Source organism: Euwallacea similis, chromosome 4 (genome assembly GCF_039881205.1).
Source record: "Euwallacea similis isolate ESF13 chromosome 4, ESF131.1, whole genome shotgun sequence".
NCBI classification, from domain to species: Eukaryota; Metazoa; Arthropoda; class Insecta; order Coleoptera; family Curculionidae; genus Euwallacea; species Euwallacea similis.
Window position 1 is genome coordinate 5,090,417 of NC_089612.1, and position 554,346 is coordinate 5,644,762.

The window sequence follows — 554,346 nt, forward strand, 5'->3', positions numbered from 1 at the left end:
AAATTGGAACTTAAGTGAGTTATACAAGACAACATTACGAATTTTTACGGATAGTTTCGAGTCTTACGTTACTTTGTTATTTTATTTAAAACAGGACCGCTTTGAAAACTTTCGGATGAAATTAAGTTTTATTCAAATTTGAGATTTACTGATTTTCAACTGCGCTGCAAAATAGTTATCCCCACTTAACCGATTTCGCATCACAACTGGTTCAATAATAAAATTGTCAATCCTCCCTGCCCAAACATTAATTTTAAATTCATGCAGGAAATGTTTCTCCCAGTTTGCAAGAGGATTTTTATCGCTATATACACGTTCGTTATGTACATTTGTAACTTTCGATCTCATGAAGTTAGCTTCGCCCGTAAATAAAATTTGCTTATGAAAGATTGTATTTGGTATTCATTGTTTCGCTGAAACGGTAAAACGTCAACCGTTTTTCAGGATCCGCATCCAAAAGATTTTGCACGTGTTGCACACGATACGGATGGAGAAACCTCTCTCGCAAAACATTATTAACCCTTAACTGGTATCGTGGGGTCATAGTGGACCCCAGGTTTCCAATTTATTGTGAAAATTCGTAATTATTAGCAACACCGCCTCGACTGTTTGTGTAGCTGCATAATTTACAGTCACCTGAAGTCAGTTTAGGTATGTCAGTTTTATGAAATCTAGTTTAAGCCTGTTACAAAGTGGGGTCACATTCGACCCCAGAATACCAATTACATAATGGGAAATTACGATACCAGTTAAGGGTTAATAGTATTTTTTGCAATCGCCAATTCGAACTCCAAACGTCTACAGCCTGATTTGGGATCGCTTTTAATTCTGTTTAAAACTGGTTAACATTATTTGGATTAAAACTACCCGTTTCCTTAAGTTGCTTTTCAATACTTGCGGAAGCTTGATGGTTCGAAATTCTGCGACACACAAAGAAATTAAATATTAATTCCTGGGAAAAATTAAATATTAATTCCTGAAAAAAATCTTCAAAATAGTTCCAATTTCGAATTAGGTTCGGCTAGAAGCAGGGGCGTGCACTGCTGAAAAACCTGAAACACAAAAAAATCAGTATTAATTCCTAAAATAATTTTTTTTAATCTTCGAAGCAGCTCAAGTCGCGATATAATTCTTCTGTCACGTCCAAAGATGGCCCTAAGTACTTTGCAAAAGAGCCACGACTGACAATACTTTCAATTTACAACTAAAATTCTAATTATGTCGTGCTTAATGACCTGAAAAAACTTAACTGTGAACTACAAGAACAACAATCAAAACTCATCCCCCGAACACCAAAAACGCGAACCAGAATCGCATCGGCAACATTTACTTTCACTCACAAAACAACGGTTAAACACCGCCCACTTTCACTCACTAAATCAGTCACTCACTGAATCAATCAAGCGGCGTACCTTACGAGTCTTTAAAACAAAAGAGAACCTGATTATCCCGATTGTTAGTGTAGCGCACATTATTGACATCTTGCTCATCGCCGCGCTAACATTCGAATGAATCAACTACGAAGTGATATCAGTACGACCTGCCTTTTGTAAAGGTACAGCTGATCGGCCCTTGAATCGATAAATGCGATGTTTCCAGATTTAGTAAAATGGGGGACAAGTTGCGAATTCGAGGCAGCACTTTCATTACGTAAAATATACCTCTACGGAATAAAATAATACATTTTCTATTGCAAAGAAAACTTGATCGAAAAAGAAGTCTGAGGTATTTTTTGAGATGGGCCTCCCGAAGGTTTCCTTACTATTTATTTTTATAATAAGAATTCTTGGGAACTCGACTGGAAATGGGTTTCTTTGGTGCCTTCTACAGATATACCAGTCACCTGGGATGGCACAATATTTTTCTCCTTAATTTTAAACTATACGTGGCATTTCCATTGAAAACACAAATATTTAAGTACATTTTCATATATTAATTAATAAAAATAAACATTAACGAAGTACTCAGACACCCCTATCAGTGATAGATGTCGTTACCGCTTACTGTCTTGGATTGGGGAGAAGGAATCTGCCTTACAAGGTGCTTACAAGACGAGTTCACAAATGGAGCCACAAGTAAAAAATCAATAACTCGACGGAAATTTCGCTTGTTTCATTTAATGATAAAATATACATTTATAATGAGTAAATTCACAAGTGCAAAAGTTTTACCGTAACTCGAGGCTCCCATTAATCCACCTAAAGTAAATGCTCTCAAAACTACTAATGGTGATACGCTGACGAGAATATTTTACACTAATGTGTGGATGAATTAAATGGAACGATGTCTTGCTCGTTACTAAATCATCACTATTAAAGAACTCCTTTGTAATTGTAATAATAATTATTAAAGAGAGTAAATAACGTAGTAAATTGCAATATTGCCCTTCTACAAATTAAAATTTCAGTACTTCCAGGCAAAACCAATTGTAATATCGCTTAGAGCCACAGAATAATATAAAAAATAAGCAACTACCCGAGAAGTACGTCTCTTATTGCAATGACAAAATCATCGAAACTGTTTCAAGAATGATATTTAAAATTTCACATGTCATGTTGATAATTAATATGTATAATAAAGATAAAGCCACTATCAACCTTAACATTTTTAAAATAATATAATAAGTTTAATTATCTCGCAGGATTGCGACACGATTATGCATGAGGGACAAATCTTTCTCCACCAAATTGTCCAGAATTCGCAATTTTATTAATAACATGTTTACGAATGTACCCACCACTTGAAAAATCTTAGAAACCATTACAGTTGCCTCCGGAAGAACCGAATTGGCAAATAGTTTCGGATTAAACTAGAGGCACACAGTTGACGATTGAAGCGCAAGAACATTGCATTTTATTATCTAAATTACAATTTAAAATTTTGGACCTAACGTGTGTTGACCATATATACCACCATTAAGGTCGCGGAGCCTTGGAAAGGCACTTTTTTCGAATAATCCTTTTCAACACCAAAAAATTGCAAAAATTGAGAACAAAACTGACGCTGTATCTCGGAAACTTTAAAAGGTATTGACAAGCAGTTTGCGGCGTTTTATAGAACTCGTCGAGATGATTAATTTGAGCCATTTTTTAAAGGCAATTGTCCCACGTCTGACTGAATTATCGCGATTCAAAGATTGAAAAGTGGCAAAAAATGGGCATTTCTTCTCAGACATTTTTCGACAAAAATTCGAAATTTTCGATGTGTTGTTTACCAGTCCAATGGCCTCATATGGGTCGTGTGGCGGTAGAGCCTTAGAAAGAAATTTTTTTCGAATCCTCATTTTCAGCACCAAAAAATCGCAAAAATTAGGCACCAAAATAAAGCAGCATCTCGCAAACTAAAAAAGAAATTGCGAAACGATTTTCGTTTTGAATTAAGTCGATTATTAGTTTATTTCGTATTTCGAATATCTTGTTTCGTCATGTTACCGCTTGGCCGAATCGTCTAAAAATCGATATCAGTACGAAAACGTACAAAATCCTTTACAATCTGCTTTTTGCAAAGGTACGAGTCATAGGCCGAACGATAAAAACGATATGCTGGCCTCCAAACATTCAAACAACTTTACACCCTTTTTGCGAGCGTACAGCTCATCGGTTTAATCATGGAAACGATACGCGAAACGAAATAATATAAGGCGCATATGTATACATACCTATGTTTTGGTGTTTTAAATTTTAATAGATCGAAAAAATATCTTTCAAACAATTAAAGTTTCAGATTAATTTCAACTTGAAGCAGAAGCGTACACTTTTTTATTTTAATAAGACACTTCCTTTTTCTAACATTTTTTGTTTGTCACTTATTAAGTTCTCGAGATTTGCATAATAATTGTGATCTAATAAACAATAGCCAGAAGTATCATAAATCCTGCAGGGAAAACTTTTCCTTCACCAAGTCGTCGAGAATTTGTGATTTTTATTAGTAGCACGTTTCTGACTTATGCATGCAACCATTTCAACATTTCCAATAAATATATAGACATAATTCTACCTCTCGATGGGCTTCCTGAAGGCTTTCTTATTTTTATATTAGGAATTATTGCGAATGCGGTTTGGAGTGGGTTTTCTTTGGTACCTTCTATCTTCCACAGATATTCTACCAATCAACTAGAATGGCACCATTTTTTTTCTTCTCAATTTTTGAGGTATTCTTGCTTTGGCGTCCTCGATTAACACTACTTAGATTAAAATTATCCATTTCACTAAAGTGCCATTCAATACTGGCGAAAGTTTGATAGTTCGCAATTTTGGGATTTAGATATTTGTTATGATAGACTCTGACATTCATACGTCCGCTTCTCTCACAGAATCCATATACTAGAAGCACGTCAACCTTTTCAGCGATAGAATCGTGTCCCATTTTAGAAAACCAAAAATTATTCCATTTACAGTAAACTCAGTCCCGATCAACAACAACCGTAGTAAACACTATTGGTATGTCAGATATATGGAATATTTATTTTATTGTGGCGTAGGAAATGCAAAACATTTTTTTTAGCATTGTTTTATAACAATGATGAATTGCAAGGTACCGTAAACAATTTTTTTTATAGAAAAACTGTATGCCTGGCGAAAATTTCACAAGAGACAAAAAAGTATCAAAATAAAGTCCGCTTGTGGCAGAGAAAAGATTAAAGTCCTTGGTAGAGGGGGTAACAAAAATACAAATTTTTATTTATGAACCACGTGCAATTTTTAATATTTGCACGCATTAAAAAAAGATCTCGCTCACGTCAAATCGCGTCAATTTATGTAGTAACTTTTAGTTCCAAAATGTGTGAAAATCGATAAAAGTGTTTAGCAATTATTTAAAAAAACAACAACATTAATTTAAGGACTTTGGCGCTCTATAGCGGCAAAACGAAGCCACTGTGGATGTAAATAAGTTTGCCTAGAACGCTTTATTTTTGGTTCAGGAATATTTGGTCAAGCGTTATACAATCATTTGAGGGACACTCTGTATATACAACGAAAAAGGTCTTCTCAGGATGCTTGTTCCTAACCGAACATCTATTCCTATTTGCCCAAGCCACATTGGCAAACTCGGAGCCGACAAGAATGTAATTTTGCCAGGACGACTCCCTAAAGAGTTGCGGCCTTCCCTTTTTCCAAACAGTCCGGTCTCAGGCTGCATTCTTAGGACGTGAACCAGGTCCCTGAGGGAATTCTAATCTTCCCGTTGAAATGGAATTTTTGCGTCTTGGACGGACTCAGCTAGGTATCTTCGGGGATGTATTTGTAGCTGAATTTATATTGCGTTTTAAGACCAATAGGGGGTAAAGATCATCAAAACGATCCCGGAGTTTTTTTTTTTTTTGAGTAGTGTAACTTAATGGTTAAACTTCTTAAGCTCATTAAATTTAATACATTCCAAAACATTTATTCCACGGAAATTTCCATTCTAGACAGATGATTAACAATTTTAGCATTCATTTCGAGTGCTATCATCATTCTTTTCAATCGAACCCCGAACAAGAATGCCGTCCGGGTCGACGTTGGCACGTATCCTGCGAGGCTTGTCAGTGGCTATTTACAAGGGTTGGATTTCTTGTCGAAGGGGTCCAAACTTAGGACAGCGGCTAGGCTGGACATGAATAATGCATGCCGCAGATGCCGAATACGTGTAGCTGCTCGAAAAGGGTCTGGTCCAAGGGGCGGTTGGTTGTTAAACCGGGCGGTTTCCCGGATTCCTGGGGGATAATGGAGATGGCGCGCGCTTAATTTGCCTCGCGGTGATAAATTTTTGTCAGGTGGATTTTTTTATTTTCCGGGGGACAAAAGCGCCGTTAACGTAAGAGCCCTTTATAGACGGAAACGAATGCGACCTCTTTTCAAGCCCATCAGACAGCTATTATGTGGGCAGTTTGTTTTATAAAAGAAAACGAACAACATCGAGATCGAATTACCTCACTCGGAATTTTCTACCGTTCATTGTGGCCCCTTTAAGTGGCGGTGACATTTGACAAGCCCTTTCTTAATTTCCCTTTTAAACTTTCTTACTTGCATAACCCGTTAAATAGGTTTTTGTTTGTCTATCCTCAGAGGGGATATTATTGTACTCGTCCATTAACTTTTGGATGCTTCTTTTTATAAATCACCGACTTACGCAGAAATTCCACTATATGGAAATTGAGGAAGAACGAAATACTAAATTATATCGACAGGCAACAAATTTTCTTCTGGGCCGCCGACAGGCGCATAATTGAATGATTTTCTCCCAGGCATTCCAGAAAGAATATTGTGTTGGGATCCGGGGAGTTCGACTGTTTATTTTCTTAGAGCTCTCATATACATAAATACATACATGATAATAATTCCGGAAACTATTTTTAAATAAAGCCGCCCCTGATATCCTCAATCCTCCCACCTACGTCAGGGTAGCTTCTTTCAAAGTTCGAAACCGTCTCAGGGGTGGCACATGGTCGCAGGGTCAAAGACGACTGTAATGAGTTTCCAATTCCCCGGGGCCTTAACTGGAGCCACAGCTATCCTTATTGTATCCGTCTTTCCCTTATTTTCTTTTCGAAGAACTCGGTTTATTTGTTCCCGTTCTTTGTTTTAGTTTTTAGCGCATAATGGGGTCCCAAATTCGTTTCGAACCAACAATTATTTTTATCTCTTAATGCCCGCAAACACACAAGACAATAATAAAACGTAACAGCCACATTTACAGGGGTCGTTTGATCTGGAAACGTGGCCAAAATTAATCGTCTCGATGAGCTCTAGCTCTATACGACTGCACAAACGGGGTTGTAATGTGTCCTTTAGTTTCTGAGATAAAGGGGTCAGCTTTGATACCTGTATGGGTGATTTTTAAAGGAGCGCTAAAGTAAAAGTGCTTTAAAATGCATTTGTGAAGCATTAGGATCTCAACTGAGGTATCCAGGTGATAACGTATAGAATAACAGCACTGTCATAGGTGCCAATCATACATAATAAAATTTGCATTCAAACAATGGTAAACAACGGCAGAGGTGGGATAAATTGAATGGTACAGCAATGAAAAATTTTGATCATCTACGCCAATGAATTTCGTGCTGGCGTTGGTGCGGTTAAAATTGTGTTCCAGGAGCCTTTACATCGTTGTTACCGTTAAGGCACTGGGAATTTCGAATGACTTATCCGGCAGACTAAACATTTTATTTGATTCATCATAAAAAGCCAAATTAATCGTTGCCAGACTAAAAATTTGCAAAAACTTCTGTACGTTTGCTCATCTATTCTCATGTACATGTACTCGTATCTCCGTAGTGTTTACTTAAATACCTTGAGTGCCACTGTTAGGACAATAGTCTGGGAGCTATTTTCCCGTTGGTACCATTAAAGTCCTGTTCCCACGTGATTCTCGGTCGTTTTTCTTTAATACTACCATCATGGGAGAGACCCGATAAGAATTCCTTCTGTCGTATCCTCAAATTGTTCAGTCCATCATCGATTTTTCCCAAAATTTCTCTTTCACATCGAGTTCCATAAAATCAAAAAAATATATATCTTTTTAGGTTGATTATAGGATCCATATGAACTCATTAGACCAAAAAGCGGCATCTAAAAATTTTCGAAATTTTCCTCAAAACTTTGAAATGAGAGAAAGTGATTAATTTTTTTAACATTTTCATATATTTTATGTTTCTATTCATACTTAAGTATAGCATAGCAACAAATTGCTCAATCTGAGCTAGATTTAAGTGCTTGGGGATGGGGATGGTGGAGTTGGGGTATTCGATCTGTAGCACTTGATGAGCTTAATGGCGGCCTGCTCGGGAGTAGGTTGGGGCGCAGTGCAGTCGGCAACTAATTTTTGAAGCTTCTCATTGTTACCATAAATGGCTATAGCCCCTTTTTCAACAGTATCTTTGTTTATTGTTCCATCCTGGTTTTGCCACCCGAGAATCTATGATAACATAATGATTGCACTGCACCGTGATTTTGAGGTAGGCATTACCTTAGAAATGCATAAGGAGTGATTTCCTAAATTCTCGGGGGAAGAGCCGCCATTTTTCAGAAGGTTGTTAAGGGCTGTTTCGTCTACTGCAGTGGCAGGGTTGGACTGGCAGGTTTTGTGGGCCTCCTTCAACCTGTTTCTGCTCGCATCTACTGCGGATTGGTTTATTTCTGGACGAGCCTGGAATAATTAATACTTTGAAGTTTTAATAACTAGCACAAATAGTTAAAACTCACCAAAACCCCGACAAAAAGAGCACAAACGAGTAGGGCAACTGAACTATTCATTATTCTTTATTTGTGTCTAATACTAATTTGGAACAGCGTGTGATTTCTTCTTAAGAAACTAGTCTTATATAGCATTTGCAGCTTAAGATAACATAATTTCAAGGATGTGTAACATGCCAATATCAGCCTAAAAGTCAGATAGGTCACAGAGAATCGTTATTTTCGGTAAAAAGGCTATTTGTTCATATGAGGAAGTTTACTGAAGTCCGATGTATTTAAAAAAATCTAATGTTAAATGTAATATAATAAGTAGATTGAAATTTACTGATTAATTTTAAGACAATAAGCATGAAAACGATTAGAGATTTAAAAAAACACGAGTGCGTGTGATTTTTTGATTTTTTAAAATGTTTCTGATCTAGATTGCACGAATTGGTCTAAAATTATTATCGCAATAAAGTTTCTGCCAGTTTTTATTAATGTGGTTGAAATTGTTACTTAATAATGAAATACCTAATCTCATGAGTGACGAAAACAAAAACACAACTATTCCTGATTAATTTTTATTGAAAAACAAACATTCATATCATTTTCTTGTTCTTAATGATGCTGCTCATGTCCTTCGGTATGATCATGCCCTCCGATTGGATGCACGTGCTCTTTATAACATCGGAATAATTGACGAGCAGTTGCCTCAGGAGTAGTCTGAGCCGCAAGGCATTTATCAAGGAGCGTTTTGCGCTGCTCGGCATCAGTAAACAAGGCCGAGATTCTGCTTTCGATGACGTCCTTGTTCACTGATCCGTCTTCGTTTTGCCAACCTGCAGACTTTATCCGACATTTAGAATCAAAAGTCACGGACATTTTAAGTTTTTAGTACCTTGGAGATGCACAGTTCATGGGCTCCCAAGTTGGCAGGAGGAGTACCGCCATGTTCCAGGAATTCGTGCAATTCTTTTTCGTTGACTGCTGTGGCAGGGTTGGCCTGGCAGTTTTTATGCCCCTGCGAGATGCGGTTTTGGCCAGTTTTTATTGCGGTTTCCGCGGCAGTTTCTGCATGGATCTATTTTTGTTTGCTAAGTAAATTTTGATTTTATTTATACCCATCACTATACGTTACCGAAGTAGCAGCAACAAGAGCGCAAACGAGAACTGCAACGAAGTGCTTCATTTTGTATTTGTAATACGTTTCTCTAATTCTCTTGCCTTTTATACGAAAATAGCCTTGCCTTAATCAACTCTAAATAGGTTGTAATAACAATTAGAAGATCGTTCACTGCCAATTTGTTTATTGTTATTTAAACAAATAACCTAGCTATCTCCGAGAGTTGCGTAAGATTCCAAACATGTTCCTCTAATCTTTGTAACACACACGAATTGGAAACTAAAAAGTACATAAAATTGCATCATCTTCGTTGGTGCCTGAAAAAATCTCCCTGGCAATAACGGGTGTAGTTTATGGAATGGAAATAACCCCCGCCCCACGTATCCAGGATAATGCCATATTCCGATCAGGGCAATAAAAGAAGATGCCACATCATTGCGAGCGCTGTTAGCATGTGAATAAGATTGTTATGTTCTTTGATTTCCCTGATACAAATTCCAGCGGCGGATTGGTAATGGGGTGGCTATTTTCTGGAAAATCCATATTTTGTGGAATAGCAGTTGCTAAATGTGGAGCTGGGTTCTTTATTTGATACACATACATACATACATAAATGATTTTTTCAACTACTCAAAGTTCATAAGCGTTTTTCAGCCTTAGTTGGCCATTTGGCCTCCTCCTTCGACAGTCTTGTCCGACAGATTCGATCGGAGTATCTCATCGAATAAGCTCAACACCTTTCAACCGACAACTTTTGGCTAGTGTTTGTTTTATTGTTGGCCCTCAATCACCCTATTTGAAAAGCCAACCTCCTTGATACAGATCCAGTTTTTTATTTTTAGTACGTGGCAGGTCTTATTTATCATTTCACTCAAATCCGCCAAATCCCAAGGCCGCCATGTATTAGTGCCTCTATGACGTCAATTTGTCGTCTGAGACGCGACATTCGCTGACACATACAAGACGTAAGGGGTCATAGTGAGGTCATTTCCTCTGATTTCCCAGTCATAACTTATAATCTTTTTTGCCAAAAGGAAAGGCTCAAACTGTAAAAAACGATACTACGGTCAGTGCCTCTATTCAAGTTTCTCCATTTAACATTGTTAAACTTTTTTTAATTTAAAAGAAAATTGGTACCATGTTACCCTAGATTATTTATGAATTTCTCTTTTTATGTTAGTGAATTTTTATAAATATAAAAGTAAAGTGGAAGCTTCATATAAAGAATATCGTTAACTTGCCCGCATTAGACAGGGGCGTACGGGATATAACAGTAACAAAAAGTTCAAAATTTGAAAGAAACATTTGTAGATATCATGATCTAAATAGGTACGTTTTTCAATTTTTAGGCTCAGATCTAAAATAGACGCTTAATATAGAGACTTAGAGCTGTCAAATTGACCAGTAAATAACGACATAACATTGGGCTGTTAATAGAGCGAACAGTTTCTTAGCTTGAGTGAAAAATTAGCAGATACAATTGGTATGATTTATTTTAAATATCTCCCCTTACATTACTGAATTTTTGTGAATACAAATGTAAAGTTAACGTTAATTTAGAAACCTTTGAATTATGAAATTATCCGTTGTACAGTGACATAAACAAATTTTTGACCCACTAACTAAAATAACATTTTCTGGTATTTTTGGAAACTTTTTTAGAATGACGTACAAACACAGAATTTTCGTTTTTGTCCTGAACTCGTAAATTTTTTATTCATGCCCTAAAAAATGCAAAATTTGAATTTCTGTCTCGATATTATTCCATGGTTCACAAATTAAAGTTACCTGCACAATTTGAAATTTCACCAAGTTTTTATTGCAAGTTTTTGCATTTTTACTTATTTTCTTTGTAATCTTTCAAACATTCATTGACGATATCGCGAGGATTTAAAGACCAATTGACCTCAAAAGTATATGAAATTGCATTTTCAAGGATACAGGCCTTTAAGTCCACATAATACACAATCCAAATCACTCTATTCGAGTGAAAAACTTCACATCAAAGAATTCTTAATTTACAACATCCCTGTTAAAAATAACCCTCGTTTGACTCCATTACCTGCAAAATGATATCACTATTTACTGGGAAAGTTTACACTTTCATCTTTAACCCCTGACAAGTGGTCCAGTTCTGATCTTTTATCCCCTTAAATGTGCCCAAAACCAGATTCATGTTTTGAACAATCACATAAGCCTCTCAGTGCAGTATTTAAGTGTGGCATATGCAGATTTTAATCATTGGAAATTGATGACCCCCTCTTTGCCGAAATTAAGTGAAGCAAACTTATGGCTAAAATTTATTACCCGTCAGGTTAACGAAATTGACGGAATCGACTAAATTACAAGTTATTGATTCCTCTAAGGCCCCAACGAGATTAAGAAACTTTCCTGTTGAAGTTTTGGACACAGCCACTTGATTAAGTGGGGTGGACCTCAGTGACACAAACAATTTAATGCTGGCTTGTGCTTCAGATTTAATACTCTGAGTTGCGTCGGTTTAAATACGGCGAAGTTTCTATAACTAGCTTAGAATTAGGCAACTAACTTCTTGATGTTTAGATCGCGTTTGGCAATTAAAAAACGCCCTAAAAAATGATAAATTGGCTGCCGACACCGACTGTTACGCTTCATCGGGATGGCTTTTTCAGAAGGGTAATTAATTTTTAACCCGTTATAAAATACGTCATCTGCCACTCTTTTCTATATAAAATAAAGAAGGCATATGTCTGTTATAGTAAACACCATTTGGGAGTTTAATAGAGAATTTCGTCTGATGGTGTTTTTGACATCGAGTCCTCAAGAGATCCTCGTTTGATAAGGACATTCAAAAGTAAAAATATTGCATATAGAAGACATTCGGTTTAATAGCATCGCCTGGGATGAATCATAAAGGAAATTAAGTGGATAAAGGTCCATCCTGCCTCGATAGGGGGTGAGTGGCCACACCCCAGGTCCGGCACATAATGGAAGCCTGAATTTTATCGGAAACAAACTCCCCCATCGGCTCATTTATTACGCGGGATCAGGACCAGTCAAAAATGGAAATGCCTGGTCCCGAAAGCGTACACCATATTGGTTGTATTTGAGGGATTTTCTATGGTAAATTATATAGACAATATTCGGGTGGATACGGCTCCGGAATAAATGTGACAATAAATATTGATGTCGATCCAGATTGGGCAGTATGGGGTGCGAATAAAATTGCGATTTATGATCTTCCTATGAAATAAATCCCTCCAACATTTTACACTTTTGATGTTTTCTTTTAAAAGAATTAGGTTTCGTAATAAACTTTCCCGCTATTTGGCCGCTCTTTATGTTTCTTTTATTGGTCCACTCGCTATCATATTTCACGCCCCGTCTTAACTTTATCCTGATGGCCCTGAGAATGAGCCATAAAAATCCAAACAGCACGGATTTGCTTTCTTTATGTTATTCCCTTCTTTTCCTGTTACTGCAGGACTATTCACCAGTCCCCGGTAATAAAAACCCAAGTATTACGGCTGTTCAGATACTTACTTTCCCCGGATTGACACATGCGGTTCTGTCACAGCGGACTAATTGAATTAGATTTGGATTGAAAGTAGGATGTTTCAACAATAGTGAATCCCTTATTTTGTGCCGTAAGTATCAAGTAATAAGTAAAAAAAATTAACAAAGCGACAACATCGCAAACAGTTTGACAACGGCGTCTAATCTGTAAGACAAAATACTGTTGCGACGTTGTCGAATTGCAAGCTATGTAAGGGCGTCTTACAGTTTAGTTTTTTTCTTCTGCAAGTTCTTGCTGCAACTTTCCGTACATCTTGAAATTACATGGCTAGTTTTAGGTTTACAAAACTGCTGGTGATTTGACAGCAAATGAAGACGTCTCATGGCATCCCTCTTTAGATTCACAGTTACTGTTATATTCCTCCCATTGATCTGCCTCCCCTCTTCTCTTTTCTGCGGACAAAAGACTGTTGCGGCGCTGTACAATTATATTTGTACGGCCAAAAATCCCCAGTCTTTGCAGTATTTCACATACATTGCTTTTCTTCATATTTTTTTCGTTCTCACGTATTCAACATGAATTGTGTCGTTGAAACTTGGACATTTTTTGAAAATTGTGGAACTTTGAAAATTTGGTAAAATTTTGAAAATATAGTCAATTTTTAGAAAATCAGGTTGGTTCAGATGAGTTCGGGTTCGGGTCCGGGTCAAGCGTTATAAAGATTGTGTCGCTTTTGAATATATTGCAGGTTTGAAAAAATTGAAAATTTAATAAATCCTTTTTTTTCAATTTCATAAAATTGCAAATTTTTGAAAACTCTAAAAATGTTTGAATTCGTCAGTGGCAAAAACCGGCAACGCTGCGAATATTCTGCGTAAATATTTTCACGGTATTCCAAATAAGTGACTTGCCAGCTCTTCCATTAAGACTTGCGGATAGTTGCAGAAGAGAGATGTGTGTGCTGCGGTTGTCATTTGACAAACTGACCCAATAAATCATAGACTTACCAACGATTTCCCGTCTGATTGGCGAGATTTTTTACGAGAGAGAGAATACAGAGGGGGCCGGAGAACGCTCGTTTCGTTCCCATTTTTCCGGATTTGGCCGCGGAATATATCGACTTAAATTAGGTAGTTGGCTGCGACAGTGACATATAAACTCGGTCTGGCGACAAAAACCAAATCCCATTCCCCGGAACCGCCCCGAGTCCGGGCTTATTTAAATCACGGGGGTCTTGGAAACGGCTGATAGCTTCTGACGCCACACTGAGATGCTGGCCAGACCTCTATCCAAATATACACAAATATGACGGGGGACGACGATTTGTTTGCCCATTTTGTTCGCCGTTCCGTCCCTGACTTCGTTCGATAACTAAGTTCGCCCCACACTGACCACATAATCCCATTATGCACTATCACCTTTGAATTCACCCCGAAATTCCGACAGACACGCGCTGGACCCAACATCCCTCATTGTCCCCTCTCACCTAATGTGTGGCAGATACCTTTTGACCCTTATTCGGAGTGATCTAGTTTCAACCTTGTAATGAAATGCACCGTCACTTTTAACCTGATCAGGTCAAGTGGTCAAGTGATGGAGATGAGAGAGATCACAACTAACAGGGGGGTTGAATTTTTTTTTATTAAAAATTTTTTTATGAAAGGGTCTCATGGCGGGAACTCGATTTTCACATCAAATCAGTATAACATTTCGGAAAGCTCAACCCTGTTCCAGTTCAATTTCGCGTGTAATAATATATCGAGCTTCGCAAAAATCCCTCTAAAGCTTCTTAGGTCAAAATGTACGTGGGTCAGCAGCTTATCATCCCTCCTACCTTAGAGGAAATAAGCCCAAGATGCGAAGGGAATTCACTGGACTGCTTCTGGAATAAGCCTGACGTATAGCCCTGGATCTACTTTCAACGAGTTCCTTACATTAGACCTCCACCCTTTGGATAGCAAATTTCCGTCCTTACGTCCCTTAAATTTCGGTAATAGCTTGACAACCATGATGAGCCAAAATATAAGGGTCTTTGAAGCATAATGAAACTGTTTATGTGACTATAGGTACATGAAACTAAATGGCTGTTTCTAGCCTTGTAGCTCATGGCCCTAAAGCAGGTTCGCTAATATTTATTATGTACTTACGGAGAACAAAACCTAACGAGATGGTCTCTTCAGTCACGGAGATAGCCACAACGTTAAATTATGTGGACCGGGCTTTATCTCTGACGTAGTGCTGCGCAAAAACTTCATGCACTCACATGTTCACCACTAAAAAGATAAATCAATTACAAAAACATCACGTAACACAGTGGCTACGACACCGCGCTAGTAAATCTGATCTATATCTAAAGGGCCATAGTAAAAGCCATAGTGTAAAAGGTACATTGTCCCTTACCGGTATATCGGTAATGACATCTGCACATCGGCTTTCAGGTCGGGCGCATCATCCCTTTTTTTTTAACCCTTTTGCGCCCTGCCGAGTCACGGAAGGTAATAGGAAAACGACCTTCAGTGAGGTTTTGTTCAAATACATACTTCTTTAATAAAACTACCTCGGAGAATAAAATTTAGCAATTTAGCCTGAAACAAAAATGCCCCATTAAAAAACCCCTATCCAGCTAAAATATTTGTTTTAGACAAAAGGGAAAAGGAAAACAAGAAACCTCTACAATGCGGAACATCTGAATACACTTATAAAACAGGGATTTCTAAAATAAACTCCTTAAGGGACGGCTGGGTCCGGCGACCCTTCGCGAGCCCCTTAGGGGAGGAGGGGGCACCAGGACTCAGACCCTCTGTTATCAGCGTCCGGCCAGACTTCCGAGGCATTACCATACCGAGTCGGGAATAGCCGATATTACGGGAAAGAGGCTTTGGCCGTCTTTTATTTGGAGCCTTGAAAAATGGGGAGTCTGTCCCGAATATTTGCGGGGGCTTTGGGGAAAAATGGTATTTCTTTTTTTCGGCAACGGAAATGCTAAAATATTGCTATCGAGTCGACAGCGTAAAGGCCTTGTAATTTTGTCTTTAAAATGAAAGTTTCGATGGTAGGTACAAGTAGGTATCGGTAAGTGCACTAGAGAAATAAGCTTTAGTAGTAAATTTGAAGTTCCACTACTCTGAAACAGCATTAATAACAATGAAAATTTACAACCGCCTGATTCGGAACGATTAAAATTAATTGAACTTGGGTTCACAAATTTCTGTAAATATATGGATTTTTTCTCCCTATGAGACATTCTGTTAAAACTGAGTAAACAATTTGAAAAATCTTGGAAACGAGATTTTATTGTACTAAAAATTGCCTTCAATCAAATTAAATTTAGGCAGCCCATCATACACCAGTGAAGCGAATTGAACGTTCAGAGATATTGGCATCACTACTGTTTTAGAGGGTTTTGATATTCATTTGTCTTGCTACCGATTGGTTCGTGGTTCATGCCCATGGCCTACTCGATTCTGTGCGCACTGCTGGCATTTGAAGTTTGCTCTTTTTCCGGCATTTTTCCTGTTTTTTCTATATCAAAAACCGAATTACTTCATTGTTCAACCGTGACAGCCTGTGCTAAGTAAATTCAAACCCCATACCTAGGTAACAATTTTATTGTTATTATTGAAAATAGTAGCACCAAAACGCCAACATTTTCACCATGGCAGCGCGGCCATCTTGTCACTTGTAATCTATAGCAGGATAGTAGTATTAAACCTTTTCTCACCCCAATCCAACCCTTTTCACTCCAAGCCAGAGGGCGGATTTTTAAAATTTCAATTCGATTTCGATTGACATTTTATTAAGTTTAATTGCTTTATTAATTATCTTTCGGCAAGATTTAAAGAACGATCTCGAAATTTCTTTGCCAAATGCCTATTTAAGAAGAAAATTAAACTTCATTAAAATGACAATCGAAACGAAACAAATAAGTAAATATCATTATTACACTACAGTTTGCAATACATTCAATATATTACGGATTTCATAGTTTTTATGTAACGTATTAGTAAAGATCGGAGAGCAAGTCCAAAAAAAGACATGTTTAATTTTGACAGATTTTTAAGTTTTTGTAAAATCGCGGAAACCAACGTTATTTGGCATTGCTATTTACGGCATATTAAAAGTCTCCAAAAATGTCAACTTTTCCCCATTTAACTGGTTTTGTAACTCTCACAGTATCGGAGATAGCATCTAGTAAGCACACTTAAATAGTAGAGTAAAACACACCTAAATAGTAAGAGCAGTACTTAAGCTTTACTTGACAACCAATCCTACCGATACTCTCAGTGTGTTAGATAGAGATCAGCTATCAATAGTGATCCAATATGAACAACAAAGACCACAACATTATATTAGCATAATGCGGGTGATCAAAAGCCTAAAGTTACCTGATTGGTCAGATTAGATAAGGTGAAGAGATTAAAAAATATTTAGTCTTTTAATTGGTTTATATGATGGTCACGTATAAGGCGTAAAAGATTTAATCAAAATTTATTTTATTTGAAAATTTTTAAATTTTACAATCTCATTTTTTCAATTGGCTGTTTTGTAATGTTTTGAAATGTATTGAATAAAATAATTTAAGGCCAAATCTTTAATCTTGGTTTCACCCTTAAAGGGCTTTAAATGTGAGTATCAATTGCGTCAAAATATGAAAATGTTCATCATAAAATCCTTGTAGGAATATGTTTGGTTTGTAACTGACCATCAAAAGCTCTCAAAAATTTAAATAGAAAAGAGAAACGTCGTACCTTTACAAGGACCGTGAATATATATTGGACCCGAAATGCGATGAAGATGGAAACTTTTGCTTATAGCCGGTTCAATTTTGAATTTATGGCCTCCGAGTTTCCATATCGGAATTTGAGGCCGTATATTAGACGCAATGGACCGCGGTCACAAGGAAAAACTCCCGTCTCCCGATATATATTATAGAAAGGGATCCGTTTTTATGGATTTATTTATGGCCGGGGTCTTCTGATCCAGAACCGTAATGTTCCACCTTTTATGGTAATTGCATTAGGCTATCCAGAACTTCATTCAATTTCATTTTACCTCTTAGCCAGCTTAATATAATCTACCGCAGCTTTACCGGCACCCCCTTTTTAAACCGTTTTTTGGGTATGTAAAACCGATAGTGCTCATCGGAAAAAATCAATAGGCAAGATAATAGTGTCAACCCGTCTATATCCCTTTCGGGGACCCTTCCGAAACATCTGCGCAAACTAATGCCTTACTAGCGTATGCAGAATATTATAATGTGTAAAATTATGCGGCGAAAAACTACCTGGATGGGACACGCACCCATATATTTTCAAAAGAACTTAGTTCGAAAAACGGGGTTAAGTATCTAATGATATAGAGGGAATTATGCGGAGTTTAATCCTGAGGGAGATGCAATTGATTGACAAGGAGAAACTAAAAAAAAATATATGTACATTAAGGAGTTGTTACACCAATGGTACCCGGCGGAAGTTCGCCTCTAAACCCAGTTTATTGTCAGAAATAATGTCATAAATCTGATCGATAAACTGAGTGCCAAGGTAGTCTCCTATGAAGTTCATTGGCGCAAGTGTGCATTAATGATGTTGATTTCGTAAAGAGTAAAACCTATATTTTATTAGCCCAAAGCACTTTTGATGTATTTAACCAGATTTTGCGAGCAAGACTTGAATAATAATGTACTAAACCAAAATTCTCACTTCAAGAGGCGAAAAAAAAGTATTTCAGTGGTTTATTCTCCGTGTTTAAAATATCCTTTTGGTTTCATTTCTTTTCTCACGATTATAACTGTAAATTTGTTACCTGCAAAATAACCGTAATAAGGTACCTGATTTTTTCCCCCTTTCTTTATTTATTTTAATCAATTTAAGGGTGAGTTTCTCGACCTTTTATATAAGTTTTATACCTGCCACTAAGTTACCGTATTACAACATGATATTGACCTTTTGGGGATGGCCTGTAACAGCATTTTCCAGTGATTTGAGCTTTGAGTGTAGCAAGTTTTACGGGCATTGCTCTTCTGATGAAGTGGAATAATGCTTTTTTCGGATACTATATGATTTAATGGTTCAGCCATGGGTTTATTTTAACGTTATTAGTCATATACAATGTGTTCAAGATAAGAATGTCCAACCTGGGGATCTCGTAAACGGTAATAGAATACTCTTATTTAACCAACTTTGGACATCCTTATCTTGAACACACTGTGGACTAGAAAGGAAAACTAAGAAGCTTCGACATACGAAGTATAGTCGGAGAATGTGCTATTCTGACTCATTTTCACTAAAAGTACCTGTTCCGAAGCCTTTACATCCACCGACAAAAGGGCCACGATGCGTGTAATTGACACCGGTTATTATGGGATTTTTACCCCAAAAAACGACAAATTTCCACCCCAAAAGTAACACTTCAACCCTCGAATTGATTCGCATCACTTTTTGCCGGGAAACAACATTTTTATAATTCTCTAGGCGTCCCTGTTTACCCAAAATACCAAAAATGGGGCTCTTTTTTTGGGGTGAACAATAATGCTCTTACTATTGACTATTTTTGAAGATTTGTGTGACTTTTTAGGGGATAATGACGTTTATCAGATTAATCATGTGCTCGACGTAAATAGCACTCGTAAAAATTTGTTGAGGACTTTATTGGGGTTTGATTTTAATCTGGCGTTGTGGGTTGTTAAAGGACCTTTATACCGACTGTGTAAATAGGAGAAAATGTGTTTTATAAAAGGTATCGACGAAGAGATTACAAGAAAGTAATCTCGCATCAGAGAGAGGCCTCGTGATTCCTAATCCTTAGTAAGTCCTTTTCCATATAAAGATCCTCTTCAACCGGAAGGCTCTTACAAATTTTACATTATACGATGGTCGGGTATATCGTGCGTCTGATTTGCTTTTGAAAGGCTTTTTCAGTGCTCTGCTAGGAAGCCTTTTGATCATTTAAATTTTTAATAAACTCTATTAAAGCACAGTATTCTTAACTTTATAGGTAGATGTAAATGGCACGTTACGTAACGGCCGGCCTCTTCCACACCATATGTGACTACACACAGGTAAACTTCCTTTGTCCGCGACATCCAAGGGTTTATTATAATAAAAAAATCCAGAAGCAACCCTTCTAATTTTCATGCCGGGTCCCAGCCGGAAGGAAGAAAAAGGGTTTTGCAGGTAGTTTTTTAACCTTTTGTCAAACGGCAAACTAAATTAAAATGGTTTCAGTCGATCCCGAGGCGTTCACACATGCATATCTTTGATCGAAAGTGCCTCTTCTGGTGATGGTAATCTTCAAGTGGTCATCGGGAAGTTAAGTGGATGGTTTTTGATGGTGGGTGTCGACGCAGCTCCAAGGTTGTTATGTGGGTAAGTTTTTCATTCAAATTTACACAAACTCGTTCAATTCAGCTCTTAAACAATAATGTTGTTAATAATTCTTGGTATTAATCATCCAAAGTCTTCGCTCCCATAATAGCCTAAAACCTCAAAATGTACGATCCCAGCTCCTACCTGGAATACGCGTTTATTTCGGGCCGAGTTGACCAAAGTGCCCCCCGGGCCACCCTCCCCGAAGGGGAGCCTTTGTGCTCGTTAACAAGCGGGTCTGCGGTAGCACGGCCAAAGAAAAGGGCTTTCGTTAATGTAAAGTAGGATTGATTCTCCGAGTATCTACCTTGCCGCTCCGAAGACATCCTACGTGTGCCCTTGGAAGGGACGGATTACACGAAATAACTTTCCCTTAAATAAAAAAAAACGTTTTCGGAATATTTACCAAAAAACCACCTATTGTTAACTCAGTACTCGGATAGTTCTTAAATTCAATTCAATAAAAGAATGGAAAAACTCAAGTTTCGTGCCTCATGTGGAATGTCTGGACCCGCCTGGAAAGCTGCCCCTCGTCCGTCCGCGTCCGGGAAAGCCGGACAGTGCGCGCGCACGTGACCAGCCGGACACTGATCAATAATAAGAAGATTGCAAAGTAAGCAAAGATTCACCCGGACCACGGTCGTTATGGCTGCCCACCTACGGGGGGTTTAATGGGGAACGGGGCGCGAGATGGGAAAACGAAGGGGACAGAGGGGCGAGTGGACTAAAGAGATAAGGCCGACTCGTTGCGTTTGGGGCTAATTCGTTGTTCGGGTATATTTTATAAAGATTTTTCTTTTCTTATGGCAGAGAAGTTGTTTGGGTTTTGTTTTGAGAATGTTCTTAACTCGAAAACCTATTCGATATGGAACTACCAGATGGACAATTTAAATAAGTACCTAATATGTTTTATTCTCAAAATAAAAGTAAGAAATACCCAACTAAATCGAATTGAAGAAATATTATATTTGCTTCTTCTAGTCACTATTAACTAAACCAAAATGCGAACAAAACATTCGGCCTCAATTCTTATTATTTGATAAACATTTTGATGAAACTTGATGCTTCTTTATGCCAATATCTTTCTCTTCATCGTGCATAGACGGGATTATACTTTCTCTTCATGGTAATTGAATTTGCTTGAGACCGTTTCATTCATTTAAATTTTCCACTTCTTCCTAGGTCCCATAATCCCTAGGCCGCCTGTGTTCCTTAATCCCGGATGAAGATTGCAACATGGCCGCTATTAATATTAAGTGCGTCAGGCAATCTCCCACCCCTATGACTAATTATTGTCCGAATGGGGTGACGCGTCCACCCCGGTCTAACCTGCATCCATCTGAGCCCCGCTTTTTTATTTCCCTCGCGCATTTCTCTTATTTGTTTGCTTAGGCATTAAGTGTAGGCGGCCATATTGAATTCTGGATTATGCATTCGTATAAAATTTCATCCCAAATTATCGAACTTAATATGATACTTTTAATGCGAAAGGAAATGTTGCCACTGGGCACTCGTATGATTATTTTTAGGATAAATTAAATGGATGTGCAAAATACATTTCTAATAAGTATTTCCATATTTTTGTAGTGGACCACATACGAAAAAATAAGAAAAAATATTCGTGAATTCCCCACAAATGAGTGTAAAATTGATATACAAAAATTTCAAACATACTTATACCGCAAAACTGTTGCGTTTTGGAACATTCTGTATGATAAACTTTGAGTGCAAATTGGTTGAAAGCGTAACAAATAATTCTATATTTTTATGGTTCATTTTATACGAAAATGGAACAAAATTATTTTCCAATAAATAAGAAAATCCAACTTGCAAGAATCTCAATTGATAAAATAAATATGGCAAAAACACTTAAATTGATGTCTACCTTTGATGACGCCATTAACAACAGGTTTTTATTTCAGATGGCTCACCTCGAATTTCAATAGAAATTGGACAGTTCTTTTGTTATTTGTGCCGGGCGCGAATTGTCACAATTTAGTGCAACATCGCTTGAGCATTCGTTCGATTTAAGGTTTTTTGAGATAGAAAATTTAAAATTTGAAGTTTCCATGAAGGCGGATACATACGTAATTATTGATCTAATAACTAAGCCCCAATATCTTGTATAAATCTATAAACGTTATAAAAAAGCTGATATAATCTAGACGAAGTCGAAAAGCTTGATATTTTGAAGATTTTAAATTTTTTGTGCAAAGAAGTAGCATAGTACGCGTATACATATAAGAAGGCCTTAACTGAGCCCCAATATTTTTTAGAAATCTATACCTGTCAAATATAGTGTATATGATTGGACGAGGTCATAATAGACGTTATCGTTGAGGGGATGAAGCTCGTTATGTAAGAGTACTATACTATACTGTGTCCACCACGAAGCATCCGTACTTTCCGTAAATTGAAAATAAGCCACTGCTGTTTACTTTATAACTTCAAAACTCTATACATAAACAGCCCACAAGTAAATCAACTTTTCTTCAATCTTGCTCGATGGCGTGATAAAATGTGTATTCTATCACACAATGGCAAGTACATGCATTTAAATTGAGAATATAGGACGAATCGAAAATAATAAAGAAAATTTATTTTAAATAAAATATCAATTGAAGTAGTGCCTATTTATTTTAAGTTTTTCGTATAATAACATATGAATATTCAATATGATCTATCACAAATACAATACAAACAAGGTGTATGGTACACACCTCATTACGTATCAATAGTTATTTACATAACAGACGGAAAACGTAATTCTTAACGCACGAGCCGAAGGCGAGGGCGGCCATTACGCGGGTAAATTAAGAAACTTGTTTACGAGTTATGTACATTATTTTCCCTTAATTGTAGAATGTGAACAATGTACAAAAAAGTGAATCAGATCGAAATTTGAATTCAAACATGGCAGCAGTAGTCCGACTTCATCACTGCAGATCTATGATTGATCTTTTTAATAATAGCTGACCAAGTGATGTTTTTGACATTTCGTGATATTTTGTTGAATATTATTCTTGACATCGCGGACATACAAATTTGACGGAAAATTAAATTAGCTGCGAAATGCAATGATCACAAAATGAAAAGTTCTTCATATTCATTTCATTAATACAAAATTTTAGCGCCATTACGATAGGATGATTTTATTTAAAAAATCACGTCCAATAGCTGAAAATAGGGTGTTCCGACAAAGAGCGCTCTCCACGTGCGGGCCATTGACTTCCCCGTTTCCAGATTTAATAAAAAGAAACCTACCAAAAGACTAAATGCCCACGAGCTGTTCCCCCATGACGTTTTGATCTATTTACCTCAGCTCAATTCCATCCAATCTTTCAATCAAGTCCCCGACAGCTTATCTGCTCTATGCCAACAATGGGCGGAACATCCGAATCGCCCCAAGTCCGTTTCCAACAGACTAATGGCCAGTCCTTCCGGACAATTTATGGCCTCGGTTCGTTGTTACGGCTCAATGTCGAGAGAGAAAAGGTCCTAATTCCGTTTTAGGCCTGGAAAAATTGACTGGAATCAGCGTCGTAGACAGAGTTCAAGTCGTTTGTCATGGAGACATGTTCCTGAAGGAAAAACTAGGAAGATAATTTACCTCTGCAGGCGCTTATGGGGGAGGTCCAAGAAATTGGAAACCTACTTATTTCATTTTGGAAATTATGTTTCAATGTAGTTTCTGAAAGAAAACCCGAATTAAGGTTTTCCTAGTTCATCATTTTGTCAAGAAATTTGATTGTTTGGATGCTGCTGAGTAATTATTTTTGATTAAAAGCTTTCAAGGTTTAGAAATTTTTTAAAAAAATCAGTATAAATGTGATTTTGGTATATTGGAGGATATGTAAGGATTCCAAGACACCTAACACATTTTTGAAAGAGAAATAAATGAGCGAAACTGGAAAAGGATAAAGGATGAACTATACGTTTTAAGGGCCGGTAACAATATAAAAAAGGGGCAACCTATGTAGCGTAAAGGAAAAAATGAAAAAAAGAGAGCGGGGTGGCATTATTGCTGCGTCAGACCACTGCAAAAAGACCCTGGAAAGAATGACTGGTTATATTTCTTGGCATGGCCCGTCTTGTCGGTCAGATTGATGAAAGTTTTTTTTAAACCTACAAGAAATAGTAAAAATAAACCTCCCTTTAAATCGAACTGACAAACGTTGACAATAGATAATAAATGATGGGGGATGGCGGGGTTTTTGCCAGGTCTTTATTAGGGGAAAAGTTTAAGGTAACCCCAAAATATGATATTAATGGCCTCCAGGAAAGCATTATCTGCCCTAATAATGTCCTAGGATTTCTTCGATTTCCACGAATGTATACTCTGCCCTTTTGAACGCAAAATAAATTACCCCACTTAAGGGCGCTCCTTCGGGGGGTATTTTCCCGATAAATGTATAAATAACAACAAATTTGTGCATTATCCGAAAAGTGCCTAGATTTTGACAGTCTTTTTTCCTGGCCATCAATTTCAGAATGATGGTGATGTATCGCGAATGCAGCACAAGGTCTACTTTGTGGAAAGCTGAGTGGTATATTTTTCTCAAAGAAAACGTGTATTTTATGCAAATAAACATACGGCGGATGTCAGGGCGTGCAAAGTTAAGGGCTCGTTTTACAAGGGGAAGTGCTGTTTTAGATTCTTAAGAAAACCTAAATTTAAAAAACCATGATACAACAAATTTGATAGAGTACAAATCCCGAAATGCTCAGAAACAATGTTGGAAATTTTGAAATTTTACGGAAAATGAGACTGATATATATGAGAAATCTGGATTCATGCCTTGAAACATGTTCGTCCTTGAAAAATAAACATACATAGGGCCTTATTATGGTGGACCAATGAAATATTACAGAAAATACCCGGGCGGACTTTGAAATATTATGCGTTTTACAATGACGTATCATCGGGACCGTTTGTATGAGAGATTTTTGATATATCGTTTTGCTTTCTCTGCTCCTTTCGGTTACGGCTGATTCAGCTTGCATATTTGCCTCGCATTTTTTAATAATTCATGTTTTAGGCCACTGCCTGAAAAGGAAAATGATATATACTCCCTTCTGATTTTCATATAAAGGAGTTTTCACGCGCTTAACGTTTTATTAGACGCCAATCGATCCTCTAATGAAATCGGCTTTGGGCGACGGATCGGATGAATTATCCAAAACGCCGCCGTCACTGACCGAAAGCACTCAAACTACATAAATTATTTTGTTTGCAGTTGGCGATTCTCAACGCTATTTACAACGTAATCTCGTCAAACTACCCCCGGCTTGACCGATGGCCGAGCACGCTCCACGAGGGCGCATGCTTCGAGGGGACGACGAATGACCGTACGAGGGGTGGTCAGTCAAGCAGGCCACGCTTTTTTTGGCCTGGGGATGATTTAAAAGACCGACGCGTGCCTCCTCGATGAATATGGATTAGAGGGAAATTCTGATCGATTGGAAGGTATGAAATTGTCACATAGGTTTCCTTGCATGTGGAAATCGAACAAATGAAAAAATATAGGTTTATAATTTGAAATTTTCGCGAACTGAGCTAAACCTCTCAGGAAGCTTTTCAACCCAATCGAAATCTCTAAAAATCTTCTCTGCAAGATTATTATTGCAAGGCTACGAGGTGAAGTTCGTTGACATACTTACTAGGTAAATTTGAAATCGATGTATCTTTCATTTTGTAAGAAAACCCTATTTTTAAGTGGCTTATTTTTTTAGATTATTTTATGTTCTTTTATTTATTTTAAAATATTTCGATACCTCTTGCGGTTTTTGAGATATAGGGCATTGCGTGTCAACTCTCTCTAAAATCTAAAACATTTTCTTCCTCACTTTTTTTAATTTTCTCCCGCTCTCATAAAAGTTCAGCTTTTCACAACCCAAACAATAGATATATGTGAGAAAGTTAAACACGAAAACAAACCCTTAGGTAAAACGTTTTAACCCCGCACTCCATCCACTTGTAAATCCGTCGATTTGTTCAATAGGAGGTATATCAAACACTGGCAAAAAACGGACCTTTGCTACCCCGTTTTACCTGCTCCGTTCTGCAAAAGACTATTAGGAAGCTATTAGAGCGACGAGGACACATTTTTTCCGGCACGTAATCCATAAAATTCATTGTGAGTCAATGATGACTCTGAATTTCAAAGGGAGCGAAAAAATGGGTCCCCTTAGTACCCACCTTTGACATAATCGTAATCCTGTGTGTTTTGGTTAGTGCGACACTAGAGGTTGAATTATTTGATTCAGATTACCTCGAAACTATGAGAGAAAATTCTAACAGCTATTATATGTATTAGTCATGTGATAAAATGGTTTTTAGAAAATTTAAAATGTTCCGCTTCAATTTGAAAGTTTATGATGTGAAATTAATAAAAATTGAAACTGGTGATGTGGGCCTATTGTCCCCTCCCAAAATTGTAAAGTTCCGATGGGGTTAAATTATAAGGATACGTCCATAGCCATAATCTTGTGATTTATAGTTATTTAATAATCATTACAACTACGCAGCTGCTATGTTAGAGAGAAAACGACAAAGGCCCCAACATTTCCCCAGCTCGGACAAAAAGACAATATTTTCACAATGGGACTGCAAGACACGCAAAAACAGACGTTTCCACAACTTTTATTACCAGTAAAGTTCCGATATGGACGCCCTATGCAAATCTCGGCAATAACCACGTAATGTTATGGCTGGCTGGGGGCGATTTGGCCATTTTCAGAGACGGACGGGTCAGCCCGTTACGGACTGATAACGGCGACTTACCCCTCGTCTACCCTTAAATGGACAGTTGTTTAGAATATCGACATTACGAGCGAAACCGCTAAGATCTTTAACTTAGTTAGCAGGCTTTGTGTGAAGGGGTATTTTGTGGCCATTTCATGAATCGAGAGGAACATACATTTGACTCATTAGAGGTATTTGCAAGTTGAAACATGAGAAATAAAAATAAACGTGACGTGGGTGTCAATAACTTAATGGAATTCCCTTTTAGGACATCGATTCCGCATTGAAATGCCCCAAAATAAATAATTCATCGGAGTGTAGTTTCCCTGGGAGGGTATCAAGTTTCGGCGATGACCCACGTTACCAACGATACTATGTGTCAAATATTTAAAAGTAGCTCTGGGGAGACGACGAAAATTTGAAAGTGTCCGAGGGATGGGTCCCCGGATGGCCCTTAAGTCCCTTAAAGCGTCCCGGTGCATCCCTAACTTTTAATACGGCCACCGTCGTGTATACTAAAGTTGGCAAGAATTGGCGTCTACTCGGAAAGTCTTGGAAACTTATTCTCGGAAAATAACTTGTCCCAAAGAGTCGGCGACATACATTTTTTACTTTTTACTTCGTTTCGTTTGCGAACGATGAAGGGAAAGATGCGAACTTTGCGTGAGTAACAGATTAGTATCGATATTCTGAAAATTAAATTTTAATAAAGAAAATTTGATTTAAGGGACAATTAACCACATACGACAGCACTGCTAGGCAGCCAGATTCAGTAGACGAACCATGATTCCAATGTCGCGGTTATGATTTGAAATTCGTGATATATTGAGGCTTGAAGTTGTTAGTAAGTCGAAAAATTCGAAAAGCAATAAGCTCCTCCATACTTTTTAAAAATAGAAGGCATAGATATATGTCCGCCTTTATAATAAACATTAGAGGCCATAGGCCAATAATTTTTTTTCACTTCACTGGTCATTCGCCACCGAGATTTTGAACGTGCCCAAACTTTTCAGTCAGTATTTTATTAAACACCGGTTCTACACTAAAAATCATGTATTTTATTATTTAATCAATGGTAAGCATAGTATGAACGTAAGTTCATCGCTAATACTCCTTTTTTAATCGTCGTACACGTCGATTTTTACTTTCACTTGCATATTTATTGGCATAAAATTGAATATACGGGAACTTCATTGTAAACTTGATTTCATAGAAGAATTAAAGTATGTAAATGGTAATTTTCTTAAATGGATTTGTATATTATATGAAATTTCCATTACTTCAAAGAATCCGGTCTGGCCTACTACACTTACAAAATGATAACTTAGGATACAAAATGCATAACTTAGGAATCAGGACTATTTGAACAAATGGCTCGAATTTCTTAGTCATCAACATTCTGTTTTTTTTTCTAAACGTGCAGAGGCAACGATATTAAGTATCTAAATAGACTTGGGACATCCTACACAGATATTGAAAATTCTCATCTCTGTCGAAGAATGAATTGCTAACATTCAATTGTGAATATGACCTAACGCAACCTAATTTGATTAAAAACGTGGTACTTAACAGATAAGTACGACCCTCATCTAGTTCGTGATTATTTAGTTTGCATCCGGCAGCAATTATTACCCGAATTATGTGGGTAATTCTTAGAAAATAAATTGACAATTTAATTTTTTTCTTCTACGAGCCTTATGCAAACATGATTTAATTCTTCATTTTGTAATACGCAAAGGTTTTCATATATCTTCATTGAATCATCAAACGTAGATTTCTTATTATTAATGGGAATTCTGCGTTAATCAACCTTGCTTCATGAAAATGCATATCTGTAATACAGACGCGACTTTCGCTGATATTTGCGAAGCTCCACTTTTTCTAATTTTTTCCATTTATATAGGTACATATTGGCTGATCCACTTTAAAGATAAGAGAGCCTAATTGAAACAATTACAATTCAGAAGACAGTCACAGAGAACTAACAGCGAACGAAACTGTTTTAAATAATTCGCCCTCAAAATTGCGACGGAAAATGTCTTAAGAAAATTGTTTTCGACAGACGTCACATACATACAACTGACAGTGATAATGAACAACATTAAGTTTTATGTGGAGATTCTATAAAGCAAGCGAATTTGCAAAGAATTCTTTACACAATAATAATAAATCACAATTGTTGCTAAACTTTAAAAATTATGATACTACTTTGGTAGATGAAAAATTGTGAGGAGAACTATGCTGTTATGCTGGATGATAGCAGTGTTAATGGCAAACTCCGTCTGTGTCTTGACGTTTATTTATCTGTAGGCATGGAAAGTTTTTAAAAAATAACCGGCTACCGGTTAACCGGTTATTTTATTTTAAGTTTAACTAAAATAGGTTAACCTGAGACAAATGAATGAAGATAATGACCGATTAATGACTACAAGGCTAATCGGTTATTTAAAGAGCAGAATATTTTATTTAGTTGTTACATACTTCGTGGCTTTTGGTGTTACAACATTTTTGATAAAAATTGAATAAAATCGCTACCGGCAAGAGCAAAAATAAGTGGGTGCTAGCGACGAACCGCCCAAAATCGAGACCTACATATATTTGCTCATTTAAAAAATATAGTGCACAGAGTCGTCCAACAATGCGTCAACGTCTGTTGTGAGCGAGTCTATTTCCGACAGTCTGTATAGTAGCCGTTCGGACAACGACCGCTATACACACGGTGCCGTCCTGGATTTCTACAGACAGCTGCACAGAAATCCCGTGTTTAACATCAGGGTAGGCAACGTAATTTCGTTGATCACGATGATTCACGACTAATTATCGCCAAATCCCTCTTGTTCACCCTGTAGATCCGCAGGTATTCAAGTTTACGTATACTTCAACTAAGCTATTGCACTGCATTCATGATGTCCCTTGCCATCCTTGTCGATGTTTTCCAAAACTACCAGATGTGAAAGATTTGCCAGGAATAATAAAAATAATGCAAAATTCAACTAATTCTATTTCAATCTATTGAATCTATTGAATCTGAGGTTCGTGGAAGTTAGAACACGGAAACTTATATTTGAACAGACAAAAACTGTCGGAAAGGATAATTTTGCTCTGGAAACATACGATTCATGCGAAGTTCCTGAATGTGTATGACGGATAGTGCTCGTTTCTGTGCTAAAAATATTTTTAAAAAGTGCGTGCTCTGACCGTAAAGAATTATTTCGTTTCAAATGGGATATTCAAAGCTGTGGAAAATCATCCTTTTCGTTTGATTATTCGTCAATGTGCCTTTGCCAGGATATATTTAATTCCAAACCCAAAAATGTTTCAAAATAGCTCATACAACAGGTCTGTCTATCTAGAACTACAATGTATTAAATTTTGCGACACCATCAGTGGTAAATAAAACCGCGAATTTCTAAACTTCGTACTTTTGCGACTAAAATAAGTTACGGCTCAAACAGATTTTCGAAGTTTAAAACCTTCGTAAGGCACATTCTGGTACTAAATCAAGAAAATTGGAAGGACAAAGTGAAAGGGACAGGGTCCGGGGCCAGTATAGTTAAGCCCGGACCACAATAAGCGCGATTACAGTTCTGTGTCACATTTAATCTGCCTGTTCAAACAGAACCGTTTAATTAAGGGATGTGTTTGGCCCGTAACTTAAACACAAGTGTCCGCAAGGCGCGATCCAGAATCGGGCTTAGGCGTCCTGGGTAAATAACTCGGACGAGGACAGGCGCTTAGTAGCCGGAACTTGGGTATAAGTTTGTTATACCTACTTGGGATCTAAAGCTAATTATAGAAAAAAATATTAAGAAAACTGCGCCCCCGAAGTTGATATTAATCCCCTCTCGCTCTGTTTCATTCCCTAGGGATTCAGAAAGGACATAAAATTAAAATAAGTGGACTTATATCGTATCCCCGGACAAAGCGTGCCGGGCTTTTAGCCGATGCCAATATTTTAAACTAAATAAGTTGGAGGGGACCCTGAAGGGCATCTTTACGCACTACGTGCCATCTTAATCCTTATTTATAACGGAGCACTGTGACTGACAGCCTGACTTATGGTCCATTTGGAAAAACGCTATCAGGGAGAGTTTTGTTACACTTCGACAGGTTTTAATAACTTTATTGAATTTCCTGTTCCATTTGAGCGTGACTTTTGAGGGTCGAAACCTTTTTAAGTTTCTTACCCTTCCGCTACATAAATCGCCGTATGGCAATATTTTTCCACGGTTGTATTTTTTCACACGTAACCCTTTTGGGTATAAATTACCTGTGATGCGCAGGTAATTTTTTCTGGCCCAAAACCGTATGTTCTATTTGGTGATCGAAACGAGGGGTGGAAAACTAATAAATTTCACATCGAACGCACAATAGGATCTATCTGTCTGTTTGCAGTTTTACTTTTATTTTGTAATTCGAATCTCCGTCTAATGGATACAATGAGACCGATATAACGGATTTTGAAGAGTGAAATTTATATGTGTTTATCCTTGTTTTCTTTTAAAGGATTTGCGGGGTGTTTTAAAAGGAATGGCAGATTTGTTTTTGTTGATTGACTTTAATGAAAATTCCCATACAAGTTTTTAGACTCAATCAGAAAACAAATTATTTTTGTCATCGGATATTCTAGAAAACCCTAATTCACAGATGATATCTACAATCCTCTAGTTTAACAAGCTGATTTGTGTCTTCCTCGATTCGAATTCCTCGAATTTGCCTGGAACTCATATTAAAAATTATTAATACTGAGTAATTGTGTCTTCTACTTTTCAAAACAAGTTTTATCCGCGAATTTCGTTTAATAAAATTGTATTTGTTTCCAATGTCTCATTCATTAAATTTAATTCGAATTTAAAGGTGCATAATTGTTATGGACAAAAAAAACTGCGACTTTCCAGTACCTGCCCCTATATCAAATAGTGAATTTGTTGTGATGTTGTGCAGTGAGGGAAAAAGTACTGGAAGAAACAGGAAGTTCAATAAGACAATTTTTATAGAAATCTGAAACAGGAAAACTTTCTCAACAGACATATTAGAACTAAAAGGTATTAAGCATGTAAGCAAAAAAAGTTATTTACGCCATAAGTCGAGGAGGTGATTTGTTACAGTAAAAGTTTTTTACGAACGAGACAACGAAAATGTCAACGATAACTGTACGACTGTAACAACACCTTGTCATTCATATTATTTTACTTCATGCTATGCCTAATTTATTTTAAAAAAATCGTGTTTTGAGTGAAAATAAACAATGTTTTGTGAAATTATAAAAAAAGCAATATTTGTTTACATTTTTTACTCTGCCGCAGCCGAACCCAATTAGGTATTTATCGAAACCTGCCGATATCAAATGCATTTGGTATTTACTTTACAAATACTTGATTTTTTCATATGCTCGTAACCGACCATTTTGTATCGATTTCAGGTAAAATTTGAACAATGCCATCGTCGACAGGGGCGTGCGAGGGTGCCTGATGCTGGTCAGTGGTCCACGAGGACAAACCAATCACCACCCGTCCTGACAGCTTCAAATTCACCCTCCCCTATTCATTTTTTGGGACCCTTCGCTGGTAAAGTTTTGTATTGTTTAGAATAGGTGGAGACGGGTTTCGTTTAAGGGCCGGTTTTTGCTTAGTTTTATCGGTAACTGAGAGGTAAACTTGTAGCAAGCCTGCCAAACCAAACATTTACTTAAAAATTGGATAGACCACTTTAATGCGATTTCAACGATTTATAATTTAATAGGTTTATCTTTAACATTTTCCTCAAAAAAAAAACCAAATTGTTAAGGCACCTACTATATCTTCATTTATTTAACTAAACATATTACAGGAACGAAGACATTGAGTTTTATACCAAAACTATCTCTGGACCTTTCAAAATTAGTCACTCCTTAATCCTCCTCTCCTTCTCACCTTTTTCTCCTTCATTAGTCAAATACTGATGAACATACGTTGAAAAGGTGTATAGTGTGTTGGCAAATCTAAGGGAATAGCATAAAATTTTTAAAATTAGGAAAAAATGCATCCATCATCTCTAACTAAAACTCTATGTTCCCTTTACCCTTAAATAGCACGCCCGTCGATTTTACCTCTGTCTACCTGGGAACCAGTTTTTGCCCATAATTAGCCTCGGTGCAGGGTGTTCCCATGCCCTTTATGGGTTTATCCATTTGCCCATTTTATATTGAGGGTTGGAGGAATCCCGGCCAACGTTAGCGTCATCTGTAGTAGTGTAGCGAAAACTAGGAGTAAACTCTAGCCGAGGCGCAAACCTTTAGAACGGGGCTCGTTTTGTGAATGTTTGACTAGGTTTACATGGTTTGGGGGGTGATGTGCATACGGGTGGGTAGGTTTACAATGGTGGTTAAGGGAAAATATTACAAGTAGATTTATTTATTAGAAGAGTTTTAATTATTACATTCAGATATTTAGAAATTCTATTTATAATGTTTTTGACAATCTTAGGCACAGGTGCATTTTTGGATAATTATATTAAAGCATCATTTTAGGTCTTTTTTAAATCAAGTATTAATACTACGACACATCATTAACCGTTTGGGGGTTTTGTATCCTTTTTTAACGTGAAGCGGTTTTCCTGCCAAACATATTTTTTAAATTCCTACAAGAATAATTTTTAGTGCCAATAAAGTATTATTTGTTACGATAGTGTTCTAGCTATAAACTTTTCCCAATTTCTTTATAACTTACTCCTGTCCTTTCATCCGGCAAGTCTACAAGCTAAATTTTGGCGGTGATTATTAGTCTGTTATAATAGAATTCCATTACGGAAGCTGTGAATAATAAATTACGGGTCCGCCGCCCTGCAGGACGGCCGCGGGGGTAAACGGAGAGCAGGAAAGGGTGAGCGGCCATGTTGGTCCGGTGGTGCGGACATGCCGCTGCCCCTGGCTACAATCCGCACTTCGGGGTTTTAACTAACGATTTCGGAGGCAGGGGCGGATTGAGGTTAACTGGAACCAAAATCTTTTTTGATGGGGTAGTAATTCGCCGAATTAAGCGACTCCTAAAATTCGGGTATAACTAGATAAAGGAAATGTGTGATATGCAAAACAGAGCCGTCGAAAACTCCATTAGAAACGGCGCGGCTTTACCGTCCGCCTGTTCCTCGCTGCTTTAGTCAAATTTGCCGGGTTAGATTGCCTTTTCGAAATTATTGTACAAATTGCAATAATGCATGCATATTGGCAATCGGAACTGTGCAGTCCTACTGCGGAGTTCCTCTTCCTTTTGCATGTAACTTCGTTACAATTAATTTTAAGTTTACGCTCTGCTTATAGTCTCTCTATATGGTTAAGTTCATATTTAGTTAGTCTGCCGCACACAATACAAAGCAGGAAATGGAAATTTTCTCAAAATCAAAAGGTGTAAAACTATAAGTTCATCACTGTATATACATTCAATTCAGTCACAACCTGGAATCATTCTTTAAAAAAATGTCATGACCTAAGGCAAAATATATAAATTTGCAAACAAAGGGCATACACAAACAATGTCACCACCGTTACATTATCGGGAATACGTAATCCATTATAACTTTGTATTTAAATTGTTTACAGATCGCTATTAAACATTTTTTGGGTTGTTATTCTTAATCGTTTTTGAGACAAAAATTTCATATAATTCGTAATTCGTCAACAGTTTGAGGTATTTCATTGTATTAAAATGGGGGGCCTGCTAACAGTCCTTTACTGCGACAGAAGATCTATACTGACTGACTCATTCAGTGTAATAAGTGCGCCTTATCTACATATCTACTTAACCGTATAGACTGAGTTTTCTCCTTCAATGGTTCCGTCAGGAACATCTCGGAGTGTACCACAGCGAGTAAGTTGTTCCAGTGCTCCTGCATAAAAACCCATCTTATCTCATCTTTGGAACTCCGTTTTCGCCAAATTGTGGGATATCCCCAATACCGAGTTTATTACTCTTTGTCCCAACTCCTGAATGATCAGTCCACATCAGCAAGAATCTTGCTGATATAGGATGGGGCTCTATATGCACGTAAAGTTCTATCTATAAAGGTTAAAGCAATCAAACCTGCAGGAAAAGCGTACCATTTTTATCCATATAAAATTTTACATATTGCTTTTTCGGAAAGATTTTGCTGTTGATGCTTAACAATTGCCTAAATTTTATCCTTATGGTATCTTTATGGTAGCAACGCAGTACTTTTCTAAGTAGGCAAGTACGTAGCGTTGACCCAACTGGGAGAGTAACATAGAGTCGTTAAAACCATGAGGCGATTTTACGTTGATCAGTCGAAGTGTGGACTATTTTTAATGCGTGCCACTTGTTCAGGATAAAGTTGATTTTATAATATTAAAAACCATCAAGGGAATTTTAAGCTTTTATACCAGAAAATTGTTGGGCGGAGTAGGGCTACTTTAACAAGTTCAGTTTAATCGCCGTGTTGAGGTTTAAACTTCAAATCACTAAAAAATTGAGTTTTATAACCTATCGTAAACTCCAAACTGTTTAAACATCTATTCGAATAAGTTTATAGCCTAAAAAAGAGGTAATTTTATGATTTTTGGAAAAACGCGAGTGGGAACACATAAAGTGATTTCAGTAAATTTTAAAATATTAAATTATTATACATATATTATTTTATTATAATTAAATTAGAGGTGATGGAATATTTTCTATTTGTATTAATATTTAATAATCTTCAATGGAAATTCAAATGATAGTCAGTGTATCAAACAAAATATAATAGTTAACTAGAATGTATAAATCATTATTTTTTTCAATATCCACAGTTTAAACTTAATGTTTCGTTTTGAGACAAGAAAAAAATAAACAACAAAGTATTGAGTTTTACAACGAAAACAAACGTCATTAACGCATTCAAATTAAGATAATAATGAATTATTGGATAAAAAAAACGTACCATTGTTTCATGGTGAAGTTTGTAAGGACGTGCGTTTTATTTTAAGTTTAAATTAAAATTTTTAAAATTGAAACTGAAGAAAACGAATGAATTGTTATACAATGCTGCGAATTGTCATCATATTGTATCGGACGTAATTAGATAGCCTCATGTGTTAAACCTCTTGAATATGTTACGTTGGAATGTTACAGCGTTTTTGGACCATGGAAGGGGCTTGGTTCCTGGGTTCGGGTCCTTTGTGTAACGAGTCAAATGTTTTGCAATATAAATTTAAACGTTTCGGCGTCGACTGAAAACGCTGAAATGTAAATATAAAGCAATACAGCAGTTAAACTAACGATAAAAAAAATTAAGCAAATTGTAAACTGTAACTTCTTTATTCGACCCAGCTGCTAGCTATCCTTCTGCTAACATTAAATTGCTAATATTTGTTTCAATTAAATAGCATCAATATCTTGTGGTTTCCATTAGGTATAAATTTTTGCTAAAAAACAGGAAAAAAATAGGCATTTATTTTAAAAAAAGGGAAAGGAGAAAACAATTTTTTCTCTCTCTACTAACTACTTGAAAATGTTTTGTGATAAGTATTATTTTGCTGTTTTACAATTTGCATAATTGGTTTTTAGTTAGTTTTATTTTTGTTACTTTTAAAGATCTTCCTGTGTTCATTGTTACTGATTCGCGATCCTAACGTAGTATAGCCATGAAGCTAGTTATATCCCAAACGATTGGACCAAAACCCAAGGACCAGTTCCCATATAGTTTTTGCATATTTGTATAATGTGATATTTAGTGGCATATCAACATCTATTTTTGAGAATTCTTGTAGAACGTTAGTTTCCTACATAATTTATTTAATCTGTGACGCACAGTGGAATCGACCATTTTTTGCGATGGAATTCGGAATTTTCCCATCTTCCAATGGCAAATCGAAGTGATTTTAAAACATCACGATTTGGATAAAAATGAATGAATATGAAACTACACAGGAATATTTTGAAGCTTCGAGGGCATACTTTCAATCAACCATGAGACCTATCTTATCGAGGCAAAACTATTCATTATGTCGGAACTCTAATGTTTTCTTTAAGCATGGACTAGTTGAAGTAGTTTTGATTTATCCAAAGTTGAAGCTCAAAACGGGATCCTAAGACAATTAGATTATTCCTGACGTTGGCGGCAACCACGTTAGAGCGAGTAATCATTAGAGAAGCTCTTAGAAGAGAAAATATTAGTATAGAAGCTGCAACATAAACTAAACTATACGTTGAGCAAACTTGAGGTCCGAAACTCTCTTGTGCGCTTGGGAGTGCCTGTGTGAATATGAAGAAATTTCGCCTAATAATGTGGGGAAATTCGAATTTAAAGTTGAAATAAGAGCCTAGAGGTCAGAGCAACATAGCAATTATTTATCAAGGGTCCGTCAGAACGGGTTGTCGGGGGGAGCGGGGCGGAGTTCTCCAAAATTACAGCTAAGGAGGGTGTAAGGGTTGCAAAACCTATGACCCTTCGTACTCGAAGGGTTAAAACTCTTAATGGTTTATGTTGCAACTTAAGACGAAGACCCGAATGGGCCTTGTGATTTATAAAAGCGTTTTAGGCGGTCTCCCATCGATTTTAATTAAAATCCTCAAAGATGTTGCACTTGATGGAAACACCCACAAAGGAAATGGAAATCGTTAGATATCCATTTCCGTATAGGGACAAAATCAAATTTAAAGAGAATTTATAAGGAAATTAAGGCCTAAGGGCCACATGTGAATTATTTTGGCTCTGCCAGCGGAGCTGGAGCAAAAACGGCATGCATTCCTGGGGAAAATCCAATTTCATTTAAACAATTAACACAACAATTATCCGGCAACCGTGGAAGCAAATTCGGACGGTAGTTGTGCAAAGAAAAGGGACGATGGTGTTGTAAAGACGTCGCCAGAGAGCTCGAGGAATGCAAATCGCACACATACCGAGATAATTATTGTGAATAGCGTTCCTGATGAAGCGTCCAGCGACTCATGGCATCTCATTCCACGAAAATATACCGAAAATTTAGCATTGATAGTGTAAAAGCCAGACATTCATAAACGAATAAAAGTGAACGATACGTGGCCATGTGGCTACACTATAGATAAACCAATGATTTGAAAAAATTCCCCCACAATAAATAACCTACAGCTAATTAATATCCAAGTTGGTAACGTTATTAAACTATGGCGTCGAATGGCGTAGTTCAGGGGGAGAAGGTTTAAGATAACATGGTGTGAGCCTGTCGAATCGCCATTGGCGTGAAAACGCGGGGGCGCAGCTGATAAATGAGCCCGATACCGAATTGTTAACGGGGTGTTTGTAAATGGAAACGCTCATATCGGTGCACTTATCAATATGGAGAATGACAAAGCGGTTAATGCAAACTTTCTGCTAAGAGTTTTATCGCGTTGCCACGGCGAAAATGGTCTCAACAATTAGGGTTGATTTTTGCCCGAATTCATCCCAGCATTGAGCAAAGTTCCAGGGGAGACTTTTTCAACCATTTAAAGCGATGTTTGCTATGTGCAAAAAATACGAAAAGTTCCAAAAGTACATTTGTCTATAGAGGGTAAAATCTGACACTGCACGAACTCACGCTTCATTTAATATGAACAGAAACTAATATTAAAATCGTTTTTATGAAAGTCGTGATCTGAGGAAAAATTAATAAATTTAACGAGAAAGCATACTGGATGATGTCACTCGATGAAGAACAACGCCATTAACGAAATTACGTCACGTTCCGCAACGCTACTTGCGTGACAATCCCTCGCTCCTTCGAAGGTTACGTCAGCGGGTATATGATGTTAACAAAATATTAAAAATGCTCAGAATTACTTCATTGAAAATGTCTAGAAAACAGTTCGAGATAGGATTTTTTGCAGCATACGTTTTTGTCGTAGAAAAATTTGGAGTATCAGAATTTGCAAAAATGTTAAAGTATCGGTACAGACAAAAAAGTTGGGTCGACCTTTTGCGCCTCAGTAGGGTGCAGGCGAAGTCACTCATCAGCTAGCCTAAGATAGATATTTTAAATGAATTTACCGCACCCAAAACCTTCCTAGAAGCAATTTCAAGTGTGCAAATCAAAAACTGTGAGGTTCATTACTCATTTACTGAATTAAAAATATATCTTTGACTCTCTGTAGAACGAACACAAGCAGCTTTTATGAGAAGTAAGTTTAGTTGAAGCGCTCTAAACTTCGTAAGTTTTTAGCCTTTTCCAATAAGTTCGCTAGGACAATTTCAACATCTATGACATTTTAAGTTTTCGATGTCACTGAAGAACTGATCTTCGCTTCTTAATGCTGATATTTGCAGCGTACAACAAAATGAATATTTATGTATTCGCATCGATCGGAGACCGAAGATTCGTTAAACTTAATAATCGCGTCTTAAATTTCAGGAGGGCCTAAACAGGGCCCGAAATGCAGAAAGTTAGAGCGTGGTCGGCCCTCAGACACTTAGCGACGGACCCAAAACCTCTCCAACGGCGATGGCGGAACGGCATCTCATTAGTTCTTGATTTTGAATAGGAATATTCTATGGGAACTTAATTTCATTTGCCGGTAAGATTCGAATTTCAAGGAATTAAAGTATTACAAATATCAACTCTCCAATCAGAGTCAATTCTCATGTATCTATAGAGTGTATCTGCTACTGGAGTAAAATTATCGGAGCAATCCCTAAAGCCCACCCCTCACCCCCTTTCCTTCACCACTGACCACATTTGAGGCGAAACCGCATCAGGGCACTTCGCAAAAACTTCTTGCTCGCGGTTCCTGTCTGAGATTAAGTGAGTTTCAAGTTTAGGTCGGATTATACCGAGTGGCCCAGAGTGAAAATTCCATTTTTTCGAGTGCAAAATTTAATTAGGACAGAGGAAATCACAGAGTATAAATTTTTCTATATAAATAAATAAATAATAAAATTGAGGTTGCTGGTTATAATGGAGCTTTCCTTGTGACGACAGGGGTAGAATTAGACAGATCAACTTGATTCATCACCAAAGTTTCGACATCGGAGTCTTCATCCTCAAGCTCCTGGAACCTGCTGAGTCTAACTTTGTGGAGTGTTCTGTAGATGGCGCTATTGCTTCTATTTAACTTTCGTCTTTGAACACTTCCATCAGGGAATTGTGAATCCCTCGATTTTGGACGCGATTGTTTACTGGCACAGATGTTAATGCAGCAAGTCAGGACCATTCCTATAATCACAAAAATCAGACAATCTTCTTTGTAATCCCAATCAACCTACCACAAAGAACTCCATATACAAAAATTATGCTCACGCTTATCCACGGTGAAAGCTGAATTATGTTCATTAATAAACTCTGTGATTCCTTAACGATTGTTGTCACATTTTCACACTTCACGACCTCACACTTATTGCTCTCAACTTTCTGCTCAAGAATCCACGAATTCCGGACCGGCTCCATGCTAACAGGAGTGGTGGATTCACTCATAATCATTTTCTGGAATTTCTGCACTTTGTGGTTAATGGTAAATGAAGTAGGAACGTCAGCAGTGCAAGTGTCACTATAGAGAATCTCTCTGGTCTTCACATAGGTGCCCACCGTGATCATATTCGGATCTTTGCAGTTGAAATCGTTCCCGTATGTCTTAAAGATAGTGAGTTTAGGTAGCGACTCCAAGAGGTCCACTTGCAAGGTCTTTATATAGTTGTCTGAGATATCTAAGATTTTCAAGTTGGGAATTAGTTTGAAGGTGCTGGATTTGAGGCTGGTTATGCTGCAGCTGCTGATGTCTAAGACCTGAATTGAACCAGTTACAGTAATAAAAAACTGGCTCCCCGCAAGAATAGATTTACCTTAAGGTTTTCGATATTAATCAAAGGTTCCTCGTTAATGGACCTTAATTTATTGCCCTTCAGATAGAGTTCCTCTAATCCAGATAAGCTCTCAAACCACGAGTCTCTGAAGTATTCTATGGCATTGCAGGACAGATCTAAGGTTTTTAGTTTCTCCATTCCCTTGAAGGCGTTAAAGTGGATGTGTCGTAACACATTATCGGAAAGGTTAAGGAGCTTTAGGTTCGTTAGGCCTAGGTCCTAAAGTAAATATATTACATTAAATTGAAAAACTTAAATAGTAATTCAAGTCAAGTAGAGGAAAAAATTATTTGTTTTTTATTACACAGTTATTGCCGTTTTTATAAGCTAGAACTGGGTTAAAGTGAATTGTTTGCATGACAATTATTTGCCTTTAATCCACGCATATTTCAAAGCGATAATAGCCTGAAAATGCAGCCTAATTGTGTTGTAGATTTTAGAAAATCCCCAAACGGTGTATTCAAAAGAATTACGTATATACCGGGTGATTATGCAAAGTGGTTTCCTCCTCATGTTTTTGAGATGTTTTTTTAATTTCAACTTTTCACCATGCACGATTGCCAGACTTTGGAATTATTCTTTAAATTGCTTGAAGGCATTGCAATGTTTTTATTTTCGCTATTAATTCCAACAGGTAATATATGCAGGATGTTGCAGAAATATTGGGTATTTAAAGGAGGTAGAAAAAAGTGAAAATTAACTCATTATGCCTTATATATATGTATAATATTCAAGAAAAACTTTTTTTTGTATATTTTAACACCCTGTACTTTGAAAACGAAACATTTGTGAGCATTTGTTTATTAGACATTTTCCACGTGAAATGCTTCTAGCATTATGTTCTTAAATTTTCTACACGTAATTAGGAAACACCCTGTGTACATTTATACTGCCATTAGACACTTTGGGAAAAGTATGAATAGCAAAGTTACGAAAATTCAGTAATTTGGTAAGAGCCTCATTTGAAATATTTTCAATGACGATACACTTCCGGTTGTACCGGAAGTTGGTGCTTGCTTATTTTATATGGAACACCATATATGTTATTGCATTTTTGGATTCTATGTTGAAATTTAGTACAAGGCTGTTAATGCTTTGGGTATCTTAGAACTAATATTTTTCAAGATATATGCAATTGAATGTTGAAAGTGATAAATGCACATGTCTCCACCATGGCAAATCTCATCAAATTAATTGCTCGCGATGGATTGCGAAATTTTCATACGTACATGGATGATCGGTTCATGGTAACTGTTAGAGGGCCTCACCTTATTCATCTCACCCATTTTTATAATATGATCGCACAAAGCTCAACAGCAATTTGGTGCTCTAATTTGATTCATCTTCATTTACTTAAGAAGCCACTTACCAAAAATATTTTATCCTTCAATTCACTGATCTGATTCTGACCAACGTCCAAAATCTCGGCCTGTGAAGGCACATTCAACTCAACAGACACCAATTTCTTGTTTTGGCACACCGCTCTTTTCATGTTTTGATAAACATCACAGGCACAATACTCTGGGCACGGGATTTCGATTTGTTGCGCCCCCACTGAAGGGCCCAGGTACCAAAAGGACACCACCCATAGTAGAAGGATGGTCAGGCTGACCATGATTTAGGTGGGGAATAATTGCAATAATCGGAAAATCATCATCTTTTTCTGAGAGACTTTATTTGCCTTATATTTGTTTGAAGACTACTATCTTCAGCATAAAACGATATGGAAGTGAGTCAAGCGAGATAAGATAGCGTGATGATGATAAGAGAGAGGTGGTTTGCTTTGTGATGGTGCCACAAATGTCGCTTTTGTAGGAACCACTGGGGCCAAGAGAAGTATTATTAGCTAATATAGGGAGGGCTTATCGTATGAATTATAGAAATTGACGTGATAAGGCATTTTTGCATTAAACACCATAGGGAGCAAAACTAGGTGTCTTATTATCGACAGCAAGGCTAATTATGGGTTTTCTGATAAAATTCAATTATAACTTGGTGTTTTATCGCTTTTCCGTTGTACTTACACGTTGTTGCAATTATAGTCATTTTTTATAGGCTTAATGTGAAGGTGACTGTTTAACGAATATATCAGTTAACGGTCATTTTGACCCGATCCCTTCCCAGGTAGTAAATCCCTCTCTGGTCCCTTTTGCGTCTCATAACTACGTCCTTCGCCTACGTCCCACAGCTTTGGTCAAAATGGTGGACGAATACACCATATTGATTTTGAATTAGTGTGAGATAAAAAATCTTTCCTTCTATTTTTTCCTAGAAAAGGATTATTGATTATTAACATTATTAATATGTTGACAGTGTATGAATATTAGGGCTTCAGTGGTTTGATCCTCCCGTGTAGGGCTATGCCCTTTGTGTTTGACGGCTTTTCCATTGCAGTTACACGTAAATTCATTACAGTGTCATTTTTTACGGGCATAACGTGAAGGTGGCTGTTTAGTGGCTACTGGGTGTGTGAAAAAGTTAGTATAAAACTTAAGGAGGTAAATGTAGAGCCAAAAATAATAAAAAAACTTCACATAAGCATTGGTCCAATGGAGTACCGTTACTGAGATATGACCCTCCAAAGGAGTCCTATCATTTGGACATTTGTTAAAGCAACTTTTTTTCTGGTTAAAATAATGGAATGAGAATTATAGGTAACAATCATACCATAAGGGTCTTTGACTCTCATAAGTTTCATCAAAATAGATTATAAAGGTAGCTGTAAAGGAATAAAGGCAGTTTTCTAACTACCCTTGACGGAAATGTTTTTATTTTTTTTATTGTTTTGAATTATCAAGGAAATAATATTATTTTCTAATGAATTAGACTTTTTTGAACAAAAAATGTCTGTACTTTTTTTTTGGTATTCAGTGCAATTTAGTCAAAAAAAATTATTTTTTAAATAATGTATGGTTCAGAACAGTAACATTTTTAAAAACATTTTCACATAGTAAACTACGCAGAATTCGAAAAGAAGTAGAGAAATTGGTCCTGCAAACATGTCTAAGTCGTTAAGAAATAATGTTATTTGCTTGATAATTCAAAGGAATAAGAAAATCGAAAAATTTCTTGGTTGGTTAATGGTAGTTAGAAAACTCCCTTATTTAAAATCAATTTTTATGAAACTTGTGATAATTAAAGACCCTTATGGTATAATTGGTATCTAGAATTTTCATTCCATTATCTTAATCAGAAAAAAATTATTTTAAAAAATATCTAAGAACCCCTTTGGAGGGCCATATCTCAGTAACGGTGCTTCGTCGGACTAATGTTTACACATTTGTTACACTAATGTTACACATTGTTTTTTTACTACTTTGGCTCTACATTCACCTCTTTAAAATCTGCATCAACTTTTCAAACACTCTGTATATTAGCTAACGGTCATTTTGACTTGGTCCCTTTCCAGGTAGCAAATCCCTTTCGTCCCTTTCGCGACCCGCAACTACAATACGGTGGACCAATGCGAACACATTCCTCCACCATTTTAATTTTGAAGTCCAATTTCGCATTAATATAAAATTTGAAAAAAATGAACACTTTTCCTACATTTTTGCCTACAAAGGCTTATTTATGATTAATATCAGTAATGTGTTGACAGTTGACGAATATTAGGGCTTTTGTGGCTTGCTCACTCCCGTGTACGGCTGCGCCCTTTGACCTTTACACCCAGGTGATGTTTGGGGCCACCCCGTTTAAATCCAGTTTGACCAGTGTACAATTTGCCGACATTGGGTTTAGTGTATATTAAAAGGTGCTCTGCCAACTAAATTTCTATTTAATCTGTTGCTGTCGATGACTGTGAGTGAAATTAACAAGCGAATAGTAATTAAAACCGTTTCGCAAAACATCAAGAGGGGCACCCAAGTTCGCTCGCATTGAAAAGTTTTGTATGTAAAGCAATTCCCATTTTCGCGGAGAGCCCATACATCTCTCTCAACAACTGCTTCTATACACTCAACTTAAACAATGTCCCCGAAAGTGCACGGAGAGTTGCTTTGGTCTGCGTTTGTCATGTACGCCGGACTGGGGGGTTTGGGGGACAACCTGAACCCCCTGAAGGGTGTAAGTTTGAAACCTCGCTTGGTAACTCGCTTGTAGTCCGGGAGAAATCGCCCCAGACAAGGTTTGAGGGCGCTATTCCACCTTGTTTGATCAATTAACAATTAGAAAATGTTCTTGTCGTATCAGGACTAGGACATCAAAACCAGCAAAATTTAATGATAATTAATTATGAGGGTGACGTCACTTTGAGTTGCAGACATGTCCTGTACGTGTGAAGTGAATTTTTCAATTTTTCGTTTATTCCGTTTGGGAACAACGTAGGCAGGTAGGGGTGGAATGCACGGTATTCTCAGTTAAAACTAAATGAGAGTACCATCGACCCTTCGCGAAGGGCTCGGGCGAGCCCCTTGTGAATGTCGCGGTGCCAAATCTGGCGTCTCCAGGCCTAGGAAAAATTGGAGGTTTTTGAGAAATTATTATCATTTGAAATATCGCGACGTTCTGTTCAGGGTACGACTTAATTAGGTACTAAGCTCATGATTGTTATAGAAAAGCATACCCCGTTATCAGACAGATGATCTCGTAGCTGAAAATCTGCGAAATCGAGCTGAAACCGCAACTTTAAAAGTTGCCAACGCTAAGCTTTGTTTGTTTATTCCGTGGGAGCACGGCCTTAGAACGTTAGGGGTCATGCGATGCTTACTAGGAGGGTAATTCCAGAATTTAACAAATTAAAATTTTTGCAAATGGTCGAACTCTCCTCCATATTTATCCGAGGGCTGGACTGAGCCGGCGGTCTCCCATCCTAGCGTAAATACGGGCTGAGGAATTTTTCAAAGTCACACTAAAATCTCGAACAATAGCCCTCGTCATTAACCCACGGACCCTCCTCGGAACTTTGGCCATAATTAAAATTTCTTCGTCGATTCGGCGGCATCATCGAAATTGATTAATCCTCTCTGTTTTCCTTTCCCGGACTACATATCGAAATTCCAGTCGTCCGAGTGTCATTACAAGCAGCGACCACGTCCCCGCGCCCCGCGGGCCACTCCGGGTGCCCCCCGGAGAGGGTGAAACAAAAGACGGAATAATCCATAGAAGCCGCTGACCAATGGCGTGGAGGCGGCTTTGTATGGACTACTGCTCTCGACTTGCCAGGGGTGTTCATTTTCTTAATTGCCGAGGGTTATGTGTAGTTTTTACCTTTGAGGATTTTTCCCCGTATCAGAGAGTTTCACTGGAGACTGGAGAACCTAATCAAATGAACCCGGTTCCATCGGGACGGGGAAGCTTTGTAGACGCGGTTTTTATTGCTTTTTTCCGTTTCCATTATAGCTCACGTCTTTAACGCTTCAGAAAATATGCTTTGATCAAATAAGCTCCGGTTCGTCGGTTACGTTTCACTGGATGTCTGTCTCCTTTGTCCGGTCGCTGTAAAAATATAATAAAGATCGGAAAAAACCGGACGGAAAAATCGCTTGAAAGTGTACACTATTTGTCCAAAGAAATGTTAATTAGTTGACAACCTTGTGCCGCGTGCCCGGGAAAGGGACGTCCAGCGTGGGGGCCTCGCAAAGGGGAATAGATCCAGTCTTGGTTAAAAGGGAAAAAGTTGCGCTTTCGGCGGAGTGGTTTCGCGACGCAAACAGATCCACAAAACTGTCGTTGATTTTCCAGCGAATTTTGCAAAAACCGAAATTTTCGAATCTATTTCCCATTTTTTGCCGAGCTGTGGCAAAAAAACACCTGAGATGTTGGACGTCCTTATTCTGGACGCGTTGTGCAGAAGTCTTACGTAAGATACAAATTTCCCCAATCTCTGTGCTCATTTGGCAAAATAACTTTATTTTCAGGTTCAGAGAACACGATAAAAATGGGATGATAGGTCATGGGCCAGGAGTTAGTGGATATAAACAAGTTTTTAAGGGATGCTGTGACATGCAGACACGCGGCTGCGTTTAACCTTTGACCTACAATTCAAGGGATGCTGGAGTGGAAACCAGTTTCAGCATTTCATTGCATTTCAAATCCTGTTGAAAAACCACCTTGCAGGTATGGTGGGAACAGCAATTTAACTCATCACCTGTATTTAATTTTTGTTTAGGAGAAACCCTTGCCGGTGTGAGGCAGCTTTGGTGGCCGAGGACTTGCAAGAGATCAGGTAAAATACACTCCCAAGATATTAAATTTTTTTAAAATTTATCTAGCTTCAGTTAAGTATGTGCAGTTTCAAGGTCTATATTTTTACATAAAAATACAACCAACTCGGGGGAAGATCCTTATGCAAGTATCAGCATTTCAAGTGGAAACATAGGGATCGCACAAGTGGGAGAAGTATCGCATGAGGTTTGATATGCCTCCGACAAAGACCGACAAAGTGCGTTGAGGGCTAGCATGTGAAGCGGGCGGAGTGGGCCCGGCTAGCATGTCCATTTCGATATTTAGATTAGTATTGATTCCGCTACCTTCGCGGCGATGGAGATATCAAAAAATATCAGATGTTACACACAATAAACGATGCTCGTCCTTAGTCACGCAGAAGTCTAATTGTAAGCCGAATGTTTCACGAACCTTAAGTCGCAGGAATCGCACCATCAGCAATCTTCGTTATCGGCTTCTACGTTTTTATTACAATCAGAACTGAAAAATAAACCATTTACTTGAACCAAACAATTCCATAGCTAAATATTAATCAGATCTTATTCAATTAAGATAAATCATTTAGAATAATTATTACAAGTACAAGTTAATCACAAAAATATAAAGAACAATAGTAACAATGACTACTCGGTATTTTACATCCCTAATTAATTCATAACACAGAGCAAAAAAGCAGCAATATAAGTAAATTAAAAAAAAGGATTATTCCATCACTAGAACTATAACTTAGTAAAAATTCTGAAACGGTAAGAGATTTAGTAACATTTTACTGGCTCCGCCCACATCAACCGCTAGCCTCGCAACCCACTTCTTTGGTCTTTGTCGGAGGCACATTAAACCTTACGCGGTCCTTCTCTCACTTGCACAATCCCTATTTTTCCATTTGAACTGATGATATCCGTATGTGTATAAGCAAGTAAATAATTATTAGCGAATAAAACAGTAAATGTAACAACTTTAATCTTGAGAATCTAAGAAAACCTTCGGGAATGAAAAAAAGAAGGAACTCTTCCTACAAGTTCTACTCAATAATGTACATATCCACCATGGCTCTATAAAGACAATGCCAATTAGGCTGTCCCTGTGGAATGATAAGTATACGCCTAATTTGACTTATAAACTATATCATTCATATCAACGCGATTTAAAAATCTCTTAAAAATTCTTATTTTAAACTTGTAACGCTACAATAACACAGTAATACTGATACCGCAAATTTCCATTTATACATATGCAGAAACAGTAATTACTTGCCTAGATCTCCCATTTGGCAGGATTTCGGATAAGTTGCACAGTTCGCATTCTCCTCAACTTTACTCCTTTCACCTTCAAACTCCGAATAAAACTGCACATCGGCATGTCGTGATCTTTCTTCGCTATGTTAGCAAAGGCATAAAAATAATTTTAGGAAAGGTCCTATTGCAAACTTTTTTTATTTGATACTGTACACCATTTTGTTATTTGGGAAAACCGCTGCTATTACAAATAGCCTGATTGTCCTCAAATAGGTGAAAGCATTTTCTGATCTGAATTCTCAGGACGAGGGACTCTTTTCATTAATTCAGCAATAAAAACCTTAAATGTGTTCTGTAGAGTTGCGAATTTCTCTGTGTGGTAAAACGGTTTCTCCTATCGCTAAGATGTTCGTGCAAAGTTTGATGTGTGTTGCTCGAATAAGTCCGAGCAAACTTTTAGTTCACTTTTTGCCGTCATTCTTAACAAGTTGGAGTGAGATGGATTGATGCGCGGAGCGTTCACGATGGAATTACCTACCAAACTCAGTTTATACAAAAATAATGCTCACAGACTGAGTAGCACTGATATTAACACACATTTCAGATATAATATTCGACATTTATTAAAACTCTCATGGCAACGGTAACTATTGTAGAAGAAGATTGATGATCTAGATATTTTATGAGGTGGTTCAGGTTAACTAAGTTTAAATTAACCGGTTCAGTAGGCAATTATTTCAAAAGTCCTCATGAGTTATCAAAAAACCTTGTAGATGTAGAATTGCAAGTATACTTGAGACTGGCTCACATCAAGAGAATAAATGTTCAAGCAACTGCTGAAAGAACAGGTGTTATCCGTAAAAGTGTAAAAAGCATTTTACATCGAAACTTATTTCGTTCATACCAGCCAACGTTTACAAATGCTTTAAACGCACATGATTTTGACCGTTTTTTTTTTTTGGTTTATGAGAAAATTAAAAGAGATTCCTGAATCTCAAAAACATACCAATTTTATAGTTTAATACTTCGATCAATAATCATTCAAAACAGATGTGCGGTGTGTTGAATAATCAAGGCATTGTTCCTTATTTTTTAGACAGAAACCCATAAGGCCAAAAAAAGTACTCCGTAGTACCAGTGTGACCGGCACCTACATATAAGAATATGGTTAATTGAAGGAACGTTAAAAAGCGCCTTCTGGAAATATGCTGAGGCAAAGCAATTGCTCGTAATCTGTGCAATTTTGCCTCCCCGATAACCTGATTTGACCCCGATGGATTGTTTTTAAATAGGTGTTTTTAGAACAAATCGTTTATAAACAAAATCCCTTTGCGATGTCGATCTTTTCAGACAGTTGTTCGGGAATGTGTCCTAAGCAAAAGTCACACATTACATGTAACCCTGTATATCCAGACCGCCAAAAGGGCCCCAAAGTTGGTCGTAACATGAGGAAGACAAGTCGAGGGCAGCGTGGCCCGATCTCCGATTGCAATTAATTCTGCCCAGCTTCGGCACTAATTTGCATCTGCGGACAGTTCCTGGGGTCCCTCTGCAATGGCGGGCCGCCATTGGCCGGGGCCCACTACCCCTTTCAAGCTCGTTGCTTTAATTATGGCTCGGACGGTAGGGCACATCAAAAGTGTCGTCAAAGGGTCGACTATACGGAAACTGAAATGTGTTTACCAGCTTGTGATGTTGGGCAGAGAGGTATATGATGAGGAACGGTAGAGTGGAAATTCAATTAAATGTTACGTCAGGTTGAGATTGGATCGATTCGCTTGACCCTTCGTTGGGCTTTGCTGGCTGCGATATGCTTATTTTTTTATATTCCCCAAGAAGAATATGCACACATAATTGGTTTCCTGACAATAAATGTTTTGCTGCAAGACGGCTTTATTATCGCCGATACGTTGAATAGCTCGGGGATTGGTTACCGAGCAACACTCTCTTAACGTTGCCCCGGTGGCGGAACTTATTTCGTACCTACAAGGGATTATTCTCGTCTCAGTCAGTATCTCATTTTTTCGTCTGCTTCTTGCGGAGAAAACAGGATTGGTTCCCCGTGTCGAACAACTCAAAAAGACAGTTCTACACATATTTCCTCTTAGAAGTTGGCTGGCTATATGGTCAAAGCCTGAAAATTTTTCCCACGAATTTTGTACTTTTTGAGAAGTCTGGCAACAAGACCCACACACGAAACGACCCCGAAAACAAATGACGTCCCACGTTGAGTGTAATAGACCAGGTTGGGATAACAAAAGAATGCTGCGTCGTTGCCAGTTTGTAATAAATCATAAAATGTATCCAATTTTGTATATTCTATAAGATTTACCATTTATCAGTAGAAGGTAATGCATGCAATAGTATATTTGCTGTTTCCTAGAAAACAGAAATTTCCGTATTAATCAAGATTTTTTGTGCAAAAACATTCAAGAAATTGAACCCAACAAGATCTTTCTCGTACAAAATTTCAAATAATATTCGTATATATTTGCGACGTATGAAACATGACAAAGCAAGAATTTCACGTTAGAATAGCGGCGACCCGCGTCGCGAACTGCTTTATGAAATTTCGAGTTCCTCGCTCAAAAATGAAATGTAGTCACATTACAATATTGATGTCAAGATTTCTTAAGGAGATATTTCAATAATTTAATAACGTCTGCTGCTAGCAGGTAACTCCTACTACGGCGTGTACTTATGCTTGAATCGCGAAGTTATTTGCTTCCATTATATTATGAGCATAACGGCACTATAGAAAAGTTGCTTGTTACCTACCATAGCAGGAGACACTCTAGAGCATTTTCTTCCAAATTGCAAATTGGTTAACTAAAAAAATCCCGTGGTTCAGAGCCCATGCCTCAAGAAAGTGCACTCACAACAGATATAAGAAAATATGCCCCCGGAGAAAAGTCTCCAGTTTTAATTTAGCTCGCGAGCAGAAAGTGTAAAAGCGGTGTCAACTTGAAAATCGATATTTTTAGCTGCCGAATAAATTACTCTAATAGCGTCCATTTCTAATAAAACTCATAATTCGAGAATGTACGATACACATTTTCTAATGGAACGTTTTTCTCTAGTGTAAACGTGCTGTGCTGTGAGACTCGAACCCGAGTGACCGTTGGCCAGTGTTGACCAATGGCGCGGCTGCAAGGGAGGGCACACCTTCTGGCTATAGCGGAGGGTCACTATTGTGTGCTGGACATAGTTAGGGAAGAGAGAAGGTAAGAAATTGTTCGGTTTAATTTCGTCAGGAATCAGGTTAATTGTATGGATTTTTTTCTTTATGTTACGTGTTTTGGCTGTTAATAAATATTTTTCTTTTGTTTCGTTTTATTTTCGCCCTAAAACTAAGCTTTAGTGATTTTTTTTTGCTTTGTATGGTCTTCATATTACTGCAGAAATATTTATTAGCTACGAAAGCTGTGTTTTAGACTACCGCAAGTTACGCAATTTCACGGCTCAGCTAATTTTTCCTTATGTTCATAGCTAGCGACGTAACACTTAATCATAACGAATACATAATGAATTAGTAAAAATTAGATGTTGCCGCGTAGGGCGGATTAGTAAACCCCAAACACGCTGAAAATTCGAGCCATTAATCTTAATAGCACCGGGTAAGACGTCGTTTTCAGTCTTTCCTAGCAAAGAGTGTACTACATATTTAAATGAAGCTTACTAAAGCTCAGTGGCGGTGCGAATTTCCTCCCTCTTAGATTTCAAAGAAACTTTCGTTCAAAGCACATTAATTAATGATTGCTTTTAGCGTAACAATGTAAATTCTAATATTTTCTAAAATGCTCGCACGTATTCAGATCTGTGCATCCCGGAGGCCCCATGGCTTTTTTCTTGGCAAATTTTCGAGAAATTCTAAGTCTTCACAATAATTTTTCTTGACAAATTGGCGAGTGTTATTATAGGTAGTATTATTTAACGGAATTGCACGAAAAGCGCTGCGCTAATGTCTTCCTTAAAACCGGGCACAGCGGGAGAGTTATTCCCGTGGCTGAGGGAATAAGTGCAAGTGGCTCAAAACAACACACCGCGAGATACGGCGTGCCAGTCAAGTAGGCCGTGCCACAGACAGCAGCAGCCATTGTGCTCCATTCATCTAATTAGCGTTGGCTGAACTGAGCGGGACGCATTCACATGCGAGACTTATCGCTCTTACACTCATTAGAGATGGATTAATCTATCACAAATTTCTCTCATCTGAGCCACCGTACAACGTATAGGCTTTGCTTTTGTATGAAAAGGAGACAGGGATGGATTTTGATTTGGGACAGCGAGATTCAAAGTCTACTTTAGATTAAATTGCCAAATAGAAATCAACAGCCCACGCATTTACAGTGCATACCTGAGATTGTAAACCGGTTCTAGTCTAGAATAAATGGCGGTTTAAAATAGGCTTTAAAAAAGAAGTAATATGTACATTCGGTTCTGAACAACGATACGGTCCTGTATTAGGAGTCCTCTAAACAACAACAGACGAACTTCTTAGCAACCTCGATGTCTAATTTATCATCAAAAGACAAAGCAATCGTCTATTCAAGTAGATTTTGGTAGTGCGTGGATTTGGTTTTTGCCAGTCAGTTAAGAAGATTAAATTCACATTCAATTTGCCCCTCAGGAACGTAAAACCCGGTTCTGCTAATTATTTCCCGATTAAATTACTTCCAAGAATAATCTTATGTTTGAAAAATAAAAACTCGATGCTTCAACCGTTCTAACAATAACCAAATCATTAAACAAAACCAACGACACCTATGAGGTATTCCCTACACCTAAAAACTCATTTAAATCCCACCCTAAATTTTGGGCCATCCTACCCTCGCTCCACTTCTTTAGATCTCTTTAAGGTATGATACGTGTATGGAACACCACTGCCAGTCTTCTATCGCGCCACCTCGCGGTGAGTAGATTTTAACGGAATGAAGCTGTGGCTTGCTTTAGTTCGTCGTCTGTAATTGAGAGGGAGCCAAGACGCGAAAGCGCTATTAATTTATTAAGAGGGTTTGCGTGTAGCGAACGAGGGTTGATTTGAAATTTGAACTTTAGAGGGTTTATAAAGTTCGGCGTCGGTGTTGGTGTTGCGCTTCGAATGGAAAAAATGTTTAATTGCGTTTCTTCAAGTAGATTATTGGATTGATCATATGTGTTAAAACCATCTAATGTGAAATTTTTATAGTTTACTACAATATTTCTTTTAATTTTTATTATTTTTATTTGCAGAATTCCTGCCGCAATTAGATATCTGAAGGCAGCTTTCAAAGTAGGAGAGAAGCAGTAGATTCCAAATACGATGCCAAAACATTATGTGTAATTTTGTACATATTTTTTTAATTAATAGAGACATATTTTAGTGGCAATGTTTAATTTTACCTTTACGGGAGAACGAGACTTAAAGAAAGTCAAAACTCATATGGCACAACTTTCTGTTGTTGAATAAAAAATTTTCGTGATACAGACTTCTGATGTATGGTCCAAAACACGAAATTGTCTGAGTTAAGAAAATTTTTTCGCAAAAAATTTTCACTAAGAAATTTTTCCGACAAAATTTGTCTTCAAGGAGACAGTGGCGTACATGACAATTTTGTGCCTAAAAAAAATAAAAAAATAGGGTGAAAATTGCGTGCTCCGATTTCGACGAGATTTGGTTCCGCAGTAGCCCTATGGTACAGCATTGACATGCCGCGGTCAAATCCCGAATCGGACAACTTCGATTTTTTGGTCCGAAAAATACCATGGACTATACATCATGAAAATTTTTGACCCAAAAAATCGAAGTTGTCCGATTCGGGATTTGACCGCGGCATGTCAATGCTGTACCATAGGGCTACTGCGGAACCAAATCTCGTCGAAATCGGAGCACTCAATTTTCACTTTATTTTTTTGTTTTTTTTTAGCATAGAATTGTTATGTACGCCACTGATTTGACGAAGACTAAATTTTGTGGTAAAGTACACATAAAAAAATTTCCCTAAGAAATTATTCCGACAAAATTGTCTTGTACGCCATTATGACCAAATGTGCGAAATTGTAATATTTTTGAATTTGAAAGGTATCTTCCACGAATTTCTTATGATTTCATTTCAACCTCTTGCGCGTTCACCATTTTACCACAAACACTTAACGCGCATTCGCAATACATCTACTGCACAGTGGACCGACCAACAAAAATTATGATCAACTGGGTATCTATTTAGGATGCTTTGGAAAGATAAACTAATGCCAAGTTTGTAATAGATTTTATTTAAATACACACTGAAATAGGTAATCAGCTTAGGAACACTTTTATATTAAATATTTTTCAATGTAGCCCGTACAACTTACTGTGCTACAAAATGTCCGTTGACAAAAGAAAATATTCGAAACAACACTTTCAAAAAACATGTAAAATCAACCGCAATAGGTAATTTTTAATGAAATGTACCGCCAAACCTTTTTGACTGCGCCTTATTGAGATCAACAGCATAAAGGAGAATTTTGATTTAACTTATCACCTAAGGAAACACATGCAATGCTCTGTTGACTAAATTCGGTAAATCAGTTAACAGAATATTGAATATTGTATCTCAATTATGTTAATACAATAACTGATATAAATTGCCCGGCAGTAACCACTAATTTAGTACTTCGGCTGCAATCAAAAAAGTAAACTAAAGACGAAAGTTGTATAAAAGGTACTGATAAGGTAAACTGGCCGATTAATAAAAATATCCTTAAAGACCCTGGTCCTCAGTCATCTAACTTATGAAACACTAACAGTTTGCCTAGATTACATTATTTTAGAGCCATTGAAGAAACATTTTCCATTTAAGTAGGTTTCAGGAGCGTTTGTAGGTTCAAATTGAAGAGTTGTTCTTCAATGACGTTACAATATTTTTTTTTTGGAAATATTCTTAAGATGACACAAATTCGTATACTTACTACAATACTCTAGACAAAAATCTTGTACGCTGTTTAAACCTATACCAGTTTCCTGTTGAAGCAGAAATTTTTATTTGACCCTGGATCGGTTGCTATTTGTTTTAAGTATCTAACACCAACTTGAAAAACGTTGTGTATCTGTACACCAGTAATAATATTGATAATACTATACATTTTTTAATTTAAGTAGTCCTTAAGTAGTTTCACATTAAAATACTGCCTTTTTAATAAATACTATTTACAGTCATAGCCTATGTCATACTGGCCAAATGATATGATAGGGAATGTACATGGGGTCGGTAAAATTCGAAACGCGTTTTACTTTTAAGTACGCACACTTGGTACTGATCGAATCTTAAACGCAACCCTCAGTCTCAAACAACGAAAACTTAATCTAACTACAAATATATAGTACAAATGCAATACGATAAACTCAATGATAATAATAAAAACATTGCTTTGGTATGGGTTACAAAAGAACAACACTATGCCGATAAAAAAACCGTTTTACACTATGTGTTACAAAATATAACAAAACGAGTCTTGCGAAATTTCCCAAAGAGAAAATCGGGGAAAACTGGAGGCGTGAGGTTCTCGTTGCGGAACAAAGAAGTATCACATAGAAACATTGGTAAATCGGCTTCAGTTTTCTCAGATTTAGTGAAAATTCACAAAACGTTAACACGTTCTCTGGAAACGTTTCCAAGCCATCATCTATAGTCCGAAAAGTTTCTGGCCGAATTGGCATTAATTCTGGGCATCGATCAACAAAATTACCTAAAACATTCCAATTGGCGACTAGTACGTTAAACTGGGGGGAGGGACAGGGAACCTGGGGATTCCGCCCCAGGGAAAAAGTCATGTAGCGGCTTCCTTCGATGCGATGCTCGTGGAGGAATCCTCGTCCCCGCTCAACATTGGCATGCTGCTCAGCAAGTGACCTTTTCCCTGGTTCACTACACATTTTCTCATGTGTTTCTCTAAGGTAGACGGTACCGAAAAGGGCATTTCGCAGAACCTGCACCGGTACACGTCCTTTCCTACTCTGCCGTGAGTCTTCATGTGCCTGGTGAGCTTCGAGCTCTGCGCGCAGGCGTAGGAACATAGCTCACACTTGTAGGGTTTTTCCCCGGTGTGGGATCGTCGGTGTACAGTAAGATTAGAACAATTTTTGAAAATTTTCCCGCAGTACTCGCACGTGTCGTTGCGTCGAGACTCCTTCTTTATCAGTGGATTGGGCAACAAGGAACTGGGTCCCGGGATACCTTTGGTCTCTCTCGGCAACCCTGACAACCACCAGTCGTTCCGTTCCAAATCCATCTTCAGTCGCTTCGTTGCTTCGTATGTGTCGTTAAACGGGGGAAATAAGGGCAGGGGCTGCGGCGGCGGGCCCACTAACATCCCTTTGGCGAACTCTTCTCGGATTTTCAGCTGCGTGGCCAGAGACGTGTTGTTGTTGTCCCTGTCTTTGCTCGCTTGCATTTGCAGCTTCAACGCGGAACTGCTCTCTTGCAAGGCCTGTTTGTAGGCTTCGCTGTATTGGGCGATGTTGCTTAAACCAAACTTGTCCATGAGTTCGCCGACAAGGGAAGCTTGGTTAGGATTCACGTTTTTTGGCCCTTGACTGGGAACGCTCAAATCTTCCGCCTCTTCGTCTTCAGGTTCCATGTCCTCTTCTTCGTCGTCCTCCTCGTCTAAGTCCTCGTCCTCTTCACTGTCCTCTCCATCTAACGTTTCGAGCGAGCCGGCATTGCTAGTTCGGTCTTCCGGCGTCCTGTGCACCTTCATGTGCCTCTTGAGTTTGCTGCTGCCCGCGTAAGCTTGATTGCACATCGTACACTTATAAGGCAATTCTCCGGTGTGCGATCTCCTGTGCACCTCCAGGTTATTGAGGAAGCGAAACTTCTTTCCGCAATATTGGCAGGCGTGTACCGATTCCGGTGCGGTAGAGTTTCTAGGAGAGCCGGGTTTCCCCGGGGGCGTCGACGCAGATTTGGGAGTGTTCGCTAAATGCTCATCTCCGCTGCTTTTGTTGGGCGGTGACGTGCTGGGCGGTCTACTCGAGCTGTTTCCACTGCTCAAGCTGTGGTTGTTGTTGTTGTTTCCTGCCGCGGGATTGCCAGCGCTGCTGGACGAACTGATGTTATTGTTTGGAATAATTGTGTGTGGCACTTGCGAGGGCGAGGGACTTGTAAAAGGCGGTGAAAGCTTCCTGGGGCTCGGGGAGCTCGCCTGTGCTACCCCAGGACTTGTTGTTCCTGCTAATGCTCTCAACCGCTGTGAGTAAAAATCCAGTTGCGGCTCCAGTGTTAAGGGTTGATTGGGGGTGTTCCGATCCCTTGGAGGTAAACTGTTGACCGAACTCGATCTTTCCGTCACCGGGGACGGAAAACTGTGGGGCTGGGCGGCCACTGCGGCCGCGGCCGCCGCCAAATTGAGGCCGTGGTGTCTAAACTGCTCGCTGACCAGCTGATCGATGCGGTAGTGGTGTTCGGGTCGCGAAAATAGAGGTGCGGGAGGGAGGTTGGGATTCATCCCGTGACTCATCGGAGGCAAAGGTAACCGTAACAAACCGCTAACGCCGAAGGGGTTGTGGAGATCAGGCGGAGGCAGCAACGGATGCCTCAAATTAGGAACTGGATGGGGCGGCACCCCGGATGCCCCAGACGAACACCCCGAGGAGCTGCTGGAGGCCGAACTCGAGGAGTGATTGTTGTTGCTGTTACTGCTGCATTTCGACGATCCCGGAGAGGATTCCACGTAGATTTTGATGCCGTGGGCGTGTTGGACGTGTTGTACCAGCCGCCATGCCGAGTGCAGACGCGCCTTGCACGTACAACAAACGTAGTTGCTCGGTTCTGAAACAAACAGAAGAAATTATTAGTTAAGCGGAATGCGCACTGGGAGAGCACTATGCTAATGTCTCATTGTATGCTCATGAAGACACACACCTTCGCATTTAGTGACGCTCTTTACCACACGGGCCGCCTTATGATTTCGTTGATAGATCGGTACTGTTTAAAGGTCGTATCTGCATATTACTTGGAGAGAAATCTCATTTCGGTATATACGGGGTCGTTGTGGCGGTCACACGGGCTATCAGATGTCGGCAAGCCATTACGCCCCCGGTCGGGGCGCCGTCGGGCGGGATAATACAGTGAAAAATCGGAAATGAAATATTGCTCGGACGTTTGCGTTGGAAATTCACAGTTCACAGGGTGTGCACTACGTGACGTGCCTTCGCAACGCCATCGCGGACCAGCAGTGCCATCAGACACTTTTATATGCCATCACATATCGAAACCGTGTTCCTCCACGGGCTTTTCCGCTTCCGCGGCCGTCTTCGAGGGGCCCCAATTTAAGGCGCGATCGATTCGCTAAATTACTGGGCGAGAACAATGCCCATCGCGACAGAGAAAAGAAGCTGCGTATCACCGTGCCCGTCATTATGTTCGACATCCGATTGTCGTCGTTTGGCCGCAATTCTGACCTCAGATTTGTGCATTTATCCATGGTTCCTAGCGATTATGTCAGATGCCTCGCGATAGCGAAAATGATGAATCGACCAGACTTCTTTGCTATTGTTCGTTATCCCGTATAAATAATACGGGATATATTTAATCTTACACGGGCAGAGAAACATGGGATGACGATTTGAAAATGCCGCGGGACTGTTCCCTGAAATACGGATGGGGAGCACGACGGATGCGTTAACTGCCCCGTGCTCGCTTGCGCCCCCCCAGCTACCCAAAATGCGTGACCCTAAATGGCACCCCCGCTTGCGACGCCTCGCTTTCAAGCTCCGAAAAGTCGCTTTGCGGCGGTACCACGAGAGCTACGTTTGATTTTGAAAAATCACCTAAAATCCAATGTTGGTTGCGATTATTGAGCCGGGAGCGATGGAAGGGGGACGCTAGGATAACCTACCTTAACAAAAAATCGGTGAACGCGTGCTACGTTGTCTCTGCTACGACAGAGCGATTAATGAGCTCGAAAAGGGGGCATCTTATACCATTGTTACCAGCACACGTATACCGGTTTTAAATGCGTTCTCATCTGTTCATCTCTAAATTATGAACGCGCGAGCTACCCATCTTTTTCCAACCCGTGCCGTCCTCCCTTTTACGGCACGTAGTCGTGTGGACAAGACAAGGTGATTTGAATAATTAGCCGGGAAGGGGGCTGCTCTCGGGCATCCCCTTTTTACGTGCGACAAAAAAAATTAAGATAACGCATCTGCTCTGTGCGAGAAGAAGTCTTGAAATTCGTAGTTTATTAAGACGCGTGAGTCACGGGGCATTGTCCAGTTTAACCCTATGCCACATGTCACCCTTTTAATGTCCTCTAATAGAACCGGCCAGGCGTATAAAAAAGTTTAAAGTTCTCTAATCCCCATGGGGGATGATAATAACGTCGATGGTCATCAAGTACCGGGACATGTGTCCCAGCGGGGGGCCAAAAACAAAAGATCCACAATTGCGCCAGATGACAGGCCTCCGATAACGTTAGAACCATACGAAATCGATGTACGCTCATGACGGCGGTGGCAGGGGGACGTATTGAAAAATTTGCCCATGGGGCATTAGAAAATTCGCTCATAAAAATTCCAACAACATAAATCAGAAGCGCCGCGTTTCGCATTTTTCTTGACCCCGTAAAAACACATTTCGGGGCCGGCCTTAAATCTTTGGCCTTCCTCGGACTCGAATAAGGGTGTGGGAGTGCCCCCTGAATACGAGATACGGCTTTGGACAGGCCACAAAAGAAACGCGGGTTTAAAAATTTGAATATCGCGGTCATTCCGGCCTTATCTTTGGCATTAGGGATATAATCTCGGTGAATGTTGTTTGACGGATGGGCCTTTAAAGCTCCTTTAAATTGAATATGTGGCCGGTTCGGGTGTAAAGTAAAAATATCCCCGAGATTAAGGATATTGATCTTGGATCTTATTTGATTTTCGGTTGGAGTTCAAGTTCGAACATAAATGCGAGGGCCGAAAGTCGAATCCGGGACCTTTAAGACGTCAGGAGTATATTTGGTTGCCTACGCTTGGCCTCAAGCAATTTTTAAACGAACTAACGGGCCTTTTTTGAAAATGTAGGAACCGGCAGGTATCTCAGCAACAAAGCTTTTTCCAACTTGCGTTGCTACACAATATGGTCCGGCTGCCGCGGTTCGCTGCTGCTATCTCCTAAACCGCTAAAGTAGGATAAGTGAGACAAACGTGGCTAAATTTAGCGATGAACTAATAGTTTGTTTGATGTAAGAAACATCAGGAAAAAATAAAAATCTGATAAAACAGTTTTCGAAAAATTAATGCAAAACACGTGAAGATAACAACTCGGTCTTCATCGTTTTAACTCCGGACCTGATCTTTTGGTTTTGGTTTGAAAGCGCTTTCTCCCTAATTCAACGACGCGTTACAACAAAACTGCACGGTCCGACGTTTCGTTTGAAGAATAGCCATGATCAGACTTTTTGACGAAAATTTCGGCCAGGGTTCGCCATCGAGTGCGGAAGAACAGGGCTGCGGACGTACGACAAACTTTCAGTCGAAAGGGCGACAAATAAGAAACCGCCGCATTATGTAATGTCGAATAGCGGCATCACAAAGGAGGAATTATTGGTTCTTGTATACGGAGTGTCTGACAGGCTGAAACAGTCTGATTGCGTCTAATTGGTTAGAGATAAACACGCATCCTATGAAGCATATTTTATACTTATTTGCCCGTATTCAGCAATCCCACCGCAAACCCGCTCTTGGTGCGTGCAATTAAATGACGTGACGTAATTCGTAATTATGACTTAAAAACTATGACTACGCATGACGTCAAACGTGTTTGCCTAATCGCGTCAAACACACGCCTCAGATCAAATAAGACAATCCCATTACTATCGGCTTATTTCCAAGATTTTGTCCCAATCCCTTTTTTCCTCGACGTGAGGGGGTGAAAGGGTAAAGGTTTTATTAAAAACAAAGCCGTCAACCCCTGTCTCCGCTATTTATTAAATAAATGTCAACGCCCAATGCGAGTGATATATTATTAGAAATCTTGAAAGTAGTGTTTTCGAACCGACATAACAGGTAGATGCCGACATTCTCGATCTAACAACAGTGTCAACCCTTGTCCGAGGGACATCGATCGAATTGAATCGCCATCGGCCTTTGTGATTGATATATAAGCTATCAATGACATTTGCGGTGGTAGAGAATTCATAATCATGTATTGTACTCCCCATTTGAAAATTCAATATAGGGGAGTCGAAAACTGAAAATTACATGGGGATGGCTATCACCGGAATAACAATAAGGTTATTTTAGACACTTGTTACTGATTTTATAACGAGTATCCGATGTTACCCTCGGGCTAACTGGCGGTTTTCTCTTCCCGGAATTAACGAATTATCGATCACGTTACTCGGCACCACAGTAAATTCTTCCCTTTGACGGGCCAAAGAAAACATTTCCTAAATTAACAAATCTGTCACTTCTCGCAGACTGTTTGTCAAGGCAACATTCAATAACTTCCCGAGGGCTTGTCTCTCTGAAGTTCGACTCAACTTCAGTTTTTTTTTGCATTCTGAACAAAACCTAGAACTCATTTCCGGGGTCCGGCAGCGGCAACAGATTGTCTCGAAAGGGCGGTTTTAAGGAGTTCGCAAGATGTTTGCCCCCCGAAACGGCGAACCCTCTGTCTCGCAATCGCGATAAGTAATCGTGCTTTCGTGAGGTCCTTTGTGCCCCAGATCGCGGCCACATTTTAAACGTATGCTAATGCCCAAGCTGTGTCCCAACTGCTGACCGTGAGTGGAAATTTTAAAAGCCCAGTCTGGTGCTGAAAGAAGAGGATTAGAGAGAAGTTTTGATAAGGGCGAGCTAAAAGGGATTTTCCGCGGTTCAGCAGGGACGTTGTTGTTTAATTAAAACTGTCTTTCCGGGAAAGGTCATTGTGAAAAGTGAGCAGCGGCGGTTTTGCTCGAGTGATAAATAGGACAAGAACAGAAAAACGTTGAAGTTCAATGTGCGTGATAATGAGAATAGTGTCTTGAACAGGCGTACGGTTCGGTTCGGCAGGTTGCGTTTAATATGACAGAAAAGTGTTTCTTTTCGTGCTATAAGCACTGCAGAAATAACGCAAAAGGCACTAAATTATCAATTATGGCGTTTTCTTTCTGGGCTGAATCATGTGCAAAGACGAGATAGAGGAAAATTATCTGCTGCCTTGCAAATAAATAAAAAATGGCATTGGAGTATGGAACGATACACTCAGCTAAAATCACGAAAAATCACCGTGAGATGATTAAACAAAAACTCTTTAAAATTGCCACTTAATCATCGGTCGAAATTTCCAACAATACGTAGAATTTGATTAACTAATGAGAAAATTATAGAAAAAACAAATTTACGGCAATACATATTCCTGTTTTTACAAATAATTGAATTAGCTTTGACACACCTAATAAACATTTCCTCCCACTATGTAACATTAGTACCAATACAAACGTCAATCCAAGATGGCGCCTCCCTACGAGGGCCTTCCGTAAATATACCGATACATTGCACATTTAAGAACATCGCTTAAACGCCGCATAAGAAATCGTCACGAACAACGTTAACTACAGCATATGAATGAAGACATGAATAATGTCAATTTGCATAATTGGTTTAAATTATAATCCCCGTATTAATGAAGTTCTAACGTTAACCTAAACTTTTGAGTTTGTCTTCGTAAATTTCGTTTAAGATAAAACTCCGTGACACAGTCTATCTCACTTTTGTTTGTTGTAGATCTTTAGCTATAGGTTGTTCAGCTCAAAAACCGATGTACGTCATAAACCTCGTAATTTCGGTGCCAACCTTCACGTTCAAAATGCAAATTTTCAAAAAGAGGAATTCGCCTCTAAGTAAACGATAATTATGTGGATGAGCTGCAAATAGTACTTGGACCTAAGGGGGACCTACTCGTTAACGTTTAATAAAATATCTAAACTTAACACGAACGTAAATAATGGAAACGTTAACAACAATGTTGGTAACAGGGTGCGGTGTCGCCAAATTCGTCGGATGTTTGTCCGTTGTGACGTTGTGCCTTCCCCATTCCGCCATTTTATTTTGCTGCTACGGTTGTGTTTACTGAAGTAACATCCAATTTTTCGCCGTATTCTATCAAAGTCCCCGGTTTATTGGCAATTTCTTTATCACAAACTATTCCTTTAAGAACACGGGCTAGTGTGAATATATTCCACGTTTATTATTAGTATTTTTCGATATGCCAAAGCAGTTAAATAGCCGATGTAAGGAGCTTGTTGCTTCTTTAAGAGAGAGCATTTTAAACAGGAAAGGAGCAACAACAGCCCTTTGTTGCCATTGAATCCCATCAAAGAAGTATGTTTATTATTTTTATTAAATTTCGCAGATTGTACATTTATTTTGTTATTTGTAGCGAGTAGCTGTAACTTTGAAGTTAAACATCAGCACCGTTAGCTCCATATCCCAGGCAAAGAAGAACAACGAACTATTACCGTAACTTAATTTTATTTTCTAATTGTGCGATATTGAATATAAATAATTACATTTAAGATAATATGCCTAAGCTTTTATTATTACCTTTATGCTCTTTTTTTTTATACGTACATGTTTATCTCAGTTCCGTGTAAGAAATACTGAATTAATCATGCAAACGGCATTACCGCTGAATTTAAGCGTTATGACGGGCATCGGTTTTGGCGCTGGACAACCTGTACGTTAAGATACAATCGAATCAGTCCAGTTCACTGCTGCAAATGCATTGGATCAATATAAGTAAACTTTTTGTATTTGTCAATCAAACGTTGGCAGGCTCTTATTTGTATTTATTGCCGTTCGTGTTAAAATAATAATAATAATAATAAATTTGATAAAGGAAACAGGAAAAGAAATAAGTAGAAAACTGGTCAAATGCCAGAACAACCTCAAAAGCATATCAACCAATAGCTCACTGAAATGGGGCTGGGGTAAAGTAACCCAATATTATTTTCCGTCAATAAAGCACTAGTCATGTGACTTAAACCGGTTGAAATCAATTGCCATTAAGAGCGATGGCGAAAACAGCAACAAAAGATGGCGCCATAACGAGAATCATTCTAATCGCTCCTCGGGTGATTTGCGCGTAAGCAACCAGATATACATCGAAACGTTTCGCACACGTTCTTTCAAGGACTACTTATCTTCCTTCAACGAGGATACTCGTAGAAAATTGCCCAATTTCATGCGCGTAATTCGAGAAATTTTGCAAAAAACCGAGGCTGTTTCCATTAATTATATCGCAAGACGGAGAAAACAGTATTTGAGCCATCGCACCATGACAGATCAAAATATTAACATTATCCATGAAGGATGAAAATATTCCTCAATAATAATAATAAACTTCAAAAGAACTCACCACTATGTGTAGTATTGCTTTCAGCGTCCGCTACCTCGGTCCGAGATTTTTTATGGGAATGCTCCTCCGGAGAGGAGGACGTGGTGTCCAGCCTCTCCTGCTTGATGATCGGCTTGCGATCCTCACCGTCATCGGTACTACCGGAAGTGGTCAATGGTGACGAAGCTCTTCGTTTCGGGGTCGAAGACGCCGCACCATCAACGCAAAGATCACTGGGGGCCGGCAATCTAGAAAAGAAACTCAACGATCAAAAATCGCTCCGTTTAGTTGACTTGATTTTCTTGAAAAAACTCTCGAAAAGGTTCTTGAATCTGGAAGAGTATAATGTGCCTTGAAAAAGATGTTAAAATAGTTCAGCCACGTGATCTTATGTCATTTTGACGTGAATGTCATTAGTGATGTGTGTCGGCATCGCATATAGCCGAACTGCATAGGTCAGACTATTTTGACGTCATTTCCGGGGAACGAGACTCAAGAATTTTGCTCTAGAACTTTTCAAGAGGATTTCCTTTTTGAGGGTTTGTCGCCATTTCTTAGCTATTCTAATGTTTTAAAGGCATTTACCTAGGACTTGCAGGTGGTGGTGTATGCACCCTACTGCCCCCGCTTTTCTTGCCGCTAATAGGAGCAGATATGCTAGGTCGCCTAGTGTTGATCGTGCTTAAAGGTAACGACCCATCATCGTTGTCCCTTTCCCTATCTGCGTTGACGTAGCACTGGCCGAAATTTTCCTTGTTGCAGGTTTGGATTTTGTGCTGAATAAACCGCACTATGTCCGAGAGGGCAAACGGCTTTTGACAGACTCCGCAGGTTAAAATATCCTGATGGTCATCTGCTAGTTCCTGCCCGTCTGCGTCTGCTGCAACAAAAAGGAATATTGATTACACCCATAACAGCTGCAAGAAAGGCATTTGAATATCCGCCCCCCCTAACGCTTTCGGTGTCGTAATGACACTTCAGGCTGGAGTTGCCCGAACCCTTCACCCCCTAATAGCGACCCCTGCGGGGATTAGCAATCACCGGATTTTTCATTCTTCTTTTTAATTGTCGGATGTTGGGAATCGGGGCTTTAATAGCCCGGGAAAACAACGCAGAAATCAATCATCTCAATAAGGGCAATAAAATCCCTATAAGAATACATTACAATACATATTGGCCAGAAAATAGCCAATTTGAGATCCCCAAACAATTTTGTGATTCTCTCGTCTGTCTATAAGAAGGCATCTCGCCTGACAAATTGGCCGAGCTATCAGATATTCATGTCTTATCGCCCTTTCACTTTATTTTCCTTTCTACATTCTGACCCCCACGACGGGCTGACCAATAGAAATATTTACGGGCATCCGCAAGGGTTGGCCGCGCATCCTGGTGGTCAGTACAGGGAGTGGTCATCTGCAGGGGTTGAAGGCCACTTTCCGTCCGGTTGGGCAAAAACCCTTTGCAATTACTTGGAGTTTACCTTCAAATGGTCGGCCAATACTAGTCGAAGGAAGGTGGACAAGGACTTATGTGGTGGGTTGGTGTCATCGGGACTGTAGCAATAAATTACGTTTTGCAAGGAAATATGCGGAGATATTTGCAGTGTTTTTTTTTTCGATGAAGCGACCAGAAGAGAACATTGTTGCAACAGCCATTTTGGCATTTTGAAAATACGTTCCCGAATTGAGACAGACACTTATTGATTGAAGAAATATATTAATTAGAATTGCACGCTCGTCTCTATGGAAACGTCGAAATGCAGTCCTGTGCAGACATGTACCATCTTCCGCGCTTCTTAGGCAAGTGACCATTCCAGGCTCAGATTAGTTCAGATTATCGAAAAGCCGTTTGGCAAATTTTGGCCACTTTTTCGTTTTCCTGCCAGCAAACTTAACGCTAAGGCTATTCGCGGATTTTTTCACTCAACTGTGTAGCTTAAGTAAATTGTAAACTGCTCGTTAAAAAAGAAAGGCTCCAACTGAAGTAATACCTTTGTCGTTTTTATTGTCGAAGCTATTGAACGAGTGACCCCTATATAAACACGACTCATTATGTTCGGTCGATCTAACAGTAGCTCGAACCCTTTGACCGCCATTTCTCTAACAAATAGCGTCCAGGTGCGGAGTCCACGATCACGATCTGGACCACAGGACAAAGCCTCGAAAACAACGTTCCTGTATTGTCTACCCTCTAGAAAGGCGGGCTCTGGCCTTTTGGCTTAAGCGGAAACGTAGTAATTAAAGCCAAACTAAGTCGTTTTCGAATTTCATAATGCCCCTAAACCAGTTTTAAACACTCATTGTTTGAGTGCCCGAATTTGGAGACATAGATCAGCTAAGTATGGAATTTAATCACTTGGAACTTTTTCAAGATGAAGAGTAAAGATGCTGGATGAAAATAATTCCTATAGAAATTAATTATTTTAATGAGGTCGTTCCGCTAATCTTCGGAAAGGCTGCCCCGGCATAAGTCAACAACATAGACGAGAGGAGTGAACAATATATTCGGAGGGTGGAAAACCCTATTTATCGACCAAACTGCCCTGTTTGTTTCGGCGAATTTTATCGCCCACATTTTTGGGCAGAGGGTAACTTTTATCTTAACTTGATTTCGTGTTTACTGTAGTCAATCCACTCATTGAATTAAGAGCAGAAAGTGTGACAAGCTCGAATCCCTTTGCGGCGAAAAAATGAGATTATTTTGACACTGACCACCTAGAGGCAACGATGAAAAAACAAAAGGAAATCTTGTTACCGTCGATCCCCAGAAGGATATCCAAACCTTCGTAGTCTCGACATCCGGACAGGAATAAGATAAATTGCGAATGTGATGTTTCAATATGTTTTTGCTTTGCCTAGAAAATAAGCCTTCTTTTGCTTCTTTTATTCGAATTTAAAGCCAAAATCTGCCCTGCTTATTGGAATACAAATACGATGAATTTCGTACATGCACCCCGTAGAGGAACAACCTATACGTTATTGTTGTTGTTGCGACGATAGCAAAGCAAACATTTTCAAAAATTACACGTAGCTTCCTAAAAAAAAAAAAAATCTTCCCACTCATGCAGACAATACCTAAACAATTAAGTACTTAATCAACGACCTCAAATGTCCACCGGTGGTTCAATCACAGCAAATAGGACAGATAAATTAAAACAATTGCAGGCCATTAAAGCCAGATCTCCTGATTAGAAGTAGCCACGATGGTCCTGATTAAAAGTGAGAGAGACGCGATAATGTCCAGAAACGTCGAAAATTACGACCTTTTTCCCGGCTCCGCAATGCTGCTTGAAATTATTTTATTGGCCCTCCTCAAAGACAAATGCAGACCGGGTCATGACGTTTATCGCCTCACTCTTGCCGCTGTAGTACTCTCCCGAAAGACCATTAAACCAAAATATGTAACTTACTCATAGCAAACAAGTATCTGAGCTTCTTCATGGCTCTAGACACTTAATACACCTCATCACAAAACACTAAAAAATTGGACCCAGTGAGACGTGCTTCATAACACCCTGTAAAAGATACTGAAGAAAGATCATCACAGGTAAAGCAGATAGGGTGGTTCGATGTAGAGAGGGGGTAAAACTACCCTCAGCCTCGCGCTGGACCCGCGCCCTTAGGGCAGGATGACAATACGGTTTAGTAACTTGGCAATATTAATGCTAATTCTGTATAATTTTTTTTCAGGGGAAGAGGGCAGGTAATGAGGGAGGAAAAAATATGTAATTTTCGTTGAAAAGGTATTGGGGAGTTGTGGAACAATGTAAAAATAATGAAGGGAGTTATTTAGAGCTGTAGATTTTGGTATTAAATTGGCGGCCTAATATATTGCATCAATCACATTCTTGACCCATTGGCACGCTACTCCAATTTTGAATTAAAAACCTCCCAAAAAGCCTCAAATTGTATTTAGGTAAAATGTCGAAAATCCGAAACCTTTCCGGAAGACACTTAGTCGATTAAAATTAGAAGTATTGGTTTTGACAGTTGGCTCATTATTGGAGAATTTTGACTCGTCGGCACACCACTGGAGACCTCAATTTTGAGTTGAAAAACTACACACTCGCACGAAAAACTTTGACAATTGAGAATGTGAATTTCAAATGTTTCAGAGTCACTTTGCTCGGTGGAACTTTCCAGTAAAAAAATACGGACTTCTTGATGCGCCACTGAGGGCCTCAATTTTGAGAGAAAAGAATCTAAAAGTTCTTAAATCTCTGACAAACTGAAACTTCGGGCGTCTTTAGAAGACTGAAAACAAAAAGGTTAAAACCCTTTTATATTATCACTCAAATAATTACCCATATTTGGGGTCGGAAACCGAATTTGTTTAACCCGAGAACACCTTGCTTTTTGCTTCCCACAACCGGTACATTTCTGGTAAATAGGTCAACAAAACCAGCGAATCCTTAAACTTGGTTCCCACACCCTCAAAAGGCTAACTTGTCACCGAAATCTGTATCATTTTTCATTTTATAAACATAAAGCGATTGAAAGGGTATTGGAGCAAACATTTGGCATTATTATTGTCCGGTGGCAAAGGGTTTGAGCGGTCAAGTTCGTCCTTCTCTTGCATTCCCACACACACCATTCTTTCTGCGGGTCTTTGAGTTTCGATAATAGAGCGTCTGTTGCGAATTGATGCCGATGTAAAACGTAATTTCTATTAAATAGTGCTTGGAGTTGAAAATCTGAAAAGGCGAATCGATAATTCGCCAGTTTGTCAAGAAATATTAGTTAATGGAAGATAAAGAAGGGACAATTATATTGTTGTTCCTGTGACCCCACCTGGCAAGATCAGCTGGTTTTAATTTTTTCCACTAAAAACAAAGAGATACTGCTGATAATTGATAGGTGGCGCCAAATAAATTTTTCCGCAAAGTTTACAACATTACATTTTTTAACTTTCTTGGAGGGAGCACTGCTTCTGCATTTTTTAACTCGCCTTTCCTCCAGTCTATAAACTCATTGTTCACATCACCCACGTCCCATAATACTCCATCTGCCAGGTCAGTAAATTCATCGTTTTATAAACTACTGAATGTTATCTGGACATCTCGAGGGGCCGTTTAAAGGAATCCAGGGAAAGGCGATAGCTATCGCGAAGAGCGCATTACAAAAGGAAGCTGTTTTTTGTTGTCGAGTTTGTTTTTAATTTCTCGTTGAGCTGTGACTGTTCGGATGATTTTAATAAAAGTGGAGGTATTGACAAAAACGTAGGTGATGTTAATCTTATAATCTCACATATAAGAAATGCGTTGGAGTTAAGAGAGCTCCATGGGAATTGAGTTACCAAGAGGTGCATTGTGCATCTGTCCTCTCCTCCCGGATAAGTCATTATTTTAAAAATAACCAAGGGTGAAAAAAAGGCGACTTGGTAATTGAAAGAGATCTATGTCCTTAGGAAAAATCTCACCCCTAGTTTTTTAGGGCCAGGTGTGTAAAAAAATCGCTACCGCTGAAGGAATTCTCACACACGCAATTTTTTTTCTAGGGGAAGCTTTTTTATGCCTGTGAGAAAATCTCCGCTATTCCCAATGACCAAAGGATATTAACACTTAACAAAAAACCACTGACCTTCCCCAGTTGGAATTTTTTCTCGCATTAGCAGATTGCAATCTTTCACTTTTCTCACGATATAATATCTTCTCGTTCATGTGAACTTTAGCATTACTCACGTATGTGCTCGCCAACCATTGATAAGGAAATGTTTACGGTCGAAATGAGAGCATGCCGTTGTGAAATGGGCTTTTGTTCTAGCCGCGGTAATGATGGTTCTGTATAGGTTCTCCAATCTGATGCCCTTTCGAATTTTTACCTCTACAGAGAAATTTCGGGCAAGGTGTGACCCCAGGAAACTCCCACGCTTCTCAGAGCTGTCAGTCACGCTCCAGAAAGGGATCGTAAAAAGGGTCAGTTCATTGAGCGCCAAGGGACAATGGTCAATCGGAGACCTGCGGGGAAGGTCACAAAGCTCGATGTATCGTCGGGCTTGAAATTGAAAAAAATTTAAATAAGTAATAACGATGTGCTCGGGAAAAAGTTTCGAATGAAGGGCGGTAGCGGGGCCAATTAAAATTTCGTGCCGTAATTAGTAGGGATGTGCATAAAGTTGGTCTAATCTAATTAAATAGTGAATGCAACAGGAGTGGATTTCTAGGAAAAAATAACAGTGAGGCACAAGTTTGTTAGTTTAAAGTTTGTTTCTATCGAAAAACTGACGGTTTTATAAATGTATTCTCTGCGATTTGTTATTCTGGCGAACCATCAGAGGTGCGACTGTTTTGAGGTACATTTACCATATTGAGTTTTGGAGCTTTTCAACTCGGAATTGGGCGGGCAACGAAGCCTTCGAAAGTAGCCAAGTTTTCATAGATTTATTCCTACATCTCCAGGACAATTAATGCTGCCAAGTTCTTTATGCAGCACGTCCTTACTTTTACGTCGGATTAAAATTGGGGTGTTCAGTAAAACCTGAAACGTGTGAAACAAGCTGAAGCAACTCGTTCAATCAATCAGCAGGAATTAATGTTGTTCAGCTCTTTAAACAACGCGTCCTTACTTTTGTATGAGATTAAAATTGGGGTAATCATCGGAGATCTTGAGATTTGGATATCATAAGGTTTTTATTGAATGCTATGAAATTTGAAAGCTTGAAAGGTGCGATTGGTTAAGGCTAAAGTAAAATTCCCATGAGGAAGACTAAATTTAGCGTTTAAAGAAAAGTTCGTCGTAATTAAGCATTACAGTTGCCACAGTATTGTCTCGGAACGATTACGATTTTCTTCCCGTTAAACGTGTTAAAAGAGCGATTATTTTTTGTTTGAAGGACAATAATGTGGTCCAAGAGTCAAGAAAACCACTCTTCCGGTTTGATACGCATCGGTACGCTGTCTTACTGCTAAAACCGTACTACCGATCTTTTGTGTCCAACAGTGAAGAAATGTCCAGGATGTCGCTCGAATTTTACGTCAACTGGGTTTTCTAATTACTTAAGCTGGTTAATTAGAAAGTTATCTAATTCGTGGTTTTATGGGCGTCGCTTTTTGCACGCTCTTAACGGGTAGTTGAGGGAAAACGCACTCGTCCGGATGTAGAACCTCTAGCAGCAATCGGGCAGTGATAACGGTCATCAGCCCTAAAACTCTACAAAACGAGTCACACAAAAGAGAGCCCTTTGCTTGACCCTTACACCCTAATTCTCTTAACCCTATTGGCTCAAGATGTTGCACCCTGTCGCGATATTGTTTTGACTTGTCCAATGATTCGTAACGACAAGGGAATTACAATAGGATCTTGAGAAGGCGACATTTTGTTATTGTTATGGCGGCGTAAATTAATGGCAGTTTTTGCCACCTATGGCCAGAGTCGAAGTTTGGTTTTAAACGCAATGGAAAATTGTCACGCGAAGATCACTCGGTATAATTCAAGCAAACAAACTACACGTTTCGCCATCTCCTTTCCGTGAAAACCCACTTAAAACTTATCTCTGTAGTGTCCACCTGCAGGCGAATTTTCTTTTTTTTTGCTATAGAGAACTTTTTGCTATCTCACATTACCGCGATGTGTGAGATAGACGGAAATTCCTTATAATAGAGAAAATAGATATGTACTATTATTCCTATCGATATAGACCCACTTAACTTTGACGTAGTGCTCACGGTGACCCCATGCATCAAGCTTCGCCATTATGGTCTAACCGACTAATCGCCGACTATGTCAATGGGAAAAAATGACCTTCCCTGACTTTAAAAACCGCATTTCCATTACAAAAAAAGAAGCGATATGTTATACCATTCGATGTAGGTGAATAATATTTACCTTTGATAAACGTCCGCATATGCGGGGCGCAACTGATAAGATAATGCTAATAACCGACAAACCGTACTGGCCACGCATTATACCCGCTAAATTATTATATCCTGTTGTATACAGGGTAGACAAAAACTTCGCTACTAGGTATTAGTTTTAATGAGGTATGCGTCACGAATCATTAATAATTACCTAAAAATGCCTGACAGTGTCGTAACTCTTGAGGCAAGAGGGTAATAAAGCCCGCAAGGTTAGAGATTTACGGCTAAAGATATAGGCATTTAATAGAAATAGTACGCTCAGTCTTCTCATAGATCATTACCGTTAATTCAAACAGTAAATGTGCTTCATCTTTTCTTGAAAATGAAAAATCTTAGTGTGTCACAGGTAATTTTGTTTTATGGCCAATCAATTTATACCTTAAGAGAGTTGAGATGATGATGGTGTATGAGACATTCGGGTCAGTAATACGTTATGTATTCGGCTGGCAATGGCTCCGATATCTCCACAATGGGCTAACTTTGGGCCTCTCCAACCCCAATATCAAAAAAGCCAAAGCCCGACTTCGCTTGACCATATCCTTGAAGTGCGGTTTGTCGAGAGGAAGTTGATAGCTACTATCGAGCACCGACGATTTCCATTGCAAATTTAAACCAGTAGCCGGACATATTTTCTTGGCCATAAATTATAACAGAATGATTAACACTTTAACCGGTTAAGATAGATATAAAACAATAATAAATCAGTGCGTGGGAGTTTTCCCACTAGGCCATAGATTTATCGAAGTCAAACAAAGTTGCTGGTACTACTCCATGGCAAAGGTGCATCTCCGGGAACAATTTGCCTATAAATTTGTCCCCGAGAGGCCTGTTCGGCCTTAAAGGAAGTCGCAAACTTGGCCATTTTCAACCAATATTCCCGTTGAAAAGATTTATTATTAGTGGCCGTATACGGTCATCAATTAGATCGATAACTACGATAAGTAGATCGATATCGCGGACTTCTGGAGGTAGCTCCGTTTGTTAACATCGCAGTTTTTAGTAAGGCTGCTTGTTTCAGTCGACAATAAGGGCATACGTCTGTGCTCAGGCTATTCATTTGAATCTTAAACGAGCCTAAAGGATTCTTGGGCAATCAACACTTCAACAGGAGAGTTCAACAGCCGGATTTCAATACACCCGCTGCAATAACCTTTCATATACAATGTTTTATTGCCAACTGTACTAAAAAAATCTATCAATCGTTTAAGTATTGCCGTAAAGCTGTAATTAACTGTCTACAGATTAGGCTTAATAACGAAAATAATCGTTAAAATTTAGATAAAAAAATTGCTTCCTCGAGGGATAAATATAAAACGACGAAACGTCTCTTCATGGGGGGATTTCAATTAACATTCATGAAGCTACTGGTCATGTCTATGATGCCATCACAATTCTATTTAACGTTCCATAATGTTTTATTGGCTCTTATATCGAGATGCTGCTGCTTGTGTGGCGAACCTCAGGCTAATTTCGAATTTTTTCATGTTTACCCTGTCAGATATCTAACTGTGAAAGAAATGCGAAATTATTTTATACATTAAAACTAAACTCGGTGCCTGTGGTAGTTTTCAGTCCTCAGTCCTAAGTCTTGGGCCCTGCGCGATGTCTTTTCTAAAATCTGGCATATTTTTCTGGATTTACTTTGCCATCATTTAATCATGATATACAAGGTGTCTCTGAACGTAATGCTATAAATTCCACTACGTATTCTAGGTCCCAAAATATGACAACTTTCTACAAACATATATCAAAAGGCGCTTCGTTTTCGATTGCAGGGTATAAAAGGTTGGTTCCTGATGATGGTTTTCATACTGATATTTTCGAAACGTTTCAAGATTAAGTAATGAAATTTTGTACATTATTGTAACTTTTTACGTTCTTTCTGAATCTCTGGAACAAAATTGCAACATTTTTTCAAGGGCGAGTAATACAGAGAGGGTAGTACTTAAAAAGTGCCTAAACTTTTCTGTACTTAACTTTATTGACGATTTTATAGGAAAAGTATTAAATTTGAAGATTTTTGCATGAAAAAGATGCTCTTGTTGAAAGTCGAAATTTCCAATAGTTTTCGAGAAAATTGAGATTTAACAAATCGGTAATTTGATTAAATAAACATCAGATTTAAAACCCAGTTGGCCTTGAAATGAAACAAAAGATATGTTTGACAGTTCCGTATATGACAGCATTTATTAATAAACTCTGGTGGTTTTTCGTTGTCACCGGAACAGTGTATAATTACAATTATTTTTAAAGAAAATGAATACCTTTTCTACGCTAAATTTTAAATTTAATGTTTATAGTTTATTGTGCTACCATGTACGGAAACGTTAAACATATTTTTTTTGTTTCATTTCAAGGCCAAGTGGGTTTTAAATCTGATGTTTATTTAATGAAACATAGAATTTACCGATTTGTTAAATCCCAATTTTCTCGAAAATCATTGGAGAGTTCGACTTTCAAAAAGAGTACTTTTTTTAATGTAAAAATCTTCAAATTTAAAACTTTTTCTATAAAATTGTCAACAAAGTTAAGTACAGAAAGGTTTAAACATTTTTTAAGTACTATCCCGTTATATTACTCGTTCCAGGAAAAATGTGGCAATTTTGTTCTAGAGATTCAGAAAGAACATAAAAAGTTATAATAAAGTACAAAATTTTATTGCTTAATCTTGAAACGTTTCGAAAATATTAATTAAAAAAAACCATCATCAGGAACCAACCTTTTATACCCTGTATATTGAAAACGAAGCACCTTTCGATATATGTTTATAGGAAGATTTCGTCATATTTTGGGACCTAGAATACGTGCTTGAATTTATAGCACATTGCTAGAAGTTTGCAAGAAATTTTGCATTGTAGTCATTCAACTGCTTGCAACTGATTATTACAGATAGAGAAATATGGCTAAAAAAACTAACCCAATTTTGGGCTGCGAAATAACTTTCGGCATGTGCGAAGGTATACCTGCTTCACCAGTGTCCTTTCGTTAATTAAATTTCAGTAAAAAAATTTTAAATTATGTTTGGCTTTGATTTGTCTTTCGGCACTATCAAAGTGGTCACAGAAAAAAGGTTAGAAAAGAAAGGGCGAAAATGATTATGAAGGAATTAAAAGTTACAAAATTGTACTTTTACACGTAAATTATTCAAGTATTTTTCGTAGAAAATAAATTTTCTATTCAATTACCATCTCTCTGTCTTATTAAGTCTTGTCAATTTTGTGCACTATTAAATGCAGACCCCTTTTTGTAGATTTTTCAACGCTTTCATTAGAAAAGATGTCAAACTTATTGTGCTTAAGACTTTGGCGAAGATGTTATTTTCATACTCCTGTAGTATTATATGGACGATACCTTATATGGGCGGAATTTACCCACCGTACACTTGATGACTTGATTAGTCACCACTCTTCGAGCCAGCGTCCAGTCTTTTTGCACTGAACATTCCTCAGGAAGCATTTAATTTGATGGAACTTCTGCATTAATCAGCGGAGGAATGCTAAAGGATTTAAGAGTATCTCAGGGTACTTAAGAGTACCCTAAGTGCTTAAGAGAGAGGCGAAATAAAAGCACTAGAGTTGGACCAAATCTCATGCTGGAATAGTCAATTCACCTTGATTTTTCTAGATCTGTACTCTGATGGAGGGAAGTCGGTTTCGCGGATCTGTAAGTAATTGTGGAGGATCGCTGCAGCTTGCACGCTAATGTTATGAGTTTCCTCAGACTCCGCAACCATTCACTAAATATGCCAAACGTACTTTCTATTGTTCTTCTTGCTCTGCTGGTTCAATAATTGAAGGCGTTTTTCTTTTCTCCTTAATAGAACCCATCAGGACACAGTCGAATTACGTTTTTATGGAGAAAGAATGCTGCGTTAGGTGCAAAAAATGTGCCACAAAATCGTACGTTTGTGCAAAGGCTTTGGGTAGAAGGATATCTAGATGACCATTTATTAGTGCTTGCCCCGACCTGCTCGCTTTAAACACTGCAGGATCGTAACTTGCACCTGCTGCGGCTAAATATTATGATATCAAAATTTACCATAATTTTGTACCGGCACCAAGCATTCAATTCCCAAATTACTACTCCCCTAAAGCTCATTTGATTCCAAATCAGGAATTCTTGACGTTACCGATAGATGATTCTTTTGAAACGCTGCGTACTCACATTGACGTAATTTCTCAAACACCCTGTATATTACGCAGTAATTGCCAAACACCGAAAAACCTCTAAGTGAAATCGTAAATGACGTGCAAAGAAATCTAAAATGTGTCCCTATTTCGTTTAGGTGCATCTCTTGACCTTCTTCATGCTTTCTGTGGTCTTCCCAAATGTCACAGGGTCAACTTATGACCGGCTTGTGCACTATCGCCTGATATTTATAGTGTGGTTTGTAGCTATTATTGTACGTGTACACGATTGTGGGAAGGAACTATAGTAATGTTGTTATAATCATCCATGGTCCGTAAAATACGGCCCCACATGGGCGAAGAAAGCGAAATGTTTGTACGTGGTATACTTATCTCTGTAGAGGCAGATAAAAGCTCGTTTTCGGGAAATTATTAATTCCGAAATCGTTTATGACGGGAAGTAACGATTTAACAACACACGGCCTGCCCCAAATTTACAATTATTGCTTGAATGGTAATTTGGCTGCTTGAGCGAGTGCAACCCTTAATGTAAGGGTAAACGAACGCGGTCACTCACAACAATCCAGTTTAAGATCAATTTTTTACAAATTTGTACATAAAGAACTCGTAAACTCGAGACTTCCAAGTACTTTCCGGTTATAATTAGTAACCACCATCGTCATCAGCATCATTATCATCATCGAGCTGAAGAAAACCAACTGTCAATAATTAAACCTCAAATTTCGAAACGCACTTCTGCCATCTTCAAGTCTCTCAAACGTGTTTGCTCTTTTTGCTTCGCCATAATGTCGCAACCGAAGTTTGGCACCTTCGTGTTTGACTTTGGCTCTTTTTTACAGCAAAGCAAATACACTTAGTTAAATGGTCAATTAGTGGTGTGCACTGGCCAAACTAAAGTAGCCAGCTGTTGTTTTAAAATAAAAGGATGTGTGTGTTTTATGCAAACATCGAGTGTGAACCAGAGCTTTGCCTATAAGAATCCCAGACGTTATGGTTTAAAACATGAAACGTTTATTTGTGCCAAATCCTCGGTAATATATGGCCTTCTCACTTTTTTACTTGTCTGTGATAAATCGGAATTTAATTCGTCAGATTAGCAATGCGGGCCGAAATTGCCAAATTGAATAAGGGATTTATTTTCTGGGAGAAAAAGTTAAAATTTTGGATTTTTGGTGTAGATAGGTGATAAAATTACCAAATGGAAATAGTAAGCAAATTTTCTTTGCGGCCGTTTAATTGGTTGTAATTGATTATTACTGACATATTGAGAACGAATTTGAGCTGCTCAAAGTAGTCGCAAAATAAGACAGATAAGTAAAGATTTAGATAAAAGTAAAAAGGTTTTTTATCCATTTAATCTACAGGGTGTATCAGAATTGTTCTTCCAATTACTTACTGTAGGTTACTGAGACCGAAATAAGAAGTAAAGTCTATATAAACAAATGTCTAATTGGCCTTTAGGTTCGAGATACAGGGCGTTAAAGTTTAAGAAAAAATTTTTTTATTTTCTAACTTCCAGACGGCTTAAAATTTGTTAACTAAATTTCATACATGAGTTTAGCATATCGGTGGGTATAATTCAAAAAATTATCAGCTTTAACCATTCACCAGTGGTGGAGATATGGGTGTTATGAGTCACTCAGTATAAAATTTCGTTTAAAGTAGTCCTTTATGCGCTCCAATGTGTTCAGCAAATTTTTTGTCTATTCTCAGTTTACTATATTTCAAGTTGTTTAGTCATAAAACATATTTTTTTATTAAGTGCATTTTTACAATTCAAGTAAAAGGAAGAAATTTCAAATTTGTTCATTTCATAAGCTCTTGAGATATTTGAAACAAAATTTGGGCGCAACTTCAGTATATTGACGAGTATAAAACCAAAAACTTCTAGCCTTTGTAAATTAGCCCGTGGCGGAGGTTTTTTCTTAAACTTTAACATCCTGTATCTCGATACTAAATGGCAATTAGACATTTGGTCATTTAAACTTTATTTCTTATTTCGGTCACAGGAACCTACAGTATAATAGTTGGCAGGGCAATTCTGACGCACCCTGTATACCCTGGCTGTGACTCACATTTCAAAACCAAATCTCAGTTTTCGCTCAATTTCTTGAATTATCTACTTCATTTTCTGGCTATTTATGCTCACTTTCATTTTCTACCAATCTGTAATAATCAAATGCAGCCAGTGGAATGATCGCAATGCAAATTTTCCTGCAAGTTTTCATTTTGTAATTGTATGACTTGCTGCATACTTGTTCTACCTACTTCTGCTTAAATCTAAAAATTTCAAACTTAAAACTGTCCAATTTTAAAGTGTCTCACGAAACACAGGTGTACTTGTTGTAGACACTTGATGTTTAATCGTAATGGACTCAAAATCAGCAGTTCGATCACTGACGCAATTTTTCCGACCAAAAAGTTCACTTATCACACCATATGATAGGCGAAAAAAACCTGAAGTCTGAGTTACTTTTTATCATTTGTTGTGTCGGAAGTGCGTGATTTAACAAAATTCTATTAGTACTACTTATGGAGTTTTACATTGGACAACATTGGACACGGCAAAATCATGAACAATCCTCTCCCTGACATCATGACTTTATCACGTACATATATTTATACGAGGGACTTAATAAACATGTAATAGGCTATCAAATATTTGCTTTTCAACACTTTATGGATCACCATTTACCTTAAGCTTTCATATATTTGTGTGCATGGCACAAGATTAGATAAAACTAAGGTGAAACTGATTCAAAAATAATTTTCCGAAAAATCATTTCGTGTATTTATGGAAGATTTAATAGCTTAACCAAATACTTCCCCTTTCAAGGCACGTTCCAGCCGCACTTCAGGGCGAAAAAAACTGGACTTAAAGGGGTATTTAAAAGAAGATTCACCCTCCAATTTGCATTTTCACGGGGGTTGAGAAGCGCCCAAGGAATTGGGTTTTGACTGGCACACGACCGCTCTTTTGTCCACTGTAATTTATGGCCTCTTAAAATGTTACCTGTTTGTAGTGGGTACCTGACCCAAGTAAACAAGACGTTAGTCATTATCGGGTGTTTGACTTCAATGATTCTTGGTCTGCAGGATGAGCCAATACTGGGTCATCAAGTTTATCTCAATTATGTAATTTTGTTTAGTAGCTACCATAAAAACTTATTGCTTGGTAGGTGAAGAATCAACTCCCACGGAACAAATTAAGCTAATCATAATTATTCAGATCTGCCAATGCCGCACCACAATGCCCAATAAGTACTGAGTAGGTTTATTGCGCATGCCTTTGATTATATTGTCCTAATTTAAAAAACTTTGTCCTCCGGAGATTTGTTTGGCGTTTTTTCGGCAATTTTAAGGTTTCAATTTACAAATTTCATGCCATTGTAATTGTCAAAATGGAAAAATTCAGATTTATAAGGAAATTTTGGACACTTCGCATTAGCACAGAACAAACAGAAACAAATGTTCTGCTTTACTCCTAAATTTAGGCAATGCGTAGTATTATAAAAAAGCGTTAAAGTGACACATTGCAGGCGATATTATTCAATGACTAGCGAAATGAGTAAGTTTGTCGGGTATTATGAAGGCCGAAGGATAAAGATTTCCGTAGAGCTTTTATTTGTGGTTTTTGGCAGGTTTATGGTTGTCTTAATAGTTTTTTTAACACCTTACGTATTCACAGGGTGATTTTAAATTGAAGATTTCCTTTCACCACTTTTTATAAGATATTTAGCTTCCGTGGCAAGTTAAAAATTACCCTTTATCCTGCCCTATTCCAACATCTGGACGAATTCGAAGATTTGTAATATGGTTATTACAACAACTATCACATAACAAGTGCATTTAAAATGATTGGTTTAAGGGAAACATACGCACTCGAATGCAATTTGGGATTGAAAATGTTTTTATCTGAAAAACACGGAATCGGTCTAGAATTGTCTAGAATTTTGGATGCACGATTCATATTCACAGGAGAATTTCACGAATCAAATGGTACGTATTTCTGATATTTATGACATCTTTTTAGAGTTTTTTACTTGTAGACGTTGACAGAAATTTCACAGCAATAAAATTTGCCGACATTTCTGTCAATGTGTATTTTGTAGAATTTTAGTGTGGGACAGACGGTAAATGGATTCTCTTAATTATTATAACGGGTGATCACTAGAAAAAACCTCATAGTAGGCGGTAAACCGTAAATGCAAGGTGTTGATTAAGTAATTTACTAGTTACCATCAAACATGTGACTGACAACAGGTGAATTTATCCATGACATATATCTGAAATTTAAACGGCTATTTGAGATTTTTTTTAATCATCATCTTTTACTATTTTTATCAATGTCATTCTTCAATAAGTGATGGTTAAATTGGATGGGAAAGGCGATAATAATGATGCTAAATCATTTATGCGGCACTGTTAAACCACATGACCAAAAATGAGGGGAGACAAATTAGAAATTTTTCAAATTTGGAAAAATTTGAGTTTGAAACGTGTGATATTCTATATATCATTATGATCAACACAAAAGAACACTTTGTTGCAACGATGCAGGTACAGAAATCTGCTATTGCGACCCTTTAAAAAACAACTTTTTGATTAACCCAGAAAATACATTTAGGTCATCAAACAGCTCTTTTCCAACAAAAGAAAACTTCAACCCTTTTGCTTGTCCTCTCTGTCCCTTATTTAGACTTGGGGTGGGCAGTGGTCAACTCTACCAGGAAACCAAAACAGTTAAACTTTAACGACCATTTCAATTTGCCAACTATTGTGTTTTTTTTATTTCTGGTGGGAAAGTACCACGAGAGCTATCGCATTGAAAACGCGCTTTTTACGAGATAATAATATTTACCTACGCACTTGTATGATTTTGGAAATTTCGGCCTCAAGGAGACAACTCACTAAAAGTTATCTTTTATCCAGCTGATTGCGCGAATTGAAAAGCGCTTCTCAGTCCTTATCTTTTACATTAAAAAAAAAAGTTGAATAAGAAAGTTTCTTACCTTGAGCGATCCTCACTGCCGGCATTTTAATTCTCATTTTGCTTTGCGGAAATGTCCTGCAGATCTCAAAAAAAAAACTCGACTAATTCATCGTCTAAAGAGTTGAAGCACCAACGGAAAAATCAGCAAATCAAAACGCGAAACACAACAAACTTCTGCTAAATCATCACTGTTCAGTTTGGCGCACGAAAGGAATTTGTAGTCCAAACTCTAGTCCTAAAGTAGGACATTCGTCCGAGACTATGTCAGCCAGTGGACCGGCTGTCAGCGTGACATACGTAAAGTAGTCCTGCGAAGGGAGGCTGAGTTTCTGGACCTTTGGCTATCTCAATGGTCCAAACGCGTGTGCCGTATCTTCATCCACCGGCCAGCTTTCAAGCCCCATGGATACTTCGGGCCCGGTCGGCCCCGATCGTAAAAGCTCGTTCGGGCTACTTACTAGCCAGCGGTCCTGTAACGTGTGTGTAGTGCGCCAAGTGGTGGTGGGGGTGCTGCGCGAGTCAGGGTGGTGGGGGTGGAGGGCTAGCGGGCATCCGGAAGTTCTGTTCCGGTATGGCTCCGGTAAGTTCTGCCGCGGCAGGATTCACTGCGAGCTTTCGCAGGATTAACGGCGAGCTTTCACGACTTTTGTTTTCTTGCCTCGATTCATTCATTCCTCCTCGGCAGCTTTTTTCCTGCAAACACGACCAATAAAACTGATGCGTTTTAATCCTGCTGATAAGAATGTCGGATGACTAAATCAGGACAATATTTCGAGCGAGTCGAGTGAATTGCTTTATGAGGGCTTCGGTCTAATTTTATCAATCTTACGCCAATTATCGACCACCATAAACTTTTATTGGAAGTCGGAATTGGGCGATGGGTGAGGAGATTTAAAGAAAATCAAATTGGGGTTTTATAGTGGTAATTGGCATTTGAATCATGTTATCATAAGTACGGTGATTAATCTGATGAAAAAAGTTATCCATTGAGAGAAGCAGGAAAAAGTTATTGCAATAGAAAAGTCGGTGATGAGGAGTCCATAGATATTTAATTTTACCTAAAACTACCAAATGGAAATCGTGGATTTGGCCATCAAAGCTCAGTTTTTATTTCACTATTTTTACGGAAAGTATCCTCTCAGTAAATTTATTTGAACTTCGAGTTTTCCACTGTTATTGCATCACTCAAATCACCTTCATGGAGAAGTTGCCTGATGGAGTCTGATTTTTATAGACACTAAGACACATCGTGCTATTATCTATAAAAAAGCGAGCCATCTGACTTGTTAAGGATCCGAGAATTTTGCTTACATGACATTCTCATCATGGCTCCAACTCGTGCAGAACATGATCATCGCCTGCATGAAATTATGTTACTATTAGAAGTAAGAGATTTCTACCTGCAGCCTGAGAAGTGTAAATTCTACCTTTCGTGAAACATTTAGACTTAATTGTCTCTAAAAAGGGAACTGAAGCTACCAAGGAACTTCGAAAGCCTTCTGAGCATCAAAAAGGGGTTTGTACTGTTTTGGAAATAGTAAACTGTTACGGAAAATTCGTTGACCAACTTCATGGCCTCAGTTTCACTTAAAGAACTTCTACGACGTTATATGCCCTTCCAATGGACTTCATAACAGCAAAAAAGCTTTCATGCCATCAAACATGCAGGCATTCCTATGCCTGCCTCCTTCTGCTGGCTCATTTCAATCCTGGGCAGAAGCTCTTAGTGGCTGCTGATGCATGTCAGACTATACACCGAAGGAACATGCGAAGATATCGTGACAGAGATTTTGGTCAACTACCAAACTCTGAACGCATTACAAATTGAGAAGGAAGCGCTGGCTCTAGTTACTGCTCTATAATTTTTTTTTCCGAATAATTCTTAGCTTCTCGAAAGGTATTAGCGAAACTTAGTAATTAATAATTGTTTGGGAAGTTTTGAGAATATTAAAATACACGGAATTATTTTGAGGATTTTTCTTAAATCTTCCTAGTCCCATATATCAATTGGCGATTAATAATTTAGCTTTAAGGGATTTAGAGGTTTCCACGTGGTTCCTCAGCTACACTTAATTAAACCTGAGCCGTCCCGAAAATATGCATATTTGAACGAATAAATTGAGAATTTTCAGATGAACATTGACGAGTGAAAATATGCATGACCAAAGTTTCTCCAAAGATGATGCCGTTGGATACGTAACTCAAATTAATAAAGTTTCTTGGAGAAACATAAACATTTCCGCATTTTAATTGAACAGAACCTCAGCGGTCTAAGGTAGTTGTAGGCAAATTTTGAGTTGCACAAGAACTTGTAAATCCCAAAATTGCTGTTTCTAGAACTTATAAAAATCAAAAGGCTGGCTAATGTTTGCCAAGGCATTGCTGCTCCCCAATAAAACCTAAGACAGGAAATATTTACGACACGATATTAAACGCAGCTCAAATACCGAAATCCCGTTGTATATCAGGTCAGACAATATCTTATGGTCATAAGGTTCTTATCAGTTTGTTTTCACAGGTTATCGTGCACATATTTTGTTTGTCTGATGTAGTGGGCTTATCTGCGATAAATGCCTTTCATACGCCACGTTTACAATCTCCACAAATCTTATATTCCACGAAATATATGACCCTCGCTACCAAGAATCCTATATGCATCATTTTTTGTGTCAATTTGGTGACCGAAATGTTGAAGGGCAAAACTTAAGGTGTTAAGGCGTCCTTATCAAGGCAACACAATGGACATCATTATCTCGCAATATAGGGTCCAAATACCGGGCGATTGGGACGTCGGCAAAATTTACAACACCCAAACCCGATCAATCAAATTCTAATACCAACTAAGACCCTGGCTACTAAAATGGAATTAGTGACGTTCCACATTCAGACAGAGATAAGCGGACGAAATGCGGTTTAACAGATCGACTGTAAAGTTCGGGTGTATCAAGGAAGTTGGGTCATGCTTCATAAAAAGTCGTGAGAGGTTCAATTTTTTTAAAGGGAAACTATCGAAAAATCCGCAAGCAAACAGCCTCTTTAAGCGGCAAATAAAAGAGTGCTCAAGCGAAGTTTCCGCTAACTTTTCACATCATAATTCATAGGGAAATTCCTCGGGAAATTACTTTGCTTTTAAACTGTTAAAAACTGTTTAAAATAATATAATTAATTTACTTTCCCTGCTTTTGGCACGCGATTCGCTCTACGAAAACGGGGGTGACTCAATGAATTTTCATTCGGCGGATCCAGTCTTTAATAAATAATTTAAGGACTAATTATAACGAGGCGAGGTTCCTTATTTGTTTTTGTGTTTCAATTAAATAGTCACGTGGACAAACTTTGAGGGTTCAAAATGCTAAGACGCTTATCAGTACCAAGCTCACAAACGTATGAAGTTATTTTAAGCTTTTCCATTGTTCGAGACTCTTGACCCTCAAAGGAGATACATGATCATGATCAATGATGGAAAAAAAAATCCGAAACTTGACAGTTACATTACCCTTCTCTCACGTGGAAGAGGGAATAGTTGTGACATGGGTCACTAAAGGGCGCCACTTCCTGCGTCCCGACGCTCTCCCTAAAGGAGGAGCCAAGCGTAAAACTCGCAGGAGCCGGCTATAGTTTCCTGATAATAGTCCGAGCTCAAATACCTCAAACAGTTTCTGCAAATTTGCACTCGATGACTTGTTGTGTTGTTTCAACAACCCCAACTCCGGCTTGTTGATCCTTTTTTGCTTGTTTCCATGCTAATGTCCCATTCCTGATACAATATTCATACGCTCCGATTATGTAGGAGGTTAGAACACGAAAAATGAAACAATAGACGAGGTGAGGTTCGATCATTCTCGGGTCTGGCCAGCATGGACAATAAGTTGACCCGGCTCGCCCTCGTGACGTCACCGCATTCAATGCTAATCAGATCTGAAAGGTCTCATCTCTCCAGTCACTCCTCGAGATGGGTTTCATTTTTAATTTACAACGACACGGCTCGCATATAACATATAATTTTTTTGCCTGAGGCTGTTTGAATAAAATATACACAGTGTACCAATTAAGAAGAACAAAACGTTTAAAGAGGATTAGTAACTTTGAACGTAGGAGACTGACATGTTAATTTCTGGCTGTTCTTCAGGTATGGAAGAGAAGTTATGGGGATTTTTTAAAGTAGTATTCCTTTGGCAGTGAGCCTCGTTTCTGTGAAGAAAAATGGATTCCGGAAATAACGTAAAAATCAAAAAGCTATGTTCCCCTAATTCGAGAATCCATCCCTAGCCTGCCACTTCGATTGCTCCAGAAAGTGATAGAGCTATTTTGCATATAGAAGATCGACGCAACTTCCATGTATCCAGGCGAAGTGATGATTTGATGGAAAGATTTTACCAATTTTTTTCAAGTTAATGGCATAATTGGGACAGAAATGCCTGCAAACATAAACATTCAAGATTACGTTTTGGTTCTTCGTTTTTTTTGAAAATGAATAATTTTACCTTTCTCAAACTTTTTCAAAAAATATTCACGCTTAGAACTTCTCCGTTGTCGTCATATCGTTGCTAACATAATGTTCTAACCGTTTCATAAAACTAACTTTGTAGCTTTTACAGTTTCTCAGATACCAATACAAGGAAAACTAATTTGAGACATACTGTATATTACAGAGTGTTTCAAGAGAAGATGTACAAACTTCAATATATTATTCTACATTTAAATCTAAGCAAAAAAGTTCCTATAAACATAAATCCGGAATGGCGTCGTTTAGGATATACAGGGCGATAAAAGATAATTTTGAATTTTTTTTAACTATTTCAAAAACAGTTACTGGTATTTTAAGGAAATTTGATTGAGAAGAATGCGTCATTTAAAAGATATCTTTTTCTATGAAAGTAAATAAAACCTGTAAGCAGTAACATGTGTGCTATCACTTATTACAATTAAATAGACAAAAAATGGTACACCACTCTTTTTTTGAACACGTTTTTCTGATTTTTTTAAATCTCCAACCATTTTACTAAAACAAAGGTCTCTCAAGAGTTTACCGAAAAGTGTATTGTTTTCGAGAAATTAGCATTACAAATTATGTTGATAATGAATTGCTTTATTTCTCGAAAATGACATACTTTGTAATAAATCTTTTAGAAACCTTTGTTTTAGTAAAATGGTTGGGGATTTAAAAAATCAAGGAATCGGGTTCAAAAAAACAGTGGCGTCCCATTTCGTGTCTAGTTAATTGCGGCAATTAGTAGTGCGCATGCCACTGCTTACATACATTGTATGTATATTATTTACTTTCATAGCAAAAGATGTGTTTTAATGACACGTTCTCCTCTACCAAATTTCTTTAAAATGCCAACAACCGTTTTTGAAATACTTTTAAAAAGTTCTAAATTAACTTTTATCGCCCTGTATATCCTAAACGAAGCCTTTCCGGACTTATGTTTAAAGGAACTCTTTTGCTTAAAAATAACTATAGAATAACATAGTGAAATTTGTACATCTCTCGAAATACCCTATGTATAGACATTAAATTCTGCTTTACGACTCAAGAACAATATAGGAAGCTCAATCTATTCGTATTAGAGTTCAAATATCGTTTTAAAGTTGGAAGAGTTAAGACCAGTGGTCACTCTGCTCAAAACCTGCTGATTTTTTCTTTTTCAGTTCATGCAGGTTTTGAGAAATTTATGTGGCAAATTCTCGTTCTTTTGGCTTATTCGGTACCTCGTATGAAAAATTGTCGTAAGAAGACGTTTTGAACACAAAGCCACACGCAATAATTCTCTCGTGGGGCATATGGCATCGAGGAACTGCCACTCGACAAAAGGAATAAAAAACGGCCATTTAAAATTGTCCATACTCCTTTTACGAACCGTATAATTTCCTCCACCTTAAATAACACTTTGGATGCCTATAATGGCACCTCTCAAGTCATGGCCATTGTTGCTTTCCCATTCAAAGGTGATATTAATTTCTTCGATAGGAATTAGAAAGTTCGGTTGTACGGAGTTTAAATGAAACGCGTTCCCGAAATAGAGCCCTTAAAACCTCGGCTCAATTATGAAGATAAATTGCGTCCGAGAGTACCCCGTCGAAGGGGGTGGGCCGGCTGACAGATTGAAAACATAAGGACCAAAGCCTGAAAACCAGCCGAAAACATTTTAAACATCCCTTTCGAGATCTGGGGCGGTTGTTTAGTCTATCTGGACATAAACGACGTCGCCTGGGGCTCTTCAAAACGTCAAGGTAATCTTAATTACTGCCGAGACTATTTTTTGAATGTCTCCATATGGGCAAGTAGGTAAAAAATATCGCCGTTTTTTCCGACAATGACGTCTGCCCCAGGGCCTATTTAGTCTGATGGTCCTAATCCGGGAACGCTTCCACCCTCTTGAGTACTGGAGTATATTTATAAGTGAAACACGGTCAAGTTGAAGGCTCGCTATGTTCGTTCCGAGCTATTTTTAAAATAGGATAAAGCTCCATGTTGCGGTACATCCACCCGAAATGTTGACACAGACCTTGTTCTTGAGGATATATTTAGGTTTTATTGCCCCGGGTTGGCCTGTTGGAAACTAGGGACAAAAGATATGTCCAACCATCTAGGCCATCTCCATTTAAATTTACATGTGACCCCGGGATCAAATCTATTCAATAGCCAATATGTGCCGACCTTTAGCATTCACCCATTGCGGGGCAATAATTACGACACTTTGTTGTTAGGCAAGAATTTCCCATAAATCGATGACACTACTGATGGGAAACCTTAGTGGCCTTAGTATATTTTCTTAAGCGCGGTTTCAGTGGTGGTCCCATCGAAAACAAACATCGTTTGTATATGTTCTCAAGTCAAATTCCTCAAATGAGTTTATTACGTATACAATATGTTCCTTGAACGTTAAACGCTCGTCATTTTGGCCATATTCAGCACTTATTAGACTAATCGCAGGAGCGTAATCGCGCGGTTTTGGGTTATTTTCGGCGGGACCTCGACAACTGGATTCTCCAGGATACGGATCTGCCCCTGTGGAACGACCGTACACGGCAATGTAAACTGTTTAGAATGGATTGTTTACATGTTTTAGTTTTTGTCGGCCGTTTACAGACACGTCGCTGGTCGGTCCGATGTGTCTCATATAAATATACCCGAAGCACATGTTTGACGGTGGCATATGATGGTTTTCGGCCTCCTGTGAGGGTGAATTGTAAAGGCCATTCCATTGGGAAGCACTTCGCAATTGGAAAGGTTACGGGCGGGATCTGCAGAAACCTCATGTGAATGACTCTTAGAATCTCTTAGGAACCCAGATGAATAAAAAAAAATCTTAATTTCGAGTTCTTTCCCCAGATTGCCCCCTTCAAACGCTCGTGAGAAGCGCCTTTGGGCCCCCGAACTCAAATTGGAGTCTCGCACAAATCCAACGTAACAATCTCTACATTTCGGGCGCACATGTGGACGAGTGTGAAGAAAATCTTCAAGAACAGGCATGTGAGCCAATGGTGGACATACGTGATGGTCCTGGAATCTTTGAGAGGGTTACGAGCTATTTTTAGGCGACTGCTGGTCCAAGCCGAAAATATTTATCAAGCCCCCCTGTTCCTGTCAACAAAGAGCGGTTTATTTTTGGGGTTTTCAGAACTCACCTTCTAGCGAGGCCCTAAAGGTACATAGGATGATGATGCATCGTTAACATTCCAATGGCAAATGACAGAGCCAGTGTGAAATGTCTATTTGCTTGCGATATGGCTTATTAAAAGCTTAACTACCTTCTCATCTAAAGCAAAATGTCAAGTGCGCGCGTAATTTAAATGGGTCAAACGATGGTTTCTAGTGGCTAATTGTTGATATTTTGCTTTCTCATCATTTATCTACTGATAAAAATTATTATGATGAAGGCGGAGGTTGCTAACTGTGTCTCAGGCATTTTAATTATATATTCACCTCTTTTTATGTACATACAAAAACCTTAGCACTTTTCCTGCGATATGTATGATGAACCAGAAATTCCGTGGATGATAAAAAAAATATAAAAGAAAAAAATTGGGTCTATCTATTGTATAAGAAGGCTCCCCGAGGGCATTGAAACTTAATCGAATAAAAAATCTGGACCATCTAAGGACAATGATGACCATAAAGGGTCGGTTTTGATTGGGGGGGTCAGGTATTTTTTCAGGTCTTTTTAAGACCGTGAGATTTTCGTAACGCTTTGTGCAACAGCGGTTTAAAGAAGAATTAAATTTCGCATTTTGTCGGAGAAATATTGTATTAGGATCGGCCGATCCTTTTCGGCTGAATGCAACTTGATGCTCTTAACCATTTTTTTATATATAAAAGATCGCCTTTATGTAAGCTCGAATCGTACACGTGTAAGGTGAAAGTGCTATTCGGTGAGGATAAACCAAGGCTTCGCAAAACAATGCGACGAGGAAATTAAGCTAGGGATGCGTTTGACTTGGTGAAGATTGCCTTCGAGGTTGCCTTGCACATGTCGCTTCGCAAAAAATCAATCTCCCGAAAAGGAAGCGGCCAAGGAACGTAATTATCACTAAAATCTATTAGTTACGCTTCCGGAAATAAGTAATTTGTCACCCGTATTTTTTCCGAGCCAACCTTTCGAATTGGGTCGAGATCGAAAGCATGTCAAAAATTACCAATTTAATTCACAATAGGTGGGATTTATTTTCTGTAAGTCTATTCACTACATTCTAATATCGTGACTGTCCTTTCGCACAAGCAATTTCGATGTAATTCCAAGAGACACCCCGTTTTTTATCCGATGTTGCAATTTTAAAATGGTTGGCCGTGAAATCGTTCAAATTGACTGATTATTTGTTTGACACTGACAGCTCGCGTCATTTAAGTCAGATATAAATTTAAGTTTTTGAATTGCTTTCTGAAAGAAAAGCCATTTTGAGAAATAACTGTAGTTATAACTATAATTTTAAAGCTTGAAAAAATACCTTTTTGACTAACTCATAACCTGCTATGCTTTCCATTTGAAAAAGTAAGTTCATGTCAAATCTCAAAAATTGACAGCTGTCAAAAAAATCTGGTTAACCTATTTTTTCAGGGCAAAATTATCTGTAACATTCGTATTTACATAATTTTTCTAGATTAAAAGAAATCGATAAAATTTGGTTTCTGCCAAATATCTAATTAGCCATGAACTTCTTCAAGTGGCCTTAAATTGGTCCCTTACAGCTGCAATTCTTTCCCCATTCAACCGACTTCGCAACTCTGCTAGTTGCCGAAATCCCTTCACTAATCATCTAAAAAAACTACCCTGTAGAGGCAACACGCAACCTGAGAATAAATTATAAAGAAGCTGTAACAGAGACCGTTACAAAGAAGCAATAAGAAAAACAATATTGAAGGAACCAGCCTTGGAAAGAATCTTGAAGAAGCAATAACTGACGCGGGATATCATCATAAAAAAGCAAAATCCGACGAGAAAAACATATTTTATATAAAAATTTGGAAGAAGCATTGATCGACCGGAAAGAAACTATAAATGAGGCGAAAATTAATATAAGAGACAGTCTGGACGAGGCTACCTTAATTATTGGTGAAGGGAGCGAGAGAGAAAGAGTATATTGAAGAAGCCATAATCGACTTGAGACCTTGAGAGAGACGACAGAATGAGAAGGGGGAGAGAATATTCCGAGACTTAACGAGGCAAAAGTCAACTTTAGAAAAAATCTTGCATAAGCAAGAACCGACGCGGTGTAAAGGCGATTCCCGGAGATACCAAATTTTCCAACAAAAGAGCTTTATGAATATCCTTATAGAGTCTATCTTTATGTCACGGATAATGACATGAATATGAAGTATTCCCATGACCGAAAATCCAGAAATCCGGAAAATCCAAAATATGGAAACAATCCTCCTAAGACAGGTCAATGATCCAAAATTTCCTGGGCTTCATAATTAATGAAGGTACCATCAGACCACTAAATCTCATCCACCACATATGGAACGCATATCTCCATCAAGCCGGAGGAAGTGATCGAGACGAAAGTTCAGCGGTCAAGGCTCTCTAAAATTCGAAATCTACCCTTAAAATGCACCCTCCTTAATAGGTATAGGTTGAGAGATTTATTGCCCCGATGATGGTCCAGCCGGGCAGTTTAAGCAGCCCCAACAAAGGACCATTGACCGCAAACTTAGTACCTGTCATAACATTCCTTTGTCCGGTGCCCAGGGAATTATTTGAAACCGGATGGGCAAGGTGGAGTTTCTTGGTTTTATGGTGCTTTTGCAATTGCTGAAAGTTAATGATGGTTTAATGGGGATGCTAGTATGAAAAAGTAATTAAAAAAAAGTACCGTAAACCGTAACACGAGAATTATTAGCCAGTGCCAAGATCTATTCTCAGGCAGGGTATCCGACCCAGACGGAGCTTTTTTTCGACCTCCTAGGCCTGTCTCAAGAGCCAAGCTGGTTACCAGATGGCCGCGTCCCCTGACCGTTTTTTAAGCCTCTTTTTTTATGCACACGCATCTCTACCCTCGACGTTTTTTCTTCTCACACACAGGAAAGGGGCAGATTTTTTCGAGGAACCCTACACGGAGTTCCGTTCCTAGATTAATCGAACACAAAAAACTTTTTGTACCTGGACAATGCAACGGTGCACCTCAGTTTGCACACGAATTTAGCGAGATGAAGAGAGACGGCGCCATCGGAAAATGCTCGTGGAGAGAGAGAGAGAGGAAGGAGGATAATAATTAAACTACGGCCAACACATGTGCGTAAGATGGGCCAGCGAAGTATCCACTTACATAGTCGTACGTGGGAACGTCGATCCCTTGGGTTAAAAAAAATAGATTGAAACTATTTGCGAAGAACTGGTGGACCGCTATGAGGTGCCTCGCAGGCAGTTGCCAAGGCAAATATTGGTTTCTTCTCCAATGCCTTTGTTTAGAGTTTGGAGCCTAACAGGACTTGAGGTAGTATTGTCTTAACTGCACTAAAAACGTTGCGGAATGTAAACGGCAAAAAAGTCTTGTTTGTTTTGATTCCCATTGATGTCGTTCAAAATGTCACTCCCAAGACTTTACCGCAGTTTTCCATGCTCAACTCCTTTGCAGAGCTAATAATAATTATTATACACACCTCAATAAGCATCATTATCTAAGAAATCCGTGTGTAACTTAGGTGAGAACGGCAGTCATGTAACAATGGCTAATTACCGGGTTGAAACAATATTCTGGTCAACAGAAGAAGTCCACTGCTGCGCCGAGATGCTCCCATAATTAAGTACAGGAAACTGTTCTCTCAGCGGTTTTCTGTATTATCTTCGCCGTTCTCACACCATGACAATGGACATTAGGAAAAAAGTGGAATACTCTTTTTATGTCTGCCATTCTCGGTTGAACTAGAAATTTAGGCCGTAGTCCAGTGGGTAAATTTAGTCGTTCCCTCCTCAGTCAATGGACAATAAGCCGCCTTACGAGTTTGGGCATGCAGGCCACGTTCAACAGACTCACCACAACAATTTAATTCCGATCGTATCTCCACTCGTTTGTTTTCTATTAACTTTATTTCAGTTCAAAGTTGGAAACCGTGAATGGGGGGACAAAGCTAATTGGTTTTTTAGCCGCAGGCCTTTTACAGTGTCAAGCTCAGCCCCGGCTTATCGGATATTTCAGTATCAGAACGGAACGATTTTTGTCACAAATCTCAAGACTTTTTGACCAATCGTTGGGCATTTCTGATTCTCGTTAGTCTCCACAATTTTCGTTCGAAATCTGAATATTTTTCCAGCAGAATCAAAATGAAGTCGCAGAACTTGATTTTTCGCCAAAGCATGGCGCTTCTTTGCTTTTCGGTTGAACGGAGAATTTTTCAAATATATGAGCTTTTCGATCCAGAAGCAAAATCCCGGGAATTGGCTATCTCATTGCAGCTTTTAAAATTTTTGGATTTTTAAACTCCCAAATTTGACGCTTTTCTTAAAATTAAACTATAGAATTTGACTTTTTTTTAGTTCTTTAACCACGACGTGAAATCAAGGTATTTGAAGTGATTTTTTTCGCTTGGTTTACACAGAATCCACACAAAATTGAATTTATTCGGAAGTTTGAAATAAACTGTTCAAAAAAACAGTCAAAACGGCATATTTTTCAGTAATTTTTGAGAGCTCATATTCCGGAAAGGTCTTAGCCGTTCTTCACGAAGAAAAGGGATAAGGCTGACGAACACTCGTGTTGAAAAAGAAAGTTTTACTTACTGACATATAGGCTTTAAAAAATGCCATACAAAATTGTTAATTTTCAACTGCATTTGGTAACGGATTCGGTCAAATTAACAATGCATATTTAAATTTACTTCTTATGTGTCGGAACTGGGAAATTTGATGCTTTATTTCGAAACGAAGCTGTAGAATTTGAATTTTTCCCTCCCCGTTTGGCCATTTTGTAATGTTTTAAGTGCAAAATAAATAAACAGAAGTTTTTTCAAGATCTTGCGGTTTTTTTTAAATTTTTGGACCTTAAAAGATACTACGAAATATCGAGTTATTTTTAGGATTCTGCAATGATTGACCTCTTAAAATCTTAACAAATCGAACATAGATTTCGTAATTATGTCTCGAATTAGCGAATTCTTTACTTTTTGTCCTCTGAATTTAAGTTCCAGACATTGGTAGTCTGTATCGAATTATCGTGAATTCACATTTTACATTGCAATATGAAATTCTGAAATGGTACTCTAAAATTTCTGAAATTTCCAAAAAATTCGGAAAGAAATTTCGAAGTTATATGAAGCTTTTAGACTAGAAAGTACAAGCTCAAAGTTTATAACCTTTTCTCGAATTTGAAATTTTTGAGTGATTTTACACTTTTTGAATCCAGCATAAAAAGTAAAAAGTAAGGTTGAAGTTGGTACTTTTGGCATTTTATATTTCAAATAAGAGCCCTACAATCAGGATTTCTGAGTGAAATTTTGAATTATTAATCGAAGAATAATGAGAATTTGTTCCTTGCCGTATCCCTATTTGAAATCCCCGAAGTTGCCTTTCTGCTCGGAAGCTTCCAACGTTGTGTTAAAAATTGTGGAAATGAGTTGTATACCAGCACTGGCCAATGACTTTTTGGATGATTTGCTTTTCTTTGGTCTGGCCTTAGCGGGCTCGCAGAATCCAGGCAAAAATAGCCCCGAGAACGTCTGGTCAGTGTTTGAAGATTATTGAACTTCCTGGCAATGAACATAAGCGCGTTATTTCGGGGTATAAGCGCGACATTGAAGGATTGCACAAAGAAGTCCTAAATAAAAAATCTAATTGGGAACGTTTTCACGCATGAGAGGCTTTATGTATTGGCGGCACGTTATGCCTTATCTAATCTACACTATCAGTCTGGTGGTCACTTTATGCAGGCGTACCCTATTTAGGACCCGCATATGAACGGCAATGTAAAGGTGTAAATGTACCCCCGCTATTTCCACTGAATTTCAAAAACGTTGGTATTGGTGAAGTGTTAGTTAAATATGACCAAAGCATATCTTGAAACAACGTAAAACGACCGTTTTCCCATTCACTCGTGATACGATAAATCCTAATAAATCTCTTCAATTACAGAGAGCGGATCGTTAGTTGCACCACGGAATCACACACGGCATAAGCGTTTAAAAGTTCACATATAAACTACCCGACAACAAAAGTAGACCGTTAACTTCACGACTATTTTCTTCTTCAAAACATTAAGTTCGACATTTAAAACCGGATTACATGGCACCAAATTCGTTCTTTGCGATCGCTTTGTACGAGCGCAAAGAACCTCGTCGCCTGACATTACAAAAGGCTTTTTACCCCCGAAAAGAACCAAATCAATAAATATATTCATTGTTCAGTAGGACTATTAAGTGCGGTGCATCTTTGCTGGGGGTTGATGATGGACATTGGGGTGGACCGGACGCAGGGAGCTATCGCACAAAACGGACAAAAAGGAGCCACGCGTCTGTCGACCTATTTTTTGGGGGTCCGTTGACCCAATAATGTGTAATTCGATGTAATCACATGTCCACTATTTTGCGTGCGTAACAGCTGCGCTTTATTGCATTTAGCACAGGGGCTGTTTAATGTATAGTCCGCCTAGAAAGTGTCGGAAACAAGAAAGCTCAATTGTAATTATTCGGTATGTACGAAGATAGCCCCAGAAGTACCCGACCTGACATATAGATGGCGATTTTGTCGTTAAAAATTTGCCCATATCACAGAGACCTAACCTTAAAAAGCTAATGTCTAAAGTTTTGAGGATGCTGCGTTGGTTTGTATTCGTTTTGAATCTGTTTTTAGTCATCGATACGTCAGTACTTTCATTTGAAAGGTCTTAGTCCGTCCAACATCAAAGTGGAATTAAATTCTACTCTGGGGAAATCTGGTCCTTCGTTAACAACTGTAAAATATTGGGTGGCAGAGTTAAAACGCGGTCGTAGCAGCTACCAAGACGGACTCCGCAGTGATCGACCCAATGAGGTGACCGTTCCAGAAATTGTGGTCAAACTTCACCAAACCATACTGGAAGACTGTTGGCTAAAATTACACGAGTTAACAGACATGACAGGCATATAAAAAGGTACTATACATCGCATTTTGACCGAAAAATTGGATATGAGAAAACTGTGTGCAAGATGGGTGCCGCGATTACTCGCAATTGAGCGAAAACAGCGTGGTGAGGAAGTTTCAAGGAAGTGTTTGCCAAAGTTTTGCAGTAATAAAGCCGAGTTTTTGCGTCTATTCATAATCATGGATGAATCATGGACCCATCATTTCACACCTGAGACCAAAGAACGATGAAAACAATGGACTCAAAGGGGAGAATCGGTTACAAAGAAGGCGAAAATCATTGCATCTGCAGGAAAGGTGATGCCGTCAGTTTCTTGAGATGCACGTGAGATAATTTTTATTGACTATCCCCCAAAGGAAAAACAATAAACGGATAACATTAAAAAAATTTATTGCAGCGTTTGAGCGAAGAAATTAGGAAAAAGCGACTGCATCTGGCGAAAAAGAAAGTCTTATTTCCTCGAGACAACGCACCAGTCCACACTTCCGTCATCGCGATGGCCAGAATCAATCAACTTGATTTCAAATTTTTTCCTCAACCGCCCTATTCGCCAGATTTAGCCCCCTCAGATTATTTTCTATATCCAAATCTGAAAAAATGCTCGGTGGAAAGAAATTTGCCAATAATGAAGAGGTGATATTTTGAAGCTTCTCACTATATACAGGATATAGAAGCCATCGCTGGGAAAAGTGTATCAATCTCAAAGCAGACTATGTTGAGAGATAATGTATAATAGTATTTTTCAAAATGTCTTTTCTTTAAGTATTAGGTCAGATACTTCTGAAACTATTCTCGTACTTTTATGCTTCCGTTAATCTTACGCAGTCTTCCCGAAACTGGTCTATGTTTCATTCCCGTGCCATTTTTTATCCTCTTTATTGCCTCATATACTGCACTTTTCCAGAGTTCAGTTAATTGCACTAATTTTTTAACGTTTCGAAAACTCTTTTTTTACAAATATTCCATCTCTTTTCTTTTTTCTATTTGCGACATTATTTCACAAATCCTTTCAATCGATAGTATTTGACAGATGACGTTGTCACGCGATTTTGGCAATAGCCCACCATCGACACAATCTACTTGATGCATTATTTCTATCGTAGAATGTTACAACAAAAAAATATGTTAAAATTAGGAAAAATATACTATTGCGGATACTTTCTAGAAGGACTATACAATAGCCTCCAAACTTGGCCTTAACCGTAATCAATAGGAACGGACTCTTATCGGTTTGATTGACGTTTCTGCACACGATTCCTAAACCTGCGGTCTTTGGCACACGTGGGCAGGATTCACGGTCTTCTTGAATATGTCAATTTCTTAGATATCGCACTTCGTGACACGTGACGGAACCAAACGGCGGCGTGCTACACGAACTGGGGACATTTTTTCCGATCGCGTTTAATAAAAACGAAAAGCGTTTAATAGAACGTAAAACACTAATCCTGCACGCCTGCGGCCACCCCATTTAATTAAAATCACAATTACTTAATGAAGGCCCGAATTGGAGCTAAAAATCCGCGGATTCATCAGTCAAAGTGCGGAAGTGGCCGGCGGCTTCTGACCTCTGGTGATTGTCACAGATCGCCGCTTCCTGGGGGCATCTCCCTCGAAACGGGATGTGTTTGGTTAAATGACTTATCTGACTAACGTTTCATCACTGGGATGATTAGTATTGCTTATATTAAGCCCATGTTGCATAGTTTTTGAGGAGTGATATTAGTCAGAATTCTTTTTAGGGGCACGTGACCCTTCAAAAGCAAGAAGGATGATGTCCGGCGATGTTTTAGTCCCCTGCTTTCAAGAGGCCACTTTAGTTTATTGCTTTTACTTAAGAGCGGTCTGGATAAGTAGTGACCTTGCGCGATGAGTTTTGAGGGTCCAAATTAGGGAACTTATCCAGTGTATTTTAATTTAACCCATTGCTAAATGCTTCAAAATTCTCAAAAATCGTCGATTTAACTATTCTGTGGAGATATCAGGCAAAAAAATAATAATAATTCGAATTATTCATGTATATGACGACGCATATTTTTCATTAAGAAAAGGTGTTCAGGGCAACTAGTTCCACCACGACGCGTACCAGTACGTCATTTAGTATTTTTGAAAGAAAAACTGGTACACCACTGCTTTTTCGGAAAATGAAAGTAATTTTTGAATTCTCTATTCAATTTCGAAAAAGAAAGCTCTTTCGAGTTTTTTCCTGCGACGTAGCACTTTCGAGCAAAAGAAACTATTTTTAATGAATCTTCACAATAACTTCACCTAATTGAATTCTTATATGAATCCATAATTTAAAATTAAGGATTTTAATTAGAACTCGTAGTTGCATTGGAGCGCGTTATGATCGGTTTAACGTGGCCATGACTCTTATGCTTGACACGTGATCGGTATCTATCACTATTAATAGTCGTCATTAATAGATTCGTTCGTTAAATAACTATTAATTCCTGAAATACCGCGGGGTTTAATGGGAACTATGAATTATTTCCAGTAAATCCTAAATAAGAACTTCTTTAAGAACCATGACCATTTACGGCAATCGACGAAAAAATCTTGTAACTAACTCGTGTATTAACGGGCAATTAATAATGTCACCTGTGTTAAGGCGCTCATGATTTAAATCGTCTTTATGACTAGGGCCAAATTATTAACGTCCTGTCAACTCTAACCATGAGTCATTTTCTATAGAAATTAATAAGCTGACCATCAGACATTTCTTTCCAATGTTTTGACGAAAATTGGCCTATAACTATTTAAAATTGACAACACACGAATAAGTTGGCTTTAATCGCATTCGTTAAGTTGCTTAAATAACTATTCAAAATCATTTGTAGTTTCGTCTTGATTATTAATCGCCTAAGTTAATAAGACCATTAATTAAGTAACGATTTGCCGGAGTTTTTGATGGTTTAATAAATAATTTTGCAAGAAAACGCTTAAATTAACGAAAACCTCCATAGATTTCCCAATTAATCCAACGATAATAAACTACAAAGGCATGCCACTTCTAATCTGTCCCCTGACATCTCGCAGGAAACTTTAAACTTCCAAATCAGCTTAAGAAAGGGACTTCTGCCAAAGAAACTCTATTCCTGGCTTTCGCTTTATTTTAGTTTCTCTGACCATCAACCGAAATGTAATTCCGGAATTATCCGGAGATAACGAAGTTTTCGAGTTTGGAAGCACACACTGCTGTCACAAAGGTGCTGCTGGTCTATTCTGTAATTTCTCATTTAGAAAGTTTGTCTCTCTGTGCAACTTTAAATTCGTCAGTGGAAGCTGCCACGACCGACACTGCGTCTCGGTAGAGGTGTCCTAAGCTGCTAAAAAGGTCTATTGTCCGGTATTTGTATACAAAATGATCACATTACTTATTTTGTAGGTTGTGAACAAGGATTTTGACCGGATGTCAGGGCAGATCTAAAGCGTATTGATTATATTGAGAATTCCTTTTAGAAGCAGTGGTATATCCGCTCACCCGCGTCCTTTTAGGATCAGATTACCGGTGTTTGGATCAAGTGGTCACCTTCGAAGGTTTTACTTTGTACGACAGGATGTTAATGACGGTGGTGGAGGAGTATTGGGACATATAGACAAGCCACCCAAGTTACAACTGTGGTAACAAATAGTTGAAAATTCTGAAAAACATCCATACCAGCATTTTCTGTCTCTGCAGAGACCCATATAGTACCCATTAAAAACCCATCTATCATCCAGTACAATAATTAAAATTGGCTCGTCTCCATCATCTACACACCATTACTCAACGTCACTGAAACCTTATATTTTACCATATTATTTGACTGACCATTTTTCCGTTTGACCTCTACCATACTCTACCGCGCCCAGGGCAGGTCAACTCGGAATATATTTTCATAAGTAATTTTTGAATAAGCAATGAATATGACCTTTTGACAAACAACACGTCTTTCCTTTCTCCATTCGATTGACCAAAAAATCAGACCGGATACTGTGGCGGTTTTCTTAATCAACATTGTGGAAAAAAGCGTTAGTTTGTGCTACCGGGTGCGTGACATCTCAAACAGTTACTTTTGTGTGTTACGCTCGTTTTGCATCTTAAACTATCGAATTTGCTCGATTCTGATGGGCACAGTTGCATCACATGTGCCTCCATACATAAATTATAAAAGAGAAATACAAGGAAGTTTGTAGTGGTACCACGTGTATCGCCGTCAAATCAGACGCTCATCAGACACGCAAGAAGGTTCCCTGTTCAGGAAACATGAAGAGATATCTTGAGCGAGCACACGATATTGTCAATTCGGGAAAAATATTTGAAATAGGGGACATGTAGCCGTGATGCCAGGCAAAAATCGGTTTCTCTTTCTTATAGTTTGAGATGACAGAAATATATTATAATGCGCTTTTCTCCAAGTAGCTTTTTCAACAATTCTAAGCAACACGAATTCCGCAAATTGATTGGAAAGTTGTAACTGACTTCGATAATTAAAAGCCATAAATTTTAATTCGATAATTGATTACCGCGCGCTTGGCAGCAAATGTCATCTAATATATTACTCCTTCATAAAACCTCAGAGATTGCCTTCAAAGGTTTACTGTTGTAGAAATGAGCGCGCAAACACTAATTAGCATCAGCATAACACCCTCGTACAATGGCGAAACGTTTTCTCAATAATAGAGTCAGCTCAAGCTCCTGTAAGCATCTTAACATATTCAGATCTGGGGACACATTTTACGAGTTTCCTTATTGCCGGACGACATTTAAATCGCATGTTATTAATCGCGTTTCAAAGCAGGTAGCAGTAATTACGATTTTACCGACCGAGGAACAATGGGCGCCGAAGAAGGAGCCTATTCATGTCCGTCCGATATAAACAGTTTTATTTCACATCGGCCGAAGAAAAAAGTTAGTGAACGCAGGACCGAAGTAGGGGATTTTTTCGTTTCAAACAATGAAAGGAAAGAATTTTTTACTTATCACTTGAACTCACCTCTCAAATTCTAGAGGACAGTTGCGCGAGCCGGTCAGTGATGGGTATGCCGTGCGGGGTGCTGCAGAGGTGACATCCCAAAGCGTCAAAGCCGCTACTTCGATCTGTTGGGGGTATTTAAACTGTGTTAGACAAAGATGGGAATATGTTACAAAAAGGTGAGTGACACTAGCAAAATTGAGCAGAGGGTGCAGAAAGTGTACTCGGGGTAGAAATCCGAGTTTTAAAATGGAAGATTGAACGCAGCAAAAAGCCTACTTTTGAAATGGACAAGAATGTGAAACTCAAAAAGCGGAAACTTAAAATAATCGTTTTCAAGGGACTTCGTTCCGGAACCGCCATAAACATTACTTCAAGGGTCAGGTTGTTGAATTCCGCAGAGCGTTCCCCGGAAATGACGTCAAAACGGTTCAACTGACACTGCAGCCCTGGAGAATGTCAATCGATATCTGTCATTTCGACGTCATTCTTTAGGAATCCCCTACGCCCGAGATTCAAGAATCTGGCCACACGTGAAAAATGGAAATTTCCTGCAGTGAAATACTGTGGTGTTTTTCCTTCTATCACACTTGGTTTGTTTTCTTTTAGCCGCCATTCCTTGCGCTTGTCTTCATCAACTTTGATCACCGTTATTTCCCTTAGCATGCGATTTACCCTATGCCAGGGTGGCGATTCTTGGCCCTATTCCTGTGGAAAGACTATATGAAGGTAGATAGCATGGATTGAACATAACAAAGAAAAACACTGGCAAATGTTCGAATCCGCTGAAACTGATGGTCCCATCATATTTTTTTCGTGGAGCTCATTAAGAAGTGCAAACACTCATAACATCTCTTCTCCTTTGCCACTGAGAGCCGATTCTTCATCTCATACTACCATCTTGGCTTAGGTAAAGTATAAAAGTGCCGATCCTGTACGTTAATGTGAGTCTCGCAGGAAGGCATCAAGAAAATAGGGCTGCTTGCATGGAGTTAACAATAGAAGCCGTGCGAGAAGTCCCACGCGCTACGCTGACCACTGACCCCTGCCTTCCTGACCCCGGGCCGAGACCCGGACGTCCTGCGTCCTGCTGTGAGAAAAGTCTCTTTTTATGTCTCTTTATCACACATATTCAAAATGAAAATCGTCACTTCTTTGTGTGTGTTTGAATCCGTGTGCGATCCACCTCGCATCAGATATATTTGCTGGCAATAAGAGAAAGTTCGAGAAATAAAAACTGTGAACCGGGGTTAGGGATTGCAGTTTCCGCGTGTGGAGACCTTTCTGTAGATGATTCCCATGGTTGATATCGGACTATCTAAAGACGTGCCTACACGTGGCCGCGTCTATCTGCCGGTCATCGCGGTTTCTTCTTTTACGGTCTCCTCTTCCGACAACCGAAAGGAAGATTTCTTGGTCCCCGAGTACGTGGGCGTTAGTAATGAGGCACCGAATTTCTTGTCTACTTCTTGTTAGGCCACTTGTAGATCTATTCAAGATAGGTGTACTACCAGTAGTTAATTTGGTGACCAGCAGGATCTTGATACGAATAAATAATTCTCGGACTTTGCTGCATACAATGTGTATCTGCCCACTAAAGTTAATGATGATCAACCTTTGAAAAATTGCACAATGACACGAGAAGTGGGTATTGGAACACCTTATTCGACATTTAATCCGGCTACCCTTTGGAATTGAATTCAATCGGACAATGGAGTCCATCAAGATTGCGCCAAAGAAGATTAAGCGTGATTGAATGATGGCCGAGCCCGCGATGGTCTGTCTGGTCGTGATACGGCCGACGGTATTCATACATCACGGTCATTCTGCCTCGGCTTAGTTAAATATTTAGGTTTAGGCTTGGCCAACATTGTTTTGTAGGTTTTGTGTAAATCACAAGAATTCCCATCATCAAAGAAGTTCGCTTACCGAGAGGTCGAAGATTAAGAATTAAAGCAATAGATGAAACTGCATGTTAAGTGATCAGTCGATGTCTTGTTTTGTCCGATGAAGATCTGTAATTACCATCACTGTTGACTGGCCTCTGGTTCCTTGCAGTAACAGAAAGAATAAAAGAGGGCATGTTCTGAATACAGTGGCCCCATATTAATATTCTTGTATAATGTATTAGATTGAAATGTATACTGTACAGCGGTGGGTCTTGGGGTCTAGGGGCCACGGTGTAAAGGAAATTCATATGAGCTTTCAGCTTCCCTGGCGCAGAAACGAAATGTGCTGCTGTATGCCCAATATGGAACTGTCCTTGTCTACAGTGTTGTGTTCAATATGCAGTACGTCATGGATGTACCAGAATGTTTTTAAACCCGACAACTTTTGGAAATTATTTCGTCTATTTCTATTGTACTTTTCTTACTCTAAGATTCCTTAATTCAAAACTGCGTTGAGTACGCTCCTGATTTTGCTCTGTTTGAAATATTTTTTTCAAATCATAGAGAACCTTTACAACAATCAATAAATGGTAGAATCTTGTTCTTGCTCAAAAATAGTGTTCTGTGTTTCCCAGTTTTACAGGTTTCAAATGAGTGTCTTACATATTACAGAAAACACTTATTACATAATATTATACAGAGTGTAACATATGATCATTAAAATATTGCAGGGGGCGCTAGTACTCTGTAAAATAATACAAAAATGCTAATAGACCCATGGTCAAAAACGTACCAGTTTCGATATACAGGGTGGAGAAGGTTTACATTTTTTTCTCATAAAATTTGCCTTATTCTCACGTATACTTTGAGTTAAATTTTTGAAATTTCGTACACCTATTTTCTTTAGGATCCTCTATAACAAATTGTCAAAATCGTCGATAGCCATAAGCAGGGTGTCATGTTTTTTGGGCCAAGTATCGTTTTTTGCTTTGTATCTTTTTTTCAACTTCCTGTAGGAATTTTGACACAAAATTTAAATTTCTTCTTCAATTCTTTAGCTTGTTGATACCATGCAACATCTTTGTATCTTTCACCACTTTCGCAGAATGTGCAAAAATATCTATCGATGCATATTAAGAATGTAAAGGAAGTAAAGAAAAAACAATAATCCGGCTCAGTTATCAACTATTCTGGAGCTATTCGTAATATTTAATAAAATTTCTTAAATTAAACGTAAATAAATTTAAACGAAAACGAAATTATAAAATGTGCTTTAAAAATGCTAAACTTAGCCACCCTGTATATCGAAAATGGTGCGTTTTTGACCATGGGCCAATAGCATTTTTGTACTATTTTGCGGAGTACTATCGCCCCTGCAGTATCTGCATGACAACATGTTACACCGTGTGTATGTATTGACATACACCAGTCCAAATCGGACCACCATGTATAATAAACTATTCACATACCCTAATGTTTGGGTTACAAAAGTATTTCTTTTGAAAAAAAATTACTTTTTTTGTGCAAATCGCCAGGATTCGCATCAACAAAGAAGCTCACATAAGGCTTACTATAATACCTCCACCGTGCTGCAAGTTCGAACTATTCGCATTGTAACGGTAATAATTAAAGTAACAAATAAGCCGTGTAAGGGCCTCACGAGGAGAAAATAATGGGTTATCAATTCGCAATTTTCTCGCTGAAGATCGGTTGAGATTGGAGGGAGGTTCTTAATGATGTGATCAGCTAGCCAGCGGTCAAAGTTCTCTCACACTAAATTCTTACCATGGATTTAATATATAAAATGGACAACCCGGGTGATCCAAACTAATTATGCAGAAAACCAAGGCGGTTCAAAGGGCTTGGTCGTTTTCCTTTCCACCTTCGCGATTGTTTGTATTCTATTACGAGGGGCCTGTGGGCGAAACAATGGTCAGTTTTGTCGATACGGCCGTGTAATTTATCTTAACAACCAAAGGATGGTCCTGCTGCATAAAGAGGTGAATCATTGCTTCAATAATAATTCCCGACCATTGTCGATGTGAAAAATTTTGCACGCACAGTGTCCCCACAATAAAAAGATCGAATAACAGCGGATTGTCGATAAAATCGGCAGCCCCGTCATTACCGTTTAAAATATCGAGTTTCCCGATTTTGTCCCATTTGCCGATTAGATCATTGTGCCCAAACAAAAATTAGACCATTTATAATATTTCTAAGTGACACCTCAATGGTGTGTCCAAGACGTAACGACACGTAATGCCATGAAAAAATATGCAACTCATTGACAACTGCTTGATATACAGGATCGGATTTGACATATTTACTACCGAGCATATTTTCATAGCTAGCAAAGCTGAAAATTAGGGGAAGCGAGCAAAAGTAAATTGAAGTTCTGAGAGTTTCTTTTCGGTACTTTCCAGGATTCAAAGAGAACTGGTATAAGAGCCACAGAAGGTTAAAATTCAAGCCACAATGTCCAATTCAAAACCGCGCCTATTTCAATTCCACAAAAACAAAGAAATGTTGGTTATGTTTTCGTTGGTCAGACGAAATCCCAACCTACGTCAGTACCGCACCTCCGCGTCTTCCGATTGGTGGAAGGGCGCGTTTTTTGACTATTTATCAGTGACATGTTTTAGCAAGTGATAATCCACCAACACGTCGAAAAACTAGTTTTCCGGTTCTTATGGATTGATGAAAATTCCACGGCTATTGAGCAGAATATTTATAGCATTCAGGAGACGCGTACTCGATTTTAATAGGCATAGCCACATCTCCGCACCCTCTTGTTGGTGGGAAAAATGTGAATTTTTCATTGATTAGAAGGACATGTTTCTGATAGAATTTTGTCATTGGTCAACTTTCTTTAGTGTGGTCAGTCAAATTCCAAAAAGACAGTTTTTTCGCATATATGTATCTACTTTTGTATTTCCGAAGCTCTTAGATTCAATGGCAATGAAATAATATACTTATTGCCCGATTAGTGCTGAATACCAAGTAGGCAGAACGGTTTCCTAAGAGGGCAATAAATTATTTTCTCACTATACAGCCTCGCTGCAAAAAATTGTAACCTGCATTATTGGATATTTAAATCTGAAATGAGACAATAATCAGCCTTAACCTATTCTTCATTCTTTGATTAGAGTGTGGAAAATGTATTTTACACACTTCCACGGCGAGCAGGAGATAGATTTTTTTACATAACTGACGCATGATTCAGAAACCGACCCTGATTCCATCTCTGCAAAATATCATTGATGGTCATCTCAATGTTCACGTAACAAAAACGCAACCCCTGCATCTGACGTGTGGACCGTTCGTCATAACTTTGAGCCCGCATTGTGCTATTATGCGTGATTCAATTCATAGAGAGCTCACGGAACGAAAATCGACGCAAATGTGACAGATTTCTCGGTCCGAGCCGGTAAACAAGTCAGTCAAATGTGTTATGGCAGCCACCGTGACCAAAGCCCAGTCGGATCATAACTAATCCAGTTACAAGATTCGTAGATCTCATCAATCATCCCGAAAGCGAAGATGACGAAATCGTCGCAAAAAGCAAAAAAAAAGAAGCGCATTTGCCTGCTCAACAGGCAACAAAATCAATTTGTTAAAGCTTTTATCTCACCTCATTTTCATTCAAGTTATTAAAAGAATCAAACAGGGAACTCCAAATTAATTCAAGTAGCTCGCTGAAGTAAACTGGTTCAATAATCTTGGAGAAGTCGGCCAGAGCCAGTCTTGAGACGCTACGTGGGGCCTCTGGTGCTACGGAAACGCGCTGACTCGCTCTACGACGATATTATGAATGAAAAACCGAGTAACGAGTTCTTTATTTCATTACTTACGATACTTTTACGAGTAAAACCGTTGTAATTTTCGAAACGTATTGTCTCTCGAGAGGCTGGAGCTAAATTTAGATATCCAACAAGACGGATTAATTAACGGCTTTGAAATCAACTTAAAAGGACATAATTCGATTTATGTCACAAACAGGGTTTTGCTTCAATCTTGTGTTGATGAAAAGGGCGATGTATGAATGTTTTTTCGACTTTCAATTGCTAGCAAATACCGCAAAACAATCAAGTATACTATGGACAACGAAATTCTCGATACGTCATAACCTTCAATGATGACAATGTTGCCATATTGTGGAAAAAAACAATATCGAGCTTGGGAATTAAGAGTGAAATTTTTAGAACAAGAATACATTATAGGTGCCCATAAAATTTAAGCACTTTCAGTTATCTGAACCATCAAAAGCACTGTAATTCACAATACCAAAATTTGTAATCCTCTTTGGATGCGGACGTTACTTTTTGGGTGACCGTAATGCCTTCATATTTTTATAAGATTTTAAAACTGCACTATCCGTGAAAATACTTAAATTTAGGGCAGCAGCCCCATGTGCTTAGATTGGAAAATTAAAAATTTATTTTATGTTTATGATTTAACCATATTTCTCTAGCTGCAGTAATAATGGTCCACTATCTTTTAGTTCGCTTGCAAAATATTTTTTAAACAAAGGAGCTGCTAACTCCTTGCTGCAGCTATTCAGACGCTTCGGCATTTTAACGGGAATAAAATTACGAAATATATGCCCACTACCCGTTTTGTTCTTAAAAGAATAGTTTTTACAATAATAGCAAGAAAAGGGTCTGGAGTTCTAAGTCAGATTTGCCGAAAAAGTGTAATCACTCAGAACGGCGACATAAATCATGAAATCTTAACGGCAACGTCGTAAATTAAGATGTAATGTCGCCAACCTGACGATAATAAAATTCGAATTTAACTAATATTTACAAGCTTAATTGAGGTAATTATTTACTATATTTGTGTCAGTTATAAAGTAAGGTGAAAAACTTTATAGCATTTTAATTAGCAGGCCAAACTTTAACATTTTTAGCCAAAATTTTATCCCGTCATGTTTGCAAACTTATGCATTGCTTTTTGGGTAATTAGTGACGTTCATCGAAATTTTTTTTTGCGAATAGTTTAGCTACAAAAAAGTTTAAATATCTTTGTTAAATAAAAAAAAGTGTTTAACAAGTTCAAAACAAGTAAGTTTTTCTGCTTAAAAGCCTGCATGATATAGATAGCTTTTTAAAAAATGCACTTGGTCTCGTGAGCGGCGCCCCTGGCCAAAACCTGCCAACAATCGCTTAATTGCTTTATGAGGGTCGTCGAAAAACGGCAGCCGTCGCCGATATTTTATCGGGATTTGCATATTTAGGCGATGTACCAGAAAAAAGGAAATGAATAAACTGACCCCTATACAAATAAATACCCATCAGCATACAATAGGACATGTGATGAGCGTACGCACTTCTCGAATGGTCATTTTTGCATTTTCGGAATATTATAATGCTTCGGTGCTGGGAAGTTAACCTCTGACCCATGAGCTGTGCACGTGGGGGAACTTACGACTACTATACAGGACGTCGCAGTTTTAGAAACTACCCTCCGGCTAAATTAAACGACAATTAGATTTTTTGCCTTAACGGTTAATCAAAAAACAGCAACTTGAAAAATGATCCACAATTTATGAGCATCGCTATTTTGCATATAAACCTCGCGCTCCCAAAAAAAGCTCTTCCAGGGGTGACTTTTTCCCACATACGGCCTATACCTACTTCCGAGGGTGAGATTTTTTTAACGTCCGCATTTCAGATTTAAATTTGGCACCTTAAAAAACGGTGCGCTCATTTTTTATACCCCAGGATCTTTTTTTAAAATCTTTCTCACGGTAAGGAATATGTTTGTCTCTTGTTTGATCTGACGATATAATAATATGCAGATCTTGTTTTGCATGTGCATAGGAATTTCGTTATTTGTCAGAGATGCAGGTAATTGGAATTAATGAGAGGGAGAACCGTTAGAAAATGCTTATTCGAGGTTGTTAGAGGTAAATTTGAGCCGCTAAGGGATGATTCAGGTGACAATTTCTGTTTGATTAGAAGGAAAATCAAACATTTTTTTCGCCAGCTTTACCGATAAGTTTGATCTCTGCAACATCACCTTGCTGTAAATCTCCAGGATAATTAACTTTTATCTAAATCAAATTTAAAATTGAACTTCGCCGAATCAGAAAAGGACTAGCCATAAAAAGGGGGCACGGTTGTGAGGTAAAAAAACCCCTTTGGGGGCTAGCGACGTTCCACAAATTAAAATAAACAATATAGCCAAAGGGGTAGTTTTTTCTAGACGCATAAATAATGGGCCTTGTTTATTTCTAGTTTTTATTGTCTTTGCAGTGAATTTTTTGCGAGTAATTATAGGCCAGATATACCGAGATATAACCGTTGCCGGGAGAGCTATAAAAAAGCTTTAAGGGCTGTTTTTCCTGTACCCATACAAGCTTCCGTTAGACGAAACTGATGTGGCGATATACCTACAGGGAGTTTTTTTGTTCAAAGTTGGTCGCGGTGGTCGGAGAAAAAGGCCGTTTTCACGTACATATTTGTAAATTAACGACCGGTGTGCTTAACGATAAGATAAAGAGCACAAATGGCTGGCTATCTGGCAGACTGTGGCAGATAAGCAGCGTAAAGCTAATATTGATAGTAAAGGGTCACCTAAATACATTTATGTAAGCCGCCCGTATATACATAACATGCACAGTTTTTGTGATAAGGAAAGGCCAGCGGCGCAGAACTTTACGCCCATAAAAAAACACGATACTGCAAGAATTAATTTACATAAAACTGTCTCTGGCCAAAATGGTGGACGTTAACATTTCCATATTTTGTTAAGATTCCTTATTTAGTGACGAAACCAAGCAAAAAAATCTTCCTCTTAACATGTTCTTATCTGTGCTTCTACGTCCATGAAGACACCTGAGCCAAAAGCCAACTCGTTGGTAAATAAAATTACAACTCTTGTGCAATATTTAACATAAATATTTCTCAGTGCTGCAGATGAATCTGTTTATTTGTGTTGTGAAATCGCAAGCGCCACAAAAATGACAATAGTGATTTAAGAAATAAAGTATTCACAACAGATATGCTATTATTTGAAGAACGTTTTGCTTGTAACTTTGCGCCACTTCAATAGCGGCCCGTCACATAACAAGCGGCAAGTTCTTTTTAAAAGTCACCGAAAGAGACCTTCAGGAACTAAAACAAAATCTTAAGAGCAATCTAAGCAGAATATTTTCATAATTATTCAAAAACTCTTATAGTAATTGCATTTTGAATACGTTTTTAAGAAGACTTTAAGAGAAAAAGAATTGGCCAATACCTAGTGCTGATGGAAGGGTCGTCCTCGTGGCCTCATTTTCGGCTCGACCTTTCCTATATCTTAAAAATACGTTATAAATGTCTGCTTAACAGCAAATAGTTTTCAATATCTGAATACCTTGTTGAAAAATTTTGGCAATCCAAAAATTCGATGCAAAAGTTCTAGTAATTACTTTCAAATCATTCAAAAATAGCAAGAATTAGTTCTATTTCTAATCCAGGTTACTCATAAATCCAATAAAAATTCGGTTATCAGTTATCACATGTCTTACAATTATCCTTTAGGTTATTCATTGTAGTGAGCCCAGCTTTAGATCACTGCAAATCCCGTACATATTTCTGCATGTCACTTTTCTTAAAATAATTCAATTTCAATCAAATTAGTTGATTTAAAAATTCAATAATTTTTTATCGTGGGTAGTATATAAATATTTTGCTTTCAAGTGGCTTCAGGTCATCCTAAAAGGGCTTATTAAGTCACTAGTAGCAAATCGAAGAGTAACAGAGCCTCGGCTCAAATTACGTTCATATGAGCCTTGGGTGAGCCTCATCAGGCATAATACCGAACTCTCACAGTCCTCAGTCATTGGCGTGCATCAAAATTTAGTAAAAGGTTCTTTCTTGCTTCTCTTAATCATGTTTATTACCTCTTAACTAATTCATTTCCCAAAATAAGAAACCTGTATGTAAAATTAGTGCGTATTTGAGTGATAAAGGGCGATTTTTCCTGGGCGTCTATCCTTTTATCCTAATACACTTGCGACATTTTTCAAATTTACAAATTTAGAAATTATGATATTTTAATATAGTATCTGAAAACCAGTGACGTTCTCAGAATTTTCACATATTTTCTGTGATAGGAAAAAATCCCTTTAGTTTCTTTTCAATTTTTTACTCTTTCAGGACGACACTGACTTTTTTATAGTATTTAATGTTATAAGGTTTCTCTATCTACAAATATCAGTGACGTGTCATACTGAATCCCATAATTTTAATTATAATTTCCTTTAAACCCCTTTATCACCTTATGAAAACCCTAAACCAAAAAAACTTGTTAATAATCATTGTCATGCAAACTCCCCAGAAAAAAAATGGCAGTTAGACCTGAACCTACTTAATCACAATTCCGACCCTGTCGTTGGTGCCGCCTTTTTGTTTCGTTGTCATTTTAACGGGTGACCCACTAAATAATTGAATCTCATTAATAAAAAGTTAAATAAAAAAACGTCCCCCCAAGGGTTTTTTCTATCTCCTTTGAAGCCCTTTTGTGTCGCATATATGTGTTTAGGGGCCAGGTGCTTAGAAAAAACCCTTTTTTCATATGCGGGCCGGTAGTTTGATTTCCTTTTTTGTTCGTTCATCTCGGACCCTTTGGCATGTGCTCTATGCCAGCTGATTGTCGCAACCAACGTCCAATACTTTCTTTCGCAATTTGTCTCAGTAGAATGATTCGGAGTTTCGAAACAGGTACCCAAAAGAAGGTTATAAAAAAAGGCTTCTTCGGCATAAAATTGAGAAAAGGGCACATGTGTGATGACCAAGGGTTGCCGTTTTATGTTCTAAAAACAGGTTGCAAACGCCGAGATGCTATATCAATTTGATGAGGGTCGAAAATTAATGTCGATGGTCAGAAACGTCCGGCAACGGTGGACTTCTGATGATGAAACGAAGGGAAATTTAACTTTGTAATGCTGCTGATGTGGACAGGTGGCCAGGAAGTTTTGTTCTTAAAAAACTTTGCAAAAATAATCTGACGACCGTAACCTGCGGGCACGAAAACCCATATTTAACCATTTAACAAAACGCTTATTGATAAAACGCCCAGCTGGATATACATTGACCTCTTTGTATCGCTGTAATCTTCGAAGTACCTTGTAGAAATGGAGCCACCGACAATGGTACCATTTAAAATTATTCACGGAGATTTAATAGGCCAGATATCCGTCACTTTACGGAGGATTTCTTTAATCGACGGTCGAATTGGGCTGCCAAAGGTTAACTAAATCTCAAGGAATTTAGCCAGATATACTGCGGTTTTGCCGTTTGTTTGATTATTAAGCGTGAAACCTCACAAAACGTTTGATACTAGTAGGCGATCATAAAGCTTTGGGAACTTTGATTTTTCGGACTCACGCCACTAGCCAGGGGTCACGAAGCGTCGTCCCCGTGGAGAATGGAGAAGTCACCCGATGGCACCGGGACGTCGACACGACGCCACCGACGCTGGCACGGAGTGGCCAGAGGTCACACCGGGTATCGACCAAACACCCAGTGCGTGACACAAGAACTTGGAAAAAGATAAATAGATTTGATAACCGCACACATTTAGGCCTCCTTTAGAACTGACGTCCCATCTAACATCTAGCTCACTATAGGAAGTGATGACCTTGTCTGGCCTTTGGGGAGAGATAAGGGATGGCAGTCTAAAAATACTCATCTAATTCGGTTTTCTAGGTAGGAACACTCACACGTGACCCAATATAATATTATTGAAAATAAATGAGTTTGCATGATGATGAATACAAACCTTGAAACACGGATTAAACGCAACAAATGGAGCAATCGTGCTTAGTCTTCGGACCACCCCGTAGGAGCTCTTTGGACATATATCGGGGTGAGTGTGAATTACATAAATCTCCGTCCATTTTAAAGAGTATTACGACAGATTAGGTTTTACCACCCACGGTCATGTAGGAAATACTGTGGTTTTTAATCTTCTGTGTAGTCAATTTAATTTCCCTTCCACTTCAAGTGGCGTCACTTGAGTGGGCATCCTATTTTTGCCAAAAAGAGAGTGTTTTGAAATGAGGGTTCGAAAACTTCAGAAATTTCTATAATAAAGATTTAGAAGAAGGAACATAATGGGATCCAGGAATTTCTATAATAAACAGCAAGAAGAGAAACTATAATGGAGCCAGTTCAGAGGTTACAGAAAAAACTAAGGCTCCTGAGGAATTTTAAATGAAAATTAGAGGATATCAAAGTTTCAAGTATAATTATTATTTAGTGTTATAATTGTAATTATCTGCATGTGAGAGGAATAACTTACAAGTAAATTCAGTTACTGAGACAACTCAATGAAGTGAATCATTTAAATCGCCAAAAAATTGCCCCAGGCCTTATAATGTCCAGCAATTCACGAGTCACGAAAGAAGTAATTTAGTGATTTTATCGAATTTCGTCAGCTTAAGAGAAAATAAAAAATGCCATTTCTTGTTAGGTCGATGTTTCGCTTTAATTTAAAAGCTTCCTCAGAACTGAAGGACAAACGACATGAAATGCAGATCGACCGTCAACCATATAAAGGAGTAGTAAAAAAAACATGAAAATTAAAATATTTCCAAATTACAAATGAAAAAAACCGAAAAATTGAAATTGTCTTTTTTTCTGGAATAAGTACTTTTTTGTCCCTCATAAAGTTGATCATGTCCTGTTTTTTTGTACTATTATTAGGGGTTTTGACTAGTAACCGGGAATGATAAGGGGCATTACAATGACTGAGTAAGGGAGGATGTTTGATAGTAATTGTTCAGTGATCCATTTTTCGAATAGTTGGGCTTTCGTGGTAACCAGCGAGGATTCGCTTATATGTTTAGCGGGCATCAACAAGCCCTTTGGCACAAATCCATTTTCATTGCCAGCATGCAAAATAATAATTCGTTTGCCGCTCGAACATCGAGTACCTAAACTGCAATGTTTTTAATTATCTTCCTAATGATATTTAATCAGGTCATGAGTGTCGAACCATATTTCATCTAAATAAACTGCATACATCTTCCTACCTATCGATATTCCCTAATTTTATGTAAATATTCTCCTCGCAAACCAACTATTCTTGGTGACTCCATTACCACCATTCTATTATAACTTTTTTTTATATTTAAAGCCGCAATCCAGCATAATGGCTAGCAATGTTGCCAAGTAATGATAATTATAATGTAAATAGTTTTTTAGCTTTTCTCGAATCATTTCTAGTGTAGATACCACATTTTTTCTATAAAAATTATAGATCATTCTTCGAATAATATCTCTGTTACCATCGTCGATTTATTTAAATTTTCTAGACATATCTTTCCTTTTAAAGTTATAACATTTTCTTCCTTAATAACCCGTTAAATCTTCGACAATGATAATTTAGTAATTTCGCTTATTCTTGTTACAATATTTTTAGCTGAATTATGCTTGTTTTCTTTATATAAACAGTCATAAATGTTCAAAACGAGACGTTGACACTGCACATGTAAGCCTTTGTTTATAAAGTCACTACTAGCCTCTGCAGGATTCGCATTTCGTTTACTTTCCAAATAGTCTTCAAAGGCCAAAAAGCCATACCTATCAAATCAATACACTCGTAATAATACAGTTAATCCTATGAAAAGTATACGTATAAAACTATGAACGACTTAATTTAATTATGTAACACCAGAAATGGGAAACAAAAATTCAATTTTAAGCTCCCTGCAAGGGCGCCACTGGTTTCAGTTTGTTTACACCTACGAGTACCGGTCTCCGTGCGGAGTGGCGGCGCACGTCAAATATTCATCATTTCGCAACCCAGGCCAAGGCAACATTCGCTTTGGTCCGCTGGCTCAGACATCCGGAATGTACAGGGTCCCGTCACCAAATTGTAGAGAAAGCTTAGCAGTGCATCGTGATATTTTTGATCATTTCTTCTATAGGCGGGTTTTTCAACTGATATTAAAAATACTAGACGAAGAGTTTCTTATGAATAATTTATCATTCACAATTCGGAAGGCGTCAATGTTGCAAAAAACATTTTTCCTTTCACTTTTTTTGTCGCTTGTCTTTCTAGTTCTGAGGAGGCTTTCAAATTAGAGCGCAACGTCGACCTATTGAGAAAATTACTGCCTCCTAAACCGACGAAAGCCGATTAAATAAATAATCAAATCACGAAAATCATATAATACATACCAATAATTCCGTGAATAATAAAAACCAACAGACATTTTTTGCCTAATTACTATAAATATAAATAAACCCTTCGACTGATATCTAGATTTTTCCATTGCTTAACTACCGCTTTATTGAGTGAATGTTATATCGAACCCCTGAAGGAACAAACTATACAACAACGAAGGGAGCTTTTTCCGCAAAGCTCCTTCTTTAACCTCAACTACTACAGCAAACGAAAGGCTGAACGGCAAACTATTAGTTCCGATGCCGGCCACAGGGTGGTGGCAGTTACCGGGTAGTTGGGGTTCGTGAGCAACCCCGCGCTTACGAAGGGAGGAAGGGCGCTTTAGTCCGAGGCTCAATGTTATAGAGATTGATTGTGTATGTGAAAATAAGTTTTGATGATTGTTGAAGATACATACGTATGTATATGATCAACGTATGCAACTTTCATAATCAATCAGCAAGCAATATTCAATTGAATTATTTTTTTTATATTTACTTTTTTGAGAGCTTTATGGAAAAAATATTAAGAGGACAATCGCCAATCTAGCCTTCCATTTTTCCAAAAATAAAATTCAACTAAATAAAACTAATTAATCTTTGACTAAAAATTACACTGCTACAGGATTTTGAAACATGAATACACCTCTCATCTTAGTTTTATAGAAGCTTTTACACTGTGTGTGTTTAAGTTGACAGTGACTGAAACTTCCAACTAGAATTAAAAGATTTAAGGAAATGTTTTAATAATGACTATTTAACACATTGAGTGAGATGACAGACAGTGGTGTCTGTTTCAGGTTAACTTTAGAAGGCTACAATACGCATCCGTGTGTGCCAATATTTTAGTATGCTAGGCAGCCGGGATTCAAATTGTAGTGACAAAAACTCATTGTGATGTCTGCCGTGGCTTAGTCAAATATGTCTTTATGCCTGGATTGAACACAAAATTATTGTAACTCTATTTTAGGTCAACTTATGGTGATTTTGTTGTTGGTGGTCGGTATCGTCCTATAATTAATTTTATTTCTCTTATTCAAATCACAAGAACAGAACAGACACTCTAACAAAAAATTAGAAGAGCTATAAAAGACTTTAATAATTTGTCATTTTCTATCACTCCCACTCGTGTCTGCTCAACGGAAAGACACTGCTAATGGTGTGTGCCATGGTCTCTTCGACCCATCATTTATGTCTGTAAATTGTGTCTGTTAGCCATTTTGTTAAGCAGTTCTTAGATAGAACTATCAATATTGGGTCTCACGTCGAATTTGTTAAAATTAAAAGTCAAATTTTGCCCAACTTCTGAACATGTGTAAAGTCAGGTTCATAAATATTTACATAGTCGTCATTCCAGTTAAGCTAAACTGATCTCTTCTGAATTATTCACGCTACGATTAGATATGATGTAATTTGATGACATATCAACCAATTGTAAAATATAAATTTTAATTATAATCATTTTCTTTCAATTGAACTGTAAAAGTCGTACGAAGTGGTACGCTACCGGAAAGAATTCCTTCGCCATTCAATCAAGAAAAACTGGAATTTGACTAATTAAGACACTAAAGATACCTTATAAAAGAGTTAGAATAACTGACAACCAATCTCCTATTAATAAAAATTTACACATTCAGGAAGAAAAAACCTCAAATAATATCTTAATAATGAGCATATTTCTCTACGTTAAATAGAGGCCAAAGGGTCATTATAACAACTATCTATTAATGGTACTAATTAGTACGAATAGCATTAACTTTTTTACTATGAAATGTTAAACAATTAAACAGAAATAGTAGAATACAGATCCTACGCACATACATACATATGTAGGTTACTTATGGTACTATCCGTAGGTAACAATTCCGTCACCATCGTGTCCAGAATTTATATAGCATTTATATACGAAATGTAAATAATGCAAGATTTAGTATGCTCCTCAAGATATCTCATAATTGATAATATTGAATATGTATAAATTGAATTAAATCTACATATTTTTAAATAAGGAATCCACCCAGCACACAAAGGTACCGGCTCTCTGTATTAAAATTACAGCGCGAAATACAAAATATCAGATCTAACCTGAATTGATTGATGATACATCTTTCCTTGACAATTTTTTAAGCGAATACTGTCTTTTCTGGATCCATTAAAACAAAACAAAATCGATACACATAGATCTCGGCGCTAAACCCTTTCCGAAACTTTGCCCAGGTACAAACCGTATCCAAGACAACCCCTCAGACCCACTCCAAATGACAAATAACCCAATTACTCCTTCCAATAGGACCCCGATCACGTTCCATCCCGTGCAGACCGCCTCATCCCCATAGATCGGGACTTAGTCGAAATTAATTTAGGTCCTCTGTGGCGGCTGTGGGGCGGCGAGGGGGGCGGCCGGTCCTGGAACAGGCAGGCGGCCATGTTGGCAACGTGTGTGTGCCTGTATTTAATTAGCACGCTCCAAGTCGCTTAATTATGGGGGCTGGCCCGGGCGGCATTATTACCAAGTTGTAACTTGCGGAAACTGTTACATGCGGTCGCGGGGGGCGTTATGGGGACAACCGCCCTCGAATTTATCGAGGGGTTGGAATACGTCTTAGTGCGGCGGCTTAGAGGAGTCAAAAACTCTCAGAAAAATTTACAAATTAACAAATAACAGCGCTTTTGGAAGTCATATCTTAATCAGCCGTTTAGGATTCAGTTCACCGTTCGGGTCTTTTCAAATTCCGGAAATGTATAAGTCCTAATATTATAATTATTCCGGTCCTTGAGCTGGCTCTATAAAATTAAAATTGGCCTTTCCTTAACAAGTTTACCACCGGGAAAACGACTCAAAATACACTGGGACTCGGCTTATTATTGCGAAGCCTGTTTGATGTTTCCACGTTTTATTTTCGGCTCCGTTTGAGGCGCTGAATGGACGCTCATTTTGGTTATTCGACTCGCACTTTTCAAATTAAGAAACTCGACAATACAAAAATGATTATATTCGGTAGCCATAATTCAATAGTTTTCTGACGTAATGATGAAGAAGTTCTTTCGTAGTGCCCGCCCACCCATTGACCTGCACACACGCCGTAGATTCCAAGCCCCTCTGGCGACCCGATTCCAAATTTGGAATAGCAATTAAGAGCAATTTATAAGACCTATAACTATTTGGGAACTAACAGCTCTCCGAGGCGCTCTAAAGTGGAAAGTTAGTTCGAGCAATTTAGACAACCCTCTCTGCTGCCTGATTGTATAAAGTGTGGCCTAAACAGGTAATAGCTGGGACTCGCGTCCCTTTCCACCCTTTAGGGCCCACGTTTCGGGACCCGCTAGTAATTTCGTGCAGCCCATTACAACTAGCAACGAAGCTGCGGTTTAAGCTAGGAACTCGAAGGCTGGGACCGAACAAATTACATGATGCCCGGATGCCCTATAAATATATGAAAATTTCTGGATCGGATATAAGTAATTAGAGAAAATTGCTGAAAAACTCAATTTACTGCTCGTGCTCTTTTAAATTTATACATATTTAAGTATTTAGAGATAGATGGAAATTCCTGATAATATGGTGACTGACAAGTATTGCAAATTCGATGAGCACATCATAACAGCCACAAATCTTATGACTCTTGAACAGACATCTCCAAAAACTGGTAATTTTTGCTTTACCTTTAAAAGGCAGTGAACGCAATGTAGTTAAAGAGTTATTCGAAATTTTTCGTAATAAGAAGCTCAAAAGCTTTTGATGTGTTCAGTTTAGAACTCCCAACTAAGCAGTTTTCCGGTAAATAATGGCACATTCAACAGATTGCAGTCGGTGCTCATCAGCATTTTATTATTTTTAGAAGCAACTTCTTTAGCGCCGCGCTTCGCGAACTTCAAATGAATAATGCATCATTTATGGAGTTCATTGAGCCCCTTGCTTTCCCCTTTAAAAGTTTCAGTAATTTATTTTTACTCGGCGCCCCATTTTAGAGCAATGTCAAGGTTGCCACCTAAATTATTTCTTCCTCGTTCTGTTTTAATTTTGCTTCCTCAAGTCAGTTTATTCGACGCAGACAATTATTCGCTTCGGGATTTGTTTGCTCTTATTAGCGGTTTTCTCATTGATTATACGCTTTCGAAGAGAAGTAATTATTACCGTCAGAGACGGGGTTGGGTATCATTTAAGAAAATAGTTATTTACCCAACAAGTGCGGAAAGTGGTACCTTTACCACGCGATTGCGGTTGGCCACACGACGCGGAGCGGATTTTAACCATGAAGTGCAGTGCAGAAAGAACACTTTCTTCAGGTGTTGATCACCGAAATTTTTCTCAGAAGTTCAATTTACGTTATTTACATTCAAGTACATTACGCATTTTCATAAAAGCATAGGGGTAAATCTTGGATTCAAACAATAGAAGCAAACTAAAAAATATACCGATATTAAAAGCTGTAGTTCATCGACATAGCCTTTTGGGATACCTATACTTTTTTACCCCCTATGTCTTTAAAGAGTTGTTATATTAGCACCTGAATCAGCGAAAATTGTATGTAGATATACAGGTATCATCAGTTCAAGTCGGAACATGAGAATTGTGCAAGTGAAAGAAGGATCGCATAAGTTTTAATGTGCCTCTAACAAAAACCAAAAATGAAGTGGGCGGAGTCAGTCCAGATCCAGTTACTAGATCTCTCACCGTTTCAGAATTTTTACTCATATAAGTTCTAGTGGTGGATTAAATTCGCTTCGAATTTTTACTTATTCATAAATTATTGCACATTTCCCCATTATATTCCCCATTTTTCCCACCTGTCTGGTAATTTGTGGATGCCACGCCAAAAAAACTGTTCCTTTTTTGAGGCAAACCAGTCGTAAGAAATGAAGCGCTACTCGGCAAGTGCATGTCTCATCGATGCAAATAAGTAGTAATCGGACGGAGCCAAGGCTAATAAGTAAGCCAATGAGTAAGCGAAAGTATCTCCCAACTAAACGCCTCGATCGTTTCCTCGATCACTTTTGATATGTGATGGTGTATTATCATGAACCAAATTACTTTGTGTTGCCCTTTTTTTATATTCTGGTCTTTTTTCACGCAAAGCTTGATTAAAATCGATTTTTTTGTTGTCAGTATTAACAGTGTTAACATTTCATAATAGATCACATCTTTCTGATCCCTCCAAACACAGAGCAATTTGGCTCTGCGGTCGATGTTGATGGTTCGCCTAGTTACCCACGATCTTTTACGCTTAAGATTCTCAAAATATATCCGCTTTTCATTGTCAGCTACAATTCGACGGAGATATAATTTTCTTATGTACCTACCGAGCAATATTTCACAAGTGTTTTTTCGGCTTTCCTGCGGTCTTTCATTTAGTTCATATGGGACCCATTTTCCCATCTTCTGGATCTTTCCCATGGCTTCCAAACCCATGAAGACATTTTTCGTGTCACAATGAATTGACCTGCGAGTTGCTGCGTTTGAGCGTCGTCCTTGTTCGACAACGCATGTCATCCGCTGTCTTCAAAATTTTTCGATGGCCTTCCTCGTTCTTCGTTTCTCACGTCAAAATTGCCACTTTTGAGTTTTTTAAACCACTCAAAGCACTGCGATTTATCAAGAGCATGCTCGCTGGCAGCTTCTATAAACGTTCGATACGATTATGCAGCAATTTTCTTCAAATGATGACAGAACATCAACGCTATTACAAGCTATACTGTAGTATGAAGCTTGTATTGATTTCAGTTGAGGATCTTTGACAGATGTCAAAAAGGAAATTTGCGTTTGCGTGCGGAAAGTATTTACGTGTGCAAAAGTTTATCTTCCTGCACTGAAATGTGTTCAGAAAGTAATTACTTTCGGTGCGCTTTTAGAAAAAGCTAACTTCAGACTAAATCTGATCGTGTCCTAGAAATCAGAACATGATCCCATCTCCTTTGCTAATTTCCCAATCGCCTGTCGACTGTTCAACCCAATTAGACTGACATTAGCGACAGAATCCAGCCGTGGTCCCAGGACATGTTCGTGCTCGTGCTCGTGTCGAATCCGGCCCGTTATTGGCTTGACACGAAGTTACAATGAAACGACAGCATACGGGAGTCCTCCTGCAACTAATTAAACTTTGCAACCGGCAGCTTTAGTTTCGAGGCCCGGCCGAAGCTGCGGAGCTACAAGAACACACACGGGAAACTGTTATCCCCCCAACCCGCCCGTTGCTCCCCGTCCCCCTTCTTGGCACCCACCGTGCCGGTCTTACTGGCCCCCCCAAAACCACACCTCGGGGACTTCCACACGTTGTTAGGAACGTGCAAAGGACTGTGAGGCTTAGAGGCTTGGGGATAAGTATACAGTCTGTCCCAGATAATGATGAACGACATGGGGATCTCGGAAAGGGTAATGGATACAAAATCGCATAAATTAGGAAAAAGTTGCGCAATTTAAAGCAAATTAATAATCTGCTTTTATACCGGTTAAATTCCGAATGGTTACGAAGATATCTGGAAAAAACGAATTTGGCAATTGACGTTTTTTGATAATAACTCTTAGACGATTATAGTTAAAGGAATGAAGGCACTTTTTTGACACCATCGTAGCAGTGTTGCCAGTTTTCTTATTAAATCCTTACTTTCGGAGATAAATTGTTAAACTTTTGATTTTCGTATAGGCGCAATAACGAATATTTACATTTTTAAAATTGTGACAAAAATCCCTTTTTAACTATGCATATATTGCATTACTATTTGATATTTGTCTCAGAAAATCTATGATTTATAGCCATTAAAACGTTTTTTGATAGGTCGGTTATAATTTTGACTTATAGCAATGCTACACAATAAATAAATAAATAAAAGTTCCCAAAAAAGTATCTTAACGTGAAATTTTCATTCTTCTGACTGTAGCCGTAATTAGAGTTATTTGCAAAAAATGAAAACCACCAAATTCGTTATTTTCCGGATATCTTCATAACCATTCGCAATTTAGCCGGTATAAAAATAGATTATTAATTTGCTTTAAATTGAGCAATTTTTTCCTAATTTAAGCGATTTTGTATTTATTAGCGTTTCCAAGGTCCCCATGGTGCTCATCCTTATCTGTATAGGAATCAAGAAATTGTTGGCATGGATGAAGGTAAAATTCCATTTAATACTGACATAATCAGGTATTACCTTTGGATAACAATAGTACTTCTTCTCTCGAAAATTAAACTTGTCCAGATTTTTTTTTGAAATAGGAGTTCCTTTAAGATTTCGTAGTAATCAGATTAAAATCGTCGTATTTCGGATTTCTTTTCATAAGTCTGAATGGAGCGAAGCTAGGAAACCTGAATTCATTTACATTTCGTTTCTAGTTTTAATGAAAGTTAAGCTAATTCGACTGCATGTCGTAAAAACCTAAAATAAGTGGATATTGTCCTAAGCTTTGTAGAAACTTGAGTTAACCCAACTCTTCTTTCCAGTTTTGTGGACACCTGTAGTGCATACTACAGGTTTCCTCATGGTTATCACTTTCAATTAAATATTTAGCTGGAAGTTGGAAGGGAATTTGCAATGGAAACGACGGTTCTCGCGGTTAGGATGTACAAGCTGGAAGAGATCATCAATAGGATATTCAAGAACCTATGGGGAAGGTCCATAGGTAAAGATGGTCAAAAACGATATGGGGTTATCGCTAGAAAGTGAAGACTGTAGTTCCGAGCACTCAGATTTCTTCAGGAAAAAAGAAGTCAGGAAAGAGGAAACTGTCGAAGAGTCAGTCTAAGAAATCGTTGGCCACGAAGCTTAAAGCAGTCGCTAACACATAGCTGCTTGCAGCAAAAATGGTAAAAGTCCTGACCAAGGCGCAGCGCCGCTTCGAAGACCAATCAGGCAATGAAATCAGCTTCGAACTCTCTTATTCAAAAAATTCGGTGACTCCTTAAACATTTGGAAACTGTAACTAAGATTTAGTTTAACGAAGCAACCACAACAAAATCGCATAAAGGGCGACAATAAACTGGACACAGTTTGAAGAAGCAAATTAAACTAGTGTTAGAAGGAAACGTTAAGCGAGGTCAATCATCATCTGTTTCTGTTTCCAATTAACTAATCCGATGACCAGCTCTGGGGAAATTTGAGCTAATCTGGCTTTCCGCCATTGTCTTAGTTGAAACCTGAACTAACTCATAGAAATCAAATCTCCATTATGTGGTAGAAACCGGAAGGCTTCTTCAGTTTTATATCAACCTAAGCTAAACCTGACAGAACATAATCATGATTTCTTCAGTTTTGTTGAAACTTAAACTAATTCCTTCCTTAAACTTTTCCCCATGCACCATTATAGGAACCCGAACAAACTCAATTCTTCTCCCAATCTTGAGGAAACCTGAAGTATCATAATTTTCGTCCAAATTAAACTCGAACACTTTAGTTTTCTAAAAATCCGCATTATTCTGTGTTTCGATGACAATTTAAAAACAAACACCTTATCTAGCCCTTAAACCTAAAAGTCCTTTGCCTTATCCTCGCCCTTTGCATTCTAGGGTTTAAGGATACAGTCAGCTAAAATGTTTGTAGGGTGCGTTTTAGGATGGGAGGAGATATGCTTGAAATGCTAAATCTAAAACTATTCTCCCGAACTCCCTCTGGTTAAACGTCTTTTAGAGTTTCGTGCGGTTACTTTGTTACAACATTAATAGGGGTTTAATTAAGTTTCAGCGACAGCCCAAAAATAAATTAGAATTTAATTTCGGGCTTTAATTAACCCCTAGAAGACTTCTCGCATGGGTCTGAAAAATGTTTGGTACGATTTGAAAAATTCGGACATAAGAAATGACTAATTAAGCACCATACCCTTAAAGTTCAAAATACTTAACGGTGTGCGCGGTTCGCTCACCCCATTTTAAATGAATAAATTATGAATTTGGCGTCATCTTGGAAAGGGAGATGGCGTCGCTCCCTTTCTCTGTCTCCTACGTAAGTAAACAAATAGTAAATTTTCGCGTCTCGTCGCTCTTTGCCCTATTTTTCAACACTCTCTTAATGAAAATCTGAATAAGTAAGTCAAGGCGAAGGCTGCAATTAAAAATCGATCCAGACGCTTTTAAACTCTTTTCGCTTCTTTCGCGTCGTCTACACTTTCTCGGTAGACGGTCTCCTTAAAAGTGGTTACGGCTAAAGTTTTTAAACACAAATTCATTCGACATTTTTCGGTTTGTATATTAGCTGTACAGAAGCTATTTAATACCAGCTGCATTAAATCCCGAAAATTACATATCGCACTTACGCGACTAACCTAGTTTCCACCTCGATCGGAACAGTAACAACAAAGCCCCATCGAAAACCATATGCTTTTATGCAAAACTAGTAAAAGGGTTTCCGGTTTATTTTGTGTAAAGAACCGACCTACATTGGTAACGATACACCCTTTGCATTTACGTACTTTTGCTCGCAGATGCAACTTTTACACCTTTCCTGTAAATCTAGGACATGTATAATGTAGAGTTAGTCAATAACCCCACGACAAAACATTTGTCGTTAATCGAATTTATTACCTGAACGCCCCTTTTAATGAAAAAGGGCCCGGGCCCTTAAAAGTCTATTAAATCCACAAATTTTATCGCGATTTTTCAAGAGCCCTTCAGCGGTGTCGTGCAGAGTCCTCCAGAGTAACTCAACGGTAATTTGAATATAATGTTATCCGAATCGTTCAAGCACCCTGTGGGTCATTAGAATAAAATTTCACATGCATCACTCCCCACTATTATCAGGAAACGGCGTCTTTGAACTTCCTTATACGACTGACCCACCGATGCAACCCCATTTTGAATACGAAAAATCCGGCCCTTCAACCCTTCCGTCTGTTCTGCATATCAGGTAAAAGGAGACAGGTTCAACCTTTCAGCTGAGCGTGCGACAAAGAGGGAAACAGGAAAAAGGTTTGCATCCGAAACATAATGGGAAAAGAATAAATTATAATACAATATAAAGATCTGAATGTTGTTTAGTGCCATGATGTGGCTTGAAAACGCTGATTCAGTTGACTAAGGTTTGTCGAATGGGGTGATGTGTTTTTGGGTGGTTTTGTTTGTGTGGTGATACTACTGGTGGATGCTTCGTGAGTATATTCGGAGATATAGATTAAAATTTGTTTGAAATTCTCAGTCACTACTTATTGTTCTCTGTTGTGACCTCGACATAATTCACTGGCAAATTTTGGTTTTTTAGTTAAAATATTCCGCCTCTTTTTGTGCCTAATATGCGAATGAAGTATCATAAAATTTAAACTTTAAAGATGGCGTCATCAGTGCTTTTTCAAAAATATCAAGATGGCGCTATAAGTTTTTCAAATTTGTCAGAGCCAGGACATTTTGGAAAAAAATTTAACTTACATGGTACATTATTTTAGTGTAAGCGTATGACCACGAAATAAATGAAACATTTTGAAAGGCTTAAGCGCCGTTTCACCCATAATGACTTTCAAAACGATGCCGCATATTCGATCGAAAGATGAACAGTTCAGCGGGGTCAAGAAAAGATGTGTACAAGGGAAGGAACAAAGACAAATTGGGTACAGTAATCGGTTTGGAGACCAGTCAAAGATACTTTCTACACTTCCAAGGCATCTTATCTACTAAGGAAAGCGAGGAGTCGACAATACATCGGGGACCTAGTGGAGACCTGACAGGTCATTGCAGGCTGGACAGACATATCATCTCTTAGGAATGGACAAGAGTCTGCTCTGCAAACACTCAGATGCGAGAGAGGAACCCGCATATCACTACCTTAGAGCGATGTGCAATAGGCCTTAGGGGCAGGGTTCTCGAACCCTCAAAACGTGAGTGATAAGACGCCGTTATCATCTTCGTCATAGTCAGGCAAGATTTAGGTTCAAACTGCATCGTTTGTGGATTGTTATACAGGGTGTTTCCAAAAATGTGGGCAATATCTCGGAAATGAAAAGTTCCTGTCAAAAGATTGTACTTACGCTTATAAATTGCTTTTCAAAAACTTTCCATTACGGAACTACAGGTCTTCAAAATTTGATAGGGAAAATGTCATTTTTTAAACAACTTTCTTCCTCCAGTTGACGAAATGTAGTGAATTTTGGGTCACTCGTGTGTTATAACAAGGTTAACAAGAAAGGACATAACTTCTTTCTACGTCTTCAGGGAGGCGGAGGGGAGGCCACTCTCAACCTCTTTATCCCTAAACGTTTAAGGTTATTTCAACCTTTCTATGGTTTATTAGATTTTCGACATACCTGAAAAAAGATACTCTTGGGCGATGTACGTAAATCTAATTTTTCCAAAAAAAAAACACGATAATGTCGAAGGGCGAGTTTTACAGGAATAATGGAATTTAGCGAGTATTTTTTACTCTTTCACCTAGATACCAAGCAACATTTTTCTGTTAAAATTGTTGAGAATAAATTTATCACTTTGAAATAAATTCATTAAATTTCGTCAACTAGAAGAAAAGTTATTTAGAAAATAACGTTTTCGCTATCAAATTTTGAAAAGCTGAAGCTCCATAATGGAAAGTTTTTGGAAAACAATTTATGAGCATAATTACAATCTTTTGACGAGAACTTTTCATTTCGGGGATGTTGCCCACATTTTTGGACACCCTGTATAGGTCGTCATCACCATCAAAAACCCCATAATTTCCTTAATATGAGAACATTCTTGATAACCGCAAGGACTCAGGAATTTCCGGCATCAAACACAGTAAATATTTCAATTATAATTTGTCTGGCATACTGGAGGAAATGCACGAAGGAATTTCTACATCGTCCTCTGAATTTCAATACGACCAGAGTCATTTGCCCCGGATTATTGGTCTTCAACGTTGAAAAATATGGGAAACAAACACCTTTTTGGCGAACATAAACAAAACTTTATCTGATTGAAGAAGGCACACCACAGCACACAAACGCGAAAAATCTTATTATGTGTGCCATACTTTCCGGAACGACTCGGGAACTCTTTTCAAACAGATTAAAATAAAGTTCGCGACTAAACTTGTGCACTTTATGAAGTTTAAAACCTAAAACAAACACTCTCCAACTTTTAAATTGAAAACGAAAGTAGATAAACGGAAGCGGGAACTTGTGAGAAAGTCGATTTTTTAATTTGATGTTGATGGCATGAATTTGTTATAACATGTTTATATCGGCCATTGCACGGAGTTGTTAGAAAGATAGGGATTTGAATTGTGAAGTGATAAACAAAGTTATGTCTCCCCGTGAAAATGTGAAAACTCCATAAAATGCGGCGACAGCGTAAAATTTCAGTTGCATGTTCTCGGAATTCTGGACACGTACAGTTGAGATTTTTCCTCGATTTGGACGAGCCCCTAAATTCATTACTGCGACTTTCTAAGCGAGATGATTTAAAAAGTCTCACTGAAGAGAAAAAACACACGGCAAATAGTAAAAATCCTTCGAAGAGAGAAGAAAATTCCATTTCCCCGAAAGGGAACGGCAACGTTTGTATCCGAGGGTATTTGGCGGGGTAGGCGACGTCCGTCCGTCGGAAGTGATAAACGAGGGTGCCGGCCCCCCGAGGGGTGCCATTTATGAGGGAAGTAGGGAAAGCCACCCCTGCCTCCGCCACCGCCAGCGCCATTTTGACTGGAACACGGTCGATTGACCAGGCGGACCAATGGCATTATCGGCTGACCTGCTATTGTCCTTTTCTACAACCCGCAGGGCGGGGGTGTTATTGACCGGAGGTCACCTCTTTACGAGGAGGAAACTAAACGTTAGAGCGCACTTTTGATTGTGCGGAGGGCAATTTCTGATACAAGGCGTTCGATTGGCAAACTGTACTATTCGTGTGCAACCAAAAATCCTATCGTAAGGTCCACGGAATCGTCGAAATGTAATGCTTAAATAGAAGATCTCGCTGCTAGCAAAAAATCCTTGCACAATCGGTCACTGGAACCTTGAAAAATAACTAACCCAACAAAAGAATTTCCGTAGAAAATGAGGTATTGACCAATTCTGTGCTCCAATTTTGTGATTTCTAATAAATTTATTTTGCTGTCAAAGTTACCAAGAGATACAAAAACCAGACCTAAATTTGTGAAACTTTATCCAAAAACCTACGAATAACCAATAGAGCATTTCAGACCAAGTGGTCGTTACTTCTTTGCTTGAGCAAAAATAATACTAAAAGGGTCATTTAAAGTATTAGAACGAAACTAGTAAGACTATGTGATATCCATAAACTACTTAAAATGTTGTGTATTTACACCAAGGGCTGATTATTTCATTTAAAAAAAAATCAAACAAGGACTGGAGCTATTGAAAAATAACATTTAAACTTGGTAAAATTGGTCGCAAAACTGTTTGACTACACCAGATTCAGATCACGGAATAATTTTTTCTGTTTTTCCTAAGAAGTTTAAAGCCATCTTACAATATTTTAGATTTTTTTAAAATTGTTAAAACCCTCTCAAAATAGGTCTAAAAACAGTCTAATGCGAAAGACTATCAGATAGTGTCGGATCTCACTCTTACCCATTGATCCGCCTCGGATTGTAAAATAGGCCTCTGGCTAAACAAAGATGCGAACAAATATATCATTTTCGCGTGGCATTAGCAACACCAAAAAAAAATTAGAGTAATCCCGAAAGGAGCTGAAAAAGGAGGAAAAGTGAGCTAAATTCTGAGTTAAGAGCACTGCTATAGAAGAATCAGGGTCCGACACCGAGAATTTAATAACGAATAAAAATGATAAATTTCCAAATTTAGTAAAATAAAATCGAGTTTTCTTGACATGAAACTTGATTTTATCTGACTAAATTTGAAAAATTTCTGAACGTTCTGAGAACGCCATTGGTGTTCAGAAGTATTCAATGTTTAAATATCATAATTTCTAGATTTATAAATTGATTTCAAAACCATCGGGTATGTATCAGATTAAAAAGGTAAAAACGCAGAAGAAAAAACTTTATTACCACTAAAAATCGTAAAAGCTATGAAAAACGTACGATGGCCCTGCTTGGTATGAGTATTTCTAGATCATAAAGCCTTATTTAACTCACTGCTATGGGAAAATCAAAGGTCGTACCGAAAACGTCATAACAAAATTTAAAAATTTTTTTTTTTCTTTCGAAACCCCTCGTTAAGTATCATTCGGCGTTCGGTTAAATTCTTTCTCGAAACGGCCGATTAAAACCGTTGGACAACAAAGTCCAGCAATGGCACTTGAGGAATCAAAAACCATTTAATAACAAGAAGAATAAGAGAATAATGAGTTTCATTTGAAAATCTACTAAAAACCGAGGATTTCAAAAAGAATTTTCTCTCTCTTTATTTCATCCAAAACGTTATACGAAATTGACCACTGAAAGATTCCTCCCCTCTATTTCCTCTTAAAATCATCTCGATATCGCTGAAAAAATAATTTAAAGTATTGAGAAATTTTGTTGAAAAACTGAAAAAAAGATTTCCTAAAAACACCTTCTCATATTCTTTTTCCGCAACATTCACTTGGGCCCTTAGGTGCCTCACTGAATAACAATCAAATTCCCTGTAAGCCTCAACAGTAACACCAAAAGGTAAGAACATAATCTGCCAAAACGTGTTCAACACACCTAAAATTACATTCCTTTGCAAAAACAAAATTAGCCCTCCCATTTAAAATGCAGAATCCCCCTTATAGTAAAGAGACGAAGAATAATGTTAACTTGAAATTTTGTCTCCCGTTAAGAAAGTAATCAAGCCCGGCATAAACACAACTTAGCGAGTCTCTAAAGCGAAAATTAAAAATTATGCCCAGCAGTGAAAGAGCGTCGACTACCTGTTGCCCTTCGGTAATTAGAAAAATAAAAGGTGGGGAAAAGACGGAAAAACAAATTGAGTAAAACTCAATGAGAACTTTTCATGAGAAGAATATCTTGGTTTAACTCGGATTAAATCTGACCGAATTCCTAAAAAAAAAAAAAAAAATTGTTTCCCATTATATCATAAATATAAAGACAACATGTATTTTTGAGTGGTGCTTCGGCTTCGGCATCTCCCCATGAAGTAAAGGAATTAATTTACACTGCAAATATTTAACAGCGTACTTTCCGGTAATATAACGTGGGGCCCCAAAGACGGTGCCTCCGGCACGTTACACATTGCAGGAGCGTTCCTGGCAAGCACATCAAACAAACGATGAACATTGGTGGAATCTTGCACAAGAACATACACGATGGAAATTGAAAACAAACACCCCGGTAGAGCTAGGTAAATATCTCCTAGTTTAGACTTGCTCCTGAACAAGTTCTCTACCGTTGGAGCTGAGTTTATTAAAACCGGCTAGATTAATTTATTACACCAACTGAGCTCCTTCCGACTACCTACGACCGCAAAAACCGGTTGGTTTGCGTGCCTCAAGCCCTCGGAAGGGCCAAGGGTCAGCCGCGCTCGGCCAATTGACCTGGGGTCGCGCCCCGTAGGGCGCTATGCTGACCAACACACCTCCCCTGACCTTTGTGCGTGGCCACTCGTCGCATAAACACGCCATACATCAACTCGGACCGTAGTCCAAACGAGAAACGAATTACCTGGCTTTCGGGGCTGAAAAAACGGTCATTCATCATTTTTTTATTTGGTCGCTGCCGCATCGGACATTATTTGGTAATTTTCAGTTTTAAGGGCTCCCTAGTAGAAGCCGGGTGAAGGGATGATTTGAGGAATGCGCAAAAAATAATAAACGTTTTCCGGTTTTGGAACTGCCAAGTCTTGAACCCTCTGGGGGAGCTCTGTTTGTGAGCTAAATAAGCGAGAAATCATAAACTTACTTACGTTCACTGAGACTCAAAAGAACTAAACCTAACTCTGCAGTAAGTTTTGAGAATGCTCAGGACGTTATTCCTTACGCCTTCCTCACTGGCGAATGTGTTGGGAGATGGAAACAGTCAATATGTGCGATGAACTATAATGAGACTTATATTAATACAGGGTCTCTCAACGAAAACTGAGCCCCTCATAGTCTTTGAAAATAACTTTTAGGAAAAATAAGGGGGTACATGTTTTTGGTATAAATTACATCCCCTTATGCGCGTTCTAACAACCCCATTAAGAATTTGAAAAAACAAGCATAATGGTCATGTAATCCATCATTATTTTTAGAAATTATCAGGAGGGGGAAGGGGCCAAGTTTTCGTTGAAAGACCTTCTGAATATTAAAAGCTCAAACATCATTCCTCTAAAATAAAATAAAAATTCTTCCCTCTTTGCCGGAACTCAACTTAAAAATATGCGAAATCTCTCTGTAACTTTTAAGTTATGATTAATTTCTTTCTTTTCATTCCAACAAAATTTAATTATACAGTTCACAAACTTATTTTATTCGATTCGGCCATCCATCCTCAAACACGCCTGCAGTCTATTGGGGTTTCTCAACAATAAATTAAATACATGCTTTTCAGTTGCTACTTCTCGTGATTCTAAAACGGTTGCCACTCATTAACTTTTAATATGAGGCGCTTTTCGCTCAATTTTCCGTTATCGATTTTCGATCATCAATTTTCATTAGTCCCCATACGTTTTCTATCGGGCCTATACCCGGAGAAAAAAGAAGTAAATATTTATATTAAATTACTTTCTGACACATTTCACCACGACGATGTGGCCTTCACCATGACGATAGGCCCCTCAATCCAAGCCATCTGTGATAAATTTTGACTTAGGAAATTTAATATCGAAAAGTGAGAAAATATTAAAAAGAAAATATTATTTAGACCTCCTATATGAATGTGTAACATCGTCATCATTACGTTGTGATGCGTCATATTTGCATTGGGCGGCTCTATCCACTGCTCCACATAATAAGAGCGGAACGCTGTATGTTGCCCGAGATTTTGTCTTTGTCTAAATAAAAGTGATAAATAAAGATGGAGATCTGATCTAAGCTCATCTGACATTTGTGTCGGCTAGTACCACACTTATGAGCGCACAGTGGTGGCAATTACAAATTTCGCCAGTCACCATCACTTTTATTATTAAAAAAAATATTTTAAGTATGTTTCGGGCGATTTAATTAAATATTGGGCCTTCGCCCCTTGAAGATGATAGTTTGTTTGGTGCTCTTAATCCAATTTAAGAGAGCAAGCAATGGATTTTTTACAACTTTGGTTTGGCATTTGCACCACTGCGCGAAATTTCCAATTTGTATCATTTAGGCCAGAGATTTCGCAATATTCCTATAAGCAAAAAAAATTCTCTATTTTCTGCCACTAAACTCAGTCCACCTAATCTATTTCGCGAGGAAAAAAATGCACAGGAGCACTGATTGCAGAGAATTCCTAATATGTCATAGAAGAGATCCCTCCTGAGAGAAACGTGTTTAGCAGAAAATTGAAGAAAAAATAGAAAATTACATTGCATTTTGCATTGCTGAGCTGGTCGAAATGAATAATGTCCTGGTAACTTTATAGCAGCAACAGAATTCCTATTTGCAGAAAATTTAGTTAGATTCCTGAGATGGTTTCGAAGTTTGTTGTTTTGAAGGTTTGGAAGTTCGGAATTTTGTGAGCACCAATTTAGCCCTAAAGAGACCCGGATAGTTCACGTTACTGCCTTAATCCATAGATATTAATCCCATACCCAACTTGCACATCATTCCCAACCTACATAGAGAAATCCAGCAATAAATATTTTATTTCTCGGCAACATAAAATCCTCCTCTGCTGTAAGATTGACGATGTCAAATACAACCGAAGAATTTCCAATAAAACTCTCTGCATAGCTGCTTTTTACTGCATACTCTGTCTAACGAGACTTTTATAAACCGAGATGTACCACAGACATATATTGTGTTTTTGAGTCGAGAACTGCGGTCGTAAACCGCAAATAATAGCTCCCCACAAAGGTTTTACCGATACCTCTAAAACAAGAATTTCTTCGAAATAAACTTTGGACAATTATTGAATCCTTGACGCCATCAAAAGGCATTCGCAACGTTACGTAATATGATTTCCTAGACTTTGAAAGTCATTTGCATGAAAATGCAGTGCGGTCTAATAAATGCGAGACTTACGAACTTTGCTTGTGGTTGGATATTGTATAAAAGGCATTTGAGGATTAATAATACCTCGCTAGAGCGACTCAATAAGACTACATGCATGTCTTAATTATGAGTTTATTAACATATATATTAAGTCTGCTTTTGAGCACGGAGAGCAACGAAAATTGAAGGAATAATGAGGCAGGATACTGACTGGAATTAGGTGAAAGTCAGAAGGTTGTCGAAGAAAATTAAGTATTGAAATGGGGAAATATATAAGAAGTACCGAGAGTCCCCAAGCAGTCTGGCTTGAGTGGCAATCAAATGGGCTCGCACACACGAAAATTGAAAACAAACACATGGCAGGTAAATATGGCGATGGCGTCGGCGTCAGTGGCCGTGACGCCATCACTACCCCCGAGGGTTGTTAGCGACCACACTGCCTAGCAACACACGCCCTCTCCCTAGCAACGGCTAGCCACTAGCCACGGATACTTATTGATCAGCCGGGCTCGCTCCCCTTTTCGCCCCCTCGCGTCGCACGTGTCTCACACGGACACTTGATACATGCATATCCCAGTCGAAAGGATAAAGTCGCCTCCCCCGCTCCCCGTCCCCCCGTCCCCCCTTCGGTGTGCTGTCGTGCGAAGGGGAGAGAGCAGATAAGAAAATACGCTTATACGGGTTCGAACGGAGTTTCCAAGTTTTTGGGATCAATCTACTTTGTGAAATATTATGTTCTTGGGACACGTTTCAAATATGAAGAAGGGTTTTTGTAGCGTGAAGGACGGGGCTCCTGTTGTTGGAGTGCAATTTAAAATCTAATGATCAATTTTCGGGGACGCTTTGACGTTTTGGCTTTACCTCCTTTCATCGGGGGTTTAACAATATCACGTTCGGGGCTCAATAAAACGGGAGGTGCTACCTGAGGAGGAGATCGAAGAAGTTGGCCAAGTATATACCATTCCAAAATTTGGAAAATCGCGGCGAGTTTCCAAAGCGGTTGAAAAAAAACTGAAATTTTGGACAACCATTTTTATTTATTTTTTCCTTAGATCACTTGGCAAGGCAACTCGAAATTGCGTTCGATTTCCGGCAACCACCATCTCGAAAATCGAAAATCGAAACGACGAACTCCAAACGTGACCTCGCCACGTCATAGAAGAGGAAACGTTAGAATGATGAAGTGTTAGTCTTTTTGAATTCCCTCGCCAAATAACCGGAGAACAAAATTTTTTAAAAATCTGAAATTTCAGCTTTTTTCGAATGTCTCCGAAGACGATCGGAATTTTAAAGCGACAACTCTTCAGTTACACATTACGCAATTTTGCCTCAACCCAACTAACTTCCCATCTTTTACGGTTACCGAGATTCCTATTGGTGAGCCCTAGAAACGGACACTCTGTATAGTTTAAATAGAACGTGTACGCACGAATAGCACAAATCGAGTGGATGGTAATAGATAGAAAAAATTTCCCTGCAAAAATAATGGGGGAAGCACCTGAAAATAATCACATTGGCAAAATCGAAGTTTACAAGAGCAATAAATCAAATTTCCACAGCACGAAAAATGTGGTAAATTACTTTAACACTTAGATTAACCTTCGACGCGAATTTGCTCACGGACTAAAAAAAAGAAACCTTTACATAGGGCGAACAAGGAGATAAGAGGAGCGCCTTCCCTATATGCACCCTTATATCTGCAAGAGTGATAGTCAAAATTACGCCCTTGCAGGATATTTCTATTCGTATCGTTCCAGTTCATTCGTTTTTCCTTCAGGTTGATCTCGGAAAAATCGGGCTTTAGTGACGTTAGAACTCCGGTTTTTATTAAATAAATATAAACCTTGAGCATATTCCATACATAAAACTTCTCGAGATATGTGAAGAAAGGATTCCATTTAGGTAAATCTATACAAATCTGGCAACGTTTTTGGAAAAATAACAGAAACGGCACGTTATGCCCATACTCTTGGCAAAATAAAAGATGGTAAATTGTTGTCGATTGCTATAAGCACAACGAAAAATCCCGCAGTAATGATGCATAAAAGACAAAGGGGTTTGTCCATGACTCTGCAAGAGTATGGAAATTTTACAACTGTTTGTAAACACGTGACAAGACCTATTAATCCCTACAGTGTCACAAATGCGACCGAGCGTAAAAACTTGCTTCGCTCGCGACGCAAATTTTCCCATCGGGGATAATAGCCTTCATTATATGTTCGTTCAGAATATACTATTACCCATTAGCAAATGATTTTGTTGGGAATTGACATATCTTATTTTATAAATATTTAGGGACAAAGTAGTAGGGTTCAAAACACGCCGGAAACTGCAATGCTAATAGATCTTTAGATTCATTCTGATCAGATTCTTGATCAGACCGATCCAGGAAAAATCGGTCTTTTGTAATCTTGAAACAAAATAAAATACTTCTAGTGGCGTCTAGTGTCTAAGAAAATCATAGGATTTGTGAAAATTTGAAAATTTGGAAAAATTTCCGATGAAATATTGGTCATCGATACGTCACAAGTTGACACACTTGACTTTCTTGGCAGATTTGGTCAAACGAAGAGTGGAAAAAATAACATATTTTGGCTGAAAAATGTGAGAAAAAGAAAGGTGGATAAAACATATTGAAAAATATGTAGATTTTTTGGAAAAGTTGACCTCAGAACATTCGGAATTTAGTTACATTGGGTTCAAGATGCATGATAATGAATTTCTACCATGCGTGATAGAGAAACTATGAACATTTTCTGTATTGATGTACTTGGAATTTGAGGAAAAAAGAAAAAATGAAAAACATTGTGGTCAAGACATATCGGAAATTACGATGCTTAAACAGAGGTCTGATTGTTGCTATTCGACAATCGTAGACCTGGCAGTGGTGTATTTCCATTAGGATCATTATACCATCTCAAGAATTTTCAATCTAGGATCACTAAGTGCTCATTGTGCACATGCAAAGAGGATATTGAACAATCCGGATTTACACCTGGTTCCATCTAATTGCCCGATACCTAAACAAACTTGTCAAGTAGCTTATTCTTGGCTCAATTCCGAATTCGATGTTGCGGAAAATCCAAAGTTTATCCGGAAAAGAGCAATAAAATAAAGCGTCACATGCAAATGTCGACGAAAATCTAGCTGCCAGAGGCAGGGTGCGGTCACAGATGCCTCCTTGGGACCTTAATTTAGTTTAGGAATAGTTCGGAGAGAGGCAAACCCCATTCCGCCGAAATAAACTGCACTGGTGGCAGCCCCCACTTGAAGGGCGTAAGAAATTGGAGAATTTATAACCGGGAAGACGTCTCGGGGAGGGACACTTTGAGAAAACACTACACTTTGTTACCATCGAACCGAAAATCGAAAACAGGCTTCGGAGAATGAAGCGATTTATCAGGATCGGACCACGTTGCAAGATTGAATGCATGCCTCTGTCTAAATAAAGCTCTATTTGTATAAACTTTTTGCTTTCTGGGGGAGATTTATGTGCCATGCAACCGGAAAGGACACAATTTGAATTTATCCTTCCAAAGGAAGTGACAACGTTTCCACCATTCTTAACCTCAAGACCTCACACTTACACAACCCAATGACGTATGACAATCGCATATTTGAAACGGCCAAATTGAGGACTATCAAGGTGCGCCACTGGCTCCCCGAATTTTATCTCCACGTGCGGGGCCGAAGTGGGAGAGATACAAAGAAGCGAGGAGAAGCCACAAAAAGAGTGACCATAGCAAGTGTGCGTGGGCATTTCTGCCACACCCAACTCGGGCCGACTTCGATCGGTTTTGCCTGGTCGTTCCTCACTCTAAGGGTCGCCAGCACACTCGATTCCCCATCCCCCGTTTCCCTGGGGACCTCTTGGGGACCAGGGGGCGGCGGGCGTTCGCCCGTATATAGCAAGGTAACCACGAGCCCCGATTTACCGGCGAACGCTCTTTCGAATGTCCAGGGGCGGGCTCTCGCGTTTTCCTCCCAACAACAAAACCTCCGAGTTATCCTCAAAAGGGAGTAATCAGAATATGTACAATAGAAGGATCTGGTTGAATTAACGAATTAAAGCGCACGGCGGAGGGTTTTGGGCAGAAAACGCATTTTGATCTGGTACAATCCTGGGCCTTTTCGCGATGGAAATTTAACGGAAATAGAGGACGATGGAAATTAAGCAGGTACACAAACGGAGTGTGTGCACGGAGTATTTTATTGAAAGGGGAAATATTGTACTTGCCGATGAAATATAAGGTACGCCAGAGGCTCAAGTTAAGCTGCTTTTCGTTGTTTTTGAGGAGGTATCTATTTTATGGTTGAATCAAGCATGAGACGAAGTTTTCTGCGGCGACCAAGATTCTTAAAAGTAGATAATGGAATTGGGTATTAGTCCTGAAAAGGAACAATGGAGAGACGTCAGAAAATCCCCTCCAATAACCTAGAAGGAGTGGACTTTACAACTTTGACCCCCCTTTTTGGCAAACGAAATACTAATCCGTGGTGGTGATATCGGTAAAAAAGGACGTCACCATGAGCCCTCACGTATTTCGTCTTAAGGGGTATTCTCAGTGGGCGCATTCAGAGGACAACAGTGCTACAACGCAGCGTAACGCTGGAATTGCGATTGCCCAGACGACCAAAGTAGTAGCTGCTTAAATCAACTGCCGGACAAAAGCGAATTAAACTTTCAAGTACTGCAGCGCCTGACAGCAGCAAATTTCCTGAACGCGCCCAATGTCACTTTATGCGCCGGCGTATATGTCCTATAGAATCCATCTCTGCGTCCAAACGTCCTCATGGGGACACTAATTTATGGCAACCATGCGGTCAAAAAATGGCGCCAGTTCGGTTCTTGGTTGGCAATTAGACCTGATAACCTATTTGTGCTAAACTTCAATTATTAATAATTTAAATGAAACCGGTCATCTTTTTCATACGAGCGCATTTTAGAATCGCAATAGAACCTTGTACGGGCATGCTCAAATCTTAATCTAACTTTGACAGCTTGTCAACCCGGGCCACTTTGACACCTCCCTCATTTGCAGCCATGATGGTTGTTGAAACAAATGAATGTTGCGTAATTGCCATTTATGTACACTGCGACTTGATTTCTATTAAGTCAGGAATCACCGCGATTATTGGAGTGAAAAAGGGATATTACAAAGACCTTAATTTGGCCTCATCTCCCTATACGTTTTTATCTCTGAAATACATAATACATCCCTCGTATGCATGCAGCAAAATGTAAATTGGAAGCAGCATGGCTATTTCAATATTACCTCTCCCGTCTTCCCCTCGGGACATCGTCCCGCGATATACAATGTTTGGCGTTAGGAACGCAATAAATAATATGCAAGTCTTTGAGCCAAGCTCTGTGCCTTTAGGTATCAACTCCAGTGGCCCATTCGCGTAAACCTTTCCCCCCCTGAGCAGACAAACTGCTCAATTCGCAAGGGCGACTGTTTCTCGGGAAATGTCTCGGATCAAACAGAAAGCATATAGAGGGTGGTTACTGTTACGTGGATAAATTTGAATGTGAGGAGTTGTTTTGGCGAAAGTGGGGAAACGGTCACATGCAGATCGCGCGCATACTTTGGAGATAACAAAGGAATTGCTGGTGCTACGGGGACGACTTTACCGTGGGGTCAGCGACAGCGTCTTGTTAGAAAGGGGGTCGGCAAGGGGATTTAAAGGAAGTTTCGTACTCTTTAGGGGAGGATTTGGCGAAATTAAGTTTTGTTTCTACGAATACTCGATGGGAAAGTTTGGAAATCGGACGGTTTTACATTACGGGATATAAGTAACGAGGGGCTTTGCCAATGCTCCCTTGGAGCTCGATTTTTTCTTTGAAATGGGGCTTATATTGTTCGCGACGTCACATCGCATTAAAACAAACGAGACCAGTCATTGTGCAGTTTTCTATGGCCGTTAATTCGCAATTTAACCACCACTGAGTTACGGAATACACTTCCGCATGTTAGGACTAAAACAATGCGCACACCCTGGGTCGTACAATAATTCATTCACGGCTCCAGGGCCGGACTACAAACGGTGCTCCGCAGCTTTCATCCGGCCCGCTCCGCTCCCAGTACGTCCCTGCGTACACCTTCAGCTCAACATAAATCACCCAGGAATTATACTTTGTCCCGACAGAATCAGCCAACGACTAATTATCACATACACGAATGCTTCTTATCCCACTTGACAGATATTACGTGGAGTGTTGGTATGAATGTGACTGCGCTTTGCCAATGAATCCTTGTTTAAAACATTCGTAGAGAACCCATACCAGAATATGTCTAAGCCGCGATGTTACGTGTCAAATGCAGTGACATGCTTTAAGTAATTTCTAAAGGAATGCGAGAAATCACCGGAGAGGAAACGGTTGTTCTAATTTGTTTACCGGGTGAAACAACGCTCCATTCCGAAATGGGGTTTCATGATTTATTCAGGCGATATTTATGGTGGGTGGATGATCAAAAAAGTAACAAAAATGCAAATTTGGCTTCTTCGAATTCCGTAGCAAAAGGGTTGTAAAACCACGGTTGTAAATATGCAACAACGTCTTAAGAGCTGAACATGGAGTTTCGAAGGGCGTTATTAAAATATCACTGGGGGGAAAATGACACCTTTCTTAACGATATAAATCGCTGCTAATGCGAGGGTTATTAATTTCGAAGGAGTTTGAGCGGAAATGGGAACATGACGCCATTGAGGAATTTGATTAATTTTCGGCATAAATAAAATTAATAACGAAGCTTATCGTCGATAGGACAAATTGTATCATTCAAAAGGAAAGCCCACCATATTCACGGATGGCATTTTTCAAACCCATATACACGCCAGACAGGCGTACACGTCTCACACTTTGCCTCAGTTTCGTCTGATTTAGCAGAAAACGTAATTTGCTGCGAAGGATCTAACTTAATACATATGCGGAGCAATATGAAAAATATGCTAAAGAAGCGTCGACAACCGTATTTGGCACTTTGTTTTCTTGTTTGGCAGCTTCAAGGCAACAAGTCGTAGAAGGGAGATGCATTAAAAATGTTCGCGTGAGTTATGCACTGCGTCAGGGAAATGATGTCTGATGGAAACGCTTCTTGGGCGCGAATAAAAATCAAAATATGTGGCAATAAAATCGAACAAAAAAGCCCAAATAAATATCAAAATGAGTTTGAGGAAAGGTGGTTTTGGTTCTCGCATTTTTCCCGACAATTCACGGTATTCGCACTATGTCAAAGGTGTCAGCTGTCAAGTTCAATGCTTCAGCTGTCGCCTTCAAATGCTTTCCAACGCTGACCCTTCGGTTGTCATTTCCAATTTACCAGATCGGAAGAAGCCCGATAGTATATCGTTAAGGTCCTCAAACGCACAATCGCCCTGGAGGTAATACTTTGAGTAGTTTGCGTCATGTCTGATTGTTATTCATATACAGTGCACTGACTTGGACAGCTCAAACCCGGATTGAATTCAAGCGAATTGAAAAAATGGGCGGAAAGTGCTGACATTCACGTTTAACATTAAGAAATGAAGCCCGCTGAAAACTTCAGGACCATCTCGATTTTTTCTTTTCCCGTATGTTATTCAATATTTGAAACATCTTCGAAATTTCAAACAAACATTATAAAGGGTGACTGACGGGAACCGGGCGGTTTTGAAATGAGCCGTACACAAATTTTACAAAAAATTTAATTATCAGTCGTAAAATGGTTTATTATTACATGTAATTTGATCACGTGTAAAAAATTATATCGAGTAAGTGGTGTCCGCCTGAATACAGCTTTCCAATATTCGCACGAAATCGGCCATTACCCGAACCATCATTTCAGCGTTGATTTGAGCGACTTCTTCCCTGATGGCCTTCTTTAGTTCTGGCAATGTACGGGATTGATGAGAGTAAACACGCGCTTTCAAATGCCTCCACAAGAAAAGTCATATGCGCTTAAGTCCGGCGATTTCGGGGGCCATGGAACGTCACCGAAACGCGAAATAAATTTTTCTCAGAACATGCCTCGAACCAACTGGAAAAACACACGAACAGTGTGTGGGGTGGCACCATACTGTTTACTATAGGCATTACTTAAAACTCATTTTGAATATAAATTGCCTTTATTTCCAAACTTAGTCTTAAACATTAGCCCCGTTAACATGACCGCCTTTATGTTTTTTAACTGCTGCACCTAACCGTGGCATTCTTTCAAGTAACTTTATTAACGTTTCACTTGATATTAAACGCCATGCTTCTTGCAATATCCTCCACAGGGATTTTTAAGATGATGGACACTCGCTTCTTACCCTTCCGTCGAGTTCATCCCACAATAACTCGATGAGATTGAGGTCAGGCGACTGCGGTGGCCACTCCATCACTTCAAGTTTATTTTCGGTTTTTAATTGACTCAAATAAGATTTTCACAGTTTGGAATTGTATTTCGATTCGTTGTCCTCTTGAAAAATAATTTTCTGCCCGAAAATACGACGTCCAGAGGGTAACATTTGCTTCTTTAAAATTTCCAAATATTGTTTCTTCTTCATTATTCCATCCATTATTCTTAAAATTAAAAAAATGCTAGGGTGGGCAAACAATTATGGACGGTAGTGTACATAAGTTCTAGTGATGGATTAAATTAGTTTACAATGTTTTCTTATTTCTAAATTATTGCACATTTCCCTATTATAGCATAACTTAGGTACATCATTGATGTATATGATGATCTGAATTCGCTGATATTTGTTTATGGTTTTTTGGTGGGTCCAAGAATGGAACGATTCGTCTATCGCTTAAAACGATATCGCGAAATAAATAAATTAATTAGTGCAAGTAAAGCATGGAAGGAATTTCGATTTTATCTCGCAGAGTTATTGTATTTTGAATTTTTTTCATCTATTTACATTGATGTTTTTTGCTCCGATCCTCGCAGCGGAATCAATAGTAATCTAAACATCGAAGAGGAGATGACTGCTAGACTGACTCCTCCTACTTCGTTGTTGGTCTTTGTCGCAGCCATACTAAACCTTATGCGTTCCTTCTCCCACTTGTGCAATTCCTATGTTCCGCCTTAAACTGATGATATCTATACATACATATATATGAAAATTCGTGAAATTTACTGGGTGCTACTACTTTTGTATCGAATTCCAACAGACCAGCCTCGCGGACCTGTCGCCGAATTTCCTGGATCAGCTCTGATGTCTAAACGATACACCATAATATTGTTATTCAACAGCGAAGAATTGAATTCAGTCGACATAAGCAATTCTTGAAAAACAGTGAAAAATCATCTTTTTTTTTCAAAGTTCAACACCCTTTATTTTTAAGGTGAAGTGACTCCAAGTCATAAGAAGTCGTTTTCTTATTTTGATTCGAACAGTATCCCTCACATTTGCGCTGCGTGTTTATGGAACACGTTATGTAATAGGTGCGAAGAACCTTATCTAATAAAGGCTGGTATCTAACAGAATACGTTATCCGCCCAAATAAGTGGTACCCAAAGTGAGAATTATATTTACTTTTTAATTAGAGGTTGCACACAAGTTCAAAATGTGCACCATCGCGACGCAAGCAAGCTTCATAGCGATTTTGCAGTCATTTTTATTTTTTTTTTACTAACAGGGGTTTGTTGGAAATAAGTTGAAAACTTTTCCAACATTTCAGATTTTTCAATTTTTCAACAACAGCTAATTTTAGTTTTAGGTATTGGGGGATGCCTCGTTAAAATGTTGTTGATATTTTTGTGAGACTTGTTTTGAAGTTGGGTCATTATTCCGGCCAACTCCGTATATATGGACGGAATAACGCTCTGCTAAAAAAACTTTTCCTCAATTGAAAGAACCAGTCTCGGAAGAAATTTAATTGTGACGCTATACTAAGGAGACACGACCTGTTCAGGATCAAAGAAATTTGAAGAGAAATCAAAAGTTTTATTTTTTGATACGTGCAATCGTAAATTTCTCGGGACCTGTTGCGTTAGGACATGAAACATGAAACACAGTTAGAATTTTGCGTAGAATTCAAAAATTAAATAAAAAATAGGTATTTCCATTTGAAAAAGCAAAGTTGGTGGTCGTGCCTGATTTTTGGACTACCCTGTATACATGAATTTACCACCAAAAAAACTGTAAGAAAAAATAAAAATCTACGTGTCTGAGGATTTTGCCCGCATACATTCGGCATCTTAGTTATATGGACTGTTCCGTCCAAAACTTCCACACTGTATATTTAAATATAGCTGAATCTTGATCCTGGCACATTATTCGTAATGTCCACTTTCAGAAAATGTCAATTTGTGACATTATTATTCGAAGTAACCATATCGAGTTTTGTATTTTTGGAATGGGGAAAATGAGGGGATCAGAATAGGTAAAAATATATAGGGTGTCCCATTAAAAAAACATAAGTTTGGTCCATATCTCAAAAAATATGAATTATAAATAAAACCTAAGCACGTCACTGTATTCTACGTAAAAATCTCTATCCGACACCGTTTTTGCTTTTTAAATAACTTGACGTATATTCAAACTATAGGGGAGGTCCCAAAAAACGATATTTTCAAAAACTAAGATAGCTGGATCAACTCTGTCAACATCATCAATGGTTTCACCAAAAAGTTACAGAGGTTCGCGAAAACCGCGTCTCTCAATCTTCGCTAACAACCGAGACACCCCATGATTGCAACGAAAACGGGACGCCCTGTATATCAAAAAGACACTTCCTACGGCAGCGAAACAATTGCCCAATCTTCGTGGCAGAATGAACTCAGACGCTCGGTCGATTCGGTACCTACATCCCAAGTACCTGCGTGACTTATCCGAAGCCCGAACTTGACTTAAATTCTTCACTTCCTTCGAAGCCCAAACTTCAGTTGAAACATTGGGCTAATTATTTTTTTAAAAACCTCTCCGGAAGCTAATAATAACATAATGCCCAGGCCTAATCCACACCGCCAGGACATATCACATAGAACATCGACAAAAACCGGATTAAAACGCTCATCCTATTGAACCCTGAAGATGGATTATTCGGGTTGGCACCCGAACTGCTACCGCAAATGATTTTCCATTGTGCCCTGTAACGATGCGTGCGAAAAGTTCGAGATAAAATCTCTCGTGACAGTTTAATTTGGGTATACGAATACTTTTATTAATTGATTTTTTCCTATATCGTGAACGTAGACGCGGCACATACAGATGCCTGATGAAACGTACTACGGAGAGCTGAAATTTGAAACAAAATATCAAAAACGAGGTCTCACACACCCTGACAGACATAATTTATTCCCGAGAAAAAGGTCGTAGGGAAAAAGGGATGCTGTAGGTAGCTTATGTAATTTCGTAGGAATGAATATTTTTTACGGGGAACTCGTTCCGAATAATGGACCTTTTGTGCCTTTAAGTCCTTTGTTGATGTATGGAATTCCCTATATTGAAAGCAGTGATAATCCTTTACCTGTTCAAAAGCTAATTTAGAGCGTTTTGTTCGGTTCGAAAATATTTGGAATAATTGCAAGTGATTTCAAGGGGGAATTTCCGCTCTTGCATCAGTTTTATGCATGTAATTTCTGACAGCTAGACCTTCCCCAAAAGGGATAACATTACAAATGCGTGAAAACTCCCTTGATGAGGGATCTACGGAGCTAAAGGAATCTTGATACAGTTCGTTTGCTCTATTTTTTCGATCGACGTACGGTGTCAGATTCTAGGTCGAAAGGGTTACCTGAACACAATGAAAAAACACCCTGAAGACATGCACCGGGGGTGCCGCATACATTATTATGGGGTGAGAAAGGGTTAGGAAAAAACTATGCAAAAAGGGTCCGCATTGTATTGAACTTTGATATATCGCGTATATGCAAAAATTCCGGTCCCTTTTTTTCTATTTGGCAAAGGGTGTGCCGATTTTAATATATGGGATTCCACGCTCATTGTTGGGCCCGGATATGAATGGATAACTAGATGTATTCAAAAACACGAACACGACTGTCATAACTGAATGGTAATCAATGAAAAATTGATGGTAGGGACTTGCAATCGTTGATTTCGCTTTTGTGACACGCAGACAGATCATAAAACGGGCATAAATATCATATCTGCGTCTAGGAACCGTATTTACACTCGAAAGGGTTTTTCAAGTTTTGCTACATCAAGGATTTTTATGGTAGGAACTGATGTAAAATGGTTCAGGTCTTTAGAGCTTTCGGGGGCATATTTCCAGGTTTATTGGGATAAACACTGCACGTAGCGCATATAACTTATACAGGGTGCTTCCCAAGTACGGCCCGTAACTTCAGCACACAATTTCTTATGGTATTTAAAGAAAAAAACTTCCTGCAGACGTGTCGCCGAAAACGTTTACATTCCGAGATAGAGGGTGTCCAAAATTAAAAAATGTATATAGTACAAATCACGTAACTTTATACCGGGTGTCCAGGAGAATCCTCGCGGATCAAAACGCCTCCAAATTTCAAAAATTTGAATTTCCCGCGTAACCGTTCGAGGCTACGATTGGTCAGAGGCAAACAAACGAATTAAACAAACGCAAAGTCGCCAACGACGTAAGCGTGAAAACCCCATGTTAAATGAATTTCCTCTTTTTACTAATTTCTAAGCAATTTTCAACTTATGCACGAGTTAATCCAGTGATAAGTCAATGGAAAACCTGAAGATAATTACCATGTGATCTGCTTTGGTGCTCCCACGGTAAATAATAATAACCTATGATGATAACACAAAGACATAACCTATATCTTTTATCTCACTCACGGTTACGCGGGACATTCAAATTTTTAAAATTTCAAGGCATATTGAGCTAAAACGGCTCTAATTAGCAGATTGAAAAAATTGCGGAATGATGGCCGGCTTTGAGTGCTGTAACCTCCATGTAAAAGTTTTTATATCGAATAATCCGTGCAGGCGCAAAAAAATTGAATCCCATGTTAATCTCTTATGTCCAGGGTTGGCCTGGACATTCGGTATTCACGGCACAGGCTTCATATCAGCACTGATGCCCCAATTTTTCAAACTTAATATGTTGCAGGAATTTGTATGGTATTGGCGCAACGCTGTCAGTATACTAATTTGAAAACATTAAAATTCAATTTATCTCTAACTGAATTCATTGATAATAAGGGTCCATTATTTTTGCATTTTCCTCTCAAAATAATTGATAAGCGACGCTACAAGTTCCTTCTACCGGCTGCTTCAGAACTTGGGCACCAACAATAACGACCCAGATAATAAATAATCAGAAGCACTACTTTAATTCTCAAAAAAACAAATTTTTACTGCTAAATTTGATAAATAAACAAAACAAGGGTTTAAAACATCAAAAACAACGAAAGTTAAAGAAAATTGACGCTATCAAAATCTCAGCTGTCAGGTGAGCCGAGAAACATCAACAAAAATAGTGTCGCGTTTGGACATTCAAAAGTTTCTTTATCTTTTTTTAGCGTATTAAATCTACATGACTTTTCGTGTTACGTAAGTCGACTATCAGTCGTTATACTTCGTGACGTAAATAAAAAGTTACGTAATTTGTACTATATATGTATATTATTATTTAAAATAAATTTGAAACAGTCAATGTTATGTCCTTAAAATTTTGCAGTTATTGTACGTCAGTAAAGAGCTGAATTTTTAGTACAAAATAAATTTTTATCTGCCACCCGTAGCGTGAGTCAGCCGATGCATCTGAATCATTTCAGCGTTAGTGCATTTATTCGTTTTCGAATTTTATTATCTAATCCATAATTTTGATTCACAACTTATAACTAGTAAAATGCTAACAATCTTGGGGCCAAACCAATCACCAAGACAACAAAAAATGCATATCTCTTATTTTTTTATCGCAGTTGAATTAAATAAATAAGTTTTTCTCTAGGAATAAGTTAGTATTAGGCAAAAAAAATCAAGGGATCTTTTTTATTGTAAAATGTTGAGAAAGTTCGAAAATAATAAAAAAATCCATTGGCTTTCATACATTTTATAACAAAAACTCCGACTGACTAACGCTTAACTACGCCACTAGCGGCAGACCAAAGTAGACTTTATACTAAAAATGCAGCTCTCGACGTATAATAACTGCAAAATTTAAGAACCTAGCATTCAGTGTTCCAAATTTATTTCAAATGATAATATATATTTTTTAGTTTTCAGTTTCTCGGAATCTAAACGTTTCCGGCCACATGTTTGTAGGAGCTTTTTTTCTTTAAATACCATAAGAAATTGTGCCCTGAAATTACGGAGTGTACTTTGAAAATACCCTATATATGCAAAGTGCCCCATAAATGTTGGTTCAAATGCTCCTAAGAGGGTTTTTGGGCACGATAAATTCATTAAAAATCTCTGTTCCAAGCTAGTGAAGTCACCGGTGCCTTACTTTGGTACAAAAAATCAACCTAACTTTTTATCAGTGCCCATAACTTTGACATCGTGCAAAATAAAAAGGAGCACTTTTTGTATGAGGCAAGTTTAGCTGAATCGCTCTGTTTTTTCCTTGCCAATTTTTTTTCCAATCCATTTAAATGAATGAAATTTTTTTGGATTTCCTTAAAAATGATCTCCGGGAACATTTTGATGAAATACCTTTTACCGTAATACGTAACATGTGGATTCAACCAAACGGAACACCAGCTCATTTCGCTGGGCCTATAGGAGTTTTTTCGGATGCAGAATTTCCAATGGCAACGAACCACGAGTTGGCTGGCCACCGAGGCCTCCGGACCTCGCACCTCTCAACTTTTGCTTTGGGGCCACATAAAAGTTCTAGTTTATCATAACGAGCAGGACGTCTGATGTAAGAGGATAAATAATGCCGCAAACGTTACAACGTGTGCCAAAAAGCATTCCTCGACGAGGGCATATTCCATATTGAGGGGGTTTAGATGTTCAAGGACAAAACCTTGAGCATCTAATATTTTGATTTTTGATTCTCGTTTTTTGTTATTATTTTAGCATAAATATGCACCTAGGCTTAATTTAAACTTTTTCGCCCATAAAATAGTTTATTTCTTTTATGTTTATGCCCATATTTCTGTCTATTAATTGCTACAATAGCATTTATGGAAATGCCGACCCAGTCAAACAATAAACTTTCATTTGGTCTAACAAACAGTACTTTTGTCTATGTATCGGCCTCATATCAACTATTCCCAATATCAATATTGCAAAATTTCCTATTCCGTTTTTGACGAATAACCAAAAAACGGAAGTAGATAGAGTTTTTTTATTACTTTTTTAAGACTCCCCAATGGCCCCCACAATGTACCGCAGGGCTTATCCGTCTTAAAAAAAAATCACCGTGTATAGCATAAGGGTGCTTGGCCATGCTCTCCTCCATATCGTAGAAAAGAACCACGTTGCAGGACCGTAAATTTTCTTGTGTGCATAAAACGAAGCAGTAAAATTCGTATTCTAATTGGGGCCCCCTCCCAGGAGTACGCCATGAGGCAACAGCAGCAGTTTGCAGCAAAACACCGAATCGAATTGGATATGACATAAAGTCACCTAATGGCGGTAATTCAGTGAAACCTTTCCCTTCGAAGTTTTATGATTCTCCTGGTGGATTCCGTGAAGAGGGTCGGCCGGTTTCGCTCCCTGAATACTAACGAACTTGGAACTCTCCTCCAAAGTAAAATATCACAAACCTAAAACGTTAGGGCGCGTGACCTACCGATTGATTTTATTTTATCCAACTTTTTCCTGAGGGCCGGGACTTCCTGCATTACCGACGATTAAACAAGTTTGCGAAAGTCGTAAATTACGGGGAAACCTCTGGAATCTATTAAGGAATTTTACACGGCCAATATATTCAAGTTTGAGTTCCGCCCTAGCATGCAATAAACCTATTCGGGTAGGAATATACGGTCATCTCGAGGGACCCAAACTGCCAGTTGTAAATTCCGAACGGCCATAAACTTGACGTCCCCCTGCTCTGTTTGAATCCTGCAAAGGCCATTTTGGAGGGTCCGGATAAGGGTTGCTGCGAGATAAGGACGGCATGTGTAGCAGGGTAATGGACTCCCTTTTGCCAATTTAGCATTATGGCTTCAGAAAAGTCCGTCTTCTGCTAGGGGGATGGTCATTTGGATGCTGATCGATAAACGGGGTTTGATGCAATATAAAATGGATGTTTCGAGGAATAAATGCAAAGTTAATTTAAGATTATTTAGGGCCCATTGGTCAAGCTCCAAGCATAAATCACTGTCCACTGGGCTCACCCTTTGGCCCCCGTGTTTACCCATAATATTTGACAAAGGCTCGTTCCACGCTACACGCTTGGCCACTAGACCGAAAACAATACGATAAAAGGCGTAATATGGTAACAGGATTTTTTTCGCTTATTTATTTTCGGATCAAAATTAGTTCGTTTGTGTAGAAACACAAATCTCCCATGCGTGTGAAAAAATTCCTTTTTACCTGGCGATCCATGATTAGTCTAAATCCGATCATTATGTATCGAAGGGGTTCAATAATATGCAAACCGTCGTTGGGGCCTTTTCAAGGAAGACGAAGGGCAAAGCATGGGAAGTGCGACTGTAATGAAGGGTGAGGAGAAGGAATTGTGCATCTATGCAGTCTAGTAATGAACGAACGTTATCATTCCTCCTGAGACCGCATCTCTTTTTTTATAAGCTCCGAACACCCTCCGAAGTGTTTGCGTAAAGCTTGATGGAGTGAAATTTGCATGCGACACGTCCCGTAAGCTCCTAAAAGCTCAGCAGATAACTTAAATGCATTACATTTGATCTTTTCTGCTCCGGGCTTTTCCCTTATTGATTATTTTTATCTCGGGCGAAAAACGCGCCCTTCGATACACCCATCAGTGGTCAATTTGTTTTTTTATTTTTATTTTATTTTATTTTTTCCATCAAACGTAGTGCATATCATAAGTTAGACGAAGAGAAATGACCTTCGACTTACAAAGTCCTTCGCAGTTTTAATGGCCTACAGAGTAAGTGTCCAGCGGCTTGAAACAGACAATTTTTTATTGGAGATTTTTGTGCTAATTGATGCGGTTTTGCCAGATTTTCCTACATTTAAAATTAGTGCAAAAAATGCAACAAAAAAGTGTTTTTCTTCTAAAAAATGAGAGATGAGTTTAATGCCTTGAAGCTCCCCATGTCGCGATGTCATGCCTATAAAACTATCATTGAGTTTTTATACTAAAGTCGTCGAAAAATGGTGATTTTCTTTGAAAATTAAAACGGCAAATCTAATGCGCTGAAACCTCACCATCCATAATATCATGTCTGGAATTGTTTTTATTATTGTTTTAATAAAGCTCTTTGTGAGGTCGAATTTATCACCGTCATGATGTGCTTTTGTAGCTACTCATGCTGTGATATCATGCGTGAAAGACACAAATATTTTAAATCTAAGGCGAAGACGTCTAAAAATGGCAATATCCCTTGAAAATCGAAACATTAAATTTAATGCCTTGAAACTTCCTCATGTCTTGATATCATCCCAGACTCTCTTAAATTATTTGTAAGCCGAGTTTCTCACTGTCCAAATGTAGTTTTCACGCAGTGATATCGTGGGATTTTCGTCGAAACTTTGAAAGATAGATTGAAGGTCTCACATCCGGGAGGTTTTAAAATTTCCCAAATGGTCAAACTGTTCGCTACCATGCAATTTTTCGAGAAATCTATACTAATGGCGTTTTATTCTTCCCCTGAAAAACTAACTACTACTAATCTAATGCAAAGTCATTAAAAATGGCTATTGCCTTTGGAAACCAAGAGGGTAAATTTAATGCCTTGAAATCTCCTCATCCCGTGGTATTAGTCCTGGAGGTTACTCTCTTAAGGCTCTCTCTGTAGTCGAGTTTCTCACTGTCAAAAGGTATTTTGCATACATTCATATTCTAACTGAGAATCCCTTCATGGCGTTACATTATGCATGAAACCCTTTTTCGAGATGTGGTTTTCAAAGATATTTTAAATCTAGTGCAAAATCGTCAAAATGGCGATTTTTTTTGAAAAATTTGAGTTTCTCATTGTCAAAATGTAATTTTATATATAGATACGTACCATTTTCTTCCAAAAATGAAAAAGCAAGTTCATAATGTTTTGAATCTCTGTCTTGAGATATCGTAATCTTGTGTGGAATGTCTCTTAAAATAGCTTTTCTTTTTTTACCTCTTTAAATATTTTTCCGTTAGCTGAGTATAAACAGATTCCTTTAATGTATACTAGATGATTCATTTATTACCTCAGTCATGATCACAGTTCGTGATACATGCCTCTCATGTGGTCAGTATCTGTCATTTATGAAAGTTTTCAATTTTAGCGTTTAGAATATTTTTAGATTTCTATTATTTAATTTTGTTTCCAAATTCTTTCGACGGAAAATGTTGTGCTAACAGATATATTAATGGACCATAGATAAGTCTGACCTCTATAACACACTTGTTTGTTGTATACTTTCAGAATTTTACGTACTTAATTGTATAATTAACCCCTTCAGAATTTCGCTAAAACTCCATTACAATTGCCTAAATAAATAACATACCTTCATTAAATACCTTACACGATATCATTATATATATTATAGTACTGAACGATTGTATCTTGTGTCAATCCAGATAAATGGCATTCTTACGGTTTCAAGTAACAGCAGGAGTACAGTTAACATTTTTTGCCTATCTAACCGCACGTGATAAACAAAGACGGTGATGTGACCCGGGAGCGGTTCAGGCATTTCGTCATACATGACAGGAGCACAGTGGAGGCAATTACAAATTACAATAAACAAAATTCAATTTTATTATCAAAAAATGTTTTTTATAGAATTTTGAAGCTAAAAATTTGCATTATGGTAATTTCCAATCGATATTTTCGCTTGGTATATTTACTGCTCGACGCGGGCCCGAAATTCATCATCAGCTTTCCAAATCCGAAATTCAACCCTTTCCAACCACAGTTTGCCTACCGACCCAAAACAAAATATAATTTTTTATTATTTAAATCTTTATCTGTCACGGGTCGGCCCGGGGGGCACCCAGGTAGCCGAATTTTCCTATCGTTCCGCCATGAGCACAATATGTAACAATTGAGTCCCGTAAATTTGCATACCGAGTTTTCGATTAAAAAAATTCCAGCTGTGTACCTGAACAGTCCCGAAAGGGTTTAATTCGAGTGCATTATAATGTTGTGGCACTTCGAAATGCGAACGTTACAGATGTTCGGAGAGATAACGAAGCCTAGAAAGCTTTTATACTGTTATCCATATTAGAGGTCTCTGAGAGGGGTATTGAGTTGAAATTTAAGTAATACTGCCATTAACTGTAGTAAGGAATAAATGGTAACTTGCTCAGAAAAATAGCAAATTTTAATTAGATTAATTTAGTAAGTTCATTCATATTGGGTTTTCTTGGGTGCCGTGCCAATGTGCAGAATTATGGACAAAATGGCGTAGGAACGTTCTAATTTCGACCAAGGGACGTTATTAAAACGTCATAAATTACCCGAGGTGACTTTAACACTGGTTGTGCCCTTACGTCTATTAGGTTTCACAAGTGAGTACACATGTATGCTCGTGCGTAAACCAGTTCATCTAGTGACCACTGTCCAGCCCAGCACGAGTCCATTGCATTTTAATTATGTTCATAACTAGAAACGTGTTTTACTCGCACCCCTGATGTCCGGTTGACCGGCCAGTGACAAGCCGCATTTTTTATGAACAGCCTCCTTTCCATAGATCGATGGCTCCAAAACGACAGAATATAATTGATGGATTACCCATATTTGGGGGCTGTCGAATACAGTGTAGAACGTGTAAATAAGTTATTAAAATTTGGAACCTCGCTGTTCATGCGTGGCCTTTCTTATTGATTTCTAATATCTTATATGGGCTCCAGTGGGGGCGGCCTTTCGCCATATAGGTAACATCTGTGTTTCTTTGCAGAAATCAGAGAGTGTGTGCTCCCCCTAGGGATAATAGGGTTTGCTGACGCAATTAACTTTGGAATATCTGACAAGCCGCTCTCTTAAAACGAGATGTATATCATCATGGGCAAGTCACCATCCATCGAAGATCTATTCAAGTCGAACCCTTCTTTAAGCAAGACCAAACAGACCAAATAGATTTTGAGCTTGAGACCCACGCGCAATTTCAAAGAAGTTATTGGAAATACCTGGATAAAGAGGTAGTTTCGGGACATTGAAGGCTCTCCTTTTTCGGGATTTCCTTATAATTGCCTCTACATAGGTAGTTTACGCCATTTCTCTCCCATATTCTCCAAGGTAAAATCAATTCAAAAACATCAGAAACAGAGGAGGCAACACGAAAGCTACGTCGATGAATATATTGGTTGCCTGTAGCCTGGCAGAATATCCGAAGCCATTACGAACACGCTGGAAGCCCTAAAGTTTCCTGACGCAGCTCCATGTCCCGGGGCGAATCCGCAAGGCCGCCGGCTATTTTTGCAAATATGAACTTCTCCCGGAATATGACGTGGGGGGACTCGGGGGGAACGGAAGCCTTTGAATATTTAAGAGGTTACATGTTCGTGGCAGCTAGTTTGCACGTCTTGGCTTAGCTCATGAGAAAGGGATTTACGGGATTGGCGGGCGGGGTTGCCGACAGGGGTTCGTGTACAAGCCGAAAAAATAGTAACGGGGTTGTTGCTGAAACAAAGGAAATCTTCGTTTATTGAGACACTAATCCATGGCGGCAACATTACGTCATAGGGACGTTAATGCTTTCTAATTCTGTCCAGGAAATGGGACCATTTCTAGTGGTTAACATTAAAATATTAATTTCGTTTTTTGATTATATTGTTAGACAATAACGCGGCATTCTGATTGTATACTTAATAATGACATATGGCTCAAATATCCTGCCTCTTAGATTTCTCATTTCGAACCCAAAAAAAAATCTAAAGTATTCATATCGGGTGATCTAGGGGGCCATGCCTGAGGTCTTCTTCCTATTCAACGGTTAAGGTAATTCCCATCCAGAAACCACATCTTTTATCTGCTTTTTAATCAATATTAATTCCTAAATGTTCGGGAAGATCGTACTCCAAAAACATTCGGTAACTAATAATAAGATAATGCCAAAACAAATGTTAGGAGAAAATTGTACATAATTATAATTTTCTACGGGAGCATGAGGATTCTATGCAACCCAAATATGGTTGTTGTAAAACTTCATCACGCAATGAAACTGAAAAAATGAATATATGATCATGAAAATCACTTTACTTAGAAAACCCAAAGTCGCTGCTCATTGAGTACGTAATCAAACGCAAAAACTACTCTGCGATATAAATCCTTAATTGCATATGATAAAATACACCTCTAAAAGTGCGGTAAAGCCGACTTTACTGCGCGCGCTTGCGAGTTGAATGTAATTCTTTACCGCACGTGTGCGTTAGAATATGTGATCTCACGAAACATAGAATAGTACGTGTCAATGACAAAAATCATCGTGAATAACGTTAAGCCATCGCTCTTGATATGGTTGCGGTAAAACTTTTTACCTCACGCTAATACTGAATTGGACTTACTGAAAACGTAAAGTTACCGCGTATACACTCCATGTTTGTATTTTTTTTGCTATATGTTTTAATATTACTACAACTGCATCAAAATGCGTAAAGTGTCACTTTTCGCATTTGTTAAATCAGGTGAAAACCTATAAAAATCTGTTTTTCAGCCACAGCAATGCAATGGCGATGCGAATTTCAATTTTCTACCGCAAAAAGATGATTTTACCCTGTACGCCTGTCATCACAATCCATGAAAACCACCAAAATACCAACGAAAACCATCCTCTTCAGATAGTCCCATGTATGTTTTTCTCATCGCCCCAAGGCTATCGACCCCATCGCACCGCCAAAACCGCCCTCCACCCTTAAACCTCACCCCCGTCCTGTCCAATACACACGTATCGCACGTGCTGAGCCGGCCAGTGTCCCTTCGAGCGTCGGGGGCACATGCGCACCCCTCACGATCGATCGAGGCTCGTAAGGGTGGGCAACGGTGCGCTTCGATTGGCCGGGGGGCGGTGTCATCCAGCGGGTAATTACCCTGGACCAGGGACCGCAAGAGGGGGTGGCGGGCGGCTAACGCGTGTGATAAATAACCCCCAACGACAACGAAACGCTCTCAATGTCGAGGATGATTAATTAGGGCGGCCGCCGGATCAGATGGTGCAGTTGCTGCGGGATGGTAATACAGGGTGGTTTTTTTTTAGATGGTTATAGATAGGTGCGATGTGGGACATTAGTTGGAGAAGTGGAGTTTTAGACATATAATTGGTAGGGAGATTTATGTAATTTGAACCCGGTGACATGGGCATAGATTTTTTAGACAACTGGCAATAATGCGCTAGTTATAGCATAATGAAAATGAACATTTTCGCATCCTCAAATTGCTGAGACATGTTAAGACATGTATGTAACAAACATGTACTTAAAAAGCTCGTGATGATCTGTAGAATGTCGCTGATATCAAATGATGTACAGAGTATCGCATTTGAAAAAAATCGAGTTATAGAGTCGTGAATACGTATGACACTTACATTACTTAAAATACGCCTTTACATTCTTGGCATTATTAGGAAACCCTGGAAAGTGATAAACGCAACAAATTTGTTCTCAGACTCGAAATACACTGCAGAATGCCACGTTTAAATGACATACCGGGCGATTCCAAAGTTGGGACAGTCCTGTTAGCAACCAAACCTTCAAAGAACGGGAATTTTCTTCCTTGGCACTTTTCTAAACAATCAATACTGATGGGTCAAATTCTATTTAAGTAACGAAACTGGGTCAATTTCTATGAAACCGATTGACATATTTTATTGAAACTTAGAAGGTGTTTATAGCTGTATGGAATGCGCAATTATCGATAGAAAAACATTTTTAAACCCAGCAGTGGCGCGCGTACCATTTTTGAAGAAAAAATTTTTACATCACTGCCTTTCTTGAAAATGAGGATAATTTTTTAATTGTCACGCTCAAATGCATAACATAAAATAACATATACAATATATGCATGTTAATGGACGGTTATTTCTTTGCAGCAAAACCCTCAAATGGGGCCTGTGAGCATGGGGAAGACCTCAAAGTTTTCAAACCTCCTCTTGCTAACGAGGACCTCAAACCCAGATCTCCAGAAATTACCGGTGTGGGCCATGTAGGCGGCAGCAAAGATCTAGGAAGTACCCAGTGCAAAAATAAGTTCTCTGACTGTCCCAGGATACCCTGTCTTTCCTTTGATGAGAGCAAAAGGCGCTAATTTCACTGATAATGTACGTATTAATTACTGCAGCTGACGTGGGCCGATGGAACAGTCTGTTGCATTTGTAAAAATGGCCAATATATCAGAAATAATTGCAGGAGCAGCCGATAAAACTCCCGCGCAAAATATAAGAAAAACTTCCTTTAGAAACTCAACAAAAATAGACTCGCCAAAAGCAGATATTACAAGCACCCAAAGGATGTTTGTCGAGGTTTAATTGCTGGAAATTGGCGGGGATCCCACGGGCCGCCGGACTGTCTCCGTTGAAAGTGTCACGCACCCAGGACGGAATAACGTCACTACTTTAGTTATTCAAAGAGGTGAGAAAAGACTCGTGCATTGTTTCGTGGTATCAAACGTGTTTTCAAGGTACTCTAAGGAGAGACGATGCTCTGGTGGTTGAAAATGCAACGGCCAAAGTGAGATAACCTGAACTAACCTGAACTAAAGTTTCCGACGAGAGAATTTTGGATGAAGTATCTCCTAGCTATCTGGCGGAAATTTACGGTTGGAGGGAATTGATGCCTGCGGCTAGAGATGTTTTGAAGGTGGAAAGTGCAAAAGATTCAAGAGTTGTTATCAAGGTCACTTGCGGTGTTGATCCAAATAAATCTATTGAATTGCTCATATCATTTTTTTTCAGTTTAGAGACGAAGATTTTCCGGTATTAAAACTAACTCCCGCAACATCAGCAACTCTGTGACACGACCCCCTATTTCGTGAGTTGACAATTAAAGAAAAGAGCAAGCCAATTAAGTTGTCAACCTTACGATTGCGTGTGACGCGTCAAAACTTCAGATGTGCGACTGTTTCGCTTGTTTTTCAGCCAATAAGCGCTCTTCCATTCCTATTTACAGCTTTTGTTTTTAAGTTTTTTTTAATACCCTGTACAGGGTGGAGCCTTTTCGACGGGCTTATCAGGGATTGACGAAACGGTAATAGATGGATGAAATTTATTTCACACTCTCGACCTCAATTTTCTGAAGAAATTTTACAGTATTCTTAACCAACATGATTCGTTTTTGACATGCAGGACGCTTTTGGAATGTTTTCCATTTGGATATGGCGCTAATTGGGGCTATTATAGAAAAAGTGCTAAGGGCAATATTTTATAGATTTTGAGTTAAATTGAAGTGGCATCCTTTGAATTTTTCTATCGACAGCAGCTTTCAAATACCGCTATGAAAGTGCGTTTTTTTAAAGGAACACCCGGAACCGTCTTGTCAATAAATGTCAAAAAGATGAACCAAATCAACTCAGTGGTACTAAATTATTTCTTGAGCAAACTTGTTCCTGGACGTTTTTTCATCTATTTCTGTTTCTCCTTCCATATCCCTTCGGTCGCTTTTTCACATTGTTTTACTTTAATCAAGCCCTAAAACACCCTTTAAAATTCGGACATTTTTTATCAAAATTGAGTTGAGATAAATAAGTCATTGGCGTATCATCAGGTTGTTAGACCGATTATTTATTTTATTTCGCGAACAACTAATTTCCCCATGTGCTGAAATAAAAAAATTCGTCGAGTGAGAAGATGGGCTTCTTCGTAGGTAAGTTTAGCTTTATAAAATTTGTGGTGTGTCTTGTAATTACCCCCTCGAGTAATTCCAAACTTCGCTTCAACTGCTCGGTTTGCAAATTTCACTCGCGTGTGGCATTAGCCTAGGTACTTACCACACACGTATTATACAGTTCTCGGTCTAGGTCTAATTTTCGTTACCAAAATAAATCATAAAGGTAGCTACTTTTGAAATGAAAGCACCATATAATACACCTTTCTAAAAACAAATTCTAGAAAACACCCCAGTGAACTCAACTTGCCTGAACTACCGTACAGTAAGTACTAATTTTTCAATTCCACCAAGAATTTTTTTCTTCTCTTCATTGCTTTCAATTAAATATTTCACCCTAAAACTAGTTTTCTGCACCCATGAATAAACTAAAAATAAGGATAAATAAAAATACTGCACTAACTTTTTCAAGTTTCTAATTCACTCAAAAGGACTTCACGCATCTCTTAGTGTCTTGCAGCGAAGAAAACTATAAAATGTTGCTCTGAGGTGAGAGGAAGAAAACGAATGTAGGGCCAGAAATACTCTTCAAAAGATAAATAAATCTCTTGATATGGTTTAATATATAAAATATATGCCACGTGTTACTCCTCTCCACGAAACGGTTGTAGTTTCAACGGGAGCCCTTTAAAGGGCAATTTAAAAGCGATTGCCGCGGGAGTGCAACGACGCGCGCCAACTTTTTCGAAAAAGAAATAGAAAGAAAAACGACGTCTTGGCGACCCTGACCTAGCCCTACTATTGCGGGCGTACGCCGGGACTGCTTCTCATTCATAATTAGCAAGACTTTTAAAAAGCGAGGCAAAATTCTCTCTCTCTCCCGTCTTAAGACGACGATAACTTTCATTTCTTTAGAGCGCGCCAGCTCAATTTCAAATTGTAATTTTAGTTGAGTTGAAAACAGACGCGCTTTTAAAAGCCGCGTGGCGAATTTTCGTAAAATGAGGAGGCGGATATTGATCTTGATGCGGGGAAAAATCACGGTTTCATATTAAAATAATTTTTTTTGTAAACCCTACGCTATAACATTCATGTAACAAAAATATACAAGAGTCTTAATGTATAATATAATCTGGTAACTTGTGCTAAAAGCAATAATAAAACACTTCAATGTGGAAAACTCAAAATAGACCTAATCTTATCTATTAACCTTAAACCTCTTCGACCTTCTTTTCACAAGGATTGTTTCCCACATTCTTAAGTGGTACCTCGATAACTTGGTCTGTGCTCTGACTCCATCCTTTCCTCTGTTCTGCCATCTTTTCTTCATTTGCCTTCCTTTGTTTATACTCTTCTAACTCAAAGTAATACCTAAAAAATAATTTCCTGGAGTAGCTCAATCCACATTTAAGCATTGAAAAGCCCACCTTGGAGTAGTAATGCCGAAAAACGACGCCAACGCTTCTCCTATATAATCAAGGAATGACAAGGTCGAGTTGCCTGCCACCCATGTTTTGTAGAGCATCCAGGGGCCCCACCCCATGGTAGCCTGGAAGGATTATTATATATATTATTATGCTTCTTGGCAACTTGAAAGGTAACAAACCGTATCCACCACAGTCTGAGACTGCTGAGAAGAAGAAGTCAAGGGTTCCTCTTCATCAGTGCTATACTCCTCTAAAACCCCATCGGAAAATTGTAGGACCCGCTTAGGGGTTTTGTCCTTGTAACGAAGTGCGACTGCATCTGGATGTTCGCCTGAATATTCTTCAGGTTTTATTAAAACCATCGCAAAAACTAGCAAAATTATGTGTTTATTTACTTTTAGCAAATTCCTTAACACTTAGGGTATGTTATGACGTTTCAATAATGAGTCAGGCATATGCCGCTCTCCAGTTTCCATGATATCAACAAGGATAGAACATGAGTAAGCTCTAAGACAGTTCACATTAGCAGTCACTATCGCCTATGAGATCTTAAATGACAAAACCAAATTGCTACGTTGTCCCCTCTTGTTTTAGAAACGTGAATTTGTTTATTTTCTCTATACTACGAAGGTAACAAAGATGCAAGACATTAATTTTAAACGTGGCAATGCTGCCAGTCCGACAGGTGGATTCTGATCTGACAGATGGTAAACGCGATAAAAAAAAGAAAGGTAAACGAAACGCCGCGACCTATTTGTGTTCACAATGCCACGAAATGAGAGATTTCCGAAATACTGAGCCCGATAACGGTGTTCGCTTTAAGTGGCTGTCGCTAATATATTACAAATATATCAAAAATGTATTTTGAGTGAGAAAAGCAAGCGTTATCAAGTCTAAAGTGTGATTATGATTCATAATTTTGCACTGATTTTTCATCTAAACTGTAACAAAACGCTCAATTAAAAAAACTTCCGGTAAGTTGACACCATTTATTCATTTAGCTGAATATATATGCATTACCCCACTGCAAAGCAGAAATTTTAATAATTAAAATTTTTCAGTCATGAACGACTCAGGCCTTAGCACTTTAGACCGTATCCAGCTAGAAATCAAACAGTCAATCCAAAGGGAAAAAGAACTGAAAAGTGCTCATTCTCAATCTGCAGTGAAAACTGATCCTGAAACAAAATCTAATGAAATAATACTTATTGAGAAACAGCCCCCCTCTCAGCCCACCAAACAAAATGGCTTTAGAAAGTTTACCCAAAATACCTCGACAACAAAAGGAGTTATGCACAAATTCTTCAAGTCACGAGGGAAATTTGCAAAATCATCTATCAACCCTATTAATAGCCACAGCACCTGGTCTTCAGATGCCACTTTCAAACCTGCAAAAATAATAATCGAGAAAGGCAGCAAACCTTTGAGAAATGGTTTTGTTCCAGCTGAAGAGAAAATGAAGCGAGAACTACATGAATTCCAGCAAAGGGAAACTCAACTCAGAGAGGAACGCAAGAAAAGCCAACCAAATTTAATGGCAGCTCTGCAGCTAGAAGAAGATAATGAATTTGATAATTTGAGCAACTGCATGTGGAGCTCAGTACTTAAGCCATCAAAATCAATGGCAAATCTTTATACTAACAGTGATGAGGGTTTTGAGGACAATAGCAGCTCCACTGGAGGCAGCTTGAAACCTGCCAGGTCTTTGGCTGAGCTTTGTGACCTGTCAGATGAGGAAGGTAGCATTCCAGGTGAGTTTTTGTAGTTAGTTTTGGTGTATGAGACTGAATTGTTAACTTATTACAGGCACACATTCGCTAATACTGCAATTTGAGAGTCTTCAGTTTAAAAACAGACCTTCTTCCAGGTCTTCTAGAGGGTCCTTTTCTAGAGACTTTTAGGATTCTCATGAGGGTTTTTAGGACTTTTTTACTTGCACAAGCTTTATTTAAGTAAGCACCATAAGTTTAGTGTTAATTCCTTGGTGAAGTTTTACCAAGGGTCACAGGGTACTAAGAAGAAAAAGGTCATACTTTGCTTATCATTATTTGCTCCATGAATTATTAGGAATTCATGTTTTTATGGCATTTTTATGAGGTCTAAGGATTATTGTAATGCAATATATCAGGATATAAAAAGGTGATATCTGATGGGGGATTATTTGCATATTTCCCTAAAGCAGTATTACAGCTTAAGTATTATTTATAGAAATTATTGATTTTGAATGTTGGTGATAATTATTGTTCTCGGTTATAAATGTGGTTGAAAGCCATCTTGCCTTGCTAATAGAATAAGAGCCTACAGGATGTTATTGTTCCTAATTAAAATAAAAGTATTTAATATTTTTATAACATAGAAATTGGGGGTTTGGAAAACGGTCTTCCAGTACTAATAAGCCCACGACTGTATTTTTCAATTCAAACTTTCAGACATTCCGTATGTATACAGCTTAATGTAAAAATTTTGCTGTATATAATTCCGGAGACTTTGAAGTGCATTTCGGTGCCGTCCATAGATATATTTCTCCTTATTTATTGTATCTATTTATTATTATTTATTTAGTACCCTCATGGTCAAAATAAAAAATCTCAGAAATACCCTGTTTCATTTTTATGTTATTAAAACAATACCACCCATTCTTGGAATCAAAGACAATAAACATAGAAAGTCCCAGATTCATTGTTTACCATGCAAACAATAAGAAAAACTTTCATTTGCACCTTTATTATCGCTTGTTACAAGAGAAAGAAGTTTTCTGATCAAAACCGATAGGAATTTGTGCTATTACGAACACACACACAGTCTCTTTGTATTGGAAATTCATCAAAATTGTGAAATAAAACACATTAGTCTTTCAAAGTAGTATAATATATTTAATACTTTTTTTTAACAACAAGAATGTCTGAAGTAGACTTAATAATCACTGAAATTATTTAGGAATTTAAAACCAGCTAAACATTTTTACAATGATTTGTTTGTACTGGGTGGACAAATTTCGACATTTACATCGGAAATCTCGATAACTGTAAGAAATAGGGAAAAACCAATAGAGCAATTTCAATATGCTTTTTGGAGACGAGTCTAGTGGAGTGATTAGGAATTTTTAATTTTTATTAGACGTGTCTCCAAAAAGAACATCTCGAATACTCTATTCGTTTTTCTGCTATAGCTCCTGATATTCTCTATATAAACGTGGAAGTTTCCCACTTTGTACACGTATTAAGTGATGTGTTTGCTGTTTATTATTTTATCCTCATAATATGTACTAATTTTCATATAATATGGATATAAAGTTTTATCTAACTACGTTGTGGCAACGTGGCTTAAAACTAGAAAATACAAAACTCGCACAATCAAAGTTGCCTACAGGATTTTATAAACATGCATTTTCACTGTTAACCGAAAGGTGATAAACATTGTAATGAACAACATTAACAAGATTATATTACAGCAATAAATAACATTTTCTGACCTCGGGTTTAACAACAAACGTTTAAAATATGAATATCAACGAAAAGGAGTTTGTAATGTAAATACATATGAATATGATTATTTATAGGTATTCAATCCCATATATCTTAAACCTTAGAATAAGGCATCTACTACAGTCTAAGTTTTAATCTAACAGATGAGATACATTAAATTTATCTTTTTCTTATTAAGTTTTGGATACAGTTCAAAGTGTATTCAAATGTTGCACCGTGAAAAAAACCATTAAAGTTTCAAGGCACGTTTAAGGGTTCCTACAACATTTTCAATAAAGCAGCAAATTAACTTCTGATTTCAACTTTGACTAAAAACAGTCCACGTTCACAACCCATTCCCTTTAAATACAAAGGGATATATGTCTTTCGCCATATTGTCATAAAACTGCATTTAATTGGTTTTTCCAAATTTACCTCGAAATTGGAATTGCTTGATTCAAAAAGATAAAAATGTGCTTAATTATATATTTGAATGTTACTGTTGTAATTTAATCTGGTGTTTTGCGCATTAATGAGACTTATTTGGATTCATAAAATCACGCCCCAGATTGTCAAGAAAATCGTTTTACCTAAAACTTTCCGAAAATTTTCTAGTGATTTAATGGTAGAAATAAAAGGTAGTAATTATATCTTGTTTATTTTAGTCAAACTTGAAGCCAATTGTGGAGCATTACTTTTCTGCTTTATTCAAAGTTTTGTACCACCGAACATATATAAACGTAAAAAGTTCACACGTCACACCCACGTAATTTCATTGCCAACCTTTACATTCAAAATACAAGTTTTTGAAAAGAAGAATTCGTCTCTAGGTAAACAATAAATATGTGGATGAACTGCAATTGGTACTTGAATCTAAGGATAACCTTCTTTAACGTGGGTTTACGGTTAACGTTTAATAAAATATTTAAACTTAACATGAATGTAAGTAACAGAAATGTTAACGACAATGTTGGCAACAAGGCGCGGTGTCGCCAAATTCGTCGGATGTTTGTCCGTTGTGACGTTGTGCCTTCCCCATTCCGCCATTTTATTTTGCTGTTACGGTTGCGTTTACTGAAGCACCGTCCAATTTTTCACCGTATTCTATCAAAGTCCCCGGTTTATTGGCAATTTCTTTATCACAAATTATTCCTTTAAGAACACGGGCTAGTGTGAATATATTCCACGTTTATTATTAGTATTTTTCGCTACGCCACAGCAGTTAACTAGCCGGTGTAAGGAGCTTGTTGCTTCCTTAATAGAGAGTATTTTGAATGGAAAAAGAGCAACAACGGCCCTTTGTTGCCATTGAATACCGCAGAGAAGTATGTTTATCTTTTTTATTTAATTTCACAGATTGTGTGAGAAATACTGAATTAATCGTGCAATCTGCACCACCGCTGAATTTCAGGGTTATGACGTGCATCGGTTTCGGTACAGGGCGACTCATAAGTGAATTTTCTATGATAAATGTTCGGCGGTTGTACCTTTAAAACCACACCTCCAGTAGTTTCCTTGACGATATAACAAATCATGCTTACGCCTTAATGCTTCCATAAAAATGTTTTTAACATGGGTTTTATATCACTTTTGTACAGTTTAAATTTAATAATTATAAAGGGAATTTCTCCTTATTCTTTTAGCACTACAATGGGAAATTCAGTAATTGCTTTCGATAAGTTACCATATATAAGTTTTAATCTAGTTAAATGATCAAAAAGTGGGTACAAAGTTGGTTAGAAAATTATTATAGAGGCTCAAAAATCAAGGTTTCTATCCTAGGTAGTAATACAACATGGTCGGTGGATTCTTATAACAAACTTAATTATCGTAATTATTACTATTCCCACGAACAGGAAATTCATTATGGCACTTCTACCTATTCGACAAAACCTTCTCGTCTTGCCCAAGCAACGGGACTTCGTCTTCTTGAATTTGGGGCACCAAATTTTTGCTACATTCAGGTTCTTTCTGCTCGTGACACTCACACTTGCATTCCTCCGGGTTGACATAAGTATAGACCACATTCTCCTTCACTAACCCCCCTATGTCGATGTGCCCCCTAGAAGGGATTGTTTGTATTCGTTTGGGCGGTTTGCGCCTTTCCGGCACCTCTTCGAAGTTGATCCAGCTCTTCTGGATGCCTTTAGGAGGTAAAGGTGGCGGCGCTTCGTCGTTGGACTTCTTGATCTCTGATGAAGTCACTTTGGCAGTCGTGTCGCCCTTTGGCAGGGAAATTTTCAGTTTCTCCGAATTGGCCGGTTCGTACTTTGGCCCAAATCCGTCCAGGTAATTGTCCAGTCCGCTAGAGTGGATTGGAGTAGTCGATCTGGGACGATCTATAGGACAGGTTTTCATCTCCAACCCGGTTCTTTGTTTGATTGGTAGAATCGGCACTGCAGAGGATCTTTCCTGGGGAAGCGTCGTAGGCACATAAGGTAATTCATCTTCGAATGAATCTTGTTGAAGCACTATAGCTTTCGTTTCGATCTCCAAGCATTCGGTGCCAGAAAACAGCGGTTTTTCGCACTTTCGGTACTCCAATTCTACGTCTCTTTCGGATTCTGAAGAATTGTGTTCATCAAAAAGGTGCGAAGCACTTTCACTCAGTTTGGGCGCGTCTCCTAAACTATCCGAAGCTACAATTTTACTTTCCTTGAGGCTGTGACAAGACAAATCAGCAGGAATTTGATTTAATTCAGCTGTGGTAGTTATAGTTCTATTGCTTTCAACACTGACTTGCTCTTCCGCTGAATCGACTTGCAATCGCGTATCTAACACTTCAGTTTTCTCAACAACCTCGATTTTCTTCACTAGAGGTTCTTCCGTTGGTTTGGGTTTGGCAATTACCTCAACAACTGTGACTTGCGACTCTTGACTGGACATGTGCGAGTCCTCAAGTACAGACTTGTTCTCGTAGTACGTGGGAGAATGTAGAGGTATTCTAATGCTCTCACTACTAAGTGGTTGTTCCCGTTTTTCCTGTCTGTAAGTGCGAGTTTTGGCATCAGCAGACTTGACTCGCCTTGCAGCTACCGGTTCACTGGGCTTCGCTTTGTCCCTAGGAAACTTAAACAGCGTTAGCAAAGATTTATATTTGCCTTTGCTGTCTACACTCTCTGTTGAAGAAACGTTGGCGGATCCATTCTTCGCAGGATCTTTAAAAATTATAGTGTTTTTACGTTTTTGCTTTGAAGTATTTGGAGAATCCGGGCCGGTCCTAAAGAGAGTTACAAAGGAGTTCCTTCTAATCACAGATTGAGAGGGGCTAGATCCCCCGATTTCCTTTCTTTGTAATTTAGGGCTGTTGGTTAAACTTCTGGCGTGATGCCTTTGTATACTGTTGAAGTTATTGTCTGAAGAGGTTGGAGTTGTACCATTTTCCTGCTGAGTTGGCAGATTTAAGGTAGCAGGCTTGATTGCTGGGGAAGTACTAGTGGACCCTCCATCATCTTCATAGCAATGGTCAGGCTTCAGTTTGATTCTTATGTATTTGGGTTCTTGATGATGCTGAGGTTGTGGTTTACTGACACTACTCTTAACGTTAGGTTTCGATGCTTTCACATCCTTGCTGCTGGCAGCAGGTTTCCGCCTAGTTTTTGCAGCTTGATGGGAGCTTTTCTGCTCCGCTTTTATCTTCCCTTCCAAACTATCATCCACTGGCATTGGACCCTTCAGGGGTATGTAAATATACTCCACCCCGCTTTTTGATATTATCCTCCTGGGCAGTTTAGCTTTGCCTTCATTAAACTGCGGCTTCGCCTCTACATTACTTTTCTTCTGTTTCTCACTAACACCTTTCTCCTTGACCAAATTATCCGCCAAAACTGCTTCAGCAGGATTCGTCCTTCTAGACAACAACACCTTCTCCAAATCTTCAGAATCTTCCTTAGACTCCGCATTCACTTGATCAATATTCAACTGAGAACCTTTATTGCCGCAAAAAGAGGTCTCCAAAAGTGTTTTGTGCGGAGAAGAGCATCTGGAATATGCGGACTGCCCAGACATGATGGAAATATGACTGGCGTTGGAAAGGCGACTCTGAGCAGAGCCCTGACTACCTATACTGGAAATACGAGAAGTCCTACCGGATATGGAAAGTAGTATCACATCTGAACATTGGGAATCCTTTCTGTTGCTGTTGATGTACAGTTCGTCGAACTCGGGAGAAGCAGAGCGATGTTTGTATTTATGCGACTTCGTTTCGGTCACGTCGTGGAAGTCCAGTTCTTCGGTGGAGAGACGCAGCTCTAGGGCGTCATCTTCTTTGAATCCGAGACCAAGTTTCACCCTGAAATAAATGTGATATAGATAGTAATTTTCGCCTCTATAGTGTGCGAAATGCTACTTTGGTGGTTGAGAAACTCAATCGATGTTCGAGATCATAGGAGTAAAAAATTATATTTTTTTGACTAGTGTTGGTATTTTGGTACAACAACTTTGAAATGAACAATCTCTTTATTGATTTTCAGTAGAGATTTTGGGCCTTATCTCGGGATTATCGACGGCCTCAATCATGGGATTCATATGCAGAGACTGGAACATTTCAAATTATCAAGAGAAATACCCGAACTCTACGGACTTATCTGGACTCAAGATTATAGGGGGTGAGTGTACTGATAATGATGCAAAACGAATATTCTCCAAAGATAGAAGGCAGTTTAATAGTTCATGGTGCCTTTTACACGCGAAAACCCATGAACATGGCATACAGGCTGATCTAAACATACTATGTTTTTTTTGGGAAGCCAAAGTGCCTCAAATCGTAAAAAACGGAGAGAAATTTGTGTGAAATATCTGAAAAATCTCAAGATATTCTTTTATATTTTTGAATAACACGACAAAAAAAATCGTAAAATTCCTAAGCAATGAAACGAAAGTTTAACCATTTCTGAGCAACTGCTTGATAAGGGTTAAAGTTTCCGATCAACTTAAGAAAATAGGAGTTGTAGATAGAGATGTTTTTTGGGGTTTACAGTTGCATGATGTAACTGGCCTGTAAATGCATCTTTGGTATTTTTGTGTGAGGGATGAACTTAGGAAAAGCGTTGAAATTTATGCTGTTGAATATCCCTATAGGCCAAGGGAACTGTGCCATTTCTGAGTACCATAAAGACAGTTATAGGGAAATTTTTGAAAAACTAAAAAGGCGTTATATTTTCCCGTACAAATATTTACACTACTTTACACAATTCTTGGGTTCATATGCTACAATAGACTTCTATTTCGTAACAGGAACATTATAATACCTATACCCACGCCACTGATGATGTTAAATATTACTTATTTTCTCTAATCTTTCTTTCAAAGTCATCAGTTACAAAATTTCGTTATGGGCCATATCAAAATACCTCGTATTTACCAAAGATTTATATTCTAGGCAAAGTCAAACAATATTTCTTGAAAATATGGCGAACGCACTCTTTAGCTATAGTTATCAATCTGAAGTAGTTAAACCTTATTATGTATTTCTCGAAATCTGACTACATGTAAAAAAATTAATATAGCAACGTTTCAAGTTATCTTTAGGCTAAAATTAGTGCTCATTGTAGTCACAGTAAAAAAATGATTAATTTAAATAGGAAAAACATTACGGAACGACTACAATTTTTTAAAAGTTAAATCCCTAATTAGAATCTGGCAAAGTTGCACCCTATACGAGCCATGTAAAGAAATCGCATTGCTTATAAATTCAAGTTTTTATATCATTAGTCGTAGAAAATGGCTATTTTTATATCTACTGCTTGTAACAATACAGTTCTTTGATTCAGACACTTACGTGTTTGGATCTCCACATTCGAACATCTCTCTCTCAGGAGTACTGTCCCTGCTATCGTGATGGGAAGAGCTGCTTGCCCTCGAAATATCAATTCTCGGCGTGTTCGCTAGTTTCATTTTAATAGGAAGAGGCGAGTGCGGTAGAGAACTAGGCGATGGCGAATGCGAGTTTCTTATATTGCCTATGAGACTGACCCCTGAGTGGTGCCTGGTCCTACTTTCGCTCTCTAAAGAGGAGCTGATTGACGGGACTTCTTGCTCTGATATGCCTGGAAGCCTGATAACTGCGATTTCTTTATCGCCTGGACTCTCCATCTATTAAACAATCGAGAGTTTGTAAAAATGGAATAAGCAAAAGAGTACACAAAAGGGAACTTCCTACTTATAGCTGACAATCCCAACGAATAGGGCACTACCGTAACTTACATTCGAACTTGATAAGATCCCTACAACTAGGAAGGCCCAATTGCTACGGGTGCGTTTCAAGCATCTGACTTCCGAACTGAAAAGCGTTTCATAAGCTCTAACAAGTGCTGTGCTACTAGATTTGAGCAGAATAAGTATTGAGATACATACACGAGATCTCACCTCATCTGAGAGGTCTTCGAACGAAGCGAACGGTGCGGGTCCCATTCGTTTTTGGTGTTGGCAAGACGCGTTTGCGGTGGACGGCTCCATATTGCCTTTACCCTCTAGTCAAAACCTGCAATTACGTAGTTTGTTTTACTCAAATGTGTCCTTAATCAGAAAATTAGGTCACATATATGAAATCGACGATTTACTATCTTTTGTGTGGGGTATCGATGTTGATGTACCCCATAAATAGTACATTTGATCTAAATATAGTCTCTTTAACACATTAGAATGATAACTTATTGTGTTGTGATACATACATTCTTTTAGAAATTCATCATAACGGCGTTGGAGCCGTATCTCATTAGATATACTCAAATTAGAACGAGAATTATTGCATTTGAATTCACTCACCGAACTAATTGGGTGCATGCGAAGTTTGTGTTATGTAGTAATATGGATCCTCACCTAAGGCCCTTAAGGCGGATATTACTTTTTAGAACTGGAACTAAACCCGGAACCATGGTGGTTAATTCGTCTGAAATGGAAAATCGGACGATGGATCCGGTTGGTCATCCATTAGAAAATAAAGTCGCACTACCTGCCCGCAAGGGCGCGCGATTTCAGAGTAAATCAATAATATGTGAAGGCCCTTATTGCGTACGCCACAATCGTATCTTGGACTTTCAGGACGGAAATTGTATACTTGGAAGGTGGTTAAGAAGATCCAAAGTTGTTTTTTTTCGGTAATAGTCCGTGGTATTAGAAACAAACAAACTACGTTTCAAATGTCGAGTCGCGTGGATACTGCTTACTACCTTGAGAAGCCTGGATATTGGGCATTTAAATTTTGGCGAATCAGGAACTTCAGGAAAAAACCAACTTTCTATTTCGTCTGATTAATTAAACTGATAGCGAATCAATTATTAATGATCATTTAAGAGATTTTTTTATGTTCCAAAGAAACTGCTATAAGGTGCGAAGCTGAGCCTTTAGCTCCTCCACCCAATGGTATTCTGAAACAGGCCAAGGTGTCCGTTTCTGAAGCTTAATCAGGAGAATTTTAGTAAATATGATTCAATGCATACCATGAGTCTCAACTTCAGAATAATATCTGAAACGTATTTAAGCAACTTAAAGTGACTGTGGAATCTATCTTTTATATGGGAAAAATTCTTCTTCAAATAGACAAGTGAAACACTTAACAATTTATAAACGCAATATGTATTCCCCGTATTACAATTCCTCATAACATATATAATAAACTCTGTACTTAGAAATTGACCTGCTGCCTAAAGTGCTTTTGCATCAGCTTATTGTTTTTCATGCCCAATTTTGTAGCATACTTTGACTGCATTCTTTTCATGTAGTGAATATCTCTGGCTCTCCTGCAAAACCTTATTTATACTACCACTGAAATGAAGCTAAATTATCTTACTTCGCAGCAATGGCTTGATCTGTAGCAGTCCACCCCAAAGCCCTATAACTAGCTAAAACCTTATGAAGTTTCCTATCACTTTTCTTAGCAAGCACCATTGCCTTATTAGGATTCAAACTTTGCTTATAGTATCTCATTAAACTTCTATGCCCAACAGTAACTCCAGATGGTAGCACTAGTTGATAGTCTGAGCCATCAAGTTCAGGTGCTGAAACCTAAATTAAATTCTTAAATCAAAATAAATGTAAGTTGAATAAAACATGCCTCCTGTTCTAAATCATGTTCCTCATCATTTGCATCTGGATAAGAAGATGAATAATCATAATAATCTGAATACTCAGCCAATGCCACACCTTCATAAATCATTTTACAGTGGCCCTTATCAAGCATATGCCCCTTTGCTGCAGATGCAGAGTGAAAGGTCTTCCCTTTTTCGTTGCACCACAAACACATATACCCTTGAGACACTTTTTCTCCTAAGTATCTCAAAAGCCCTTCAACATTGCTACAAAATTCAATATCTGGTATAAAAAAGGAATGCACAGTGGTCATGTGTTCCAAATTTCTAAGGAAACTGTTACTATGATCTGAGCAAAATAAGCAATCATTGTTGTCAATGGGATTCTCCCATTCATCAGAGTCCACCTCCTCAATCTCAGAGTCATCTGACATAGAACCTTCATCAATTGATTGCTTGTGTGCTGTGTTAATTTGATTCTCAGGAAAGACTTTTACATTTTCTTTGTGCTTTTTTGAGTTCAGATGATTGGCAAAGGCATTGTGATTACTAAAAGTTTTCCTGCATGACTTGCAATGCTCAGTCTGCTCCTGTTTTGCAACTTCATCCGCATTTCTTTGATTCTGCACTCTCCGCTGGAATTCTTCACTTGTAACAGGAGGAAGTTCGACAACCTTCCGTTTTAAGTTGTACCTAAAAGTTGTTATCTACAATAATTTTTTAATTGAGCAAAAAAAGTCCCACCTATGCCAGTCAGTTTTGTAGTGCAATCTTTGCAGCTCTGCGTCTTTAAACGCAACCCTGCAGGATATACATGTGAATGTTTGTACGCTAGAATTAACTTGGATCATTGTTTCGTCTTTTTTGGGTAGTTTCAACGCAATTACAAGACAGATTTAAATAAATAATTAAATCTCGACTCTAACGTAGTTTTTGAGGTTATGGAAAGCAAAACATGGAAAATATGTCATCTGCCCTATTGTGTTTCTTTTGAAATGAAATTATGTCACTTAATATGTTGTCTCATTCTAACTTAATAGTTTTTTAAGACAGAAAGATGTAGCCCGACTGTGACACTCGATTGTCAACTTATTTGATTCACTGTTTTTTTTAAATTTTATTTTGGTTTTTGTATCTAGTTTTTTCTTTACATTCTAATAGTTATTTGTTCGTTTTTACCTTTCAAATTACCTCCTATACAGCTGCTACAAATCCCCTTTTCCTAGTTGCAATAATGGCATGTTATGTATAATCACTTACAGGCTTTATCTCTTTGAATTAAAGGATTCCTGTGGAGTTCTTGATCTAGATTTCGCCAACGTTAAGTTTCTTGGTAAATGCATAACTAAAGACCCTTGGAAAGCTCCAACTCTCCAATGTAAAAATTTGGAAGTTATCATTTTTTAGCATTAGGTCTTGTCTATATAGTTTGTGACCAATGTGAAAGAGATCATGCCTGTTTGATAAGGAAAAGTCCTGAAGTTTAAAAATGATAAGTAGAGCTTAAAAATCCCTCCTTTACTCCCTTTGCATTATAGTATAACAGAAAATTCAGATAGGAGTTTAATTTAAACATAGAATTTGCTTTATTAAGTATTTATTATTATGAAAATATAAACATATGTATTTATTTATTAGCTGCATTCAACATTTATACAAAAGTGTCATTTACCCAAAATATATACAATTACCAAATAAAAATCACACACTTAGGTTGATGTAGTACCTTCTTCATTATCAGTCTCATAACTGTCACTTTCATAATCTTCATCCATGCTGTATTCTTGTTCAGAGCCACTCTCAGTACCACTTTCGTCTGAACTATCAGAGTCCCTGGCATCTTCCGGGTGATTGGTATTAACAAACTTGTAGACATTTTCAGGCCCTGGAGATTTCTTGTAGCCAGCTCCCTCAAACTCCTTTGGCCAGGCATTATCATTCTTCAAAAGCTGTATAAGTTCTGGGGTGTAAACCTTCACAACTTCTGCTTTGAGTTTCTGATTATCAATAGGTTCAACCAAAACATAAGTTCCCCTTCTTATCCATAGCAATTTCCTGAATTTGGGGGGTAGGTATACATTTAATGTATGGCCGTCTGGAGCCTTAGCTTCAAACAAATAGTTGCCTTTATTGCATACGATTAAAACTATTAGCTGATGATCTGCTGGGATGTCATGTTCTTCATTCTGATTGATATACCTGTGTCTAGCTGTTATTGGCATAGTAGGTATTCTGTATTTTTTGCTGTATGACATTTCTGTAATAGAAAAAAAAGACCCAAAATTAATAAAGAATGATGCTAATGTAATTACAACAAACATAACATAAATAATGCTATTTATTTGATGCCTTAATACAACAATATATTGCAACTATCTCACAAAAATCTCTATTTATTCTTTAAAATCTCAAAGCTGTGATATAAGCTATCTTCAAAAGGAAAATGAAGATTCATGCTACAATATCTGATAATTTGCAAGCTACCTAACAATATTTCTCTTTTTTTTTTAAGGATTTGAAGTGAGTATTTTATGTGTAGAATAGAATACGGAATAAATAGAATACTTTTTGCCAAAATGTATTTAAAAAAATAGTAATCAATGTTGTAGTCTTATGACGGAATTTTATAAACGTTAATATTTAATAAATAGTAATCGCTTGGTTTACAACACAAATATTCAGCAAATGGTACTTACCGAAAGGTTTGTTTGAAAGTATAAACTTGAAGTTCAACTCTGAATAATCACAAACTGTGTTGACAAAAGCGTACTAGGACCACGACGTTAACACATCAAGAACAGAAGAGAAAGTGTGAGTTCGGTCCTCTTGGCATCCTTTTATAGCCTCCAGGTAAGATAACGTCACTTACAAATGACAAAGTGAAGTTCACAATTCCGTTACTGAAACAGTTTCTGTCTCTTTTTAATACACATGAATGAAACGAAAAAACACATGTTGTCTCCTGACGTCCCTGCAATATGTCATTCTTTGTTATTGTGAATTTTGTACTCTGATTAATTAGTAATTAATAATTTAATCATTATTTTTCGGTAAAATACATAAAATATTTCAATTAATCGCATTTCTCTAAACGCCAATCGTTGCTGATTTTTTCATTGTTGTTTGATGGTGTTGGTTCTATTGACAAGGTAAAACTCGTTTATCAATAATTGGTTTGTTGAACCATTTTCCTTACATATTTTTATCAATTTCAGATGCCTATTTTATACAGCGTAGTATCGCGAGGAACCACTATACTAGCAAAATACGCAAGTTGTGCTGGAAACTTTGCTGAAGTAACAGAACAGATCATTGCTAAAATCCCAGAATACAATGACAAACTTACATACTCCCATGGAACTTACTTATTCCATTATGTGTGTGAAAATCGAATTATTTATATGTGCATAACTGACAACGTAAGTAAAATAACTTAACAATGCTTGTGGTGAAGTAAGAAATCCCTTAGGAGTTTGAGAGGAGCAGGGCATTTCTATTTTTAAATAAAATCAAGCGAAAATTTGAAGCACTATATGGCCCCAGTGCTGAGACTGCTATTGCTTATTCTCTTAACTCTGAATTTGCCAGAGTGTTGGCCAATGAGATGAAGTACTATTCTGAAAGCCATGATGTTGATACAATTTCCAAAGTCCATGGTGAACTGGATGAGTTGAAAAATATTGTGGTGAAGAATATTGGTAAGATTTTGGCACCAAATTTGTATGTCTTAGATACTGCAAAGACTTCAATAATTACTTTATAGATAGTGTCGCTATGAGGGGTGAAAAACTGAAACTTTTAGTTAATAAGGCTGAAACTTTGAATAGTGGGGTAGGTATTGGTGTTATAATGTATTACAAGAAGTTTTGTGGATTATTTTTCTATGGAATATGTTTTCAGTCAGTCTCATTCCGTCAAACCAGTAGGACTTTGGCTCGGTCTATGTTCTGGAAAAACATAAAGTTTTATGTGATAATTGGAGCTGTTTCTATTGTGATAATTTACTTTATAGTATCTATGGCATGTGGGGGATTGTTGTGGGAAGGCTGTATTTCTAAGTAGATTGGCCACACTTCCAAATATTATCAGAAAATAGAAAGTATTTCCCATGGAGAGAACTCAAATTAGTCTCTAAAGTCTAATACCTCCAATATATTACTGTTTAATTATTTTAACTGATGTACCTAGTGATCATTAGAAATAAGCATCAAGGTAATAAATTAGTATTTATTTAACAATTGTTAAAATTATGTATTATCTGCATGTATTCCATTTTATATTAAACGTATTAAATATATTCTGTAGTTTTAATGTCATTTTTTGATTACTTAATCAAAATCGGGAGGGAACGTAACCCTAAGCTGTCGTCTCAAAGAGTCAGTTAATTAATGAGGATAACTAAATCGATTATTCGTGCGATGAAAGTTCGCTCTCAATTTTATCTTCAAGTTGTTGTGTCTAAGAAATTCTGTCGAATTTGATAGTTACCTCCACAATAATATTGAAATTCAGAAATTCGCGAATATCCCTATAAACCGGGAAGAATCTGAGCCATATAGCCATCATAAGGACAAATCTAACCAGTTCGACAACCTGCTTAGTAAATTTTTTATTCATAATCGGCACATTTTCGCAAATAACATGCTTTCCATTTTTCAGCATCAAAGTTATTATTTCACAATACTAAAGATTCGATACCCCCATATAAACAATCTGGACGTTTGGATCTTTGGCCAAATTGACGTAAGAAATGTTTTGGGTTCTGACCGTTTCAATGGGACTAAAGCAATGTTTAAACATAGATATGCTTTTAGAGTTTGAACAAGTTTGGGTTATTGCATAGGCACTCATTTTTGAATTTTAGTTGAGTGAAAAGGTGACTGGCAATAATGTAGAACTTGCTTAAGAATGCTATTTTTTAGTAGCATGCTTTCAAGTTTTTTTTTCCATTATTTAGTGATTATATTTTCATTTCATGCAAAACTGGCTGGGTGCACAAGAAACTTTTTTTTCAATCTAAAATAAGAGCTTACACAAATTCTTTATGATTCAGATACTTTTTTCTCCTCAGAACTTCGAATTTCAATCAATTCTGAACAAGTTATGTATAAAAAGCTTTGTGAAAACTTTACCGATTCAAAAGATACAGGGGGTGCAATCATTAACGCATTGCGTTACAATTCCGATTGTTTTCTAATAGTGAGTCCTTGTTCAATGTAGTGCATTAATCATGTATAGATTCACTACATGCAAACATTTTCGTGATTTGTTAAAGTTTCAGAAACTTTTTAGTTTTTGCTTTATCGTTAATGGATTTTTTTGAGATATTTTTCTCAATTTTAGAGAATAGGTCATTTATAATGTTCCATAGGATGTCCGGAAATAGCGTCGACATATTTTAGGAGGTAATTCTAAAGATAAGGAAAAGTCCTCATAGACATACCACAAAAATCGCTTTTTAAAAGGGCTAGAACCCCTTAAAAGTAGAATTCTGAAGATGGTTTTTTTGTAATCTTTTCGAAACGGTTTGCGCTAAAATTATGAAATTCTAAAATGTGAAAATTTTTGTGTGTTAAAAATTGCAGATTTTAGTAACTTTTTTGCCTGTAATATTTTTTAATTTTTTAAATAAAGTCACTGAATCGCAAATATTTTTAAGTAAAAAAGGTCCTCTTATTTCATCTCGTGAGGATAATCCATTTCCCAAAAAAATGAGTTTCTATAACATTATCATATAATATAAATAAACATTGGTCCTTTGCATTTTTTTCGTATTTATGACGATTTGCAAATTAAAATTTACAACATGTTTCTCTCTTCTTTACAAAGTATGGTTCATAAAACATCCTCTTCAACGAAGGATTTTACCTAAACGATAAATCCAAATTGTACCTTTTATGATCGCCATAAAAATAAGTAGACCCAAAGCAGAATAAATAGTAATAAAAAGAATCTATTGGCGTGACAAATAAGGGTCTATTTAACAATACCTATCCTCGTGTCTGTGGGAATTTCTACTAAAATGGCAGGAATATTATGTCCATTATACAGACAGGTACATGAAAAACTGATATTCCTAATTTCCTAAAATCCTATTTTGGTGCTTTATCGGTCAACTTTCACAATTGAAAAACCAAATAAAATGGTTGGAAAATCTTTAATTTCAGAGTGAGAAATGTTTTTTAAGTATTAACATCATTATTATTACTTTTAATAAAAGTTTACAAAATATTTAAAAAATCATAGTTGTCATTTCAACATTAAAATTATCCAAGAAATATTGAGTTAATTTAGCATTGTTTTTTACATTTTGAAAATCAGTTATACCGTGCTGCTCTAAATTGTTCCTCCCCCTTTTAACTTTTTAACAAATAATTTTTTTCTTTAAATGAAAAAGCAGCATGAAATGGGACAAAAAAACTATCCTTTCACGTTTGTTTATTTTTTTAGATATTGCTTACTTGGTAGCACAAAATGGCCGATTTTTCAAAATTGATTCATGAGTCAAGAGACACTTTATATTAAAAGTTTTTCAAAACTATAATCAACGATGTATAGCGATTCAAAATCGATCGATTAATTTTTAAGAAAAATAATTATAAATTTCAGTCTTTGATTATTTTTATTCACATTTTAATTTTTATTAACCAAAGACTTATTTATGTGCAAAAAAAACAAAAACAAACAATTTCCTATCATCAAATTACTTTTTTTATTATTTACGTATCATTTAGCTGAGTTTTGATTTGCAATTTTTACTAAATTTAAACCTGTCTTTCTCAAAAACTAATCGATAGATTTTGAATCGCAATACGCCATTGACCGTAGTTTTGAAAGACCTTTAATTTGAAGTGTCACTTGACCCATGTTTAAATTTTTTTTTTATCGGCTATTTTGCGCTACCAAGTAAGCAACATCTAAAAAAATAAACAAAGGTCAAAAGATAGTTTTTTGTCTTATTTCATAAAAAAAAAAAATTTGTTAAAAAGTTAAAAGGGGGGAGGAACAATTTAAAGCAGCACGGTATAACAAATAGCGAGTTTACAGCTTTGGCATTTCCTCATGTTGCTCTCTGCACTTTTTGCCATTTTAGATAGGAATCAAGCATTATATCAATTGTTGTTGTCTGCATTGAGTGCGTTATTGCAAACAGGTTATTATTTATTGTTTAATTTAGATAAAGAAATCTGTTTATCTTCGCGTTCCTCGAACTTACACAGGGTGTTCAGAAATTAAGTTGCACAATTTTGACAGCATATTTAATAACCAGAAATAGGGCAAAATATTTATTTATATGAATTTATATTACTGCATTTGCTTTATTTTCAGGGTTTCAAAGTTTAATTTGTTTCTCATTTTTTCTGTACAAGCCCCAGGATTAATACGTTATAGGCTCATGCCCCCTGTTGCTACCCAAAGTTTTTTGTGCCACACTAGTCACGGTTTTTCCCCAAAAATTGGAACTTTTAGATTTTATACGAATTTTAGTTTTGGCCGCAGAATATGCAGTTTAAATTATGCGACGAAAGTTAGAGACACTCTGTATAAGGTTTTCCAGACTCGTGGCTCCCCTGGGGGAATTTTGTCCATTTTGGCAAAAAATTCGGTCCAATTTCCACGAATGTTTAATATTGATTTCCTCTATCTCTCTTTTTTATTCCTTTTTGATCAGATTTCCTCTTTCCCACATAAATTATTTATAGTTCTATTTTTAAAGCAAATAGCAGGCCAATACGAGACTTTCCCTATATTTTTTTAAATTCACCGTCGAAGCGAGAAAGTACCCACATGGGGCGACAATCCTGCAGGTCCCAACCTTAAATCTGATGTTCACAGAAATTTAAGAAACATTTCCCTAAGAGTTCCATATCTAATTGCGTCTCATTCAATTTCATGCTATTCAAAAAGTATCTTGAAGGTCCTTGGGTAGAAATGTACATTTAATTTGTCTTTCAAAATTCGAAAAATGATTAGGATTTATGATGGGCGGATACCATGCTTTAAAAGACGAAAATTCTCAGTTGGTCTTTTATTAGTGCCATAAATTCAGGTATGCTTTAAATATAACACGAAGGGTCGCAAGGGCCAAAACCTCATTTTAATTATTACCTGCCTATTTTGAATGCAAGGATTTTTGATCTTCTAGAAATTTCTAACTGGTCTCTTAAACAGTTTTTGGGATTATTGAACAATACGACAATAACTGTATAGATCATAGCGCATATTTCTACTAAACTTACGCACATCTTACTCATGGCTTGGTTTGCTATAAACGCCTTTCCCTTGGATATTAGCGCACCCGCGGTGCAATAATACCGAGTCACATGTAATATACAGAGTGGCGCACCGGAAAGTTTCCACTCAGGTTTTTTTCTTATAAACGAATAAATGAATGCTCGGACATGTAAACCTTACTGGGGGGCATAACTTTTCAGGGGGCACGTTTATTACATATTTGCATTCCCTCCGCTCCAACCCCTACGAAGAGGTGCCTGCCACCCTTGAAGTTTTAAATGGAAAGGGGGGCCGTGATGTCTCAGTTTAAAGGCAATTGAATTCCCTTTTTTATGGGACCTTTCTCGTATTATTTGATCGAGGAATACAATGCACCAGAAAGGGCATTAATAACAATATTTTGGAATTTTACTTGACCCTTCGAAAAATCCATTGTTATCAGTTTGTTTCTGGCAAAGGCAGATGGATTGGGAGGAGAGGTCATGTGGAATGGTCTGCAGGATATGCCGATTTGTCCCCATTAGACATTTTCTTGTGGGAGCTTTGAAATTTAAAGTCTATGTAACCAAACTCAATTCTTTAGAAAACTTGTGATAACGAATAATGAATGAGTGCCAACAAGTAACTTCTGAAATGCTCCTTAACGTTTGCGAACATTTCGGACTATGTTTTTATAGTTGCATGAGAGGTCGAGGACAACATTTTTAATATTTACTTCATTGACATAAGCGACAAGAAATTTTGTTACTTTTACATTTCATTTCTTTATTTCTCACGAACTGCTCAATCGATTCCAACGAGGAAGATTAAAAAAAAAACAAAGATATCACTCGCTCCCCTCCCCCTTCCATTTAAGACTTTAAGGGTGGGGGCCACCCCTTTGTAGGGGTTGGAGTAGAAGAGGTGCAAGTATGTAAAAAATGTATCATCCTGAAAACTAAGACTTACATGTCCGAGCAGATTTTGTTTTATTCGTTTACAAGAAAAAATCTGAGAGGAAACTTTTCGGCACTCCACCCTGTACTTGCTACAATTTTACATTGAAATCAAGCTGCATATCAACTGCTGCTTTGCCCTGAACGTGTTATTGTAAGCAGGACATTACTTAACTTTTAACTAAGATAAAGAATTCTGCTTATCTCTGTGTTTAGTGAACTTTTTTGCTGTTTTTGAGGACCATGGCTTCCCTAGAGAATTTTGCCCAATCTGGAAAAAAATGCATTGGAATAGCCGCAAATTATTAGTAAGACAGCTTTTGATAATTTCCTCTTTTCAGCACACCAACCATTTATAGCTCTTTCCTCAAAGCTAAAAACAGGACCGAACCAGACACTCCTGCTATTTTCTTGAAACCGACCTCTTCCTATATAACCGAGGGCGAGAAAATCATCGTAAGCACCCAATTACCACTCTTTTCTTAAGTGCTAACGTCCTCTCCTCACAGATACCAAAAGGCTTTACCACTGTTAATGAGGAAATCGAATTAGGGGTGGTAATTGGCAAGAAATGCAAGCATGTCCGAGAAGATGAAGCCATGGACTATGTCGGTGGTTACTGTGCGGCATTAGATATGTCTGCAATGTGCCAAATTGTTAGTTATTTTATCACAAGTGACTAAATCAAATTCAGACTTTTTTCATGTAGAAGCCCGAAGCCAGCTGGGCGTTGGGCAAGGGATTCGACACCGCATGTCCAGTGAGCAAGTTTATACCTAAAGAAAAAATTCTTGACCCGCACAATGTTAATTTATGGTTAAGGGTTAATGGAAAGGAGTGGCAACGAGGTTTTTTAATACATTCCGATTTGTTTATACCATTAAGCAACTGTTTGCTCTTGTAGAGACTACGGGCGATTTAGTATTTAAAGTCCCGTATTTAATATCGTATCTTTCGAGATTTTTCACCCTGGAGCCGGGAGATTTAATCGTCACTGGCTCTCCAGCAGGAGTTGGAGCAGTTAAGAAGGGAGACGTCATCGAAGCAGGAATAGAGGGAATCGTGAGCTTTCGCTTTGAGGTAGATGCGGAGTAGCTGTGCGACGTACATGGCTATATTGATTGTGCCTAAAGGATGCTATAAATAAATATATTAATTAGATACCCTAATAGGAACATTTATAAAAAGTTTTTCCACATAAACCCACTAATCACACTTAATTTTCGATATGGAAATGCGCGGGCCGTGTTTTTAAGTTAGTAAAACACGAGATAAAAATAAAGCAATTGTGGTATGTCTTACAAATATAAAAAAATCTATGTAAACAAATTAAACACGTGATCGCTAACTTGGTCGCGGCTAATTGGTCGGTTGTTTCATCTAAAATAATCGATATTCTACAAGGATGACAGGGTTGAACTTGTTTGATTTTAAATGAAGTGTGTTTATTGGATACGCATAATCAAACATAAACTAATTTTTTTATTTCTTTAATATATAGAGCGTCCTAATTTTTTAAATACATTAAACATGGCTAAATTCTAGTGCTCGTTATCCTCAGAACTTGTTTAAACAATTTTTAGTGTAATAATGGGCTAGCTACAGTTCTGTTCAAACTCTTGTTTTGAACGGATCACGTGCGAATGACATGCATTTGTCTCGATGGATATTTTATAGTCATAGTCACACTATGGTAAAGCTGTTTCAGTCAAACTGTAGTTTGCAGCAGTAAGCAAGACAAGGACGCAGCTTGAAGTCAGTTGCTTGATGCCAGTATAGTTTTTTTATTATCAATGAAACTGCGAAAAAATGCTTACTGGCAGACATGAAAGGAATTCAAGACATAGGCGTAACAAAAACTATATTTTTTGAATGACTATAACAAATTTAGCAAATACACGTTATTTTTCAATTACATTTAAATACAGAATTTATCGTTCTCATCATCAGTGGAATCACTATCGATGCTCGGCTGAATAATTATTGAGGCAACAGGTGACACAGTTTTTCCACACTATGTTGTGTAATTCTCTTATCGCCTGCCGAATATTTTCCAAATTCGAGCCGCTTGGGAGGTGACTTATTTATATTTCGTAATCTTTTTTTAAATGCTCCAAATTATTTCGATTGGGTTAAAAATGTAATAATAGGGCAGTAAACGCAAAATTCTATGTCGTTATACTCTTTTTTGAAAGTAACCGGAAACGATAAGGGGCCTTGTCCATTATAATTAAGGGGGATGTTTGGTAGTAATTGTTCGGTGAACCATTTTTCGAATAGTCGAGCCGATACACATGCATGTAAAACCAGAAACGGGCAACAAAAATTAAATTTTAAGCGCTCTTCGTCGGCGCCACTGGTTTCAGTTCGTTTACACCTACGAGTACCGGTCTCCATGCGGAGTAGCGGTGCATGTCAAATATTCATCGTTTCGCAACCCAAGCCGAGGCAATATCCATTTGGTCCGTTGGTTTAGGCATCCTGAATGTTTCGGGGCTCCGTCACCAAATAGGCGAGAAAGCTTAGCAGTTATGATTTAATTTTCCATCGAGATATTTTTGATCGTTCCTTCTATAGGAGAGGTTTTCAACATATTAAAAATACTAAAAGTATAGATTAGAGCTGATTGTCTGAATGTCCCGTCAGGGACAAATAAAAGCTCATAAGCGAATTGTAGTTTTGCAATTTTTGTTCCTCTCTTTACACTGAATCATGGCTCTTCAATGGGGAATCGTTTCAACAGGATGCATTGCACACGATTTTGTCTCAGCCCTTAAAGCCCTACCCCAAGATAAGCATCAAATAGTTGCTGTGGCAGCTCGATCTTTATCCAGGTAGAAATCATCAACCAAATCTTACACCTACATATATTCTTTCATATTTTCAGCGCAGAAAAATTTGCAAAGACCCATGAGATTCCCAAAGCTTATGAGGGTTACGAAAATATAGCCAAAAACCCTAAGGTGCAGGTCGTCTATATTGGGGTGCTAAATCCACAGCATCATGAAGTAGCCACTTTAATGCTCCAGAATGGAAAACACGTGCTACTAGAGAAGCCCTTCACGTTGAATGAGAAACTAACCAGGAGAGTTTTGGAGTTGGCAAAAAGCCAAAATTTGTTCATTATGGAAGCGATTTGGACCAGGTTTTTCCCAGTTTTCCAAGACGTCAGGCAACTGCTAAATTCTGGAGCATTAGGAGAGGTTCGAGCAAATATCCCATATGGAGCTTGGAAATTTAATTCTGAAAACTAGATTAGGTTTGCATCAACAACTTTTGGAGTAACAGTGGGGGATGTTGATAGGGTCAAACAGAAAGCCCTGGGAGGCAGTGCGGTTCTAGACATAGGAATCTATGCATTACAATTCCAGCAATTTGTTTTCCGTGGTTTGAAGCCTGAGAAAATTGTCACTGCAGGACATCTTAACGAACAAGAGGTTGACAACGCATTTTCCGTCATTTTCACCTATCCCGGACATAAAACTGCTGTGTTAAGTTGTGACGTTACAGTGGACTTCCCCAATGAAGGTAAGTAAATAATAAATCCTGCACAAGAAAGCCACTAAATCAAGGAGATTATTTAGCTATTATTGTTGGGACTAAAGGAACAGTAAAAATTTCTTCTCCCTTTTGGGCCCCTCTAAGTTACACGTTAAACGGAGAAGTCAAGGAAAAGCCTATTTTCAAAAATGAAAGGAAATTTAATTTTTGGAATTCCGCTGGACTTGCTTATCAAGCCATTGAGGTGAGGAAAAGTATTTTTGAGGGCAAAACTGAGAGCTCTACAGTGCCTCACGAGGAGACTATTCAGCTTGCAGCATGGATGGATCAGATTAGAAAAGAATTGGGGGTTGTATTTTCGATTGATACGTTATAGGGTAGTACTTTACTAAATGAAATCATAAATTAAATAGCAAAAGCATTTTTAATTTTCCCATTAATCCTGCACATTTTTAAATTTCCCGCCTTTAAGAAAATGGTGTCAATGTGATTTTCACTTCCACTCTGGAAAACTATGTGGCGCCACGTGATTATTACTTAACCAGTGTTAATTTTACTAGTCATGTGGTATTTGTTCTACAATTTCCCAAAGGAGTCATGTGATGAACTTTGGACTCCATGTTTGATTACTGACAATAAGACAATTTTCTTGCGATCAAGGAAAATTATTGACTATTCTTAAATGCAATAATATTTTGATATTGTTACTTTTAGTTAACAAATTACAAGAAAATGTAACAATGTATAGTGTTTTAAAAATAGTAAAATTCAACTTACGTCTGAGCAGAATCACTTTAAAGCCACAGCAAAAGTTGTCTTTTAGCCTCGATCAAGTAATACTCAAAAAGATTTATCGTGCTCAGAGCAAATGCTTACAGCAGGAACATGCCGCATTTAAGGAGAAAAAATACTGGGAATGGAAATTCGATAACTGGTCATACATTCCGCTTAGTATTATTTTCGCCTCTGCCTTTACTGTTGCTCATTGTGATTCACTAAGAGATTCCATCGATATCGAAAGTAAACAAGAGAAGAGACTATTGAAGGCTGTTCAGTATGGTCTTACACATGAAGTCAGCAAGTAAGTGCATATTAAGCCTCATCCACATAGAAGTAGCCAGGGCTTACATTTGGAGTGGCAATAAGTCATTAGAAATTTTTCGATGTGGATATTGTATTTTTCATATTAACCCTGCAGTGCTTCTGTGAGTTAGAAACAGCCCAGCTCTTTAAGAAATGATAATTTTGAAACTAGGATAATAGTTATTGTCCACGCCTCAGTATTCCTTGCTGTCACTGCACTCTTTGAGTAACTGTTAGTTTAGTATTCACAAATCAAATTTGTGTGTAAGAGACAAAAACCTGCACTTTGTGTAGGTTTTTGCAGTTTATCATATTTACACACTAATTCATTCACCTGGCACTCCATCTAATTCCTTCATGAGGATCAAGACCTTGTGGTACCTTATCCTATGTAGTAAAAGTTATATACATATATACCTTATGTATATAAATACTTATATTTATAATTCAATGTACCATGTACATCTTAAAGCTTTGAGTAGAAATCCAACTTGCTACCCTTATATTTCATTATGCTCAAAGAATATGTGGTGTGTGGATTGGTTTCCTTTTTGATGATATATCCTGAATAATATCTCACAAAATGTTTATCAACAGCATGATTAAAAATGGTGTTGATGTGAACTTAAGACACAACCTGGGATGGACACCTTTAATGGTAGCAGCTGTAAGTGGACATTATGACGTAGTTAAGCTCTTATTGGCCAATGGAGCAAACCCTAATTTACCAGACAATTACATCAATCCTCAAAGAACTGCTCAAGAAAAAGGCCTTCGTCCCATAGAAGGTACATTTTTATCCTCTTGAAATACATTCATTCATATTTATTCTTTTTTAGTGTTTATGCGTAGAGATGAAGAATTCTCAAGTTTGCTAAACAATAAAGCCACATTTAGGGGTTTCACAGCTTTGCATTATGCGACCTTAATTGATAACTTTGATATTGCTAAGTTGTTGATTGAAAATGGAGCGAATCCATGTTTGGAGACTGAGGCGGGCCAAAAACCTCTAACTTATGCAAAAGATGGCCCTCTTAAGAAGTTTTTGCAGCTGCAAACTGAAAAGTATGAGGAAATCCAAAAAGAAAAGGATTTAGAGGAAAGAAGGAAATTTCCTCTTGAAGATCGGCTCAAGAAGTACATCGTGGGTCAAGAAGGGGCAATTGCTACTGTAGCTGCAAGTATACATATGTGGTTCTAAAGAGCACTTCATTTAAAATAATAAAGTTTATTTTAGCGGTTCGAAGGAAGGAAAATGGGTGGACTGACGGAGATCACCCCGTAGTTTTCTTGTTTTTGGGGTCTTCTGGCATTGGCAAAACTGAATTAGCCAAGCAGTTAGCTCATTACATACATAAAGATAAAAAAGAGTCTTTTATTCGTCTCGACATGTCCGAGTTTCAGGAAAAGCATGAGGTGCTAACTACCGTTGCCTAATTCAAAAAAATTAAGTTTTAATTAATCAACATACAGGTGGCAAAATTAATTGGAGCTCCTCCTGGTTATATCGGTCACGATGAAGGAGGGCAGTTAACGAAGAGATTGAAGACTTGTCCTGATGCTGTGGTATTATTTGACGAAGTAGATAAAGCACATCCTGATGTTCTTACAGTAAGTTTTCACTTACTTTTCAGGAAGTAAGGAGTGACGATGACTTTTACTAGGTGCTTCTGCAATTGTTTGACGAGGGTCGGCTGACCGACGGTCAAGGTAAAACAATTGAATGTAAAAACGCGATATTTGTGATGACGTCCAATTTGGCCAGTCAGGAAATTGCTCATCACGCCCTCACCTTGCGGGAAGGGGTCGAGAAACTTAAGGAGGAGAGGTTAAAAAATGCCTCAAAAGGTATCTTGTAAACTTTTTCATAATTTTATCTTAAGGAACTTTGATTACAGACGAAACCAATAGTTTCTCAGAAGATATAGTAATATCAAGGAAATTTAAAGACGCAGTAGTAAAGCCAATACTCAAGCGCCACTTTAAACGAGACGAATTCTTGGGTAGAATTAACGAAATTATCTATTTCCTGCCATTTTCTAGAAGTGAACTTGTGCAATTGGTGCAAAGGGAGCTGGAATGCTGGGCCCAAAGGGTATTTCATATGCATTCTCCTCCTAATTTCTCAGATAATTACATTTTAATTATTTCAGGCAAAAGAGCGACACAAAATTGATATAAAATGGGACAGGAACGTGGAATCTGCTCTGGCCGATGGTTACGATGTATGCTACGGTGCTCGATCTATTAAATACGAAGTGGAGCGGAGAGTGGTAAACCAACTGGCAGCAGCCCATGAAAATGGAGTCATCGGCAAAGGATCAAGCATTAACATCACGGCCACATGGCCGGAAAACGCGGAGTATGCGGAAATTAAGATTCAAGTGAAAAACAACGGGTACAAGGATTTCATTGACATCGGGAGTTCTTTGCCTATCAAAAAGGCTTCGTCATTTTGGTAAATAATTTTGGTTCAATATGATTTATTTGTAAATACATGAGATTTTTGAGGTTTCAAAACGATTTATGAGGTACTATTTTGGTTTGTTGAAAATGATTTTTCTATAGGTAATGCATTAAACTCGCCTTTATATTTTAAACCATAATATAAAATATAAGGCGATTTCTATCTTGTCATAAATATTATGGTATATTTTATGTCCAATTTGGCTAAAAAAGCTCTTTTTAGTAATGCTTTCTGGAAATAAAGTGATTTATTGTATTCCTAGTACAAAAAAATAGGTGAATTACTAGTTCTACTAGAATGAAGCAGGTACCTAACGTACGTTTTCGGTACTGATAATCACTGTTGATGGTGACTACGATATTGACCGACGAACAACAATTTTTTTAAATAAGTGATTAAGGTATTTTGGGAATAAGGTATTGGCGAATAATAAGGTTCGCCTAACGCAAAAATGGAAATAACGTTAAAAAGAAAACCTCTTTCGGATACTGAGTCTATGTCCAAAAAGATTCCCACTGAAAATTCCACTGGTTTGTTGATTTGACAGGCATATTGTTCAGCTCCAATAGGAAAGGCTCTGAGGACCCCTCCTTCAGATTTCAATTCGGCAGCTTTACCATCCAACAGTAATATATTTTTCACTACATATTCATGCAAACCAACTCACTATTTCATCCTGAAATCAACACAAAAGCATAAAATTAAATACAAAATTTATTGAATATAGGTATTTTAAGTGCAAAAATGTAGATATAAAAGAAAATTACACCTGAAGTTCCTGCAAAGTCGCATATTAAGTCCTAAGCTTAAGAAGAAAAGTTCCTTTACTTAATGGCATAAGAAATGCGATTTTAAATAATACAATAAATAATATCACAAAGAAAGAAAACATGTGCGGTAATAAAAATAATAGCTCTTGTTATCGATTTGTCTTAAACAAATCAATTAAGTGCTCGGGCAAAAGACAATAATTAAATATATAATTAGCTTATATAAATGCAGACGTACATTTTTTCCTGCATGTCACCCTGTATAATAATATTAGTAACAAAGCAATATCAATAAAAACCAAAAGAATTTCACTAATGGTGTACTCGTAAGAGCATTTTCAATGTTATAGATCAATCTTTTTTGGAGTTTTCCTCATTTTCAACATACTTCCTTCAACGTCAATTGAATCCACTAACTTTTTGGTTTCCCCATCTTGCAATTTTGTTGACATAAGAATGATGCTCTGTGCTAAATTTGAGTTAAAAGCTTAAATCAATTTGAGTCAAAAATTTGATTGTACCAAATTGTCTTCCAATTCTGGCGGGCTTTTAAATGCCCCAGTCGACTCATCTTGTTGGTACTCACTAGAAAATTCCTCATAGTTTTCACTGCTGTCCACATATTCCTCTTGTTCAAGACTGTCTTGTCTATTTTCGTCCAGTTCGGGATGTTCGTTAGATGTAGTGTTGTTTTCTGTTAAAGCTGCAGCTTCATGTTCCTCATCAGTTTTATCGTCATTAGTAGGTCTTTCCCCGTGGTAATTGCCTCTTCCTCTCCTTCCTCTTCTAAAACTACCTCTACCACCTCGAAAGCTGTTTCGATGCGGTTTTTGCCCTCCTGAGGTCCAATCAGGAACATGCTTTATTTCTGCATAACATTTTTTTTTCAGTGATATGCAAATAAATTCATCCAAACATTAAGTTTTCAGCAAAATGTGCTAATAAAATTAAGTTATAATGTGGTAGATACAAAAGATTAAACATTATCAAAAATCTTGTAGTGGCATGAAGAAGCAATTTTTTTACAAAAAGTATGAATCATCTGAATATTATTAAGGCTCCTAGTTTCATAATAAAAATAGATATTACCAGCAATTTTAGTTCCTTCATCTAAAGTGCAACTCCTCTGCCCACTGTCCACTTTCAGCTGAACCTTGATGTTAACAGGATTTTCAATAACTTCTTCTCTATCTTTTGGCATTATGTGCCTGCCTCTTCCTCTAGGGTTACGGCCCCTGAAACTTCCTCTGCCACGCCTCGACATTTGAGGAACCCCCTCTAAGACTTGAGGTGCATCTGAAAAACGTAGCTCCTTTTTAACTGTTTCTTTAGGCCCTCTTTCTGAATAATTGTCTTTGGAATCAGGGTAGCTTTCATTGTTGTTGTTATTATTGTGCTGTTGATTTCGGGGTCTCCTCTGATTGGATGGTCTCTGAAGTGTCTCATCTGGCTTTGGTGAGCTACCGGGCAGTTCACGAGATGGATCTTTTAAGTAGTTGTATGAAGGGTCTGGCGGAGGCTGTTTTCTTGGATCTACTGGCTATAGAAAGAAGAGAAAATAGATTACAGCCAAAATTTTAATATACAAACAGTGAAACCTTGTCTTCTGGAGAGCTGCCTTGCTCTTTGTGTTTTTTGTCGAGAAACTCTCTTAGATCTGGCACACCGAAGTTTTGTAGGGCCTTCTGCACCCCGGGAGGTAGCCTAAGGGCAGGGTTTTTGCGAGGGTTGTAGAGTTTTTTATCGGGAAGTTTCTTATGGGGTTCGTTGTCGGCCATTGTTCGCTAATATTAGAGCATAGGGAATATTTATAGCACCATCATAAACAAGACTAGACTTACTTTCTTAAAAATTACGACAGAATGACGTAACCATTGTAGTGGCAAATCATCTGATTGACTTGAATGAAAACGTCACGAAAACAGTGTGTAATAGGACTCTGTAATTGTCAAATCGCAGCTTGAGCTATTCCCCATCAGAGGGCATTACTAATGGGACAGTCAATTTGTTTTTCGCGGTTCGTCAATTGTTTCCCGCCGCTCTACATGGCGTCCAAATATCAGCCCCTTGGTCTTCCATGAGTTTTTTTATGATTTCATAAAAAAATCAAATAATCGGATGTATGTGAGGATAGCGAAGGTGAATTTTAAAATCAGTGATAACTCTAGAGGGTGTCCCAAAAAAGCGGGGCGTCATTTTTTTAAGTGGAATCACCTGCATTTTTTCACGTAATAGAATCCGCTTTCGAGCCCGTGTTAGTTTCTAGATCCTTTTTATCCTGGGACGCAGAGACTCGAAGCGATGCAGTGCCCATTTAACAAAATTACACTTTATGACTCCGCACTTTTCTGGGACACCCCGTGGGGCTGTAGCTAATTTTCGAATCCACCTTCATTAGCCTCACATACGCCCACATAAATGATTTTTTTATGAAATCAGAAATAGACTCGTATGTGCCCGAGGGGCAGTTAAATCGACACCCTGTATTAATAATTCCTCAAATCTCCCAATAACGTAACAAAGAAGTGGTTTTCAGGGCTCATCGCTGAAAATGTGGCTTTGGAACCGAAGTCGAAATGTGATGGGCTTGTAGCGACGCTGTCTTCACGTCCGCAAGGGCTGTAGCTGGGCATCTGGACGCCGCAACGACGCCAGTCGACGCGGACGCTCTCGCTGAACACCACGAATTCCTCGTTATCCCGGAAAGGACGCGAAGGATCACGCGATTTTCATATTAGGATGAGCGGCTCTTCAGGGAGATAAAATCGTTCCCATCGCGCTTCGACATCTGGGACCACTTTGGGACTTGAAACCTGGATACGGTTTTGATAGGTGAGACTTTCAAGCAGCTCTTTTTAAATTTTTTTTGGTTGGTTTTTTGTTATTTTGGTCTGAGGAACGAAGTGTTTCATCCAGGTCTGCGCAGAGAAGGGTGGAGGTCTAAGGGCTTAGAAGTTGCGTTTTTTTTTCAGTGCTTCCGAGCACATTCTGGAAAGGACTAAGCGATTGTTTTTTTACTACATTTCTTTTACATTATATTTTCCAAATTTAAAGAATTTAAATTCTAATTAATATAAACACGCTGCAGGCAAATGTTGACCCTCCTATTTTGGTTGTTTACAGAAGAAACAGAGCGGATCCAAAAATTCGGTTTTTGCGAAATATTTTTTTGGCCGATATATTTGCTTTTGCTTTAATATTAGGTGTGCGTTAACTCGTTTGGATATGTAAATAAAAAAAATTGAAATCGGTCGCAAAACCACAAGACTGATTAATGTTTAAGAAAAGATTGCGAAGGAGACTTTTGTGTTGAAACACTCTCGTATTTATCTCACGACTTCTTTTGATCAGTTCTGACTCGCTTAAAAAAATTCCATCCCTCAACAACCAGAAGAAAAATGGATATACAGGTTAAACTAAGAAGAGGGCGAGATAACTTTTGTACATTTTCACATTCCTCCTCTTTGAGCAAACGCTTTCATTGAATATGGCGCGATAACGTCGTCTGAAGGGAAACTTTTCCCAGGCTGAAGTTAAGTGATGGAGATTGATAATTTCAGTTTTCAGTAAAAAGAGTTCGTGTTATGTTGATATTTAGGATTTTATTTGTGATACACTAAACACTTTTCTTATGCTAATAATTTATTTTCAGGTTCGGGCTTCAGCAGGCAGTGTTTGACAGCTTCGTTTACGGGTTCCACCTAAGAAGTTCCATCTGGATAGAATACGGAGAAAGTCCCGGGCTATTGCCGCCAAACGCGGCAAAAAAGTCAAGGCAAGTTTTCGTTTAATTACCAAGGAATTATGTATTTGCCCGAGGAGCCAAATTATTTAAAATTAGTCGTCGCGGCCTCGAATCTCCATATATCTGCACCTCAGGGGTAAACTGTACTAAGTCCAATTTTGTATCGAATCCGGGTTTTCTGTACTCAGTCCAATAACATTTAATAACATTAAATGACTGAGTGCAGAAAACTCACATTCGATAGAAATTGACTTAGCACAGTTTACCCCTGAGGTACAGAATCGTGTGACATTTTCAAGATTTTTAAACACTATAGGCACAGAATGAATTATTTTTGTGTCCGATACGATTATAAAGAGCTGTTTATGACACAGTTTAGCGGCAGTAAATTAATTCATTATGGTCCTGGTACAATCGAGGAGGGGGATTTAAAATTCTTGTAAAATAAAGGGGGCAACATAGTTCCAGAACTATCAGAGTTGCCACAGAAAAACCATTATAAAAGGTATTTTCATATGGTTTTATACGATTCTTACATAATGTACTGACTCCATAAATAACTTATATCCGATTGTTTTATAGATATCTCTGTGAAAATTTTTTGTCGCCATGAGATGATTGATTTTAGTTTTGGTGCAACGAAGCAGGTTATATGTATATGATTTTTCTGTCGAGCCAACAATTACCGAATTTGACTGAAGGGAAATGCTTTTAGCGCATAATTAAGGTATTTCAGAGGTATTTTAATTTTTGCTTAAAAGCTGACTTATCAGCAAATTAACGTGAAATCCAACGTTAAAACGTTGTACGTAATACCCACGTAATGAGGTTTTATTCGACTCATCCAATTCTGGGCTCACTCGCAAGTTCGTTCAGTCATAAACTGACTGGTCTTATGCAACTCCACATTACATATTTAATACAGAAATAACTATTAGATACTCTTTACGTATTGAAATATAATCAGTTAAATTTGGCAACAAAGCAGCCGACGCTTTTGCGCTGTCATCAACTAGTTGTCTTTGTCTCACTCACGTGCCTGTCAAATGGAGCCGCCATGGTATGACAAGTGAGTAACGCCACGTTGCCACTTAAGGTGACATTTAATGGGCCTTTAACATTTGCATTTATTGGTGCTCCAAATTCCTGGAACAAGATAAGCAAGTGTTTTTTTAATCCAATTTTAATCAAGCTAATATCGCTTAGCAGGGCATGACACCCGATAGCTCTTTGTTTGTAAATATCCTATGTATGTTTACATACTTCCGCTTATTGATGGCGGTATACGCATTACATTTTTTTAGCGTAGATGAAAAACCTCCCATCATCCTTCTCACTTCTTCGTGCATCATAGAATGAATAATCACGCTTGTCGCTAACAGAATTTCGTTAATATGTGCCTCAGCTTGACTAAAGGGCCCGTATTTCAATTTCAACACACGTCATGTCTTTAAGGGTATATCTCTGTAATGGAGATATCCTGCAGCGCTGACTTCTGCAAATTGATTGAGTGTAGTTGGCTCAAATGCCGAATAATAATGAACGGAAAGATTCGAGATGAGATCCTGGGGAATTGAAATAAACGAATGCTACAGTGGATAGTTTATTTTAAAGGTTCAAAGGTGATTGTCGAATATCTCACATAAAATGTCGCACTGAGTCGAGTCCCCCATTTGATTGGTGACCATGTCGCAGAGATACCTCTTCTTGCAAGCGTCGTTACAGCCTGCATGTATTGCCTGATCGGTGTTTCTGTACGAGAATCTACAGAAAACAATAAACCATATGAGAGTTTTCATAGCAATTAAGAACTCACAAGTTATAGTTCGTAAGCAAACTATGCTCAGCTGCCATCCTGGGCAAAAGCTCGCTGAACTCTGAGGCAGCCAAACTTTTCACCCCGTAACTTTCTCTGAAAGAGTACAATTTATACCATTTGGGATCAATGTCTGGAGACTCATTAGCCTCGGTCAGATTAAAGGTCCATTCCTGGGTGTCGATCACGTCCTAGACCATAAAAACTTCCAGAGAGGCCGGGGGGTCATTTAATTAGATTGCGACTCACAAAGTTGCTCTTGTCGACGTTAATTATCTTGAAACTGGGATTGGATCTATCTGGCATTATTGACGCCCCGTTTATTGCTACGTTAATGGCCTCAGAAGTGTTTGACGAGCTGTAGTACACCATAATCTGGTCCCTGTGAGTGTGCCCGTTGAATTGGGCCGCAACAGTGTTAGAAAACCTAAATCCGAATAAGAAGCAGATTAGATAAACTGATCAATTTAATTATTAGCATGTAAATTTCGCGCCTAATTGCTAAATTGACATGGGGACAAGCTTGTGTTCAAATATTGTCAGCAATTATCGATAATGTTATCAGGCGGATGGTTATTTTGTTACCTCTCGATAATTTTGTGATATTCCCTACTCCAAACTTTTAACAAGTTGTATTTGCTTCCGGGTATATGAGCCAGGATGTGAACGATTTCACCGTTGTCCTCTGCCTCTTTCAATGTTTTAGATAGCCAGGCTAATTGGCCTAAGGGATCCACATCATTTAAATTCAGCCACCTAGAAATCTCCTCAATGATTTTAAATTCTGAAGGCACTGAGTCAATTCTACCAGTTATTTATGTACGCCAGAACGCTGTTTAGTACCACCACTCTTAAACCTTTTCTCGGGGAGACGGAATAATAGCCCCCCTTCATCAGATCTTGTTGTGCCTCCTCGGGCAGCCATTCAGAGAATTCGGAAACGATAAGACTATAGAGCCATTCACTGGACAACGAGGTGTCCACTGTGGCGTTCAAGGGGAACCTAACAAACCACCAATTAGAGTTTTTAACTGTGGATTAGAAACCACCTACTCGTTTTCTGGGTTAGGCTCATGGTTCCCTAAAACTACATAGATGGGCTTATCATTGAAAGCCGTCTTCATTTTCCCAAAAACAAGCTTTAGATCATTGGTGTTGCCTTCTACGGAAGTAGCCCAAACTCGATGGCTCACAATATCCCCAGTAAAGTATACGTAATCAAAGTCCTGTTCAGATTGAGATATTTTAAATTTTTATATAGCGTGTCAATTTCAAAACTTTAGATTGTCTATAACTCTGAAGATTGACATTTTTTTTAGAACATTCAAAAACTGTTTCGGCAGAATAGAGGGAGGGCCGGTTTAATAGTGGTTGAAAATTTCTATGTGTACCCCAAAAGGGGATAGCTACCCCAGCTCTCAAATTTTAAATTGCAACAGTTGTCATGTGATACCTTATTTTAAACATCTTTGTAAATTGTGCATGTATAAAAAAACTAGTTTCAGTAAAAAAATTTCAATTTGTGAGAAGTTTCAACATTTTTAAATCAGAAATATCATATTTAAAAAATATCCACAAAAAAGTTCAAAATGTTCAATGTTTTTTCTAAACAAAAAAATAGTCAGAACTCAACTTCTTTAGCTTTTTCAAGCGTCTCAGGGGTAATGGACTGACATACTTTGGTAATTCAAAGCTGTAAATCTTGCAAATTGGTTGGTTTGGTTTTGTAAACAACTGATTTGATGTGACTTTAAAAAATAAATCAAAGGTTGTTAAATCCGATGATCGCGGTGGCCACTCTATTTCTCTACTGCGACAAATCCATCTTCCTGGATAATTGGTCTCGTTTGTAAGGCGTAATGTGGTGGAGTACCATCCAATCGAAAGCGTAAAAGATTTTCATCTAATTGCAGATCGTTATCGATAGAGCTGGGGTACTTACCCTTCTTACGGGTACACGTAGAATTTTGCAATCCTTGGTTCCCTCTCCATTCTGCCGAAACGGTTTTTAAATGTTCTAGAAAAATTTAAATCTTCGGAGTTGTAAGCAATCCAAAGTCTTGAAAACACACTCTATATAGATTAATGAAATTAATACTCACAAATTCGCTGGCTTTCCTAATGGCCTCGTCAATTAAAGCTTCGGAAGAGTCGGCTTTAGTATATTCAGACCAGTACCCGCAGGTACCACTTGCAGGATCGCCATCTGTCTGATTGCTTTGGCAACAAAAAGGTTCGCTGCAAGCTTTGGTCTTACCGGCTGTGTAGAGAGGTTCGTAGTGAAGGTCTGAGATATGTAATACGTTGAATGTTGATTCAGGGTTGCTTTGGGGCTACATTTTGCATTAATTACCCATACATATTGATTAGGTCACTTTTAGGTTTTACCAGTTTGTCCACGGTTTCCCCTTCAGGGATATCAACAGTCCATTCGAAAACTGTGGAGTTGCATCCAGCATTTTGCAAGAAAAGGTCGCACATTCTTTCTCCGGTGACTTTGTCGTCTGCATCGACAGTGTAGGCGATAATGGGCTACAATAAGACTCATTATTGTAGGCACAGATTCTTGGTTTATATGGAAGCTTGGGCCTTACAAGATTCAAATCGACTACCCCTTTGCACACTTCTGGAGTCAGAATTCCTGAGATTGTGCACGCTGCAATGGTCTCCAAAGCAATTACATCCCAGGAAATATTATTCTTTCTCTCATTTATTAGGGAATTAGTTATGGTGTAGCAACCCAAGCACAAACCTTTTTCTAAAGAAAATTCAAAAGCATTTGTTATTTTAATAACTGTGAATTTTTCAATTTTTTTCAATAAAGTTCTAACCCTCAAGCTGATTTTCTTCTCGATCTTCAACAAGCATTCGGAATAGTTCAAGTTGCTTTAAGGTGTCATTGAGATGGCTTGGAAAGAGTTTGGTTTGCTGCAGTTCTTCAAACCCCTGTTGCAGGGTTTGAGTTAGTCGGCGGACTTCTGCATTGCATTAATTGGTTAAGTTGAAATCTTCAAAATTAGTTCTTGATACGTACCTGAGGTATAAGTGCCTGAAGCGAGAGCAATAAAGCTCAGTAGGAGAAGCAACATTTTGAATCTAATCGCAAAAACCAACTGAGGGCAATTGAATTGATAAATATGGATAATAAAACCATCGAAAATGTATGACGTAGGTTTACCATTGTTTCGTTAAAAACATTAAGGTCACCTGAGTAAACATTATGGATGGTGTTCATTTTAAAACGAACCGCCCGAAATATCTCCTGATTGGGAGGAAAATTTGAAATGATAAAAAAACCCGGCTATTTCGATAAATAGGGGGAAGTTTACTTTGACATTAGAGAGTTGCATCAGTCACCCCCTCACACTCCGCTATTCTCACTTTGATATTTCAAATGGCACCCCCATAGAGTGGCACATCATTGGAAGTGGAATTCAATTTTCTATGTAACCGTACCAAAAATGTGAAATCGGTTAATGGAGTCGGGAGTTAGAAGGAAAAATGTGTACTAGTGCAAATAGCTTATTGGGATCAAATAATTCATTTTATTAAGTGCTCGAAATGTGAGCCGTTACTAGCGAGGCAATAATAAAGTCCATTTTCAAATTCTTCGCGAACATTGGCCAAAGCTTATGCAGTAACACTTCTACATTTTAGGGAAATTCTACCTTTCAATTCTTGAACGCTTTTAAGTGAAATTTTAAAAGCTTTACTCTTTAAATAACCCCATAGGAAAAAGTCTGGTGGACTGAAATCTGGGCATCGTGCTGACTATTTTAACGTCAACCCATTTTTTCGGAAATCGTTCATTGAGCTATTCTTAAGACAGACTTTATTATTGTCTCGCTAATAACGGCTCACATTTTGAGCACTTAATAAAATGAATTATTTGATCTCAATAACCTATTTGCAATATTACGCATTGTTCCTTCCAACTCCTGATTCTATTAACCGATTTCAGTTTTCTTGGCACAGTTACATAGCAAATTGAATTCCGCTTGTAATGATGTGCCACTCGATAGGGTTGCCATTTGAAATATCAAAGTGAGGATAGCGGGGGGCGAGGGGGTGACTGATGCAACTCTCTCTAATGTCAAATTAAACTTCCTCCTAGATATCTAAATAGACTTTTTTTTAATTATTTTAAGTTTTCCTCTCATTCAAGAAATATATCGAGTGGTTCGTTTTGAAATAAACACTCTGTAGTATTAGGAGCCAAATTTATTCATATATAAATTTACAAATTATCATCGTAAATCTTCTTCAATTGCTCGCATTTCTCGGTACTTCCATACGCAGAGGAGGAAAGCTCACAAAGATAGTTTTTCTGGCAATTTTCATTGCATCCACTTTCCACTGCCGAGTCTGAGTTTTTGTATCGATACCTAAACATCAAAAATCAATCCTACGTAGATTTCCAAATATTTTAACCTACAAATGATACTCTCCCAGTTTGGTGTGATTCTTTGCCATGCTAACTAACAAATCTCCAATATCTTTGGGTCGTAACGTTAGCACATTAAAGGCATCCCTAAACGAGTAGATTTTGTACCATTCAGGTTCTTTCTCAGAGTTTTGGTTCGCTTTAGTAAGATTGAAAGTCCATTGGTCGATATCTATCACGTTCTATAGGAATAAGTTAATAATTGAGGTGCAAAGCACTCGTAATCTACTTACAAAAGTGTCTTTGTCTACATGATAGATCTTGAAGCTTGGGTTAGCATTATCATATGGCGCGACTGAAGCTCCGTTCCATCCGACATTAATGGCCTGATCCGGGTCGGATAAATTGTAGTGCACTTGGAATGTGTCCACATGGACGTGTCCGGTGAATTGTCCGGTGATCGTATTGGCAAATCTGCAAGCATTTGCAACTTTGAAGGCTGCTTATAGGGATAATTGGTCACGAACCTGTTTACGATCCGATTGTACTCCCTGGCCCACACCCTTTGCGTGGAAACGGATCCTGTGGGTATGTGGCCTAAAATATGGACACTTTCATTGTTGTCTTCAGCGCTTTTCAGTACGTCCATCAACCAGGCTAATTCCTCGAAAGGGTCTTGATCATTCTGTAAGAGCCACCTGCGATAAAATAATTTTTGTATTTCATTAGACGAGAAGGCACACAGATTTTTTACCAACAATCCTTATAGGCCACATTGGAGTTCAAAACCACCAATCTCAGACCTTTTATCGGAGACACTGTATAGAAACCTCCCTTTTCAATGGTTGCCACGGTAGAGTTTGGCAACCACTGGGTCCAATCTTCTTCGATCAAATCAAACAACCATTTAGTGGAAAGGTTTGACGGGATTGAATCTCCCGTCACATACCTATACATGATGATTAAACATTTTAACGTTTAATAAAAACCCCAACTTACTGATTCAAAGGGTTCGCTTCGTGATTGCCTAAAACTGGATACACTGGCACTTTGAACCCACTTTTCAGCTTTTTCAGAAACTTGTCGATTGTCTCAGAATTTCCCTCCTGAGTGGTGGACCAAATGCGATGGCTAATGATATCTCCCGTGAAATATACGTAGTCCAAATCCTAAGACTTTCCTCATAATTGATTTGCCAATAATAAGCCTCTGGACAACTTACAAAGGTGTTAGCAAATCGAATCAATTCATCCAGTAGATTCTCTGAAACATCATTTCCATAATCGGCCCAATATCCGCAAGAATTACCCTCAACCCCGTCATCTTGGTCGCTTTGGCAACAAACAGGCTCATTGCAAGTTCTCACTTTATTGGGGGTGTACAGGGGATCCACATGTATGTCTGAGAAGTGCAGAATTTTGAATGTGGACGATGAGTCTCCGGGCTGGAATTTGAATCCAACGTAAACTTGAAGCTTTAACGATTTTATGAAGGAATACTTGAGGCCTTTCCGGGGTTTGTCCCTCTGGGATTTCAACATTCCATTCGATATTGGTGAAATTGCAGGAGTAGCCTTGCATGAAAATGTCGCAGAACTTTGCCGGCACCAAATCTGGAGTGTTATCAATGATGTATAGTAAAATGTTCTGGAAATTTTAAATTTCATTCGAATGAACTGTTTTGATTGATGCAATAAATTTTACAGCATGTTGGTCTATGGCTCCACTGCAAACTCTAGGCGACTCGATATTGAACGCGTCGCAAATTTGTTCTCCTTCGGCTTTAATGTTAATGTCCGTCATCCCCAATTTGCGTCCAGCCACAAGGAAATTTGCAATCACTGAACATAAGGAACATGTAGTTGCATCGTCCAAACCGTATAGTCGCTCTTTCCCTTCGTATGTCCTAAAAAAGTAGGGGATTTGGAAATGGGATAGTGCTTGGTTCAGGTAGTCTGGGCGGATGTTTGTTTGAAGATAATCGTCGAAGCCTCGTTTGATGGTCTCAATAGTTTCTGCATATTTTGTTAATAAAAAAGAAAATAGATCTGAGTGAAAACTTACCATAATGGTCTGGAGTGGAATACACAGAATTAAGGCTCAAAATAGAACAAATTGTAAATAGTTTAAGCAGCATTTTGAAGCGATTTAATGCCAGGCGACAAAGTTTTTAGGTGTAAAAATCGCCTCTGCTTATACTCCTTTTAAATCGTAGTTGAAAGACAGAGATGGATTATACGTTTTGCTTGTCTATGACCATCTTTGATAATAAAATTTTGATATTAATAAATGCTACTCATTAAAATCAATAATTCGAGTAGATACTTAAATTCGGTTCTGTTACAATAATTGTAATTATTTGAAATATTTTTCAATTAATCGTGTAAGTGGAGTCCCAAAATCAATAAAAAAAACAACCATAGTTTCATAAATAAGTTACAACAGGTTCTCGAAATATGCTGTTTATTCACTGATGTTAAGATTGCTGTTAACTATTGGGAAATACCCTTTGATTAGATCGTTATAGCATTGCGGTCTTTTATTGCCATTAATCGATGGACTTAAGTAAACAAATTGAACAATGACATTAATATAATAAAACTTTTTCTTAAATGAGTTAATTTTAGCGCTCCTGCGCCATTTTGTCAACGACTGGAAAGGCAACTTAATCCCCTATTTTTGACCTAAACAACAAAACTTGGCTCTTGGCCAATTTTGTCGTAAACGATTGTTGGGGAACGTTTGCAAAACTTCAAAGAGCCTGTGTTTTTTTCGAAGGAACGATTCTTTCCTGGTTAATTGACCGGAAAGTTTTGATAAGGAATTTTATCTTTTATGTGATAAAGTTACTTTAGACAATAGCTTGGTTTTACGCTAACTAAAATCAGTAAAAAGTTACATTTCGTCTTCTTTAACGTAGCAATTCAGAATTAAAAAAGTTAATTAAGTCCAAGTAACATTTTACGTATGGATTTTACTTTTAAATGGGTCGCACTGCATGTTGATTTCCCAATACTCAAATTTGTGTTTACCAATTAAGTCAGACAAAAACTATAATCTATTCGTTTATGTAGCTGCCACCAAGTTAAATTTTTCTTGTACAACTCGACAGGGTACAGGGCGGTCCAAATTCGAGGCTTACTATTAAAATTTCGGAAACAATAAGAAATAGTGTTGGTAACGTTGTGGCAGACTTGCCTAATTGTAAAATAATCGAACACATAAAAACTATATATACAATATCTCTTGGAAATGTGAGAAATTTTATATTGACGAAACCTTTAGATCCTTAAAAAAAAGACCGGACTTACAGGGTGCCCCATTAACAATTTGCCCCCACCTAATTTCTTTATTTTTGACATTAAGAAAAGTGTTCCAATGGGGACCCCTCTTCATTTTAAGAGTAGAACTTAAAAATCGCCTCGTTTTGACATATTTGAATGTGACAAAGAGTGTTCACAATCCTCAAAATACGCCTCCGAATTTGCATGATTTCAACCTTCAACAGCTTGTTTCTTTCAAATAGAATGTCCCAATTTTCTCGACAGCATCGTGTTCGGAATTCGTCTTCGTTTGAACCTTTTTTTTAATGTCAAAAATAGAGAAATTAGATGACCGGTAAATTGTTAATGAAACACCCCGTATATTAAAAATAGAAAATTTCATAGGTTAAATGTAGGCCATTTTACTATCTAAAATCTAGAAAAAAGGGAAAGAAGCAATTCTTATATTCAACCCGCTTCCGAACTCACTTCATGTTGCTATCCACGTCAATGAGACTTTTTCTTCTAAAGGAGACGATATATTGCGATTCCCATGAAATCTTTCTCACCATATCCACAATCAAAAGATTCAATTTCAAGATAATGATTTGCTAAAATTAGGTTGAGAGAGCGTTGAGTTTATCTTTTCAATATCGATTTGTTTCCAAACCGAAATTGATGTGTCTTATTCCCTTCTTGCATTCATTCATTATCAAAACGTGTCCATTCATGGAATGAGCAAAGTCGGAACACATTAGTCACGTTGAGCAACAAGATAGGTATCCATTAAGAGCAAAATAAAATTGGAATAGGTATCTCAAAATCACCAAAGAAAAACACCCCAACGTTTAATATACCCGTAGCATCGAAAGGAACAAATCGAGGGCTGTTCAGACCTTGTAAAATCTGAGTGATGGAGGAGCTACACCGATTTCCTCAGCTTGTGGAGCAAGTGGGGAAGTGTGGTAAAGTGTGGAAAGGATCAGTGAAAAAAAGACATTGAAGTCAAGAGAATTCAAATATCGGAAGTGGTTTAGAATAAATAAAAAGGATAGAAATTAAAACTCCAATTAGGGCAAACTATGTAATTGCCTTAAAACTTTCTCCACAGGGATAGACATCAAAGGAAATTTTATTAAATTTCGAGTTACAAAGTTTGTCTGCTTTCCAATAAATAAAGCGGTAAGATTACGGTCTTATACCGAGAGCTTACCCAGAAATGCATCCACGTGGTGTGGAAAGCGTTTGCATAAGGGAATTTGAAATTCTAAACCAACGTTCAGGCTATATTGGAAGTATACAAAGTGAATTTCATGATTAATCCTAAATCCATTAGATAACACCCCAAAGGGGTAAAACCAAAATAAAAATCCAAAGATAATTACCAGGGGATTTGCTGTCGAAATTGCGCGTTCCTTAATGGCTACTCTCAATAGATAAAACAATCTCAGAGGTTTTGAGAAAGAGTTTTATTCGCAAAATATACTACTAAGTAGAGACCCAACAATAAGGAGCGAAGGCTCTATATCTTCGAAGAAGCGAATTTAGTCCCAAGATTTGTAGCCCTGTATTAGGAAAGCCTTTCACTTGATTTATTCCCCGATTTGGGTTAAATAGGTGCACGTCAATCCTAAAACTAACGTTCCCCTTTTGGAAATACTACAGGGAAAAGTCATTCTAAGCTACCGCATTCATTAAATCCGTCCGTTGCATATTTGCCGGAAGCGAATTCGAAATATCACGCGATCGCGTTACCCCCGGAGCCCCGATTTCGGCACCCGGATTACGGAAAATGCACCGCCACCGACTCCGGGTCAATGTGTCAAAGACCCCGTTAAATGTTTACAGGTAGGCCGATGACACGCATCAGCATTTAAGTCGATATTTCGGATTCTCAATTCCCGACTTTACGACGGTGCATTCGTGCACCCGGTGAAATTAATGGGGTTAAATGTGAGCCGGAATGAAAGAATGAATTGACGCTTCATGGTCGTTACCTGTTCAATTTTTGACAAAATGGTGAATTGGACAGTGCATTAATTGCACTTAAATGGAGCCTCATTATACGTATAACGTATTTTGTAGACAAATTGGTGAATGCGCATGTCACCCAAGATTTCTAAATTACGGAACTCTTGAGTGGCATAAACACAAAGACAAATCCGTCAGGATTAAAACGGGAATAGCAATGAAGCAAGACAAATCCAGTTTAATTTTCTCGATTATCCTTCTCTGCCATCAATGGCGTAGGTTTTGTGCCAGACAAAATTTGGAATAATTATGTAATTTCACGCTGTGCTCGAGCGTAACGAGCGGGATGGTAAAAAGGATTTGAAGAATGGCGGAAGGATTTCCAGAAATTGGCCAGATATTAGTGTTGGAGATAGGTATTAAGTTATCTGTAATTGAAATTTGATTGTATTCATACCGGATTTGGAAGGAGGCTAAATTGTTCGGAATGCATTGAGGCGGAAAAATTGGGCTAATGATCGTTTCTTTTAGTTTTCAGAATGGACGGATCATGACGACGGAGGACCCAACCAGGGTAAGTAAGCTTCGAAATACTAAATATGTTACAGTTGAGGCGGATTGTTAATTTTTTCTTTTATTTCATTTGGGAATAACGCTTTACACGTAAACAGAGATTGTTGGAACGACGGAATTGTACACCATTCTTAGTTAAAGCTAACTAAGAATAACATTCACCTTTTATTAAAAACTCGGACGAATACTTTTCTTAAGGTTTTGGTCACAAAACCTGCCTTGGAAAAACGAGTAGCGAAAAGGGAATTAAAAGTTAACTAAAATGTATGGAAGGTGAATACAGAGTGGTTTATTAACAATGAGACAACCGAAAGCTAGAGATACGACACGTCAAATGGTGACGATTGAAGAAAATATACCTTATCCCAAAGTTGATAGTTTCGGGCATATACAGGGTGTTGAAAGTTAAAAATTTAATTCATTTTTTGCCATTATTCACGAAATATCTAGGTTAGACACTTGAAAATTTGTAAAGCTGTGTCTTTTTAGATGACGCATTATGTGTGCTAGAAAATCATAAAACACACGATTTGTTTCACTTTTAATCTCTCGTATTATCAAATTTAAACGTGGTGCTTATTAAATAGATTTTTTTTGAAAATATTATGAGAATAATGGCAAAAAATGAATTAAAATTTTAACTTTCAACACCCTGTATACGTCCGAAACTATCAATTTTCGGATAAGACACACTTTCGCCAATCGTCACCATTTGGTGGGTATTGTTTGTCTTACGAATATAAAATATCCATGTAAACAAATGCATGTCGTCTGCATGTAATCCGTTTAAGACGAGAGAATTGAACAGGATTGTAATCAGCCCATTATCACACTGAAAAAGTTTTTTAAACAAGTTTTTTTAATAAATTTTATTTCTCAACAATATATTAAGGTGTATAATCTTGAATAAAGTAAAATATGATACTTAAATTACTGTCTACTTTGTGATGTTTGCAATAAACACTCTCCATTCAAAATGGAACAAGTTCAACCCTGCGAAACGCAGTCGCACTTGTGGCGTATCGATCCTTCAGGCAACACAACCAACCAATCAGCGACCGAGCGACCAAACTAGCGATCATGTGTTTCGTTTGTTTACGTAGATATTCTATTCAGGTTTTCCCATTGTTAATGAATCACCCTGTATATAAACTATGCGAAACAGTGTGAAATTATTCTTCTCGATTACTGAGGATGCCCTGAGTCATCTCATCATTCCAAAAGGTCGATTTGATTGAACGTGACCAAGTGTTGTCCACTCACAGTTGATGTGGTAAAATGGCCGATGGTGTGTCGAGGGCAATGCTTGATTTGCAATGGCAAGGTGTTAGGTTCAAAAACCAACCAGTTCTTTATTTCAATGTTTTTGTATATCTCTTAACACCAGAGTATGTAGTTGTTTTCATGTTCATTTTGCAACTAACGGCTGTAAGATTTATATGATATATGTATGTATACTTAACTTGGTCTATGAAGCTGTAAACAATTTTCCTCAATATAAACTGCAAACTATAAAAAGCGCCAGCAATCAACAAACGCAGATATTATTGGTTTGATTGCGATATTGCCGGTTGACATCCTGTTTACTTTTGGAACAGTTTATTATGTTACACTCATATTTTCCTGTGTATGTATTGAATCATGGCTGTTCAGAGATCAAAGAAATCGAAGTACTACAGCTATAAAATCCATTAGAAGACGTGCAATTTCCAAGATAAATCGTTATCCAATATTTTGTCCAATTTTTCGCACTTCCAGGCTTTTATCGGAAAACCATCCAGATTTCCTTTTGCGTTTCTACGTTCAGAAATTTGTCTGGGGGAGCTTTTAACGCAGTGCATATTACAAAAGGAAAAGACGAATATTTATTATTTTATTAAATCACTTAACGTTCACTTACACAACATAAACCAAAAATATTTTAAAATACATTAAGATTCATTACTGTATTCCAAGAGCCCTGACTAAAATTCTGGAAAATATTGACGTCCCTTTTTCCAAGGCTTGCTGTTGGTCGCTGGGCTTTCTTTCAGCAGGCAAAGCCAGAATTGTCACGCAAAATTCATTGATTTGTGCTGCAGCCGCTCTTTTACTTCTAGTACCGTCTGAGGTAACATTACCATTAAGACTATGCAGCGCAGTCACTGCCACCTCCGTAAGGTTCCCCATAGGGACGGTTCCGTTCTGGACCTGCGTCCCATTATTGTTAATTATTGTAGTCTGGTTCACAATGATAGTATTGTTGATATAAGTGATATTGCCGGGTACTTCAGCCTTGGATATGCACGGAATTGTTAATGTAGTATTTTGTCCCACAACGCAATCTTTAGTACCATTGACGCAGGGCACCACCGAACGCACGCAATTTCCTTGTGTTTGATCCGAGCAGGGCACAGTGCTAGATGCACTAGCGACGCACAAAATAGCGCCATTATTTGTGCATAGAGAAGTGGTACCTGAGGGGCAGATGGTACCACTGTCACCAATGCAGCCCACGATGGTATTAGGTTGAATGGTGCTTTGAGCAGGAATTGAATCTCTATTGTGATAGTAGTGGTGCACTTCATAGTGGTCGTACCTGGGGGTGTACCCATCATAGAACGAATGATAGTGATATGTAGGGGTGGTAAGTTTGGCCAATGAATAGCCCAGGAAGAATCCCAAATGGCCACTTCCAACTTCGCTGGTGGTATAGTGGTATGAAGGGTAGCTGAAGCCCCCTCCATAGCCTCCAAAGCCGCCACCGTAATGATGTGTGTTGGTGTTTATGTTATTAATGTTTATGTTGGTAACTCCGGGTGGAGCATGGTAATAGGACTGGCCCGAATAGCCATAACCTTTAAATATTATTATTATTAAAGAACTGTTTTTTACTCATAAATGTAACATACCGTTCTGCTGAGGATGAGCATGTTGTGAATAAGCAGGACTGTACGCAGGAGGAGGTCCGTAACCTGCAGGATTATACGCCGGACTATGAGCTGAGGAAGGCACTCCTGGGTTGTGGGGAGTATAGGGTGGAGGATGTACTACAAAGAAAGCAAAATTTGAAAATATTTATATAAAAAGATTCAGAAAATCTTACTTTGATATGGAGCTCCAGGTGGAGCATTCCCCAAAGGTTTGGTATTCGTCGGAGGTCCTATGGCGGTACTTGGCTTCCATCCATATGCAGGAGGGTTGTTTGTATGAGAACCTCCTGCCGAGAAAGCAGGAGAACTTCCTGTTTCACTGGGTTTCCATCCATAAGCGGGCGGAGCGCCGGAATTTGAACTCCCCACAGGCTTAACATTAGTGGGAGGACCCACAGGAGTATGATGGTCAGCAAGAGGAGCGCTGGCTTTGAATCCATACGAAGGGGCACTCGCTGAATGACCAGAATTGAACCCATATGATGGGGGAGAAGCGTGGGTCGGAGCCTGAGCAGAAGGGACAGACCATCCTATCGGTCTGGAGCTTGCCGCGGGGGAGGGTGCAGGTACACGGTGTTTTAGGTAGGATAGATCAATCGGGTTTGAATAGTGAGAAGGACTGAGATTTGGGTGATACGAAGGTCTTGGGTGATATGAAAGTGATGGATGAGACAAAGTCTTTGAGATGCCACTTCTCGAGCTTCCTCTAACTGAAATAAGTGAACGTCGTATTCAAAATTTCGTCGTGGGAAAAAATTTACTTAAAAACTTAGAAAGTTACGAAGCGGAAGAAGTGAAATTTATTTTAAAGAAACTCAGGAAAATAAAAAAAACTCTTTCAGAAAATATCGGATTTTCTTAAATATTTCCGGATCCAATAGAAATCTTCTACATTTTAATATATCGCCGTGTTCCGCATAAAAATGCGTAAATTTGCCCCACTTAATCGATTTGTCATGTCTTACGGCTTTCGAAAGTCAAATGATGAACAGATAATTTACATGGCCCTGTATTCAAAGAAACATTTCACACGTGCACACTACCCTTGCATCCGCCTCTACATAGGCACTTACATCTTATACAATGCACTGTATTGCCGAATAAAACAATGGTGAGCACCACAATATTCACAAAGGGAAATTCTGAGGTCAACATGATATAACGGCACTTGGTGACCGACTGAAATACATATCAATAACTACCATTTATCATCAGTCAGAACGATATAAGTTTGTTGTAAGCAGATAAGGAATAAAAGATTTGTAAACATTTTCGATGAAGTTAAGGTCAAGAATGCTAATCCAAATAAAAACATTCAGAGGGACATCAATTTTCTTAGTCAATATATGCCTGACTGTATCGGTTTCTAATAAACCGCAAACCGGTATTACCATCATCTTTAGTTAACCATGATAATGGTTTCTTATGTCATGATCACCATCATTCCTTGAACATAAAATTGCAGGCGTCTTATGCTATAGTGATGAAAATTACAGAGAACATGGCTTTGTGCATGTTTGGTTGCCTAGATCGGTATGATTTAAAAGTAAATGGAAGGCAGAAGTGGTTTCCACCAGAGAGCTGCACATAGTGGGGGCAAATGGTTATTTCACTGGGCAAAATCGGTAAATTGGTCTTGATGTCGCGATGCAACAGATTGTTTTGTCCGATTGTAATTTTGGATATCAAACAGCAAGTCTGTGAGAGGGTAACAAACCATTTATTCGAAATTTATGTGCTTCTGTACATCACTTGGCTACACACCCGATCCATAGACTGATGACGGGCGTGGCGAAAGGTCACATAAAATTTGAATTTGGAACTGTTTTCGAAATATTGCGAGCGCTTTATAAATGCGATCAATGTATATTATCAATCGTCATTACTGCAACATTTCTGTAAAAATATTCGAGTTTACGTTGTTGAGCAACCGTCTCGTCTAAACAGCGACTTCCCATTCGGTTCGATCGTAGGCAAGAAACTATAGTTTCCAAACTTTAAAAGGAAATAATTCATCTCTCGCCTGTCTCAACGACTGAAATCTAATTCGAAAGGTTCAATAAAGTTATAAAGTTTCCCATGTTACTATTATGTGCCCCTAGTCGTGCTAATAAGTTCCCAACACACTTCAGCGCGCTTCCTCATTTATATTTAAATTTTTCCGGATAATTTTCTAGCTGATAATCCATGTATTTGTATTAAAATTGCGATTTACCTTGCCGGTGAACACTAATATCGTTCACTAAATAACCGAAAAGGTAATTTCGAAGCTTTTAGCTAACGATTAATCCAGAATCCGAGAGCTGCTTAACGGATGTTGAATGTCTAAGTTCAAGCTCTTATATCCAGGAAAGGGTGTTTATTGCGCTTCTACTGTGTTTCTATTCGAAAACGGCTGACATTTGGGAAGCTAAATTAATAATGATTACTCTGGCTTATTTGCGTTATATAATTGAGTGGATTTTAATAGAATGATGATTTTTTGGGATCAGACCCTTATCACCCCTTTATCAATCATAAACGTCTGCCTGTGAGACGCTTCTGCGAAATTGAACCATCCCCAACCCCCTGCAAAGGCACCCTTTTAATCCGATTAATCAATCGAAGGATTAAACGACATCAATTACTTCGTACCGCAGTGGGGACAATGAATTCCAGTGCAGTAGAAAAAACGAAAAAGGGAGACACAATGCAGCCAGTCAAAACGTGTGAACTGGAAGTCGACTGTATGAGTACATTGCGAGGAATTTATTTTTAGGCATCGCGGCACACAAAGTTTGTCTATTTTTTCAGTAAAATTTTTATAAACAAAAGCTTGGAAGCTCTTAAACCGACTGTCATCTCTCTTTTGTTCAGTCATCGGTCGGTACTGCCATCGATGAAAAGCGCTTTAAGGATCTGCCGATGGCTTCCGATTATGTTTGTTGCGGCGATCGGGTTATCGATCTGCGTTAATTATTGGTGGCTGAGGGAGTGAGTTCAGTTGAAGGCAATGACTAAGGATTACAGAGTTTTAAGCATTGTTTGGAAGAGTAGGTTTCAAGTCTATATTCCCGAAGTTGGAAACGGGTGTCCTTGCTTCCAGGAAGGTTTGGTAAACATTTGCTCCTTCCTAGAGGAATCTGAGAACAATTAAATTAATTCCTATTAAAAACTCTTTCAACACACAACAATAATCATTGTAGAAATACTTCTTTAAGCCTATTAAGCCGAACACCCCAACGGGCCGCCAATGCAATGCCCCGACACGTAACCGAAATAAAAGAAAAAAATGTTTGAAATCCTCGAATTACGTTGTTCCCACAAGCGTTCGTTTAAATTCCATCTCTGAGAGGAATTATTTTATTTATTATTTATGTTTTGGTGACCTTTCGTGTGGGCCAAAAAGGGAAAATTGAATTTGTAGACCGCGATTAATTTGAACTACCACTAACAAACTGTTATCGTTGCTCTCCTGATTGTTATTCATTTTTCCCTTTAGATTAAATAAATAATTAATTGTGTTAATTAATGTGTTTTTGTTTATGGTGGCAAAGTTGTGGCGAAATTATAACTAATGATCTATATTATACTATTACAACCAGCGTGATTAAAATTCCATGTACAGTTTATTTTGGATGTGACTGCCTGCCAATTTTCAGAAACACTTATTTCCCGCAATACGGAAAATATCACTTTTCAAGCTTAATTTCATAAACATCCCATTGTTATTAATGAGATTACTAAAATTACATTAGTGCGACTTATGTTAAACGTTCCGATTGTCTTTGTTTTGAGACGAGGCCCAAGGTTATTTCTCCCGAAATAACGTTTCTGATATTTTTTCTTTTTTGTTATAGAAAGCCCAGTGGAAGATGAAGAAGAAGAGAAGGAAAAAATTCCAGGATCTCCTAAGAACAAATCCGGGATGACTTGTATCGATATTCCTAGATCTGAGCATTATGCCATGACTGGTCTTCTTGAGAAACCCCCCATCGACAAGAAAGTGAAAGTAAGTTCCAACTGTATGATTCGTTAAGTCGAAAAAACATGCAAGTTTGTTGACGGACGCAACATCTGAGAACGTGGTCTACTTCCTTCAATAATTTCACAGGTGTACGCTTAAGTATGCGTCTGACCCACCCCTTCCGCTATAGACTTCTTAGTACTTACTATACAGGCGTCACCAACTTAAATGGAAACATAGGGACTGTGCAAGTAGGAGAAGGATCGCATACGTTTTAATATGCCTCCAACAAAGACCAACAACGAAATAGGCGGAGTCAGTCTGTCCTTCGATGTTTAGATTAATATCGATTTCGTTACCTTCGTGGCGACAGAATTTTTAAAAAATATCAGATGTTAGACACAATAAATAATATATGTCTTTAGTTACGCAGAAGTCTAAGCCGAGTGATTCATAAACTTTAGGTTGCAAGAGTCGCACCGCCAGCAACTCTCGTTGCCGGCTTCTATGGTTTTATTACGATCAGAATTGAATAATAAACCATTTGCATTGAACCAAACAACCCTATAACTAAATATTAACCAATTAAGATAAATAATTTATAATAATTATTACAAGTTAATCATAAAAATATATATACATAGTAACCAATGATAAACAATAACTACTCGGTATTTTATACTCCTAGTTAATTTATAACACAGAGCAAAAAGCAGCAATGTAAATAAATGAAAAAAAAAACTACGATGGATCCATCACTAGAAGTTATATTAGGAAAAATTCTAAAACGGTAACAGATCTCGTAACCCTGGACTGACTTCTCCCACTTTGTTATTGGTCTTTGTCGGAGACACATTAAATCTTATGCGGCCGTTCTCCCACTTGCACAATTCTTTTGTTTGCATTTGAACTGGTGACAACTGTATATGAAACATAAGCATTTTTTAAAGAATTTAATAATAATTTTGCTACTTCACTCGGGCCTGTCTATCATCCTGTGATAAATAAGCGAGCGCTATAATCACGCATCAGCAAAAGTAAATCATGTAGAGGCAAATGAATGTACATAGTAAAAAGTGAGTGACCTGGAAAGTTTGGCGCACTGTGGCAGATCAGAAGTATGTAGATTAAATAGCAGTGGACTAAATATGCTTTCCTGCAAAATACCCCCCTACCCCTACTGAAACTAATCATATCAAAAGCCTTCGAATAATCCAGTAGGACCATTGAGCCATGTTGCACGAAACACCCTGCATATTCTAAAATACACACATCACTCAGAGTTCCTCCTTTATCACGTGGAAATTAAGAAGCAAGAGTCATGTGGTGTGAGGACAAATGTACAATGCAGCACAATTCTGTTTTCCGATGAATCTCGGTTTGGTCTTCGTCCAGATTCCAGGCGAACTAAGCTATGGCACGAAACTGGAATGGTAGAACGTCTGCAAACTGATCAAGAAGTATACAATTATCGTGGAGGAACAGTTATGATTTAGCGTAGGGTTAGCATTCGTGGTAGAACTGATCTCGTTGCCTTGGGGCACTTTTCAAATACCGTTGACTATCGCGATGGGATCTTTCAGCCTGTAGTGATTCCTTATGCAGGAGCCGTTGGGCCAAGTTTCACGCTTATACAAGATAATGTTCGTCCGAATACCGCACACGTAGTTCAAAATCTCTTGACTGAAGAATCTATCGATGCTTTGCCTTGGCCAGCGCAGTCTCCAGACTTAAACCCCATCGAGCACGTTTGGGATATGATTCAGCGAAAATCCGACTTTTAATACATGTGAGCAGCTCATTTTATGTCTACAAAAAAAGTGGACAGCAATTGATCAGGACGATATCGATGTGCTCATTATGGATATAAGCGGACGATGCAGAGCGATGTTAAGCAGTAGAAGAGGCCCAAATTATTAAGTTTTTTTTGCATTATTTGTTGAATTTATGGTGAAATTTGAAATTTCAAGATTTCCGTTTTTGCAATAGTTTATGTTTACTTTTGCAGATTTGTTCATTTCACTTTAACTAACTTATGAGACATGTGAGAAGTACCACATACATATAAGAATTTTTGGTTTTCGTACGGAAATAAAAAATTGTTGCGATTTTTCATTATTATCCCTAAACTGTGTCGATGTGTGTATATCTTTGAGAGAGCTGTTACGTTAGTATGGTTTAGCTCTAAAGCCTGATTGAATTGAAAGGGATTTAGTTATAGTGGCAATAAAGCATAGACAGAGTGAGAAATGACAATTTCACACATTTTTCCAAGAATTGAAAATTAGTTTTTGGCGGCAATTCATTAAAAGTTTCAATTTTTTTATCGTTCAATTTTTATAAATTCTCCTTTTGATTTTATTTTTGCCTTTCATTGATTTTTATAAGATCCAGCTCGTTGACGACTCCTCTCGATGATCTTTTGGCACAGGAGTAAAAACGAACAAAAGCCGAAAACGTTTTTCAAGAGTTTCACCATTGATTTAAGTGAATAACAACAATGCATCAGGGAAAGCCCTCTTTTTCGTCTCTCACACATTTTGCGAAGTGGAAAATTCTTAAAAGCGAGGACAAAGATTTATTATCTAAATTTTTGTTTTCTTTCGGACGTTAAGCTGGTTAAGTTATGACCCGTTTCGCTGTAGGTGCAGAGACTCGAATCAGACAATCTAGTTAGTTTTGAAGGACTCATACATATATTCTTGAGAAATTGCATAAATAGTTGTAATGTGGTAACATGTTACACCCTCACGGTTCATCTTACAGACCTATTGACATATTGCCTAACTGCCAATAACACTAATTGGATATCCTGGGCAGTGCAGAGGTAATTCGATCTCGTTCGAGCTTCTACAGACATTTTTAATTTATCACTCACTGTTATCGAATTACTTGTTTTCTGTTAATATGAGTTTATCGCATGAAAAACTTAGGTTACATCAGCAATTTCTGGAAACAATACGTCTGCCGGTTAGGACGTCCTGCACATATTTCTGCTGGATTTCGTCTATTCTCTGTTGGAACAATGTTAATAATAATTAATTATTGGCCTTTAATTAAGATGTTGCTGATTCGGCGGGCGATGTAAGCACGAAAAATGCCATCAATATCAATCAAGGCAGGACTATAATGACAGTTTTATTATAATATTTCGCTGACCTTCCACGATCATACGCCATTTAAGTTAATGAAATGTTTACGTTCCTATTTTAATTTAAAGGCTTCTCTTAAATGACTAGTACATTTTTCCCAAAGGGACATAAATTTAATGCCCTTCGGTTAGATAACCGAACTCAGCACGCATCGGCTCCTACTACAATTTTGCCGCTGAAAAGCAATAAATTTAATGGGCTTCTTCCTGGAATAACTTGTCTCGTGGAAATAATGACTGTATTTTAATTATTTCTTTTAATAACTCTCTATGGCCCCTACATGTTCCCCTACACACATTCGGTCCTCGAGAGATCATTAAGGACTTTTCATGATCTCTCTGGTTCTGAAGTTATAACTTCACTTTGTAAAATGAAGTCGGAAACGTACCAAATACATTGGGTGAAACTTAATAGTAGGCCATGCTTGTCAAATGTATCGCATAACCGCTTGCGCGTGTAACGATTGTGCAGAAAACCCTCAATTGTTTTTTAAATGTCAGCTTACGACGCCATTGTGGAAAACCTTACTTCGTCTTAGAAGCTCTTTAGATTTTCCCCTTTAATTCTAGGTTTAATTCAAGTTGCTCTTCCAAGAAATGGTGTTCAATTTCGCGGAAATGCTGTCGGTCAGTTGATACTACTTCTGGATTTTAAAATGAAAGGACGTATTGAATAGAATATTAAACAATTATATAAGGCAATTTTTGTCCCTCAGAAAGCTCTAGGGAGATCTGGATTTCCAATTTCTTTTGCGCTAGAACTGATGCAAAATGTGTTTTTAGAAATATTTTTCCGTGTCATCACAACCTCCATTTCTTTCTTTCATACAAGTCCAGTTCAATACCCAGTTTCTAATAAATATAACATATTTGGGTATTCACGGTGCAGGCTTTTAAGTCCTTGCATTACAGTAGGCCCTGACTGGTTATTCGTTATATTTGGAACTCGCTATTGGGCAAAGAAAATTCAATTGTCTTTTATACGTCTACTTTGCGGGGTGCTATTTTTGTACAACATATTTAAATTGAATTCTTATTTTCATTTCTAATTTTGATTTAATTTTGAGTTTCGTTTGGAACGATGACTTAAAAATTTGTTGGAAAATATGGTCTGGTATAATGTCTGGGTAAGTTTGCTTTAGATTTGAATTTTGGACTGATTGCACTTATTGAATATACTGCTGAATTACTTCAGATAATGTTGGTGTGAACGGCGCTGAACTACGTTTCCACTAAGAAGTTTACGCGGGAGATTAAGAAGTTTCTTTTTGGGTTTTACTCTCATGTGTAAGCTTGCGTTTCTTTATGGTACTGTTAATAATCATTGTTTATATGGATTTTATTGGTAATTTGATACTGCTTATCTGTGGCTCTTTCTCCTCGATCGAATACAACGGCGCTTTAAGTACCAAATTTTGATTAATAATGTTTGTTTTTCGTAAATGAATAAACAAATTATAATAATTAAATATTAAACTTTGACACCCTGTATTATAGAAATGAGATGTTTGTGAACCTTTTGTTATTAAGATTTTTTCCATCAATTATTGAGGAAAACCCACCCTCAAAGTTTATAACATGATCACGTTAACACCTCAGAGAATGTCGTCTAAGTGAACGTTGATCGGGGATTCTAGTTCTTTTTGTGCAAAATCGACAAGTCAATATACACACCTTTACTGACGTAAATACAGCTCTTTATCCTATTCTAGATTCCAGCAATTAACATCAATTTCAGTTTTTCATAAACGGGATCTTCATTCCCTTATTTTTCAACTCCTTCGAATGAATTTCTCTAGTTTTAACTACTTTCAATTTCTTTCAGAGACACAGCATCCATGGAATGATGGAAGAAGAGAACGTGATACGGCCTCATCAGGAAATTGCCCAGCTTACATTAGACGAAAAAAAGTTCCTATTAGCTGTAGAAAGAGGAGACGTGGCTTCTACCAGAAGGCATGTATTATAAATTCGATTTTTGCCCAAAAACCCCCTGGCTCAATTTTTTTACATAGACTATTTATGACCCTAATAAAATAGTGCCATATTTTACATTAAATGACTTTAGTCCGAACAATAATGTTGCCGATATTGGGTTAATAAATAATGGAATTCCTCCCTCGAAATCCGGCTGGGGGAATTAGAGAAAGTTCGATTAATTACTACTACTAAATAGCTTTTAGGCTTGGAATTGCATTAATGCCCACTGTGTATGATAACACCAATTGAAACTGCCCTGAAATTCCTTTAAAGTATACCAAATTTGTGCTACTTGAAACATTATAAAATCCAATCAGTAGGGAGTGCATAATTTAGAGAAAATTCTCAAGAGCTGCAAACTTCGAAAGACTTTAATTAAAGGAATTTTTAATTTTAAACTGTTAATTGGATTAAAGCGCAATATTTCATCGTGTGCTGATTAGCAATTTCATTGAAATGATAAGAGGTTAAAGATGAAAAAGGGGTGAAATATTCTCGCTTTATTGGAAATGCTTATAAGTATAAATATAAAAAAGGTTCTGCTGGGATGTATTAATGTTTCATGAGGCCCGAAATAAATCCATTCGTTGAGAATAGAGCACATACGTTAAGCAGTATTGGCTTTTAAGGTTGCTTCAAAGAGCAGAAGACACCAATTACATCAACATCAATTGCGTGGATCCTTTAGGCAGAAGCGCGCTGCTTATGGCTATCGACAACGAAAATTTGGAAATGGTTGAATTGCTAATTGAGTACCGGGTGGAGACTAAAGATGCGCTTTTACACGCCATATCCGAAGAGTTTGTAGAGGCTGTGGAGGTGCTTTTGGATCATGAGGAAACCATACACAAAAAGGGCGAACCACACGTATGTTTCTTCGTTATTTTAAAGATGGAAATAGAAAAAATAACTAGAATGGCTTTCTTGGGAATGTTGTGGTAAACATTTAACGAGCTGCCAAGTCATCGTCAAATAACGGGGAGAGAAGTGGGTTGTTTGTCCTACTTCTCTCTGGTTTGTTTGCATATTATTAAACTGTGAGAATTCGAACAGCAGAGACAATCAGTCCCAGTTTGTGTCATTCAAAGACGGGTGTAAACAAACTAGGACGCCGTATCAATAATAATAATAATTATCGTCTAAAAGTTATGTGGGTACGTGTTGATTTAGCTTTGTTACGAATAGTTGAATTCTCCCTATAATTTACTCCCGATTTAATGGTCCATTGTGGTTCAAAGCCACAATTATTCATTTTGGTAAATTTGCCATAGACATTTTTGGTTTCCCTCTAAACCAAACATTGGTGGGTTTTAGAGCTGGGAAGCCCTTCCACCTGATACCGCCACCTTCACCCCCGACATTACACCCTTGATTTTATCTGCACACAGGGATAATTACGAAATAATCAAAATCCTGTTGGATCGAGGGGCCAGCCTCCCAGTGCCACATGACGTTCGGTAAGGAATTAGTTGTCTTCCTTGAAAGTTATTTCTAAGGATTCCTACAAATTAAATTCCGTATAAAAGCTAAATCTTAAATAGGTATCACTTTTCAGCCTTTTTAGAAAACGTTTGAATACCAGAAAATTTTAATTTGGTTTTATGTTCCCATATACATGTTTGATCTGAAATTCTCGTGAAATTGAATCGCTCCAGAAATTTTATTTTCCTACGAAATTTTATGTGAAGCTTTATAGATAAAATTTGAAAATGCTGTGGGGACTATAACAGCGGTTACACAAAAGAAACGAGATTTGCATTAAACCATGAAAAGACAATTTTATATTGGTTCAACACTTATTCAGACAGATGAGGGAGAGGAATTCCGCAATAATATCGCTCATCGCGCTATCAAATTTCAGATGTGGATGCGACGAATGCGTGACCTCGCGAATGGAGGACTCATTACGACATTCCCGGTCGAGAATCAACGCTTACCGGGCATTGGCCTCCCCCTCCTTAATAGCCCTGTCATCCAAAGACCCCATTCTAACAGCCTTCGAGCTGTCCTGGGAACTGAGACGGTATGATGTTTTTACACTTCAGGGGGGGGCAAAGACGACATTACCATTGTAGTTTAAGTTTCCTGGAGCACGAGTTCCGTGGCGAATATCAAGAATTACGGAAACAGTGTCAAGATTTCGCCACGGCCCTTCTGGATCACACGCGCAGCTCGTATGAGCTTGAAGTGCTCCTCAATCACGACCCCACAGGGCCGGCCTTTGAGCACGGCGATCGAATGCATCTTAATAGATTGAAGTTGGCTATTAAGCTCAGACAGAAAAAGGTAACAAATCCGACTTGGGCAGTTAGAAAACGATCAAAGTGAGTAAAAAATTGTCACAATGGTAATTTACTTGTTTCTAAGCTGCGATATTTTTTCGAAACAAAAATATTTTAAAATTCTCTAAATTATCCTACAATTTTTCCGTTTCGGATTTCCAGACAAAGTGCTGGGAATCCTAAAAACACGTTGTAGATAAGACAATCTCCTGGCAAAGTCACAAAATGTTTTTACGCTGAAAATATCATCTGAAAGCTGGTCAGAAATAGCGAGATATTGGCTAAATAACACTACTAAAGCATTTTGCAATGCCAAAAATAAAATAATCACAGATATCTCTTAATCATTTCCATATCGTTAGGTTTTATTTGCAATAATTGTTACGTAGAATTGATATTAAGTCTGGCAACTCTGGCAATGGCCCAATGGCATCTATTATGACGTCACGTACATTGACAACGCTATAAAGACTATCGTGGCGGTTAGACAAAAGACTGTTGTGAGGTCGCCATCATTGTTATTGTTCAAAGATCCATAGAATTTTTCTCAGTTAAACCGTCTCGAAATACGTTGGTTTATTCACATATTTTTGTGGTCCTTTCGACTCTTCGAACTTCAAGAAATATCGCTGTCACCCTTGAAAAGAAAGAAACCGCTTTAGAAGCGTTCAAAGGATCGTTCAAGCTTTCCATCTTGCAACAGGAGTAGTTTGGAACATTTCCGAATCGTATAATTTGGTGTTATAGTTTTCCAATAGCGTTGCATTTTATATACCTGAAGGGCTCCAATTTTCATCTCCCTGACCTTTCGAGTATCTACCGATATTTTGACATTTGAAGTACTTTAAAAATTGTGAGAGCTGTGTTTACTTTTGAGTATTTCCGTACTATTTCTGTTTTAGCATTTACTGCTTCCAAATACTAATCGTAAGCTCCGAACGCTCCCTAATTGGAAATTGGAAATAAAAAATTGTGTTACTACGTCCAACCCCTTTATTTCTTTCGTTTTCATCATCAAGTTCGAACCTAATATGCATACACCCTCGCAGCGAGTCATTCTTCCACCTTAAGGATGTCGGTCAGTAAGTCAAAGATTAAAGCGAAAGTTCATCGACCCGAAAGGCGGTTAGTGAACCATTAATTATAATCTCGGCCGACTTACCTTTGACTGACACTTAATAGAGGGGGTCCGGGCGCAAAGGGTTAATGGGCCCCTGCAACCCCCGCAAGCGTTGATTTATTGATACTCACTTTTCCGATAAACTACTAAAACTAAAACCCGATAAACAACGACGAAGAGTGTCTGGAACGAATTGAAACTAAAAAGTTGATCGACCTACAACCCTAGTTCCGCGCCACGGCGGCCCTAATTTCCCTACAAATGTTCCGCAAATTGCACCCAACAAAAATAGCGACCTCGTAAATCATGGAGGTGCATTACTGCGAAATGGAACACGTTTCTGGATCTAAGATAAAAGGCTTATTAAAGTGGTGTGTGCTTCCTTAAACGAGATTTTTATATCCCCATAATCGTTCCAATTCCATAACCGTACCAAATATTTTTAAAGTTAACCAAATTCTTTCTATAGCGTGTAATCTGTTTCATTTCCATCATTTTCCACCGCATATTTTTTTCCAAAGGTGATTGATGCGAGTTTCGTTTTCAATCTTGACATTTTGGCATAATTTAGTCAACCAACTTAACTATTATTTCTTCGTATCCTCCTTTCATAAAACTTCTATGTTTCATATCATGATAGTGGTCGAACTGCTCCTTCAATGTATAGAGCACTTCGGCTAATCGTAATAGCTTGCACATATCCTAAATGGTACGAAATTCATGTTCGAAGAGAACTTGCGGAGGAGACTGATTATTGAACTTACAGTGAGATGGGAAATTGTAGGAAATGACAATCTGGAATACGTACAGATTTGCTTGAATAGGAGAAAGGTTGCGCGTTTAAGAAAGTAGTTTCACTGTAAAAGCAAAATTATTTTTGGTTCTTGTTCATCTTGAAGTTGCGATACAAGCTAAAATTTCTGAACGGCGTACACAAGTACTTTTCTGTGAGGGATAAAAAAATAAGAAAAACGAATAACAAAAGAAAATTTCGCCTTTCCAAACTCTATGTGGTTTCGAACTCAGTTTGCAGGCCAAAGTCTCAGTAGCTTCTCAACTGCTACGGTAAAAGGGAGTTTGCACGTGCGACAAGACTCAACTGAATCTGTCGAGTAGATATTAGTTCTAATCCCATCAGTTTTCGCATCTTTTAAAAATAAATCCTATAAACCTGGATAAATTTTGCAAAAGCAATTATTCATATTTGATCGTTTTCATTTTCATCCATGCAATTTGCAAGATTTAAAATCGGGTTTCCATTAAAACGTTTTTTCAGTTTGTAGCCCATTCCAACGTTCAGCAGCTGTTGGCATCGATTTGGTATGAGGGATTGCCGGGATTCCGTCGAAAAAACATGCTCCTCCAAGTGCTGGAAATTGTCAGGATCGGCATATTGTTCCCTTTTTTCTCCATAGGTTACATCGTGGCACCCCACTCAGTCATCGGCCAGACGATGAGAAAACCCTTTATTAAATTCATCTGTCATTCTGCCAGCTATTTTACCTTTTTGTGTGAGTATATATGACGAAAACTTCTTTATGAGGTGGAAAACGTTTCACGCTAATTTATGTTCCAAATCTAAAATTGCCTTTAAAAAAAAGAAAAGATGCAAATTCAGTCCCAGAGAGGGTCGTATTTCCAAGTTGGTACTTTTTATTAGTTGCGTCTCCAAGGGTTTTCAAATTCTGATATGATTAGATCTGCCCTAAAAAGGAGTTTCAAAATGTTTTACACCCCTGAGAGTAAAAATTTTGCTTTTTTAAGGGCTGTTCGAAACGTTACGTTGAAATTATTCCTGGATTTTTGTTTCAGTTATGTTAATTCTGGCCTCACAGAGGCAGTTTTTCAGCAGCGGTTCTGAGGAAGTTATCATACAGAGGGGGTCCGAGCCTACGCTCGTCGAATGGATTATTTTGGGTTACGTAAGCGGTAAGTAGATGTTAATATGATGTTGATTGTAGCAACGTTGCAACCAACAGTAAAGCTATTATTTGAGAGTGGGTTTTGTGTGATAAATCTCCGTCTGGCGAAATGTAGTAGTAACCCTGTTAGCGCTAGAGCAAAGAGCCCGAGGTTTTTAGTGTTTGTTTTGCTTGTTACATTCAGCGGTTTATTCCCTTTTGTTTTTCGAGGGGAATGTTAGTGGGATCCCTATAGAGTATTCAGATTCAGAGCGCTCATATGTTTTGCTGTCGCGAATTTTTTGGATCTTTCTCCGCCCGCTGACTAAGCGAAATTTAAAATCGAATGAGTCACAAACGCTCACAATTTCCATTTCGAAATCTATCTAAGTAGTAGAATATGGAGAAAAATCAAAGTTTGGCAACACGGTGAAGCCTACATGAACAGCCGGGCGGGCATCAGACACGTCGAAGAATGCCATAATGACAGCTAGACAAAAGATGGTTGCAGGGTTGTCAGTTGAATAGAAGATTTATTTTCTGCGACAGATAGTTATAAAACAGTTAGAAATTGCTTTGAAATCTTTTCCATTGAATTTTATCTAAAACGTCGAAGTACAATTAAAGTGCGCTTGGACGGAGCTGTAGGTCGTCAAATCTTTATAATTTGTTCGGTTTTCATTCCTCCCTATTTGAAGCATTCTTTCACTGTCTCTTTAACCATCAATTTAGGTCTTTTTCCACGATTATTGAAAATAGGCGAAGACAAGAATACTGCAAATTTAATTCCCATTCAAGTCTTTTAAAAAGAGCTGCAAATCGTCAAAACTTCCTGATTTTTCCGATTTTTATTCTATCCAATATGAAGTTTTTCTTTCAGTACAGCTCTAATGAAAAAAAACGCCGAATTGAGTCTTCCCTTAGAGCAATAACTGAAAGCCTTGGAGTTCTTCAAAACTTCAATCTCTGTTCAAGTTTTATTTTACCCTATATGAAACTGTTTTCATTTCCCTACTCAACAGAAATTGGGTATTTTCTGAAACTTTTTTACTGTTTCGTATAAAAACGTGAAACGTAGGCTCTTTACACAGGGCGTGCTAGAAACATTGGTACAAATGAGTATAGCGTGTTAGCGTATAAATTATAATGGAAGACCAGAAATTCTCACCGCAAATCAAAAAGAGGAAATCTTCGTCAGAGTGGTTGAAGATTCAAAGACTGCCACCGCAGGTAGCGCTGAAACGATAGGACTTGGCAAATCATCAATTTCTAGACTTCTATGGAAAAGAAGCCGTTTCCGTACTATTTTATGTCTTTTTATAATCGTGGGCAATGTCACTCATAGTCATCTAAAAAAATCGTAATTTTGTCTTATCTAAATTGCCCGAAATTTTATACCAAATGGCAGAACGAGTGGCAGGGTGTACCACTTTCTGCATTCACCCGGTATATTGTAAATGTTGTAGGGCTTTGAATAAAGATTCCAAAATCAAATATAACTTCTACTAGCTCAGAAAGTAGATATTATTTTCCTCCTCCTGCTTTAAATCTCACTGATTCAACATACTCCACATTCTATACAAAAGCGCATCTTCCAGATTTCACTTACAAATGCGACGCATGATTCTCCTCGACTCGAAATTCCGTGTTTCGTTAATTTCGCGCTCCTCAATATTCCAGAAGGGACTGTTTCAATTTCAACGTTACATTATCATCCAGCCAATTAGCCCGGATATACCTTGGCAACTCCTATTTAAGCGAGTTCGTAATTTCCCCTCGGAAATTTCGCTACAAATTTCGAACCTTTACAGCGACTAACTAATAAGAGTATTAAATTTGCGGCATGCCAAGACATTAAGTGTGTTGATTCACACATCTCTTTTCTCTAACGCTCCAGGATTGATTTGGAGCGAAATTAAGCAGCTCTGGGACGTCGGCCTGGAGGAGTATGTACGAGATATGTGGAACGTCATAGATTTCATCACAAACTCCCTTTATGTGGCTACTGTGGCTTTGAGAGTGGTCTCGTACTACGAGGTAAGAAATGTACCTTTTGGAGGTTGGAAATGTGCTGGAAAATCTGTTTGTTTTAGGTGCTACACAATTCGGTGGTGGTCGAAAGGAAAGATTGGGATGCCTGGGATCCGATGCTCATATCCGAGGGCCTTTTTTCGGCCGCGAATATTTTTAGGTAGGGCCACAAAGCAAGTAATTTATCCGTGTATACCTGCTATGTATCATGCAACGACAATAAAGTTTTTACAGCCCCATCAACGGACAGGCTCGAGGGAAACCTAAAAGAAATGCGATAAAAATGTCACGTGTATTTTCCATTTATATTCATTCACGTTCGCGTATATCAAATTTGTTTTCCCGAATATGCCGGGTATTACTTCGCTGAAATATTTGCCTCCACCACTAGTCTCTTGGATAAACGTTCGCCGTTTTGTAGGGAAATATAATATACCGCAGAAAAAATTGTTTTAGATGGCTATGAAGGGGTAAAATGATGCTTTCGGCTGCGTGGAAAAATATCTCCACCAAATTACATATGAAAAAACCCAAATTTTAGTCCGCAGTGATTAACTGAAATACTAGAGGGTGTTTTAGAACTATGAGATCAAACTTCTAGGGATATTTCAGTGCAACAATAGAGAGATGTCTATTACGGGACGGTTTCTTACACACACTTTCTTACACAAAATCCGTGTGGGCAAATGTGTCCCCAAGGCGCTATGTCCTTGTGATGCTTTAAGACAGTTATATGTCAAAATGTGTTTTATCGAGTTTTAATACATTTTATTTTAATTTGTTAAAAATAACACTATAGTAATTGTTTAAAATGTCGTTCTTGAACTTCTGCTTAAACGATATACATACATGGTTGCTGCGCACTTGGCTAAAAATTTGATGATCGTTTGAAACGACTTCAAATACCGCAGTGATTCGTGCAATCAGGTCTTGCTCTGTTTCCATTGGCGTTGCATAAACCAGAGATTTCATATATCCCCACAGAAAAAAATCTAAACGTGTTAAATCGGGTGATCTAGAAAGCCACGGAACTGAACCACCTCTGTTAATCGAGTGTTGTCCGAACTAACGAAATTTAAAGACGACATTTCGAACAATTACTGTAATTGTTGTTACTGTGCTATTTTGTAGTAACAAATTAAAATAAAACGTACTAAAACTCGATAAAATACACTTTTAAATATAACTGTCTTAAAGCATCATAAGCGCCTTAGGAAGACATTTGCGGACACGTGTTCGTATACTCAAATGTCTTCTATTGTTGCCCTGAACAATCCTTAGAAGTTTGAACCCATAGTTTTGAAACACCCTGTATATGTCATCGTCCTGATTCACCCGTCCTCAAATACATTTCATTTGAATAGAGAGTGGATATTTTATCCATCCATCTAATCACAATAAACTTATTATTCTCCAGGAAAAGTAGCCGTTAATTGAAGCCACTTCTAATTTTCCTAATTGAACCGAGCAATATAGACGCAAATTGGCACGAGTGAAAAACTTAAATTGAAATTATCGGGTCTCGGTTTGAGGAAGTGGGAAGAGGGAAAATGAGGAAAATATGGCTTTTGCTACTTTCTTACTCAGCTGAAATTTGTGATTGATCGTGCTGTCAACTTGTTGAATTGCGAAGAAAACAACTGAAGGTGTGGTTTTAATGGGACAATGGAGATCTACAGGGAGTTTAAAACGTAGGACGTGACATTTCATGTGAAGAAACACCTCTGTTTCTGTACACAGAGGGTGAGACGAAATTTTCGAAACACCCAGTACGTATCTTCATCAGATATTCTCCGAAAACTCTTCGAGAGAGAGCTTGCCAGTGAGTCCACATCGAAAAAAGGAATTTGGACCTCATTAATATTCCACTAGATAATCTGTAGATGTGATGATATAAAAATCTATACTGCAAGCTGCTTTTCCTCCAAGGCCCATTCATATTAACCAGTGTTGAGGTATATCAATCTATTACTCCCTTGCTGAGATTTCCCAATTTATTAACGCTCCGCAAAGTTTATTCTCTATTACGTTTGTTGTAAGCTTAATACTTCCCAAACACCCCGATTTGAATATAAATGACAGCTCAAACAGTTCTCCAACACGAGTTTAACCCTGTTATCATGCAACATGCCCCTTTGTTTCAGCTCTCTCAAGCTTGTCTACATATTCTCAGTTAATCCGCATCTAGGACCGCTGCAAGTGTCCCTGTCAAGGATGGTAATGGACATTATGAAGTTTTTCTTTTTGTATGTTTTAGTGCTATTTGCATTCTCTTGCGGTAAGCGACAAATTGCCAGTCTAAATAGGAATAATATTAATTTTTAAATTGACTTAGGATTAAATCAGCTCTTGTGGTATTATGCCAGCGCGGAGAAGAAATTGTGCCCTAAGGATTTGCCGTTTAATTCGACGATTGTTGATAGAGATGGGGATTCAAATGCCTGTACCATATGGAGGAGATTTTCAAAGTTAGTTTGATATATAAAAAACGAATTCCTCAAATAATATGACACGAAATTATAGCCTGTTTGAGACAGTGCAAACGCTTTTTTGGGCAGTATTCGGCCTCATTGATTTGGAAAGCTTTGAGCTCAACGAAATCAAAATTTTTACCCGATTTTGGGGGATGTTGATGTTTGGCACGTACTCAGTGATCAACATTGTAGTTCTCTTGAATCTCCTCATAGCCATGATGAATCATTCATATCAGCTGATTTCGGTAAGACTCGTATTGCATTATATCCCTCAGAGACATAAAGCATATCTTCAGGAAAGAGCGGACACCGAGTGGAAATTCGCCAGGAGCAAGCTGTGGATAAGCTACTTCGAAGAAGGCGGGACGGTACCTCCGCCGTTCAATATAATTCCCACAACCAAAAGTACCTGGTACGTCATTCAATGGCTGCGAAGGAAATTCGGCGGTTCGAGGGCCGCGAAGAAGGAGCACATGAGGACCATTCGCGTAAGTTGAAAGGTTCTGAAATATTCATAACTGCCTCGTGTATGTGACCGACGTAAACCGGGAAAAGTTTCCCATTTCGCTGTCGTTTCAGCGCTGAAAGCACGTCCGGGCAATTTGTTCAAGACTCGTCAACTTTTTGACGGTCTTGCCGGTAAACCAGGTTGAGGTTTACAGATAGTACACGAGCTTTAAAAGTTTTCAACTTTGGCGTTTTTTTTCGGCATTTGCCCTATAGTTCTCAAACATTTCTCAAGGAAAACCTTAAATTATAAACAGTCTGAAAACGGCAACAAGGCGCTGTTCTTTCGTTTTAAAATATTTATGGCTGCAGAACGAGTGACGCAGGCTGCAAAAGTGCGTCTGATGTTGCCAGATTGTGAGCGTTATAATTGGATTTAGGAGATTTTAGGTGTTCGTTTCTGGTTTCACAAATTGTTCAGAGATTTTCAATTCAATTAGCAATTCCATGTTTTCGCGCATGAAGTGACGGAGAAAATCGTTTTGAACATCACCATGTCTCTGCTGTGCCCACGTTTATGTTATTATTAACGAGAGCCAGCTCGTGGTTATGAAAAACTCCCATTAACGGGAATATGTTGAAGATTTTCGCTCTCAATTTAATAAGGAATAATATTTTATTTGGGACCTTAGCTTTTGGTAAGAGTCGCAATTAGGGCATCAAAAAATCAATAAAAATTGAAATAACACAGACAGTTTTTTTTGCTAAAAATAACACGTTTTTCATACGGCATAAAGTAATATTGAACGAGTCAAAAAATCACTCTTTTGGCCAGGAAATCAGTTAAGAGATGTTTTAATTCTCTTCTCAAAGCTTTTGATGGGCAGGTTTCTGGCTTTTAGAGGCAACATATCCATTTTATTGTCGGATGCGCCATACACCTTCCCAAGCACCAATACTTGGGAACCAAAACCCTCCCTGGTCCTTGTATCATAACCGTGCCGTTCCTCATGTGTTCGGTACCGAATCATATTCTTTTTTACATAAACCGGCTAATTCAGTATATAAAGGGATGGTAGAGTCATCACATCCAGTGTCAGAAACAAGTCCTGACAGTCATTCCCATATCCCACTTTATCCATCACTCTTACCACCCCTAGACGGCAAATGTCACGTGCCCGCGCCGATTGTCTCCATGCAAGGGTTGAATGTGCAATGTGGGGTTGAAAGATCTATGACCTAGACAACCTATTGATACGTATAGCATTTTTAACATCAGTTGAAAGCCTCGTCTATCGAAGGAATGGTGAAAAATGTCACGATGCAAAATGAAACCGTAACTGCTAAGGCCCTGAAATATTTCGGATGCTTAAGCCAGCGGACCAAAGCGAATATTGCCCCGGCCTGGGTTGCGAAACAATGAATATTTGACGTGCGCCACTACTCCGCATAGAGACTGGTACTTCTAGATTTAAATAAAAAGAAAACAGTGGCGTCGACGAAGGGCGCTTAAAATTGAATTTTTGCTGTCCTTTTATGCTGTTACATAGTTGAGTCATTCTTAATTTACATATATACTTTCCATAGGATTAATCGTATTATTTAGACGCGTACTGATTTAACAGATATGGCCTTTTGGAGGCCCTTTGAAGACCATTTGGAAAGTAAACTAAATGTGAATCCTGCAGAGGTTAGTAGCGATTTTACAAGCAAAGACTTGCATGTGCAGTGCCAAACATCTCGTTTTGAACATTTTTGACTGTTTAAAGAAAGAAAACAAATATAATTCAGTGAAAAGTATTGTAACAAGAATAAGCGAAATGACTAAATTATCATTGTCGACGCTTTATCGGGTTATTAAGGAATAAAATGTTTTAGACCACGGCTTCGAAGGGAAAACGACTTCTCGAAAATTTAAACAAATCGACGTTGACGGCAGAGATGTTATTCGACGAATCATCTATAATTTTTATTTAAAAAAATACGTTACCTGCAATAGAAATTATTCGAGAAAAACCAAAAGGCTTCTCACATTATAATTAAAATTGCTTGGCAACATTGCGAGCCATTATGCTGGACTGCAGCATAAAATATAAAAAAAATCATAATAGAATGGTGGGTCATAATGAAGTCACCAAGGATAGTTGGTTTGCCGGGAGAATATTTATGCACATAAAATTAGGAAGTATCGACAGTTAGGAAGATGTATAGTTTATTTCGATGAAACGTGGTTCGACATTCACGACGTGATTACATATGGATGTGTAGATGATTCAAAAAATTGCAGTTTAGATACTTCATGTTCGAGAGGCAAACTGATTATTATTCTGCACACTGGCAGTGAAAATGGATTTGTGCCAAACGGCTTTTTGTTTTCCGCTAAAAGTATAAGCGAATCCTCTGCTGATTACCACGAAGACATGACTATTCGGAAAATGGATCACTACTACCAAACATCCCTCCTAATTCAGCCATTGTAATGGACAGCACCCCTTATCGTTCCCGGTTATTAGTCAAGACCCCTAATAATAGTATAAAGAAACGGGACATAATCAACCCTATGAGAGGCAAAAATGTACATATTCCAGAAAAAAAGACAACGAAAAAAGGATTATTAGATATAACAAAGTCTTTAAAAGGAGCTGCCATACTATGTCGCGATCAAGGACATACAATTTTGCAGTTACCGCCCTATTTCATTTTTATTTCATTTTGAACCCATTCGAAATAATTTGGAGGATTATAAAAAAAGCTGACGAAAAATAAATAAGTCAACAACTTTAAATGGTGCTATTTTGGAAAATAGTAATGGGGAGGGTGGTAAGTGAATTACACAACATACTGTGGAAAAATTGTGTCACCTCCTGTTGCCTCTATAATTACTCAGCCGCGCATCGACAGCGATTCCACCGATGGTGAAAATGATGAAACCCGTATTTAAATTTAATTAAAAAATAATACAGGGTTATTCCTGTCATGCTACACTGAATGTTGCCGTTAAAGTATGTAATATTTTAATTTTTTCCTGCGTTGTATAGAACTCAAATAGAGGTCTAAAATTATTTTCCCTCTATACGGGGGGTTGCAAATAAGTGAAAAATATCAAAGTTTTCTTTTTTAAATGGAACTCCCAATATATTAATACCGTTTTAGATTCCTTAAGAAAGATAAATATAAGTTTAATTAAAGTTTACCTTCCCAAACCTTAAGGATTTTGAAATAATTGGGGTTTTGTAAAAGTGTAGTGCAAATTTAAAAACTTTGCTTTAAAGAAAGTTTGAACTGGACTAATTAACCAAACTTCAGGCATGAGGCATATTTCATGCTATAGCCATCAGCCACCTCTGAGTTTAATGCAACGCCAATAAAGTAAAAATACTAAATACTTTAGCTGCAATATCCCATGTAGTATGGCATGAATAACCTTGTACACACCTATCAAACTTATTTGTTTTAATAATTCAAAAACTATAGCTTTTGTTATTCCTATGTCTTGAATTCCTTTAATATTATATATGCTGCTAAGAGGTTTTTTCGCAGTTTCAATTAGCATTAAAAGTACTAACCACAATCGCGCTTATGAATCGTCCGAAGAGTTAGATATGATGATGGCGCGGTGTTCTTCAGTGATCCTGCAAGGCAGGTTGTTTACAAAAAAAAATACATAAATACATAATACAAAAATACATAATACATAAATATACATAAGTAAAAGTATGGAGCTCAAAGTGCACTCTTAGTGTACTTGAACGCTAATTCCTTTTGTCGCCGAGGCCACCTTCCTCCGTACCTCTACCACCTGGTACCTACACATACTCCAGGTGTGATTTCCGCAATTGAACGCTACAATTTGTATCGCCGAAATTTATCCAATAAAATGCCGTGATTGGCATGGCCAAAGCTTTTGCTTAAGGGCTTTTAATCGGGGAAAACTAATTCACTCTTACATCGATTTGTAAGGTGAGAGAGAGAGAGAGAGAGAGAGCGGCAGCAAGGTGTAGTTTTTAGCGCACAAGATTTTTTACCAATAAGTATTGATTTGGGTTTCGCTCACATGTTTCTACAAAAAAGGGTCCTAGAACCAATTCCATTCGATAAAATTCTAATTATCCTTCTGGCATGTCGCCGTAGGATCGGACCCTGATTCTATAGGAACATGTGAAAGCGATTGCTCAGAACATTTCAATCGCGAATTTCATTAGACAGAACCTTCATTCTCGCTCCCTCCCATGCTTCCGCAAAATCGTGCCTTAGGTGTTTCTTTGAGGTTTTAATACTTAATCTCTTTTCGGTACCTTCCGATTAACCATTAATTTAATGGAACAAATACATCAGAAATACGTTGAAGAAAAAGTAACAAATTGCACTGGCGAAATTAAGCGGAAAATTGGCGGAGGCATTTTTGAATGAAGGAAAAGTTTGCCTGGCTCGCAAAACTTGGCATTGTAAATTCTGGCGACATAAGCCCAGCTTCCCCCTATACAAGCAATGCCCCCCTAATTGGGCCTGCAAAAAGCGGCATTGATTTTTCTGAGTGCCGCTACAGTTTCGGCTTCGAGACGATCCCGTTGTCTGTGTGTGGGCTTGGATGGCCGGAACGCAGCTGCTGCGATCCGTTTGACAGCAAATCTGACAGGTTCTTGTAGTCAGAAAACTTGCATTGCACTGACACTCTTCGAGCCCCAATCTGGCACACTCGAGGCTGTGACACGCGTCCCCTAGACACTGTCCGTTAATCCCGCAGGTGCAGTTCGGCCCTTCGGACTCGGAGCAGGGACATGTCTTGTAAAAACCTTCACAAACCTATCGAGGCAAATTAGGCGCCTTAATAAATAAGTTGAACGATGATATACGTGTGAGAACTGCGAACTCGTATGGTATCTGCAACTCTTAGTGCAACAAGCCCCCTGCGAGGGGTGACAGTGATGGCCGATTTTCTTGTTGATTTTGCAGGGATTCTCCTGGGTCCTCCGGGGCACACAGCAGGGATCCCGCAGCAAACAGTCCCGGGTCAATCCGCAGTCACAATCTTCCCCATTCTCCACGATTCCTATCGATGATAACGCATTACACAATATCCCCGTTTAATACATATACACCATGCCGTTGCCACAAAATGAAGCGTTGACCGGCTCAAGGCAGCCCCCTTTTGTCGCCAGAGTCCTGATTATATGTTCCCTGCTGCAGCGGGAGAACATTAAGCGCGATCTGTTAGAGTTATAATCCTGAACCGATTTGGGGGCCATTATATACCCCGAACATTTGGCCGTGGAATCGTGTGCCGAGCCAAAACTGTGCCCTGGAATAATTGCACGTTATTATGCCGGCTGCAGAAGAGCATTAAGAGCTTTATTGCCTAATTCATGAGCTATCGTTACTTCGAATATGATTTGATTCACTAGGGGGGTCTTGGCCGTCGACGTAGTGATCACTAAGCTGTTCAGCGTGCCGAATCCTGTGATGGGGGGCTCACAGACGCCACTGGTGGGGTAGAGCAAGGTGCTGTCAGGGGTGTAGCTAGCCCCCAAGGCACCTCCCTCGAATTTTTGGGCGGTAAATGCAACTCCCAGACAGTGATTTTTCAGCTCTGGATATCTGCAAATCTCGAGTGATTGCCTGGGTCCAATATATTGATTATGAGTCAAATACCTCATAAACTGTACTAAATAATCAGTGATTCTGAGCATGCCACGACTGTATTCGGGTATGAAGTCAGTTTGGTCATCATCGCGGATAACCACGAGTTTCTTGACGTAAAAACCGACATTGTCGGGCTCTCCGTCCTCATCAAAGTCGGTTGATCTGAATATAGAATTTGCCTCTTCGAGGGAGAAAAGCGCGTGAAAAGTGGCAGCATCGGCATTGCCTCCGTGGACCACAGTCACGAAGGAATGGTCAATGACCACGACCAAGGGGCACAACATCCTTAACTTTGAATTAGCACAAAATCATCATTCAACAGTTAAAATCGTACCCGTTCCCCTTCCAGCTACGGTATTTGCGATAGTAGTAATTCTTGCTGATGAGGTCCTTGAACAACGACTTTGCAGAGTCAGTCTCAGTCACAAAAACCCCCATGATTACAGAGTCTCGTTTGAAAACCAACGCATTTCGGTTTGCAGGCCAACCAGCCTTGTAGCGCCCTTCCCTCAATTCATCCACATAATACAGGGTGTTGTTCAAGATTATGTGCCCATAGAAGTTGTCTTCTTTAACGTATCCGCTTACCGAGCTGTTATGTGGAGCTTCTGTAAGAAATCCTTCGTAGAGTTGACTCGAATCGTTGACGAAAATATCACAATTCCGTTGCTTAATCATCGCAGTGAATTCAGCGGGATCCCCAGTTAAATTCACAGCAAATGTGAATTCTCTTGCTGGCTGAATTGATGGACTGTCGCGTTTTTTCAGCCGATTTACACTGTACACCCTCGAGGAGGTAAGATGGTACTCTTTGAGGTCCATTCGGTTAACTTGGAGCATGCACGACACAAACTGGATGTGGAAGGTTGTTAGAAGTGCGAAAACGGCGAATGGTAGCATTTTTGGCACGTTGTCAGAAAGGTTGATGGATGCGAAAGGGCAGATAAAGGTAGCGAAATAGTTTTGTTGTACAGGATGTCCCAGGTTTAAGGTGAAAACTTGCCAAGAGAGAAGCTCACCGAAAATGATCAGGTTGGATGAAGCATGGGTATTTGGCATGATCGGCCCAAACTCCGACTGAATCGAGAGATTTTGGAGTTGGCGAAAGAGGAAATAAAGAACACAACCCACAATACATCAGTTTAACAGTGCACTTCTCATTCGTCCCTGCAAAATGATGTTCTTGAAGAATTTTCGCTGGGTCCGGACCTGGAGCTATAGCACTACTGAGAAACTCAGAGGGCGATTTATGTATTGCGGGTTGTCTACTTCGTTTTCTCTTTTCTTATTTAGCAAACCGAAAAGCCTTTGAGTCCAGTCGGAGACTGTCCTAATCCTGCCAAATACACACGCTTCATTCGATCTCATCATCCGCGGTAAGCTTCGAGCTTGGTCCGGACCAGGAGAGAATAAATTAAACGCTCGTTTTATGCAACCCACAACGCTCTTTAGCCGCGATAAGGTTCCTATAGAACAGAGAGCCAGCTCTCCCTTTACCGGTCCGGAAGGGCCCGTTTGTTACGTAATAGTTACTGTATGAACGTAGAGGATTGAGCTTCAGTTTGATGCTCAATGGAGCTATTAATATTCACGATATCAACATAGTCAATGCTTACGTAGCGTTTGTAAAAAGTATTGCAACGCGTTTATGGCCTTCACGAATCCGACATTTTAAAAAAATGCTTAAACACGTATAATTTTATTTAAAAAAAAGCATTTAATTCGATTAGTTTCGATTTTCAAATTTTTCACCCCTATTAAGCTACCCTTATTAACTTTTTATTTCCAAATGGAAAGGTACTCAGTGTAGCATATCAATTGAAGAGTAATTCAATAAGAGATACAACGGTATACTCAGAACTAAAATTAGATCTACAGTTTCCTTTAAAAAAAAAAGAACAAGCCAGTATGCAATGTTTTAAAACGAGAAAAATTTCATCCATATAAAATTCCCTTTACCTAAGAGTTGTCACCTAAAGAGTTTGATCGCAGGATCGAATTTTGTGAATTGATGCGAGAAAAAGGCATTTAGGATAATAGGTTCTTTTCTAGAATTTTATTTTCGCACGAAGCAATGTTTTGTTTAAACAGATCTATTCATCGAAATAATTGTTGTTACTGGTCCACAGACAATCCTCATTAGATGCAGACTCCGCATATATGACACCTGCACAATCTATGGAGGGGTATGATCGACCACCAATTCATCGGTCTATTTTTCATAGAAGGAAACTTAACTTAAATCATATTTGTACTTATTGCAAAACGGAATAATTCCATCGATCTCCGCAATTTTTCTTGAGGAACAAGTATCCAGTAATATTCATTTCTAGCAACCATCACGTTCTGCTGTAGTTGTGAGAGAGTATCTCGATGAAATTTTCTCTAGGATATGGATCGGTAGAAGACGCGCGATAGAATGGCCGTCACTATCTCCAGATCTTAGTCCTCTTGATTTTTTTGTGGGATCACTTAAAGGAACCGTTTGCAAAAATAAACCACAAAATTTAGATGGTTTACGTTTTAAACTTCATACAGAATTAAAATTAACAATAGAAGCAACACTAGATAATTGCATAAAAGAGTTCGAGGAACGACTGGGTCATTGCCGAATTGTTATTGGGATCCAATTTGGGCATTTATTGAAGGAATTTCAATTTTGATTGATGTAATAGTTTCTAAATGAGTTATTTCATTTTGTCTCTAATAATTTAATTTTTTTAAGGAAACCTTAGATCCAATTTTAGTTCTGACTATACCGTTGCATCCCTTATTGAATTACTCTTCATTTGATATACTACGCTGGGTACCTTTCTATTTGAAAATAAAAGGTTAGTAAGTTAGTAGGGGTAGTTGGATAGGGGTGAAAAATTTGAACATCGAAAACCAACGCATTGCAAGCATCAACACAAACAAATCTGCGTCCCTGCGTATACCTGGTTGCCTATTATGCCCTTTTCAACGTAATGCGTTCTGCAGGGTTGTAACATTAAATATTTTACATTATTTTTCAAATTGAATTTAATAATCGCCACTCACTCACTTTCTGTCATCAGAGGCTTGAGACGGTTTTAATTAAATCTCCATCTCGTATAATTCAGCGCCGTTCGCCACTATAAGCAAATTTTAGCTTTCATTTTACCGCTTTTGCTGAAATCTCCCCAACAAGAGATCTCACTTCAGGCCTTCGGTCTGGAAAATTGTGTATCATTTAATATAAACTGGAGGTTGATAAAATTTACATATTTTAATACGGCGAGAGGTATTTAAGCGTTGCGTGTTTGTAGCTTTAGGGAGTCAACGGAAATTTTCAAAAAAGAATTAATGATTGAATGTTCATTAAATATTTGGAGCCTCGGCTCAAAACTGGAAGCAAAACAGTTAATTTATAATTTATTGCAGCGCAAGGTGAAACAAGCAAATGAGCGGGACTTCAGGTATCAGGTTGGAAGCTCCTCGTGTTACACCGAGAAAAATGTATTAAAGTTCCTTTTTTCAGAGCATCATGCGGAACCTGGTTAGACGGTACGTCACAGTAGAGCAGCGAAAAGCGGAGAACCAGGGGGTGACCGAGGACGATGTGAATGAGATCAAACAGGACATCTCAGCGTTTCGTTTCGAACTCATCGAGATTCTCAAGAACTCTGGCATGAACACCAGCACTGCCCACAGCGGTTTGGGCACTGGCGGCAAGAAGAATAGACAGAAGGAACGAAGATTGATGAAGGGTTTTAATATAGCTCCGCAACCGTCCACTACATCGGCTGTGCTTCCCCCTGTAGCCGAATTCATAGCCTCCCTTCAAGGTAGCTGCGAGTGCTAGACTGCTGATGGATCGTGACTAAAGAAGTTTAAATAGGTCATCATCATAGCGAAGGCCATCACCACGATTTTTTCGGCTCGACGTTGTCCGGAATTTTCAATTCGACCCCTCGGAAACTGACTCAACACAGCAGCACGGTCTCCTCGAGCCAGGGCAGCATTAACGAGGGACAAGGCCACAACTATCACCATCACAGAGGCATTGGGAGGTACTATATGACAACAAATTTGGATGGAGAATTTTAAATCTTTCTGTAGGTTACACCTAAAGAGAAGTCACTCGCACAAGCGCAAATGGGGCACCCTGATCGAGGCGGCCAAGTCGGGCAAAGTGTCCAGGCTCATCGGGAGGTCCAGGTCGGAGGATTCTGTGTGCAATAACTGCAGAGATAATGGACACAGTCACAGCAACAGTCCTGCGTCAGAGGAGAATGGTTTGCGTTGAAAAAAAATAAAAAGTTTTATGGCGTAGAGCTTGAAGTGTTCTTCCCCAGGCTCTGCCAGCGGATCAGACTCGAATCCGAGCATAGAGAACGCTAGCAGGGAGCAGGAAATTCCCGAGCCGGAGCTGCACGGGCTTGCGCACGGTTTGGCCCTCTTGAAGAAGAAAAGAAAAAAGTTTTCTGCTTCGAGGAACACCAGCCCTGTGGTGGCTCCCACTAGTTCTATCAGCGAAAGCTTGACCAAAAAGATTGTGCCTGTAAAGAAAGTAGGTTATTTTTTTCTCCTTCTAAACAACCCAATTAACATTCGCTCGATACGGTCAGATGCCTCTAGCTTTAAAGAGAGCTTCCAGCGTGCCCACTCGAATTCCTGCCTGCAACCTCCCCCCAGTATCTCGCCACGATATCACTCAATCGCAGCAAGATTCGGTCGAAGTTCCGCCTGCAGGACGACCAGTTTTGAGTTCCTCGAATACCGCCGGTATGTTTCTTATTAATTCCTAGTTTCTGTTTGAACATTTCTTTTGCCTAGAAGACAGCGTTACAGCGACAACTATCCCCGCCGAAAACGACTCCTCGAGGGAGCCGTTGTTGCATACGTCTTCTTCTAGTAATCCGGCCACGGGGTCCACTCAAACTCCGGACGAGGAGTTTAAGAACGGTTCGCAGCTGCTAACGAAACTGCCCGGAGTTATACCGTTGGGAGGACACAATAATGCAGGGTGGCTGTAGTTGGATCCTTACTGGAAACTAATGACACCAATTTGGATTTAAATCGAACTGCTATTATGAGTAGTTAGAAGCTCATATGAGCAAAAATAACTCACTTTTATGATAGAGAATTTTAGGTAATTTTTATATGTACGTGAAGTCAAATCGGGGCCTTCAGTGTAAGCATTAAAGTAAAGTCTCTGGTACTTTCGATGCATGAGAAAATTTAAGTTTTTAGTAGGGTAAGTGACAGAGCAACAGATGAAAATACATAATATAAAACTATTGAATCAAATTGGTAACAATATTTTATAGAATAGAACGTAAGATCTACACTTTATGAGGCAATTTTGGGCAAAATTTTCACATCAATGCATTTTAATGGGTTTACTCGAAGAGTAAGTCTGTGACTTACCCTTATGTTATTACAGCCGGCCAAAATATATTCTCAAATATTTTCCGGGTTTTGCCGCCTTCGCCAGGAAAGATCCGCCAAGAAAATTCCTTCTTAACATGTTCTCCGCATCTGTGGTGGGCGTTATCAAAAGCAGAGATTATTAGAAGTATGCGGATGAAGTGTGATTAGCATCCATGAAACTCTTTTTAAATATGTTTTTATACAACTTAAACTGAAAAAGGCCTCCGTGCTCTGCTTGCACACGTGTTGTCTTTCAACTTACTGGAGATCGTGCAAACTTTTTGATAAAAAATAATTTTTGTTTATCGAATCAGTGTCCTCCCCGTAAACGCAGACTGTTAAGGCTTTTATGGTCGGCCAAATGTCTCCATAGTATTTATACCGTATGTGAGAACGGGAGATTATTTTGTCCATTTGTTCCTTGCCTTTGATAATGTCTACGGCAGATGTAGGCGAAAGAAAGTAATTTCCTTGGATCACAGCTTTAAAACTCGGGAAAAGGACATGGAACTTTTCCAAACGAATGTATTCAAATAATTGCACAAAAGTGCCTCCAAATATATCGTGCCTTTATAAGTTACTTTCAGTTAAGTCTTGAACGTATCTTTTACTAGAAACATACGATATACCAATATCCGCCATGTGTACCCGACTTCGTAGCCGTACTTTGTACCACAAATGTAGTGTATTTTTCGACACGTGATACAGAACTTGAAATCCACCAAATTTAGGTAATAAAAATAGGAAACTTTTTAATAAACGTAAATATGTACGAAAATAGAATATTATGTAAACACCACAAATAGGATTCGTTATACTTATTAAGGTTTAATAAAAGTGTAATTTTCGTCCTCTTTACACATGAACCACCAAAAGGACAATTACTATTCCGACTAACGTAATCTTTTGTAATGATAAGTTAGTTAAATAATTTTGCCAATTTGTTTCGCCAGCAAAAGGCATTTAAAACACAATTTTTGTAAACGAGTAGTAACTGACTTGTCAGTTTCTATTTTGGGAAATTTAAGTTTATTTTATCCACTTCATGCAATAGTTAGACGGGTCCAAAGGCTTTTTTAATTATTATTGCTTTTCTTGGTGATAATCTCTGTTAAACTCCTATCGAGGCTTCCTAAGGTTTAAGTATAAATAAGAAATATTTTAAATTAAGTATATACTTAAGATTTTTAATAAATACACGTTAAAAATTAAATGTGTTTTTTTTATTCATTTGAGGCATTGGCGGTATAATTAGTAACACGCCTCTACTTCGTATTCGATGAAAGCGAGAGGCAAGTTGATGGTTACTGATTTTTTTGCAAAGAGTGTACTACATTTTTCATCCAGAAGCTTAGATGCTTGCATGCATAAAATCATGAATACGTTGCCGAAGATAGTTTTGAAACGCATAAATATTACCACTTAGCGATTTTGCGTAAAAAAAGTAAAAATTGGATGCTCCGATTTCAACGAGATTTGGTTAAGCAGTAACCCTTAGGCACGTTGAAAATTTTTTCGCAAAAAATTTTTCCGACAAAATTTGTTTTCAAGGAGACAGTGGCGTACTTGACAATTTAATGCTAAAAAAAAACCAAAAAATAGGGTGAAAATTGAGTGCTCCGATTTCGACGAGATTTGGTTCCGCAGTAGCCCTATGGTACAGCATTGACATGCCGCGGTCAAATCCCGAATCGGACAACTTCGATTTTTTGGTCCGAAAAATACCATGGACTATACATCATGAAAATTTTTGACCCAAAAAATCGAAGTTGTCCGATTCGGGATTTGACCGCGGCATGTCAATGCTGTACCATAGGGCTACTGCGGAACCAAATCTCGTCGAAATCGGAGCACTCAATTTTCACCCTATTTTTTGGTTTTTTTTTAGCATTAAATTGTCAAGTACGCCACTGTCTCCTTGAAAACAAATTTTGTCGGAAAAATTTTTTGCGAAAAAATTTTCAACGTGCCTAAGGGTTACTGCTTAACCAAATCTCGTTGAAATCGAAGCACCCAATTTTTATTTAATTTTTTTCTCGTAATTTATCATGTATGCCACTCATTTCTCGATGAAAAAATTCGTGTAGTTATAATATTTATACATTTCAGAACTATCATCTTTGACAATTTTTTCATGGTTTCATAATTTTTGGAATATCAAATTTTCGTTTTGTATTTAAGGTGTGTTTCGCAATATTAAGTTGATAAATGTAATAAACAATTATGAAATCTTTATTATAAAAATATGAGTACACTGCTTGCAGGAAGCAATAAAAGGCGCATCCACCAGGATGTCCATAAGGATGACTTTGTTAAAGAAAAACTACATTAGACATGCAAAATGTATTATATTAAAAATAATTCAATATTATAACAGAAAACTTTACAATATGATTACAAGAAAAAGGCTTTGGCTAACTTGAAGTTATTATTTTATGGGACACACTGACCTTTGCCATCGATGAATTATACACATAAAGAAGATATTAATCTTTTCTATTCTAATAGTATATAAATTAACATTTATTTATAATATAAAAGAACGCATTATTGGCTTAAACTACTTAAACACATATCGCGTAAAAAAGAGTGCCATGACTAGAACCACAGACCAAAACTCACAATCCAAACGTTAATTTTACGGTATAAATAAATAATAGTGTTAACCAGCAAATACCTACAGTAAATAAAATACTATGTCCAACTTCTATTATTGATATTACGCAGTAAAACCTACAAAACCTTACTGCATTGGTACGTAACGTTTCATCATCGCTTTTTAGCGAGACGAATCCTATGATCTAACACCGAAAAGAAATATCATAACTAATCAAGATTTAGTGCCAAACATTATTAGCCGGAAGCACAATAATTGGTACATAAGCAATTTACGAGGATAAATATCTAGAAAATTGAACTGTACTGAAAAAACCTTCACCTTTTTGTCCAGCAGCACCCCCTAAATACGTTTAAATGCAACCCTAAATCTCCCAGACTATCGCCCATGAGGGAAAATCGCCTACAGGATCGATAAGGCTCGAGTTTGCGCTTAATGCCAGTTTTGGACAGGAGGTTAAGCTTTAAGCTTCGGCAGTGTCGGACTGTGCAATCGTATGGCAATTATTGTTTTGTTGCAGGAGCGCCATTCAACCGTGTTGCAGGGGACCTCGTTATGTGCTCTTGATTCAGTTATCGTTGCTCAGATACGCGACTGCCTTGTTTTCCTGCAATTTTTGGGAAAATTTAGTGTTGTGTTTTAACAAAATATAAAGATGGTAAGTTTTGATTTTGTTGCATATAAGGGGGATGGGCGCTTAAAGAGTTATGTATTATCATGTACAAGATCACATAGGAACGTACATATTTTTAAATTTTTTTCTACACTAGCATTATTCATGTCAACGACTATATCATAGCCGTACAATATAAAACGATCACGTTTAAAGTGTAGTGCATACACTAACTCAAGTATGTTCGCCACTTAAAAGATTAATAAAGGCGTCCTTGTTCCGTGACAAAATGGCAGGAAGAACGGGCCACTCGGAGTAAAAAAGCTTCCCGGCACAAACGGGAAAACTGGAAAATACGCTTAATGGACAAAAGAAACGGCAGACGAGAAAGTGCTTGTGGTCTTTTTGCTCAAGTCCACCGCAATAAATCGCGTTTATTCGGGACGTGGCTGAAGGCAAAGATCGGGGATTTGTTTTCCTCTAAAAGAATAAACGACCGTTTGAAGATTTAATTTGAAATTTAGAAAGCGAAAGAGCGATCTCAAACCCGCAGAATTATATAATTACGCTTCCCTTGGAAGCAATAAATTTGTGCAGGTGACGCCGTCTCGTAGACGATTTGGCATTCCAAGCATTTGCACGTGGGACATCTTGATTAAATAAACTTTTATTCAGCTAATTTGGCGAGAGAAAAGTTTTCCTTTCCAAAGACAGAAAAGATCCAAAAGACTACCAAAAGCAAAAACAAAAAAGTTTCACCATAACTCTGCCATGGAAGCAGATGTTGAATACAAATTTGGGCAATCTTTTTTAGACTTTCGCTCAATCGTTTATGACGATTTAGAGGTACAAATCACATTGTTGTCGTTCTCCAATTGTTCTGTATTTCAAATAATATTGTTCGATCTGATTTGAACGTCCTACAACAAAATAAATCGATAACCAATCCTATTCATGTTGTCATCGCCACGTAAACCGTCGTGATTAATGTCCCACATAAATCTGAAAACCTCTGAGCCATCTATCTCGTTTGCAGGGCCGAATCTCCATAAGACCGCTCTTATTATGGATGTCCTATTGTCATTTCCTGGTCACTGTCCAACCCCTAAATCCATCAGAAAACGAGATCGCCCATCCAGAAACCAAAAGCCATCCAAATCCGAAGCTCCCAGCCAGCGAAATGCCTCGTAAGTTTATGTTTATGCGAGATAATGACAATAAGTTTTTGTTCGTAGTTGAAGTGGATATTTTGAATTTAATTAACGTGACCTACAAGGACCCGGGAGTATCCCTGGTCGAAGGACCCATTCGCAAGTTTCCAGCGTATAAATTTCGGGTGACTTATGGAAATGGGCCTTTGACACATTCCAGCACAGTGGCAGAGGCCATGAATAACAGCAGGGGGTTCACTGTGGTATTCTTATATAGGTAAGGAACTTTGCTAGAAGCAAAACGGAAAACTTTTGTAATTATACGAATACGGATAATACGGTGGAACGATATTTTGAAAACTCTTCTACTACGTAAAAGGCAATAACTTTTCCCTCTGCGTGTCCTATTTCACGTCACTGTGACGTCAGTGACGAAAGTTACGAGGAGAGTTGCACAAATAAACAAACGTAATATGTCAAACATTTGCATAAATATTATTAAAAAATCATTTGAGAGTTAAAAGTAAACCGTATGAATGATAGATAATGAACAAATTTGAAAACCTACAAACATTTTTAAAATCTAAATTCTGCTTAAAAAGTCACAAGATTGACTAAACTTCTGAATTCGCCCTTGTATATTTTGTTACGCGTAGTGCGGTCGAGTGTTGTACAGTCAGACGTACATCATACTTTACCCATTCATGAAAACGTTAATTTTTCTCTTCAAAATATCTCACAATAATAGTAACTGCATACTTACCTAGCATTTACGCCTATTTGGCAACCAATTTCGTCATTTTCTTACTAGAAATTAATTAAAAATACCCCAAAACCGCTGAATAGTAAATTATGACATTTCGCTGGTAGAAAAAAATTGAAATACATGGGATAAAATGGCCGACTTCCGCCGCTTGTCTTAATATCGCGCCATCTGTGCAGAACAATCGAAATTATCATTAGGGATCATGACGTCAGCTAAATGCTAATTCTGGGTGTAGAGATATTTCATTTCTAAATTAATGTCGAATTTTATAGCATTAGACCTTAGTTACAGGATATTTAGATACCTACGAAATTAAGGATTATCAGACACGTATTTCTAGGCAACAAAGAAACAATTTAGGCACGTTGCTCTCCCTGCATTCCCCCGGGCGGTTAACCCCGTGGTTTCAGCTGACCTCGAATTCCAGGACCGGGGTTTTGACGCTAAAATACCGACTTCGCAACTCGAACAAATTGAATCAGATCGACTGGAGCTTGCCGAGGCACCACAGAAAATCCCCTTTAGCTGGTAAATTAATTATTACCGTTGCTGTTTCACGTTTGTAGAGGTATAACATTTCGGAGCTTAGCTTGGATATGGCTTTCGCTCTCTATGGATTTTCAAGAGGACCTCATCCGTCTGGACTTGGATTGCGCCCCTAGTTTATTCGAACCTATCCCCAGCAGGAAAACATCGCACTTTCAAGTGGGAGTACCCAGAGATGCTTTAGTGTACTTCAGACAGGAACCAGGCAGGAAGAAGAAATTTTTGGTATATAAACAATTTAGTAAATTCTCACAAACCTCAGTGTTAATTTAATTGAACAGGGGTCGATGCAAGTGGCCAAAGTTCTCCCCTACGTTAGCCACCAGAGACTATGGAACTGCGCGGAGATATCCTCAAATCTAACTCCAGAATTTCAGAAACCATTACTGCAATAAGCGCCCCTCTTTTTTTAACACTCAATTTTTTACATTATACCATTATAATATCGTGGAGGGAACTAAGTACCATTGTTTAGTTAATAAGCCCGTTCGAAGTTGACTGTGAAGAAAAATGTTTCTTTGGCGGCTGGTAATGTTGGACCTCAGTCGAGGAGCACGTTGCCAGAAGGGCCAAAAAACTAGACATGTGATATTATAGATAGCCAACGAACCCGTATTATTATGTACGTAATAAAATTGATAATATCATGTATTTGGATAGATATTTTTAAGGTTTAATTTATCGTATTTGAATAAAAGTACTTAATATACACACTTACTTGCTTGAGACTGAGCTTCCCCTCATGACGCTGAGGCAGGAATCCTCACAGTGTCATTGACGTCCCCATTGGGCAGCGGAGTGGTACTGGCAGACCTAACAATCGGAGAGGTACCCACACTGACAACCTGAAAATTACCGACCATTGAAATAATTACCATTTACATAATTGAAGCAAACTACAGTGGTGGTTCTCTAAGCCTAAGCGTTTACAATAAACATCATCACACGAATCGAGTACTTCCCACGGTACTGAAACCTTAATAATTTCCTAGAGAAGCGGCAGTTTCTCTTTCTAAGCGTGTTCTATCACACCCGGCAATAATTAAAAACGACTTTGTTTTTAAGATTTGCCCAGTAAAATCTCTGTTTTAAATGACTTTCTCGCCTGCAACCAAATGCGTCTTACCTTAGAGTGCCCCCCAAGAGTTTCCACGGTGGTATTTGGAGGCGCCGTGTAGGGGGCCATGTCCATGAGGCCGAATAAGGGGTGTCTCGTGGTAGGTTTGAGGGTTGTGGTCGTTTCCAGGTTATTTACTGGAAAATTGTTTATTGTTAAGGTGGGAAAATTTGTTAAAAAACAGTAAATGGGTTCAACCTCTATTTCGTATGCTTTTCTCACGAGTTAGCGGAACATTTAACACCAAATAAAACATGCCCGAAACTTTGCCTATAAGAATGTCTTCGACCAGACTTTTGGAGAATCAACAACGGATAATGCAAGAACATACCATTCAGCACCAACATCAGATTGATGAATTTCATAACAATGCACTAAAAACCGCAAGTTTATTCGAATGGGAAAGTACACTCCGTGGCATTTCTCAAAAGAATTTAAAGAATGTTTGGCGAAGCCCGTGTGGCTGAAGAGTATAAATGATCTCTTTTTGTCTGTTTTAAGGGGTTCACAGTTTTGAGGATTTTAAAAAAGCCTTCTCCGGGAAATTCTCAGGGGTTGATGAGCAACAGGGTTTATTTCTAAAATAAAATTATGGTGAGTTTGAAAAGGGCGGTTACTTGAGGTATTTTTTTAATGCATTTGATCAAGCGAGTTTTTTGTCTCAGGAAGAGCAAGCTATTTAGCTAAAAAAAAATGATGAAGTAGATGAGTGTTTAACTAGCATTGATAGAAAAAAGGGGCCCGAAGGTTAAATTCCAGATGCTTTTGCCGGTTTTATCGGAAAAGACTGCATTTTCGATCGAACAAAGCAGTGGAAGCGTATTCCCAACACGGTTGGCCAAGCACAAAGCGACTTTAAATGATGCCAAAACAAATCCTAACTAATTCTGAATTAGTGAAACCATCCTTACAAGTCCTGGGGCTTAACTGAACACGTGAGACTGACAATGAAACATTTGTCCTAACTAAATCGGCGAATGAAGTTTTTTAATCAATCAACGTCGCCCAACGTTTCATTCTTACTCTCACATTACAAGATCTATAAAGAAGTATAAGTGGCTGCATAACTCTGATCCAAGATCCACGTTGCCATATTGCCTCAACCACATTGCCAAACTTATACTTTCAGCCTATCATCTACTACTACTATCGGATCTTCTAGAACAAATACTCACTTATGTGCGGCCATTCGCTGTAAACTACCTTAATGGGCTTTAGCTTCTTCTCGACCTCCTCACTAGAAGGCTCGATCCTAACATCGATCCTCGTCATTGTAGTCGCGTTCGTCACCTTCCCGTTCTGGATTTTTGGTGCCATGCTGTACGCTGTAGCCGGGGTGCTGGTGAGATGTCTCACGTAGCTTTGAGGCGTTACCAAGTAAACTTTCTCATGGGTGGAGTTCCGTAAAGTCACCTTACTTTGGTCCCAGGAGGATTTCGAAGGATGACGCACTATAAATCGTACACTGGTGGAGGGTTTTGCGGTGGTTGAATCATCGTCGCGGGAAATTAAATTCTCCTGGATTTCCTTGCTGATATACTCCTTTTGGTTACTATTAGAAGCCAGGATGTCATTGACGGTTTCCGTATACCCTGGAGGGGTCGTGGTGAAATATTCTCTAGGGATTTTCTTTGCGTGCGTTACCCCTTGGCGCAAATTCAAATAGGCCTGCTGTGTCCATTGATCGATATTCTTCTGCAGGGACGCAACGTCGAACGCCGGCTTCTGCTTCGCAAGAAACTCTTTAATGTTAATCACCTCAGTTGTCGACTTCTGGAAACCATGAGCTGGCTCCTTTTGCGTCTCCGCATTTCGCAAATCTTCCACAAGCCGCGGCCACCAACTATAGGCTTCGGTTGTTATGGGAGGAGGCACAAAAACTGGGGCCAAAGTGGTATATTCTTTATTATAAATTGCAGTTGAAGATTTCTGGTAACCATTCCCGGCAGGGGCTCTCAAGTAAGGCACAATAATCTGTTTCCTTGGAGGGGCAAAGCTACCGTTCACTGAAGAGAGCCATGTGGATTGGGGTTGGGGCTTTTGGCTCGCTAGCACATCAGTGGTGGGTTCAGCAGTCGCAGAATTAAAATCACCCTGAATTTTCTTGGGATTGATAGTGCCCTTTTGAATGTCCACAATTTGGTCCTGGGGGATAAAATTGTGCTCTAGCAGCAACTTTTGTATTAGTTCACTTTCTATGTTGTTATCAAAAGTCTCTGAACTCAAATATTTATCATTGTGTCTCTTGGCTGGAATCTCCGATGAAGAGTAGGTACTATTGATGTCACTAGAGCTAGTAAACGTATCGTCTACTACTATAGGATTATCGCTGAGCTTCTGCTCAGGTTTGTCAGCTAAATGTTGCTGGTCCTCCACGTTCAAATCCAACACTGGAGACTGAATAACATTAATGGGATGCTCAATGGAGGCAGTATAATCCGCAATCCTCACACTGGGCACAACCTGCACATCAGTCAAACCCTTCTTATAAAGCCCATTCTGGATTTCCCCGTTATACTGCGACCCAAAATTGGTGAAAATTATATTCCTGTAGTCACTATCACTACCCAAAGTAATGGGATCCGCATGATGATGCGTATTAGCGATAGGGGCCCCATAATTATCAGTTACCAAGTCACTATAACTCTCCCCTCCCAAAGGCCTTCCGTAACTATCACTAGGTTGAGCCGGAGGCAAATTACTCTCCAATGGAAGGGCATTTATGGCCCTCACAGGCACTGGAGGATGAATCTCTTGAGGCAATCGATTTAGGTGCGTCACAGGAGGCCCATAGTTATGGGATGGAGGTGGAGGCGGAGGAATATCGTAGCTCAAAGGGGGAGGGCTGAAGTTCGTTCTTGGAGGACCGTATACCGGTTTCGGGGGGCCGTAAAAATTGGGTGATAGAGGAAATGGTTTAAATCGAGGCGGCAGCATGAAATCCACAACTTCCCCCATAGGGGGAAAGTTGAAACTGGCTTGCGGAGCTCCGTATTGATCGATCGGAGGATGATAGAGAGTAGGGAATTTCTGGTGGTTATTTGGGGGGAGCTTTTCCCTAAAGTGTGGAACGTTGAACGAATTATGGCCAGATTGAAGAGGAAAGTGCAGGCTTCTGCCTATGATTGGAATCCAGGGCTCAGTATTGCAATCATAACAACCTTGAAAACTATCAGGGAGAGGTAGATATTTGGCTTCTCTCTTCTCACTTGCAGAGGCGGTTAAGTCGAGTCTATCAGACGTTTGAGAGTCACCCAACAATTTAGTCAAAGCTTCGATGAACTTGTCACTTTTGACGGGCGACTTCTGAACTGGTTTTTCTTCAGCCTGGGCAAGATCGACCACCGACAAACCGATGCAGATAAGCAACGGAAAGGAAACCTGTAACAGAAAAATTGAAATCGGTTCACTTACAAGTTAATTTACACGAGCAGCTGACGTTTTTGTATAATATAATAATCTTCCTTATCTTCGCGGCTGCTTCTCTTGATCTTGACCTTAAATTTAAAGTGCCGCGAATGCGTTCTCATACTGTTCCCATCTTCGCAATTTCCGAGAAGAAAGTTTCATTTATCTTCATCTTTATTCTATCGGGCTTTTGTTTCAAGCACGATCTTGTCTTCGGCTGATAAATGTGTGTATAAGTCTCTACCGAGGAGGCTCGTAAAGAATTTCCAATCGGTGACAAAGTTGCAATCCGCCATGTTACCGATGAGGAAATTGGAAAAATAAATTGGGGTATCAATTAAGCATTATTTAGGTTGCGTGTAATTAAATCAGATAGGAAGCTAATGAATTGTGCAAGTTCATGAATTTGCCTTTCGCGCGGAGCGTGCGAAACGACTCTTTACAGACTTTAAGCATTGTTCTGTAGGTAGACTAATAATCTGTTTTCCAACCGAAGAAAAGTGAAATTGGTGGGAATCAATGTTGATCTATGGTCATGAAAAACCAAGGTGGTTTAAAACCGAATCTCTTGCACTGAGGAAATTATACAATAAAACGGTGGAAAATTCTAAATTGTTTTCCTTCGGTGTATAACTATTGCGTGTCATCACGTAGCACAACGATAACAAGCTTCCATTCTAGATAATGAGCTTGAAAGGAAATGCCATCAGATGCCGAAGAAAAGAGAATCTGCCGTTTAATGCATGTAATCGCAAATTTCCGGTGTTTCTCTACCTTGTACCTTGAATTCCTTGTGGAAAGTAAAAGTCATGCCATTATTTTTGGCGACAAAATTAAGAAAACTACTTCTGCATGTAAGTGGGTATCGGAAGAGCAATGTGGTGCGTAACCTAACGGAATCTAAAATTTATTTTAGCCATTTTTATAACTGTAGCTTGCCGCCGTAGCGATTTCATACATGTTATTAGTCTACCGCAGGTGCTCTATATTAAGACTAATTAGATAAGTTATTGTAACCTTCATGAGCTCGAGCGTAGACGAAGATTTCTTCCTATACTTCAATATCATTAGAGGCGCTCCGTTCGCCACCTATTACAGGCATCGAAAATGACCGACAATAAACATGAATCTCTTACTTACTTAAGCTAAACCTTCGTGACTCGAGCAAAAACTTACGTGAACGAGACAAAAAATCTTAAAGTAACTTGTAACTGAATTCTGATTAGCAGGTTTACTTTATAATTTAAAGGAGAAATTTAATTAAACATATTAAGTACTAACAAAACCTATGGCGACAATTTCCATCTCCTGTTGTGGCCTCTGAAGGAGTGCATTAGTCCGATCCAAAATCGTGCTTTTAATGTAATCGGCTAGATCAAGAATGGAATTAAACTGTGTTACAGATGTGTGAAAATTGGGAATAACATCATGCTGAAGAGGCACTACTTTCGTTTACTAAATTTAAATGCAATTGGCTTCATGAAAGTTTTATTCTGGTTATGTGTTGAAGTGCCTTCGTCGTGGATTTTAACGCTACCTATAAAACAGCTGGATAAGTCTAAGAGAAACCAATTTCATTATGAGATTTAACACAGCTTTATGAGTGATCATCATCGCGCACTATTAACAGTGATTTATGTCATAAGACCTCCTTGCATCTAATCAATTTTAATAGTTTTGAATAAAAGCTGAAAGGTCAAGTGACTCAGTACACACTTTATTCAATTAATAAAAATTCGTTCAAATGAAAATAAAGATTTACAATTAAAAAATCGATTAACAACCAGTTGCAGTAACGTTCGAATTTTAAAAAGATCAACTGCGATCTTAACCACAAGTGAATTGGTCGTGTTAAGTGAACCTAAAGATTGCTCTTCGTCATCGTAGCTCGATGCTTATTAGAATCTGCGTTTTCCCATCGAGCAATGAAAATATCTTTTTTTTATATACTTCTGAATCGACTGACAATAGAACTTTTTTTTAAAATAAATAGAAATAGAAAAAAAACCAAAACGCTTTAAGGAGTCAATTTTTTAAACCTGAAAGCCGCTATTAAATCTATTTGATTGGAATTTAGAGCAAATAGCTTTGTCGGTGCTCTAAAAAAACCATAAGCGCCTTAAGGACCGTCGGAAAAGTTCTAAATACATAATTGGGATTAACTAAACTGTTTTTTTGAACAACACACTTTCTGGAACTTCATTCCTCTCGCCTAGCCATAATGGAACTCCTTGTTTTACCAGTTTAAACTCGTAAAGGCGAGAGTATAGTGGCAATGACGATAAATTACTGTTCTTCTATGGATTAATAGAATTTTCGTACACATGGTGTTTCATAATAGTGTATCAAAAATTCAGGAGGCGAATCTGTGCGTGAGTATTACTATCGATTTTAAGTTAATTATTTCTAAAAATAAAAGAAAAATTAATGAAAATTGAAAAAAAAATTAAACTTCAACGCCCTGTAAGTCAAAATGGAAGCAATTTAGGACATGCCTTTATATGAAGTGTTCATCTTAAAATAAGCTTTGATTCAACCGTTTCATTTTTACCATCCATTAAGAAACACCCTGTAAAGACGCATATTTTAAAAGGGCAACGTTTTTCTTTTTACCAGTGGCGTTCACGCTGATACGACCCTGAGCATTTTAAACGACAAATATGATACACTACTTTTTTTTAAATAAAAATAATTTTCTGAATACTCCATATTTCTGTCAAAACAAGATCTATTGAATATTGCTCATAACGTTAACCGGTTTCACGGAAAAAAAAATAAAACGCAACAATCGAGAAGTGGAAAATCGCATAATTAATTCGTTTAATACAGTAAAAAAATGCACCAGGAGTTTTTTAAAGAGTGCGAGATGATATGTGAAAAAGGGCCAAGGCCTGCATTTTTGCAGGGGGAGAGCTTTTTCAACACCTTATTTAATTGTTTTTTTTTATGAGTGACGTAATGCACCGAATTTAGCTTTGTAGTTTCAATATTCGGTTATAAAGCAATGTTTTTCCGACGCCCTGTATATGAAGCAAAGTGATCGCAATACCTTAGAAGAAACCCGCAATATCGTCCGATTTTAGGACCTGTAGAAGTGACCTTTATCCTCTTTCTCAAAACAAACCCTACATATTTCCGTAGTGTCTAAAATTAAAACGCTCTTATCATCAAGCCAACGAAGCTCAACGGTCAAACGCAGACACGTACTTAAATTTCGCGTTTCTATGAATATGTAAGCGTTGTCACTAGATTTCACTTACCGCAATAAAGATGCAATAAATGAAAAATCATAAATTATTATTCAAACAGTATATCGATTCGGTTGAAATTCTGCGGGATGGTAAGTGGACGTCTGTAACCCACAAAAGGCGATTTCCCTTTGGGACGAATCGGCACGTACGTAACCATAATTGTGATTTCTAAATAACACTATTTAAGTTTCCTTTCGGTCGGATGACAATAATGACAGAGTTTTTTTAGGAGTTAATTACTACAACATTATATTCGCAAAATAAACAATCGTAGAGCCACATATCACCACTTATAGCTGCGAGCATAATACGACCTCGTTAAAGACGAAGAAATTGGCTACTTACCCTATATCTAGTCATATTGTGCGTTTCTATCTCTTCGGCATTGTTAATCAACGATAATTCTTTCCTGGTGGAAGATGGACCTGCAACAATTTCCTTTCTTAAGTTTGTGAACGCTGAATTCGTGGAACATTTTTTCGTTTTGATTTTGGAGCATTTGCCACCGTATAATGTCCTCTGCTACATGTAGGCGCCCAATCAAACGATAATTACCATATCCACTTTAATGATATATATAGAAAGTTCATTAGATAGAGAGAAAAACTAGTGGACGTCGATTAAATGTTTATCAACGGTTAAAAAGGCGAAAGGGAAATAAATTAATCATTCTTGACACTTTTGCCAATTAAGAATTACAGTTTACACACAGCATGTACAATTTGTTAAAACTTTACTAAGCAGCATACCTAAGAACCCGACTATTACGGTTATAAAATAATTAAAAAATTAAATAATAAAATAAATTTTAAAAAAATAAGTCTTTGAGAGAATCTTTTATGAAAGTTCAAACAAATTAAAGAATTTAATCAAAGAAACGTGTTCAATTTCCATGTATGGTTCTACTCAAACTGGAGTAAATAGGTATTTACACTACCTTCCAAACACAGTTTTCCCCACATGACGGTAATAGCAAAGATACAAAGGATGTGACAGAACTATTTCATTGAGGCTCCGTTCATCATAAAGTACTCACCACCAGAATTAATCCATGCACACGTTAAAACAAGCACCAATCCACACCGATACCGCAGAACAACTCAACGGAGCCCCAACCGAGTTCTTCACAATTCAATGGCAAAGTCCGTGGCAGCCTTCAACTTTAACACTCAATTTGAGCGAAAGCACCGTGAAGAAGATGAGTAGGTACCGCGTCCGCCGGTATACCTACATGAAGAACCAAAAACAAGTGCGACGCGAGCTTTCGATGGCGTTTTGCTGGTATTCCCCCAAAGCCCCTGAAGAAGCGCTACAACGGGTAATAGACCTAAACAGGTCTAGATTTGATTTCTAATGGGCCGTGGAAAAATGTGGAGAGCGGTTTTATATCGAACCTTCCGGGGGGTACTTGCTCTGAATTTGGTACCGGCATGTGTGCGACGATAAGGAAACTCATTTGTATGTTTATGGAGACGAATTCACTTTTCTGTCTGGTATGCGGAAAGTGACATTAGTTGTTTCCGTAGGCTCTTCGATATTTATGAGACTAGAATGGTAAGGACCATTTTATTGCCAATTAAAACAGCTTTTAAATGGAGTTTTCAAACTTTGAACCTGATATTTATTACAATTACATTTGATCAATTTCAATCCCCCTTACAGTTAACGATACGTGCTTGTCTACCTACTCGTCCGATGTCTGTAATGACTCAAATGGCAAAATGCCTTTACTCCCGATCGACAGTATGATGGGATGGTAAAAGAGGCCCAGCAAAAGGATTCAGGCACGTTTATGATTTGTGCTTTAGTCTTTTTTATCAAAATATTCAATTGGCGGTGCTGATTGGTAAATTCATTCGCGCCTTTACATGATTGTATTAGAATCAGAGCCATGATAAAATTGAAGCTCGAAGCAAAGGAAACACTCTTCTTAGAAGCCCCCTTTTAACCATAGATTTTTTTTTTGTCATAATGCTCCAAGATTGCCAATTTAAAAATCGTTGTCTACATCACTCTATACCGTTGCTACTCCAGTAATTTCCCGCTAAGTTACTTACTGGAAATTTGATTATTTCGCATATAAATCACTAAAAATACACTTAAATCACGATTTTTCTTCGGAAAATTCACAAAAATTCAAATTCTTTCCGCCATACTGCCAAAAAACATCTGCCAAATTTGACATCTGTCGAAGCTACAGTTAAGGCCCTCCCGAAAAAAGCCGCACTATCGATTTTGACGTCATCAAACGTAGATGCTGACTTTCGACCATTTTGTTTAGATTTTTCCGACTTACGTTTGTGGTTCCAAAGGTTGTCCACTACAAAAGCCCATTTTACAATCGAGTTCTCAACATTCCAAGTTTTGTTACACGAAAAGTGAAATGAAACGTCTGGTCATCAGCACATTTGCTTACACATGTAGATTTCCCAATTACTTTTATGAGGATCACATATTTGAATAAAACCGGAATAAATATTCTGTGTCAGTACGTACGTGTTCGTTTTCTAAAACCATAAAATCTATTTGTTTTTTGAGTGAATTATTGAAATCGTCAGTCAGAGAATGCGTATATGAATTTTTACGCTTTTACCGTTTCGGTTGGGCAATAAAATTTTTCATTACACTCCAGTATTAGCCGTTACTTCCATCCCAAGTGCGAAAAAATTATTTCACCTCTGGAAAAGTGAGCTTGAATGTGCCTTTACCTAGACCCAGATAAAACAATTTAATTAGTATTCAATTCATTTTTCTCCATCGATAACAGATGTAATGCGTTTGTCGGACATGTGGGTAAAGTAGTGAAATTTTCAATCAAGGAAGTGCGTCGTGTTTTGGAGAGTTAATTACCAGACTTATTTTCGTTCGGCAGTACTATTGACCCAAAAATCCCAAAAAGGAACGCCGTTTAAATTATATTATTATCAGTTCATCTCTCGCAGCATCGTGAGGATAATTTTATTATCTTTCATATAAAAAAAACCTTTAAAAGTTAATCGTCAATTATTCGCTTTCGTCCTTCGTTGCCGCTAAATTTGAAATTATTTATCCCTTCAGTCAAGAATTCTTTAGAAAGATCTTCTTCGCATTCAAACTCGTTGTGGTCATCGCAAAATAGTCCTACAGGACAGCTGCGAAGATACCTAAAACAGATCCAGCAATAGGGATAATTTCGTCCCCATTTAAAACCCACCCTTGGATTAAACGGTTGCCATGAGCATCTTCGATGCATACATAAAACCTGTTCTCATCATAACAGGTAAAGGACTTTTTAGAGCAAATTATTACTTTGGAATTCAGGCTGCCTATCTAAAATAATAGTCATTACAATGAATTGTAAATAACATAAATGTTGAACACTCACCAATGAATAAAGGAAGATCATTTTTGCAAAATAAAAGAAAATGAAATTCATTTTTGCTCAGTTTTAATGCTGAAAAAAATGCTAAATATTGAACGTAAAGCTAGTGCGAACCGTCAGTTATATACTAAAAACTAAAGTAAAATTCATGTATCTACAAAGATCTGAAGCAGTTATTTTAAGTTTGTTTATAATTTAAATTAATCAGGGAAATAGTGTGTATCTTTGTTTACTACATTTAAAAATCAATTAATTCGTTATACGAGGGAGTCTTGACGAGTAGATCAGAGGGACGTGTCATTACAATTTTTATTAAGCACAATATATTAAATAATGTTTTATGTTAATTCAATGAGTGTTTTATTTAATTTAAATTGTTAATAAAAATAAAAAAATAGAGGGGGCACCCGGGTTTGAACCGGGGACCTCTCGATCTGCAGTCGAATGCTCTACCACTGAGCTATACCCCCAATACTTCGGCATTGTTTTCATGCCATACCTCACCTTATAAACCTTAATCAATTTAGAAATAATTAAAATAATAACAAATATCATCAAAATAAATAAAATAAAGAAAAATTTATCTACGCCATTTCTAAGCAGAGTACAATAACTTATATTGGACAGAATTCTAAAAATTTGCAACAAATTTTAATGTGCGTTAATCTGGTTGCATAACTTCATCAAACAGTATTTCATTATTGTAGGGAATAGCATGCCCTCTTTCTCATTTATACGTCAGCATGTAGCAGAAAAAAAGAACAGACTTATCTCAAGATCATTGTTCTGCCAATTGCATGACATTTCTACGTCACTGGGTTATTTTTTTCCAATTGTTTGTCTTTTGTTGTCTTGTCAAGCTGTCAAAGAAAGGGGTGGATTTTTAGGGCGTTATTTTTATGATATTTTTAAGTTAAATGCACCTTGTTTCAATATTTTCCAATTATTTTTTTGCACAAAAGTTATTTTGCCTTTTTTGGTGAAAATTAACGTGCTAGTGGTTCCTACGCCCCTACTTTTAAAGGCTGAAGAGCCTCTTCTCAGGAAGTGTTAAAGGAGTTTCACCCTCTAATCCGGCTTTCAAGCTCAGCTGCTAAAAGTAAGCAATTATCATGTAATTTGTGTGTGTTTGGCAATAGAACAAGTTTCTAGCTCTACTAACTGAACGATGGCTTGGCGATTTAAAGCTTCTAAATACAAAAATGCAGCCCCCATTGTCCCCAAACCCGAGACTTACATTAGGGATATTTGTGTGGGGTCTTACCAAACTTATGGTAACAATATTGCTGCTTCAGCCAAATTTATGGCTTTTAACTGGGACCATGCAGGTTCTAGCTTAGCTGTTTTGCCCATTGGTAGTTTAAGTGAACTTTTTAAATTCCTTTTTTATGTAATTTTTAAACTCCTAGATGATTGTGGTAGAAAGACCAAACTTATGCCTTTACTGCACGCACATACAGACACTGTAACAGACTTAGATTTCTCTCCATTTCATGATGGCCTTTTGGCTACTGGGTCTCAGGACTGTTTGGTCAAAATATGGTGCATTCCTCCAGAAGGATTAACGGTATAGTCCTATTTAGCAGCAAATTTTAATAGTCCCTCTATAACAACTCTTTTTAGGAATCTTTAAGCAATCCTGAGTGCATTTTTTCCCATAAGCAACGCAGGGTTGAAACTGTTGGTTTTCATCCCACATCAAATTTTTTATTACACTCCACTTCATACACCACCTTAACTCTGTGGGATTTAATCACAGAAAAAGAACTGTTCTCAAATAGTGATCATGATGAAGTGATTCAGTCTGTAAGTTGGAAGAAAGATGGGACCCTTTTGGCCACTTCTTGCAAGGACAAGCAAGTATGTGACAATTTTAGGGGGTGTTTTTTTCTATATGTTGGAACTGATGTCTAGGTTAGAATAATTGACCCTAGAGCATCATCCCCATGTATAAAACAGGCTAATAGTCATCAGAGCATTAAGGACTCTAGAGTTGTTTGGCTAGGGGACCAAGACAAAATATTGACTACAGGTTTCGATGCACAAAGATTAAGACAAATCATTATTAGGTTTGTTGTGGATTTATGTTGTGTGTGTCAATATGTGGTTTTAATTTATATTAATCCTATGCCTCCCTATATTCCTTAAATTATTTTTTTTTATATTGTTATTGGAATCTAAATATTGGGTCTAAAATACCTTGTCACTCTTATAGCAAATTATACAGGATGTTACAAATTTGATTCCTTAGCATTGCTGTGTCTGTAACTATAGGAGATAAAAAGTTAGTTAAATGGGAGTAAGATTAAACATTTTAATACATAATAACATACTAACAACAAATAAAATTATTTCCAGGCAGAGGATAAAAAAGTGCCTTGAGAAAGTGTTTTTAATTGTTGTTTTAAAACAATAATAAAATATAGCTGTAAAATTATGGAATTTAATTTTTCCACTTCTTTTTTCAGATATTTCCTGAAATAATCAGAATTTTTTAAATCTATGTCCTACACCGCAGGTGATGAATTATAAAATATTTTAATTGAATCCAAGAGAGTCTATTCATGCAGTTATTGTATTTTATATGAACATATGACTACTTATTGTACAAAGAATGGTGATACTTCTTCAACAATTATACAGCAAATTTTCTTATTCTATATTCTCTATATCTCTATATTTATTTCTTATTTATAAGCTTTCTTCATTGCTTTTACACTCATGTGCAGAAATTTTGAACCTTTGTATTTTCATGTGAAGAAGCCCAATTTTCAAATCATAGCTCCATTTAACATAAAAGGATGTAAGACCAGCATAAGTTTTGCCATAAATGAACTACCACTAATGAAAACACAATTTAAATGAAGTTTGTCATTAAAGATGTCGTCATTTAGGGATGACATCACGATTGGTAACACAACTCCACAAATTTAACAGTCAGAACATGCAGAAACAGCAGTGTAAATGAATTGAATTTGTAACACCCTGTATCCTGTGTTCCAGTTTTCTCCTCCTATTAGACAAATATTTCTCACACCACTCTTTCCCTCTTTTTTATAATTTTGGAATCGTTATCAACACTTTTTTTTCACGCTCTTTAACAATTAACACCCCACAGGGATTTAAGAAATTTCAAAGAGACTGAAAAAACACTTGAGCTCGATTGCTCCACTGGAATATTAATACCTCTTTATGATGCCGACACTGGCATGCTCTTTTTGGCTGGAAAAGGTATTAACAACAAAACTCACCATTCGCGTATCTTAGAGCCTTAAATTTAAGGTGATACCACTATTGGTTATATGGAAGTTACTGACAGAGAGCCCTATCTCATTGAGGGCATTCGCCATTCTGGCGAACAAACAAAAGGAGCCTGCCTAGTGCCCAAAAGAGCCCTTAATGTGATGCAAGGGGAAGTTAACAGGGTCTTGCAGCTGACCAGCAGCTCTGTTGTACCAGTCACTTATCAAGTGCCCAGAAAAACTTACAGGTACACACCCTACATTGAAAATTTACAATGTTCATGCATTTCTGTACAGAGATTTCCATGCGGATTTGTTCCCTGATACGCCTGGATATAAAACAGATCTAACCGCCGAGCAGTGGATGGAAGGTGTGAACCTTCCAGTGCCTAAAATCAGTCTAGACCCCAATAAAAGAGAAAAGGGCGAAGAACCAATTATTGTACGCATTTTTTCGTAGATTGTATTGCCTTTAATTAACTCTTTAATAGGTTCACAAAGGATCTCTTAAAGACTTGCGTGAAGAATATGAAAAATGCAAAGAAACATCTACAGCAACTGTTCTGAAGCCTAAAGTTGTTGAATCTACCATGAAACCTGAATTACATCCAGTAAGAAGCATTGTCAAAGAGATCCAAAAGGATAAGGAAGATGTAATTGAAGAACAGAGCCCTAAGAAAAGCTTTGAAGACGTTGAAAAGAAGAATATACTGAACAAAGCTGCTAACGAGGATGTTGTTATTGACAAAGAGAAGGTGAGACATGATTTTGCGCGTTTTTTTCTTCTGCTAGGATACGTTTTATCAGCGACATCATTGGTTTTATGTAAAAATAACATTAAAAATTCAAAGGCGCAGCTTCAAACTATAACTCCGCCGAAACCATTACCTAGAAGCACCCGTACTGGCTCAGTTTGTGAGGCGGCAATAGACGAAATTACTCCTAAACCGGTGGCTAGGCCTAGAACCAATAGTTGCGCACCTGTGGTCACCTCGGTGAACCCTAATGGTCCTCTGGGAGGATACAAGGTTATAATAGGTGTTGTGAAGTGTTCTTTTTCTTTTTTGCACCTCATTTTTCGTAGTGTTTTGGCACATTTTTTGGTAAATGGTAGAAGTCACTATATTGCCACTATATTGCCACTATTCATGAGTTTTTATTATTGTTTGAAATTGTTGTAAGGGCTCCCATTCCCATAGACGAAGCACTTAGTAGCGATATAAAGAAATTCGTATGAAAGAGAATCAAGAGAATAGAAAGTGTTCGTATTAAGACGGATGTTTCCCGATTCTATTATTCAAATAGTTGTTTGCTTCAAATTAGAATATTTGTCGTACTCAAATACTTATTTGAATAGTTTACAAATATTTGAATAATGGTATTTAATATATTCTTGCCACTGTAACGCGTGAAAAAATAGTAAATGCATGGAATTTTTTTCGCTTTTGCTGCAATTTTTGTCCATGTAAAATTACCAACCAACACACCATTATCATACGCTAATTTGGCTTTTAATTTCAGCCAAGGCTCGGTCCAAAACCCTTCACTCCTCCCAATTTGAACGACACCGAAAATACATTCAGTAAAGTGTTTTCTGTGCCACAAGTGCCCGGAGTTACTTCGTCAAACGGGCATGTTACGGCAAGGTGATCAAATTTATTTCCTTTAAACTCTTCAACGATACAATAATAATCGAATCAATAGCAACCAGTCTGCAGAAGTAATAGCAGAGCCAGAAAAAGAAAAATCACCAACAAGCGATATCGAGCCTTTGAAACAGGACAATGAAAACGGAAAGTCTGGATCTAGTGGAGAGGAAGAGACTTCTTGCGATTCTGGTTAATTCACAGTTAGTTTAATTGAGCTTTCACAAAAAAAAAACGTTTTATAGGCTACATTCCTAAAACTCCGAGTACAGCAGAGCGAAGAAAGCTTTTTGAAACACGTACTAGTTCCAAGGAAAACGAACCTGAGGACAATTTCGATAACACGGATCAGGCTGGGAATTTCGAAAGGAATTCCACGCAGAGGAGCAGCATTGCAGAAAGACGCAAATTATACGAGAGGTCTCAATCACATCAGGAACAACCAGCTGTTATAATGGAAAAGAGCGTGTCTTCCCCGGTGATGCTGCGACGGAAGGACTCTTTAAAGGGTCATAAGCAGTCTGAAGATGATAGCAATAGGTAATTTTAGCATTTACTAATAATATTCTTTAAACCTGTTAATGATTTCAGGAGGAGTGTTCCAGTAGCAAAACAACAGTCTCTGGACATTAACACAGCGAAGAAAAATGAGTCTGCCCCAGCTCCTAAGAGAACATCCACTGTTTTCGGTGAGTGATTTAAATTCTCGAAAACATTGAATAACGCATTATTGGAAAATGTTTATGCAGGAAGAGTGTCAAAATTCAGGCATTTGAAAGGCACAACCGCCCATAAAAGTTTCCACATTGAAAATATTAGAAATCTGAGTAGGCAGATACCTGGCGAATGCGACGGATTTCATGGTGAAATTACTTCATAATAATATAATACGTTTTTCTGATAACATTTGAACTTGTAGCTAATCCAGAAAGAGTGGCTGTTCCGCTAAGCGGTCCTGGAGGCAAAATTGCAATATTTGAATTAAGCAAGACTGGTACTTTCTAATGATCAAATTTAGACTTTCATTATAACTTTTTTTGTAACAGGGAAATTGCCAGATGGTGTAATTCCCACTTTGGTCCATGGTAACAATGTAATGGACTTCCAATGGGACCCATTTGATTACCAGCGATTAACAGTAGCGTGTGACGATGGTGTGGTAAAAATCTGGAGAATCCCCACTGGGGGACTTGCCGAGCCCACAAATGAACCCGAAGGAGAATTCAACGCGCATGGGGACAAAATCTATTTCATAAAGTTTCATCCCACTGCCAAAGACATTTTGGCATCAGGTAATATTTATCAAATGGGGTCTAATAGATTGGACATATTTTCTTTTGAAGGATCATATGACATGACCATTAAGCTGTGGGATTTAACCACAATGACGGACCAAATAACCCTGAAAGGGCACACAGACCAAATTTTTAGTTTCTCTTGGTCGCCCTGCGGGAGCCAATGCGCTACAGTATGCAAAGATGGGAAAATACGTTTGTACAATCCTAGAAAAAGCGATTTGCCTGTAAAAGAAGGAAAAGGTGTTAAATTAGAAAAATATATATATATGTAGACTTTAGAACATTTTTTCAGGTCCCGAGGGGAATCGCGGTGCTCGAATCGTCTGGGCTTTAGATGGACGATATTTGGTCACCACTGGTTTTGATAAGGTTTCGGAAAGGCAGATCAGTGTTTACAAAACAACAGATCTGAGTAGTCCCCTCAACACTGTGGGCCTCGATGTTTCTCCCGCAATTTTAATACCGTTTTACGATGAAGATAGTTCTACACTCTTCTGCACTGGAAAGGTATAAATTATCTCCATTCCACTATCAAAATTTTCACTTATATTAACATTTTCATTTTTTACTTTAGGGCGATTTGACGATTTACGCTTTCGAAATCACAGAAGAACACCCTTATATCTGCCCCCTAAGCCATCACAGATGCAACTCACTACATCAGGGACTCTCCTTTTTGCCGAAGAATGTCTGCGACATCCAAAACGTGGAATTTGCTAAAGCGTACCGCTTGACTAATAACTCAATTGAACCTTTGAGTTTCACAGTGCCGAGGATTAAAACCGAACTCTTTCAGGACGATTTATTCCCTCCCACACGAGTAAGCTGAACGCTTCCTTAGTACATTCAAATATCCTTCATTTTGTTATTTAGATAGCATGGAAGCCCACTTGTTCCAGCACTGACTGGTTTAGTGGAAAAGACAAGGCTGTTGCTAGGATGAGTTTGAAGCCTGAAGGCATGGAATCTCGTGAGTATTATTGAATTGTGAGGAAAACTGCTGGAAATGTCGTTTTAGGCCCGCAAAATTTTTGGTAACTTCGCCAGTAAAATTGTTCACAGAGAAATGACGAAATCAGAGTAGAGCATTTGTCAATTTCTCCATTTCCGTTAAAATTATCATACTGGCAAAATTACTAAGAATTAAAAAAAATACGGACGTTAAGAGTACAGTACTTAAAAAAGTAGAAAAGTAGTATACCACAACAAACTTCAATTTTGACCATGGGAAATTATTCTGCTGATTGTAAATGAAATCTTAAATTGTTCATTGATTCACCTGAATGATTCACGCTTTATTAATTAGTTTCATATCTTAGAATTAAGGCGTATCGCATCAAGTATTTGACAAAAACTTTTTAAAATATTTTTAGTATCAGAAAACCAGCCCAGTCAGGAAAACCGAGTGATAAACAAATCGGCTTCCAGTCCGTTTATCGCTACCTCCAAACCGTACAATAAGCTAGCTTGGAATCCTGAATTAAGTGCTCAAACGAAAAACAAACAGGATGAGGTATTGCCAACTCTTATCCCTCCTTAAAGTTATCTTAACTTTCTTTTAACACAGATCCAGAAATCTGTCAGCAACAGGCTGGAAGTTAACTTGAAGTTGGAACAAGACGACATGGAAGGAGTAGACGAAAAAGAATGGAACGAGTGAGATTACGATTAGTTAATAAAACGAGTCTGCCTATGATTTCAATAAACTCTCTTTATTTTATGTGATTTTTAGCTAAGTAAGCGCTTGATTTATCGATAGTTTCCGTGCGCGGGCCCTTTCTAGCGGCTACTAAAGCTGGAAATACGAGGCCAAAGTTTTTTTATATTACTTCCTAAATGTTTTTTATTACTTTTGTAAATGTCTATTGATTGATTTTATAGTGAAGGGTCGGGGAATGAATTTATTAAAGTATTTATTCCGATATTTAAACAAAAATAAAATAACAACCTCTAGGAAAACATGCCCGTTTTCCGTTAAAAACAAAGCCATAAAACTACAGTGTATTCGAAAAATAAGGCAATAAAATAATAAGTATTTAATTAGGCCATAAGGTATTCTCTTTCAGCTTTCAATTCCTAAACTAATGATTCTAAGATCTCATGTTGCATAACTAAACAAAAATACCTCCAATATAATCGTACCTCAGCAGAAAATCAATATGTTAGTGCCATACAAAAAAAATCACAATCAAACTCACATTTTTCTTAGAATCCGACTTAAGTTTGTATTTCCACAACAACCCTTCAAATTCAATCTATGGTCACTGCCATTATCAGTCTAAAAAGGCATTCCATGGTGTGTCACTATTTTTGATGTTTCATGAACATTTAGGCTCCAAATAGGGGCCCAAAGCTTTCGCTTTGCCCTCAGTATTGTAAGCTCAAAAATACTCAATTTGTATTTTGGTACGCCATAGTAACATATTAATAGTAAATATAAGTGCTATATTGATACGTATCTATTTCCTTTTTATAACTTATTTTATAATTTTATATATTATTGGTGTATTAGTTTTATATTTATTTATTAATACGCAATCGTCACTAGTGTTTCGAGTAGTGTAGTTTCATATTGATGACAAATACATTAATAACCAAACTGAGACTTTTATTTCTTTATAAAATTAGATTATTATTTAAAAAATAATATAACATTCATTAAAATAACCCCACATGAATCAGAGACGGCAGCTAGACACATTTTTGTTTAAGAACTTCCCACTCTGTCTCTAGGTATTAACCTTAGCTCTGAACCATGTTTTAAAAATACATTTCCTAAAATAAAAAAAACATAAATAAGCGATTTTATTCTAACGATCTAAATAAGCTGTCGTCGAGGGTCATACCTGCTGTTTGTTGGGGGTTAATTCCGACCCCATCATCAGTGATAATAGCGGATGTTGCTGGGGGCACTTTAAATTCTTCAGCGGCAAATTTTAAAACCGCTGTAAAGGGCGTTTGATCTGGAACACTTAACCTGAAAATTACTCCATTACTGTCACTCTAAGATATCCCTAATTGCTTGGTACCACAGTTCAACATTACAATGTTCTTTAGCTTCATTTAGCTTTTCTATAACCACAGATTTAACAACACAGTCTTCACATAAAACCTTTAAAAAAATCACTATATTGAAATAAGACAGTTTTTGGCAGAAGCACACATTAGAATCTACAGTCCATTCTGCAAAATCACTGCTAGAATCCTTTTGCATCCTACTTCCAAGGTACTCGATAAAATTCAGTATGGATTCTAGGAATTTCGGATGGTTTTTGCATAATTCTTTTATATGATTATAATCAACATTAATGAACAGAGTGAGCCAAAATGCCTCGGACGAAATGCTGCGATCTGACATTTTCTTTAATAGACATTGCAAAATTAAATCTACAATTTTATCATCCTCTTCAAACTCTAGTTGTTTTAAAGTTAAAATGCTTATTAGCCTCAATAATTTTTCTTCCAGTTTAAACGACGATAAATAAGAGCTAATTTCAGTCTTTAGATCCTCCTTTCGCCCAGAAGAGCAATATTCTTTCCACTTCCTTAAAATCAATTTGTTTTCAATTACACTCGTGTCTGAGACTTCATCATTTACAAATTCTGCAATTACTCTCAAGGAACAAGAACTACTAAGAAGACTCTGCAGGCACTTCTGAAAACGCTCCTTGGGGTAAAAAGAAGTATACACCCTTACTGCAACATCAAGCGTGCATTCATTAATGTTTGGGTACGTAAACAGCTTGCATAATAAATGATCATTCGCCACTCTGTAAAATTCCTCATCGTAGGCTTTTAAATTCAACTTATCTTTCCCCCATAAATTGAAAAGGAGCAGAAATTGAGTTAAAAACTCTCTCTCATCAAAAGTTTTCACAGTTTTTTCTATGAAGTTCCCTAATTTAAATGACAACAATATGTCCTTTACACTGGGATCCTGGGGCCATAAAGGGTTCTCAAACCAAACGAGAAATTTTTGAAAAGTCTTCAACACCTGTGTCACATTAGAGGAGCCCTCGGAAATGTCGCTCATATTCATCTTGGGCTTGTCCCATATTAGTAGGTTCTTTCAATGATTTGAATTATCTATTAAGAGAAAAAAGTGTTATTAGATGTTCCTTGATGTTACAGTTCAGCCACGAAGTTTTTAAATAGAGCCTATCCATTGAAATTTCCCTGCATTACAACACTAATTTTGTAAAAGTAGGTTGAAAATCCTATCAAAACCTCCAATAGTAGGATAATTTTTAACTTGACATTCCCAGTTTTTCGTGCCACTTGAAGAGATTTCTTAAAAAATGTTAGGACAAAAATATGCTCAAAATAGTGTAGAGAAATCATGAATCATAATGAAAAGTACTTGAAACCATTTAGTATGACTAGTAGCAACAAAAATTACCCAAACTAAAAATCTTTACAGTAGCTTATCCTTCATCATTTTCGGTAAGTAGTTCGTACTATTCTCAGCTTCAAAAAAAACCAGCATTCGATCAATAATTAAGTAACTGATGGTTTTTTATCATCTTACACCTGAAATTATTATTACATAGACACCAATTACAAATATTAACCTGCCCCTTAACCACTTGAGTATCAGGTATAATAGTTTATTAGGCAAAGTTCAATATCTTGTGGCATGACCTTAAGATAATCATTCTGGATATGGACCTCAGCGATAACTTCAAAACAACTTGAATCCAGCCTTTGAACAAAATTTAGAGAAAACATTATAAAATGTATTTTTATCGAAATGTGTTAAAGACATGAAAATTTCAATAGTGATAAGTCGTTTGTAGCCTGCTTCAAGTAAGAATACAATGCCTATATGTTGTTGCAATATTTACCATTGAAGCTAAAAATGAAATACCAATCCAAATTTAGCACACACAATTGGTTTAATGAGACAAACTTACTATTTTTTGGAGACTTAATATAACAAATTGTCTTTGGTTTCTGATACTTTATAAAAAATGTAAAATTGGCTAAAATATTCAATCGAAAATAGAGATCATAGATCCATATCATAAAAAAATAATAAATGACCATTAAAGTACAAATCTAATAAAAGTTTTTGTGTTGACGTAAGTAGTTCTAAAAATGATTGTCAATACTGATTATAGTACACAGACAGCAATATGTCAACCTTGGTGGATAAGGTAGACCCAAAAACATCGTGAATGGACTGAAGGCATTGAAGAAAATTTGTGAATTTAAAGATAACAAGTTTCACTGAGAAAATCTACCAAGGAAATATTTGCATTATTTAACTTATTTATACTTAAATGTGTTGTAATATTATTTATGTTTTATGAATAAATCTTTAAAAATTTGCAATAATAAACCATTGATCAATTGATGAGATAAATGTACAACTGGACTTAATAATTAAAAAAATTGGTGGTTTAATGTGATTCTGCTAATGCATAACTCATATGGCGTAATTTACGTGGAATCTTCTATCCATACTAAAGTTGCAGTATCTCAGAGAAGTATAGAGCTGGGTACCAAGCACCCAAGGGCACTTAGCATTGAAATAAAAATCCGTATTTGACAGTTTACTTACACTTTAAAGGGGAGCTTTGGGTCCGAGGTGAGGGTTATTTTAAACGTTACTTTCGACCTAAAAACAAGGGGAAAATAATGGAAATTCAAAGTTAAACTTCCATACAATATGTTTGGGAAATACGGATACTTACGCCATTTTTCAGTACACCAACTTAATTGTCACTAGTGATATGAGTAAATACAGTGCTATTATAAGGTATCGGTACTGTTATAAGTAACAAATTAAACAAAACTAATTAATGAGGAATTAATGGAAAACTCTCCACTTTGGCTAATTCCAACACAAAACACTTTTGACGTTTGACATTGTCACTGATTGTCACGCTTAAATTTTCTCATCCCCGTTTTTCCAAAATTATCTAAGCGTAATCATGAACTTTGACACTTCATGACCCTGTCGGAGTTATGTGTGCGTGCGTTTACCGATTGAGATATCGGTAATAATGTAGCGTGCACTTGGAGTGAGCGGATTCGTTCTGCGTTATAGTCCCGGTAGACGCGCAGGAAGGATTAGTATTCAACCCGACAGAAAAACTGATCTTGTAGATTAAATACGCACTTTTCTTAGTCAACTACTTTATTTTGCACAGGGTTAAGGTTTACACTAATTGTCACAGCTTGGTATCACTAATACTAAGGGTGACGTTGTGGTACTTTATCTCGAGAGAGTTCAGAGCAGAAAGAGCGCTTTTTAAGGGATTGTTTCCCTTTTAAAGGCGAATGACCCCTTTCGGTCTGTCCGCTATTATCACCCGTCGAGTGAGACTTGCGTAATAGTGTCACTTGTCGATGCAGGTTCTCGGAACAGACAATCTCTCGAGTGATGCACCACAGAGTTGTAGTGCATCATAACTCCGACAACCCACATAACATAACCTTAAAAAAATGTAAACACCGTCGAAAAGCACAAAAAGCTCGTCAATGTTGTAAATATGAATATTCCGAAAACTTTATTAAGAATGTATAAAATAATGCATTACATAAACGCAAATACGTTGCATAACCGACGCTTAAGCCTTCAAATGGTTCAATCAATTTCTCCATTAAAATGGAAGGAACAAAAGCTAGGCAAAAGGGCCTCTATCTTACTTCAAAGGTACTCGAACACCTCAGAAGTTGAGGAAATAACCGGAGTCTATCCTCATATTGAGCCATTTTTTGCTAGAGGTGCCCTATTTGCAAATGAGAATGATATATATGCAAAAGAAATTGAGAAATGTGCCTCTGTTAAGGAAGTATTTACCTTCATCAAAGGTAATATTCATAATGTTTCACACCAAAACTTAGCTCAAATAGTGTCGGTGCTGTACGACTTAAAAACCATATTTAGTTATCATTACGAGGAAGAGGAATCATCAAAAGGAGTATTTTTTAAAAAGTTGCTGGAACATCAGGAGTTCTACATACTGACTGAGGCAATTCAGGCAAAAATTGAAGAATATGAACCTATTCCTTTAAGCTACACTCTCTTGCATTTAAACAAACTTGGATTATCTGAGGGCAGCAATTTAATACAAAACATGGCACTCAAACTAAGAGATCACCTATTAGATAACTTTTCCTTAAGCATTGCAGCAAAACTTATAAGAGTAATATTTAATGAAAATAGTGTACGTCCCTATTACATAATCATTGACTTAATCCCCAAAGTTTTCCAGCAAATTGGTAAGTGCCTGGTAAGTCCCAGCATACCAAAAACTATCACTTAAATTGCTTTTCTAGAACTTATTGATACATCTAAAGAATTGGATGACTTAACTGTATGTCTCTACAAAATGAGTAATATTTTAACAGAAGAAACTCTAAATAGATATGTGGCTAAAGTCAATAGAATGATGAATGAAAATAAGTTAACAAGCTTGGACTATCAAGTACTCAATCAAGTCCTGACTATTTTTAATTTACCTCAATTTAGATATAAACTGTCCTCATCTATATCTAGATGCATTCTGTGGATGAAAGATTCAATTGAACTATTCAATATAAGTGAGATGTGCCAACTATATGACGTATGTAATGTTAAACTCTTATATGCATTAATAGCCAAGAACATTTTAGAATGTTTTAGGTATTTTTTAAAAGCCAAGAACCCGGGGAGGCTCTTAATGTAATCCAAAGAGCAGCGGCGAAGCTGCTACATGAAATAGAGGACACAGAGGTGCACCAACAAAAAAAACTCAGACTATTTTCCTCAATAATATTTTACTCTTCGCCAATTAATAAAGATCAATTTCGACGCGAGATTGGAAAGTACTTGAGAGATAGCAATACTTTGCTAGATTTGATTATTTTGAGGAAAATATTGTCATATTTAAAGATTTTTGATATCAAGCTATGTGAGGCTTATTGGAACAATGCATGTAAAATTCTGAAGATAGAAAGTGACCAGTACAACACACAAATGATGGAGAGTTACTTGTATTTCTGTAATGATATGCCTGGATATAAACATTATGCTTTTGAGCATCATGTATTAACTACGATTGAGAAACAAAACAAGGAGAAATTGCTGACTCTCTATCCACATAAACTGTTTTCTTCATTTGCTTTTGCTTTAGTATGCAGTTGTAATCCAAAATTTATTAATGATTTGATTGAAAAATTTATTGAGTTAGCCCCTCAATTACAAGCTAATGATATCTTCAAAATTTCTTATAGTTTACAGCTTTTAAGTCAGGTTTGTGTTTTTTATAATAATTAAAATTGGATTTTGATTTCTCTTTTTTTTTCATAATAGAAAAAGTCAATTGTTGTTAAGGAGAAAGATATTAAGGAAATCTCTGCAATACTACATACTCAAACTGCCAAGATTTATGCTAAATCTGAAGTGGACCCAATTTCACTTGGCTTCTTAATAAAATCTGCAATTTTAAGGAAAAACTACGACAATCAATTGATTGATGATATCCTCGTGAGCTTGAAGGAAATACCTTACATGTCTTCAAAATTAATGGAGACCATGTGTTATAATTTACAACACACCAAATCACTAATCCCAGAAGTAGTGAATTTGTGCACGAATTATATTCTCCGACATAAGGCGAATATTATAGGGTTTAATGCGGAGAAAATAATGATTTTGCTATTTGAGATAAATTACCTTCCAGTGTATGACAAGGAATTTTTCCAGACTGTGATAGATATAATTATTAGGTAGGGAATAATTAGTCTCAAATCTTCATAGTTAAGAGTAACTTAAATGCGAATTCGTGTGAAATTTAACTAGTATTATTAATTGATCATTTTTGGACTTTCGTCGTCTTCATTGAGTTTTTACACGATGTTTCGAGTAGTGCTATCTTTGCCCGTTATCAAGACTAACTGAAACTAATAACTGATCCTAAGACTACTTGCTTATATACTACAGCATACTTGCCATGCTCCCATTAGCTGACAACGGAGCTCTACATGATCGAACGGCACCGTTTTAATATATCATTATGTTGTTGCTTGAAGTCGTAGGAATTGCACAGAATGCTTGATCGGACTAGAGAGTCAACGCTTATGAAAAAATTAAAAAGTTTTTCACTATTTTTAATTGGGCTTTATTGAAGTTTGCAGATGTGAAAGTGACACTGTTCAATTAAAAATTAAAATCAATAAAATTAACGCAAGTCCAAGAATGATCATTTAATAATGCATCATTGTCTACCACTTCCAAACAAACATTAATCGGATTTGTTGTTTAAGAGATCAAGAAAGAATGAGCGGTCTAGGATTCCTCCAAGCCGCCTTGTCCCTGTGTTTTTTCAATCAAATGCCAAAAAGTTTTGTTAAGCAAATTTTTAACGTAGAGTTTTTAGATAAATTAGATATGGAACTAGCGAATTGCTACTTTAGGGTGAGTGACACCATTAATTAACATAAAAAATTGTTTCATCCCAAAGCTGCTCTTATCAACGTTTTAGGATAGATATCCGCACAGAGTTAGGAACGTTTTAATGCAACTAAACAGGTCAGTTTGCCTCGAATATCCCGAATACAACGTCCCGTGGTTTCATCAAAAATACGTAGACGAATATCAAAAAAGCCGTACGTATTGGAATTGTAAGGAAATCTGAACTGTGAAGAATCAAATTTTTAGACGCAGTAGATGATGTGGTTGACGGGTTCCACAAATCAGTAAAAGGTTATTTAATAGGAATCTTAGGGAGCGACAGCATTTTAGAGAATGTAATTACCCCTTATGGGTACGAAGTCAACTTTGTGTTCCATTTGGACAAAAAGAAAAACCCCACAACTGCTTTTGATGATCTCCAGACAACGTAAGAATTTTTGTTGTTATAGACCAAATAACCAAAAGCTGTTTTGCAGGAAATACGCCCTGCTTCTCAAAAATGATACAGCCTTTACGAGGCTCTATGTACGATTGAGGGGACGTGATGCGCTAAAAAACCGACATCTAGAAATCTTAGGATACAAGGTGAAAATGATCACCCAAAATACATGGGCCAACTTTTTGTACGCAGAAGAACGGGTGGAGTATATCAATCAAGTAGTATTTGCTTGTACAAAAATATGAATAAAATAATTTTCCAAAAAAGCAGTTGGACTATACAATGACGTCAGCTACTAGAGGGCTGAAAATCCATACCCTTGCGCAAAATCAATACCTTACTTGAGTGAAATCAACCCCCTATACAGAATCCGCCATTAAACAGGATTTCTTAGTTGGGAAGTTGTGTTTCTCTACGTAGGGAAATGGCATTTGGTATTTTATAAGTGGGTTTAAGTTCGGTTTGGTGAGAGTAGAATTTAGTGTTTTTGGACTATTGATGCTGATATGAGGCTAAAAATGTGAGTAAGACTAATAGGAAGCTGCACTGTAATTAGCTTGAAGAAACTTGAAAAGTAAATTTAGTCAAGTTCTCTACAAAAAAGAAAATTTCATTGAAATTCGCGTTGTCAAAGGCAATGAAATATATCATTTTGAAAATTATCTTTCGAGTCCTAGATTATCAGAAACAAAATCAATAAGCGCCGCAGGCACGACGCCGGGCGTCGATAACCAACCACAAATGCACGGCAACACTGTGCGTCTTCTCTATGCCCATCCTTGTACTTCAAGCCCTTCAGGGATTATCGATAATACGTGTAGTGCTTTTGTTGCATCGTTTTTATACATAATTAGATCACGATGGGCGAAAATACTCAAAAAACCTGAGTTAGAGAGATGTTTGAAAGGTAGTTAAGTGAGAATATTTGGAGAAATGTACCGTGATTCTTGTTACAGAAGCCTCAATGTTCGTAGTAGATTAGATAATGCACAAGCTTGCAAAGGGATTGAAGAAAAAGAAGAAAGGCAAAAAGTCGAAGCACAAGGAAGAGGAACTCTTCAAACCGGAAGAGCTTGAGGCGTACAGAAAGTAAGCAATTAGCACTTAATACACTTATAAAATGCAATTGAATTGAATGCTCCACATACCAAGAAACTATGAACGTTTCGCAGTTTTTTCTGCATCTTTAGAACGAAGCGACTTCGAGAATTACTGTCATAAACTTGCAGAAATATAAACTGCTTAAGTTTTTGATCAGTGGCGGCTCGTGATTATTGTGACTGAGAGGTCATACCTGTCTAATGACGCCGTTAAATAGGCCTCATAACAGAAGTATTTCAACGCGAATTAAAAAACACGAATATATTATTTGCCGTTTTGCGTACCTCTTTAGCGTTTATCGCTTTCCCAACAAATGGGGAACAATGCATTTTAAACTGAGCTTGTATTTTTTTGTTTAATTATTAATGAAAGTTGTTTTGCTTTCTGATACTCCAAATTTGGACCTTTCTATCGAACCCTTAACTGATAACGCTTTAACAGTGCCAAAGTACTTTTTTATTTGTCACGAACTATAAACAAGATGGTACAAAACGACCTGGGTTGATTTGCCAGTTTGATAAGCGTACTGGGTTGCTTGGAAGGATATGCTAACTAGTTGCCCCCCGTTTCTTTATTTAACTTTTTAAATATTTTTGTTGGGGGGTACTGACCAGTTGTCCCTATGAAGGAACCGCCACTGTATTTTTACTACTGCCTTTTTTCATCCAACACTTTTGTTACCAAGTTTTTTTCAACCTCTGTAGATATTCCTGACACTACTGATAGGCTTGTTGTGTGGGCGAGCTTGTGCAATTCTTTCATCATTAATTTATACAACAATACCATTATTAATCATAGGCAGCACGCAGCTGACCCCGAAGAGGCTCCGGTCAAAAACGAAGAGTGGCGAAATTTCCTTTCATTGACCTCCGGTGTTGATGACATCTTAAAGAAGACCCAGGACGATTTAGATCGTATTAAGGTACTTTTTGTCATAAAAATCCCATATGTTTATCTGCTTTTTGTCACTATTTCCTTTGGGCTAAAGCTGCATTTGAAATAAAAATTATCTCTTGCAGAGCACATCATTCTTTCAACGCATCCCCCCACCAAGCGAAACCGAAGCTAAAAAGGCAGAAGAAGAGGCTCAATACCAGGCAGCTCAACAAGAAGAAGCAGCCAGTGCTCCTCTTGAGGAACCTCAAATTGGAATTGTTCAAGTCTCTGAATCGGAATCTGAAGAAGGTAATATTATCTTTACAAAACTTCTCTTCTTTGAATTGCAAATTGCAGAAGAGGAAGACGATATCTTCGACACTACTTACATAGATGCAATCGCCACAGGAGAGGTAAAACTAGCCTATATTCCTGACTCTCCAACTGAAAAACAGGAAGGGGACGACCCTTTTGACACATCCATAGCTGAGAGAGCAATCCTAGGTAGCTCTACCATAACTTTATTAAATTACGCATAAGATACATTCTTAATAGGCCCTGCTGTTGAAAGAAAGGGCAAGAAACTCGTACCCCTGGGGGCTGCAGTCGAAGTCCTAACCGGACGAGTTCAGCTTCCTACATGTGCCACTAAACCACCGTCAACTAGGAGACAAATTTTGAAAGAAAAAGACTTGCTTCTAGGCAGTTTTGATAGCGCTAGTGAGCCTCCAGTCAACGAGGCAGAACAAAGAGAATCTTCGCAGGTAGTTAAGACACTTCTCGATGATGACGAAATACCCTTGCCAGACGAACCTATTGACTTAAGTAAAACACTTTATATTCCTCCACCGCAACCTGCAGAAACTAGTAAGAATAACATCCATTAATCGATTGTTAATTTAATTAAAGTGAAATTTAGTCGAAGTTTCAGCTCAGCCCAACAGGCGAATATTAGAAGAGTTTGAAGAAGACGAGAACGATAAGGAATTTGAAGCTTTAGCCGCGGAAAGCTTATCTAAAGCGCCTGTTGCAGTTTCAATTTTCCCGGAAAATACCACTGTAACTATTCAAGATAAAAACTGGAAACCCTTTGAAAAGGAGTAAGATATACTAAAGACTGCAAAGGAACCTTTATATTTATTTAATGTCCAATGCATTCTCAGTAGCGCTACAGAAGATGACTTTGAAGTAGATGCTACCGATCCTTTTGACACAACATTTGCAGACAATATCTTGCCTGGAAAAGCTGAATTGAAGTTAATTGAACGGGAAATTTTAGAAAACGACGTAGATTTTGATCCACGAGCTCAGCTAGTGAGCAACAGAGTGCCAGGTGAGTATCGGGATGTTTTTAAGGGTATGTTAAACAATAAAAGTCTAAATCGGCGTTTCAGAATCGGAGCTCAATCTCATTGCCCCAGTGCACCGAGACCTCTTGGGTGGAAGCACCAGTGACCTATCTCATTTAGAAGAAAAACCCATCTTGCCCACCGAACGAGACTTTAACGAAATAAAATACTGCGATCCTTTCAACACTTCCATTGCAGACTCGATTAAAACGCCTGGCAAAGCTGAGCTAAAGCACATAGAAAGGGAGCTTTTAAGTGATATTAAGTCCAGTAAAGCCTTAAAATCTGTCTCGGTCGACGATGACGACTTCAATCCGCGAGCTTTAGAAAGCACTAAACCCAGAACTTTGTCCCGACCCGACGTTTTGAACGTAGGCCATTCGAAGAGTGTGTCTTTCTCGGTTCCTAGTAATCAAAGCGATTTACTATTAACAACTGAAGACACTACCAAAGCTTCCAAACCGTTAACTCCGTTCTACGTTCGCAAGAATTCAGTCCCAGGAGCGATTAAAAGCCCTGATTCGGCCGAGGAAGATCCTTTTGACACTTCTTTCGTGCCTAGTCTGACACCTGGTAAAACTGAATTGAAGATCATTGAAAGCGAGCTTTTTGAGACGACTATTCCTTTGGAAGATTCAGACTTTGATCCTAGAGACGAGGACAAAGTTGCTAAAGTCGCGGCTGTAGAAGCAATTAAAGAGATAGTGAAACCTAAACCGTCTGTATCAAACAAAGAGATTGATTTGCTGTCGGCATTTAACGATTCAGAGGCTAAAGTTTTAACTCCGTCTGAGGAAATATTGATTGACGAAAACGTACTGTCCTACACAGACCCTTTCGACACTTCCATAGCGACAAATATCCCTCCAGGAAAAGCCGAGTTAAAGCTGCTGGAGAATGAGTTAATTGAGCATAAATCGGAAAACCTAGAAACTGATCAAGATCTTTTGGTGCATAGCGGAGACACCATAATCGAGAAACCTTTATCACCGCAACTGGAAAGACGAAGCATTGAGGCTGAACCGGAAGATTTTGATCCTTTTGACACGAGTTTTGCCTGCAACATACAGCCGGGCAGGGCTGAGCTGAAGGTTCTAGAGTCTGAACTTATTTAAAACTATGGCGGCCAACCCTTTTTTGTTCTATGAAGATGGATTCGTCAGCCCTGGGAATCAGGCTGCAAACAACTCGAATCCCTTCCTCATGGAGGATGATGTGCCCGGCGTTGACGACAATCCTTTTTTGTCTCAAACAGCCGTGGCCGCCTCAAATCCCTTCGCTTTCGACCCGATGGACTTGGAGCCTGCGGAAGCAGAAGTACCTCAATCACTCAACAACGTCTTCATGATGGATACCTCAACAGAATTCTTCACACCGACTACTAGTAATACCGCAGCATTTACTACCACTAGTACTACTTCTGCTCAAAAGCCTACAGATTTGGATTTAAAGTACTCGCACCAACATTCAGTACCTTCAAGACCTCCTCCACCCAGACCGCCTCAAAGTAAAGAAACTCAAGATCTCCTCATGTCGGTTATGGGAGCAATGGATGCAACCAGCTCACATCTACTAGATAAAATTCCTCCCACTCGCTCTCCGAGCCCGATTTCAATGAGAGACCTTCAATCGCCCAGTCCAACCCCCGAACCAACATTCGGTGACCTTTTAGACGTAAGCGATGTTTCTACGCATAAACCTAGTGAGCCTCAGCAAAGTACTGAGGACTTGTTATCTTTGACTGGCAATGATGTGAATGAAAACCCAGCAACGGCTCCTCCAAGGCCTCCTTCCCCTCAAAACGTTGCTCCTCCAAGACCAACTCCCCCAGTAAGGCCTCCGAGGCCGGCACCTCCTCAAAAACCTCCTCCTCCTAGTATCGTACGCCCTCCGCCACCTGCACAACCCGCCCCGGTTAATGTGTTTCCTCAACCAACTCAGGAAAAGCCTCAAAACGCACAAATCCATCACGCTCAAAACGATATCATGGATATGTTTGACGTGTCCTCCCAACCTAAAGTTGCCTCCAAAGCGGACATTTTGAATCTTTACAATACACCAAAACAAGAATCTGTGCAGCCTGATTTGTTGTGTGACAATGTTTTGGAGTCAGAGCGCAAAACTCCCACTATAACAGAGAATTTGGTGGGCGATGAAGATCTGCCGAAGGAAGATGACGATTTTGTAAGTGAGGAAGTCACTCCGATTAATCAAAATACTGAGATCAGTAAAGATAACAGTAAAGACAACAGCAAAGACAACAGCGTTCTGAGTCCTGAACCTGCAGATCTGCAAATGGACACCAGTGATAGTCAGAGTAAAGGATCAGTCTCTAGCGTGACTTTTAACCCATTTGCGGTAGCCGAAGATTTACAGAAAGATGACGCAATTGAATCGACTACTATAGACAAAATGGAGGTTTTTACCACTCCAGCCCCGGCTCCAACGCCGGTTCCTGTGGCGCCAAATGACGCCTTTGATTTCGGGAGTGTTAGCCGGCAAGATGACGTCTTCAACGATGAATTCGACGCTTTTGCAGAGAAATTCGAATCTGTAAAAGGAGACGAGAACAAAAACGGGGCCTTCGATGCTTTTGGGACCGCCACAGAACAAAATACCAGCAGTGCTTGGGGCAGCGATTTTGGAGGGGGAAATGATGGAGAAAACGGTTTTGGAAATGATGGGGGTTTCGATGAGTTTCTGGCAATGAAAGGGCCTCCAAATAAGCGATTGGAGAGCCAGGATTCTGAAGAGGAAAAGGACTTTTCCGTGGTGATTAGGTGAGAAAATAAGCGAATAAGAGAATGTTCTACATTTGGTGGTTTTAGGCCCAAGGGGGAAAATGCCTTCTCAGGGATTACTCCGGTGCTTGCGCCCCCTCCCGTGCAAACGCAAGCGGCATTTGCAGATACCTCACCGCGATTTAATCCTTTTGACCAACAAACGGAAGTTACTCAGGCCATTCCACAGGAGCCTGCGGTACCTTTTGGTAGGCATAGAATCATATAATAGATTATTGATCTTATACCGATATACAGGGTGTCCCATTTTCAATGTATTTGTCGGGTAACTCACTTATTAATGAAAATACGAGGATGGAGTTTTAGCCATCGATGCCTATTTTTTGCGAAACGAACGATGGTATAAACGGATTTGTCATGGTTCTTTTGGTGTTTGTTAAAAAAATTATAAAGTGGTAAAATTACTGTTTGAGGGATTCCCTCAAAAGTCGATTATTTTTTCAAATTCCAAAAAAAGTATAAACGGTGCCCCTTAGATTTCCTTACTTAGATTCCAGTGGCGTGGTTCGTTTTTTTCTATAATAGGTGATAACCTTAAAAAATATAAATAACGTGCCCTCCGTAACAAGAAAACGGCACAGTTTCACCGATTAATATCAGGCAGGTGGTTCTTTTAAAGCGCGTAAAATTTAATCATGGAATTCTTCAACTATTTCTTAGCAAATGACCAAAACAGTTAGAGTTTATAATGATGTTCACAAAACGGTACCTACCCCCGCTTTTTTCTAACGCTTGAACCAGTGAGATGATACAATTCTCCCGCATCAAAACAGAAAAAAAAGAAAGATAAGTCCAAGATTTTTCAACATTTCTAGGAGCCGAAATGAAGAGATCAGATTCTCAAGAATCTCCCTCAACTCCACTCTATGATGAAGACACGAGTCAGCCATTGGAAGATTTCCCTCGGATAACCTACAGCGGAAAAGGATGGGAAATGCAATTACGCCAACCCAACAAGAAGAAGATAACCGGACAAAGATTCTGGAAGAAAATCATTGTGAGATTGGCCTATCAGCCGGACTGTGTGCTTTTGCAGCTGTTCAATCCAGATAAAGACAAAGACCCTTTTCAAGTAAAGTAATACAATGTCCTTTGCAAACATTTTTTACAAGCAAACAAATATATTTAGGAATTGCCCCTTCAACCGTGCTACTCAGTATCGGAAATCGGAGCTCAACAATACGATCAATTCGGAAAAATCTTCACCGTAAAACTGCAATACATTTTTTACAAGGAGAGACCAGGAGTGAGGCCTGGACAAGTCAAGAAAGCTGAGAGGATCACTAACAAATTGAGTCAGTTTGCGGCTTATGCCATACAAGGAGATTACCAAGGTACCACTTGAACTGATATTTGAGCATTGTAGGATTTCTATTAATTCCCAGGAGTCAAAGAGTTTGGCAGTGATCTTAAGAAACTAGGACTTCCAGTGGAGCACGCCCCACAAGTATCCCAACTCATGAAACTTGGTTCTTTGAGTTTTGAGGACTTGAAACAATTTTCGACTTGCATTGAGGAAGCCCTTTTTAGGCTACAAGCCCATAGGGACAGGGCTCTGCATTACAAGATGGAAGAAGTGCAAGTCACTGTTGTAGACGAATTGTACGCGGAACAAAGCTTTGAAGGTCATATTGAAAGACAGATCGCCAGAGTAAGACTCTTCTTCCTAGGATTTCTAACTGGAATGCCTGATATTGAATTAGGTAAAGATTGGTAATTTCTTTCGGCGAATGCCAAATGTTGATTCGTTTTAGGTATAAACGACATGAGGAGACAAGGCAAAGAAGTGGTGGGACGACATGACATCATTCCTGTGGTGACTGAAGAGTGGATTCGTTTGGAGCAAGTGGAGTTCCACTCGTGCATCCAACAGGACGAGTACGAAAATACCCATATTATTAAATTTAAACCCCCTGACGCCTGCTACATAGAGCTGATGCGCTTCCGAGTGAGACCCCCCAAAAATCGGGAACTTCCGCTTCAACTGAAAGCTCAAATATGCACGAATGGCACTCGAATTGAGCTCAGAGCTGACGTTTTAGTGCCAGGATTCGCCTCAAGGAAGCTTGGCCAAATCCCTTGTGAAGACGTCATGATTCGTTTTCCGATCCCGGAAAATTGGATTTATATGTTCCGGGTGGAGAAGCACTTTAGATATGGATCTGTAAAGTCTGCCCATAGGAGAACAGGCAAAATTAAGGGCATCGAACGCATATTGGGAACGATGGACAATCTACAGGAGAGTTTAATAGAGGTGACCTCAGGGCAGGCGAAGTATGAACATCAGCACAGGGCCATTGTGTGGAGGTGTCCGAGATTGCCCAAAGAAGGTCAAGGAGCTTATACCACCCACAACATGGTGTGCCGGATTGCTTTAACCAGTTATGACTTGATGCCTGAGAAATTCGAAGAGTATTGCTACGTCGAATTTACGATGCCTGCCACTCAAGTCAGTCATACCACGTGCAGGAGTGTAAGCTTACAGAATTCGGATTCTGATGAACCGCCAGAGAAGTACGTTCGATATTTGGCCAGACATGAGTATAGGTAAGAAACAGTAGAATTAATTTTCTTCTTTGAGGGCAACCTTTTTTATTGTAATTACTATTGGATGCAGGGTGGGTATTGAAGTGGTTAAGGGCCAATCTCCCAACGCTTACGCTACTGCAACTTTCGTGAACAAACCTGCTCCCGCACCTGCAGTGCCTGAATCGGGGATGCGCCCATCAAAGCCGGATTTTACTCCCGGAGCAAAACTCTCCCCCTCCAGTTCCGATAGCGATTAATCGCGTGGAGATTGTAAGAGCAATAGATTTTTGTAGGTAAGCAATTTATGATTAGCATGCCGCAGGCAGCAATATCAAGAAACAAGCCTTTTGCCACTTGATTTTGCTTAAAATTACCTACTCCTACATATACTCACTTTCAAACTTTAAACTTGAAAATTGTTTGCTATACTACCTGACGATTGGACAATACAAATTTGTGAGCTGAAGATGAAGTATATTCATAGAAATCTCTGGATATTATATATTTAGTACCTATTATAACTATATGAACATTGTTCATCCTTTTAAACATTGGACAAAAGAACAAAATTAGTTGCTTTACTCTGTATTCCATTTTGTGATAACATTGCTCTAAATCTAGCTAATGAGAGTATTTAGAACATATCATATAAAAGTATGTTTGAATTATTTGTTTTTAGGTGTAGCTAAAAGTTATAGGAACCTGCAACTCAAAAACTTTTTTAGATGTTTACTGTATGTTGTTGTCCCTACCATACCAATAAGGAATAATGTTAAATTATATTTAAATGTTATTGAGAACTTACTTTATGTGTTAACTAGTTTTAGCCAAAAATTTTAAGTTCCAACTTTACATTCATTTTGTCATTGTATTGGAAAGCTTTCAAGGCTTTCCACTGGGTTCAAGTCTAGTCACTAGTTCATAAGGATTCTAATACTATAAGTACCAAATAAATAGTTTTAATTCTAAAAAAGGCATACTTAGTATAGCCCAGTTAGTGATAATAAGTAAGTGTTTGTGTGTAATCTATTTAACATAATAATCCTGATGTACGTATTTACTAGTCCATAAATTTCCAAAGAGAAATCTATGCAAATGTATTTAAAAAAAACATTTAAAAGCATATTATACTGAATGTAGACAATGTAATTATGTATTTACCTGTAAAGAAATATATTATCCTATTGCTTATATCAGTTTTTCTGCACAACTAAAAGATCTGCATAAGCACCACAAATTAAGTCTTTTTCTGAAACCCCTAATTTTGCCATTAAGTCATATGCAATTTTTTCCCCATCTTTCTCAGACTGGTCTGAACTGAGACAAACCTTTAAAATACTTTAATAGAAAACTCCATATACACAAAACTCCTAATCCCCATACCTCTAATTCCATAAAATTACCAAGAGACTCAACTTCATCTACATGGACCCGAGTTTGTCCAACCAAAAATAAGTGTCGAGTTTTCTTAACTTCACTTTTAATGCCTAAAGCTTTTGCAAGGACACTATGTAAGCTGTTTAATTGCTCATTGCTTGAAAGATCCGTTTTCTCATATGAAGATAATTTTGGGCCTTCAGTGTCTGGTCGGTCATAGAATATGAGTTCACCCCTACCAGACTGAGATTAGCAGTAATATAATTGAAGCTTGGGTGGTTGTAATGGAGTATTATTTGGTATACCTTTAAAAGTCTTCGGAGTTTTAGGCGCCCAGTAATGCAGTTATAGAATGTATCGTGTTGGGAAATGAGAATTGGCTCAGCATGAGCCAAATTTTTTGCTAGTTGCAATAGGCGGTTTAAATTCGCCACTTTAGCTTTAATTTCAATATTTCTCATATTGAAAAGTTAACAAAAAAGATGTTTATGAGGGGAGGAATATTATTTGAATTCTGTTTTTTGATGTTTTGACACCTAATTTAAGAAATAAAAACAACGGAAATTCAGAATAACACCATGAAAGCAATATATATTATAGGTGTCTCAGCCTTAGGCGAACAGTGTAACAAAGACAGAAACAAATCCCAGCTATTTAGTTTGTGATGAAAAAAACAGATGGCGACAAAAACTGCGTCAAATCAGGGAGTCAACACTTCAAAATTGTGGCAGTAATTCATTAGTCATAACATCAATAATAAAAAAAGTACGAAAACAATACTCCAATTTTTAATTCATTTGGGCATTTAATTTCGCTATTGACTACGCAATGCCGGCCTACCATTCCAGCTTCTTGGACCCCCAGCAGAGCGTGGGCAATATGGCAATACTCCCCATTCGTACATCATTTCGGGGCCCAGCCCCCCTACAAGTCAACGCAGACCAAGACATAATCGACGAGGCTCTATACTACTTCAAAGCAAACGTATTCTTCCGCACTTATGAAATAAAATCTGAAGCCGATCGCCTGCTCATTTACATTACCCTATATATTACTGAGTGCTTAAAAAAGCTGCAAAGATGTGCTAACAAGAGTCAAGCCCAGAATGAAATGTACACTTTAGCGATATCCAGGTTTAATATCCCTGGCGACGCAGGGTTCCCTTTGAACTCAGTCTATAGCAAACCAGGGAGTCCTAATGAAGTTGAATTTATGAGGGCATACCTCACTCAGCTAAGGCAGGAAGTGGGTATGAGGGTGTGTGATAAAGTGTTCGTAGAAAGCGGGAAACCGAGCAAGTGGTGGCTGTGTTTTGCCAAGAAGAAGTTCATGGATAAGTCTCTGTCAGGGCCAGGGCAATAAGTAAAGACCTTTTATGAATTGAACCCCCTTGAGGGCATAAACTACATAAACATTTAGTATTCAATAAAATGATTATTGTTTAAATTTGGTTTGTTTCTAGTGCCTCAATTATCAAATCATTTTAAAAAGTGGTTGTGGGAAATATGTTTTATAGTTAATGGTACTTACATACATAATGTGGTCTTCAAGATCAGCTCAATATCTGAAATGGAGCAATAATAATACTGTAATGGTAACTCATATTAACACAAAGGTTTTATTTAACTTTATATACAAGGGATTCCCTAAATGTACAGTGCACATTTGTGGGAACATTCCCTAAATTAAAATTAGAAATTTTTTTTATATAGTATGATAGTGTTTTTTAGGCTTATCAGAGGTTATTTAGGCACTTCAAAAGCATTCTAACAGGATCAACCTGTTGAAATTTTACACCAAAATAATAACTTGAGTACAAAAATTTTCAACCAAATTTTTCTATTTTTTCATATATTTTTCCATTTTTAAGATTAAAATTTAAATGCACATCTATGAACCAAAATAGTTTAAAATGACTACCTCCAACTAGAATATGTAAACTCAATTTTCTTCTTACTGGCTGCTAAACTCTTTCAAAAACAACAGGGTTGTTTTTTTAACAACTCCTGACATACGCTTATAACACCTTTTTTTCTTATGCCCTGTATGTTTAGGGAACACCCTGTATATTAAAAAATGGAAACTGTAACGGGTGCATATAAAATTATATAGAAATTCTGATGCACTAGTAGGCACTAAGCACATACAAAGCACTTCCATGAATGAAGTACTATGTATATGTATATTTGTAACACCTCTATAGAATTTTTGACTTATGCATTATGCATGAATGCAATTTTGGAACGAAAAAAGCATTTGCTTTTTTTTCTCAATCCAAAATGCTTAAATAAATATTGTTCTAAAATTTATTAGTAATTTTCAATGGGACATCATGATTGATTTAAAATTACTTAGAACTTTCTATGCACGAGTTATATTTGAAGGAGAATTTCGTGAACTATTGTAGCCCACCATAATACCTATGTCAATGCTTGTTGAGTATTCTCCGAAGCAACAAACTGCACTACACTACCCTAAAGAGAAGAAATGTTTCATTTTTAATTCGCGAATTCAAAATAGAGCATTAAACGCGTTTTTACTGCAGACGTGCAGGAACAAGACCGGATACATACAAAAATGTTGCAAAAAACTTGTTACAACAGTTTGAATTTTGAATCAAACATCAACTAAAAAATGGCGCACTTCACATTCCTACTAAGCGACATCTATTGATGATTCATTTTATGACATGATGAAGTTTCGTCCGTGCACCGCGCATCCTTTCGAATTGCGATGTCGATTTAAACGCGGAGACTCAAAAACAAGGTTGCCAAATGTACGTAATTACTGAACTTGTATGATATTTAAGACAAAGTGCATTATCTACATCGAAAGCATGGTAATGTTAAGCAAATAAATAAATAATGTTTGGGACTACAGACCGAATCGAATGAGAAAGTATTTATTTTGAAATTTTTCATTGAAATTATTAATTTCGACAATAGCGCTATTTAACGAGTTATCGTATTCGAATCTTCCACGTGTGTTGGAACGCGAAATATCTGACATACTACATGCATATAACAAGAAATAACAAAAACGGAATTTTCTGTGTTTCCACCGCACTGCAAAACTAAACTGTAACTTGTGATGCATTATCGCAATAAAAAAAAGCTGGATTAAAAAATGTATAAACCAAAAATGGCGCCCGTAAGAAAAAACAAAGTTGATGATGGTTGTCGAAAGTCGAAACGTCGGGTTGCAAATATAACATCGCTATGTTGTAGAGAAAGAGAAGTTGCAATACTGAACTAGAAATCATTCTAAATTATCTCACCACATAAGCTGAGAAAAGTTTTTCCCGAAAGCCATTGGAATGTCTCAAATCTAAAAAATGGCATATTCTTCAATTTTAAAACGGAGCTGCTTTGCCTCGATTTAACCAAACTTGTATCTTGGAGTCCTGTAAGCTCCAAAAATTTTTTTAAGTCTTGCAGACTCTACCTCTCTCCTCATGTGACAAACTTGGCACGATACCGGTTACATGTCAAAACCAAATGTCGCGTTTAGCAAGGTTCTGTAAAACAGTGAGGGATTACAGAAATTATGTCACTGGAGATACCGGTGACTCTGTAAGTCACTGAAGATACCAGTGACTCTGTAAATCACTGGAGATACCGGTGACTCTGTAAGTCACCGGTATAAAAACATCGCTCATTTCTAACTCAAAGTCAACCTTATCAATTCAATAATGGCAGCCTGGATCAAGGGATACAAAATTTGTAACCTTTGAGTTTCTTCCGGTTTGCGATTGCAAATTTCGCTTTTATTTTCTGAAAGTGCGGAAATGGCAACTTGCCGAAATATTGTCGGGTTGTTAGGGTCGCGCCAGATTTACATTTGCATCGTCCCCCAGGTCCCCAAGAAAGTCAGGTTTCTCCATCAGTGCCGAAACGTAAATGTGTTCACCACGAAGAACGTCGTAAATCATATACATAACTGTGAGTTTTTTAGCGCTTCTATTACGTAAAGGCTTTGCTATGCTACAACAAATGTCCCACTCCTAATGTGGGCTCTTGAGGATCTTCAGCAGTTTTCATAACCTCAATTAAAATTCTTACTTTGCCTAAGCAGTTCTTTCCATTATTACATCGTTTTAACAGAAGGGTCTTGTTTTCAGATAATAAAGATTTTTCAAAAAGAAATTTTCACAGTACGACTCCCTTCAATGCTGCGAAACAGGACTATTATGAACTGTTAGGAGTTGGTCGTAATGCGTCCTCGGCAGAGATTAAAAAAGCATATTATAAACTAGCCAAAAAATACCACCCTGATGTCAATAAAGACGACCCACAGGCTCAAAAGAAATTTCAAGAAGCTTCAGAAGCTTATGAAGTATGTTATAAGAATTTACTATTTACAGTACAACGTCGTTAATCCAAAGCAATAATTGCCTTATTGGGTGATTCAGATTGGAAAATAATTTTATTTACAAAAGCAAGTAAAAAAAATGTCAGTTTGATAGCATTCAAAAAGCAATTTTGACTAGCTTTGGTACTGAAGGTTAAGATTAGAGCATGTTCAGTATAAAGAAGTTATACTGTATATTTATTATTTATTTAATAACGTAGATTCTTGGGGATGACGCAAAACGTAAACAATATGATACATGGGGCTCGGCAGCAAGCCATCCTGGAGGGATGGGGAGCACTGGCAAAGCACATGGTCCTCAAGGTTTCAGTCAGCATTGGGAATATCAGTCTACAATTGACCCTGAGGAATTGTTTAGGAAAATATTTGGAAATGCTGGATTCTCCAAATCCCCTTTTGATGATTATGCAGAGAGCAGTTATGGTTTTGGAGAGGCACAGGAGGTACCATTTCAATATTTGTCTGAAAATTTAATATAAAACCAGAACATTGCAGGTAGTTTTAAGGGTTACCTTTAGTCAAGCGGCTAGGGGCACAAATAAAGATGTTACCATAAATGTTGTTGATTATTGCCCCAAGTGCAAAGGATCGCGTTGTGAGCTTGGTACCAGTGCTACCAAATGTGCTTATTGCAATGGTAATTTTTAAAATCACCAACAAGGCCTTAAGACCAATTTTAAGTGATTTAGGGACTGGCATGGAAAGCATTACAACAGGCCCGTTCATAATGAGGTCTACATGCAGATATTGCCAAGGAACTAGAATGTATATCCAGCACAAATGTACAGAATGTGAAGGAAAAGGATCTACAGTGCAGAGGAAAACTGTTACTGTACCAGTCCCAGCAGGTAATCATTCTTTATGTTATTCTCATATATTTCACAGATCTCTACAGGCATTGAAGATGGTCAAACTGTCCGGATGTCCGTTGGAAACAAGGAGATGTTTGTTACGTTCAGAGTAGACAAATCTAATTACTTTAAAAGAGATGGCCCTGACGTCCACACTGAAGCAGACATATCTGTATCTCAGGCCTTATTGGGAGGAACAATCAGAATACAAGGATTATATGAAGATCATGTGTTGCAGGTAAGATTGTAGGCAAGTCGTTTTCTAGTTATTGTATTTTGTAAATAGATCAAACCTGGGACATCATCACATACCAGGATTAGGCTCTCGGGCAAAGGAATGAAAAAAGTCAATGGTTTTGGTAATGGAGATCATTATGTAAACTTGAAAATTAAGGTTGCAAAGCAGCTAAGTGACAAGCAGAAAGCTTTAATACAGGCCTATGCGGAACTGGAAGATGATACACCAGGGCAAATCTTCGGAGTCACTTATAAAACCGACGGTAAGTAAATAAAACAGGGTTTTCCTTGTGTAAATTGTTACGTATGGATTTGTCTGGTCTACCAGTCCCTTGTTTCAGTATCGCTGAAAATAATTTCTTTCTTGACAGGGACTGAACGACCAGACGAAATGCCATATGCGGGCGTAGAAGAAAAGCAGGAAAAGGAGGGTCTTTTGAAGAAAATTAAAAACGCAATATTCGGTTGACGCGAGTAATTCTCTTAGTAAATACATTCTATTAAGGCGAAAACTGTAATTATTTTGTCCCTTTTTGTGATACAATATAATACAAACTAAGTTATGTTATTATGTAAATAAATGAAATTGAAACATTTGAGTTATTTTCTGCTGCAATGTGAATTCTAATGAATTTCAGGTACTAAAATGTGTAGTTCGAGCGAAAATCAAGACCTTCTAGATACGATAAGGTTAGCACTGGAAGGTAAGGCCAAGGAACAGCTGCCTGCTAAAACTAAATTAAACACTAACGATGATAATAGGGAGAAAAAAGTGAGAAGTAGAAATAAGGCAACTGTGAAGAGTGAGGAGCAAAGTGATGTAGAAAGTGAAAAAATTCAAAAAACTAATTGATAGTAATAAATTTTTATAATACACTAATAGATCTACTTTGCGCGCTTATAGGTTAAAGGTTGTAGATTCGTAAAATCATAAACAATATTTGTTGTTTATTTTTAGTTTTTTTTTGTTAATAAATAAGGGAATAATCAAGAAATAACAGTAGTATTTATTCTCCGTAAGTTATCTTTAAAACTAGATTTAAAAACTATATTACCGTTGTATTAGTTTGCACACCCAGATGTTAATTCAACTATTACGTAATATTAAATTTATAAACTGATTGGTTATGTGAAATTTTTTACGACTACGTTACAGACACCTGGGCAGAACGTACGGAGAAAGTTAAACGTAGTATCTTAAACGGTGACACCAACACCGGTAACGTTTTATAAATTGTTAGGATTGCGAAGTCCGATTGCTAACATAGTTCACATAGTATCAATAAGTTTGACACCAAATTAATGCGAGGGACGGTTTTCTTAAATTGAATGAGTTGAGCAAATTATGTAGATTTACCAAATCGCCGTTTTAATGTATTACCATGCTATTCCAAATGCATTTTGGGTGATTTGGCAACAAAATAAACTGACCATTAAATTCCCTTTAACTTTTTCCATTTAACCATTTATTTTATTTCTTAGACTTCTCAAGATAGCTATACAGAGCTGAAATAACTGCATAACGCTTGATCAAAAACTTCTAAACCAAAAGTAAGGCTTCTAGGAAAACTTACCTATACATATGTTCAAAGTGGCTTCGTTTTACCGCTACAACGCGCCAAAGTTCTCAAATTAATATCGTTTTTTTCGAAATAATTACTAAACGTTTTTGTCGACTTTCACTAATTTTGCAATTAAGAGTTACTATATAAATTGGAGTGTTTTGACGTAAGGGAAATATTTTTTAATACGTGGAAATATTAAAAATGGCCCGTGGTTCGTAAATAAAAGTTTGTATTTTTGTTACCACCTGTACGAACGACTTAATTTTTTTTTCTCTGCCATAAGCTAACTTTAATTTGAAATTTTTTTATCTCTTATAAAATATTCCCCAGGCATATAATTTCTCAACATAAATTTTTTTTATGATACTTTGAAATTCATCATTGTTGTGAAAACAATGTTAAAAAAATGTCTTCCGCGTTTCGGATGCAACAATTAAATAAATACTCCACACATACCGATAATGTTTACTATGGTTGTTGTTGCTTGGAGTTGAATGTATTGTAAATTCATTTTTGGTCTTTTAAAATGGAACATTATTCTATAGCTGGCAAGGTTGTCAAGCTTCTAGTAAATGAATTCTGTAAGGGAAATGGACATATGAATGCCAATGAAAGTGCTGCGTCGAATTCGCAACTTTTCTCCTATTTTACTAAATCTGGAAACATCGCATGTATCGTTTCTAGGGGCGATCAGCTGTACCTATACAAAAGGCAGGTCGTACTGATATTACTTCGTAGATGATTCACTCGAATGTTAGCGCGATGATATACAAGACGTTCGTAATGCGCGCTGCAGTAATAATCGGGATAATCGGGTTTTCTTTTGTTCTAAAGACTAGTGAGATACACATTAGTATTTCCATGACTTAGTACATGAAAGTGGGAGGCGTTTAATTGTCATTTTATAAGTGAAAATAGATGTCGATGACATGATTCTGGCTCACGCTTTTGGTGCTCGGGGGTGAGTTCTGGTTGTTGTTTCTTGTAGTTTATAATTAAGTCAGGTCAATGAAAAAGACGTGATTAGAATTTTAATCCAAAATCGAAATTATTTCCAATTTTGACTCATTTGAAAGGTACTCAGCACCATCTTCAGATGTAACCGAAGAATGATATCACAATTTGAGCTGTTTCAAAAATGTTTAAAACTTTCCTCAGGAATTAATAAATACTTTTTTTTATGTTTCAGGTCTCAACTGTGTACACCTTTGCTTTAAGTCAAAATGAATTTCGAAACTATAACCATTTTGAAGATTTTTTCAAGAATTAATATTTAATTTTTTTCAGGAATTAAGTGTTATATCGAAATCAAACAGGTTTTATTTCATTCATTGTATTACCCGTTATTGGGCGAAATGTTTAAGCTTGTATGAAATTTAAGAAAAAGTCTAGTTCTGCTTTATTAAAAATATTTTACCATTAAAACCACACCTCTAGCAGTGTCCTTCACAATCCAACACCGCATAACAGTATTTTAGGAGAAAGGCGGAGGGCGCAATAACACTTGAAATCAATTTTATTCACAAAGCAATAATCTAAAATGGTTAGAAAACCTTTATGGGTACCTTATTATTTAGCGGTCCAACAACTTAAACTCTTCCCTTTAATCGCCTCCACATGCGAAAAAGTACAAGTCCCCATATTTTTGCAAAACTGTCCATACTTGCAAAGTTTGGGGTGATAAAATTGACAACTCAAGCTAGCACAATTGGGGTAGAACTTGCAGGTTTGCCCTGCTGCCGATATCGAAATTTTGGGACCTAAAAGTTAAGAGATTAAGAAAAAAATTCATAGTATATATAAATAAACTTGCCAGAAATGACAGACTTGGTAACGTGATCATAAACGCAGTCCCTTTTAGTGCAGGAATGGCCGAATTTGCAGTTTGGATGCAAAAACAGGCATTTGTCTCCATAGTTGCACTGCGGAAACATCTGACAGCTCTCCACGGGATGCACAAATTCACATTTATCGCCATGCCTACACGTGGGCCAATATTTACATCTAAAAAAACAACATTTCATAACAAAATTAAATTACAACTTGCAATCTAATTATAATCTATATGTTTGAAACGTATCATTCATTTTTCCTTTTATTCAGAAGTAAGGGTTGTTGAATCGGTGAAATTACATTTTCTCAGTTAAAACGGAGTTTTAAATTCACCCTTCATTAAAGCTCGGACAGAAAATAGAAAGATTTTAAGTTTTAGTGATTTGAGACTTAATCTTCAAGTTTTAAATTAACCTTGTTCAAAACAAAAGTCTTTTGAAAAAAAAAACGACTATTTTTACGATTTTAACAAAAATCATGCCAATTTATAATAAATTTTCCAAAAATGGATTAAGTACCTCTCTTTGTTTTTAATAGACAGAGGCGCTCGTACAATAGGCAATTTATCAGGAATATCTCGTCTAGAGCTTGTTTTCTTCGGTCCTGTTTTCTCTGTTTTATCGAAAATTATCGGAGACGGACCGCGTTTCTTTGCATCATTGTCGGGTCTGAAATTTAAATTAAGTACAATCATTTACTAAGTTATAAATACTGTACCTGGATGTACTTGGCAATGCCCTTTGAAATCCGAGCTTATCTGCGCCATCTAACGTAATAATAAATTGTTGTTTGTCTTCGCGCGTATCGGAGCTGTTCTCTTTTGCTTCTGTCTCGTTATTACTTTTACCCTTTGAGGAGGGTACGTAATTAGGAACATCTCTACAAATAACACATCATCGTCAATATATAGGACGGCCCAAACGGTTTTTAAAGGAGTTTTGAAAGTTATATAAAATTAAGGTAATTTCCAAAGCTACCAGACTTCAATTGTTCACAAAATTGTCATTAATTTGCTCACTTCAATATTCTAACTAACCTTAAGAACTACAACAAAAATTAAAATTTATATAGAATTTATAAGCCTACCTGGCAGCTTTGTTTGCAGTCTTCACCATTTGTGGAATATATTCCCCGTTGCTGTCATACTCGTCACTGCACAGTTGCAGCCTACTCCTGACGTGATTAGAAGATTGTCTCACAATTTCTTGAAATTTATTATTCACAAATCTTGGCAATTTTCTATTTAATTTAGCTGTTTTTTTGTTGGAGGAATTATTGAGCAGTAATTCTGGGTCTTTTCCAACTTTTGGAGTTTGTGCCACACTTCGTTGGGCATCAGCTACAGCCTTTAAAAGCAAGGTTTTATTAGGTTGCACCACATAACTTGGTATGACGCGAGGTTTGATTTTTATGGCGCTCTGCACGTCTCTCACCACCAATTTTTGCTCCTCTTCATCGCTTTTGTGGGTGGGAGGTGGTTTTTTCACTACAGCCACTTTTGACTGAACTCCCAATCGGTTCAAAATACTCTTAAATATATTATTATATAAGAGTTAATGCTATTAAGTTTATTATCATTACCTCCTTTTTTGCATCTTTATCTCTGTCAAAAGCTCTATCATTAATGTCCAAAGGACTCCTGTCTCTAATATGGCTGATATTTCTTTCTCCCAATCTGCTATATCTCTCAGATTGTTCCCTCTCCCTGGTCAAACTTCTATGATCAATGTAAAGACATCTTACAAGAACACTTACACAATATCTACCTGCCAAATCTATCGCCTGGGTGCCTGTATCTTGACCGCGACCTCTCAGTGTTAGTCAAATGTTTACCCAAACGATCCAAAATAGAACGTCGTTTATTTTGATCTTGTCCAATAGGAGACCTCTTCCTCAGTCTATCTTTTTCTGTAGATCTTTCCCTATTATCTCTATCAAATCTTGGCTTCTCTGAAGGTTTTATGTTATTTTCAAAGGTGATTCTTTTGTGTTTAGGTTTTGGACCTACTATACTTGTCTGTTAATAATGACTAATGAAAATTAAACTTTCAACTTACTTTCTCTTTCTGGTGTATAAGAGACATATTCATTTTTATCAGACTCTCTTGCATTTGCCTCATTCAAAATCTCATCTTCCAAAACTCTTATGAATCTTTCATTAGAAAGTTTGTTTGCTTCATTTACTAAAACACCACAAGAATGCTTATTAAAGCTAAAAACTCATAGTTAATTTACCATTTTCTAATTTCACTTCAACATTGCTGTCCTCTTCATCACTCTCAACCAAAAGTCCAAGGCGGCTTTTAACATTCCTAATTTTTTTCTCAATATCCTGAAGCTCTTGCTCATTTACACTGTCTGCAACCTCTGAGAGTAAAGGAATATCAAAATTATCTTCTAAAATAAAATTGTTTTAGCCTTAAGATTTTTAAAAATTTTTTGCTTCAGTGTTTTACCAATAGGTACATTTGAAGGATTTTCCCTATCAACAGTAATTTTCCTAGTTGCAGCTAGGTTATTAACAAGAGGAAGATTATCAGTCAATGAATTACTTTCTTCACTATTACCAGACTCCTTCTTTACTTTCTTATGAGACTTTTCCCTCTTCAGTTTCAAACTGCCCTTATCATCTGGCAATTCATTATTCTTTCTCTTGATGGCTTTCTTATATATATCAGGATTCGTAACAGTCACTTCTTTCAGCTTTTTTAGTACAATGTGTAACCAGTTAACAAAAGTGGAAGTTTTTGTTGACAAAAACAGATTCAAATCCTCATTCATCTGTGATTTGGTCCTTCGGTTAGCTACCATCACCATAATGTAATCTGGGAGTTCATCATCTAAAATTTAAGGTTTAAAGCTTTGTATATAGAGCTGATATCGAAATTTCCTGGCAGATTACAGTAGTTTTTTCAGACATACTATATATCTTAATGTATTTTGAATTGAAATTTTTATTGTTAAATTTGATTTTTATTTTATCAGCCATATATGGGTGACATGACCCTTTGGAAAAGGGTATCTTCTAGTGTGCCAAGAGACTACATTCTCATTTAAAGTACATTAGCTGAAACACATATTACATACTATGGCACATTTAACTAGAAAACTATACCTGTCACCATTATATATACATAACAGGGCTTTCTGGGAACCTGTAGTAGCGTTATACAAATATATATGAGATGGCCCTCAAAGCGGTAAAGTTGTGTTTGGACATTAAAACATTAACTAATACATCTACTTACCAACATAGCATTCCAATTCCGTCAACTTGGCCTTAATGGCACTCTGCAAGGGTTAAAAAATTTTAAATTGAATGCCAAATTTATATAATGCAGGACACAACACATAATCCATAAGAATAACATCGAAAGTTAAAAATATATACATTTTCTTTTTCCTTTATTATGTAGATAATATGTGGTGTATAAGCTCTAATAGGTAGATATAACTATAAACCCAACCTTTTATGCTCTACACTGTGTTATGTGTAATATAAACTTAACTTTAGAAAATATATTGAAAATTGTGGTAAGGTAAGAAAGATCTAGCTTAAACAAACCTACCCTCATTTTCTGCCCTACTTCAGCCCCAATACTATCCATGTTGGGCATACAAGAAGAGCACTCCTAAGGAATAAAATTATTTTTTTCTGTCCAGAAATTAGTGTTTTGTTTTTAATTAATTGAGAATTACAATTGACAACGTCAAAGCTGACTTATCAGGCAAGGATATTCCACTTAGCCCTGGACGCAGTGCTTCTTTATTGAATCTTCTTGGTACAACAAGGACAGATTTATTAAAAAATGAAAGATTATACAGTAATAAGACTAAACCTCATATTTATATTTGTAAGGTTATATTTATAGTGACGTAATTGATCTCCTGCACGTGATGGGTGTCATAGGTTAGTATTTGGCATGCCCGGAAGAGCAACATAACCTAAAGTTACTATTTGTACAAGAACCCAAATATCTCATCACTATATTATTGATTTTTGTTAAGAATTCATAGTTTATTGGACTTTCGTTGAAAAAAAATAACAGGAATGAGCCTATAAAAAGCGGTATACATTTGAGACGCGTAACCTGGCAAATTTTTAAATAACACGATCGCAAAGAATGAAAGTAAATGGATGCAATAACATATTTAAGTTATAGGTAGCTATTTAATGCGGCATGTTCCATTTATTTCAACAAAAATATTACATTGCTGTATTTTTGCAATATTTCATAACCAGGAGTCTATAAAACTTCACACATTGTGAAGGAACATTTCCCAATTACTGAAACTTATAAGGAAACAAAGAAGTGGCAAATTTTCAAACATGTCTTCACACAAGAGATGGTAGTTAATGCACAACCACTGACCTGCCAATAAAAAATTCGAATTGTTGAGTGCAGATGAGACAAACATTACCTCATAATCCATAATCTTATTACAATTGTGGTTCATAATGATATCCCTTGCTAGTTTAGTGCGTAAAACTTGTGTGTTCTACTACTTATTTGAATTGTGGATTTTATTAAACGAATGATTATGCATTTAGGAAATAAAGTTTGCTTATCAATAGATAGAATCTGGTTTTTGTAAGTATATCGTGCATTTTCTACATCACTACTCTTTCCATTTAACTATTACACTGGCAAAAGTTAACTAAAAATATAGAAATTCTTGCAGAAATTAAAATCACAGCATTGTGGCATCAATCACTGTAGATTTATTTAATCTCATCCATTTGAAAATCAACCTTATTGTTATAAGGTATCTGGAATAGGTACATATTTATAGAACTAGTTTTGGTTTCAGCATGTAAGGCCTTTGAAACTCGTATTACATTAGCTAATTCCTTTGTTAGACTCGTCCAGTTTATCCACTGTACTGATTTATTTATAAACCTAAATATTATTCTACAGTACCTAAATAGTATTCTAAAGTACGCTTAACATATTTGATCATAGAACGCACAATAATCACAATCAATGTTATTATCCAAAAATCAACTGCAACACTTTGAAAGGCTCCTTAAACGTGGTAATTTTCCATTAAGAGTAACTCACATATGCAGGAATGTTTTAGGCATCTTGCTATATTTAAATTTATTGTTAAATTTGGCCCAAATAAGAATTTAGATAATAATAACGTTAAAAATGAATGTAAAAATGGGTTTGTTTTTCCTCCTGACAATCAGCTGATGACGATTTGATAGACGGTTCATCGCATCGACCTTGATTTCCACGAGACGTCAATTTCAGCTACATTATGTAAACATTTTAATTCATATTTTCACTAAAAAATTGTTCAATTCTGAGTGATTTCATGTAGTTTGGGCATGAATCACAATTCCAGTTATTTTGTCTTCAAACAAGCACATTTAACCTTGTCAAAACTATTTCATAACTCAAGGTAGGAGTCGCAAACGTGGGTCTTTCTTGTAAAGGGAAGTCCACTTTAGACTATTTAAATAAATTTCTGCTTATTTCTTTGTAAAATATATCTTATTTTATATTTAAGTTGCAACTTAAAAAGTCATTATGAAACCCTGAAACTGCAAAGAAGCTGCTCGCAAAAGGAAATTAGAGATTCATTTATTAAACTTTCAAAGGAGGTATAAAGATCCATCTTCAGAACAGTCCACAAAAAACTATGTTTTTTTTATAGTACCATCCTGATGTGAATAAAAGCCCAGGAGCTCACAAGGAGTTTCTGAAAGTGCAGGAAGCATACAATGTTTTGTGTAAACGAGAGTCTCGTGCTAATTATGATTTAGACTTAACTAATCCAGGGACTGGTGTAAGATATGAAAGCTCTAGCTCACATTATCCCTTTGGGGCCAAATATAATGCTTACCAAAGATGGCATGGAGGAAAGTGAGGTTTAACTCAATATTTTAGTTACTTTCATGAATGAATGAGAGAAACGTGGGATGTGTAACAGTGCCTTTATCATGCATAGGCCACAATGTTGGGGCTGTTACCTTAACAAGACTCAGAATTCATTGGAGTAGTATAACTCCTTGATCTTGTTGAGCAGTAGAATTGATTGTCTCAAGTGCTGCATATTGCGATGCATAAAATTGGGACATTGTGCTAGCCTCTGTATATCTGAGGTCTCAATAACGCCCATCAAACTTTCATGTCATTAGAAATGATAACAGTCAGTAGGTCAGCTATCACTTATATTATTCCAGAAGCCATGCCTGCTTGGCATTTGCTCTGACTATATGTTTGTTAGCCTGCCACGTGGCACTGACAGTTGTTTGGTGGTTTGGGAACATACACTTGATCATTAATTTTAGTATATTCTCTCAGTTTCGATCAGTTCAGACCTTTGGAGCACTATTCTAAGGTGTAATGTTTCGAAAAGATCTACTTATCTAGGACACAAGGGAGCCAAAATCCAAAGGTTGTGAATTTTTTTCTTTTCTCTGGAGTTTCCACGGCACCTTTACGTTCTAAAATCGACTTTGATAGCCCTCCCCCATGTTTGTATATTCAATTGAACTCACTACATCGTACTTAAAAACCGTCATTTCATAAATTTTTAAGTGTTAGGGACTACTCGAGTGGAGGGACAGTTTCCCGACGATATGGCAGAAATACAAAACGATATTGCTAAGCAGAAGGTATTCGTACACATATCGGTTGCAGTCGTCAACATATCAAGAAGTAATCTCCTCACTTGAGTTATTGCCGATTTTTAACAATTTTTGTCTAGTTATCCCTCTTTCAGTGCCGGTTAATCACCCTCTCTAAAATCCTCAGTAAGAAACTTATGAGCTTTATAGGTTTAGATAACTTTAATTGAAATGATGAGAAGTGAGTGAAATGAGAGTATGCGTCACTGCTAGTGGGTGTTTTTACGTTGCAAATCTGGAAGTTGTACCTGGAGCGCAAGCTCCAGCTTTCACTAGCAGTGGACGTAGATGAGTAAATGCTTTGATTCCAGCACTAGAGTTCTTAAATAAGACTTTCCAGGTACGCGATACTGTAGGCGTCTTACACAGTACAGAACTTTTTACAGCTCTCTTTTTGCGAGGCCCTAGGGGCCCGTTTGCATTTGTGTTTGGCAGTAGAAAAGCCTTCCAATGCTCGGCATTTTTTTACTATTCTACCTTTGTCAAAAACATACGGACTATTTTATGATGTTTCACCAGAGTGATGTTTTACTATAAGTTTTGGTTAAGCCCATGAGTCCTCCGCTTATTTACCTTTTCCACAGGTCTTCAGTTAATGGTCGGTTTGGCTCACCTTAATGCGAAATGCTCATTTTTTATGCTTGTGGGTTCTATCTTAAATAAGATGTGGCTGTTTGATGACAGTGCTCTGATTCTTATTATTTTGTGATATTTCTCATTTTAGTCCTTGGGATGACCCGTCATTTTATCACAACCGAGATAAGTCAAAAGACGATCCCACTAGACCTTACTATGGAATCAAGGGACTGAAAAAACAGTCCAATGGGAGAGTGGCACTTTTCATTGTACTTGTTGCTGGTATTGCTTTTTCCATTCAAATGATAATTATAAGGTAACTTAGTATAAGTCACTGTTTTAGGGCTTGTACTGCTATATGAATTTTCTAGGCACACTTTTATTAGGCAACAAATTATTATGAATGAAAAATCAATGGAAGCTCAAAGAGTGTTGAATGAAATTAAACATCGAGCCAACAGAACTAGTAACCAAGCCCAAATTGAAATTCATCGACAACAATTTGAGGAGATGGAAAGGATTAGAGCAGCAAAAGCTACTGAATGGGAATAGGCTAGTACGATGTATATAAGTTTATTAAATAAATTGATTATTATTTGTTATAAATTGCTTTACACAGGTAATTGTCCTATAAATATCATCATGGGACTATTATCGTGCCCTATATTTTTTGAGCTTATCCTCAGCTTTGGTATAGGCCGGATCACTACTAAAGCGATATTCTAGGAAATTATCTTGGTGTAGAAAAATTATAACGACCCATAAACTTACCTATATTAAATGTTTATCACATCATTCACATCCAACATTAAATATTAATATTTATACCCTCTGTGACGAAAGGTCTATTAATGGGAAAACTGGAATGTTTTCTAAATCAGGTATTATTTTAAATTTAAAATTACTGTAGGAATTAAAGCGTTTACATTAGAGCTGAGCAAATCATTTTCATTCAACCTAATGAATGTTACCAAAGGAGTGGATTCGACAACCAACCGAGTTTGCTACAAGATATTCATTGTACACTTAAACTTTTTGCACATACACTGTGCAAGCCACATGCGGATATTCAGGCTTGAAAACCGGTGTCCCATTTTCCTGGTGATCTGCATATTTAAGAGTATAGTGAAGCTCGAATCCCAGCTTCTTTAAGGCTAAAGCTGTGAAGTGGCTAGAGCAGTCCACTGTTACGAAGCCAGCCCCGAGCTCTTTGGCAATTTCTCTGCAACGAGACTTCTTTGTAAAAGCAATGTAATGTCAGGTCCGGTTAATTAATTTTCCAGATTCCCGCGACACGGCCTGGGGACGAAACATGCCCCAACAACAAAAGCTCTTTCTCCAGAGATAAATGACTTTATTATACGAAAATTGAATTTTAGTAGTTCAAGGTTACTCCCGCTCCTTACGCTGCGTCTCGGCGCTTTTTCAACACGTGGATTGAGTAGACGGGAGAGGCGCTCCATTGCTCAAGGAGAAAGCATAGGCGCGGAGAGTCATATAGATATATTACAAGGGGTGCTGCACTATGTGGAAACCTTTTTTTTATTGTTTTTGAGGAGAAAATTAGGGAACTCTTAATGAGTAAATGGACGAAAAATAATGGAGAATAATATACAGAAAAAAGGCTTTGAGCATGTGTGTTGCACGCCTCTGCACGGGCCCTCGCCTCAATTGCAAATGAGCTCTCTCTTTTTTTTCAGCAGGATTCTTCCTTGCTGCTGCTTTCCAAAGGGCATGCACCAGTTTAAAAGTGTTTCCAATTAAAATCTGCATGCAGAGTAATTCCCCGAGCATAATTATTTCTCTCTAGAAAAAAAGCACTTGCCTGGTTTTATTCAAAAGCTCTTTGGCGATTCCCTGCCCTCTATAATTTCCATCCACCGAGAGAATCTTCACAGTCACAGCTTTATCGCAGTCCGGAAACCGCCGAAATACGTCCGATTCCAGTCCCACTTTATCGAGCATCCTGACAATTTTTGAAAACTTTTCATCGGTAATTTTCTGTTGGTCTTCGGAGTTTTGCAGGTAACCTGGAAAATGGCATTCTCGTGAGTCAACGTGGAGCTTTGATGATTAATATGATCTACCGGGTTTTAGCACGGCATTCAGGCAAATCCCGATGATATTTCCGTTATGTACCGCTTTCAAATTTATCCCGTTTGACAACTCTTTTAGTGCGAATTTCTCCAAGTCCATGCATCTAGGATTATCTTCGTTGATCAAGTCTTAAAACATGATTTTAGAGGATTTGAAGCAATGTGCAATTTCAGTGCTTACCTAAATACTTGTTCAATGGTTCGTCTTTAAAGAAAAACGTCCTCAGGAAATTGAGAATATCTTCCCTGTCCTTAGGGGTGGCCTCCTGGATTTCATATTCCGTTGGACTGACTGGGGTGGTTGGGGTGATTGGCGGTGTCATCGCTTCTACGTCGATTGACTAGATTTGCAAACAAAATGCATGAAATTTCCATACTTAACGAACTTTTCAAAGTATGTAGGTCTTATTTATTTCGATTAGTGGCATGAAAGCTAATTGCGGAGCGTTTCAATGTAGTATGTATTCAAATCGAGCGTCAAATGTAAATGAAAAACAAATATTTAAAATTTTACAAGCCCGTGTCCTTTACGACTGCAGGAAGTGAGTGTTTTTGCTGAAGAACCAATAGATCCAAGTTCTGGCGACTTCATCAAGAAGGTAAGGTTCATAAACATATCGACTCGGAGAGAGTATTAGAGAGCTTCGCGGTTTCCATGGAAACTATCTCCTAGATAAAATTGCCAGTAAGCTGACCTAGGAGCCTTAAGCAAATCGAGCTTAATATAGGGTATCTCTAAAGGGTCTATATAAAATTCTACCACAGATTTCTGAGGCGAAAATATAATGATTTGACCCAATTTGTCTCGGTTTACGGTTTTCAAAATACGAGCCGTCCAAGTGAAGATAAGAAATAGGAGAAAAATTACTTATTCCGCTTATAATGCTACTATCTGAATAAAAGGTCGCATCAGGGGGTTTTTAGAGATTAGAAGTCAGAACCAGTTTATATTTTCGATGCACATTGTAGAAGACAATATCAGCACTACATGAACTCTCTTTAAAGGCGCATAACTTTTTTGCCCTCAGTATAAAATTTATGTATGACTAAATTTGTGTTTTTCTATGTTTTATGAAAAAAGGTGTCTTATTACAAGTCTCTACGGGCGTTCTTTCTTGAAATATTTTTTTGTATAATAATAGATAAGAATAGGTACAATTTCATTCAAGCAAAATAAATAATAAAAAATGGGTATAGTCGAATAAAAACATGAAGATTAAAAAACATGACGAGGATTAAAGATTAACTGAATGTTTTGTTTTTTTTTTTGCGTTCTAGCTATACGAATAAACATGTTTCAAGTTATATTTCAAGACATACAACGAACTTTACACTTCAAATATCTTAAGAAGCAATCCCCGTAAGAATTTGTTCGAATATGTATATTTTTTTCATCAAAAAAGTAGGAGAAATTTAGTGATGTATAAAAAATTTTATACCGAGTGACAAAAAAATTATACCTCTTTAGGGTTCATTTAGCGCTGGTAGCGTCCAATCCAATATGCATCGCAAATGTAAAGGGATTCTGATATGTCGCTCCTAAAAACCTTTCAATGCGACATTTTGTTCAGATAGCAACGTTACAAACGAAGTAATTCTTTTTCCTTTTTTTAATTTTCACTTTGACGCCCTGTATTTTGAAAAAGGCCCACTTTTGGACTAAAATAAATTGAATTAATCCGTCATATTTTCGCCTCAGAAATCTCTGGTAGGATTTTGTACAGTCCTTTTATGGACACGCTGTATTCCCTAACTCGTGTAGCATGCAAACTATCCATGTCTGAAAACAACATCTTCCATATGAAACAATATTTGTCTAACTTGTTTACATGTGCATCTGCTAACAACCTCAGTGCTATTGTTATAAACTATCGAATTTAGCTTGTAGCTGCTTTTAAATATTTAATTAATGCATCATTATTGAGCATTGGGAAAGGTATTCCTGCGGATAATAGATGTAGGATCCTCGACAAAGAAGACTGTTTGGGTCGTTATTATATAATCGTTATAATCAATATTTCATTTGCATAACGTATCGTTTAGCAACAATTGGAATGTCAGTTTAGTAATAAGCGGGCAAAATGAATGCTTTGTTGGTATAATGAAAAAATTTAAACAAATAATCATTGGAAAATAAAAAAACGTCTCGTTTGAAGCGTTTTTCAAGCTGTTTGTTTTCAAAAGTCACTTTTATTGAACTCATATGCGAAGTTCGCACATAAACAAGCTGATGATAGTGACGAAGTTTGTTTCATTGTGCATGGGCAAGGAGCCAATAACATCTAAGTTTCTCCACTAAAAATAACGCCAACTAGCTAAGTTTCTAGCCCCAAAGCGTACCTACCAAATCCTGCTGCACTCTGCAGTAGGGCAACTACAATGACCAATCTAAAGCTGTGAAATGGTAATATAATTAGGCACTTTACCTCGTATCTAGTGAACTTAAACCTCTCAATGGGGGGCCTCGAAGAGACATTTCTCCTCATGTGCAACGCCATGGCGGCGGCCACTAATCAAATCTCTTTAATTGGTTCTAATGGAGGTATTAAATCACGGCAGGAAGTTGAAGTCACTTTGACGCGTAAAATGTCGCGAAACCATACAAACGCGTATCCTCTTTCGGTCGCTTTCAGGCGTCCAGCACTGCTATTTCCCGCCTGTTGGTCCAAAGCCAGTTCCCCATTCTTTTATACGCGCCGTTTTCCGGCTGAACTGCGCAAGATTTTGCCCATTTTTTTTCTCTATGAAGTTTTCGGTTAGTCCCCGGTTTTGGGCAACTAATTAGTAATGGCCATGGACGAGGACAGAGGTGTTAACGACCGATCCAAGTAAGAACTTTTGCAGAAAGAAGTAATCGTAATTTCTTTGCGTGTATTGCCGTATATGCGGAAAAGCAATTTCATTGACGCGCCGTGGTTTTAATTACATGATAAAGCAAGGTGGGAACGTCACATTGCTTCAAAATGGCGACACTTCCGTTTGTACCGGAAGTAGCTGCCAACTTCGTTATGTTAAATGGAGCCCCTCAATTTTTTTGGCGTTTTCGGATTTTCCGATAACTTTAAGGCCAGTTTATGTAAAATGCCTTATGTCTAAAGTTTGCCGTTAAATCGGAAAATTTAGACAGCTGCACGATCCCAGAGAAATCGGTATTGAGCGCTAACCGCTGCGAATTTTGGCATCGGTGATCTGGAGCTCAATGAGGACCTACTACGCTACATTTCGGCGTATTTCAATGTGTCAAAAAGTCTTCCACAGCAGCCGAGACGCGTTCTGCGCGCCCCCTATTAACTGATTTTTTTCTTATAGGACATGAATTACAAGATCAAGATTAACAAATATGGCGTGCTTCGCCCTTTATTATGAGCAACCGGGAATTTCCATCTGCCATTGCACTTTATAACACGCGCTTTTTCCTTGTTCCCTCGCTGTTTGTGCAAATATAAAAATTTGAGCAATAAAGTTATGATTTGTTGTGATATTGAATTGACGGTGATAAATAAGTGTGTGATAGAAGGTGCATTAGTGCGTGCATGAAGCTTACAGTATTACGATCGTTAAGTTTGAGTGAGTATTCAAGCGAGGCTTTCGCGCCCCTTTCCTCTGTGTGTTTACTTAAGGGAATCTAGGAAGGGGAAATTAATGCTATAATCATTCATCAAGTCATTAACATCAAGCGATAAATAGTTACATTTGAAATAATCTTGGTTTGAGCAAAACAGTAATTACTTTTCCCATATTGCCTGGTGTTTGCCCCTGTTTTTAATGTATTTGGATTTGACCGGATTACTGGAGAAAGCAGACTCCAGAGGTGCAGAATGCTTCTGGAACGTTAATACTTACCTACCTCGCCTTTTCTCATTTTTACACGATCAATTTCTCATTTTTACACGATCAATTTCTCATTTTTACACGATCAATTTCTCATTTTTACACGATTAAACAAAATCCTATTTGGTCGCCCTTCGTGTCAGGCGCCCCGGAGAGTCACTTTAATTGAATAGAAGGTTTATGTTATGCGAAAAGTAGTTTATGTTCGGAATTTTTAGCGTTTATGCAGAAGTACTTACCATGAAAATGAAGTAAGTAATAAAATTACACAACGGAAGTTTGCATGCAAAATGTAGAAACTCGAGGCGAATATTTTAGTTCTTGAAAGCTCTACTGTGTGTAGCGTCATGCTATGGGTTTTTAGATCAAATTTCAGGGTAAAAACACGTGTACATAAAGGTATATTAACCACCAAGCACTGCAAGCTTTAAGAAAATACCTCATTTCTTACAAAGTTGACTAGATTTTTACTGTTTGGTTAGTTGGAGATTTGTAGTCATTCTTGTAGTCTCTCCCTTTTGTAGCTCCATGCCTATGAATTTTTGGATCAAATTCCAGAATAAAAACACGTCTGTACAGAGTTATATTAACTACTAAATATTGCAAAATTTATGGAAATAACTCGTTCCTTTGCGTATATCTTAAAAATCACACATGATGTAGTTTGTAGTTTTCGAAGTAATATAATGAATACACGAGTAAAATATATTTTCCTGGAGAAAATTTCAGCCATGCGAAGACCAAAAATCCGCTGAAAAGCATTTCTGCAGGAAATTGTGAGCATGAGAGTTTTCGCAATACTACATAGAGTTCGCCTCCATCTTCAATTTCTCCGTAGAAGATTTCAGGTTAACGAAAGTTGATCGTTTTCCTGTTCTAAATATGTAAATTTGAGTAATCGTTTTGAGGTAGTAGCAGTAAAGTTGCAATATTATGATTAAATTTGAACAGTAGTTTTGGAAAGTTTATCATTCCATAGCTATACTTTGTGTGCTAACACTAGTGAAGTAATGAATTATCTAAAGTTTAGAGTATATTAATATACACCCAGAGATACACAAAATAAGAAATTTTGCTTGATATATGGTTATTTAGACGTCATGAAATTACGATTAAGTTCTAAATAATCATCGCTCCTGCTTACAGGTAACCAGCATAATTGAGCACTTAAAGCACTCAATATACACGTATTGGTAAATATTTGAAATTCTCTTTGATTTATCTGCAATTTTTGAAGTGCACACAATTAGATTTAGTTAAAATCAGCCTCTCAAGGTTTAAATAACTAAAAAACACCAAATAAAACCTCCTGCTGAAAGCTTCTTTGTGCTTTCTACGTATTATATTTACGATATTCAATAAAGTGGAACTATGAAAGTGCTTTACCTTGGTAGTTTTTATGAGAAAAACAACACTAATCGTAATAATACAACAAAACTTACGATTTTGTATGTGTAGATGTAGCCACTGAGAGAAGTGGCACCTAATAAACTACCAGCCTATACACATCACGACTAGTATTTATATGAAATTGATAAATATTGTGATAAGACACTGGCTTATCAGAGAAACAAATAGAAATCGTACCATGTATTCTAAAATAATTTCGACTTATCCGCGGATCTTCACCAGCAAAAGCGCCATGGGGTTCCAAAGGTGTCTCGTGCCTTTCACACCGGTAATTAAAAAGGTATTCAAACTACCATTAGTGCTTAATGGATACATAATAGTTATCGGTTGCCAGGAAAAAAATTATTAAATTGGTACTTTTTGTGATCTTTGAAACAGCTATTTTTATACAGGGTGGCACCTTCTCGATATATTTATTGGGTATTGGCAAAAGGGCAACAAATGAATGAAATCTAATTGCACATTTTTAGACTCAAATTTTCAGACAAAATTTATTGCATCATTGTTTCATAGCTACATATCTTGATTAATTTTTTATACAGGGCGTTTTGGAAAAATTTTCTATTTGGACGTGGCACCGTATTTTTGCTATTATGGAAGATAAAATAAATGCAACTTTTGAGAATTTAAAGCTTGAAATTTCTTTATCTATTGCGAATTTTAAATAATGATATAAAATTTTGTATTTTTTCCACGAAACATCCTATATGTTAAAAAAAAGAATAAAATATACTGTTTTTTGAGTTTTTGAAATTCTTTATTTTAATTATTGTTGGTAACCTTTATGGTGCAGGCGAAAATAAATGATCCATCGACATTATCCGTTTCTGGAACTTCTGCAAGGTCGCTTAAATTGACACAAAGTTGCACAATTTGAAGTTCTAGAATGTGCAGGATTTAAAAAAATCTAATGGCTCTCAGAGATATTCGAAAAAAACTGAAATTTTAGTTTTTGTTTTTTCTTCAGTTTATTTGACGAGGTGATTCAAAATGGTTGACACCTTATCAACATTGCAACTTTTCCTCTTCTATAACGTGGCGATATTATATTTCAAACCCGACGTTTCGATTTTCGACCACCATCATCAATTTTCTTTTTCGAATGAGCGCCATCTCGGATTTCCAGACGAGATCTGATAGAAGTCCATTATGTTTCGCATTAAAATGTGAAAATTACTTCAGGAACATATGCAAAGCGATATCCGAAGGGACAACAGCCAGCTCAAAATTATTTTCTAGTCTTTCATAGAAATTTAGCCGAGAATGGTGCATTTTCTAAACTTCTATTTCACGGTAAAACGTCTCGAACAATGTCGACATGCTGTAGAGCTCTTTCGAAGTCACCAGGGTTTTTTTCTTTTAGCCATTCCTGACATATGTTTATAGGACTTTATTTTCTTGCACGCTGTTTGTTTAGGAAACACCTTGTATATTGAACACCAGAAATTATACATACAACGAGTGAATGAAAATTATCTAAAATTTTTGAAGCACGGGTTGTATTCGGAGAAGAATTCCATGAACGAAATGTTATAAATTTGGGACACTTTCATAGAATTTTTAGTAAAACAAAAAAACAGGATTTTTTATGTTTTCACCAAACTGCAAGAGCAAAATCCAAACATGTGATACATTATCGTATTCAGAAAAAAAGTTGAGCTCAAAAATCTGAAAATCCAAGACGGTATCCATAAGGAAAAATAAAATTGATGATGGATGTCGGAAGTCGAAACGTCGGATCTCAAATTAGTACCGCCAAATTTTGGAAGCGGAAAAGCTCTTATAATGAAGTTCGAGTCATTCTGAATGATCGCACCAAATAAGGCGAGGAAAAAATCAAAATCAAAATTAAAGTTTATTTCAAGCACCTCCGAAAGTCATCAGAATTTTTAAAATTTTGAAACGGCATAGGCCTGAAGCTCAAATGACCCAACTTTGTCCCAATGTAGCTCGTATTTTCAATATTTACCGAGATCCCCATGGTTGACCTCCAGAAACCGACACCCTGTGTATACGTCTGTTAAATTCCAAATGATGGGAAATTTCAAAATCGCCCTGTATCTCGTGAACACGCCAAGTTAGCCATGCAAGGATGATAACATAAAATTTTAAAAATCGAACGCGAGAGTGTGCCATCAGATTCCATCTATCTATTGCCGTGCCTAAATCACGCCACCCTGTATATACACAGGATAAAGTCCTATCTCTGCCTGTGGTCTGAACTTGAACTATCACGCATAATAAGATACCTTAGCAGTTATCATATACCTGAATCAAGGTGAAACAGATAGGATAGGACTTGCAGCGTTACGATTTATCTCTGCAGAGTTTTAATGAATCAACTACTGGAACCACGCCTCCTCGACCAAACACCACATACGCAGTCTTATTAGTTCTGGCATTCAAACATTTTATAATTATAATAATTAGATGTGTATCATGAATATATTATTACAGCAATCCGTTCACCGTTTGTTAATTCTAAGAAAAAAAAAACTTTTGCATTAGCTGGTTACCAGGTACCACTGAGAGCACCTCCTGTTCCATATCCTTGTGTCGATTTTTTCTTTAGGGTGGTCTACTACAAGTTATATCTAAGTAAGTACCATACACACTAAAAGCAGTTAAATCAATCCGAGCTCAATGCGAAAACGATATAGATTAGATTTTAACGTTTAGTATGTCGGGCAAGGATTTTTAAACAGTCACGATAGACCTTTCAAAATTGTTATTTTTCCGCCCAAGATCTTCAGTGTACAGGGCATTATTTTTGCGAACTTATTAGTCAGTCGCCAGTATTAGTAAATAACAATTATAGACATTGTTCTTATGGAAAAATGATTTATGGCCCTATGGTAATTTACATTTAAATGGTTTTTTTATGTTAATGCACTCGGTCCCTTTTATATAAGTCAAGGACTATCTTATGATTGTATTAAGTCCGAGAGATTTGTGTTGCATTCTCTAAGGTGAAATGAATCTTCAGATTCCCAATAAATTGCTGCAGATTAAGAAAATAATCAAATTGTTATTATTTGTCTGAGCACGGCAATAAATAGATGAAAACCGGTGGCAAAAGTAAAAAATAATTCTCTGAACGCTCGGTATTTCTGTGAAAAAAGGTCTCTTGAATATTCTTCATAAAGTTAACCGTAAAAAAAAACCAGTGGCGCATCATATTTTTCGTTTAAAATGTTCAGGGTCACATCGATGGGGACGCCACTTATGAAATTAACAACATCGTTTTCCCCTTAAAAAATGCGTTCCTACACATATTTTACTTCGTGCGATTTTCATTAAAATATTTAATAACGGAACGGATTTATACGAATTTTTTTATTTGATTACCCTGTATTTCCTATAGGAAGTGAAAACGGAGCCGTGTTCATATGAACTTTTTTCCTTAAAATTATCTACAAATTCGCCCCTTACATTTCTGACATACTATTATGAAACACCCTTTATATACAGGGTGGCTGATTCCAGAGCTCCACCACGGAGATTTCGGTAACTATCGAAGATACGAAGCTAGTTAAATCGGAGCAAATTGCGCAGTTTGAGCTTTAAACATGTACCTCATTAAAATTTGAAAAATTTCCGTGGCTTTCGAAGGTATTTCAAAAATCCGAAATATTTTTTTTTACATTTCCTCAGCTTATTTGGAGAGATAATTCAGAATAATTGACATTTCATCATTGCAACTTCTCCTCTTTTATAACGTGGTGATGTCATATTTAAAATTCGACGTTTCGATTTTCGACAACCATCATCAATTTTTTTTTATCATCTTTGATTTTCGGATTTTCGTTCGCCCTATAGTGATTTACATCTAAATTGCTGTATGTTAATACGATCGATCCCTTTTACGGAATCCAAGGAGTATCTTGCAATTGTATTAAGACCGAGAAATTTGTATTATAAGGTGCAAATCTTTTAGAGTGAGATGAGTCTTCAGATTCTAGATAAATCATCCCATATTTATCAAAAAAAATTTAATTAGTCCTATCCGTTCAAGGTTGAAGCAGGAAATGGCAATAAATTCTTGTTGTCGTCATCACTGTAGTGATAAGCTCCTAATAACCATAATTTTTTTGTATACTACTGATCTGGTCTTGCCTAAACAATTGTATAGGCTAAATGGCATTGAAACATGCGAATTAGTAAGTCAAAGCTTGCGAAAAGCTTAAAAAATAAGTTATGATTTACTTACGTAGATATATATTTTCAAAAAGTCTACTGTATTAGGTAACAGATCGGTGGTAACTTAAGCACCAAGCACAGTGGTACATTGAAGCCTTAACACACCTAAATACTTCCTGCTTGTAATATGACCCTAAAATAAATCACGCGATATATTATGGCCCTCTTTGCATCTATTAAGTATCACAACTGGTATCATTACAAGGTGTGCATTATACAGAGTAAATGAATAATCTAAAAAGCACTTTAAACATATTCATTATTTGAAATTGTTGTTACACAAAAATCATGGACATTTGCTACAATTACCAGAAAAATGCCTAGTTTTTTTTCATACTTTCAAATTAACATGTTCCTCTATTTATGACCCCCATTTCCTGCTCATTAATATGCCTCGCAAATGAGTTTTTCCTTCATTAAAAAATAAATAAATAAATGAAAATTGCAGTTAATTTTTAACGCATATTTAGAGCGTATTTAACAGTTCCTGACCTGATGGGCATAGAAGCGAAACACTCGTCTTATCTGACCAGCAGCCATTCTGGACCTAAATGCAGCCGTTAATCCCGGAAATTCCAGACCACGCACGATACACAAAGACCACTGATTTCAAGTTGTTCCGGGTTTTGTTGACTTTGTTGGGAGATGCAGAAAGCAGGGGTGAAGTGTCTGGAAAGCTCCCAGATGTGGAGGGTATCGACCTTTATTATCGAGGACCTCTATAGAATTCTTTAACTCCTAACTAAACCAGCATAATTTTCTGAAAATAGAATAGTTTTTCGATAATTTCAATGCATGTTTCTCCGGATAGCCTGGATGCTCCAGATCCGGCACTGCATGTTACCAGGGCTTATCAGTGATCCGATAATCGGTATATCAAATCAGTTGCGCACTCTCAAAATAATTAATTAATTTATTGCGAATTACCGCTCCATAGTGTCTGTAACTAGATTATTGATTAGCAGCAAAGGACCATAAATCGGAATGCGTTAATGCGTAGCAAACTGAAGGTTGCATTATTATAATTAAGTGACGACTCAGGGAAATTTACCGATCTCTTGCGATGGATCAATAAGTAATCTAAAAAGTAACGTATTTTGCACTTTAGGAAGTGGGGAAATTTCTATTATTTAATAAAGAAACGGTAAATATATATGGCCAAAAAATTTAAATTAAAACCCGAAATGCGCCAGATTAAGCTAACTTTATACATTTCGCGCCATCTGTTAATCCTCACGCAAAACGAAGTGAGATGAGGAGAAATTTCTGTAAAGCTTCAAGGAGTTTTCCTGGTTGCCTACGTATAATTCTAACTATTCATTGATTGTCGAATAATTTATTGATTTTTGCTTAATCGCAATTATTATAAATTAGTTTATGTAAAGTTATTGATTATATCTAGCATAAGCATTAGGGAAAAGTTGAAGAATTTGCATAATTCTTTGGGTTTTCGATTCTCAGCAAATATGCAATGATTAATATCCACGTCCTAAGCATTTTGCTTTTAGTTTGTAGCTAAGTGAAATGTTACGGAACTTCAGAATCCTATATTTTTGAAAATTTGGGATTCTTGAAAATCTTTCATTCAAGCAGCACCGCGCAAGGACACACAAAATGCCGCACTTGCGTTGATGTTGATTTATCCTTAGAAATATTGAACCGCATCATCTCAGGGATGTGATATCGGTCAATATTATCCTCAAATTAGTACATTTCTGTCGCTCTATTTTTGCCCCTTTAAGCTTTGGCGTTCGAACTCTTATTTACAAATATCATGGATTGGGGTAAAAAATACTTTAATTTTTATTTCCCTTCCCCAGTTTCACCCAGGGAAAATCCTAACTAGCAAAACACCTTCTAGTACAATAATTTGTACAATCTATCGTTTTAATCAGACACGTACGTCACCACGGGTAGGAGCGTTTTCGCGTCGCGTTTCTTTTTTCAGTCAGTGCATTCGGTCTAGTCGTGTGTGAAACGTGTTTATTGCGTTCATTTTGGCCAAATATGCGGGACCTGGCCGCAAAAATGGCCGAATTAAAGTTTGAAGCTCCTTTGGCGCAGTTCGAGGAGTCCGACGAGTGGGGCTCCACTGAGTTCCAGTCGTACAAAACCAACGAAAACGACATCAACACCATAAACAGCAATAAGAAAGTGAAGGACCTGAATCAGGTTGGTTTATCGACGTAACAGCCCTGCGAAACCATCCCCATTGCGGTCGGTAGTTTGGGGGACGGTTCTCGCTTTTGGGTAAATGATATTTCGGTTTGGAGAGCGCTATTTTGGTATTTTATGTTATTTTGAAAATAGGGTGAAAATGTAAACAAAGTTGGTGCAAGGCTTGATTTACCAACATTTAAGCCAAGGCCTTCTTTACTCTCGTGTTTACCAAGCTTTTCTTCTTATCTAATTTTGCTGGGTATAAGTTTGGCATACTACAGTATTTCTCCCAGTACTATTACCAGTAATTTCAATAAATCGTCAGGTCCTCAATGACTTCAATGAAGACCTGACCAACAACTCCAATGCTATGGACATAATGTCTCCGAAGACCACAGTTTTGCTGAAGAACGAACAAAACCTTACACAGCTCAACTTAAACCAGGACACCAACAACGTCTCGGACGACAACTTCACAGAAACCTTCTCGGGCTCCTTGGAGGATTTGGTCAACACCTTTGACGAGAAAATCACCAAATGCTTTGGAAACTATGAAGAATCGGTGGAGAAATTGGCCCCCGTGCAAGTGAGGAGTCAGGAGGAAATTATGAACGAGTGTCAGTAAGTATTTGGTGTTAGTTATTCCGTCATCAAGGTTATGGCATTATTGTGTAAGACCTGGCTGGTAGGTTTTCCTAATAAGGAGATATGAATTTAAGTACCTAGACCAGTCATATGTCTCTTTTTATTAAAGCCTTAAGGTTGTTTTAGTACATAGAAATATACAACGCTTTCCTATTTGTGTGTGTTTATAGTGAGTTTAACCCTGAAGATATTGGGTCGATTTTATTTTGGGATTTTGGTATCTACTCTAAAAATACCAGGAAAATCAGAATCATAATGCGGGCGCGTCTGCCGCAAAAAGATCATCAGGGAAATTGGATTTTTACTTCGGAATTTCCTGAAAATGAGCAATTAATCCGTTGATAGTTATATTGACTTTATTTGTAACTCTGTAATTATTTAAAAATCAGCGAAATATGTCTTAGAATTTATCTTTATTTTGTGTGCTAAAGATAAGGACATCGGAGAGAGCAGATAAACAGAATTAGGATGCGTTCGAGTATGAAATATTCAAGTTTAAACATCTATCAATTCCGAAAACATTTCATTATTAAGCACTTAATGATCTAATTAAAAAACAGTGGTAAGCACGCCACATATCGCCTCAATTTGTTGTTTTCCACTCTATTTCCTTCCATTATGCTTCTTCCAATACCCATCAATCCATAATGCATTCATCAGACAGAGAACTTTTTTAAAATCCGCCTGTGATATGCGCATAATATACTGATGCGGCACCTAAGAAAGTAATTAGACGTGTAAACTAAGTAAACCTTCATGACTAGCGCACATTAGTTAATTTGCACTCTATTTACTTCGATTATTTCTTCCAATATCATATCAAGCGCGTACATTTTTATGCTTACATGCTGGCTCTAAAGAGCTCTTTAGAATTTCTCTGCTTTATGTAAGGAGCTTTAGAAAGCTGGGTTATTATATCATTAACGAACAGGGTTCATTCAAGTAGATATTCAGTAATGACCATATTAGCCGCGAGATGCATTTTTACCTGAAGGAAAAGCATTGAGATTGAAGATGAAAACCTGTTCTTAGCCGGTAATAAGTTACTTCAATGTAAAAGAATTTAATGGGAAGCTTTATTGGTAATAGTCAATTCGCTAGATTCTGAAAATCAGTATAAGCAGTCTTTGACTAAACATCTTGCACCAAGCTTTATTGAAACTTTTACGTTTATTTCGATTTTTTAAGGTAATAAATTGCCCTGATAGAATATTCAAAAGGGGACTATCGGCCAGACTAGGGGGCGTCTCCTATGAGTAAGTTCAGGCATCGCGGCGCCAGGCAGGATATTAAATAGTTTTCGCAGAGCCATGTTATAGGGTAGAGGCTCAACTAGGATAAGGGGCACACCTATTACATAATCGTCATTAATCCATTAGCAAACGTTCATATGCTCGACTTGAAGTCGTATTTTATCCACTTTGATCACTCAAACAAATAATTTCAATGCATATTTATAAGTCACATAATGCTAACTGTAAATCAAAACAATTTGCAACCCAAATCTCTGACATACTTTTAAGTGTGATGACCCTTGCTTGTTATTAAATTATTGTCAATTTTCTATTAGTTTGGGTCGAGGTCTATTGGCCTAGAAAGGGCCTTTGTGGTGCGCATGGGCGCCATCCTTGAAAGGGTCACTGAACATTTGGCCAGATGATCGATAAAATTCAGAGCCCTATTTATGTTCGGCCAAATCGTCCGGAAATGTAATACCCAGGGATTGATATCATGCAAATCCGAGTTTAATTAGACCGGAAACTGGCTCTTTGATACTGAATTTGTTGTAGCGTTAGAGTCCTCAAAATAAACTTGACTTAATGCACAACACAAGGTTACATTTTTACATACGTGTTCTATCGATAAGCAACACAGATGAGTTCGTCGTATATCTTTTTAAGCAAACACAATATTCAAATATTTATTTAATTTTGTTACAGAATGTGGTGGACAATCACCGGGAACTTCGGGAACATTCTCCCCATCGATTGGTCGAAATCCTACGCCAGAAAACTCCAAATCGACTCACTGCATTTAGAGCAGGTACTCAAAAGCGTCCAAAATTCTTTGACGGTGACATAAAATCCGAAATAAGCTCCAATTTAAAATAATCTCGTTAGCACATGAACCAGTCATTTTAATACATCCTTGAAGCAGCTCTGATGCGTGTGGGATTTAAGAAAATGAGATTTTTACCATCTGGTTTGTGACGTTAATTATTGTATTTTGCCATGTGTTGGATGGACAAAAGGAAACCATATAACGAGCCAAATTACCGCATCCAAACGCTCTTAATAGGCTTTAATGTGTGACAGTGAGTCATTTCGGCTTTTATTCGCCTGATTAGTAACATGACTCTCCCTTTACAAATAATCCAAATATTGTGGTTTCTAGCAACCGCAAACTCCAGACGACGATTTAGATCTTTCTTCAGAAGACGAGCAAGTGGCCAGCGACCTTGACATGCACGCCCTTATTTTGGGGGGCATTCAACAGGACAATGAACCCTTGAAAACTGCAGATGAAGTATGCGCGCACAAACAAAAAAATGAAAATTATTTTGTACCAAATAAAATGATCTTTTAGGTTATACAGGAAATTGATGACATGATGCAAGAAGACGAATGTTCGGTGGACGAAATTCCGCATCAGCGAGAATCTTTTGAGAACAGCGAAGTCATGGAGAAAGCCAAGGAAGTTCTAGCTTCTCCTCTATATGAAGACAGTACGCTAGATAAACAATTTGTAGTCCACACTATTATTTTGATGTTCTTGCAGAGCTGCGAGATTTAAGTCTGTCCCAACTAAATGAACTTTACATGGAACTTGAGGTGCTAATCCGAGAGTTTTCCGAAACTTTGATCTCCGAACTGGCTCTGAGAGACGAATTGGAGTATGAAAAGGAACTTAAAAATACGTTCATTTCCCTGCTTTTAGCGGTGCAAAATAAGAGGCGGCAATACCACGTCGAGAAGAAGCGCAGCTCGAAAAGCGGTACTTTGAAGACCCCCAATGGTTTAGACCCAAAGGTAAGGTCTCTTTTTCGTGTGAGAAAATAGAGTATTTGCTTTTTTTTGCAGTATTTAACTACAGTCATTCCATACCACATAGACAATGGCACACCTGACAATCAGACACTTCAAATTTTGATCAAAAGTAAGTTTTCATAATTAAATGGGTTTGTGTGCTAATATTTGCTTTTAGTTTTAAAGGCAATTAATGAAGATAGCCCCACTGTGCCCACTCTTCTAACAGACTACATACTAAAAGGTACTTAGATATATGCAACCTTCAAATGTGTTAATTTAAATTTTTTTTCAGTGATATGTCCGACTTAAACCAGTCCTAGCTAATAATAAGCCGGCGCACAAGAAACTCCAGTTTTCTTGACACCTTTAGGTTATTTGAACTATGTTCAGGAAAGTTTTCAATCGCACTATTTTAATATGATGAATTTGTCTTTCCTCCATATACCGTTATTTAAGAATCACCCCATATATGGCGTTATGCGATTTAAATATCCGGTCTGTGAGGTGGAGAGAAGAGTTTTTAAAATTTATTTCGCGAGACAACAGAATTTAGTGTTGGAATCAATTTAAAACAACTTGACGACAAGCATATATGACACATCTTTTAAAGAGATGTATAAGGTGTGTAAATTAAGTAATGAGACTGATTTTAAAATTTTTTTTTATTCGAATAGAATTATAATTTAATATTGTCTCCCTCAAAATAACTTCCTTGGGAAGCCACACAGCGCTGGAGACGGTTCTTCCAATCCGCATAACAGTGCTGGAACTCCGATACTGGATTAGCTTTCAGCTGGTCGGTTACAGTCGTTTTAATATTTTGGAGTGTCCCAAAATGAGTTCCCTTGAGGTAATTTTTCAGTTTCGAGAAGAGGAAAAAGTCACAAGGACTCAAGTCAAGCGAATAAGGAGGCTGAGGAGCCACATGAATGTTTTTACGGGCCAAAAACTCGTTGATTGAAATTGCTGTGTGACAAGGCGCATTATTGTGATGCAACACCCAGTTGTTCTTGATGTTTGATCTCACATGAATGACCCTTTGTCGAAGTCTTTCAAGAACCTCTCGGTAAAAGTGTTTATTGACCGTTTGGCCTTCAGGCACAAACTCTTTGTGGACGATTTCCTGGATATCGAAAAAACAAATTAGCATGCATTTGATCTCTCTCTCTCTCTCTCTCATTCTTGCTTTTTTGGGCCTTGAAGAGGTTAAACGGTGCCATTCCATGCTCTGGCGCTTGGTTTCCGGGTCGTATTCAAACACCCAAGACACGTCACCGGTAATGACACGTTCCACAAAATTTGGTTCATTTTCAATAAATTCCAAAAAGTCAAGGCACCTTTCCTTCCTGATGTCCTTTTGGTTTTTCGAAAGGTTTTTTGGAACCATTTTCGAGCAGATTTTTCTCATCCCCAATTCATTAGTTAAAATCTGATGAATGGTTGGTAGTGTGAGTTAAATTCAACTCTTGTCCGATCATTCTGACAGTCAACCGTCGATCTGAAAGCACAAGATCCCGGATTCTGTGGGCATTTTCATCAGTTCTTGAAGATGATGGCCTCCCGCTTCGTGGTTCATCTTCAATGGTCCCTCTTCCTTCTGAAAATGCCTTAAACCACCGAAAAATCTGGGCCCTTGACAAAACACTGTCTCCATAGGCCTTCTGAAGTTTTGACAAAGTTTCCGTTGCACTGTGCCCTAATCTGAAGCAAAACCTAATAGCACACCGTTGCTCGAAATTGATGTCACTAATTTTAGAACGCAGTAGAAGAAACAGGTACACAAACAAAATCGCTATGGACTACCAAATGACTTTAGCGAGTTCAAACTCGTACTGAAGGCGTATCACATGTTCACCTGTCGCTCCTCCAAGTCCCGCTTCCCAAGTGCTGCCAGATCGAACGTTACGTTGTCAGTCTCATTACTTAATTTACACACCTCGTACGTTCGGTTTTGTAAGTTTTGCAGTTAATTCTTCCAGATTTTTTTCCTTAATTGACAAATACGTTTTCATTTAGGTGATTTAGAGCGATATAAAACAAGTTATTCAAGCTAATTAATTATTGCGCTTTTCTGCCAGATATTCTACGGTAAAGTGTCATTGCCGAGTCTAGTCTTTGCATTGCATTATTTTAAGTTTCTTGTATGATATTAAAAACTGTATATTACTTCTAAGAGTTGGTGTATTTTTTAAGTCTTTCTGTGATTTTTTTAGGACGTAGTTTACTGTAAATAAATATATGTATGTCCTAATTCTGTTGCTTTTGACACTTACCGAGGCAATGAAAACTCAAATACTTTTTTTGTCGAACTATAAGTAAAAAACTGCTAATACTCCCCAATTAAACCGTTAATGTAAGTGCAATATGCCCACGAAAATATCTGTTTTGTACAAAGCTAAAATTTATTTATTTCTTGTATGTAAATACATGTTAGATGTAATGATAATTGTGTGTATTCTTGCCAACATTTGTGCGTTTCGCCACATTAAATTTTTCAATGTTGCAACCCTCGTTAAGTGCGTATATGAAACAGAATTAATTTTCAATTGGGTGTATAGTTAACTCACGTTAAAAGTAAACCGTTATTGTGGATGTCATTTCATGGTGTTTGATTGATATTACCGATAAGAGACCTTAAATTGCAAGGAAAATAACAGATGTTTTGTGTTATAAAAAATGCTTAAATAAACAGTAAGAAATTGATTACGCGTTTATTTTATTGGGCAACACAGAAATGATTGTCTTGAATGAGCGGCTTCGTATTACTTTGCAGTCACCATAATATCGACAAAACTAGTAACGCGACAGGAAACAATTTTTTTTTAATTCGAAACAGACCGGATTTTAATCGAACCTCATTCAAATTGATTTACGACTTGTTACCACAGTACAATTCAATTGAAAGAGAAAATTTCTCCTTTAATCATAGAGCGATTCTATCCAGTTGTTTACGCGAATATTTTTCTTTTTTTTCACACATGGAATGTCCCTTTTAATTCAAGCCGCACGTTTGTGCAGTACGTTGCAGATAGCAAAGGAACGCTCTTGATTACAATAGCCGGTTAAATTAACTCTAAATAAGGCTTCCCAAAGCAAATTGTCTTAATCAAATTAAAACCAATTAAGAGTGATTTATCATAGTTCTCCTTAACCCAAAAGAAAGACGTTTGCGTATTTGTCTTTCGATTAACCGCTGACAAAGCATGCTAGTCTTAAGGCTGCTTTAGTGTTTTGCACTGATCACTTCGTTCACAGATTTTTAGTGTCTCAGTACTCTAGCCGAGGGCTCTTAATACACAAATCCGTATTTGTAAAGAGTGTGTCACCACTCGGCCGGCAAATGTAGATAAACTTTGTCCTTTGTTTGATAATAATGGCTTGGGTCTATTGAAATAAATTCATTCTACAATCGCTTGACCACTACGAACGCTATCACTTAACGTGGATTTTTAGCTCTCATTATTCACCACAATGAGTTATTGTAAAGGTTTATTATCAGTTACGGTAATAGTTGCTGTAATTTTTCAAGCGTCAGCTACCTTCTCTGATTGCGGTAAGTACTTAGTTTTCAGGTATAGACTCGTCTTCATGGTCTTTCTTCATAGGATCGGTGGATGGTAGTATAGTGTCAGTGAATATTTCAAAATGCACACCATCGTCAAAGAGATGCATTTTAAGGAGAAACTCTAACGTCACCATGGCAATTACCTTCACTTCAAGTAAGTACTCAATTAGCTGCTAAAATGGGCTTTGCTAATAATGAGAATACAGACACAGAATCCAACATGTTGAAAGCAGTAGTGCACGGAATCATTCTGGGAGTTCCCGCACCTTTCGACCTACCTAACCCGGACGGATGTAAAGATTCTGGCATTGAATGTCCAGTTCAATCAGGAACTACGTACAAATATATTACCAGTTTGCCCATTCTTTCTGCATATCCAAGGGTAAGCCTCGAGATTGGTGTGAGAATGGTTAATTGTATAATTTCATTATAGGTGACTGTGGATATTAAATGGGAAATCAAGGACGCCAACAACAAAGACCTGATCTGCGCTTTGATTCCTGCAAAGATATCTTAAATATTAAAATGAAGTATTGTTTGGGCATTTTACAAATGCTTTTACCTTCAGAAAAGTATTCAGACGCAATAACAGGAATGTTTATGTATGTTCTTAAAATTTGATAAACTCTCTGACCTTTTGAAAAAAATATACGTATGTTATCTAATAATCAGAAAACTTATTCCCTCCTATGCATACAAAGTCAGTAGTGAAATAATGGTATTTATCAGAAACTTGGTTTTATTCATCAATCAGTTCTACACAACCAGTCAAACTTATGTACACATTTATAAAAATATAAAAATAGTTTTCCTCTATAAACTTACGACGATTTACAACATTGCAACACTGACCTAATGATTCTCTAAAATTGCGGAAGGGCATTAAAATAATACTTAATTGGTTTAAAGAACTTAGTACTTGAATTCTCTTTAATAGAGTCTGACTAATACTTGTGATTATTTGCTCTTAGTAGCAATACAGCAGTATCGGACTGTATTGCCATTAAGTCGTTCATAATGAATCAAAATAATTTCCCCAAAAAGTAAAAATTCCTTAAATGTTAAATGCATGAGCAATTCACTAATGCCTTGGCCTTGAATAATGAATAGTTTTAGTGCTAATTTAATAAACTAACCTAATAAGTATATCGAAAAATATTTCGTTGGAGATCACCAGTTTTTCTAGGGTTTACTAATTATTATAAATTACCACTTATAATAGTATTGTAGGTGATTTTGTAGGTGGTAATTTATAATATTATAATAACAAATTCTTCCTAATTATGGGCAAATTCATGATACTAATAAAACAAATATGGAAATCTTAATTTCTCTAAGGCAAATCTTAATCTTCCTCACAAACTAAGATTGTTTTCACTTACACTTCAGAACGATTTAACACAACAAACTTATAAACTACCAAAAGGTAAATACCAACTTTTACCTTTGTAACAGCCATAACTTGTACAGATGACTTGTTAAGTCACTTTGGCTCGGTGCTCTGGCATTGAGAGCTAAGCCTTCACATGAAACTGGGCTTGGAGGGGGAGCTACAGCATAATCGCTAATTTCAGCAGCTAAAATAGACGCATAAAAATACACTTGCTTCAGAAGAAGCACTAGTTGAAACAGACCCACCAGCTCCAGCTAATTGCTCTAATTTCCTCTTAGGTCTGCATTTGCTTGAAGACCCTTCAATGGTAACCCGCAGTCTAGCCTTGTAAATCGGCTCATATTCAAATAATTGTGCTTGGAATCCCACATTTGGATCCACAGAATTCCTCTTTGTCTTCACAAAATCCAAGGCATCACTGAAATTACCCATTCTGAAGCTCCTCAAACAGTAATGCTAATAAACAACTAACAAACCTAAAGGTGAGTCTAAATTTCTGCATGATGTATGCTAATACAAAAGAGGCACTTCTCGAGTTACCACTACTGCTTTGAATCAACACTTTGGAATTTTTTGCTAGAGCTTCATCGATGAAGGCATTAACTTCAGGGAAAAATCTCATGATATTTTCAGTCTCTTTGTCAGCAATGTCAAGTGTTCGGTATATGAACGCTGGATTAGGTAACTGTGGCCGAAGATAACCTGACTCGGCCTCAGTTCTAACACATAAAATATACCTTAAAAGCCAGATTAGGTATTAAAAAGAGGAAACAAGAGAGCAATTAAGCCCTGTACCTAATGCCCTTTTGCAGTAAATTTGGAAGGCAATGGGGCTGCGCTGCTATGTAGGAGCCAAGGTACACTCCTGGTACGATTTCCTGCATACTGGTAGAATTGCAGAAATTCCAGGATGCATTTGACTAGCTTGTAGTTTTAGTATTTACATGGTATATCTGTAAAAAGACAGTTTGTTTTTATTGTATAAAATAAAGGGAAAAGAGAAAGTTTATCAGAAAACTACATTTTCTATGCAGAATTGCAGATTGAAATGATGCAAGCTGAGACATACCTTTGAAAGTTGGCTTTATCTTACAAATAGACAATACACAATACACGTGTCTAAGCTAGAGGTATAAAGATGGAGGCCAAAAGAAAATAGGTTAGGAACAGGTAAAGGCGCCAAATCCCGGAAAACAAACTTTGCTTATGGAAATGCTGCTATAATAAAAGATAATCCGCTTTGTTAATATTATTGTTAAATGGAATTATTGCTAAAACCTACCTCTTCGGAGATTTAAGTTGAAAAATCAGTCATTTGAAGTAGATGAAAACCAGAAGTTTTAGCCCTATATTATTTAATTTGTCAAGTAACGAAACTTAGGAAAGTTGGTGTATATTTTGCTAAATTCGGAAAACCAAGAAAGAAAAGTAAACCCATTCCCTTCCGTTTTCGTAAAAATAAAACTAACCTCAAATCTCAAGTTCGATAAAGGATAAACACTACATATGGTAATTTTATCTTAACTACTCCGGACGTGAGTCCACTTGACTCCAACTTGAGAGAATACTCATAAAAAAGGAGACAAATATTAGTTCCGAGCACTCGGAGTTTATGACACATCATGGCTTTTTTAAATAAGATATGTCATTGTCAATAATGATTTAGGATTTGACAAAGAGGGAAAAATGACGTTAGTGAAATATGTGTCTCATACTAACTCAATATAATAAAGGAGGACAGAATGATAATCCAAAGCCAGATTTGTACTGATTTCTAATAGAAAATGCATGCTTCTGTTTCGGGCATAGTTTGTCCCCCGTACTGTTGCTACAGTTCCAGTTCAATGGGAATTAAAAATTCATTAATATAATTAACAACTTATTAAATTCCCAAATTGTATGTTGTCTCTAACCATGTTACTTCAAGAAGCCCCTGTTGTTTGGAACTCTTTAAAGGGCGTCGTGTGCGTATATAAACCAACAGAAGTGTCTGTACTTAAAATGAGAAGAATTCTTATAAATAAAATTTGCAATGGTAATAACGTGTTTTTCGTTCAATTTTCTGAGATGTGAACCCCAGTCATTGCAGAAATGAATACTTTAAAAGGGAGACCTCTCTCTGATTTCGTTGCCATAGAAGGAGATCCATCAAAAAAGCTCACTGTATCAGTAAATCCCAACTATGCCGACCATCCTCTGGTAGTAGGTTCTCGGTATCAACAGCAAGATCTACCAATTAGTTGGTCAAACTATTTAGGGTTCCATACCAGTGGAGTCTTATGTAAGTTTTACAGTACACATTTTTCCTATGATATCCACTAACAAGACGTAGTATTTGGTGTTAGGTGGGGCACTAAACAAGCTAAATACATCAGAGATAATCGGTCAACAAGGACGTACAAAGTTAAAGGTGTCTTGGGGCAAGTGACAGATAATTGTTTCAGGACAGGGAAAGTAGTAATGAGATCCACTTGGAAGCATGTTAAAAGAGATCATATGGATAGATTTTTAAGTGCAATGCAGGCTTCACATCAAAAGAAAATGTTTCAGTAAGATCCTAAATTGCTCAACTAGATCTTTTTTTATTTGAATTTTTAATAATAAGGACATGTGGGGTGGATATACAATCACAAACTGCTTATGATCTTGCAATACAGGGCCTGATTAGGCCTGCAGATAAGAAAATCCCAGTTTTGTATGGGATCAAATGTGTTGAATTTAATCCTCCAGAATTTACAATAGGTAGGGTTTGGCTTTCAAATTTGACCCTGATAAAGAGTTGTTGAATCATGGCTAGAGCTCAAATCTATCCCTCATATATTATGAAAATACATAAGGAATTGGTTCATATCAGGTTACTGTTATAGTCCCAGAAATAACAGCAGTGTCTGGTCCAAGAGCATATATACTGGGGCCTATTGAGATTGAGTTAAAAAAATTGTAAAGTTTGAACAGAATAGAACAGAACTGAATATTGTCATCTACAACACTACATGTACAAAATTAGTCTGGCAGATAATGCTGTAGGCAACTGGTCAAAGAGGATGAGGATATAATTGGACAAATCCATCCAAAGAGGATGTTCATCAATGTTGGAGAGTTTATACACAAACTTAGCATAGCATAAATATGTTGTGTATGTTTAAGGCACATTGTTTTTTTTTCTTATTTATAAATTCAAGTATAACTTAGGTTTATAAATCTAATCTAATCTATTGTGACAGATAATTACATTTTTTATGGACTTCAAAATTTAGAAGTTGGGTTTAGGTGAATCAAATTTAAGTGATGATTCAACAACTTAGTCTCAATATGAAGCAATTAAAGACATTTTCTTCTTTAGAAATACAATGCATAAACGAATATGAAGACTATCTGATGCATTTAATACATGAAATAGGCCAAAAATTACACTCTACAGCTCATTGCACTGCCATTCAATGCATTAGGCACAGTCGGTAGGTTGATATTTCCCCTTTTAAGCGTGAACCCCTGTGATCTACCTGGTTAATGATTTTAGTTTTACGTTGGACCATGCCCTTTTAATGAAGCACCTGACTCTACCAAATATCTTGGATAACATGAAATTGTGCTCTAATATTTTAGATCAAATGGCAAGTGATAGAACAAAGGTCACTTTAGTCTAGATTTTGGTAATAAATCTTTATTTTTTTACGTTATTGAGTATTAAAGCTGCAATAAATGTGTATTAAATAAATACTTTGTCTTTGGTGGTGAAATGCTAGAAAATAACTATCAAAATCTACTTGCTATTCCACCTCCTCGACTGTCGGAGTGGGAACTCAAATCGTCTTTTGATTTTGCCACAATGTTGCTGCTGTAATAAGGCTCAGGCATTAACATAGGTTCTTTGCGAATTCTTTTGAGGTACTCTAGGAGGTCCAATTGGAATTTAGGCGAATGGAAAGCTATTAATAGTTATAAATAAATTTTGAGTTTTGTTAGTCAGTCATACAACCTTCGACAGCTATTGTGGAGTTATCAAGTAAATAGAATCTGGGGGCCTCGACACCATCAGTGGCATTTTTATTCCCTATTATCAAATTCGACAGCAATTGGCTTGCCTGGGCAATGCCGTTCGCACCCAGCACCATTCGTTTACCACAAATAAAGTTATTGTCTGTTAAAATGAGTGGGAGGCGGCTGCAAGGTTTTTCTCGATTTTTCACATCCAAAACATACCCGTGCGATGTCAGTTCCCCGGACCCAAACAGGGTATACATTCCCCTGCAAGAAATTTAATTCAGTGTTGTGTGCAAGTTAATAAGGGAAGCTATATTACGTTACTAAAGATACGTAGTTATCGTCCAAGTCCATTACAGCCACATTCGTGGAGGTGCCTTCGTGGAACCTTGCACTGATGTTAAATTCTTGATATACATTTAAAGTGGTTTCAAATATTTTCTTTGTGGTATCTACGTTTACTTCTGTAAAGTTGTATTCCTCGATTTCCCTGTAAAATCCATTAGATATGGCCTCGAGTGAACGTAACAGTGTACCTTAAATTGACTAATAACACTGGCCCCACAGATTGTACACCAGGGACAAAAACATCGTACCCATGAAACGTCGATTTTACAGCTTGCGATTGTACTGGATGGTTGGTGGAATCAATGTAGCTGTACAATTCTGCAAAAAATCAGTTTATATGAGCTCAGATGATGGGTAAAAGCACCTTTTTCGCTGATATTAGCGATTGTCGACAAAGTAACTGCCAGTTGCTCATGCTGTAAACGCTGTCCCGCCTCCAGTCTTCCATACAAATCCTGAGCGTTTGCCCGGTTTACTGCTTGAACAAGCATCTTGGACACCACATAACCATTTCTGTTTGAAAATTTTGAAACGCTTCTTGTGGTATGTTTAAAAGGATTTTTACCCACTTTGCTAAAACTGCCGACGGCTCCACCAAACGCCTCCACGGAATGGTGCCGTATTGCTGATGAATGTGGGCCAATCCTAAAACAAGCCTGGGTATTTTATCTGATAGAATGTTAGACGAACTGAATTCTATGACTGTTGGTAATCCTCTAGTACGGTGATTGTAAATCATCATTTGCCCTGCCCTGCGGAATTTAAAGATAACATTTGTCGCATTTTATTGTGGACACTTACGCATCTAAACCTGTGAGATGTGGGGTAATCACCGCCAGGCAAAACGCGCTTGCAATAGCTGCATCCACAGCATTTCCACCCTGTTTCAAAATGAGGGTGCCCATACTTGAACACTCCAAACTGTCTGTAGCAACACTTCCATGAGGAACAACCTGGAGCAGCGAATTTCTTGCTTCAATGTATTAATTAAGTGTTCATTTACCTGATAGTCTCCGTAATAAATCTGTATTAGGAGCGCTATGGTAATCACAATGGTCAAGGTGCCGAAGGCCACACTGATAAATTTGGAGCCACTAAGACACTTCTCATTGCAGCTATACCATTTCGCTTGCCTATTTGCCCCGTATTTTAGAGGAATGTCTTCTCTTGCAGTTTCGTCCACTGTATAATTCCATGAGTTAATCGTCTTATTTCATAAATATCAGCTATTTTTACCTGATGGTGGGTGATGGTCCGAAGTTGTCATGATATCCTACCTTGACGATTAACGCGAAGAAATATCAGCCCCAAAAAATTCATTCACCCATATTAATGTGTTGTTTTGATGTAAGATTAAGCAGACACACAACGTCAATTCCTGCGAGGTCGTACCGATGCTATAGAACCGTAAGGTTTACAGTACTTTCACGGCAGGCAGCCCAGTCTAATGGTCGGTGAAAATGCTACTTGCTGACTCAAGACAAAGGTAGGAGTGGTCAGAGGTGGACTAAAGCTAAGTTTTAGCTCCACCTTCGAAATTAACACAAATGCGTATTTTATTAGTTATCGGTAAGAGAAAACCTTAAATTTTGCCAATAAGAAAATGAGGCGGCAAACATGGTAATTTCTTTTAGGACTCATCAAAAATGGGTCAATAAAACATCCGCGAATATCTATTTTTCCTACTTAGTCTTGCAGGATCGCTCGTCTTTGTTGGCTTTGGGAGCGCCAAGTACTGCTACTGTCTCTCCAATTTTAATGTCCCTCGTAAGCAACATTTAAGAAAAAATCAACACACTAAATGCTTCTTAGAGATTTTGGATTTACCACCATGAACTCCAGCCCAAAACTGTCAATTCCAGCAGCATTCCTGTGGTCTCCCTCGCCAATTCTGGGTGCATTTTCTCCTCAATTCGGAAGATTTGCTCCTTCACATCACGACAATGAAGCTAAAGGGCCAGAACCGCCTTTCAATCTTACTTAAAAGCTGCATTTATTTTTGCTGACCTGAATGCATTACCTTCGACTCTGGGCCTTGGCGAATTATGTCCTTGGAGTTCGGACACATCGTGAGTCCCAAGGCACTTAAAGATATTGCAAAAAATACGCTCACCCCTCGACAAGGAAAAATTCCCAGATTTGGGTATCAAAAAGGATTGCCCCGGAGGTTAAGCAACACTCAAAGGAGCGCGGCTCCCATTTGAATATACAGAGTGTTAATGAAATAGGGAAATCTATTTTATAGAATGGTTTTACATTCCACAATATGAAGAGAAGTTGGTATAAACATGGGCCCGCAAAACCCCCTAAGGGAGCTAAGAAGAATTGACTAAATTCTTTAGATCAATTAATTTAAAACTTAAACAATAATTAAACCGGGAATTTTTAAATTTCCAAGTATTAAGTGCTGTGTTGCCTATTTTCAGTTTCTTTATTCCTGTTGCGGAATTTTGGTATGGTCGCATTGCTTATATATTAACATTATTAGACGAATTTGTAACAGTTTTGGTACATATTTGAATTAAGATGAAAATTAAATTTCTGCTTCACGAATTGTGATTTTAGCGTCAGTTAAATTTCAATACCTCCTTAGCACTTAGGAATTTAGCAACATTTTGGCAACGAAGAGCGATGAAAACAAAAACAAGCGCCCTCTGATAGTATGATTTTATTTGACGTTTCTAGTCAGCGACCAATCTAACCTCAATGGGTTTTTTATTTTTTTTTCCAATAATTACTGCATATAATTAGTTGAACTTTAGCCAAATTACTTCCAGCTACGCTTTTAATTTCCATTAAAAACTATCCACTCATCTTCAGTTTTCAAAAAATCCTTTCTACACAATACACTCCATTTTAAACAAACCCTCCTACACGGCATAATTTCCGTTTCCTGGCGTAAATTTCTCACAATTCGTCCTTACTCTTTGTGTAGCACTGTCCTCTCTCTTCAAACATGTGATGATTACAGGATAATTTCATTATATCACGAACAGGCGATATTTAAAAGCGTCCAATGTGTACCAATGATTCATTGGTTTTCAAAAGATGGTGTAGTGGGTATCTTGCGGCAATAAAATTTAACTTTGGTAAACATAACTTCAAGCTGTGGTTATTGGTTTTCTACAATGAATATTTAATCCTGGTTCTTCCTGATTCGATAGTATAGAGCTAGTGTAAAGTTGTGTGCAACATGACTGTAACTTATACTGGAGAAGTTGCCACATGTCGAGGTTTGGGATGCTTTTTGAAGCTGCTTGGAAGGTTTGTCGGTTTTTTATTTTAGTACAACTGTAATAAGGGCAAAGCAATAGTTTGTACCAACATATTATTATTACAGATGGAAAGGAAGTATCTACAAGCTAGTCTGGATCGATTTATTAGTATTTCTGTTCATTTACTATAGCTTAAATTTCACGTACAGATTTTTGCTGGATGAACCCGGCAAAATGTAAGACAACATTATTAGCTAAATTACTCATTCTATTAGGAATTTTTCCTGTTCCAGACTATTTGAAAGCATTGCAAAATACTGCTATGAATATGCAAATCTCATACCCCTTTCTTTTGTCCTGGGTTTTTATGTCTCAGTTGTGATGACAAGATGGTGGAATCAGTACACTGCAATCCCATTTCCAGACCCCTTAGCTGTATTTGTTAGTGCAACAGTTCACGGCCAGGTAGATAGAGATACATGACATTCTCAGTGTGTCAATTGGATGTTTCTTGGTAGGATGAGAGAGGCAGAGTAATGCGACGAACAATAATGCGTTATGTGTGTCTTTCCGTGACTATGACCTTCACAATGATAGCCCCAAGAGTGAAAAAAAGATTTCCAACTCTTGATCATTTTGTAGAAGCTGGATTGTTGCATGTCAGTGAGAAGGAAATAATGTTAGATTTGAATAAGAAATTTCCTAAATATTCGAAGCATTGGTAAGCAGTTTTCTGAGTACTTTAGTATATAATTAAACTTGACAACATGTGTGGTACTGATTGACGTTGTTTGAGTTCTAAGTAAAATCTGATTTTATTGCGCCAGCTTTATGGAGTTAATAAGTGGCTTAAGTTGCTGTAAGCCACTGGGCTTTATCTGATTTGTGTAATATTTACAATTACCTTGAAAATATAATTGTATGTTTTTAATGTGTTTGTAATAGACAACGAAATTTGTTAGGTTGTAATTACTTTACTGGGTATTTTGTATTTATTCCTGGAAAGTAATAATTATAGAGCAGAGTTGTCAGTTAAGTCCTATGGCTAATTGAGTCTTTATGGGTAATGATGAAAGCCTGCAAATAATCGTAGGAAATCTTTATTTTAGATTTATTACATCTAAAATTCCTCTTAGAATCCAGATATAGAATAATAATATGGACGTTCTATTTAAAACAAAAACAGAACTTTAGGTTGGAACCGATATTGTCATGTTTTTTGCGGACACTCTGTATGTGAAAGCTTCAGCAAGGTTTTCTTCAATGTTCGCATAAATTCGCGAATATTTCCTCGTATTTTGTACATTTCAGAAATTTTACATGTCTACTTTTTCTAAGAATGTCTTATTTCTTCTGAATTAGGTTGCCAATAGTTTGGGCTTCCAGCATAATAACGAGAGCAAGAAAAGAAGGTAGAATTCGAGACGATTTTGCGGTAAAAACCCTCATCGATGAATTAAACAAATTCCGAGGCCAATGCGGCTTGTTACTGAGCTTCGACACCATTAGCGTGCCTTTAGTCTACACCCAAGTGAATTTTCACAATTCCCATTTGAAACATGCAAACAGTTCCTTATTATAGGTAGTAACTTTGGCCGTCTATAGTTACTTTTTAACGACCCTAATGGGCCACCAATGGGTGGCAGATAGCACTGGGGAAAACCGCCATCACCTGGAGCTCTATTTTCCAGTTTTAACAACCCTGCAGTTCTTTTTTTATGTGGGCTGGTTGAAAGTGGCCGAAAGCTTAATAAACCCCTTCGGGGATGACGACGACGATTTTGAAGTCAACTGGATGGTGGATCGGAATTTGCAAGTATGACCATTAAATGTCCTGCGTTTTTTTGCACTATTTCGCAGGTTTCTTATTTAATAGTGGACGAAATGCACCATGACCATCCAGAATTGGTGAAAGATCAGTATTGGGATGAGGTTTTCCCTCCGGAGTTGCCGTATACTGCTGCAGCAGCGGCGGCGGAATCGATGAGAAATACGCATCCTTTGCCTTCAACGGCTAACATTGCAGTCAAACCTGAGGAACAAGGTGAGAATGTTGAGTCACAGATGCAGTGTAGATGTAGATTAATGTTTTATTAAAGGTGGAGGAAACCCAGCCAAACAATCTGTGAAAATTATGCTTAACGATCTTTATTTAAAATAAGTGTCTCAGGTGATTGTTTGTTATATAATATTTATTTTTTAAACTCCTGTTTTAACACGCGTTCCTTCAAACTAATTAGAGTGCGGTAGCGTCGCAAATACTAATAAAATAGCACTATATGATCTTGCTTTTTGGCACTTTTTTACCCGTCACTTTGATAATAATGATCGTCTTTTGCAGGTATTGTAGGTCCGTCAGTTAAGGTAGATCCAATGCAAGCTTACGTAGAAAATATGCAAAGCGGACCGATAATGTTCACGGCAAACAAACAACCCAGCATGAAAAGTAGGAGAAATTCTTCAAATAGTCTCGCTATGGGATCGTCCGTACCAGGTTGGATTATACAGCTCAACAAATGTTCTGTTCAATCAAAGTTCAGAACAATCTTCTAATCTATAGAAATAACAAAGTTTGACAATATTGTTAGATTTGTAGTAGCCATAGTGGCGATTAGACAAAAATTGTTGTACTGTTACCACTTTTTTTTACTGATTATTAGAGACCATTGGTTTTCGTTTCCTCGTTCCAATTTGAGAATTTCCAGATGCCATGCCTATGTCAAGAGTGGCCTCAGTCACAAGCCTATTAAAGCGTTTTTTCAGCAGAGACGAAAGCAAAAACGATTCTCGGGGAGAAAACAACACAGAATATAATGAATTGGTCAATTTAGTCAGCGACGACAAGCTCAAGAAGCTGGGAACTAGTGTGAAACGAATAACTGACGACGTTATTGAGGAGGTATTACGTTTTTCAGAACTTCGTCTTTTACAATTTTTAATTTTCATTTATTGTTTTAGGTGGACGAGCAGACCACTATAACGTCCCAACAGTCGCAAAATAGAGAGCCTAAACCGACTGTGATGCAAGTTTTCGGCCCGCCAACAAGGTCGCAACCCATTGACGTACCTCAGAGCAGCAGTTTTTCTAACAAGTAAGTTTCAGTTTATTTCTAGTGTTATCCTAAATTGAATATGCATAGTTATGCTACTGATCAAGTCTACGATCCCTTCCCTCCGATGGCTTATTCCGCCCCCACTGGAGGTGGGGCTGACACGACTGACAAAGTCAGTATTGGCTCAGCTACAGACGACGAAGAGGACCAATTTGAGATTTTGAAACGGAAGAGAGACGAAGAGAGGCTTAGTAGGTAAGTTTAGGAGGCCTACAAAGGGTTTTGGAAAGTGATTTTTACTGGCCACTAATAGTAGTGCTGGTCACTAATAATAAAGTTTTACTATTAATAATTAAAACACGTACTAATGCAGTTTGTTTTCTTTTCAAGACTTAATCTGATTGTTTGTCCCAATAAAACCGGAGAAGAAGGATAATTTTTCGGTAAATTTTCATCTTAGCAGTATTGCTTGTAGCTCTGTACTCTTTAGTGTTGGGTGTTTGAGTTGCTTTTTTCTATCTCTTGGTATTTTGATGGGCAGTTATAGATAAACCAGGCAATTTGAATAGTAAATTGCCTAATTTCTAAATTCTGAAAAAAAAAATTATAATTAACCCTCAACAATGCAAGTGTAGTTAATTTAGATGCAGTTTTTCCTAAATATAGGCAACTCACGAGATAATTCATCTTTGCATCATCTCCAGCTTCCTGCTTTAAAACAACTCTCTGTTGCTTACATTACATTGTATGTTTTTTTATAATGTTATCAACAAGGAATATTACTGTCTGCAGCGCTTCAATAACTTTAACTTGCCTTAGAAACTGCGTTAACCCTGAAGTTATTTTCTTTATAGATTACGTGATAACCTAGCTCGATCTCTGAGTTTGCAGAAGGGTGATGAAGACGACAGTCAAAAGCTGCTAAACCGAGGGTCTACAAATATGTCAGCGTCGCCCCCTTTATCTCCTCACTCGATCTCATAGTTTTGATTTTTAATTTATAATTTAGCTCAATTTCAGTTCAAGTAGGAAACGTGCGTGTTCTTGGGGCCAAATTGTTAATGTGCTGTTGGGTTTAGTGTTAATTAATTATTATCATAGAAACCAAGATTTTTACCAACACCTAGTCGCCATTTCAACGTTTCTGCGGGTATTACTCTGAAGTTGAAGTCAACAGCACATTAATAATTCAACTCTTAATCAAATAATATGACTTACGACTTGCTATAAACTAGTTATTAAACGTTGAAAATTAGGTGAAAGTTCCAATAAACCTTGTGGGAATAATGTCAACGCCAGTATTAAGAAGTAATAAGCGTTTTAAGAGTATTATTAGGATAGCAAATTGTGTCTAGAGTCATCAAGGTATCACGCTTCATTAAGTATTATGCAAGTTCTTATCTAATCGTTGTCTTATTTGGACGCTCGGATGATTCGAATACTATTTTTACTTAATAAAAATAATTATATTAACCAGTACAATAAAGAAACTTGTGATAACTTATTTGTTATATATTTATTCATTAGCTTGAGAAATGATTTTATATAAATAACACGTTTAGTGAAAAATATTTTGAATTATAATTTCTAACTGCTCAAAAATAGGGGTTTCGGTTCTGAAAACTCAAACGATGTTCAAAGGCTTTAATGTACCTAATTCGTGCCTTATTACTTATCATTTAAGATCGTAATAAGTTTTAGTAATAATTATTGTTTAAGATCTGGGTTTAGACTTGCAAATCTAATTTGTTCTAAATTATTTAATTATATTATCAAACGAATAATATATATAAATAATATTAATTATTTGTTCTTATTTAAATTCGAATTTAACGAGCCTTCTTCACCCTTACCAGAGTATGATAAGTGAAAAAAAACGAGTCAAATCACTAAAATACAATCAATCATTAAAAACCCTAATTTGTAGACATGTATTCTGGAAGACTTGGAACACATATAAAACGATCATCATAAGTAGTTGGTTGTAGACAGCTTATCGAAAAATTTATTATTAATTGAGATTTAGTTGATATTTGGTGTGTTGTTTGTAATACTTAGGATAAGTACATTTCGATATTCTCTACCCTTAAAAATATTGACATGTGTGCATCATCTGACCCACATCCCTTTTTATCTCTATCAGGCTCTAATCAAAGTATGAAAAAATATTATTTCTAGTGAGATAGATGGTTTTGTCAAACTGAATAAAACATCGTATCGTTGTTATTCAGAACAGGAACTGATGGACGGACACAAATTCAACTGTGTAACCCCAGTTTAAACAACAAAAGTGCGTCAAAAACATGCATCACGACACGAACTAGGTTACTGCACATGGGATGTACCTACTTTATCAATTAAATTAAAATTACACATTGCGTTTGTTTCGGTTTTGCATAAAACCACAATTAATCAAATTCTTTCCATACTTACATCCTTTATTTCATAATGCTAACAACAAATTTGTGTCAAAATAGACAATTTTGTCTTAGCAGGGAATCAAATACTCTTCCAAAACCCCGAGCACTTCTTGATTTACCTTCAAAGCTAAAATCACAAACTTTAAGGCATACTTTCTTGTTGCTTCAATTATACGCTCAGCCTCATATGTACTCATATAGCGGCTCCTCCTCCAAATCGTCAGGAGTGCAGAAGAAAAATTCCATCAAATTCAAAACAGGCCCTCGAGAAAAGGGGTTATAGTATCTGCCACGTTTATCCCGGAGATATGGGTACCTCTTGTAGTTGACCATTTCATTGGTTGTGAGGTTCATACAGGCGTGAAGCACCTTGAAGAGACAAAATTTGATTATTTTCCACATACTCTTCACTTCGAGAAAGACCTACCGCGGTACAAGTCAAAATCCAACCCAATCCCGAAAAGACAAACGCCTCCACGAGCCCTAGAACGTACATAAATCCAAATCCTTCAATGGCGATGCAGTAGGTGGCAAAATAAATGGTGTAGGAACAATTAATGGCTACACTCATCACAAACATGAAGAACCAAGTGCGATTCTTCAATCCCACGCAATTGTAAATGAATGGGCAGTGATGGTCAAAGTAGGACACGCATCTGTTGCACACTCGGCAATGCTTGGCCCTTATAGGGCGCAAGGTTCTGCAAGTGTGACACAGTCGATTCAGCATAGCATTGCGTTTTTTCCACTTGTCGAAATAAGGAATTTGCTTAATGCATCTGGCATAAGAATCCGAATTCATGGCTATATAACCTGGATTCTTGCGATTCGCTATTATCCAGCAGATCCACATCACCAGATTCCAGTAGATGAAGCAATAGTGGGAACCTCGCAGGATATTCCACGTGATCGGAATCACCTAGATTTTTAAGTTTATTTATGGTTTGATTTTGTGATGCGGTTTTACCCGAATAAAATACATGGGATAGCCCCATAGGAGCACGGAGGACACGAAGAAAATAAGAGGGATTTTGCTATTTCCGGCTCTGCCGAAAAGCAGCCCCCAAATTTCGCTCACAGGGGGGAACCATCCGGATCGGCGCTTGATTGCCGCTTGAAGCACGTCGATTATGTCCATGTGCCGGTGGCCCACTGCGAGGTTTAAAGGGGTTTTGTCGTTTTTGTCTTTAGGCTCCATATCAATGTCATGCTAAAATCCAAGAATATTGAGTATACCATTCGCATAAGAAATTTTAAAGGATATACTTTTTCGCAAAGCAGCTTAACACAGCTAAGACTTCCAGATAAACAGGCTAAGTGCAGCGGAGTTGAACCGAAGTGATCAGGTTTCTGCAGATTTGCCCCTGAGTACATCAGAAGCCTAAGCACATCTGGATATCCCTTGTAGGCCGCCCAATGCATGGCTGTGTCTCCATTCACATCAATGAGGTGGTTAAAAGCTCCTGCAAAACGTTTATTATCACGCTCTTTTCTGTAGAATGATCCAAAAATATACAGGCAAACTTTAAGGGGCGCTGGGGGACATCGATACAAACTTTTTTCTTTAATAAACATATACCCACAGAACAAAAAAAACGTTAATTTCTGATTTGAAGAACTTACCAATGTGTTTGAAGAGGAGATCCTGTAGCCTGGTCTCCGCGTTCTCTTGATCTCAACACCTTTGAATTTCTTCCTTTGGGGTTATCTCAAATCTCTGGTCTATGAAACGTCTGTTCATAATGAGGAAGATCTCTTAGCAAGAATAATGACCAGTTGCATAGATCTAGAAGCTATTCCTGGAATATTCCGTAGGGTTCGCGAGTCAATGAACCGACGGTGCAATCTTTGTATTGAAGCAAATGGTTGACGTTTTGAATAATTTCTATAAGCCATTGTTTATTTATCAATAAAGCAACGCCTAACGCGAACAATAAGTCATTATCATGACCAAAACCATATTGCCTTTTTATGATCAAACGGCTCATTAGCGGGCATACGTTTGTTTAAGAAAAAAAGGTTGTTTTGATGCCTCCCAACACCCCTTAAAGTCTGTCCGTATATTTTTGAGACATCCTGTATCAATAAGCTTCACATCTAATCTACCCACCCATCCCTAGCAGATATGCTGCGGTGGCGGTCCTTCCAAACATACAAGCAGTCATTAAAGGGGTCAATCCTTTGAAGTCCGCAGCATTTATTGCAACTCCTGCTTGGAGGAGCACTTGAACCACTGCAGAATGACCTGCATGAAATGTTAATTGTTACTATTGGAATGGCAAACCGCTCTTCTAGACCTTTGCGACAAGCCCAATGCACGGGCCTAGGCCCTTGGGTACCCAGACAAGGCAGATCCACAGGGGCCCCTCTATCGATGAAAAAGCGCATTAGCTCGACATTCCCATCCAGTGCTGCCCAATGGGCCGGGGTGTATCCCCACTCGTCTCTAGCCCTCAACATCTCAATTCCATGTTTCTCCACGTAGTCTTCCACATCAGAAAGCTCCCTGAAAGTCGCACCTTTAAACGAAAATCTAGAACGTTTCGGATGTTATACCCATCAGCTTTAACTAGATCAAAGATATTCTTATGGGTTTGTTCAGCGATGTCCGCAGTATCAGGCCCGCTCTTCTCGTGCTCGGCCGCTGCAGGGTGCTCCGCATCAGCCACCATGTTGCAAGAGGTGTGTTGGGGCAGAGCCCAGACGCTGCGGGCTATGCCAGGACTGGGGAACACCTTGTAGAGCAGCGTCGTGGCTGACGATGGAGTGCCCACCGATTCCAGGGTTGAAATTGTGATATAACTTGCTACAGTTTAACCTCAATCAACGGTGTTGTGTCCATCCAGCTCATTGAGGGGTTGATATTGATTTGACCCGATTACGCGTGAGAGGGATGTGCGCAGGGATTGAATATGAGGAATCACGAATGGGGTTCATTTGAGGGAAATTAAAGCTTTTTATTAAATCAATAGCAATATTAAACGTTAACCTTTACGATCGGAATTAACGTTTACCCCGGGGATGCGGCGGCTCTCGGGATAAATTTAGAGAAAGCGCTTATGGAGAATCGGCAACGATGGATTGAACAGCAACCAATAGCGAACGAGTGGGTGGTTGTGGGAGGGGGCTGATTTCTTCGTATTCCCGCTGTGAGATTCACGAAGCGGCGTTGCCACTTTTCATTTTTAGCTCGATCTCCCCCAGAGTTGGTGGAGACGCATCTGATACATATACGAGCCCTACCTATAATGGTGAAGTTGATAATTTGCAGTTAACTGGGATTTATCGTTCAATTTTGAAAAAACATCGCAAACCCATGCGAAGGCTTCTAAAAAAAATTAAAAAAGATCATCGAGCTTCCTGTTAATAGATCCAATCTATCCCCCATGACCCAGTCGCACTCAAAAGAAGAGCAACTAGTCAGTAGTCCCCTTTAGGCAAACTGGTATCTTTACGAAAGGAGCAAACCAATGGAGGCTGCTTTTAGAAGACTCCTTTAGCATACCGCTGCGTGATGGCCCAGTATACACCATAGCTGCACCAGTATGGCCCACCATACTGGAGAAAATCAATACTGTTGCTCCTCGAGCTATCCCCCTGGGCCTCGTCGGATTCATTGATTCCATGGGACTTCTGCAACTCGCCTTAGGTGGGACATGGCGGGCCCAGCAAGGTGACCTCTACGCTGTAGAGGCAGTTCGTGCTCCTCCATCTCTCTGATTCATTCAATCTCTTCGAGATTTTTCAATTTCAAGTTCAGTCGCCTCAAAACCTAATTTTTGCTTATCAAAAACGCATGGGGCAGTTGCCTTAAAAATGTGGCTTAATTTAATCGTTGCGATGCGCTCTAGGGTCCTGCACAAAGGAATTTGCAAAAACTCTTGTAGTTTCTGAGATATGGAGCCATGTTAGCATAGATTTTTTGCGACTTTAAAGGTGCCGAAAAAGGGGGCTTGTAAAAATGCTTTTCTATGGCCCAAAGAAGCACATTGAAAATTTCGAGTTAACCCCCCCCCTTTTTTTGCTACTTTTCAAACGCAGATATCTCGGGAACAAATGGCGCTACCTCACCTTGAGACGAATGTCATATCTTCATGGATTGACCAAATTTTCAGACAAAAATAATTTATTTTTCGTATTGTTGTACAATTTCCCGAATTAAACCGCCGGCCAGACAGCCCGTACTGACCATTTTGAGGTTTTTAACCCACCTAAAAGGTCGTTGTCTTGAAGCATCAAGCAAACCCGTTTGGCCCAAACGTTTTTAGTTAATGAGCCGGTTCGCAGGACGTGATAAGAGACAGGTATCACCAGTTCAAGTAGGAACATAGGAATTGAGCAAGTGAAAGAAGGATCGCATAAGGTTTTGTATGCCTGCGACAAAGATCAACAAAGTGGGTTGAGAGACTAGCGGCTGAGGTGGGCGGAGTCGGTTCAGTGTTTTGCCAGATTCTCACCGTTTCAGGACTTTTACTAATATAAATTCTAGGGATAGATTAACCTTTTTTCGTTTATTTACATTGCTGCTTTTCGCCCTAACATTTTAAAAACATTCCATCACCTCGAAGACAGTGAAGTCGATACTAAACTAAGCATCGAAGTGAAGACGTCGGCGGGACGGGCCAGTCTAGTGGGCGGAGCCAGCTCGATGTCACTAGATCTCTCACGATTTCAGAATTTTTACTAATACAAGTCCTAGTGACGGATTAATAGTTTTTTCTATTTATTTACATTGCTGCTTTTTGCTCTGATACGTCCAAAAACTTTCATCGCAGCGAAATCGATACTGATCCAAACATCGAAGCGGAGATGCCGGCTGAACTGACTCCGCCCACTTCGGTGTCGGTCTTTGTCGGAGGCATATCAAACCTCATGCGGTCCTTCTCCCGCTTGCACAATTCCCGTATTGCGACTTGAACTGGTAGTACTGAATAGTGGGGCATTCTACAAGTATAGCGAAGCAGCGTTTGCCAAAACTGATCTGGGTCAACCTTTCTTTGGCTGGAAAATAGAACTTACAGGATTAAACTGCCGGAGTATGGCAAGCCGAATTTGCTGCCACTCTACTTAGTTAGAAGGTCTCCTTTGCCAAGTCTTTAATGGTGAAATGAGGAAACTATGAATGTGCAACGTTTCCACTTGCGACACCAGCTTGGTGTGGTGGATTCTGTTGGAACTCGGGCAAAACTCAGGACATTCGAAAAATAATTTATTCTGCAGAGAAATTTCTACGTTACCAACAGCTGAAGAACTAAAAGCCTCAGCAAATATCCATAGGCGTGCCACTATCTAAAGGGCGACTATTGACTAGATCCTCGTTAGTCGACCAGAAAGATAGATTTTTTACAACAATTCAGCGGTGGTACTGCTTCAGTGAAAATGTCGCGATGTTAAAATGTGAAGGGCCTCGAACAAATGGGCCCTTCTGAGAGCGACTAGTGCCCAAAATCCATTCGTTATTAGCAAAACTAATCTAAGAAACGGCGTTGCCATAGACGTAGTAAAGGGGCACGTTACAAAAGAAACAAGAAAATAAGAATCTTGTTCGTTGCATCGCAAACCTGACCCATCGCAAGATAATTTCGCTGCCGAAAATGCACATACTTTTTGGGGTACATGACCGGCAGAACGATGAGGTTGAACTTAAAGAACTTAAAATCGGATAAGTACTTCAAAACAGAGATTTTGCTTGGGGTTTTTATCGTTTACGCAAAAGTGGGTGCAATGAACGTGAAATGAAAAAAAAACTGGGAAATTTGGGAGGAAATTATGGTTTTAGATTTAAGTCGAAGTGAGCACATGGAGCGAGTGTGTAAAGGAACTTGCCCACTTTTAGGCAGAAGGACTGCAAGCGCCTCTTATCTGCTTCCTCAGCGCCCTTTCTCTAACCAAAATTGAATAATAAAACCTTAAATCATATTTGACTTTGATTAACCTTTCATCAAAGACAGGAAAAAAAAATTAAATAGAAAAGACAGAAATTGTTACGAAGGAAGAAAAAAATTAAAATTAAGAAAAATTAAATAGGACAAATTTTATCAATTAATTCTACATGTTGACTCTAGTCTGATCAGCGTTATTTTCTGACCATCTAGCTCAATTTCGTTCTCTATTAATTTCTAACCAACGGTTGCAACCAACGGAATGGTCGCAACAATGAACGTTTTTCGGTCGGTAATCCGAATTTTTCCTGGTTCTAACCGGGACTGGATGATTGAAAACAGGAATAATTGTCTGGATTGGTGGAGCGCAGATCCAGAATCCTGCTATTTTCGCCATAACGCTTCTATTAAAACTGGATGTGGTGAAGCTTCGCCTCGTTTGGTCGTTGCTACTAAAGACGCAGAATTCTGACTGGAACTTCTGATGTGATGCAGTTGTAAAAGAAACACTGATTTTTTAAAGGTTAAGGGCCCTTCAAAACAAGGCCCCACGGGAGAGACACCTCTCCTCAAACCGCTAGGCCTACATCCAGCATTTCATTTGTTGGCTCATTGTATTCCAGTTCCATACTCGTATTTTTTCTCGGAGAACTGGAAAAACTGAGAGTGAGAGAGGATTTCCCCTGCAAACCTTAATGGGAGAGAAAATTAGATTAACCCTTAATTGGTGGATGTTCGCACAAACAAGAGCTAATTGTAGGGGAAGCTGGGGCAAAGACAAACCGCTGGACGAAAGATGACGCCATTCATACTTTTCTTCATTGCCAGCACTAACAGAGAAAATTTTAAATTTCTTTGCCGTTATTTATAAAAGTTATCAGCTGATTTATGGTAATTAAATTGCGCTTGTAAGATTTTGATGGTATTAATGGTTTTATTTTCTGCACGATTCGTGTTACAAATTTAATAAAGTAAGTCAATTCAAAGGTAAAATAGGGTGCCGAACATGGTTATAATATTTGTTTTACACTAAAACATCTATTTATTAAATAACAATCGTTGAAAATGAATAAAATGAGATTGTGGGGCAAAGATAGAGGTTATTTTTTTTTGTTTCTAGGCATAATGGTGCGTAATTATAGGCGAAAATCGCCATCAATCGATAAAGAAGCTTTAGCTAAAGCCATTGAGGTAGTAAAATGCGCAAACAAAAATGGAAACAGATTCTGATTAAAATCTCACTGTCTAAAAAAACTCTGAATAAATGTGTTTCAATGATTCAAAATTGCTAAAAATATGTTTTCTTTTCATTTGCAGCATTAAAAAATGTTTGCTACCTTTGCCCCAGTAGAAAGAGTAAAGATAGCTTTTTACTTTTCCGCCCATAGCTCAGCAGCACTACGAGCTACAGCAAAACGGTCTGTGGCGAAATTGTAGCTAAATGATCAAGCCATCTAATAGTTATTTTCATTTTTTGATAACTCTTTAGATTTGCTCACTGAAGTCGAAAATATCTTACCATACTATTTAGCTCCACTCTCCCCTACTTGCTGGTGCCTAAGCACTATAGGTTCCAAATTTTAGCTATTTCTCTTTTAATTAAAAAAAAAATCAATTAAATACACGGAGTCCCAAATAATCATTGCCCAAAAAACCGCACAGAAGTATTTGGATTATTGCTGGTCTCAATGGACGTGGAAATACCCAAATATCTGTTTATAGATTATAATATGCAATTGAACTCAATGTCTCAGACTCGGAAGTGCAAGAGTCATTGAGCCTGTATCTGGCTGAGACTAATTACCTTTACGATTGCAGTTGTGCTAGTATTTTAAGCGACTGCTAATATTACTTTAATAGGATTCGTCACGTTGGGATGAGAAGTGATATTGACTTCCTGCAATGATCAATGTTTAATTACGAATGTTATACTATACATTTACATTGCAAAATTGCTTGTGACCATCTACCAATTGAATTATTAACTACTGCGTAGTAGTACTGCTGGTTAGAGGTAGTACTGGCTAGCAGTACTGCTGGCTGATGGTGGTACTGGTTAGTGGTAGTACTGCTACTCAACCCAATTAATTGTAAATTGATAGATGAAAAACCAAAATGCATGGTAAAGCACACTTGTATCCAGCGATTCTCATCTCGAGACCGATTTTCATAGTCACACTGTGAAGGAAAAAGGTTTGGAACTTTTTCGAATTAGTCGGTTCTTTAAGTCGATTCTCAATGAAAAATTTCAGCTTTCTTCAGCCGAAAATTCGTGGTTCCTTACACGTACATATAAATATTGTACGGGTCAGTGCGCCCTGCATTTCGTGTAAGTATTTGGCGCACCCGTATCACCACTCAAACATTCCTCCCGCCTTCACTACAGCTCTCTGTAGTTAAACGAAAATTATTTTTAACAAATCTCTTAAGGAAATCTGCAAGAAAAACTGAATGGAAGTGACGACATCGCCATCAGCGCGGGTCAAAGGTGCGATTTTTTTAAATAACAAAGCATTTTTCTTTAATAATGTCTCGGAAAGATCACTGCTAAGGTCTCTGCTTCCCATAGAAACAATACGCCAAACGCAGGTCGTCGATTTTACGTAACACCAGCAAGTACGTATAAATATTGTCAGCTAGAACCGAAAAAAGTCAGTCTACATTTTGACCGGATCATCAGTGAAGAAAAGCGAGTAAGTGACAGGAATCTGAGAACTACCAAAAAATCTCTAGTTCGACGGTAAAAGGCAGCCTGCCTTAGATCCGATCAAATGAACGAGCCCAACACATACTCTCAAAACCATTCCCTGCAAACCACGGACAATATTTACGTCATCGAGAACTTCCTGAGTTTGATCAAATGGGAAAATGGCGAAAATCAAACGGCCTTAGATGTGGGCTGCGGGGAGGGCCATACAACCGCGGAAATCCTACTGCCCAAGCTGCCGAAATGTTTGAAGACTTTAATTGGAAGTGACCTCAGCGAGAAAATGGTGCAATTCGCAAAAGATACATATAAAAACCAGCGACTGGATTTTTGCCAGCTGGACATCAGCGAAGGGGCGGTCTGCAAGGAGTTCGGAGATATGTTCAATCATGTATTTTCGTTTTTCTGCTTACACTGGATTGTTGATCAGAGGTAAGTTTTTTTTAACGTAAAGTACCTGCTTAACTCAAAATCGATGTTTTATTAGGAAAGTTTTTGAAAACATTTTTAAGCTCATGAAACCAGGAGGAGACATGCTTTTGAGCTTCCTGGGCAGAAACCCGATTTTCGAAGTATATCAAAACATCTCCCAAAACATCCATTGGGCCCCGTACTTCAAGAAGGAAATGGTGTCTCCCTACCACGAATGCGAAGATCCGCAACAAGTTATTATGCAAATGCTCATGGATGTGGGATTTTCCAATTGGAAATGCGTAGTGGCAGATCGCACTTACGTTTACAAAAACTGGAGACAACTAAAGGGTTAGTTAAGCTCATTTTCGGTTAGTTACTCTTCTTTAAATTAAAACCATTGCAGCATCGATTACAGCAGTAAACCCCACATTACCGCAATTGGCGCCTCACGAGCGCGCACAATACATCGAAGATTTAACACAAGAAGTTCGAAACATCTACAAGAATAAATTTAAATTGTTAGATAACAATAACGATGAATACATCCCAGTAGATTATAAGTTGATTATTGTGTATGCTGTAAAACCGCATAATGGAATGGAGCTGTAATATTTAATATATAGGATGTTTTTAATAATTGTCCGATATTTCACAGGACGATTCCTTGGGAATTTTTAGATAAAAAGTCCATATAAGCATGGGCCCGCAAGGCTTTACTTGTCGAGCTATAGGGTGTTAAAAATTTATTTTTATTTTTGTTTTTTCTAAGTAATTTTTGAAATAGTATCGAATTTGGATGAAACTTAGTACGTGGGAGTTTTGTAACATAAGAAACTTAGATTTTATCTTAGTTTCACTCTTACATGTAGAAAGCGCTACATAAGTAAGTGATTTTAAACAAGGATCAAGTAGCCTAGTAAGTTTTTCATGTTACAAAACCCCCAAATACCAAGTTTCATCCAAATTCGATACTATTTCAAAAATTACTTAGAAAAAACAAAAATAAAAAAATTTTTAACACCCTGTAGCTTGATGAGTAAGACCTTGCGGACCCATGTTTATAGGGAATTTTTATCTTAAAAATACTCGAGGAATCGTCCTGTGAAATATCAGACACTTATTAAAAAACACCCTGTACACATATAGGCGTTGGATAATCTATGATTTATAATATGTACTTATACTATTCACAATAAAATTTTTGATGCACGTCACTGTCTTTAATGAGGACAAAGTTGTTATTTTGCGCAAAAAGCAGTAATAAGTATGGGAATTGAATTGGGAATAGCAAAATTTGCAAATTCTTGACAATTTGGTGAAGGACATTTCTCATTGTAGGATCGCCATATGATGCTTATATCTATTGCTTATTAGATCACAGTTATTATGCAATTCTCGAAACTCTAATAAACGACAAATCGAAGATGTTAGAAAAACAGTGTCTTATTAAAATAAAAAAATATATAGTAAATCGAGCGTTTTATTTGCCCTGTTTGCGAACAATCCTATCAAACAGCAAAAGGAAAAAAATATAATTATATATATTAGTGATAGGATTTGTCTTTAGTTTACAAGAGAAAAGATACTTTTTTGCCACTTTTCAAATTTGAAACATCGATATCTCGGGAAAATGTGGAGACAATTGTCTTGAAAAATACCTCAAATCTATCGTCTCGATGTGCTCCATAACCTTACCCAAATTGCTTAACAAAACGTCTTTTGCTTACACTTTAATTAGTTTCCTACAAACGCTACTTACTAATAAAAATTACGAATTCTAGACAATTTGGTGGTGGCAGTTCCTGCAGGATCGCGACACCATACTTATGACTTGTTTATAAAAGAATTCAATTTATAAGCAAACATGTATTATTCAGCCCTAAAAGTGGTTGTTTTTAACAGACCGAAACAAAATGTTAAGGTTGATCTTAACTATTTTTATTAAATGTATATGTAGTTCAATTATGAACATGACGTGTTTATTATAGTATGAAATTCTCAATTAGTATTGTTCTCAAAAAACGTTAGACTTCTTTTTCGATCAAGTTCTCTTTGCTATAGGAAATGTATTACTTATTCCATCGAGGTATGTTTGAATAATAAAACTGCTGTCTTGAATTCGCACCTTTTCCCCCATATTACTAAATCTTGAAACGTCGCACGTATCGCTTCTAAGGCCGATCAGCTGTACCTTTACAAAAGGCAGGTCGTACCGATATCACTTCGTAGATGATTCACTCGAATGTTAGCGCGACGATGAACAAGACGTTCGTAATGTGCGCTGCAGTAATAATCGGGTTTTCTTTTGTTCTAAAGACTAGTAAGATACGCTGTTAGTATTTCCCTGACTTAGTATGTGAAAGTGGATGTAGCTGATATGAATCTAGCTCATTCTAGTCTCTATGCTCAGGGGTAAGTTTTAATTGCTGTTTTTGTGGCTCAAAGTTAACTTTTATCAGGTCAATGAGAACGACGTAATTAGAATTTTAGTTAAAGTCGAAATTATTTGCAATTTTGGTTCTTCATAAAGGGACTTACGACCATCTTTGGACGTGGCCGAAGAACGAAATCGTAACTTGTTTTGAAGATTTTAAATTTTTTTCAAGAATTAATATTGATTTTTTTTGCGTTTCAGGTCTCAACTGTATATGCCTTTGCTTCAAGTCAAAATTAATTCCAAACACTAATTGTTTTGAGATTTTTTTCAGGAACTAATGTTATTTTCAGGGATTATATAATGTTGAATTTTTTGAAACTAATTTATTTGTTTATTCAGGAAAATGGTCAACATTTTGAACATTTATTATAAGAATCAAACTAACTTAGTTATTTAGAATTAGTTTTTTTTTCATGTGTTCGTTCTGACTAAACAACTATGATGAATTGCAAGGTATCTATATCGTATCATAAATAATTTTTTATAGAGAAACTATGGCGAAAATTTTCCAAGAGACAAAAAAGTTTCAAAATAAAATCAGCTTTTAGCAAAGAAAAAAAAAGCCTTTCGTACAGGAGATAACGAAAAAGCAAACTTTTATTTACAAACCGCGCGCCCTTTTTAATATTTCCACGCATTAAAAAAATCCTGCTCACATCAAAGCACGCCAATTTATGTAGTAACTCTTAGTTCCAAAATTAATAAAAGTTGATAAAAGTGTTTAGTAATTATTTTGAAAAAACGATATTAATTTGAGAACTTTGGCGCCCTGTAGCGGCAAAGTGAAGCAACATTGGATATAGGTAAATTCACCCAGAACACCTTAATTTTAATTCAGGAATTTTTGGTCAAACGTTGTACAGTCATTTCAGGGACACCCTGTATATCTTATTTGAATGAGGTAAATAAATATATCATAATAAAATAAGACTAAACAAAATACATCTTTACAGGAATAAACTTACATTAGTATTCTCTCATTAACCTAATATCACTCCCTAGTTTGCCTTTCCTATCTTCTCCGCACTCTCCTCAATCCCCGAATGACTCGCATCCATGTGCACAGTAGTCTCTGATTTAGTGAAACATATTTCTCTGGCTTGCCTAAAGCACTTCTCTGGCAAACGCAAAGCCGTGTAGTAGACCACCGCGGCCAGTACTAGGGACCACGTTCTTAAGGGCCCCAAAATGAAGGCCAGAGTGCCGTAAGCCATCCAAAATAGATAGGCCATTATTACTTGTATGGTGAATACTACGCAAAATGGAAGATGTGCGCATGTAACTTGTTTTATCGTCAGCTTTTTGCCTGTTTTAAGAGTGAGGTGGTTGTATCTGAAACATTACATATTATGGTTATTAATACTTAAAGTTGTTTGCCTTATACTTACCTCCTGTTGACTGTATTAATTAGGATGAATGTTAGAGGGATTTGGAATGTTATCATCTACAGAACATGTTTTTAAAAGCAACAAAAAATGTAGTAGAGTTTTGAATGGTAATACCTGAACAAACCCGTAAGCATATGTGAACGATCCAGGTAGGAATGCTCCGTCTACGAAAATGCCCCAAGAGAAAATCACCCCGAGGTAATCCTCCACAATATAACCAATGGACCAAGGCCCCATAACGAGGTAAAGAGGGTAAAGCACTATAGGCCAAAATATTCTGTCGATTGTGGTTAGAACCCACAATTTTCTGATAAGAGTTTTAATAAAGTTTCCTCTAAGTCTTGGTTGTGAGATCAATCCCCCTGCAATTATTCAATTACACAAAATTAGTTAAAATGATTCTCAAATGCTATAAAATATTACCTGATATCGCTTTATGGAAGTACTTCATTAGGAATAATGGAAGCAGATACACTAACAGGGACACAATAAAAAGTGACCAAAACTAAAACAATTTGTCATCAATAATTTGTCTTAAGTTACACAACCATCTCTCACAATGTGGCTGAGGTTAGACATGAGCGCTAGCCTAGAAAGAAGCCCAAAGGAAGATTTAGTAGTATCAAGGGAAAATGGAATTTCTTCGGTTTTCTCTCGGCCATCAATATCCTTTGCATATACCTGTATAAAATAACTCAATAATATCCTAAAAACAAAAAGAAAGGCTCATACCTCAATTGAATGAAGCCCCGTCAAATACATTTGAGCATTCCAAGAAGTAACATACAAAGGACCTTTGATGTGTCTCAAATTAGTCCAAGGTCCTTTATCAATTCTAATACGCACGCTTTGTATTCTAGACAAACTAAATGCCAAAACTCTTATATGAGTTGAATGTCGAATATTGTCCAAGTTTTCCCTTAAAGGATTCACAAAAAGCGCATGTTTAGGATTTGTCAAAAGAAGGACGGGCCAACGTCTGTGATGAACGTCAATAAAAGAAAACATCCCATGATCAATGGCCATTAGCCGGTACATTCTATTATCTTTCCAATCACCCAGTTCTAGCTCCAAAAAACCCCCTTTTTGCATGGTGTACATATGTGGAACTAAACCCCCCAGTGTGTGTAAATGTCCACATACATAAACAAAACCATTAGGGTCTTTCCTTATTAAATTACGGACGTTTTCTGAGCCAGAGGATAAAATGCATGAAGTAGGGAAGTGACCAAACCATATAGTATAATTACTTCCTAAAAAAGTGTTAAATTTGGGCATCATTTATGGTAAAGGTCAGGTTATAATGTAAAGAAGGTCTCGCCATAGTCAACAATACAAAATGAATGCTGCGATGGTTGAGCTGACCCTGATCCACTTACTAGACTGATCTGACAAATAATAATACGAATCCTCCTTTGTTCTATATTTTTTAGAGAAAATTGTATCGTACCTGTAGCATCAATGTCTCTTAAAAGCCTGTTTATTTCATCCACTTCAGGTTGATCCAATATACCCACAAAATTAAAGGGTCTTCGAGGACCTGAGTATTAAATCCACATAAATAAATGTATGTGTATTAAATGAAATGACTTACCTGGCTCTAAGCAAGCGTCAATCCCCACAAAGGAATAGACAGTATTACCATTCTTTACCTGTACCATGTAAGACCGAGGATGATCTTTCCCTTGCACTGAGTAATTTGTAAAGTAGTTTTGCTTGGAATTAATGCTTATAACATTAAAATTATCTACAAATTCTGTTGCATGAGAAGCACCATTGCCCAAAACAGTGAAAAATTAGGTACCATGATTTCCTCTAATATCCAACCAAATAGTCTTCTTGCTAATATCATATTCTTGTAAAATATCCTTGTAGTGCCTCCACTCAGACTCAAATTGTTGAGATCCAATTGCATCTTTGGTTTTGGCGTCAGTCAAATCTCCTGTAGTGAGAACTACTTTAGGAGTTATTTTGTCAATGGTATAATGGCAAAATTCCCGAAACTCTGTTATCCTTGAGGGGTCTCTAAATATGCTGATGTGTATGTCTGATATCTAAAACAAATATTGTTGCTTTAGTAATAGGCAAAGGACTGAAGTAAACTTTACCTGTAGAAACCAAATGAGATTATCAAACTTATCCTCCACATGAAAAAACTTCTCTCTAAGATGTTCATCTGGATGAACTGAATTTGTACTGATCAATAATAGAAGGTTGGTTAGGAATACTGCTAGGAAAACCATCGAAATGAACACTCCCACTGCAGTTTTGGCAATCTTCATCATATGAATGTTTCCTTTTTTAAATTGGCCATGGTGAATTAGTAGTGGGATATGTTAGGGAATGGACTGTCGTTTGTAACCATCAAATTAGCACTTGGATTTACATAACACGTGTTAGGAATATTTAAACATTATTCATTTTCCATCATTACAATTCAGAGAGGATTGCACTTGCAAAAGATTGTTTATTTTTTTTGTTAGAATTCCAGCTGACCGTTGACGTTTTGACACTAAAACAGCTGATCACAAGTATCGATCCAGTTTATTCTTTCTACTTTTGGTTGCACGTCGTCACCGATCAATGAGAAAAGAAAATTGAGCAATAGTGCCAAATTTAGGATGAGGTAAATTTTATCAGAATTGGATATCAGATATTTACTATTGATAATATATACGTTTAAAAGTAAATATTGAATGTCAATAGAGAACAAAATTGTTCTTAGTATATCTTTTAGTGTTGTTCGAAAATAATATTTCATTTTTAATTGACCAATTAATTGAGTTCTAAACTTTGCCTATGTCACATAATACGTAGTATGTAACGATTTGTTTTCGATTTACTGAAAATCGTCGGAAGTTTTGGAAACGTGGCAACATCGCGCGGCTGTGATTTCATAGAGGCCGTGTAACGTGCAACCAAAAGTATTACGAAAGAACTATAGACAAGTTTCTATTACAAATAACTTACGGATTAGACAAGGACGATCATATCCGTCGATATCCAATATGGTGCCATCTATTAAGCAGGTTTACAAGTTCTTTAGGCACTAAGCTCAGTTAAATAAACAAAAAAACATAACCTTACATTTTGTTCTTATATATCTGAATCCTTAATACTGTTTTTCTGTTTGCTTAATTGATTTTAATAAATAAAACCATGAAGTGTAAAATACTTATATATAGCAACAAATAGCCAGAATAAACACACGACTTCTTTCGACTCTACACCAAGCTCAAGATGCACCTAAAAAATTTTAAAAATGTCGATGTTTTTTTAATATTCGTACTCATAAGAGTATTATCAGTGTTTATAGTCCAAACCTTTTTCGTCCCTGATGAATACTACCAATCCTTGGAGGTTGCCCATAGGTTAGTATTTGGGTATGGGCACTTGACATGGGAATGGCATCAAGGGATACGCAGTTATGGATATCCCCTTCTCTTCGCCTTGTTATATAAGGTGTTGTACACACTTGGGTTAGACAGTCCTCAAGTTGTGGTAAATAAGATTTTTTTTGCAGCTAAAAGAGTGTGTTAGATACTTACGATACAGCAATTTTATAGATATATGTTCCTAGAATAGCCCAAGCCCTATTAAGTGCTTACTCAGATCTCTGCTTCTATAGATGGTCAGGCACTAAAAAATGGGCCGTATTCTCTATATGCAGCTCTTGGTTTTGGTTCTATACATGCTCCAGAACCTTAATTAATACCTTTGAAACCAGTTTTACGACAATTGCATTGTCTCACTTTCCCTGGCTTGGAAAAGGGCCTGGTAAAATACTTGAATGAAACTGTATTTTGTGTATTTAATTATTATTGTGATTATTAGAGACTTCAAGCAGTTTTATTTGGATTGCTGCAGGTCTGTTTTGTATACGGGCTACTAGTGCTGTGATTTGGTTACCTATGTGTCTGTTTCACCTTTGTATCTCTCAGACTAAAGCATTTAAATTGGTTACAACCAAATATATCCCCATTGGGTAATTTAAAAATATTACAAATTTTAATGACAATTTTATAAATAATCCTTTTAGTCTTATTGTGTTGACTATGTCTATAATCTTAGACAGTTTATGTTATGGTTCATTCCAAATTACCACCTACAATTTCCTGAAAGCTAATATATTCCAAAATGTGGCCACAAACTATGGCACACAACCCTGGCATTGGTACTTATCAAGCGGTATTCCAACCATTCTAGGAATACAGATTTTGCCTTTTATTATGGGTGTCTTAGTAGTGTTGAAAGCTAGACAAAATCACCTAAATGAATTGGCTATGTTGGGCACAGTCATATTCGCTACTTTAATATTCAGGTTAGCTGGCATATTTCTATTTTATTGCTAATAAAAATTTTAAACTATCAATTTTACAGTCTCCTACCTCATAAAGAATTTAGATTTCTTCTCCCCTTGTTGCCAATAATGTTATTTGTTTCTTCAAGATTTTTGTCTGCCTGGAGCAGAAAGGCTAGTCGGTGAGTACGTTTAAGCGTCCTTGGGAGTTTGTTGATAATTAAGTTCCCCTAGCGCTTCTGTGTGGCTTGCAACTTTCATAATTTTTATTGGAAGTTTGCTGCCTGCCTATTATATCGGTTACAACCACCAAAGAGGTACACTAGATGTAATGGAAGAGCTTCAGCACATTGCCCTAAAAGACCCTGAAAATGTTAGTTTATTGTTTTTGATGCCCTGCCACTCAACACCTCTCTATAGGTAAGCAATTCAGGTTTTGCGGATTAACCTTAGACTGTTATTTTAGTCACATTCACATCAATGTGAAAACAAGATTCCTGACATGCAACCCAAATTTAGATGGAATTGAGGATTACATTGATGAGGCTGATCAGTTTTATGCTAAACCAAATAATTGGTTAAGGCAGAACTATCCCCCTAACAGTACTCTGCCTTCACACATAGTTTGCTTCGACACTTTGGTACCTCTCATTGGAAATGATATTTTGACTAGGTAGAGGGGACTTACAGCAAGATTCGGAGCACTGATCCTTGAGTTTGCAGGTATAAAAGGATAAAGCAGTTCTTTCACTGCGACTTTCCCTTAAGTTCCAGAATAGGAGCCAATGTATTGATTCATGAGAGGAAAGATTTCGAGATTTTATGGACCACATAGTAATTTTTTTTGCTTAAATTAACGTGTGAATTTATTACTGTCAAAGTTTAAATAAAAATATTATGGATGGTTTTTGTTTAGGTTGAGTCCTCAAGATACCTACCGGAGATATGAAGATAGCGGAGACAAGTTAACTCTCACCAGAACTTGAAAATGGTAATATCAAAATAAAGCGTGAATAATCGGTAATGAATTATCATAAATAATTAAGAATGAGTCTAATTTGAGTTCCAGCGCGATTGCATGTTCGTTCGTTTTCGGGGATCCGAACATTAACGATGAGATGTTCCCTGAATTGTCGAATCAAATCGAATTTTGACAGGAAGGATTTTACCTGTTTCCTGTCCGGCGCAGTATTGAAGTGCTTCTAGTGTTTCTGTAAAATTAACTTATTTCATATATGTATATATTTTGATTTTTTTACCATATTTTCACTGAAAATTTGATATTTTTCGCGAGTGAAATAGGTGAAAACACAGAAGTTTTGGTTGTGAGGTGAACAGTTCCTCTTGTCGGAGAAGAGAGTCTCAGGAACGTTGACAAGGACTCACGGTTAATATCTTATACGGTAAGCCCCCCTATAACACGGGAGATACGTTAAGTATTACATGAATCTGAGTTGTACGAGTCAATTAGATTATACAAATACGTGACCATTTACGTACTGATATGTACTTCCTCGTGATGAAATCGGGTTTAATTTTACAAAGATTTATTTTCCTAACACTGTTTTTCCTTAAATTAAGTTAAGTTAATAAAGTAAATCACACAACAAGAAAGTTTTTTTAGACATGTTAAATGTGCGTCACAACTAGAGACGATGTCCTCTAAAAATGAGGTTTCCCCGAAATTTGAGGAGCACAATGAGTGCTCCCAATCAAAAGTTATACAAGATTAGTCGTGAGGAACTGTACATACTTCTACCATGGAACAACATTCCTAAGAGGAATATCGAATGAGCTGAAAAAATGGCTCGCACTTTTTAATTGTTATTATACAGGAAGTTTTACACATTTTGTCGAAAAATGGGTTTGGCCATAACTTTGTAATGCCAGTTTCTTTTTTTTAATTATTTTCTGGTGAGATAGTACAATGTTATGTATGAGTAAGACGATCTATTCAGAGTTTTAAAAATCCAGGACCGTCTTCAAAAAATTCAATGCGTTTTTTTCAGATAAAAAAAATCGCCCTGTATACGAGTTCTCGAAAAAGCGCTATGCACATTTGCTAAAGGTTAGATGAGCTGATAGTTGTACCCAGTCAACAAATTTGGCACACTTCGTTGCTTTGTAAAAAAACGAAGTTGACGAAAATTCTATAGTTTTGGAAATTTGGACATACCTACCTTCCTTATCTTGAATACAAGTGTATTTCAAAGTTAAATATTACTATTAATAAAAAAAGCAACATTCTGCAATATTTAATGGAATCGAAGTGGAAAAAATTATTGGAGACATATATATGGGATTCTTAGGTCGAATAGATCTAACCCTTTTGTATATATGTAAAAACTTCTCTATTTTTTGCAACAAAGTCGAGGCACGATCCGGAAGTCTTTGAGTTGTATATAGTGATAGTGCTAATACTGTTAATTAGGTTAGGTCTGTTAATTTAAGATGAAAGAGTTGTGAGGGGGCTGATGTTGCCCCTATAGGACGCCTATGTATGTCGCATCCTGGTTAGAAGTATATTTTCGTCAATTAAGAGGGTTTCGCAATCGTTATCTTCATGCGACTTTGCTATTTTATGATTAACGTCTAACCACCCTTTGTCGGTACTTGTGGGAAAAGATAGCCGCCCTTTGTCGGCATCTATGGAAATGTACCGACCAAGTGTTATCAGTACCACGGTAACGTCGCAGGTGATGTCATAAGTCGGTAATTGCTTTCTAGCCAGGGTACGACACTGTTTTAATTACCCTTAGTTTAGTATTTAAGAGCGCCCTGAATTTAAAGGGTCCTCTGTCTTTCGAGTGGCTCACTAAAACTATTATCCGCAAGCAGAATCCAAAGTGTATCCGTTAATATCAATAAACCCTATTATTCAAAAACTCTAGACAACTATAGAAAAATCTACATATATAACATTTCAACATTAAAATAATGGGAGAAAAGAAAAAGAAAATTTTTATTTTATGTACACTGCCTCATGACTCACCCTGTATAATTCTTTTATCGCGTTGCACGAACGCGATCACCATTTTTCCGCCGTATTATACGAACTCGTGTTACAGGAGCGTCTACTGGAGTTTACTGAACACTAAAATAAATTTTTGAAAAAAACTCAAAATATCCAAATATCGCTTTTCGACCCTGTGTTCGGTGCTTGCAAAACGGGTCAAGAACAAGAAAAAACAGCTTCGTAAGATTTAGTCAGCTAGATTAAGTTAGACGCAGTCAGCTGAACAGACAGATTTTAATTAAATTTCTTAGCCATGCGAGTGAAAGAAAAACGTACTTTCGTAGGTTCAATTAACTTATCTTGCCTCAATTCTGGCATGCAAATTTTTTAAAGATTTTCAACAATCGTATGCTAAACGTATCGTTTGCGGTGTGAATTCTTGTCCTATTCGGTTTTGCGGTAGTCGCTGCTGCAGAAGACGTTCTTGGCCTTCACCTTAACTAAATCATTGTCCCCTCAAGCCCCAAAGTGATTCTACCGGTTTGAAAACTTAAGTCGTTTCTGCTTTGGGTGGTTATATTCCCAGTCCGCTGTGCGCTCACAGAGGTAAGTCCTCAAAAATAATTTGTTTTAAATTTTCTGTTAAGAAATTTAGTTATGTACTTCTTTGTTTTTCGCTGTTAAAGCCGGCTCTGCGCAGTTGATCATTGGATTTCCCCATTGCAATATTATAGTTTACAATACATAATTCGATTGCGTATTGCGTTTTTCCGCATGCCCCAGCATAATTCCAGTTCGGCTATTGTCTAATATATATCAGAATACAATTCTGGTTACAGTTCGTTTCTCCTGCATTTCCTGCATATGTGAATCAGTCAGCAGAAAATGTTCAAGTGAAAAACACAGTTGGTAAAATATATATGAAGAGAGGCGACTTCCTCGAATTTCCTCTTAATCTATATGGTAATAACAAACATACGCAGATTAGCACTGACGTGGTTCTATACTATTTTTACTTGCAAGTGCGAGATTCTCGTTCGTTCACATTAAAAATCTTAATAGTTATGCAAATTTAGTTTCAACCTAAGTAGCGCGAATATTGTATAAAACCGTATTCGTGTAAAGTAACTAAGTTCCTCATTATCATTTTCTCCAGGTGTGTACCTGTTTGTTCGTTTTCAGAATCGTCCAGAATGCCACTGATGCAAATAGGCCTAATTTTCACCACTTTAATGGTGGCGAGTCACTGCAATAGGATGGAGCCGTTGAGTGCGTTTACCATTGGAAATTGGCAATTTACGGCGCGATTGTATAACGTAAGTGAGTTTTTTCGTAATAATTAGCATATTGAGTGACGCAATTGAGGGTGACAACGCTTCACTATGACGTAAACAACAATTGTAAGTTTGTGGGGCGGCTCAGCTCGTTAGGTCAAGCGGGCATCGGTTGCGAACAATAAAATTTGCAACGTTTTTGTTGTTAATGGGGTCAAGAGAGAACACTCTAAAATGGTATATTTTCGTAAGAAAACTACAATTTAAGCCTTAATAAACCCGGTATTCTCCAGCAACTCGCCACTTCCAAACTTCTTAGCGGGAAAATAGATTTCTTTCGCCAGATAGCTGCTGTCCCAATATAAACTCCTATAGAAATCTTCAGAGTTGTCCTCAAATTGAGTAGAAGACTCGCATACGGTGCCCCTAACTAGATCCTCCACATGGGCGAAAAAAATCCTAAAGTTCGGCTCTGAATAGTCCAGTGAAGATAATAGGAATTTGGGCATGCGGTCCGAAATGACCCATAAATACTTATTTCTGTCCACCTGAAATTTTACAAATTTAGAAAAATTCAGAAACCGGAACTAGGTACCATTGTGCCTTAACATCCGCCGGAAAAATTAGTTCCGCATGGTTCTTTTCTAGGACCGCGATATTTGATTCTGAATAGGGCGTTTTATAATTCCAACACCCGATCGCGTTTTGGTCTATCAAGTTGAAGAACTGCACCTTTCCGTCGGTGATAACTCGGCTTGTGGTGTGGGTATCGGGGCCTGGAATTATCACAGTAATTACCCACATTATGCAAAAATCCCACTTTGGTTGTTAGATTACACTTGACAAACCTGTATTTAATCGTCACAAAAACTGAACTGTTGAAAGGTCTAGAAGAGACTCAAGAAAACGTACCTCTTTCGTTATTCGAGAAGTAAAATTCATGGTAACTATCCTCGGTCAGCGAAGAGTTGTGCAGTATTCTTGTGGATACTGCAAACTCCCTGTTACTGGCCAGAGGGCTGAAATATAGGATTTTGAATTCATCTGAGAGGGTTGGAGTGAGACTCATGCCAAATATGCCTTCAGTACCCCATTGGAAGTTTATGTTGTCTATGTTGAAGTCGCCTGAAATTGTGACGCTACTAAGGGCCGGTTCTTCAGCGTCCAGTTAGGGAGCGGCAGCTGCGGGTTAACAACTAACTGGCAGCCGAAATGTTTTTTGATCTTAGGAAATTAAAGCTTAACCGAGAGTTGAAGTAAGAATGGCTATTTGAAATAACTCCGTAATTAACAGAGGCACTTTGCCTGATGGTTCCCCTTGACTCTCACATGCAGTTTTAGCAGGACATTGAAGACCTGGCCCTAAGGCGAAGCTTACACTTGCATGGTTTTTTGACGACAGTGTACACATAGTGTCAGTCTACTGGTGCCATAAAGCTCAACCGCTTTTAACACACTTATTTGTATGTAAATTTGTTGGCGCTTACTGGCACTTCAAAATCTACGTGTTTACATAGTATGTAAAGACATTGGTTGCTAGTCAACTGACGCGAAATTATTTCTGCAAGTGCAAACCTTGCTCTAAAAGCAAGTGAAGTTTTTGGCATTAGCGCCAGTGTAATTATACAAGATTAAACTGCTTTCCAAGCAAGGTTTATATACGTGCATGAGTCATTGACGCCAGTATTTTTGCATTTATAAATACGCCAATAATTCGTACCAATAAATAATGTTAAGAGCAGTTGAAGGGCTTGGCGCCAGTAATTATACTGACACTGGTGCCAATAAACTGCGCATGTCAAACTCTGGTTAATTACATTGGTACTGGCGCCTGTAAAGCATGCACAACTGAACCCTGCTTTATGCCGCAATATTTTAATATTGGAATGGGCCTGAAAATTTTTGTTATTACAATTGTTTAAATCTCATTTTAATTATTTGTCAGTATTTTCGAGTGGAACGTATATGATCAACCAATCAACAAATTAAAATCCCATTATTTTTATTAAAAACAAGAAACTCTTCAAATGTTCACCTATGAAATAGAGATTTTCTCCCACTGTATGACGTTTAAGCCACTGTCGACGTCAGAACGACATTACACGCTTTCAAAGTTTTATGAGGGGCGTTTCTGTAAATATCCTCACGAGAAGCGTTTTAGTAAAAAATAATAATCAGTAAGAATTTGAAAGGTAGTTAAGTCATCTGAAGCCTCGCAAATTACATTTTTAAAAAATCCAAGCATTTGGCTTAAAATCAAGTTTAATGGAAGCTGTCAGTCTGGCGTTACTTTTAAAATTACCCTTGTAGTTTTTTATATCTGCAGGAGTATCACGCCAGGAATGCATCTTGCTTAGGCAACCAGACTTACAGATAATTTATAGAGTTAAGAATTTCTCGTAGATTTATGCGATTCTTAGAGTCAGTTTTTGAATTGGGATCGTAAGGAACATTAGCAAGGGGATAATATCCATGGAAACGTCGAAATAAACACTGCGTATTGGCGAGTTTCATGGTTTCCATGGAGATGATCTTCCAGTACACTGGCCTGGTGGCCCTAACGAAGGAAATTTACCTCTTAATGGATCTGGCAGGAGAAAACTGTGCTCAAACCTCCAACTCCTATTTTCCTCCAACGAATAAACAATAAGCCCATATCCCAATTCGTCGCTGAAGTAGGCATGAGCCTCATTGCAACTTTTCCCAACCTCCACTGCTATATTTGCAATGAATGTCTGAGCATTGATGTCCTCCCTTCTGAGCTCATATTTGTGTATCCTTTTATCCGTATTTAAATCGAAGATATTCAAGGAATAGGGACAAGGGTTTTGTGTGGTGTCTTCAATGCCAAATGTACCTGTATCAAGCACCCACAAACGATCGCACTAAAATTATACTCGTCACAGACTACAAAGAGAAGAAAATTGATATACCTCATCAACATGAATCCTATACACGGTGTTTAATCCATTGTCGCAATTTCCCAGTTCGTTAGCTTCCAAGCTGGGGTAAGGTATCAGAGGGGGATTGCTGAGGTGAGACAGAAGAGGCACATAGTTGAGGGTGGCTGGAATACCTATATAGGAAATAATATAATGCCAATAAACCTGTTGGGTCAAAGTACCTTCTCTCCATCTCGGCACAGTCACAAATACCTTGTCTTTCCAGACTTCAATCCCTACAGGCAAAGCGTTTTCCGGCTTCAGTTTTCCGGAAACCAGGTCGTTGAATTTTGTTCGCGCGTCTGGATATTGGAAATCTAGGATGTTCCATTCAAAGTGCTTGTGCAATCTCGTCGTTTGAGCAAATATGCAGGTGGTAGTTGCTACCAGGACGACGCCAATAAGTCTGATCGGCATTGTTTTTCTATTTAAGAATTTAGTTCTATGGGCAATTAACATTCCTTAGATTTCCCTGGTTCTATGTCAATCTCTAAATCAATAAAGTAACTTTTACTTTTATTTATTTCTGTCTTTATTATACCTACTCACCCAATTCGACTGCCTTTCTTCGCACTCAAATTTGCACTAATTTAGGAAAGCTCGTTTACGGATTCTGGAAGGAAAATAAGACTCTCCTAAGAATTTTCCGTCTTTTATAACATCAGTGAAAGCCAGTCTTGTGTGGTGGTCAATTAATGATTAAACCTGTAATGTTCGATAAGGTAATGAAGTGCCATTTTTACAAACCATTAAACCAGATAAGTTAGTTATGTATAACTTAGTGCAGTAAAAAATTAACATTTGCGCCTTATCGGATGGATTGCAGCGGAGCGATCATTTTGGGCCTCGCTGGAATGTTTTTTTGCTAATACCATCGAATCATCTAAGAGTTAGTGGTTTAATAGGTCACTAATTGAATTGTTTACAATTTGTCCGTGGTCGGATCAAGTTATGGTAATATACAGTTATGCAGGTGTGGCCCGAGGAATTTTTATGTCCACAGACATATATTTTTTTCTATTTATGCCCTTGGCGCAGGATTTTCCTGTATTGAACTGGGTGGGCTGGTAGCAGTCTTCAACGCGACCTAAGGTCTGTTATGCTCCACTCAATGTAAGGCTCATGTTGCGCCTCCCTGGCTATCCTCTAATACATTCAAGTATCACAAGACACTCAAATATGTCCAGGGTGCTGGCCAACCTTACTACCTCCCTGTCCTGTCGCGGCCTTTCGCCCAGCTGCCGAATAAGTCAAAGATTTATCTGACAGTTACCTAACAGAACATGCTTCGCGGCCTCCTCCTCCTCCTCCTCCTCCTCCTCCTCCTCCTCCTCCTTCTTCTTCTTCTTCTTCTTCTTCTTCTTCTTCTTCTTCTTCTTCTTCTTCTCCTCCTCAAGAGGTAGCCAGCATTCCGAGTCCTCAGAAATTCCCATTTTATGCAAGTAGGCCAAGAGCGGGCCATGCCGTGTGTAAACCGCCATGTCAAGTTGTGCTACTTGCTTACTTAACCGTATAAGGAATTGGGCTCTCTCCTTCAACAGAACCATCAGGAACCTTTTGCGATGTCCGGTAAGTTGTTTTACTGTTCCTGATGGAATCTCAGCCAGCGCCATCTCTGGAGCGTGCTTCCGCCAAGTTATGGGTATCCCCCAAAGCTAGTCCCGTGAAAGGTGAATCCGCCTCACCTCTGATGGGGCTATTGGCGACCTCATCGCCTTCGAAACACAAATAACATGGTATCTACATCAGCATGACTCGATTATGCTTGGCCCAAGCATTCAGCACTTCACATGATCTACCTCGCACATATTTGTATTAGCTTGGCTCCTAAGCCTTTAGCGGTGGTATACGATCCTATACTCCGTAACTTTCAGTCCTTGCTGGGAGGAAGTAGGGTTGCGAAGAGGGTGTGTCCTGACTACTTTGTCTTATATTCCCAGTTTGTTGGTTTGAGACTTAATAGGTGTATTGACACGCCCACTTTGTAGTCTCTTCGGGTTCCCAAAAGATCAGCGTTCAAAAATTGAAAAGCGGTTAGAATAGACTCATACGCCCACTTCGTATAGAGCCGGAAGAGCCAACAGGTCACCCACAAGCACTGACTACAGAAGAGAGGACAGAACTCTTCCGTGCGTACCATCTCTCTACCCCTGACGTACTGGCTCCATCATATATACGGGATAAGGGTAATAATTTTTTTAATCATTTTTCTATCAAAAAACGTTCCAAGTATAAGTTACAAGTCTAATTTGTTCCCACTTTTTGACGACTTTTTTGATGACTGTGCGTACCGAAATATCAAATTTTAATGGGATCAAATAAAAACAGTTTTGAGGAAAAAATTATTTTCCTTATATGTATTATTCAAAAAAATTTAATTCGATCAGAAAAGGAAATTAACAATTTACTGCTTACAGAATTAATTGTTATTTGATGTTCAAAGCGTTTGCTTAAAATGTTTTCCGTTAGTATCCAAATACAGTGCTATTCTTTGCATGAATGATCCTCACCTGAACATACTAGGTGTTTTGCCTGATTGATTGCATTACGCCGACGATACGAGCCCTCGAGTCATCTACGTTATTTGGCCGATCTTCATAAACTTGATCTTTTAAATGGCCCAAAAGGAAAAACTCGCAAGGATTTAAATCGGGTGACCGAACTGGCCACTCTATTTCATCACGCAAAAAATTGGTATTGCTTTTTTTAGATTAAAAATTTGAATTTTCACAATGCTATTTACTTGACTTTTAAACAATGCAAAAAATATTTTTATTATTTTGCTTTTTTGATCGATTTTTTTTAAAATAAAATAAGGAAAATCATTTTTTTCTCGAAATTTTTCTTATTTAACTCCAATAAAATAAATGATATATTTATCTGTATGTGCAAATAGGTATAGTTTTCATAAAACAATTCAGAAATAGAGAGACATTTGAAAAACTAAAGCTTGGTTCGTTGGAATGTTTGGGGTAAGTAAAAAAGGTCAAGGTCATCAAAAAGTGACAACAAATTAGTCTTGTAACGTTTACTTGAAGCATTTTTTGGTAGAAAAATGATTTAAAAAGTTATAACCATTATTCCATATACATATATGACGGGCCCTGCTTAAAAAAAGGCCTATTTGTCAAATAAACAGGCCCCTTTTTTCCAGGAAATTCTGAAAGATAAGCCCAATCAAAACTTCATATTCAGCCCCTTTTCTATCCAAGTAGTCTTGGCTTTGACTGCTGCTGGCGCCAAGGACAGCACTAAGCAAGAGTTCTCTCTTGCCCTTAATTTACCCGGGCAAGAAGCTACTGAAGAAGCCCTTAAGTATGTTTTTGTTTATCATTGCGCCCTTGCTAAACCCTTTTTTTGCAGACATTTCTCGTCTTTGTTCAAACAAAAATCCGGTGACACCCAATTATCCTCAGCCAATAAATTGTTCGTGAAAAATGGTTTTCCAATTTTGGACGGTTTCAAAAAACGGGCCATCGACAATTTTGACGCAGATATAGAAAATGTTGATTTCACTAAGGTATATTGTTGAGTTTTCCAATAATTTACGTTTTTAATTTGCGTTTTAAGAGCGTTGAAGCAGCTGAAAAAATTAACCGATGGGTGGAAGAACGCACGAACAACAAAATCAGGAACGTAGTCAATCCTGATATTATCAATGATTTTACCACATTGTTGCTGGTTAATGCCTTACATTTCAAGGGTAAGACATCATCATTTTCTGTCCATTTGAAGCACCAAAAATATTTAGGTACTTGGGAGTACGAGTTTTCGCCTACCATCAAGAAAGAGACTTTCTATATCACCAAAACAAACACTAAAGAAGTTGATATGATGTCTATAGAAGAGACATTTAGGTACTATGAGTCTCCGGTGCTTAAAGCCAAATTCCTAGAGCTGCCATACCACGGAAGTAATATTACTATGACCATTGTTCTTCCCGACGAAATCGAGGGGCTTGCAGCCCTGGAAAGTAACTTATATCCCCTTTTTGTACCTCAAGACTTGGAGCATCAACTAGTGTCTGTAACTCTGCCCTCTTTCCTTGTTGAGAGCGAGTATAACTTGAAGCCTATCTTACAGAGAGTAAAAATAAGCGTTAACTTTGAAATTAGTTTTTAGAAATGATTTTTCCTTAGTTGGGGTTGAAAAATGTGTTCAGCGACAGCGCGAACCTTTCTGGGATTTCTAGTGAACCTTTGAAGGTGTCCGAGGTGGTTCAGAAGGCTTTTATCAATGTGACCAGGTCTGGAACCGAAGCTGCAGCTGCAACTGTCGGTAAGTGATTTTTTTTGGGTTCTTCATGTTCTTGCTGCTTTGGGAAATGCTTCAACGCTTCAATTATTAACTTCTACACTCTAAATTTAGAATCTGAAATGTCGCGAATTACACTAAGAAAATGTTAGGTACTTTATGATCAGTGTTTGTTCGATTAGTGTAGCAAAATAGTTTCTGCACTAGGCACGTTTGTTTCCGGTAAGTAGCACAAATCACACCGTATCGTTGGGAATAGAAAAGAAAACTACATGATTCTCTTTTTGGTTTTAGTGGTTGTATCGAGAAAATCAGCCATAATCGGAGCGAGGCCCATATTTCGAGCCGACCATCCGTTTCTGTTTTTTGTTACTTACAATAATGTAATTTTGTTTGCTGGGAAAGTTAATTAAAACATTCACAATTGATATTTGTTTCTGGTTAGTTATCGTTGAATGTCTTAGTCTGTAAGGTGGAGCGTCAGTGGGACAAACATAGTCAATTGTGTAATAAACTAACCGGGAGTGTAAGTAAAACTTTAGGCAACCCAACATACACCGCGACCTCTGTGAATGTAACCCCGCGTCATGTTAACTGTTGGTTAGGTTTCTCTCGGAGAGGTGATCATCATTTATCCTTCTGTTTTCATTGAAAAGTGCTTGTTAGCAATTAACTACCGCATTAACTAACAATATACTGGGTGTCCTCAAAAAAACAATGCTTATACTAAAAAGTAGTTGTTGCAATACACTGAGACCTTTCCAAAATGTGCTCTTGCATAAGTTTTCATTTTCTACCCACGTTTATGATTTTTCCACCAGACTGGTGCAAACTCGTTCCAGACCAATCAGCTTTGTCCAGATTCCTGAATAAAGATGACTTTTTATGCATTATACACAGATAGACGAGACCACATTTCCTCCAATGTATCAATTACACCCTGTGGCGAAATCGAGCTTTAACACATCGCTCAAACCCTGGACACATTATTTTCTCTCTTAAGTACTTCAATATCTGGTTTGAGATATCGAGGATTATCCAAAATATCGCAATTAAAGTTTTATGATACACAAATGGCAATGCCATGGAAATGATTTAACGCAGATGGTAGGAGATAAAAATATGAAAGTCTGCCGCGGTATTTAACTCACAGCACACCTAGGTGGTGCAACCAATAATACTATCTGGTGGAGCCGCAGAAATTACGCTGAAAACCGCGCTTTTGCTTGTTTCAGCGGAGACCATAAAGCCCTAATGAAAAAGTGAAACTTTATATGGAAAATATAAGGACGAGAAACCGCCGCAGCAAGCAAAGGCATGGTTTCATGAGCCCTTCTAAAAGAAGTAGAAGGTCAAAAACGTTGTTTTTATGTATCAACTTACCGACAATATCACCAACCAACACTCACTACTGAAAATCATTCATACTAGCTTCTATTAAGAATAATTTTCAGCTACTGGTGTTGATTGGTGCCATGCACTGTAGTATTTTTTTTATATTTTAATATTTTAATTTTTAATATTGCAAGTCGCTAGTTTTTGTTAGCTACTTTTTGTTTATTCTTTCTCAAGTATTAGCCCCACCTTAGAATTTAAATACAAAGCCTGCACGTACGTATACATATGACTTTCCATTAATCTCGTTACTAGCCCAATCCGCATCTGCATATCCTTCCAAAGGATTTTCGTCTTTATAATAGCACAATGCGATTACTTTAGTACCTTCAAGTAACTTGCATTAAAATTTGATCGCAGAATTCAAAAATGCAATAATATATAGGGTGTTTCATCTAAAATAAACACGCAAGCATCGACTTCCGGTACAACCGGAAGTTATCTGTCATTGAAAATGCTTTAGATGAGGTCGCTTCAGGGCTCTCGCCAAACCACTAAATTTTCGTAAATTTGCTATTCGCAGTTTTCCCTGAACGTCTACTGGCGATTCCTGGGGGTACACCCAGTATAATGCACATGGTAAAGATCATATTTTGGTAAAATTTCACGGTCTCCGTTCACCTGAATGTATCTGGGAGTCAGATTGAATGCGCACTTTACTGAAAAGTTGTTTGTTGCAGTCCACACAGTCCTATTTCTTCGCCCTCGCCACCTACGGGACGGTTCATTGCAGACCTCAGATTTCTCTATCATACCGGGTGTCCGGGCGAGTCCTGAATATAAGAGATTAACGTGGGAAATCGGTTTAGATGTTTTGCGCCTGCACGGATTAACCAATTGAAAAACTTTCACGTGGGAGTCATAGCGCTCAAAACTCGTCCCGCAATTTTTTCTATCTTCTAATTAGAGCCGTTTTGGCTCGAGACGTCTTCAAATTGCAAAAATTTGAATTTCCCACGTTAACCTCCCGCGACCGGGACACCCGGCACTAGTCCTAACAATATCGTGCTACTTCTAGAGCGAATTGTTTGGGTGTGTGCTTTACCTACGCATGCGCCTCTGTTCTTCCTGGTGCTTTGGTAGGGCCGGGTAGGGTGTACTGGTACCGATCGATGTTCACTCACATTTTGCATCTCTTTCAGTATTTACAGAAGATAGAATATCAGACGCGAGAATTCCAAAGAATTTCATAGCCGATCGTCCGTTTAAGTTTTTCCTGAGTGTCCATGGAATTGTTCTTTTCGCAGGACGAATCCTCGGAATTTAACCGCAGGAACACGCAAAATAAAGGTTGTTTTCACTTATCTGCGATCAAAGTTAAAACCATCGCGGACTAGGTAGTTTTTTTTTTGGGGTGTTTGGGTGCTGCCTCTGCGTTTACAGGCTTTAGTAGAAATTCGAGTAGTTCTGAGAGGTTTAAGGAGGGTTGAAATCATGTTAATTTTTTTAGTCCATATCGAAGCAGAATCTCTGCCGCTTCCAGCCAGGTTTACCTTCATCGCCAATCGTCCGTTCGTCTATTCCATTAAGGCGGACAATGTCGTTTTATTAGCTGGACGAATTGATACTTTTTAAGCGCCATTTATATTATGTGCAGAGACCCGTTTGGTTTTTAACTCTTAATCCTATCTGCGTACGTATATGGGTGTATGGCAGTCATAAAGGGAAATAGAAGAACTGATTGGGTTTTTTTTCTAATACATCAAGCCCTCATTTTATCTTTGATTGTGCATGATATGTTTATTTCAGTCGAGGTAGCACTAACGGCCGCACTATTACCCGCACCTGCTAAAGGATTCTTAGCGGATCATCCCTTCATTTACTACATCAAATTTCAGGATGTTTTGCTGTTTTCTGGAAGGATTTCCCGATTTTAACTGTGCCATAACGTGTTGCTAATTAAACTTATTTAATTAATATATGTTTTTTTTTTCTCAATCGTTATGTACCCAAATCTGTGCTTAACGCTGATGGGAAATTACGTGTTTGCCAGAGCTAACCTGAATTAACCGGGTTCGAAGGTTTATCGCAATTTTAATGGCTTTTTTGTTTTTAGCAACGGCGGTATATCGGCAAGGATTCCTTCTGGAAGAGACCACACACTTTGTCGCCAATCACCCATATATTTATTTTATACGGATGAACGACCTAATATTGTTTTTGGGGAGATGGGCAATATAAAGCACCTGTGTGGTCTAATTAAAGTGACCATTGGTGCAAATGCACCACCCACCATACCGTGCGATTCTAAATTGTCCCCCCTCACCTGTTAACTTTAAAAAAAAAATTTTTTATTCAAAAACAGCATTAAATAGGACAAAAAAAGCTATCTTTTGAAGTGCATTTATTTTTTCAAACGTTGCTTGCGTTACCGGCAGTGCAAAATGGCCATTTTTTCAACATTATTAAAATTTTAAAGCTCATCATAGCTTTTCAGTTACTAACTTTGAAATTTTTTTTTTTTTTTGAAAAGTTATTAGGTTTTTCGACCCCTCCGTTGAGGAACTTTTTTATTCAAAACGATATTCTTAATCATTGTTTAAATTTGCGAAAGTTATTTCCCTAACACCCTGTACAGGGTGTCTCTAAAAGGTCTTTGCAACGTTCTACCATAGATAGCTGAGATCAAAATAAAACGATTTAATCATGTTTGCCTTAGTCCAAAAGTTAGTAATAACCGAGCTAAATAAAAAAGCTACTTACTAAATTACTTAAGTAACTGTTCAAAATGTCCACCATTTACACGCGTACAAAGATTAATGCGACGAATAAAATAAAATTTTATTCTTTGCATTATTTCGTCATTGCCCCGAAGATCATTTGCTGCATTTTGAATTCGTTGCCAGAGTTCTTCTTGAGTAGTAACAGGTATTCCCACAAAAAGAAATCCAATGGATTTAAATCCGGGGAACGTGGTGGCCAATTTGCGGGAGCGTCATTATTATTTAATAATATTTTCTTGGCAACTAAAAATATTTGAACCCTGAGACTGGAAAAGGTATGTATTTTTTGCATTTACTTTACAAGCGTTTCTCTGAAAAATAGTTACAGTTAGCGACTTGATTAAGGTATATGTTTTTATTATTTATACGCAATTACATATTAAATTTATATGTAAATAAGCTATAGGGTACAGGGTCTCCTAGAAACATTGAAGAAAAGAATAGAGCGATTCAGCTAAATATACTACTTATCATAAAATCACCTATAACCCTAATTATAGAAGTATTAATACATCGAATTCAACCAAAATTGGATACATACTTAGTGTTGTAGTAGTAATATAATTGACCAAATTTTACATATACCGCCATGCGTTACATACAGGAATTATTAGAACCAATAGCTATGTCATGCATTCAGCGATTGGAAACATGCTTTTCCAGCAAGACAATGCACGGCCACATATTGTTCATATAACTATGGCTTATCTATAATATCGCAATGTTAATGTGCTTCCTTGGCCTTCACGCTCTCCTGATCTTTACCCCATAGAACACGTATGGGAAATAACAGGAAGAAGAGTTACTATACTGGAGAACTTATGATGTATTTTAGCAGGGTTACAAAATGCAATTCAAGTTGCCTGGGATCCACTACCTTAAGAGGAAATCGGCCATTTGCTTAGCAACATAATCAGACAAGTTTGACGGTGTAAATTCGCAAAGTAGATATACACACCATTTGAATTTTAAAGATTTTATGGATTTCGGCTCACTCGCAAGTTATATCGTTTATTTTGTATAGCGTTATCAATATATTTATAAAGTAAAATACGCGCATTATTTCTAGGTGTTGCAATTTTTATAATGAGTAATATAAATATGCCTTATAAGGATCTGCTTGTTTTTATCTTGCAAGGTCTCAAGGTAATCTTTTTGCCCTCCAAATTGGAAATAAATTTCGCAATTTTTGATTCATCAGCTCAAAGTTTTGAGTTTATGCAAGACGGCGCTTCTACCCATCTCCCTCTAAGAGATTTTTTAAGTGTGAATTTTCCACATCGAAGGATTGATAAGACTGGGAAACATTTGTGGCTAGCACGAAGTCCTGATTTAAACCCATTAGATTTATTTTTTTGAGCTTTTTGGATTCATTGGTATCTAAATCCGTACCTAACAACAGAGGGGAATTATGCGATAATAGTTTAGAAGCAACAATCAAACCCTCTTGACGATGCGAAGAAATTTGGTTAAGTTTTTGTTAATTTATATGATAGTTGGAGATATCGGAATTCGTAAAAATATTCAAGTTATTGGCATTGGTAAAACCACCTATCAGCCAACCTGAAACATGTTTTAAATGAATTTAACATATCCAAAATCCCCTCAGCAGCAATTTCAAGTATGTATATGCAAAATTGCGAGGTTTATTCCTAATTCACGAAATTAAAAAAATTACTTTAACACCCTGTAGGACAAAGACTTTTTCATAAGGTAAGGTGAATTGCTCAATTTTTTATCTTCTAGTACCCAATACTTATTTGTACCATTGTTCCGCTGACACCCTGCATTAACACTAATACTAAATTTCTCCCGGTTACACCACTGCAATTTGCGACTCTGCAATCTCATCTTTGAGCCATATTTGATAAGCCCCATAAACGCAGAACCACAAGAAACACAGGCCAGCTGCAACGATAAATTTTCTAAAAACCCCCAAAGCCCCCAAAAAACGTCCCACCAGACTTACCAAAAACGATGAATATGATCAAAAAGGTGAAATCTTTATGGGTGTCGCTCTCAATGTGGATGGTAGCTGCGAACAAGCTCAGGAAGATGAGGAGGGCGTAGAGAAATGCGTATTTTTGATCCTTCTGTGGAGTTACGATGTCAAAAATTTTAATTGGTAACGGTGGGAGTTACCTTTAGTACGGAGACCAGGAGGAGGACGCTCAGGATTAGGTTGCAGGCTGCGAATCCCATGGAGAGTTTGAAGAATCCCACCTGGAAGTCTTCATTGTCGATATTTCTGAGCTTCACACAGCAAATTATTATGCCCGAGACACCGAAGAGCTGCAATTTATTGTAGAATCGTTCAAGAGTTTGCGAGCCAGTTACGAAAAATCTTACGAAATTTGCCACCATAACAAGAAACCATCCCAAGGTGAGTTTCGTGTTGTAAAACTTAATCTCCGACATGGTCGTCCACGTTATTGTTGAGCCATTTGAGGAGCTTCTTTGTAAGTTTCCTTGCGTGTTGTTAATCGTTTGAAACTTTCATTCTAAATAGTTCCCTTTCAGTTAACTCATTTCGATATCGTTCACGATTATCTTCTAAAACAAATCGCCCCTCTTCTGCACTTTCTATTGAGAATCTAAATAGTTGTTTTAACAGAAAATCTGCAGGTAAAAAAACACTTGTTCTGTATCCCGACCCTTGATGCGCAATGATCCAGCATTCGCAGGAGACGAATAAGGAGGCTGGACGACTGGAAGGCGCCAGAAAATATGGATGTTTGGAACTCGGGTTGCACGCGAAAATTTGGTTTAGCGTGCCGCGTTTACTTCACAAATTGCAGGCCTCGGAGTTTTATTACAAGGTTTTCACCTGAGAAAACTTTACGAGCGCTCAAGTTTCTTAAAATATACTTAAATCAAACAATTCATTTACTCATGAAAAAATAGTTGATGTTTATTTGCAAGGAACGATAATATTACAAATTCGAAAATCTTCCAGGTCGCCATTTGATGGATTAATTATGAAAATGCATGAGAAAATGGCGGCCGAAGGCAAAGAACTTGCCAGCGATGTTGCCATATTAGTTTCAAGGCCAGCGAACGTCCTTGACCTACTTCTAATTAGGACAGCAATTAGGGTCTCCCGAGACCAATCAGGAAGAAGAAAAAATTGACAAATCTCCTGACAGTAGATCCTTCAAGATCCAAGCAATTTATTCCCTTAAATATAGGTGTAACCTGTCCGCGGCTAACTAGTACTAGCCCGCTTTGGCTGCAATCCTAGCTCCCGTAAGTAGAGGAGGATACTTCCCTTTTCGACGCCTCCACGACGTTCTTTTCCTGGAATAGCGAAGAAAAAAACAGATGGTCTTTCTGGCTTTTTAACTTCATCGTTTTGAATCGGCAGCCCGCAAGGAAGACAATCAAAGAAGGAAGAAGCATTGAGGACAGAAGAGCGCTCCACAGTCTCCTGTCAGCGGAGAAAGTTCAAGTACGCGGGAAACGCCACCGATTCATACTCAAAAGAGTGAGCAGAAAGTTAAAAAGAAGGCGAATTTTCTTGAAAAAGGCCGGTCCAGGTCAACAGGGATGGCAGAGTAAAAAAGGATAGTCCCGCTTAACTCTGTAAGTCGAAACCAGAAAATCCTGCTAAGGCGACGCGCGCGCTTAACCAGTCGTTAGTAACATGACGAGTTCTTAGTCGTAGCAGTTAAGTTCCAATTAAGAGTGGTGTCTTTAAAGCACCTACCAAACCAACGTGAACTATTTTAAAGTTAATCACTTTTCAATTCAATTCACATTGCGACCACATTAGTTGGCGAAATTTGTGAAATCAGTGGCGGTTGGATTCCAAGAAATTGCATTCGGCATCTTTGGGCATAAATGAGTTTGAGGTGATCTTCAACGTTACAAATTAGGATATTTTCCCGATGACCATTTATCGGATTTATCATTGCTATTAATTATGAAAAAGTTCAAGAAAATGGCGCCCGAAGGCAAAGTGTGCGGTGTTGCCTGCGACGTTGCTGTGTGATTTTACACCAAGTTTGTATGGTTTGTTTAAATACGTTTTGCGCCGGCGTTTACCCTTTATAAACATATAACCTCGTGTTGTTTACGGTTCCTCGCATAACCTGAAAATCTTCCTTGAGAGAAAAATCGAAGGGACAAAACATTTCTTCTTCCTGCATTTAAGGGATAGAATAAAAATGAACAAAAAAAGAAAATTAAAAGCCTCAAAAAGTGACGAATTTGAATTTGATCCAATGCCCAAACATCTCGTAACAGCACATCTTAAAAACCAAGAAAAACGTTTGATAATCATCCTAGAAAATGCCCAACTTGAAACTGTTAAGGTAAAAGATTCATAACTCGCATATTAGATTGATCTTTTTACTTCTTTATTGCAGGTAGGAAATAAATTTGAGCTTTTAAATTGTGAAGATCATGCACATGTTTTAAAAAGCAACAATCGGGATGTAGGGACTTGCCGGCCAGATATTACACACCAGTGTTTGCTCATGCTATTAGATAGTCCTCTTAACCGAGCTGGCTTGCTCCAGGTTTACCTTCACACAAGCAATAATGTGCTTATTGAAATCAATCCACAAACAAGAATACCAAGGACTTTTAAGAGGTTTGCTGGACTTATGGGTAAGAGGGTACATTTCATGCAGTGAGAATTTCATTTTACTGAGAACATTTTTTTGTTTTTAGTTCAGCTACTCCATAAATTTTCAATAAGAGCTGAAAGTGGTCCCAAACTTCTGAAAGTGATAAAGAACCCAATTACCAGCCATCTCCCTGTTGGAGTGAGGAAAATTGCAATGTCCTTTTCAGCTAAAGTAGTGAAAAATTGTCAAGAACTAGTGCCACCTAGTGAGGACCCCATAGTGGTGGTAGTTGGAGCTATGGCAAGGGGCAATTTAAATGTAGATTATGTGGAAGATACCATATCCATAAGCAATTATCCATTATCAGCAGCTTTAACATGTACAAAATTATGTTCAGCTTTTGAGGAGGTTTGGGGTGTAATTTAGAACTATATTTATTTTTTATTTCTGACTTAATAATAAATGTTTTAATAAAAGTGATAAAAATTGTGTCTAATTCTTTTTTGGTTCAAAAATTTAACTGTATTACAACTTTAAATAACGTTTTTGCATTGATTTCCACAATTAAGTTTTCATTTTATAAAAAGCAGTACTTTCAGAGTTACATAGAGAAATAGTAACTAAGTGGGATAATCTGTATGTTATAGGTTCATATGATATTTCTCTGTATTTACCCAGGTTGACATATTTATATCTACTAGCTTGTGAAAAATTAATTAAAAAGGCATTTTTCTTTTCAGAAATATTAGAAAGAACATATTACTTGTTGCATTTTTGGGGAAGCAGTCTCCTACATTGCGTTTTACGGGAAAAATACTACCTTTTTTCAGTTTTTCGTGCTTGTATTACCAATTTGCGCTCCCAACGTTGCAGTATCCCGACGAAGGCGCCAATCACCGTTGAACCATCTAAATACAATGAAAAAGTTTTCAGGAATTTTATTTCTCGCTACACAAAGGACGAAGCTCGAGAAACCAATACCCATAATATGAAACTGTTTAAATCAATTCGTGCATGTTTCCATTATAAATTTGTTCAAGATAGACAGTCCCCTCTTTAAAATCAAACTGGGTCCCACTGCTGATGTTCATTCGATCAAGAATCGGACGCGCTCGGGACAATTCCAATTTCTGAGAGAAGATTACCGGAAAAAATACCGATTAATAGTTGCTACCAAAGAAAGAGGCAATCCATCAATCAATGATTTGATCAACGCGATGTTAATACCACACACGTCTTAATAGTTAAATTGGAGTTTTAATACAAAAAGAAAGTCCTTAGCAAGACCTATATTACATCATATTATTTATTCTAATTTTATCTGTCTTCAAACTAAATAAATGTATTAAAATATAATATAACAATCAAAACATTTTATTACTTACAGAAATATAATAAATAAAAAAGTCGTCATTAAACGCAGATAAATAACTTTCCATCCGATAATATAGTCGTAGTTATTTTGGAAACAAATTCCTGCATCTTACATAATGATTTATGTACAAATTGCAAAATATTTCTATGTATTTAAGTAAAGTTTACATTAAGAACTATTATATTATTACTTATTGTGGTAACAACAATGTATCAGACAATTTTAAAAGGGAATGGAGGGAGCGAAAATGAAAAAAAAAAAGTGAATTCTCTAACGTATTTATGATTGGACATTTTAACCCATAAATTCCAGTTCTTTACATGAATAACTATTTGATTACTGAACTGAAAAGACCTGATTGAATAAGCCCTTTACAATTACTTTCAGAAAATAATATTTAAAGAAATATAAATACATGAACCTTCAAATAAATCGAACATAAAAAGAATTGCGGGCTTCTATCGGATCGGCCAATAAAAATCAAGAATTAGTCACGTGACACTATGTTTGCTGCTGCCGCCCTACATGGTATGCAACTCATAATGCAGAATCGTTCTGTGTGTTGTCTACTTTGTTTAATTTGGGGCCAAATTGGCGAATGCGTCACAATTTGGGAATGTGACAGAAATTAATAATTTTATGCCTATTCCTCCTTCAATTCAAAAAGCAATATGAATACGAGTTATAGAAAAATTAACAAAATTACGTAAATATATTTATTAAATAAAAAAAAAACGGTTTTGTACCTGTTAAAGTAATGACATTAATAAAATTAATTAACAATGATAATCCTTAGCTATCGGACCAAAAAAGCTGGGACATTGAAGGTAACGATTTAAACTGAGGTAGGAATTCACACTATTTAGTCTCCTATGGCTAGAAAGTGCGAATTTCGTATCGTCCATTGCCTAAAAAGGAGCGCCTGGAAGTAAAATCTCCTTCGACCTCGGACTCCTCCGGTCCGTCGCCAATAAATTCAAATTTCACTTCTCGCTATTTGTCCGCGCTCTTTGCTAACTTAAATCTAAAACCCAAAAGTATTTACACGTCTCGTTTTTATATTAATTTAATATTTTATATACACAATCGTAAGTAAAATCTACAATAATAATGTATTATCTTTTAATAATAAAAAAATCAAAAGTTCTTATTTTGTCGTCATGTACCGGAAAAATCTGTTCAAGGCAATGATTTTTTTCATTTAATATGATGCCAACAATAAGTAAAAAAAATAAAAACCAGTCTCGTTCAAAGTGAACTTAAATACAGTGTCGATACGAAAAGAAGTTCTTGCAAAATTAAATTAGATAAAACAACGCGTCACTTGATACCACATCTGAGGTATTCTACTCTAGGGTCAAAGAGAGGGTAAAAATAGAAGGAAGAGTAACTATTATAAAAAAAACAGGGAATAAATAAAGCCTATAAAGAGGGGTAAAAATACAAGGAAGCATACGGAATTATATGGATAGTTTTCCTGAGGCTGCAACAATAAAAAAACATCTTCTTTCTGTAATCACAACACGGTTACCATGGACCAATTATACCAAACGCAATTAATCGTTATTAATACACCTATAAACGCCGTGGACATAACGCAAGAAAATGTTCTGGTGTGGTATTATAATGACCCTTCAAATGCTGCCATCAGGTCACTTTGCATGTTCATATCGATTTTATTTGCCATCTGAAAAATTGTTGAATAGAGATACGCAAGAAATATTTTATTTTTCCCCAAACTTACCACTTCACGTCTTCTTCTTTCTTGCTCCTGAAGCCTCTGTTTTTCTCTATCGGAAATTCGGTCCGAGCCCGAACTCATTGATCCTGGGGAGCTGCTACCCTCTCCGGGGGAAGATTTCAGGTCTTCGACTCTCGGGGGAGGGACGGGCTTCTCTCTTTCGGCCACCGCTTGTCTAAAAAAATGTTTTAAAATGGTTAATTGCAAGGTTTCTTTTTTGAAAGATGTTCCAATGTGTCCTCAACATTATATCTGCCAAAGTATCAAATTATGCAAAAAACTGAAATCGCCTCTGGCAGTAAAGCGGAGGAGTCTTCTTATTTATTTTCCTATATAGGTAGGTCGATGCTGAACAGTGATTGCATACATTGCATGAATAACGTTAATCCCTAGTAACATATTGCAAATGAAGCGACTAAGTTCGCTATAAAAATTTCGTAAAATATTTAAAGAATTTTGTGACACAATTCCACTGCGAGCTCCGTGCTATTTTAAAATGATTGATTTACTACCCTACTCTGTCAACTATTTAGACTTCATTTCTAACAGTTACATTATTTTTATTATTTCCAAAACAGAAAAAAAGCCGGATATCGATTATCTGAGAGCTATAAGATACTGTGGAGCAGTCGGTAACGTCTATATATAATAAAGAGGATTATGGTTTTTTCGCCGAATTATTTCTAATACTCATAACCACATATTTCCATGATATACTAATCATCTTTTGATAACCTTGGTATTGGAAATGTGAAGATGAATATCTTTACTCGTACTCACTTTAGCACGCACGTGTGCATGCGTTGTTGCGGAATCTCCAATACAATCAGTAATTAATCGGATATAACCAATATTTTTATATCAATGTTACTTTTGAGTCGAGGTGACTCACGAAAGTACTGGCAACATTGGATGGTACGTGCAAGCATGATGCATATTTGCGTCTACTCGAACCCGATCGTGCAGATGGATTTCTGGCGCGACAGCCGAATAAGCAGTACTAGTTTCCAGTGTACATCGTTTTGTGAGGTTAGACCTTGTACAGACTTTGTATGGAGATATGATTGTAACTTCGGAGCCATTGGGAAACAGATCGGTAAGTGTTTTCATCAGATTGAAGTGGTTTCTACCAGGGACCAGATCTGGATCTGCTCGGTGGAGGGCGGAAGTAGAGTACAGACCTGCAGAGTGGATCGAGGCTTTGACAGCGACTGGTTATATTTAGCTTGCGAAAGAGTTTCTCCATCAAATCCACCAGTGTTCCCAAAACTCTCTGGAGTGGTTTTTGACCAGACTCGCATAATGGAAGACACGGTGAATATGAATATGGCGAAAACGGGGCTAGTCCTAGTTCACCGTATTTAACATAAAATACTATGTGGCTGAATGTTCCTGACGTGACGATAGACCATCAAAATGCTGGAAAAAACTGTGCAGTGTGCCCTACACAACTGAGAAATTTTGAAAGCGCCTCTCAGCTTTCCATATGCGCAGAATTTGTAAGGTAAGAGCAAGGTCAATATTGATGTTTTCATTCCCCCATTTGCAGTCCAAAGTCACAAACATGAACTATTGGTCATGGAAATATGTGCTCTTAACATACTAATAAATGGAATCCACTTATTGGTATGTTAGTATGTATTATTAGTATCCATTTTACGACTTCACAATAGCCATGTTTCTATTGAATCACTTTCATTGATCATGATACGATGTTAGACGAAAACAAATAAGCGCAGCGTTGTCTCTTCTAGTTTAATAAAAAATCATAGCAATTCAATCATAATTGTAACTCATTTTTGTCAAATCCAGACCACTCTCATTAAATACCATTGCTAAACGATATGTTGTCACTTTCTAGACTTAATTAAAACATGCATGCATTCTATACAACACATACCTGGCCTTTTCCAGCGCCTCCTGCTCCTCCATTTCCCGTCGGCGTTCCATTTCCTGTCGCATTCGCTCCCTTTCCGCTTGTTCCTTCTGCTGCCTCTTGAGTTCCAAAGTCTCCAACCTCTGCTTTTCCCTATCGGCCTTTTCCTTCGCCTTGTTCTGGAAGGCTTTGAAGCTGTCCATGACCTTCACAACATTCTTTTTCAAAACTCCAGTAAAATCCCTTCGTGAGTGTCGTACTAACCTGTTGCTTGCTGCTATTTCCGGACGCATTGTTTTGGGGTGAAGTAGCTTTGGCTAAACTGCTCCACGAGCTCGCATTCTTCACATCGGATTTAGCTTTCATACCAGCGGGTACGAATGCGGGGACAGTGGGCTTCTGATCCAATAATTGCGGTTTCTTTTCTGGCAAACCGTACGGGTCCTGAGGCTGCGGTTCGACCTTAGTCCCTACATTTCCTTTCTTTACTTGTGAGTTATTATGATGAGTAGGCAGTGGGTCAAACATCGATGGAATGGACATTTCCATGGGCAAACCGCCCATCGATGACATGCCATTGTTCGTATTTATCGACCCATCGAAATCATGTTTTATACTATAGCCGTTGTTTTGTATGTGCAGGGAAGGGTGCTGACCATGTGCATGTCCCTAAACGGATTTATTTAAACAATAACCAAATTTCTGTTATAATTCACAAACAATTACCATTCCAACCTGATGCATCAGACTTTGCATATCTTGATCCATGTGCAGGTTGTGATGTTGACTAACTCCTAATGGAGTAGGAGGTAGAGTTCCCATCGAGGACCCTCCTAAAGAATGTTTAACGTCTAAATGAGGATTTGATGCTATTCCTAGATGGTGTGAAGGAGCTGCTACGTTGAGTGAGGGTTTAGCCTATAACAGAAGTATATAAAGTTAACAATTTTCAATAAATTGATATCATTGAAGGCTAAAAGGACGAATCAACAGGATTGGAGGAATGGAAAAGAATTTTTCCAAGGACATCAGGTTCAGGACGCTGGTTTGTCACACCAACCTGACTTATAGTAGTCATCGCCATAACAGTGTCCATGGGCTCATGCTTAATAATTTCCTGCTCCAAGTTAGCCAAACTTTCCTCTAAAGGATCTGAATACTGCACTGTCCCACCCGCTAACGGGGACAAAACTCCAGTGGCCTTTGGTTTGTCGGGAGAAGTCATTCCTCCCTGTCCCGTTGCCCCTACTTTAATCCCGGCCATGCTACCCGCTGGTTGAGTGGGAACCGGTGACGGTATCGTCGGTGGTTTATCACTGGTCGGGTGCTTTCTCGTGGCGACGGTAGGTACAGGACCCGACACTACTAGCGGCTTAGTGGGCGGCATGGGGCCGTTGGCAGCCACCGCTGTAGTAGTTTGGGCAGAACTGGAGGCGGCAGGGGCAGAGGAAGTCGTTACAAACGGAGCTACAGCCGCAATGGGTGTGGCAGGTGGTTTCGGAGGCGGCACCTGGATTATTGCAGGCGGCTGCATGGAAATCCACGTTAACTTCGCGTCTCATAAGACAAGTTTTAAATGAATGAAAACAGGAAACTAAAACCTCTAGATAAGTGCACCGACTACAGTCTTCAGTGACTGAAACACCTTGATGATAGGTTTCGAGTATGTAACTCTCGTTAGTTCAGTTCACCTTCAGTTAGATATTGCATTTGTTTCCAATGGTGATTCGAGTTAATGAGAATTCAAGACTTCAAACCAGTATTCCTGTTTATGATATATAGGTAAAAATTTGCTACACTTATCTCAAGAGCTTTCGAGTTTCCTATTAACCTCACTTAATGAGCCGATACTATGAGTGATGTAACATATCCACCATATTGCCTTGCTATGACCAGAAGTCGCATTTGACGTTCCTGTACTCTCGAATTATTAGTTTAAAAAAAAAGATATAATTAAAAGGTTTACCTACTTATAGAGCAGATATTGTTATGACACGGAATTGTTTTTTATTTTATTTTTGCAATGTGTGCGTGAATATAGTGGACGTTGATGTGAACTAATATATCTCTATGTATTTTGGATCATTATAAGAAAATCGCAGAACAAGTCTTATTCCTTACATATGTTCTGTGGTTCAAGTACTACACGTTTCCATCTATGTATTTTTTGTTCTCATTTATTCCTATTCTCAACAAATTATATACTCACAATTACTCTCTAAACTTTCCAAAGATCCATAAGGAAAAATACTTACCCCTTATACATTCTAGATCATAACAAGTATTTCACTAGTTTAAACTGTTAAATAATACTAACCACGGAAGGCTGCAGGGTGCTGTTATGGTTAACAGCAGGATTCGGCGATTTTTTGGAATTCGAGGTTTTAGCCTTTTTCGTCGGTCTGGAACCGGCTGGACCTAAAAATCGAACCGTGTCAGTATACAACTTCAACTCCTGGACTAAACCCTTGAGGACGCACGAAAAATTAGAAACACCCCGCACTTTTAGGTCTCACCGCAACAACAAAACTACGACTTATAATAAATTTAATAATAAATTTATTTATATTAAGACAAATGTAGGCTAACACTCTTATTGTATCCAGCAGTAAATTATGTTACAAACTTGTCTTTAGTTTATGAATCGAGGAGAAGCGAGTACACTACATCTAACAGGCAAGGGCGCAGGCTGCTCTAACGATATAAAAGTGCGTGAACGTGGCACGAATATGTACAAAATTTAAACCAGAGGAGATGTTTGCATAAGAAAAGAAATATGTGAATCGACAAAAGTAAAGTATATTTGCAACATTGCTATTCAGATAGTACAAGTTAATTTAAAAAAAAAGTATAAAAATGAGGCACAATTAAACTATACAATATAAAGGTGAATGTAGATGACTATAACTTAAATAATTCGTGAGAACGCAGTATGTATAACCATACTGATTTTATGTTTAAATAGATAATGCTCTACTAAAATCGCAAATTATTATGTCCTAGGTTTTATAAAGTACAACTTTAAATTACATATTAATATTTTAAGACTTAGCTTTTACGATTACTCCACATAATACTCTCTTGATATGAGTAACATCAACGTCGTAACGACACTAACCTCAATTTAGTGTCTGCAACAGTAATTTATCGAATGCAATAGGTTTTTAAAGCAGATGCGCGTTGCCTGAGTGCAAACAATGTGAATGGTGGCCAGCAACTGTTGACCAACTACCCATTTACTAACCATACAGTTACCACTACCATAATATCTATTTTCAAACAAGCGAGGGTAATTAAGAAAAGAGAGACTTTACAGCCGCCACACACATTGTCTGCATTAATAGATGTAGCGTTTTTTTTAAATCACTTAACTAACGACAAGTAGTGTACTTAATGGATATTAACGGAAACAAAATAGTTGCGGTAAGACCTGTATGGCTGGTACGTGCTGCCTTCCCAATCACTCGTATGCACTCAGAGCTGGTCCAGGTGACAGTATAATGCTTTATTCTAAATAGGAATCGTTCCAAACAAATGACTATTTAGCAACGGGGAATGTCCACAAAGAGAATTTTTTCACGATGGATTTGTTTGGAATGATTTTAACAAAACGGGTATAACCCATACAGATGCTTAATCTAGGGTTGTATTTTGCTCTACGACGGCACGGCTTTATCACAACTAAAAGCGAATCGAAGCATAAAAATACCTTCAAATTTCTTTTGAAAACAAGTTTTATTAATTGCTTTATCTTGTTTTAACAAGAAGAGAGTGGGGTCGGTAACATATGACCTAAAAAAAGACTAGAGTGACCTTATTTAGTAGCAAGGTAAAGTTTCAAATCGCTAAAAATGTTGTAACTAATTCACGGGAAAACTGAAAATATGTTATATTTTCTAATCTGGGGCAACAGCACAGGTGATACCTAACCCCACACTCGAAAACAAATTCTTAACGTAAGTTGTTCATATGAATAATATCAAGAATTTCAAAAGAAACACCTTCAGGTTGGCTGTATTACGACGCAATATATGCCTTTTTTCAAATTTTGATACTTATTGAAAGAAAATATCCGCAAAACGAGAAGTTGCAAAAAGAAATGGGGTCCCTACAAAGTATTTATTGTAATTAAGAGATGGTCACATTTTCAATAGTTTCCGAAGTATTTGAAAATTATATCTCCACAATTATTGAAAATCATTTTCATTATATGTCACAGAAAATGAACATTTCCCAGCTAGTTAACTATACTGAAAAACGTCATTTCCAGATTTTTTCCTGTTTGCACGACTTGATTATGTGCAAATGGGAAAATGCTATTTTCCGGATCCCTAATGAAATACACAATGTTTAAATTAAAGTTTTACAAATTATTGTTATCTGCAAAACGTTTTATAGCATATTATCGACGACTTTCCACAATTTTTTTATGATACCAATGAACTATTAATTTTTAAACTATTCCTTAAGCATTTGCACTATTAGTTTCAAGGTGAATGTTTTAATAATATTTTCAGTGATCATTCTATTCTCAAGATAAAAAAAAATCCCTTCAGAGACACATTTGTTTCACAAAAGGGATCCATTCATGTTCCTTCAAAATGTATGTCAGTGTATCCGGCAAGTTTACTGCTGGAGAAAGTATATGCAGGATAAAAAATGTAAATGACTGAATTCACTCGCTGGATTAAGGCGAACTTGTAATTGACATATACAGGATGATTTCTAATGATTGCATAATTTTTTCTAATAGTAAGTATATTAAGATACAACAATGAGTTGTCAGAACACGGATGTCATTAGCGGCGGTTAATGTGTTAAGCCTGTGAGAAACGTTGAATTATATGAGGCCCTCTTAATAAGTAAAAATCTCCGCAATATAACCAGCGACACTAACTGCTGGAATATGAAGATTTTTTTACCTCGCATATGAGCTCTGCAGGCCTAGAACTTTCTACCGAAAAATCACCTGGACGAGAATGCAAAATCCAACTACTTAAATTCGCAGAAACCGGCCCTTAATTGAATCACATTTCATGCAATTTTTACTGCCACACAAAAACCATCGAAATGAGTATGGATCAACGATGAAACTTGACTCTTGAAACGAGTCCTAAAGCCCCTGACGGTGTTTCCATTGAAGAATTCAACCTTTAACTAACTACCTAAGGCGCAAACCGCATTTGTCTATGGATAAAACAATAAATTAGACGTAATTGCTATGATAGAAAAATACTAGACCGTTCAAACTCAAATCGGCGATTTAGACGCAACTACCGAGTGAACGAGTTAAGCTCAGTCAGAAAAATAATCATAAGAATAGAATAATACGCGACAATATAACGATATTGCTTCAAACTGGACTTAAGTTATTAAATTAACGGATATAAATTATGTTTCAAGGCATATAAATTAACCTATACACGGCCGAAGATCGAAGCCATTTCCGTATTCCACAGATCGAGCACCAAGAGAAAATCTACTGGGCTAAAAACAATCACCGTTCGCAATGGCACTAAACCTCTATACAATCCGACAAGGTATTATATTAACGCTTATACTGATTTTGCTACTTTACGGATATTATTTACAAGGGAGAGGATTACGCGACTAACGTCCATTAACGTGCATTTAGAGCGGGGACTTTATTCAGACAGACTGTCACTAATAGTGTCCGTAAATGTTTTCTTTTTTTTCAAACGGTCCAGAAAAACCAACTTTGTAATGAGTATTAACACGGGCCCCGCAAATGTCCGAATTCAATAATTTAACAAGGAGAGAGCGATTTAGAGCCGCGTTGCTAACCTGCTTCACTGTCGCTGGAATCAGATGAGCTACTGCTCAGCGACGAGGAGGAGCTGTCGCTATCCGAGCTGGAGCTGGAAGAAGACATCCGCCCGCCTCCAGTGCCTCCTGTCGGGTCAGCTTTGGCGTCTACAATTGCATATTAAAACTCTCAGTTGTTGCAAGTTTTAAACGAAAAAAACGTACCTTTCTTTGGAGCCTTTTTACTAGGTCCGATCTTGTGATTGACGTCAAGTAGTCTGTCCTCGAGTTCCTTTTTCTTCTCTGCAATTTGTTCTTCTTTCGATTTGCCAGGTAACTTTTTATCTGTAAACGTAAGTTAGTTGGTGGTTTAATTCGGTCTCACATTATATTAACTACAGAGTTAAACACCACACTTTGGGCCCGTTTCACATAGCACATATTAAATACAATGAGATAGACAATGCTTGAGGACGAAAATGCTCTTACAAGTGAGGTTATAATAACTTATGCAAATCACTTGTCTTTTGAGGAAATGTGAGAAAGATTAAATAGTCACATTCTTGAATTCAAAAATTGTCTGTGAACACTGCCAATGATCAAACATAAACAACCCTATTAAATTTTTATAAGCAAGAATATGGACCTATTCCTGATTCAAGTTAAGCGCTCACTATGTGGTGTCGAAATTCCATACTAATGTCAGCCACTTGACAATACTCAGCGGTACATTAGATACTCTTAAATCAATAATGAATTTTAAAGAATTATAAGCCTTTATTTCATTAAAAAATAATTTCTTTATAAGTTCTAGCATTTTCAAACTCCAATCAAATATCTGGCTGAAATGGCAGGTTATTATATGTTAAAGCATTTTAAACACGTACAACATAAAAAAAACTACCTACGTTTAAATATTTTGACAATGCATCACATGAAATTGAAAAAAATTCAGAAGATATAATAAAATTGGACAAAAAATCGTCATAAAAGACACAGAAACACGAAATTCAACACAATTAGTTCACACGTAAAGATAAATGACGCTTCGACCTTAATGTGACGTCTCAATACAATAGATATTTGTGATATCCACGTGTAAAAAGTTAAACTCTTCATTCAACGTACAGCTAATCAAGTAAAATCCACCACCACTTTCCCTTCACCTTCAAGATTATCAAATCCAAACCAACAACATGAATTCATGCAAAATTCCAATTTAACCCAACCCACTACCATGCTTAGAAAAATGTGTAGTTCCAATTACGTACGCCTGTCAGTAGCAAAACAATAGCCTTACATTTCTTTTAAATAAACTAAACAGTACGAGATCTTTTTATGATTTTGCAGCTTTTGAGCTACTTTACAATCAAAATAAGACCCTTTAATAAGTTTTTACCGCGAGACTATGTGCTACTTCGAAATGTGGACGTCCACGATGAAAATTATCCCTCAGACGCTAAGTAACGGAACTTACAGTAGGGCTTACGTGGCTTTTTCCTAAGACACGAAGCGACGTAGCTCTCCAATTCACGGAGCGTCGATGGCTTCAGCGTCTCAAAGTCGATTTCAATTTCGTCAGGATTGGAGTCACGCAGAGATGGCTCCCTGGATTGGATAATGTGCACCACTCTACCTAGTTTATCTCCTAAACAAATATTTCAATGAGTTCTGCAAAATTTAATCATTTTTGGATATGAAAACTTACCAGGTAGTTTATTGATGTCAAGAGACAACTGCCGTTTTTCGTCATACGACATCGGCTTAGCATTGTCCTCGTCTTCAGAATCGAAGGCCGATACTGGCGGTCCACTTTGGGCCTTTTTGCGACCAGGACCTGCACCCGTACCGGTTCCACGTCCTGTTTTGGCGCGTTTGGCGGCAGGTCCACCCGTTGCATTTCCAGACGGTGCGGCAGATGCAGCTTTTGGACCTCGGAGACCTGCAAAGAAAGAAAAAATTCCCTATCTAAACTTTCCTATAAATTGATAATGTGCTTTCTGTCCCTACTATCAACTATTTGCTACATTTATTACAATGGTAAGACCCAACAGAAGCTTTGTGCGTGCGACTGGATACATGAAGCGGTGCTAAAAAGGTCAAGAAATCTACTAGTTGACTCACTATATATTAAATAAGAAATAAGAAACGTTAATAAAAGATCTAGTCACATGCACTACAGGCAAGGTTGTTGACTATTGAATATAAAGAAAATCTGCAGTGTTAATTTATCATTTTAAAATTCTGTTATAGAGGATGCCAAAAAATGTTGAGGAAAAATTAACGAAACTTTCTCATGATCATGATTTTTACTACGTAAGATATGTGGATTTTAATTTCAAACCTTTGCTCCTTTTTCAATCCTGTAATGACGTGGGATACATCGTCGAATGAACTTTTTGTCGCATTTTCCGACTTAAAATAATATCTTAAATCTTTCAGTAACAGGGACTTTTACAACAACTAAATTGGATATTGCGAGTATTAAATTTGTAAAACCAATTGCTTAAAAGGAAGCATCAATTTTGTACTAAATATCGCAATTTTGGTCGTAAATCATAAATAAGGAAACTAAAACGTGCCTAAGTCAGCGGGCTTTTACATCAATCCTATACCGTATTGCGAAACTACTTCGATATTAAAACCGCGTAGAAATGCACGAATGAACGCGATTCGGCGTCGATTGGAGCCACTTGTCGGTCGTCCGATCGAATTACAACGTGCCCTTCATACTTCTCCAGAGCGAAATGAAGACGGGATTATGTGTCTCACGATCCTCACTTGTTGCGACGGACATTTATATGCACAAAAAAAATACGAATTTCTCTTCTTTATTTACCTTTAAGACTTGACAGAAGATAAAAAAAAAAAGGTGTAAAATACTTTGAAACAACTATTGAAAGAAAAATTTCATGGAAATAGACAGAAATTGGCAATGTTAACGGCAAAGTATAACAACTGAGTTGAAATGAACCGAACTGAAAACATCTAATAATATCGAAACAGTATTTGGAGCATTAGAGCAAAACGCAGAGCAGTAAAGGGGCATAAAGTCATAATAGGCCTTAATTTTTTCATATTTTTTTATAACTATTTGCATTCACCTTCATTACCCTATTTCTAAACAACTTCGGTAACAAAACCTAAATTGCCGGTCAAATCAACACCATATGGTAATTTTTAATGCAAACTTCTTTGAACACAAATGTGTTTGCAAATTTGGGGTAAACATGAGCTATATGCTGTTGATTTTTGCTTTAGACAACAGTATAATATCAAAATAACAATTTGAACTAACTACAAAGTAACAGATAAAAAAATCCATGACCAATGCATACAAAAGAAGGAAAAAACGTCGACCATGCAGCTACCCCTCTAAACGGGGCCCCAATTATGCAACTAAAAGTGAGCCTATGCCAACAACCCTGTCCAACACTCCTGAACCTGGCCTTACCTTTGCTCTTGGGCGCCTTGGCAGTGGCAACGCCGCCCGTTTGGGTGCCACCTGTCGATTTTGAGTCCATACCACCGTCTTCGGCTCCAACACTGTCAGGTGGAGCGGGAAGTTGCTTGCCGCCGCCTACCCCGACGGGACCCATGCCTTGGGCCGATTTTCCGCCTGTGTAGTTAATTCTTAATCATCCATGATCAAAGAGGAGAGAATAGAAATAAGCTTACGCAAGTTAGGACTAATTGTACAATCTTTATTTAAAAGTCGTTTCAGCTAAACTCGACTGCTACTGAAACTTCCCCATAAAAACAACATCGAACCACCAGGTATCGCAAATAAAATTAAATTGACATTAGTTACTACAGTTAAAAAATAGTTCAAGTATCACTTAGATTTAGCTGAACCAATTTTTCAACCATGATTATACAATATATTAAAAAATGGGGGAAATCGACAGCAATATAGTATAAGAATTAAACATTTCCTTATGTTTTAAAAAATCACTCTCCTGCTAGTGAACAAATGCGTTGTACAAGGTGGTACAAACTCGACGGTAAGTACATGGATCTTGAAAATTCGGATTCCCCTGACAAAACCTGACTTGTATGATAAACAAGTTTCCTTGGTAAGACAAAATAGGTTCTTTATTCATTTTCATCTTTTTATCCTCTTCGCTGATAAGTCACGTCTTCGCGACTGTACAATATGCGAATTTTCTAAATCATATTAATGTTCGTGAAACTTTTTTTGCCGCAGTAACTCTGAGTGAATTTGCGTAAACCATCGAGGAACTCAAAAAATATAGAGCAAGTACAAGAAAATAGCCACTCTTTAAATAACATCATGTGGAACGATGAGTGTAATTTTTTGAAATGAGCAAAAATTATAGGTAGTAATTTAAATTTTTAAGGAGCTTAACAGAAAAACAATTGAATGGGCAAGTTTTTGACATACAACTTTTTTTACGAGATCCAGCATATTGTTTATTGCATATTCTTTTTTTTTCAAGTCTTGCACTTACTGTCTAATTTGTAGCACCTAGTATAATTCAGTGTTATATGACTTACCAGTGCTGTTTGCCATCGCGGACATGGGCTGCACCGAACTCTTTTTGGCCTTATCTTTCAGCTTTTGTTTTTTCTTTTCCTTTTTCCGCCTCGTAGATTCCTCCAATAGCTTTCGCATTCTTTCCTGCATGGTGGCCAGCTGTAAAGACATTTTCGCTGCATTAACTAAAGCACACATTCAACCAAAAATTATGCCACACGTGCGGCAAGAATCAGTATTACAAAGCTTGATCAAATACCTCTGGGACAAAGCCTTTCATGGGATCAAGAAGTGTGCCTAGAATAGTGCATGAAAGCAAGTATAAAATAACCACAAGACTATTAAAAAGTATGTAGAAAAAAGTGCGATTAAATTCAATGAAATAAAAGAAATCTTTAAAGTTTGTTGTTGATTAATTATCAGATCGGACTCGTCAGTTAAAACCGAGTTTGGCCATACAAATTATTGGTAAGAATACTCACCTCCTTTTCCAGTTGCTTGAACTGCTTGTTCCGGCGTTCCTCCTCGGAATCCTCCGTATCACTAGACGATTCTGAACTGGAGCCCGACGAACTGGAGTCGTGAGTAACCATACCGCTTATCCTATTTAAGGGTTCATCAGGAATTTTTGCAAATCTATAAACGTAACGCAAGAAAAACGTTTTCAAGAAGTGGGCATGCATTAATTATTCAGACTCACTTGACTTCAAAAACGTCCTGCAGCTTCCGGGCCATAGCGACCACATCGTGGTCAGACGGATTGTACTTGTAACAGTTTGTGAAGATGAGTCGAACATCCTGCGCGAATTCTTGCGCTGATCTGTACTCCCGGTTATCCATTTTCCGTTTTACCGTGCCCAAGTCCATTGGTTTTTTGATTATGTCGTGATAGTCGTGCAGCCCCAACAGCTCTGCGTCTACAGGTTTGTAGAAAGGCCACGCGTAACTCTGTGGAAGGCCAAATATTGATATTTAATACTATCTCAATTAGCCAAATAGGCTCAGTCAGAAGTGGATCTTCTTCATCGAGCATCATGAAATTCCATGCAGGTATACTGACAAACAAGACTTTTCAAATGGTGTTTTCACTTACACAATGTTTCTTCGAAAACAGGTCCTTCAAGATTTCATTGCAGGCTTTAAGACTATCGTTCAATTTTTCTTTGGACTTTTGCGAGTGACCCCCCGGCTGGCCGGCTGGTGATGGGGCTAAGCCGGTGCCTGCGGGTCCGCCGTACGGTCCTAAACCGTCAATTTCCTGAAAATAAATCACGATAATTACTTAATCTTTCAAGAAAAATGTGCGAGAATTACTTGGTTGCGGAGGGGTTTTTTGATCTGTCGACACGACTCTCGCCTTTTTGAGATCTTACTCGCCGACGACGACGAATTTGAGTCGGCTCCCGATGGCAAGTAATCGTAAGCCGTGGCAGGCGTGGTAGTATCAGCCTTTCTTTTAACGCCTTTTTTACTTTTAGCGGGCTGCGCAGGAGGGACCACCCCTAAAGCGGACACAGGAGTTTCCAGACCTTGGGCAGGATAACCAGCAGCAGCCGCTGGAGGAACAACAGGTGTTACTGATTGAACGTTATTGGCTGGTGCAATAGTAGTGGTAGCCGTACTGCCCGGAACAGTTGTCGGAGCAGCTGTACCGAGTGGTAAACCCACGGATCCTTTAAAAATAGCAGGTCAAGCTACTGCTTTGGAAAACCTCATTGCTAACTGACCCGTTGTGGTAGCAACAGGATTCGCTACTGTCGAAGAAACAGCAGCCGGCGGCCTCCCCCTTGAAGGGGTAACTGGTGGAGGTCCTCCACTGGCACGTGCCTTCTTACCTTTCGCCCCTTTAGGCTGAGTCTCCACGACGCACTCGTCCTTAGGCATATCGGCAACTTTGGTTAGAAACACCTAAAAACCCAATCACCATTCCCATAGTAAAAAACCACCAGCTTTTTCTTTTATAGCTTTACCTTCTCCAGCGTTTGCGCCATCACCACCACGTCTTCTCCAGGCTTATTGTATACGTAACAATTGGTAAACATAGTATTGAAGTCCTGTATGCACTCCTTGCCTGACCAGTAGAAATTATTATCTAGTCGTTTCCGTATAGTGCCGAGGTCCATAGGTTGCTTAATAATTTTATGGTAGTCCTGAAGACAAATAAATGAATGCTGCGAGAACAAATAAAGTGATTATAGACTCACAGGAAGGTTCAATTTTTTGGCGTCCACAGGCTGCTGAAAGGGCCACGCGAAGTGATGTTTCCATACCGCTTTCAATACTGTTTTTTGCAAAAATTGCAGTTGGTTTGTCACCCTGCCCGGCCTAGGTGTTGAAAAATCACTACGCAGGTATCAGTATTTGTGATCAATATAAGCACAGGTAAGGGAAAATCAAATATGAGCCCGTTTTTTGATTTTATAGGACTTGTGTGTTTGTTTTCAAGTTACGTGGATATGTTTCCGTTTGATCTTAAGATATATTTTTCAAATAAACTTGTGGCGAGAAATACTTCTTAATAAGATACAGGATGGCAAATTTTGAAAACTGAAAAACAGCTACTAGATTACGTCAAAAAAAAAATTGAAAAGAATACTAATTTTAAGGGTATACGATAGGTATTTGGGTCAATTCCTACATAAAAAAGTAAATTGAATTCATATTTATTTGACACTTCAAATAAGAGATTTTCAAGTAGAAGTATAAAAATTTTGAGAAAAAACTGACAGTCGACATCAAATTTAAATTAACAAAAAAAACAGACTGTACAGTGTTTTTAACACTCTGTAGTTATTTGATGTGTTTAATAACACAGTTTATTTTACTTTAAACTATAAAAAGAATACACTCTTACCTCTCTCCCGCTGGGGCAACCAAAGGTTGCACAGCCCCATTAATCGGATCACCACCTTCACCTCTCATGGAGGTATCCCGAGCGTTTGTAGCAGCTGATTGGGCAGGAGCCGTGGCCGCTCCATTGCCCGCTGAAGCTTGTTCATTCATTTTTCCAGTGTTATTTTGGACAGCAGCTTCAACTTGTTGCATCGCCTTGCTGTCAGATGTCTATGAATATCACAGGACAAATAAATGAGAAAAATATCATACCAATTAATTTAATGTAAACCACTGGGGCTATCACGAGTTGGTCGGAGTAAGACGCACAAGAAACATGCCATGCCGGGATAGTGCTGCACTAATCAAATGTCATGGTATGTTATTTCTGAAAGAATGGGTCAGTGTTATTTAAGCATGAAAAAAACATTTCAAATTTTCATAAGTTCATAATTTTCAATTAAAAGAAAATGTATTTATTTGTCCAAGAGGCAGAGCTTTGTCTGCACATTATACATAGCTATGATCAAAACTGCGGCTAATTCTTTTGAAATCTTCATGAAAAAGTAAATACAACTACTAGTCAGATTCTTAAAATCTCGAATCAATTTCAATTCTCATTTTATCAAGGTCAATTATCTTATAAATTAATTTTTCATAACATGTTATTTTTGAGTTAAGGGCGCCTTAATTACAGATATACTAAAAATTTCTTAAAATTTACAAGTTAATTGTAATGTATAATAAATTGTTAATGTGTCAAAATCTCAATTTTTAAATGAAGTATACCTTCAGTTTAGACTCCACCTACCGTTAAAGTGAAAAACGCTCTACATGTTTTTAAAATTTTTTAGCATTTAACTTGTAGCACCGGCTGGCCAGCCGCATTGACCTCGCGTCTTTTAAACAAACATTGCGAATTTTCGTACAAAGGCAAAGGTTTTCAATCGCAACTCTTAGGCATTATCTTAGCCAAAAGCCGCTCAGTTACATCCTCTGTAATTTTAAGCAACAGTTTTTAAAACGGCTAGTTTAATTTCGTGTTTATTTTAGAGTGTCGTGTCTGGGGAGTGTAGTTCATTGTCCCTTTTGTTTTAATTTTCATCAATCTCCACCCTGATTCTAAAAGACCCTTTAAAATCTCTTTAATTTATTAATTTCAGGGAAAGCATTTTTGAGATACAGGCACTTAAAAATAAAAAAATTTGCTATATTAATTTTTTCCAAGAGCAGTGTATTTGAAATAAAATTAGTTAAAGTTTTATGAGGCATCTGAGCTAGCTTTACAAGGTTGAGATGAGACACCTATTGTCTGAAAATCTAGAGTTCTGCCTTTTAATAAATAACACAATGGAGCAAGACTATGTGTATTAGCAGTGTTAAGCATTAAGTGATCTTTAACTAATGGAATAGGTGATATAAAAAAACGTTATTCAACAAACTGCCAATTCAAAAGACCAAATAAATGAGTTAAGCCTATCATCCCAAAAATAATAATAAAACAAGAAATGAGAATGCAAAAAAATATATATAATAGATATTTCCTATATTTTTCAAAAAACTGAGCCTAAATCACTCCAAGCACATATGTGAATACATTTTCTGGACATAATAAGATAGTTGAGGTTTGGAGAAGAACAAAATAGAAGCAAACAGCAATGAACCTTTAATCTGCTGAAAGAATTATCAAAAGCTTCATTTTCTTCGCATTTCTTTGTCTTTCACAGAAGCTGGAACAATTAAGACAACATTAAAAAAATTCTTTAACTGTTTTTATTTTTCTTTGCATTGGTGACGAGTCAGTCAAAATTTATTATAGCACCTACTATATCAGTATCTATGGCAATACCAGATTTGCTGCCAACATAGCCAAAAAATTTTAATTTGAGAAGGCAGAGATGATATTTCTTGCTTTTTAAGGTAAAATCCCGTACTTTTGAGAGATTGCAGAAAAAAAATGTTGACTTATGACTAACTATAAACATAGAGAAAATCTTAAGGAAGAATTTGTAGAACAAGTGTCTAATGAATATAAAATGTTGAAAGGTTTCATATTATTATCCATGACTATAAAATATTTAGGGCCAATAGTATATAAAAGTAAATACTATTTTCTGGGAGGATAACTGTTAATATGCCACTGGAAAAAAATGGGTTAAAGATTAAGACCATTTGACACATGTGTTTTAAGGTTCTTACTAGAATTATCCCTCTCTCATGATGACATGAAACTGGTACTGTCAAGCCAGACTATTCATGTGTTAACTCAAGATGTTAAATGACTTCAGTTTAAGCTTGACCTATAAAACTGGTCCTAAACAATGGTTGTGTCACTGCATTAAAGCCTAATTTTATTCAAAAATAGACTTGACTTCTACTTAAATAGTTTTGAAAATTATCCATAAAGAAATGAGCTTTTCAAAATTACCATTATCACAGTGGCTACTATTATTTGATTTCTGTCTAGAAAAGAACAGAGCTATTCGAAAGAACTTAAAACAATGTAAAAACAGGTATCTGCTATAGGAGTTCTAGGCTAATTTTGAATACTCTCAGTCCTCGATACATAAACTATGGAGTATTTTTGCTCAATTTGGCGCCACACCCCCTTGCTCATAAACAATGAGTTTGCATCACATTTTCATGTTCTATCAGCTAACCTTCAAACAAACGATTAGAAATGGGATTTTTCCCAATGACTGGGCGTCACGTAGGTGAAAACTCACACGAACTAGGATTGTTTACGTTTGTGAATACAGATCCAGGAAGTTCTCCAGAGAGTCTGGACGAGTTTTGAAGAGACAAATAGTTGGTGCACTGGTTAATAAAGGAAGATAAGACCTTGGCGGCTATATTTTGCTGAGAGGTGCAGACGGTTATCGGCGACATGCACTAGAACAACGGTTGTACCTACATGATCCGTTTCTATTGGTTTTGACGTGTTACGCGGGAAAGAAGTAATAACCTTTACTTACCGGGAAAATATGCATAGAAATGCATCAGAAAAGAATCTATTTTACAGGGAATCTAGCACAGAGAAAGGAGAAATTCATTTCTGAAGTCAATTTTCAACATGGCGGGCACTTACGTTAACCACTGGCGAGAAGGCCGCCACTTAAATCACATTTTTTGCACTAAACTCATCACCTTTTCTACAAATAACGACATTTTCATCAAGACGGGACTTCTAACTATGCGGAAAACCATTACCTACGTATTTTCTCGATTAATCCACATGAGAATTACGAAAAATACGGAGCCACAAAACGCAATCCACTTCGCACGAAATCGGTTTACACGCTTTTTGACGGGCTGCCGTGATGGCGGCTGTGTGCGTACGCTCCGCTTCCTCGGGGTTGAAAATACGAAGAAATTGACCGCAAAGAGAGCCGAAATTGCAGAAATACTGTTAAAACGTCGATTTCATTGCGAATTCCTACATTAAAATCCCCCAAGGAAACAATTTTACCACATAACGTCCCAGATGGTTTCAGATTGGAATCCAATCGTTCTGTAAACGGCCTCGGTACGAACCTACGATTGCTGGATTTACAAGCCAAAATACTGTTTGTTATGCTGGATTTTTCGAGCAGAATGTCGAGATTTCCTCTTCGGTTTTTTGTGCCCGATCCCACGATTTTCTTCTCCAATTCGCTTTAACACTTGCACGTTTGGTGTTTGGAAATCATTTGTTTTACAATGGCGGTTTACGTCGAATCCATTTTCACATCGTTGCGAAATATTGCCCCATTTTAGGTTTAAGGCATTCGAGTTGCAAATTCAAAGTTTCTAATTGATTAAACCGCATCATTTTTTGCATAAGGAAAATTTCGGAAAATGACGATCTTTCCTTGTCCTCGGAGGAAATTCAGTGAAAATCCACTTATTTCGTTCCTTTCCGACCTGCCGTTTGGATAGACAGACGCCAGCGCAGTAACGCAGAAACAGTTTGGTTTGACGTAAGGCGCCTCAATTGTTAATTTTGTTGCCCGGGAGATTTAAACGTATACAGGGTCCTACTAAGATTTTGATTTTTTTACCTCGCACAAATTAGAAATAGAAAATAGGAAAGTGTACGAGAATTTTTACGAATTATAACCTTTATGAATAGAATTTAGAAATATGTTTGTCTAGTTACCTATTAATCTTAAAGAAAGAACCACAAGGATGTCAATACGGCACGAAGGCACATGACCGACCATTTTGATTATGTGTTGGTTTACAATATCCGAACGCATTTGACTGTAAATAAGTATAGTATCATGTATTAATTATCATTCCTTTTATTATGGTGTTTATGATGTTATTAATTTTTTAGCAAAGCTTTTTTTCGTTTGTAATATTTGCCTGATAAGGATTGAAATTATTATCTACTAGTTGTGCATTTCCATGAGTTATACTTTTAATTTATTTGTTTATACGCATGAGTCATATTTTTAGCAAAATCGCCATTTAAAATAAAAGCAAGCACACAGTTGAAGGCCACAGCTCCAACCCTCTTGCGTCATAACATCTTATCACATCATTATAATGGTTTTCATTGCGGATACCGCTCTTTTATCATAAACTAACAACATAAACTTATTCAAATCTAAATTCTGCAATATCTAGACATGACGTTTGTTTGCCACATACGTGATTGTCATGAGAATGTTAATATGTACATCAGTGAGAATCAGCTGCTAGCTGTACGTAATAGTTTTACATAAGAGTATGGGGCTTCATTACATAATTTACGAAAATGACACCTTCGTACGTGTTTGGCATAATAACTTTATTGCATTGTGCGATGAAGTGGTTGCTTAAAGTAGCACTTTACGACACGTGTGCGGTAATTGACAATTTATTTTCCACGACCCGCGGCTATAAAAAGAACAAATTTATAACCCACGGAGCTAGTAGTCGCAAAAATAAAGGATAACGCACACTTGTGTTAGGAAATATAAATGAACGATGGCCACGGGACAGTGTGAAAAAGTTTTTATCGCACATGGAGCAAAGATATGTAAATTTTGCTAGTATTTAACAAAGTGTCACAAAATGACAGAAGTATTCGCCATTCTGAAAGTAATCATGCGCAAATATGCAAAGATGAAGAAGTACCGTAGCTCGTAAGCAATGGCCTTTCTCCGAGTTTCGCTGAGATAAACTTTTTTGTGTATAGCAGATTGTAGGAAAAATAGTCGACATACTGCCAAAGATTTTTAACACTCACGCACGAATGTCGCAAGCGCGACATTTCACACACGTGTGCCTTACTTTCATTGATTACTCCGTAAATAACAATCATCACACACATACATGTAAACATTTTATTTGTCGCTAATATTTATAGGGTACAAAATGGTGAAAAAATGTCTTAACACAGTTGCGTGAACTTCGCGAGCGCGACATTTCACGCACATGTGCGTTACTTTTTTCATTCCTCTATAAATAACAATTATTACACACGTGCATCTACAGATTCTATTTGTCGCTAATATTTATATTATACAAAATGGCGAAAAAGTTTCTTATCACGGTCGCCAAAACGTCGGGAGGGCGACATTCTACGCACATGTGTATTACTTTTTTCATTGCTCTATAAATAATAATTATGACACACTTGCGTGTAAAGATTTTATTTGTCGCTAATATTTATAATCTACAATTAAAAAAATAATGCACAAAAGAAGCTTCTTAACACATTCTCGTGAATGTCGCGAACGCATAACACGTGCAAAAATGGTGAAGTAAATATATCTTACAGTAATTTAAGGGTGGAAATGTTTTAGCTTTTATTACTACTAACATGCATTAGTTGACAAACTATTTTAAAAATCAGCAGTGTTGTTGTTAGTTAAGCACTTTAAAATAATTTAGTGAAGCGGTTTTCCCTGATGTTATAGTATAAAATAACAGTGTTTACCAGAAAATCCTGGTTAAGACGCGAGTGCACTTAAATATTCTGAATTCACTTAACACGATGAACTAATGTAGAACGATCTTAGGTCAGGAAAGTCAAACCCAAAATGAAGGTAAAAGCTTGAAATTGCCAAGGTTTAGGGACGTCTCTTTCCGTTATTTTCGGAAGACGGTACCCTAAATTACTACAGGTAGGCAAATAAATGGCATCAGCTGAGGTAATAAAATATATTTTGCGACTTTATGCATCTTATTTTCCTAAATCTAAATTAGTGGCAGGGTCTCTAATGTTGGGCTAAAATGCACAATGGCCTGATGGCGTCGACAGACCCAAGTTTATTGGATCTGCGTGACTTTAGGGCCTTGTAACCTTGGACCTGCTTCACTTAGCTTTTATCTTCAAACTCGGTTTATTGACTAGATTCGTCACACTGTTTTGACCATAAACCGAATCTAGAGGCAAACTCGTGTCGGTAATTCTTTATACAATGACCTCTTTAGCTACTCTTCTCTCTAACATGAATAACATAGTTAAAACCGTAAAAAGGCAAATACTGCCTATCTGGATGGCTTCTATTTTTGGTCTTATATACTTGAGATTCCACATTACGTCTTTGTCCAATATTCTGCCCTATGTAACCCTCATTTTCAAGCTCCTTCTTCTTTGCATAATACAAGCTGAGGTCCACGGCATCCCCATAGTTTTCGTAATTGTTGCTGTTGCTAATGAAACTTACAGCAGTACTCCCTGGGGTCATAGGGACGCTCACGCTGCTGTACGACGGTTGAAATTGATGAGAATATATATTCCAGCTGCTCAACGGAATTGTGTTGATTTGATTATTTTCAATGCTAAAGGGTTTTGGATGAGAGTATTTTCCCTGTATCGGATATTGCTTGTCGAAATACTTGATTTTCGAGGGCAAGTTCCAGGTCTTCGTGGCCTTCCTGCCACCCCAATTATGATATTGAGGCCGAATTTTTTGAACTTGAGAGTAATGCGGCTTCCAGTACGGTTTTCTTGTGCCGCGAAAAGACTGCTGCTTCCAATAAGTATTACGCCCAGAGGAAGGCGCTTTGAAGTTCTTAAAGTTATCACTGGGCTTCTCTTCTTGCAGATGAATTTCATACACTGCAGGCACTTTAACTACTTGATGCACTTTCGTATTCTCCTTGATGAGTTTGCTAATAATCCCCTGCAAATCTGCCACAGATGGCTTGTGGATGTCGTCCAAGATTTCGTTTACCTCATACGTAGAAGCAGCCTGGACTTGGTCATTAGTGCGATCCATTGAAGATTGTGGGTTTCGTCCAGTAGCGTTCATCGAGTGGGGATTCCTAGTGCCATATATCACTTCCAGACTGGGATTTTTGGTGGGGAAATGTCTTCCTGGATAGTGACGACTTTCTCTCCAGGAAGAGCCGGATGCTGAAGGCTCTAGAGATGAATTTGAGGACTGCACTCCATAATTGGCACTAACGACATAGCTCTGCAGGGGCCTTATTTCGCCTTCAAGGGGGTCGATCGCATAAGCGAACGTGATGGAAATTGAAATCTTAAATTGCACGTGATTAGGATAGAGCCCATAAGAGGCTTAACGAAACTTACCAGCATATAAAAAAACCCCAATAAAGGAGGAAGTATCTTCATTATCATTTCTTTCTTAGTACTGAGGCCACTGAGTAACAAATAGCGTAAGAACGGTTGAAAACTTTTATTTATACTTAAATCAATTGTTTTGAATCAAAAATGGACTTTCACGCATGAGGTGAAGATGAAAGAAATGAGCTTCAAATGTGTTAAATTTGTTACAGTGGCTGGATTTTTAGTTAATTATGGGCTTAATTAGGAACTGGATTGCCCATATTAATCTAGTTTTTTTGCCCTAGTCATGGGGTTGTTCACAGAGGAGCGGGATGAAGGGAGTTCTGTATCTGAAAATGTACGCCTTATGAGGTTTTCAGCGAAAAATAGCCATTCAACGACTTAATAAAACGCATAACAATTATCAATTTATAAACATCTGGTTAAAGAGAGGCAGAAGGTTGGCGTAACGAATCAGGTAAAAGTTATTCTGCTGCAACCAATTATTTGGGGAAGTAGGTGCAGAATCTTATGAATTTCATTTTCACAATAATTTATTTCAGCTGACCAACGTCCCTTCCGATTTTTATTGACTGACCGCGTTTCGACATCAAAGATTGTTTCGCTGATACATGCAAAATCCTCTCGCATACGTTTCAATACATGAATTACATGTTTGATTGCCCGAGTCGCAACTCACTTCACAAATCAGCTATTTCCTTAAAATGCATGTTGAAATTTCGGTATATATCTTATTGTGTTTGTTTTTGGGCCGTTCATCGGCCCTATTTGATGACGGTGAGTAGCAGATGTGGCCTTTCTTCGAAAATCGCCGAAACTTTCATTTCAGACTATGATCTAAACTGCAAAGGGAAAACCTTTAAAAACGTAACTTTAACAGCATATTACCCAGATTATTCCGACTCAGACCACGGATTTGCCTATGAAGACAAAAGAGGAAAGAAACTAAAGACTTTACAAGTAAGATTTAACTCAGAAACCTAAGCTGGGAAATAACCTCCTCTGCACCTCCATAGGACTACCTGGATAATAGGAGTGAATACGTTACGATAAGTATGGACGACAGACTGGGGATCCCTTATGGGACCAAGATATGTATTCCAGAGCTTAACAAGCACTATGGGCATCGAATTAGGCTGGAAGTCAGGGATAGCTCATATGATTTGATCGGCCAGGGGTACTCTAGGGCTGATATCTGTGTCAGAACCGAAATAGATAGCTACGACGGGGGTGTTAACCGGGAAATTACATTAGTTTTTGTGTAGTTGTGCTTTTGTAATAACCATTTTCCTGGGGAATTTCCGAAATTACCGGAAAATAAAATTCATTTACCCCCTTAAAGTTCCTTTGGTTATTATTTTCTCTTCAAAATACTTCTGAGTAAATACCCTCAAAATGGTAAAAGACCAGTTTGTCACAGTCTCCTACTAATCATGGCCTTACATGAAAACTCTTAGAATAAACGCATAAAGGTTTAGTTAAGAAATTATACTCTTAACTCAGTATCGATTTTTTATTAAATTAATAAAGCCAAACAAATTGATTTACAATAATGTAAAAACAAAAATATATACATATTCAAATATTGTTGCTCCTTAAATTTCAATGGAGGCTGATTTAATTGAAAAAGAATTACTTTCACATGAACCCAATATATCTATAGAAAAAAATTCTAATCGGCGACAACAAAGATCAGAACGTTACTTCGATGCAACTCCAGGCCTCCTGAAAAGTACTTGATTTGAATGTAAACAAAAATACACCAAAATCAGTCTCCCCAAGCACTTTCAGGATGCCCTTTTTTCACAATAAATTAATTTGAATGCAGGCTAATTTACTCGAAAAAAAATTTCATTACTAACTGCCATAAATGCTTCGCAAGTCCGGAACCGTCTCTTTAAGTTCCTTTTTGGCGATGGATATCTGAGGCAGATTGTTGATTTTCACTTCTTTCTTGAACAATTGTCCCATACTTTTACCTATCAGCTGTAAAGCAAATAAATAAAAAATACAAAATAACAAAAAGCAATTAAAACTAACATTCCCTGTCAGTTTCTTAAACAAGTCTTTTTTGACCTTTTCCACTTTATTGCCCTTGCTGGTGCTTCCGGAAATTCGTTCATCCAACTTTTGCAAGTCTACGGGATTGACTCCAGGGATTTGCTGCATCATCTGTAGTCATTTTTAGATAAAAAAAAAACATTTTAAATTGTTATCGTCAGATTACCCCTAAGACTTCGACAAATGAAGGCCGCAGCATTTCGTACACTTGAGCGCCTAAAGTTAGCAAAGAACTCTGATTAGCTTCGTGCTGTCCGTGTAAAATTAGTGCATTCAAGACACCGGCCATAATATGTGTGGCCATTTCTCCAGTCAAAGAAGCGTCGATTGTCAACTAATTAATACTTTATTTATAACTTAATTCATCTAATAATTCTCGCTTACCTGTCGTACTATAGGCCCAGTCAGTTGAGTAGCTTTAAACGATGCGGTGCTATCAATCCAGCTCAACGCTCCCAGTACAGTCAGTACAATCGACTGGCAGGTTTTATCATTCCTCAACAATATCAAACCTAAATCGATAGACAAATTAATGCAAAATTACAACACTTCTTTAACTTACCTAAATCAGAGATTACTTCTGCAGTTAAATTGGACCGTGTGGAAGGTGGAGTGGGAGAATTACTTAACTCCTCGGTTTCCATAGTCGCCGAGCTACCTTCAGGAATGAGGCCACCGCCTACTAGACCTACTTTAAGCAAGTCCAAGTATTCCCTCGTGAGGGCTCTAGTTAAATAATCTTCAAGAACTTCCTTTGTGTCTGCATCATCTTCCTGCACTTCGCGATTCCTAAATTCTATCACTCGTTGCCAATTGCCATGCAATTTGTTCAAATCTGCATACATAAAAAATTACTACTACAATTATATGATAATAGAGACCGTTATCGGCAATTGGCCCGTTGGACTCACTTAAAGTGGGTATTTATTTGACGTTTTAAAGTGACATTAATTTGGAGTTAGGGGGTGAATCATAAAATTTTTTGAAACGTATTTTTAAACATCCTCCTTCAAATCTTAATATACGCGTTTTCCTCCAACTAGCCTTTTAATAAAATCTAAGGAAATTTAAGGTGGTTCATTTTAAAATGTAAGTATGAGTCTTCCAGTGACGGTACTAAATTTTAAACTGAGTTATTCAAAATATACTTTGAGTTAAGTTTAGAAATTAGAGATGTTGTTAAAACGGCATCTACACCATTAAAGTTGGATGTGGCAAGTTAAAGTAACTATATGAAAATATTCAGGAGTTCCAATACATCTATCAATAATTTTTAGACATCCTGTATATTGACCAACTTACATATTGGAGCCATGTGAGCTATAACCGGCAACACTACCACATCATAATGTGGAGTGGGACATGAGTATATGAAGGATTTTAAAAACACCCTGATAATGGGCCTCAGTCTATGGTCTGGTATGCACTAAAAATTAAAAAAATAACTAAAAAAACACTGCTATTATGAAAGCATTACTCACTTGCAGACACGACAAAATGCTATTAATAATTGCTAAAGCTAGATCTGGAATATTGTACAAGTCTCTGCCGAGGGAAGGCCCCATAGAGCCAACCATATGGTAGCAGCTCTCATGAAGACTAGTAAGGAAACATTGCATTCTCTCCAAGGGGCCTTGGATTGTGGGGTTATCACTGTTTTCGCTGTTGTGACCTTGGAAAGCTTTATTGGAGCTATAACAGTTAATACAGAAGTATTTGACTTACCTACTACACCTAATAAAACAGCCTTTTCCACCTCAGTCATGGCCAAACAACCTTTATAACTGTCATGAATGCGAGCTTGAACTTCCGGAATAAACATTTCATTGAAAATTTTGATAAGGGACAAAATGTGTGGGAGAAGAGGCACGACGTGAGGGGCAGCAGGATTCCGACAAACCGGATTTCCTGATTCGGTCAAAGATACTACAAAACCTCCTAAAAAATATTGATATTAGTATTTTCTGAAGAACTTAACACAAAAAAATACCTCTAGTAGCCCTTTCAGGATCGTCTGGCCAGGAGCATCGTTTAATGGCCCCCAAAACGAGATTTACACTAAAAATCAGGTTGTTCCTGTTTTGGCCACAAATATTATTAGTAGTTTCTGCGGATGGAGGTTTGTCAAGACCGATAAAAGATATGAATTCGGCAGCCCCTTTTAAAGCTCCTGCATTTACTATAGCAAGAAACTGCGCATTTGCTTCTCGCAAAATTTCTCTTGCAAACGTACTTTGCCTCTCATAATCGCCTGAAACAATTTAATATTTTTTATACTTGGAAACCACTGAAAAACTATACTGACCAAAATGATTAGAAATCAAAAGTAAAGCTTCCAATAAAGTAACTTTTTCAAAGTTGCTCAGGCAGGCTGGAGAATCAGGCAAAGACAAATTCTCCACTGTTGCCTTGATTTGATCAAACACTGGCAATAACAGCAAAGGATATTTATTTCCTAAAAACTCCCCTATAACTAAAACCATTTAATAATCTCCACAAAATTACAAACCAATTTTGACAATCAAAGACGACGCGTGCTTGCGCAAATTTTTCAAATGCTTAGACCTGTTTGCACCCTTATTCTCGCCATCAGGCAAATATACAAGAGTGGCGAATATTTTTTCTAACACTTGTGGCAAAAGGGCGGCACCTGATGCGGCCACTGAATTTGCTGCCGGCGCCATTTGACCAGTGGACATGCTCAGGAAAACAAATAGGGCAGAAATGCAAGTCAGCAATGTGGAAATAATTAACGGATTTACTGGATGATATGTCAGGCACATTTGTAACAGTCTCAAGCCGACTGTTATTGGAGGCCTTTCTGGATTTTGCAGTACTCTGAATAGAACAACTATTATGTAATAAGTGATATATTTAGTATTAAGTACATACCTGCTTAAAACGCTTTCAATGAAATTCGCCAAAGCCTCCCATTCCTGATAAAACGGATCAGAAAAAGTTATATTGTAGGTGGTATTTGGCACTGAAAGGCATTTTAATAGCCACTGCTCCAGATAATTGAAAGTCACTAATGGGGCCACTATAGTTGCTTGCCTGAAATATTGATAAATTAAAATAAATCAACACTGGGGATGAAAGTTTTACCTAAATGAATCCAAAAGATCTGAACGACAGCGATAAAAATAGGCCGCAAACTCTTCTTCACTATCAAAATCCACTTTTGCATATGCAACTGTCTCAGTGATGTCAGTGCTAGTGGGACTTTTTCCTACTGGATAATTAAATTTTATAATCTTTTGGGCAGTGCATTGCACCCACTGAGGAATACATGAGAGGAAAATTGGATCCCGTGATACCTAGGGATATTTGAAGATCAGAAAAATTCATAAATTTCATTGAACAATTTACCTGCTCATGCTTTAACATCATATTCCACAGAGGATTTGCCAAATGAGCCAGAACCAAACTGGGGTGAGTACTGTAGGCCAAAATTGCTTCTAGAAATAAGGAGAAGTTGATAGGTCTGAATGTAGGATCCTTGGAGTAGAGGGTGCATAGTTGTGTGGTCAATCCTCCGAGAACCTTAAAATGAACTACATATGTAAATTTTGCAGAGAAAAGCTGGAAATGTTTATCTTCTATGGGGATTCTTCTCAGCCCAGTGGCAACTTCAAATCCCAGTGATATATAAATGGGATGAGTAGATTTATTAGTGTTCATCTTTCAGTGTCAAAATCAATGCCCAATCTAAATTTAATAGTTTATGAATCCTGCTTAAAACATTCACAAATCTTAAAATCCTGATATTTGAAAGTGCTACTACCTGAATTAACTTCTTCTTAAACAGATAAAACTGTTCATCAGTCACAGAGCCTGGATTTTTGGCCACTGACACAATGCATTGCAAGGCTTCAGTATTGAATAACATCATCAATGGTTTTCTTTCCTCAATTTTGCCTTTTCGGTTCAGAATATGAGATAAACATACTGCTGCTGAATACTGAAAAGCAGTGTCATTCAACAAAAGACACAGAATTTGCAATAGCCTTCCATTCTGAGCTAAGATATGTTGCATGGAAACCCACTCTACAAAACCTGAACAAAACAATTAGTAAATTTATGTTTATTTGAATGATTTATTAACCTGTGAGGGTTAAAAGTACAACTTGGACCACTCTAGTATGGGCTCCAGACTTAAGACCATTAGAAGCTCTGAGTTGACTGACATGTAATTCAATAAGGCGTAGGAAAAAGTCAAAAATTATCGACATGTTAGCTGTTAGAGCATGATAGATATCCTTGCGTCGTTGATTGGATTCTAAGGTCTAGCAAATAATTTAATTAATTCTGAATGTGACAATTATAGAACTACTTTAATAAAGCACTTACTTGAAGTAAGGCTACATCCTCAACTAGCCTTAGAAATACAAGCAGAACAAGCTCAGTTTGAGTCTCCCCACAAGCACAAGCATCTGAGAGTTCATTTAAAAGACTAGGCCATTGTTGGGGCCACTCTCTCTTCACCATCTCAACAATAACTCTACTTAGAGCATCCTTCATGTGAGGTTCTTCACTAATACCACCAGCCGCAAGAAGTTTCATTGAATTCTCTTTTATGAATATTTTCTCTTGTTGACTAATTTGCGTCCAGCGGTATTTCACTGTGTGCTCCATTAGCTGCAGGCCAAAATGTCTGGCAATGAGAGAATTCTGAGTGTTTGCAGCCAAGAAGAGCCCTGCTTCAGCACACAAGGGAGAAGTCTCCTTGAAACTCTCACACGCCTGGTAAGCCTTTAGACGATCAGCTTGGGAGGCATTGGGGCTCATGGTGAGCTCCACTGCTCTTGCTAAATCGCCCGCTAAAGCAGTGACGTCCGCACCAGCCATTCTTTGAGGGGATCTTATAAGGAAACAGCCCCTAAAAGAACCAAAACATTGTTAACACATGTGCGGAATGATAGAAACTTTTGTATTTTGAGGTAAGCACTTTAAGTATTTGAGAAAAATATTTTAGTCGTGGGTAGGTTTATCAGTAATGGGGTTAATGAGGTTTATTCACTTACTATTAATGAGTCCTTTAAAGCATTATTTAGTAAAATATTTGTTAATGATTTAGGCTGATCCTGAATGAGGGATAGCTATTTCTTGTTTTTGATTGACTGTTGCCGGCGGCAACAGCGCTCTCTGGCGTGCCGAAGTATATGACGACATGGGTTATTACACTAGGCAAGCAATGAACTGGCAACATTGGTGATAGAGCAGTTTGGTAACTTGCAACTTTTAAACACTCGCACAATGTGAGGACAAATTTGGAATGTCGCTGAATACTTATTCAAAATTAGAAAATAAGAAAAATAATAATTAAAATTAAAATAATCTTGAAGATTTGCTGTCAGACCGGAGTTGCTCTGAGGTGGTTTTTTAAAACTTTAACTAAAACCTCATATATTATATATCCTAAAAAGCTCATAAAATTTTGATAAATAACTTGTACTTTTTAAATTACCTCAATGAAACAGTACAAATAAATATTATACAGCGACTTCCAGTACTGCTTAGCGCATTGAACAGAAGTTGTGCCGGTGTAAGAAAAATACATAAGTTTTTAAAATTATCTGATAGAGGTAAATAATTTAAGATTTTTATTTCTGAAAATCCATTAGTTTATCTGAAGTTCAGAGTTAAGAATTGAAAAGAATATTGCTAAGTATACCAGAATAAACAAAAATATCCTCGATTCTTGAGAAGCCAAACATCCTGGGAAAGATTTTCGATAATGTGGGCATTTAATATGTCTAGAAGCAACATGAAGGATTGTTTGAAGTGCAAGTTTACATGGTTGTTCTAATCATTTATAGTACTTCCATTAAGAACGGGTTTACGGCAACGCACTGTTGCCTCTTTTCTTCACTGTCTGTAAAATATAGGTCACTACGTGACGTCTGACGACTGCTTAACATAACACTGAGTATTTTCTTATGTTAATTCAGAACACCTAGAGCCTCATGACACTGCTAGGAGTGCTAATAATAGTGCTATCTGCCGATAGGTAATAATGAAGAAAATGTAAAAAAAAGATTTTGTGTAAAAAATGCTGGCATCAATTATTCGGATCTGTATTAATAACAAATAGAAAAAATAATCGAATTTGATGTAAGAGTAGGGTTAAAAATCTAAGAAATCTTTGGCATTTGTTATATTAATTGGTTTAATATTTCCAATGACCCAGAATTGGTTTTTTGTCATGTTGTAACAGAACTGGCAATAAATGTATGAAGAAATTGACCACAATTGTCTCATCTTTCAAGCCGATATCCTCAATTCATTTTGCCTACATTTTCGACAATTCAACGAAGCAAGATCTTTCATCTTTCCTTTAGTTTCAAGTATTCACGTAACGATTATTTTTCCCGCTAATCAAATAAACCCCTTGTTCTTGTGTGGCAACAAGCGATTTTATTGGACGGCAAAAAAAGAAAGGCCACGAATTTAGCCGAGTCCTTCTAATGGTCGATTTCGGGCGGTGGATTCGAATTGGACCAATAGAAGGGCTGCCTAAGCAGAGTGCTGTCGGCTTTCGACTTCGCATCCAAATTGGCGTGGGACCGCGTTTACGAAGCAAGCGTGCGTACAGTTGAGTTTGGAAGCATCGGAAGGTAAGAATTATTTTTATTTGTGATTGTAAAATTTGTCAGTGTATAATTAATCCCTCAGAGCTAATATTTCTTATCACTTATTAATGCCGTCAAAGATTTGTTACTGGTAATAAGCATTTTAGCGAGTAATATTAGCTCTCGAGTTTACCCGTATACCTTCCATATAAACGCTAGGCAAATGGCTGCCATAAGAAAAGCATTGGGTTGCTGATAGTGAAGTCGTTTAATTTTTTTATACTGTTTCGGAGTGTTCTATGACGTTCTGAATTTATATTTCGCTTTCTAATTTATCAGGTAATTTTTTTGTGTAATTTCATAGCGATGTTTCCTTAGCAAGCCGAGAAAATAATAGTTTTTGGTTCGGCTTTGTTCATATGGTCGGCTATACACGGCGTATATACGACTCCATTTGCACAGAACGGTCGCCTTGTGCTGTGCTTTCCTTATGGCATATACGGTACAGCATAGGGTATATCTCTTATGGAAAAATACATTACCTGGTTAGTTTTTCATTTAGTTTTTGATTTTTATCTCGTCTTCGGGATTAATGAGCTATTTTGCAAAATCACATAATTGATGACGTAGACAAAAATGACGCCTTTTACGATTTTTGGGCGTTTGGTGGAATAGTTCTGGAAGTTTTAATTTTGCCGCCAAATCCTCACGAATGTATTGTTTGTTTTTATGTTTATAGAAAACGGGGTACTTTTGCTATAATGATAATGCAGGGCGGATTGGGTTATTGGTTTTACGATTTATGGTCGGATTGATCTCCATATTGGGATCCCTAGAAGTAGGTCTCCATTTTGGTAACAATTTGGCGTCAGTAATTACATAGCGGACTTGATTGTTTTTTCCTTGGAAGTTTTTAATTCTTTTTTCAATTGATTGTTGTGTTTTACTTTTAATTTTAGGTAACAATCTGGTGATTTTCGGGTTCTTTTTTTCTTAATTCACTGACTTGGTTTTATTGTTAAGACTAAAGCTGGATTTATGTTTTCGATAACATAGGCTCCAAAACATAACCTCAAAATACACATCAAACATAAAACAAAAATAACAATATCAATTACTTTATTAGCATTTTGCAGCACAGCAAGTTAACATAAGGCATGACATCTGCCAATTTTGACATCAATTTTCAAATTAGAATTTATATAAAATTTTAACGTTATGACATGTTGCACAAATCATACATCCAGCTTAAGAAGGCATACAGATTTTGGGAAATGCGCAATCTTAACGTAATAAATTAATTTAATTTAATAGAATCCATTTTGATAATTTGCATTGCAAATTGCAAAAATTAGCATGGCAAATTTTCATCCCTTGCAATTGGCATGTCTTTGTTTTGGAGCAATCTCAAACAATGGTTGGGCGACGTGAAAGCTCAGAGTTGTCGAATTTTGAGTTTGGTTCATATAAACCCAACCCTCGCAATTTTGAGGTCCATAAGAAAGGTATTCCTTTCACAACAAAATCAATTTGACAAATTAATTTGTTATAGGGCTAATAGAGCATAAGGTCAAATGAGAATGGTTTTGGCCAGCATAGCTGCCTAACAATATTTATTATATTGTAAAAATTATCAAGACTTGAGAGTGGTACTACCTGGTATTAAAGCAATCTCTTTGCTTAAACAATACTCGTGTCACACATTTTTGTGATATATAAGGGTTGGGCTATATATTGATCCATGGACTGCTGGGCTTATATGAAGAGTTAAAAAAGACAAAAATACGAAATATTTGTATTTTTAATTAAATTTTTCTATGAAAATGTCAGATTCAAGGAAAAATTATTGGAAGTACAATATTATTGAATAATGTACTTTTGTTAATGACATCCTGCATCTGTCAAATGTCCCTAAACTGTCATTTTCATAAAGGACAAATTTGGTCAAATTACACTACTTTTGCAGAAAGAATATGATTAAAGTTTTAAAGTAATTCCTGTCTCTCGACATATGCTATAATGTTCCTTTTATAAGATGCATACTGAAGGTGTTGTGAAGTCATAAAATTTAGAAGCTGCAATTTGTTATTTTCAGAAATACAGGGTGTCCCAGGTTTTATGGTTAGAATTTTAGGAATAATTAAGAAAACATTGTGGGTTGCTCATATAAAGATGTTTTAATTTTCTTAATTTCAGTTTTACAAAGTGATAAAGCTTAGAATAAGAATTATTCTTTTAATTTTTTTATTTCCGGTTTCAGACTAAATTTGATGCATAAAATGCTCTCAAAAAATGTCACAAGAATAAGCAATATTTAGTGATCAGCTTCACAAGTGGCGGAATTCTGGATATTGAGTATTAATAATCTGATACAAAAAAGAAAAACGTATCGAAAAAAACATAGCAAGGAATATCATAATGAAAAGGAGTATTTAATTGTAGATTGAAAGTGTCCTTTATGGTTTTTTTTTGTATCTGTTACCAATTCACGATAAATTTGATTTTCTATTGTCCTGGAGATAATAATTTGGTTTGAGACGCTTTGAAAGAGAATAAATAAATTTTATGATTAGAACGACCTACGTTAAAACGCCCTTTTCTAACCATTCCTGAAGTTCTAATCATAACACCTGGGACATCTGTAATTCTTCCGATAATTTAGCCTCGGAAGAATTTTATACCATATCAAATCAATTTGCATCGTGAATCATTGTTGGAAGTAAGAATTAGGTGGATTCAGGCCTTCAAAGCGTCTCATGTTAGTATTTAATCTACCATTTACGCCACATAGAAGAATAGCATGAAAACTTACACACGATACGTCATCATTAATTCATTGAAAAAACCTCGCAGTAGTGGCGATGAATCGTAAGCTGAGGGCATTTATTAGGCCCTCATTTGCCATTTGCCACTTACCACCAAACATCTCAATTGGCAATAGGTAACAGATGCCTCTGACATTTTAACTCCTCTTCGGTTTTTTTTTTTTAATAATCACTCGAGTTAATAATGCGAATTCCACTTGAAGACATCTTAAGGGATTTCGGAAATGGTCTGGCTGTGTTGTTTCATCTCGTTGGTTGAGAAACTTGTCGGGATCAACTCAATTTAGATCATTACTACCGATAGGGCTTTTCATGTCACTATACATTTTTCCGTGACTGTCATATATTGCGTTATCACTGATTCGAAAATATTATCGCAGGGCCATCGATTTCTGTATTATTACTTTTATTTTCTACATGTGGTGCGGGTACTGCTAAAGAAATAAGCTTATTTACTACTACTACATGCTGGTGTCAGTGGCAACGAGCCTAAACAAACATCAGTTGGGCGGCAATTTTGGGGACGGCTTTGTGGTGGGATTTTGAGGTACTAAATCGCTTTAATTTTTCACAAGTTTGTGTTTTATTCGTAGAAAAAGAATCATCATACACAACTTAAACAAACTGTACTTCTACTCAAATTAAAAAAAAAAGGGGGGGGAATTAGTCCCATTTTGCGCTTACTGCACTCGCTTGCGGCATGTGCGCAAACAGCGAATTTATATTTTTATTACTATATCATTTTGTGCTTGTTATGCGGGGCGTTTCCTAAACGTACGGCGCAAATTTAAAGGGATATTCCTTGGGTCAAAATAAGAAAAGAGTTCTTATAAACATCTTCATGTCCGGAATCGCTTTGTTTCCGAAATGCAGGGTTTTGATATTTAGGGAAAAATTCGGTTTTTAACTACTTAAATAATTTTACTAAATGTTTCTGCCGATTTAACGAACATTCACTCCGTTTCAAAAACATTAATGTGAGGTGTTTTCAAACATGTCAGACTTCATCCAGAAATTTCAGGAGGGTGTCCACAGGGCGGGTCTTTCAAGTTATTTCTCTCAGGACTCGCAGACCTTCAGGCACTTACAGCCCTGGGCCAGTATTCCAAAAATCAATAATTATTCCAGATCGCTATGCTGGATAACAATCCAGAAAGCATCTTCTTGCTTCTACGTAATCATTTGTAATTATTAGCTCTTTGAACTGTTCATCATAGTTAAGTGGCATATCAAGCTTTTCTTCAATTGAATGAAATCCATTTTAAGTATCGTTACGACGAATAAGCGCGCACGCATGGCACTCCTACAAACAAAAAGCGGAACTTGGGCAGAAAAATGTGTATTTTTGACCATATTTCTTCGTTAGGAGGATTTTTCTAAGCCTCGAGCATATGTGCAATATACATTTAGTTACCCTGCAGCTAATATCAGATTGTCATGCGGATAGGTGCAGTTTTGCTGACTACATTAGACCACTTTTTCTAGTAGTGTTGTAAGTGGGGAACTTCCGAACTTCGGCAAAAACTGGAGACAATGCTCCCCCGATTATTTCCGTTATACAGGCAGTAGCCAGCGAAAAACAATCGGAAATATTAGATCAGGTCGATGTACAGGGTGTTTCAGAATTCAAGTGGACGAGAACGGACTAGACTCCTGAGAAAAGTGTCGGGGAAAAAATTCAATGAACGCGGGCCGAAAAGTGATAGAATTGTGGTTGTAATGTGTTAAAAGTATCAGATTTGTTCTCGCCAAGGCCCTTACAGCCTTCAGAGAGGTTTACTCTCACTTCGCACATTAGTTTTTAGTTACAATTTATTCATTAATTACATGTTATGCTAGATGCTGTAAGAGTCTTTTGCATAATGAATCATCAGGGACTTCACTATGTGACATGTTACGGTACGGTTCTTTACGGACGAGGCGAGGCGGCAGGAGTCTAGTCTGCAACATACCAACGGGTACGGGTACTACAACGTGTATTATAAATGATTTTTTTTATAACGCAAGTCACAATTCGTATAATAATAAAAGGTCGAAAACAAACACAGTTTCTTAGAAATACGGCGAACCCAATATTTATCTATCTGAATTTGTCAACAATCTAAATCTGTGTCGAACGCATTTGTTATTTATTTTATAAACACTTGACTTATTCGTATAATCTCGTGAACATCGCAATGTTTCAAATTATCTTTAAGCTTCCTACAGACCTGAACATTTCACCGTAAAGGAACCGAACGCCGAATAAATCACTGAATTTGAACACACCCGTAGGAATCGTAAACCTGCTTGCACACATGCACATCGCCGTGTGCCTCATCCAAATTAGCGTTTTGAGAAGTGGTTGGTTGAGGTCCACATTCACTGCGAAGGGCTAACCATCGTCGACCTCCAAAGAGCGAATTTGAATTCGTTCGATGAATACTATTAATCGACTAATCTTAGATCCGATAGTATCAAAAGATGCGCCGGTCGTGGTTGACGAACGAATTTTAGCTTCGAAGTCTGTCATTGCGCATGAGGTGCGAATTTATGTGCAACTACGCTCGTTTTTGCATTGGGATTGCACGCAGGTCGAGCTGAGCAGGCTGATAGATTACAGATCTGGATAAGGAAGGAAATTTTGAGCGATCAGCGAATTGACAAAATGGCGATGTTTCGTATCGGGGTTTCTTTTAAAAAATCAAATTCAAAATGCCTACCGTAGGAACTCCGAACTTCATTGTTCGGAGTTCAGTAGTGGTTCAAACGCTCAGTACCAATGTGCGTTAATTATATGGATTTTTTAAGGTAGATCACATAGAGTACGGTTCTAGACGAGGAACCCGGCGTTTCCCTACATAAAAGTGCAGTCCTTGCTCTTTTCACGGGGCCGCGATTGAAATCTTAGGTTTATGGGATTCGATAAAAATGAAAATGTTTTCTCCATTAATTAGAATTCTCAAACATTGTTACGTTGGAAAAATGAAGAATTAGTTGCTTGTCGTTCCCGCATTTCTACGGCTCTGAGAGTTTTTTGGCCACCTAAAGGTATTTTTATTGGTAATGACGTATGCGTAAAAATATTTTAATATATGACTAGAAACAAGGCAGCCCCGCGGATTATTAACGAGCTGTTTAATTGAGCAACGCTCCCCCTGCTGGCTTTTCAGTGGCCTGGATTGAACGTGGCGTTCAGCGTTGCCATAAATTTCCCCCCGGTTTCTTGCCCCTTTTTCTTCTGCACTTGAGGAATATTAATTTTGCCTTCTTAAGTTCAAATTCCCATAAATTATTATAGGTCCTTTCAAAAAACGTAACGTAGATCTACATAATTGCAAATGAGTTTAAGTGCGGTCAAGGTCGCCGGTTCTGATCTTTTCGTTTTCTGTTGTTGAGCCAGCTCATTCTCTAGTTAACAAAAAAAAAGTTCGTTTTTTCGCTTCTGGTGAGCGCCTTGAAAATAGGTGAGAAGTTATCTGGTACAGCATAGAAATTTGACCCAAGGCGACAACGCCGCCCTTCCTGCAACCTTCTTATTGACCGTTGTTCGGGTTGGGAGGGGCCGCGGGGGGCCCATAACCGGCTCACAGAATCTCTTGCGCAGGCCACTTGAGTCGACATCACTGGGCCCCGTTCACGCGCGCTGTTGCCGCCATTCAGTCCCAACATTTTTGCCGCGTGCACCAGTTCGCCTTTCCGAAATATGTTCTGTGCTCTTGAACGCGGAAAAATTGCCCGTAAAAGTGAGCGGTTATTTAACGTTTTAACGCCGATAATTTAACGTAGTGCTTGGGCTACGCCACGTGGTTGTGTCTCGCTTATCTCTATTCTGTGTCATTCAGTGCCTTCCTCATGTTGTATAGTGATTGTGCGCGCTGAAAAGCCCTTTCGCCTGTTCTTTCGCCGTCCGCCATGTCGGATAACAGGGGCGCCTGGGAGGGTAATATGTGGTGGAACAACGCCGACCAGCAACAGCTGCTCCAGCAGATGCAGCACCAGCAAAATTTAGTAGAGACAGCCATTAGTTCTTCAAGTCAAACTCCTCAGAGTCAAATGTTTAGTTACAAATTAGCCAACTCCTTCGACTCTACGAACACCTCAAATTCCAATGCGGAATCTAATCAGTTCAACGCTAATTATACCCAACAACCACAGCCACAACAACAGCAGCAGCAGCAGCAGGGTCAGTGGTGGAATTTCCAGCAGGACATGCAAAACACCGGTTTGCAAGGGTTGCAAAATATGTCTGACCAACAGGAACATCATTTGGTAGGCATCGGTGATCAATTTTTTGTCTTCTTAATTTTTATCCCTACGAGTGGTCAGTCTTATGAGTACTAGGTTTAATAATGACCGTGGGGCCGCTGAAAACTTTTATAATCCTCCTACCTGTTTGCTGCCTGGGGCAACTCGGCGAACCACCGCGGATCTTGATCCCAACTGAATGGCCCCAGGCCACTTCTGAAATGATGTATCGCGACGATGCGGAAAAACAGTCAGACCCGCATTCGTTTCGGTTCTGCTTTTTAAATTCTGAAAATAACTAGTATAATAAAGTACACTGAGATTTTTGGGTAGCTTTTTTACTGCTTTTTTTGCCCAGGTTAAATTCTGCACAAAGTGAAAACACAAAACGTAATGTGAAGGAGAAAAAATGTATCCATGTTTACTAAAATTGCGATTCTTTCATTTCACATAGCAAAAAATTAGCTACTCCATGTGAAAGAGCACAAAATTTATTATCAAAGAGTACGCTTCGCTTTGAAATGGCAATTAAATTATAAGTATTTAATACGGCTTTTTCTTAGTCTCATCCTCCTCTTAGATGTAACTCTCTTGTAAGTTAACAATTAACTAAAATACCGGAGAAACCCCTCCGAACTACACAGTTTGTTGCAGTAAAGAAAACTATTTAGTATTTTCTTTGCAGTTACGAAACTGCTGTTTAATTGTATGGATGTTTAAAGCATTATTTTACAGCAGATCACAACCAAACAAAACAATAATAATAAAAATCAAAATAATATTACTTTATTTGATATTGCTATTACATAACCTGGTCAAAATCCCTCTCTTCTTCTGTATTCGAATCTACTTCGACTTCATACACGCACAATTTTTTTAGATTTCTTCGCATGCATTGACAAACTCGTATTTTCATTATAAATTCCTCTCTGGAGTCGATAAGTTGAGAATATACTTTAGATTTTAAGGAACCGCAAATAAAAATCGAGATGTGTTAGATCCACGCTGCCAGGAGGTCGTCTTATGGGACCTTCGCGCCAATCCACCTACCCGCACAATTTTCATTCAGTCGCATACGACTATGAGCTGGGCATTCATCCAATCGAAATCTTGCTCGCCGGTTTACTAATAGATATTTTGCAAACAAAGGTTAAACTTAAATTTTAAAATATTTAGAAAACTATGTGACCTCAGTGTATTTCGAACAAAACAGGGCTGAAATAAACAGTTTCCTGTCAATCCTAACCACACATTAACCGAATATCGGGTGATGGTAATGAAGATTGCGAGTTCCAAGTGAGTTATCGTGAGCCCAATGATTGAAGTTGCGTAAATTAAAAATTCCTGCCTTCAGACCTTTTGCGCCCAACCCTAATTACCACTAACAGACATTAACTTGGTTGCCTTCTAATAAATCTTGAACTTAGTGTTCATGAAAAGGGTGTTGACCATCTGAGGAGTGTGTTCTATATGTATAACGCCTTACGCATGCTATTGCTGCTTCTAAGATCGTCGGAAATTCTGACGGATAGTTTTCCTCAATGTTCACCATTCTAATGTATGTTAATATTACTAAGTGAATGGAGACTATCACATACTAAGGGAGGGTGCAGTATATGATAATATGCAGTGAATATAGTGCCAGCTATGTTTCTAGCTTAATTTATTACCATAGTTGAGATTGTGAAAAGTGGGTTTAAAGTAAAATGTGCATATATTAATGATATTTCTAAGATTTGAGAACTTATTAAATGTGCAATAAATAATAAATAAAATGACTCCAATTTTGTGATTATTGATAACAAAAAAATTTAAAGTTTCCCTTTCAATGAGTTAACCTTTCTTAGGCATCTTTAAAATACCCTACATCTCTAATCCATCGAAATTTGACCCTTTTTCTTATTTGAACCCAAGTTTTATTTATTATGTTAGTGTTGTATGGTGGTTTCTTGGTTGCCGATTAACGCACCAAACTGGCGGTTTGCACTTGAGAAAAAAAGACTTTTTGCAGAGATGTTCTTGACGAATACAGCAGAGTTTCACAAGGTTTTTTTAGGTCGAATATAAATAAAAATGTTTCAGAGTGGTTTGATATTTGACTCTCATACTAATAAACGTTTGTTGTTGCAGCAACAGGACACTCAATCGAGACAGGAAGAAGCTGAGAGGCAAGAAGTGAATCGACAGCACCAGGAGGCTGTACAGAGGCAGCAGCAGGAGGAATACAGGCAGGTGACATGATATTTTCTATTCGAACGTAAAATTGTAGGCATTCCTTTTATGGTAATGATTTTTTTGTGGGGTTTTCAACGTGTTTCCTTCGCGTTTCACAGCTGAACACTTATTAGAGACTTAAGCACATGTCGAATTCGGTTTAAAATTCCGCTCATGAACCCTTTTTTAGACCTATAAAGTTTACGGTCTACCTAGATGAGCATTTTGCCAACGTACAAAATAAAATCCCGCCGAGTGTGTTCTGGGCGGGTTTGTGAAAATTAGGCAGGCCACGAAGGTACCTGGCTTTCGATCTAAGCTTCTCAACTTTATCTACGATCTAAAACGAAATCGATTCATTATTTGTCTAAATTCGTTATGAAATTCAGTTCGTAAAATTAGGTCAAATCGTTAATGTGAAAAGTAATTTGTTATAAAATTATACATCAGCTCGTGTTTGTCTATTTTGCAATGGGTAGTCGAAGGAAAGGAGATCCGGTTAATTAGAAGTAACTAGCAATAGCTAAAGGGTTTGAGCGACTAGAGATATTCATTGTATTAAAAATGTTGAATTTTACCATCAACTTCAATATTGACAGAATGAGTGACATATGTCACTCTTGACTGTTGACTGTTGACACGTAAACATTAAAATTAAATTAACAATTTACCAGATAACAACAATAACTATGCGGATAGGTAAAGTATTTTATCACTGTTTAAAATTGACCAGAAATGTTGAGGCAGATAAAATAGGTTTTCTTGACCTAACACTTTACAACCCTAGATTCCCTTAATATGCATTGAAAGTAAACGTGAGGGTGGCTAGCACACATTAAGATAATGTACTATGGGTTATTGTTGTTTTAGATAGTTTTATTGAGTGAGTGGTTCCTGGAGGTATTGCATAAATACGATACAAGTAAAACATCAGAAAAGTTAAAAATCGCTGGTGCTTGCTGAATGCATTAATAAAAAAATAGTTTCCGGGCTTCCGGTATTTGCATGTTGGGCCATCAGGGTGGCAACTCAACATTATCTAAATTGGTGCTGAAAATCTAAATCGGACTCGGGACTATGTTTTTAAACTTTCTAAAACTATTTTTGAATACTTAATGTTCAAAGTACCTGTGTACTTCGCCATTTGCATTTGGTTGGCAGTAAAGTATTGGAAACAGATTTGCCTTTTTAAAGATCTGTTTCGCAACGACCGTAAGTAACGTTAAAGCTATATTACGGCTGGCTTGGTTTTACTCTTTTGAAGGACGCCTCCCCAAATGAGAAAGTGGCAACGACATGCTTGACGAATTCGACTGGATCCTTATAACCAACGAGGACGTCCCACGCCACTGAATAAGCAATCCCAGAAAAGAAGTCATTAAACTCATCTGTAAATATATATCCTTAAGAATATTCACAAACATTGATAGTATCATCATCATCATTCTGTCTGATGACATTGAAAATACTATGAAACGTACTCAAACCTGCCCTTTTCTGATGGTCGACAAACCTTACTAGCCTAAACAGTAGCACTGTGTACCCCCGCATCTCTACACTTTAAAATCTGATACATTGATCTGTCTGATACATGATTGGACCCCCCATATTGAGACGCATACATGGAACATACCTCCACGTCATTACCCACAAAAGATTAATCTGACTGGCATCTACGAAGGTTTTTCATGCATGCATCCGTGGTTTTTAATCAAACAAGAACTTCAGGAAACACTGCACAGATATCATTTTAAAATAGAATGTTCTAATGAACCACGCTCCTTTGCAGAATTGTTGCGATGGGAGCGTTCAAGTTTTATTGATTCACCACTGGTTCAAAAATGATTTTTATTTTCGAAGATACCATTGGCGCACCATGGTTTTCTTCACGCATTTAATTAGATGTTCGTACGCGCGCTACTACTGTAGGTAACTAAAAAAAAAATTTTAATTTGAAAATAGGCACCTATTTACAAAATTTCGTTTGGACGTCTTAAGAAGAATAATATGTAATAATTAGTCTCTCATCCCGTTGCTTGAAATTTACGTTGCATCATCTTGCAGGCAGCATCAAGAAGCTCTTCAGCAGCACCACCAAGCGATAGCGGAAGCTCAAGCTCGCCAATTTCAGTTGCAACAGCAGGCGCATCAGTTGCAACAACAACTTAATCTCCAAAACTACAACCAGGTAATTGATTATTCTTTTCCTTTTTTCCGGTGTGGTAGTGGCAAAATTTGAAAGTTCCGGTTTTGGATGTATTTTTTCTCTCGCTCGAAGAAGACGTTTTCATTAGTGCGCGAAGTTTGGGAAGCTTGATTTTGGGTCTAAGTTCCTGCGAGGTAGGCAAGTATAATGTTAGTTTATGCCAGAGATGATTTGGTAGTTGAAGTTGAGAGCGCATATACACGGAGTGACTCAAAACTACAGCTCAAAATCAAGCTTCTGTATTTCAATGTCAATCGTCTTGAGTCTTAAGTAGTTTTGAGCGACTCTGCACCATCTCGTTAAAGCTCTCGGCTCGAAAAATATCTCTGTCATATAACCGACACTGTACTAACCTGAACTTAGACCTTTTTTTTAGGTTCGATGACCGTCGCACCAGGCCGAATGCCAATCAGAGTCATATGATCACAGGCGAATATGTCCGGCAGCTCGATGAGTTCAAAGTTTCGAGGACCGGGTCGGCCACCTAAAAAGCCTGTTTCTTGCACCTGGTGCAACGAGGTCAAACTACCTCTAAAGTACGTTTTCCCGACCACAAACGGCAAGAAGGAATTCTGCTCGGAAACTTGCTTGGCAGAATTTAGGAAGGCCTACGTCAAAGGCAGTACCTGCATCCAGTGCAATAATGTGATACGAGGCAACAATCGGGAGTATTGCTCGACGTTCTGCATGAATAAACATCAAAAAAAGGAAGCCAGCAATAGATTAGGGGGCGTAGGCCCGTCTTCATCGATGGACAGTTCTCCGATAACATTCCAGACTTTCGATTGGGATGATTATCTGCAAGAAACGAATAGCGAGGCTGCGCCTTTGAGTTGTTTCAGACAGGGCTCCAGTCCTCCACTAAATGATTTTAAAGTGGGCATGAAGTTAGAGGCAATCGACCCTAGAAATGTCACGTCAACGTGCATAGGTACTGTGATTAGCACTTTAGGACCGAGACTGCGATTGAGACTCGATGGGAGCGATAATAAAAACGATTTTTGGCGTTTAGTGGATTCAAGCGAAATACACCCCATAGGCCATTGCGAGAAATCCGGAGGAATGCTGCAACCGCCTTTGGGATTCCGCATGAACGCCAGTTCTTGGCCCATGTTTCTATTGAAAACCCTAAATGGGGCTGAAATGGCCCCCTCCAAGGTATTCCAGAGGGAACTTCCGGGGCCAAAGTCAAACTTATTCCAAGTGGGGCAGAAATTAGAGGCTGTTGACAAGAAAAACCCCCATTTAATTTGCTGCGCAACCGTAGGGGCGATCAAAAAAGATCAAATTCATGTTACCTTCGACGGTTGGAAAGGAGCTTTTGATTATTGGTGCAGATATGATAGTCGGGACATTTTTCCTGTTGGCTGGTGCGCAAAATCCGGTCATCCTCTACAGCCACCAGGGCAAAAAAACAATACTGGAATCAGCAGGTTCAGTTTCAAGCCTGCTTTCGCCCCTTTTATACCCACAACCACAGTCAGTTCTTCGGTTTCTGATGTAGTGCAATCGGAGGCGGACACTTCAGCCTCCTCACTCCCAGCAACGTTTATATATTTTCACAGAAATTGCAACGGGGGTACATTGATAAACACGGCATTGTTACCAGTAAGTTTGGATGACGTTTCAATGTTGACATTGCAAAAGAAGTTCCTAGAGCAACTGCTAACAGCTTCCAGCCAACCTGACGTAGTCATGAGTAAACTTCAGACGCTAACGGGAGACGATATTGATATTAATTTCAAAGGAGACATTCAGACTTTACAATTACCGAAAGTGAATACTGTTTACGATTTAGAGAATATGCTGCAACAAGTGAGTCAGACATTGCAGTGCTGTCCGAATTTATGGGCTCTAGAAGAATCTTCAAAGGCTTGTTCCTCGTGTGAAATTAAGGAAACTCCCAGGGCTCCTGCAGTAAAACGGAAAGCTCCGGAACAAGAACCTGCCACCTCAACTACATTTGCTGGCTCTTCGAGTTCGTTAACCTCTCCTCCTGCTGCGAATATCAACTTGGGGAAAGTTCCCATTCAAGAATGGGGCATAGAGGAGGTTATTCAGTTCATAGAGGCCACAGACCCACATTTGGGGGTGCACGCGGAACTCTTTCGGAAGCATGAGATTGACGGCAAAGCCTTCTTGTTATTAAATTCGGATATGATGATGAAATACATGGGGCTCAAGTTGGGCCCCGCATTGAAAATTTGCAATTTGGTGTCACGGTTGAAGGGGCGGAGATTCGCAACGTAGAGAGTGAGAGAAAGAGAGAGTGAGAGAGTAAATTAGCTTTGTAATGTATAGAGTTTATCTCAGTGAATAAAGTATATTTCGGTTCATTTGGTTTGTTTTAAAATTTCCATTATTATTCCGTTTTGGAAAGTTGCACTGTATTTTATGGACAGACGTGTGACGGGCTGAAATCAATTACTTTTAGACAAATGCAAATTCTCTAATTATCAATAAGTCTCTCAAAGCGTTCAAATTGATGAGATTTTTTGGCATTCTCGTGTATGTGCCAGGAATGATTTATGAGATTGGAATATGTGCTATTCAGGTTTCCTTTGTCAGTTCGTTAGTTAATGTAGTTACTGTGGATGGCACTACCTACCGTTCGTAAGAAAAGTATTTAGTTCGGGTCTTAGTCAAGAATACATACGCTATTGATGTTCATATGCATATGACGTATATGAGAATTTATTGTACAACTGCACTGCTACGTTTCCCAAACTGCACTTAGTTTTATGTGAGGTAATTCCATTTTCGAGAAGGTTACAGATATGGACAACGTACACATCCTCACAGATTGTATATGGAGATTCAAATACGAGTCACATCATTGGGATTTCGAAAAGGCTAAGAGATAAATAAACGAAGGCAAAAAGTTGTGCATTTTTCTGGTTCACAATGCCCTACTTCAAGGGCTAAAAAATGTGCTCCTTTGCCTTCGATGTACTAACCAACTCTATCTCTTGCCGTTTAATGAAATCGGAATGATGTAACCACAATTACAATAAAAAGCATATTATGAATAATATGCATTTTCCGTCGACAGAACATTGACAAGTGCTTGACATGCGCTCAGGGTGTCACTTCTTTTGATGTACGAGTTTTCAATTTCTGACTTCGGTTTAATCCACTTAGAGCAGAAAGGGTGACTTAAGCTGACACTAGAAATGGTAGCCAGCAAATTCGATTGGTTGAAAATCAGTTTCGGGAAGTCAATTAGATCCAGATCGTCGTGTCCGAAATAATTAGTTAACGAACAAGTCTATTAGCAGTTAGCTACACGAATTTTCCGTTTCACCGCGAAGACATGTATAACATTTCTGCCTCAAATTTAAAACTCACTACTCTTAAGTGGTATTTGCACTTCAGTCCAAAATTGAAAACTTCTATGTACAACTGACGGGCACCGATCACGTGTCAAGCATAAGTGTTGTAATTAGTCGGATGCAAGCTGATTTGCAACCAATCGTATTGGGGTCAATGCGATATCGCTCATTCTTCAAGGTGGCCCAACGTTGCCCCGTTCTTCAGTTAATCTGACATTTTGTGTATTGTGACGTAATCAATTGGACTTCAGCCGCGCACCGGGGACCATATTGATATGAGCTTCAACGGAGAATTTGATCAGACTTTAGTATTACTGAAAGTGGATAATACTGCTGAATTGATAAACTCCATAGAGCTAGTACTTCCCGGACCTGTGCAACTTACAAAAACCTTTGAAAGTTTTTCCTTTGTGCGAAGTTAAGCAACCCCCCAGAGCTCCTGCTATAAGCCGAACTGCAGTCACGGGACCTTCGAAGATGAATCTGGGGAGTTTCCGTTCAAGAACGGGGCATAGAGAATTTGGGCCTGCACGCAGGGCTCTTCAGGAAGTGCGAAATTGACGGCGAAGCCTTCTTATTGTTAAATTTGGATATGTTGACAAATGATGTGGGATTATGTGGGAACTGGAACCTACGTTGAAGGTTTGCGATTTGGTGTCAAAGTTAAAGCGTTGAAGTTCTACCACGTAGACAGTGAATTAGTTTTGTAATGCATAAAGTTTATCTCGGTGAAGAAAATTTACCTCGGTTCATATGGTTCGTTTTAAAATTTCCATTATTGGTCGGTTTTGGAAAGTTACACAGTATTTCGTTCAAAGAGAGACTTTGAAATTGCCTAATTTCTGTACCAATTCTTGACAAAATAGCGATATCTCTTTGAATAACTGACTGAGTTTTTTTTGTCCTGTAGAAAGAAATTCTCTAACGGATGATCTTCTTTTCTCCTTAAAGGTTTTACAGCACACTCAAATTTCTCAAACGAAAGGAAGAATGCCCAAGAAGGCCGACGCCAAGCCCAGGGGCCGCATGACGGCCTACGCGTTCTTCGTGCAGACGTGCCGCGAGGAGCACAAGAAGAAACATCCCGAGGAAAACGTCGTTTTCGCTGAATTTTCCAAGAAGTGCGCCGAAAGGTGGAAGGTAAGAAATTCATTTTGATAGCGAAATAAATGTTTTGACCTTAAAAAATTCGATTCTAAACGCTCTCAAGACCGCTCGGTATTCGAAGATGTATTCGGCAGAAGATTCGACACAGTCACCGCATAATGTATTTTTGGTCCTCGATTTGTGAACTTTCAGCAGAAATTTAAAGCAAAAAGAAGTGGAAAACTCTTTCGATATCTTTGTTATTTGTCATTTTGTATGGAGCTTTCCGCACCATTTAACTTGTGGACGATGCAAAAACTCTGTCTGTCAGCGAGAGACCATTAATTACGCGGGGAGAAAACCGAATGGCGTGTGTTCCTGTTGGTTTTTAATTTATTTTATATACGAGACAGGTTTTTGTACCTTTTTTGTGAGTGCTAATATGAGTAATACCTTGAACAACATTGAAAAGTTATAAACGAAATTTAAGGTCAAGTTTATGACTATATATAACATCAGAATGTGTGAAAGAATCGAAATGTTACTTATTAGTTGGCAGATAGGTAGTTAGGTAGAAAGATGTAGGGCTGTTAGGTAAGGAACATACAAAACGTATCGAATGATACAAGACAGTAGTAGATTTTCGAAAATTAAAACATGGGAATTTGAACTCCTGTTAGTCGATCGTAGGCTTGGTTCAATCTACTAGAAAACCGAAACGGTTCAAGAACTCTTCTAGCCAAACATATTGTTCAGTTCGAGTCGCAACGTGTCCGGAAGGATTTTTAAACCGTTCTGGGACGACATCAGCAAACTTTGTATTATAATTCAATTTAATTTCGTTATTGGGTTAAGCAATGGGCCGTAGAGAATTTGGCACTGTACATACTGTCACGCGTACAGACTGTCCCAAATAAAGTAAGAGCCAATATAGCGAACAAGTTTTCGGCAATAGTTTACTGCCTTTTTAAGAGCTACAAAGATGTAGTGGGTGAATTTCAAATGTTTCCATTCTTTTTTTCCGATATCGAAGGTTAAATTTGAATTTTGTCTAATAACCAGGTCGAACAATTATTAGCAAATTTAAATTCAAAAACGGTTCTCTGTATCTAAGAGGTAGTTCCCATAGGTCAAATATAGACTGGTCGTCGATAAGGAAGAAAAAACTACTGTTATTATGTATTGCATGTTTGTAGGAGCGTCTCACTTTTTTAATTAAAAACTAATTATAATTTAAAACTATAACGGAACTCAGGAATTTAAGTAAGTGTTTTCGCAGAGCAAATTTTTTATACTGCTTAACTGTTCAGTCGTGTCGCGTGTCCCTCACGACAGAACTTATTTGGCAGTTAGGAACTGGCGCGGTACTAAAAGTTCATCTATTCTGTGCTAACCTGAACAGACGACATTTTCAATATAATTTTTGTGTTTTACAGACCATGTCCGACAAGGAGAAGAAACGATTCCACGAAATGGCTGAGAAGGACAAGAAGCGCTACGACTCTGAAATGCAGAACTACACACCCCCTAAGGGCGAGAAGCAGAGGGGCAAGAAGCGAAAGCAGCCTAAGGATCCCAACGCGCCCAAGAGGTCCCTGTCTGCCTTCTTCTGGTTCAGCAATGACGAACGCTCCAAAGTGAAGGCTCAGAACCCCGAATACGGCGTAGGAGACATCGCTAAGGAGTTAGGTAGAAGGTGGGCTGACGCTGATCCCCAGTCTCGAAGCAAATATGAAGCTCTCGCCGATAAAGATAAAGCCAGATATGAGAAGGTCAGTTTGGGTTTTAGTTATAATACCATGCCAATGTGCGCTTTGAAGGTGCTGAGTAATTCTTACATTTTAAATAATATTTTTGATTTCAGGAAATGACAGCGTACAAAAAGAAGAACAATCCGGCCGCTCCAAAAGCCGAAGAGGAGCCGGAAGAGGAGGAGGAACTAGATGACGAAGATGACGATTAAACTCGCACCGTCTCGCTCTAATCGTTCGCCTTCTCATTCCCTCAGGTTTCGGCCGTCCGCCGAAGGTCGTGTCCGCGTGTTTGTTTTAATTTAATTTGCAGCACTTGTAGTCCGTTCGGCGGCGCGGCGCTCGGCGTCCGGTTCCACTTCTGTATATAGTTAATCCCGTAAATTTGTTCTTTAATGTAATTTTGTTTTTTACCCGTTCAGTGTGTACTTATAGCAGTCCCAATATTCGGGCCAGTTGACTAGCCGAAATTGGGAACTGTTATCGACTGATAGAGTGGTGGAAGACGCGTGCAGGAGCTCTTAAAAACGTTCAGATTGATGTATAGATGTTGTTTCTTTGCTCCATTCTAAATTATAGTGATTCGTAGATTTAATCTCTTATTATATAAAGGGTTTCAGCGACATGACTTCGCATTGTGTGGCTCACTGTAAGCAAACTTTAGTAGCTGGAATAAAGTTCTATTGGCCTTTATCGAAAAGATACTAAAGCTTGATTTTAGGCTGTTGTGGCAGGCACCACGCAATGAACCATACCATACTACCATTGTTTTTTTGTACAGTCTATTCGCACATGTCTGTCGAGAGTTTTGATCGCGAGCAAAACCATAGATTTCATCTCTTTAGTTCCGTTTCAACCTACGTTTTCCGACATACTCCCGAAAATTTCCTTTCGCGCGTCACAGTGTTTAGTTCATTGTTCGATATTTATTTAACCTTCCGGCGGTCGCACTCTTTACACTTTTTATTGTTTTATTTATTCTGTTTGTTGCACGTTACTGCCCTTTCAAGGTATTCCTTATTAGGTATCGGTCTTGTAATTAAAATTAGTTAGTATTACTTTTGATTTTCCTTTTCAATTTTTTATGCCTTTCATTTTGAGTTGTTTTAACAGTGTGTAACAAGGCGCGACACCGTAGGGTTAAAGCTTGCGTATTTAAGATTACCAATTTAGGTCACGGATGAAGTACAAAGTTTCGATTCACAGGAATAGGTAGGAGTTGGTAATTTTGGAAACGGAAGCCATTAGTATTTTTTAGATGTAATAAATTTTAGTACCACTTCCCCTAGCGCATAAGCAGAGCATATTTATTATTATTTCTCCATTGTTACATACATGATACGCAATAGGGAATAGTTGTAAAATTTCTAAACAAAAACCAAAGTGGAGGCATGCCGCCTCTATTTTTACATAATGTTGTACGTTAAATGGACAATATGTTACGAGAAGTGCATTGAAACGAGCATGTTCTTTGACCATTTATTAATTTCAGATTCACAGAAAACTGACTACAGAAAATCTTATCTGACCACTATTTTAACGAAATTCATAAGTTTTAGACTTTGTTTTTAGTTTCCATAAAATGGATTTGTAATGATGGCTCTGTTTTTATTTGTAGGCCAGATTGATAGGAAGCAATGTTTGTTTTTTTTTTATAACGTCTAGGGAGGAATAAAATTTTCAAAAAATAATGTCGTATAATTCAATATAAGGACAGATCTTTGTGGCAAATCTAAGTACCTCTTGGATAACTTCCAATTCTCCTCAAAAACAAGAATCCAGATGTTAGCACTGTTAAGCCAAATGGTTCTTTTTCTATCTAAAGAAAACTGTAATTGGGTGGCTGGCGCCATCTAGGTCTGAGCATGCACACTAAGCATTGTATAATTGAAGAAATCTGCTTAAAACCCCTACACTACAATTTTATGCAAATAAATTAAACATGGATGATTTCATTTTAAAAATATTTGATTTTCGGGTAGGTATATGGCGTATGCGTATAGGTACCAAATATTTTCCAAATCTAAGTTACTTGACTTCTTGGCCAAAAATTCTCATAATTGGAGTGCCAAATGTTTATCACTCGCTATTTGAATTTGTCTTTGGCCTTCGACAGGTCAGTGGCGTACATGACAATTTTGTGCTAAAAAAAACAAAAAAATAGGGTGAAAATTGAGTGCTCCGATTTTGACGAGATTTGGTTTCGCAGTAGCCCTACGGTACAGCATTGATATGCCGCGGTCAAAACTCGAATCGGACAACTTCGATTTTTTGGGTCAAAAATTTTCATGATGTATAGTCCATGGTATTTTTCGGACCAAAAAATCGAAGTTGTTTGATTCGAGATTTGACCGCGGCATTTCAATGCTGTACCGTAGGGCTACTGCGGAACCAAATCTCAATTAAATCGGAGCACTGAATTTTTGCTCAATTTTTTTTGGTCTGAATTATTATGTACGCCACTGACTTGTAGAAGACTAAAGGCAATTTCAACTAGGGAACGGTATGCATTTGGTGGTCCAAAATGGAATGTATTATCCTTATTTAATTTTACATATGTCATGAGGAAAGAACGTACGAAAATTTCAATGGCTTTAATTTCAAAACTAGATGTGTGAGTCTGTCGTTTCCAAAAGTAGTTAGAGCTCTACATTCCGCAGCAATTAAAACGAATATTCTTTGAATCATTTTTTTACTGAGCGAATCAGTTTACAAGGTGTTCTGTTAGGACGGGCCATAGTGTCCACTGAAACGTACAGTGTTGAAACTATAATGTTACAAACATGCCTGCTACGACTCCATATTGTTCAAGTGAATCATGGATAAGAGTTATTAGATTATGTGAAATGTGGTCCAGAAATTCAATTCGCAATGACTGAGACCGCGCCGACCTCTGAATTTTTTCCTTGGCCACGTTGTAGGATAAAGGATGTTTCTGGTGGCAAAGAAGGTGCTTTTAGCTGCTCTTGAAACTTGATTACAGAGCACTGTTTTCTTTGTTAAAAACTAAGCACCGCAGAAATGAGGCGCGACGCTTAATTAATTATTATTGAAACTTGAATCATAGGAAGTCTTACGCGAACAACTACAAGTTGAGAATGTTTAACGTAGAAGTAGCTAATAAAGTTGCAAAATGGAGTTAGACGTTTACTTCTTCAATTCGCATTATGAAACTTGACAAAATGGCGACTACAATTTTAAAAAGCAAACGCATTATGAGCGTGAACATTGCCACAAAACTCAAAAATGTGCCTCAACGTGTACCGTATGTCCTCTCGTGCTCGTTCCAAAATAAAAAAGATGGAATTGAATAATTAATTATATTTATAAACCGATATAACATACAAATGAAAACAACCTCTAATACAATAATTACATATCAATGAAATAAAAAACACGTCGAAAAATATGAGCGTAATGCTCTTGCCACCCTGAATAACCACTGATGTAAAAAAAATAAGGCAATAGGAATAAAATATTAACTGAATATCCAGTGTAACAAATGTCGTAGCGACGCCGGTCCCTCCGGAAGCGCGGGCTAAAGGGCGCGTCCAGGCGAAAGTAGACGTAATACGTAATACAATAGTATTGAAGATAATGTATACCAATACAAGATTATAGTCATTTAAATACTGAAGCGACAATCCGAATGGATTTATGTAAATTTCGAGGTTAAGCAGAGAAACAAGAGTGCGTAGCATATTATTATAAATATAAACATCTCGAAAGGTACACAGACGAGCCGATTACGGCCGCGTACGGATTGTAACAGTATTGATAAAAACTTGCGTTCCTGGCAGAACAACAAATCTTCTTCGTCTCTCCAGTTCTGCAGGAACCAAATACACATCGAAAAACGCTTTCCTATCAAAAAACGCCTTAAACCGACCACTTCTTGATAGAGGCGGGTCTACAGCTCACCTGGTACGACGGCATCTACAACACAGAAAATCCTTCGTTACTACACGCTACAGATCGAAACGCCCCCGACTCTAGCAAAACGTGTAAATACACACTCGTAAATATCTAGGAATATATTAATAGTAAGTTCAATATATTATGGCTTGCAGCACGATTATTACTATGCTTTTATTTATTATTAGTAATAGTTAACTTATCACTAAAAATCTTTGGAAAGAGTTAACAATATTAGTCAAAAATGTATACATATTCTTAATTCGTTTAATATGACAGGACTAAGACACAGTTATTATTTTCGTTTATTACTAAGATAAAAAGTGCCTGTTCAAACTATTTAACACACATCTTACTTTCCATTGGCATTCGGAAAAGTAGCGGGCAACGCCGCCGCTTCGGGAGCTCGCGTGGAAGAGAAAAACCAGCTCTTGATCATAGGAAAAACACCTAACAGAGCCCGACACTTTTCCGTGCATTGCGACGCACCAGAAAGGCACTAGTGCAAATCGGCGACCTCGCATGCACAACTTTAAGCCTGCAGAGCGCAAATCTGAAGATGTGAAAGCTGGCTTAAGTCCAGTCCCAAAGGTACAAGTGAAACGTAACAGAGAGCAACTTGCGACGCAAAGACTACGGATTTGGGCCCTCCGCTCCCGGCCGCGCGGGGGAAACCGGGGAAGTTGGTGCATGCGAGACGTCGAATAAAAATATACTGTAACTGACCAATTTGTTGTTATACAGGGCGTTTCCTAAATATACGGCGCAAATTCTAGGGCATACTCCTCGAGTTGAGACCAGGGGAAAAGGCCCTGCGAGTGCGTGGGCATATGTCGAGCTTCGTACTTGAGCAGAAGCAGAAGTTCAGAAGAAAATTGGTTTTTTACTACTTTTCCAAAACCGCTTAGGCCGATTAGCTCAAATTTTCTTCGTTTAGTGACAATATGCCCGCGGGGGTGGTCAGTCGAAATTGCACACGAAACTGGCGTACAGCCCCAGTACATTTTCCATAATCATTTCGATGCAGCAACTGAGAATCCAGCTCTGTCCCTTAGGATTGAAATCAAAACTTTTGCGCATCTCTTGGTAGCACTTAGTGCAACTTAATCAAAAATTAAATAAATGGACAAAGACTCCGGAAAAACGGTTTTAAACGACTACCACCAACCGCTGTGTGCGCCAAGTGACCGCCGAACTCTTTCGAGCACTTAGAGGTCGCTTTTGCAACACCCTATGTTTCGGACGAACGTTCACAAGAACTTTCGCAAAGGGCATCCGCCTCGAACCCAAGGGCTAAATTTGCGCTCTATGTTTAGGCAAGACCCTCTATAAAATGTATAAGTATTATTCTAATACGATGAGTAAAAGGGATTAAACATGATATGTTGTTCACGCACACTTTTACAACCATTTGTACTTTACCTACTGCGTAAATATTATTTAGGATCGAAGCCACGATTGAAATGCAAGAAATATTACTTTTGAAGGTGTAAATATGGGAAACTTTGCCTTATTTGAGGTAAAAATTGGCAACATTTCATGACGAAAACAGTCTGGACGCGGACTGTTCTTGTCAACATGTATGGTGACCTTTACACCCAAAGAGAAAGAGTGATATATTATGATCTCCTCTTGGTGTAGTCACATTTCCATTAAGCTAAGGCTACAGAGATCACGGCACCTATGCGAATATATGCGCTCGAAAAATGAAATAAAATCGAATAAAAAATATATCATAACCGCGTCGTAACGTCGGGTTACTTAAATATTTATCAATTTGTGGGCATAATTAATTTCGCATTATCGAGTAGGTATTATAGATTATTGCTCTGACATCCGTTTAATTGGGGTTAGAAACCAGGCGGGCCGTCGAGAACCATATAGGGCGGTTTTCGACATGTCTACCTTTAAAAATACACCTCTATAATAATGTATACAATACTAAAAATATAAGAATTCTTCGTGTAAATAAAGCGAACAGAAAACGTCTTTAATGAGGGATAGACAGTGATTTGATTAGGTACCTGAGTACCCTCGACGAGCTACTACTAAAACAATTTTTTTAATATTAAAAGGACATTTAAAACTCTTTAGACGTATACTCAATGACCCGGGAATTGCAACACCAGAGGGGCGAATTTTTTTACCAAACCTGGCAGGCACTTCTACCCACACAAAAGTAAACGTTGGTCCGCAATGTAAATAAATGGAAAAAAACCAAAACAAAATAACTGCGCGTTAAAATCGGAATTCCTTGCATGCTTTACCTGCACCGGTCTATTTATTTACTTTCCGATATCACGTTAAAAGATAACGAATGGGTTCGGTTCCGCTTATCAATTGGCCTCGAGTCTAAGTGTCGTTGGCTCAGTCTTGGACCCAGCAAAAGATCATAGCAACTTCAGTTCACCGTATTCGTCGATGACGTACCTAAGTTATGCTATGATGAGAGAATGTAGAATAATTCACAAATAAGAAAAAATCTAAATTAATTAAATCCATCGCTAGAACTTATATCGGTAAAAATCAGGAAACGGTGAGAGATCTGGCAACTGGATTTGGGCTGACTCCGCCCACTTCAAACGCTAAACGCACTTCGTTTGTCTTTGTCGGAGGCACATTAAACCTTATGCGGTCCTTCTTCCACTTGCACGATTTCTATATGTCGACTTGAACTGGTGGTACCTGTATATTAAAAGGTAAGATGCTGGTCGGAAACTGTTTATCATTCAAGGCAGTACGCATTTCGGAATACGTCCTGAAATGGTAGTGAATCGATAGATTATCGAGCTTTCTGGAGTCGCTTCTGATTTCACAGTTTAGTTCTCGGTGGGGTACGTTAACGAGGCAGGAGAGTGAACAGCTCGTGATCAGAGTCGTGAGGAAAAACGTCAGCTATGAAGCCTTCTATATCCTCTTAAAGGCGTTTGACTGCGCTTCGCACAGAATACTTCTTGACTAATTGGCGAATACAATATCCGTGGGCTTAGTACAATTCAGAAGCATTGATTTTTCATGCTGCAGGCATATTAATGGGCTTTCTTCCTTTGTATGCGTTCCATCAATTATACCTTATTCTGAAAACACTTCTATCGTCTCTGGCAATAACTGGAAATTGAGGGCTTCAATTGTTGCGGTTGGTTCGTGAGCTGTTCCTTACAGGAGAAGCTTGAACATCAGTAAAATACAAAGTGTTTATTTTTCACTGAAAAGTGAAATGTGTAAAGAAGCGGATGCCTGAGAAGTCTCCGAGTGGCAACATAGATTGTCGATTATCATGGAGGCAAGACTGATCTATTGGTCCGTCAAATGTTGATTTCTATTGCATAGATTGTCTTCCTGGGTGCCTCAGGTCACAGCTTCTATTCTCATATAAAGTACCGCATGCTCTTCTGAGGTTGGGGCCATCTTGAGGTTAAGTTATACCCTCTACACTTTGGGGTTCTCACTTCTCCTGGATTGTTCATATCCAGGTGCTTTTACTATTCCAAGGAGTCGGAGAATGACCTAACTAAACATAACAGTGTTCACGATTACAATATTCATTATAAATATGTTCTATAAGTCTGAGGCGGATCAAAAGCTCAGCTGTTATAAGCAGCAATTTAAGGTGTAGGAAGAATTTAAAATTAGGGGTTAAAGGAGACTTACGATATAAAAGAACAAATAACCAGACGAGATCAGATGTTCTTTGAGGACATTTCCAACAACAGTTAAACCAAATTTGTAAACTTGACGTTGAATTTGACAAGTGCTTGCTCTGAATGCGGGCGTTGCACCCGTAGCTCGATATCCCAATTTATACTCTTGAAGTTAAATCTAGTTAAATTTTCAACGCGAAAAATTATCTAGTATTTTTAATGTATTCTTAAGTTGGGTGTGAAGTTTAGTGCGAAATTATCTAAATGTTGGAAAGATGTGAAGTAATCTTTAGACAACAACCCATATCAGTTCTTTCCCCATAGCCGCTCCCATCTCCCTATCTCTCGCCAATTGAACATGTGTGGGAAGAAAACCTAAGAATTCATGAAATCCCCCACAGACACTGGAAACTCTTTGGCATAAACTACTGGTTGCTTGGAATACAATTTTTTAACACACCAACTTTTACTGGAATCAATGCTATAAAGAAAGAGTACTAAAGAGTCAGATTCGACACGTTATCAATTGAAAATATGATTATTTTCGGTCTTTTTCCTTGAAATTCCATTCACTTAATGCTTTGGAATATATAAAGGTGTCTGCCAAGCTTGGAAACGAAGTCTTTATCCCTTCTTGGTGTTGCAATTTCAATGTCACTACTGATTGTGCCTAAAGGCCCAGCAAGAACAACGTACAACATTGAGATATTTTTAAATACGACGTAGTGAAGTTAAAAAAATATTAAAATTGACTTGTCACAACTACTCAGCAACGAAACGCTATTGCGAATATTTTGGCCTGAGTGACGTAAAACGGGGTCACAACCATTTTTCTTTATATTATAAGTGAACGAGGAGTGGTCTGGATGATTAAAACGCCAAAAGGGCTTCTACAGTACACGAATATATAGGTAAATATTATTAAGTAACAATGCAATATTATAATATGTACTTCATTTTGTATTTTTATATATATATATATGTATATATATTTTTTTTGGTTTAGAGCCGGTCAAGATTCAAGAGCTCGTCTTAAACATTGACCTCGATTAGACACTTTACTATATGGTTACAATCGCAAAAACTAAAAATATAAACTCTCAAACTTGTATAGATAGGAAAAAACGACTAAAACGAGAACAGAAAAATCAACGGATGACCGCGATCGCTCTCAAAAACGCAAAAGCGACCGCTATGGAATGATCGTAAAAAATGGCTCGCTCCGAATACTGACTTGAAAATACTTATTGCTAATCGAGTATGTAAACTAAAACACCGAATACGACAAAGAAAGCGAAATACACCTTTGTAAATGTAAAGTCATGTATAATATAATATGGCAAAAATTACTGGTATACGAGTATCTAAAAAATGTTTGGTGATTGTAAAAATTATCCAAAATTCTATCACATTGATAATATATCATAGTAATAATTACATTAAAATAATAAATAAAATTAATATGTTTTCTGTATAATAAATTTCTCCTGTGCAACGCTCGAAGATGGAAATCGGTTGCGCGAAGCAAAAGCTTGCGCAGGAGACCGAGGAGCGCTACACCGTCTTAATGTAACTGAGCAAATGCTATGCGACCTCACGCAATAAAACGCATAATAAAAAACGAAAATGATTTTTGGTAAACAACTAAAAAAACTTTCCCATAATCGTAAATATATAAAACTATAATATGTCAAAAATTGAGATTATTGACATCACATCTTACGAATTTACCTCTGAAGAACAACGTCCTCGAGGGAGTGGGCTTGCGCAATGCTAAGCAATACAACAAACATAATATTATTTACAAATAATAAAATAAAAATAAAACTCTCCTATACTTCTATTTACAACATGCTTGTGAACACTTTGGATTTATAATTATTACACTTCACAGTTTTGTCCGAAATATGCTAGCAGAGTACAGTTCCATCTAACGAAATTGGGCGACATACAGGGATGAACGAAAAATGATTTCAAATCGCGCTGTCACGCTGCACCCCCCACTACCTCGTTCGGCGCAAGTACCGCAAAAGGACATAAGTGTCAAACAAGTGATCGCCATGGAAAAACACCACAAAAAGTAAGAAAAAACGTGGACGATACTAATGCGCATCAAGATCGAGTTAGAAAACAGAGGCCCTATTCTACCCTGAAGATAAAATTTTCGGCCACGTAGATTGACTCGAGCCAGCAGTAAAGAGATAGAAACAGCGGGCTGTAACTATATAATGCGGCGTTTAAAGGAAGATTTGAAATACTTTTTCTTTCATCTCGAAATATCGTAAATTTCCGTCCGACAGGACTATTCTGAGGAGTGTCCAATTATGAAATACGGCAAAACTGCTTCGTTAATTGGGATCAAACATCCTTAAAGGTAAATTAGTTGATCCATTAAACATAAAATCCCTCAAGAGAACTAACAAAACAATCGCTGAAATCTCCAATTTCCTTTTTGTACCAATACCTAAAACGGTATAAAACCATCGCAGTCGAAGATTACTACACAGCAAGCGCGCTCCTTCGAGGCCCTTTTAAATAGCGGTGTATAAGATACGATTATTTTCAATACATAAACGATCTGATTTAATTCGAGTTTAGTTTTTTTTTTTTTTCTTTATATTTATATACATATAATCTTAAAAACCGTTCAAGCTGCGCGATAAAAACGCGCTGCGCTTTAGCGGCCCGAAAAATAACAAGAGACTAAGGTCACAACTAACCTGAAATACTATTATCACAGGCATTTAAGACCGTTACAGGCGATGACAATACGATGCGACCCCTAGAAATTGAAAATACAATCTGGAAAAGGCTTGAAAAAAGAACATCTTTACATTTTTGATGATTCAATTAAAGTTTCCAGATAGACTTTTCTATTAAAAAGGGTCACATCATCTACAGGGTGTTCTTAAATAATATGTACAAAGCCCTGTCAAGACGTGTTAGGGTTATGTCAAAAAGAAGTTTTACAATGATGAAGTATAGATATTAGGGCACGTGGATTTCGATAAGGGACATGTACGGATATTTGGTGGTGAAAAATCGGAATCGATCTTCGTTTTTGTTGTCCATCGCAGAGGGCTGGAGAACCGCCATTAGTATAGTGTCTGACCTTCTTTGAACAAGCATATATTTTTTTTGTTACCTAGTACGATTTCACAACATGTCCTATGCAAAAATAACTCTCGATCAATCTTCCTTGTTGAGATATTTAGAGAGCGAAAATGTTTAGTTATCACATTTGTTCCTACGACCTTTTTTCAACGCTATTTGAATTTCAATGCGTAAAATTTTTTGTAGATATTTTTTGCTAATCCATCATCGTAATCATTATATTTATTTGAATTATATTATTACTTATCTCTCACAAAAAATTTGATCACTTCGTTCAGAAATTTTGCACAAATGTAAATCCTTAACGCACGTTTGCCAAAAGTATATTTTATAAAGTTCTTCCTTCGTCATATCGTCGCTACTCTTATTTTAAACGATTTTGAGAATTATTTGATAGTCAGAGTCAAGGAAGAAAAGCCACTTCTCTCATCAATTCAACATCAACGATGTCTTTCATCCCCCGTTCTACAGGAACATGAAAAAGTGAGACAAAACATCGTAAAGCGTGTTTAACCGAATAATGCTATGTTCTTAGTTGATTTCAACTCTAAGACATGCAAATATAATAGTGAAGTTTTGTATATATCACTTACGAACACCCTGTACATTAAAAGCGTCTTTCTTAACAACTTCAAATGCCTGTAACGGTTCAGTAATTCCACATCGGACTTTCCAAGATAATTGCCTCGAAAAGTCGGACCGATTGAAACTTTAGCGACGAAAAAAAGAGGCGTTCCGTCATCGTTGAAGATGCGCGTGAAGGGCGCAAAAACGCACAGAGAGATAGAATCACAAAAATTGTTAGGCTGCGACTTTAGGACCTATCCTACCATGGCACTATTATTGCGGCATCCGGCTAATTTAGAAGCGGGTTCCCCTTTTTGGACCACAAAACTATTCCGTCAAATCCCGAGGCAGATTGCTCGTAACAACAATAAAAATAATAAAAAAATATTTGAACTTTGGTGCTAATTTGAACTTTGTGGACCAAAAATTCGGGCAAAACGCGTCGAAGACCTGAGTTTAGAACGGTAAGAAGTCGAGCAAACGCTTCTCCCGTAGTTCAGAAATAGTGGAAATCTCTAGGGAAAACACGTTTCCTCGACAAATGTACTCAATCACACCTCTTCTCAAGCACGCCGATAATTATAAACGAAAACGAAAATAAAAACATAAAAAAAACAAAATAAAAATTGGCACTGTAACAGCAACTCGCGCTTCCTAAATAATACCTAAAAATACTAGAAAACTAAAAACAACTGTAGAATAATATAGTTTTAGGAACCGTGGGTATATGCGTTCAGCCAATAAAAAAAAAACAAGCTCGCAATTGCCTCAATGCGCTGCCCGGCTAAAAACCGCATAATAAAAGCTTCAATGATCGGAAAGTAGCAGCAGCCCATCTGGCAGTTTACACCTGGTAGGCAAAAAAATAAAAGCTATGTATGCAATAATGAACTTAAAAACTAAATAAAAAAAAGAAGCGTATCCTTAAAAATTAAACTTTGGATAAAAATCAGTTACCTTGAAACGAATAAACAACTTAACTAAGCAGTTTAAATGAAAAAATCAGTTCTTGACTATGTACAAGAGTGCGAGTGAGAGATCAGTGGCCTGGGGGGACGCCGTCCCTAAATAATGTACAGGGTGTTCAACACGAGCACATGGTGATTGTTCTTCGCCAAGGTCACCACGTATCCCTCCGACGTGATTTTGAGTCCGCAACAGCGAGATACCTAAACGAACTACGCTAATTCTATGCCCTAAAACACCGACTGAAACCTAATCTCACCTTTACGTAGGGACACTCAAACTCCGATATGAGCGATCCGTCGCGGGCAAAGACCGCAACATGAAAACGGTTGCCATGTGAGTCCCCAATAAGAATATCCCCAGCATCCGATATGTCAATACCATTCGGGAAATTGGTGAGATTCTCACATCCGATGCGCCGCATGAATTGACCTTCCTCGTTGAACACCACCACGTTATGTCCTTTGAAGTCGCACACATAGAATTCCTTGCCTAAACAACCATAAATTACTTTCTGTTTTAACTCATTATCTATGAATTGGCATTACTATGAATGGCAATGTCGGAAGGTTCTCTCATGTAATCGCTGCAATCAAACCAGCGGAGCAAATCGCCATTTTCATGAATGATAAAGACCGTCGGGCTGACACTGTCTACTGCCACGATTTCGCCTGCGGCGGTCACCGCTAGTCCCGCCACAATATCAATGTATCTGTGTCAAAAAAATAAATTAATTCATTATAAAATAAGTTTTATGGTGATGAATACCTGATGGCAATTTTCTTTAAAAAGTGCCCGTTCTTGGTGAAAATCTGCATACGAGAACGTTCGTTACCGCGATCGCAAACCACGTACTTGCCACTATTGCGCATAATCGCCACTTTTCGGGGGTACCACAACTGACCCTCATCCTTGCCAGGAATGCCGAATTGAAATTTGTAGGAGCCGGTTTTCTCAAAGATCTACAAGTATGCAGTCAAGAAGTTAATGAAACCTAAAAAAGCTATCAAATTCAGAATAATACATATTTATAGGTACCTAGACAGTTACATTTGCTAGAAAGTAGAAACGCATTCGCATTTCTGTAATCTCTTACCTGTAGTACTGTATTTTTCTCGGCTGCTATTCAGACGCAAAGACCTAGTTCTTAAATATAATCATTGTATTCTTACCTGTATTCTATGATTGTTTGTATCAGCAACAATGATATCCTCTTCAACTCCAAGGCAAAATCCATGGGGAGAATTGAACTGTCCCTTACTGGGCCCCAACTGACCAAATTTGCACCTGATCTGCATGGGGCTCACTTTATTAGTGCGATTAGGCACCGGGTTTGGGTTTCCTGAGCTTGGCTGCATCATGCCAACCAGGGTTGGATCTTTATATTTATTGGATTTATATTTTCAGACCACAGATTATAAAATAATGTTTGGTAACTTCAAAACTCACCTGTGGGCATCATATCCTCAGGGGTAGACAGCATTGGAGATGTGGATGTTGATACTCTTCCGAAACCGTTAATCATGTTATTGGCGAGATTGAGAGAAGCAGCTGAGGTGGAGCGTACTAGCATGTTCGAGCTGTTGGCTGTTATAGTGGAGTTTGAATCGACTAAAAAATGATATAAAAACATTAATAAAGGTCATCATATAATCGAAAAATCAAGTTAGAAACGTGCGCATTAAATAACATCGATAATTATATCGATAACCAATTTTTAGAGAACAGCCAAACGAAACCTATTTCATGATAATTTTATTAATGAATAATATCAGAGATCAACATATTTGTTGTGTCTTAATGTTGAGGAAATGGCCCCAATGATTTTCTTCCCAATTTGCGATTTCTACTATTTGAACTAAAGATATACTTACCAGAAGCATTGAGGCCCAATTTAGCAAGAGAAGCCAAATTCTTATATGCGGTGTCGTTAATCAACAAATCGGCTAAACTGAACGCCGGAGGAGTGGGAGAAGTAGCTGTGCTATTTGCGGTTTCAGCTAATGTAGCCAATTGGGCAATGTTAAATTCGGCAATGCTGGAATATCCCTGCAGGGTTGCAGGAGCGGCAACGTGGGCCAAAGGTGGGCTGGCAATCTGAAACAATAATAATTACAATACAATTGCTATCTTACCGTAACAATTAGAACGTTGGTTAGTGATGGAACTAGAAGGTATAGCACAATGAAAGCCCGCATCTCATTCAAGAAAAGGTCGATCTGTCAATTGACATTCGCAGCCTTTGTCAAAAGCCATTTTATGTCTGACAAGGCTAATGGGATTATTATTTCTTACCTGCGTAAAATTTTGCAGATTGTTAGCAATGTCGCCTTCAAAGCTGGATTGCATTGATGCAGGCAGAGAAATCGGACTGCCATTAGCGATAGAAGGGGGCTTCGAAAGTGCTCCGTTTATAACCAAAGGAGGCAAATCAGGTACGTGGTTATTGGCGGTAGCTAAAGCAGGCGAAGCCAACGCTGTTGGCCTGTTGTTTGTAACCAAGAACGTGCCGAAATTCTCTTTTACTGCCTGTCAAAATTAGTAAAGAATTTTAAAAAATTATCGCCTAAAAATCTAGAAATTTTTACCGTCTCAAAAAGAGCGAAGTCAGATTTAAACACCAACGGTACGGGACTTTTCGCTTTAGGCAGATTCATGTTCAACGTCATCAATCGGGCGGCCACAATTTCCTTGAGGTACATCATCTCCATTACTGTGCCGTTTTCGAGGAGTTTCGACGTATATTTGCACGCATCTTCGAAATTGCTGATAGTTTTTCCCAAGTCGTCGGATTGCTTCATTACCTTCAGGAATCCGTTGCGATACAACTGGTTCAATTCCTCAAGCATTTCATCCTGAAATGATTTTATTATTTTTTAAAATTTATATTTACATTACACCAAGTTCACTTATTTTATTAAGTAGCTTGTACTCTTACCTTACACTTCTCAAGAACAGCCTTGTAACTTTGGTACGTTTCATTAATCAAGTCTTTGGCGGCACTCCTCTGATGAGCCAGCTCCTGCAAATCGTCCTCAAACCCGCTGGAACATTTTCCCAGTTTCTCCATCTTCTCCTTGCTATTGGCGAGCAATACCTCGATTTCTTGACGAACTCGCACTTCGGAATCAGCCACGCCCTCTGTCGGATGACCATTGTGCTCCTCCTTGGTGCACTGATTGCAGATCAACGTGTTACAAGCGGCGCAGTTGTAAATGACGTTCTCGCCCTCGTGTTCCTCGCATTCTAACGGCTTGTGTATGGTAATTTTCAAACCGTCCTGAAACATTTTTATAAAGATTCAAAAGCTTCTTTTGCTGGAAAAATTACCTTGCGCATATCCTCCAAAGCGACCACAGTGTGAGACTCGAAGCAGCGCATGTAGTGATGCGCAGTGTCGCAATTGTTGCAAAGCAAATTGTGACAGGTGTTGCAGCGCGATTTGGCTACTTCCTTGGCGGTGCAGGAAGTACAGGTCGGATTTACCGAGTGGGAGACATCAGATACATTGGTTTTGGTGACGTCCAAAGGGAGTGCTGCCACTTTTTTTAGACCCACCTAACGTTATTTTATTACTAACTTTATCCAGAGATTTGAATTAGCTCATTTTAGCATAACACATAGACATGATAAAGTATTTAAATTGTGACATTATACTTGTAATTAATACAATTATTATTACTAATGTTTGCAGTATACTTTAAACAATTTTGCATGTAATGCTATTTTTATTTTTAAATAGTATTATAATGTGTAATGGGGCTTGTTTATAAAAGATTACACAATGTGGTGCAAGAAAATTGGCATGTGGACCACTTACCTTGGTCTTAAATTTGCAGGTAGGACAAATGATAGAAGCATTAGGGCCTCCAGCATCCCCTCCTTCATCCATAAGTTTCTTTTTCAAGCAATGTTCACAAAATGCATGCAAGCAGTACAACATTCGAGGAGTGTTCAATGTTTCCCTAAATAAATTAAGTACAAAAAGTTAAGAAGTGTTAGTAGGTATTATATGTTATATATATATATATATATATATAACATTCATTTAGGACTATAAACTATAAATCAGTACTAATCAAAATAGCCAGATGTGAATTGTTGGGATCTTGGGTAAATTTTTGAATTAAGCATTTCATGTAAATTGAATGCTTATGTTATTCTTTATAAACAAAACTAATTTTTTTATAAGATTTTTTGTTCTACTAATTTCTAACCCACTCACAATTAAATCCCTGATTTGTCTAATAAGAAAAAAAAGTTATAAGGAAGAAAACTAAGTGACATAGACATATATACAGTGCCTTTGAAAAGTGTAAGACAATGGCAGAATGAGAACTATTTCTGTTGACTTTCCTGTCTTTGTTAAATCGCTGTTCTTCAACATGTAACTACCCAAGCTTTCTTTGTGACTAATCTTTCAAGGTTCACTTAAGGAGGAACAGCTATCAGTTACCAACTGGCAGATGAAAGGTTTTCAAAATGAAGCTACAGCTTAACCCACAGTTAAAATAAGGACAACTATATGAAACACTTCAATAGGACATTAAAGAACTGGTTCTTAAAATCAAAACTTACCCACAAATTCCGCAGTTATCTGGATCACCAAGTAAAGAATCTTCCAATGGCTCTCCACATAGCTTTTCATTCATCACCAACATTCCATCGGTAATATCATAATCTTCGGTCTTGATAATAAACTGTTCGTCTGGTAAATACTCTTTGCTCACATTCGAATCCATGTTTGCATAAAATTATACCACTGGGTAAAACAGCAGTTATTTTATTAGGCTCTATAGATTTCTTATTGTTGCGTCCCTTTAGAAAGAAGTATTTATTCCTGTAAATCAGGGTTTATCTGCAAGAGATGAACACCAATTTAAGCGTCCAAAATTGAGCATGTAATGTAGGGAGTCTGGTGAAAATATAAAATGATGAGTAAACATCGACTGCATTTAATTTGATGCAACATTATTTGTATTTAAAAGGATTTGCCAGCATAAAAAAAAAGGATCCTTACTGCAGGTCTAAGAATTGAAGATCAAAAACGTGCCTTATTATTGCAATTAGTAAGCATACAACTACCACATTTTATATGCACCAGCAAACAAGACTTTATGTACATTTATTGATACCCCAACTGATAAAATTAATCGTTTGGTTCGGTTGTATAGAGCACTCGGGAGCACACACTTTACCAAGATCACTAAACATGAAATAAAACGAACCAAAACCGTTCATAAAGTTTCCCTATTATTGGGCCCAATATCCAGAATTATTAGATTTTGATTGAGCAACTAATGAGGTTTAAATAAGCGAAATAAAGAGCTACAATGGACGAAAAACTTACCAAAGCCATGTCGAACAAAATGTTTTGCAAATGGCGCATTGGCGCTTGCGCCTCTGGTGGCAGGACGACGTTCAAGGGCACAGCACGAATCAGAAAACAGCAATTTTAATTGTATGAGCTCGGGCACTCGGAGCAATAGCGCTCTCTTTGTCCGAACCTATTGTTTGAATAAGGACGATATTACAGTTGTATGCGACCTGTATGCTCCGAGAAGGGTTCGCAGGGAACCAAGGGGAACTTTGGCGGGAGTGGGAAGATGGTTGTTATAAAAAAATAGGAAAAGAGGATCCGCTTTGCTGTGATAGATGGTTTACTCACTAGGCGGATTTAGGCTCCCGAAACGGCTATGCAATGCGAATAGCGGGCTAGAGTAGAGAACCGAGTGAGACACACGCGTAGTTGCTTCGAGGGACTGAGCCTTATTCCGTCTATTGATTCATTCCGTAAAATAGTTAAACATTAAAAATCAAAGATCAAAAAACGTGTGAGATGGTAGTTATGGTAACAGCCATTACTTAAATGCTTCAAATTTGTCGGAAACAATTTTCGTCGCATAAAGGCATAGAAATGTGCTCCTGATTAAAATTAATAATTATCAAGACGTATTGAATTCCTGTTTACCTATGCAAAGTAAAAGCAGCGTTCAAAAGGTACTTACCGCAGAAAAAATTAGAAAAAAACCTTCTAGCACCTAAGTTGACACACACACACACAAAAAGACTTTTGATCGTTCGTTTTTTCCCTTAAATCTCATTGGCGGTCAAAGCCTACTCCGTATTTCAAACTTATATTTATAAAATTGTAGTTTACAAACGGTAGGCAACCAATATTACTCATGCCATTTAAATTATCTTCAAATTAACAAAGAAACGAAATTGAGACTTTATGATTTAATTTCAATTTATTAATAAGAAACACACTGCATATACATATATACAAATACTGTATTAATGAAATTATCATCCTTTTGTTCAACATGCAGTCTTTCATAATTATTACAGAGCTCCTGTGATGCTTCATTTTGATTCAATTTGATGCTGCAGCTTCAATTTCTCTATCTGCAAGTTCAGGAGATCACATGCTAAGCAAGCAGACTTGTCTGCCAGTTCACACACATTCTTTGATAGTTCGCACAAGTCTTTTTCAAGTTTTTCTATTTGTTGTTCTTTCAAATCAATAACCCCTTGATAATAGTTATTCTCCAAATTACTATTCATAGGTAACTTGGTAATCAGTTTCATCTTAGTCTTTAATTGCAGTCCCAGATTTTTTATTTCTTTATCTAAAGAGTGTATTTCTTTTTTGATATCCACAGTATTGCTTTCACGATTAGATTGCATTTTAAACTCCATTTCAAGATTCAAAAAGAGATCTGCACTCTTTTTAAGTAGATGTGATTTAAGTTCCTTATGTTTATGTTGCTGTTGTTGTAAAAAGATGTATTTGTTTTTGACTTTGTTTATAGCTTCGTTGAGATGCACTCGTCTATCATCCACTTCAGCAAACATAGAATTACCTTTGCTGCCAAGGGGCAAAGGCTTATTTGACTCTTCAATCTTGTTTTTTGCAACCTGTAGTTCATCTTTAAGGCCTTCAAGCAATTGTAGTTTTCCTGCAATTGCTTTGTCTTTAGCTAATAAGTTTTCTTCATATGCTTCTAATTCCTCTTCTTTTTCTTGAATTGACATCTTCAGTGATCTTTGAAGTTCTTCAAGACATATCAAGTCTTCTTGTCTTTTCTCAATGTTATTTCTTAATTGTTCAATTAAGTCGTCATTAGGAACATCATCTTTTAAATTAATAGCCTTACCTTGCTCTGCCCGCTGTTTCTTCTTAAGGGCATTTATTTTTTCTAGAGTAGTTTCATATTTCTGTTCATATACTCCAAGTTCTGACCTCAGGCAAGCAATTTCAGACGAATTTTTCAGTTTTTTGTTTGCAAGTCTTTCCTTTGCTTTAAGGGTTTGTTGATTTGCATGTGACAGTGATGTTCCCAAAACTGCTTTCTTACTTCCAACGTCTTCTTCTAAGGAAAGAAGTACAGCTTCTCTGACTTTGAGCTGCTGGGTTTTGGCATACAGTTCTTGCCTTATTGCTTCCAGTTCTTGTTTCATCTTTTCAGCCATTGCTTCTACCATAGGTAAAGTTACAAATGAATTAACAGCCAAACTTTCTAATAAAATATTTATAAAATGACCTTTATAACTTTCCGGATCATAATATACGAAGTGCTAAAATCATTAAGTATTAACGTCAGATACGACTGTTCTTAAACCGTTTCAACTCAATATTATGAAGCCTCCACATTCTCCTGATATCAAGGAATAAATAACGTTACGTTTCAGATGCGGTTTAAACTCGTAAATCGGTAAGAACATAAATAAAAAAAAAACGGCTTAAAAACGGCCGTTAATTTGACATTGACGTATCTGTCAAAATCAGCTGACTATTTCGCCTGGAACAGAAAACAGCTGATCCTGAAAAAACGGTGAAAAATGATAAATCAGGGATTAAGAAATTAGAACTAAATTTTTCCCAATTTTTACTGTTTTACCTCAATATTAAATTTTCTATACCTGACACTTAAGACCTGCATCCAGCAAACCCAAATTGTCTAATACACAAAATTGAACCTTAAATTCAGAATTTCTACGCCTATCTTCGGTCTATTTAATTTTTTTCCCTTGGTACGAATTTCTTGATTTTAAAGTGGTTTGATAAATTTACCTGATTACCCAATCGTAAGTTTACTCGTAAATATTTGCTTTGGTTTCATTTTGACCATTTTTCGAGATAAAGCATTATGACCTACTTAAATAGTACTTCATTTTGAAACAGTACCAGTCGTCCTAGAAGCAATAAAAATGCCTCAAAACGGCAAATTGTATCAATTTATAAACTGCTACATTATCAGGGAACATAAAATAATTTGTGAAGACATTTGGGTGAGGAATGGAAAAATTGTTGATCCTGAGAAGATATTTTTTGATGAAAAGGTGGTGGCTGATGAGAAAATTGACTGTAAGAAGAAACTGCTAGCACCCGGTTTTATTGAGCTCCAAATTAATGGAAAGTAGGATATTCTTTATACAAAATCACTAATTATGATATCTTATTTAATTTGCTTGCTTCTTTTAGGTGGTTATGGCTATGATTTTTCATTTCAAGACCGAACAGAGGAAGGATTGGCAGTAGTAGGTAAAAAACTCCTGGAACATGGAGTTACAGCATTTTGTCCCACTGTTGTGACGTCTCCATTAGAAATATATCACAAAGTCCTGCCTAAATTGGCCCCACAGCAGGGGGGACAACATGGAGCTACTGTTTTAGGGGCTCATGTTGAAGGCCCTTTTATAAACAAGGAGAAGAAGGGAGCGCATCCTTCTCATTGCATTTTAACTTATGATGAGGTAAAAGATCTTTTATTAAGTCTTTTACACTTAACATTTTTTGTATTGCAGGGAGTTTCACAGTTAGAGAAGACTTATGGAAATTTGGATAATGTTAGAGTAATAACATTGGCACCAGAATTGATTAATTCTTCAATGGTTATAAGGGATTTAACAAGAAGAAATATTGTTGTTTCATTAGGTATGTGTAATAAATGATAAAACACAGCGTCATAGTAGACACCAGTGCCTGTCTCCAATTTATTTCAAAAGGTTCTAACAGATACTGGTGCATGCTAATATTCTGTTATGCCAGGCTATGCACATTCAAATTCTAATTATAGTTATTGTGGTGTTTGCCATGGTCTAGTGAAATATGCCCTATACCTGGATTAAGCAAAAAAATGGTAGAGCTATATTTTTATGGCGATTGCTGCTGTAATTATATATAATACACAATTTGGGTGGTCTGGCGCTAAATGTGTTAAATTTTATAGTGTATATTTAATTTAGGGCATTCCACTGCCAACCTTATTGGAGGAGAGGAGGCGCATCATAATGGAGCAAATTTCATAACGCATTTGTTCAATGCCATGTTACCAGTAATAAATTCTCCATGCTCTATTCATTTTATAAATGATTTTATTTGCAGTTCCACCATAGAGATCCAGGTTTAGTGGGGTTGCTCACTTCGGAAAAAGTAACTGAAAAGCAGCCTATATTTTTCGGTATTATCGCTGATGGAATTCATACCCATCCTGCAGCTTTAAGAATCGCCTATAGAGTCCACCCCAAAGGCTTGATTTTAGTTACAGATGCTGTATCAGCCTTTGGGCTAGAAAGTGGTCAACATAAAATCGGACAGTTGGACATTGAAGTGAAAAATAACATGGCTTTTATTATGGGAACGGAAACTTTATGCGGCAGCACCACGTCTATGATTCAGTGCGTTCGGAATTTGATAAAGTTCACTGGTGAGCTTATTTTCAAATGTTTTTAAGGCGCAAAATCCTCTGTTTTCTATAGTTATTGAAATTTACTACTCCTCATTGGTATATTGAAAAACATAAGAGATACAAAGTTGGTTAAACATGGAAGTCCACATAAAATAAATATAAATGTTGGTTTAATTTTATAGGTTGTTCCCCCGAGTACGCCTTAGAAGCAGCCAGTCTTCACCCTGCACAAGTACTGGGAATTTCGGGTCAAAAGGGAACTTTAAATTACGGCGCAGATGCTGATTTTGTAATTTTGACAGATGATTATGAAATTGCTTCCACTTGGATTAACGGAGAACGTGTCTATGACGCCGATTTATAATATTGTTATTATATATATATATATATATATATATATAGAAAATTTTATTCCGAATGTTAAAGAAAAACAATAAATATTAAATAGTTAGAAAAATAATTGTTTTATTGCTTAATTGGCTAATTCCTTGGCGGACCTCGTTTGCTCCTAAACTCCAACGAATTCCCTGTTGTGAAACCATTAACACCTCTCTTTTCCATAATTCAATTACTTACCTGAGAAGTTATTTTGTTCATAATACGGTTTTTGCTGCTGACCATAAGGAACATTACCTACAAAACAATCGCACTTTAAAACCTCCTCAATATTCCCATAGCCTTTAAATTGGACTGCGTAAGTTTTCTCAGTGACGGCGGATATCGTAGCAGGATAAAACTAAAATCAAAAACCAGGCCCAATTAAATATAAAACCAAGTTCGCACAATTACCTTTCCATCCTCCCAATATTTAGCCAAACACTGATCACCGACATTCAGCTTACCAGTACCCTCTGATTTTTTTGGAGGGCCCAAATTTAGATGTTGTCTTAAAGATCTGCTAGCAAAGTCATTGCTTACGGACATTTTTGAAAGATCATTGGCCAGTTGATGCATTTCTAAAGGCTACAAAGAATGTGTTTATATTATATTTGCATGACAGATCTTATCATTAGAAAATAACTGTGAAGTAATATTTACATTGTTCTGAATATTGATGTTTTGTGGGAGACTGTTAAATTGCTGTGGTGTGAAATTTGATTTAGGTTGAGGCCCTTGTTGATACCTAGAACTGAATATACATGTGAACTATAAATATTCTATGTTCTTCCCAAATTTATTTAATTATTATATCTCCCTGGCTGCATATAATAGGTAATCATTAAAAACAATCTCACAGTAAATAGTGAACATCTACTATTTACCATTACATTTGATTGAATTATTAGACAAGTCTTAAGAAACACAAAATACCTATCATTCCTCTGCTGCTGGTGGTATTTTCCTTGATTTTGTGAGGGATATTTATTGTTATAGGCCTTGTGATCTGATTTCCATAAATCTTTTTGATAATTTAAACTCTCCTTACTGCGAATATCTGCATAAGGTTGAGAATATTTTTGCTGACTTCTCCTGTAATGACAGATGGAAAAATGTTTAATTTCAAGAACAATATGAATCAGAGCTTTTATTACCTAAACTCACTTCCACTTCCTCCAGTATTAGCCTTCTCAGTAGACTCTTTCTTTTCATTATGTGCAAATTTTAGAGCTCTATTGTTTCTAAAATCTCTAATTGAATCGCCATTATCATTTTTTACTCCAATGCTTTTATTTATCTGTTTTGTCCCATTTGCATTCATTTTGGGATCTTTTTGATGATAACTATAATCATTACTATTACTGGAAGATGTAGCAGGCAACTTATCCTCCAAGAAAGAGAATAATGACACTTTCTCTGAAGGCTTTTGGCGCTTCTCTTCAAGTTCATCACTTCTTTTTGTAAATTTACCTCTTCGTCCCCTGTCCTGGTCATTTGTTCTACCTGAGAAAAACCTTTATAAGCAAAATAAACATGAAGTGCAGTCAATTCACCTTTATTATGTTGTTGAGTGTTTTGAACTTGCTGCACATTTTGTCTCACTCTTCCTCCAAAGGATTTTTTAACAGCTCCACTAGAGGCTTCAGCAATTGCTTCTTTTCTTTGTTGATCAAATTCAGACTCCCCACTGACATTTGTATCTTTATCTAGCGACTTAAAACCTTTTTCCTGATTTTCAGATATAATTTTGCACCCAAATGGCACCCATGGAGGGGCCCCTGTACTGACTTGATTCTGATGACTTTGCTGTACACTTTTAGCTAAAACCCACTTATCATACAAGTTTTCAACTTGTCCTCCAAGTACACTGAAATTTTTAGGATCTATCAGCACATAACCAGACGTAATTTTTGCTCCATTAATGAGAACTTTTGTTCCTGGTGCTGTCTTTTCTCTGCTAATATTGCTAATTGGTATTATTTCAATTGCTTGGGCATATGATTCTCCATCTGTAAGGGTTAGTTTCAACATGCGAGGAGCCACCTGAGAATTTTCCTTGGCCTTGGGAGCCGAGATATTTTTGATCTTTTGTATTTGTAAAACAATCTGGAAGAAAAATCGTTTCTTTTGGTTGGCTCAAGAAGTTTTGGCAATGTCTACTTTATGTTTTGTAATTTTATTAATGTGGGTGTAAGTATTGACTGAAATAACTTATGTGAATATTATGTGGAGAATACTTGTTTATAAGCATGAAATTTCAAGGATTCTGTGGGGACAAGCAGTATTGAAATAATTTGCAGTTATTACTACCTTTCCAAGCTCGGATTTGGATAACTCCCCTGCCAATGAAGGTTTTCCAATAAGTTTTAAATCTGCCTATAAGAAGAGAATTAGTAAGGGCCGATATTTGATAACTTCAATTGGTGCTTACATCTAAGGCTTTTTTAAGAATGAGTTTTGGGTCCTTTAAATTTCCATTTTCGGTGATAATATTGACGCCCTCAGGAGAAATGTTCCTAGAGGTGTGATAATGGAATGAAAGATTGAATTTTATTATGGGAATCGATTACTCTTACCATTCGGGTCCTAAACTGTAAGTGGACATTATTTACATTAGGTAATTATTGCTTTTTTATTAAAAAATAATAAATCAAAATCACTCATATTTTTAGAAATTTCCCAACCTCAATTTCTATTTGTTCTCATCATAAAAAGTCATTTGCTCATATCAAATGGTCCATCCGTCTCCTGTTTTTACCGAACACCGCGAGTTAGAAAAAGGAAAGAACACGTTCGAGTTGTGACGACTAGTTAAAGACAAGAAAACTCGAACTTTACACCATCAAGAGTTATGACGAATTTTTGTTGCTACATACCAAAATTGTAACAAAAATCCTAAACTCCTTACTTATTAGGTATATCTTGACAGCAATGGTTTCGAAAATTTTAGAATTATTAAATGCTTTCTTACACATTGCTTTTACGAATTTTTTATAATTAAAATAATTGTTAAATAGATTCTAACATAAAAAAAATGTGCAACGTTAAATCAAAACCGTCCGAAATTGAATTCCATTCCTCCATTCCCCTTAATTCGTTAATTCAACCAACAATTTTTCACGCTAAAACACATTCCATTTTAGCATACTGCGACGCATGAATAAGAGTAATTTTTACAATTTATCTTTTCTTGTCCGGTTGCTGCTTGTCCAGCTGCGGACAGCCGGACATGTACCAAAACGATGATAAAATCGTCATTTTATAACGATACACAACATACAGCTGAAACAGATTACTTGATTACATTTCTTGGTGTAATGTTTTTAATCAGCTGGGAAGATGAATTGGAAAGGAAGTTTCGAAATAACACTTGACATTTTTCATGGATAACACATATACAAATTCAATTGCCTGGAGGGAAGTATAAAATCAACAATATGCTTGTTTTGTTCAACCCTCCCCTATCTGCCTAAATAACCCTTTGAAAAATATTTACCCTCCACCAGGTCGCGGAGGTTAAATAGAATGTTACGGTTTTAACGGTATTTAAACTTTATATTTAATACATAGAGAATAAATTTATTATCCCCTTAGCAATAGATTCAATCTAACTGGGGGGAAAGTTTCACTTTATAAATAACTTTCCAGACGGGGATTACTTAATAAATTCGATTCGGGAACGGCTTTATTTGGCGAAGGCCGCTTATAACTGGGCCGAGAGTAATTTTTGCCCCGCACCTTTCAGAATTGTAAATTTGCGGGGGATTTCTATTATAAATTACGTGTATGGAAAAACAACGGTATTATTCCAATATCGTTTTTAAGTATTTACATAAATATCACATATTACTCCTTCACCAAATTGCCAAGAACTTTTCAGTCCGTGCATCAAAATATCATAATAATCAAATTTGCCGCGTATATTTGACCAAATCTGTACCCCAAATACCTGAAAAATCGTTAATATTTTACGTGCTTTCGATGTAATGTTATCACCCTTTTTTGTCACGTAATTCAATATCACGGAATTTCATCCTTTCGCGTCATTATTGAACATGCCCCGGCCGATTATCTTTTAAATAATAACGAGCTTACTCGCTGTGATGATATAACGAAAACTCGTTCGAAATGAACAATTATTTGGGATTTAATTCTGGTCGGGTACTACCGATCTGCATCTACGACTGGTACGTAAACCGCGCTGGGTCTGCCTACAGTTCAATAGCTCATTTCATAACAGCACACCTAATTCTGTAAATTCTATGAACTTCTAAGAACGCCGCTATTTTAAAAACAACCCTGCTGAAGGGTTCGCTTTGGATGAATAGCGGGAGCCTACAAGTTCTCGATGCTCGCTTTCATGCATAACACAACGAACATCATAACTGGAACCTCCAAAATTAGCGACCAGCAACTGGCTAAGTGTAATGGGGAACCCCTCCGTGGAAACTGGCAAGTTTAGGATATCTTTTTTCGGCGTGAGGAGTAGGAAGGAGGAAGTTCAATAGTGGATATTACCTAGGGCCTGTTCGAAATTTTTTTTCTTAGAAAGATTTGATCTGCCTCCGATCGATTCAGATTATTGGCAATTATTAGAAGTGGAAGGGGATCTAGCTGAATCGACCTGACTGTGAATGCGGACACTCCGGGCCTACTATTCATCACATCGCTGCAGAGATGTCCCCTGCCAAGGCCTGAGTTTCCTGGCGTGGACCTTCATTTGGCAGAGAGAGAAGCTGTGGAGTGAATCACCAATCTGTATGCCCGTTTTCGAATTTAATTCATTCTGTTTATTTTTCCGTTTGTTAGTTTTACAGTTATGTGTTGTGCTCACTCGTGCGATGCGAAATACAAAAATACAAACTTAATCGGCTCTCTTTAATAAACTCACAAAGTGGAGTTGAAAAATAGTTCTTTATGGCCAAAAAGCCTTTCCGGTCATGAAGGATAGCCCTCTAATTCGAGACTCGAGTAAACTTTCCTAACAATACCGATTAATTGATTATTACGAGATTATTTCTTTGGAGAGCAAGTTGCGGATAGCGCTAGCTTTCCATTATGAAAACCAATTTTCTTGCCTTTGTATGACAAATTAATTCCCGGCAAAATTTAATTAATACTGTTTAACTGCACACAATACGACAATGCTTTAGCTCCAGGAATATTTGAACGCGTCAGAAGATAATGTCCGCTTTTGTGTCAGATCTTGTTTCCCGGTATTAACTCTCGTTACCCGGTGCAATTTGGCCCTAATCGAAACTTTTTATTTTGGAGTTCCACGGAGGTATTCGTTATACGAATCCGTTTTATTGGATTTAAATATCACTCAATTTGGTCGCCATTAAACTGCGAAAGTTTGAAACTATTCTCCAAATCACTTTCCCGATCGATTATAAAACCTTTTGCTAATTTCCAGCAAGTTATTACTTTGTTATGCTAGACCCAGTTCGCAATTGCCGAGACTCGTAATTGAATTTTGTTTGAAATTAATTTATTGCTGAAAAGCAAGGAATTGCATTTAAAATGGAGGGTGTTTAATGCAAGTCGTCGACTCCAGGGAACTAATTTAGTGATTAAGATTTGGAGAAAGACAAGTTTTTATTATTTAAGGTGATAATAAAACGCACATTTTCTTGACAATATGGCGGACGGATATTTGTCGTTTTTCTTGATCGTCTAAGCTCCGCAAGACGCAAACCCTATAATATTAATGTTTTCTCGTACACAAGTAAATACCTACAGGTGGAAATACAAAGCCTAATTTGCCGCAGGGTCGAAATCTATGTTGCAACACCGAGGACGCCGTCCTTTGTCACGGCGATAACGTCGCGACGCTCTCGACCCGACGCCACCAATCATTTGCGTCCACTCGAATTAGCCTATCTTTCGCATAAACAAGTCGACCTGTATCAGAATATACCGGCCGTCCGTTGATTATTATTGATACCTCACTATAGGGGTCGTTAGGTTGTGGCTCAGTTCAATTTTGCTTGTTTCGTCGTCGAAGTGCCTAGACCGAAAGCAATTAAGCACGGTTTCAATGTTGAAATTATGAATCGTTCGTGAAAGAAATCGCACGCAACAAACGACACATTCTTACGTATAGGTGCAAATCGTGTTACTTTTTATCATATCGCAGGCTTCATATCAGCACTTACGTCACATCTTTTTGAAAATTAATACGTTGCAAGAATTTGTCAGGCATTGGTGCAACGCTATGAGTATATTAATTCCAAAATATTAAAATTCAACCTACCTCTGTAACGGAATCCAATGGCAATAAGGGTCCATTATTTTTCAATTCTCTTTCAAAATAGTTGATAAGAGACGTCACGAGCTCTTTGCACCGAGTGTCTAAGAACTTGGGTATTATGCCGACAATAACAAGAACAATGCCGATAATAAATAACCAGGAGCACTATTTTAGTTCTCAAAATAACAGATTTTTACCGCAAAAGTTCATGAATAAAGAAAATAAGGGTTTAAAACATCAAAAACAACAAAAGCTAACGAAAAATGACGGTTTCACAATTTCAACTGTCAGAGCAATCAGGAAACGTTAACAAAATAGTGTTGTGTTTCGACAATAAAATATATTTTTATTCTTTTTTAGTATGTTAAATTTGTGTGACTTGTCATTTTACGTAAGTCGACTCTCAATCGTTACATTTTGTGACGTGAATAGAAAGTTACGTGATTTGTGCCATAGTAATTATTTCCCATATTCATGTTGATGCCAATCAGGCCTTACGTCGCAGTCGGCCCTTTCCGCTCTACCTCGGGCGGGAAACTTGAACGAGGAGCGCGGAAAATCTCGTAGTTTCACCAAAAATCTCTTGGCGGACGCTCCTGGCTCGGACAATCTATTATGTCCACCGGCGAAATCGTGGGTTTTACGTAGGCCTCGGTGATTTATCAGTGACATAAAGTGGAGTTTGTTTATGATTTCGTCTGGAATTTCGTTTGATGTTTTTACCGCTTGAAGGTGAGTAATTACGCTTTTAGCGATAAAAAAAAAGGTTTTCAATATTTATGAGTAGAATAAGTTTCATCGGAGGCTAAAAATAGGCCCCCCCTGGGGAGAGCCTGAACCCCTAAACTCCAACTCTATATTTAGGCACATAGAGAGTATTACAAGAGATTCGACGTTGCGAGTTTTATTACCATCTACATTTAGTTTGTTTCAGAAAACCTGGGTTTTACGGGCGCTTTTTTTACTTCCTTTCACGGTGAGGATCGCTATTGCTTAATTAATGCCGCCGTACAATGAATAATTTAAAATGCAAATAAGCATCCAGGCTAGTACTTCACATCCACTTCACAATGTTTCGCAAATGTGATGGAGTTGGTTAAAACCAGGGCAAAGTTTCGAGATTAATCAAAATTGGGTTTGATAATTTGTGTGGTCAGTCCCAATAGAATCGAATGATGGGAGTATGTTTATATCAGATTGGATTTGCTGGGGATTTATGGGTTGAGTGGGGTTTGGAGAGTTCGAAACAATGGTTTATATTAGAGTGATGGAGGATGGAAGTTTTACAATGATGATCTTTAATGTATTAGCTCCGCTCCAACTGGGAACATCTAATTTCGGATCGTCAGGAACAATCAAAAATATGTATAAGAGGTCTCGGTTGCTATGCTGCGCATATTTATGAATGTTTCTGGCGGTCCTCAAATGGTTTTTCTCTCGGTTGAACTAGACTTATTATGCTAAGACAAAAATTTAGTTTTTGCCCCATCTTCCCCTTAATGGTCTTCAACTAAATTAACCACGTTTTACCGAAACTTTCCCTGGAGCGCGCTATACGCCCATTCTAAAAATCCTCTAGCACACTAAGGTAGGTTTTTTGAACATGGAAAAGTCGACAGGTATATGCCCTAAGACCACCTGAAGTGCAGCTTCATATCCCAGCAACAGGCAAATAGTTTTTTCAATTTAAAATTTTTAAATGAGCCACATACAGGAAATTTTATTTTGTTTGAATTATTAGAGTACGTGAAAGTAACTTAACTACTAAAAAAAATGCCATGGGCATTGATCTGGTTTGGCATATGCCGCGGATTGGATCAACAAAAAGACAAAGTCAGTTGCTCAAAATTGCCAACGTTTCCCAGCTTTATTGCTGCATTATCAGGACAGCAAAATCGATATAAAAACCTACATGTATCTGTACGGGTACGGTGCGTAATTCGTATTGTAGTCATTTTAGGGGCACATCTTGGACCTATACTTAAGTAGTAACTTCAATCAACTTAATACTTTTTTTGACGCATTTATAATTGCTGACCGTGCACGACCAGTAGCAAATAAATCGATGCATAAAGCTTTACGCAGAGATTATTAATCATCACAGTAATTAAGAACACAACAGGTTGAATTTTTTTTTAAACCAACATCCACATGAGCGGCCGAGAATGCAATAAATGTGATCTACAGCTACTGGTTCAGATTTGTCGGCAGGGCCAAGAGAGAAAAAATCATAAATTATTTTCCTTTCACTTGCGTTCCTGATTTGCTTTATTTGATGGAAACTCATATTTTTGATGGCAGTGTTCACTATAATTTTACTTATGTCGTGTGTAGGCCATCTGTGTTTGATTTTTTTAAAATGTTAATCATTGCTCGTTCTGTAATTAGATGGTATGTCCCATAAAGAAACCTCCAAAAATTAAAAAGTTTGTCCTGTTTTACCCTATGTTCTCCCAGAGCAGTTGGATTTAATTTAATCAGATAATTTCTTTCATGGTTTTGATGTTGTTTTAATCTTTGTTTTAGGTACCTGGATGTTTTATTTATGTAACACTTATTACACGTTCTACACGGAATATTGTAGATTAATTTTGATTTTTGCGGAATTTCCGCGCTTGCCTTTCTCTTTGTGAAACAAATTTCTCCACAAATTTTGTGTTCCGACTTTTTTCAGCTATTTTCATTTTTTTTAATATCTTCCGCTTCGCACTTTTGTACTAAACTGTGTTAATTTTGCTAGCTAATGTTGTATGTGGGAGGCCTCTTAAATGGTTTTAAATGATGGGAGATATACTAAATTAAACAAGGACTAGTTTTTTATTTATTAATTAAAGATATAAAGAATCTCAGCGATTGAGACTAGACCTTTTCAGGGTGTATCACGTACTTTACGTAGTCACGCTTCACACACTCCAGTTCTCCTGTGGCGGAATTGTGCACTATTAGTTATTGAACACCCTGTATCATTACAGCGATACAGCTCCTCCACCAATTTGTCAATAATAGTTCTATAAAATCGAACTCCCATACCATTTATCACCTGTATCCAACCCAATTTATAAGTCTTGAAAGCTGGTTCGAAACGATAGTTGCATTCAACTTTGCAGAACATGTTCGCTTCTGATTGATCGATAAGGAAACTTTTACAAACCCCCTGTGATATCCTACAGATTTAATATATCATGCTACATCCGGTACTAAATACAAACTCGCCCCAGATGCATACCAAATGTAGATATGAACAAAAACAAGATGAGGCCGCCGCGTAGTCCGTTATATTATGATAACAACTGTGTTGTCCGGCGACATTGTTCGTTTTCATTCAACTGTAAAATAGATATAAATATGTAAAGCATAATGTACCCGGTAAAACTGATGTAATGCATATTATTATTTCCAATCTCGGAGGGGGATTTGGGGCGAGAAGCACAAAGACGTTCTTCCACGGTCCATAAATCAAAAAGTCTCGACATGCAGTGCAAAATATCGACAGTTTTTGTCGCTTTGCTCCTGATTGAGTTCGCAAATAGATGGGAAAATGGAAAGGTCATTTGCATGGATGACTAAATTGGGCTATACGTCTTCGCCGATGCTATTAGCGCGAAGCTTTTAAATTTCCAACAGAAAGAATAATCCGACTAACATTCTTAACAAGAATTACTTTCAGAGGAACTCAAAAAGTATGAAATATCATTCAACTTCCCGAGGCAAAACTATTTAGGTTTGGAAACTCACTTTTTCGAGATTGTTCTTAGGCTGCTGCAGTGTTCCTGAAAGCTCTCATGCCAGGACTTTCTTCGGAAAAGTATTTATAAAGTTGATATCGCAATTTTTCACAGCAGATATTTTTCGAAGATCACTCGATAACCGTCTAAGACGAGAGGAGTTCCCAAAAGTTCACTTAAAGGGGAAAAAAGTCACAACTCTCTTATGACGGGTCGTATGGGTATTTAGGATTTGTAAATGAACAAAGTCCTTTAAAGCTGTGTTGTGCTTATTCTGAAACGAGATAGGGAAAGATGATTTATACATTTCCCAAGGGCATTTTGGAAGAAATGTTCCATTCTGTTTACTTTATCTCCTCGGAGATTAGGCCTCTTTTATTTCAGATGAAATATACGAAAGCATTTCAAGGCTTATTACGTAATTCAAATTGTGATCCGCTTAACAACCAACGGCCATTTTTCTACTAAAATAAATTGTTGACGACGAAAACAATGACGCTAAACTGTAAAATGTAAAACAGGAAAAAAATGGTCTATTAGCTTTAAAACACTTGTACTGTTTTTTTATCTCTCTTTCAAACAAAATTCAATGTGTACGGACATTTTTACAATGGATCATTATATGATAAATAGTTTTAATAGTCTTATGCATCGGATTTCTCGATCTCCAAGGTATTTGCGGATCAACCAATTTGCCTTTCTGCCATTAGACCGCAAAGGTTTGCCTAAATTCAAAGAATCTACTGATGGTCATCCCTCTCTCACCTAAATAAATTGGTAGCCGGAAACATAGGTTCGGCAAAACCACAGCTTTGAATAATTTAGCAAATTTCATGGCTCAAAAACACAGCCCCGTTGCGGATTTGTGGCTTAAACTATGCAGCAATTTCTAAAATTGAGGTTGGATTACCGTGGATAAAATTTCCAAAGTTGGCGAAAGCGTAAAGGATAGTTTGGAACAGTGAAAAACAACGCTTGTGGTTAAATCTGGATGCTTGCAACGATAGAAACGAAACGTTAAATAATTCATTATCTCAAGGAAATCTTCAGGCATTTAGCATGGTATTAAAAATCACATTATTAAATCGAAGTAACATGGAGCGAAATCAATATTTAAATTCGAAACTGCATGGGAAATTTAAATTTTAATCAGAAAGTCCTTCGGTATAAAAAGAAATGTACGATTTCAATTTAGAGCTTGAATTCGACAATTTGTTTGCCGAATCAGGCGCAGAAATCTTCCGAAAATTAACAGGAAGGCTGTATCTTGCTGCTGCTTTAATAAGAAAGTGCCGTTTAATTTTATTTTTGCTTATTTGCTTTTTCTTTCGTTTCAACTAAAACTTGATTCCTGCGAGTGAGGAAGAGGGGACATTATTTGCCCCATCTCCCCTGAATCACAACTAAAAAACTTACATCTTGCCCTAGTCTCCCCTGAACTATAAGTTTACTCACTCTAAACCACATTCCCCTGAATTAGACAGAGGCAGACATACCGTACATCCATGATAGGGTTAGTTATCTTAAAAATTTAACCTTGCGGCTGTTTGTGTTATCAGGTAAGGACCGAGACATGTCCGATGTCCGTCTATTATGCAGGGGAAGATCAAGTAAATTGTAACTAATTTCTAAAATTTCCAGGTGAAGGAAGGGAACGTGGTGATTTTTTCAATTAATAAATTTTGCGAATTGTTGTATTGTATGCATAGTTTTTTGACGAATTCTTGCTGGTTTTATATTGTATAAAAGCCGATTTAATCAAATCACCGGCATGGCAATAAAAATCGATTTTGCCAAATGGCTTGTGCAATATATTTCAATATGCTATTTGCACGGCAAAAAAAACGGAACTATCGATTCCTATAAATCAAGCATTCAGGTTAGGGAAGATAAAATGGCGTTGTTTTTTGCCGTTCTCCCCTCCCTTGATTAAGTTTACAAATATACGGGAAATGGAAAGGTCATTTGCATGGATGAGTAGATTAAGTTATACATCTCTGTCGAGACTATTAGCTGAATGGAACTGGGTTAGCAGTTTAAAACGATCTGACTCGGCATTTAACAACATTTTCCGCCGTGTCTCTGGGGTCCTTTATTGCCACGTCGGAAAAAAATACTCTTGTCGTTTATTCCAACGAGATTTTCAGGAGGTAGTTTATCGAATATCCATATTCCTGAAACTTCGTCCTTTGTCAGCTTCTAAACTGAGAAGCTAAAGGGATTCAACCAAAACTGTGTCTCAGCCGTCTAAGTTTGTCCATAAATTAGTTCTAGTCCACGGTATTCCCATCCTAAGGGCGAACGATAAATAAACGAATATTGAAACGACAAAAAATAGATGTAATTAAGGAAAGTAAATTGTTTATGCGTCAGAGCAGTGTTTCCCTAAAACACATTTGTTTAGTGGCATTAGTTGACAGCACCATGAATTGACTTATGTACTTACGTATTTGTTGAATGGTTACATTTATACACAGGAAAACGCAAATCTCTGTATTGTATTGTTACTGTCGTGATATAAATTAAAACGACTTTGTCGCTTTCAATATGAGAAATGTGCTAGATGTGTTCGGGTAAACAACCAAGAGCACCCACGAATACGGCAAATAATCGAATTAGAAAATAATATATTCCATTAGTATTTAAATGTGGAAGATAAGGAAAAATGCAATATTCGAATATCTCGATGACGCCGCGCCTAAGAAGAAAACTAATTAAATCTGAATCAGGCCTAATCTGGTGCGACACACCTTGTTCCCTCGAGCAACAGACTGGATTAAATTGCGGCGGTTTACTAAAGCCAAGTGTCAACTGGCTGCTATCTTGCACACCTAATGCCGGGCCAATTAGTTTGGCATTAATAACTGGTTCCTATACCGGTAAACATTTCCGAGTTTTGTTGACATTGTAACAGGATTTGGTCAGATGCCTTAATTAACACATTAAAATCGATTTTTCATTAAACTTAAATTATTTCCAAATGAGTGTGGTCGCCTAATGAGGAATTACCTGTTTTGAGGAGCTGATTCGCATAACTTGCGCAACAAGGAGCTCGCAGAACTATGTAAAAACTCTGTACAAATCTTGGTAAAGAATAACCATGAGCAAACATGGCACCAAAGAGACTCACAAAAACGTATTTATTATTGACATCTAAAATGACGTTACAAACTTGAGACCAACTATTTATTAAAACTACGTTACAACAAAGGTTTAGACACTTTTTTAAGTCTGCCGGTTTCGGTAATATGGTAATGTAATAGTTATTCACGTATAGAGGGCTGAAAGAACAAGATTACGCCTACGGTCGGAGTTTTCTTTTATTGGGTCAAGGGTCTAATTCCTCTTTCGGTCCGTTTAGTACAATGTTTTATACATAAATAATATTTTTTTAAATCTTCTGCATTCAAGTAGTTATTTGATTAAATGCGGTTAAAAAATTAATGCAGAAGTTATTTTTTACTTTACGACCCTTTGCCATGAGCGACGTGAAAAATTCTTTAATAACACCACGAGAGCGAAACTCGAGTGATATTTCTGTAAAACAAATTTTGTCAAGTCTTGTTCTTCATTGAGAATTCCGGCCCATTCAGGAGTCGGAAGTTCCTCCGGGAGGAAGTTCGACTTGTGAACGGGACAGAAGGCTTTCCTCACAATAAGGACGTTCTGTTACACGGAACGGGAAGGAGTTTACATGAGGTAAAAAAAGAGGGTGGATTAAGGTCAGAAGTTCCTCCAGGACAAGCTTTCGACTCTCTAATAGGATAGGATACATTCCTCATAAAGAAGGCGGGTCGTTTTATAAAGGAGAAAAGAGCCTACATGAGGTAAAAAAGGAGGGTGGATTAACTTCGAAAGGTCCCCCGGGAGGAGCTCCCCGGAGGAGAATACTTCCGAATAGGATAGGATACTCTCCTCATAAAGAGTGTTTAGCGGAAGGGAAAGGATCCCGCATGAAGTAAAAAAGGAGGGTGGATTAGGTAGCGAAAAGGGCACCTAAGGGTCTAATCGCAGGGCTTTACCACTACTGCTACTGCTAATCTTTCGGCAAATTTACAATAGCTCAAAGGTAATATTGAATAATTAATAGAATTTAGTTTCCCATGAGAGAGATATTATAGATTTCAGGTCATTAGTCATGATCCCTTTGCGTAAATAGTTATGCCTTCGTCGAATTCACGCCGGTGTCTTAATTAACATTGAATACAAAGTAGACTTGTATTCTACGGAAAATGGTTAAGAAATGTTGTTCTGGTCTAATTTTTGTAATATTTCGATTAGGTAAATAAAATATTAAAACTCATAATATCAAATAAAGCGATAAAGGCTAAGAGTTATATAACAACATTAGCCTTATTTCAGATTCAAAAGTTTTGCACCTGCCCAATAATACATCGAAGTCAACAATCATCAAATAGGTAAGGGATTCGCGCACATTTTCTCAGGATCACTCTTATATTATGAACTTCTTCGCGGTAGAATTCAAAGAAATCCCGATTCCCAGAAGTAAACAGAAAGTTCTAGCGCTTGTACTTCCAGAAACGTTTTCCAAATTAAAAGCAGATCCATGTAATATACCCCAAAGTGCTTTCATACTGAAGGTAGAGTTTTCAGTCTAACTAGCTGTGCTGGGAGCACTTGATGTTAAACAATAACAAAATCTTTCAAGGGAAACTTTCGCAGGTATAAAACGTTATGTAAAATAAATTCCCAATTTAATGTTTTAGACAAAAATCTCTATCGGGTAGGAAAGCGCTATATTGCATTGAATGTTCGAAAAAAAGCAGTTTAAAACAAAGACCTATGAAGCCCTAAAGCCATTATTTAAAAATTAATTAATTCTTTACATGGAGTTTTACCGTAAAATATCAATACGCCCAGGGCGGAGAGCTTTCAAATAATTACCGGTCGAACTTACTCCAGTTTCCTGCTTTATTTTACGTCCTTTATAGCCCAGTTTCAGCAGGTAAATTTGTACACCGACGAAAAAGCTTTTTTAATAAACTTTGGGCTTTTTGTAAGGTTTTAATATTGCAGAGTGGCTATTCAAGATTTAACGTACTGAAGGACAAAATTCTGGCCGCAAGTTAGGAACGTCTTCATATCTCGGAGAGGTTAAAATCGATTAAAACGTTGACGAAACTTTTCCGGCACATCATCGTGAGTTTTCCTTCCACAAGCCATAATCAGCGGATTTATGAAATTTGTTTGAAAGCAGCAAATTAACCCAGTTACCACACGAAAACATCGATTTTGGGGTTAAGGCTGTAGAACAAATAAACCAAAATGAATATACCAAAAATTGCAAACCTGTTGATTATCCCGTATAAAGACATCTTTTTATGTGCCTTATTTACATCGTGGAAACCAGACAAAGTTTTCCAAGTGCAATTCCAGAGTCGCGAACGCATTTACATCCAGCAGCGTACCTAACTAAAAATTCTATGCCATTTCTTTGTTCAGTTTCCAGAAAAGAGTTCATGAAATTTAACAGTCACTATTCCCAAAGAGCAGTTTTAATGAAACAAAAGTACGGCTTCGCGATTTTTAATGAGAAAATGTTGCTCGCAGAAAATGTAATTTCGTTTCATTCTTGCGGAGGTGACAACCTGCAATATTCACAGAAATTATTTGAACGGCAAGGAGGCTTGTAAAAATGCAATTCAATTTTTACAGTGTTTATACATAATATGGGGATCTCGTCAACGGTAATTGGTACTGGCTTGGTTAAATGGCGAAAAAGTTCCATATTTGACGAAATTTCGATTTTATTTCTCTCTCCGAGTCATGGCATAAAATAAATTAAAATTAAACTCACCTTTCCATGGCACTTTTCAGTGTATTTTAACGTGACGCTCTTGATTTCATTCTAGACGTTTCGTCTGTCAGGGCTCATCACCAATTTTTTTCTTAATACGGCCCTGATAAGTTTTTCGCAGTTTTCAGACGTCGTTCTATTATAAATTCATTGATGTGTCATACTTAGTCATCAATATTAATATCGAAAATCAACAAGTTTTTTTAGTTTCTATTTATATTCTATTATAAATTGAGAAAAAGATAAAAATTAAATTCTAAAATTTTGTTTTTTCCAAAAAAAACCTAAAAAGAAATAGCTATTTATATAAGCAGTGATGTGCGTAATTTAACGTAACGAGTGCGATTTTGCGGAACTATCGAAGCGAGGTCTCGCAAATCATATGAACGCGAATTAGATAATATGCTATTTCCTGATGAGTTTCACACATGATTTTTTCCTGGTTTGGCGTAGGAAAAGAGAATACTAACAAAATGACGTACAATTAAACATACATCCAGGTAAATTTACGTGCATAATTAATTTTACTGTGTAATATACAGGTATCACTAGTTCAAGTCGGAACATTGGAATTGTGCAAGTGGGAGAAGGACCCCATCAGTTTTAACATACCTTCGACAAACGTCATCAAAATGCGTTGAGGATTAGCGGTTGAAGTGGGCGGAGTCAGTTCGGCCCGCCTCTCCACTACGGTGTTTAGATTAGTATCGATTTCGCTGCGACGGAAATTTTTAAACATATCAAAGCAAAAAGCAGAAATGTAAATAAATGTAAAAAAAGGAAAATATAATAATTCTGAGCGTTATAATCGCAACTCCCTATATGCTTTACCTGCATTGGTCAATTTATTTATTTTGCGATATCATTCTATTTCACCTCGAGAATATAGTCAATGTTGCCGGTTCAATCTTGGATCCACCATGGGATCATAAACAAATATCAGCAAATTCAAGTCATTATATTAACCAATGACGTACCTGAGTTATACTATAATGAGGAAATGTACAATAATTTATAAATAAGTGAAAATTCGAAACTAATGTAGTCCAGTACTACAATTTATATCAGTAAAAATTCTGAAACAATGAGAGATCTGGCAAAACATTGGACTGACTCCGCCCACTTCAATTGCTAGTCTCTCAACCCACTTCGTTGGTCTTTGTTAGATGTATATTAAACCTTATGCGATCTTCTTCCTACTTGTGCAACTCCCATGTTTACTTATTGCCGACATATTTTTGGTAAAATTTCAGCTATGGAGTTGATTACTAATAATAATGATCTAGAAAAATGTTGGGTACATACGTAGATTATCCGAAGATTTTTTTAATTTAACAATTTCTTTTAAAAAGACTTAGAGAATATTTAGATATTTTTGACGCAATAATTAATAAATGAAAATTTGAACGATTTCGGATCGACGAGGCGAACTTAAATTTCTTATTATTTCATTTCTTAATGTTTTTTATTCAAATTTATTTAAAGACCTTCGATGAAGCTGGAGCACTCTTGCACCCACAGAAATTGATTTTACAGGCTCTCTGTGCAAAAATGTTTCATCATTTAATAAATTTCTAATTATTAAAAATTCAAGTGTCCGTCTTATTTTGTGATTATTTGCGCCCGGCCAGCGGAATGACCGTTGAGCTTGTGAACTTGGATTTTGAAATTTTATTATAAAACCTAAAAACGCAAAAAATTCTAAGCTGAAACTATTTTTCGCAGAAAAGAAATCTTCTATTTAATCTAATTACTTAAACGCAAACAGACCGACCTCTGCTGTTGGTCGCTAATGGCACACTCCGTTTATCGCCTTTGCTGTTTAAAGCAGACAACTGTAAATATTTGTAATATTTACGCACGTGAAATGTAAATGTGTCCTTAAACTTTTAATAAGTTTCTAAATTAGTGTCTCCTCTTGAAATCATCTGATGGATTCTCCATCTCGAGAGCAACATAGAGTTATATTAGGGGCACTCTTAGCTGCAAACAACGGATTTGAATAAAGGGGTAGAGCCCTAAATTTCCTTAAGACATCTATATAAATTTAGCGCCATTGTTTGCGAGCTTAATTAATCTCCTCTAGCCCATTTAAAATCTAATTACAAGCTAATATATTTCAGTAAATTATGCCGAGTGCTAAGCATGTTTTTGTGACTGGGACGAGGATGGAGATATTTTAACGAGCGGTTAATCAAACGGCCATAAAAATTTCGATGGAAATTAAGCCTAGTGGAGTGGTCAAAATAAGGGAGGGTTATTTATTATTCTCTCCGAACATGTAGGAGTCAACACGAGTGGTTGAGCATCTCCACTGGGAAGCACGAGTTAAGATACTGCCAGCCAAATTGGATTTCAGTTACATGTCAATCCCAAATCAAAGTTTCAGAGGGGCCGAAACATGCCCTTCGAGCAGAACTTCTGCCTGAATTAAGCCGGTCATTAGAGTAAATAGATTTACTGATTGACGGAGAAAGATTGCCCGCTTTAAAGTTAAACCGGGAAATTTTTATTTTATTACAATGGCAAACACTCCTCGTTGACTTCAATTTGGGTATTTCGATGGGGACAAAAGCTTTTGAGGAGCGAAAGGCTCAAGAAAAAATCGCAACTTCCATACAAGCAAGCCGGAAGTAAATCCGATGGATGCACAGTTGCTTTCTCGGAAATTCCCTAGAAATAAACGAAAAAGTCACCTGAAAGCCTTTATAAGCTCTTGTCAGGTGAATAGCATGTGCTCTTTATTGTTTTGGATCCCTTTGAAAAACAGGCTTAATGTGATTGTCTCGGCGCCCCCTCTGTATTACAACCAATGCCTTGATAGCAAATTTGTAAGTTCTCGGGCGCGATTGCGTTTCATCGTTCCATAGATAAATATTTGGACAGACCTTTATCGCAGAAAAACTGAGCAGAGAAACATCACGAAACATAACGTGACAACGTAATTAAACCCTAAAGTAAAATACATGAAGAACATACACTCAACGTTACCACGGATACCGGATTTTAATTACATTTGCGTATAGCTTCGCGTTTACCAGTTTGATTCCAAACATGCCCGTCGACTGGATTTAATGCGATAAAGAACTCCAGGTTTTCCAGACGTCAATTCGAATACCTCTTTGCCTTTATGCAACCGAAAAACTTGAACAAAGTTGAATTTTCTCTCGGTATATTCATTGAAGTTCCCTCTTCTCGAGTGATGGAAGTATGACCTGCTAGAGGCGAAAGTTATTGCAGTAAATTGTCCGGTCCAATGTCAAGAACGGCGCTTTTAAGGGCACCGCAGCACTAACCCTAAGACCCTTTCTTTATCCCCCTTGAGGGTTATAGCTGTTTTATGCAGTTGTAACATGAGACATTCCTCGTAACGGCCGGATAATAATGCAATTTTAGATAAATCTAGAAACAATTTATCTGAGAACCGATTATCTTTTTCACGCAGTCTTTTTCGGCAAATGCAAGACTTTTTACGACTCTCCTCAATTGGACTGCTAAAGGCCCAAATACCCCAAACGAATTTAGTTTTTTGTCGGTGTGTTTCTTATCCTGCTGGGTTTGTTTTGCTACACGAGATTATGCCTGTTAGACACGGCAGGATTACTCGGATGAAAACAAACCGAAAGTTTTGAATTTCATGACGCGAAAATCGTAACAACGAAAAACGCGTAGACCATGGCAAATTTAGTTCCAAAATGGTTTGAAACTAGAATTCACATTTTTCTACTTCGAAGATTAATGCAGCAACTTTACTCCATGTGAGGGATATATTAAAGTGCCGATTAAAGCGACTAAAGCGAGTCCCTTTCCTGCGGCCGGTGAGCAAATTTCGCCGCAGGATGAAAGGCTTACTTTAGCCTCTTAATACACATATTATTATGACCATTGTCCCGAAACAACCATATTTAAAAGATTATTTCAGACTTTTTACATTCACGGATAACAGTTATTTCCTTCGCCATTGTATCAAGATGCACAGGCAGCAATTTAAAATCGGAGCATTCTAGTAGTCGCTCTCTGTGCTCGTTTGATTCGCCGGATTTACTTAAAGCTTTCTCGATCCTAATTGGAAAATTGCATTCCACGATTTAGGCAAAAGCAAATGCTACAGACTCATCTCAGTGAATGAAAATATCCGTAAATTCGATAAAATATTAAAGAGCCGCAATCATGCTGCGGCTAGTTTTTCATATAGAATGGTGATTTATGAATTTTAGTCGGATTTATTAAAAAATATCGCGCTCGAGCGGCCATGAATTTAAATGTCTGGATTAATTTTACGTCCACTTTTAATAAGGGTTATTGATTTATATCTCTGAAAATTGGCAGAAATTCATTTTTAGACGAATAAAACGAGCGAACGATTGTTGTATTAATTATATTTCCAATTTTCGATTCTAACTAAAAATATTTTGTAGTCTTGATAATTTGGCGAAAGACAATTTTGGTGTCAACAGAATTAATCCAATCTTGACAATCAGGTGAGGACCACGGTGATGTTAATGTAACAGAATTTCGCGTGAGTTAATATAAAATCTCCGCTATAATATATAGCGTTTCAACTAAGGCCTTCTAATTTCGATTTCAAACTCAATGAAAACTACATACAAGTAATCTGAAGCAGTCCAAATAGCTTTACGCCAATAGGGCAGGGTTCAATCGTATATATCGCACATGGACTGGCAAATAGAGAACATCAAAAGATATTGTTATATATAAATATATATAATACATGTAATATATATAATATATATACGCAGTTTGAACGATGAAATCGATTTACAGGCGAGCAGTGAACGTCTGGAATTTTCCCACACAGCCGGATAAGCTTTATGTTAACTATGAAGCTTCACCTCTGTGCTGTAATATACTGTTAGAAACTTTAGTGCAGGTTATAGATTTAATGTCTAATATGATGGTTTGCTGGATTTGTTGGTGTATATATGCATAAATCTGCATTCCTGTAGTGCGATGCAACACTCGTATAATATGCTTAATGCGAAAAGTTTTTGTGTTATTAATTTTCTTTAAAGGGTAAAAGAGAGACATTTTCATTTTCCAGAGAACTGGGACACTTGCCAATTTGTTTTCATTATTTCATTATACGAGAAAGCATGTTTGCTCTTATAAATTGAAACAAAACCCCATTAGGGATGAAATAATATGCGACAAGAAAAATTCGTTGTGGCACATATTTTTGTTATGTCTCACACGAATTTTTCTGAGACTTCGATTTGATGTTTTCCCTGCGAAACAAAATAACTAAAACGTTTTGGGGGCGAATTTTTATTGAAATTACCGGGAACGATGCGGTGCGTTGGCATCTCTCCTCAGCCGAAAAATTCTAATTGAGCCCCATGTGCACAATTTGAGCATTTGCTTTAGACTGGCAATTATCCGGCCAGGCTACAATTGCTGGTGTTTTTTTGACGGTTCTGGTGAACAATATACATTCTCTTTTTTGGGACAGTTTAATAATTTCGTTGCAGATTTTTCCTAACCGCACATAAACTAACGTCTACATTTGAGCACCAATTTCGCCAATTATTGCCATTTTAAAGCCCATTTGTAAGCTAATTTTACGTAACGAATACCTATTTAATTACGTTGCAGCTGAATATTTCTATGTTCCGCGAAATTAAGTCTGCCCTTGGAAAATGTAATGCCACTGCCGGAAAATGCGGCCGGATGGTGGTGCCGCACTCAAATCGTTTCCAAAAGATTTAAAGTGAGTTGGAAATTAAATCGATAACGTTCGCTTGTAGTTTTCAGATAATATCTGATGTGGCACTATGTTAAATTGTTTTGAACTCTTCAAAACACATTTTCTTTAGTAAATTATCAAGACCTGTCGCAATTTCAGTGGACCCTAATCCTTCACCATATTGTCAACGATATATTTTCCTCAATGTGAGGGGTTTCATGGAATATTTCGTGTACAAAACACTCCCTTGAGATTACAGTATGAATGATCGCCTTTAAGCTTGTTTCACGTCGGGGGTAAAGCTGTAAATTCCCTAATAAACATCCATTAATATCCCTCGTGAACTTTCCTTTTAGGGCAACAATAGGCAAATTTAAAAAGTTTTCGTGGTTATAACTCAGCAGGTCCCGAGCCGAGAATAAAATCCGAAGTTTTCCATGTTTCCTAACCGTCCCACATAAACAACGATTCACCACCAGTCTTTTACATTTAATACAGTTCTTGTATACAGTGTATCCGAAATAAGCGGGTCCAACATGGGGATCTAGAAAACGGTAATAGATACGGGTTTAGCGCGTCCACTTCTACTCACAATATGATAGCTAAACGCCACTCATTTTCACTCATTAAATTATGGATATATTAATGGCGGACCTCACAAGTCTTTAGAACAAAAAAAAAGTCCCGATTTTTAGTGCAGAGCGCATTACGGACATCTTTTTATTGCTGCGTTAACATTTGGGTGAGTCATCCATGAAGTGATATCAGTACGACCTGCTTTTTGTGAAGGTACAGCTGATCGGTTTTGGAAACGATACGCGCTAGGGAGTAACATGTGATGTTTCCAAATTTAGTAAAATGGGAGAAGTTCTGCATTCAAGGGAGTAGTTTCACGATGTAAACAGATCTACATAACTATTTTGATTCGAAACCCGGGAACTATTCCCTTGAATGTGCAATTTTTCTTCCATTTAACTAAATCTGTATCTATCACCGTTTACACGATTTCCGTGTTGGACATCTTTATCTTGGACGCACGGAAAAATACAGAGCAAAAGGGCTGTTATTAAGAAACAGGTGCTCTCGCTTGAAGTCTCTAAGAAAATTCCTACTTCAGGAAAAGGGACTCATTTAAAATAAAGATGAATTTACATCTGCGGTAATGAGGATTTTCTAATTAGGAAAATGCGGTGCAGCTATATGTATACAATTCTTGAGTGGAAAGGTACTTTTACGTAGTATCCGTTTTACTTTTTGTTAATTCCATTAATTTCTGTATTGGGACACAAAGATGTAGTTTTATGAATGAGCCTGAGGAAACTATCGGTGTGACTGAGTTGTTGTAATTTTTGACTATGATTAATCGATACTTAAGACCGCGCATTCGGCTGTCGTATTTCCTGCCTGAGGGAAAAACAGCACGATAAAGTAAAAGCTGCCCGATTGGAGACTTTGACAAATTAGGCGGAGAAAAAAGGCCCTGTGCATGGAGGGTTGTTTTTACAGTGATAAATCGGGGGCTTATTAGTGATAGTATATTCTCACACCAAAAACCTTCAGTTCCAGTGTTTTTCCTTAAATGGATTTTAAGTAATGTTCCTAAAGGTACGTCGGGTTAAACTTAAATAGAGGTAACATCGATATCTTGGAAAACCGTGGAAAAATTGTCTTAAATCGATACAAGATTCGAAACACAACCATTGGAGAACAATGTCCTCTAAAACTGAAAAAAGAACGCAGATAGAGCCTGGAAATGCATCTAATTTTTGATCTAGCGACTGTTAAAAAAAAAATATTGTGTTTATTGTCATTTCCGCCTTACATGACATTTACAATAAAAATAATCATATTTGAAACCGTTTAAAAAATCCGTTTAATAAAAATATATTACACTATTCAGCAATTTGGCGCATACACATTCCAGACATTTATCCACTTGATTTTTCTGAAACTTTTTAATTCGTTATTTTAAATATTTTTTAATCATTTTTTTAAATATTATTCTTCATGTAGGACAAGGTTAAGCTAACAATCAGGTGAATTAAAAAAAGGGGTCTCGCACTATCCGTAATCTTGGACCTTTTCTTGTCCAGAAACTTTTTGAAGAATATTAAATTTTGAACATTTTTTCGTTCGAAACAACAGTCATAGAATCATTTCGCGCGATGAAAGTGCATCAAAAATTCACAAAAAATAATCATGATTCGACATGTCCGAATCAATAAACTATAAAGAGGAAAAAAAGAGATTTCATTCGAGCGTCAATGATTCAAAAAACGCTAATGTCCCACTGAATAGAATCAAAGCGCCCGCGGTCATTTTATAGGGCCAAGGGCCACTTCAACGTAATGAAACGTTCGGGGCTCCATTATGACCCCGGGAATTTAATAATTCCGGAATGCAGGTTAAAAATGGCGTTACGTTGTGGGGTGTGCGTTTAATCACTGCGATCAACACGGGAAATTCGAGTTGCCAATAGTGCGGCTACTCTTCGCGCTGTGCCTTCAAGTGCTATTCAAAAGTTTTTGTTTCTAAAGAAATATTTAGGTTTCCGTTTTTCGGTAGTTTTATGCCTGCTTTTATCAATTGTTCTATTAACATGAAAGTAAAAAAAAAACCGAATAGCAACACAACTAGCCAGGAAAATGGCCTCATAACTTAGACACACGCCTGCCTTTTGATCCATTCATAACTAGCCTTAGGCACGCCATAAGCCTTGTAATAAACATCTAAGGCCAAAGCAAACTGCGACAACCATGTTTTGGATAGAAATATAGCCTTCATTTTTATGCTTTCTTGTCAGGAAGACGGATTGGGCTGTGAAGGCCGGCCGATGGATATATGATTGTCTCGGTGTCGGTATTTGAGACCATTCCATGTTTTTTGCTCAAAAATGAATCAAGATTGTCGGCAGGTTACTTACTTAATTACCGGCGAAAGAGGACTCGACAGGACTAGTAGTTAATTTGACCGGCAAGGAATTCAATTATGAGAAAAAACAATTTCTTGGAGGGACTGCTTGTCTGTTAAACTCGAGGCAGTATTGACTTTTAGAGAGAAAATTACTTTAGTTAAAATTATATGTAAGCAAGAAGTTAATTTATCTTGGAATTGGTTAGTTTAACTTTTGATACACACTAGTTGGTGATTCACGTAAGAATTTACAACATATTCAGAAAAAACGAACACTAAAGCGTTTCAAGCAAATTCTGTTTTTGTCCTGCGAAATAGACATTTTCATCGACTGTACCCGAATTGACGTCACCTCACGTTGACATTTATTCAATCTATAGCCCAAAGGGATTTTGAGTAAGCACGCAAGTGAGATTCAATAAAAATAAAAAAAAAGAGAATAGTAAATTTCTCGAGAATTCATGAGAATCCTTAGGGAGCCTGACAAATGAACGATTTGGAAGATATTTTGAGAATTGAAAGAAATTCAATCAAATTTAATAAGATTTTAAACCGCGGCAATGTGCCTTACGTTTTGAATCTATTCTCGCAGTTTTCCTCACCCGCGGTGCAGCTGCGGCTTGCCGAGGCAACCAGTCATACCCGCATGAATAAATATTTATGCAATCATAACTTCACATATTTATAAAGGTCTCACCATGATTTCAAATGTACGGGATCTCCGATGACGCCGAGTTAAGCCACTTTTTTTCAGATAAAATAGTTTGCACTTTTCTCCATATGGGGCACTTTACGCTAATTTTCCTGTCTTTGCGAATTATCGTCAACTTAACGCGGACCCTCGGCACAATTTTAACATCCTTTTAATTCACTTTTATTTAAAACTTTCCGTGTTTAAAAAAGTGTTCTTTCTAGCCTGGCAACTCTTCTCAAAACTGAACGTCAGTCGTCCATTGTTGATTTGCACAAACAAATGATGAGCGCGGCGTTGTCGCTTTTTTGATTTTGAAAGGCCCGTCTGCGAAGTTCGCGGGCTAATTGTTCCAGGCATCTTATCCTAAACGCCCTGTATACTTAATGTCGTTTTTCTTCACTTATTTCCAACTTCCTGTGTTTGGCCCCCTGACGGTCTGCTATTACTTTGCCTGACCGAACCCTCTTGTTCGCAATATTTTTATGAGTTTATACATGAAACACGCCCTATCGCAGAAGGTTTTAATTCGGTCATGCAGACTAAACATTACGGATATGGCATGCACCACCGATTTTATCAGGCCATTGTCCCAAGAATGTGAACGAGAGGACAGTACAAATATGAAAGCGAGGGCTATTTTTAGCAAAAAGGGGCCGTTTGTGTACTACGGAGATAAAGACATCAATAACATCGATGGAGCAAGCGAGAATTTGTTTATGAAGATTTCAATATTTCATAATAGCTCGTATGCAGCCAGTTTACACAGTTTCCTATACTTGAAATATTTCTCAACTAACTTTTCAGGTCTGGCATATATCAGGGAGGCAAAAATTCCCCAAAGAGTTATCTTTCACGCCGAAAGTTCTCAACTTTTATTAAATTCTCACCCTGAACAGTTTACTGACAGATGCAATTTAATATCTGCTCGGCCGTGGCCCGAGAATAATGAGTCAGTTGCAGTATTTATTTATTTATTTCTCAGCTTATTTATGGGAAAAATCAGATAGTGGACAGCTACCAAAAAAGAATCGCTTAATTCGAAATTATTAAGATTAATTCCGTAATTATCAAGCAATTTGTGCAAGCTCTAATGAGCGCGGAAAGCTCTCGTAACTGCCAACGGTACTTAATTATCATTTGAAACTCGTCTAATTATATTTCGAGTTATAGGAAGAACTTACACGATAATGCTTTCAGCTTGCTTATGTCTCTTAAAACGCGCTCATTGTATTAATTTCCATTTCAATTATTTAATCTGCAGCTTGAGCAAATACGCTTTAACCATTTAAAAGATCCACACGGCAAAACAAGATTTGAGGCTCCGTACTAGTTGCAGTTTCATGACGTTTCTGGCAATTTATGAAGAATGTAGGAATTTATTAGTCGCTTTGAGTTGAGAAATATGCCCCAGGGTATTATTCCAGATCATTGCCTGAGATTAGAGACTTTCCAGAGGGAATTAATATTTATTTTACAAGGCACTATCGAAGAAAACGAGAACGTTAATAATTTCCACGCAATTTCGTGTCGATTTACATTTGTTGTGTGGCATTAATTAGAATCCTGGAACAACTTAAAAACCTGCAGAGATGAATTAATTATCGTAGGGAATACATTCGAGCTACTTTGTTATGAACCATACTGGCGGAAATGTAAAAAGTATCATATATCACCCTCTAAATGTCTCTGTGCAAGCAAATCCCCGAGCAGCCGTTCCTCAAAACTCTGGAAATTTAATACTAGGAAACAGTATAAGTTTCCTTAAGTCGGGGCATCAGCATCGTAATCTAATAAACAACCCAAGGGTTGATAACCCTTTTACAAACCGACACAGATTCGACTTTCCAGACGAACTGGACCGGGTATACAAGCAATTATTGCACTTTCAAGTGAAGGACAGCTTGTCCGCAGAGGCTTATTTGGAGGACATTTCCAGAGAGCTTTCTCTGCTAAATCCCGGCGAAGCCCACGAAATAGTATCCCTTTCATATGATAAAATAAGATTTGACGCCGGGGTGGCTTTAATGATTAAATAAATGTTCGCTTTTGGCCACGGGAAAGCCTAATACACTATTCAATAGGAAGAGGGCTCTCTGGTCAGTCTGTAAGAACTGGAGGCTATTTTATTACCCGCTTGTAATATATGGCGCGTTTCCCCTATTCGTTCTTGACAGAGGGAGAATAATGCCGTTTACAGTTAAAGGAAATGGGCAGAAGTCAAACGAAGAGATTTCGAACAAAGAAAGTGAAATCGTCAAATTTGGATATTTTTTTGTCCGTCTGGCAACATCTGAAAAAATTGCGCTACGATCATGCGCTCAAGAATTACGAGGGTGGCGGTACCGTTTACTTTAGCCAGCTGAAACAGCAAAAGTTGGTTTTGTCGAAAGTTTGACTGCGAAATTTGTAAGTCTAGATTTAAAATATTGCTATTTTTCAAAGACGAGATTTTTTCAATTTTGTTGGGTAGATTTCTAGGTCAGATCCTGTTATTTGTGCTTTAGGTCAGCACTCAGTGCGCTGCTAATGTCAGTTTAGTCAAGGGACATTTACCCTTTTCACTCACATGACGTAGAATTTACAATGTTACATAATTTCAGAGGCATGCCACGTAGACATTCTACGACACCTAAGAAATAATTTTATTAAAACTTATTTTGCACATTTTAAATGAGCTTGTGCTTCGCAGCACAATCCACTACGCCACTGATTTGACTGCAGTTAAAAGATTACAAGATTTAAAAAACGTCAATGAGTCTTACCAAAGGGAGAATTTCCCAAATTTCCAGGGGAGTTTTTTAACTCAGTTTTCTTGTTTATTCTTCAAGCGAGAATTGAGTACTCCGCTGACTTCTGTTTAACGCAAATGCCAATTTTTCTTATTATTCACGCTCATTAGAAGCAGAATATTACAAAACTTCAGAGGCGTGCAGGAGTATTTTCAATTTCAGAAGTTGTTTATGTTTCAGATCTTAATCTGAAACGCTATTAGTTCTGCTTAGTTTAACTGTTAATTTTTCTTCTTCGTGACGTGACTTGAAACTAACTGTTACATAATTTTAGTGGGGCGTAAGCAATTTTTCCAAAGGGAGAAATAGGTATTGCAATTTAATGTCAGTTGTAAGGTCAAATAAGAACATTAAAGAAATAACGATGTTTCGACCATATTCTTTCGCCGTTATGAAGGTTCAAGAAACACACAAAGCTATGTTTTATTAAACAAGATTCTGTCACAATAACCTGATTTAACGAGAAAAGACCAGGATCGAAATTTCAAATATTAAATGGGAGAGGTAAGGTCATTGATTTGAGAGAGCGAATGGCAACATTGCATCGTTCATCTGTTTTCGACATGTTATGCTTGATGTGAAGCTGTCAAAAGTTAAGCCATGTTGCCAGAATGATTTTTTTTAAGAGGTGAGAAATTAGTTGCGGCTTACAAGCCTTCTAGGTGAAGAATTTGGAAACCGTAAAAAATGTACTTTTAGTGGTATAACTTGGAACTTTTAGCTAGATATATTGAAGTTGAAACCAAGGAGTTCACTGACAGGTGAAATTGACTACACATCGTCTCGATCGACGTGGGAGAGCAATAAGATATTTCCCCATGGGCGGAAATCTAAAAATATCCCAACGCTTTAGAGAGCAAATCGATCGTGGGCCAACGCAATTAGGAACGTTTCCAGTAATTATCCTTAAATAATTGGAATCCTTTACCTGGCAGGAAATGAGAAACAGGAAAAAATCGGAAGAACAGCCAGCAGCTTTGTCGTGATTGAGTGGATTTACTCGTGGTGAAATCTGACAAGCCCCAAAGTAATTTTATACAAAATAAATAACTCAAACGGCTGCACAGGGGAACGTGAAGCCGACGAAAGTATTTTAGGCCAAATTTAATTTATTTCTGAACGAGAACTCAATTACGAGAAAAACAATACGTCTTCCATTCAGCTGAAATTAATGTTTGTTTGCTAAGACGTGCTTAGCGTTATTGACATCGAGGCACATTCGCCGTGATCAATCGCTGATAAATTTCTTCTAGAATGATGTACATCAGAAATTATTCCATTTCGAACATTCGGAAATTCACCGATTAAGGGGCCCTTGTACCCCTCAAAGCTATATTTAAGTGGATCGCAAATTGCGAAAAAATGGGCAATTTTAGGGCTGGCTTAACTTGAAAGGGAAGGGGTGAAAGGAAGAAAAAGAATTTCTTTTCGTAACTAGTTGATCAGATTTTTTAGTGGTGTCCTAACAAAATTTATTTTGCACAAGCCATCAGTGTAGGTATGTTCTTGTGTCGTGTCTGTTGGCTATCAGACACTCGTCAACACCATAAGAATTTGACCGTCGAAAGTGTAGGAAATTTCACGATTTGCGCTCCAATTGGCAACGTTGCTTTCAAAAACAAGTGATGAGTGCGGTGGTGCCGTGTTTCTAATGGGTAGTGTCAAGAACTTGCCTGAGAAGTTTTCCAAGGATTTATTTGAGTTTCAAGTATCTCTCAAAACTTAAAACTTCCTCGCATATATAATTTTATCGAAAACCTTTATTCTATAAATGAATGATTGAAAACAATTTTTGATTGTTAAACATGAGGTTCTAACTCCGTTTTTCGCCACTTGGCAACATTGGCCTCAAAAGTTGTGACGCGTCTCTGTGTTAATTTTCAAGAACAAATGAAAAGCTTGACGTTGCCATTTCCTCGCTTCCACCCTTATTGCTTCTATGCTGCATCAAACCATACATTGCGTTTACTCAAGAAATTGTCTGCGTAGTACGCGGATTAGTTTTTAGCTTTTAATGTTGTCGATTCGGGTTAATGCAGGTTAATTCCTGTACAGGAAAGTGTATTGTTGAGATTAGAGTTTGCTAAGCTTCTCCGGGAATTAATACACACATATTTTCTTGAAAGATGGTGATGAAAAACAATTATATTTTTTGGCAGTTGCGACACTAATCCATGGCAAAATGTTCCAAAAAAAGTATTTGAAAAAATCCAGATAGGTCGGCAATTTTCGAAAAATTTTGCAAAAAAATTGTTTCAAAGATCCCTTAAAATTTCTTCAGATTGAGATGTTTGCGAATCTCCAAAAATTTTTAGACTTTTCCAGAGACATCATTTCACTTACTGTTTTTGGCCAATTTGGAAATATGCTGACTTGATGTTTGTAAGTTTCATCAGGGGCACGACTAAAACGTCCTTTCCCCTTTTAATTATACCCGCCCGCATGTGATAATGATGAATAGAGGATTTTTCGAGTTATTAATGCAAGTGCGTCGCGATAATGCCTCACAGCTCTATTTCTCTATGCTTCAATAACGAATCATTAGGCCTATGAAGCACTTCAGATAACAACCTGTCTTGTTCGCGGATACTCCGGTGTTCATCATCATCGACCCACCAAACAGACCTATGTCTATTTCTATCTGAGCTCCTTCTAGGGAAAGCAGTGGTGTTAAAGAATAGGGCATAATTTTAAGGTCTATGGCACAAAACAAGGCAGTAAATTATCAACCGCGAAGTGGAATTATATTCTTCATGAAAGGGCCCCACGTAAAAGTAAGAAGGAAGGGCTTTATGGTGTCGCACCGGAACGCACACTTCATCTCTGTACCAAGCCAAGAGTGTGCACAATGAGTCGGAAGTTATTATTTGCTCCCTTGATTATTACTTGTGTTTTCGCACGCTGACGTGAGGGCCTTGGAATAGTGGAAATTGCCTGCGTATTTTTGTTAAGTGCGAAGTAAAACAAAAAAAAATTCTACAAAGCCAAATAGGGATTACTCAGCTCTTTCGAGGCATCATCAATTGGGCAAATGAAATATCGCAATTAATACTGAAAGAACAAAACGTTGTTTTTGCCCCGTTCCACGGACAATACACGCATTACGATTGTTAACTGTACATACATGACAAGTGGGCCCCACAGTGCCAACAGGTGGGAGCTCTCCAAACAATGCTCCTGCATGGAGTCCCACTCTCTCCTGCTCTGACAACAGTGTTTTTGTTTCGCGTTATTGCCAATATCTTGTGCGGAATTCCTGTTGAAATTGCGTTTACACGTCATTTACTGCGAATAATTACGAGCGCACTGTGTTCATTGTGTATTGGAATTTCGGGCAGTGGCGTAGCGCACGTTGGGGGAGAGCGAAAGTACATGGTATGCGGGCGATTTATCTGCCCAAATTTCAGCCCAGGTCAGAGTTTAACTTGACCACATGTATGTGCCGGCTAATGGGATTTTGCGATTAAAATGCGTTGTTAAATTTGAGGATTTTCGTCTCTGGATGCGCCCCGGTGCGTCGGAAAGTTGAAATTCTTTGAATAAGTTAATCTAGGCCTGCGCGCACGCATGTGCTTCGGATGATCTACGAGACGCTCTTTGAAGAGAAGAAGACGCTTTAGGGGGTGATTGTACAGCTTTTTTCCAACAAAAAAAGATATAATCCAGCTTGTAGATTCCCCCAAAGTACGCTTCAGCAGGTAAGTAAACAACACGCAAATAAACAAATAAGGCCTCCTTGTAGCTTCCTCAAGTAGGGGTAGGGGTGGCCCAAATGGGGTACAAAATTAAGGGTTTCATCTCTGAAAGTAACAATTTACTCAATTTCATTAGAGGACTTTTCAAGACCAATTTTCGACTGTTTCAGCTTTAGGGAAATAGAGACGACAACAGATATTTCAAATCCTAACCGTTTTTACGAATACACAAATTCGTTTAAAAAAGTGAATCTGTATTTTGGACGTCGCGTCGGGCTTATTTTTAAAATAATCTCCAGCGTCGAAAATTCTTTCCAGTAACTTAGCTTCCGTAGCGACGGGGGAAGCATACATTTTTTATTTAAGAGCTCCCCACAGGAAAAAGTCTAGAGGCGTTAAATTGGGTGATCTTGCTGGCCAATTTACGGATACATCGTTGCCTCTTCCGATCCATCTGTTAGGATATGTTTCATTTAAAAATCTACGAACGTTTACACTAAAGTGGGGTGGCGCCCCGCAGTGCATAAATCATATTTCGTTGCGAATTCGTAATGGAAGATCTTGAAATAAATCGAGTAAAGTGTTTTGCAAGATTTGGCATTACAACTGGTCCAATAAATTCCAAAAAAATCAATATTAATTTCTGAAAAAAGAATTTTCAAAACAGCTCAAGATTCGAATTAATTTCTACTCGAAGCAAAGGCGTAGATAGTTAAATCTTGAAGGGGCGAAAATTGATTAATAATTTCTGAAAAAAATCAATATTAATTCTTAAAAAAAACTCAAGTTGTGATATCATTCTTCGGCCATGCCCAAAGATGGTCTTAAGCACCTTTCAGAAGACCTAAAGTTGCAAATAATTTCGATTTTTAAACTAAAATTCCAATTACGACGTCCTCATTGACCTGACGAAACTTAACTGTTAACCACAAGAAACAATAATTAAAAGTCACTTTCGAGCACCGAGGGCGTGAGCCAAAATCACGTCAGCAACACCCACTTTCACTTACAAAATGACAGTTAAACTCCGCCCACTTTCATTCGCTAAGTCGGTCACTTACAAAGTCAGTCAAACGGTATACCTCACGAGTCTTAAGGACAAAAGAAAACCTGATTATCCCGATTATTAATGCAGCGCGAATTACGAACGTCTTGCTCATCGCCGCGCTAACATTCGAGTGAATCATCTACGAAGTGATATCGGTACGACCTGCCTTTTGTAAAGGTACAGCTGATCGGCCTTAGAAGTAATACGTGCGACGTTGCCAGATTTAGTAAAATAGGAGAAAAGTTGAGAATTTGAGGCAACACTTTCGTTGGCGCTCCTACTCCCGTTTCCCTCACAGAATTCATATACTAGGAGCGTGTTAACCTTCTCAGCGATACAATAATATTTCATTTTAAAAGAACGAAAATTATTTAAATTATAATAAACTCAACTCCGCCCAACAACAACCATGGTAAACAATATCGGTATGTGAGATATACGAAATATTTATTTTATTGTTGCGTAGGAAACGCAAAACACAATTTTTTTAACATTGTTTTCACAACAATGATGAATTGCAAGGTACTGTTAATAATTTTTTGTAGAGAAACTGCATGCCTGGCGAATACTTTACAAGAGACAAACAGTTTCAAAATAAAGCCTGCTTGCGGTAGGGAAAAAATTCAAGTCATTCGCACAGGGAGCTACAAAAATAAACATTTTTTTCATTTTTTCAACGTGCCATTTTTTATATTTCAATTAAATAAAGGTCCGTCGAAACACGCCAATTAACGTAGTAACTCTTAGGTCCAAAATTAGTGAAAATCGATAAAAGCGTTTAGCCATTATTTCGAAAAAACAAAATTAATTTGAGCAGTTGGGCGGCCTGTAGCGACAAAACGAAACCACATTTGATATAGGTAAGTTCGCCTAAAAAGCCTTATTTTTGGTTCGACAATTTTTGGTCGCAGACCCATATTAAGGACAACCTCTATACTGAATTTTAGCCTTTACTATTAAATCAAGGTTTGAATTGCTCTAGAAATTTCTAGATCCACGTGGCAATTAAAGAAGGTTGACCTTACCCCTCAGACAGAAATAATTACATTACGTCCCCAATTCAAACAAATAATCACTCATAGTCCCCGAAATCGTTTGCGAAGGGATAATAACGTTGAAAGGAACAACAGGAAACTAACAAAAGGACAATTTAGAGATGTGCGATAACAGAACAATCAACAGATCGCCCTCAGGTACCTTTTTCTTTCCCCCCTCATAAAAGCTCTCGTTTTGTGGAACTCGGGCAAATTGATTTAAAAATAAACTTCACTCCCGCTCAAGACTAATTGACAAAAATATTTTGAGTCAATTAAGTCTCCTATTTGGTTAGCCTTTCTCTTGTGTGTGATGTTAAGCCTTTAATTATCAAGTGCGAATTCAGATTGAATTATTATCGTATGGAGTGAAGCCTTTAATTAAGGCCATGCTTTGCCTCTCTATTCTGTGTTCATGAAGCAAAAGTAGTGTAAATAAGTCGCAAAAAACTACCCCTTTCTGCGTCTCAAAGATGTAAAAAATTACTGCACAGTCTGGTGCATCCCTCCCCGTTCGCCGGGGGTTTTTAATTTAACTTTTTGCCCCATTTTAAATAAGTTTTGTTGTTCTCTTTTCCTGTTTACCCGAAGCGCCTCTACAAAATATCTCTGGCAGATTTAAATCAAATTTTTAATTGGTTGCGCCTGAAAAATATTATTTCATTACACTGAATTTGCTGTGAACGATTTCGATATTGAAATATTTTTAGTTTTTTTTTTTGCTTAAAAGTCACGTTAAATCCGTCCTCAAACTGAGAGTTGTTCATATGATGATGGTATTTTTTTTTATCAAGAACGGAATAAATTACCAATTTTGAATACACTCTTATGAATTTTCTTCATTAAAGAAACGCAATGTTTTCGATATCAGACCAATTGAGGACAACACTTTCCTCACTTTTTCGTGTTTGTTGATGTCTCGACATTGACAAAGACCTGAATGGGCAAGGAAATAATTTTTTTTTCAGTTTAATCCACATTCTCGCTCATTCTGAATACTTTTCGAGGACCAAATTCCTCCCAAAAATGAAACGAAAAATTTTACATATAAGATAGATCAAGGGCACGAGTTTTCTAACGTTTTCTGTTGTTATGTTGTGTGTTAATTGAATAAATAAGAGATAATGGAGAATTGAGCGGGCATGAGCAGTGAAAAAATAAAGCAGACATTTGATTAAATTAAACAGAAATGGAATTCGCTATTGAAATATGACTCAAAATCAACATATGGACTGAATATATTCCTTAAGGCAATTGCTTCACATGTCCCTGAGAAATCGTTTATCGATTATTTGCTTTATTTTGCAACGATTTAATTTTAATTTACTTATTTTATTTCAATGCACCTACTTCTGCATGAATGCTAAAAATGCAAAACTTAAATTATTATGTTAAGATACACGTATGAGAAAATTTTAGAAGGTTTTTTGGTTAAATTTCTAGTTCTTTTTGAGCAATTCATAGTTACTATGTCCACTTGCTAGGGAATAAATTTCTACCTTTAGGCGAATGTTAAATATTAGATTGATTTAGGCAAGAATTTTCAATCCACTAAAATCATCCGTACTTCAAAAAGGCAGATACTTTTCCATTCAAGTATTACGTTCACCTTCTCTTTAAAAGCTACATTTGTTCGTTTTATATTTTGTTGAAAGGGCCTTCCACCTTTGGCGTCAGGCTTTTTCGCACAACATATGGAAATAAACTCATGCAATTTTTAGGAAACATGCTTTCATGCAAAAATTATCGGTAATTTTGATGCATTTTTCTACCTCCCCGACAATTACAGTAAAAATTGAGAACGTTGGAAGTAATTTTATTGTATTAAATTCAGTGGCGTAGTTTGTCCTTATGAACAATCAATCATAAACATATTTACGAATTTAAGTGTAAGGACCTTACTAATTCTCCGTTTCAGTCCGTGGACCTTGACATTGTACTGAAATTTGTTTTCTGATCACCCCGAAAATTGGGGAGCTTTAGAACTTTGAAATAGTATTAAAAGTAGAGGCATAGTCAGAACCAATGAAGAATTACAATGGTTTGAAGATTTATGTATTTGGGTATCTTCGATTTTAATTCTTCATGTAAATTGTCCCGTTTTGGTGCCTTTAGCTATCAAAGGGCACACTTCAGCTCCTTTTGGCGAATAAAGAGCATGTTTTACAATTGTGATTAGGTGACGGGGTCTCCAGCGACTTCAATTAATTTTAAAGTACCGCAATTTTCTTGATAAAATGGCGAAGGTGAATTCCCTGCCTAAATTATTTTCCCACAAATTTTCACTCACGATTAGGAGCATTAAGTAACTTTCTGCCGTTTTGTGTCTACAACCATATCCTCATTCTCGTCTCAACTCCCCTTATTCACAACCCCATTAAAGAGGTAAAATGTCGGACAATAAACAAGCTTCCAAACGGCATATGGCAACCCGGTTCGGGCGAGGTTTTAACTTAAAACAAGGCTGAGTGACATGACCAGAAAATCTTGGCGAAATTTATTTTATGGGGCATAAACTTTAAAAGAATTGTTCTCCGGGGCTTTCCAGATACAAACATTCCTTTGGACGGCTAGATTTGCTGGCTTGCTTTTATTTTAACGCGACCCGCATTGTTATGAGGTCGGAAAACGTGATTTTCCGGTAAATGTTTCGGAAAAAGTGCTTTTAAAGTGTGACTGGCACCTCGGCCTCCATTAAATCGCGCAGTGCGTATTTTAATTAAGTCCGGACGTGTGCGCGTTATCGCGAGGATGTGCGTTTCCTTTAAATAAGGCGATTAGGAAAATGACAAGGGATTGCATTATGTGTTTGCCAAAATAATTGTAAAATCGACTCATTCCGTCCCGGTATCGCGGAACGTGAGAGAGTCATAAATAAATATGTCTGACTTGCGATTCCTAATGCATCCAGAGGCTTTCCAGGCTCCCTGATCTAGGCATTATTTACTGAAACTCTCGTTAATTAAGCCCGTTGAAACTAAGAAAGATAATTTCCCGTTTTATCCTCAAACGCATATAGTTTTATTATTCCGGTGTTTGACATTAAAAAGTTTTTAATATCGCCACCGGGGGCCTCAAAATTGCGCTTCATGTTGGTATTTCCTCTCCCTCCTTTTAATACGATATCGATTTGCAACTGCCGTGTATACGCAAACTTGTGTTTGCTAATTTTGAAACGAGGTGCAAATTATAGGCCCACGCAATTTTTAACGTGTAATTTTGATTGCACTAGGAAATTACGTATTCTACACATTACGGATTTGACGTAGCTACTCGGTAGCAAATTTGCATGATTCCAGTTGCCCATGGTAGTTATTAACTAATGCCCAGCTTCCAGATCGAATTAATTAGCTTCAGCTTAATTGATTGGTAGGTAAAAGCGGAATAATTCCATAGATTCTGTTCTAATGCAAATTATAATAACATCCACAGGCTTACGCACCGTAATCTCGCATCTCCCGCAGAGCGTCGCGTACAGCATATGGGAGAAAATAATCTATTCTACGCTAAAGAGCTTCTCTTCCAAATTCATTTTCCATAAATTACTCTTTTTCACATGAAATCAGTACAAGCCAAAACTTACCTACGTCTGAATCTAGAGAAGGGCTTTAGGGGGGATTACAAATTTGGCCCTTTTCTCAAACCCAAATTGCTTCAGAGGCCACTAACGGCCACCGAAACGTTAGGCATGTTATTAGCTCTTATACGCATTGGTTGGCCGTTGTAATCTGTTGTAGTAGGAATTGTCTTTAAACTCGGAAACAAGTGGGATTAAAGCGGTTATTTGGACTATGTGAAGGTTCGTTTTAATTGAGTTCATTTAATGTGTCATTGGAAATCTCCATGAAAATGCTCTGAATATCATTTTTCAATTGAAAAAAATTTGCATTGCTGATCTAACGAGTCGATTAAGATTGCGGTTCTAGAAGTCCCAGATAAGAATGTTCAGCGTGGGGAAACAACAGCATTTCCATTAAAATAATAACGCGTTACTGGCCCAAGGAGAACTCCCATGTCCGCAGAATCTGTCATTAACATCGCTACTGATCTAATATGTGGGTTGGTTTTTTGGAATATTATCCAATAATTGGGGCGTTCTTTTAAAACCACTTTACTTCTTTATCAACATTTTTATAATCCGCACATAATGCAAGAGTTGTGCAAGAATATCTATTACATAAATTTGCCAGAAAATGGATAGGCTCCCATTCGAAACATCCTTAGCCAGCTCTTTCTCCGGATATGACCCCATTAGATTTTTTCTTTGGGGGCTGTATCCAAAAATGAAATATCAGACCGATTAAGGAAAGGAGCTTTAGAACCATCTAGATAATTCTTAATGAACAAATCTTTAAAAAATGAAAGTAAAATTCAGGTGAAATTTACGTTATTACAAACATTACAGCAATGTTACTCATTTATTTTTCGCGCCAAAACTTTTCTTCTCGACTTTACTTCATTTACTTGCCAGATGCACTTCCACACTCCCGAAAATTTTAATAAGTATTTGTCTTTCGGGCTCGCTTAGTGCCCCCGGGTGTTTCACATAAACGACGCGAAAACGAACATTTATTCGAAATATATTACTTCGAGGCGGTTCTGATGAGACACTCCCCCGGTAATAATATCACATTTTATCACAGGAAGAACCTCTTTATATGTCTTATCACTGGGCCGTAATTTCTTTGAGCTATTGCCGCGGAGACGAGAAGGAGAGGCATTGTTAAGAACGCGTTCGAGGCTGGGAGCTGAGACAATTAATGGAATATAAACACACACACACATAACTACTCCCTTCATCGAGTTGTTGAATAGTGGATCATGGAAAAAGCAATGAAAAATAATGTAACTATTTTTTGACGGCGGCAGTCTCATATTTCAGGACGGGAATGCCTTTCATGGCCTTATTTTAAAATTTTTTCATCCTTTATGAAAAACGGCCAACCTGTAAGATGCGACGAAATATAATTTATTACCCAGGCCTTGTATAAAGAAAGGAACATTCTTTGTGTAGTAAAATGAATGCCGCCTGTTCGTTCCATATTTCTTGAAATAAGAGAGAAAGAAAGAGAGGGACATAAAGAGGGAAGTAAAGAGGGACAAAGAGGGGACTCGTTTAGCTTTGCTTTATAATATTCCTTAGATGGCAAAATTAAGTGAACATGTTTGTGATAACAAAAAACTGTCTTAATCCGAATACTGCAAAGGTCCGTAACTCATTAGAGTTGCCCCGATAATAGCTCAAGTTCCTTAACATAACACAAAGTTGAGGCTCAAGGCTATAATGAATTATAGCAATTTATCTTACGCCCTTGATAACTTAAAGTCTTAATAGAGCTTTGGGCCCTATTCGTCTTTAACTAGAGAATTTTATCACCACACCAGGCTTTACATTTCGCAACTGCTCGAGAGCAACTACGAAATGCAGTGAAATCACTTTTTTGAACACAATATCAAATGCACGACCGTCAAGTCTCGGGAATACGACCGGTGGTCCCTGGATGGAACTGAAGCGAGATTTTCGGAAGTTATAATCACAACTATGATCTAGATGAGTTGCTGGAAAGCTGCAAGGAAGGATTGATGGCGTAGTTTGGTCGGAACCCTAAAATATCATTTTTTTCCCGAGAGAAAAATATAGATTCTGCTCAAGGAACTGAACCGTCCAGCTCCCTAAATGCAGCCAACAAAGCACTGCCTCGTAACCCCGGTCAAGTAATAGAATTTACCAACGGATCAAGCATGGACAAAACTGATACCAGAAACATCGAAGCCCACTTCAAAAAGCAGCCGTTTTTTAAAAGAATACGTTGATTGGCATATTCGATGTACAGGGTGTTAATTTGTAAACTTCCCACTTCTATCGTCTCGAAACGGCATATTTAGAGCCGCACTGTATAAAGGGCGTCCATTCGAGCACGCACTGTCTCTACTTATTCTTGATTGCAAAACATTTAAGAAAAATCCTTAAACAGGGGACGAATAGTTGTATTAACTTTAACCTTCCTGAGGAGAATCCCCAAGTCCCAGAGATAAATGTATAAAAATGTTCATGGAAGATATAGTGGAGAGAGCAACTTTTTATTTACATTATCTCTCAACTATTGCTTTTATCTATCACGCTGTATCTATCATCATATCGCCGTTTGGCATTGATTTCCCTGGTGGTGGTCAAGTCCAAAGCATATTATTCAGCCACTGATTTTAAACCACTGAACCACGCTTTTGAACCACTGAATTTAGAAAATAATAATTGAGAAACGTAATCGAACAGATGCTCTTGAAAGTGCCGCACCGGAAGTGCCTTCCATTTAATATTAACATAGGGCTTTGCCTCTGGAGTATTAAGTTTAAGCCTATGATTCGTCCTCGTCGGAGGTTCTATTGATGTGTTTCGGGATTTTTCTTAAACGTTTTAAAGTCGGGGAAATGTAGAAGTGGTAAGCTTTCAAATGAACACCTTGTACGTACACCACTTTGTTTTGATCAAAACCTTAAGGAGGAACTGCTCCTCTGAGCAGATTAATAAAACTTCAAAAGGGCGAATTCTTCTCTGCAAAAAACGTAACACAAAGCTTTACTTCCAGCTACAAAGGCAAACTTTTTAACGACATGGATTTATTTTATTTAGGATAAAGGTGTGTGTGATTTCTTGTTATTTCAGTATTCCTACGGACCTTTTTTCTTTGACAAAAACGTAACAAGAAGGCCCTTGCCGAGCAACAGACGAATGCCACTGCAAATACCAGCCTTGCCTTTCATTCCTTTGCAAATTATGTTGCCCTTTTTAATCCAAAAACACATTGAATTTAAGAAATTTTTCCTTAAAAAGGGTTGTTAATTTAATCTCACATTCACTTGAAGAGGTAAAAACGGCTAGATTACTTTCCGAATGGAGTTCTAGCGGGCACCGTGGAAAATTGCTTTATATTGGATGTTCAAGATGAGATACTACAGTTCCAGATATTAAACGAAATTTTTATAGGAATCCAATTTCCGCGCTATTTGGCGAGACAGTTTAAATTCGAAGTAAACTCCTTGGCAGCCACCATGGAGGGAAAACCTATTAACAGGCAATAATTGAAGCCTGCACCATATAACTTCCATTGTGGGATAATGGAAGATAAATATTCACAATAATGGAGAGAAGGCACATAAATGCTTCCAACGACTTTCCTATGGGAAAACGGTGACACGATATAGGCGGATCTTTAGCAAATATTCCTAAAATCCCATTAGTAAGATTCATTGGGTCTGGCATGGGTTCGACTTAAGGAGATTCATTAGAGGAAGGCGAATGCTTGAATTTTTTTCTAGGAAAACAGAAGTTGTTTTTCTATTCGAGTGATTTATGGGATTTAAATTGCTTTGGAAGAAATCAATGCAAATTTACAGAGCTAGAAAATCATAGTTTATGGAAAATGTGAAAAGCCCATTTGGATTTGGCCTTTCAATTGAATTTAGTTCACAGAATTTTCTGTTTCGAGTATTTACCAATTTTTCTCTCCCTGTTCTTTTAATTTACCCAAAGAGGCTGAAAACGTTAAAGGTTTTTCCATATTCATCTGTGTGCTGCAATTTCTCAAACGTCCCAATTTTTTTCGCTCACCTATATAAACGCATATTTAGCTGTTATGTTTAAATTATTTTGGATCGCTGTTTCCAGAAGACAGGTTCATGGAGGGAGCTCAAGATAGTGATTTGAGGCACGATCTACGTCTCGTAAGGCCCGGGAAGCAATTGATTTCTGTCAATGTACACGAAGACCCTCAGGACCGTTAAAGACAATAATTTAGAGGACAAAAGTCTTTTGCAAAGGAGGGACATATTCAATCGACGATCCAGATCATCGCACGAAAACAGACGTGACCATTGTAATCGAGGAAAGGTGTTGCTGGTGAGGACCAAGGATAAATTTATTTTGAAAGTGAAGCTCATCAGGAAACATGGATTAACCTATGGAGCATGGTGATTATTAAAAGTGATTCTGGGTGATCGAATGAATTTGTAGAATCTAACGCAGATTTGAAGACAAACCTAAAGGTGGCATGAACTTTGATCGACCGTTGCCAGTAGCAAATATTGGAGAAAAAAGCATGAAATTCCATCTAAGATGAGGACTTAAAACCGAATTTACCCGGAGGTGGTTGAGGTTTTCAAATGGCGTTGGACTCAAAAATCGAAGGAACCTTTTTAGTTAATTTGGTATGGCGAAGGGATAATTTCAACATTAAAGACAATGAAGTTCAAATTGATTGAATGGTCATAAAATTAAAATCAACAGCGGAGAAGCTCAACCAACACACACATGTGGGGTTCCTTTGGTTAAACAACAAGAAGTTATCAATTTAGTGAAGGAAATGCTAGGGGAAGACATCATAAAACAACCTAATCCATCGCTATCTCGTGCAGTCCTCATCATAGACGGTTCAACGATACAGAAAATTTAATTATATAACCAAAGGCAGTTATCCATTGCCACGTAAACAGGTAAAGCTAATTCAAGTGGAAATATAAGAATTGTACAAGTGGGAGAAGGAACACATCAGTTTTAATGTGCCTCCGACAAAGACCAATAACGAAGTGGGCGGAGTCAGTACGGTAGGCGTCTCCATTTCGATGTTTAGATTAGTATCGATTCGACTGCCCTCGCGGCTATGGAAATTACAAAAAAAGTATTAGAGCAAAAAAACAGTGATGAGAAATTAAAACATGCATAAATGCGCATATTTACGTATTATTTTGACGCAATTAACTGAGACCTTTAACATCCCCTATGCGACAGTCGATCGGTACTGGACATCGTTATGAATAGTAAAAAAATCTTCATAGGCCAGTGCTGCCGGCTCAGTCTTCGACCCACCGAAGAATCATAAATAAATATCCAAGTATCAGGGAATTTCGATCATCATATTCATTAGTGACGTTACTAAGTTATCCTACAATGGGGAAGTGTGCAGTTATTTATAAATAAGTAAAATATTCGAAATTAATTTAATCCGTCACTAGAATTTATTGTGAGTAAAAATTTTGAAACGGTGAGACCCGGCAAACACCTGAATGACTCCGCCCACGTCACCCGCCAGCCGCGCCACCCACTTCGTTGGTCTTTGTCGCAGACATACTAAAACTTATGCGGTCCTTCTCCCACTTGCACAATTCCTATGTTTCCACTTGAACCGGTTTTACCTGTAGATGATCTTCATTAGATCTAAAAAGTGGGTACTGGCAAGTGATCCTCCGGAGGATCAAGAAAAAAATACATTTCCAACCGGGCCTTGCCCATATCAATTTGTCGGATCATTGTGCTTTTTGGGATTGAGCAATATTCAGCAAGTTATGGAATGCGCACCTGAAGTTGAACTGCAGAAAATGGCGTCAATACCGGTTATGATCCGCCATTAAGGATTGGTCAGTTCAGTGTTTTCCAGTAAAGAATTTGTTTGGACCGTGTACCTATCAGAGGATCTTTATAGAGGATATCACAAAATTGCTCTATAAAGTACCGGAAAAGAATCATCGTTTTCATAAAGCTACGAATGTCAAGCTTGCAGCGGCTAGTAAAGGGGCACTTCATTTTGGATGGGGATGCAGGGAACTATGGTCTAGGTGTAGTACACTCTTAAAAATCTAAAGGGCAATTAAAGGCCATTGAATACCGCAATAAAGGATATGAGTAAAAAACAACGGTATTTTTATGAAGAAAAGTCCCTCAATTACAAATAAAAAACTTCGAGGGCCAAATAACCAGATGAATAGAGCGCCTACAGCAGTACGATTTCAATCAGGACAACGTCTTTCTAACCACGTAATTCTAATGATCACAAGCATCTCCTTGAAGGGCTCTTGTAGAGCTACGGAAATGCTTTTATGCAAACAAAAATTTATCGATATGTATTAGGGAATTATGACGATTTCAATGGAATTTCAATTAATTGAATTAGGGCCAAACTAATCTACGAGACTATCGGCAATTTACAGAAAATTGAAGGTGGAATTTTGAATATTTCAACTTCATTTTTAGAGGCCAGATAAGTACAGTTAGTATCCCCGATGCGACTCAAATATTCTTAATTGCTTCCATCAAAAGAATTGTAACTCATGATGAAAAATCTTGGATTTCGGTGGGACGTTTGGGGACTTTCGAGGAAGCTCTCGCTGGTCTATCTCACGAAAAACAGAAATTTTCTTATAGCTCTAGTTATGACTATAAATTTAATTTTTACAAATTTAAAATATTTTTAATTACTTTTCTCAAGCTTCTAATCGTATTTCATGGCTCTTTCCCCTTGGAACGTAAAATGTTTTCTGCAAAATTTCAACTCTTCGGCAATAATTGAATCCGATAACGAGCCGAAGCTTATTCAATTAAAACTATCGATTGGGATGGGCGCTTCAGTGAAGGATGCAGCCAAAGAAAACGAGTCTAATATTCTTAACTAAATAGAGAGAATCTTTCAGGGCAAAAAAGGCATATTTAGTTAATAAAAACAAATCATTTACAGTATGACGGAATTTGAAGAGCTATTAGCAGGACTTAAAAAAATTAGGTAGGTATCTGAAGTGGCGCCCCTTTAGCCTCACGTAAGTGTAAAGTCATTCAAGGTAACAGAACCTATTAGTGTCCTACTTTAGGTTCTATCCATTTTATTCAATTATATTAAGTGTTTTTATACGTTTGGAGCGTTTATTGTTCTTTTATACGCAAATTTTGTTTAATTAAGTTGCGTTATTATTCGGCCCATAAGTCAATAATAGTTTATAAATTAATTTATGAAATAAATTGTGTGAAACTGTGAAAATAATATGTTCCTGATAGGAAAAGGGACCCTTCAGTGACACAATACAGGTTTTACAGCGTCATTGTAATGTCTGTAGACTGAAAAGTAACACTTTTGCTCCTTATGCTGTAAAGATAAAAAATATGAAATAGATGAAATATACAATCATAAAATGAAAACGGATTTTAATTAGCAAGTAGAAGTAACTAATGGTGCTAAAACGGCCCAAAAATGAGTAAATTTTTCATCAATTTATTCCACATGTCGCTTCATTTTACTCTCTATCTATCTGTAATAATCAATGGAAAGCTCGTCACCAGTAGGAGGGCCACAAAGCAGATTTACATACAAATATCCGTTTTATAATTTTAATGTGGATTTTACGTTTTAAGTGAAAGTGGGATGGACTAATGTCCCAAGCACTCAAAGTTCCATTGTCGAACGTATTTCCATGCATTATATTGCGGTTCCCTAGGTCGGACCTCCCTTTCGGACCTGGACGGTCAGGGTCCATTTTCTTAACTTTATCAACAAAATAAATTTTACGAACTTTATGAGATTGTCTAATGCTTTACGGAAATGTTATCGTTTCTATGGAAATTATCGTGTGAGCAAAGTTACCAGGACGTTGATCACTAACGGTTTGTTATTGATACTTGTACGTTACTAGGAATATACCCGGTGTATTTTTAAAAACTTGTCACCCCTCAGATTTCTTGAAGTTCAAATTAATTTTAAATTTTAAATTTTAAAAAATTAAAATTTAAAATACTGAAACACGTCGATCTTAGAATGGAGGGGGAAGGCCAAGAATGAAAAGAATTCTCACCCCCGATCGATAATATCGCAAGGGTGGCGACCCCTTCTTTTTCTTAAATAGATGAGTCAAGTGACACATCATTTTAAAAGTTTTCAGATTCTTTGAATAACCGTTCCAAAATTTTGTTTTTTTTATTAAATTTTAGTGGAAAAACTGGGTCATTCCTTGAAATTATCAAAAGAAGAACGTACAAGAGTGGACACTAAATGTTGGACGGGAATTTATTATATTTCCAATAGGACAGTGCCTCTCTACATTGTGTTTTACCAGTTTGACAGTTTCTTGGCAATAATTTTTCTGATAGATGCATTGACAGAAGAGGTGCCATTGAGTGGCCAGCTAGATTTCCCGATCTTACACCTCTCGACTTCTTTTTTGGGGAATACCTTAAAGGAGTGGGTTGCGCGACTTTTGTATAAGATCTTACCCACCTCATACCTTTACACTTCAGAAACTTCTACGAACGGACATTAGGCAACAGTTTTCAATCGAGAAATCGATTTAGCAGTAGTTACTCAAGCCCTCCCATAATCTGTTCGGTAAATATCGGATAACAAAGCGCCACCTTAAGCATATTGAATAGATAATGTCGTGCCTGGGAATCTTTAAGGCCCGTTTACAATTAAATATAAATGAAGCTTTTCGAAGTTTGTGTATCGTTAATGGAAACGAGTCGAAGTTAGCGAAGCGGCAACCCTCCGCTCCGACGACATACTAACCAATTAAAAAGCGGGCTTATCTTGGCTTTTGTCACGTTTAGAACTTTCCAGACATACTTATAAGTTGACGATAACAAAAACCTCCCTGCCGGGGCTGCTCCTTGTGATTTTAAATAAGGACGCCGCTTTATATTTAACACGTCACACCTACTTTATGTGGCAAAATTATATTACCTCAAACCTACGCGGAATATGGAATATGATATTGGTTTATATAGCCAGCGGCTAGCTTAACAGAAGGAAATCCGTAACGCGGTAATCAAGTTTGGATATTGCAATTTCCGATCTGGAACTGAATGTCGCAAATTGCCGACTTTATTGCATTAGAAACGCTGTTTAACGAAAGGGGAATAACACCCTAAAAAGTGAGCCTTTGCAGACAATTAAGGCCCCAAAAATACAAAGTCGCGACCCTTAAAGAACAAAAGCTCATAAGCATGTTATTTATAGAGTAATAAATGTCCCAAAAGGCACGAAGAAGTAAATTGTTAAAATTTATTAATGGTTAAATCGCAATACATCCGCCTTTGATAAACGACGGGAAGAATTTTAGCCATAAAGTTACTTTAAGGCCAATTTGGGTATTACTCTAGGCCATTAATATCAATTAAAAGCGATTTTGTTTGCACCGTTGGGTGAACACCACTGTCCTCGCCAATCGATAGTTTTAATTGAATGCTTCTGAAATAAATTGGTACCTAATTCGTTCAATCGATCAATTTGTATTAAGGGGCAACAAGAATATAGGTATATGGCAAGAGCTAAAAACCTTCTAAAGAGATTTAAAAGTGCCTGAAGTTGTCGACTGCACTTTGGAGTGGATTTACTTGTAATTGTCAAATGAGAGAATGGTGTATATAAACCGAAAGGGATTAAGCCTGCGGTTTTCCAGCCCCAAGATAAAAGGATTTGGCTTCGTGTTGGAGTCGGATAAGGATTTTCAATGATCTTTATCGGAGTTGTGAATGTGCCAGTTTTCATCGGTTTATGGTATAACTTATTCAGCAAGTGCTGAGAAAAGCATAATTGAGGATATATTTCAATCTCTTCCGTGCATTTGTCTACTTAGGCTCCAAATGATCAAAAAGCACGCAACCTGCTGGACGGAAAATTGAAAAGCACTTTGAAATATTGTGCAACAAATTTAACGGTTTGCTCTTAGCTACTGCCAAAGGAAACTTCAAGCATTACAGCAACAAGACTTTATTATCTTGATAGTATGGCGAACGCCCCACTGTAAACCGCTTCATTCGGGAATGTCGTGCTGTGTACGTTCGGGCGCGTTCACAATCACTTTTAATACATAAATAAAGTTTAATTTTCTTTATAACAAAAACTGCTTATTTCCGAGAGCAGATACCCAAAAATCTCCTTTGAAGTCTGCAACAAAAGTGGAAAATCCGCCTTAATTGCAGTTAAAAAGCGAATCAAATTCCTTCTACATCATTTTCCACTCATAAGAACACCAAAGATAAATTACTTGAGATAATTAAAGTTCGGAGATTAACCGAGCTGGTTGAGTATTTTCGCTCTTAAGTAATTATATAAAGTTATAAAGTGCATCGAGTAATGTCAGATACAGACTGATCTTCGAAAGTTTAAGCCCTCAGTATAAAACAGTATAGTTACATGGATATGTCAAGATTTAACTGATTGTAGGAACATGGGAACACGTCTTAGGGTAAAGTTTATCGGGTCAGAAAGATGCAATTTTCTTGCCACCTGAGAGTTATCAATAACCTAAACTCAGTTAAAGTTCATTAATAAAATAAATGAGGCTTATCCCAGATAGAAACCCTTTATAAATTATTATAGAAAAGCAAATAGCTCGCCCTGTTTAAACCCTTAATAGAATCCTGGCTCAAAATTGAGGTTTGAGGCTATCAGGACCTTTAGAGATAAATTACTTCAATTCATTTGAGCTTGGAGATTTGCCCAACTAGCGGATAACTTTATATTGTGTTTACCAACTAAAGCTATTACCAACTGAAGGCGAAGGAGAGAGGGGCATTTCCAGAAATATTGTTCCAGATTTGATATGGTTTATTTTTGTGGAAGTAAAATTAATGAATTTGCTTTAAAGCCATTGACGTTCAGTTTTTTGTCAAAAACTGCTTACTTTTTCTTCAATTTAATTTCATAGCAAATTCTTGTCTGGCACGCCTGCGCTCTTTAGTCGTTTTAAAAGTTTAAGACTTATAGAGATGATTTTGACTTACAAAACTGCATGAAAGTCATTGTCGTAGTGGGACTTCAAACCAGTAAAGAACTTGTACAAATTACTTATTTTCTCGCTTATGTCTGGCGCGCCTCTGTTTATTTTCTAATCAATTTGGGATTTTAGAATTTATAGGGAAAACTTCGAGCTACAAAACTATATCAAAATCAGCGGCGTACGTAGTACGACTCCAATTCAGTAATGAAATTAGAAAAAATACTTATTATTCCCTTCGCTTTAACTTCGTCATATTCAAGTCTGGCACGCCCCAATTTGCTTTTTAACTAATTTGAAAATTTCGGGATCTATGGAGAAAATTTGAAAGCATAAATCACTGGTGGAGAAAAAGAATTTATAAACAAATCATTATTTTTCTTTTCGATTTCATTTCTCCACATTCATACACGAGACTGTTGATTACAAAAGTACATAAAAATATAAAAAAAGGCATTAGCATAGCGCGACTTCACACTCTTAAAGAATTTATAAAAAATTACGTATTTTTTACCTTTTGATGCTACTTCTTCGGGCACATGTATGGTAAGCCTTCTCGGTTTTAAAATTAACTTGAAAATATCCAGACCTGTAGGGAAAATGTTGATCTCTACAGAAGAGGTTGCGGAAGAAACAGAGAGGTGACTACACGGTTTTAGATTGACACCTTCCGTCACAGACAAAAGATAAGCGCGACGTTGCCACTTCGATCACTTCTCGAAGACGACATTCTAAATCTGATAGCGGCACTTTTCATTTTATGTTTGACAGCACATCAAGAACAAATGAATGGCGCATTGTTGTCGTAGTTCTTTTCCCACATTTGTTTTTTCTTTAACGAGAAGCAAACGCTGTTTCTTCATGTAAAACTAACAGGTTAAGTCTACAAACGTTAACAAAACACGAGGCAACTCGGCTTGAAGTTTAAACATGCACTATCGCTGATTATGTAGAACTTCATAATGTAACTTACTTTCTAACGATCGCCGGACTGCGATGGAACCATTACGTAAAACTCCCGAACTTTCGTGATATGCATAGATATAGATTGTGCTCGTATATGCTTATATTACGCTAGTTATACATATGTACGGCGGAAACTTTTGCAGAATTTTAATAAGCATCTGTGGATTGATTTTTGTGCAGTTTAGTGAACAAATTTTTCAAAAACAGAGGTGTTTGAATTTCATAACTTGAAACCATCGACGTGTTTTCCCAGAAAGCAGAGCGACACAAAGTGAAAATTCTCCCGAGATATTTCGCGTTTTATGGCATACCCTTAAGGACGAGGTCTGGCCCTTTATCATGGGATGTCAGCTACAGTGCAGCAATACAATGGCGAAGTGGCTATCGTAAAAATGGAGTCAAGTAATGTGTTTACATGTGGGGGGCGCTAGAACAAGCCCCGCTTTTGTTCGGGACATTGCATTTAATTTGTCATATTTTTAGTTTCTGAAAAACTTTCTGCTTACTTATACCGAAAAACAAATTAATTGTGAAGTTTAAACTCGTTTTCGTCGGGATTTCAACAGAGGAACCTGTTATGATTAAATATTACCAGGCCATAAATACGTAGAAGTTGAGACTTCTTAATTACTTTTTAAACGATTTTATAATGTAGCCGGGCCCAAAATTGCGTTTCACCTTCTACCGGAGAATTTATACCGTAACTTTAATTAATCTCTAAAGAAGCGCGATTATACCAAGTCATGAAACATTTTTGCGTTTGTCAGAAATATTACAGTTTCGTATTCTTTTGCGTTAAAAAATCAGTATTTTCAAGATTATTTCGTAGCCTTGACAACACTGTCGTCAACCGCTTCGCAGTTGAAACAAATGAAAAGCGCGACGTTGCCGCTAGTATATTTACAGTTTTTTTTATTTTGAATTTACGCCAACTATAAATTTGATAACCCTGACCATTTTCCAACCAAATTTCCTTGGAAAAGCTTTATTTGTATCCCTTTTATCTCGGCCGCGAGCAGCTTCCACGCATCTTCAAATAAGCAGGCTCATATTTCAAGCTGACTCTAAGAATTTCCATTTTAATCTGAGAATTTGTCTTGCTCCTTGCTTTTGGGAATAATTTATATTGGCTTATTTCGTGTTTGAATGGATTTTTACTATAGGATTTGGGCTAGGATTAGGAGTCGAATTCTAATTTATTGCATACCTTATTTCTCCTTTAACAGCCAGTTTTATAACTCTCAATAAAACTTTAGTTTAAATTTCAGATAAAACGTTGAATTTAACCTGAATAGATTGAGAAAAATACTGCTTTTATATTCAGCCACATATCTAATGATCTAAATTCGGGAAGTGCCACATTACTGTCCTCTACTTCTCGTTTCGATTTCCCTGCTCCATTTCCCGTCCTAATTTCCCAGCTCAATTTTCCTGCTGCATATTAGGTATAATTATGCATTGATTTGTACATAATGCATATTGAAAACTCAAATTGGATAATTATCATTATAAGCACCGATCGAAGTTTTGAGCCCTTTTAGATGCGCAGGACCTTCATTTTACAGTACCTTCAAAATTACAAAAAATAAGTACTAACGTGGTTCCGTATCCCAGCAACTGAAAAAAAAATTGCAAATCCGTTTTTGTATTATTAATGCTGTTATTTAGGGCCATTGCTCCATCTGTTCCCGAGATATCGGCCTTCTATGTTTGAAAACTGCTCTGTACATTGAAAATTTTGAGAAAAATGTCAACATTTTTGATGTGCCGTTTTTTGGTTTAACAGAGTAATATGGATTTTATACTACTCCTGGATAACCCAATTGAAGTGCTGAAACCTTGAAAACGCATTTTTAGGGATCTTCGTTTCACAATACCTCCAAAATCGCAAAAAATAGGTACAAATATGACCTCGCATCTAAGAAACCAAAAGAGTTTTGCAAATCCGTATGTGCAAGATCATAGAGTACTTCGAGATGACCAATTTGAACTATTTTTAAGGAAATTTCTCCACGATTGTTCGAAATATGGGCGACTGACTGAATTGAAAACGCATCCTGTATGTACTTTATTACAAGTATTTTAGTCAGAATGGGCTGCAGTATACAAATAATATTCAATATTATTCAGAAATTCGTGGTTGAAAATAAAACGGTATACTGTTCTCCATGAGAATTTTCATTACTGGTTCGAGATTTTGTTTATCTCGACGCTACGCGTCTCGACAAGCAACATGTTTCGACAGTAATGAAACATTTCCCCTTCTTTTGGAATATACTGTTACATGTTTTAGTTAATTGTCGTGTTTGATCCGTTGTCTTCAGTCATTATTAATTTAATAATACTCACTGTGGCTTAATAATCTATATAATAAGAAATGTCGAACTTGGGTTTAAAATGCACTGGAATTGCCAGTATCAGTTAAACTTCACTGAGGAATTTACGAGAGTTATAATGAATATTTTGGTTTAAAGCTAATAAATTAATGATATTAAAATTATACTGTTCATCATAAAAATTGCAACATCTAGAAAAAATGCGCATATTTTAATGAAACTTTGTAAATATTGTAAAATATTGACCACACTATACAATATAACTGATATAACTTGGGAGCGAATCGAAATCCAGAAAATCTTTAAAATTCGAATAATGTGTATAACCACCTTATGAACTTCCAGCCTCAGAAACTCGTCTGGGCATGCTTCTAAGCAAATGGTCGATTTCCTCTTGAGGTAGTGTATCCCAGGCAACATGAATTGCATTTCGTAACCCTGCTAAAGTACGTCATAAGTTCTCCAGTACAGTAACTCTTCTTTCTGTCATGTCCCATACGTGTCCTATAGGGCAAAGATCAGGAGAGCGTGGAGGCCAAGGAAGCACGTTAACATTGCGACGTTATCTGTAGATGAGTCATAGTTATACGAGCTCTATGTGACCGTACATTGTTTTGCTAGAAAAGCACGTTTCCAATACGTTGAATGTATGGTATAGCTATTGGTTCTAACACTTCCTGTACGTAACGCACGGCATTATATGTAAAATCTGATCAATTGTACTATTACTACAACTAAATAAACATACATATACAAGTTTTGGTTGAATTTGATGTGTTAACTCTAGGTATTGCAATTTTTATGATAAGTAGTATATTTATGCATTCATATGGTAATTTTTTGTCCCCTATTAAGTATTTTCTCGTTTAGCAGATTTTTTACCTCTCTCGATTAGATGTCCATCAAGGACAAATCGTGTAATTAGTTGTACGCCGAAAACCAAAAACAATAAATGAAATGTTGGAAAACGTTTTTTACGCATAAATGAATCGAAACTGTTTTCATCTTAGTTTCCATGGTGGAAATAATTAATTTACGGTCAGCGGGCGTTGTGTTATTTTTCCAGCCCATTGTTCAAGGCAACGGACCGTATAGTTACAATAACGCCCGTCGCTCTTGGCAACGGGCAAAAATGTAAAAATAACGCTTGTTAATTTTTAACCGCTTTTAATCAAATAAGTAGGTATAATGCGTAAAACTTCGTTTGTACCATAGGCAGAAGGAAGGATTTCACCCTTGACCTAATAAAGCCCCTCTACTTCGCATCGGGCATCAACCTTCGGCCTCGGGCGGAAGCTTCTTTCAGCCCTCTACACGTAAATATCTATGTTTAGAATAACCTCCAATCGGTTCTATATAAAAACATAACACATCACTCAATAAGTCTCCGGTCTAACATATGTACATATGGCACCATTGTTAACAGACCCATATGATTTCTGGATATTACCAACCTTTAAACCATGCGCCTCAAAATTTCATGACATTTTGACAATTAGTTTACAGGTTACAGTGATTTTAGTGACCCCAGTTTCGAAGTGGGTACTGCGTTTGCGCACACCGGACTAAAAACAACAACGCATCTATGATTGAGAGCAGTGTTTGGAGCTGTTCAAACGAGATAAAAAGGACTTTTTGCATTGGTATGTGACAATGGATGAAACATGGATCCCCTATCAAACACCTGAATCAAAAAGATCATCAGCTGAGCAGACAGCAGTCGGTAAAATTCGCCCAAATCAACCAAAAACTCAAAGGTCAGCTGGCAAGGCTATGGTACCCGTATTTAGAGACGTGTATAATATTTTGTTTATTGACTATTTTGAGAAAGATAAAACTATCAATAGCGAATATTACATGGCATTATTGGATCGATTGAGCGTAGAAATCAATGAAAAAAACGGCATCATATGCGAAAGAAAAAAATGCTGTTCCACCAAGACAATATTCCGTGTCACAAGTAAATGAAAACGACGATTAAATTGAATGAATTACGTTTCGAATTGCTTCCTCACCCATCGCATTCTCCAGATCTAGCCCCCAGCGACTGACTTTTTGCAAATAACAAAAATATGCTCTAGGGGAAAAAAAATTGGGTCAAATGAAGAAGTGATTGCCGAAACTGAGGCTTATTTTAAGAGGCAAGACAAATTGTTCCACAAAAAAGGCATCGAAAAGTTGGAGGAGCGTTGGAATGATCTATTATATTATCACTCTTAAAGGAGAGTATGTTGACCAATAAACTCGAATTTCTAAAAAAAAATTGCTTTTCTTAGTTAGACCGGAGACTTTTTGCGGCATAACACTCTTTAGTGAAAACTAACCGAACCCAAACTAATCTAAAACCTTTATTAAATATCTCGAAAACGGTAGAAGCTATTCACTAAGGCGTTATTCCATCAAAAAAGGAAGAAAAGGGGCATTTCGTGCTCTTTACAGGATTTTTCTTTTCTAACTTAGATACAAAAGGTTTTATATTAAACCCTTAAATGAAAAAAATACTGTATAAACATATAGCTACCCAAACCTGTCCAATGTGTGTATTACCCAAATCAACGTCAATAAACAAGCCCTAGTAATAATTAACGAAGGGCTGACTAATTTTGGCCTTCACCCTTTACATATTTCAGAGCCGGTTATCTTAAGATGGTCAGCCCATTTTAGAATTAGAAATTTCATACTTTGAATGATTTAAATTTCGAACTAACAGCATAAAAAATTGTAAATCTTCAAAAAACGACTTAAATCGAAATGCTAATTTTCGACAAAATGTACGGAGCACCGGATGTTTTCTTGACAAAATGGCAGGTATACATATTTAAATTTATAGCACTATTTTCAGAACCAGTTTGTATTTACTTTTTGCGATATCGATTTTACTTTAACATATATATGTTTATTTGAATCGCAAACTCAATATTTGCTTTCCATGGCTCCTACCCTTCAAGGGATTTTGTTATATCATAAATGTCTGAGAACAATCTGCGATGCGACGAAAATTTATCATTTCGTTAACGCAACGCCAGCGGTAAATTCATGACACTACTTTTACTCCCTGGCTTTAAGGTAGCACTTTTAAGAACGTATTCAGGGGTAAATAATGTTGCAGTTGAAGGCCGCCTGAAGAAAATAAATTACATTATGGCACCAACCCTTCGCAAAACAATTTTCTCTCGACGATTTGCAGTTGATCAGCAATTTCGGGAAAAATTTGGAAATTTGTATTCAATTCAGAATACAACATTCTCTAACGAAACAGCTAAATATCTCAGCTCAGGGCTTTTTTGTCCCTTTCAATTCCCCGAATGGTCCATAAGTTTTCATTTACGCACGAGTTTGTTTTATATACAATAACTGCAAATACCTTAAAGGTACCTTATGAATAACTCTATCATGTTTCATTTTAATCTCTACGCAACTCATGAATGAAATTGATTTCATCTTCAGGGCCCGAATAATTGATACTTCGGATCTCCGGGTATATCGGTTTAGTTTCCTATTAAGAACGTATTCTGGTATCAGTGAAACTTTATACAGCGGGAGCTCTTGCAAGTAGAAGTTTTTTATTGAAGATTTATCCGGAAATCCCCTTTATCTCTTTCAGCTTTCGATGCGCGAAATCGAATTAAATTAGGAACAAAATTAAAGGCGATATTGGCGTTGTTTGTTAGCTGAAAGTGAAAGCGAAGTTTCGCTGACGAGCTGTAAATTTCGAAGATTAATTTCAACTTGAAAACTTTGTTTTAGAGCTTTGTCGCTCCCAAGGCAGCTACGTACTTTACAAGCTGAAAAACTAATCCGAATCCGTTCAATATTCATCTCGCTTACAATTTTTCCTGCCGGAGGAATAAATTCCGATAGAACGGTCGCAAACAAGACTCGAGCTAAATTTATCAAGCGATTCTCGCAATTAAAGAGCGAGGAGAGATTTAAATTCACAACGGAAAATTGGAAACGTTCTGACCGAACAAGACAGAGTCGAAGATTAAAATGGAAATTCCTGAGTCTCTGTGAAATATGACGCAGCTTATTTGAAGTTCCGCGCCAGATGCTCAACTGGAATACAAATAAATGTCACATGAGACTCTGATGGGAGCAAATAGAGGATTTGCATAAGTGGTTAACGAGGATAATGCCTATTACTTCTCCTATATCCGCTTCAATTTGAATAAGGCTCACTTGGCGGAAAGAAGCTGTTTTTCACTCGCCCACCACGACCCTTGATTATCTTAAATAGAGTGCCCTGTAGCTTTTATCGATTTGCGCGTTATTTCGGGTTTACTATACACGTTTGTAATGAAAAATCAAGTTCTGTGTTTGATGGTGTGTAGTTGTGCTTCGGGTTGGAAGTGACCAAAAGCGTGTTTGATCCTTCTCATGGGGCCAAAGTGCTGTGATTCCGGCTCGAAGGACCAAAATTGATATACAGGTATCACCAGTTCAAGTGGAAACATAGGGACTGTGTAAGTGGGACAAGGATCGCATAAGGTTTAATGTGCCTCCGACAAAGACCAACGAAGTGGGTTTCGAGGCTGGCGGTTGATGTGGGTGGAGTCACTTCGGCCAACGTCTCCACTTGGATTTTTAGATTAGTGTTGATTTCGCTGTCTTCGTGGCGATGGGTATTTTTAAAAATATCGGAGCAAGAAACAGCAAGGTAAATAAATGAAAAAAAAAAGATTGCTGCGATTACTAGAACTTATATTAGTAAAAATTCCGAAACGGTGAAAGTTCTGGTGACACTGGACTAACTCCGCCCACTGGACTGGCCCGTCCCACCGACGTCTCTATTTCGATGTTTAGATTACTATCGATTACGTTGCAATGGAAATTTTTAACTATCAGAGAAAAAGCAGCAATATAAATAAATGGAAAAAAAAAACGATTAATCCAGTACTAGAACTTATAGTAGTAAAAATTCTGAAAGAGAGATCTGGTAACACTGTACTGACCCCGCCTCGTCAGCCGTTACTCTCGCAACCCACTTCGTTGGTTTTTGTCGGAGGCATATTAAACCTTATGCGGTCCTTGTCCCACTTACACAAGCTCTATGTTTCCACTTGGACCGCTGACACCCGTATTTCGCAAACGCTACCGGACTTCGAGAATTTACAAAATGACCGTCAAACTGACTATGGACTGGACAATCTCGTTCGGATTATCCCGAGTTTGCAGTCTTTGAGAGACTGTTTCGAGCAAAAAATAACCAATAACCTTTCCAACTAGAGCTAAAGTTTATTGGCATTAAATAATGATTTACGTGCTAAACAATATCGATAAAAACGGGTAATAACGAGACAAAGCGAGCACCGAGCCACTATCGAGACGAGTGGTGCTAAAAAAAGGGTGTCTATTTCCACACTTAAACTTAAAGCCAGACATAAAAAACACATAATAAAAGTAACGCTCTACAATGGATGATCATGTTGCCACGTCGACTTAGGTTTCATAAGACACAGCTCTTCACTCTCTAATTTACAGATGTTAATCCAGTTCCAAAGAAAACCAATTTCAGATCATCAGAAACAGTGAGGAATAGGTCTTGTCTATTAGGGAGGGACACTGATCCCGGAGCATCAGAAATTGGTCTACTCCAGCAGGGAGGGAAACTGATCCCGAAACAACAGAAATGGGTCTGCTCTAGCAGGAAGGAACACTGATTTTAGAGCGTTAGAAAGGGTCATAAATGAGTCAGTTCTAGCAGGAAGAGAAACTGATCCAGGAACATCAGAATCAGTCAGAATATATAGTGCGCGTAAGGGTGACTGGGCCTATTTCGAGAAAAGGACGCAGAGAGAGATTTCTCTTTCTCACATCATATGATGCGAAACACAGAGGGGACGGTTTAATCGACAAGGTCAGCCCTACTTAGCACTTAAGTATCAATTTATGGGAAAGGTTGTGCAGATTCACTGAATAGCTCGAAGTGAAACTCGTAAAACTCATACAAATTGGATTTTTTTCTTACAGCAATTTAGACCGGAAATTACCGATTAAACCGTCCCCTTCGCATTTCGCATCATATAATGTGAGATATGCGTCTTTTTCTCGAAATTGACCCAACCGGCCTAGACTTTTCTTTATTTTTTCTTGAAATGTAACGTTTAATGAAACGAAATAACATACATACGAATATTTATCAAATTCGATTTTTTCATTTTCGCTTTTGTTGTTATAGTTTTTTTCTAGTAATTGAAAAATTTTACTCCATGCATTTTTGGTTTTAATTCTGCCTTTATAAATCGCCAATCCTTTATTCCATAACACCGCTCTCCCTTCCACGGCACTAATTAAAATTTCCACGTCCACTACCTTTATTGTTCCTATTGTGACTAACAAAATACTGCCGGTTGGTGCTGCGCGCGCACCACTGTTGCCGGTATCGTTTGTGCGTGTGAAAAAATACGTTGCCAGATGTACACATTGCGCAGGACAACCGGTGCCGGGCAAAATGGAAATTTTGCCCTGTCAACTTCCGTGCCATCTATCCACAACCGGGAGTAATCAAACGTGAGAAAGAATCCGTTAACTTGCGTACACTTTGCTACCGGATAACCGGTGCTTGGCCGGTTAAACCGGCAAGTGTGAAATTAGACTTACGTGTACTGTATGCAGCATAGCGACCGGAACTAATATTTCTAACTCTCTGACCATCCGAAATAATTTTTTTTTCCTTATGGAACAGAGCTAATGTAGTACAAATCATGTGACTTTTCATTCGCGTGAAAGGCTGCATATTAGCACTCATGATCTTTTCAAAGTTAATATCTTGCAGGAATTTGTCAGGCGTTGGTGCAACACTATCAGTATATTAATTACAAAATGTTAAAATTCAACTTACCTCTCTAACTGAATCTAATGGCAATAAGGGTCCATTATTTTCTAATTCTCTTTCAAAGTAGTTGATAAGGGGCACTACAAGCTCCTTACCCCGACCGTTTAAGAAGTTGGGCATTGTGCCAACAATAACAATAACAACACTGATAGTAAATAACCAGAAGCACTGTTTTAGTTCCAAAAATAGCAGATTTTTACCGCAAAAGTTCATGAACAAAGAAAATAAGGGTTTAAACCACCACAAACAACAAAAGTTAACGAAAAATGGCGCTTGCAGAATCTCAGCTGTCAAGTGAACCGGGAACGTCACAAAACATTCACACATATCTTTATCCTTTTTTACCGTATTATATTTGCATGGCTTGTCATTTTACGTAAGGCGACTCTCAATCGTTACATTTTGTGACGTGGAAAAAAACTGACGTGATTTATACCGTATGTGTAAGGAATTTCGACCGGTATCCTGCGTAAATTTCTGACTGTTTCTGACGGACCGCAGTCGGTATTTCCCTCTGTTGGAAAATACCTTTGATATAGGCGATTAAAAGCAGAAATATCAGTGTCATATCCAGACCTTCGTTTGTAAAAAAAAGGAATTGATGATGCGATAGGGCAGTGGTAAGGGCAGCAGCTGCCCATGCCTCTACTGCGTCACTGCATTGAATGATCGAATGAGTTCATTCTGCATTCAACTTCAGGTTCATAATGGATACATTCCGAGGTAATATCAGAAATATTCTGTGATAAGAAATATTTCAAATAAAGAATTTCGCATACTTTAGCGAGGTTTGCAAGTAAGGTTTTGGTGCACAAGAGTATTTTATATACTTGTGAGTTTATTAAATTCCATTTTACGGATTTCATGTATTACGTGGGTTTTTCCAATAGAGAAAGTTAAATTAAAAACCAATACATGTACAAAGCAAAAAACAAACAGAAACCTTGAAACTCCGCGATTCCAATTTAAAAATCCGTTGGCAAAAAAGCCCTGGCAAATTGATTTCTGAGAGGAATTTATTGATAATATCGAATGTTGTTTTCCCCGTTTAAAGTAAAAATGGGATTTTGATTTCTCTTTTGTCGCAGTCCCTAATTTATAACAACATCCCTCAAAATGAAATGTAATATAGCCAGAAAAAATAGCATTTTTGTGGTACTAATTCTCTTGACTTTTAAGCCAGAGACAGAAGCATATAGCCATTATATGGGGACATTAATGGCGCGCCAGGGTAACAGGTGCCTGCTAGTCATTAGAAACAAATTACCCAAATAAATTATTATGCAAACGACACATTAGGCAGTAGGGCAAAAATCAAATTAGAAGTAACACCCAAATGGAACTTTGAGCATCTCCTTTCAGAAAAAAAACCATTAAAGGGGCCTTTAAAGTCAAAATTTCGCGCCTGATGGATTTATAAATTGTTATGGCTACGTGAATGACTGCACTGCATAGAGATTAAATGAAATATGTTGTCCATTAGAGAAAAGCGAGTTTCATATAAAAATCCTGGAAGACGAGCAAAAATTTAATTTAAATTTCGGAAAGCATTGGGCAAAAATCAAATTAGGGGTAACCCCCCAACGGAACTTTGAGCATCTCCTTAAAAAAGAAAAATGTTAAAAGTATATTTACAGTAAAAGGTACGAGGATAGTCCCAGAAGTTTCCGATCTAACACTTAAAGAAAAAAAAAATTGGAAAATATTACATTATTTCTCAACAGAGTCTCCCTTGAGATCGACGCTTTTCCCAGCGATGTTCTACGGCTTCTATACCTTGTTTATAGTAAGAAGCTTCGAGTGTTTCAAAATATTACCTCTTCATTGTTGGCAAATCTCTTTCTACCGAGCCATTTTTTCAAGTTTGGAAAGAAAATAATCTGAGGGGACTAAATCTGACGAATAGGGTGGTTGAGGAAAAAGTTCAAAATCCAGTTGATTAATCCTGGCCATTCCGATGACGGAAGTGTGGACTAGTGCCTCGATGAAACAAGACTTTATTTTTTGCCAAATGCGGTCGGTTTTTCCTAATTTATTCGCTTAAACGCCACAATAAATTTGTATAATTTTCTCCGTTTATTGTTTTTCCTTTAGGGAGATAGTTAATAAAAATTATCTCCACGTGCATCCCAAAACATTGACCCCATTATCTTTCCTGCAGATGGAATGGTTTTCGCCTTCTTAGGAGCCGATGCTCCCCTTTGAGTCCATTGTTTTGACTGCTTTTTCGCCTCAGGCGTGAAATGATGGACCCATAATTCATCCATAGTTATGAATCGACGCAAAAACTCGGCTTTATTGCCGCGAAACTTTGCCAAACACTCCCTTGAAACATCCTCACGGGGCAGTTTTTGTTCAATTGTGAGTAATCGCGGGACCCATTTTGCACACAGCTTTCTCACGTCCAATTGTCGACATAAGCTTTTTAAGGTTAGGTCTCTGTGATATGAGCAAATTTTCAACAACAAAATCGCCGTCTATATGACAGGTCGGGTACTTCTGGGACTACCCTCGTAAACGTCTCGTGGATTTAGAAATTGCTTGAACTAGGCAAAAGGCTACATTGCATGAATATTAACTCAAGTATGTTGTCTATTAGAGAGAAACGTCCTAAAAGCAGAGCAAAGATCATTTAAATATCGGGAACCAATGGGCAAAAATCAAATTAGGGGTAAGCACCGAATGGGGCTTTCAGCATCTCTTTTAAAAGAAAACCCTTAAAAGGATTTTTGAAGCAAAAGTTTCATATCTGATGAATTTAAAAACTGCTTTGGCCAAGTAAATGTTTACATTGCATAAAGATTGAATAAAATATATCGTCTATTAGAAAAACCGGGGTCCCAAATAAAGATCCTGAAAGCCGAGCAAAAGTAAAATTGAAATTTCAGGAGGCATTGCATCAAACTTTACGAGTATATCCCCGCTTCCTTAATACATATAAATTTTCTGGAAATCTTGGCGAGAAAAATAAATTAGGATATAAAGGGGGAAATCAAAGAAGTCATTTCAAAGGAGACGTCAGTCCCGTCAATCGGCCCGTTCCTATCAATATGTGTAAGGATCTACGAAGAAATCTCCGATATTGAAATAACAAGGTCGGGGGAGTTTGGATAACATAAAAACTCAATCTAACTTGAACGCCACCACATGGCACTATTTCAACTTTGTCGCCAACTGTCGGCTTTATATGAATTTGTTCGTCCATCCGATGGCGTTTTATTCCCCATCACGATCTCTCGTTTTCCAGGATTATAAATGCCAGTTCCTTTCGTTACAAACTTTTTACCTTAAATAATGTGTTAAACAGCGAGGCGTTGCATGGATTAGGTGTTGGAAATTGCGCGAGGTTAAATCTCTCTTCAGATATCTCAAAAACTGGAACAGGCGGATATGGGGAGTTGGGAGAGATCCACGCCTCAAGTATGTTTCTGCCGACCGGGTCACCCTCTTATGTGAATATCGAAGGACCGGCACACAAACAGTAATTTTGGAAAGAGTTTATTTTATGAAACTTTATACGACTAAGACAAACAGTATCAAACAAACGAAAATGAGGAAATTTGAATATGTTTGCTGCAGACGCGCTGAAGAGCTGATTGTCTCCTCCACTTACATCTGTGTCCACAGACAACACAAAGAGCGAAACTTTCACATTACTTCTGGCCGTCCCAAATTTAGGGATAAACACGCTAAAGGAAGGAGTAGCCTTATATTAATATCGCGAACAATGGCAGTACCCGAGGGTGCTGCCATATGTGCCGACACTTATGACTCTTCCATTTCATTTGACTGTCTAATTGGGTTCTAATTTTTACTTGTAAGTAAATTCTTAATTATGCAGTTATCACCAGTTCAAGTGAAAACAGAGGGGTTTTGTAAGTGAGACAAGGACCGTCTAAGGTTTAACGTGCTTCCGATAAAACCCAACAAAGGGGGTTGCGAGGGTGGCGGCTGACGTGGACGGGATCGGTCCGGCTGACGTCTCCACTTCGATGTTTAGATTAGTATCAATTTCGCTGCCTTCCCGACGATGGAATTTTTAAAAAATATCAAAGAGTAGCAATATGAATAAATGAAAAAAAAGCTGCTAATCCATCATTAGAACTTAAATTGGTAAAAATTCTGAACACTGAGAGATTTGGTGACACCGAACTGACTCCGCCCACTGGACTAGCCCGTCCCAGCCAGATATCTACTTTAATGTTTAGATTAGTATCGATTTCGCTGCCTTCCCGGTGATGGAATTTTTTAAAAACATCAAAGCAAAAAGCAGCAATGTAAATAAATTTTAAAAAACGGTTAATTCATCATTAGAACTTAAATTAGTAAACATTCTGAAACCATGAGAGATCTGGTGACACCGGACTAACTCCGCCCACTAGAGTGGTCCGTCCCAGCCAGGTCTCTACTTTGATGTTTAGATTAGTATCCATTTCGCTGCCTTCCCGGCGATGGAAACGTTTTAAAATATCAAAGCAAAGAGCAGCAATGTAAATAAATGAAATAAAAAACAAGCAATAAATTCATCACTAGAACTTATATTAGAAAAATTCTGAAACAGTGAGGGATCTGGTGACATTGGACTTACTCCACCCACCGTACTGGCCCGTCCCACAAACGTTTCGCGGCGATGGAAATTATTTAAAATATCAAAGCAAAGGGCAGCAACGTAAATAAATGAAAAAATAAAGGTTAATCGATCACTAAAACTTATATTAGTAAAAATTCTGAGGGTTGTGGTAACACTGTACTGACTCCGCCCCGGTCAGCAGTCAGCCTCGTAACCTAATTGATTGATCTTTGTCGGAGGCATATTAAACCTTATGCGGTCTTTGTCCCACTTGCATATTCCCTATGTTTTCACTCGAACTGGTGATAGTTGTATGTGTTTTGTTGCAATAGGGTCAGAACTGCTGTGATAGTAACCAGACAGTGCGGTAATTGTAGAATGAAATTGGCCAATTCCAACAATTACTAGATGAAAAATCGATATTGATTCTGTAAAACAAGAAATAAAATATCTGGTACTTTATTAAGGCACTGAAATTTTACTGTCTATTATGAGCATTTAAGCAATAAAACTTCCCATATCCAACTCAAAAACTTTTTGATTTATTCGAGGGTTTAATGGAAGACTGCATTTTGAGCTATTTTATAACGCCCACTTGGGTTTTGCTTCTCAATTTGCCTCTGGAATTCTTTAAATGGAACACTGGGTATAATGCTTGTCGGTTACATTATGCTGCTCATTAAGAGTATTTGAGTTTTAAATTTCCTATATCCAACTGTAAAATTTTCTGAATTATTCAAAGGATTAATGAGAATGTTCCTTCTTTTAGAGCGGTTTTACGAAACTTGTCTTCCCTTCTTGAAAAACCCAGTGTTCGAAATAAAACATCCGCATTTTTTTATTGTTAAGTTATAAGATTCATTAGAGGCATGTGAAGGCTAAGTCTGACACTCTTTATGATAATAATTATCATTCACATTTTCAATTAAAAAAAGTACTTCGATGTTGCACTGTGCAGAAAACCATGAGCGTCCCTTTCATTTTTTTATGAAATGGATATATAGGAATTTATGAAGAATTGGGGTGTTTTGGGTTTATTCCACCAACATTTTAGTAGGTGTCTCCGATTTTAAAGTGACAATGGACAAATACCTTTGTCGCAAACGCACAGCTCGTCTAGAACGGGTAGTCCTTATTGTTCTTTGTTCATGAGTTGGTTGCTTGTACGTTCTACTATAAAGGTAAAACCAGTTCAAGTGGAAATATAAGAATTGTGCGAGTGGGAGAAGGACCGCATAAGATTTAATGTGTCTCCGAAAAAGACCGACACTGAAGTGGGCGGAGTCAGTTCGGCAGTCGTCTCCACTTCGATGTTTAGATTACTATTGATTCGACTGCCCTTGCGGCTATGAAAATTTAAAAAAATATCGGAGCAAAAAACTGCGATACGAAATTAAAACGTGAATACATCTGCGTATTTACGCATTATTTTGATAGAACTAACTGATGCCTTTAACATTCCCCATGCAATAGTCGATCGGTACAGAACATCGTTGTAAACGGTAAACAATTCTCGAGAGGCAGGTGCCGCTCGCTCAGTCTTGGATCTACCAAAAGATCATAGCGAATTTAGATCGTCACATTCATCAATAACGCACCTAAGTTATGCCACGATGGGGAAATGTGCATTAATTAATTAATAAGTACAAATTCGAAACTAATTTAATTCATCTCTAGACTTATATCAGTACACATCCTGAAACAGTGAGAGATCTGGCAGGATTTGGACTGACTCCGCCCACTTCAACCGCTAGCCTCCTCGCAACGCACTTCGTTGGTCTTTGTCGCACGCACACTAAACCTTATGCAGTCCTTCTCCCACTCGCACAATTCTTATTTTTCTCCTTGAACTAGTTTTACCTGTGTGTTTTCTACATTTGAGGCGGATTAGTGTTTTTTCTATTATTCCGTTTAGGAATACTTGTGTGCATTCCCAAATAGGAAAATACACTTTTAAAATTTGGTAATTCTACGTTCGGGCATTGCAGATCTACGGAATTTTTACGAAATTTTTCTGTTACTTTCTGAAGCGTGAAAAAAAAATTCACATGCAAAAATCGACTTATTTTTAGACCATCTACGCGCGTCGGTTCGCCGTCCATTGCGTCGCGAATTACCCGTTATTAACACCATGTCTGCAAGCATCCTTAACAACTAGATCCGATTAGTGTGTTAATGGAACAGATTCTCGATCGAAATATCGTACAGGCAAATTTCGCCGATTTGCCATGAATAAACCGCCCAACTTTGCATATTTAGAACAGCAGTAGAGCAAATAATAGAGATCGTCGCTGTATTGGGCTAAAAATGGATTTACGATCTGGGAAATTGATTTCCATAATGGAAGTAGAATAATGGAAGAGGTTTGCTTTGCTTCCTAATGGCGAAGGCGTTTGAGTTGACTGGCTGATAATGACACCCACATTCAGCATAGCATTAGATTAATTATATTACATAGACACGTTACACCATACGTCACGGCTTTTCCATGTGGAAATGTTGGTTAAACTTCCACTCGAGCGTTGGCTGAATTATTAAATTTACACCGAATTTGGCAAACACGTCTTTAACGAGAAACTGGTGCGATTAAAATGAACATGCGAGCATTTAGACAAGGATTATTGCTTTAGAACAAACAATTTGACTTTCCAAGGAGAAATCAAGATGTTATTGGAAACATCTTTTTGAACACCTAATATTGATTCTCTATTCAGCTCCGAAACGTGACAGAGGCGCTCTAAAGCTCCACAGCTCGGTCATGCAAAAGCGGCTTAAACGGGATGCATCTGTTTGGCTAAGGACCAAGAAGATAAACTGGATTTTTCCCTTTTTTCCATTATAACCCCTTTTAAATGTGACCAGAATATTATGAGACGTCGGTAATGCGCGCATATGTTATATGGAAATAGGTTTTAAGGATAAATTCAACATTTTGCCACCGGAATGTGTCCCATTTCCACACACACACACACACATTCAATTTTCGGCTGTTTAGTATGCCAGACGTGGATAAGGGCCTTCTGGAACATACGTCTTCCCGTCTCCAACGTGGAAGGGTGGTTTATGGCTAGGGCTTAGCAAATTAACATCTAAAACTGCCTATTGCGATGAATATGGATTCTACGAGACTGGAAAAGGTTTTGAAGGAGTACTGAATAATCTGGGATTCCCCGGTAAGGGATCTTCTATTGTCTCCAGGATTGAAAACAGACGATTTATCAATTTTTTGAAGTATTTTAGCAGTGCTTTTAACTTAAGGATTCTTCAAATTTTATATCAATAAGGCTGCAGAATCCTCAAAGGAGTATAGGGTACATATAGGAGCTATATTAGTTGATTAGTTAGGACAACAATTCGGTTGCTCTATCGACCTACAATATTTTCAGCAATGCGACGTTGTCGGTTATATCAAAAAGTAATAGCGAATCGTCTATAGTTTTCTTATTTACCGAGATAAATATATGGAACTATATTTTTCCGGAAGTTCAAAAAATATCTAGTTAATGGAGTAATAGCCAACAATGGTTTCCATTAAAAAAATTCTACTTTGGTCTGTAACTCGAAAATGAATTAAGCTAGAAAAAATTCGAGCACGTCACTGGATTGCACATGAAAGAAAAGCACAAAAAGTGTTTTTCCCAAAGTTAAAAATCTTCACAAACAAAAAAGTTATACGGCTTTAAAGAAAACGAAAAACACCCTGCACCTCCCAAACGAGTCGAGATATCAAAATGCTATTTAGGCAATTGAAATTGGCTCAAAAATGAATATTTTTGATCCAGACGTCGCAAATCGGCAAGTGTGACACATGATTGTTTCCCAATTATGAATGACTAGCCGAATTCGTAAAAAAACAGTCAGATCCCTATTTGGAAAAAAGGTTGATGATGGTGTTGAAAAATCGAAACGAAAAAACATTTTCATGCTGCAGCGCGGAAAAAAGTGCCTTAAGAAAGTGTTCTCAATTTTTATGTTTTTCTGCAATTTAAAGCAGAAAAAAAAATGCAATTTTTGTTTTTTTTTCAGAATATCTTGGGAAATAATCGGCATAAAAAAAAAAGTAAAGTACTCATTTCTTAAAGACACAACTTTGCCTCCATTTAACCGACTCTGGATCTCCTTCAGTTTCCGAGATCCTCGTGTTGAGAGTCGAATGCGGGACACCCTGTACATTAGTAAATACGCTGAAAGACAATTAACTTTCCTTCAAAACGATTATTGTTAGTAAGTTTGCCTTTGACAATGGTCACAGAATTGAATGCTTGCAATGTTCGCACGGAATCATTGTTAGCGAACCGTCAAAGCGAAGTACAACGACGACAACCCCTGCTGGTGGGTGAGGCGTTATCCCCCCCAAAAAAGAAGAAATAAATAATCCCCATCAAGCAACACAAACTATTTGAAAGCGATCGCTTTACTAATTCCCGAGATATCGGAAAGGATTGGTTTTGTATGGAGGTCCAGTATTCCCATGGATATGCAGAAGACTCCAGTTAAAGTTCGATTAGGATTAGACCGACCTGCACACATACTACAGCAAAAAGCAATCAAACTGTAAATTAACTCCGCAATTTCCGATTGAGTGATTTCAGAAAAGGTCAAGTTATAGCATTTTCCCAGCTATTTCCAGGATATCGTAAAAGACGTAAGAGTCATATTTCTCCATCAAATAACCGGGGGAATAATGTAAGAAGTATTTTCGCTCTCTTGCGCGAAAGTAGACTGTCAATTTTGTCGTCGATGCCGTTTCGGCTCAATGAGAGATGTAATAGTGCGAATTGACGTTGATATGAAGTGGAAACCAAATGAAATTTGATCGTATTTCCGTGGAAATGTGTGTTATCAGTGAAATATAAAAGGGACGTGGGTAATTAAAAAGCTCCTCTAACCCGTTTAAAAGGGGGAGCATAAAAGGAAGTTTTCCTCGTGACTGGAATAGCGATAAGGCGAATGTAAAACCTGGCTGATATGTTACTCTCGATGCATAATGGAGAATCAATGTCGGGTTTTATCGCGATAAAAATTCCCGGCTCACCGTCAAAATTTTATTTATGGCTCAGCCAATAAATTTTGTCTTCCTCTTAAAATTGGTTTCGCTATTAAATCCACACGTCTCTTGTTAAATTCAAAATCAAGTCGGAAATCCGGCTTGTTCGACATAACATTAAATAATGCTGACACTTCCGTTCGGCAAACAATATCAGTATTCCGTGGAGGCAAACCTCCTCCTTATATGCATCGTGCGATTGATTCCGTTTTGAGGCTTTGAGGGAACGAGTGTTACAAATTGAGTCTAAACGCTTTTCCGCTTCTGTAGCTCGCTTACCTGCTTAGGGGGATGTTTATAAAAATTCCGCTCGCGAGCTACGATTCCCCATATATTTTTCAGATTTATACGACCGACACAAGGATTGATTACAAACTACGACTCTGGCCAAACTTACTTTGAATTTTACAAGCGTTTGTGGGTTAAAGTTTACTAGAGACGTATATTTTCTCGTTTTGTGTACCCACTTTGGGTTTTTCCGGCTTTTACAGGGCTGTATTTGAGCATATAAGTTGTTGGCTGATTGCAGTTGCTCCGCGGACTCGCGAGATTTAATATCGGCCCCAAATGAAGACGAGGCAACACTAGTAGATTACGTTACTAGGAGTAAAATTGCTTTTTTCGGTTGCACAACTTTATACAAACTTAGTAGGTACGAGAAAAGTCCCAGAAGCACCCGACCCAACACTTAAAGGAAAACAAAATATTGGAAATATTACGTTATTTCTCAACATAGTCTCCTTCGAGATTCACGCTTTTCCCAGCAATGTTCTATGGCTTCCATACCCTGTTTATAGTAAGAAGCTTGGAATGTTTTAAAATATCACCTCTTCATTATTGGCAAATGTCTTTTTACCGAGCCATTTTTTCAAGTTTGGAAATAGAAAATAATCTGAGGGGGCTAAATCTGGCGAATTGGGTGGGTGAGGAAAAAGTTCGAAATCCGGCTGATTGATTCTGGCCATTCCGATGACGGAAGTGTGAACTAGTGCGTTCTCTCGATGAAACAAGACTTTCTTTTTCGGCAAATGTGGTCGCTTTCTCCTAACTTCTTCGCTCAAACGTTACGGTAAATTTGTATAATATTTTCCGTTTATTGTTTTTCCTTTCGAGAGATAGTTAATAAAAAAAATAACTTCGCATGCATAACAAAAAACTGACGCCATCACCTTTCCTGTAGATGGAACGGTTTTCGCCTTCTTAAGAGTCGATGCTCCCCTTTGAATCCAATGTTTTGACTGCTCTTTTGTCTCAGGTGTAAAGTAATGGGCTCATGTTTTATCTATGGTTATGAATCGACCCAAAAATTCGGCTTTATTGCTGCGAGACTTTGCCAGACACTTTCTTGAAGCATCCTCATGACGCTGCTTTTGTTCAATTGTGAGTAATCGCGGCACCTATCTCGCACACAGCTTTCTCACATCCAATTGTTGACATAAGCTTTTTAAAGTTAGGTCTCTGTAATATAGACAAATCTTTAACAAAAAAATCGCCATCTATATGCCAGGTCGGGTACTTCTGGGATTATCCTCATAGTATAGTTAATACATTCTGATAAAACAGTATTTTCTCATGATTCATTGACAAAATGGCGAGCTCATATATTAACTGGAAGACAGTCTTAAATAAAGACATATAAGCATTTTAGAATCTTTTAAATGGATGTCAGAATCTCAAACTGGCGAACATATGGACAACCTGAGAAATAAATTAAAAAATCAACATAAAAGACCAAGCAAAATGAAAAGCAATCGGCACAACTCGACCGTTCCGAACCCTTTTTGCCTTACAACACAAATAAGAAAATTCCATACCCTTTTCCAGCCAGTGTTGAAATATCAATTCTCGTTCCTTATGATAAGTATGCTAACGATGCTCACGTTTAAATAAAAAATATTAAAGAAGTTCTTAAATCAAGACTTTAATAAATTTTTCTCTTATGGAAATTTCACTTGGGAATTCTTGGTATAATAGTGAATGCACTGATTAAATAGAGAAACTTAAAGAAAATTCTTTTAAAGATTTCTTTAGAGCCGAATAACCAATATTCAGTTAGCCAATAATATTGGCATCTTCTAGACAAACTTATTGACTAACATATTCCTTCTATTTGTTCCAGATACTTCTCTCCTTCCCAAATCGCCCCCACTCTGACCCTGCCGGCATGGACCCGGACGAGGAAGAAGGCGCCACTTGAAGCTCATAGTAACCCCAAGGGCCACAATGCACAATTCCACCCTCAGCTTCTTCTTGGTACTGATAGTTCTGGCAACCCCCACTTCGATGGCCGAGTGTCCCAGATTATGCGAGTGCAAATGGAAGAGCGGCAAGGAATCTGTTGTTTGCACAGCTGCCAATTTCACCTCAATTCCTGGAAATCTGGATAGTGGGACTCAGATTTTGGACCTAACTGATAACACCATTACTATCGTAAGGAACCACGAATTTATGAAGGCAGGTTTGATGAACTTGCAGAAGATTTACTTAACTAAATGTCGGCTTAAATCAATAGAGAAGTGGGCGTTTAAAGACTTAATTAATTTAGTCGAATTGGATTTGAGTAACAACTTACTGACGTCAATACCCGCAGTGAGCTTTGAGGCGATTTCCGAACTCAGGGAGTTGAGACTCAATGGAAATCCTATAATGGAAATATTCAGAAACTCATTCGTGGCAGTTCCCCAATTGGTGCGATTAGAAATGTCTGGATGCAAAGTGAGTTTCATCGAAACCGACTCGTTTTTGGGTTTAAATGACTCTTTAGAGTGGCTTAAGCTGGATAACAACAAACTCAATGAAGTAGACGCTGCAGCTTTTACAATATTGCAAAATCTCCACGGGATGGAACTGGCAGGAAATCCTTGGAATTGCTCTTGCAAACTTAGAGAATTAAGGGAGTGGATGCTAAAACAAAATGTTCCATATGACATTCCTCCAGTTTGCTACAATCCTCGGAGGCTTCAGGGAAAGTCCTGGAAACTGCTAGATTTGGACGAATTTGCTTGTCCTCCCAAGATTTATCCAGGTGAAATTAAAGCTCAAGGGGTCGAAGGCAAGAACGTCACAATTTCCTGCAAAATCGCAGGAATTCCCACTCCTAATGTCAAGTGGCTGCTAAGAAATCGCCTAATCACAAACTTGAGTGGTTCCCCCTCTTCTCAAAAGAAATTGTACATGGTAAGCCAAAAAAGCAACTCGAGCGAGCTTACAATTAACAGTGCGGAAATCCAGGATGCTGGAAGTTACATGTGCGCAGCTGAGAACAAGGCTGGAAGAGCTGAGGCTGTGGTGACTCTAATTGTGACTAAAGACACTTCAAATCATAAATTCTCCACTAAAATTCTCCTAGTGAGTGTGCTTCTAGGGGTAACTTTAACCTTCTTTTGCTGCCTTTTAACCGCGTGTTTTGTAAGTGTGAGGAAGAAAAGATTGTTGAAGTGGCACAGTTCCGAGTGCCGACGAGAGGACAACTATGAGAAGATAGAAATGAAGTCTCAGGTGTGCCATAGGAACTTAAACGGGGGTGTAAATAGGGAAGAATCGGTGGCAGTGGGGAAGAAAAATGGGGATTATCGGGTGGTTCCTGCTACAGATACTGAAAATGAGAATGAGGAGGAGGAGGAGAGTACTTTGGAGGGTACCACTCCAGGGACATCCTCTATGGAGAAGCCTGGTGAGGGTTTGAGCAAGAATAACGGGCTAAATGATACGTACTCCATTAGCCAGACATCTAGGTAATACTATTTTTTCTATAAGTTGTGAAATTTTCAATTTAGTAGCAAAAACAGAAGCGTGCGTGAAGAGCGGGCGTGAGAGCTTGGGGAAGCCAAATCTAAAAGATAACTGAGGAATTTCTGAAAAAAACATTTCTGCTCTTATGTCCGCACTACGCCAATGACTCAGATAAGGTTATGTTGCTCAAAGTTTTCTGATTTCTTCTAATCCTGAAATTTCCAATTTTATTTTAAATACAAAAGAGTCGTGTGCGAAGCAAGTCTTGGAAAGTGAAATCTAAAGGAAAAGTTTGAAATAATTCTTTATTGCCTTTGAAGTCACGGCACGCCAATGGCTTCTATCTTTCTGTCCCAATCTAAAACCCCAGTTTGTTCTCATATTTAGAAATTCTATTTTTTTCTAGAGACACTATCAGCAGGACATGCAATTTAACGTCTGGTACATATAAATATGACCCCTTTGAGAGCGCTTTGACAACAGTGGCCCCCTCTTGGAAGCCTCCCACGGGGCTCACCACCATTTACACCACTGCCAGCTGTATCCGAGAAGTGCCCGACGTCATCGGTCACTCCAGCTACGGGCCCTGTGCCTCCAGTAGGACTCAAAGTGAAAGCGGGAGTGCCAGTGACATAAACGAGCTTTTTTGTACGTTGCCTCGAAAAAGTCGCTATAGAAGTAGCGATAGCCAGACTGCCTTATTGCCGGAGAGTCGCTGTGGCAGCGACAGCAGCTCTGACAGTTTTGCTCGTCGACTGTCAGTAGAAATGCAACGATATCCCGCAGGGCGCGCTAAAATCGCCAAACCTAGCGGAAGTTTACTGAACCTCGCAAGAGACTCAGCAACCCCCTTATTGGACGTAAGAGGTTTGGAAAATCGGTTGCAAAAGTCCCCGGCAGGGGTTAATCCTTACGACTACAGGGCGGCGCAATTGGAAAAGTTCCTGGAAGAGTACAGGGTGCTCCAAAAAGAGCTGACTAAAATGAAGCAGACTTGCGACAGTATCTGTCAGGAACAATTGCGGGAGAATGTTTCGCCCTGTACTATGTCGGGGGGTGCTTCTTCGGCTAATTTGAATAATCAAGTTAATTCGCCAAATTCGAACTCCATTCAGGATTCGGTTGATTTTAAAAATTTCGAGAACGAACTAACCAAATATTTGATGTCGCGTAGCCCTTCGACGGCGAAAAATTTCCCTTCGGCTGCTTTACATAATTAGGTTTTACCGAACAACGGCGCAGCTATACAGGGTGAGAAATTTAATGCTCAGCGGGGTGGATGAAGTAATATCCTCCACCCTGCTTAAGTGGGTTCTCTATAACACAGGGTTTTTCTACCTTTAGAGGCTTTTCTGACCGTTATAATTAAATTAAATTAAACAGGAAATTATCTGGTGTTAATCGAAAATTTTTCTGGGAATTGAGCCTGTGACTGTTAAGGAAATTACTTCTTTTACGTCGAATTGCGGTTGGAATCCATACAATTATTATTCAACGTATGCAATGAGATTTCTCGTTTCTTCGGTGCTTTTGCCCGAATTCAATTTTACTTAACTACACTGTATTTCCGATAAATATTCATTGCATTGTTTGGCACCCGACAAAGAAGGAATGTTTGGGGAGGAACTGCTTGAGAAAGATTAATTCACACTTTTGCGCCAAAAAGTTATCGATTTTACGGAAGTTAGTTTTCCTTTGTTTCCTGAAAATCGGTTTTGTAGTTGTTGCTAAAGTTACTTTAAAGGTAGATTTCCATTTTATTGTAGAATGATATATGATTTCAGCAAGCTGGAGTTTCAGAACATTCGTAACTGCCTCTAAGCACGAACTACGCTACTGTTTTTTCAATGCCTCAAATGAAATTTACAGAATTAACTATGAAACTTCAGTGGCGTACGAGAAAGTGTTTTAACTTGAACAAAATTGAGACGAGATCTACCTTTGAGCGGGTCTGACTTCAAAAATTCATGACCAAACCTGAAAACAACTTACACCCGTGATTAGTCTTTAGCCTAAAAGTTCCAAATCCTCTTTACAGCCAGCCAAGTCACGAAAAGCAACTATGGAAACCCAGTAGCGTATCAAACAAAGGCTTATTAAAGAAATAAAACCTGGGCAAAGGTTAATCTCAAGAGTCTAGATTTCAATAATGTCTAGCTGCGCTCGAAGACAACCTACGCCACTGATAGGTTTGTTTTAATGGCTCAAAACTTATAATTCCAGAAGTAATCTAAAGAAGTTGTTGCATTGGTACGCTCCTGGTACTTATCTCCTGAATGTTAGCACTAGTTCTCGAATTTAATAAGGACGAAATGTCGAAAATTTAGGGGGGCAGGCCGCCTCAAAACCTAAGGAGAACTTTTATTTAATTAGGAAGCACTAGGGGGATGAATTTTATGCTTCGTTTGAACACCTTTATGGCCTTTTTCGCAGGCTTCTTGCGCTTATTATCGAAAGTGTAAATTCGAGAATTTAAAGGCAGGGAAAAAATAATCGATATATGCGCGTGTAAACTTTGTAAACAATGGAATAACACGATTGCCCCCGTAATCATTGATTATGACCATTTTCCTTAATTTCAGATATATGTGGAACGGTTTCAATCCAAGATAATGATTTATTTAGTCCGAAATTATAACTCCTAAATTATCTAGTTAGTTTTGAACGATAATTTCCCCGGAAATATGCTAAACACGATTATTTCTAGCTTTGAGTGGTGGCGCATTTACACAGTTCTGCAAACATTGATAAATCAGACAAACACACATATGCAAAGTGCAATCATTTACAATTACATCGGTGCATGGAGGACATGTTGCCGCATTGGAAAGTATTGGTAAAATATTTTTTCCCGATAGATGAGTGAATTGCGGGTAAAATATGGGTCCCCTTTGTCGTTTCAAATTCTTGACTTTTTTATCCCGAGGTTATAAATCGTTGTTGTTGCCATTTGCCAGTTTTAGCCGCTGGAATAATATTAATACATGCTATCAGACAAGCTCATTCGGTCAAAATTTAATTAATAATATTCCTTTCATAATGCAAAATGACTAACGGTCCGAAAATCCTGCTACACACACACACAGTTATGTAAATTTCCATTGGGGAAATTAAATTTTAATAACTTTTTAATTTCCATATGTTTTACGATTGTGACATTGCAATGTAATAGAGTATCTCAAAAGAGAAGGAAACCTGAGAATGTAGTCTCAACACCTGTTTGATATTATAACTGTTATACGACTCTATTATTAAATGATTATTGTATAAATTGTTCGAGAGTAGACTTGACATAGAAGTTTAAGAGAAGGAAAGAAATTATTGTACAAAGTGCTAAATAATGTGTAAGAAAATTCCATGGTGTAACAAATTTCACATAAGCAAGTAACTTAATTCTAATTTCTCGACGTACTTGTAACTTTTGTGATATCAGTGTAGGAACGGTCCAAGACCTGATTGTTAGTTTGGTTTCCTATTATTTTTTAATAAAATAATTATACTTTAACAAATGGTTTTCCTCCCTCGCGCACGGATTTGCCTATCTAAACAGAGCGGGCACAAAAAGTAAGTTTTACGTCCACGCGGTGACAAAACGTCACATTCTCACAAAGAACATGTCTTGTTTCTGCGTACAAAACTCGTCTCTCAGGACCCTTTTTCATATCTGGGGCCCTTCTGGGCGAGGGTCGTAATGCGGAATCCAAACAATCACGCGGAGTTTTTAGAGTTCTTAAACTTTTACGGCCCCCATCGTATTCGTACATACGAAAATATGTACATTTATAGTCGGCGGGTCCTGTTTTAACATGCAAAACGATTTCAGAGGATTAGAGCCTTTATTACTACTCCCTTTGCCCTTAAATCCCCTAATCATAAGAATACATAGAGTTTCATTATAGACTTGCAGCTCTGGCTTCTGCTACTGCCTTCAAATGAGCTATTCTGGCAGCATAGACCTCAGGAACTTCTCCTATGGGGCTTCTAGAAATGTCTTCCGCCAGTATTGAGGCGATGGTGGTTGAGCTCGTGTGGTAGACACTTGGAACTACCGGCGTTTGAATATTTACCTGAAGCGGTCGTGTTCAATCCTTGCATTAAATTTCAGTGAGAAACTTGCCTGAGGTTGCACAGTTTGCTTTACAGCCTGCTGTTGAAAAATCAACACGTTCTCGTTCAACGGCAATTTCTCTTTAATGTACCGTTCTTCAGGAGGCAGTACCGGTAACACTGCAAGGGCATCTTTATGGGCAGCGAAATGGTAAGTTTTGGCCTTTGCAACTTCTGCAGTATCAGGGGGCCGAATCCCCAGCTGATGGTCTGCAAAGGGTCCTGTCCATTTTTTTAAAGGCTCGTCGGTGATGGGTTGGGTTGAAACCAATTGGAAAAGTACGAGGCAAATTGCCTGTATACAAAATTATTCATTTGTCATCTTATAAGCACACACAACTACACATGACATATATACAAAACTTACCAAAACTAATAATGGTTGCATGACTGCGAAAGAAACACTATTAAGTTTTTCACAACACTAAAAGTAAATTTCTGACTAGAGGACTTTTTATTTAACTAAATAGTAGAAAGTGCCGAGCCATTAAAATGTCATTGCAATGTCGTTAAAGAATTAATTTCGTGAATAATTTCAAGTGTTTCGGAAATGGAATTCGTGCCAAATTAATTAAGACCATTTTGTAGAAAGGGGGATTTGCATTCTTTAGGAATCGCAACTAATTAAAGGTCAGCGTAGAAATAGAAAATAAGTGCCTTGAAGATGGTAAAGAATAAATACTTAAGTAGGTAATTAAGAACTAAGGAATTTATTTTAAAAAAGGAACTTGGTGTGATTGTTTATTTTCGAAATACCTCACAAAAAAGGGAATTTTCCCTCGATGTTATCACAGCTTTGACCCCTTTATTGGTACTGTGATGCCCTAGATATCATAGAATTCATAGAATAAACTTAAAAACCTCAGTGGAGTTAGCTGAGTCCTTAGAATTTTTTACAATTTATAAAATTATAAAAACAATATTTTAATGATTATATAACTGTAAAACTACATTTGGAGAAGTTGGTGCCGTATCAGGAGGGTTTTAAGAAACTCGTAACCCCATTATTCCTAATTTTGACAAATAAACTGAAGGTTTTCATAATTAAGGCCAGTGGCCAAACAGATTTCATTTTGTAGCTAGTTATATAAAAAAACAGGTACCTTCATTTCACAATTCCATTACCAAATCGTTGGTTAAAGCTACTTCGTATGCGGCAAAATAAAAATTTTACAGAAAAGTAAATAAATTAGAGTGAAGTAGGAAAATACGTTAAAACTTTATTAACCTATAAAAAAGCTATTTAAAAAAACCAAATTCAATGATCATTACCGTCACATAAGTAAGTTGGTACTGATGGTACCTACGAACAGGTTGATCTTGTTTCAATGTAGGAAATGAAGTTTCTAATTAGAATCCGGTAAGGTTGCTTAGAAGCAACATTACATTATCACGTACTGCGAAGTTCGATTCAGCACAGGTTAAAGAGATTTACCCAGACAACATAAAATAAAAGATTTTACAACACGTCGATGTCTTATTGAACTTACAGAAGTCAATAAAGTTAAACGCATGCGCTACTAAGAAAAATATTTGACGTAATACTTACGAAAATGTTTTTACCGCACTCGATTTCTAACCGAACGATTCAATCAGTGTGCGGTAAAGTATCACTCTCCGCACTTGTTAGGTTTTGTTATGAACATAAATGACACGATATTCCCGGTATTGTCAAGGAAAATCGAATTTTAAAAGTGCGATTTTTACTTGTTTTCATCCGAGCACGCCGCTCCCGTACGAAACCTCGTTACGTTTCCATTTAGTTAATCTTCAGCTCCGCACGAACTTTTTCAAATTTTTTCGACATTTTCTGTCGAAATTTGGTAATTTCGCGAGCAAAACGAGAAAAGAGGCGGAGACGCCATTACTACTGACAACCAAAGCGTTATTGTTGTGTTTCCAAAGCCTTCTTAACCCGAAGCGTCGCTCTTATGTGACGTATTATTGTAAAATGACGTATCGATTTGTTTCTACTGAACTGAGAATTATTTTTACAAATATTTTCGCAATTTCGTACAATTCATAACGAAGCAAAATCAAAATTGATCTATTACACGCCTTTTTGCATCAAGCATAGCAGGTATTTCAGGCCACATCGAGCGATTAGGAAATAAAATCAATGTTAGAATAGATTTGAGGACAAAACACGCACTACATTCAAAACTGAAAGAGATAAAAACACAAAACGAAAATTCATATGCCTTTGAGGTTCTGGAAACAATAAAAGACAAATATTTTAACTCATACCTGAAGAAAAGCGTGGAGTTTTGGTGGGTAGAATCATGGCAGAACGGAAGTGGACGAATTTACCATTTCTTGTATGCAGAGCTCCTTCTGATGCTCTGTAAGTCAAAAGCAAAAATATATAGACATGATGAGACTTATGAATTACTATAAGCAGTCAAAAACCAAAATCTGGGACTATCTCTTGACAAGCATCTCGTATTTAGACAGGTTAGTTCAGGTTAGTCGACATAAATTATTAGAAAAACTTCTCGTATAAAATCAGTAGTAACTCTTGCGAAAGTCGCGGAATTATCAGTAGTAATTTCAAACGAAAACTTTCATAGACAGGCTGAATAATCGTATAATTTAAGGCTCTTAAGACAAACGTGTTTTGATTGCGTAAACCTTAAAGCAGCCGCTTAATTATAGGAGTAGGCGTCAGGTTTAGTAGGCCCATAGGAAAAACTTTACAATTCTATTGAACTGTACAATTCACGTGTGAAGATTAACCGTCCGTTCTTGCGGTTAAACTTATAGAAAAAGCAAGCTTAAGATATAAAGAGCGATAAAACATGCAGGACATGTCTCTGAAACAACCGGGCATTCGCTTGACTAAGCTCATGCCTAATTGTTATTGATTTCTAAGCTAAATAATTTAATTATTCAGTGGTAAATTTGAAAACTGATCAAAATATCCCCATGTTACGGGGCACAAAAAAACATTTTTGTCCAAATTAATACAGCGTGGAAAAAATCTTTCGGTTCAGTCATAAACGATTAAAATCCCACAAATGTATTGTCTCTTTTTTATCAAACAAAAAATACCCTAACAACGATTTAATGATCATGACTTTGGGCGGCATGCCCCGCCCTAAAGAACTCCTCGCTGGCTTCTTTTATCTCCGGGGTATAATCCACGGCCACGGGAGCTGCATGCTGTACAGGTAAAAAAGATGCAATTTGGAACCCTCCTTTTCCTGAAGTGTACTTATAGGTGGTTGGTACTCCGCGTTCATTAGGAATTGTGTATTCTCTTATAACATTGCCATCGGGGAACCTTTGTTCCCCCGAGAGGAGTCTTTGAGATGAATGAAGTATTTATAGTCCCCTAAGGTGCTTTGGGTTGCACACACGTGTCCGCCGTTGAGGTGAGAAAGAACAAGGGCCATTGAGACCAGCTAGGCAAGGATTTATATAGAGGAAATTTTTTAAAATATATAGAGGATGTGGTGCTAAATGTACTGCAATGAGTTCATTTTGCTATTGTTGGTATTCCGAAAGGCAGTTGAAGACTGATTTTGTTAGTCAAAAGAGAAGTTTTATATTTATGGAAGCCTTCAAACTGGTTCTTAATTATGGTGTAAATATCCATGTTTTTCAAGATTTCTTATCATATTTGGTGTGTAATTGGGCTAAGACCGCAATAAAAAGTGGTCTTATGCAAATTATGGAAACTGAAGCGTATTTCAAACTCTAATCCAGGCAGTAGCAGAATAATAAAGTCATTAAGTAAGAAGCCCGCCCTCCTCATGTATGAATCCCCCAAGTTGATAATCTGGAGCGTTTTAATTAAAATAGACATGCATACACTCGGAAACTGGATAAAAGGCCGCAAAATCTTCTGAATTCTAGGCGACGCGAGTGCTATCTCGTCGTGCCATTTCTTGGCGGCACTCGCTCCAGGCGAATATTATTCCAGATGACATTTTGACTCTTCCCAAATCCCCGGAAACAAAAAGATTTGTATCGATATTACCCGGATTACTACCGTGATTTATGTTTAAAGCTGCGACTTTCCACATAACTTCAGCCATAGAAAACAGAGAAACATGGAGAAGCGTTAATGAAATCATGCTCACTAGCGATATTAACTTTGAGACCTATAGAATGTTATGAGAAATATTTATAATATGTCTGATATGCAGGTATATCCCTAATTCAAGTCAAAACAAAGGAATTGTGCAAGTGGAAGAAGGAACTCATGAGTTTTAGTATGCCTCCGACAAAGACCAACAACGAAGTGGGCGGAGTCAGTCTGGCCGGGATCTCCAGTTCGATGCTTAGATTAGTATCGATTTCGCTGCCTTCGCGGCGACTGATTTTTTAAAAATATTAGAGCAAAAAACACAAATGTAAATAAATGGAAAAAACGAAAACAATAACTCTGCGCCTTAAAATCGAAATTCCTTACATGCCTTACCTGCATTGGTCAATGTATTTATTTTCCGATATTGTTTTAAATACGATAAAGGATTCATTCCATTTCGTTTATCAGTTGGCCTCGAGTTTCGACTCAGTCTTGGTCCCGCCAAAAGATTATAGTGAATTCATATCATCATATTCATCAATGACGTACCTAAATTATGCTATGATGGGGAAATGTGCATTAGTTAATTAATAAGTATAAAGTCCAAACTAATTTAATTCATCTCTAGAACTTATATCAGTATAAATCCGGAAACGGTGAGAGATCTGGCAGGATTTGGACTGACTCCGCCCACTTCAACCGCTAACCTTGCAACGCACTTCGTTGGTCTTTGTCGGAAGCATATTAAATTTTATGCGTTCCTTCTCCCACTTGCACAACTATTTTGGTCACGTCTATGCATGTAGATTGCTCGTTTTCCCCTCATTATCTTTTTTAATCTAGAATTTTTTACTCAAGTTCGATTAGGTTTTAAATGTACTTTCGCCTGGTTTTTATTTTTCTTTCAGTCCAGGTTGGTTGTTTCTATTTTTTTTTTCCAGCAAGTCTTACAGCTTGATCCAAGTTAATTTATTCCCACGTAGCTTGGCTATTTTGCACTATCTTTCTCAAATCGTGGTATTTTATTAATAATACGGCAATTTTCCCGCGATTTAAGATTAAATATTTTCGAGTTATGTATTTACATTAATAAATCGTGATTATAGCATTTAATAGCACGTAATCATGGTAACTGCGATTCAGTGGCTCCATAGATTAAATGATAAAATGATTAGTCATAAATGCAATAATTCCAATACAGCTGAACTAAATATCAACATATCACATATTTTTAGAATCAGAAAAAAGTTGTATTAAGCTGTCGAAAAATCTGTATAGTGTTTCATTAAAAATCATCCAACTTTGTATTTACAGTATATGAATTTGTATTATGTGTTCTCGAGAGAATTACCCCGAAAACCTGTTTCGACTCTATTACCTCTCGTCAGGTCGGTTCATCTCTAGTCAAATCGATTGCACAAATGAAGACCAATTTCTGAAGAACAGTATTGAGTCTGAATTTCCGCAAGAGCTAGGAGCAAGAGCGCTACTCTTCTGGCTCTTTTGTGAGGCTTTGAGTTAGTGCTGCTCTATGTTCTTCCTATATTTGAAAACTCAAAACCGTTTCTTCCTTGTCTCAACAATTTAATCTTACACCCATTCGAACATTTCTTCCCTTTTTTCTGCAATTGGCCTACTACCAATCTGCCTCAATTCAAGCATTTTACATATTCATCTTCCATACATTGTAGTTAGCAGTCAACTTTCGTTTTTTTAACACTTTTTCCTAGGTTTGGAAGATTGTTCCAGAAATATTAAAAAGGGTTTTACGCCCTAGTCCTTAGGAAAGAGTCAATATTATTCCCAATTGATTTCGACCGAAAATAGTGTGCAATCAAACCATTCCAACAAGACCTACTTGTGTGAAGCGCTACTCCCACATAGAATAAACGAGAAAGTAAACAATCCGCCTCAAACGTTTAGAATATATTTACAAAGAAATAGATGACAACGTAGTTTTTTTATTAATTAAATTAGGGATTGTTTGATGAGGGTCTCCCTCCCCTCCCCCCAAAAAAACGGGACATACAATGTGTCCAAATTAAGAGGGAGTCGTATGGCGTCTAACCAAAATATATCCAACAAATATATCGTGTACCTTTTTGGGTCATTAAAACGTAGAGAGAGAAAGGTAAGGATTAAAAACACATTTAGATTTCCCTTGTTAATGCAAAGCAGACCAAGAACAAAACAGCAAAGGACAGGACTGGACCTGAACGCAATTACTTCTTTGGGTCTAATTCAATTTTCCTGTACTTATGGTCGAAACCGGTCCTGCACTTAGCATCCATTTCAGGTCGAAAAAGTGCTTTGCATATTTTCGTCCCGGTTCTCAGCAACTAATTCATTTATGTTGAAAAAGCTTGCGGATCTGGGTTTCACATATTATGCTAAACTAGTGTTTTTACTTCGTTAAAGAAGGAGCCAAAACCCCGGAACGGCTCTAAGAGGTTCAAGCTATAATGCGGAAATCTGAGCAACAGGAAAATAAAAATAATAAAGCGACTAAATTTCCCCCAAAACGAAGAGAAATTCTTTCTTGCAGACGATGAATGATGGCTGTAGCTGACAAGTGCCGGGATAAATACAAAATATATTATTCGGGTGGCGACAATGGGAGCGGTATAATGCACGTCGCGGCCATATTTCAAAACCAGGGAACCCGGGTTCGCACACGGGACGTTTCCAGGAAAACTGTCGCCCCCAAAGAAAACTTACTCGCCCAAGATTTCCCGTGTAGATTATTTATTTGTCGTCACGACAAAACAATATGCGGAAGATGAAAAATCGTCTTTCCGCCTTTCGGAACGCTCCCATTTTAAGAGATCATAGTTCCCGATTTATGGCAGCAAATTCCAGCTCATATTTGTACAAATCTGTAAGAAAAGTTTTCGCCACAAAAGTAAAGTCTACGTAGAGGGTGCTCAAAATGCAAATTACTTTGGGATGTACCCACTCTTCTTTTTAGCAGATTCTTTAAGGCGTCTTAACAAAATATTAAATTAAATAAGTTTGCTCTCAGATATTTGCCATCATCATCCCTCAATAACAAATTATCAGAGCTATGCAGCATTTCAGTCAATAAACTAACATATTCCCGGAGTTTATAAGTAAACAGCAAAGAAATTTATCAATATTTCCGAACGAGGTCTTCCTAAGGAAAGCAACTTTGATACATTCGCTTTACTAAATTTTGTTGAATTTGTTTTTTGAGTAAATTAATTCAGTGTTAATAAAATCGAAGCTACTCCTTTGAAAAACATCACAAAACTGTTGTTTTTCCCTTCGAGCGTAGGTCCGACAAGATGTTTTATTTAATCGCCTTTAGGTCTTTTCAGTTAAAGGTATTTCCCAAAATATAGCTTTATAATCAGATATGCCAACGACTACGATACTGTCCTCAAAGTTAACTAAAAAGTTGCCTAAATGTTTTTTTCTTCTAGTAGGGGGGTTCATAATAATAACCCGAGAGTCAAAGGAAATCACAAAATCTTCAGAGAAATTTACATTTAAGTCTCCTCCCACGATAACTTTCCTTTTCGTTAAAATCAAGATTGCACCAAACACCTCAAGAAACTCGGGAAATTCTGCCACGGGAGAATGATAGATTGTGACAACATTTATCTTAATACCAGTTAATTGAAATATGGCCATGTCGCAGACTCACCATAATGGCACCCAAAAAGTGTTCATTTACCCATAAATTTTACTTTCGCTAATTGAGTCAAAAATGTGATTTCTTAATGAAGGCCATTATAATCGTATTAATTTCTAATACAACACCTTCTAAATTTTGTTTATAAGCCCCACACTTCCATCATTCACCAGACATTCGTTCTTCGAATTTCAACACAGCAACAAAAAAATGAAGCAATTCATGGTAAGTCTCATAATTTTAGGGAGTTTTTTAGAATTGCAGTAATTTTCTCTAACAGATCTTTTTCTGCATTGCGGTCTCAGCCCTGGCTCGCCCAGACGGTCTTCTCCCAGACCAACATGCTCATGTCTCCGTCACCCAAAGCACCGATGGTACCTACAGGTTTTTCTCCCATGTAACTGACTCCTTCAGATCTGAAGAACGGTTCCCCGATGGATCTGTCGTCGGAGAGTACTCCATCACCGACCCCAATGGAATAATCCAAAGATTCAAATACACTGCAGGAGCTGAAGGTTTCAAAATCATCGAGGGCCCAGTGCCAGTAGCTCCAGTTGACGTTTCTGTGCCCGTGCAAGTACCTGCAGTCCCAAATGTTCCTGTCAGTGAGTACTCAGGTCATTCGTCAGCTTTCGAAGGGGTTGCTCCCAGTGCTCCAGCTGTGGTGACTCATGAGGTGCCAGTACCTGTGGAATACACTGCTGAAGTTAAGGCCGCAAGAGAAGCTCATCTAGCTTTGCATCAGGCTATAGCTCATGCTCTTGGACATTGATATAAGTAATAAATGTATGATATGAGTAACAATGAATCTTCTTGTGTTTGAATTTTACCGTGTTGCGTTGGAAACGACATTTTCAAAACTTTCATGCTCGCAAAATGTTTAAACAAAACATTTTGAAGCTCCTTAGTAATGTGTACGATAATCATGACTTGCACAAAGAGTAATTCATCAAAAGTGATTGTAAATAACGTGTCACAGACACAAAAGAAAAAGCAGGTACTTGATAAGATAATAATTCAGTTCAACATTTTGGACATGCACAGAGTCATGGCAAACAATAGTATAAGCCTCTCGTGCAACACCAGTAATAATATCAATAAAATCCCTGTGCGATTTCAAATACAACAATTCAGTACATAATATGAAATTAAATAAATAAATTTCAAACCTGAATAAACAAAAATTTATATTTAAAGCTGTGTGTTTGCGTCGGTTTCAATGCAGATCGGGGATGCACCGATGGATGGAAATTACGCAAGTTATTAACCCGGAACAAATAATATATTTCCAAATTTAATAATAAAAGTAATTTGCTTTAGCATAATATCAACTGAGCAGTACAACCGTCAGTACTTAAACACAAACAAAAACAATAAAACCGCTTTGAATTATTATCATTTTAATCGGTTTTGACTCGCCAAATTGGGGTTTTTTGGGGAGAATGAATTCGGTTGTAGGCGGATGCATTATAAGTAATAATAACATCAAATTAAATTTATAATATAATATTATTGGAGCAGGTTTTAGTTAAAAATAAAGATATTTTATGAGGGTGATGGCTAATTTTAACCACAATATATACACATCTTTAGGTGGTCCTTTAGGAATTCTAATCCCACAAAAAGAACTATATAAGCCCATCCGTCAACACTCTGTCTTTCACCACCAACCAGTGGTTCCTCAAGTACATTGTAGCACCCTCCAACAGTGCGTCCGGAAATTATTAACACTCTAGCAGCAACCATCCCTCGAAGCGCCCCGGGGGAAGTACCGGAAGTACAAGTAGTAAGAAAGTCCCATTTCAAGGTCTATAGGGAGATGGAAGCTATGTTGCCTAAATTTTATTCAGACCCATTAAGCCCCGGTTTATCATAACACAGCCACAACCACTATCCAAGTTCTAGTCTATCATAAATATTGGTTAAATTACCAGGCAAGTCCTTTAGATAGATCGGAAGTGGTCAGGGCTACGGCTGCATATGCAGCAGCTTTAGGACGTATGAGAGCTGTTGTGATATATCGAAAAAGGGGTTTAATAAAGTGTTTTTATAATTAATAGTTTCCTTTAATTTTAAACCATTCTCGAATTTGTTAATGGAGAATTAACAAACTACAATTATTTTTGCCAGGAGGCTAGTTTTCATAAATACGAGTTTCTTGGTTTACTTGTTCTGGAAATGCTGCCTAATTTTGGCCATAAAACACACACTGGGCGATCCTCTAGTCACTGCCTCGATAGGTTATGGATATAAAAATGGAAATTTTGTAAATGTGCTAAAAAGACCCTTGGCACCCGATTGTACCAGTGCGTGACGCATCTCTGACCACAAAATCACATCATAGGGACACTCATGCCCATAAAAAATCTCTCACTTTTAGTAAAATACTCGTGTTTAATTTACATCTAATTCTTCTAGATCGCTGGTGAAGGCAATCCACCTGACACTTTTTTAAGATACTGACCAGTGGGATAGCAGCAATTTAACTCTTTAAGATCTACATGGGCTTTTATTTATTATGCGTCGTGTCAGAATCTCTTTGGGCAAAAATGTGTTATTAATTATCAAAAAACTCATGAGATTTCGTCTTGGGGTTCTCATCGAGCGAGCTTAATCCCCTCGAAGTTCTCCGTCCTGGTTGAATGGGATACCAAACTTACAAAAGTCTACTTAAACTCGTTTTCATATCTTCGTCTCCACTTGCAGTTAAAATGGAAATTTTAACAGATAAAAAATATTATACTTGAAACCTGGGACTTGAACCCTAGGCCGAGTTTAAAAGTAAGGAAGATAAATGCAAATAGGCGCGACTGGTCTCCTTGGAACTTTCGAGCTCCAAAACTTTTTTTGGGAATTTTTATGCTTCAATATCTCAAAACTAGCTCAGCTGATTTCAACGTTTAAAAATGCTTTTGAGAGAGCGATCCTTCTATATTTTTGTGGAGGGTTTGCTTCTTTGGAATTATACAGATTTTTATATTTTGCAGGATGTTTTGAAGAACTATAACCCAAACGCATAGAACAAAGATTAAAATTGAGTTAACTAAAAATTAACCACACAGTAATGGGAAATCCACGTTCTGCAGGTCCGTAACTGCTCTTATTTCACTAGAAACCATAACTGAACATGAATAATAATAACATTTTAAATTACGTTTCGTAGTTCAGAAAGATGACTCAAAGTCAAAGTTGGAAAGTAACCTTTTCTGTTTATGCTTAATTTTAGTAATGATTCTAATGATAATAATAATAATGATAATGATGATGATGATAATGATAATATTAACAAGAGTAATAATAGTAATGATGATAATAATACTAGTTTAGGATAACGTATTCCAGAATTTCATTGTTTTTCTAACAGGTAATGCCTGCCATCTATTGCTGAAGGGAAAATTGAAGTAAAAACTCACAGAAAACTATCTGGGTGAAATATTGATTTGCGGGAATACTGCAGTGCCTAGATTACAGGGTTGCATGTGTCTACACAGGCTCCATCTGCGGGTGTCTATGAAGATCCAAGAGGAAAAACCTGGATATGAACAATAATTTATCCGGCCGGAGCTTGAGTTTCACTACTACTCTCTCTTTGAAAGAGAAATGACAATGATAATGATAAATCACCAACACTAATTTACATCTGAAAATAAACCTGATTGAATTAGACATCCCATCAATTGCATATAATTGTATATTCCTCTCCAACGCAAACATTCCCAGCAAGACCCAAACAAGCCTTGCTTACCCACATTATCCCGCCCACTTCTTCGGATCATTGACAAATTACAAAAAAAAATTAGTTCCCACAGGACCATGCGCCTGAAAACCGCGATAAGAGCAGTTTTTGCGAGCATTACGTTGCAAGCACCCACGCACCCCTAATCATATGTAATAAATGAGTTTTCGTTCCTTATCATCATCATAGTCATATTCCGTTCTGAGCTTGCTGTATCCGAAAGATTTCGACATCGAAACGCCATTAAGGGACCTGCTTTAACCGTGGCGTAATAAATCGTGGAAAAGTGGAAAATCTCTCCAAGGGCTGTCCTGCGTGAAAGCGGCAAAGGTATCGATCTCCAGAGTCTGGCAGGGTGCTGTCGGTAGCCATATTGCCTACTGTTAATCGTCGGACGCGTAACCGAAAATCTCGATTGAAAACCCGAGGAAAATTGGTGAAACTCGTGCCGGATCTCAAGTATAATGTTGCGACATCTCTAAGACATCTTCATCAAGGAGTAATAAAGCCTCCACAAAGGTAGGTGTTGTAACTTCTTGTACGTTCAGACTTACATAAGTAAGTTATATTAGAAAGACAACAATAGCTCGGTTAAGTCGAGAAAGTCAGGATGAAAATAGCTTCTAATAAGGTCCCATGCAAAATCAGCAGAAGTGCAATTGCAGGAAAGGGGCCACGTTGATGCTAGTTTTGTCAGTGAACTATCGATTTTCCCCGAAAAAACCTCTTGAATTTTCATGCAGAGGTGGTATCGACCTCTTAAATCCAAGAAGTCCGGGATTCGTAAGGTTAAACTTAGTTAACAACAAAGAACGAGGATTTTTGATCAATGACCCAATTAGAGAATTAAAACGAGGCACTGTGGAAGTAATTTAATTGCCGTTATAGAGATGCATTAATTTGTGTTGTAAGAGTGTCCGGAGCCACCACCAAGTGCCGTCAATAGGAGACAAACCGCTTAGGTTTGGACTGCAGAATCTTTCCATTGCGAAGGTGCAGACGTTCTAATTGCTTGGAAAATCTACGCTGAAGGATACATCGAATGATGCCTCTACACCGAAGCCATAAATCGGCAGCTTTTTGCAGAATCAAGAAAGATGCAACAGCAACCCAATGCAAATAACACCGCTTGACATGATTAGACCTCACTGAAAGTTTTAGAGGGCAAATATGGAGTTCAAGGGTTGGAAATGTGCATTGTGCTCAAAATCATTGAATTTTCCAAATATTGAATATCTAAATTTCGTTTTGCTTGAAGCCTTACCTGAACATGACCGCCTATTGCTGTCCATTTCTGTCTGAGGCACTGCGAAACGCCATAATAAGCTCAAAAATCGGCCATTTTCCGTCTTTCCCTAGAACGAAGCAGTTAAATACTGACTTTGTATGGAGCAATTAATAATAGAAATAACGTAGTGAAAAATGCTTTTTAAATAGAAATCGCGAAAACGATTTACTTCTAATCAATTGCAGGCGAAAGCTTGTCAAATTGGCATTTGAAGCCTTAAACTTAGTTTCAACTGCGGCACTTTCATCAAAATTTACCTCAAAATAATTTAATTTCCCTTTTGAGTTAATTAGCCAAAAAGGTCACAAAAACTAACGTTTTTTTGAAGATCTTTACGTAATCCCAATGGAAAAAACCCGAAAATACCACTTCGAAAACTCACATTTAGACGACAGTTGTCTTCACGAAAATTCGCCATTGTAAAACAAATGAGCGATGAATAGTAATGGTCGCGAAGCGCAAGCACGCCATTGGCGCCAAACTGACATCAGATTTTCACTTTTCAGCATTTTCTATTGGTCGGAAAGAAATATTTGAATTCGTCCAGGAAACTTAAATGTGCAAAATGAGAAAATGACTATTAAATTGCAATTCTCTCCTTTCTGCTTTTAAAAATAACAAATCTCGCTTCACACCTCTAACTAATTACAAAAGGCAGCTCTAATATCAACCACGTAGGCACACACTGCCTTTTTTATATAATGTTTCCCCATATTTATGCTTTACGTAAGAAAATTGTATATTAATTGTGTAAGTATCAGTAATTGAGGGATATCTTGTAAAAGCAGGAATCGCAGGCTTCTGCTACAACAAGTAGCTTAAGTTAAAAATTCGCATAGCACTCAAATGAAATTTAAAAAATTGACTTTTTTGTTTTAGAACCAAAATGGCGCCACGCGTAAGCTTTGTCTACAAGAGGGCGGCGCCCGAACCCCCTCGCGAGACCATTACCACCACCACCGAGGCATCCCCTAAACTACCAGATACGAAGCAGATGGAGATAACTACTACGATGTCTCCCACTGGCGTATCGGGAGAAGGTCCTCATATCTTTAATAATAGATCATATCATCCATCTCACGGTCGTACAACCCCATCGGTACCAGGTAGAGGTAAAACTAACTAAGCGTTTGTTGCACACACTATTAAGATTATACAGACTCGAACACTATTCACTATAATTAACACTTATAGTTAGTGTCGCTTAGTAAAAGTGCATGTGATGGTAGAATTTTGGATTTTATGTTAGAATGGTACCGTGGATTGAACGACCTTTGCTGCGAATTTTCGCCGTCTTCCTTGTTTGGCGTTTAGCTAGAGGATCCCTATTTAATGAGTCCAAAGAGTGCTTAATGATCCATCAATACGTCCATGTCCCCTAATAAAATTTGCATGTTAAAGCCTGGGCCATTATTATTAAACAATTAAATACATTAACGTAATGGTCATACAATAATTAGTTGAAAAAACATTAAAATTAGTACATGAAATTTCAATGAACTGTGTTCTTGCCTAGCATTTTAGATTACCAGGCCTGATCGAGAAAAACCCGAATCTATGGGTCAGTTCAAAATTCCCATATATCTCCCCTGGTAAAAAAGCGCTAAATACACCCATTACACTGCAATTACACAAGAGCTTTAACTGAAGCAGCACACTCACACCGCACACCCCAAAATGAGCCACGACAAAGACAATTCAGAAGAAGAAAAGGACCCTCACACTCTGAAATGGTACCCCCTGTTTCAATACAGTGTGATTGGGGCCTGGTTCTCGTGCATGGATTTCACACACGTGCTGTTGTATATTACAGAAATTAAATCCAACGAAGGGGGTGCTGCCAAGGAAGTGCTAGACGCCTTCGACACCTTGCAGAAAGAGACCCACATGGAGAAATGGGTGTTAGTTACCATTCTTATTGGTAAGGTTTTCATGCTTCTTACTTTTTGTGTACTCGAACGTTTTTGTAGCTGTCTGTGCGATAATCTTGGGAGTATGCTTCTGCTGCATAAGAAGATGCTTCCGAAAGCGGCGATCGAAGGACAAAAAGGGCATGAAAGGGGCAGACTTGAAATCGATCAACTTATTAGGGTCTTCCTACAAGGAGCAGGTATTGATTTCGATCGCTTTTGGATTGCATTTTATACATATACAGTGTATTTGTGAAAGTTTTGTTCATTTTACAGGGCGTTTTGATTTTCAGGTACAGCCCGACATGGACGAACTAACGGCGAACGCTGAGGAACCTGACGAGGGCGAGAAACCAGAGATTCAGAAACTTGGAAAACTTCAATTTAAGGTATAATGATAACAAGAAAGTTTAGGCCAGTTTTGCTTAATTTTGTGCTTTATTTATTTTTTTATTTATATTAAAAATTGTTTTAGCATTTGTCTTATTATTGAGGTTGTCCATGATCATTAAGAGTTCTTATTTCGACGTTTTTTCCCTTAACTAAAATAGCTATTTTGAACAGCTTGGAAAAAGTACTAATTTATGTAACGAGCAGATTTCTGATGGTGAAAAAGGTGCAGTTACAGAATATCGTGATTTCTCAGTCTTTGATTCAGGATTTTTTTCTAATTATGACTTGCATGTAACATTATCATGCAGTATAAATATATGTTGTTTTACATTCCACCATTAGTTACGAAAAGTGAAATTTTTCGATGCAACTTATCATAGCCAGTTGTAGAAAATAAACCGTTTCAAAGCTGTAAATGGCTTGAGAAGTGCCAATTTAAATATTAAAACTAGAACATTTTTCTCGTGCTCGTTCTGCATTTTTGGTAGATATAATTTTTTTTCTTTCTACTTTTTCTCTTTTTTCCATGTCTTCCTCCTACAAGCATAGATAGATAAACATGGAAAGTTACATAGAAAAAAATGGAAATAAAATCAGTTTTTATAGTTATTTAAAAAAACTGTTTGAATAAAAAAGGGTTATTGCGATTTTTTCATTGAACAGCAAAATTAAGGAAAAATCATATAGGAGGCTGATTAGGAAATGCTATTTTTTGTAACTCGTGTCATATTACGGAACTTCGCTTGGCTCATTCCGCAGACTCTCACTAACCAACATACTCGTGTGTTAAGAACTCATAACAATACGGGTGTGTTAGCATTAGTTTTAGCGAGTACTCTCTCCGTTGGTATTGTTTACTTTCGTACGGGGTTGTGGGAAACAAAACAAAGACCATACCGTGATGGGAATCTGCTTCTTCCTTATTATACGATGCGGTTCTTAGAGAAAAATCAGCTTTCCGACTAAATTTAAAACTCTTCATATTCCAGCTTGAATACGACTTCAATCAAAACAGCTTATCAGTAACAGTAATCCAGGCCGAAGACCTTCCTGCTTTGGACATGGGAGGCACCTCTGATCCTTACGTCAAGGTTTACCTTCTTCCAGACAAAAAAAAGAAATTTGAAACTAAAGTCCACAGGAAAACCCTCAATCCCGTGTTCAATGAAACCTTCGTTTTCAAGGTAATTCGAATGCAATAAGGCACAACGTTATGAATGCAGTGTGTTTTCACTATAAAATCGACCATTTTAGGGTATTCCCTACGCTGAAGCAATGAACAAGACCTTGGTGTTTGCCATATTCGATTTTGATCGTTTCTCTAAACACGATCAGATCGGAGAGGTGAAAGTTCCACTATGCCAGATCGATTTGGCACAGACCATCGAGGAATGGAGGGAACTGCAAAGCGTCGAAGGAGAAGGTGGCCAGGTGATATCATTTTATTTCCTTCCTCACATTCTACATTTCTGCGCAATTCCATTAATACCCTTGTTGAATAATCTTGGGTGGCATAGAACAACCTACACCCAGTTCGGACCAAAGATGTTGTTTGCAGCAAAGTACACACTTTAATAAACTTGACAATTTCTGCCATCTTCTTCATATACCATAATATGCCTCAGAACTCTCAGAATTTGATGCAACTGTGAGAATTTCATTCATCAACTACACAGAAAATAAGGTTTTTTATTATTAAATAATGGTTGTAACCACACTGGCAGTACGAGGCTCTGACAACTTGACTTGAGACAGAATGTCTACGTGACAGAATGTTACGTCATAAATTCTACGAATTGTCAGAAATGCGTAGCATTTGAATCTTGAAATTCTCCTCCAAATTTAACTCGTGCATCGAAAATTTTAGATAATTCCAGTTCAATCTGGATCAGAAAAAAGCGTTCGTCCACTACGCGCCCTCGTGTTATTTTCATATCAAATTGTATTGATGAATATTACCGTAAAATTAATCAGTAATTTTCAATGCACTTGTTATGTTACGTATGATTATTTAATTAATGAAACTCCCTACAGTGGGTACATGAAATATGGAATAAAATCATTATTTATCATATCATATATACAGGGCATTTCAAATTCAATGCTCACCATTGGGATCTTGGAAACTAGAGAAGATACGATGAAATTTAAATGGGGAGTGAAATTGAACCATTTAGCGTTTGACCAAATACTATTTTTAAAATTTGAATTTTCCTAGTAATTTCGCCTCTAACCAAAAAAAACTAAACATTGGAAATTTCTTTTTTATTTTTTTGGCGTTATTTGACAAGGATACTCAAAATCACAAGCACATTTTCATTACCACTTTTTCCCAGTTACACGATGACGTTTACAGATTTACCATCCGACGTTTCGTCTTTCGGGTACCATCATAAACCCTGATTTTTTCCTATGAGCTCCACATTTGATTTTTCCACAGAAAAATAGTCAGATGGCAAATCTGAAAACACGTCATCGGATAGCTGAAAAAAAGCTGCAATGAAAATGTGCTTGTGGTTTTGGGCTTCCTCGTCAAATAAGGCGAAAAAATATAAACGAAATCTCAAATTTTTAGTTTTTTTTCGGATATCTTCGGAAGTACTCAGAAAATTCAAATTTTGAAAACGGCATTTAGTCAAACGCTAAATTACGCTATTTTGCCCCCATTTAAATCTTCGCATCTCTTCTAATTTCTGAGATCTCAATAGTGAGGGCTGAATTTGAAACGCCCTGTATATATGTATATATTTTTTAAATTGCTTTGAGACATCTATTTATATTTTTATCGTCTCATTTTTGATAATAGTGAAATCTGCAGGGTAAACCAGAAGGAAGAGATTGCGTCAACAAAAACATAAATTAGAGATTCTAAAAACTTGACACATTTAGAGTCCAAAATTAATAATTTATGAAGTATTATCATAGATAGGTACCAATTAAAGATGTTCTGTACGTTTGAAATGGATTTTTCATTTTGCCAAATTCAGGCTTTTTTCACATGTCTCAGACGGCGACTAACCTGAACTTCATTTTTTCATCACGAAGAAAAATCTTCAAGAGAGGCCCGGCTGGTTTTCTGGCAGGTTGAGATTCACCGAAGCACCTACCTACTCTTACTTTTGGTCTGATCTCCCCTTGGTTTTCAATTGGCACATGTCTTTGTTAATTTTTAGTCAACTTACCCTATGTATACCTTTTCCATGGCTGCTTCAGATGTTCGCTTTTCTTGAGCGATCCGCATTTATTCTTACTCTATCCAACTTTATCTTGTATTTTCATTAAATTCGGGCTTACTTCGAAAGTTTATAGGAATAGTTGATTTAAAGCTATTTAAAGTTAATTAAAAGCAAGTTAAAATTCGAAACTCATTTAATCCGTCACTACAACTTACATCAGTGAAAAGGTGAAAGATCTGGCGAACTCGCTCCGCCCACTTCGTTGTTGGTCTTTGTCGGAGGCATATTAAAACATATGCGGTCCTTCTCCCACTTGCACAATTCCTATGTCTTGAACTGGTAATACATGAATATCTTTTTTTGATTACGTAATTTGCTCTTTCTGGTTTCCGTGCACATTTCATTTTCAAATAAAAAATGCATAAATAAAATTTAAAATACACGTCAAAGAGGATTTTTGAATGTGTAATTTGATGAACAATGAGTTTATTCTGCAATTTATGCATTCACTGCGTATAGGCAGTTGCATCAAATTTTTGATTATCTCGTTCAATCGCTGTAATTTTGACTTTAGTAGATCAAAGGTTTCCTATATTATATATTTACTGCACTCGAAACGACTTAGGCATCTCACAACTTTTTTTTAGTAGACTCTTCATTCAGAAGCTTTAAAGCTGGCGACTTAAACTTGTTAACTGATAGTGCAGTTGCTTTTTCTTAATATTTAAAAGTTACAGCAGTCTAAGAAAAGGAAGACACTGTCCTAGACGCGACCCTCCACATTAACCTGGTCAATTTAACATTTTCCTCTAAGTTCGCGTTTTAAATTGGCCAAGTTATACAAGTTTACACTCTGTGACTGAAAGCAGTGGACATTTTATATTGACGTAAAATATTTTCTCTTTTTCCTAATATTATCTCGTTCTGCTTTGATTGGCTGTGTTTCTGGTTGTGCCCGGCGCATTTGTGCATGATCTGCTTCCAATACGATCACTTTACTGTTCACGTAAGTATATTTCATCATTTATGGTCTTTCAGTGCAGGATCTCCCATCTACGTTCATGGGAGATCTTGCATCACCTACTCATTTATGTCACAGCAAATAAGCGTTAGATAAGCTAACCTGAGCTAAATTTGTAAAGTTAACATATAGTGCTTATTTGCCTCTTAACTTATTACATTGTAGTGTTAACTGATTTAAAAGTTACGGGCAAAATTCTTTGTTAATCGATAATTTTTTTCGGTGAAGAATTTCGCCCTTCTTCTTGCATATTTTTCTAAACCTTCTCGAATATATTCATGCTGATATCGACACAATTTTATACCTATCATGCTATAAAAATTGTATCTAAAATATTGGCTTGTCTGCATTTAATTAATCACATTAATTAGGGATTATTAATTTAAGGTTACAGAACTTACACTTTAGGCCTTACTAAAACGAGATTGTTCTGCTTTAGCCCGATTAGACACTGATGTCTTCTGAGGGACACTTAACAGACAAAACACTTCAATACATAAATCTTCAATGTTTGCCCTCTTTCAATGAAAAATTGGAACTAACACATAAAAAAAATTCTGGATAAAATGGAGAATGTAATTTTGCTCAGGATATTAAGTCATATACAGGGCGTCTGGTTCTGGAGCTCAACCATGGCGATCTCTCTAACCGTAAAACATACGAGGTCGGTTGAAATAGGGCAAAGTTGCGCAATTTGGAGTTATGCTCTTTTAAAATTTAAAAACTTCGATGACTTTCAGAGGTATTCGAAAAAAACTGAAATTTTAGAAAAATTATTTTTTCCACAGTTTGTTCGACAAAGTATTTGAAAATGATTAACATTTCGTCATCGAAACGTCGCGTTTCAAATATGACAACGCCACGTTGTAGAAGGGGAAAAGGTGCAGGGATGAATTGTTAATAATTCTAATTGACCTCACCAAATAAGCTGAGGAAAAAATAAAAACCTTTTTCCAAAATTTTACGTTATTTCGAATACCTCCGAAAACCATGGGATTTTTTTTATTTTAAAACATTTTTGAACTCCAAATTGCGCACCTTTGCCGTAATTTAACCCACTATATGTCTTTTACGGTTGCTGAAATCCCCATAATCTAAAAACGGACACTGTATAGTGGGCTGAAATGTCAAGCAAAAGCAGTTGCTGATAACATGTCTTCAATTTTTGAGGGCTGAAAAATCGATTTTGGAGGAACGCCTTATTAATCGAAGTTTCCACAAAGTCTCGGATAAATTTTTAACCTGGAAATAGAGGGAAGTGGCTGAAAGTTTAACAAAAAAGTTGATTTTGTCCGGTTTTCGCGTGTTTGCCACCACCGTCCGCTCGGCGCCACCAAGAGAAAAATTGCTACAAACTATCGTCGAAATTATGATCAATTTTGTGTCTTTTTCGGGGTACTTTTCGAAGAAATACCTTTAGGTCTTAACGCTGAAATTGAAATCCCCAATCGCCAACCCATCGAAGATGCATACCTTTTATACACAATGTGATTCCCCATACTTTACCACCATTTACTGCAAAGATAAAATCGGCACCTTCTAGGTCTCCGTTATTGTAAGTAGCTTCAAAAATCTTAGTCCAAAGCACAATAAAGTAAAAAATATTTTGGATACAAACAAATCTACTCAAATTTCTCCTACTCAAACTTCTCACCATCTTGTTTATACTGATCTTGTTCCTATACAATTTTCTGCATGAAACTCTTTTTGTTGGCATCTGCATCTCTGGCTGATTTTTCTGAAAGTTTACATTAATTAACTTGGTCGGTAAAAGTTAAGTTTCTGGTGTTTTTAAGGGTGTTCAATAAATCAACATTCAAGTCGATTTAAATAGATTAATACGTAGACTTTCCGTTTTTATTGAACGCCGCTATACATTATGCACCGTCCATGTACTTTGTAAAAGCAAGATTTAGGGTGAAATACCAATTGAAATATTGGTGTGTATGCTAATTTTTTCTTCCAGCATGCCAGCACCGTTAGTTAGATAAACAGCACAGTACATTTCCTCTTTTTTGGAGCTTTAGTTGCGGAAACAAGACCTGAAGCTGACGCTTTTAGGTTGCTCTCGCAGCCTAAGACAGCTATCGCACCAGCAATACGCGACGGCGACGATATTGAAACGCTGGCGACCAGTTGCTATGAAAACTTTACTCCAAGACTTCGCTATCGCTAACCAATTTTACGAAGTTATCTGGCAAATTTCTCTATTGCAGACGAAGGAGCATTGCCATGGCAACGGCAATATTGAATTAACGAACGCGAGAATTGAATTAAATAGTGTAGCAACAGTTTATAATCTTTAAATATTTCTTCATTTACTTGTGCTTTCTATCTCTCAAGCAATTTTACTCCACGCTTTTTCTGCTACATATCTTCTGGCGTACTCTGACAAATTAAAATTATATGTACAGGAATGTTTTTCGATTAATTCTACAAATCTAATATTATTTTGTTCCTCAGTCATGGTACTATTTGTGTGTACCTATGTACGTATCCTTACGGTTGCGAAAGACAGCGCCTCGGTCTCGCGAGACCGATATCTTCCAGACAGCGTTGCGAACGCGTCACAGTTGCCTTGGTAACCAGGTCTCCATTGAAAACAATTTGCCGCCACTGCAAAGCTACGTTGCGTCGCTGCAGCGTCATCATCGCGTCGCTGTAGCGTCATCTTCGCATCGCTGTAGCGTCAACGTCGCATCGCTGTAGCGTCATCGTCGCGTCGCTGTAACGTCACCGTCGCGTATTGCTGGTGTGATAGCTGCCTAAACTTCAGACATTGGTCTTGTTTTCCCAGATAAATACTTCGAGCTACAGTAAGGTTTTGGTGCCACTAACATGTCCGAAACAAGGTACTTTTTCACATACCAATACGTTCAAATCAATTCATCATCTTCTTTTGCTGAACATGTCTATAGTGTACTGTGATAGATTTCTTTCATCAAACTTTGTCTCTTGAATGAATGATTTAACGAAAATAAGCTGGTTTGAGCTGGGTGTCTCAATCAACAATGCAGACAAATTTTAGATACGATTTAATTTGCTAAAACCCTTTTTTTCAGTGTACCCATCAGTGTTTGTTGCCCCCTAATAACACCTAAGTCTTGATTGCACATGAATCTCCGCACTGGTCACTACGATTGTGTTATTGTGTTTCACCTCAATGCTAATTTTTAAATATGAATGTGACAACTGAGATTTAGATGTCTTTAAAACCGCATACTAAGGAGCTTTAATTCGGCTTACTCCACCATAACTAATTGCAGGACAATAAGTTGGGAGACATTTGTTTCTCGCTGAGATACGTCCCCACTGCTGGCAAACTAACTGTCGTTATCCTGGAAGCCAAAAATCTTAAAAAAATGGACGTTGGTGGATTATCTGGTCAGTCATAGCTATATCTCCGCATTCCTTGAGCTTACTAAAACCTCCTGATTGCAGACCCTTATGTAAAAATCGCACTGATGCAAAATGGAAAAAGGCTCAAGAAGAAGAAGACCAGCATCAAGAAATGTACCCTCAATCCTTACTACAATGAATCATTCACTTTCGAAGTACCTTTTGAACAAATACAGGTAGAAATTGACCTAATTTGAAGCCGCATTTACTTATTAATTTCCACAGAAAGTGAACCTGGTTATCACAGTGGTGGACTACGACAGAATTGGCACTTCTGAACCTATAGGAAAAGTTGTATTGGGCTACAATGCGAGTGGAACGGAGCTCCGCCATTGGTCGGACATGCTGGCATCGCCGCGCAGACCCATCGCGCAATGGCACACCCTCAAAGATCCTGAGGATGAGAAGAAGGACTAAGCAGAAACGTCGCCTATTTAATACAGCCACTATTTAATGGGTAGGTGCTACTTTCATGGCGTCATTCATTTTAGTCGTTGAATGTAATTGCAGATTATTCAGAGCCCCAGAAAACTTGAAGAGACCTAGATAACCCTGATTGCCATTTGTTGCTGCGTATGTTTAGTGTACTTAGAGCTGATGATTTTTCCATTTGTGATGATATTAGTTTAGAAGCTTTGTCGCCTATATAGCAGTTCTTCACGGTAATAGAAGCGAACACTACTAAATGCAAATAAGTGCGGAATGAAAAATTTCTAATAGGGAATTTTGACAAGTCGCTCTATAGAAGGTTTGACAAGACAATAGGAACTTATATTAACTGATAGATTATTATCTAGTTGTCTATTTAAATTATACGATATCTATATTGTAAAAATAACGATATATGCACAAAGCTGCGGAATCCAGAGCTGGCTTAGATGCCTGATGCGAGGCTGAAACTTGCCCTCAAATTGGGGTAATGAGCGTCTACGTCCAATCCTGCCAATGGGCGTTTGACTCTGCCTCGGGCATTAAAATTAAGGGAAAATCGTTCAAACTTCATATCATCGCTGAGCTTAAATTCATCTGTCAACACTATATAAAAATATACTTACATATATTATTAGATCATTTCAAGAAACTAATCATGATATAATATCTTCTTAGTTGCAACATCTTTTGTGAACATCGAGTATGTAAATGTACATATTTAGAGATGTGTTTTTGTTGAGAAATCTTTATCAAGTTTTACATGTAAATACATCTGCCTACTCACCCAGAAATGGTAAGAAAGCACCAGATATACTATAGGTATTAGAACTTTATGTAGGTTTTCATAATAATCATAGGAAGCAGACTAATCATCATCAATGGTAATTTCCTTCTTGTAGAGAACTGACATTTTAGTGGCAAAACTCTGAAAATTCAAATTGACCAAAAATTCGCATTATAGAATTTTTTTTTCTCACGTAAGTTTTTATCATTGCTAATATGCTTCCAAATAAGGAATACCCACTTAAATCATACAAATTATTACATGAGGTTTAGAAAAAAAGTTAGTTTTAGTTCAATAATAGTCAGTTTGTCTCGTTCAAAATTATTACTTTAGAGCTATTTTTGACCTTGATGGAGCTTTAAATATAGAAGAATTTTCATTATTCTTCACTTAGATTACTAGTACCAGGACAAGATAATTTGAAGGGTGTGTATAAAGCTCTAATTATTGTTACCCACTTTAAATCCTCACTTTCCACTACCAAAGGTGAGATTATTACGTAGTATATTAGAGCAAAACCCTAAGGCCACAACAGTGGCAAATGTATAAACGTGTTAATGTATCATTTTTGACTTATTGTAATTGTTCCTTAGTTACAATTTATAAGTTTAAGTGACTAGTGTTATTTTAAAATGAACAATAAAAATAAATATAAAATAATAATTGTAAAATTTAAAATAAACTGTGGCAATCTTTTGCTCTTGTTAAAGTATTAGACAAAATAAACCATATCACCTTTCCTGTTGACCACAAATGTATTATTTTCCATTAAAACTTGGAGATTGTTAATTCAAAATAAACCTTTAATTGTTATAAAAGGGCAATACTGGGCAGCCCAGGATTTATATGACAGCAATTATCTCAAAACCTCTTGGGGATAGATGAATGGTTTAAATAAAAAAGTTATAATGTGGATGCAGAGGTATAGACTGATAGATATCGCATAGCACCTCCTATATATTTTCACACTTAGATTTGTCTGTGTGAAACTAATAACATTTCATGTAATATGTCTTATTCCAAATTTTCAGTTTTCAAAATGTTTCATCCCATATGCTTAAAATTATGTTCAGCTCGTACATCTACTTTCATCTTATAATATTTCCATTTAAACCGTTCTTCTATTTTTGAAATTTTAAGATAACTGCTGTCACAATTTGGGACACCCAGGGTACCATACAGACAAATCAGCTAGTTATCACTATAATAGCGTCTTTTCAAAGTTCGATACTTCTTGAGCATGTATAGGGTCTCAATCTCTTTGGCCACAAACTCCCCCTTTTTAATCATTTCCTCAATTTTCTTAGGATCAGTTTCTTCTCTATTTTTAAAGAAAGCTATATGCAATCTTTGCCTGAAGTAATTGAATCCTGCAGGCCAGTGTTTTCCCAAGTGTAACAGCTAAGATTTATAGCAGAAGGCTATCATTTAATTATTGTTATTATACATTAAATACTTACAGTTCTATACAAAGTTAATACGCGACTTCTTTGGGACATATTAGACATATTCATGGTGTTGAGAGAGAGATTAGAGACCTACAAAATGGTCGGGATTATTGTCAAAGAAATTGTTGTGAAAGGTATGAATTTATCGTTATAGAATCCATGGAAGTAGTTGTCATTGTAAAGGCATGAGAAAATGAAACATTCTTGGGGTGGCCCCATTGTAAAGGGATGAAACAAATTGAAATATACCTATTTACTTACTATTTACATAACTTTGAACTTGAACTTTATTCTAAACGAACAATGTACAATCAGGAATAAATATTATACATAAAATAAACAATATCCAGGCTCCCGCCATCTATTAGATAAAAGATGTCTGTCAGGGGAGCTTTCGCATTACGTATAAAACCGTCGCGATTGAGGTTATGTTTTCGTATTGGTAATATCGAATTTTTCTTACTTTTAATTAGACAGAATATTCCCGAAAAGACTGTACAACGCTTGACCAAAAATTGCTGAACCAAAATTAAGATATTCTAGGCAAACTTACCTAAATACAATGTTGCTTCGTTTGCCGTTAATACGTTGTTGCTTCGCTACAAGGCGCCAAAGTTTTCAAGTTAATATCGTTTTTTTCCAAATAATTGCTTTTCTTTGCTTTTATCGATTTCTATTAATTTTGGAATTAAGAGTTATTACATAATTTGGCATGTTAGATTTGGCTACTTAGATCACAATTATTATGCAATTTTCGAAGCGCTTGCAACCAGTATTGCAAACGCCTGCAGATTTCTTCTTCCTGTCAATTTTTAGCGCATGACAATAATGACATTCGTTAGTGATCTGACTGTCAGAGTTCTTCGTTTGTTTTCAGTAATTAATATATGAAAATTTTTAAAATTTCATGTTTGAAAAAGAAATATTATACTTTTTTAAAATTAAGAAGCAAAACAAGAAGAATGATGCCATTCCAGTCAATTGAAAGAGTATCTGTAGAACTGGCAACCACCGAAGAAAAGAAACTCGTTTCTAACTGAGCTTCCAATAATCCTCCAAATCCAGTACCCCCTCCATTACTCACAAAGCATACAAACTAGCAGTAAATTCCTCATCGTAGATAACCACATCATTTTTATTGAGTTTGGATTCACTTGCTACTTGAAATTAAAAATTATCCAGACCGAGCTTCAAGATTGATGGGATCTCGATACCTTTATGTAGAATTAGCAAAATCAAATATCACATTCTTTGTGGAATGGTTCCTGCTATAGCTGCCTGTATTTTTAGCACAAAAACCACTTTCAAAAGATGCTAAATGGACCAGTTGGATAAAAAGAGATTCTACTAACTAATAGTGCAGACTACCTGCCTGTTGAATCTGAACATCAACTTACCTACATCTTATTAGCGTAGGACTTATTAAAGACAAACCAATTTCTTGGAATTTGACTTAATTTTTGTATCGATAGTAAGAATTCACCTTTTTTTTGATGGCAACTTATAATTATTGTAATCTGTGGCTGACTCATTTTCGCGTTTTTAGAAGAATGTTGACACACTTTAGGGACTGTTTTTTCAATAGCAGAACTGCTGAGAACTTTTTGTTCATCTGATTTTGGTCAAGGCTATATTTATGTATTCATTCGTTTTAACATGTCTGATAAGAGGTGCATTATTTGGTTGAAAAATAGCATTTAACTATATTCATTTCTGCATTTTTAGCAGGACGTAGTGATACTCTTTAGGGATTGTTTTATCAATAGCAGATTGCTGAGGTTTTTTGTTCATCTGTTCTTGGTCAGGGCCATAGTTATGTCTTCGTGTGTTTTAACATATATCTATCTGATAAGAGGCGCACTATTTGGTTGAAAAATAGCATTTAACCACACTGTGCATACAATAGCATTTTTATCTTCCACGCCAGTAATGACATTTGAGCTTGAAGAATATTCTTTGGATTTATTTTAATACATCCTTATATGTTTAGCTTTTTACCAGTGAGACACTTCATACTATTGTAGTTTACTTTCGGATGGTTCGCTAGAAGATGTTGCGTTGGACGACGATGGAAATGTATAATAAATAAGGTTCATGGTATTTGCTGAGTGTAACCCAGTATGAGAACTTTTCCGAATTAATATAATGTTGAGTTGATGACGATTCAAGGCATTGAAAATTGTTGAATTGATATTGCATAGTAGGGGCAAAGTTTTTGGCGCACTGTGCTGTGTTGAAAATAAATAGCAACTGAAATTTTTCTTCTCAATGATAGCTTTTCAAAGGGGTCGTAATTCCAAAAGGTTTATTTGCATTAAGTGATCGATGTTTCGTTATTGCATCTAATTTAAACTCTTTTAATTTTATTTGTGTTGGTGACCACTCTAAATGGTTTTCGTCACTGTTTATACACATGTCCTTCCTCAAACATATATCTGTTGTATATTATTTCGCTTCGCTTATCGTTTCCATGGTTAGGCCGATAAGCTGTACGCTCATAAAAAAGGGTGTAAAGTTATTTGTATGTTTGGGAGGAATTCGTATCGTCATCGTTTGCTCTATGACTCGTATCTTTGCTAAAGGCAGATTGTAAAGTTTTTTGTACGTTTTCGTACCGACATCGATTCTTAGATGATTCACCCGAGCGGCAACATAAATAAAATATTCGAAATACGAAATAAACTAATAATCGAATTAGCTCCAAGCGAAAATCGTTTGGTAACATCTGTTTTAGAGTCCAGTAGTTTAGCATCATTTTGGTCCCTAATTTTAGCAATTCTTTGGGGCGGAAAATTGAGATTTGAATGAAGTGTCTTTCCAAGGCTCCATGACTTCAACAGTGGTGTCCACGGTTAACATAGGTCCAAAATTTTTAATCGTAATTTAGGAAATAAAATTCGGTTTTTTTGCATTTTAAATGTTAACTGAGTCAAAAATTGACCAAAATAAAAACATTTGCCATTACCGAGGAAAACATAACCTCAATCCGGCGGTTTTATAGGTAATGCGAAAGCTCCCCAGACAGACGTCTTTACCTAATAGATGACGTGAGCCTGCGTTTTACGCTTTTAGCTATACTGCACTATAGTGAGAAGGAAGAGTGAAATAGATAGCTGCTCTGGATCAGACGAAAATTAAACCACACTCAAAATCGAATCGATCCGAAAAAATAACAAATCTTTTTAACCCCACTTTTTGAGTTTTATTCAGTGGTGTTTTTGGATGTTTTGGAATACATGTTCCTATTAATTTATTAGAAATCAGCGTCAAAGACAGAAGAATGGAAAGCAGCAGTAAAGAACCAGATGTATACTTAAGAACTATGCTAAATTCGCCCCTCAAATACACGCCTGCAGTCCCAGTACCAGATTGGAGTCCTGCGAGTACTATACCAACCCCTAATTCAAATCAACCCTTAAATTTGGTACGTTGAAAGGTTGAAAAATTGCCCTTAAATAGACCTAAAAGGGGTGTCCTTTCACTTGTTAAAACATTTAGGTATCTCAGAAGTATCAGTATAATTTTGATTACAAATAGCATGTTTTTGATCTTATTGTCTCAAATTGGCCTATATTAGCATTCATACCTTATTATTTCTCTGCTGAACAGATTAAACCTTTGTGTGACAATTGCTAAACATTTGCACAGAAAGTACAGACTGCTTAAGACATAGCGGGGCATTCCCAGAGATAACTATTCTGTGGAAGTAGCTAAAGAGCAGGTTATGCCTTATGGAAATTGCAATGGTAGTTCCCACAGTTATTTATTTAACTATGTTGAGTGGTCCTATCAGGAACTGCATGGAGTGTGTTATACCTAATAATGCTCCTTGAATCTTTAAAGCTGATCTGTTACTGTCTTGTGTTTCCATAGTGTCTCTGCCTCCATTGCAAATTCCTGATACTGACTCTTTCTTTGATCCATTTAGCTATATTATGATTAGCCATTGTTTCCCATATTTCATCCTAATACGTAGATCTTGCTTCTTGTGATGGTGGGAGAATTTCTGATAGTTTACCTGATAGTGACTTATAAAACTGTAGCTCTATCTCCTTTGATTCCTTATATCATTCAAGACTAGTACATGTTGCTAGCTTTTGGTTTAAAATTTCAAGTCTGTACTAGACTGTTTTTTATTGCTGATAATATGGTGTATCTTGCCTAGGATTGATTTTGCTTCTTTGCCATTAACATATTGTCTGGTTCTGCCAATGTCTTGTTAAAACCTTTCTATTTTAATTTACATCCTGCCAACAAGGTTTTTAAAACGACCTTAGGGATTTGTGTGTGTTTGTTGAATGACATCATCATCATTCTGATTAGTGAAAGTCTTATAGTTCAGAATCGTTTGTCTTGAAGTTTCCACTGCGACGAGACTTATGGAACCACTCCTTTCCTTCATTAATTGCAGTATGTCTAGCAAAATCGTTTTTACAGACCTCAAAACCCAATCCCTCCATATTAACCGTTACGATACCAGGAGCAGTCGCAGGAGAACCTCACACCAACATTACTTTTCAGTGAGTACAATTTCACTTTGGCGTAATTCGAAACCATACTTTTGCCTCTCTTCTTCTGTTAGAAACTGTGTAGCAACGGTGAATCTACGGACAACTTTAGACTTAACAACAATTAACGCCAAGACGAGAAACACTGAATACAATCCTGCTCGTTTTCGTGGAGTCGTCATGAGGATAAGAGAACCACGTGCCACAGCCCTCATATTTGGGTCAGGGAAAATTGTCTGCACAGGAGCGAGAAATGAACACGACGCCCTTTTGGCCACCAAGAAATTCGCTCGGATCATCGAAAAACTCGGATTTAATGTATGACTTGTTGCTGTATTTTCTCCAAATCGGAAAGGTGGTAGGAAAAGTGAAATGTCAAAGGTCACCTCGGATTTTGTGAATTAGTTAGAATGTTTGTTTCTTGTGCTTTGATGGGAATTTATTTCAGATAAAATTCGAGGAATTCATGATACAAAACCTGGTTGCAACTTGCGATTTGCGATTTCCCATCAAGCTGGAAAGCTTAAATCATATGCATGGGCAGTTCAGCAGGTAACATTTTTCAAACAGAGGGCTCAAAGACGTTTCAATGTGTTTTTATTTTATAGATACGAGCCAGAGCTGTTCGCTGGTTTAATCTATCGCATGCTGAAACCCAAAATTGTGATATTGATTTTTGTCAACGGAAAAATAGTTTTTACTGGGGGTAAGAGCCGGGAGGACATCAAAGAAGCTTTGGAGAACATATATCCTATTCTCAGGAGCTTCAGGAAAAATTAGCTGGTTATATTGTACTTTATATTTTATATTGAATATTGATTAATAGATAAGATTACTTTTAAAAAGTGTGTCTTATTTTGCCCTCTCAATAACCAAAGGTGCAGAATCTTGGAAAGGTCAGAGGTTAATCTTTGGTTTCAACATAATGCCTGACAAATATCATGTGGCTTTTGAGCTTGGCCACACACTAGTTTTATCGTTTTGTGCGTCATATTTTGTGCAGCAATACTAAAACTTATAAGAAATCGTGTTGGCACAAGACTGCAAAGGTTAAGAAAGTTGTTGCTTGTATGTCGTTTTTTATCCGTGATCTGAAAATTGTAAGCCGCTCTCATAATATACATTTTCTTGTGTCGAGGAGAAATCTCAATTATTGCTCAAGTTAAGACGCAGTTGCGTAGCTTCTATACAGGGTGTTTTCGAAATACGGTTCGTAACTTCAGGGTATAATTTCTTATGGTATTTTAAGAAAAAAGTTCCCATAAATATGTGGCCGGGAACGCTTAGATTTCGAGATACAGGGTGTTGACAATAAAAAAACTATATTTTTATTTGAAATAAATTTGAACAAGGAATTCTAGATTCTTAAAATGTTGCAGTTATTGTACGTTAGTACAGAGATGCATGTTTAGTATGAAGTCAATTTGTCTGCCCCCAGGGGCGTAGTTATGCATTAGTCAGTCGAACTTTTTATCATAAAATGTGGAACGCCAATGGATTTTTTAACCTTTTTATTACTTTCAGACTCTCCCAACATTTTCCAACAAAAAAGGCCTCTTGATTTTTTGCCTAATACTAGCCTATTCTTAGAAAAAAGCTTATTTACTTAATTCAGCTGCAACAAAAATAAGAGATAAGAATGGTATGTATTTTTTGTTGTCTTAGGTACTTTTTCGGCACTGAAATTGTTGGCATTTTGCTTATTATGAGCTGGGTATCAAAACTGTGGATTATTGTATAATAAAATTCGAAAACGAATGACTTTACTAACGCTGAAACGACCCAGATGCATCGACTGACTTACGCCACCGGTGGCAGATAAAAATTTACTGTATACTAAAAATACAGCTCTTTACCAACGTACAATAACAGCAAACTTTTAAGGACCTAACATCGATCGTTCCAAATTTATTTCAATAATATATTGTACATATATTTTTTAAATTCAACACCCTGTATCTCAGAATCTAAACGTTTCCTGTCACATGCTTATAGGAGGTTCTGTTCTTTAAATACCATAAGAAATTATGTTCTGAAATTAAGGACCGCACTTAAGAGGCACAAAATGTAACGACTGAGACTCGCCTTACGTAAAATGACAAATCATACAAATTTAATGTGCTAAAAAAGAATAAAGACATATTTGAATGTCTAAAAACAACCCTATTGCCTTCCATGGTTGCCGCTTAATGTGGTGACATTTTGGTTTAATTAAATTTTTTTTTTATTTTAAAACTTTTTTCTTCATTATTATGTTTATTTGCTCTGGATCTAACAATATTGTTAAGTACTGATGGGGTTGCACCAATACGTGACAAATTCCTGCTACATATTAATTTTTAAGAGATGTGGCATCTCTTCTAATAAGAAACCTGTCAGGTGCATGAAAAGTTACGTGATTTGAACTATATTCGGTTTAATCCGAGATGTTCCCAAACTGTCAGGTTTGGCAACACTGCGTGTTATTCATTTGATGACGTCTTTTTTTATAATAAACGCATTATACGTACATTAGAAACCCAAGAAAATTGCATGAAATTGGGCCCCATGGTGGTGCAAACACTGTGGGGGTTCAAGTCTTTCTTACTGCAGGTGCCTTACATAAACGACGATAATCTGAAATACTTTATTTCGAGAAAGGGGCAAATACAATCGGTTCAAGAATATGTCCAGCTTAAGGGCGCAGTCCGAAAAGGTTTATTGGGAAATCCGGGTGGTGCAGAGGGTGAAGGTGACTTTGGGCCGCTATGTTGGAGGTAAATAATTGGGGGTTTACACGGTTTCATACGGAAATCAAACACCTCAGGGCTAAGCTGAAAATGATGGTCAACCTGCAACTTCCCAATTGAACAAGAAAAGCACAGATGCTCGTCGAGTCAGTGACGGAGGTAAGAACCTAAACAGTCTAAAAAAGAGGACACATTTTTTATCCCATATCTACAGAAAAAAAAGCGCACTAATTCGGTCAATATCCCAAAAACTGCTAATTTCTACGAACGCAAAACGTACAGTAAATTGCAGCCATAAATACGTAATTAACAATTAACGAAGAGGCGAAACCAGCTTCTTCAGTAATTAATTGCACACGGTGAACGGCCTCATCGGAACGACCCACAATCCGGAGTTGGCGAACTCCCAGATGTCCCCGAAATGGGGCCATCGGCGTCTTGCAAAGCAGTCGATACAGCCTTGAAAAGTAGGCCACCGGGGTGCACTTTGCAACTGCCTCATCAGGCCAACGAATTTTTAGGTCAACGACCTGAGCCCTCCCCTGGAATCAAACCGGATTTATGTGGACACCGATTCTCCGGATGGCCTACATTGGCATAAAACCTCTTTTTGCGGGCGTTTTTCTATGTCCGGGCCATAGAATTTTCAACTTAATCATACATTGTTTTGGAAACTTTTCAAATGAGGAAATGAGTATTAAATTCCAACAGAAGTAAACCAACTGCCACGCATTTTATGGCATTGTTTTCCTGCTTTTGGACTAGCAGGAAAACTTATTATGGACATTATTCTCAGGTAAAGAAAAACGGTTGTATTTATACTCCTTTTCTTTGAATGCTTTATTAAAGCGTTTCTTCGCTAGTTTTCCTAACGAACTAGTGTATTAATCACTTATTAACACACGTGTAATTTTTCTGTCCATGGCATCCTCCAAATCTCTGTAATTGAGTAATTAGGGACCGACTGAACAGGGTCGTTGTCGACAGTTACTGGGGCCTGAAAGTTGCTGGGAACCAAGAAATTTCTTTTCAATCGGTTGAAATTTGAAATTCATAGTGATGGTGCGACATTTTAAAAATCGAATTACATATTTTACTCTAAGACTGACCCAGTCCGCCCCTGATAATGGCCAGAGCACTAAACGCAGCCTATACTTATCAAACTGGAGTAGCTAAACCCGATATAATTTTCCATAGAAATTCAAAAAGTGAAAATATGTTTAATTATTATATTCGTTTTTGGTCCTTTCACTACGCAGTGGATGCAAACATGTAGTAACTGATGCGTACGTTAATAAGCAATTAATGCACTGCTTCGTCAAACGACCACTTATCGTGGATCGTAATTGGCATTTCTGAACATACTAGGTTTTGTTGTGGGTTTCATGCTTCCACACAAACAAAATAACTACCTTTGCCGTAGTAAGGACACTCGTGTCCCTTCCAAAGAGAGCGATGTGAGCCGAGAGTGGAGGCGTAAACATCCGGCAAAATCTCCATCGTTACGAGAGTCATTTCGACGACAAAGCTAATTTCTGTTTCTGATGACCTTTAAAGCAAACAACCGTGAAATTATGGCAAATCTTTGAAATGGAAAAGTTGCGCCTTCTTCTGATACGACAGCTGTAATAACTTCAAAGGGCTTTATTAAAACACGCAGATCTCAGCGTGATTATGAAGGAAATGGGTTGATGAGTCAATTAGAAACCCATTGATTTAAAAACCTATTGCTGACACGAGGCAGCAATTTCGTTAACAGTTACGTAATGGGTTCTTGCGGGATTCGAATCCAGAGTAACCGGTAGCTATGGCAACGCCATCAGTCGATCCCGAAAGCCTGGCGTCTGGATAATAGCTCTGTGGATTAAAATAAAAAGAGGAGCTCTATATTACATTCCATACATCTCCGGAAAATAATTAAAACCTCCTCATTGTCATGATTAAGATCCAACGTGATATCACGGTCATGAAGGATGAGAGTTTTATAATATCGTTTCGAGGTCTTTTGCAAACTTATGCCAGCAAATCTGGAAAACTGACAGTTTCCAGGTTTATTTAACCACAATGTATGGTGTTTATCTCTGTCACACCTAGATTATATTAGAGCAACGGCAAATAACGCTGAAACGTGTTTCAGCTAGAGTTAATGTCAAAGGTCAAGTTCGTGAATGTTGGAGTTTCGGCTTTGTTGGGGATTTTAACAATATGTGGGGTTTTGTGATATCTCTTATGCAGTTGCAGGTATTCCAGAAATGCGGGAAATTCTGGATAGCAATTGATCGATGCACTTGCTACTGCACTTGTAACGTTTTAGAGTCAGATGGCTGAGAAACAGGAAACTTTATTTTTTTTAATTCAAAACTTTCGCTATATACAGGGTGTTTCTGAATAGATGGTAAAAATTTTAACGGATGAATCCTGAGCCAAATTTAAGATGAAAAGTTCATGTAAAGACATGTCCAAAAATGCTTCGCCTTCGATCTATAGGGTGTTAAAAAACACTTTCTTTTCGTTTTTTTTTAATTACTTGTTTATTTGCTATCAAAATTTCCTGTAAATTTATACATATCTTACGCCGAGTGTTTTCTACTAACGGAAATTTTCGGACTTTGATTTCATATACGGGATGATGCGGATTAATGGGTCTTGAGCTCTCATTTATCACATGTTTTTTTACATTAGTAAGTCGGGGTCATTTTTAGCAGCTGCTATAAAATTAAAACACTATCGTGTTAAATAAAGTTAAGCTCGCGTTTAAGCTTGGTTGATTAACATTGATATTAGTAATTGCATTTGCAGGAAGCAGTTGTTTATTATCGCGAATATTACCTAAACCATCTATTTAAGTGAAATTTTGCAAGAGACTTAAAAGTGAGAAAACTCAATGCGGATTTCAGGAATTTGTCTAAAAAAATCAAAATATTAACAGAAAAAAATGTGATAAATGATAACTCAAGGCCCATCAATCCGTATCATCCCGTATATGAAATCAAAGTCCGAAAATTTCCATTTTTAGGAAACACTCGGCGTATGATATGTACAAATTTTCAGGAAGTTTCGATTTAAAAAAAAAACGAAAAAAAAAGTTTTTTAACACCCTGTAAATCGAAAACGAAGCATTTTTAGACATGTTTTTATATGGACTTTTCGTCGTAAATTTGGCTCAGGATTTACCCATTAAAATTTTTGCTGTCTATTAGAAACACCCTGTATACAGAAAAACGATTTTGTTACTGGATAATTTTAAATATCCTTTACCAATTGTGAATATTTTATTTTTATTTTTAGAAAAGATATAGTCACTCATGTGAGGATACCTAAACGAGCTCAGATCTGGAAAGATTAGGCATAATTTAAAAAAAATCCTAATTCTTACTAACGACGGGCTAGAGTGATGATTTGTTGTGGCTTATAATATTCTCTAAAAATTGCCAATATTTAGCGTGAATTTTTAGAGCAAGATATTGTTGCCCAAGCGAATAAACCCGGACGAGTACAAATCTGGTAAGATGGACCGCGGTTTTCAAAAAATCCTACTTCCTGCTAGAAACGGACTAGAGTGATCATTTTTTGTGACTAGACAGTCATAAATATTCTCTAAAAGTTGCAAACATTTAACATCAATTTGTGGAACACGATGTAGTCACGCGAGCGAAGAAACTTCAACGACAAAAGTAGCTAAGTCCCATACCCACTTTTTTCCCTTTTCGCACTTTGAGCCTTGATATC

At 37.6% G+C, this 554,346-nt stretch overlaps 58 protein-coding genes, 1 long non-coding RNA gene and 1 other non-coding gene across 117 annotated transcripts; 29 read left to right on the forward strand and 31 right to left on the reverse strand.

Annotated features, from left to right (window-relative positions):
• Positions 1-7,609: 7,609 nt before the first annotated feature.
• Positions 7,610-8,311, reverse strand: LOC136408405 (B1 protein-like). Its single transcript, XM_066389355.1, has 3 exons — positions 8,184-8,311; positions 7,948-8,127; positions 7,610-7,896 (listed from the first exon to the last, which is right to left on the reverse strand). Exons 1-3 carry the CDS (start codon positions 8,232-8,234, stop codon positions 7,687-7,689), a joined length of 441 nt encoding a protein of 146 aa, XP_066245452.1. The 5' UTR covers positions 8,235-8,311; the 3' UTR covers positions 7,610-7,686.
• Positions 8,312-8,723: 412 nt separating this feature from the next.
• Positions 8,724-9,455, reverse strand: LOC136408140 (uncharacterized). Its single transcript, XM_066388979.1, has 3 exons — positions 9,295-9,455; positions 9,055-9,237; positions 8,724-9,002 (listed from the first exon to the last, which is right to left on the reverse strand). The coding sequence occupies exons 1-3, from the start codon at positions 9,343-9,345 to the stop codon at positions 8,775-8,777; spliced, it is 462 nt and encodes a 153-aa protein (XP_066245076.1). The 5' UTR covers positions 9,346-9,455; the 3' UTR covers positions 8,724-8,774.
• Positions 9,456-19,802: 10,347 nt separating this feature from the next.
• On the forward strand, positions 19,803-25,601 carry LOC136408406 (uncharacterized). Its single transcript, XR_010752075.1, has 3 exons — positions 19,803-19,947; positions 19,999-20,139; positions 25,377-25,601. It is a non-coding gene; the product is annotated as an uncharacterized lncRNA (long non-coding RNA).
• A 14,088-nt stretch (positions 25,602-39,689) lies between these two features.
• Positions 39,690-42,453, reverse strand: LOC136408401 (slit homolog 3 protein-like). The gene is made up of 4 exons (XM_066389350.1): positions 42,036-42,453; positions 40,646-40,885; positions 40,073-40,589; positions 39,690-40,022 (listed from the first exon to the last, which is right to left on the reverse strand). Exons 1-4 carry the CDS (start codon positions 42,279-42,281, stop codon positions 39,760-39,762), a joined length of 1,266 nt encoding a protein of 421 aa, XP_066245447.1. The 5' UTR covers positions 42,282-42,453; the 3' UTR covers positions 39,690-39,759.
• Positions 42,454-54,299: 11,846 nt separating this feature from the next.
• Cph (Chronophage) lies at positions 54,300-82,149 on the reverse strand. 3 transcript variants are annotated; one of them, XM_066389345.1, is made up of 4 exons: positions 81,413-82,149; positions 64,983-65,274; positions 64,419-64,645; positions 54,300-57,854 (listed from the first exon to the last, which is right to left on the reverse strand). In XM_066389345.1, the coding sequence occupies exons 1-4, from the start codon at positions 81,447-81,449 to the stop codon at positions 55,855-55,857; spliced, it is 2,556 nt and encodes an 851-aa protein (XP_066245442.1). In that variant the 5' UTR covers positions 81,450-82,149; the 3' UTR covers positions 54,300-55,854. The 3 variants fall into 3 exon arrangements, with proteins under 3 accessions (XP_066245442.1, XP_066245440.1, XP_066245443.1); XM_066389343.1 differs by having other exon boundaries at positions 64,983-65,277; XM_066389346.1 differs by lacking the exon at positions 81,413-82,149 and adding an exon at positions 72,061-72,094.
• Positions 82,150-86,085: 3,936 nt separating this feature from the next.
• On the reverse strand, positions 86,086-159,517 carry LOC136408404 (protein FAM177A1). Its single transcript, XM_066389354.1, has 4 exons — positions 159,272-159,517; positions 159,093-159,214; positions 158,883-159,036; positions 86,086-86,097 (listed from the first exon to the last, which is right to left on the reverse strand). The coding sequence occupies exons 1-4, from the start codon at positions 159,452-159,454 to the stop codon at positions 86,092-86,094; spliced, it is 465 nt and encodes a 154-aa protein (XP_066245451.1). The 5' UTR covers positions 159,455-159,517; the 3' UTR covers positions 86,086-86,091.
• A 280-nt stretch (positions 159,518-159,797) lies between these two features.
• mdu (meduse) lies at positions 159,798-161,451 on the forward strand. The gene is made up of 3 exons (XM_066389353.1): positions 159,798-160,066; positions 160,154-160,843; positions 160,899-161,451. Exons 2-3 carry the CDS (start codon positions 160,156-160,158, stop codon positions 160,991-160,993), a joined length of 783 nt encoding a protein of 260 aa, XP_066245450.1. The 5' UTR covers positions 159,798-160,066; positions 160,154-160,155; the 3' UTR covers positions 160,994-161,451.
• Positions 161,452-161,981: 530 nt separating this feature from the next.
• Positions 161,982-169,656, reverse strand: LOC136408265 (titin homolog). Of its 4 annotated transcripts, none has more exons than XM_066389143.1 (4): positions 169,322-169,656; positions 168,923-169,037; positions 168,336-168,649; positions 161,982-166,847 (listed from the first exon to the last, which is right to left on the reverse strand). In XM_066389143.1, the coding sequence occupies exons 2-4, from the start codon at positions 169,010-169,012 to the stop codon at positions 164,432-164,434; spliced, it is 2,820 nt and encodes a 939-aa protein (XP_066245240.1). In that variant the 5' UTR covers positions 169,013-169,037; positions 169,322-169,656; the 3' UTR covers positions 161,982-164,431. The 4 variants fall into 4 exon arrangements, with proteins under 4 accessions (XP_066245240.1, XP_066245239.1, XP_066245241.1 ...); XM_066389142.1 differs by having other exon boundaries at positions 168,911-169,037; XM_066389144.1 differs by lacking the exon at positions 169,322-169,656 and adding an exon at positions 168,761-168,836 and having other exon boundaries at positions 168,923-169,021.
• Positions 169,657-170,113: 457 nt separating this feature from the next.
• LOC136408383 (cytoplasmic 60S subunit biogenesis factor ZNF622) lies at positions 170,114-171,484 on the reverse strand. Its single transcript, XM_066389326.1, has 4 exons — positions 171,328-171,484; positions 170,610-171,276; positions 170,346-170,560; positions 170,114-170,295 (listed from the first exon to the last, which is right to left on the reverse strand). The coding sequence occupies exons 1-4, from the start codon at positions 171,432-171,434 to the stop codon at positions 170,181-170,183; spliced, it is 1,104 nt and encodes a 367-aa protein (XP_066245423.1). The 5' UTR covers positions 171,435-171,484; the 3' UTR covers positions 170,114-170,180.
• Positions 171,485-172,275: 791 nt separating this feature from the next.
• Positions 172,276-173,382, reverse strand: LOC136408172 (probable RNA-binding protein EIF1AD). Its single transcript, XM_066389027.1, has 2 exons — positions 173,280-173,382; positions 172,276-172,840 (listed from the first exon to the last, which is right to left on the reverse strand). Exon 2 carries the CDS (start codon positions 172,836-172,838, stop codon positions 172,293-172,295), a length of 546 nt encoding a protein of 181 aa, XP_066245124.1. The 5' UTR covers positions 172,839-172,840; positions 173,280-173,382; the 3' UTR covers positions 172,276-172,292.
• A 175-nt stretch (positions 173,383-173,557) lies between these two features.
• On the forward strand, positions 173,558-174,894 carry Vamp7 (Vesicle-associated membrane protein 7). The gene is made up of 5 exons (XM_066389335.1): positions 173,558-173,732; positions 173,799-174,002; positions 174,053-174,281; positions 174,347-174,414; positions 174,484-174,894. Exons 2-5 carry the CDS (start codon positions 173,799-173,801, stop codon positions 174,643-174,645), a joined length of 663 nt encoding a protein of 220 aa, XP_066245432.1. The 5' UTR covers positions 173,558-173,732; the 3' UTR covers positions 174,646-174,894.
• Positions 174,895-179,898: 5,004 nt separating this feature from the next.
• LOC136408152 (oxaloacetate decarboxylase, mitochondrial-like) lies at positions 179,899-180,912 on the forward strand. The gene is made up of 5 exons (XM_066388994.1): positions 179,899-180,061; positions 180,113-180,209; positions 180,263-180,409; positions 180,463-180,601; positions 180,658-180,912. The coding sequence occupies exons 1-5, from the start codon at positions 179,997-179,999 to the stop codon at positions 180,846-180,848; spliced, it is 639 nt and encodes a 212-aa protein (XP_066245091.1). The 5' UTR covers positions 179,899-179,996; the 3' UTR covers positions 180,849-180,912.
• A 1,484-nt stretch (positions 180,913-182,396) lies between these two features.
• LOC136408109 (trans-1,2-dihydrobenzene-1,2-diol dehydrogenase-like) lies at positions 182,397-183,664 on the forward strand. Its single transcript, XM_066388921.1, has 4 exons — positions 182,397-182,587; positions 182,641-182,956; positions 183,008-183,281; positions 183,338-183,664. Exons 1-4 carry the CDS (start codon positions 182,466-182,468, stop codon positions 183,628-183,630), a joined length of 1,005 nt encoding a protein of 334 aa, XP_066245018.1. The 5' UTR covers positions 182,397-182,465; the 3' UTR covers positions 183,631-183,664.
• Positions 183,665-183,924: 260 nt separating this feature from the next.
• Positions 183,925-186,911, forward strand: LOC136408399 (mitochondrial disaggregase-like). Of its 2 annotated transcripts, none has more exons than XM_066389347.1 (8): positions 183,925-184,335; positions 184,935-185,125; positions 185,177-185,518; positions 185,575-185,753; positions 185,811-185,948; positions 186,002-186,185; positions 186,236-186,432; positions 186,491-186,911. In XM_066389347.1, exons 1-8 carry the CDS (start codon positions 183,995-183,997, stop codon positions 186,797-186,799), a joined length of 1,881 nt encoding a protein of 626 aa, XP_066245444.1. In that variant the 5' UTR covers positions 183,925-183,994; the 3' UTR covers positions 186,800-186,911. The 2 variants fall into 2 exon arrangements, with proteins under 2 accessions (XP_066245444.1, XP_066245445.1); XM_066389348.1 differs by having other exon boundaries at positions 184,193-184,331; positions 186,491-186,908.
• A 658-nt stretch (positions 186,912-187,569) lies between these two features.
• Positions 187,570-189,437, reverse strand: LOC136408402 (uncharacterized). Its single transcript, XM_066389351.1, has 3 exons — positions 189,173-189,437; positions 188,664-189,114; positions 187,570-188,442 (listed from the first exon to the last, which is right to left on the reverse strand). Exons 1-3 carry the CDS (start codon positions 189,350-189,352, stop codon positions 188,078-188,080), a joined length of 996 nt encoding a protein of 331 aa, XP_066245448.1. The 5' UTR covers positions 189,353-189,437; the 3' UTR covers positions 187,570-188,077.
• Positions 189,438-192,909: 3,472 nt separating this feature from the next.
• Positions 192,910-196,262, reverse strand: LOC136408409 (sphingomyelin phosphodiesterase-like). 2 transcript variants are annotated; one of them, XM_066389359.1, is made up of 11 exons: positions 196,170-196,262; positions 195,967-196,113; positions 195,730-195,893; positions 195,524-195,667; positions 195,238-195,468; positions 194,189-194,361; positions 193,944-194,138; positions 193,721-193,891; positions 193,385-193,562; positions 193,253-193,326; positions 192,910-193,083 (listed from the first exon to the last, which is right to left on the reverse strand). In XM_066389359.1, coding segments are annotated over exons 1-11 (1,533 nt in total). In that variant the 5' UTR covers positions 196,225-196,262; the 3' UTR covers positions 192,910-193,082. The 2 variants fall into 2 exon arrangements, with proteins under 2 accessions (XP_066245456.1, XP_066245455.1); XM_066389358.1 differs by having other exon boundaries at positions 193,136-193,326.
• Positions 196,263-197,341: 1,079 nt separating this feature from the next.
• LOC136408400 (sphingomyelin phosphodiesterase B-like) lies at positions 197,342-199,740 on the reverse strand. The gene is made up of 10 exons (XM_066389349.1): positions 199,583-199,740; positions 199,223-199,533; positions 199,019-199,165; positions 198,742-198,963; positions 198,519-198,688; positions 198,274-198,468; positions 198,047-198,217; positions 197,813-197,993; positions 197,571-197,761; positions 197,342-197,520 (listed from the first exon to the last, which is right to left on the reverse strand). Exons 1-10 carry the CDS (start codon positions 199,653-199,655, stop codon positions 197,373-197,375), a joined length of 1,809 nt encoding a protein of 602 aa, XP_066245446.1. The 5' UTR covers positions 199,656-199,740; the 3' UTR covers positions 197,342-197,372.
• A 5,167-nt stretch (positions 199,741-204,907) lies between these two features.
• On the reverse strand, positions 204,908-207,460 carry LOC136408266 (uncharacterized). The gene is made up of 4 exons (XM_066389147.1): positions 207,311-207,460; positions 206,411-206,947; positions 206,217-206,354; positions 204,908-206,162 (listed from the first exon to the last, which is right to left on the reverse strand). The coding sequence occupies exons 1-4, from the start codon at positions 207,390-207,392 to the stop codon at positions 205,267-205,269; spliced, it is 1,653 nt and encodes a 550-aa protein (XP_066245244.1). The 5' UTR covers positions 207,393-207,460; the 3' UTR covers positions 204,908-205,266.
• A 1,652-nt stretch (positions 207,461-209,112) lies between these two features.
• Trpgamma (Transient receptor potential cation channel gamma) lies at positions 209,113-237,816 on the forward strand. The gene is made up of 22 exons (XM_066389507.1): positions 209,113-209,269; positions 210,077-210,228; positions 215,160-215,290; positions 215,944-216,181; positions 216,629-216,771; positions 217,176-217,337; positions 217,390-217,600; positions 219,993-220,227; positions 220,529-220,645; positions 222,515-222,654; positions 222,711-222,808; positions 224,793-224,926; positions 224,984-225,116; positions 225,172-225,367; positions 225,419-225,610; positions 234,612-234,653; positions 234,709-235,015; positions 235,069-235,240; positions 235,290-235,465; positions 235,526-235,740; positions 235,799-235,955; positions 236,010-237,816. Exons 1-22 carry the CDS (start codon positions 209,230-209,232, stop codon positions 236,204-236,206), a joined length of 3,588 nt encoding a protein of 1,195 aa, XP_066245604.1. The 5' UTR covers positions 209,113-209,229; the 3' UTR covers positions 236,207-237,816.
• On the reverse strand, positions 229,872-232,109 carry LOC136408701 (disintegrin and metalloproteinase domain-containing protein 10-like). Its single transcript, XM_066389826.1, has 6 exons — positions 231,544-232,109; positions 231,219-231,494; positions 230,926-231,164; positions 230,674-230,868; positions 230,423-230,619; positions 229,872-230,372 (listed from the first exon to the last, which is right to left on the reverse strand). The coding sequence occupies exons 1-6, from the start codon at positions 232,107-232,109 to the stop codon at positions 229,884-229,886; spliced, it is 1,962 nt and encodes a 653-aa protein (XP_066245923.1). The 3' UTR covers positions 229,872-229,883.
• Positions 237,817-238,935: 1,119 nt separating the features above from the next.
• Positions 238,936-251,436, reverse strand: LOC136408502 (uncharacterized). 2 transcript variants are annotated; one of them, XM_066389496.1, is made up of 6 exons: positions 251,109-251,436; positions 250,418-250,497; positions 244,589-246,794; positions 243,423-243,550; positions 243,015-243,141; positions 238,936-239,827 (listed from the first exon to the last, which is right to left on the reverse strand). In XM_066389496.1, the coding sequence occupies exons 2-5, from the start codon at positions 250,430-250,432 to the stop codon at positions 243,037-243,039; spliced, it is 2,454 nt and encodes an 817-aa protein (XP_066245593.1). In that variant the 5' UTR covers positions 250,433-250,497; positions 251,109-251,436; the 3' UTR covers positions 238,936-239,827; positions 243,015-243,036. The 2 variants fall into 2 exon arrangements, with proteins under 2 accessions (XP_066245593.1, XP_066245594.1); XM_066389497.1 differs by having other exon boundaries at positions 250,418-250,530.
• On the forward strand, positions 239,740-243,009 carry LOC136408505 (kielin/chordin-like protein). Its single transcript, XM_066389506.1, has 6 exons — positions 239,740-239,878; positions 240,870-241,020; positions 241,069-241,261; positions 242,091-242,278; positions 242,340-242,521; positions 242,578-243,009. Exons 1-6 carry the CDS (start codon positions 239,876-239,878, stop codon positions 242,689-242,691), a joined length of 831 nt encoding a protein of 276 aa, XP_066245603.1. The 5' UTR covers positions 239,740-239,875; the 3' UTR covers positions 242,692-243,009.
• Positions 251,437-253,831: 2,395 nt separating the features above from the next.
• TRNAC-GCA (transfer RNA cysteine (anticodon GCA)) lies at positions 253,832-253,903 on the reverse strand. The gene has a single exon. It is a non-coding gene; the product is annotated as a tRNA-Cys (tRNA).
• Positions 253,904-254,253: 350 nt separating this feature from the next.
• On the forward strand, positions 254,254-262,218 carry pod1 (coronin pod1). 3 transcript variants are annotated; one of them, XM_066389676.1, is made up of 23 exons: positions 254,254-254,532; positions 254,586-254,788; positions 254,843-255,000; positions 255,057-255,293; positions 255,348-255,502; positions 256,552-256,664; positions 256,716-256,923; positions 256,973-257,117; positions 257,167-257,430; positions 257,527-257,703; positions 258,197-258,321; positions 258,380-258,513; positions 258,567-258,861; positions 258,913-259,010; positions 259,071-259,184; positions 259,241-259,315; positions 259,368-259,613; positions 259,665-259,859; positions 259,912-260,126; positions 260,194-260,439; positions 260,493-260,589; positions 260,993-261,132; positions 261,187-262,218. In XM_066389676.1, exons 2-23 carry the CDS (start codon positions 254,602-254,604, stop codon positions 261,277-261,279), a joined length of 3,717 nt encoding a protein of 1,238 aa, XP_066245773.1. In that variant the 5' UTR covers positions 254,254-254,532; positions 254,586-254,601; the 3' UTR covers positions 261,280-262,218. The 3 variants fall into 3 exon arrangements, with proteins under 3 accessions (XP_066245773.1, XP_066245774.1, XP_066245775.1); XM_066389677.1 differs by lacking the exon at positions 257,527-257,703; XM_066389678.1 differs by lacking the exon at positions 254,586-254,788.
• On the reverse strand, positions 262,207-265,505 carry Ufm1 (Ubiquitin-fold modifier 1). 3 transcript variants are annotated; one of them, XM_066389680.1, is made up of 5 exons: positions 265,316-265,505; positions 265,183-265,239; positions 262,652-263,705; positions 262,466-262,596; positions 262,207-262,394 (listed from the first exon to the last, which is right to left on the reverse strand). In XM_066389680.1, exons 3-5 carry the CDS (start codon positions 263,656-263,658, stop codon positions 262,327-262,329), a joined length of 1,206 nt encoding a protein of 401 aa, XP_066245777.1. In that variant the 5' UTR covers positions 263,659-263,705; positions 265,183-265,239; positions 265,316-265,505; the 3' UTR covers positions 262,207-262,326. The 3 variants fall into 3 exon arrangements, with proteins under 3 accessions (XP_066245777.1, XP_066245776.1, XP_066245778.1); XM_066389679.1 differs by having other exon boundaries at positions 262,649-263,705; XM_066389681.1 differs by lacking the exon at positions 262,652-263,705 and having other exon boundaries at positions 265,316-265,494.
• A 572-nt stretch (positions 265,506-266,077) lies between these two features.
• Positions 266,078-269,742, forward strand: LOC136408546 (FAST kinase domain-containing protein 1, mitochondrial). Its single transcript, XM_066389595.1, has 8 exons — positions 266,078-266,849; positions 266,907-267,193; positions 267,253-267,861; positions 267,922-268,337; positions 268,875-269,025; positions 269,093-269,216; positions 269,269-269,449; positions 269,499-269,742. Exons 1-8 carry the CDS (start codon positions 266,117-266,119, stop codon positions 269,704-269,706), a joined length of 2,709 nt encoding a protein of 902 aa, XP_066245692.1. The 5' UTR covers positions 266,078-266,116; the 3' UTR covers positions 269,707-269,742.
• Positions 269,743-269,805: 63 nt separating this feature from the next.
• Positions 269,806-279,308, forward strand: LOC136408549 (protein stoned-B-like). The gene is given in 16 exon segments (XM_066389597.1): positions 269,806-269,981; positions 270,418-270,550; positions 271,361-271,484; positions 271,582-271,747; positions 271,799-271,942; positions 271,994-272,305; positions 272,358-272,538; positions 272,602-272,771; positions 272,833-273,899; positions 273,901-275,567; positions 275,616-275,776; positions 276,404-276,660; positions 276,718-276,922; positions 276,974-277,291; positions 277,343-278,135; positions 278,206-279,308. Coding segments are annotated over 15 exon segments (5,838 nt in total). The 5' UTR covers positions 269,806-269,981; positions 270,418-270,446; the 3' UTR covers positions 278,375-279,308.
• On the reverse strand, positions 278,795-279,972 carry LOC136408548 (uncharacterized). Its single transcript, XM_066389596.1, has 3 exons — positions 279,800-279,972; positions 279,501-279,737; positions 278,795-279,445 (listed from the first exon to the last, which is right to left on the reverse strand). Exons 1-3 carry the CDS (start codon positions 279,953-279,955, stop codon positions 279,311-279,313), a joined length of 528 nt encoding a protein of 175 aa, XP_066245693.1. The 5' UTR covers positions 279,956-279,972; the 3' UTR covers positions 278,795-279,310.
• Positions 279,973-280,196: 224 nt separating this feature from the next.
• Positions 280,197-280,924, forward strand: LOC136408129 (actin-related protein 2/3 complex subunit 3-like). Its single transcript, XM_066388960.1, has one exon. The coding sequence runs from the start codon at positions 280,323-280,325 to the stop codon at positions 280,854-280,856; it is 534 nt and encodes a 177-aa protein (XP_066245057.1). The 5' UTR covers positions 280,197-280,322; the 3' UTR covers positions 280,857-280,924.
• A 2,262-nt stretch (positions 280,925-283,186) lies between these two features.
• LOC136408504 (protein tumorous imaginal discs, mitochondrial-like) lies at positions 283,187-285,899 on the forward strand. Of its 2 annotated transcripts, none has more exons than XM_066389504.1 (8): positions 283,187-283,435; positions 283,615-283,829; positions 284,066-284,308; positions 284,361-284,502; positions 284,555-284,713; positions 284,761-284,954; positions 285,003-285,216; positions 285,592-285,899. In XM_066389504.1, exons 1-8 carry the CDS (start codon positions 283,282-283,284, stop codon positions 285,804-285,806), a joined length of 1,536 nt encoding a protein of 511 aa, XP_066245601.1. In that variant the 5' UTR covers positions 283,187-283,281; the 3' UTR covers positions 285,807-285,899. The 2 variants fall into 2 exon arrangements, with proteins under 2 accessions (XP_066245601.1, XP_066245602.1); XM_066389505.1 differs by lacking the exon at positions 285,592-285,899 and adding an exon at positions 285,325-285,545.
• Positions 284,198-292,040, reverse strand: Nab2 (Nuclear polyadenosine RNA-binding 2). Of its 5 annotated transcripts, XM_066389499.1 has the most exons (13): positions 291,921-292,040; positions 291,600-291,642; positions 290,808-291,191; positions 290,587-290,748; positions 290,409-290,534; positions 290,118-290,358; positions 289,933-290,068; positions 289,438-289,880; positions 289,069-289,230; positions 288,870-289,019; positions 288,332-288,522; positions 288,084-288,278; positions 284,198-284,327 (listed from the first exon to the last, which is right to left on the reverse strand). In XM_066389499.1, the coding sequence occupies exons 1-12, from the start codon at positions 291,966-291,968 to the stop codon at positions 288,088-288,090; spliced, it is 2,277 nt and encodes a 758-aa protein (XP_066245596.1). In that variant the 5' UTR covers positions 291,969-292,040; the 3' UTR covers positions 284,198-284,327; positions 288,084-288,087. The 5 variants fall into 5 exon arrangements, with proteins under 5 accessions (XP_066245596.1, XP_066245597.1, XP_066245599.1 ...); XM_066389500.1 differs by lacking the exon at positions 284,198-284,327 and having other exon boundaries at positions 288,017-288,278; positions 290,118-290,355; XM_066389502.1 differs by lacking the exon at positions 284,198-284,327 and having other exon boundaries at positions 288,017-288,278; positions 289,933-290,056.
• A 1,566-nt stretch (positions 292,041-293,606) lies between these two features.
• On the forward strand, positions 293,607-296,173 carry LOC136408023 (uncharacterized). Its single transcript, XM_066388743.1, has 5 exons — positions 293,607-293,760; positions 293,869-293,962; positions 294,016-294,224; positions 295,716-295,883; positions 295,939-296,173. Exons 1-5 carry the CDS (start codon positions 293,687-293,689, stop codon positions 296,117-296,119), a joined length of 726 nt encoding a protein of 241 aa, XP_066244840.1. The 5' UTR covers positions 293,607-293,686; the 3' UTR covers positions 296,120-296,173.
• Positions 296,174-296,324: 151 nt separating this feature from the next.
• On the reverse strand, positions 296,325-307,135 carry LOC136408022 (arylalkylamine N-acetyltransferase 1-like). 3 transcript variants are annotated; one of them, XM_066388741.1, is made up of 5 exons: positions 307,115-307,135; positions 297,845-298,004; positions 297,655-297,792; positions 297,393-297,597; positions 296,325-296,789 (listed from the first exon to the last, which is right to left on the reverse strand). In XM_066388741.1, the coding sequence occupies exons 2-5, from the start codon at positions 297,984-297,986 to the stop codon at positions 296,594-296,596; spliced, it is 681 nt and encodes a 226-aa protein (XP_066244838.1). In that variant the 5' UTR covers positions 297,987-298,004; positions 307,115-307,135; the 3' UTR covers positions 296,325-296,593. The 3 variants fall into 3 exon arrangements, with proteins under 3 accessions (XP_066244838.1, XP_066244839.1, XP_066244837.1); XM_066388742.1 differs by lacking the exon at positions 307,115-307,135 and adding an exon at positions 302,937-302,956; XM_066388740.1 differs by lacking the exon at positions 307,115-307,135 and adding an exon at positions 300,090-300,673.
• A 1,903-nt stretch (positions 307,136-309,038) lies between these two features.
• Positions 309,039-315,641, forward strand: Unc-76 (fasciculation and elongation protein Unc-76). The gene is made up of 9 exons (XM_066388985.1): positions 309,039-309,276; positions 309,590-309,885; positions 311,850-311,952; positions 312,304-312,435; positions 312,496-312,634; positions 312,688-312,938; positions 312,990-313,065; positions 313,114-313,179; positions 313,231-315,641. Exons 1-9 carry the CDS (start codon positions 309,112-309,114, stop codon positions 313,245-313,247), a joined length of 1,245 nt encoding a protein of 414 aa, XP_066245082.1. The 5' UTR covers positions 309,039-309,111; the 3' UTR covers positions 313,248-315,641.
• Positions 315,642-316,121: 480 nt separating this feature from the next.
• LOC136408268 (ecdysteroid-regulated 16 kDa protein-like) lies at positions 316,122-317,154 on the forward strand. The gene is made up of 4 exons (XM_066389152.1): positions 316,122-316,491; positions 316,544-316,657; positions 316,710-316,885; positions 316,937-317,154. Exons 1-4 carry the CDS (start codon positions 316,410-316,412, stop codon positions 317,018-317,020), a joined length of 456 nt encoding a protein of 151 aa, XP_066245249.1. The 5' UTR covers positions 316,122-316,409; the 3' UTR covers positions 317,021-317,154.
• Positions 317,155-317,224: 70 nt separating this feature from the next.
• Positions 317,225-319,359, reverse strand: LOC136408267 (serine/threonine/tyrosine-interacting protein-like). Of its 4 annotated transcripts, XM_066389148.1 has the most exons (6): positions 319,179-319,359; positions 318,966-319,114; positions 318,692-318,849; positions 318,373-318,633; positions 318,142-318,314; positions 317,225-318,080 (listed from the first exon to the last, which is right to left on the reverse strand). In XM_066389148.1, the coding sequence occupies exons 3-6, from the start codon at positions 318,778-318,780 to the stop codon at positions 317,944-317,946; spliced, it is 660 nt and encodes a 219-aa protein (XP_066245245.1). In that variant the 5' UTR covers positions 318,781-318,849; positions 318,966-319,114; positions 319,179-319,359; the 3' UTR covers positions 317,225-317,943. The 4 variants fall into 4 exon arrangements, with proteins under 4 accessions (XP_066245245.1, XP_066245246.1, XP_066245247.1 ...); XM_066389149.1 differs by lacking the exon at positions 318,966-319,114; XM_066389150.1 differs by lacking the exons at positions 318,966-319,114; positions 319,179-319,359 and having other exon boundaries at positions 318,142-318,320; positions 318,379-318,633; positions 318,692-318,938.
• Positions 319,360-319,738: 379 nt separating this feature from the next.
• On the forward strand, positions 319,739-321,550 carry LOC136408747 (pseudouridylate synthase TRUB2, mitochondrial). Its single transcript, XM_066389889.1, has 6 exons — positions 319,739-319,931; positions 319,986-320,177; positions 320,229-320,445; positions 320,502-320,638; positions 321,240-321,354; positions 321,417-321,550. The coding sequence occupies exons 1-6, from the start codon at positions 319,796-319,798 to the stop codon at positions 321,541-321,543; spliced, it is 924 nt and encodes a 307-aa protein (XP_066245986.1). The 5' UTR covers positions 319,739-319,795; the 3' UTR covers positions 321,544-321,550.
• LOC136408746 (glutathione hydrolase 7-like) lies at positions 321,010-323,699 on the reverse strand. Its single transcript, XM_066389888.1, has 9 exons — positions 323,465-323,699; positions 323,232-323,410; positions 323,030-323,181; positions 322,798-322,980; positions 322,593-322,741; positions 322,417-322,546; positions 322,200-322,370; positions 321,876-322,144; positions 321,010-321,825 (listed from the first exon to the last, which is right to left on the reverse strand). The coding sequence occupies exons 1-9, from the start codon at positions 323,493-323,495 to the stop codon at positions 321,653-321,655; spliced, it is 1,437 nt and encodes a 478-aa protein (XP_066245985.1). The 5' UTR covers positions 323,496-323,699; the 3' UTR covers positions 321,010-321,652.
• A 1,313-nt stretch (positions 323,700-325,012) lies between these two features.
• Positions 325,013-330,302, forward strand: Best1 (Bestrophin 1). Of its 4 annotated transcripts, XM_066389887.1 has the most exons (13): positions 325,013-325,492; positions 325,569-325,679; positions 325,737-325,908; positions 325,962-326,164; positions 326,806-326,974; positions 327,026-327,259; positions 327,304-327,487; positions 327,785-327,937; positions 328,149-328,342; positions 328,402-328,535; positions 328,584-328,751; positions 328,887-328,939; positions 329,351-329,484. In XM_066389887.1, exons 1-12 carry the CDS (start codon positions 325,422-325,424, stop codon positions 328,930-328,932), a joined length of 1,839 nt encoding a protein of 612 aa, XP_066245984.1. In that variant the 5' UTR covers positions 325,013-325,421; the 3' UTR covers positions 328,933-328,939; positions 329,351-329,484. The 4 variants fall into 4 exon arrangements, 2 of the variants coding, with proteins under 2 accessions (XP_066245984.1, XP_066245983.1); XR_010752123.1 differs by lacking the exon at positions 328,887-328,939 and having other exon boundaries at positions 328,601-328,751; positions 329,351-329,480; XR_010752124.1 differs by lacking the exon at positions 329,351-329,484 and having other exon boundaries at positions 328,601-328,751.
• Positions 330,303-330,595: 293 nt separating this feature from the next.
• Patsas (palmitoyltransferase Patsas) lies at positions 330,596-333,853 on the reverse strand. The gene is made up of 7 exons (XM_066389314.1): positions 333,473-333,853; positions 333,214-333,422; positions 333,027-333,161; positions 332,183-332,379; positions 331,884-332,126; positions 331,344-331,835; positions 330,596-331,285 (listed from the first exon to the last, which is right to left on the reverse strand). Exons 1-7 carry the CDS (start codon positions 333,586-333,588, stop codon positions 331,100-331,102), a joined length of 1,578 nt encoding a protein of 525 aa, XP_066245411.1. The 5' UTR covers positions 333,589-333,853; the 3' UTR covers positions 330,596-331,099.
• A 5,261-nt stretch (positions 333,854-339,114) lies between these two features.
• On the forward strand, positions 339,115-340,649 carry jhamt (juvenile hormone acid methyltransferase). The gene is made up of 4 exons (XM_066389339.1): positions 339,115-339,286; positions 339,368-339,937; positions 339,993-340,267; positions 340,323-340,649. Exons 2-4 carry the CDS (start codon positions 339,570-339,572, stop codon positions 340,526-340,528), a joined length of 849 nt encoding a protein of 282 aa, XP_066245436.1. The 5' UTR covers positions 339,115-339,286; positions 339,368-339,569; the 3' UTR covers positions 340,529-340,649.
• Positions 340,650-343,219: 2,570 nt separating this feature from the next.
• Positions 343,220-346,253, reverse strand: LOC136408107 (transmembrane protein 62-like). The gene is made up of 10 exons (XM_066388919.1): positions 345,853-346,253; positions 345,549-345,798; positions 345,339-345,491; positions 345,195-345,284; positions 344,477-344,997; positions 344,303-344,425; positions 344,168-344,249; positions 343,859-344,106; positions 343,745-343,800; positions 343,220-343,688 (listed from the first exon to the last, which is right to left on the reverse strand). Exons 1-10 carry the CDS (start codon positions 346,027-346,029, stop codon positions 343,355-343,357), a joined length of 2,034 nt encoding a protein of 677 aa, XP_066245016.1. The 5' UTR covers positions 346,030-346,253; the 3' UTR covers positions 343,220-343,354.
• A 643-nt stretch (positions 346,254-346,896) lies between these two features.
• On the forward strand, positions 346,897-348,934 carry PIG-B (phosphatidylinositol glycan anchor biosynthesis class B). The gene is made up of 8 exons (XM_066388920.1): positions 346,897-347,245; positions 347,311-347,521; positions 347,579-347,729; positions 347,784-348,065; positions 348,125-348,226; positions 348,279-348,464; positions 348,511-348,717; positions 348,768-348,934. The coding sequence occupies exons 1-8, from the start codon at positions 346,985-346,987 to the stop codon at positions 348,877-348,879; spliced, it is 1,512 nt and encodes a 503-aa protein (XP_066245017.1). The 5' UTR covers positions 346,897-346,984; the 3' UTR covers positions 348,880-348,934.
• Positions 348,935-351,466: 2,532 nt separating this feature from the next.
• LOC136408733 (antichymotrypsin-2-like) lies at positions 351,467-363,075 on the forward strand. Of its 5 annotated transcripts, none has more exons than XM_066389873.1 (8): positions 351,467-351,606; positions 352,183-352,316; positions 358,371-358,531; positions 358,580-358,736; positions 358,787-358,919; positions 358,968-359,302; positions 359,356-359,494; positions 362,615-362,782. In XM_066389873.1, exons 2-8 carry the CDS (start codon positions 352,194-352,196, stop codon positions 362,740-362,742), a joined length of 1,176 nt encoding a protein of 391 aa, XP_066245970.1. In that variant the 5' UTR covers positions 351,467-351,606; positions 352,183-352,193; the 3' UTR covers positions 362,743-362,782. The 5 variants fall into 5 exon arrangements, with proteins under 5 accessions (XP_066245970.1, XP_066245968.1, XP_066245969.1 ...); XM_066389871.1 differs by lacking the exons at positions 351,467-351,606; positions 362,615-362,782 and adding exons at positions 351,806-351,963; positions 362,922-363,075; XM_066389872.1 differs by lacking the exons at positions 351,467-351,606; positions 362,615-362,782 and adding exons at positions 351,806-351,963; positions 359,765-359,896.
• On the reverse strand, positions 352,491-356,029 carry LOC136408734 (protein yellow-like). Of its 2 annotated transcripts, XM_066389875.1 has the most exons (7): positions 355,766-356,029; positions 355,399-355,704; positions 355,208-355,350; positions 354,850-355,159; positions 353,187-353,399; positions 352,878-353,050; positions 352,491-352,822 (listed from the first exon to the last, which is right to left on the reverse strand). In XM_066389875.1, exons 2-7 carry the CDS (start codon positions 355,673-355,675, stop codon positions 352,538-352,540), a joined length of 1,401 nt encoding a protein of 466 aa, XP_066245972.1. In that variant the 5' UTR covers positions 355,676-355,704; positions 355,766-356,029; the 3' UTR covers positions 352,491-352,537. The 2 variants fall into 2 exon arrangements, with proteins under 2 accessions (XP_066245972.1, XP_066245971.1); XM_066389874.1 differs by having other exon boundaries at positions 352,715-353,050; positions 355,399-355,640; positions 355,762-356,029.
• A 2,245-nt stretch (positions 363,076-365,320) lies between the features above and the next one.
• LOC136408305 (uncharacterized) lies at positions 365,321-366,250 on the reverse strand. Its single transcript, XM_066389207.1, has 4 exons — positions 365,938-366,250; positions 365,731-365,880; positions 365,558-365,681; positions 365,321-365,496 (listed from the first exon to the last, which is right to left on the reverse strand). Exons 1-4 carry the CDS (start codon positions 366,004-366,006, stop codon positions 365,405-365,407), a joined length of 435 nt encoding a protein of 144 aa, XP_066245304.1. The 5' UTR covers positions 366,007-366,250; the 3' UTR covers positions 365,321-365,404.
• Positions 366,251-367,707: 1,457 nt separating this feature from the next.
• On the forward strand, positions 367,708-368,642 carry LOC136408148 (ribosomal RNA small subunit methyltransferase NEP1). Its single transcript, XM_066388988.1, has 3 exons — positions 367,708-367,901; positions 367,956-368,199; positions 368,263-368,642. The coding sequence occupies exons 1-3, from the start codon at positions 367,755-367,757 to the stop codon at positions 368,583-368,585; spliced, it is 714 nt and encodes a 237-aa protein (XP_066245085.1). The 5' UTR covers positions 367,708-367,754; the 3' UTR covers positions 368,586-368,642.
• Positions 368,643-369,447: 805 nt separating this feature from the next.
• LOC136408516 (bromodomain-containing protein 3-like) lies at positions 369,448-389,935 on the reverse strand. 18 transcript variants are annotated; one of them, XM_066389526.1, is made up of 26 exons: positions 389,458-389,682; positions 389,336-389,399; positions 389,223-389,274; positions 388,908-389,139; positions 386,521-386,635; positions 386,270-386,467; positions 385,620-385,758; positions 385,386-385,565; positions 385,143-385,323; positions 384,730-385,088; positions 384,509-384,673; positions 384,116-384,363; positions 383,898-384,051; positions 383,436-383,574; positions 382,372-382,536; positions 380,626-380,859; positions 380,395-380,565; positions 379,143-379,262; positions 378,957-379,085; positions 375,469-375,569; positions 374,212-374,679; positions 373,878-374,069; positions 373,416-373,820; positions 373,176-373,369; positions 371,279-371,450; positions 369,448-371,221 (listed from the first exon to the last, which is right to left on the reverse strand). In XM_066389526.1, the coding sequence occupies exons 6-26, from the start codon at positions 386,458-386,460 to the stop codon at positions 371,156-371,158; spliced, it is 4,173 nt and encodes a 1,390-aa protein (XP_066245623.1). In that variant the 5' UTR covers positions 386,461-386,467; positions 386,521-386,635; positions 388,908-389,139; positions 389,223-389,274; positions 389,336-389,399; positions 389,458-389,682; the 3' UTR covers positions 369,448-371,155. The 18 variants fall into 18 exon arrangements, with proteins under 18 accessions (XP_066245623.1, XP_066245625.1, XP_066245624.1 ...); XM_066389528.1 differs by having other exon boundaries at positions 388,908-389,157; XM_066389527.1 differs by lacking the exon at positions 388,908-389,139.
• A 4,199-nt stretch (positions 389,936-394,134) lies between these two features.
• On the forward strand, positions 394,135-395,065 carry LOC136408254 (uncharacterized). Of its 2 annotated transcripts, XM_066389128.1 has the most exons (4): positions 394,135-394,214; positions 394,300-394,534; positions 394,587-394,717; positions 394,774-395,065. In XM_066389128.1, exons 2-4 carry the CDS (start codon positions 394,462-394,464, stop codon positions 395,020-395,022), a joined length of 453 nt encoding a protein of 150 aa, XP_066245225.1. In that variant the 5' UTR covers positions 394,135-394,214; positions 394,300-394,461; the 3' UTR covers positions 395,023-395,065. The 2 variants fall into 2 exon arrangements, with proteins under 2 accessions (XP_066245225.1, XP_066245224.1); XM_066389127.1 differs by lacking the exon at positions 394,135-394,214 and having other exon boundaries at positions 394,244-394,534.
• A 191-nt stretch (positions 395,066-395,256) lies between these two features.
• On the reverse strand, positions 395,257-400,922 carry Ranbp21 (exportin-5-like protein Ranbp21). Its single transcript, XM_066389548.1, has 18 exons — positions 400,843-400,922; positions 400,169-400,697; positions 399,924-400,104; positions 399,603-399,874; positions 399,188-399,361; positions 398,924-399,135; positions 398,711-398,872; positions 398,328-398,656; positions 398,124-398,273; positions 397,809-398,069; positions 397,544-397,756; positions 397,300-397,490; positions 397,121-397,244; positions 396,381-396,653; positions 396,203-396,330; positions 395,985-396,152; positions 395,798-395,929; positions 395,257-395,743 (listed from the first exon to the last, which is right to left on the reverse strand). The coding sequence occupies exons 2-18, from the start codon at positions 400,664-400,666 to the stop codon at positions 395,615-395,617; spliced, it is 3,597 nt and encodes a 1,198-aa protein (XP_066245645.1). The 5' UTR covers positions 400,667-400,697; positions 400,843-400,922; the 3' UTR covers positions 395,257-395,614.
• A 1,365-nt stretch (positions 400,923-402,287) lies between these two features.
• On the forward strand, positions 402,288-421,722 carry LOC136408529 (polycomb protein Scm-like). 3 transcript variants are annotated; one of them, XM_066389565.1, is made up of 6 exons: positions 408,853-409,466; positions 411,573-411,674; positions 413,725-413,844; positions 418,146-418,334; positions 419,717-420,052; positions 420,145-421,722. In XM_066389565.1, the coding sequence occupies exons 1-6, from the start codon at positions 409,110-409,112 to the stop codon at positions 420,241-420,243; spliced, it is 1,203 nt and encodes a 400-aa protein (XP_066245662.1). In that variant the 5' UTR covers positions 408,853-409,109; the 3' UTR covers positions 420,244-421,722. The 3 variants fall into 3 exon arrangements, with proteins under 3 accessions (XP_066245661.1, XP_066245660.1, XP_066245662.1); XM_066389564.1 differs by lacking the exons at positions 408,853-409,466; positions 418,146-418,334; positions 419,717-420,052; positions 420,145-421,722 and adding exons at positions 402,288-402,435; positions 414,239-416,198 and having other exon boundaries at positions 413,721-413,844; XM_066389563.1 differs by lacking the exons at positions 408,853-409,466; positions 418,146-418,334; positions 419,717-420,052; positions 420,145-421,722 and adding exons at positions 402,288-402,435; positions 414,239-416,198.
• Positions 421,723-423,336: 1,614 nt separating this feature from the next.
• Positions 423,337-438,285, reverse strand: mei-P26 (meiotic P26). Of its 6 annotated transcripts, none has more exons than XR_010752111.1 (15): positions 437,585-437,746; positions 436,813-437,092; positions 436,055-436,199; positions 435,565-435,792; positions 435,173-435,514; positions 434,823-435,089; positions 434,530-434,763; positions 434,109-434,331; positions 433,684-433,845; positions 433,407-433,612; positions 433,003-433,196; positions 432,783-432,946; positions 432,494-432,726; positions 432,226-432,437; positions 423,337-423,967 (listed from the first exon to the last, which is right to left on the reverse strand). XR_010752111.1 is itself a non-coding variant. In XM_066389692.1 (15 exons), exons 3-15 carry the CDS (start codon positions 436,974-436,976, stop codon positions 432,333-432,335), a joined length of 2,667 nt encoding a protein of 888 aa, XP_066245789.1. In that variant the 5' UTR covers positions 436,977-437,092; positions 437,320-437,531; positions 437,585-437,746; the 3' UTR covers positions 423,337-432,332. The 6 variants fall into 6 exon arrangements, 4 of the variants coding, with proteins under 4 accessions (XP_066245789.1, XP_066245787.1, XP_066245786.1 ...); XR_010752110.1 differs by having other exon boundaries at positions 423,337-432,118; XM_066389692.1 differs by adding an exon at positions 437,320-437,531 and having other exon boundaries at positions 423,337-432,437.
• Positions 438,286-438,488: 203 nt separating this feature from the next.
• Positions 438,489-439,901, reverse strand: LOC136408497 (protein Spindly-like). The gene has a single exon (XM_066389491.1). The coding sequence runs from the start codon at positions 439,720-439,722 to the stop codon at positions 438,601-438,603; it is 1,122 nt and encodes a 373-aa protein (XP_066245588.1). The 5' UTR covers positions 439,723-439,901; the 3' UTR covers positions 438,489-438,600.
• Positions 439,902-440,172: 271 nt separating this feature from the next.
• Positions 440,173-442,315, forward strand: LOC136408134 (N-acetylglucosamine-6-phosphate deacetylase). 2 transcript variants are annotated; one of them, XM_066388966.1, is made up of 7 exons: positions 440,173-440,325; positions 440,423-440,652; positions 440,722-440,994; positions 441,046-441,175; positions 441,487-441,575; positions 441,626-441,947; positions 442,112-442,315. In XM_066388966.1, the coding sequence occupies exons 2-7, from the start codon at positions 440,449-440,451 to the stop codon at positions 442,291-442,293; spliced, it is 1,200 nt and encodes a 399-aa protein (XP_066245063.1). In that variant the 5' UTR covers positions 440,173-440,325; positions 440,423-440,448; the 3' UTR covers positions 442,294-442,315. The 2 variants fall into 2 exon arrangements, with proteins under 2 accessions (XP_066245063.1, XP_066245064.1); XM_066388967.1 differs by having other exon boundaries at positions 440,238-440,657; positions 440,723-440,994.
• Positions 442,316-442,331: 16 nt separating this feature from the next.
• On the reverse strand, positions 442,332-445,030 carry LOC136408133 (tudor domain-containing protein 3-like). The gene is made up of 10 exons (XM_066388965.1): positions 444,884-445,030; positions 444,739-444,823; positions 444,618-444,683; positions 443,861-444,413; positions 443,462-443,810; positions 443,241-443,399; positions 442,968-443,058; positions 442,719-442,892; positions 442,506-442,665; positions 442,332-442,456 (listed from the first exon to the last, which is right to left on the reverse strand). The coding sequence occupies exons 1-10, from the start codon at positions 444,910-444,912 to the stop codon at positions 442,410-442,412; spliced, it is 1,713 nt and encodes a 570-aa protein (XP_066245062.1). The 5' UTR covers positions 444,913-445,030; the 3' UTR covers positions 442,332-442,409.
• A 3,981-nt stretch (positions 445,031-449,011) lies between these two features.
• Positions 449,012-515,845, forward strand: kek3 (kekkon 3). The gene is made up of 3 exons (XM_066389559.1): positions 449,012-449,292; positions 512,386-514,000; positions 514,405-515,845. The coding sequence occupies exons 2-3, from the start codon at positions 512,490-512,492 to the stop codon at positions 515,216-515,218; spliced, it is 2,325 nt and encodes a 774-aa protein (XP_066245656.1). The 5' UTR covers positions 449,012-449,292; positions 512,386-512,489; the 3' UTR covers positions 515,219-515,845.
• A 10,158-nt stretch (positions 515,846-526,003) lies between these two features.
• On the forward strand, positions 526,004-526,565 carry LOC136408237 (cuticle protein 6-like). Its single transcript, XM_066389113.1, has 2 exons — positions 526,004-526,018; positions 526,074-526,565. The coding sequence occupies exons 1-2, from the start codon at positions 526,004-526,006 to the stop codon at positions 526,563-526,565; spliced, it is 507 nt and encodes a 168-aa protein (XP_066245210.1).
• Positions 526,566-529,726: 3,161 nt separating this feature from the next.
• On the forward strand, positions 529,727-542,614 carry LOC136408540 (synaptotagmin 1-like). The gene is made up of 11 exons (XM_066389579.1): positions 529,727-530,048; positions 531,697-531,923; positions 532,631-532,738; positions 532,788-532,927; positions 533,021-533,116; positions 534,110-534,304; positions 534,375-534,551; positions 540,584-540,701; positions 540,759-540,892; positions 540,942-541,173; positions 541,227-542,614. Exons 2-10 carry the CDS (start codon positions 531,704-531,706, stop codon positions 541,131-541,133), a joined length of 1,380 nt encoding a protein of 459 aa, XP_066245676.1. The 5' UTR covers positions 529,727-530,048; positions 531,697-531,703; the 3' UTR covers positions 541,134-541,173; positions 541,227-542,614.
• Positions 541,461-543,952, reverse strand: osi (electron transfer flavoprotein regulatory factor orsai). Of its 2 annotated transcripts, none has more exons than XM_066389578.1 (3): positions 543,934-543,952; positions 543,393-543,470; positions 541,461-543,333 (listed from the first exon to the last, which is right to left on the reverse strand). In XM_066389578.1, the coding sequence occupies exons 2-3, from the start codon at positions 543,444-543,446 to the stop codon at positions 543,124-543,126; spliced, it is 264 nt and encodes an 87-aa protein (XP_066245675.1). In that variant the 5' UTR covers positions 543,447-543,470; positions 543,934-543,952; the 3' UTR covers positions 541,461-543,123. The 2 variants fall into 2 exon arrangements, with proteins under 2 accessions (XP_066245675.1, XP_066245674.1); XM_066389577.1 differs by lacking the exon at positions 543,934-543,952 and adding an exon at positions 543,642-543,737.
• A 2,622-nt stretch (positions 543,953-546,574) lies between these two features.
• On the forward strand, positions 546,575-548,711 carry LOC136408379 (uncharacterized). The gene is made up of 5 exons (XM_066389322.1): positions 546,575-546,804; positions 547,818-547,900; positions 547,963-548,206; positions 548,337-548,440; positions 548,497-548,711. The coding sequence occupies exons 1-5, from the start codon at positions 546,661-546,663 to the stop codon at positions 548,666-548,668; spliced, it is 747 nt and encodes a 248-aa protein (XP_066245419.1). The 5' UTR covers positions 546,575-546,660; the 3' UTR covers positions 548,669-548,711.
• Positions 548,712-554,346: the final 5,635 nt, after the last annotated feature.

What these genes read in the sequence shown, in the direction of transcription:
- LOC136408305 (XM_066389207.1), bottom strand. Translation starts at nt 366,006, where the DNA reads ATGTCGGAGATTAAGTTTTACAACACGAAACTCACCTTGGGATGGTTT. An exon ending in TTGTTATGGTGGCAAATTTC is followed by an intron (nt 365,881 to 365,937) that starts GTAAGATTTTTC and finishes AATAAATTGCAG; the next exon opens with CTCTTCGGTGTCTCGGGCAT. An exon ending in TCCTGGTCTCCGTACTAAAG is followed by an intron (nt 365,682 to 365,730) that starts GTAACTCCCACC and finishes GTAACTCCACAG; the next exon opens with AAGGATCAAAAATACGCATT.
- pod1 (XM_066389676.1), top strand. Translation starts at nt 254,602, where the DNA reads ATGGCTTGGCGATTTAAAGCTTCTAAATACAAAAATGCAGCCCCCATT. An exon ending in AACGGGCATGTTACGGCAAG is followed by an intron (nt 258,322 to 258,379) that starts GTGATCAAATTT and finishes TCGAATCAATAG; the next exon opens with CAACCAGTCTGCAGAAGTAA. An exon ending in GAGAACATCCACTGTTTTCG is followed by an intron (nt 259,011 to 259,070) that starts GTGAGTGATTTA and finishes ATGTTTATGCAG; the next exon opens with GAAGAGTGTCAAAATTCAGG.
- LOC136408140 (XM_066388979.1), bottom strand. Translation starts at nt 9,345, where the DNA reads ATGAAGCACTTCGTTGCAGTTCTCGTTTGCGCTCTTGTTGCTGCTACT. An exon ending in CTCTTGTTGCTGCTACTTCG is followed by an intron (nt 9,238 to 9,294) that starts GTAACGTATAGT and finishes AAACAAAAATAG; the next exon opens with ATCCATGCAGAAACTGCCGC. An exon ending in ATGAACTGTGCATCTCCAAG is followed by an intron (nt 9,003 to 9,054) that starts GTACTAAAAACT and finishes TGTCGGATAAAG; the next exon opens with TCTGCAGGTTGGCAAAACGA.
- LOC136408383 (XM_066389326.1), bottom strand. Translation starts at nt 171,434, where the DNA reads ATGATCCAAGTTAATTCTAGCGTACAAACATTCACATGTATATCCTGC. An exon ending in TACAAAACTGACTGGCATAG is followed by an intron (nt 171,277 to 171,327) that starts GTGGGACTTTTT and finishes AACAACTTTTAG; the next exon opens with GTACAACTTAAAACGGAAGG. An exon ending in AACATGATTTAGAACAGGAG is followed by an intron (nt 170,561 to 170,609) that starts GCATGTTTTATT and finishes AATTTAATTTAG; the next exon opens with GTTTCAGCACCTGAACTTGA.
- LOC136408266 (XM_066389147.1), bottom strand. Translation starts at nt 207,392, where the DNA reads ATGTTGACCTCAGAATTTCCCTTTGTGAATATTGTGGTGCTCACCATT. An exon ending in ACCTGGAGCTCCATATCAAA is followed by an intron (nt 206,355 to 206,410) that starts GTAAGATTTTCT and finishes CTTTCTTTGTAG; the next exon opens with TACATCCTCCACCCTATACT. An exon ending in TGCTCATCCTCAGCAGAACG is followed by an intron (nt 206,163 to 206,216) that starts GTATGTTACATT and finishes TAATATTTAAAG; the next exon opens with GTTATGGCTATTCGGGCCAG.
- Trpgamma (XM_066389507.1), top strand. Translation starts at nt 209,230, where the DNA reads ATGACTAAGGATTACAGAGTTTTAAGCATTGTTTGGAAGA. An exon ending in CTGTCCTGGGAACTGAGACG is followed by an intron (nt 217,338 to 217,389) that starts GTATGATGTTTT and finishes TTACCATTGTAG; the next exon opens with TTTAAGTTTCCTGGAGCACG. An exon ending in GCTATTTGCATTCTCTTGCG is followed by an intron (nt 224,927 to 224,983) that starts GTAAGCGACAAA and finishes AAATTGACTTAG; the next exon opens with GATTAAATCAGCTCTTGTGG.
- LOC136408400 (XM_066389349.1), bottom strand. Translation starts at nt 199,655, where the DNA reads ATGCTGCTTAAACTATTTACAATTTGTTCTATTTTGAGCCTTAATTCT. An exon ending in TTCGATTTGCTAACACCTTT is followed by an intron (nt 198,689 to 198,741) that starts GTAAGTTGTCCA and finishes GGAAAGTCTTAG; the next exon opens with GATTTGGACTACGTATATTT. An exon ending in ATGTAGACAAAGACACTTTT is followed by an intron (nt 197,762 to 197,812) that starts GTAAGTAGATTA and finishes TTATTCCTATAG; the next exon opens with AACGTGATAGATATCGACCA.
- LOC136408134 (XM_066388966.1), top strand. Translation starts at nt 440,449, where the DNA reads ATGCCTCAAAACGGCAAATTGTATCAATTTATAAACTGCTACATTATC. An exon ending in GCATTTTAACTTATGATGAG is followed by an intron (nt 440,995 to 441,045) that starts GTAAAAGATCTT and finishes TTTGTATTGCAG; the next exon opens with GGAGTTTCACAGTTAGAGAA. An exon ending in AAATATTGTTGTTTCATTAG is followed by an intron (nt 441,176 to 441,486) that starts GTATGTGTAATA and finishes TATTTAATTTAG; the next exon opens with GGCATTCCACTGCCAACCTT.
- LOC136408733 (XM_066389869.1), top strand. Translation starts at nt 351,921, where the DNA reads ATGAAGAGAGGCGACTTCCTCGAATTTCCTCTTAATCTATATG. An exon ending in ATTTCCTCTTAATCTATATG is followed by an intron (nt 351,964 to 352,182) that starts GTAATAACAAAC and finishes GTTCGTTTTCAG; the next exon opens with AATCGTCCAGAATGCCACTG. An exon ending in AGCTGCAGCTGCAACTGTCG is followed by an intron (nt 359,495 to 362,614) that starts GTAAGTGATTTT and finishes TGTTTATTTCAG; the next exon opens with TCGAGGTAGCACTAACGGCC.
- mdu (XM_066389353.1), top strand. Translation starts at nt 160,156, where the DNA reads ATGAACGACTCAGGCCTTAGCACTTTAGACCGTATCCAGCTAGAAATC. An exon ending in TGAGGAAGGTAGCATTCCAG is followed by an intron (nt 160,844 to 160,898) that starts GTGAGTTTTTGT and finishes AACTTATTACAG; the next exon opens with GCACACATTCGCTAATACTG.
- LOC136408379 (XM_066389322.1), top strand. Translation starts at nt 546,661, where the DNA reads ATGGAAAGCAGCAGTAAAGAACCAGATGTATACTTAAGAACTATGCTA. An exon ending in CAAATCAACCCTTAAATTTG is followed by an intron (nt 546,805 to 547,817) that starts GTACGTTGAAAG and finishes TCGTTTTTACAG; the next exon opens with ACCTCAAAACCCAATCCCTC. An exon ending in CACACCAACATTACTTTTCA is followed by an intron (nt 547,901 to 547,962) that starts GTGAGTACAATT and finishes TTCTTCTGTTAG; the next exon opens with AAACTGTGTAGCAACGGTGA.
- LOC136408734 (XM_066389875.1), bottom strand. Translation starts at nt 355,675, where the DNA reads ATGTTAATTGCCCATAGAACTAAATTCTTAAATAGAAAAACAATGCCG. An exon ending in TGTGCCGAGATGGAGAGAAG is followed by an intron (nt 355,351 to 355,398) that starts GTACTTTGACCC and finishes TTTCCTATATAG; the next exon opens with GTATTCCAGCCACCCTCAAC. An exon ending in CTTCTCGAATAACGAAAGAG is followed by an intron (nt 353,051 to 353,186) that starts GTACGTTTTCTT and finishes TGATAATTCCAG; the next exon opens with GCCCCGATACCCACACCACA.
- LOC136408268 (XM_066389152.1), top strand. Translation starts at nt 316,410, where the DNA reads ATGAGTTATTGTAAAGGTTTATTATCAGTTACGGTAATAGTTGCTGTA. An exon ending in AGCTACCTTCTCTGATTGCG is followed by an intron (nt 316,492 to 316,543) that starts GTAAGTACTTAG and finishes CTTTCTTCATAG; the next exon opens with GATCGGTGGATGGTAGTATA. An exon ending in GGCAATTACCTTCACTTCAA is followed by an intron (nt 316,658 to 316,709) that starts GTAAGTACTCAA and finishes ATGAGAATACAG; the next exon opens with ACACAGAATCCAACATGTTG.
- LOC136408109 (XM_066388921.1), top strand. Translation starts at nt 182,466, where the DNA reads ATGGCTCTTCAATGGGGAATCGTTTCAACAGGATGCATTGCACACGAT. An exon ending in ATTCTGGAGCATTAGGAGAG is followed by an intron (nt 182,957 to 183,007) that starts GTTCGAGCAAAT and finishes TCTGAAAACTAG; the next exon opens with ATTAGGTTTGCATCAACAAC. An exon ending in AGTGGACTTCCCCAATGAAG is followed by an intron (nt 183,282 to 183,337) that starts GTAAGTAAATAA and finishes GAGATTATTTAG; the next exon opens with CTATTATTGTTGGGACTAAA.
- LOC136408133 (XM_066388965.1), bottom strand. Translation starts at nt 444,912, where the DNA reads ATGTCCACTTACAGTTTAGGACCCGAATG. An exon ending in TACAGTTTAGGACCCGAATG is followed by an intron (nt 444,824 to 444,883) that starts GTAAGAGTAATC and finishes TCACACCTCTAG; the next exon opens with GAACATTTCTCCTGAGGGCG. An exon ending in CACTCAACAACATAATAAAG is followed by an intron (nt 443,811 to 443,860) that starts GTGAATTGACTG and finishes GGTTTTTCTCAG; the next exon opens with GTAGAACAAATGACCAGGAC.
- kek3 (XM_066389559.1), top strand. Translation starts at nt 512,490, where the DNA reads ATGCACAATTCCACCCTCAGCTTCTTCTTGGTACTGATAGTTCTGGCA. An exon ending in TCCATTAGCCAGACATCTAG is followed by an intron (nt 514,001 to 514,404) that starts GTAATACTATTT and finishes ATTTTTTTCTAG; the next exon opens with AGACACTATCAGCAGGACAT.
- LOC136408502 (XM_066389496.1), bottom strand. An exon ending in CAGCGAATGGCCGCACATAA is followed by an intron (nt 243,551 to 244,588) that starts GTGAGTATTTGT and finishes ACAATTTTCCAG; the next exon opens with TAAATAACCTGGAAACGACC. An exon ending in CTCTTGGGGGGCACTCTAAG is followed by an intron (nt 243,142 to 243,422) that starts GTAAGACGCATT and finishes GGTAATTTTCAG; the next exon opens with GTTGTCAGTGTGGGTACCTC.
- LOC136408546 (XM_066389595.1), top strand. Translation starts at nt 266,117, where the DNA reads ATGAATATTCCGAAAACTTTATTAAGAATGTATAAAATAATGCATTAC. An exon ending in GTTTACAGCTTTTAAGTCAG is followed by an intron (nt 267,862 to 267,921) that starts GTTTGTGTTTTT and finishes TTTTCATAATAG; the next exon opens with AAAAAGTCAATTGTTGTTAA. An exon ending in AGACGAATATCAAAAAAGCC is followed by an intron (nt 269,217 to 269,268) that starts GTACGTATTGGA and finishes TCAAATTTTTAG; the next exon opens with ACGCAGTAGATGATGTGGTT.
- Cph (XM_066389343.1), bottom strand. Translation starts at nt 81,449, where the DNA reads ATGAGAATTAAAATGCCGGCAGTGAGGATCGCTCAAG. An exon ending in GGCAGTGAGGATCGCTCAAG is followed by an intron (nt 65,278 to 81,412) that starts GTAAGAAACTTT and finishes TTTTTGTTGCAG; the next exon opens with CAGACGCAGACGGGCAGGAA. An exon ending in AAGCAATACTACACATAGTG is followed by an intron (nt 57,855 to 64,418) that starts GTGAGTTCTTTT and finishes TGTTTGTTTCAG; the next exon opens with AACCGAGCAACTACGTTTGT.
- LOC136408405 (XM_066389355.1), bottom strand. Translation starts at nt 8,234, where the DNA reads ATGAATAGTTCAGTTGCCCTACTCGTTTGTGCTCTTTTTGTCGGGGTT. An exon ending in CTCTTTTTGTCGGGGTTTTG is followed by an intron (nt 8,128 to 8,183) that starts GTGAGTTTTAAC and finishes TAATTATTCCAG; the next exon opens with GCTCGTCCAGAAATAAACCA. An exon ending in ACTCCTTATGCATTTCTAAG is followed by an intron (nt 7,897 to 7,947) that starts GTAATGCCTACC and finishes ATGTTATCATAG; the next exon opens with ATTCTCGGGTGGCAAAACCA.
- LOC136408399 (XM_066389347.1), top strand. Translation starts at nt 183,995, where the DNA reads ATGTATAGTGTTTTAAAAATAGTAAAATTCAACTTACGTCTGAGCAGA. An exon ending in AATTGCTACTGTAGCTGCAA is followed by an intron (nt 185,519 to 185,574) that starts GTATACATATGT and finishes AGTTTATTTTAG; the next exon opens with CGGTTCGAAGGAAGGAAAAT. An exon ending in AGTTTCAGGAAAAGCATGAG is followed by an intron (nt 185,754 to 185,810) that starts GTGCTAACTACC and finishes ATCAACATACAG; the next exon opens with GTGGCAAAATTAATTGGAGC.
- LOC136408540 (XM_066389579.1), top strand. Translation starts at nt 531,704, where the DNA reads ATGGCGCCACGCGTAAGCTTTGTCTACAAGAGGGCGGCGCCCGAACCC. An exon ending in TTGGAAAACTTCAATTTAAG is followed by an intron (nt 533,117 to 534,109) that starts GTATAATGATAA and finishes TTCATATTCCAG; the next exon opens with CTTGAATACGACTTCAATCA. An exon ending in TCGAAGGAGAAGGTGGCCAG is followed by an intron (nt 534,552 to 540,583) that starts GTGATATCATTT and finishes AACTAATTGCAG; the next exon opens with GACAATAAGTTGGGAGACAT.
- LOC136408152 (XM_066388994.1), top strand. Translation starts at nt 179,997, where the DNA reads ATGGCTTCCCTAGAGAATTTTGCCCAATCTGGAAAAAAATGCATTGGA. An exon ending in GGAATAGCCGCAAATTATTA is followed by an intron (nt 180,062 to 180,112) that starts GTAAGACAGCTT and finishes AACCATTTATAG; the next exon opens with CTCTTTCCTCAAAGCTAAAA. An exon ending in CCGAGGGCGAGAAAATCATC is followed by an intron (nt 180,210 to 180,262) that starts GTAAGCACCCAA and finishes CTCTCCTCACAG; the next exon opens with ATACCAAAAGGCTTTACCAC.
- Best1 (XM_066389886.1), top strand. Translation starts at nt 325,422, where the DNA reads ATGACTGTAACTTATACTGGAGAAGTTGCCACATGTCGAGGTTTGGGA. An exon ending in TGCCTTTAGTCTACACCCAA is followed by an intron (nt 326,975 to 327,025) that starts GTGAATTTTCAC and finishes TCCTTATTATAG; the next exon opens with GTAGTAACTTTGGCCGTCTA. An exon ending in GACGAAGAGAGGCTTAGTAG is followed by an intron (nt 328,752 to 329,350) that starts GTAAGTTTAGGA and finishes TTTTCTTTATAG; the next exon opens with ATTACGTGATAACCTAGCTC.
- LOC136408747 (XM_066389889.1), top strand. Translation starts at nt 319,796, where the DNA reads ATGTTGTCTCTAACCATGTTACTTCAAGAAGCCCCTGTTGTTTGGAAC. An exon ending in TATAAATAAAATTTGCAATG is followed by an intron (nt 319,932 to 319,985) that starts GTAATAACGTGT and finishes CAGTCATTGCAG; the next exon opens with AAATGAATACTTTAAAAGGG. An exon ending in TCCTCCAGAATTTACAATAG is followed by an intron (nt 320,639 to 321,239) that starts GTAGGGTTTGGC and finishes TTTCTTCTTTAG; the next exon opens with AAATACAATGCATAAACGAA.
- Unc-76 (XM_066388985.1), top strand. Translation starts at nt 309,112, where the DNA reads ATGCGGGACCTGGCCGCAAAAATGGCCGAATTAAAGTTTGAAGCTCCT. An exon ending in AAGTGAAGGACCTGAATCAG is followed by an intron (nt 309,277 to 309,589) that starts GTTGGTTTATCG and finishes ATAAATCGTCAG; the next exon opens with GTCCTCAATGACTTCAATGA. An exon ending in CCTTGAAAACTGCAGATGAA is followed by an intron (nt 312,436 to 312,495) that starts GTATGCGCGCAC and finishes ATGATCTTTTAG; the next exon opens with GTTATACAGGAAATTGATGA.
- Ufm1 (XM_066389679.1), bottom strand. Translation starts at nt 263,658, where the DNA reads ATGAATATGAGCGACATTTCCGAGGGCTCCTCTAATGTGACACAGGTG. An exon ending in CATTGTAATGTTGAACTGTG is followed by an intron (nt 262,597 to 262,648) that starts GTACCAAGCAAT and finishes AGTAATTTTCAG; the next exon opens with GTTAAGTGTTCCAGATCAAA. An exon ending in TAACCCCCAACAAACAGCAG is followed by an intron (nt 262,395 to 262,465) that starts GTATGACCCTCG and finishes TTTTTATTTTAG; the next exon opens with GAAATGTATTTTTAAAACAT.
- LOC136408505 (XM_066389506.1), top strand. An exon ending in ACTGTGGTATTCTTATATAG is followed by an intron (nt 241,262 to 242,090) that starts GTAAGGAACTTT and finishes ACGTATTTCTAG; the next exon opens with GCAACAAAGAAACAATTTAG. An exon ending in GCAGGAAGAAGAAATTTTTG is followed by an intron (nt 242,522 to 242,577) that starts GTATATAAACAA and finishes TTAATTGAACAG; the next exon opens with GGGTCGATGCAAGTGGCCAA.
- jhamt (XM_066389339.1), top strand. Translation starts at nt 339,570, where the DNA reads ATGAACGAGCCCAACACATACTCTCAAAACCATTCCCTGCAAACCACG. An exon ending in CACTGGATTGTTGATCAGAG is followed by an intron (nt 339,938 to 339,992) that starts GTAAGTTTTTTT and finishes ATGTTTTATTAG; the next exon opens with GAAAGTTTTTGAAAACATTT. An exon ending in AAACTGGAGACAACTAAAGG is followed by an intron (nt 340,268 to 340,322) that starts GTTAGTTAAGCT and finishes AAACCATTGCAG; the next exon opens with CATCGATTACAGCAGTAAAC.
- LOC136408172 (XM_066389027.1), bottom strand. Translation starts at nt 172,838, where the DNA reads ATGTCATACAGCAAAAAATACAGAATACCTACTATGCCAATAACAGCT.
- LOC136408497 (XM_066389491.1), bottom strand. Translation starts at nt 439,722, where the DNA reads ATGGTAGAAGCAATGGCTGAAAAGATGAAACAAGAACTGGAAGCAATA.
- LOC136408548 (XM_066389596.1), bottom strand. Translation starts at nt 279,955, where the DNA reads ATGAGAAATATTGAAATTAAAGCTAAAGTGGCGAATTTAAACCGCCTA. An exon ending in AACTCCGAAGACTTTTAAAG is followed by an intron (nt 279,738 to 279,799) that starts GTATACCAAATA and finishes TGCTAATCTCAG; the next exon opens with TCTGGTAGGGGTGAACTCAT. An exon ending in GTAATTTTATGGAATTAGAG is followed by an intron (nt 279,446 to 279,500) that starts GTATGGGGATTA and finishes AGTATTTTAAAG; the next exon opens with GTTTGTCTCAGTTCAGACCA.
- LOC136408265 (XM_066389142.1), bottom strand. Translation starts at nt 169,012, where the DNA reads ATGGAGCCGTCCACCGCAAACGCGTCTTGCCAACACCAAAAACGAATG. An exon ending in CAGATGAGGTGAGATCTCGT is followed by an intron (nt 168,650 to 168,910) that starts GTATGTATCTCA and finishes ATTGTTTAATAG; the next exon opens with ATGGAGAGTCCAGGCGATAA. An exon ending in GAATGTGGAGATCCAAACAC is followed by an intron (nt 166,848 to 168,335) that starts GTAAGTGTCTGA and finishes CATTTATTTCAG; the next exon opens with GGTGAAACTTGGTCTCGGAT.
- Ranbp21 (XM_066389548.1), bottom strand. Translation starts at nt 400,666, where the DNA reads ATGGCTGGTGCGGACGTCACTGCTTTAGCGGGCGATTTAGCAAGAGCA. An exon ending in CATTTGTCGAAGTCTTAGGG is followed by an intron (nt 395,930 to 395,984) that starts GTAATCTGACGA and finishes AAATGACTACAG; the next exon opens with ATGATGCAGCAAATCCCTGG. An exon ending in TTAAGAAACTGACAGGGAAT is followed by an intron (nt 395,744 to 395,797) that starts GTTAGTTTTAAT and finishes TTTGCTTTACAG; the next exon opens with CTGATAGGTAAAAGTATGGG.
- LOC136408129 (XM_066388960.1), top strand. Translation starts at nt 280,323, where the DNA reads ATGCCGGCCTACCATTCCAGCTTCTTGGACCCCCAGCAGAGCGTGGGC.
- mei-P26 (XM_066389690.1), bottom strand. Translation starts at nt 436,976, where the DNA reads ATGGATTCGAATGTGAGCAAAGAGTATTTACCAGACGAACAGTTTATT. An exon ending in CTTTGGAGGATATGCGCAAG is followed by an intron (nt 435,515 to 435,564) that starts GTAATTTTTCCA and finishes AAAATGTTTCAG; the next exon opens with GACGGTTTGAAAATTACCAT. An exon ending in TTGAGTGTCCCTACGTAAAG is followed by an intron (nt 432,438 to 432,493) that starts GTGAGATTAGGT and finishes TAGTTCGTTTAG; the next exon opens with GTATCTCGCTGTTGCGGACT.
- Nab2 (XM_066389499.1), bottom strand. Translation starts at nt 291,968, where the DNA reads ATGCCCAACATGGATAGTATTGGGGCTGAAGTAGGGCAGAAAATGAGG. An exon ending in GCATTGCCAAGTACATCCAG is followed by an intron (nt 289,020 to 289,068) that starts GTACAGTATTTA and finishes TTTAAATTTCAG; the next exon opens with ACCCGACAATGATGCAAAGA. An exon ending in TACCAAGTCTGTCATTTCTG is followed by an intron (nt 288,279 to 288,331) that starts GCAAGTTTATTT and finishes CTTAACTTTTAG; the next exon opens with GTCCCAAAATTTCGATATCG.
- LOC136408504 (XM_066389504.1), top strand. Translation starts at nt 283,282, where the DNA reads ATGGCAACTTGCCGAAATATTGTCGGGTTGTTAGGGTCGCGCCAGATT. An exon ending in CGTAAATCATATACATAACT is followed by an intron (nt 283,436 to 283,614) that starts GTGAGTTTTTTA and finishes TCTTGTTTTCAG; the next exon opens with ATAATAAAGATTTTTCAAAA. An exon ending in GTTTTGGAGAGGCACAGGAG is followed by an intron (nt 284,309 to 284,360) that starts GTACCATTTCAA and finishes AGAACATTGCAG; the next exon opens with GTAGTTTTAAGGGTTACCTT.
- LOC136408404 (XM_066389354.1), bottom strand. Translation starts at nt 159,454, where the DNA reads ATGGTTTTAATAAAACCTGAAGAATATTCAGGCGAACATCCAGATGCA. An exon ending in CTCAGACTGTGGTGGATACG is followed by an intron (nt 159,215 to 159,271) that starts GTTTGTTACCTT and finishes TAATCCTTCCAG; the next exon opens with GCTACCATGGGGTGGGGCCC. An exon ending in TTCGGCATTACTACTCCAAG is followed by an intron (nt 159,037 to 159,092) that starts GTGGGCTTTTCA and finishes ATTATTTTTTAG; the next exon opens with GTATTACTTTGAGTTAGAAG.
- LOC136408529 (XM_066389564.1), top strand. Translation starts at nt 414,298, where the DNA reads ATGTCCGGCAGCTCGATGAGTTCAAAGTTTCGAGGACCGGGTCGGCCA.
- LOC136408746 (XM_066389888.1), bottom strand. Translation starts at nt 323,495, where the DNA reads ATGACAACTTCGGACCATCACCCACCATCAG. An exon ending in CCGTCGGCAGTTTTAGCAAA is followed by an intron (nt 322,742 to 322,797) that starts GTGGGTAAAAAT and finishes ATTTTCAAACAG; the next exon opens with AAATGGTTATGTGGTGTCCA. An exon ending in AACTACGTATCTTTAGTAAC is followed by an intron (nt 322,145 to 322,199) that starts GTAATATAGCTT and finishes AATTTCTTGCAG; the next exon opens with GGGAATGTATACCCTGTTTG.
- LOC136408701 (XM_066389826.1), bottom strand. Translation starts at nt 232,109, where the DNA reads ATGCTACCATTCGCCGTTTTCGCACTTCTAACAACCTTCCACATCCAG. An exon ending in CGCTTCATTTTGTGGCAACG is followed by an intron (nt 230,620 to 230,673) that starts GCATGGTGTATA and finishes TATCATCGATAG; the next exon opens with GAATCGTGGAGAATGGGGAA. An exon ending in CGAGTTCGCAGTTCTCACAC is followed by an intron (nt 230,373 to 230,422) that starts GTATATCATCGT and finishes TTGCCTCGATAG; the next exon opens with GTTTGTGAAGGTTTTTACAA.
- Patsas (XM_066389314.1), bottom strand. Translation starts at nt 333,588, where the DNA reads ATGGTGGCTGATGCGGAGCACCCTGCAGCGGCCGAGCACGAGAAGAGC. An exon ending in GATCTAGTTAAAGCTGATGG is followed by an intron (nt 333,423 to 333,472) that starts GTATAACATCCG and finishes TGCGACTTTCAG; the next exon opens with GGAGCTTTCTGATGTGGAAG. An exon ending in GCATTGGGCTTGTCGCAAAG is followed by an intron (nt 333,162 to 333,213) that starts GTCTAGAAGAGC and finishes CATTTCATGCAG; the next exon opens with GTCATTCTGCAGTGGTTCAA.
- LOC136408023 (XM_066388743.1), top strand. Translation starts at nt 293,687, where the DNA reads ATGAATCACAATTCCAGTTATTTTGTCTTCAAACAAGCACATTTAACC. An exon ending in TTATTAAACTTTCAAAGGAG is followed by an intron (nt 293,963 to 294,015) that starts GTATAAAGATCC and finishes TTTTTTTTATAG; the next exon opens with TACCATCCTGATGTGAATAA. An exon ending in CAAAGATGGCATGGAGGAAA is followed by an intron (nt 294,225 to 295,715) that starts GTGAGGTTTAAC and finishes TTCTCATTTTAG; the next exon opens with TCCTTGGGATGACCCGTCAT.
- LOC136408254 (XM_066389128.1), top strand. Translation starts at nt 394,462, where the DNA reads ATGCATGTTGAAATTTCGGTATATATCTTATTGTGTTTGTTTTTGGGC. An exon ending in ATCGGCCCTATTTGATGACG is followed by an intron (nt 394,535 to 394,586) that starts GTGAGTAGCAGA and finishes CTTTCATTTCAG; the next exon opens with ACTATGATCTAAACTGCAAA. An exon ending in AGAAACTAAAGACTTTACAA is followed by an intron (nt 394,718 to 394,773) that starts GTAAGATTTAAC and finishes GCACCTCCATAG; the next exon opens with GACTACCTGGATAATAGGAG.
- LOC136408402 (XM_066389351.1), bottom strand. Translation starts at nt 189,352, where the DNA reads ATGGCCGACAACGAACCCCATAAGAAACTTCCCGATAAAAAACTCTAC. An exon ending in GCAGCTCTCCAGAAGACAAG is followed by an intron (nt 189,115 to 189,172) that starts GTTTCACTGTTT and finishes TTCTTTCTATAG; the next exon opens with CCAGTAGATCCAAGAAAACA. An exon ending in TGAAGGAACTAAAATTGCTG is followed by an intron (nt 188,443 to 188,663) that starts GTAATATCTATT and finishes AATGTTATGCAG; the next exon opens with AAATAAAGCATGTTCCTGAT.
- Vamp7 (XM_066389335.1), top strand. Translation starts at nt 173,799, where the DNA reads ATGCCTATTTTATACAGCGTAGTATCGCGAGGAACCACTATACTAGCA. An exon ending in TATTGTGGTGAAGAATATTG is followed by an intron (nt 174,282 to 174,346) that starts GTAAGATTTTGG and finishes ATTACTTTATAG; the next exon opens with ATAGTGTCGCTATGAGGGGT. An exon ending in CTGAAACTTTGAATAGTGGG is followed by an intron (nt 174,415 to 174,483) that starts GTAGGTATTGGT and finishes ATATGTTTTCAG; the next exon opens with TCAGTCTCATTCCGTCAAAC.
- osi (XM_066389578.1), bottom strand. Translation starts at nt 543,446, where the DNA reads ATGAATATGTCTAATATGTCCCAAAGAAGTCGCGTATTAACTTTGTAT. An exon ending in TATTAACTTTGTATAGAACT is followed by an intron (nt 543,334 to 543,392) that starts GTAAGTATTTAA and finishes TATAAATCTTAG; the next exon opens with CTGTTACACTTGGGAAAACA.
- LOC136408148 (XM_066388988.1), top strand. Translation starts at nt 367,755, where the DNA reads ATGAACAAAAAAAGAAAATTAAAAGCCTCAAAAAGTGACGAATTTGAA. An exon ending in CCCAACTTGAAACTGTTAAG is followed by an intron (nt 367,902 to 367,955) that starts GTAAAAGATTCA and finishes TCTTTATTGCAG; the next exon opens with GTAGGAAATAAATTTGAGCT. An exon ending in GAGGTTTGCTGGACTTATGG is followed by an intron (nt 368,200 to 368,262) that starts GTAAGAGGGTAC and finishes TTTTGTTTTTAG; the next exon opens with TTCAGCTACTCCATAAATTT.
- LOC136408267 (XM_066389149.1), bottom strand. Translation starts at nt 318,780, where the DNA reads ATGCAGGAAATCGTACCAGGAGTGTACCTTGGCTCCTACATAGCAGCG. An exon ending in TTACTGCAAAAGGGCATTAG is followed by an intron (nt 318,634 to 318,691) that starts GTACAGGGCTTA and finishes CTGGCTTTTAAG; the next exon opens with GTATATTTTATGTGTTAGAA. An exon ending in AAATTTAGACTCACCTTTAG is followed by an intron (nt 318,315 to 318,372) that starts GTTTGTTAGTTG and finishes GGGTAATTTCAG; the next exon opens with TGATGCCTTGGATTTTGTGA.
- LOC136408401 (XM_066389350.1), bottom strand. Translation starts at nt 42,281, where the DNA reads ATGGTCAGCCTGACCATCCTTCTACTATGGGTGGTGTCCTTTTGGTAC. An exon ending in TGAAGGATAAAATATTTTTG is followed by an intron (nt 40,886 to 42,035) that starts GTAAGTGGCTTC and finishes TATTTACTTTAG; the next exon opens with GACCTAGGCCTAACGAACCT. An exon ending in TTAATATCGAAAACCTTAAG is followed by an intron (nt 40,590 to 40,645) that starts GTAAATCTATTC and finishes GGTTCAATTCAG; the next exon opens with GTCTTAGACATCAGCAGCTG.
- LOC136408022 (XM_066388740.1), bottom strand. Translation starts at nt 300,161, where the DNA reads ATGGCGTTGCACATGAGGAGAAATGTCTCTTCGAGGCCCCCCATTGAG. An exon ending in TTAAGTTCACTAGATACGAG is followed by an intron (nt 298,005 to 300,089) that starts GTAAAGTGCCTA and finishes TTGCAAATCTAG; the next exon opens with TCAATCGACGTAGAAGCGAT. An exon ending in ACCATTGAACAAGTATTTAG is followed by an intron (nt 297,793 to 297,844) that starts GTAAGCACTGAA and finishes TCATGTTTTAAG; the next exon opens with ACTTGATCAACGAAGATAAT.
- PIG-B (XM_066388920.1), top strand. Translation starts at nt 346,985, where the DNA reads ATGCACCTAAAAAATTTTAAAAATGTCGATGTTTTTTTAATATTCGTA. An exon ending in CACTCAACACCTCTCTATAG is followed by an intron (nt 348,465 to 348,510) that starts GTAAGCAATTCA and finishes CTGTTATTTTAG; the next exon opens with TCACATTCACATCAATGTGA. An exon ending in GGAAATGATATTTTGACTAG is followed by an intron (nt 348,718 to 348,767) that starts GTAGAGGGGACT and finishes TTGAGTTTGCAG; the next exon opens with GTATAAAAGGATAAAGCAGT.
- LOC136408516 (XM_066389532.1), bottom strand. Translation starts at nt 386,460, where the DNA reads ATGCAACAAGTTGAAGCTGCTGTCCAAAATAACACTGGAAAAATGAAT. An exon ending in TCAAGCAACTGGAAAAGGAG is followed by an intron (nt 383,575 to 383,897) that starts GTGAGTATTCTT and finishes ATGTCTTTACAG; the next exon opens with CTGGCCACCATGCAGGAAAG. An exon ending in AAAGCCACGTAAGCCCTACT is followed by an intron (nt 379,263 to 380,394) that starts GTAAGTTCCGTT and finishes TTACGTTTACAG; the next exon opens with ATAAAAAGTTACCTGGCAAA.
- LOC136408409 (XM_066389358.1), bottom strand. Translation starts at nt 196,224, where the DNA reads ATGTTGCTTCTCCTACTGAGCTTTATTGCTCTCGCTTCAGGCACTTAT. An exon ending in TTCAGGCACTTATACCTCAG is followed by an intron (nt 196,114 to 196,169) that starts GTACGTATCAAG and finishes AATGCAATGCAG; the next exon opens with AAGTCCGCCGACTAACTCAA. An exon ending in TTGCTTACGAACTATAACTT is followed by an intron (nt 193,084 to 193,135) that starts GTGAGTTCTTAA and finishes TGTTTTCTGTAG; the next exon opens with ATTCTCGTACAGAAACACCG.
- LOC136408107 (XM_066388919.1), bottom strand. Translation starts at nt 346,029, where the DNA reads ATGATGAAGATTGCCAAAACTGCAGTGGGAGTGTTCATTTCGATGGTT. An exon ending in AAGAGACATTGATGCTACAG is followed by an intron (nt 344,998 to 345,194) that starts GTACGATACAAT and finishes ACACTTTTTTAG; the next exon opens with GAAGTAATTATACTATATGG. An exon ending in CGGGGCTTCATTCAATTGAG is followed by an intron (nt 344,426 to 344,476) that starts GTATGAGCCTTT and finishes TATTTTATACAG; the next exon opens with GTATATGCAAAGGATATTGA.